Source organism: Fundulus heteroclitus, chromosome 24 (genome assembly GCF_011125445.2).
Source record: "Fundulus heteroclitus isolate FHET01 chromosome 24, MU-UCD_Fhet_4.1, whole genome shotgun sequence".
In the NCBI taxonomy this organism is placed as follows: Eukaryota; Metazoa; Chordata; class Actinopteri; order Cyprinodontiformes; family Fundulidae; genus Fundulus; species Fundulus heteroclitus.
This window is the reverse complement of record NC_046384.1, coordinates 17462897-18039612: the sequence shown is the minus strand read 5'-3', so window position 1 is coordinate 18039612 and position 576716 is coordinate 17462897. Positions and strand designations below refer to the sequence as shown.

Genomic DNA, 576716 nt, shown 5'->3' with positions numbered 1-576716 from the left:
GGGACATAAATATGTATATACCTTGAGTTATTTGCTTCACGTTGTAGAAGAGACTGCCCAATTTTGTTTAGTAGTTTTTTTTAATGGGTGAAGTCCGTCACACAAACGGCTCCATTCCTGGATGCACCAGAGCAGAAGAGAACTTACTCTTTAGTTATAGCTTTTTAATATTAATGAATTCTGTGCCAAACTAGCATCTGTATTTCCCGATACTGCGTTTAATGAAATTTAATTTGTTTTACCCGACTCCTTCATGATTCATGGTTATATTGGGCAAATCATACCAAACCTGAAGGGATATATTAAAAGGATCCTAACTGTTTATTTTTAATCACATTTTTTTAATTATTTTTTATCTGCAGCATAGGGCTAAGTGATTTGTTTTAAAAATAAAATGTCCAATTTTATTACACCTATTCTGACTAATCCATATTGAGTTGAAACTAACCTCGCAGTTTCATAAAAAACAAATTACAGAAATAATTTTTCAAAGCCACGAGAATATAACACAAAATATAACACTTGTATAGCTTCAAGCTAACTTGAAGAAAATTAAAAAAAAAGTTTCCTCATTAGATCATTTTGACAATATATTTTCTTAAACATAATTCAACAATGGATGCTATTACCAAAACAATTTCCCCTTTTTTGTGACTGATAGAGCAAAGTTTCATGGAAACCCAAGGAATGGATTGGCACAAAGAAAAATTCAATAAAAAATGTAATCTAGATTTTCCAAAAATGTAATCTTCATAAACTGCAAATTCAAATTAATAAAATCCATTCCACACCCAGCCCTACAGCACTCAGTTGTGATGCTGAGTCCAAAAAAATTGCCCAACACCCGGGTATCTAGATTCCACAGTCCAATGGCTGCTGGTGGAAATTTTCTTGCTCCAGAGCTGGATGCAGTTTGTTGGTGAGGAAGCTAAACATTTGTTCAGACAACCCTAAAGTTCTGCAACCACTGCAGTAATATCCAACCTCTGGGCGTGTCGGTTAAACACCCAGATTGACGTCCTGCCGAGACGTCATCTGAGACACAAATAGCATACAAATGACAATAATTAACACCTTCAACCATAAAATCATTGTACGCTGGGCTTATTGTGTGTATGACCACATTAGCCAGCAAGCATTAAATACATTAGCTCACCCACACAGTCGTCTACCTCGTACACGTCGGTTTGATCCCGCTCTACGGCATCCATCTCTCTCCTGTACCTATCAAGTGTTTCGTCTTGCCACCTGAAGGTTTTTCTGGCTCTCTTCTTCTGCTTTTTGCACTCTGGGGCTGCCTTGCTATCAATGGAAAAGGGTCGATTGAGTACAGAATGGTGATTGCAGAACTGGTTCTGTCCTAGCCTCGTGAGACCATCCTGATCTCGCAATCTTTCAAGGTTTCACTCGCAGATCAGTCTGGCTACTTTCCGTTAAAGAAAATTTGGAGCAGTTCACCAAACGAACGTCCAATCAGCGTTGGCTTTGAGGCGGGTTGAGGTGTGACGCAACGAGAAGCACGACAGTTCAGTCCAAAGAACATGGCGTCTTCAGCCGATGAAACTAGCGTTAGCGTCGCTATCGAGCAAGTTTTATCGGAATTACAGAGTATTTCTTCGCTGAAAGAAGAGCAAAACACTGCTCTGGAGGCTTTTCTCAGAGGAAAAGATGTTTTTGCTCTTCTCCCGACTGGTTTCGGCAATTGGCTCCTCTTGTCGTGTTAGTACGTCATATGCTTCGTTGATCTGATTGGTTTATTTGGCCCGTCTATCACCAACATAGGCCAATCAGCTAACCAGTATTTTCGCCCCTTCCCAAAATTTCTTCAACGGAAGGTTTCCAGATGGATATGCGGAGCAAATCCATCTGACGGAGTCAGGTTAGTTCTGTCCATGACTCCGTCCAGAAAAGGGAAACATCTGAACAAGGCCAGTTTTGTCTTCAAGTGGGAGATCAACTTAAAAAAGTTCAGGAGCCAATGCTGTAACAAAACATAGATCCACAATGTCATATCTCTAAAGTGACAACTCACCTCAACGTTTTTTACTTAAAGAGTGTTTACTCTGAGTAGTTGGAGGGGTTTTGTCTCGCCTCAACCATGAAGGCTCGCTCCTCTCGTTCTCACCAACCGTCTCTTTGTTGCAAACACAGAAGTGGAGGAGGTGAAATACCAAACGAACACGCAGAAATCAAAAAAGCTTAGAGTGGCGGCCATGTGAAACGCTTTATCTTTCTGTTAGTGATGCGTGTTTGCTGTGATCCTGTCCGCTTTCAGACAGCTCATCAGCGGGACGGATCGTCGGAATACGTGACCCGTTCGGAGCTGTTGTGCAGAACCGGTGTGTTCCTCAATGTCTGCGTTTTTTGTGGATAAATATGTGTCTTCGCTTGCTGCCGGACAGGGTGAGAGTGAAATATGGACTTGGCAGGGAAGATGAGCGTGGTGGTGCAGATCTCTGACAGCACGATCAAGATGTACTTTGCTGGTGTGTGTGTGTGTGTGTGTGTGTGTGTGTTTGGTTGTGCTGGTTTCTAAAGAACGGCACCCCACTGTCAGTTGGACCTCTGAAGTCTAACCCATTCTGAAGGAGGGTGGTGATTTTAAAATTATAACCTTGTAATGTAAGAAATCCAAACATATATCTGCATGCACAAAGACACACACGCACACTTCGTTGTGAGGACATTACATTGGCTTCCATTCATTTTTTGTAGCTCTCTAAGTCCTAACTCTAAACCTTAGGTCACGGGTAGATACCAAACCCTAAACTTAACCTAAACTCAATTCACACCTAAGTCATAAACCTAAGCATTAGCCCAATTTGCATTGTGTGAACCTTTGCAAAATGTCCTCACAAATGCCAATCTGTCCTCACAACGTTGGTCCACTGTCAGTTTCGGTCCTCACAACAATAGCTAGACACACACACATACGAATGCTTATGACTACCATGTGGGACAGACTGTCTCTGACATCACAACCATCATTTCACTCACTCACTCACTCTCCTTCCCATCTCCCCTCATTATACCCTCATTTGGAAAGGTTGTCCGTCTGGGTGTGTTTGTGCCAAGTTATATTTCTTTAAAGGCAGAGGTTGACATCCCAACATCTTTTTTTACATTGATTTAGTCATCAGTCAACTTTGCTGAACTGAAGCTACACGTCTTCGCTCGAATTTGAGACATTTCTGGGACATTTTTGTCTGAGCCGTTGCATCAAAAATCCAAGACAACAAACTTTTTCTGTTAACTCGTCCGTTTTCCAACACGCTTATTCCTATTGGGGTCACGAGGGGTACTGGGGGCGAGAGGCGGGGTACACCATGGATAGGTCGCCAGTCCATTGCAGGGTACACCTGGATACAGTTTAATTTTCCACCATAATTATAGCCCCCACACGTTCATTTCAGTGGCCACTCAAGATGAGCGACAGGTCACACCATCGTGGCACCTCTTAGTGGATGGGACATATTAAATTAGGTGAAAACGTTACGATTTTTGCCTCGGAGTGAATTAAAACCCCTAAAAATGGGCAAGCATAGGGATTTGAAATTTTTTGAAAAAGAATAAATTGGGATGGCTGAAAAACTGGATCAAAGCATCACTAGAACTGCAGCTGGCTTCCAGTGGTCTGAGACAGAAGGAAGGAACAGCGGTACACCAGCAAATTATGCATTAATGCAAGGGGCTGGCCTTTGTGGGCTGATCCTACAGAGGTGTTGCTGTAGCTCAAATTGCTGAAGAGGTTAATGCTGGTTCTAATAGAAAGCTGTCACAATACCCAGTACATCAGTTTGTTACGTATAGGGCTGCATAGTCAGGGTTCTTACGAAGACCCCTGTCCACAAACAATGGGTATGTAGCAGAACTGAACCACGGAGCAGTAGTAGAACGTTGCCTGGTTTAATAAATCCTGTTTTATTTAAAATCCTATGGACAACTCAGCAGATGTGTCGCTTGATTGGGTATGACATGCCACAAGGATGTACTACGAGAAGAAGGCAACCCAGCAGAGGCAGCGTGACGCTGTGGTGAAGGTTAAAAGATGTTTTGAGATATACCACCAAACATAGCATCATTGCAGACCATGTACGCTCTTTAATGGAAATGTTATTCATTGATGGCAAAAATTGCAAAGTGGCAAAAATGTCGAAGTAGGTGTCAGACCCCGCGGCACACCTTCAAAGGCCTAGCAGAGTACATGTCTCGAAGGTTTAGGGCTGACTTGGAAGGTGATAACAATGGCTTACCTGATCAGCGTAGGTTTGGTCTAACCATCACACTTTTAAGTTTGGTCTAGAATAAAATACCTGGTGTAAATCTTCCTCGACACCAGGATCTCGAACACATTGCTAAAATGTATGCTGTCAAAAAGACTATTCAATTTGGACTGTTACCAGTAGGTACAGTTCATCTTGTTGTGCAAAAACAATTTAGGAACCCCCTAATCATTTGTTATTATGTACAATGAATCTATAAAACAGAAAAGAAAGAGACTAGGCTTTTTTCATCCTTACAAATTTTACAGAAGATCTGCTCAAGAGGTTGCTTAGAGTCTTTTGGTTTGATTTGGAACAGTTATAATGTGGTATAATTTATGATAGTCAATTGGACCAAATGTAGAATGACAGCAAAATTACATGGGAAAAAAGGGGTAAGGAAAAATTTCCAGAAAATAATACATTTTGAATATTTATTCCATGTGAGATTTCAGCATTTTTATCACTCTCCAATTTAAAATACTGTTTTTAATGTAAACAGTAGGCCAAATATGAAGGTCTATGCTGGTACAAGTAGACCACATGATATACTGAAAGCAGAAACAAAGCATTCACAATGCAGGTACGAACAGTCCGCAAGGAGGGTATGAAACATTCACTACATCGGAAATTTCCGCTGAATATTGAGGAAATGTACATCTGGCAGCTGGGTGGGCATAAAATGTCCACTGAACAGGTAGGAATTGACAGACGTTTGGTACAAAATGTCCAGGGGAGTAGGACTCTGTGTCAGGGGACGAAATGACCAAAACTGTTGTGGCAGGAATCGCCGCCGTAGAAAGGGACCAAAAACACAACTAAATGAGGGCAGGTGTTGGCGAGGGATCTAAAGCCTGTAAAACCGGCAAAAAAAAGTTATGCTTAAACGCAAAAAACATTGTGTGGGAATAATGTAACAATGTTGCATGCCTCCTTTTTTTCTTTTAAACTGTTAACTCTCTAGTTAACATTTAAATAAAAATGTGAAATCTTTGCTTTTAGGGTTACAGGGTACCCTTTCCCCAAGTTGCTCCTCCATAACCGTTTTTACCTGTATGGGATTTCCACAGACAACAAATCAAACTATTCACTGGTATTATGATGAGCGGGAGTCTCCTTGTGGAGGAGTGTTTGGTGATATTAGACAGTCCACTTATGGTGCCGCTATTAGTGTGTGTGCGTGTCTATATAATACCACATATGCCGTCTGTCAACAACATGTATATAAGTCGGGTTCTGTCTTTGGGCACGCCAAGATACACTCATTCACAAGTCATTTAATGTAAGCTGCTACCAGTGGAATTTTATACTTAATGAGTCCTGCGACCCTCCCATCCCCCCCGCAGGTCCCTCAGCACCAATGTTTCATTCAAGCTGTCTCAAGCTTTTCCTTTGGCACTTCCACTAAGTACTCATGAACGATGATGTTAAATATTCAAACAGTGGGACTTTTACATACTGTGTGAATTTAAGAAGGAGCTTTTTTTTCAAACACGAAGCCATTCGTTTTTCTCCCCCAGTAGAGTTTTCTGTTGCAAATTTAAGACACACATGGAAAATTATTATTTTTTTGGTTGTATATATAGAACTCATATGTTCATCAAATTCAACTAATATGGCTTCAAGGTTTTAAAAATACTTTCAGCAAAAAAAAAATATTTTTCTTATTTCGTTTTAGGAAAACTGGCAGCTGACAAACATTGTGTGGCAACAGGTGGTTATGATAGCGCTGCACAGGACTACAAATGGCTGGAAAAGTTACTGACTGTGGGATCTCATTGAAGGTATCTAACTCTAAGAACTGCACAACAGATATTTCTGTCGGTTGTGGAACTCCTCTTATGTGATGTGTGTAAAACTACATACCGTATTTTCCGGACTATAAGTCGCTCCGGAGTACAAGTCGCACCAGCCATAAAATGCATAATAAAGAAGGAAAAATTATATATAAGTCGCACTGGAGTATAAGTCACATTTTTGGGGGAAATTTATTTGATGATATACAACATCAAGAACAGACATGTCATCTTGAAAGGCAATTTTAAATAAAAATAGAACGGAGGCAACAACAGGCTGAATAATTGTACGGTTAGCTTACGCTACATGACACAACTGAGAACGTGCCTGGTATGTTAACACAACATATTAAAAGCTATTCAGATAACTATAGCATAAATAACATGTGAAGAAGTTAACCAAAGCGCCCGTGTCACTCCAAATAACTAAAATCCAGTGAAATCTTCATCCTCGGTGTCTTTCAAATAACTCCGTTAACTCCGGAGGTAGAAGATGGGGCACTTCCGCTTCTACGTCGCTTACGTCTAATTCAACACAGGCCTAGAGCGCCCTCTTGCGGTTTGGTGTGAAAATAACAGGTGTAATGATATACCGGTAAAAATGTGTAATAATTTCATACATAAGTCGCTCCAGAGTATAAGTCGCACCCCCGGCCAAACTATTGAAAAAAACTGCGACTTATAGTCCGGAAAATACGGTAATTATGAAGATTGTAATACTGTGCAATATACAACAATATTATGTTTCATACAGAAAAATAAACCCTAATGTCTGGCTTATAATAACGGAACATAGCATCCTCTACATTTAGAGGGACTCCTGGTAAAGATGCGTAAAAACCTTCAAATATTTTCTTCTTTATTGTAGTAGCAAATCTTATACATAAACAAAAGGGCGATTGTCAGTTTGAAGATAAACCAAGGTATAAAAAAAAACGATTGTTTCAGAATCATGATACAGTAATGTCATAATAAAATTGCCAAAACCTACCTTTTGTTAATGCTTGTTAGGTGAAGTCAACGCCGATATTACTGATAAGTGACATTATTTTTGAATTATTTACATTCGCAGGCAAGGCTCGTAGTCATTTGAAACCAAGATAGCGCTAAAATGTGAAATTCTGTCCAATAACCAATGTTCGTATAAAACTGAGGCCACGTATATAACACATTTACTAAAAGCTGAATATTTTTTATTTTTCCATTCCTCCTCGCTGTGGCTTTCTACCTCGTTGTCTATAATTCAGGGTCTCCTTCTCCATCCTTTCATCGCCAGCGCTTTTCTTCAGTCCTCCTCTGACTCGCAAAGCCACAGCTTGTCAGAGTCCTCAGCACCCGGCCCTCGTCGCTGGTGTGTTTGACATTATGTGTCAAAGCAGGCCACGCTGTCTTATTTCAGCCCTTGACATTTTCCTCTCTTTTTCATCTTGTTTTTTCTCAACATGCCAAATATTCGGTGCCAAATTCCTTCACAACCAGAGGCCATTTTTCTTGTTGTTGTTGTCTTTTCTGTACATTTTTGTCGGACGCGAACGTCCCTTGCGATATGGGGCGTCTGGTCTTCTGGACAGACCTCCCCCTCGTATCCTTATTTGAACCTCGGTGCTTTTTCTGAACCGCGGTTGTTTGTTAGATGAAGTTACATCAGAACGCTGACTCGGACCGTTTTCATCAGCAGAAATCTAGACCTGGGGATTAAACGTTGCACCGCGAAAAAACGGTCAACGTGTCTGCAGAGTCCCACAAGTGGACAAAAAAACATAATAAACTTGTCAAAGACAAATAGCAATCAAGTGAAATGTGTTTTTTGTTTTCAACAACTGGCTAAAATAACCCAAAACATCATTAATCTGGTCGATGTTTTTTTGTTTTACGTCTTTTTAAATGTGACTATTTTTTGATTTCCAGAATCTATTTACTTTTAAGCAAATCCAGCTGTTGACTTTAACTCAGACATCACTGTGATTGCCTCCTGATTTCTACGTATTCACAGTCCGAACAAAGTGAGGGAAGGGGTCCCTGGAGGAGGAGGCGAGGAGGAGGTAGAGGACTTGAGGGGGCGGAGAGGGGGGGGGGGGGGGGCAGCTGAAACCTCAGTGGTGTCACAACTGCCAATTTGTGGCCGGTTTGAGATGTTGACATCTGCATTCTTTCACGTTCAGTGCAACAGAGGACCAGCCTTAGATTGCTTTATTTATCTCCGAGCTCCTGCGGTCGAAAGGATGCACAGTTTCTGTCTGCATGACATGAGAAAAAGAGAAAAGAAGAGCCAACAGTGTCCCGAAAACATCTTCATGTACAAACCCTCCACAGGCCTGGATAGCCCCGGTCACACAGATATTCACAGACACTGAGAATAAACATAAAGGTAGAAACTTAGGCGCCTCAGAATCCATGACAGATCAAGATATGAACTTTACTTTACAAATTAAACTGGTGGAAAAGTTCTTATTGGTCACAGCAATTGTCTCTCGGTCCAAAATGTTTCCTGTTTAGTGTTACTGGGCTCTTTTGGTTTGTAGCCAGTTACTAGATTCCGGTATAAAGCTCACGTCAAGCTGGTAAGACGTTTATATTTGTTTAGAAGTTGTTTTCGCCTACACAGAAGCCAGTCCACAGGCCCTTTGAGAGACATCACAACGTCTCAAAGATAAAGGTACGTTCACACTGAACGTGGGCAACAGAGTGAGTCATTTACACGTTATCCCTACATAAAGGTGCGTTAGGTGCAGGTTGACGATTCATGATGAGAACAACGAGTTTAGAGCAATGCGAACAGCACAAATTGGGCAAATAGAGCAAAGCAAAACTGAAAAATTTAGGCGGATTTCAGCAATCTGAACTTTTCTGTCAATAAGCGTTGTGTTGACGGTGCTCCTCGTCCATTTATTTAAGCACAAAGATGTTTTTTATGTGTTACATATTTAGACTATAACTAGGCCATATTTCTCTTGAGGGATTTACTGACCGAAGACGCCTGTGGTTCGTGTCCCGCAGTTTGACTGTATTTCCATACGGTTATTTGCCGTCTATTGTACTCTTTTACCTGGGGAGAAAGTAAAATCTATGCCTGACCAATTAGGCTTTCCTAGCAACAATTAAGAATTTTTTTCCCCTAACATTTTTTTTTGTTTGTGATGCAAAAATAATCAAATAATGCATTATGAAAACTATTTTGTGGGATAACAAGATCCATTCTCCCATGCGCTTCCAGTTTTTTATGCGTGTACACAACTTACTACAAATGTTTTGTTCCTGCTTTATGAACTCAGCATCAGTGTTTCAGCTGCTGTCAGAAATCTGCTGAAACCAATCCAATCTCCTTTCTTTCCCTGAATGTCTTTTCAAACGGTGAATCCCAGATTCATTAGATCGACAAAATAATCTGTGCAGCCTTTAATATCATTTTTTAAAGGAGCAGATTGCATACATAAAAAGCAGGTTTTAGAAGCTGAGTTTAGTCAGAGTCGAAAATACAATAATTGGGGCAACAGCTGTTCCTCTTGGCTTTCTGCTGCTTTTTAAAAAAAACAAAGTCTTAAATTTCTTTATGTCAAGACTAGATTTTAAAAAGCTTCAAATACGTTCAGGTTTTATATCATGATTCTATTTTTATGTGTCTGAATATTTTACTTTCTTTGATTCGTTCATCAATATTCTTTCCTTTTTTAAAAAAAACAATGTAACGTTCATCCTTTTTCCGCAGATGAAACTGTCCTAAAGTTTTTAAAGTTTAGTAACTTGGTGCAAAAAATGAATCTACTATCATGCCAAAGCTTTAAAAAAAAAAACATTAATTATTTTGAATTATTAACCTAATTCATGCTGATTGTAACATTAAATGATAATAGTCTTTAAAAGGTTTGAAAGTCTAAAATTCAGCCTCCTGAAACTTGCAAAAACCTTGCTCTTCACTAAGCATGTTAAAGTTCCCTGTATGAGCTACATTGTACAAAATGATTGCACTCAGGCAGGTAATTTTGACAGTTCAAAGCAAAACATGTTAATCTCTTTCTGAGTTTTTCATACTTTTCCAGACCGCTATATGTACAAACAAATAATAACCCCCCCAAACATTTCTGTTAAGCTTGAAGGGATGCGTTTAGTATCATTGTTGGAGGTGGTGTCAACTTGGTGAGACAGTGCAATTTGTTGCACATCCCTGAATCATTCAGCAGCGGTCTGCTGTCTGATGTTAGAACTCTCTTTCCGTTGAGGCTTGAAGCTGCGTCTCCTGGCAGCTTCTTCAACACACAAGACCATCTTCGCTGGTGTTGTGTGTTGCGCGCTCTGCTGGTAACCTGTGCCCGAGTTTAGAGACGGCTGTGTTTTATGACCCGAAGAAGGTAACGCGATACCCGTCCGAAGATCACAACCAGATTTTAGGAGAGCTTTTAAGAGTACATTTGTGTTCAATGAACATCTTGTCTTTCCCTATTTGTATCCCCGTTGGTCATTCAGCTGCTCTGAGTCTGCCTCTGGGTCTCTAGCACAAACAGCTGACGGTCCGGTCCAGGCTGCTATCTTTATCAGGTATCTTCCCTGAGTACGCGTCTCCGCCGTCGTCAACTCCGATTACCGTGATTTCCTTTTATTTGGCCCTCCGCTCAGTCTGTCACGCACCGACGTAAAGGCGCGCCGACTTGTTGTGCGCTGCGAACGAATGAGACGCATAGATGTTCTCGACCAACCAAACCATTGCAAATGAAAGAGAGCGGTGATGATGCCACAGGCCACAGGCCACCCAGCGCTGCAAATGAGCTCTCTGCAGTACTTTGCACCTCATCTGTCTGTCCACTTCAGAACCAGTGAGTGAGTATGTTTTTGGTTTTTGGAGTCCATTATCCAAAATTCTTTCTTTTTCTTTTTTCTTTTTACCTGTTTGTCCTACATGGCTCTTTTCTTTAGTCATGCAATTCATGTTAGGCGACAATATTCATTAACTTTGCATTAAAATGGCAAATCAATGATCAGTTTTATTAAGTTTATTAAGTTTTGTCCTGCCAGTTTTGTGTGCAGACATTTGGGAACAGAATGATATGTTCTGCTTGTTTAGAGTCAACCAAAAGGTCTAAATCGTGATACTGCAACCATGGGAGTACAGTGATGCTATACCTGTAGACCCTCGTTCCAGCCCAGAACTGCATGCATTTGATAATTTTTGGCATATTTCATTGCTATTTTATGTCAAACTCTTTCAGGACTTTTTGGATTTGTAGCCACTTTATAAAGATTGAGGTTTGAAGCTAACATTTGGTTGATAATGTTGTAGGTTTGGAGGCTTTAAACGTCACGTTTGCTTACAAATGTCAGCTAATAAAGAACTGAGTTAACAGGTTGTTTTGATTTTTATCTTAATTTGCTTTGCCCAAAGAGGTTCTTGTGCTGCCATGTGGGCCTTCCTGAAGCTCCACTAGGTGTTTATTACATTATTGTGCTACATTGAGTGTGTACTAGATTTGCATTAAATAATATACATTCTGCCTCAGCAGATCAGCGGTGGAGTGGTGCCTGCTCAGGGACCTTCAGATGGATCTTTTCTGATTATCTGGTCTGTCTGTTTTTGAGCTAAGTTTGGATTTTTGTCAACGTTAGATCACCAGTTCTGAAAATTCCTTGCGACTGGTTTTCAGTGTTTGGACAGTGCCTCTTTATATCCTAAAGAGAACTTTACAAATTGCTCTGGCTGCCTTTTGCTCCCACGTCTGATACGGACAGGCTCATTGGAAGTGATTTGTTTTCACAAGCTTCTTTTCTCTTGACATCTCCAGCTCCGTGTCAGCTCTCCCTGTTCCTGTTCTGTTCTCATCCAGGACGTGTGAATCTTTGGTGTCCGTTTGGCAAACACAACCGCAACAGGCATCGAATATTAAAGTAATCGCTCGACCGGGCCCGAAATACCTTCCAAGTCACCTTATGATCTCAAAGTCCAGCTTTTCTTCTCATGACTCACTCTTTGTTTTTCCTATCCTTACATTTCGTCTGTAATTTTGCTGGGAGAGCTACACGATGGATGTCAGGCACTGAAGGGAGAAAGAAAAAAAAAAAAGCAGCTAAAACAACCCTGGAATGTCATCCAGCCAGCCAGTCAGTCAGTCAGTGAGGCCAGGGTAGGCAAAGTGCAACAGGACCACAAGTCTTTGAAGTGTGCCTTGACAGTCGTGGACCCTGGACGCTCCCTGGCATAGAGCAGCGAAACCTGATCACGGTTCATTATTTTGATGGGAAAATCAGACAGACGCTTCACTTGAGGTTTATTTTAGTGCTGCTAACCTCTTGTCAAAGCTCAGGGAAGTTCACAACAGCAGACTGACACACACACACATACGGCCTCATATCGAACGCAGAGTGGAGTTCACTTTAGATTAAGCTACAAAGAACACATTCATCTTTTTCTAGTTTGATGTGTTCTGCTCTGTTCCTTTGTTGCCAGTAACACACGCGTCCCCTTTTTTTTTAACATCCACAGTGCCTGATTACGTTTGCCTTCTGTTTGGCTTAAGCCAGAAACTCCTGTAGTCGAAGGTTGGAGCGTTTTACTGACATGTGCCTCGCTTGCTAAATGGACGTTCTTCCCAAAATAATCAAAAAAATCTTATGTCATATAAACAAAAAGGTGAGAAATAGTTTTACTGCTATATTCCAGCTTGGCTCTGACACGATAACTTTAAATATTTAAAAAGCCATGTTTTTGTTTGTTTTTTTCCTTTCGAATCGTCTATGAGCTTGTAGCTTCTAAAGATTGCAATAGTTTCCAAAAAGTAACGTTTCACAATATGTGAAAAAGACGAGATAAAAAAATAAATTAGGTCAAGGTAATTACGTATGCAGATGATGAAAGTGGGTAAAGTGTACAAATATGTGTATTGTTACACGTCTAATAGTTACGTGTAATTTCTTGGGAAATGTATGTTTTTAGAGCCTGTTTTAAGTGGGCCAAGGCTTGAAGGCCTGTACCGTGGTGCTTAGAATGACAAGGGAAGATGTGGCTTTCAAAGTCAAAGGTGGTTTTTCAAATTACAATCAGCATATGTGGATTTATAACCACAGAATTAACACATTAAGCATTTTAATTCACCACTTTTTTCCAGTTGGTTAAGGACACATAAAAGGCCATAAAATGCCCAGGTTTGTTTTAGTGGTCTAGTCTTAGATAAATTGGTTCCTTTCTCCAGCGGTCATTGGGTGAGAGGCGCGGTACAACCCTGGACAAGTCGCCAGTCCATCATAGGGCATTAGCTATAATGTTACTAACTTTTGTTTTCTTGATTAGGGCAAAACCAGTAAGTTAGGCAAGATCACACTAATAGTGTAATGGACAAAACAGAGGATCCAAAATTTCAGCCGGACACAAGGAGCGGTTTAAAAGGTGTATTTCAAGAGAGCAGCTGGTGTGAAATTGGAATCACTGTGGAGGAATAGAACATCTTTGTGGCTGCGGAGAGATTGTCGACAGACTCAGAAATAAAGCCACTAACCTTGTCAGAATCCAGGTGGGGTTTGCGGTTCTGTTCAGTGATTCCTTTTAATGTGCAGGGAAGCCAGGGAGCTACAGCTGCAGGAAACGGTGACGTCATGGCGGGCAGCAGAATGAGAGAAACGAGAGCTGGCTTTAATCTTGGTAGCTGAGTAGGGCAGCGCACCAGAGGCTTGACGCAGTTCCACGGGACACGCGTGGGTCGTAAACACGCAGGCGGAAACAGGCAGGATTAGGCTGGGCTCGTAGGTCAGTAGGCAGAACCAGAGACTTAGAAGTGCTGTAGAAGTATGAGAGAGGCAAAGCATAGAGGGGGAATCCAAAAGACGTGATCCAGGTCAGAATGAGGCAGGCAGGGATGAAAGGAACGCTGGACATCTACTGTCTGAGGCTTTCAATAATCTGGCAGGGCCAGGTCTGTGAAGGTGGAGAAACAGATGGAGGTGATCAGCTTGATCATGTGCTGGGGGAAGCGGCAGGCAGGTGCGCTGGATGAACGTAATGAGTCAGAGGTGGAAACGTGCAGACAGACAGGCCAGAATGGTGACAAATACTATAAATGTTAATATCCTTTATGGAAGCGTGTAGCTTTGATTCAGTCATACAATTTTTTTAACTGCTTGTCTTTAAAGTCTCATTGTGGGCTTCAATTTGCCTGTGAAGTTGCATTTGATATAAATTAATAATTAGTTTTTCGAATCAATCATTCTATACAAATATGGATCTAGACCATCATTTCTACCGTGTGGCTATGGATCTGGTCCATGCAAATATACTCAGCAACAGCCCTGTCCAGTTTGTGTCTTCTAGGTCATTTTGCATTATATCTTCTTTAGTGATATACAACCCTAACAGGGTAGGGTGCTATGAGTTCCCCCGTTTTTCTGCTCAAGTTGTCGGCTTCAGTGCGGTGCCACCATAGCCTGTGTTGTTGTTATTAGCCACATTCACCTCCAATGTCTTTAAAACTAAACAGAGGAGTGCACTGGTTTGTTTTGTTGCTTCACTATTTTTTAGCCGACTGAGCCGTCTGCTGATTCAAATGTTCCTCTGTTGATTTGTACCGCTGCAGAACAGAGCGTTGTCTGGTGCAGAACTGCGCACCAGGGAAGCACAGCTCGATGGGGGAGCTCAGTCTGACAGAGCCCCGGGCAGCTTGTCTCCGTCAAGCTAATAATGGCTAGCCTTAGCTTATGTTGTGCAGGAGGTTTACTACTTCACTATTGCAGATCCATGAGCTTTATTGACCTTTTTTACGTGGCTCTAAAACACCAGAGTTGTAGCATTAGCTTAGCATGTAGCATTGTTCTGCATTTTGTCTTCGCTTGTCCATCTGCCTTATAAGGAGAGTTTTTGTGTTTGTTTTGTTGAAAAAGAGGGTTGCATGTATTTATTTTTTTGGGCTTTGCTCGACGTGTTTGCAGACTTCCAGCATCAAATAATTATTATTGTCATAAACTGCAGGGAGGGAAGAAGAGGAGTCTTTGTTGTTGCAGCGCTGCTGCCGGACAAAATGCGACAATTTGGGCCAATGTTAATATTGTTTATATGGATTTGGACACGAATGAGTATCTTTCTATTTATTGATTATAATAACGCATCGATTATTTTTACCACCCTAGTCTTGATTTCATTCTTCCATAACCAAAAATTGTGTGAACAGCCCTTTATTTCCAGGATACTTTACTGAAGCATGGCAAGCACAGGTTCGTTAAAACATATCTACAGTGGCCGTGCTTTGAGGTCTTAGTCCTCGACGCGGCCGACCCAAGTTCGACTTCTACCTGTGGTCATTTGACCGCATGTCTCTCCCCCTCTCTCGTACCCCCTTTCCTGTCAGCCTACTATATGAAAAACGAGCCACTAGTGCCGTAAAAACCTAAAAAAGAAATACATATCTACAGTGGGTGAAAGCAGCTGAAAGTGTTACTTTTCCATATTCGATAATACTCTCAATGCAGTCTGTCGTAAGACTCAGATTTTAATAATCCATCCGCAGCTACTTTTCAGACATGCCACGCCATAAAATGTTGTGATCCTTAGATGTTTCTTTTGTGTCTTTGTTTTGATCATTTCCCCGTTGTTTGTTGTCCAAGGCGTTGCCATATTCAGGGTCCTGACCAGGATTTTTTCAGCATAAAAAAGAGGGTGGGGGGCGTTTTGCTGCTTCTCTGGATGCATTCATGCAGCAGAGCGTTGCATAATGCAGCTTGAAGGGGACAGTTCAACAAGCTAATAGCAGCTAGTGATAGCTTATGTTGTCCAGGAGGTTTATAACTTCCCTGATGCACGTTCAACCTCTTTAGTGTCGTTTTTGCTCTGAAACATTTGCGTCGAATTGACCGTTGCGCTTATTTTTAATTAGCGTAACAGTGTAATTTCAGCATATTTTTGAAACATTTCAGCATAACGGGCTGCGCACTGGCAAGAACCGTGATACTAGTTTTTACTTTGTTTTTAGTTTCCTAATTTATTATTGTGTTCTGTTCTTTGCACGTCTATAATTGGACGTTTCCCATTGGTTTAATAGCTTATTTGTGTACTTGTTCACCTCTGGTTTTGTTAATTGCTCTCCCTCCTTCAGTGTTTCCCTGCTTACCTCCTGTGTTAGCTGTTCTATATAATTCTCCAACAAGGGGGGTGCAGGTGAGCTTGCCTCAGTCTCACATTCCTGCCTCCAAGCTTCTTTGAGGGATACCTTGGCTCCTACGCCAATCTCCTGAATTCTGGTGAGGGTCCCAGCGGCGCTCTTATGGACTCCTCTGGGGGTTCAAGCAGTGCTGGTGGAGCCCTTAAGCGTGGCGCCTGCACCGCTGGAACCCTCAAAGGAGTGCTGGAGTCTCCAGAGCTTCTCTGCGGGTTCTACCATTCGGCTGACTAGTCCTCAGAGGTTATCCGTGGGTGCTCCAAGCTTCCCAGCTGACTTCCAGAGAAACCCCTCCATTTGTTCTCCATGCCCCCTGGCCGGCCTCCAGTCTTATACCGCCATCAACGTACTGACCTCCTGCGCCATCGCCGTCCTGATTACCTGCTACACTTTTGTGCCTAAACACAACATCCTCCGGGTCGCTCGCTTGGTTGTTCTTTGTTTTTTCTTGCCCTCCTCTGCCCGCCCGGTTAAGATTGTTTATTTGGTTGAAAATCGTAAAAAATGTTCTTTTATCGCCAACTTTTTGATGAAAAATGATGTTGGCTTGTGTTGTTTTTTTATTCTGATAATACTAACAATCTGCTTAACCTTCTCTCAGATGGCAACCGTTAGGCTTTTATTTTTTTTTATGTGGACGACATTATTCTGTACAGTGAGTCGTCTTTGTTTAAGCTCCCTGGATGTATGTGTATGCTGAGTCGGTAAGGCTGAAAAGACGGGCTCTGCCGCTGTGACTGACAGAGTACAAGCCCGTATTAGATGTTACATTTAAAGTGTCCAATCAAAGTGTCACTCAGAGTATGAGGGAAGAGTCGAAGGGGGATACGGCGTCTTTTTTTTTTTAATGATTGACAGGTAACAAGCGCCTTCCGTCTCTTCTGTCACTCACGTTCGTTGCTCCCGGGTCCTGTCGTCGTTTTGTCTCTGGTCATGCTGCTGCCACTCGACACTCAAACATATCACTTAGCATCAAATGTTTTTATTTCATGCTCTATGACAGTAGGACAAGGTTTTATATGGCCGTTTGTATTATTCAGCGAGTGTGTGGGGGGGGTGTTAAAGCGGAGAGAGCTGAAGCTCTTCTGAATAGCTTCCTTTAGGATGTAATGAGATGCTGAGAGTGCAGATAATCTCTATTCTTCTGCTTAAGTCTGCTGTTTAGGCTGGTACATGAATATATGGTGGCCAACTAGGTTTTTACTTGCAACCTTGGTCGTTTTAACTTAACTTGTCTTTATTTCAAGATATTAATGCATTTTAAACATTAAAAGTTCCTCTTTATCCATCGTTTTGAATAGATGGAAGCTTTTCTTTCTTCTGCTCAGCCCCTCCCCTCATTGCTTCCTCCTTCCTTCAGCCCCCTGACTGTGTTTGTAGGGCTTAGTAAAACGGTAGTATCGGTTACAAACCCTGGGAATCCAGGTAAAGCATTAAGAGGCTTTACCAGTTAGAGCAAAAGAGGCAGGAGAAAAAAAAAAAAGGCAGGGGGGCGGGGGGGTCTTTATAACATGAAGGCAAAGCAGTGGATCAGAAAGGCAATGCTCAGACAAAAAAATGGCTAATCCGTGAAATCTGTCCAGGTCAAGGGTCAGTTTCCAGCCAGCCATGTGTGTCTAGGCATGTGTGCGTGGAGATTACTGTGGTCAGGATGAGGGGAGAGTTAAAGGGGCTGTTTATCCTCTTTAAACTCACTTCACAAGCTACACACATGTGAGGAAACACAGGGAGAGGACGGGGGTTCATGCTCTGTCCTATTCCAGCTCACTCTCTCTCTCTCTCTCACACACACACACACACACACACTATGCATATGCTAATCATTGTGAATTATAATTAAGCATCAGCCGCTTTCCCAATCAAACGGAAAACATACAGTAATTGTCCCTCTTTACATACAGCCAACATCTGCTTGAGATGTATTCATCAAAACGTGCCACTTCTATGTGGGTTGTTTTTTTTTTTTTTTTCATGTGGTTGTTCACGCCGTGTGCATGCTAATGTTGGATTGTTTGATGAAGACTTTCATTTGTCTAAATATGAAGCATAAACACGTCAGCAGAAACATGTGCTTCCAACCAGGCGGATTTTTAACTTAGAAAGAATTGCTAAATATATTTGAACTAGTAAAACTTTCAAGACCAGACCAGACATTTAATTAGAAAATCAGCTGTAGTATCCAGATAACCTATGAGATGTTTATTTATTTATTTTCCATTTATGAAGTTTCAAATAACAAACCATTGTCATTAATAAAAAAACTAGCCAAAAGTGAACAAAAAAAATGCTACATTTTGGGAGGATGGTGGGGGTTATTAGAGTGCAGATAATCTTTTAACACCCCCAATTATCACCAGGATTTTTTCTATTTATTTTCTGCTAAATTAAAAAATCCATAAATAACTTGAGGTTCTAAAATATTTACTCACTTATATGTATGTATGGTAGATTTAGTTAGTTGTTTACTTATTCATGTTTCTTTTTCCATGTTATGGTTTGCTTATTTACTACCTTATCAGTTAAATTACTTAGGTATTTATTTAATTTATTTTATTCAGATCCAAGTTATTTCTAAATGTAGCTACCTGATAGTTTATCAATTGACTAACCTATTTATTAACCTGTATATTTCAGTTGTTTACTAATTTACTTGTAATTCAGTTAGTAGGTTTATTTGGTTACTTTTCTGTGTTACAAAGTTATTTTTTTTGTTTGTTTTCTAGGGTACATATTCAGTTATTTACTTGTTCATCTCCTTAGATGTCTATTTAACAATTTTGAATTTTTAAGTATTTAGTTACTTTTGTATGCATTTATTTGACCATTATAAATAGTATTTACTCAGATAATAGTTAACTTTTTTTAGAATATTGCTTGATAATTTGTTTATTTCTTTAGGAACCCTTTATTCATTTACTTAATCATTTATTTAGTTACTTGTTTATTCGTTTATTTCTTGATATACTCATTTGTTTATTTGTTTGAGGTTTTTTTTTAACTTATTAGGTTATAAACCAATTGTTCTATTTACTTAGTTTTTTAGGATTTTATTTGTTAACAATTAAAGTAATGGTCAATTATATAATACAAATAATAATTGTTTGTAGTTAAATAAATTCAGGATAGAATTAACTTCCTACAATAAAAGTTGAGAAATATCCAAATATTTAGTAACGCAAGAAAAAAAAGCTAAATAAATGCCATCAGTGCGTTTAATTCGCTTTTACAAACAAATTAAACATTTGTTATTGCGTATTTTATTTCAAGACCTAAGACTTTTTGATAACATTTATATGATGCTGAAATGTAAAGATCTTCTCTTAACTAAAAGAGCCAGTGTGACATTATGATGCTCCTTGGTTCAATCGGCTTGAGAGCATTTTACCGCTTCTATTTTCATCCTGAAGGGGACATGTTTGTTTTTCCTCACCCTCGGTGGCTCTGTGGGAGTCATGTTCCACTTCACCTTGTAGTTTCTCCGGCCGGTGCAGGTGTCTTGGGGGTTGAAGGAGTGAAGGAGGTCAGAGGTGGAGGGTCAAGGGTTTAAGGGCTGCAAATGCTCCCACGAGGCCCGACACCTGTCACACATGTGGGAGGTAGCATAAGCTGTCAAACCTTTGCCTCTGTGTGTGTGTGTGTGTGTGTGTGTGTGTGTGTGTGTGTGTGTGTGTGTGTGTGTGTGTGTGTGTGTGTGCGTGTGTTTGAGGCAGACTGAGAGAGAAGATGGACACCAGCAGTGGGAGAGAAGAAAGAAATGAAGGGAGGCATGTGTAGAATGTTAGGGGTTGAAATTTGTCTCGGATCGGGTCAAGTGTGTATGCAGAGTGAGAATGGAGACACCTTGCACGCTGCACCTGTAAGCAGGCCTAAAGCTACCCCACATGGACCCAAGAGACGTTGACTGCAATGTTTGTTTTGCTGTCCATCCATGTCAGAAGCTCAAAACAGCAATCGGTGTGTTCTGCTGTCATGAATATTAGACAAATAGGTGTAATATTATAGGCTTTCCCCTTTGAAAATGCAAAAATGTCAACAGTTAGATATTCGCTGGGGGTTAAACTGATTCTTTGCAGCCACTTAAACATTTGCTTATCTTTAACAACAGTCCTGGCCTAACAGTAGTATCCCCGATCAGCAGGACAACAACAGGGCCAAAAGAACTGCAGAGGAATGGCACACACTAGAAGAAAAAAAACACTGAGCTTTTGACCCATCCTCCAAACACCGCAGATTAGAAGACAGTGTTGGATATAGTGATGGTATCTCTGGTGAACAAGGTTGGGGTTCTTGTAGTTGCTCAGCCACGGTCATTTCAGTAATAAAGCAAGTTTATATCTCCTAAATGTATTGATGCTGAAGTCTGGCTTGCTTGGTTATCAGTACCTGCCATACGCACATACCAACAGCATTATTAGGGCCATCTTGCTCATACTGCAGTTGGATGCCCTTCTTACCTTCCTTAGTTCTTTGTGACATTGATTTAAAAAAATCGTCAGTAGCATTTCTCAAAACTTTTAGTACATATTGATGTGGTAGCATCACACAGTTTTAACAGATTTGTCAGGCGTACTGCCGCAATAAAACTCCCAGTCACAAGGTGGTGCTGTTTAAACAAAGTGAGATGAACAGCAAACAGAAAAAGAAAAAGCAACTAAGTCGATTATTTCGTAGCAACACGTTTTAAGGAGATTTCCAGGGAGAGGATGTATCCTTCAGTGACAACAAGAACATCAAAAACACAATGTTTTTCGCTGTTTTTACGTTTTTTCTTCTTCTCCCTTGAGCAGATTTTTAATAAACCAGTCATGTAGCTGTGGTCCAAATGAATCAGAATTATATACATTTATTGGTTAATGCGACTGAGTCAAAAACTCTCTCAATTTCAATGCCATTAATTTTAAGTTATATTTCTCTAAACACCTCTTTTTTAATTCCAAAAATCATAAATTTGTTTTTTGCTATATTGGACCCAATTTGTTAACATCAAACCATGTTGTGAGTAACTTTATTTCCTTTTCTATTACAGTCAGGAGCATATTTATTTTTTTACCATATAAAACTTTAGTTGTATCATCTGCAAACAAAATAAACTTACATTGATTTTAAATGTTACAAATGTCATTAATAAAATAAATAAAATATCATTATTTATTTATGAATAAATAAATAATGAAGAGTTTTGGACCAATCACAGAGCCTTGTGGTACTCCACATGTTATTGTCTTAAATCTAGATACTGTATTTTCCAGTTGGACACACTGTTGTCAATTTTCCAGGTAACTTATTATCCAAGAATATGTTGCTCCTCTTACCCGGACCATAGTATTTCTGGACCGTACCTCTAGGTTTGAAAAGAGAAAAACCTGGCTAAGACATTGTTGATGGAGGGGACCGATTGTTTATAAGGAACGTTACTTCCACCCCTGATGGCAAATGAGAATGATTTAGGTTGATTTTACAGTAAATATCTTACTTATAGCTCATTTAATGTTATATTGAATTCTTTTAAATGCATTAAGTAGTTATGTTTATTGTAGTAGGCTATGCCACCTGTTGTCGTCATAAATAGATTACTGCAGGAGGCTAAAATCAACAGAGATCTGTTCTGCTTCTTCATTTGATTTGGTGTGACGCAGAACTCCTGTTGTTTTGCACTTCAGGAACCATCCTCATGTTTTTCTCAATGGTTTGAATATTCGACCCACAGAGACTTCAAGGCCCTCATTATGACTTTAAAATAAGGTGAACTAATCTAATACTAGCTAATACCTCTTTGTCTGTGTTTTGTTTTTACTGATATTTCATCTCAATACACCTTGAGTTTTAACTGCCTCCAGCCAGTGATATCTAGGTTTGTATTGGAATTTTTTTCTTGAAATGGAAACAGTAGGGGTTGAAAAATATCAAAAAACCATGTGGCACTGTCTTCTAAATTCCCTTGGTTTCACCCGTCTTCGTCCTCCATAATGATGACTCTGAAGCAAGTCAGACAAGTCAACAGACATGCTAAGAATTAACCAGTAACATAACCAAGAAGAACGCTCAATCGGATTTATCTAGCCTGATCCACCCATTTGTCCTTTATGCAACTAAGGTAGAGGCACATCAAGATAATTTTTTGGGTTTAAAATTCAGTTTTGAATTCCAGAGAGGAACTACCTGTGCCAGGTGAAAACAAACAATGCCTTCTTGAAGAAACAACCTCTGGGCCACATCGCATCGAGATCATGCCAAGACTCCCACATATACTTTATTAAGGAATAAGACTTTCAGAACTATAAGATTGAGTCTTGTTCCTGTAGAAGTGACATAAGTTCTGATGTCTTAAGTGTTTATCCAGTGCTGTCAGAAACTGTCAGACCTCAAAGATTGCCTTCTTTTTCTTTTTCCCTTTGAACTTCCCTTAGACTTAAGTAAAAATTGTAATATTTATGTCTCCCCTTCCAGCAGTGTTGTAGTCAAGTCACTATGCCTCGAGTCCGAGTCCAGGTTCGAGTCACCAGTGTTCAAGTCCGAGTCAAGTCCAAGTCATTAAAAAAAAAATCCGAGTCGAGTCCGAGTCGAGTCCACTACTCATCCGAGTCAAGTCCGAGTCTCTAAATTTAGCTAATGACTCGGACTCGAGTTCGAGTCTCGGACTCGAGTCCTACAACACTGCCTTCCAGTCATTACTAATATAAGGAACTGAGATGATTTACTTTACTATTCTTCAACTGAGACTTAGTGATTTGGAGTTGACATTTTATTCTATCATAGCATCTTAAGGCTGGTTTACTTGGCAGGATTGTTTGCCCGATTTTCACCCCCATTACCCCCATCACCCCCATCAGAGAGGCAACGATTATTGGCGTGTCCCTTAAAATAATCTTAAAAGACTATCTTGCCATGTGGGGTGTGTTACGAGCGATCTGGTCCGCTTGGTGGAACGTTGGGACCACTCCGACCTCAAATCGGGGACATTCAACATGCTGGATTGTCTTGCCCTGATATCCTACCGTGTGTGGTGTCCCCCGAAGACAAACAAGCAGTCAGCCTGTTTAACGTGACGTGTAGCCAATCAGAAAGCAAGGTGAGCGATTCCCCGAGAAAAAATACCCCAACTCGCCTCCATTTCACAGTGCAGCAAATGTAGAGCCCCCAGTCACGTTGTCTCCGCTTCTTGAACCAACGGCTTTTGTTTTTGTTATGTTTTTTCTCTGTTAAAATTAGTCCACAAACTATCGGCATTATTCTTCCTGGTCATCCATGATTATTTACTTTGAATTCACATTTGATCTTGAAAGGATTTGCAAGATATTCCGTCTGACATCTGAATGATCTTAAGCGAATTCTATTTGTGTGTGTGTGGAGTGTTGAGCTTGCCGTCTGACCGGACACCACCCACTGTACAACCAAACCTGTTTTATCTAGGAGTTTTTGTCGCTACGTGTGTTGTCTCTCAGGCATTGGAAATCGTCCGACTATTTTAAAATCCTCCCGTGTGAACCAGCCTTTATGTTGGCTTTTAGCTGAGTTAGCATTGCTTTCTGTAACCATAAGACTCTATGGCCTTAAATTTGAGATTTTTAAGATGCTGTCGATATTCCCAAATCCACCATGTTCAATTACAGAGACTGACTAAAAAGCTCAAAATGATAAAATATTAGGTTTACTGTCATACATTCAGTATTCACTCCGGTATGGTATCTTCTTAAGTCGGCATCGGGTCAATTAACCCTCTCACCGATGATGCAAAACGGTACAAAACTTTGTGTGATTTGACATGCTGTGTCAGAGGCTTGTTCTGGAAACGCAGAAACGTTTGGTATGAAATGAAAAAGTATAAAACAGCAAAGGAGCGAGCTGCTGAAGTCTTTGCTTGTATTAATCTGAAAGAAACTGCATCTCATCAATACTGAAAACAGATAACTTTTAATCTTCTTCATACTGTAACAACTACTACACTGAAGAGTGTTCCTGTCAACGTTACCTGTTAGGGTTTTAGCATGATGCATTCACTGATTGGCGAAAAAAATAGATTTTTGAGTTTCCAACTAAAAGCTCTCCACTTCTGGTCACCACCACAGCAGCTTAACTTAATTAACACAGAACCTACATAATAATTTCACTTTGAAACATATCCTGCAACATGTGTGTGTAGTGTAATAGTGTGTATTTCTAACTACCGGCCAGATACAAGCAAAATGTGGGAAGCATGTGTGCACCAAACAGCGTCAGATTATCATGATGGATACAGGCGTACATCAAAGATAAAAATGCAGAAAACAGCAGTATTGTATTTTCAAACTTAAGTGCTGTAGTTATGTGAAATAAATAGCTTCTTTCATTCCCAGATCGCGTTTCCAAACATCTCCTCCCCACAGTTCGGTACACAGCAAATTAGACTCGACAAGACATGAAATTGGTGTTTTGACTGGGGAGTTCCTCATGTCAGCCGGCTATGTGTTTGTCCCCCGCTCTCGGCTGCAAGCTCCTCTTCAGTCGCTAACAACTTCTGTTTTCTGCTCTGCAGATTTGTTTACTGAGGGAAGGAGAGGCTTGTTTTTTCACCTCCTGACATCCGAAATGAATTGGAATCAGAGGAGCCATGCTTTGCCGAATCCATTTTCAGGAAGTAGAGCCAGATCGGGGTGTGTTGCATTTTGATTTTGCTTTGATGAGCGACAGAGTTGTTGTAGGCAAAAAGGCCAGCCTTCTCCGTCTTCCTCAGTTAGACGAGCTAGAATGACGACCAGGACACTGGTGTCTGTCTTTAAGACCCGATGAATAACAAGTAAAAACAATGATGTTCTCACGGTGGCGTAAAGACCCTCTTTTGTTGTTGCTATTTGGTCCTAGTGTTTCATGTCATCAAACTAATTTTGATTTAAAAAAAAACAGTTATCAGATCAAATCACATATTTAGTGAAAAAAAAATCCTACTCAAACCTTGTGTAAAGAAAAAAAAGGTAATTTTAAAACAAAATTTTAATACCTTTGTACATCTTGATAAATCAACCCATATCTATTTCAGATTATTATCTATGCTGGTTTTTATTTTAACAGTTGCTCAAGGCAGATTTGAAACATCCACAGCTAAATGTGGGGCTCTAAACCCAGTTATGACCGTTTTTTTATCATCATTATCTGACTTAATGGCAATTTAATCATAAGTATGACAGAAAGAAAACGACATATAAACATTTGTCTTGTTGGTTATATTTTGATCTTCAAGGCTGATATCAAACGTTTTACAACATTTTTTTCTTGCCTTTTGTTTAAGACTTTTCTCCCCCAACAGTTCACTTTTATCATCTGAATATGCGCCTGCAGCTGAGTGTGTATATTCAGAAAACCCACCCCAAGCAGCGAAAGACAATGTTACTGGTAATTAATAAGTCAGGAAGTGGCAGAAAACACATCACTCCAGGTTTGGAATAATGCCATTCCTCGCCGTGCATGTGTGTGCATGTGTACAAGCCACGCGCTAAGTGCGATATTATTACTCTGACCCCAGGAGGCAAAGTGATTAAATTATAATCAGCACAGATTAATTAATTTATAATATTTATTCCTATTGTGGCGAGGGGAAAGAAGGCACGGTGCTCAGAAAAGGTTACGTGCAGCACGCTTCCGCGCTTTTTGTTTCAGTGAAAAGCGACGCTCAGGGGTGGGAGAGGCAACAAGGCCCCCTTGACAACACTCGCAGAAGGTTATTGCTGATATCAAACGCCCTGCATGCAATTATCTGTCACAACAAATAATAATTAAGAGGGCTGATAATGAGGAAATTAACATTTTCATTGTAGAGATGCTTTATTGTCTGCGAGGGTCATTGCAGAAGGCAGCTTGGAGAGGGCCAGAATAAATTATCTTTTATGCGGGAGAGTGCGCGTTGCGGTCTTTGGGTGATAATAAACAGACAAGTAGAGAAATGTACTGTATGAGGGAGTGAGCTTGTCCCAACTGGAATATATTTCAACTACAAACCTCAGTGTATTTTATGATGGAACAGAATGAAGTAGGGCTTTTTTCTGCATTTATAGATGCATGAATTTTGGGGTATGTCTCTACCAGCCTTGATATTCTAGAGATGGATATTTGGGGCAATTCTTCTTCTGAAAATAATTTAAGCTCAGTCAGTCGGGTCATTTGCAAACATTGAATTTCAAGTCTTGCTGAATATTGTGGACAGGACTTGGGTCTGATCAATGAATACGTTTTGATCTGAACCACTGCATATACGCTCTGGCTCTATATTTTTGTATTGCCCTGCTGGGAGGGGAACCTCCTCTCAGTTTGACATGTACTCCAGCCTTTAGCAGACTGTGTGTGTGTTCAGGGATGACATCATTTTAACATCATGTCCCTTCTTGTACCTCTTCCACATAGGTCCGATTGGTTGAGCTCATGACTAATAGTTGTTGAGTTTCCAGATTCACCCACTTGAGCTCTAAATCTCTGCAGCTCCTCCAGAGTTACCGTTTGGCTCCTCTATGCTCTCTTAGCCCTGTCAGTTTAGTTGGTTAGTAATGTCTTGGCAGGTTTACAGTTGAGTCACTCTTTCCTTTTCCAAACAATGAATTAAATTGATCTAAGTAAGATCTTCCAGGTTTGGGATGTTGTTTTATAACCCAACCCTGCTTAAAACCTCTCCACAGCTTTATATCTGACCTGTTGTTTTACTTTGGTCTCCATTATGCTGGTTGTTCTCTGATCTTCTCCAACAAGCCTGAGAGGCCTTCACAGAACAGCTGGATCCACACTGCAAAAAGGGAACTCAAAATAAGTAAAATGTTCTTGAAAGTTTTGTAGTTTTCCTTGATTTGAGCAGGTAAATAAGACTATTTGCCAATGGAATAGGGGTTTTGCACTTAAAATAAGAAAAAATAATCTCCATCATCTTATTTCAAGTGCAGGATATCTAATTATCTTATTTTAGGGGTAAATATACTCATCCCATTGGCGAATAGTCTTATTTAGCTGCTCAAATAAAAGAAAAATACAAAAACTTCAAGAAAATTTTACTTACTTTTAGTTCCCTTTTTGCATTGTATACTGAGATTAATTTACTCCCAGCGGTGCCTCCTTTTACTAATCCGGTGATGTGTGAAAGTTGCATTTCTTTCATTGTCACATTTTGTCACAATTTTAGTACATATGAATGCCGGGTGCCGCGTTCTGAGGTAAATGACTTTCTACAATGGTTTTGCCGACCCGGTGAAAAGAGAAGCACAACCCATGCTGCCTCCCGAAGGTCCCGCTGGACCAGGAAACGGGGCCGGACGAGTCTGATGATTACCCAGGATCGCAGTATGACACGGGGGTCCCCACGGCAACCATGTGTTTAGATCAGAGGATGAGACGGCGAAGGAGGCCGGGTCTGTCTGCGGACGAGTTGGTGTGGTGGAGGGGGGGGGGGGGCGGGCTCGAGGATCTCTGGGAGGGACTTGTGTTTTCACAGGAACTTGACCCCCAGAGACTCTCTCTCACACACATTTACACTTGCACACCCTGAATGGGCCCTGGTTGCCATGTGTTTTGACTGACATATCTTTGAGCCTGCGTGTGCAGCCAAGTTTATCTCGCTCTGTGTGTGTGTGTGTGTGTGAAGGAATATTTCCTGGCTTTTGAACTTCTCCTGATTGACACAAATGGATTCGGGACAGCCCCCCCATAGGTCAGAGTGTGCATGTATGTCTGTGTGTGTGTTGGTATGACAGCTCTTGCTCTTACCCCACCCCTGCGGCTCATATTGGGGGTAAATATAATACCCCAACATGTTTAGGAAGAGGTAGTGACACTGCATTGTCCGCCCACAATGGAGGGCAGACGGAGGGAGCCAGAGGTCGGAGGGGAGGGGGGGGTCACCGGACAAAAGAGAAGTGCGAGCGCTCCCGGTTCGCTTCTTTTCACCCGCCGTGTCTAGACGGAGGGACTCGGATAAAAAAGAACAGGATGGAAGCAGAGGCGAAAGGAAGACAGGATGTGGTAGAGGAGGTGTCGGAAGTGTTGAGTCTTTTCTGGTTCAGCCGTCCCTTACTGACGGGACAGTAAGGGACGGCTGAGAGTCAAACCTCCAAGACAAAACCAGAACAGTTGGTCTTCGAAGGTGCGCCCCTTCATACTTAGTCTGGCTGATAACATCCGTGGCATTTGTGAGGAGCAAGCTGGGGGTTCAGGGAGGCTGACGAATTAAAAGGACGATATTGAGCGTCTTTCTGAGCTTTATTGTTGCTGTTTTTTTTACTTACTCTGTCTGAGGAATTCAATACAATAAGTCAAGTATGTGTTAACAAGTAACAGGAAGTAATAAAACTTTTATTTTTCATTGAGAATTCAGCTAATTGTATATTTCAAGGGAGTGTTATGTGCAATATAAAACACCCCGAATTGTATTTATACCATTGATAATATTGAGATATTGTATTTCCCGTCAAAACAACATGTGAATGTAGTTGAAATGTTTCGGAATAGGCTGACTAATAAGGGTTTGTCAATATTTTTATTCAGATTTAATTTGGACAGGACAAACAGGCTGAAGAAAAAAACTGTTTATGTTTTTTTGGCCTGGTTTAGTTTTTCTTAACTTTAGCTTGACTATAGTACAATTTTTAATCAGTTCCTTACCGCAGATGGCACGTGTTTGTTTGTTGTTTTGCTGCTTCAGTATTCATTCACGCAGCTTTCGCCTCTGCTTCCATCCTGTTCTTTTTACCATACGAAAAAATAGATGAAATGTACTTTCTTGACAGATTCAGGTAAAAAAGTGTTTATGCTAAGCTAATTATGCTAAGCTAATATGGTTTTCCAGTCTAAACCCATGCTTTGCTGTTTTTATTGTCAAAGGTTCCGCTGAATTTCCTTCAAAAGTGAATATTAGCTGAAACTAAGCATGTTTGTTGCTACATATCAATTTGTGGACGACCACAATCAAATACTTACCAGTCTAATTCAACATGTAGTTTTAAATTGTTATTGACAACACAGCCAACATTTTGAAAGTCTATATGATTGATGTTGAGAAAGTCAGACCGACTGTGCGAAACAAAGAGGCCGGCGCAGACATAAACAGATCGGCATGCGTTCCTGAGTTTGCACCAATAGACAGGTCCGTGCATGTAGAGCCCTGCCGTGTGTGTGTGTGTGTGTGTGTGTGTGTGTGTGTGTGTGTGTGTGTGTGTGTGTGTGTGTGTGTGTGTGTGTGAGGATGCTCGTGGCAGGTGGCGGCAGTTGCGGCAGGGACGGCGAGACCTCCCAGCCTTCACCGAATCCTTATTTTAGACCCGGGCCTAACTAGTCCGGACCAATAAACCTTTCACCTCGAGGGTTGTAAATCAAAAACAACTGGTGAGGCTGGCCCTGCCACCCACTGTGACACGCCAGCAGGCGGGCGTAAAACGGGCATGTCAGATGCCATCAGAGGGGAAACTCTAGAGGCGCGCCGGCTGCGTCGTCGCTTCCCGACGAGGCAGAGGTGGAGGAGCTGGCACGAGTGCCCACGGAGGGGGCACTCGTGCCCCCACATAGCTGTTTTAGCTGCACGCTTTGTGACTGACAGATGAATCTGATCTGGGATACAGAACGTAACTTCATTTTGGGGTGCTCATTTTGATTTTTCCCCAATCCATTATTCCTTTCTCTTTCCGTACAGACGAAGCTCCTCCTCTCCCCATCACACACTCTCTCCTGCTCTGGCTCCGTCTCCCCTTGGTGCCAGCTTGGCCCCTCATTTCCATACGGGGGTGTATATGGGGGGCCCGCTGGTCCCCTGAGCGCGCCAACAGACCATGCATTCCCCCCCTTTCTGCTCTCATTTCCTCTCCTACTGCAAAACCTTACTGAATCCATTGTATTTCTGCTCCGCAACCATCCACACCACCTTTAACCACACGTATTATCACCCCAGTGCTCTAATATAAGAAAAAAAGAAGAAAACCGAATTTTATGCAAGTCAAGCTATGGCACACTCTCTTCCACCATCTGTCAATAAGTGGGACAGCACTTAGAGAACTGATTCAGCTAATTAGCAATCAATTAGCTTGTTACCACCAGCAGTAATTACCTTTTATAGAGCCAGAGAGGAGTGCAGCTGCTGCCACTAATAAAACCTGGAGCCTCCCCTCTGCCTCTCCACAGCTAACAAGGCCTGTCTGAGGGAGAGTTATAGACCAAAGGGAGCAGCCACTGTGTGTGTATGAATATGAGAGGGAGAGAAAGTGTGTGTCTGCAGGCAGGGGGCCCAGCAGAGCAAACACCGTCCCCGAGGGGCCTCTCTCTTCTCCCTTTTTAACGGGTTTAAATCCTCTTTTAATGAATATAGGGTCAAGCTAAATGGGAAATCCATCATGGCAATAAAAGCAGGAGGCTTCAGCCTGGGAGGTTTTTAAATGTGAATGGTTTGACTTTTGTCCCGATGGGGCAGTGTTGAGGATCCAACTCCCCCCCCCTTTTTTTTTTGTCTTTTAAGCAATGTAAGCGCCGCAGTGTGATGTCAGTCAGTCCACTACTTTGACCTATTAGATGGCTGGACAGGGAAATTCATTCAGATGTAATCTCCAGAGGATGAATCATGAACTTTGGAGAATCGTGTTGTTGTTTTTTTTCACAAAGAGAAGTCTTTATTTTTTGATTTGGCTGCGATGAAACAAACATAGTTCTTTTTCTCTGTCAATGGCTTAGGAATAAGTGATTGATTTTTCAAACCTAAATGTTCCATGCAATCAAACAGGAGACAAAAATAAAGTGCAAAAAGTATTTTTTTAAGTTATCATTGAGTTTTTTAATGGGGAAAAAAGAGATTAGAAGGCTTCTGAAAGCAATCTGGGCCTGTGGAAAGGTAACTATAACTAAGGGTCACCAATGCTGACACAACTAACTGTGTCACTCTTGGTGGCAACAACTGCTGTCGTGTGTTTATAACAATTGGCAAGGAATGTTTTCGTTTCGGCTACAGACTTTTAGCCCATGTTTCTTTTCAGAGATGTTTAAATTAATCCATGTTGCAGCATTTCTGTGCATGAACAGCCTGTTCTGGGTCATGCCACAGCATCACAGTAGGATTTAACTCTAGACTTTGGCAGCACAGCTCCAAAATGTGTCTTGGTGAGTTGGACTGATGTGCTTTGGATCAACATTAAGAAAAGTGTATAAGCTAATGATAGAAATCGTGAAATCCCTCAGAGTTGTCCACTAGAGAGCAGAATTTGTGGCTCCATCTATTGTGGCACAGCTGCACAGTAGCCCCCAACTATCCCCCTACCACCACTGTGCCTGAATTGCTTTGCTAGTTTACACCATATTTAACAGCAAACACATCGCCCAGAAAGTTCGACTATTGTCTCATCAGGTTACAGTGTATTTTTTCCAAAAGTCTTGAGGATCATCCAGATGTTGTGTTTCTTTTTTTTTGGTAACTGTGAGATGGGCTTTTGTGTTTTGGTTTGAAGTTATGCCCCACATCTATGAGGAATAGAGAGAACCAATCCTTGTGTTAAATTATATGATGAACTAGAAGACTAGAGGTAAGCCACTGAATGTTTCTACAGACTGGCTGGTGAAATAGGACGATATTTACACATTTTTGATACCAGCTCATCGGAAAACCACTAGCGGAGTGTTGCAGTCGACAAATGACACTACTGCCACAGCCACAGAAAGACGAAAGCGGACAGCCAGTGGTGCACCAGTTTTTGTGTGCAGCTGGCATAATTGTAAGCCTTTTCTCAGCTGTAGCTTAGACAGAGAAGGTCTCGTAGCAAGTAGCTCAGACGTTGCGTTTGTAAATGGGAATCTGCCATATGTATAAGGTAGGTGGAACACGCTGCACTCACCCAAAATGTCTCCACCACCAGATCTGTAGAGAAACAGGAAGATGAAATGCTGCTGCTTTGGCCTGCTGATTTAGGTCTACCATTACAAACAGATGTATCAAACTGTAAGTAAATACCTATGTTCCTAGATTCAAGACTAAAAAAGCTAAAAATAAAAAAAAGATTAATTGACAAAGATAAATGAAGTAGGAAATTAACACTCTACTGGTCTGATTTTTCAGTACTGTGCTTTTCGGACTATAAGTCGCTCCGGAATAGTCGCATAACTCAAAAAATGCGTCATAAGGAGGAAGAAAACATATATAAGTCACACCGGACTATAAGTTGCACCTGTTTAGAAATTGATTTCACACAACTGAAGGCTAAAAACTGACATTTAATCTGGTACGGCAATTTATTCAATTACACAGCTGCATCCACAACCGGCTGAAGAACATGGAACATACCTGTGAGGTTGGATGAGGTAAATTAGCATAACAAGTCAGCAACTCCAACCGAGAAGGTTCTTGCCAGCACATTTCAGCATAACGGCCCGTTCTCAAAATTATGCCGAAATTAGATTGTGAGCTAAAATAACAGCACGACACAGGGGTCTGGGAGCAACATAAAGCTCACTTGCATCGGCGAAGTTGTAAACCACCTGGAAAACATACCTGTAAGCTAACGCTAGCTGTTGTTAGCTTGGCCCAAACTAACAACAGCTAGCTTGGGCCAAGGAGAGGTCTGCATTCGAGCTCTCTCCATTTGAGCTGCGTAAATGAATACTGAAGCAGCAAAACAACAAACAAACACGTGTTCAGTGTTTATTGTCTATAAGTTAATGTTTAAATTAGTTTTCAAGTGGTACAAGAGCAGCATATAGTTTTCACAAGCATAGATTGCCCTCTTGTGGCTATAGATAGTAATGTTTACTCCTTGGTTCATGTTGGTTAGTATAATTTACCATATAAGTTGCTCCTGACTAAGTCGCAGGATCGACCAAACTATGAAAAAAGTGTGACTTATAGTTTGAAAAATACAGTAATTACAAACTGCATGGCTTTTGGCAGTAGGTTTTGCATGCAGTGGTTTAGTATCCTGTTTGACGCTGGGCTCATACCGAATACTGTGCAGATACAGTGTGGGCGCCTCAACAATGGCATGACGTCACACTGCCGCTCTCTATGTTTATATCCAGTCTCTTGTTTACATTGCCAGGCCAGACCGTATGTGTACGTGCATGTGAACAGCTGCCAGTCAGGGCTCAGCCCCTCCCTGCCCTAAAATACCACCGTCAGAGCAGCGCAGCATTGGAGCAACATGGCAGAGAGCACCCTAGCAGATGATCAAGCTCCCAAATTTCACGAACCAAACAGGAAAAGTCAGGCGATATACAGGAGAAAGTTCTGGTGAATTTCTGAATAAATTCAACCAACAACTAATGCTAACTTGACTAGTGGAAACAAACAAAAGGGGAGGATGAAATAGGAACGGATAACGAGTTTAGCCCTATAAAATGAAAAAGACGAAAACCATAGCTGTTAATCATTTATGAGGGATAGCAATAGAAAGGACCAAGTGAACATCTGTTCTCGAGTGCGCTCTTTCCACAGTCGGGTCTGTTTCCCTAGGAGCTGCGTGAGTGGGGGTTTTGCGGAGAATCCACACTGGATCAGTACCGTAACCCGCACCGTAGTCACTGCGAGCCTGGCGTAAGAGATTTTATGAGGCAAAACGTAACTAAATGTATGGCTGTGACGGTAACATGGTCTGCCATGTGTGAGGCAGGTAGAGTTTAAAAATCGGTCTGTTCAGCACAATCTTCAAAATGCATTTGAGTCGTCATTATCAGAATATTAATGGACATTTGTAGATATGAATAGACTTTGTTGTGAGTAAAAAGAGGTTTGCAAATAATTCTCAGTTTTGTTGCTGTTTATAATCATTTGAGATATTTTTTTTAAATGTAAATTAATTTAGCCCTAATCTGTTGTTAATGTCATTTTTCTTTTAATTGATCAAATATGAGGATTGATGCAAATCTCAACTATGAACTATTTCAAGCCTGTAAAATGCAGAACTATTCACACCACTAAAACGTTTTAAACTTTTGGCACAAAGAATTAACGTGGACTACAACCCCTTCACTCTGGTAAGTAAAATCCTGCGTAATTCGGAGACCGCCTAATGAAAAAGTCTGCTTGGGTGTAATTTAATCTCTGCATGAATAGAGCTGTTCTGCGAAGGCCTCGGAGGTCTGTTAGAGATAAGTTTAATGGTGACTGTAATAAACCCTAACCCTACAGTAAAATATCATGGCAGCATCGTGCTGTGAGGACGCCTGTCTTCATCAAGGCAGAGAAGCTGGTCAGAGTTGATGGGTGGAACTAAATACAATTTAATCCTGTTAGAGGCTTCAAAGACATGCCGCTGCGATGAATCGGTTTATATTAAAGGATATTATTCAACGCTTTGTAACCGAGAATTTGTTGCAAAGAGATGAAAATGACAAAGTTCACAGATGCTCTGCGTCCTGTGTAACTGAGCAAAGAACAGTGAACATAGTTTTTAATAGACATGGCTCTAGATGTACTGAGCAGGTTTATATCCCAATAGACTTACAGCCTGCAGAAGGCAGCCACACACATTTATCGTTGCACAACACTTTGGAAACTATGCATGGTTTTTCTTTCTAGTGTGCGGCAGTCTGCCTCATTTAGTCCTATTTTATTGTATTGACGTTGGTTTTTAGAATGGGACGAAATGCGGAAAAGGTCAAAGGCTGTGAATATTTGTTTGCGATGCGCCGTGCCAGATTATTTACAGCGATTGGTCCACCAACAAATGCCTTTTGTGGATGCGTCAGGGATTCTAATGTTGACGCTTTCATAAGTCATAATATTAAATGTAAACAAATCCTACAAAGAGGCACGGTTGACATCCGGCACCACGTATGACCATCACCGTATCTCCCCCGCTCTCCTCTCCATGTCTCTAAGCTTCAAGATGACTCCTTTTTTTTTAAATTCATCTCCTCTAATCCACCATGCTTTGCTCTCTTCTCCCTGTGACTATCCAGGCTTTCACTATTTATTAAACGCAAACTTTGAATCCTTTAATCCTAAATGCACCACTTTATCCCCTGAAGCAGGGAGGAAAATAAATCAGCTTCTTTTATCCAGCAGCACAGGGGCTCACAAATACCTATTCACAGCCGCAGCCCCCTGTTTACTTGTAGCAGCATGTGGGCTAACAAAGGCCCCAAGTGGCAACCAAGGTTAATCCTATATGTCGGCATTATGCAGGGTCAAGCTGCCTTGCCATATATTCAGTGTGTCATTAATTTCCAACCTGCTTCTTCTGCAGCAGGAGCACACTGCTGCTTCTCAGGTCCCTCGGTGCACGCACGCACACACACACACACACACACACACACACACACACACACACACACACACACACACACACACACACACACACACACACACACACACACACACAAACACAGAGGACCATGGGTATGCAGATGGATACACACAGACACACACTCACACAATGACTCGCTACATTAGCTAAATGGCCAGAGCTCCGTCTCTCTCTTTTCCTCTCCCTAATGAGACGGGTCTCTGGATCGTGTAGTCTATTCATCATCCTGCTTGTTCCAATCTAGCTCTTCCTTTATCAGGGTTTGGTTCGTGGGCCGGAGTCGTCACAGGCGACATAAATCACCTGTCACCACTGGTCCCTGGGCTCCCATAATGCTCTATTAGCACTTCCAGCACCATTACTGCCAAAGCAGAGGCCAGGTGCTCTGAGCACCGAGCTGCGGTTATTCCCTTTTTTGTCTATTTTAAAGAGCTCCCTTCTTGTTGTTCATTATTTTTGTTGTGGACCTAGTGCTAATAGTCATTACAGGGAGGACGTTGTAGTTTAGCTGTAGCCGTGGTGCCTGGTTCCAGATATGAAGCCCTGTGCAAATTAAATCTGGAACAGGGTGTGCAAATAACAAGCACACTGGAGATGCAGCTACTTGACCACTTAATAGGGAATTCAATTACTGTCTGGCTGCCGTCTGTGGAGGAACACCTTTCATCCATTCACATTATGGGCTTCAGTTTTTATAGAAATAAAACATTATTTCCTAACGTGGGGGGCAGGTTTCTTTATTAAAGTACAAATATCATTAAGTGTTTTTATACATTTATATATCTATATCTATCTATAACTATATCTATCTATCTATCTATCTATCTATCTATATATATATATATATATATATATATATATATATATATATATATATATATATATATATATATATATATATATATATATATGTTCAAACCAAACAGCAACTTTGCAAAGAGTCTTCAACAGAAAATAATAAACAGGATGTCTTTTCAGGTCTGGTTAAGAAGACAAATATTTCTGTGTGTAAAAATACAACATTTTCCAGACCTTTACTTTCTTCCAGTTTGTAAAGAGCAACGTTTTTATTTAATAAATATATGTATTTTTAACATTGATCTTTATCTTTATTAATATATTGAAATAGTGCTTATCCATTGTAGTTGAGATGCCAAAAGAAATTGTGAAATGGGGAAAATAATAATACAATTGTATTTAATGATTTCTATTGGAAGCAAATAATGATTAACAAAGGTTAATTCATTTGTGTTCCAATCTGCAGGTCTACAAAAGTAGGGAAGTGTGAGACTGGAAATTTATGGTACTTTTCAATCTTTGCCTGCTAATTTTTTTTCTAATGCAACAACCATAGTTGATAAATTAGAACATACTTACTACAAATGGATCCTACTTTTCTACACAGCTTTCCAGGGCGACCTGGGGCAGTAGTGTCTGGGTTTTGTAGCTTTATGCTCTCAGCTGCCAGACACGGCAGACAAAAAGCCTCTCTTTCAATCTTGATCTGTCCTCATCTCTTCAATTGTTTACAACATTTCTAGACCATCAACACACCGTCATCATTGCTCAGACAGGTACTGTACCTGACTCAAGGCAACGCACCCTCACCCATCAGGACATTTCTCCCATATTGCTCCTACAATCCTTTTCCCTCCAGGGTGGCCATAGTATGAATTACGCTGTTGTTCTTGTTATCGTTGGTTATTGGTGTCCTCCAACATGGTGGATTGCAGACGTCATATAGGAATATATATATATATATATATTAGGGCTGGGCAACGATTAAAATATTTAATCGCGATTAATCGCCCTGATTAATCGCGATTAATCGCGATTAATCGCATTGTATTTACAAACTCCAAGAATGAATTCAAAAGTAGTGTAAAGAGCACTTTTATTTTAATGTTCTGCTGCCATATGAACAAAAGTGTTGTAACATTTGTAGCACTTATTTTATACTGGATATTTTCAACCCATCTATTGAATTTAGTGCACTAGTTGATCTTTTCTTCATAAGAGAACAAGCACTGCAGCCAAAATATGGCCTTTTTTGACCTGCTGTATATTAGCCAGTCCCTAAGCTTGATGTATCATGAAACTGTTGACCTTTTGGGTTTTGTGGTTTTTATTTTATTATTACAATTTAATAATAATAATAATAATAATAATAATAATAATAATAATAATAATAATAATAATAATAATAATGTTATGTTCAGTGTTTTTTCGCTAATCCACCTTCTATATATTTCAATCCTTATGTAATTTTGTCTGTGTTGTGTGCACCTGCCTGTTGCTTTAATCCTATAAATTTCCCCGTCGTGGGATAAAAAAAGGATTAGCTAATGTTATCTTATTTTAAATAACACTTTTTAATATATGTACTGGGTTCTTTCAAGGTCTTAATTACATGTTATGTGTGGGCTCCAGTAACATCCATCCATCCATCCATCCATCCATCCATCCATCCATCCATCCATCCATCCATCCATCCATCCATCCATCCATCCATCCATCCACTGATCTACCTGGATGTTCCCTGGAGGACTGAAACGCCTCAGTCAGAGACGTCAGTCTGTGGGTCTGTCGGGGCAGTGAGAGAAGTTTCGTCTCCTCTCTCCGTTTCTGGGGCTCGACGTTTTCATGTTTTTTCACGTGCTTAGATAAATTTGCTGTGTTTCCACTGAAATGAACCGGCTTTTTACAAAACATACAGCTTGATTTCATTTACGGTATTAAAATAAAGCCGAACGGTGCTACTTCCTCTGTTCATGTTTTTTCGCTGCTGCGTTCTCTCTCAGCTGTTTGTGTATTAAGTTTGTGTGAGAGCTGAGTGCGCGGGACAGGCTGAGCCTGCGTGCTGATTGGCTGGCGCCGCTGAGCCATGTACGAGAGGGGAGGGGGAGCGAGAGTGCTGCCGTGACAGCGCGCTGCAGTCAGCGCGCCTGCTGACTGACACTGACTGAAAGCTGACATGCGTTAATGCGCGATAAAATAAATATCGCCGTTAATAGTCTAATGAATTAACGCGAAATTAACGCGTTAACTTGCCCAGCCCTAATATATATATATATATATATATATATATATATATATATATATATATATATATATATACATACTAGGGGTGTGCAAAATAATCGTCATGACGATGCATCGCGATTCTAATTTTCGCGATCTACTGCATCGATTCTTGACGCTAAGTATCAATTATTAATGTAAAAAAATTTATAAATAAAATTACAAGAATGGTTGGCGAACATCAGTCAAAAACAAGTGGAATACAACTTCACTGGTTTCAAGGACCACTGAGGCCAAGTAAACGGCACTGATTATCCTTATTTTGTTATTTTAAGTTTTATAAATCTTAAGCACTTTTTGTCAGTGTGTCCACTCCAGTAACAGTAATATTTGTTTTCATGGCAATACCTCCAAAAGTCGTTTCCATAAAAACAGCTATGTATGAATTCAGTTGCTTTCAGTTATGTATCAATTGAAGACACTATCCAGATCATACACAGCCAGTCAGCCACTGGTAATGGCTGTATTTTTTTCTAACAGTGTTCAGTGAAAATATCACAATGCATCATGATATTATGCATGATATTAGCAATATTTGAAGTATCGTGATGCTTCGTGATAGAATCGGATCGTGGCATGTGAATCGTGATTCGAATCGAATCGTGACTTCTTTGGCAATACCCACCCCTAATACATATATATATATATATATATATATATATATATATATATATATATATATATATATATATATATATATAAAATATATATATTTGTGAAATCTAAAATGTAGACTCATCAAAGTCCATTTTGATGCAGAATTTCATCATGGTGAAAGGTTTGTAAGAGTCTGACTATACTAGTCACTTCATTAACTTAAATTGTATTAATCGCTTGTGGAGGCAGGCACTAATTATTGTTTCAGCTGACTTTTGAACTAACTTTGCTCCTTTTGGATTACATCAGCTGATGCATCTTCAAAGGACCGGTGTTAAAACTATTATTGTGGTCCAGTTCCTGGAGGTTTTCATCCAAAAACGCCCTTCACCTAGTAGCTAGCAATAGGCAGGATGAGGAATCAAGCAACTTCTGCGTCACGGTGAAGTCCTTTTCTCTCAACCATCTGGGAGAGGCTGCACACACGGGCTTTCTGTTAAGTACATTTAAATACGACAGACAAGTTTTCATCAGCTGAGATCTCCACACGAATCCTTGTGAACATGAGAATTCTCCAGTGCTTTTGCACATGTGGCAGGTTCATGACTTGGTTTCAGATACGAGGGGTTTCTCAGTATATTTCGGTCACTTTAACGAGGCGTCCCAGGAGAGGAGACTCTCGCTCACGCACAGAAACCTTTGAGCTCCCCTCAAAACTCTGAGAAATTAAAAACAAAAACGTCAAAAAGAAGATGCCTTTGCTATCTCTTTTCACGAGACACCTGACCTCTCGGCCCCCACATCTGCTGGTAGTCCCTCAGGTCTGATCAGAAAAGACAGGATGTGACCTCATCTGTGATCTTGTGCTCTGAGGAAGTACTTCAAAAGAAAACAAGAGTTCAGCGAGGGAAGACTTGCCCAAAAGATGAGCTTTCTGCTTGACCTTTTATGGAACTGATGCTCGGACCCAGCCCTGCTTCACGATAAACATTTGTCGAATAGATTAGTAGATGCTGTTTTTATGCTGCACTGCTCGGTTTGTTTAAACCCTCTGCCAAGTTCATTCAGACTTCTTAATCTGTGGTGTGTAGAATGCAGGATTCATTTTTGTTTAGGGCATGCTTGAATGACACCCTGGAAGGAAGGCTAACTCACTAGAAGACAGTATTTTTTTTTAATCTTTTTCTTATTTTGACGTACTTTGGCAAACGTTGAAAAGCGCACTTTCTGTTATTGGTCCAACATGTGATTTGTACTCAACTAGCTTAAAGCAAGATCAATGCACCACAACACCAGATTACTTTTTTTGCCACACTTAAATGTTTTAGGTAATCCAACAAAGATAGCCAGTGTAAATACTGCAGTTATTACATAATTGTTTAATTTCATTTTAACTGTTTAGTTTAATTTAAAGGGAAAAAAGTAACTAAAACAATCTGCAACAAAAGTATATCTGCGATCAACCGCTGCGATCTAGCTAGCCACACTAAAGTCTGACTACTGGCAGTCGCCTAACTTGAACCTTTGCAGGAGAGTCCGGCCTGTCAAAATGACTCTAGGAGCATCCATGTGTGGGTTACAAGGCCAAAGCCACTACTGACCAAAAAGATCACAAACATATTCTAACATTTACCAAAAAACATCTTGACGATCCCCAAGACTTTGGGAGTATAATCTGTGAACTGACTAGACCGAAGTGAAACATTTTGAAACGTGCCCTTAGGTCAGGTGTAACACTAACGGTGAGGTTAAAGTGAGTCTGGGATCGGTTTCCTTCTTCAGGATCTGAATGTCACTGACGGACCAATAATCCTGCTTTCTACTAGAAAATATAAAAGCCGTCCATTTGTGATCTTAAATTCAAGCGCACTTCGGATATCTGGCAGGAAAATGATTCGAGCTCACCACCTCTAATTGGCTCCAAAAGCAATGGTTTTTAATTGGCCTAGTTAAAGTCCAAGCTTAAATTGAATTGAGATGCTATTAAATAAACTTAAACAAGCCTAAGAAAAACTGTCTCTGTAAAAAAAACAATTTAGCAAAGACGATTGGGACAAAATGCATCTCCCCCTAGGCCCCATCCACAACATGGTTGGATTGATGAGGATAAATAGATCCATATCTGTCTGACTAGACATCTCAGTATCATCTCTTCACTTTCATTTGCACAGCCTTCTATTTTTTATATTTTTTTTTTGGTATTTGTAGAATTAATGCCAATAAATGGACTGGGAAAATCAAGTCGTTTCCTCAGTAATAATAGCTCCCATCCATCTCACAAAATCTTTTTTAAATGACTTCTCTTGACCTTGTTTTATTTAGATGCGAAACGGCGCTTTCCATGTCATGTTAGAAACACATGTAAACAGTTGTTGAACGTGCATCTTTGTCAGGGTTTGTCTCTTGTGTAGAAAACGGGTTCTCTTTCATTGTTCTATCAACCAAAAGAAACATCAAGCCTCTCATTGAAGCATGCATCTTTGCTATGCTTAGCCCCTCTCCCATCAGCCGTCTGCACTGAACACTGTTTGTCCGGTCATGCATGGCCGTCTACGCATGTTTATATTTGTGCGAGTGAAGCCGGCGCAAACCGAGCGAGACAAAGAAGGGGACAACAAGGGAGAAGACGGAGGTGATGACATACCCTGCGCTGAAAGAACAGAGGGGAGGTTAAAGGAAAAAAAAAGGCAATTCGTGGGTGTGGTGGGGGGGGTAATGGAAGGGAGGCAGACGCTGGAAAATGGACAAAGAAGGCTTTACACAACGGTTTCTGGTCTGCAGCCAAGTGCACAGATCAGTCCGATGGGAACACAGTCGGTACACCTGTTCCAACCAGCTGGCCAACCCTACCTGTCTCAGTGGCAGCTTCACCCACAGACCAACCCACACAATCACTATGGCGAGGGGAGGGGGGTGGACCTGGCAGTGGGCAGGTAGGTGTGCAGTTCTTAGTGAAGGCGACCATCTGAGTCTGAGATGTATGGGTGGGTGTATCTCACTGCTCTTGCACACCATCACAGACCACAGCTTATAAGGAGAGAATTAGCTGTCTGTTCCTTTCAAAGGAGAGGCTTCTAATGTTTGCTGGCGTAATACACTCTGCTGGTACCTTCCGCTTTGGTTTTACAGCGTCAAATCTTTTTCTGTTTTAACCATTGTGGTTTAAAGTCCTTCAATGAGATCAAGCGGCAGAATGACCGGAGTTTTCTCGGGCCCTATCTCGCTCTTCCCCCACCTGTTGCTATTGTCTGCCGATCAGCTGGCTGAAAGGAACCTCCTAAACTCCTCCCTCGATTACGAGAAATTAGACATCGATCGTTTGAGGAGGAGTGTCTCTTATCCTAGCTGACGTGATAGCTTTTGCTCTGCAGTTGAAAAAAACTCTTAGTTCAGTCAGGACAAAACGTCTGTCTCAAAACATTATGCTAAAATACTTTTATTTGAATTAACCCATTCATTAAAAGGTTAAAAGCCAAATTATGTTGCAATTCAAGTATAAACTGCATTGATCCTGTTGAATGATTACATGTGTTGAAAATATGAGGTGAGGACCTCGTAGCAGACTGTTTGTTTTAGGTGATAACTACGGTATTATGTTGTCAGTTACACATCTGTCGAACTCTGACCTCCTACAGGAAGAACTCTTGTAATTGGCTAATAAACTGCTGCACATCTACCAACTTATAAACTTATATAAACTGCTGCCTTACATATAAATAAAGTGGGGCTTTAAAGATCTTGATCGACAGCAACTGGGTAACGCTTTGTAAGACTTCACCTTGATAAATAAATATCACACATTATATGATTAGATTTCATGGTGCAAGATCTTTCAGGATAAATTAAACATTTCTGCTCACTTCCTGACGTCAATTTAGATTAACCTCATTTTAGATCAGTAGGGTTACCAACATTGTTTCTATTGCCAGAAATTATAATTTTATTGCAGATTTTCTTTTTATTAATGTTTTTATATTCAGATGTGTGAATGTGAAAGGATATGGTAAGAATTTGGCTTTGTACACTTCTAATCTGAGTTATCTGAGTTACCTATGAATTTAGTTTAAGACACCTTCTGAAACACACTGCTTCCTTCATTAGAAAATCAAATGAAGATGTCAGGGAGGAAATTTGGACCACCTCAATCGGGTTCCTTTCTTAGGTACACTTTTTGGATGCCTGTCTGGAGGAAGGTGTCACGTTCACCTGTGTCCTTCAGATGAAGGATTTATTATTTTTTTTGTCCAAAATGTCTGACTCAACCTAAGAAAAATTGAAAAAGACCTTGGGAGACTGAACCTGACAAGAGTGTCATTAACAACAGTGAAAATGTACGACATGGACTGAAAAGGCCACTAAGAAGAAGACATAAATCCCTAATCCAAATATAAAAACCTAGATGACAGTTTAGAAATGCACTGAGGATAAATATCTACTTTTGGCAGTGGAGGACACAGTTGCACTAAATCGCAAACAGGTAATTGTGGAACTGCTAATGGAACGGTTAGCATCCATTTAATTGGGTTCAGATACCTTTAAGATATTCATCCGCTGTTTATGTCACTGTCCTGGTTCTCAATACACATCCACACAAACTTCTCCAGACAAGAGTAGCAGTTACGGCTCCACAAAAAAAAAAAAAAGAATTGCTGTGCTGTTTTCTTCTGAACTTGAACAAGGCATTTGGAGCGAGTGATTTGTTATCCTTATGTAAAGGCACGTTTAGGAGCAAATTAACGGTTTGCGATGCGGACCCTCCGTTTCGAGTGATGGGAATGGCACGAAATGGGCGAACAGAACAAAGCAACCCAGCAAATAGAGAAAAGCAAAATTCAGAACTTTTATTTTAATTCACATCACATTAAGGGTTCTCCTTGTCTATTTATCTAAGCACATAAATATATTTTATATGTTACATATTTAGACGGTACAATTAGACTATATTTCTATTGAGCAATGATGGATTTACTGACCGAATACGTCTGTAGCTTGTGTCCTGGTGATCCTTCCTCTATGCGGGGCAGCAGCTCCTGATACTGGTTCCTGGAAGGATGGAAGTACCACTGGAAGCAACCGTCATCCAGACGCAGCTACAGGTGGTGGTGCTCGTCGAACCGGGTGCATCTGCGGAGGATCTGGTGGACCCAGGGGTGACGTTCTTTGGCTTTCCACATTAAGAACAGCACAGTGACTCACTTGGAAAAATTCATGTCCGCCACAATGAGTTGAACAGACATGAGGAACCGGCAAGCGGATAGACAGGTCTAGTATTTGATGACATGGTGAAGCGAGCTGGGGGAAACCTCTCTGTGTTGTCAGCGTTGTTAGCGCAGTTTGTGAGAGAGGCAAAATGACCAATGGCACACGACTAACGCAAAGAGTTTGTCTTGTTCATGTTCGGTGTGAACGTACCTTTACCTTTCTTAGTATTGTTGGCTCCCATTGCGCAAAAACCATCCATGTTTTGTTTTTTATGCTTGCAGCATCTTTTGTCTGTGTGACACAGACTGAGTGACTGAGCTGATAATTAGTGGTTAATAGTGAGCAGCTAGCTTTAGCTTCCTCAAATTTCCTTATTTATCATTAGTTTAACGCTAGGGAAGCTGTTTTTTTGCTGAATATGAGTTTGTGAAGCAAACGTTTTGGTTTTGCTGTGCCCACCATTGATTTTTGGAAACAGATCTTGTAATTACCATAACTGCAGTTGAAGGAAACCGGGACATTTGCAAGCTTGAGAATACCAACATGAAAAGGTGTGTGTGTGTGAGCGAGGCGGCCTGTAAAACCGACCCAGTTACTCCAGTTTTGTCCTGAGAAAAGGGCCGAAACTCCAACAAACTAATGTGAGAAGCTTCTAGAAAGATGCCACCAAGATTAGACTCAAGTTATACAGTTTAAAAGGCATTTCTACCAAATACTAAGGAAATGATTGGAAACTTACGATTTAAATAAAGTTTAAATAATTCTCTATGAAAGGTAGCTTTGTGATTATTGAGGGATTTAGAAAATAGAAATAATTTTGGTAGTCCTAACTGACCTAAAACAGTAAAAGTGTAGTCTAACTTTATGTTAGACAGCGAGAAAAAGACAGTTTCTTTTTACCCAGTGCTTGTATAACCTGGTTTAAGCTGTATACATCAGAGCAAGTATCAGCAGCTGACTAGCTAACTGTTCATGTCAAGTTTCCTGAGTAATAAAGGTATAGTATAAAGTATAGATATGACATTATGGTATAAATACTCATTTGACTGAGTAGGATCTGCTGGTCTACTGACTTATAAATCAAAATTGGGACCTTGGCCCAATCCATTTACTGTGCTGGCATGGCCATTTTGTTGCTCAAACTATTGTTCAGTGGTTGAGTCTACATCACATGCTTTGGCTGAACAGGAGTAAAAATAACGCATGCATCGGATGTACGTGGATTTATTATTTTTTTGTTTTTGTGTCCATGGTAACAACAATATCAATGGCTGTTATCGCTCCTAAGTGAAGGGTTCTCCTATTAAAGTCAGTAAAAAAAAAGAAGAAAGAAAATAGAGTAGAAATTTAAATGGACATTTATACATATCCATTACTGATAAGGGGACAAATAAAGAGAAGACAAAACAATCCTTTGACTCCACAAATTTTAAATTAGCACATGGGAGGAAAAAAACTGGAGCAGTAGACATGGAAGAGAAAACGGGAAAGGTGGAAATATCTACTGAATGAATGAACAGATGATTCCCGGCCCCTTCCTTCCTGAGGGCTCCACAGATGTGTGCCGGGTGATAAACGGCGGACCAATTGAAGTGATACAACACTGGGCGTATTAAAAGGGCCTAAATGTCATTTGCATGGTGTAATTACTGCTGGCTGGTCTGCTCTTTGTGTCGACGGCCACCGGGGCCCTGTTGAGAAATTAACCCAGAATGGCTCCCCGACAAAATGAGGTGGGAAGAGGTGCAGGGAGGTCGGAGCGGCAGCGTGTTCGCAGCCAGCTGATGCTCTCAAAGAGCCAAGAATGGCAGACAGCACATCTTTCTATCGACCTTAAAGATTCATTGAGACCAGGATGTTTGCACCTGACCGGAATAAATGCACTCCTGGTCATAATAAGGTACTTGACATGGAATATCACGCTCAGTAAACACAACATGCTGAAGCTATCTGACAAGGCCTCCACATGTAAAACACACCAGATTAAATATCTGTAAGAAGATTAATATGCCCCTATTTGACTGGTAAAAGGATAAAAGGAGGGAGGTGTCCATGTTCAACTCCTTCCTTTTATCCCATCCGCTGAAATGGATGCTGAATATTAGCATTAGAGAGGGGGGGGGGGGGTCACAATTAACTACTATATTAACTTGTTGACTACATTTTGTCCCAAAATGGTGAAAAATGTATTGATCCTGCCAGGAGACTTTGTGACAGCCTGTGCATTCCTAAAATATATATTTAATAAGTAATAGTTTGTAGGATATTATTTGCTTGCACTGAATAAAAATCCAACATTCAGTTTTTCAGGAAATTTCTATCTAACCGATTCCTTAGAAATACCTTTTGTACAGTGATGTGCTTTGGATTTTTTTTTTATTGTTAGCTCTCCAATTTATGGCTTTTAACTGAGGGGGCCTTGAGCACATGTGCTGTCGCAGCTACTGTACTAATTTGATTCACATTTACACTGCTGCACAGTGTTAGCTCCGTATAAAATGCAGACTGCACATCAAAGAGCACATTTTGAACCCGAAATGCGCATCCACCTAAAAAGGAACAAATCCGAAGGAGAAACTAAACCATAGCTCTGATCTAAACTGCTTTTCTTTTCTTCAGATTCAGACATATCAGTGTGGAGCATTAAACTGTCATGTTGGCGCTGAAACCACATTTAGCTTTTAATGCTCACTGTAAACACAGATCCCTCCTGATACAGCATAGCCACCGTGTTCTGTCTAGATGTCTTTTGGAGGATTACGCTAAGCGACTGACAGTATTGATCAGTGATGCATGATATCTTATTTTCTCACCTCCCCCCTTTCTATCTATATGCCCTATGCCTTCAGCATGTAGTTTTAGTTTGAAGTTTCTTTCAGGTTCATTTGAAGCGGCCTCACATGGACTGGAGACAACTTAGCTTAATATTAAAAATAAAAGTAGATTTTTCAAATAATTTATAATTACTCGTCGTCTGATTAAAAATGTACGTTTACAAGCTCTGTTAGCAAAGAAACCACCCAAGGAAAAGAATCAGATTTAACAGTTAAAAATATAATTCACAGCAAACATGAGGTGATATTAAATTAAGGCCCATAAATTTGAAGGAAAAAACGTATTTTCGTTAACTCAAACGTGTTTTATCCATGCTGCGCATACAGACATTTATTTTATAATTAATAACCTAGATGCCTTCTTTGCACATGCTCACTTTTGCTTTCAGGTCTTGAAACCACAACCAACAAAAAGTGTATTATTATGGGTTTTTCTGCATCTGTCTTCCTTTGTCCTGACTCTGCTTCCATCAGCCTTCAGCAAATTGCTTGGGGGATTTATAATCCATCTACTGCTGCGCCGTTGCTATAATAGTTTTTTTTTTTTTTTTTTGCTAAACTGTCTGGACTAGGATTAGCGGGGCAATATGGTTCCTGACGCTTTTGGCACCATTAGCAACCTTCATCAAGAAGTATATAAAAATGGGTCTGTTGCTAGCTTGATTCATAGACTTTTTTACATTGATTTTCCAGTATAAAACATGCCTGCTCTTTTATCTTAGAATATTTTACCCCCTCTGCACTTTGAGAGCCAATAGGACTCCTGAAATCTATGGTTCTGAGTGGCGGTAGCGCTAGGGGAGAAGAATAAGCCTTAAACAGACAAACTATGTGTTCCACCTGGTCAAACTGTGTCCAGTATTAGCAGTTAATCAGAAACAAACTATTTGGTTCAGGTTTACTACGAGTATGAGCCTCATTTTCCTCCTCTTTGAGTGACAGATGTTTTTTTTTTTCCACAGTAAGCCCCTCCCACCTCCCTGTCCCCCCCCCAGGCTTGAACTACAGAGTGGGGCTTTTTTTCCACCTGCTGAGCCTGTAAAAAGTCCTCAGCGCTTGTTTCTCTCTGGATGATTATGAGCATGTTTGCACTGTTGACTAGGCGTGCAGAAAAAACACCTCGGCACGTGCATATATGCACACCGAGCGCTGTGTGTGCGCACGCGGGGGTGTGTGTAGTTCCAGTATGTGCATGTGTCAGCATCGGCGCTCCATCTCCCTCTGCGTCTGCTGGAAACTGACAACTGGATAATAGCTTTTTACTTTTCCAGAGCAGGACTCCGGAGAGCGCTAATATGATTATAAATCATTATTCAAATAGAAAGGTGAGGCGCGGCACTCGGGATTGCAAGGGAGCATGACAATAGCATCATTACCTTTTTATTTATAATTCTGATTTTAGTTTTCTTTCATTGCGATCGGAGACTTAATAAATCTGGTATGAGGAGCATGAATCAGAGCGTTCCACAACAAGGCAGAGAGAAGAATTGATTTGAAAGATTGAATATTGAGGATTTTTTTTTTTTACCAGCAGGAAGTCAATGGGGGGTTTTTGTGTTGCAGTTTGTCCAATAAGCCGTGATCCTTTCTGGTAGCCGTTGGCATTCAAAAGTCAATGTGATTGTCATCAGCACCACGTGAAAAAGCTACAAAAAAGGTCAATGTGGGGCTTTGAACATTAAGATAGAAGACGTATGCACAGTACCTTGCAAAACTATTCGTACTCCTTGACTGTTAACACGTTTTTGTCATTTTGGGCCATAGGCTGTGAATACTAATTCAGGCAGAATCTTTAATAGTGGTTAATTATTAGCTCAGAAAGTTCCTAGCAGCTCCTAACAGTTGCAGATTGACCCGATATACTTTAGTTACAGAGACTTTATCTGCGTTCTGTACAATATTCAAGAAGTGCTTTGGAAAAAGCCTGCCTAGGTTTGCAGGGAAATCCTGTTAGTTGTTGGCATGTCAGGTAGAAAGCTCTTTGTTCCCTAAAAGCTAAAGCTTTTTGATTTCTTCTTAGATTCCCCCTGTGTCTGTTTGAACTTGGCCGACACGGATATCTGAACGCTGTTTTATAATTAAATCAGCCCGAGATTCCTCTAAGTTCTAGTTTCAAGGATTTATCTGATGCTCGTCTCCAGACAAAGGTTTTTTTTTGGTTCATTTCGGCGGAGGAACCGTTCTGTAAATGTAGTCGCCGCTCAGTTAAAAACGCATCTGTTGGGCTATAAGGGACTGACGAGCAGGCGGTCGCTCAAATTGGGGTGATGCTGCCGCTTGTTAGCCAAGAAGCGGGAGCGTCGTGTGGTGAAACGGGGAGCAAGGCCGTCTCTGTCACGTCGCAGAGACGCTGCAGAATTTCCCCAATAACAATTTGAAATCGTGTAAATCTGACAAAAAGCCGAAGAGACTCAAACAATCTTGTCTACTGTTGAAGATGAAGCCGCCATTTAGCATCGCAAGAATAAAGAGACTCAGACTGAAGAGCTGATCCAGAACCAGTTTTTTTCCTTTGAGGTCATGTCAGCTCTTTCCAAGCGAAGATAAAAATCAAGCCTTGATGCGTGCTCTGCAGAATGTTTCTGCGTAATCCATCCATATAATGAGCCCCTCTGCCTTGATTTTGTGCACGCAGTCGTGTTTGTACAATAAAATGCATCTGTGCAGTGTGCGTACAGATGTAAGGACGTGTGCGGGGGCTTAGACATGGCATTCGACCGGGTAAGAATCTCACCATTTGTCCTCCAGCTGATTTCTGTAAATGCAGTAAAGGGGGGGGGGGGGGGGGCCCAGCCCAGTAACTTTATTTTTGGCCTTCCAGCTCTAAGGCTTAACAGATGTCACTCGTAGCTCCTCTGCTGCTCAATGTGCCGCGGAGAAATACTTCTGAGAAAACACTGGTTTTCATATCTGGTCTGGCGAGGGAAGCCAAAAGTGTCTGTTAAGCCGCGTGAGTCACTCGGGCTAAGAGCATTTCATCAGCGGAGTTCATACAGCCGTCGTTTGGCAGGAGCGAACGCTGCAGCTTTCCAACATGTGCATCGGTAGGCTTAATCATTATCTCAAGGAAGGAGGATATGCAGTTCTCCTAATGAATGAAGACGTGACTCTATCTTTACTGTTGTTATGGTACATAATGAATCAAAGAGTTGTCAGAATACCAAAGAGCTAATTCACTAAGGCTGGAGCCCGTCCCAGCAGGCAGTCAGTGGAGTACAGGCAGAGGCCGTTACCGGCTAGACTGGGGTGGTGTCGGTAGCCTGAGGCAGCACCAGATTTTTTTTTCTGCCGGTCTTATGGGAAATCTTCAGTTCCTTTCTCTATAACACCTTCAGCATATAGTTTACAACAACAGTTTGTCCAAAGAATATATGGACCATGTTGCCTATCTACATATTTCAAACTGTTCATTTAGAAACAAACGTGATCCACGACAGCAAAACGCAATAATAGGTAACACAGGGGAATATCCTTCGCTTAGTATCAGATGTCTTCATGGCATTTTGTGATAGAGGAGTAAGACGTTAATAATTCCACCTTGGGCGAAGGTCCTGGAGACAGTTTTGCCGGGTTATCGGTTCTGCTGTCCCTGTTGCTCTTCCTTTGGTCATTTATTTTTAACAAGGCAAGCCAGAAAAACTGCTCTGCAGAGTTCACTCATGTAAGGTCAAAGATACAGATATCAACTTCCGGAAGTTTAAAAATACAGCTTTCTAATGCTGCGTAAAACAATATGAACTCTTGAGATTTGTTCATGGTATGTACATCCATTCTCTCCTTTCCTTTTGTAAACCTAAATGTAATCCAGGGGGAGCTATAGAACCCCCTAGCGCCCCTCGGCATTAGATATATGTTGGTAGGTTTGATTGGCTAGCTTGAGTTGGGGGTTATTTGGTTGGTTGGTTGACTAGCTTGATTAAGGGTGGTTGTTTGGATTAACAGGTTTAGCTTGGATTGGTTTGATAGGGCTGATTTGGGTTTGTTTAATGGCACAGGAGCTGAGAGTTTGTCCTGTGACCGGACCGTTGCCATTTTGAATTTACGCTTTGACCGTCTCAGTTGTTGCGTCCCTTTGCCCGCTGGCGGTGGTCAAGGGTTATCGCCCCCTGCTGAAAATCAATAAACCACCATCCCAGTTTTTACGTGTTACAAGCACACTGCTGGCAATGCCTGTTCGCACGCTCTAGCTTCTCAGGGAATGTCTGGCTGGACGTACATTCATGCAAATTGCAACGCTCTGTACCTTGAAGGTTTAAAATACAGTTAAAGTATTTACTGCAAGCTTGAGTGTATCAACAATGGAGCGTTCGCGTAACTAATTTATGCTACGATACAGTGATTGATATCATTTGTAAAGGGACTGCTATCAGACCTTTTGGACTACAACAAGAGTCCTATTAGACCTTAAAGGTTATTTGGACACTTTTCAGGAAGGACTGTTGGCAGTGGCGGTTCTAGACCAAATTTACCAGGGGGGCCAAGGTGGGGCCAGTGTTTTTTTCACAGGGGCACAGAACAAAAAATGAAACAATAAAATGGCAATATTTAACTGTGTAATAATATTAAGTGAGCCACTTGTGGTTTTGGAACTGCAGGTTTCAGACCCCCGATCTAGCAGTTGAAAACTTGCCCCCAACTCAATACGGCTAAAGCTAAACGTGAAACATCTTAATTTTTAAACCCTTCTTAGAGTAAAACTGTATAGGTAAAAAAATAAAATTGGTCAAAGTAACCAATCAGTTATGGTTTCTTTGCCATTGCAAATAATTATGAGAAGTGTATTTAATCGTATGTCTTCAGTACAGGGGCCATAACAGGGGACAGGACCATTTCTACAGGGGCATGGGCCCCTGTTGGCCCCTGTCTAGAACCGCCCCTGGCTGTTGGTCAGTGTAATCAGTTAATTTCATTAAAAAAGTATGTGGAAACATTATGTCCTGTTATGTCTGTGTGTTGTCTGTAATCTGAGTGCATCCTTCACCATTGTCTGCCTCATCAAAAATGTCATTATGGCGACACATAATGAGAATAAAGAGTCTTGATTCTTGGAAAAAGTAGAAATAATCTATCCTGATTTTGATACTCTGTATAAATAAGAAGAGGTTGCGATCACTGGGGAAGCAGAGGTGTATAAAAAAATATACTTTAGTATAAATTATACTACTTATACTAATCACTTTGTATATTGTGTTAATGTTTAGTGACTGAGATCCAACTTTATGTTCTCATGCTACTTGTAAAGTTTTGACCGACCTATCTGAGCTTGTTTCTATGTAACAAAGTGTATTAGCTGAAATATTGCTACATCTTTAGCAAATGACCTAATGCATTAGCCACATACCATCTTCATTTACTTTTAAACGTGTAATTCTCAGGATAACGTTAACGATCAATCTTAAGTGGCCTCCTAAGGGTTAGCGCCTCGTGTTAATGTGCAAAACATAATTCATTGCAAGAACAGGATTTACCTTTAGGGTCGGTTTGATGCCGCCAGCTTTTGATGTTAATCAAGATTTAATCGCACATCTTCTGACTTAAACAGATTAAGATCAACCCCTTTGTGTCCAGACTCGTCGAGTAGACACTTACCCACGCCAAATACAATTACAGACACCGGCCACAACCCGCCGGATCAAAGTGAAACATCCTGTCCCCTTCATTGAGTTTCTTATAGCAACTCCTGCTGATAACAGTCTTATCACTTCTTCCAGTTCCTGCTGCTACCAGCAGCCTCAGTTAAATGTGTGGTTACCTTTCCATAGCAATTATGTCTGATGTGCCCTTAAGCAAGGCCCTGGACCTCTAATTACCCCAAAGGAGCTTCTTCATAGAGGACAAAAGATATGGAGTGTTGGTGAAAACAGCAAATCATGCGGATTTGCCATTTGCGGTCTGTGCCAAGGGATGTTGCTGTATTTTCTTAGGATTCAGTGATAGCCAAAGAATGCAGGCTGGATCTCTGCCAGGACAATAAAATCACCCATGACTGTCAGAGCCGCAGAGTTCTGCTGATGGATGATAAAGCAGGTTTAGGTGGAAGACTTTGACCTTCCAACCCAGAGGAAGGGGGGGGGGGAACCATCATTAGTGTGGCACCAGGAAGGTTATACACTTGACCTGATAGCCCTCCCTGTCGAGATAAGAGTGAAGGATGAGCTTCAGACCCTCCCTCCTTCCCTCGCCTCCTCTGTCCTTTTCTCCACCGCCTTCCAAACGGCGTACAGTATTAAAGCTAGCAGTTACCGGCATCAAAAGCAGCAGAGAGAGCTGAGAGAAATCCTCCCCTGCTCTGGCTGCCGTGCCTTCCCGCCTCAGCAACACTTCTTCATCTCCCTCCCTCTCCATCCCCTCTGACAGCACAGGGACCTGTTAGAAGACTGATGCCTGCCCCAGTTTAACTAATTAATCTCCATCAACTGTGGAGCTCTTCCTGAAGCCCGGCAGAACCCATCAGGTCGCTGAGTGATCACACCTAGCTTTTCTAGCTGGAGATTCATCCGTTTACATCAGACAATGGAACAACGTCCTAGGTTGAAGTTTCTGCGTGTCGCTTTTTCTCTGCAGGGCCAGGCTTCCCCCCCCAGCTGTTTACACTGCTTCAGTTAAAGATGCACTGCAACTTAGCATCATCAGCATACATTATCTGCTATGGATAATTTCAGTGGATAATGAGAAGAGAATGGTCTCTTCTTCTTTGGTCTGAAACCAGTTATTCGTCCTACTGCTGCTATCCGATGTTGTTTTTTTTCTGCTCTCTTCTCAGAGTAGGACCTTTAATAGCTTCAGAGAATCTATAGTTAGCAAACTGTTATTATAGACATTTTGATTACTACTGGCTGCTTTATTAGGTTCAATTGTTCAACAGAAATAGTGACTCCACCGATCACATGGAAGCAACTTAATGCGTCGGTCCTAGATGGGGTGGTGTGAGTATTTCCGAAACTGCTGTTCTACTAGGATTTTTTTAATGCACAGCCACCATTCGGCTTTACAGAGAAAAAGTCTAAAAAAGGTGAAACTAGCCAGTGAAATGCAGCTTTGTGGATGAAATGTAACAGTACCTCGATATGCACTATGTATGTCATTTTCATTCATTTAAATCATTTTATTTTAAGGGTCATAAACCCAAATAAGGTTAAAGGTACATGTTTGCCTAACTGTTATATTCTCGTCACAGTTGTGTATTAGCCTCGTCTTGTAATGGCTAATAAAATACCCAAGTGCAATTCAATAAAGTTCTTTTGCAAATTTAAACGTATACAGTCATGTAAAAAAAGCAAGGGCATCCCAATAAATATAAGTTCTTTATTAAGAAATGTTAACCTAGCGTGTTGCCCCCTCCATGCTTCTTATACACCTTTAGCAGTTTCTGATATCGGTCGGATGAAGTTTTGTTGCACTGCTCCTTTCAGCTTTAAGATGTTTCCCATTTCTAGTCACAGATTGAGATCTGGGCTTTGACCCGGCCCAGAACTTTCCATTTCTCAGCTCTCAGCCAGTCTTTGGTGGATTTGACCACTACAGAAGATCCTTCCTGCACTCCGCCGTCACCATGTACGATAACTGTTTGAAAAGACCTGCATAATATGGGTTATAGCAACATTTAAATTCCCTTTGGGATTAATCAATTATTTTCTATTGATTAATTGAATTTACTGGTAGAATTTATGATGGATTCTATGATGGAGAGATGGTCCTGCTCCAGGAAAGCGTCCCCAAACCATGAAACTCCCACCACCATGCTTCTCAGTTGGTGTGTGTGGGTTTTTTATTCCTAGAATGCTGTGTGATTTATACATAAGAAAGTGTAGACATTATTTTAAAGAGTTATTTTTATCAGATTTTCTGTGCTTATCTATGATCTTTGTAATAGGGCTGGACGGTAATTCAATAACAATATATATTGATCAATAGACGTGTGGCGCGATAGGAAAAATAGGGTCGATAAAACTTCGATAGAGAGTTTTCCTTCTTTTCAGCCTCGACTTGCTAACGTTAGCTGCTAACGATGCTAAAGTTGGCATCTGCTGTGTTGCTAGCACTAAAGGGCTATTTCTGTTCTTTTAAATTGAGTCTCAGCTGCATTTAATCATCTCTGGTTGAAAAAGCTAAAATACTCAGACTGATCAAACCTGAGGTGGAGTGAACAGAGATTTATGAAACTCTTATTCTGTTCGTTAGAACAAAAAAACCCCCACTATTTTCAGTCTTCCTTATAGGCATTAGGACCACCTTAAACCAGTCCAATCTGGACACTTAAACTTGTCGTACTGTAGTACTGTGAATTGTCCCGTCTCATGAGCTGCATCCCTACACCTCTGTTTAGAAGACAGAGCTCTGCTGCTCAACACACATCAGTTCTTTAACTTCCTACTTGGTCTCCTACTAACCCGGGGATTTTACTAACTCTGATGATAACATATCTCTATTGTCAGACTCTTTTGTTGCTGGCAACTTCTTTAAAAAACAGAAAAATCTGAATAGGGTGCCTTCCAAAAAACACTTCTGCTGCCATATCAACCGGAGGACCTTAAATTAATTTACACACAACATATTGTACTCCGCCCCCCCTCCTCCCCCCAATTGTGTAGGATATAAACTGGATTATATAATAAAAACATTGTAGCTAAAGCTTGTTAATCCAAAAGCAAAGGAACTGAAAGATTTATAAGCAACGTGTCTCTAATGCAGACAAATAGCCAGCGCTAATCTGCCCCGATCTCATTTGTTTGTCACTATGGCCAGTGGCTTGCAGGTAATTTGACAGTGATATATTAACGCTATTAATTACAAAATATAGCCGCTTTAAAGCCTGACCTTTTGAACATGAGCCGTTTTTCTTTGGACAGTAACAAATGATGTCTTGTTCGTCGTAAATCCCGAACAGATAAGGCGGCTTCGCGGTCTGGGCCAGGTAGGATTGTCTGTCTGCATCCAAGCACAGTGTGAGCTCTCATGTCAAAGCTTCGTTAAGTCCCGTTCTGTAGTTATTGTTACCAGCTGGACTCTGTTATACAACCGTTATTGCTTCATGTGTACAATAGACAGTGAGTTATTTCCCCAGCCGACCTGATGAGTATCCTTGGACGGGAGACAAGAGGCTCCCAGGATGTCCTGGAAATATGAAGCCTGATACTCCATCTGATCCTTTTTTTTGTCTTTCTGTTGCTACCGACTGGGATGACATGACACTAAATTCAATATAGGGGAAGGAGCGGCATCACAGTGCGAATCCAGACATTTATCTGTTGACCTTCAGGTCACCGAGTCATGCAAATTATTGTGAAAGTGAACTCAAATCGACAAGAAGTAAGTCAGTCTACCCAAAGATAAACGATATTTCCTGCTTTTTAATCCAAATTTTGTTTGCTTAACAAACTGCTGTCAATGACGTTTGTTGATCATAAGACTTGATCTTAAGTTTTAATTTTTTTTATGGGATTCTCTAAAGTAGTCATCAGCAGTCATTGGCTTCCCTGCAGTAGTCAAAAAGAGAAATTCACGCACACTTAAAGGCCTGAAAAAAATCCCTGAGTGAGCCACTCGGTCTGCGCTGTCATATGAACGCAACCGTATTCAGTTTACTTTCAGCCAAACCACATTGGGGGGGCGATACGTCAGGGTGTTAACACTGTATCCTTACTGATAACTTAAAAAAAACATCTGTTGCTTTTTTTTTTTTTCTTCTGCTGCTTTTGGTTTTCTTTTTCTGCTGGTGTCTTCGGGGGCCTCCCTTGTAATGCAAATTGCATTCTTGCAGCTGGCACGCACAGCCAAAACGCGTCACAAAAATCTGTGCTGGAAGCAAATATCCAAAGAGAGCCCTAGAGAAGAACTAATGGACGGTAAAAAGACGAGCTGATGCGGTTTGGTTGGGGGTTAAGCAGCCAGTAAGGCACACTGGGAGCTAAGAATCGGGTCTACGACCGGCCGCTAGTCAGACCAAGGTCCCCAATCTAGCAGCTTCTGACATAGAAATAAAAAAAAAAATTGCATATTATGTAAAACATAAACAAACAATGTCCTTGAAACAGTAAAACCAAAGAGCAACACACCTCACTGTCAACAAATACAAGCCTATTATTTTCTGTTTGACAATGCACACCGGCGGCCTTTTCCTTCCACACTGCAAAAAGGGAACTAAAAGTAGGTAAAATTTTCTTAAAATTAGTATTTTTTTCCTTTGATTTGAGCAGCTAAATAAGACTACTGGCCAATGGAACGAGTATTTTTACCCCTAAAATAAGATAATTAGATAAACCTGCACTTAAATTAAGATGATGGAGACGAGTTGTTCCTATTTTAAGTGCAAAAATCTTATTCCATTGGCAAATAGTCTTATTTACCTGCCCAAATCAAGGAACATATACTAATTTCAAGAGGATTTTACTTACTTTTAGTTCCCTTTTTGCAGTGCAGACGCATCAACGCTTCCGGTCCAGTAATCCTCTCTGTGTCGGCGCACCTCGTGCACGACACGTCCGGCGTGTTAAAGGTGCCAACTGATCCGCGTGAGTCACCGCGACGGCTTCAGCGACTGAGGCCGTAAAGGTGAATTACATTTTTCCGCAGGTATAAGAGCGTATTTGTCCGAGGAAGAACTCCGGGTTATAGAGGGAAAACAGAGATGACAGTGAACGCTATCTGCCGGGCGGATCACGTAAACTCCCAATCCAACAACACGGGCTTTATGCGTGCCGTTTTTGACCACAGAAACGGCATACTGTGCCAAAACGCGTATCCCGGCATCAGTCGGGCAGAGAGGAGAGGCTCTGTGATCTTGCCCATGTGGATTTTACCTGTGATCTAAAAAGATGCAGGACCAAAGATAACCAAAGCTATTTTTGTAATATTTTAGCTGCAAATCTAAAAAAAATAAAGTCATTCATTGGGACCCCACCAAGCAGTCCAAAAAGTTTGCATGTACCTCTGACTGACCCTTACCGTCGGGTTTTGTGCACTGAACCCAATTACTTTAATAACAGAAGAGGGTTGGGGATGTCCACAGTAAAACACACCACCCAAAAAGCTGTGCCCGTATACGAATCTGATTGCCCCTTTTTTGCAGAACGCTGTTTCACGTTGATTTAATAAAAAATCACACCTCAGTCCCCCAGTGGGACTCCCACACTCTCCTGGTGGTTTGATCCCCGCACTCACCTTCCTTCCAATGCCAATAAACAGCCATCACATACCGATCAAAGAGGGGGCCATAAGTGTTACTTTTGGCTCCCCGTTCTGTGCTTTGATGTATTGATGCGGGGCGACCTTGGTGTATAGACTAAATATGTAGACATCTGCACCTCGCTTCGCGTTTGTTTTATGTTCTCTGCAAACATTATTTCTTTTCCAGCGTCGGCGCAGACAGCCACGGAAGGTTAATGAAAATCGGCTGTCGAGCGTCATTGATTGCACGAAGAGCCGATTGGAACCCCGCTACTCCCAAAATTGATTTCATATAAAGAAACAGTGGCGCTGCTGCTTCTTCATTTCATTAAGCGTGACAGGGTCTTAGTCTTTTCTTTTTCTTCCCCCCCCCCCTTTTAATCCATGACTTGTATTGAATGAAGGCGAGCCAGACAGGATGCCCTCAGATCCAAAACCATGTGGCTAACAGTGCAAATAATTCCCAGTTTTTCACCAAAAGGGAGAAGCAACGGAGACGGGAGGACGGAGCTGAGGCGAGCAGAAAAACAAAGCATGTGCCAGATGAATTAGTGAGGAATATATCACGGAAAATGACTTCTTTACAAAGCGAGGGTCATGTACCTGTGTAGGATTTTAAAAGCTTATATGAGTTATCATGCTCTCATTCCACTCTGTCAGTGCCTTATTATTCGGAGGATCGCTGACGCTTGGATTATGTTTCACTCCGTGGCTCGCTTAGGCAACCCTTCGGCTGCAGCCCCTGCTGGGCCCGCTCATAACTGGAGGACTTTTAGGACTTCATAAGTTTTCCTGGGGAAAAGCCACAGGACTGATTTAGCTGTAATCTTATCCAATGTCTTTATAGAAGCCAGACCCGGAGCCCTGCGAAGCTGCGCGGGGCAGATATAATGTTCGCCGCGGAGATGACAGCCACCTCTTAAGTTACAGGGTACTACTTGAGGGATGAACCATTGTAGGGGCTGCGTATGACTGGTAAGGGGGAAACAAGCTGTAAAAACACCTCAGTTATACAAAGGTTAAGTGAAACAGTCGGAGGGCAGTGACGTTCCGACGCGGGGCCGATAACGTTTAAATGCCGAACACTCGACCTGGAACGTTAGCTGAAAATGAAATGAAAGTATTTTTTTTTTTTTTTTGAAAATGTGCCCTGCATTTGATCTTTTGGAGTAAAAGGCAGAGGAGCTGCGCGACCCAGTATCGTTTAGCACAAAGAGAATAGCAGGGAGCTCAGACGAGAAGCGTCGAGAGTCGGATCAATCCATGGCGCTAAAATTCTTCGAGTCGTCCGCTGAAAGCTGGATGGGGGCACTCGCCGGCGCGCTTGTTTACAGCTGATGAGGGATAATTTCATATTCTCCGCGCGGCAGGAGTCACCTGATAGTCGCTCGTGTTGGGGTATGAAAAAAAAAGAAGAAGAAAAAAAAAATCGGGGCCACGATCGCAGCGGGGCTCTAATGACATATCAGTCTGCCGCAGCAGCAAGGCTACTCGCATACCTCGCGGCTGGATGGGTCAATTTAGATCACGTTCGGAGGATAAATTAATCAGGGAGCTGGGGGAGAGCATTTCAATTAGGGGAACCTGGATTTAATTGTCCTTGTCGTGGATTTTTATGAACTTGCATTAATACGGTGTCGGAGCAAATCTTTTTATATTAATGCTTGTTTTGTTACGGAGAGTAAAAAGGCCGAGCGTGAGCCACAGTAGAAACCAGATATTTACATACGCCTCAACCCCTTTCCTTTGTCAGGATATCCATGATTATTTCTGCGTTCTAAATGCAAGATTAATGCGAGCGACAGCTTTTCTTTTAGATAGCGTTTATTTATTCTGTGAAAGTTCACCTGTGTCTCGTCAGTATTTAGAAAGAATTAGGGTTAAACATTGACGTGATCCGTGTCGTCGTCCATTCTGAAGACACCACAGCTTTACCTCCCAGGCTGATGTCTCAGTATTTCCCACATAATGTTCTTTTCTGATGATGCCATCGCTAAAACATCTCTGGGGCCCGTCTCCTTCCTGAACAGCACGATGGTCGGACATTTCTATATGGTTTATATTTGCATATCGTTGTTCGAACACCGTCTTCCTCAGGATCTAAAAACTGTAAGAAGGAACCAGACTTGTGGAGGCCCACAATTCCTTTCCTGCTATCTTTGGGGATTTCTTTTTTTTTTTTTTTTTTTTTATTTGCTCATGATGCGACACAAGGAAAGGTTGGATTTAAGTTGTTTAATAAAATACACCCACAGCTATACGCCCCACGAATTATGTTTTCAAACGCTCATCGTCTAGGCTTTTTACATTTCTTTAAAAGCATAGTAATCTTAGTTTATGTACACTTTTGGATTTAGAGAAAGTAACAAGTAAAAAAATATATTTAGAAAAAATGAAAATGAAAGTTCTGTCTGATATTAAACTGTCTGACATTGTCTGACATTTTTTGGTAACCCTAAATGACCAAATTCTGTCTGGTTTAATGTCAGAAAGGTGGAAATCAAAGGTTCTGTGCCTTTTTTAATACAGTTTATGTAAATATTTCGTTTCAGATGTAATTCCTCAACGCGTGCTGCTTCTTATTTGAATCCATGCATCTGTGCGCAATAAGTGTTTCACATCATGCTAACCGCCAGCAGAAATCCCACCTCGCCGCCTGGTATTTTCTACCAACGCCTGAGAAGCAGCGCGTCGGCTTATCCCAAATGCAGATGTCAGAGCAGGCTTACTGCTTATCTGATCTGACACGTAACATGGCAGACGGATCCGGGCACGAGGCAGGAAATGAAAACGACTTTGGTCTCTTCTCTTCAGAGTATTCGCCATGATCTTTGTTCCGTGATGCGGCGAGGCTAAACGTTGGGTAGCATGGCGTTTCGCTTTACAATCGGACTATACATGTCATGTGCCACCGGGCGACCTTCAGGGGGGACTCGCTGTTCTGCACCACCTGGGTGGCATTTAAATGTCACAAAGGAATCGCCAAAAGGAGTTAGTTGGTTTTAGAAGGCATGTATGATCTAGTGTGGATGCGAAAGAAAAAAAGTTAATTAACGGGTGCAAGAATGTGCAGAAGGACCCAACCGGACCTTCTCGGACCAGGTAGAGATCTCAATCCCATTTTGTTACATTACAACCACAATCTTGAATGTATTTTATGAGGATTTTAGGTGATCAACCAGTCCAAGCAAATCCATAATGGCGAAGAGGAAGGAAAAATTATGCTTTTAGATTTTTGTTTTTCCCCCATTAAAAATCTAAAGTGTGCATACTGGGCATTTGTTTCCAGCCCCTTTTAACTCTAATGCTCCTAAATGACATCCAGTGCGAGCAGCTATCTTCAGAAGGCATCTAATTAGTAGCGTCTAGCTGCGTGTAATTTAACGTCGCCGTAAATCCAGCTGTTCTGTAACGGCTCCAGAGGATTGTTGGAGAAGATTAGTGAAAGGAACACGGCAGACAGGTCAGGGAGAAAGTTGTGGAGAGGATAGAAGGAGAGCTGGGTTGTACAACAGCAAACTGCAAACCAACCAAGACATGGTCGTCCTTCTAAGCTGACAGGCCAGGCAAGGAGTCTCGTTATCTGCCTGTTTGGAGCGTCTTATGTTTCAGTGCTTTACCAGGATCACTCCTTTCCCACGGCGCCCGGCCTTCATACTCTGTTACAGCACTCCCCCGTCTGTGCATTTACACACCTTTGCAGCCTTCAGTGCTCAGTCTCCTCAGTTTAAATACTCCTTGGTTCTGGTACTTTATTGTCAGGTGCTTTGTTGTCCTCAACCCTGCTGTTGCCAGTCATTTGTCATCTCCTTGGTTGTCTTGTTAAAATCCTATTTTTACAACGCTCCTGCCGTCGTCATCTCTACATTAAGGGTCCCCACCAACACCGATGAATTTACAAGGAGAGCATCGATTGCAGAAGCGACTAAGAGGCTTGTCGTAACTCTTTAGGAGCCGCAGAGAGCCCCAGCTCGTAGGAGAACCTATTGAAAAGATAACTGATAGTCGTGTATTCCACAAATCTATCCTTCATGTAGATCTGTCAGGATAAAGCCACTGTTGAAGGAAAGCCACAAGAAGCCCCAATTAATGTTACAAGCCATGCATAAGACTTGGGTTTGTGACACTTCCTGTAAACGTCACAAAGACAATATGGCTGCCAGTAAACAAATGCGTGCTTAACTAAACAATGTTATCTGTGCAAATTCTCCGTTATCAAGTTCATAGCAACAGCAGGTTTACATCGGAGGCAACCGGACAATCGCTCAGTTTTTTTCAAAATGTTTTGACCAAAGGTTATTTGTCCATTCTGGCAGCTCGCAGCGCTTCAACTGCAGGTTGCTCAAGTGCGAGCCACCAGAACAAACCAAGACTCCTGGACAGGTGTCGTAACATTGGAAGAAAAACTGAGCTTAAGTCTGGCTTGCTATTGGCCAAATATTATTGTCTTTCTTCTTTGACTTCATAGCAAACAAAGGCCCTAGTTAGGGCCTAGCCTGTCCGGGAACTGAAGAAATTTACATTGAAAACGTTTTATCTGGCTACAGCTTCTCTATGTGTAAAGAAACGACTTATTTGGAGTTTCTTTTTTTTCCCTGTGTCCTTTCATGCGTGCCATCTGGAGAGGCTGCTTGCTTACATCTGCTGGGGCAGTTGTACACTACAAAAAGGACATCCCAAGACGGTGCCCTAATTGCGTGATTGACTTTAATAAATCAAGACTACATCTGGCATCTAAGCATGACACTAAAGCATTGGAGTCATTTGTGCCCCGGGTGGATGTGTGTAGAAGTGGACGTGTTTGCGTTGGGTGGGCTTGTCTGCTCAAATTTGTCACCTGGAGGTGCATCGCTGTTAGGATGGCGAGAAGGGTAGAAAGCCTGCAACAAGCCTGCGAAGGACAGGTATCCTCGGCTCCTGAAGGCCACAGCAGTGGTTCCTTAATAACAGTGTTTCCATCCAATTCTCATTCAGATTTTGAGGGACTTTTAAAATGATGCAAAAAAAGAAAATGCAAATCAGACGTGTTTCCATGTACTGGTTTGTAGCGGATTCAGCAGGCGACACAAAGCGTAACGTCGTCATATGTTGACGTTTCGCTGTAATAAAGAGGAAGCAGAGGTTGCTAACTATCACCGACCACGGATCATTAATAGAGCGAGGTTTTAAGGAACATGTGGCTATTTTTATTTTACTAACTTTACTTTACTAAGAAATGCTTGAGTATCTTCATCGGTCCACACGTACTTATTGTTGCTTCCAGCCTTGTTTTTTTTCTTCCTTTTTTTCTTTATTTTTTTTCCCTTTTTTTCATTTTTTTTCCTTTTTTCCTTTCTTTTTTTCTTTTTTTTTCCTTTTTTCCCCTTTTTTTCCCTTTTTTTCCTTTTTTTCAGCCTTGTTTTTGACCGTTATGGCAACATTCAGGAAGACGGCGGCGGCAGAAACAGCCGATCAGTCATGCGAGGTAAATGTTCGCTTCCTCAGAACTTTTTTGACAAATCTGTTTGTGCCTTTTTTTTTTTTCTCAAAAACACAAAAACCACCTCAAGCGAGCGTACATTTTTTTTTAAACAAAATTTAGTACGTTAATCTGAAATTTGTTTTTCCTTTTCTAATGCGATACTTCAAAATGGCCATTAAAAAAAAGCATTGATGGAAACATGACTGACGAGCGTCTTCATCCCCTTATAAAACCGTTTCTGCTGCGCCGAACAGCAAACATCTCCAGATACATTTTGGGAATAAGGGTTCCGGAAAGCAGGAATACTTTTAAGCCGGCGTTGCGCGCCCACTTCCCTTCCTCGGAGAGGCTTTTATGTCATTTCACACACGGAGGAGAGATCGTTGCGTATTTGATCTCGCCACCTCTGCTGGTTATTCTTGACCTGACACAACCACATGTTCCTGATCGCAAAGCTTCGTCCGATGGCTGTGATTTGATGCAAACAACGTGTCGAAACTAAAGATCTGAAGGACGCTTGGATGGGGCGAGGCCGCCCGTCCCACGGCTTTGGCTCGGCTCGGCGGAGTAACACTGTAAAGGAGACGTCGCTCAGCGTTGCTCGCAGCGCTGAGCGACGGAAATAAGGGGTAAATAGATGAAGAGAGGAAAGTAGAAGCTGGTTAGTAGCTGCGGACGTGAACTCTGAGTGAACCTCCACCCCTCGCTCTGGCGGCCCTCGACGGGACGAGGCGTTCGGGTACAACTCCGAGCGGCTGCCACCGAACCGACAGCAAGACGTGATCTCTTATTTTCCTGAGCTGCGCTGACGCGAGTTCATCTCTCTGCTTATTTTCTCATGGCTGCCGAGAGGCAACTCCCACGTATGAGCAAACTTAGCAATCAGCTCCCAGATGTTTTCGTCAAGTTTCTTCGCATCTAATTCCTGCGGCTTCCACGTCGCTCTCTTGACGGAGGATAAAGACGTCCCTGCTGTCAGAACTCCTAGCCTCTGATTGAAAGAAATCCTTGACCTTCGAGTCTCTTTAAATTAAACGGAAAGAGGACGACTGCATGTGCATGCAATTGTATCTGTCAATCCTCGCATGACCATAAGGCATGTGGACAAGCCTCCGCAGTGTGCGGACGACTCGGCTGTGTGTGTGAGAGGCTGAGACAGAAAGAGTGTGCTGCAGTGTGGAATTATTGCTGACGCTGCAGCCTAAAGAGATAAACCTCACGGTTAAATATAGATTACACCTAAACTGCTGCAGCGGCTCGGAGGTGCATATTGTCTTTATCGCATCACATCTGACAGCCGCGGACGTCGGCAGAGGACTTTTCCCGCTTCGGCCTCGCGCTAATTTGACGCCAAGCAACATAACTGGTATCAAATTGTTCTGATCCTGTGCCAGTATGTCACCTCTAGGCAGCTGCGCCCACCACGCTTTACTGACAGCGGCGTCAACAATTAAAGCTGAGCAAATAAATGGCTATCACATCCAGCGGGGAGGTGAAATTGGCCCACTTCAAGCATATCAATCAGGGTAGATGTGTGTTTAGATAACAGAAGCACCGCTGCGGGTCACGTTTGAGTTAAGTGTTGGAGAGCGGGGCTTATTTCTGCCGAAGGATTCTTCATTATAGGAGATAAGGTGTCAGTTCATTTCTGATCCTAAAGTGAGTCTTTTTTTTAAATTTGGTGTCACGTATATGACTCAGTTTGGTTTCGCATTGCGTATTTATGTCCGTGAACCGATATGATTCTGTTAACGTTCACATCCCTGTTGTCAAAACTCCAGAGATACCATCGATCAGCAGGATATTGTATACCAGTCGTCCCCAATGAACATGTCACCTGCATTCTCTGAACAAATATCTTTCCCCTTACAGATTTCTTTACTTTTTTGCTTTTTGTTTCACGCGTTTAATTTTCTTATGATTTTAAGTCTTTTTATTGTCATTTTTTTCCCATATAACTGAACAGAGAAAATGAGATACAGAAGAAAGCACATCACCATTTCTGTCATCACGAGGACACGACAAAATGGGAATTATCACGCCAGTCTACAGAATCCGATTACAAGTAATCTTCAATAGTCCAGATGACTGGTGGCCAAATGGCTGCACATTTTTGTGCGTTGTGTTCCAGTGTCAGATGTTACAGCAGATCATTAATCCAGTGTTTAAATGTGGGTGGAAACTTGTCCTTCCACTTTGTTTGAATGGGTCGTCTGGCCCAACGAGTGGCACGCGCTATTCATGTTTCACCAACATGAATAGTGCAACAACCCCAAAAATGGTAGTTATTGAGGATGGCTCGTGTTTAGGACCGTAGAAAAAAATCAGAACAATTGACTTCCAAAATTCACCCAGTTTTGGACAGCTCTAAAACATGTGATAGAGCACCTGCTTCTGTCCATCGACGGTCACACAATCATCACCATTAGGCTGGATTTAAGCAAGTTTAACCATAAACCGATGTAAGCAATGGACTACTTTAATTTGATTACCCCTGTCATTTTGTCACACATTTTGAATCACAAAACAAATTTCAGGGTTAGTCTAAGAAAGCGTAATGAATGCAAAATGAATGATCAAATGAGGAGTTATTTTATTAAGGAAAAACATACCAAACATGTAAACAATATTTTAAAATATATTTTTGGCTCCTTAATAAGTCTTAAAAAGCTGAGTTTAATTTCAGTTGCCACACCCAGGGCATATGCTCCCAAATGTACTGACTTTTTTTTATTATTTCCATAGACCCTGTCTGACAGCATGAAGTAGGCTAACATTTAAAAAAAACTATACAAAAATATGTGAGATGCTGTGGCATGACCTTAAACTGGCTGTTCATACTGGAGACCCTCCAGTTTGACAGAATGAAAGCAATTCTGCAAAGAAGAGTGGGCCAAAATTCTTCCACAGTGACGTAAAAGAGTCAATGCCAGTCAATGAAAAAGCGTTTCGGCAGTTGTTGCTTCTGCGATGGCATACAATTAAGGAGACTAAGACAATGTAACACTAGCTATATCAGTTTGACTGTGTGAGATTAAAGCCACCTCTGATTTTATTTTTGTTCACTAAATGTGTAAACAGTTTTAGCCTTTTCCCTGTTTGTTTGTTTTATCCCTGAGATGCAAGAAGTACCCTTTGCCTTCTCCTTAGCCAACAGGATGTTCTGCTGGAACGAGCAGCATGTTGAACACTACTTGCACACTTTTGCATTTTTAATCACCTTCAAATACTTGCTGAATTGTAGCATTAACTAATACTTGGAACGACTTTTGATTTTTAGGCCATACTAGAACTAGTACTGCAATGTTGTACAGCTCAGTACCTTCTACGTGTCGAGTCATAATTAAGTTAGGTAATATAGATTAAAGGGTTGTATCCTTGGTCGGTCTACATCTGACTGAATTATATCTGTGATTAACTTCCACTCAGTGGTGAAAGCCAGCGGGAGTTTAAAAACAAGGTCTTGGTGTTAGGCATTTCCTCCGGGTATGGGTAGCTGGCTGTAAGCCATGTCTTCACAAACCGAGCAGATATGTGAGTTTTATACAACTACATTCTCGCCTAAAAAACATCGTAAAAGTTAATTTTATGTCACAGGAAGTGGAATATATATCGAACTTTTGTCAGTTCTCACTACTCTCTTTTGTCTTTACCGTTCCTACTTGCACTAAATTACGAGTAAAGCATGAAAGCTTGCAGATGAATTAGTTGGTTTAAATTTGATAAAAGAAACTTACACATTTATGTCAATGGCATAAAAGCTTCAGACTCAATAGTAATTACTGTGCAGAAAATTAGCAAGCAAATATGAGGTAAAGCTTTGACAGATTGATAAATGTAATTGCTGAAATAGTCATTTATGCCTCATATCGCTGATATTCAACACACCTTAATGTATATCTATTTTTAAATGCAAACATAATGAAGACAGTTAAAACCAAACAGTAAACAAGAGGTGTACACAATACAGATTTGTTTCTTTTACAGAAAATATATGGAGGTCAGACACATTCTGGCATTCTCCCACATTTTATTGAACTTCTTCATTTGAAGTCTGTTATGAAATGTGATTTGTTCCTTGGTAAATATCTAGTAAATAAGAGTGTGCCAGTCATCCATTTTTAACAGATTTTGTACTAAACTTAACATCTGGTAAAAAAAAAAAAAAAACCTTATTGTGTTAAGTGTCCACATCCTGCCAGATAGTTTCTTAATCAGAAAACTTCATAAGGGTTACATCTTTTTAGTATTTGTGTAATATCATCTCTGGGATTAATTATTACCATATTTTTCGGAGTATAAGGCGCACTTAAAATCCTTAAATTTTCTCAAAAATCGATGGTTCGTCTTATAATCCGGTGCACCTTATAAATGATTAAAGTTGTGCTTACTGACCGATTTCATGTGGTAAAATGTGCTCAAAAATCTGTTAAAATCTTTAAGTACGACTTTGGTTAGCAATGAACCCGCTCCACTCAATGGATATTCGTAGCATTAAGGTACACTGTAGCTGTGTCTCAATTCGGCGGCTGCGTCCTTCGAAGGACGCATTTTAAGGCCGGTGACGTCACAACGATGCGCGGAGGCTGTCCCATTTGGCAAAAATTCTGAGGACGCTTAAAATGCAGCCTTCAAATGCGTCCTCCTTTTCCCCGAATTCTGAGGATGCACCGCGACCATCCTTACTGGCCTTGCCTGCCATAAGATTTCCCAAGGTGCTTTGCTCGCTTTTTTTTTAGTAGTTTAAGAAGAAGAAAGAAGGCGGATTTTCATCAAGACTAATGGAAAGCAGCAGCAGCGCTGGCAGTAGTGCTGAGTACAGCTATGTAAGTAGTTTGTTTTTATTTTTTTTAACTGAACATTATTAAAATACATGACGGTAACGGAGCCACCGGAATTTGTAGGACCAGCTATAGCTAAAGCTTAGAGCTAATCTGTTGATACGAGACTTTTAGCAACATTAAAAGACTGAATAAAAATGTCACAATTTTTTATTTTAACCTACATCTTATTGTAACTGTGCTGATAGCCATGTCCCTCACAAATCCGATCAATTTATTCTCATACAGTTTATTACAAGTGATTAGAACTGTCAAAGCTTAATGCAGCTGAAGAAATAACATCAGTCCAGCTGTACTGGGCTGTCAAACGTTTTGTTTGAATACTCAATAACGTATAGTTAATTTAATTTAATAAACTTTAGGAATGCAAAGATCCAGGGACAGGGCAGGGGGTCAGTGGGAAGCCTACTGCTGCCACCTGGCCATGGTTTATCCTCAGGTTCTGTGTTGCTGTTATTGTTAAATTAAATTATTAAATTGTTTATAAAAGTTATTGTTGTCTGTGTGTTCTTAAAGTCTTTTAACCTTTTACATCATCTGTTTCATCACTTCTTTACAATTTAAGTAAACTTAGAACAACTTCTCAGTGATAACATCAATTTATTTTTAGGGAAACAAGTATTTACAATAAACTATCAAAAACATTTTAACTATTTACAGAAGATATAAAATAAATATTACTAAAGAATATATATATATATATATATATATATATATATATATATATATATATATATATATATATATATATATATATATATATATATATATACAATTTTGACTGAGCAGGAGTCTCTGGTGGTGCTGCTGGACTGGATGGGATGCCACACAGATGACCTTGGAGTCTTCTGACTGCGAGTGGGACATCATCTGGGGGGTGGGGGATGCCTCTCTCCACTGTTCACCACATCGTCCATCAGGGTTTGCAGGGCTGACCCAATCGACGGCTGCCATGTTCCTAAAAATGTTTAAGACGACGCAGAAAATGACTTTACTACAACTGTTTTCATAACCCTTACATGAGAAAAGCTAAAAAGTGATTATACTTGCCATCTAAATGTAATCGTGGTCGGGTAGACCCTCCTCCAGGGCAGACACCTCGGCAGACACTTGGTCCCGCCAGGGAGCACCACTGACTGCCTCCAACACGTTCTCCCCCTCCTCATCCTCTGGCATGTCGTCCTGCACTTTATCGTCTGGGGCCATGATGTCACCGGCTCCCAGGCAGATGTTGTGCATTTAAGTTGATGCAGCGGTACATCGGCCTTGTCTGGATAGAGACATGAAGATTAAGAACAACAGGATTAGATGATAGCAATGTCATTTTAGCTGATATAATTCTAGTGAATGTTAACCCCTTAACGCCTGGTGTTGCTAATTTGTGACCAAACAATTCTGGCCTTTACTTATTTTACTTCATCTAGATCCCCTATTTAACTTTTTTTTTTTTTACGTTTTTATATTTAGATTTATATTTCCTGTATTATTTTTTCGTTATATAATTACAAATAAAATCAGGCAGTAAGGGGATAACAATTTAGACAAATAATGATTTATTTCTCAATATTAGTTTGGCTTCGTAACACAACATTAGTGATAGTGAAAGTAGTGATTTAAGTCAGTTATTTACAGGGTTTGTACACATTTAACTATTCAATTCAAATTACTAAAGTTACAAACATAAGCCTATATCAAGTCTTACAAATAAATATAACATTTTATATTTAAACATATTCGTCAATCTGCTGACAAGCGTTTGTTTAATAACTGGTATATTATGATCAGTAGCAGGCCCCTGTGGGTGAAAATAATAGCAGGTAAATGTTACCTCTCCACTGCGCTCCTCCAGCCTGAGAAAAATTCGTCGCCGGTTTTACTGCCGCCGAAGCCGTCTAAACTGACTCTCCTCCTCCAATAACAAGTAAATAAAAAAAATAATTCAATATCCATTTTTTTGCGTCGTTTATCGGCGCTGGTGCTGTTTTCGCCGGGCTTGGGGTAGACGTGATGACGTCGTGTCGCAACCAGGAAGTGCTCCAAAGGCTAGACCGTCCCATTTACCAACGGCTGAGGATCCTCCGGAGCATCCTCCGATGGCTGGGTCCTCCTAAGGCTGAGTAGGCTGGGTCCTTCGAAGGACGCACAGCTTGTGTCACTATCTGATTGGACCCCTGAGCTGTCTACAAGACTGCCTGACTGTAATGTCAAAACTAGAAGTGTATTCATGCAAGGCAGCCTACGCCCAGATTACGCGCTAGCAACAAAAAACCCAGTAAGTTAATTTAATATGAAAGTTACGTTTATTTTAGCCTTATGTCAGAAACAGGGCAGTGTAGTCCAACTACTCTCGGATGCGCCTTATGGTCTGAAAAATATGGTACTTGAGTTTTGGTGAACTTTTTCAAAAATCTGGGTAATGTAGTGAAATGTGTGCATCAATGTTTGATGCACACATTTCTCAAGTGTATGAGCAATGCTCTCTCATTTCATTCATGTTTTCTTTTTGAATTCCTACTCCTATTGTTTTTTTTTGCATGGAATGTGTTGTTGTCATTGTATCTATTCTATTCATGGATTGTGGCAGCCATACTTAGTATGGAAAAAATAAAACGAAAAAATAAACAATAAACAATGTGTACAAAATTACAAATAATCTACTTTGAGCAACATTAACACAACAATAATATGTTGTGTTATTTTAAATGATTATCACTTTAACTTTTAGAGATCTAGACCCATCTAGGGACAAGTGCTGTGAATCAGCTGTTGCTGTTGGACTATGACGCAAACATGGGACTGCTGTTTTGTTCAGTTTGTCTATGTGTGTCTGTCCCTACCAAATAAACTTTGAAATGAAGCAACATATTTGTTCATTTAAAATACACATACACATTTGAGCTGTTTGTTTCATTCATTTTCAAATGCAGATAAACTATATAAACATAAATAACAGCAAAGCAATAAGAAGTAAGATGAAGAATCTGTTTTGCATATTATCTAACATAACAGCTGTTGCTTTTTATTGGAGAACCAGAGATTGTGTTTCTTTTGTGTTTGTGTTTTTTAGTTGTTGTTTTTTTTAGTTTTTCTTGGTCAACTTTCATACCTGCAATCCTATTTACCCTAGTTTCTACTCCTCTGGCCAGATTCCAGGACTAGTAATGCATTTAAGAATTAAAATAAAATCTCTTTTATATATTGACACTTTAGCCTGTTAAAAGTTGATAAACTCTCTTTTGTGGCTCAAGAAAACTCTTTTTTTATAGTCTTTTTGACTGTAATTAAGTCAATTTCAAAATAAATTCTTAAATAATTACACAGATGTTGTCTGTGTCAAAGTTTGTTCTCCATCCATCATCATTTGGGCCTGATTAAAGATCCTAATTTCTGGGAAACTTCAAGCCAGCTGCTTGCGTCGCAGCCCTTTGTGTTTGCCTACCCGCCTGCTGCTGTAGGTGCTGCGCTGTAGAACGCTGCTTTCATGGGGCCATCCTGGTACAGTAGTGTGCAAGGAAAGCCTGGTCTTCGGTACCAGCGGCGGCATCTTTTAGTGTTTTGTTTTACTGCCACAACGGCACATTCCAAATACAGTCTCGGCTGAGCTGGAATGCGTGCAGCGCTGGCCAAAAATGCGGCCGAATTAGCATAAGTGCCATGTTCGATCCATCAGAGGTGAACTCAAATGGCTGCTGGTTCCACTCTCATCCCACTCTTTGGCCTTTTCCGCGGAGCGAGTCATGAACTCGGAAAAGGAGGGAGAAGGACGCAGCTTGTTTAAGTTGATATTTGCTCTCAGAGTAATTTGGAGCAGATTTTTGGGAATCGGTGAAAGGGTTTCGCCGTAATTCCCTTTCATGCTCATCTTCTATCTCTGAAGTCACCATGGGGCCTAAACAGCAGCATAAGGATGCCAGATGGATTACAGGGATTCCTGTTTTCTCTCCCTCGCTCCATCTCTTTCAGTCGCAACATGTTGTGTGTACAGGGATCCAGACGGCAGATGACAGAGGACCAAATCAAGCTGGCTCCCCCTCACTGTCATCCTTCTCTCTCCCCACCGTAACTTACTCTGACAACTGACTTTTTTAACTCCTGGCGCTTGTTAGACTGATTTCCTCTCTCACTTCGTGACTTGCTGGAGCAGCTGCTTGGACAGGACTACAAAAACTATTAGGGGTGCTTATAAAAGTATTTTATCTCATTCCGTTTACAGAAAATAGACTGGTTCACTTCACACCTGTTGACGTTTTTCACATTTTATCATGTAATACAGTCTTTAGCGTTTTGTACAAAAAATGTCTTGAAACCTGTGCCATTCATCTGTATTAATCACCCCTGAGTTGATGTCGGCTTATGTGTGAACTTTGACTAGGCCAGTCTAACACATAAATGTTGATTTAAACCCACTCCAGTTCTTGAGAAGCAGGGCCGGATTATCCATAAGGGCCAGTGGGCCAGTGCCCAGGGGCACCAACCATGGGGGGGCACCACCTGACATATGCTTTAAAAATATATTTTTCATAAATTGTTATATTATTTACTTGAAATTGTTGAAAGACCATGCATTATTCGTTTTGTGAACACTGATGTCACAATAATAATAAATGATAAATAAATCAAGATTTTTTTGATTTCAGCATTTTAAAATGAGATATTTGAATATTGCTCACTGCTCATATGCCTACATGTAGTTGTGTAAGTTAGTAAATAGTAAATTACATTACAGAAATCCCCTTGATTATGTCTGATGTCTTTGAGGACAGCATGGGTAAGGGGGGGAGGAGGGGGGGGGGGGGGGCTTTGAGGTATAGTGCCCAGGGGCACCACATTGTCTTAATACGGGCCTGTTGAGAAGCTGGTGTTTTAGATGTGCCTCAGCTCCAACAAAGTTAAATTTAATGGTTGAATTACCTTTACTGTATGTCATCAGATTTTGGAGAGGCCTCAAAGTGAGACATTCATATGTTTTGTGTGTTAAATTCAAGGAACGTTTAAAACAGGCAGGATGATGCTGCCTGATGCAGCATTATACATAGCATATTTTATTATTGGGCTGTGCTCACAATGATGTGAAGTGTTAGTTTTCTTCCACAACACATTGTACATAAATGACAAACAGTTGAACTTCAGCATCATGTTTGCTTCGTCATCAACAGTGCTTCGGGCGTCCTCTTGCCATTCTCCCATAAAGGCCAGATTTGTTTAGCACATGACAACGAGAGAGGCTGAGCTGTGGATCTCTGCAGCTCCTCCAGAGTTGCAGTGGACCCGATTCATGCTTTTCTTGCCCATCCTGTAAGCGTCGGCGGACGTCCATGTTTTAAGATAAGATAAGATAGGCTTTATTGATCTCACAATGGAGAAATTCACTTGCCACATCGGCTCATACAAGAAGTTGCAGAGTAGGGTAGGGTAGGAGTAGGGTAGGAGTTTTGGTACGTTTCCAGTCGCGCCATACTGTTTCCATTTTTAGACGATGGGTTGAGCAGATTTCCGTGAGACGTTCAAAGCTTGGGATATTGTTTTATAACCATAATCTGCTTTTAGCTTCTCAAGAACTTTCTCCCTGACCTGATGCTGTTTGTTCCCTGATGTTCTCTAACAAACTTTCTGAGGCCTTGACAGAATAGCTGGATTTATACTGAGATTGAACTACACACAGCTGGAGTCTGTTTACCGATTAGGTCACATCTAAAGTTTGATTTTGGGGCATCAAAATAAAGGGGCTGGATAAAAATGCATTTGACATATACATATTTTGGGTAAAAAGTTAAAAATATTTCAATTACATTAAAATTTTAGATATGGCCTAATGTGGAAAAGTCAAAAAGGTATGAATACTTTTGCTGGACGCTGTATATGAATTAATAACAGAACCCAAAATTGCCAGAGAAGCCTCATTTTAATGTCTAACATCCAAATAGGTCCTGCAAATAAGCTAAAAAAAAAAACTCCATAGAAAGACAGATAGGGGTAACATTTTAAGGGTTGTAATGGAGAATGAAAAACAAAACCCAAATAAATTGCCGAGCTGTCCGGGTTGGAGTCATCTGACTGGGATTCGTCTGACCGGATACGAGAATCCTCATAAATATCTCTCACCAGCTCATCAGCTCCGCCGTTTCCCAGCCAAGATGAGCTGTGATGGATGCGGTGTGGCACGCTGATAACACAGAGGAGCGGCCGTGTTTGCGCCTTAGCAGATTAATTGAACATTAGCTTGTTTTATGTAAGTGAACAGTAGCTTCGTCTGTCGGTATCGGACGATTAAAAGCAGTCGGCGTTTGAAAAGATCCCGCTTTGAACCTTTTTTTGCCAGAAAGTATTCAAGAATTTAGCAGCGGAGGACAGAAATGCGAAGTCAACCTCAACCTGAGCGGCTCCCTGCTGTTCCCTGAGGCCGCTGCGTCCTCGTGTTCATGCGGAAACTTCCGGCTTATACATGGACATTCTTAATGTGACAACCACTGCGCACTTATGCCAAGGTCGGTTTGTTGGCGAACTGTCCGCTTGGACAGACGTGAAATCCTCGTGTTGCATGCCTTCAATCCTGTCATGCTGCTTGTAAAACAATTATCCGCTCTTGTTTGTAGCTACGCTGGTGACAAGTGTGAGGCAGATGAAATTACAGCCGCTGTTAGCTTCAGCATACCCAACAAACGCACGGCTCCAGCTATTTTGTAGAGCAATCCGCTGCTAAACTAGGCTAACACCGAATAACGCGTCCTGCATGTTGCAGTGGAAGGATTTAGCCAATAGCTGATAGCAGCAATCAGGTAAGAATACCTGGGTTGGCACCTTCTGCCTCATCCACCGCTATCTCACACCTTCCCAGTAGCTCAGCCTTGCCAGGTGGTTTAACTTTACAGCCAATTTTCCAATTGAGGCCTTAATACCGACACAGAGTCCCAGCTGGAAGCTATTAGGTCCATGGCTGAGCCAATGGGGCCAAACTCATAACACCAGTTCAGTCAGCTGGTACAGGGGGCCTGGAGTGGAGAGAAGGTCTCTGCTTGTGTTTTCTCATCAAAACTGCAGTGGTAGGAGTGGGGCAAATTACTTTTTAGCTAATAGCTTAATGCTGTTTGGCATAAAGTAGAGAGGGCAAATTAAAATTTAATTTATGTTACGATTGGTGCTCATTCCATTGCAAACGGCTTGTTAGGAAATGTTAGCATGTCGATTATACGACTAACAGACATCAGGCCATTTGAGCTTTGATATGCGTGCAGTTTTTACTCAGGAGTTGTGTTTTCTGAGTTCCCTGTCAGAAATATAGAAGCAACGAGAGAACCCTGCCATGGAGTCCATTTCTGCCGAGTCTCTTTCTTATTATTGAATGATGAACACTGACTTTAACTGAGGGACGTGAGGACTGCAGTGCTTTAGATATTCTGGGTTCTTCTGGGACCTCCTGGATGAGTAATAAAAATGTTTATTTTAGTTATCTGACCATTTCTGGTAAAGCTAATCACTGATTCATGTCCTCCTCATTTGTGGATAACGGCTCCGTATGTCTATAGGAGTCCTAACGCCGTAGAAATGATTTTGAAACCCTATCCCGACTAATAAGTAGATGACATATTATATAACAGTCAATTTGACTTTACAGGTAACTGAGGGACGTGAGGACTGCAGTGCTTTAGATATTCTGGGTTCTTCTGGGACCTCCTGGATGAGTAATAAAAATGTTTATTTTAGTTATCTGACCATTTCTGGTAAAGCTAATCACTGATTCATGTCCTCCTCATTTGTGGATAACGGCTCCGTATGTCTATAGGAGTCCTAACGCCGTAGAAATGATTTTGAAACCCTATCCCGACTAATAAGTAGATGACATATTATATAACAGTCAATTTGACTTTACAGGTATCAGAAATGAAATCAGTGAAAACAGAGTGTAATGTAAAACCTTTTTAAAAAAGAAAATAAATAAATTTAGCTAAGAGATTTGTGTGTTTATGCTTATTTATCTCTGCTATTCATGATCATTCCAATGGTAATTGTCGATTAAAACGTTTTGTTTGCGTTTGAAATGGAAGCAGAAAAGTATGAAATGCCGACACACGGGTAGAAAATAGGAAATGAAGGTACTCATTTGCAAAGATCTCAATTACCTTCTCCAGAAGACCCTCTTCAGATTCCTCTGGTTGTTTCCGTCTTTCCTCTTTTCTGCGATTGTTTTCATGATGCTCTACAAAAACTGGCCCGTTTCAAAGTAGGTTTAAATGCACCTGAACTTAATACAATAAAAGATCTATTCTTCTGTGTGAATCTTTACATAGCTAGCAACAACGTGGGACCTCGGCTTAATTTGTGAGAAGATGGACAAGATATGAGAATACTCTGCCATCCCATGCCAAAGAGGGACACCTGGTCGCTCAGTGAATGCATGATGTCTCAATATATGGGGTGCATCTACTAGCTGTTCTCTACATCTAATGTTGCGTTCTTCTAAAAAAGTGAAAGATCAAGGCGTTGGCAGATGGTCGTCAGGTCAGCTGGGGCACAACCTGGTCTCTCGTTGCCTCTCTGCTGCGTGACGCCAAACAGACACAGGCTGGTTTAGCCCTTGGCTGACCTGGCCTTGGCATCTTGACCGCTCTTCCAGCATATGGTCCTCGTGCTAACAGGTCAGAAACATATTTCCATTTCTGCTAAGAAGACGTTCGTTTATTAAAGAAGTTTACGTATATAATATTGTGTATTAGAGTATTTTTTTTATTTGAAAGGGAGGGAAAAAAAAGTCTTTTGTTGCATATAATTGCTGAGGAACATAAAGCAATCAGATAAATATGAATGTAGTTACCCTTTTGTTAGATAATTAGAGTTACTTTTGCCCTGCATTGCTATGTTGAATCTAAAAATGTATAAATTTAGTAAATTACTCTTGATCCTAGTTAAGAAGGGAGGCTTTTTCCGGAGTTAAATAACTGAGTCTGGTATTGCATGGTCTGCTCTGCGTTTTGGGAGGGTGAGTCAGCTCTGAGGGTCTTTAAAGGTCCGTGGGGTCGGGGAAGGCTGAGCCAAGGCGAACAGAGAGACATCTGTCCGGGCCTGGAAGGATTTCACGCTTCTGGCCGTCCACATGATTTAGGCCCTCCAAGACTACCTGCTGCGAGGCGCTCCCCACGGGTTAACCTGACACAGATGGATCCCCACCCAGCTCTGAACACACACATGGACAGACTCGCATGCACATTTGAGGTCCGAGGCAGATGCAGGTGTGGATTTGTAGGAGCGCATTCGGGGCTGACACTCAGAGAACCCCTCTGACATGATCGCACAGGCTGAATTTCACTGTCAACTCCTGCTAGTACAGCAGGAGGACAACACAGATGCACATTTTCCACAGACAGACAGACTGATGGATGGTAATACCACACAGGCATTACTGGGATTGCCCGAGTGAACGAGGACGACATTGGAGAAACCAAACACGTGCTTCACAAGTTTTTCACCTATTTTAGGTCTATTTTTATTCATGTTGTTAATTTATATATATTTTTTTATTTGCGGATCAGGAAATGACACTAAATTCTTCATTGTAAATCAATTGGAGGTAACAGGAAAATAATGTTTTAGTATTTCTTTCCCCTGTTATTTTTCACTGTAATCGATGCAGCTGTATTTGAGACAGGTGCGTATTTGTTATCTCAAGCTACTCTTCACTTCCCAACTTTCTAACAAATTACCTACATTTAAAGTCGCCCGGACATATTTTCATCAGCTTACTTTTGATTAAATTAAACTGAATTTTTAGAGAAAAAAAGCCACAAAGTGTATTTTCCATTCCAGTTGATTGAATAGGGGGGAAACTACATTTTCCACAATCCAGCTGTTTGCTGGAAGTCTGACCTGGAATGACCATCATCTACTTTCAAACCTCAGAAAACTTCAGAACCGTAGAAAATGGGATAAAAGCCTTGATCCTCATATGGCCAAAATGATTAACCTTGAACAAAAATGCTACTTTTTTCACCATACAGCTTTAATGCATTTTAAAATGAAAGTGTTAAAAATATGATTTAATTCACTATTTGTGAAACGGTGTCGCACGGGCAGCCAGTACTGAAGTTTGGTATTAAATATATACAAGGTAAATACTAAGAAATGAAGCATGATGAACACATAATTACACTATATCAGTCTCCAAATCACCCATTGGCAATTTGTGTTGTTTTTGTGAAATAACACAACTAAATGAAAAAGTATACTTGTTACACTGTTTAAAATTGTCTATCCACCTTGGCTTAGTCCAACTTTAGGGTGAGCCTTAGGCCAAAAAAATGTTGTTTAGAATCGTTAGTGGCTCATGGTTAGCTACTCTGACAGAGCTTACAGTCTTCTGTCACTAAACCAAAAAGTTAGAAATTACAAGAATAGATTTATGAGAACTACAAAAAAGTGCAGTCTTCCCCTCTGGGTTTAATGAGGAATGTTGAGCATCTTATAAAGTTATACTTTTGTATCTGTTTCACAAATAAGGAAATGCTAAATATTTCAGCACATCAGTGGATATTGTTAGTAAAAGGACATCGTAAACTCATTCTTTTATACGACTTGATTGTTGTAATGTTTTTTTATTCTTGTGCACCAAATTTTATTACTTTATTCTTGTAATTTCCCCCAAAAATTGTATTAGGGCATTAAAGAACATTAAAGAACATTAATTACTGTCCTTGCAAGAGTAAATTTCCACAAAAGTCTGATAAATTTTGAGATCCATCTCACATATTTGCAAAAAAAAATTTTAAACAAAAAAAGTTATTTTACACAATTAAAAGCAAGATTTTGGTATATTAAAACCAGTATGTCTGTTACATTGTAAAGTCAGAAATTTGGATCACCTGCAGAAACCCATCATCAGGGGAACCCCTGTTCTAAAGGAGTAGAACCTTAGTTTTTCTGACATAAGATTAAGTGGAAATTCTCTCCACCTTCACCCAAGTATATTACACTTGGCCATTTTTGCCAATAAATTGCTAACATGGTTGTATTATAGTACTGTCTACATATCACGACACAAAATCAATTTCTGAATTTTTGGAAAATCAAGATTTTTTTTTTTTTTTACACTCCTTGGGCTTCCAAGAAACTTCCAAGAAACTGTGTCAGTCCAAAAAAGGGCCATTATTTTGGTAATAGGTTGCAATGTTGAATATATGTTTAAGAAATTATATTGTCAAAATACTCTAAAGAGCAACCGTTTTTACCACAAGCGGAGACACAAGTTAGTTTGAAGTTACACAAGTGAAGTGAAGCCTTTTCTTAGATGTATACTAAAGTCTAGCTCATTGTTATCACTAGCGGCTAACATTTTCTGTACTATGGCAGGGCCGCCATCTCGTTTTACAAGCAAGTTTTACAGCTTGTGTTTAGTTGCACCTTGGATTCAAGTTAATTCCCAGACAAAATTTTTGAAATAAAGCCATTTTTAACTAAATTATTTCTCTAATTTGTTTTTATGAAATGAAAGGAGGAGAAAAAAATTTGACTAATCAAATTCGTTATAATAAAATCTGAGATTTTACTTTCGAACCAAATTGCCCAGCCCTAGCTCTGGCCCACTGGGCTCCACAAAGACTCCTCAACCTCCGGTTTACCCCCATCCTGAACACATACTCCATCCCCCTTCTGCTTATCCCCACCCACTTTGGTGGAATTTTTTTAATTTGTCTGGGAGCGAGATTATACTTTAATTAGGATCCATCTTAAATGCAAACAACTGACATTTGTTGTATTTTTGTGGTTGTTAAATCCAGATTTCAAGAGTATACTGTTTTTAAGGCTCCAAAGTTATTTAAATATTACCAACAGTGTCTTGAACAACACATATTCATACTTTCAAATTTCCTGTCAGCTTTTAACATTTCTTAACGGAAATGCGGTGGCCGCCCCAGTGACACCTACCACTGGATGTAGCCAGTTTTCTGGGGAAAACTCTGCCAACTCATTTGGAGAAGCCTGGAAGCACTGTTCAGCTCCGGTTCAGCAAGGGACCACAGCCCACAGGGCGACAGGCCTGTAGTCATTTCACCCCATGGTGGTGTGTTTCTTGGGGACTGGGATGATGATGGAGCGTTTGAGATTGGAGGGACCCTCCCGCAGCTTCAGAGACGTGTTGAAGATCTGACTGAAGATTCGGGGTCAATGCAGGCTTTCAGGGAGAAGGGGGAAGTAGCATCAGGTCCTGGACATCTGATGCCAAAAGACCCTATTTACACTTTCCTTGGTGATCTGTAGATAAGCTCACCAGGAATGCCAGCTTTAAAAATAACATCACTGTTGGACAGTGTCTTCCATCACATGCATAGAGCTGTTACAGAGCTGGAGAGCTGCTTTATTGACAGACTGCTGCATCCTAAGTGCTCAAAGGAGCATGATCGCAGATCCTTCCTCCTAGCAGGTTTTAGACCGTCACTGCTCCGAACAAGCTCAATAGGTGTTGACATCAATCCAGTTTATTTCACTTTTTTCTATGTTGTAAGTAGTCTGTAATTGTTGTACATTTTTATCGCCCTACCCAGTTGCACATTTCTTTAATCTGAGTTTGCTATTTCACCAAACTGTACAGCATTTCTTTTCTGGTGTTTCTTTCTTTTCTTTTATATACTATATAGTCTCTTATTCACTTTCTTTTGTTTTTAGATTATTTTACCCTGCATGTGTCTGCATGCTTCCATTTTCCTGCACTGTGGTGCAGGAGCTAAGGGGTTTGTCCTGTAATCTGTGGGTTGCCGGTTCACAGTCTATGTCCACACTCTGTCTATCTCAGTCATTGTGTCCTTGGGCAAGACACTTCCCCTGCTTTGCCTGTTGGTGATGGTCAGAGGGCCTGGTAGAGATGATTGTATTGCATCTCCGCTTCTGTCAGCTTCACCCAGGGAAACTTTGTCTACAATGTAGTTCACCACTGTCAGCGTGGGAATGTGTGAGTGACTGAATGTAGCGTAAACGCTTTGGGGTCGTCAGATTTGATAAAGCGCTATACAACTACAGTCCATTTACTATTTAAAAAGAATACTGGAATAAGAAACATTCAACACTTGTAAAAATTTTAGAGGGCCACTTTATTAACAATACAATAAACCTGTTAGATATTTAAGTGCAATATGAAAACAACAGGAAATAGTAGGAAGGCTTGTTTCAACATTGTAAAAGCCTCACAGACTCATTAATACTTATTTTTTTAATATAAATTCTACTGGGTTTGATAAAGTACCCAAAACTTCTCCGAAAACTCCCCCCACCGTGATTTTATATTCAGCTGAATAATGTACCACCCAGTGAGTAAATAAAAGAACCCATTTCCCTTTAATGTTGAACTGAATGTGTCCGGTGGGTCCAACGTGCTCGTCCCAGTTGTCTCTCCTAATGCGCTGTAAACTCCCTGCTTCTCCATAGTGGCAGGGATCAGCAACATCTGGCTAGGACATCAGGAAACGCCTCGCTTTCCCCCTTTTAACACACACACACACACACACACACACACACACACACACACACACACACACACACACACACACACACACACTCACACAAACAGCAAAGGTCCACTGGTACTGTAGTGTGCACTCCAGTGAGCGTGAGGCTTAGGAACATCTGGCTTCCCAGACTTCCCAGGAGAGAATCAACTTTTGGTTGTTTTTCACCAACTGCTTCTCATTTCAGTTTTCAGCTAAGTCCGTGTAAATGCTGACAAACTTGTTGCTGTATAACTTTACCTGCCTCCCACACTGAAACCAACAATTGTTTTGGAGTAGGGAAAATTGTACAGCAGACAGTTAGTGAAGCGGTACTTCCCATCTAGACACTGTTCTGCCAGGGAAAGGTCGGATACAAAGACACATAGAGGGGAAAGCACAAAGCTGAACATAAATAATTCACAATTGTTTCTTTTAGGCTTGGTAACAAAGCACAGAACCACCTAATGTACCGTATTTTCCGGACTGTAAGTCGCTCCGGAACATAAGTTACATCGGTCAAAAATTGCGTTATAAAGAGGGAAAAAAACATATAGTCACACTGAACTATAAGTCGCGTTTATTTAGAAATGTATTTCACTAAATCCAAGACTAAAAACTGACATTTAATCTGGTAAGGCAACTTATTCAATTACACAATTGCAAATGGAATTGCAACAACATTGAACATACCTGAGAGGTAGAATGGGATAAATTAGCATAACACGACAGTAACTCCGACCAGCAAGGTTCTGGCCAGCGCATTTCAGAGTAATGGGTTGTTACGCTGAAAATTGTCAAAATTACGCTGAAATTAGACCGTGAGCGTAACGGTGCTACGTGCTAAGCTAACAGTATGACACGGATGTTTGAGAGCAACATAGAAATGTCAGTAAAGCTCTTAAACGTGCGTCAGCAAAGTTATAGACCTCGCGGACAACATAAGCTAACACTAGCTGTTATTAGCTTCACGTATAGCCCAATGACGGGGTTCTGTCGCGGTCAGTGCCCCCCCCCCCCTTCGAGCCGCCCCATGCAACGTTCTGCTGCGTGAATGCAGACTGAAACAGCAAAACAACATACAAGCGTGTTCAGTCTTTGTTGTCCATAAGTTAATGTTTCAATTCATTTCCAAGTGGTACAGGAGCAGCATATGGTTGTCACAAGCCTAGATAACTCTCTTGTGGGTATAGACGGTATTTCTTTCTCCTTAGTTCACGTTTGTCAGTATAATTTGCCAATTGAAAACATGTTATATATTTGATATATTAGTCACACCTGGCTATAAGTCACAGGATCAGCCAAACCACGAAAGAAAGTGTGACTTTCCCAAAAATACGGAATGTGTTTAGGCTTCAGTTCAGTATCCAGTATGGCTGCCATACAGTAAAACATAAAAGTCGCAGGTATTAACTATTTACCTTGAACTAGTGGCACTCATAATACTGTATAACTCATAATGTTATACAGTGTCTCAGTACATAAAATTAAGAGAAATACATTGAAATGGCCTTGTTTTGCTAATAGTAATTAGCACCACAACAACTTTAAGATCCTGTTTGTATGGTAAGGTTTGTAAGATTATGCTCTACTTGGATCCAAATTCGTTCCCTCATCCAGTCTTCAATATCTAAGGCTAACTTCCAGCACCACCACAAATATCATTATTTCACTGCTGATACTCCAGGCCTTCTATATTTGGAGAATTTGTCTTCTTCAGCACCATATACAGGCTTGGAACAGTGACATTTCTGCTCATTTTAGTGTATTTTTGTTTGTTTCTGCATACAAGGAACTGTCAAGAAACAACAAATTGCCCTTGAAAAACTATTTTCTCTTATGAAGCATTGAGAAAAATTCATCACGGCTGCTTAGCTGCTCCACTGGATAGATTAATAACACTCATTTGACTCACGTCATCCAATCATTATTAATTCCAAGCAACTCCAAAATCTATATTTTGCTGGCAAAACTCTTTTTTTAACATGAATCCTATGAAAAATATTCTTTGCCTCATTCTTTTCAGCAAAGTCTGCAGGAGGCCAAAGTCGCACAAAGCTCCTCTCCTTTTGCATTCCTCTTTAATCCGTCTGTTTAATCGCATTTGGACTCTTTGGGGCCTATTTTGGCTTCTTTTGTGAAGCAAGTGAGCCAAATAAACTGTCGGAGCGAGCTACTGTGTTTCTGTCCTCGGGGGGCGTGCGCTGCTTTCCCCTCAGCCCATCAGGGGCCTGCTTCTACGCACATTAGTGGTTAATTATTATCAGCCCGCAGCCATAATGAGCTCTGCATCGACCTGTGGCTGTTATGTAGCAGTAATATTAGTTAATGGAAAAACAATCACTCCACTCTTCCCATTGAGTGTTTAAGGGGTTTGCATAGATATTGGCTGATGGATTCAAGGGAAACAAGGAAAGTGAATGTTAGTGCAGCAGGATTATTTCTGCATACGTGCATGTGAAAAGTCCCTGTTTGTCTCAATACTTTATTTCTGTTCATTAAAAAAAAAAAGAAGAAAATCAAAACATATAAAACAATATCTAAAAGCTGCCTTCTTTTCAAGATCTTCTTCATGACAGGCAGAAATCAGCAAAAGTCCAAGAAGAAACAATGTGGCTAAACTTCACTCAAAAAAAACAAAAACGTGGCTTTTTACAGCTGTCTTAAAAAAATGGTCCTAACTAGAAAATGTCTTTAATATGTGAAAAGCAATAAAGCCCAAAACACTAATACCTGTTTAATGTGTGTGCAGGAAATGTGTTTCATGCCTGCATGGATGCCAAATATTATTTTGCCAATGTCATGTCTAGGACAGATGTATGTGTAACTGTTCAAAGGAGTTGTGCGTCAGTGTCGTTCCAAATGTAATGTTGTAGCTCAGGCTTTCAGCAAGTTTTTAATGCCAGACTTCCAGATTTTTTTTCTAAGTCACATTATTTTGCCCATTTCTAAGTGTAAAGACAAATGTTCTCCAAGAATTATAATAGCTATTGCTGCAAACATCCAGCTTTAAACATTGAACATTAAAAAATGATGGATGGATGGATGGATGGATGGATGGATGGATGGATGGATGGATGGATGGATGGATGGATGGATGGATGGATGGATGGATGGATGGATGGATGGATGGATGGATGGATGGATTGGCAGATGAAAGACTAAAGGGACAGAGAAATAAATGGATTGATGAACTGAATAATTGCTTCAACTTTTTTGACAATTAGAAAGGACATTAATATATTACTACGTATTTTTATTCAGTTTTTTAAATAATTATATCAGAGCTTGCAAATAAAGTTAAATTTCAGAGTGAGTTGGCATCCTGATAGTTGCTGTCTCATCAATACCTTCTGCTGAGCTGTTGGGCTCAACTGTTTCCTCCCCACAATGGGCCGGAGCAGCACCTGCGTTACTGCAGATAGTCTGTCTATCCGTTTTCATCCTACCATTACTCGTGGACAAGGTGCAGAGTCCTTTGATTTTCTTTGCTTGAGGCAAAGACTGACTCCAAATCTGGGATGGAGCTATCCAAAATGTTCTGGTTAAAAACCATAGCCACCATACCTAGAGGAGCAAACTCCCATTCTATCGTCTTCAGACTCTGTTGGGAATCGCTGCAGTTCATGCTGAAGCTAACAGCTTGAAAACTCCAACAAAACAACATCTTACCAAAAGCTAAGATGCAACTGATGTTTCCAAATCTGACATGCCCCTCTCATGACCATGCTTTGAGATCCTATCTATAAGAACCATAAATGAGATTGATGAGAAGGTGTGGCTCTGGAAGAGTTCAACCGCAACAGGAAAAATTCAGTCAGTCTGAGGAGTTTCATGCTGCAGCGGTCTTAAGTCTAAAGCTACGTTCACACTGCAGGCCTTGATGCTCAATTCCGATTTCTTTATGAAATCGGGTTTTTTTGCGTGTCCGTTCACATTTCCAAATATATGCGACTTGTATGTGATCTCCTGTGTGAACTGCATTCATACGCCTAAGTGTCCCGCATGCACAGTAGAGGACGCAATGACGTCATACGTAGCGAGCGTGCTCATTGTTTGCGGAAGTAAACATGGATCGTAATGCTTACAGCGTATCTTGCGTTTTTTTACGTTATTCTCCAACCGGAGCCAGCACATTACCAACGCTATCTTTTAAGAAGATCGACAAGGAAGAGAGCCAAATTTTAGCGACGTGAGCGGCTGTCCTGATACGGCCTTTATTCATAATTTTCGAACGACAAAGGCAACCTTTATGTGCGTCTGAACGGATCTCTTTAGCGATCTCACGTAAACACACACATCTTCGGCGGCCATAGAAGCGAGTAAACGCGTTGCTGTGGGGCTGTATTGACTTGCTACAGGTGTTTGTTACCGCACAATAGTCAACCTCTTTTTTTTTCTTTTTAGCCAACCTCTTTGGCGTAGCCAGGTCCACCGTTAGTGACGTTTGTTGAGTATCAGTGACGTACAGGTCGGATAAATGCGACCCGGCCGTACAGACACAGGTCGCATTTGAAAAGATCAGATACGTATCAGATTCAGGACCACATATCCAAGCAACCTGGGTCGCATTTTAAAAAATCCGATCTGTGTTGTTCAGACAGTCATGAAAAGATCAGATCCAGGTCGCATATGGGCAAAAAAATCGGAATTGGGTCACTTCAGGCTGCAGTGTGAACGTAGCCTATGTCTAGCGTTGTGGGTTTTTTCTCCTGCTTTATGACAAACAACTCTGAATTACTGTCACCTTGTGGTAGCAACCTTGTGTCAGCAACAAGTAAAGATGGTGGGATAGTAAGGTGATTTTGTTTAGCGTTTCTATGATTCAATCTGGTCGGAAAGGTTTAAAACAAAACAAGCTGCAAAAATGCTTTCAACGGTTTAGCAATCCTGTTTACATATTAGATGTCTAAAAACTATTTATTTTCATTTATTTGCGGTAGCATTAGATTAAATGTATTTATATCATTGTATTTGCTAATGTTAACTGCAACATAATATTTAATAAATAGAAATAACATCTATATAACAATACTTTATAGCATGAAGGTAATTACCACTTTCCAGGTTTCTGCAGCATTTTTTTATTGTGGGAGGTCGTCTGCATACAGACAGAAATCTGATCCCTGACCAGCTGTTAGAGATGGCTCTTCCTCTGTCGACAAACATCTGTGGTTCGGATCCACACTTTTGACGAGAAAATGCAGGACTCTGGCTCCCTTCTGTTCCTATTTTTTTTTCCTCCTTTATTCCCGATCTCCATTCTCTCTCTCTCTGATGTTTGTTTTTTGCCTCACAGCCATCTGCTCTCGATATTTTCTGAAATTCTGACTTTAATAGTGGCAGGCCGAGATGGAAAGAGAAGGGCTGAAATTGAGATCAGAGCTTCTGCTTTATTTTCTTCTTCTTCCTTCTCAGTGTTGCATAAGGCCCGAACACTCGTGGAACATGTCTTCCACATTGCACGTTTGAACTTTCGCCCCTCTGATTCGTCATGGCCAGCATGCAGGTGCTCAGCTTCACACCTGCTGGCTAAAAACAGGGCCAAAGAGACTAAACATGATCAGAAATGCATCTTTGACCCAGAAGAAGCTACTAGACATTTTTTTAATCAAACTAATCTTTTAGAATGAAAGATGGATCAGTTAGCTGCACTCACATCATAAACTGGTGACTAAATAATATCCGAAGTAATCTGCAGCCCAAATGGAAGATACATACTTAGACTGGCTTGTTTGCTACTCTTGGTAAAAATATGGAAATTTATATATATATATATATATATATATATATATATATATATATATATATATATATATATATATATTACATATAAATATATATGACCTGTCCAGGGTGTACCCCGCCTCTCGCCCAGTGAATGCTGGAGATAGGCACCAGCACCCCCCGCGACCCCATGAGGGAGAAGCGGTTTGGAAAATGGATGGATGGATGGATATAAATATATATATGTAAAATGTTGTTGCATAAACATGTTAACAGAAACAGAACAAAACTCTAATTTTCATATCAGTGGATCGTTGCCATATAAACTTTACATATAAACCATATACATTTTTATATACAGCTACACCCCATATTCAGACCCATTCCTTTAACTTGAAAATGATTGAAAATTCCATTTATTTGAGTAAAATAATTCAATATAGATTATTAATTTATGTTTTCAAGCCTTTGTTTCTATTAATTATGTTTTCCACTTATAGCAAATAAAACGCTGATATTTAAAAGACCAATAAGTAAGATATTTACTGTAAAATCCAACTAAATCGTTTTCATTTTTCACCTGGGATGGAAGTGTCATTCCCTATAATTCCCAGAAATAAGGGCTTTAAAACTGATTAATTAATCTAAGTTATCTATTTACCTTAGTTAATTGGGTTACAGAAGAAAAAAAAACTTTCTGATGTTTTACTTTATTGAACATGACTTTAAAAAAGATGATTCTGGGGATTTTTTTTAGTAGCCACAGCTGCCATGGGGCAGACAGACAGGAGAGAGACTGCCGTGCATCGGCACCACCGGGCCTGCAGGCAATGCGGGTGAAGTGTCTTGCCCAAGAACACAGCGACTGGGTGAACCGTGAACATTTTCGCTGTTAACTTGACCAAAAGTTATGCTATTATTGCAATGAAAGATGCAATGAAGACCCATTTTCAGTTTGCTTGCACAGTCCACAAGATGTGTTTTATGTGGCTCAATTTTAGTATCATCCTACTAAAGCACAAGGTTCCAGGTGAGGTCCCAATGTAGTTTACCAAACTCCTCGTGTTTAGTAATGTTTTGGAGCGTCGGCGACCCGAAGATGCCCCTCTGCTGTAGTTCTGCTGCAGTATCAGTATGGTTCCTTGTCCAGCCTGATCCCAAGCGGCTAGAAAATGTGGGACTAGTCGTTAGGCAGTGGTGGACACTGTCCTGCTAATACGAAAGCTGATAATTGCGGGGCGAACTTCTTGTTAATCGGTCACACTGAGTTCAGAAACTGACCGGTTAGCTTTTATCATATTGGGTTTTGGTACTCTTAGCATGATATCAACATTTACACAACTTAACAAGATCTATGGGCAACCAGATGAAAGCGCGTTGCTGGGCTACTATGCGCACATGTCATGACTTAGAATTTCTCAAAACGTTTAAAGTTTAAAAATGATGTTTAGATTAAAAATGCTTAAGTTACATTTATTGTTTGGGAATTGTTAAAATTACCAACACATGTGCTACCAGTTATTTTACAATTTTATTTCTCAATATGGGGGGGGGGGGGGGTTACCATTAAATAAACATACTCAAACTAAAGGTTGGATTTTTCAAAAATAAAGATTGGTGTAAAATTATGCTGCTGCAAGAAAAGATGAATTTACTCCTATGATTGTTGCGCATCTTTTCCAAGATGTGCTAACAAATCTACCAAATCAATATTTAGTAGACACAAAGGCATCTTTGTTCTGCAGATAAGCTACTGTTTCATCTTAAAAGTTGCAACAACCAACAACTTGCAAATCTATGCATTAAATATAAAATTACTAATTTTGTCTTTCCCTATCAACTCTGATAATTAGATTTGAAATAAATCTGTTTGTAGTTAGAAACTATAAGTAAGCAAGATAAACTGTACCATGTTAATTAATGCCCGTAACACAAATCTAAGGCAATTTGTCTGGTGATATACTGACATTAGGAAACAATTAGCACTGTGGATGTTTAAATGATTAGCTCAGCAGTCATAAAAAAACACGGCTTGTAATTTAGCTGACATATTTTACAAATGTTTAGTTGACTATTATTTGATATTTAAGCACGATAACATATGACATAGGGAAAAGTAGGTCTTGAATAGCATTCATAATGTTACTAATGTAACTCACACATGCACACATGCCTGTAACAGCGCAACAAACTGACAAAGACAAAAACCCGAGCAGCATGACAGACCGACGTCAGGCAAGGAAGCACAAACAGAAACAAAAACACCCAATCAGACAGAAGCAGAACGTGTAAGACTGAATAATTGCAGACCACACATTGCGCTGGCAGCGTGTTAAAACACTCATTCATGGTCTTGCATTCTGCTGCCCAGATTCAGAGATGAGTCGGCTTTGTAACCACGACCGTTACCCCGTATGAGTTTGCAGCTTATGCATTTATGCATGTCACCGTGACTTCAGGTTTGCATACTTTCAAGAAATTGGAGATTACTGGACTTAACCCGTTGCACTCCGCGTTACTTGCCTTTCAAATTGCATTTAACGTCTGTGATGAAGCAGTGAGATCCACTGAATATGGGAAGCTACACAGCCTTCAGTGAAGCCAGGCCTCATAAATAACTTTGACTTCCTCCTTTGGATGCCTGCCAGGCGATGATCACTAGAAACTACACAACCCTTCATGGCTTCTTCTTAAGGCAGCCTTCTGCAAAATATGCCTCTGGCAATTGACCCCTTGAAGAGTTTTGGAACTGCTGCAGTCATGTCGTTTACTGAATTTGTTTACCTTGTCCACTGTCGATGTCATAATTAGGAATTATTTTTTTGCCTTATTTATCATAGAAAGAAAAGAAGCATCACATCCAAACTAGCATGAAGCAGATTGGGGTGAATAGGTAATAACCTCTGATACCTGACTCCTATCGACTCCTTTTTTAAACTAAAAACTGCTAATGTTTTAGTGAAGAGCTAAATGGTTTAGTTTTGTTCTTGTGTGGTTATATGTTTTATTTATTTATTTTGTTTACTTAAGGCTTGAATGGAATTAAAGTGAAGCAAAACCTAATTTATAGTCAGACTACAAAAATGTTTTTTTCTCACATACTTTAGAACGTGTTAAAAGATGTCACTGGAGAAATGAAAAAGCTAAAAAAAAAAATACAGCATGATTGTTGCAAACTGTCTTTAAATGTGAGCAAAACCAAAACAACGTTGTTGGGGAACTGTAAAACTGACAAGGACAGAACAAGTAGAGGTAGGTAAATGTTGAAATGGTACAGATTTGCTGTTGGCATTGATGATAAACTGAACCGGAAACATCACATATGTTCACTTATAAGTTGCTGGGCAAAGATTTGGGTAAACAATTACAAAACACTGCAGTCATTAATCATACTCCATAAAGAAGCATTAAGAGTAATTAAGAAGGGTCAGTACCTGGATCATGCTAACCCACGACTTTTACAATCAAAAAATATGTTCTGACGTAGTCAAGCTACAAACTGCTCTAATTATGTATAACAATTAAAGTGGCCACCTGCCAGAAAATATTCAAATGTCATTTCAGAGAAGGGAAGGAATTTACAGGTTATGAGTTTTATGTCAATATGAAACACAGGATGGGAACAAGGAAAAGTTTCTGTGTTTCAGTCTCTGGGGTATAGCTTTGGAACAGTCTCAATGTGGAGCTGTCAGGGTTGTCATAGTGCAGAGAAATGTTCTTCCACTCAACTTCTCATTAATATGCTTGGCTATCCCTGTGTTGGTCCGTCTTGGGCTCCCGCGCTCTGGGGGCCCTTTCGGGTGTCTTGGGATTAGGTCTCCCCTGTGTCTTGGGCCCCTCACAACCACTACTGAGCACTTCTCTTATGGACAAACCTTACATATACAAGCACTCTTAAACACCCGCAGGTGCTTGAGTCCGGGTGCTTACAGATCCACCTCTATACAGATAAACCCTATAGTTAGCGTTGACCGTCACTTAATACATCTTGTATTGTTAAATAATAATGTGTATTTTTCATCAAAGGCGTTGGCTGTTTGTACCTGTGATACTTTTTCTGTTTCCTCTATTGTTCCTTCTATCTCTCTTTTTGCAGGTGTTGAAGCAGACTCTGAGGATGTTATCTCGTACTCTCTTCTTTACTTTTTGTTCTTATCACCTTCTCTCCCTTGTGACGTTTTGCCTCACCTTTCTCTTTCGCCCTTCCTTCTCTTTTGCCTTTCTGTTTCTGTGTCCGTCGAATTTCAAGTAATCCCAAAATAATGTGTAGTAAAGTTTTTTTGCATGAGTATCAAGCGCCGCACCATAGCGTTAGCAGTGATGCTCCACTTGTGAAAGAAAATCTCTCTTTGGCACTAAGACAGCAATTCTGAGTGCTACACTGTTAGACGAGACACATTAAAGAAATGCTTGGATACAGCGCCGTATGAGAAGACAGCTTCTGTCTCCGTTTTCCATTTTAGCAACCGATCGCTACAGCGACCCCTAGCCTCCCGGAGGTATAATCACATTAGTAAAATCAAGCGTTCCTAAAGTTTACAGACTTACTGAGAAAATCAGTCTTTAACTCAAATAAAATGTTCTTTTATCACATAATATTTTGCTTATCTCAGGATTTACGTTGTGAATGAGTTGAAACACATACCAAATGTTTTTCCGAATTAGTTAAGCTAATTTAACTCCATTCCATGTTCTTTAAGTTGAACCTTGGTTCTTTAACTCGGATCTGCAGTGAACCAGGATTCACTGAATTATTCTGATGATGCCGATGATGATGATGATGATGATGATGATGATGATGATGATGATGATGATGATGATGATGATGATGATGGACCACTTTGTTTTGTCTTTTGTTTCTTTGCATGTACATAGTCCCTTAGCTTCTTTTTATCTTCATTTTGCTCAGTAGTTTCAGTTAAGTTTCATTAGCCTTGTAGAGAGGATTTGTTGATTGAAATATAGTGATAATTCAGATAAAGAGCTTTATATAGTGATGTTCTCTGGATGTTAATTTTATTTCTGTTATTAAATTCTTGAATTTAAGGAGAAGTTGTCACTCATTTATTCTATGTGTGTGCAGAGTTTGCTGTTAAAAGAACGCCAGTGCTCGAATCATCCCTTTCAACTATTGTCCTGATATCAGCTTAAGAGCTGATATCCACGGGACAATACCTAACAAACAGAGAGTTATTTATTAAACATTAAATAACTTTAGACAGTGTATAATTGCACAACACCATGTTTCTCTTAGTTATCCTTCTTCCTGTCTCTCTTTTTATTTCTTTCTCGATCTGTGTCCACTGATTTAAGCGTTCATGCTTTTATGCACGCCGATCTGACAACGTTGACCCGGCAGGACAGGCCCCGCTGACATCCGTAGACAATCAGTACTCCTGACTCTGTGGACATCCTCAGAAATTGGGTGCGTTTAAAAAAAAAACGCTGATATTTTTGCCCGCTTTGTAGGTGGTTGCAACATGTTTTCCTGCACGCTCTCTGTCTCCTGGTGGGAGTGTGTGTGTGTGTGTGTGTGTGTGTGTGTGTGTGTTTAGGTGTCTGTGAGCACACGTGACTCAGCGTGTGCCTGCGTGGGAGATACAGAGAGAGCTGAAGATAGAGGAGCGACCATGTAGAGAAAGAAATAGCTCATGATGTGATCTGGTGTTATTTAAGAAGGCAAATAAATTTAATAAAATTAACTGCGAACACATACAGATGTTTAATAATTGAATACATGCCGTGATCCTGTGGGTCAGGCGGTGTCGTTGGTGAGAAGCGCCCCCCTTGGATAAAGGCAGGGGATACGCTCTTGTGCATAATCCTACTTTGTTCATTTAAAAATGTTGATAAGACTTTGAATATAAACCACATTTAATGTATAGTTAACTTTAAATGCTGATTCATGTGTTAAACTATGAAATGTGAACATGGCATTTCTTTCTAAAGAAAGATTACATAATTAAATATTGAATGTTGAAAGGCTGTCTTAAAATTGTGTTTTATCTGCAGTGATAGTTTGTTGTCGATTTTGGTCCCTCTCTAGTGAAAATGTCTGATTTAGAAAAAAATAACACAATTATTCCTTATTGGCTGTATAATCATGAAGTCCAGCTCTATATTGGCTGATCAGCACCTTGTGACAACTCCTCTCCTGGAAGTGCATGCTGCTCAGAGCTCAGCAGAAGTCCGAGACTTGGTCAGAAAATAAAGAAACAGGGATCCAAGCAAAAAGGTCCCTTGTCCCTCTTTTTGATTTTTTTCCTTTCATCAAATACTTTTTTGTCTAATTTTTGTGTAAAATTCCAAGATTTCTGCTTTGTTTTTCTTCTTTGCTTCTTGGATGTGTTCTCCCTTTTATTTGGTAACTTCCCTTTTTTTTTTTTTTTTGGATTTTAACTCTTCTTAGTCCAAAGTAAGAGACCGCCAACACTCTAAGAAAGCTGTGTCAGAACCACAGCTGGTGGTAGTGAATCAACACCCATTTCCAGTCAGTAGGGCTGGAAATGGGTTTATTCTTTAATGCTGGTTCTGGCGTAGAACGCTAATGGCTCAAAGTTTGTTCCAAAATATAAAATTCCTCCTCTTCTTTCCATTTTCAAGTATTAATTTGAATTCAAGGCTATAAATCTTTTTTTATCTTTTTTTTTTTTTGCTTGGACTCAGCAAATACTGGTACATTTTGATAAAAAAATATTTTTGATTAGTTTAAAAAGCCCTAGCAATAAGCTTTTCCTATTTTTACCTTCCATAAGTATTGTGTCTGGTAGAGTAACCATTAACATCAATGTTCTTTAGATTAATTTGTGTGTTTCTGCTTATTTAATTCAATCCCTATTAAGCATTGGTGTGATTAATAAAAAAAAATAATCCTTGATCACATAAATGTCTAGTTCCTGTTGATATTTCTTATCTCTGCGTTCAAATGTGTGATAATTTTAGTGTTAAGTGTCCAAAATAAATCCTCGAGACATTTACAGAAATCAGTTTATTTAAATTTGTGATAATGATCACAAATGAAGTAAGGAACTATTCCTAGAGACTGATATTTTTATATAAGCAGACAGGTTTATTTCCATAGATTGTGAAACTGATTGACCTGTGATCATAAATGTAGTGTAATGTGACGTGTCAAAGCTCCCTACTGAAACAGTAAAAAAAAAAAAACTAGATCAGGCTACCTTGTCATTTCAACCACTTCAAGCAATCAACATACAGAGTTGAGTGAATCTTCATCAGTGCAGTTTGAGAGTTTTTAGTGTAACATGCAAACAAGTAAGTTTATTGTTGAATAAAATTAATGTTGACTCATTTGTCAAGAACTCATGCAGATTTTGTAATTGAAATTTGTGTCCAAGTTGCACAAAGCACAACACAGGATTTCCAAGTGACAAGCAATTTATGGCAGCGTGCTGGGGATTCATTTACACAGTAATAAAATGCGTTAATTAATAAAACACTTCATACGCTATTGAAATGCAGTAATGGGGGGTATTAGGGACATTGGTAAGATACACAAAAAAAGAGGACTCACACTTAGGCTTTAGGTAAACAGGGTCAGGTGACTTAATAGTTAACTTGGTCTCCTTAAAATATTTTCCAAGTCCTTCCAAAGTGTTTTCTGCCGCCACAACTCCTCAGAAAGGATCCAATAGTTGACCTTTTGAGATGTTTCAGTCAAACAAACACAATCCCTCAAAGAGAGTTGGGATTACACTCTCTGCCCGATTTCTTGCAGGACTGGACTAGTATGCTGCTGTATACACAGGAACAAGTAAAGCTCATCCACCAAGATCACAGCCTATAAACACACACACACATAGCAAACCGCTGCCCCACATTCATCATGCTGCTGAGACGGTGAAGCTGCTCCCAAGAGGGGAAGGTTCTCTACCCCCCATGACAGAGAGAAGTCTTCCCATGCACCGGGTCGCCAAAGAGGGCCCCACGCACGGATGACATCAGCACTCAGCCTGGAGGAGTTTTTGTGACAGCCATATGTAAATTGAATATGACAAATCGCTTCCCTGAATCACCTCTCGGCACCTCTGCTCCGCCGCGAAGAAAGACGGAATGGGGAAGAGGACATGCCGAGATCCATAGGCGCTTGTGCTTTTGAAGTGTGAGGGAAGGGGCGAGCGGGTAGCCAGCCAGGCGGACGCACGAGTCATTTAATGTTTTCTTTTTTTAACTAAATAAACTAACAAATGACTTCAAAGATTAAAAGTGTATTACGTTGTGGCTAGTCACCTGCTGAAACACGGTAAGGGGTCACACTTCGTCTGTGTCCTCATAACCGATGGCTGTAGAAAGCAGCATGCCACAATCTCCGAAGAATGTGCTGCTTCGCTTTAAAAGCCCGCCGAGCATTGGGGGCCGGCGGACTAAAGGACGATCAGCATTTTCGTCGACGGTCGTCCCGTTCTCACGGTTTTGGCTTTCTGAGCGGTTCACGATGAGACAAAGCGAGGGAGGCAGTGAGAAGGTAAATGGTTTCCACATGTGAGAGACATCAAGAAGAGGCAGAGGTGTGCGCGACCACCCATACAACAGAAGAGTCCCAGGTGGATAAATGTGTGCATTTACGTCTCTGTTGAAAAGACACCACAACAGTAAAATATGTATTTATTATCATGCACATGAGAAATATGCCCTTTGTTCACAAACGGGACAGTTTTGTGTTTGTCTATTTCTGCAATCTTGGAATTAAATTGCTTTGAAAGGATTTCTATCTCTTAATTTAAGTGAAACTTAAATGTAACTTTTTAGCCTTATTATTATGATAGTTTGGCCTATAAAATGGAAATTTTTGAATGTAGAATCCTGAAAAATAATATTTTATTGAAATGTATGTTTGGTTTATTGATAAAACTAGCATCAGCAAAATAAAAAAAAACTCTCCAGATTTTGATATGTATATTAAAAACCTCAAAACAACCTTAAAAACAAACTTGACAGTTGACAATAACTTTGACAAAGACTGGTTGCGTTAGGTACAGTGTTATCAATGCCCGATGCCCCCTGGCCTCTGCTCAAATCACCCCCTGACGGGCAGTGTAAACAAGTGGCGCTGTGTATATCCCCCATGTAATCTGGATTTAGCGCGGTGAGATCACGGCTGTTGGAGCAGAGAGGGTCCACCCCCCCACGGACCCTCAGCTGCATTGTGGGAGGTTCCCTCTCAATGCCACCTTTGTCCATTTGTGTGTGTCGCTCCGAGATAGTGCGGTGCCATTGACAGGCCACAATAAGCCGAGAGTAAATTTCCCCCGTGGTGAGAAACGATCTGTGTACTACTGAAGAAAAAAAAAAAAAAAAAAAAAAAAGCAACCGCACAAAATGAGGCTGAAACTCAAAATCATTCTTGCTGAGTCTTTGTAAGCCAAGTTTCCACAAATGGAGCCTTTCCTCTTTAAACATGGCTACTGTTTTTGACCCCTTGACAGTTCATGAACTGGTCTAGTTGGACCTATTTACAGCATGCGCTTTGTGTTTTCAGATGATTTATTTTTTTATTCTGATCTCTTTTCCTATAAAAACCTAAGCTACACTGATATAAGAATGTCATCATTTATATGGTAAAGCATGTAAATTGGTTAAATAAATGTATAGGAAGCTAGAAAGCTAATTTAAAACAGCTAGCTCTTAAAACTTCCTGAACTAGCTAAAACCATGTTTAGCTTTAGCTAGCAACTAAACTTTTTTCAAACTACAGACAAATATGTGCCTTATTGTTATTGATAATATCTAATTGTGGGTAAATTAATATGTTGTTTGGTAAAATAAATGTAATAAGCCATTTTTAGAATAAAAAAAATAATTCTGGTTCAAATCTTGCTAAAGTTGATTCTAACTGCTTAGCAATCATAGTGTCACATATTGTCACAAGCTAAAAATCCTCAGTAAATTTGAGGCATTGCAGTTTTAGTTATGCTTTCAAATATATTTTAACAGTGTGCTTAAAAGTCAGCATTTTTAGGGTTTATTATAGCTTGATTTAAATAACGTGAAGGAGAAAATACTTTTTTAAATGCTAACTGTACAATTACGTTAGAAAAACTTTTTTTTTTTTTTGCTTTTTTGTTTTAAATCAAAATTAGAAGTCTTTGTTATGGCTCATGGTACTTGCATCATATTCTGTAATTTACAACATATTATTTTGTTGTATATTCTTTAAGTGTGCACTTTCTTTTGAGTGCTGCACGCTGTTTTTATCTTTTTTTTCCTCAATTGCAAAGTTTAAATTGTACCTGGTGTGTACTCGGTTGAGATAATTAGTATGTCCTCAGCACATTCAGGGGATATTTAAAAAAAACAAAAAAACATTGGTTCATATCTCTTTGAAAAATACTGAATTGTTTGGAAATATTTGAACAGGAAATACAGCAAAATACCAAATTATCTGTTGTGCCTGATTTAAGCGGAGAAAGGTTCAGCTGTTACAGTTATTTAAGAAAAAGGTTGAGAAGGACACACATGAAAGGCTTCATTCTTTGCCTCCCTTTACTTCTACAGCTTGGAACGAATCGCTCCAAAACGCTCAACATTGCACCTCCATCGTCTCCGGGTGGGGATCCAAGGAGCTCCTTGAAATGGCTTTGTCCTTGTGTGTGTGTGTGTGTGTGTGTGTCTTCCTTCCTTGTCATGCATGCTTGAGTATTTTATTGTATGTTTCTCTCTGCCTCTGTAGCTCCAATAGGAACCACGGTTTTTGTGTGGTCCCATAGTGGTCTAAGGATATTTTGTAATTTCACCTTTTTTTTTTTTTTTTTTAAACGATCATGCATTAAGCATGTGTGTACGGTGAATAAATAATTTAAAGATGCATATTTGCAAGGAAGTTTTAAACAAAATTAACAGCAGCAATGTTATTTAAATACGTCTTGTTTTTTTGCTCTTCAGTGCCCTAACGTACCTTGCGATTATTGAGCATAATGTATAAAAAAATAATAATCTGAAATCAGAGATTACTGTAGTAAATTAACATCACTGCATCGGAGGTCCCCTGTACATGTTTTTCTCTGTCCAGGCTCCTTGATCTTATTCAGTGCTTCGTATAATTTCTTTGTAAATCTTATTAAATTGTGCCTGACTCTTTGTGCTGCTCTGCTGCTGTTTTCTGCATGTTATATAACCGTGTTGTTCTCAGCCCAGGCTCCTCATGCCTCATTTTGTGGCTGCGCGCTACCTGTGTTAAATCCAACTCTTCCTTCCTATTAAACAGCCGAGATTTCCAGTGTGTATTCTCCCTTTTATTGCTTTCATTTGCATATAAATTAAATCCATATTGTGCCTGCGAGGCAGACTATGCTAACTATGCAAACGATCCCTGGCTTTTCTTTGTTTTACAGATAAACCCTCGGCTTCCTCGGTGACAAGGTGGGAGGGAGGGCAGAGGAGGCAGAGAAATCCTCCCGCTGTTTCATAATTGTATGAATTTTAAATACACTGTCATAAGAGCCTCTTCCGCATTCACAGCGGGGGAATGAGACTATCATGATAATATTAGAGCTACAGGGTTAGCTGACCGTGAAGAGCGAGGCGCTCCCGCCACCTCTGTTCACACATGCAGGCCAGATGGCCGGAGAGACTGCATTCAGAATCAAATTAGGTGTGTGTGTGTGTGTTTTCTAAACATAACCTTCTTTCATTTAATTCCTAGAGATCAGAAAGTGCCTTCAAACAACATTAGACCTTCGCCTGATGCAAAAATGCCGAATATTACTTAGAAGCTATTGTTTTGCGAAGCGTAATCGAATACGTGACAAATTAGACGGTGTCCAAGTCAAATTAAGTGCTATGAATATTCAGATCGATCCTGAACAGTGGTATCAAATTAGGCCCAACTCCTTGAAGGACCCCTGGAGGTTTCCACGGGCTGCAGGAGATGCTGCAGGCACGCTGCAGGTTTATTAAAGGGCAAGTTATACGCATCAAATGTTGGTTCATCTAGAAACAGCCACTGCTTTCTGGCAACAAGGGTTGAACGAAACTAAAACAAATTAATCATCAACAAATATGTTTTTTTTTCTGATTCTTACACTTTAGCTATGAATGGATGCAAAAAATTACAGAATAAAATAATAGTAATGAACCTGCCTGTGAAGCATTTGCTCGTCCCTGAAATCAATTATAACCACCCTCCACAGCGTGCGCTCGTTAACTCTCGGCTCGAAGAGAAGGAGCAGAACACAAATAATGAAAAAAAAAAAGCCTAAAACGCATAGGCCGTGAACTCCTCCGCTGCAGACCCTTCACAGCCTCGTTAGCGCTTAATTAAATAAAAACCGACCCAAGATCAGCTGGATTAAAATATGTGATAAGCAGAAATGATAGGAATGCGTTAGGAATGCTGCAGTCGGCCTGGTTTGCCTTTATATTCATAAAAAAGCTCAAATCTCTGATTAATTTAGGTATTTTTTTTTCATATTTACATTTTTGTAATGCAGAAACTTTTGATACACAGTCGTACCCTCCAGCGCATTTTTCTGTACCTTTAAGGAAGAATGTTCTGGAATAAGAACATAGTTTCCCCCTAGTAGCTAAACTAGATGATCACCCAGTTTTCATTCGGAAACCCCAACTTTTGTCTAATGTACGTCTGAAACTGACCCATCCTCAGCAGCGTGGGGTTTCATGCTGTCTGTTTCTCTTTTTTTTTTTTTTTTAAACCAGGTGACCATGAATATCCTTATGCGCATCTTATCTCAGACAAACACTGCATCTATTTTTAGTCAAAAGACTGACTCTAAAACATTAACACTTTTAATTTTTGACAGAGCGAGATGTACGGCACATTACTCAAGAGCACAGAACACTTATGATTTCTACCATATAACACAAAATGTCTGTCACTGGACCGTATCTTCTATGGATATTTCAGCTCAGTCATTTTTTTTTAGGAGGATTTAGGTGACCGTGAACGTCGCACGGTTGTTGGTGCCAGACAGGCTGGTCTGAGTATTTTTGGAAACTGCTGATCTGTTTGGATTTTCACACACAACTATCTCTCAGATTTATGGAGAACGGCCCAAAAAGAGAAAACACTGCGAGAGCGTCGGAGGTCCGTCTTTGATGTGAGGGGTCAGAGGAGACTGGACAGACTGTGTTGAGAGGATAGAAAGGCTACAGCAACGGAAACATTTGGGTAAATCCTAGGTATGTGGGATACCGTCTCTGAAAGGACAACAGGTCAAACCTTGAAGCAGATGGGCTACAACAGCAGACGACCACAACGGAGTCTGCTGCTGTCAGCCGATAACAGGAAACCGACGCTGCTATTTAGACGGGCACACCAAAATTGGATCGGGAAAGATTGATAACAATGGTTGGTTTGATGATTCCTGAATTCAGCTGCGACTTTAGGATGGCAGAGTCAGAATTTGGCGTAAGCAACATTTAAAAACGTGGATCCATCACGCTAGCGCAGCTGACAAATCCGCAGCGACTACACGACATGGACCAAATCCTCCGAAATGTTTCTGAAACATCGCTGAATCCATGCCACAAAGAATTCGCCGAGTCCTGAAGACAAACGAGGGTCCATCCAAGCACTACCAAAATGTACATAATAAAATAGCCATGGAGGGTATTTAAATTTTTTTGTTTATCATTTTCAGCCATATTTCTGACCTGTCCAAATCCAGGCTTAACAAAAATGTTTAAAACAATACGTTTTTGCCGTGTTGTAAAACCGGACGAGCTACACTAGGTGATTGAAGCGAAGGAAAAGGCAATTAAAAGGATAAATAGTAGCTCACGTGTTTACGTTTTTAGGTGAGGATGTATTCTTGTATTACTCAGCAATTCGTTTGAGAAGATCCAACTTCTGTGTTTTACATCAATGTGGCTTGGGGATTTATTAGAGCTGCTTTGGCTTTTTGAATGGAAGTACCTACAAAATCTATACAACATCACAAGCTTTCCTCCAAACACTCGACATCCATGGACACTGTTGTCTAGCTGTTTTGAGCTCGGCAAGCCATTGTCTCAATGTAGCAAAGATTTAAAAACCTTCAAAATGAGACTTTGAAGCCCATATATTATCATTTCCATCCATTTCTTTTTTTTTATCTGTCTACATTTAATCTAAACAAAGACAGTCAAAATCAGCCATGTTAAAAACCCTTAACTATTAAAACTCCTTTAGACGTCAGGAGAGATCTTGTATACAACGTTTCACCTTCTCACTCTTAAGTCCTATTTAAATGTTTAGACTTACTGTCTTTTTTTCAGCTATTTTTTTTTTTTTTTTCTGGAAGGGGTTTAAATTTGTCTGCTACCAATGACCTCCAGAGTCCAGCACCCAGAAGCACACACACACTCCGTGTTTACAGCCAGCTCACAGCCAGCCTCTGTAAACCTCGACCTGAGAGGAGGAGGGGGGAAGGGGGGGTCAGGCGGGCCCAAACAAGCTGAAACCAAAAAAAAAAAAAAAAAAAACACAAAAAAAAAAAAAATCTTACAAATACAGATTTTCCTCCGATAACAAGAACAAGGCTTCTGTGGTGAACACCGGTTTAGTCTAAAGCTCAGCAAGGAGCTGGTGGGAGTGAAAATGCAGCAGCAGCAGCACCAAAGGGAAAACTTGTAAATGACCAAAATAGTTTAATGAGTGAAATGGTATCCAGGCAGGAACTGTACCTTATCAGTGTGTGTGTGTGTGTGTGTGTGTGTGTGTGTGTGTACACTTAGTACACTTTTGTTTCTCACCAGGACCACTCACGTAGTAAAATGTTTGACGCTAAAAAATACCAGAGTGTGAGGGTTTTAGATTGTAGTTGGAGAACATTAGGAAAAAGATTAATTAAAGTTCTAATAAAAAAAAAAAAAATTAAAATGATATTATAATAATAATAAAAAAAAAAGTTAAATTAGTCTGTCCTGTCTTGCTCTTTTCTTTCTGCTTTATTTCAGACTACATGTGAACATAGTAAAAATCTTTGGCTTGGCTGAGTCCGGTGGACTGGTTTGTGGAAGAAAAATATGGCGCAAACATGAAGGACGAGGAGAGCACGACAACCTATAAGGTCAGACATCCCTAAAAAAAAATTCAAAAAAAAAAGATGGTGGATTGAAAATGGGCCTGAAATCCAATATGCAGTGATGTATACAACATGATAACTGTGTGGCTATATAAATTTTAATAATGGTCGTTTTTTTTTTTTTTCTTATATAATTATGTCCATATACTGTTACCATAAACAGAAATCTGTGTTTTTAAATAGCAGTCCCCCACTTCCAGTTCTGTTTTTTTTTTTATTTATCTCCATAAGTCCAGAGTCAGCCAGCCCTGTGTGGGGAAGTGTCCGGCGGCGGGGGTGGGGAGGCCCCCTCACTCGCTCTCCTCCTTCTCCTCCTGCACGGTGGTCGTTGAGTGGTTGTACAGTCCCTGCGCCATGAGCTGCAGCGCCAGGCCGTTCTTGTAGCCGCTGGCCTTTTTAATCTTGGCCCTCTTGTTCTGGAACCAGATTTTGATCTGGGACTCGTTCAGGTTCAGTTCCTGGGCGAGGGACTGTCTCCTCTGCTCTGTTATGTACCGGTTGGCCTGGAACTCGGTTTTGAGTCTCTGCAGCTGCTCGGCCGTGAACGCCGTCCGGGGTCGCTTGTCCTCCTTGCTGTTCTTCTTCTTCTTCAGTTTGCGTGTCCTTGGGCCTGGCGTGGAAACAACAAGGGGAAGACAAATATTTATTCTACGGCTGGACACCAGAGCCTCAATGATCTGCTGTAGGTGTCTCCACCTAAGTTTTGTTAAGACTCATCTATTAATGTCTAATAGTGCAGCATCTTGTGTATCTCAGCAATGAGCATTAACTAATAACCGGCGTGTTAATGAGTGATTAACTGAGCGACATTACACTGTAAGTAGTTTATTGTTAAAGGAACTGGCAACAATTATCCATCTGCAGTGGAGCTTCCAGGGGTTGAGGGGGTGATGACAGCCCCTCTACATTTGCTGGCACTTTTTTATGCTTAATATATTTTATGTATAAATTCAAAAGAAGCGACTTCCTTCAGCGAGTTTTATTATTTTTTATTAATATGATGCATTTTTTTTGTTCTTTATTGTCCCCCACTTTGAATATCTGCCACTCTTGGCCCCACCCTCTTTTGATGCTCAGATATTTACTGAGGTAAAAAAAAAATTACAGTATGTTAAAAATCAGACACAGGCAAAAAAAAAAAAAGCATATCAACTCCTCAAATTCTCTTATTTTTGTATATACGTAGCTAAAAACTTGAATTTATAGTTTATGTTGTTTAGAAAAATCCCAAGGGGAATGACTATGTTTTTGTTTTGTTTTTGTCTGACCTTAATTTCAAGTTCTGCCAAAGCTAAAAAGATAAATGAAGTTCCTGAAATGATCTGGCTTTTGGTTTTGATGTGTCACCCTATGATTATCTGTGTCCCCCATGTCAGTAAGCCTTACAGATACTTCCTGGAGGAGCCCCTGCTTACCATCTCTACAGTTTCATGTTACACTATAATTAATATTGAAGTAAACTAGAGTAAGGTATCAGAAGAGCCAGAATTTAGCAGAGGTATAAGAAGCCAGTTGTCTTGACCCCTGAAATTGCTGTTTTTTTCCAATTATATATATATATATATATATATATATATATATATATATATATGTATAATTATTTATTTTTGTTTTTTGCGCACATGATATTTAAAGTGTTACATTTTCAATAAAGTTTATTAGCTGTGGTGTGTTTAATTTTGTTGGAACTATTTGAAAACAGTAATGCCATTGCCCTGCCTCTAGCTTATCTTTGTTTTTCTGTATTTCATTGATAGCATCCCATCACCATGCACACACATAGTTCTTATAATGTGTTGGCTCCTTTTTTTTTTAACAGATGTGGACACAACAAATTATGCCTTTTTTTTTTAGATTTTAGGAAAGGACAAATACAAAGAAAGTTTAGGAAAGGTACAACAAATCTTAAATATAATAGCTAATATGCATAAAAGACTCTTATGAGTGAGTGGGCCACCAAAACTGGTTCTAGCCAAGGGGCCCTTGTCCTTTTACTTCGTGCCCTGATTATCAGTACTGTACTAATAAACACACTACTGCAAATTAGTATGTATACTACTATATGTAGTACTGTTTTCCACGTTGCAGCTCTACTGTACAACAGGGCATTTATTTGGAAAAGTCAATGTATCACAAATCATTTATGTAGATGCTAAGTGTTCAGCGGTATGCTCCTCCACTCATTTCGAGGCATTGTTGTTGTTTTTTTAAGGACGTCTCCATCAAATTTCCAGAGTTCCCATTTGCAAAAATTATATTTTTATTTTTGGTGTCCCTGTTTTAAAATACTGAGCTGCATGTCTTATCCACGGAATCGTCTCAGGTATCATACATTGAACTAAAAAAAATATTCCTATGCCTCTTTTGTTACGGATGGAGAGCTCCAAAAGCAAAGAGTAAAGTGAGAAGGAGGTAAATGAAACAAATATAACAACGAATTTGAATACGAATGAAAGGAAAACTAATCGATACAGATTGACTGAAAAATAATGAAAACATTTTTATTAAAATAGAGCAAAACTGAATCAGTTTTGGGCATTTTGGGTTAAAGTGTGTAATTATGGATGTGTGAGTCACCAGTCCTCAGATGAAAAGCATAGGATCCATACACATGTGTGGTTTCTACCTAGCCCTGCATTGTTCATGCTTGATAAACGATTAAAAGTCCACAACAGTGTTCATCCCTAGATAGGTTAGTATTGAATGAATTCAATAGTAGTATCTTAGCAAGCTTTACAACTAAATGTGTTACAGCTTGCCCCATGGGCGGGGCATGCTGTAGCATTTCCCTGCTGTGGCTTTCAGCAATGTTATTAAAAAATAGCACATTGCTGAATCATACTTTGAATGCTCGTTTTTTTTTTTTTTTTTTTTTTTACCAGACATGATGAAGATACTACCATTTGACTCGTCACGTTTTCTTCTATTATTTTGTAAAGAAAAATAAATAAAAATAAAACATAAAGTGTTGTTCTACCTCTACAGCAAAACGTGAAAAATAATCACTGTCAACAATAATATCTGACTTTATTTTTAGATTATTTTAGATTATTTTAAATGGTTAGTCTTTTTTGTAATTTCATTTACAGTAGTTTCGTTTTTTTCCTAAACGCATTAACAATAGGGGTGCAAACAGATACAAGATTACTGCGAATTTGATGTGAAAACCACTTATTGTACAGCAACACGCTGCGTGCTGCTTCAACAGCGAACAACTTGGCAATACATTTTAAACGAGAATATACCTTTATATTTTTTAGAGTGCATCTGATGATCTTATAGCGGCCTTCTATTTGACGACGAGGAGGCGATTCAGGAGGAAAACCCCCAACAAAACACGCACCAAGAATCGGTTTTAATCTGTAGAAAAGAAACAATATAAAATGTTTATGTTGAGGCTGAAAGTGTACGCAGAGTGTGGAGGTGTAATATTGGTTCAAGTGAACCCGCCGCTACGTGAAAAGAAAGAAATCGGGTTTTACGCATAAACGCGCACAATGCCACATTTAAACAGGGATACATGCAGCTAAATTAGAGCTTTATTATACCAGCGTGCATTAAAATGATGTAGCTGAAGTGTGCGAGCCGCACTGTTAAAGGCGAGAAATAGATATACATTGTTTACCAGCAGGCCGGTAGTATTTCTCGTCATAAAATAGTATAAATATTAATATATGTATTTAAATAAAAACTACGAGGACATCTGCTCACTTACACCGTTGCAATTTAAAGATAGTCTGCAGTGTAGAGGATTTAGTGAAATTTAATTTAGGCTTAATGTAGCTGAAATTCCTGCTCCTGCTGTAGCACAATAAAAGTTCGTGTCCCTTTAAGGTTATGAGGCAATCTATAAAAGGATGCTAATTAATTACTATTACCAGGTGCGTCAAACACTGATTAAGGGAAAGAAATGAGCCAATTAGTTCCCAGCACGCGCCCGTGGCGGCAGTTCTGCACGGAAACGCGACTAAACACGCAGCTACAATCTGTTTCCACCCGGGGAAAAAAAGGGTACAATATACAGATACAAGTACTGTATATAAGTATAAACAGTGAGTTATATCACTGCATGTCCGAAACGAGCAGGAACCCGCCGCCTTGCCTCGAATGAAGCCAAGTAAGTCGATTTTTGAGTCCAGTTTCCTGCCAAACGCCACCAGGTCAAAGCGAGGATAGATATATTGCTAATTTAACACCGTGAGTATAGCAGTGTGCATTAAAGTGCCAGCTAATGCTATAAACGATAAGAAATACAGTGTGTACAGATATAGGCAGGGGCAATAAACAGAGCTGTAAACAGCCCTCGAGTGTTAGCTTTACAAAAATAGCTAAAAAAAACGATAGAAATGTAATTTAAGAACCACCTTGAGGGGCTCGTAATTGTACTTGAACGCACAGTTACAATTTAAAATATTACCGTATTATTTTATATTAAGGCCTTGACCTTGGTAAAAAAAAAAAAAAAAATACCCCAGTTGTTATTTTTGCTCCAAAATAACGGCGCGTGGCCCTTTAAGGCTACCAGGTAATTCATATAAGGGCGCTAATGATTAATTAATACCAGCTACAGTAACGAGTGAATAAAGGAGAGAAACGAGCCAATCAGATTAGAGCACGCGCCGCTGTCTCTCTCTCGAGTGGCGGCAAATCTGGACAAGGGTCAAAATCAACAAGCAGCTATACAGAAAATGGTTTCTGACTCGTTAAAATGGTTGTAAACGTGTCCACAGACTGTTCGGACGTAAAAGGGACAAAGCTTGGCGAGAAAGCCGCGGCTCGGCCTCAAGCGACGCAGCTCTGCGTTCATCCAGTGTCCAGCGTAAACAATGGCAGAAGAGGCACACGTAAGCAGGAGCGTGAGCGTAAATCTGATGCAGGCTCACGCTGCGGTCCTCTGTGCATTCAAATATCAGCTGATATGTGTGTGAGAACCGTGCTGGCAAAAACACGAGAAACGCGTTGTTATAATACGAGACGCACAAATAACAGTTTAAGCTGTACAGGGGAGCCCTCTGATCATATTATGCCTGAAAAATGAGTTAAAACGCTTGGTAAAATGCAGGCTATACCGTAGGCCCTTTTTTTTTTTATTAAGACATCCACACACGACCAAAAATAAAAGATGGCCTCGAAGCACGAAACCTTATGAGCTAAAAACATGCAGCAACATATACGAATAAAAACGTTATTTATGCTGTTGGTATGTTTTTCTGTTTAAATCGTACATTAACCATTAGCGCATTATTATGTGCACAGCTTTTATTGCCACAAAATGCAAGAAAAATCGCCGAGAAACCCCCCATAATATTAAATAAACTTTAAAATGATAATAACAACATAATACCTCTTTTTTAACTTCAGTAAGATGCAGCAATGGCGGTGTTTCTGTCGCAGTGCACTTCTATTGTGTTTCCTTCTTATTTAATTAGGAAAACGTCAAGCTGAAACACTCCATTCAGATATATTGCTGAAGGATTTTAGTCCACCTAAAAAAAAAATATTGGAAAAAAAATGCATTCTTAGTTAAAAACAAAACATTTTCTGGATTAAAAGAGGCGAGCCGTCGTCTAAAACAACCCTCAGTTTAGACGATGCTCTTAACGCATATAGATGTATTATATCGCATTTATATGTATGTTATGTTATTAACGCATTATATGTAGGTAATGATTTTCATTATTTGTTTACAATGTGTTAGATTAGTTTATTCAAATCTATATGATATGGTTTTGGATGTATTTATTTATTTTTAACATATATTTCATAAGTGGCTAAACATTCAAGCATTCTGAGAGATGATAAAACATTTAGGTCTAAAATCGTCTTGTCCTCTATCAGTGGACGTCTAAGGACGGAATAAAACTGGTTGCGAGAATAAGCTAAATATTTTAGCTTACAATTTATTGACTTATAAATTGTGTATTTGATGAATAACTGCGCTTCTATTACACAATCCATCCCTGTTTCTAGCTTTCTTTGTATTTAATCGTCTTTTTCTAATAAGGCAAAACCATCTAGCAGCATTACAGGGGTAAAAAAATGAAGTAGATTTCCTCTAATAAACGTGTTTGTGGATGCGTTTTATTCTGGCGTAGAGAGCACCAAACCCCCTGCTCGGTGCGTTTCGGGGACTACTAGCGCCTTACCAGATGAGGGCCGGTCCGAGTAGCGCGTACAGTAAACCCAGGCGGGCCACAGCAGCGGCTGGCTCTCCTTCATTCCCGACGGAGAGCCTCCATTGCTGCCGCTCACAACCACAATCGACGACGGACTGTCCGCGTATCTGCCGGCCCCGTTGCCGGCCGCCTCGCCCGGCTTCGACGAGCTCTGCTTGGCCGCGGGGGACGAGGACGTGGAGGAGGACGAGGAGGGCGAGGAGGAGGCGCTGTCGCTGCTGCAGTTGGAGTCCAGGCAGAGGCTGCCGGCGTGCGGCGGCCTCGCTCCCAGCGGGTTCACGTTCTCCCTGCCCGGCGTCTGGCTCCGCTCGCGGTAGCTCGGCTCCTTCCTGCAGCCGAAGTCCGGCCGGAGGATGTTGTCGATGAAAAAGTTCGTGGTTCTGTGGGCCTGCTGCGCGGCCGGATGGGGCAGGATCATGGCAGGGGATGGGAGGTTCGGCGACAGGGACATGCTCTCGTCCTCGGTCGAGTCCCGGCCGCCGCTGGGCTCCTTGTGCTCTTCCATACCAGCTGGTGATGGTGAGAAATCTCAGTCTCTCCACACCAGATTCCACTTGTTGCTCGCTCTCCCCTCCTCTCTTCGGTATCCAGTTCAATACAAAAACAAGCTTCTCTCATAGAACAAACGCCTGATCTCTATTATAACATCAACTACAGCGGCAGCATGTCTCCTAATAACCTCCCGATGCTTGGCGTAACCATCAGCTCCACAACAGCCAGTGCCTGTGCCTCTCCGCGGTGCAGCATAATATCTCTGTAATCGCTCTTCAAACTCTCCTAAAACCAGATCCCCCCCTGTCCGAATCCCGTGTGCCGCTCCGCTGCGCTACACCCAGTGCGCGCGCACACGCGCAACGCACCAATCAGACGCGCAGACCGTCCCTGTCACGGCTCGCGACGGCCAATCGGAGGCGAGAACGCTTCCTCGAACTGGCACGCGCCCGCATAGCCTGCACGGCGGTGATCGATATTAGAGAAGCGCACGTGCATGTGCATGTACACAGCAAAACAAAAACAAGAGGGGGGCAGCCACCATAATAAATGGAACAAAGGGAGGCAAAAGCTGCTTTTAAACAGCCGCAGGCTGTTTGAGCTTCAAAAGATTCATATTGTATATTATTTATGATTAATCTAGTCCTTAAGACTGTTATTAAAGCTTTGTGCCGTCCAACAAGTCATCTGCATTTCTTAAATTTCGCTTATTTATAGCTTGGCTATTTTAGGCTATCAGTTGTAAAATGTACAAATGATATTATTCAGTTAAGGACAGGACGCAAGAGAAATGTGTTTAAGTGTAAAAATACACCAAAAGCAAATATTTAACTTTGTTTTGCCGTGTTTTTTTTATATTTATCTTTTACATCAATATAGCCATAAAAGATAAATAAAAAAGCAGCACACCATCTATTATATTACATGCGAATGTAATATAAATCAGACTGATAGCTATACATGGCTATTTCGTTATTCTATACTCTTCTACTTTGAATCATCGCGTACGAAACAATCAGAAGATAATTGTGAATTGCAGCTGTCCGCCTTGGAGGTTTCTAATCGTGCGTAGATTTAAAACCATTTAAAGTTATATATTCCACTCATACTGTAGCTACTATTAGTGACTCCCTGAAACATGAAGTATGGTGACGCGTACAGTGACTGTGGTTTGACGGGAGGTCTTAGATTCAGCTGGCCATTCAAAACAAGCAAGAGGGAATAACGTGCAACCAAGGATTTCAGAAAATAATAAACAGTGAAATTAAACTGTACGTGAGATTTGAGCATTTCCCCAATGTTCACAAATAAGGAAAAAGCGTAACTACGCAGAAAAACCAACTCATACACGGTGGTTTTTATGGTACGAGATGGTTTGTTTACAATCCGCAGCGCAGTTGCACTATAAAAAAAAACACCCAAATGCAAGTTACATTAGGTAAACCACACCCTGTATTTTTGTATTGCACGTGCAATGTTTTGTCATATTTCTTTAATTTTTTTTTTAATTTTTATTTTTTGTAAATCATAAGGTTGTATTCCTATAACTGAACTGCTCACACTTTCCAATTATAACACATTTCCTACAGCGCAAGCGCGGTTATGACAGCTCTCCGCTCCTACCGAGCAGCCTGTCATCCACTATTTTGCTCTTGCGCTTTAACCGCTTTGTACCCCGGAAGAGAACCCGCAGCCAGAGCGAGCGAACAGGCGAAGGGAAGAATTGACCCGCAGCCCTGGTATCCTGCATTATGTGAAACTATGCGCACGGCTCGCAGCGGGGCCAGAAATGTAGTTAAATCTCTTTCATATTAATAAAACGGCCATCAAGCGCTGCAATTAGTGAGCTGAAATAATAATGATAATATTTCTAATCATAACGGCGACAGGAGGAAAGTGAGGACGTGTTGATGGTTAACTGTGGCGCGGTAAAATCTTCATCCCACAGGCCGGACTGGGACGCCTTGGCTACTTAATTAAATTCCAATTAGGACAGTATCTATGTGCTGTTTTAGCCGCAGCGCCTTTTGTGGCTAAATGAGCTCTCAGTCTGCTCTTATCTGGCGCCGCAAAGAGGGGCCTGCATGAGAGGGGCCACGGAAGATAATTTATAGCTTTTAATTAGTCTTCCCTCCGCCCGGTCCGCTCGGTGCTCATCACGGGGAGCGGCCTGAATAAAACCCGAGTCACAAGCGCTGTCACCGCCGCCTGGCAGGGCCCTTAATCAAAGTGAAGCAGGGGCCGCGCTACAAGCCACGTAATTTCCAAGGTGCTGATAAAGCTTGTTGAATAATAGCGGGGGCCCTCAGAGACACCATTTACAGAAATGACTTTATTGACGGCTTAACGTTGGTGATTCATTTTACCTTTCATGTACTGGGAGCCGGATTTGTCGCCGTAATAGGATGATAAATGCACTGACGGATCGCAGCCGCGCTTTTATTGAGTAGCCCATAAAGTCGATGTGCTTCAGCACACACACACACACACACACACACACACACACACACACACACACACACACACACACACACACACACACACACACACACACACACACACACACACGCGCGATTAACCTCTGGTTAAAAAGCGGCTGCAAGCCACCCTACTACCGCCTTTATCCTCAAAATTAGGCTTTCATTTAAAAACATATATTCACATTACAGTATTCTATCCACACGGACACGTGCACTATTCCACCAATATGAAAAACAAAACAAAACACACACAATTTGTTTTTGTTTGATGACGCCTCTTTAAAGATTTGACCGTATTTTCAAGAGTCAAGTTAAATCTCTTCAATATCTAATCGTTCAAAGTCTTCTCTTCATCATCGGGTTGCAAATACCACATCTAATATTTGTGAGTAATCATATTTGCTGTAATATTTATTTCTTAATAAATTCTATTTTAATTATTATAACAAACAGCCTTATAATTACCTTGGCTTCAGTTTCAAAAGGTGGTGTACAATTCAGACACTTAGAAGAATAAGGTCTCTGTAAGCTTTTGTATGAACAAAAATATTCACAAGATTTAATTTTGCTTGGAAAATATTAGCTTTCTTTAAATATGTGACCTAATGCGAATATTTCACGTTATTTTCACGCCTAACATCAAATTTGAGGCCAGAAATGTCTTTTATGGCTGTTTGCAGAAAATATATTCTGGGTAAAAAAAAAAAACACTGTTGTTGGGCGTAATATTTACTCTGTAATTTTTTTTTTATTTCCCTTCTCTGTCAACGTTGCTTGTAGCCAGTCTTGAAATGAAGAAAGCCTTTACCAAGTGGTCCAGATGACATGTCGCGGTAAGACAACTCAACAGAAAGTTGTGAAACCACTGCAGTTCGTCAGCAGCGGGCTTGTGCTGCCCCCTAGTGGAGAGGCGGCGTTCATTCCGGATCTGGACAGCAATGGTCAGTCAATATGCAGGAATACATATGTTATGGGATATATATATATATATATATATATATATATATATATATATATATATATATATATATATCATACAGACCAGCACAAGGGAATATCTTTAAGGTTGAGGGGGGGGTTGAAATGTAGTGATGCAGTTAGCGTTCCACCTATTTCCCAGCATCAGGGACATTGACTGGACAGTGTGCACAAAGTTAATAATTAATCATAAGTATTATTCTTGTCTGTATTTTTGTTACATTTCATGGCAGGATTGCTGTTGTGAGCTGAATGAGCTGTCCTGCACTGAGACAGATGTGATATGAGCTTTGTCAGTGGTTCAGCATCACACACAATGCTAAAGCTAAGATTATTACTCTTTAAGAGCAAATGTGCATATAAACTGAGTAAATGTGGACATTTACTCAGTTTATATGCACTGTTAATGGACAAATGGCCTTAGTTCTCTTATTATTGATGAATTATACAAAGTACCTTGCAAAAGTATTTATACCAACACATTTTTTTTTCACATTTTGTTATATTGTAAATTAACACCTCTGTGTCAACTCAGTTATTGAGGTTGTATATGATAGACCAGCATAAAGTAGTGCATAATTGTAAAGAAGTTTAAAATGATTGAAAGGTAAAAATATGAATTTGGTCCCTGAGGTAGAAAAGCATCACCTCAGCATGATACTGCCCCAACATATTTTACAGTGGTGGTGTGTCGCGTTAGTCATCTACACTCAGAGGTTTGCATCATCTGATCAGAGCACCCTCTACACGTTCAGCTTACGGCAAACTTTGCATCATATGGCTTTCTTTTAAAAATGGCTGCTGTCTTGCTACTTTTATATAAAGGCCAGATTTATGTCGTTCATGACTCATAGTTGTCCTGCTTTAGGTGTCGATCTTCCAGTGAAACATACTGAAGGTTGTGGTTGCAGTGTTTTTTAAAATATAAAAACATTGCAAGGGTACAATTATTTCTGGAAGACACTGTTTTAGTTGCTCAAACATTTGTTCACTCAGTTCCTACTTTCTCCATTCAAAAACCTTTCCTAAAACAGGCATGTGTTGAAACTTGCTATATATCTTATTTATTTGTTGTTTTAGACCCATCTGTTGCCAACACAAAGTGACGCCATCAGCGGTTCAGTTCACAGTTGGAGATAGATGTAAATACCTGGACTGTAACAGGATTTCCAACTTTAAAGCAGCATCAATTTAAAGATTTTCCCAAACAGAACAAAGAACTGCATCAGAACATTGTCTAAAGCAATCTGTAAAATATTCTCTGATGCTAAAATTGAAAAGCATGTGTGTAACTTTAGCACCACCTACTGTCTGAGTGGGCAGACATTTAAAGAATATTTACTAGCATTTTATTTTTGGGTTGCATACTAACCTGACTTACGCTGAAAGAAATTTATTTAAAGCATTTCTTTAAAAAAACACTTTTTTTATCACAATGGAATCATTTTTGTCCGTGAACAAGGGAACAAACATATTGCTCATATCTTTTAAACTGCTGATGAGATCCGTTTTATTGAGAAATATTACACTTTATCACATTGATTGGGATTTCTTTGTAAAAAAATAAATAAAACTGATGCACATCTTTTGCATTTTATCCAAATATTTCACTGTCAAACACATCTGATTTAACCTCTTAATACCTGAGAACACCTGGGGGGAAAAAAATCAGTTCCTATTCAAACATATGTTTGATCAATTTCAACGTCATTTACACATCTGGCTGGACAACGAAAGAGAAACAGTTCTTCTTCAGGCATAAAAAGCCAATGACTAAAATGGTCAGGTCTTAAGAGGTCTTAAGAGTTTAAAGATTACATTGGTTTCTCCTCTAAAAAGGAAACTCTAAAAACGGACAGAGCAGAAATAATCCATCTTCTATGCTGTTAGTTAGAAAGTGATTTTCAGGCAATTTGGTAACACCGACTACATCAGGGCGTCCTATTTTACAATTTGTTCTTCAATTTGTCCTGTTAAAACAGTTAGCTATAGCTTCCAAAATAATTAATTTACATGGTGTATTTAAAACAGTCACCAAATTGTATCCTATTAAGAATTAAAAACAGGATCATTGCAGTCTGTTCAGTTAATTTATTAGTATTTCTTCATTCCCAGCATATATGTCAACATGATCAGAGTAATAACCCCTTAAGCACCATTAATTTCAGTGTAATTTTCTTTAGTCCACTAAATTTATCCACCTGAACGACAACGGTAGAGATCTGAAACGTTAAAAACAATTCATGTTGTCACATAGTTTAGTTTAGGTCACTCACTGAAATACAAGGCTGAAGGTTTTTTCCCTGCCTGTTGTTTTTTTTCTTACATCAGACCACTCATAGAAAGAAATATAAAAAAAAATACATATAAAATCTGAATTTTGACAGATACAAACACTTAAAAGGACATTATTTGATAGTACAGGGTTATGTGTGGAGGGTTCTAAAATTATTAGCTTACTTTCTACCCAACATAGTTTTTTAGATCTGCCTTCTTGTTAGCTTTTCTAGAAATATGCCAAAACCGCATATTGCCCAGTTTTGTAGAAACTTTTGAAGAGATGGTAGCAGTGCACTGTTTTTCTAGCTTATCCAGAAAAGTAGGAACAGTTTGTCCAGATAGGCCAGGCTGTCCCTGCCACATGTCCCAATGCCAAAGCTGCATCCCTCCACTTTGTGCTCAGAGATACGCCACTAATGCATGTTGCAACAAAATGTTCAGGTGTAAACAATTCACCCTGGTATCTTCAGAAGGAACAATAAGTAGCAAAGGATCAGGGGAGGAAATTAACTAAAGCCTCATCAGCAGCAAAATCTTCCAGTTGCTCTGTGCTCTAAGCTGCACCTGGATGACGGCTGTGATCCACCACGTTTGTTCACAGTCGCTTCATTAAGTCTGAGCTAATAAACGACCGAGGATGCAAGCTGTTCTTGTCCCCTTCCTATTAGATTTGCAGTGATAAAGGAGAGTTCAGGAGCATGCTGTTCTTTGCTGTGCTTTTTCTTTACCTAAACATGCAACAGTAAATGTCGGCTATCCATCAAAATCATAACGCAGCCGCGCAAAACACAAAGCCGCCACAGAAATGTTTCCGTGGCGGCTTATTATGTAGCAGCTACAGTTACAACAGATAGCTCAACACATCACTCTGGGTTGCCAGGCTATTGTTCTCATGTGTGCGTCTCAGCTGCTCAGCAGGCAGATCATCTCTCCCTTGTTGTGGCCCGTAAATGTGTTCTGACTGCAGTATTTACATTCTCCTCATTTCTCCCTGTCAAATATCTGTGCTATTCTCAATTTCTGCAACTATAACACATCTTTTTTACTGTGATTGAAAAAGTCATTATGTCCTACCACTTTTCAACAAAAAGACAGAATCACACTCTATGATGGAAACTCCAGAAAGCATTAAAAAGAGTTGCATGGGGGGGGATCGGGCCTTTAAGTACCTGGAATGATGGTCAGATATGAATGCAATTTGTTCCAAATGCAAATTAGCAAAGAGCCGAGGCGATCAGAATGGCATCAGAGGGAACAAGCAGTGCAGACAGAATATAAAGTTTGCTATTGAAAGCAGAAACGTCCTGCTAACGAACAGTGATCCACCCTGAACTGTTCTAATGGAGAACTGGTGATCCGCCTCACTGTAGGTGGTAAGGTAGATGCCTGTGGGCAAATTTAGGACAGTGGCTGTTTTCTTGTCGTCATATTCTAAATTGTGACAGTTATCACACTTCTGCATTTCATGATTGTGACCATGTCTTTTCCATTTTGAGGAGGAGTCTGGTCACCTTAAAATAAAGGATAGATTTAAAAATGTCTTCGGTTGTGTCCATTTGAAAAATCTGGTGTTATTAATTGTGGCACTAGTGAATTTTTTATGAGTTAAATGTTTTTCATAATGTGGAATATTTTTCTCCACTGAATAAATCCTCAGTTAAAGATTGTTTTTTTCTACCTTTTATTATTTATTTATGCAGTAAATAAATAATAAAGGTAGAATTTATTTTAAGGCGTTCTCCACATCTTTACCAGGGTAAGCTAATAAGTATGGAGACCATTGCATCTAATGTTGCTCTAGCTTCAAGATGTGAACTATATGAGGTTGTTTGACATATGATGTTCAGTAATCTCTTTATGTAGGATTGAGTATTACATGTTATTATGTCAGGTTTGGGTTTATTGGCTTCTAGTTGTTAACAATTGGTGCTTAATAAAGACAACATTTGAAAAATGCATATTCCTGAGCAACAACTGAGTAAATAGTGTATAACTATTTGCAATTTACTATCTTTCTTACATCAACACACAGTACTATGCTAATACAATTGTTGCACTGTATTTTAATAGTACATTAGCAGTCACTGCCAATACTTTTCTGTTTTAAACTCGTTTGACAATTGAGCTACTTTCAGCACCTGCAAACATAAAACTAGGATTTCTATTTATCATCAGTCCAAACGTCCTGGCCAGAATAATCTGTACAATTTCTGCATAATTGTGTCACCTACTATTAAAGATGAAGCTATGCTATCTGGAATATTTAAAAGGAATAGAAAATGGGATTTAATTTAGCCTAATAATAACAAAATGTCATATCAAATATACTCATAGCTTGTACTTCGTATTGCCACCAGGGAGCATACTAGAGCAGTTGAAACTGATCTAAAACAGTCAGACTAATGGCCATCAAAAATTATAGATGTGTTTGTGGTGATTCGCTGACATTTTTCTGCCCCCATAAAATTGTTCACAGTCAATAAAAACTTTTATTTTTTTGTATAAGTGAATAAATCAAATTACTTGTATTTGTTTAAAATGTTTACTTATTGCAAAAACAGTCTCAAAACGCTAAACCAACCAACTAAAATACTGATAAATAAGCAACACTTGATGAGGAACATTACGTTTAAAATGGCGAGTTAACCTTTTTTCTTCTCTTTCTTAGTTTGACATATAACAACTTTGCACCACACGTGTCGTTTTGAATAGATTTGCGTTCACAGGTGACAAGCTGTGAATAACTTTCACCAACAATAAGTCATCCCACTTTCGGAGCCGGGTCCCATCATTCCGCACACCAACGATATTGAAATGCCAGCAATGTGTAGAGGACATGTATGCATACCAAACAGCAATTATTATTCACTGGGTTTGCTCCTTCTCTTCCTTTGTCCCCCTCTGTCTGTATCTCTCTCCAAGGTCCCGGCTCTCAGCAGTAATAATACATGAACAGCTCCTCTCCCTCATCCATTAATCAGGAGGGAGGCTGAGGTAACGCCAGGCTGATCTTTGGCCCTCACACACACATACACACTTACCTTATCGCTAATAATTGAAGGGATATTAATGCAGATGAATAATTAAGCTTTGGGGGGATCTCTTTAGCGTCCTAATGAGAGGTGGCGACAGATTGCTCCGCAGCCTTATTACGTCTCGCTGAGAAGTTTAGGAAAGCTTAAAGTGGTTATAAATGGCCTCCATCTGGCAATTGGCAAATTAAATCAATGCAGGCCGTTCACAGAGTTCCCAATCAGAGCTGCAGCACATTGTTGCTTTAATGAAGAAATTGGTCTTATATCCGTGCTGAGTTCGGTCATTATGAGAGGCAAATTGAATCTGATGGTTGGTAAACCACTTTGGTTTAGTCTTAGGGATTCAAAGCATCTAGCAGACGTTTAGATCAGACTACTACTATCATTAATTATTGGGACTTTGACCTCATATTTGTATTTAGCGTCAAGCCATGCAAACATGGTTTCCAGCATTTCTTGAACACATCGCAATAAACTCAGACACCAAGTAAAACATAAAACGTCTTAATGTGTGAAAATTGTGTACACATTTCTTCTGCTCTTTTGTTACACCTGAATGTTACAGATTATGAAACAAAACGTAATATCGGACAGAGATAACCCGAATAAAAGGAAAATGCTGTTTTCAATTGATGGTTTCATTTATTCGGGGAGAAAAGCGATCCCAACATATCTAGCCCGTGGTCAGAAAGAAATTGCTGCTAAATCTAATAACTGGTTGTGCCACCAAATGTTTGCAATAACTGATCCCCTCCTCACTGCAGACCTGTTTAATTGAGCCACATTGGACAGGTTTTCAAGACAAAAAATGACAGTTTGAGGTCTTGCCCCAGGATCTCAATCAGATTTAGGTCCAGACTTTGACTAGGCCACTCCAAAACCTTCAATTTGTTTCTTTAAGCTATTCAAAGATAGCCTTGCTTATTTTTCTTTAGATCATTCCTCTACTGCACAACCCAGGTGTGACTGACCTCCGAGTTCATAAAATGATGGACAGGCAGTTTCCTTCAGGGTTTTGTGAAATTGTTGACCAGAATTCATGGTTTCATCAGTTACAGAAAATCGTCCAGGTTCGAAACCAGCAACACAGCCCCAGACCATCACACTACTTTCACCATGCTTGGCTGTAGGTATGATGTTCTTTTTCTCAAAAGCAAATTTAGCTATCCATCACATGGAACGGGAGACACGTTTGAAAATGTTCCATTTTTGTCCTGTTACTCCAAAGATTATTTAAGATGTTTTTTTTTTTTTTGGCAAATGTCACACAGGCCTTCATGTTTCTTTTGGTTGGCAGTGGTTTTGACTTTCAAACTTCACCTCCTAAGGACCCAAGTTTTGATTTGCTCGTATTTTAAATTTCATCTGGCTAGGGGAAAGAACCACATATTATCTTTGAACAGGGATCAGTTTTTTGTAGAACAAAACAGGATGTTCACCCGGTCTGCGTTTCCTGCTCAGTTTCTTCAGAGTACAATCAAGACATTGTCTAGCGACATGCAAATGTTTCATATTTCCAGTCAAGGCATATTTATCATTGTTGCACATATAATCAAACAAACATAGATATGTAACAAACGAGATTAGCAAATAAAAACATGTCCAAATACGCTTTCCATTTAGATGCATCTTTCTAATATCAGACTCAACCTGTTGAGTCCAACGCCATGAAAATACCTAAAGTTATTAGTCTGTACCATAACCTTTAAACAGCTTTTGTAAATTAGCCCTTTGCAACAATGACATAACACGGTGCATATTTATCTAGCATAGCTGGAAAAACTATTCTAGTGTTAGTGATGTTTGTGTGTAACAAAGTAAACGATGGCTAACCACAGGCCCACCTCATGTTTCACTACAGAGACATTTACATCTTTGACTGGCCTCAGTGGGCTGTGGTCCTCATTCAGTTTTCTCCTCATCACTGATATGTTCATGGATATCCTCCAAGGGGCCATCGATGTCAGACAAGCCTTCTACCCCTGAATTATGCCTGGAGATTAAAGAATTAATAAAATGAAATAAAAATGAAGTTGAGAGTGGAGCATTGCTGTTTGACATCTTTGGCTAATTTGAAGCCCATACTAAACATACAACACTATTCAATCAAACAATAAATTTTTAATAGATGTCTTTGGGTGGTTTGTCTCCACCTTGAAATTAGTCTGGAAAGGGATTTTCTCTTCTACCACCACCAGGTGGCAGTGTAAAGGTCCATGATTGTGTTCAGCAGGATGCAGTAGCACTAATTAATTGTGGCGCTGACAACTAAAAATGTCATGTCCACATGTGTTTAGGCCAGGTTGTATGAGTTGTGTGCTATTTTTTTCTTATTGTCAAATGATGAACAGATCTTAACTGGTGTAAGTGAGGCCTGCAGAGCTTTAGATGTTCTGGGTTCTTCCGTGACCCTTGGATGATTTATCAGTGCGCTCTTTGGAGTAATTTTGGTTGACCGGTCACTCTTGGGAAGGTTTGCCACTGGTCACTTTGTTTTTTTCTCTATTTGGAGATGATGACTCTCACTGTGGTTTGTTGGCGTCCCAAAGCTGCAGAAATGGCTTTGGGACACTTTCCAAAATTTAGCCTACTTCATGTTGTCAGGCAGGTTTTGTTTTTTGATTCAGCATTCAGTAATCAAATTGAAGTAATCTTTGTTTTAAAATGTGCTTACTCACAGCTAATTAACAATTTAACAAGGGAGGGCTTTTTTTCTAAATAAATGAAATGATCATTTAACATTTTTTGTATTTTGCATCAACTCTGGTTATTTTTGTCTGATATTAAAACATTTTTTGATAATCTGAAACATGTACTTGTAATAAAAAAACAAAGAAATCAAAATTCTGTAGGGGACCAGATACTTTTTCACAGCTCTGTGACACTCATGTTTCACATTTGTCTATTTAGCTGTCTAACTTTTGGTGCTGAATTCAGCATCCATGATCCTGGATGAGCTTTACATCTGCACCTGAAAATGTAATTATATTGCTGAAATCATTCAAACTCTGCTTCTAGTTCCTGTCAATCCATGATGATTGTAACAGGTCCAAAAGCTCAAAATAAGTCAGGCTGTCATTTCAGATAAAAGACTGTGACAAAGGATTTCCTGCTGAAGCTGGGTGTTTCAGACTCGTCAGAATTGACATTTGTAAAATAAACAATTGTGTAGTTTGTTGCAGCAGCTGTTGTCAGCGCGGAGAAATGTGCTATAACTTGCTGCTGGTGTTCAGGGTTGCAAAATAAAGCGGTGCCAGCAGAGAGGCTCCTAGGATGGTTATTTTGGTTAGCAGTGCGAGGATTGAGACATCTCACCACAGCGGTGACATAGTTTGTCTTTACATTTAGCTCAACATTCACTGTTTATCCAATAAGTAGTTAAGATTTAAAATTACTATGTAGTAAATAGGAACTGTAGAGAAATAAAAAAGAACTGCTTTAAGTTACATAAAAACATAGCCAGATTTAGACAGAAGTCACTATAGAAAGAAATGGAACGCCTTACTTGAGGTCCAATTCCTTGCTGTTTCATCCCTAACCGAACCATCTTGGTTTCTGTGGCCTTGTGGTTGTGGCAGCCACCTCACAGCTCAGCTGGAGGTTAATTCCTGGCACAAGCCTGGAGTCCCTCCACAGATGGAAGGAGCTGCCATTTCTTGTCTAAATTGTCCCAACTTTGGATCATAGAGGATCTGGCTCCTAAGACGGACATGTACGGGGACCGCAACTTGAAATAACTTACTAGGTTAGGCTGAGCACGTCTCCCTGGAGAGAGGGGGGGGGAAATGTAACCTTACCACAATTTCACACAAACTGTACATATAATAGATGGAGAATGTGACCAAACTAAACATTTTAACATGGATAGGACCAAAACGATTCTTATTTCAGAGCTTTTCATCAACTTCTGTTTTGAGCAAAATAAGATTGTGACCCTGTGTTCCCATGCGTTGCAAGGCTGTAGACTCATATTTTGAGAAGCCATCTGTGTGGATAAGTTTGCTTTGACCAAATCCATGGTCTTGCAAAACCCTTTGGCTTGACCTCCAAAAAGACAATTGTGTGTGTGCTTTACTTAATCTTTGAACATGCTCAAATGTCCAGCAGCGCCTTCTACCATCAGTTTATTTTTATTTTGCTGTGAAAACCTGATGTCAGTGTTTAGCTCCAAACTATTGGCACTACTGAACAGTAAGAACATGTTCAGAAAGAAGCAGAAATACAATTAAATGCGAAATAATCTATTTTTGATGACATGATGATCTGTGGCGAGAGTATGAAGCAGGTGGATGATAGCATGGAGAGAGAAGGAATGAAAGCATGAACAGTGCAGATTTGATGAAGGGGAGATTGGTGGAGAAGTTAAGCTCTAATCAGCGGAGGACCTCAATATGTAGGAGTTGATCAGTTAAAAGAAAAGGTTTAGAATAATGGGCCAGTTTCTGTCACTTCTTGATCTCTTTGTGTGTAAGGGCATTTGTACCTGTAGGAATGCTTGTTGGAGAGACATATTATCATCAAATCTTTTTAACAACATTTATATCAAGACTACTTCCTTTTATTGTCCGTTTGAGACAATATTTTTCTTATCTTCTCTGTGGTTTTTTTATCGGGGAAAGTTTACATATGCTGCTTTGAGTCATTCACATCAGAAATGCAACAGTCCACCTCAAGTACTGCTGCCAAGAATCGTATTATTTTATTTCATAATTACTTATCTTAAAACACGTTAATGTATGAGTTAGGCTTTGTAAAAGAAAACTGATTATATTTCTGTTTGAAAAGGGAATTTAACATATTTTTAAAACACTGAAAAGGGATGTGTGCAACCTTAAAGTAACTCGCTCATTTAACTCACTTTAATTTAAATGAAAGTGCAGTTCCTTTGTGGACCTGTTGAAAAAAAATATCAGCAATTTCTCCCTCAGCATTGCAGGAATAGCATAAACAAATTCAAGCAATCTCACATAGTCTAAATGCAGGGTGAGAACGTAAGCCACAGATGGACGCCAATGATTTCTCTTTCCTCAGCTGCTGATGGAGCCACAGAGTCAAAGGTCAACAAGGAGTCCAGAAGACAGCCTCTGTCACAGATGGACTTTTCATAACAGCATCAAAACTTCTTTCATCGTCTGCCATGGAAGCACTAAATACAGTACCTTTTTATTGTACACCTGCCTATTTACAGTGGATGTCACATTCTGTCACCCTTTAGCCACAAACCTCCATGTAACATTGAGAATTTGTTTTCAGGGCGCTTGCATTAATATTTTCTTGAAATAATTGATACAATTAAGGCTGTAAACCTTTGGGGTATGTCTTTACCAGCTTTCCTCAACAAGTTTCCATTCATCTTTAAAAAAAAAACTGGATGGAGAGGATCTCTCAACATGAATCCTCAAGTCTTGCCACATGTTATCAGTTGGATTTGAGTTTTGGATTGGATTTTGGGTTCAACTGGGCATTTCTAACATGGATCTGCTTTCATCTGAACCATTTGGGTGCATTTCTGGCTGTTTGTCTAGAACCGATGTCCTGCTGGACGGTGATCCGCCGCCTCAGGCTCAGGTCTATGCTAGCCTCTTTCAGATTTATCTTGACTCTATTTATCTCCATCCATCTTCTCATTAATTCTGACCAGCTTCCCCGTTGAAGAAAAACATCCCCACAGCATAATGCTTTCACCACCATGTTCGGCTAAGAGATTAAATGATGCACAGCTGAGCAGAGACTATTTAAAACCACATTTTACTCACATTACAAGGACATGGTTGAAGAACAAGAATAGTGTACAGAGCTGTGCTCACTAGACAATGTGTGAAACTAAACCCATTAAGCTTCTATACTTTATATCTTCTTTGTAAGAACATGTAATAAACCTTGTGATTAGTAGACGAGGTAAAAGATGCACTGTCCTGTGATGCAGTTTATGAATGAATTAATAGATGGATGTGCATTACCAAAGGGCATTAAATGGAAAAGACATAACATAAAATACTGTGAATTCATGACACCTGCAATAAAACATTGTAATTTTTCGCTCTGGGCTTGTAGACTAAAAGCGCTTATAGTTCTGATTAATTGCCATCTGTGATATAGCCAACATCAGTACTAACGCAGTTTTTAAGGTCATTAATATGAGATTTTAACTTTAACATATTTGTTAATTTCTAATAAAGCTTCAACACTTTTTTTTTGTCTGGTTGTGAAACAGTTTGTCTGCACTGAGAAATGCATGCAGCACGTTAAACACGACTGGCGCTGAGGGTGGCGGCTGATTGTGTGTCTGTGTGTGGGACTTCATCAGCCATTCTGCTTGGGGCCAATCTAACCTTTCAGTCTATTCTCTAAGGATCTCCTCTCTTTCTGGCTTTGCTCAGCCTGTCACAGTCTTCACCAAGAGGAGAGATAAAACATACAGTCCTTATTGGCTTTGTTACAATAAAAGCCGCCTGCTTCACTGACTCCCTTAACCTTTTCTCCTCTGTGAAGAAATGACAGACTGCACTGAGTGAGTGTGAAAGCGTTTTGCCGTATTTACTAGTATATTTACACAGAATGTTTCATTTTTATTTTTTTTATTTTAGCTGACAATGATATTTGATCATGAGATCAGGAGATAAACAAGTATGTGCTTGGAGCCCTTACTGTACTCTGGCAGAGCGGTGCTTCAAGCTAGATGCAGATGTCATGCTAAGCTAACATGCTGAGATGTTTAGGGGCTGCAGCGCTTGTCACGTTCAGGGAGCCAAACTACTAACATTTACCAAACATGACTTCAGTTTGGAAAGCATTTGGCCGTACATTACATAACTGCTAATACAACATCTTACCCTCTGAAGTAAAACCTAAAACTAGGATGAAGCTTTTTGTTTTACCGGCAAATAATGGCTCTTTGCTAAATTATTTACTGCCCTTGAGGTTTTTATTTGGTCATAGTAAACCACAAACCTGAAATCTTTTTATTGTGATTTTATCTGAGCAACTCAGAGTATGGCATAATCGTGAAGCGGGAGGACAAGGATACATGATGTTCAACTTTTTTTCACAATGCAAATTTGAAAAGTGTGACATGCATATATGATCACTTTCCACAAATCAGTATATTGTACAACCATCTTTCAGTGCAGTTACATCTCAGCACATTTTGGGGTATGTCTATACGTAAATATATCAAGCTTGTCCGATTTGATGGAGCATCAGGGCATCAGTTTTACCACAGAGTCTAAGTTTAGGTCTGGACTTTAGGCCGTTCTAGCACATTAAAATGCTTTGCTTCAAAGTAGGGGTGTCCAAGGTATGGCCCATCTGTGACCATTAGACCTCAATTAAATATTGGTACATATTTGGACAGGGTGGGGTGGGGGTGGGGGATGCTGATGGACATGTTTTAAAAAAAAATATTTAGGACAAAATTTTCCCATGAGGCTTTTTAAACAAGATGTAGACAAGTTAACTTCATAAAGTGCAAATGTGCTAATTAGGGGTCTTCTGATGGGACTATATTTTCAATGCATGCACAGAATCAAGCTGACTAAACATAAATGCAATTGTTTGTTTTTATATAAAAAGAATTTAAAAAAATGATGTTCTCCTCCTTCCACACAATTATGCACTATCTTGTGTTGGTATATTAGATAAAATTCAGATAAAACACGGCAATCTGCTGGGTTTCCTTGGATAGAAAACTGTTTAACCAATCTCCGTGTGATTCGATTGACTTGACTTTCTAAAGTGCCTTAAGATGACAGGCGTTGTGAATCTGCGCTATATAAATAAACTGAATTGAATTAAGCAGAAGGTGAATGGGTTTTTAATGTCGACGGGGGATTGGATATAAACAATAATAGAAATGTGTTAAAGAAAGAAGGCAGGAGGAGCAGAGAGGTGGATGACGGCTGAAAGAGCAGATTGAAAGAAGTCGATCATCTTTAGCTTCTCATCATGGCCCGGTTCTGAGAGCAACACAGAGATGTGTTTCTGACAGTTCTGACTCTTTGCTGTCATCTGGATATGAACTGGCTTACTCTTGTGAATTGGAATCAAATATCCTTAAGAAAGAAAAAAAGTATTCATCTTTTATGGCAACGATTTGGACTGGATTTAACAATCCAAATCATACTTTAGCTGAGGCACAGTTTAAGCATATATTCAGAATCACCTGTAATCATAACAGGTTTCTTTCTAAGACTAAAATCAGTATGAAATTTAAACGTCAATTATTGTGTAGTGCTTTATCGACAATACAATTGTACGTTTTAATCTCCTGCTGATTTTCAAAGTTTGCTTGTTTACAAAGAAATTAACTGTTTTACTTTGATGCACGTTTTATTTTAATGGAGATCAAAAACCAGACAAACATACAGGAAAACACTTGTTACATGTAAATCAAAACTGATCCGAGAGCCTGTACGGTGGAACAGTCGTTGGCAACGTTTTACCCCAAGATATGAATCCCAGTCAGACTCACTCCCATACACTACCTTGTCTAGGTAGTCCGGCTTACTTCCACGGTCCAATGCCAGTCAGTTGGCCATGCTAAAGTGAAGGCATGCCTGCTTGTCTGGTTTGGATACAGACAGTTATATTGGGCTTCAAACATAGGGTGGCTTGGCTCATCCTTAGAGATAGGGCTGAGGAGTACTGTCATCCTGTGGGAACTTAAAGTAAACCCAAGGCATAAAAATTAGTCTTGAGGTGGTGTGATCAGGATGATTCCTGCATGTTTTCTAGCACACCGAACTGGGAGAAGACCCCAGGGCAGACACAGATTTTGCTGGGAGGGGTTTAAATCCCTCGGTTGGGATCGCCTTAGGATCTCCCATAAGGTTTTGGAGACTGTTGCTGGAGAGAGAGATGTCTTGGTTACCCTCTTGGGCTTGTTAGGGTAGCTACCTGATCTTGAGCGGATGGATGGGTTCAGGGCGTACCCAGCTTCCAATAACCAACGCACCACAAAGGATTTCATTGACTGACATTTTTTCTCAAAACAAAACATGCCTTGGAACTTGGTGGAGGCATCTTTGTAGACGAGCACAGCATAAAGATGTCCTTGTAGTGGGTCACCATATTTCTTTTTTTGGGGGAGGTTGTCCAACTTCTCTTTACAGAAACTCTGTAAATCCTTTAGGTTCACATTTTCAGGTTGGGAGACCCATCCTTAACCAAGTGACAGAAGCAGAAGTGAAAATCCTTGTTTGAACCCACAAACCAATAAACTCCCCCTGAAAATATGCAAATAATATGTGTATGCTGTTTTCAATCACAGAATAAACGGTAACGCCATAGCATTTAATGAAGTTGTATACAGGCGAACTTACTCAGCCAAGGCTCCTTTGAATTCCCCCATTTTGAATTAAAATGTTTTGGAAACATGTTCTTCTTAGAGAGTAGACATGTATAACTAGACGCAGTTGTGCACCTTCAGATTTTTGTAACCCAGAAATCTGAAGGTGCACGACTGCAACAGTGTGCGGGGACGGTGCGCTTGCGTCTTGTGTCACTTCGTACCCTGTACATCAAATAGCAACCTAATTTCAGTGCTGTAGCTGTGGGGGAAATGGTACCGTCTAACAAATTACTGTATGAAGCCTTGTTCATTGGCTCCCAAATGCAGTGAAGGTGTCCTGTACCTTGGTAGATACACAGCCCCAAAACCTAATGCTTCCACCACTTTGCTTGACTGTGTGGTTGATGTTCTTCTTGTCAAACTCAGTATTATTCAAACCACTATATTTGGATTTAACTCTGGCTTCACTAGTACAATGTCCCCCCAGATCTTCTGTGAATCCTAGATGTTTACTGGTGGACCTGAGACAGACCTGTATGTGTCCCTGTCCAGAGGAGATCAGGAGAACTCTCACTGGTTGGTGTGGGTTCCACCTTGACACAAATTCATTGTGTAATGACAGATTTTCACTGGGATTAAGGGGATTAAATACTTATTTCAGAGACGTGCAAATAAACTTTTAACCTTTTTACATGTTTTTCTCAAATTGAGATATAGTTAGAACCAACCTAGAAGTTTATTATTTTTGTAAAAGTAAAACTCTGCAAAGAAAGGTTTATCCGTCAGTTAAAATCTTTTATTACTTATAATAGTTTTTTTTCTTATTTAACCTCGTATGGAAAAATTAATTCCATCTCCGATTCTTTGTTTTCTTTTCTCCTCATTTGCCCGATTAAAGCACAAAGTAGATCTCCAAATTGCAGACTGACAGATAACATGAGTCAGCATTTGCAAAAATAATTATCCAGCATATGCGTCGCATCTGTGTTGGTAATTGGCCTACTCAAAGTACTTTGGGTTGTCAGAAATATAATAATGCGTCATCTCTCATTGTCTGGACCATTAATTGGCATTATTGTCCAAAGATTTTGGGATGGAAACAAATTAACGGGAAAAGAACATGGCACAAGAGAAAAGTATCCAAGAATGAAATAACCAAGCAAAAAATGTTGCTCATTTCTCTATGTGCATTTTCTTTACAATGATTGTTATTATTTGAATAACTTTTAATTAAGTGAAGCACTGAAGAATAACCCAGATGATATTTATTAAGTACAACAGATAATTTGTCCAATTTATTGTTCTGCTGCTCAACTTCCAAAGAGACCGTCTGAGAAAAGGTAGAACAGAGTGGAGGCTGTTGAGGAATAGCCCTCATTAGTCAGATTATAGACCCTTCCTATTATTTCCTTTTCCAAGTATCTCAAAAACAAGAAATGATTCAAGTCATGTTACCATAATAAGACAAACAGCATACAGTATTTTTCATGTTGAACTCTAATTTAATTTGTTTGTGGAAGCGGGGATTTCTTGGTTCCAAATTACGTATCCAAACAGTCAGTGTTGACTTATTATGACTGGCAATGAATACGATTCAGAGTGGGCCGTTAAATGTTGACTCAAGAAAAGGATGTTTAAAGGTAAGAAATACAGGTGCATTCCAAGAAATTAGGATTTAATTGAAAGTTAATTCTTTTCAGTGGTTAAATTATATTAGGAAAGCTGATTTTTAACTCAAAAATGTGATTTCATGGCTTGCATGTTTAATCGACAATTATCCATCAGTCGTTAAGATCCCAATTCTAGAAGGGTAAAAAAAAAAAGGTCATTGCTAAAGAGGTTGGCTATTCACAGGGGGTGTATCCAAACATAAATAATGGAAAGTTTAATGGAAGGAAAAGGTGTGGAAACAAAATGTGTACCAACAAGGAAATCTGCTGCCTTGGGAGGATTGTGAAATATACTCTATTCAAGAGTTTTGGGGGGCCTCATGATCCAAGACACAGAGTCTTATCAGGACATGGACTGAAACTGTCGCACTTATTGTGTTAAGCAGGTCTTCTCTCACTGCCTTATTGTGGCAGGGTGGGGTGGGTTTCAGGGGGTTCTTGTGGACCTCTTGGGGTGGTGGGATTGGGACGGGTGCTGGCGTACGTGTCCATGTCCTCTATGGCTGTGGTTCCCAACCCTGGTCCACAGGGACCCCTGTCCTACATGTTTATTGTGCTCCTTGCTGCTACTCACCTGGCTTAAACAGCTGGATGATCAAGAGGCTTGTGCAGCACTTGATGGCGGCAGAAGTCATGCAATCATTTGAATCAGGTGAGCTGGAACAGAGACACATCTACAACATGCAGGACGGGGGTCCCTGAGGACCAGAGTGGGGAACCACTGGTTCACGGTGATGCTTGGGGCTTGGTTAAAATGCAGATCTGAATCTGTCAATATTTAACAGTATTTGGGTTATTCTAAACATACCCAGATGAAGACATTTTTCTTTAGTAATAGTGTAGTAAACCCACACCGTCTTTGTCTCACTGCACACTTCTATCTTTAATGTGATGACTCCTCAGTTTAACCTCCTTTATTTGGTTTTCTTGTGAGGCTGTTGCTCTCCCCCAGCTGCGCGGTGTGTGAGGTGCGCCGGCTCACACCACAACAAAAGAGGAAGATAAGCAGAAGGTTTTAAAAGTGTCACTCAAAGTGTAAATTCTCAGCATGCCCCCTCTCTGGGGTTGTCTTTTGATGTCCCTTTTTATATTTCACTCATGCAGTGTTGGCATTTGCATCTCAAGGCGTGAACACGGATCAATCATCATGGGGAGGAAACCGTTGGAGTGAAAGAATGAGGAGAGGTTTTAAAAATGCCCCAATGATTGGCTGCTTGTGCAGAGAGCTTGTCAGCAGCAGTATTTCACGCCTGTTTGGCTAGTAGACACTTGCTGGAATCGAGTAAAACAGACCACTCATTGCTACTGGTGGCGCAGGGCTCGGTAGCAATCTGGCGTGTTTTGTAACTAAGATTAGACTCTATAATCAGTGTAATCAATTGCAGTGATCATCAGGGAAAATGGCAGCTACAACAGCACACCCACTCTAAAGCTGGCTGAGTTCAGCAGCTGGAGAGCCCGCAGACACATGCTATCATTACTCCAATATGATGCCTGTTGCTCAGCTGCCTGTCAGGCTGAATTCCCCTGAACAAGATGCGCGCGCGCGCGCGCGTGTGTGTGTGTGTGTGTGTGATGCCTTGGCCCACTTATCTCATCCATCAGAGAATTTCAGTACTCCGCCTGTCAGTCAGCAATCACTCACTGTCGCCCTGACCGAGCTTGCCAATGATCTATCCTGTTTGGAGAAACGTGAGCGCGAGAGTGCACGAGCATCAGTCAGCCACTTCCTGACACGCACCGCCGTTGATGTCTCAGTTGGTGTCAGCAACTCCACTTTTCATCCTAAATGTGTCTGCAGTGGGCGATGAGAGCTGTTACAGGGCCATCTTTAAGCAGAAGACCTCCGCCGGTGACATCATCGCTTCGGTTCACGGCTCTAAATCTCTCCGAACAGAGAACATCCTAAAGGGACAGATAATAAAACCTGGCCACAGTGTAATAATACGATTCCCAAATGATCTACAGAGAATGTCAAACCCCAGCCATGTTTAAACTTAATGGGAGATCATTTAATCGTCTTTCAGTAAAATTCACTTAGTTTCAGCATTCTGGTCTTCTCTATGGCCGACTGGAGCTAATCCTGCGCTCACGACGTCTGCTGTAGTTAGCTGGGATAAAGGCAGAAAGGTCAACAGCGAAGTGGGTGAACATAAAGAAGGTAATAGTCCGTGTCCATGGAGTCAGATTGCAATGTGTACCACTCGGATTACATTGCACCCGATCTTGACGCCCCTCTCCACAGGTTGTGAGCTCATGTACAGGAAGTTGCTGTGGTTTCTTGTTGCTGTTACAGCTGGGGCTTGACCCCAGACACTTGTCTGCAAGCTGCCACCGCCTCGCTACGAAAGGATGCCACAGAGCTCCCTTATCCTGGCGATTCTTTTCTTTTTTTGTTTTAATGCTTATTTTTGACTCACCCTTTACTCTGAGACCGGTTTGTCATGGGAGACCATCAAGGGCCACATCACAGACAACATAGGTGGTACTTTAACCCCTCTATACCTCCAGAGGTATATATCAAGGAAATTCCTGGTTGCCTCATAAGGAGAGTTTCTGATGCCATCCTACTTGGAGGAGCAGAACTCTCCAAGTTGAGCGTAATTCTGTTCTGGCCTGGGATCCCCTAAAATGTTGCTGGAGAGCGGGTCACTGGCAAGTGGGACGTTACGGTTTCCCCCCATAATTATTTCATTCAGTCAAGGGTCGTGGCATAATGGATCCAAGGAGAGAGACCCAATGAAAATCTCTAAAACAAAGCCCAGAATTCCTAGGGTGAAGGCCATTGCTGCTTCTTGTATAAACACTCTCATGCTTTCGATTATCTGTTTCTCATGACCATAGGTGATAGTTGGAACATAGAGGTTGGTTAACTAAAAGCTTGCCTTTTTTGGATCAGGTCCTTCTTTGCAACAGAAGACTGGTGCTATGCCATGTTGTAGCAGACGAGGCCCCAACATGTCTAATAAAATCCAGATCAAGATGCCCAGATTCAACAAGCACAGGGCCCCACCTAAGCTTGAGCCCAGTCACTGGGGCTGTGCCCCTGGGTCTAAGGCTTGATCAGCAGGCGCTCAGCCCACCTTTACCCCACACCCTGCCGAGGGAACCATGTTGTCCCGATGCTGAGCAAGGTGCGCAACCAGGTATGGTCTTTCGTCATCAAAACGTTTTAATTGCTCTCAGCCTGAACCTAGCCTCGTGAGACCATCCTGATCTCGCGAGCTTTCAAGGTTTCACTCGCAGATCAGTCTGGCTACTCTCCGTTAAAGAAAATTTGGAGCCGTTCACCAAACGAACGTCCAATCAGCGTTGGCTTTGAGGCGGGTTGAGGTGTGACGCAACGAGAAGCGCCACAGTTCAGTCTAAAGAACATGGCGGCTTCAGCCGATGAAACTAGCGTTAGCGTGGCTATCGAGCAAGTTTTATCGGAATTACAGAATATTTCTCTGCTGAGCTAACGAGCCTTTACCTGCAGCAGCAAGAGTAGCTTGGCTTGTGGTTGTGTTTTCGTCGTCGCTCGTAACAGAGCGACGACGAATCTGATTGGTTTATTTGGCCCGTCTATCACCAACATAGGCCAATCAGCTAACCAGTATTTTCGCCCCTTCCCAAAATTACTTCAACGGAAGGTTTCCAGATGGATATGCGGAGCAAATCTATCTGGCGGAGTCAGGTAAGCCTGAACCATCTTCTGAGTCTAATTTGGTGTGGGAAACCCTTACCAGGAGCCAAAGCCCCAGACAACATAGCCCCAAGGATCATAGGGCTACTTTAACTCCACCTAATTTGAAGTTACCTCTTTAAGAAATGATAGCGGTGAAGAAATATAGACAGCCTGCTAAACCAATCCGGACACATAGGTTCCAGTGTGTTTCAACCAATGGGAATGCAGATTGCCGATGTGTGTCCCGCCCAGCTACTCCATGTCTCCGGCATTGTTGTGTGTGTAGTTACCTGCTGGCATGAGGAGGAGAGCGCTGCTCTGCCATGCATGAGAGACTGTGAAGTTTTGTAAAGCTCAAAATTGTTTCAGTGCTGGATTATTCCCGACGTGGATTCCTCCAAGGGCTTAGCCTTCCCACCTAGATTTATAGAGATGCCTATTCGCATTAGATTAGCATTATCACAGGACCTTGGAGTTTAGCAAAATATAATAGGTAATTTGCAGGGGAATTTTTACTTTACAAATGATCTTATTCTTGATAATTTGTCATGGTGCAGCTTTGCCTGCTGCACCACGGACATTTATGGCAGTCTCCGCCTCCCATACAGCTCCGGTTCCGCACCTCAGTAATGACCTACACCTGTCAGCCTTAATCAAGCCCGGCCTCAGCACACCTGCCAAACCTTTTACTTAAACCTCCCTCAGTTAGCTCTTCCCTGTCAGATTGTCTGCTCATTATTGCTCACCTCTGCTCCCTTCACTCTAACCTCATCATGCCAGTGTTTCCTTTGTCTGCCTGCCGGTAACTCTCTCTGCGGTGCTGCTGCTCCTACTGCAACCCCTGCACTCCTAGAACTCTCTCTGCAGTGCTGTTGGTTCTCCTGCTACTTAAGCGCTCCCCAGTCCTCCAGCTCCTGCACTCACCTGTATTCACCTGCTCCAGCCCGGTAAAGACCCTGGTTCTCATCCTCCACAACTCATCATCTTTAATAAACTTTTAAAACAGAGCTCTGTGTGGTTTTGTTTGGGTTCAGTCTACAAAAGTATAGCATAATTTTCTTTTTTTTCATAACTGTTTGTAATACTTAGATAACTGTTTGTAAAATCTGTCTCTCTGTCTCGTTTAAATACACAACTGTGCTCCTTAGGCGAACCTGTTGGACCATTTGTGTAATTGTGTAAGAAAAGAAGAAATCTTTATTTGTCATTGCAGTTGTATATTCCAACGAAATTTGTCTTCTGCATTAAACCCACCCTTAGGGAACAGTGAGCAGCGATTAAAGCGCTCGGGGAGCAATCTGGGACTAAGGGTCTTTCTCAGGGACCCACAGTGGCAGTCTGGGATCAAATCAGGTACCTGCAACCTTCTCAGAGCGCAAGCACACTGTTCTAACCACTAGGCCACCACTACCCCCTTTATTAAATGATACTCATTACGGTGTTAGATACTTCTTCACTATGTTATGGTAATTTTTCTCTGTAGCATCATCCTAGATAAGTGGAGGACCCTGAATAAAAGGTTAGCAGATAATGTCAGCCACTAAGATAAGAGGCTGTCTCAACCACTTGGGCTATGAAAAGGACTTGGAAAATGTTGTCTAAACAACCAAGTCTAGCATATTGGTCCTATCTTTCTCACAGTTCTTGGTCAGATAGAAGCTATGTAATTTTGTATGGATATATTTTGGTTAAAAACACTGGGTGCAAAAAAAATGTATCTACAAATCTTACATATGACACCTTTGGGTCGCTCTCCCAAAGCTGGTCAGCATCTAGAGGGGAATGTCTCAGCTTAGCCTGCTGCCAACACAATGCATGCTTAAATATAAAACTTTTAAATGTTGTACTTGTAATGCAGAGCTCCATTTCCTCCGACCCTACTCAATATGGCCCACCTTGCTTGGCTCCTCCCCACTTGGTTTAATTCTGCATGGTTTGTGTCTGCCTGCACCGATATGTGTGTGTGTGTGTGTGTGTGAGAGAGAGGGAGAGAGAGCCAGAGGTCATGTTTCCATCAACGCTTTTACTGCACATTTTGAAGTATCGCATTAGAAGGGGTTGATGGAAACGGCAAAATTCAAATTAACTCACGAAACTTCACAAAAAAGTTTTTACGCTCCCTTGAGGTGGTTTTTGACTTTTTTGATAAAACAGTAACTGTGCTAAAGAGGAGAATGAAACACATTTGTCGAATAAGTTCTGACGTAGAGAACATGACTGATCAGCTTTTTCTGCTGCCGCCATCTTCTTTGAAATTCCCATAACGCTCGAAAAACAGTCTGGAACCAACAACAGGTACATCAGTAAAAAAAAAAAAAAAAAAAACTCAGCACATTAAAGCTTCGCTCCATTACTAATCTGTGGTCTTTGCTAGTTAGCAACATCTACTTCCTGTTTATTCCAGGCAATGTCAACATGTAATAAGGTTGCGCTGTGCGTCTCTTAGGTAATTCGTTAACAAACCAGTAAATGGAAAGACGTCTATTGCGCATTTTGTTTTTTGTGATATTTTAAAAGTTCGCAGAGAGAGAGAGAGAGAGAAAGAGGGAGAAAGAGGGAGAGGGAGAGCGAAAGAGATGAGCTGTCTGACTTGCTTCAAAGTTTGCCTCACAGAGTTAAGATTTACAAAATCATATTTCGGTTTGACCCACTCCATTCATAGTGGTCTTTAATAATAATAAGGTTGTTGCTCAGTTTATCATGACTTCCTCAGAGAAAAACCTTCCTCGCCCTTGGCCAATCACTGAAAAGCAGTCTGGTCCTGTCAGAACTCTGCTCGAGTTCACTCGGTTTGACCCTGCTTTGGAGCAGGGCCGGAGAAACCCGGGCTGGCCCTGAAAAAACTGTTGCTGAAATGCTGTAAAGTGGGTGGAGCGGAGTAGAGCGCGCCAAACCGAGCTGGTGGAAACGGGGCTTAGGTAGTCTCTCTAAAATCTAAAATTGTATCTCAGATTCATCTGGTCTATTACCCTGTGACTGAACATCCTGGCTGAATTGTCTTCAGTCCATCAGACTCTGAATACTTACCTTGGCATCACTAATGCCATTTCTGGGTTAGTTAATAGCAGAGTTCTTGCCAGCGCATTGCCGTTGCGCTGTCAGTTGTCAAAATAATGCTGAAATTAGACCGTTATGCTAATTAAAAATAAGCGTAGTGGTCTAATTAATAGCTCACTGGATGACATTTGGGCTCCTTTGATGCAAGGTTTCCCCACTGACCCATTCACATCTGCCCAAATTGTACTTCTCCCGGCAGCAGCGCACAGACATCAGTGTTGTCAGGTCTGCTTATTATAAGCAACTTTGGGCATGTTTTTTTTTTTTTCTAAAGTCGCTTGTAAATTTCATGAGTGTGGGATTTTGGCTTGTTTTTGATCCATGAAGTTACTTATTTGGGCTACTAAATAAGCGACTATAAGCACAAGTCATAAAGAAATCCATCTGAAATATCCAAATATCACTCCGCCCTCCACATACACACATACCCGAAGGGTAAACGGTACTTCATGCTAAGCTAGGGATACGACACGGATGTTCAACAGCAACATAAAGTCACTAAAGGTCTTGAATATGCATCAATGAAGTTGTAAACCTCCCAGACAACATAACGCTAGCTGTTATTGGCTTGACGGATAGCCCAACCACAGGGTTCTGATGGTCTGGGCTTCCTCTTCGAGCTGCACCACGCAACACTCTGCTGTGTAAATACGTACTGAAGCTGCGAAACAACATATCAGCACACACCAGTGCGCAGTAAGCAGTAGGAATATGCCCACCCAGTTGATATTGTTTACCCCTGCTTCTATTAAATCTATTCTTGTCAAGGCACAGATTACAAACACCATAGCATATCTTGTACAATCGGATACCAGGCCTGGGTTTTGAAAGGGGTGGAAATTTTCTAGAAATCCTCTGTAGGAAGTTTTGCTGGAGGTAGGCTTCCTAAAAATGGGCTAGAAATTGGTGTAATTTAAGCAAACTGTATAATATCCTTGCATAAATATAAACATCCTTGCAAAATAATACAATTAAATAAAAAATAGTAAATATTTCAAACTCTATATTTTAATCAAAAATGTATGTTGTCTACAGACTCGTGCATGGCTTCAGTAGTTTTGCATTCTAGAAACATTTGCATGTGCGATTAAGAAGCAAATATGCAAGTATAAATAAAATCTGCTTGTTTTAGCATTATGCACAAATATACTGTATCCCCCCCACCCCCCATTCTCAAGATCCCAGTAAATGATCTGTGTTCAATATTTTGAATTACATGTTTATTCTCATTTTGTCCTATAAATTCCCATGAAAGGTTTCCAAATTTAAAAACGTAATGAACTCAGACTTGTACACTAGTAAAAGACGATTTGGGTCTTTTAAGACTGGACATGCATATCACAGGTCCTATTGAACCACAACAGATCGACTAAAGTGACTATTAAAGGGAATTGTCAAAGTGGCCATTTACGTTGATGCTGGACGTTTTTCCTGTTAAAGGGGAGTTTTCCTTCTCACTGCTCGGTTTGAGAGATTGCTCAGATAAACTGAGATAAACATAAACTGAACTTGACTGCATTGTTTGATAACTAGAATCAAATGTCTTGTAAATTGGTGCTACATGAACCGAATGGAAATGTATTATCCATCTGGACGACAGAATTCATTTTCTGAAGCAGAATAAGACTTCCGTATCTCTACTCTATAGTTCCATCTTTTTCATTTCAATGAAGCACCCTAATAAGCATGTGGGGGGATCGGAGGACTCAGTTCAGACCGTGAACACTTTGACTCTTGACAGGGATGGGGATTGCCTTCTGATTGGAATACAAATTGTGATTTGAGGCCACCTCAGAACATGAGGTTGGAGTTAATTGGTTAAAATTTTCAACTGTGCCAATAATGTCCCCAAGTCATACACACTGGACCTTTTAAGAGATCTGATAGGAATGTGTTTAAATGGCTAGATTTTATGTATAACAAAAGATTTTTAAAATGTTGTAGAAAATCTTGAAATGTAGGCTTATGATTTTTTTTTTTTATGAAATTATGTATTTTAAAAAGTCAATACAGACCTGTCAAACGAGGAGAGAAAACACCAAAAGTGGCAATAACAGGTGTGCATTAGGAGCTATTTTCCCTGACCAGCTCAGTAGCAAAACAATCCCCTCTGAGCTCCGCCAAGTTTGGATGTGCGGAGCGGGAGCAGGAGCCAACATCTTAAATGAGCTTTATCAAAGCAGACATACTAATATTTGTTTCCCTCCAATTCCATTTAAAGTGACAGGACTCGTGTGTAAACAGCTGGTTTGTGTGCGTCCCAAGGGGATAGGTATTAAAAGGGAAAATCCAAAACGCACACAAAACAGCCATCATCTTAATGAGGGCTTACAGCGGCATTGGAGGCTGCTGTGCTATTTGCAAATAGCTCATCAGGAATGAAACACAGCAGCAAGAAGGCCCGGCTTTCACTCAGTTTCTTATTTCACAACGCTTAAGATTTTTTTTTTCTACACTTAAAGTACCTTATTTATATTCCATCACCTTATGTCATATTAGGATTTTCTCTGATCTCTGTTGTCAAGGAGCCATGTGACCGTCCTTCAAAGTAAGCATGTAAACAGTATTTCAAGTGGAGCAGCGTATAACAAAATATATTTTCATTTCCATGCTGTCACAGCTAATTTAAATAAAGGCTTTATGTGATAATTTAGGACTATGGCCACACACATTATCATTGTCTAGCTTTGGAGCTTTGTGTTTTTAATAGCCTAAAACCAAGAAATTAAAAATAATTTTCCAATGCAGTCACATGAGATAGTCTGCTCCATTATTTAATTCGGCTTTTTGGGTTTAAAGCGCAAATCTCAACCAGGGAGGCTTTCTACTGAGCTCATCTGCTGAAAGTATCCTCAAACGATGGTTGAGGTTCACGACATCCAGGGATGGCCACAAAGGACACACTGAAGGGACGCCTGGTTTGTGCACGGTAACGCATTGTGATCAAACAAAATTTCTCAGGAACAAAATTGTGCGGGCAGGTTTCTAAACAATCTCCGCTCTAATCAGAAATTATCTTTCAAAAAGGAAACCACATTTTGAGAAAGTGGACAGGGCAGCTTAGGGAAACATTTTTAAAGTTATTTATTGGCATATATGAGAACAAAACAACCAAGAACAGAACATGACAACAGATGAAATTGGTTATTTTGTTGAACACAGACCACTACACAAATCAGCACAGTTTGGCATGCTGCAACAATCCAAGTTGCCATTTGGAGATTCTTGCAACTTTCTGTATCATACTAATGTATTCAAAATATTAACTCAGCTGAGTTCATGTTTGGCAGTCTATTTCCAAATCTCAACAGTGCAAAAACGTTTTACTTTGCAAGCTTGCATACAGCTTTTGCCTTTTCAATATTCCTCAATACTATGCTGACATTCGCCAAATTCAGTCGTTCCAGGCTTACAGCATGAGTTATGGAGGAAAGCCTAACATAAATATGTTCCAAAAGGTATTTATGTCCTCCAGCATTAAATACAAATATACCAAAACACATGCACACATGATATGTCTGCTAAATTATAATGTTAAACTTAAAGATTTATTTTCAGTCACTTACAATCTCATTTGTCCATGTTTCACCTTTAAATCACATATCATAAATTTTGGCTCAAGAGAATTTGCATAATCTTTCTGAATAGCAGACAGATAAATAACTTCTGGCCCCAAGTCTTAGTGTATTAGAGGTAAAATGGAGCAATAGAGATGCTTTTTTAGCAGCCTTGTGTTGTGCTACGATGGACATTGTTAACTTAAGTTAAACCTTGCAGTAATTTTCACATCTTGTACACACATTAAAAAAAATAATTGCTTTCAGCGCAAAAACAGAAATAATCAATTCTGGCTCAACGACATCAACAAGAAACCAAAACATTTGTTGTACGTGTGAAATGTGTTTTTACAACTGTAACAGGCTCTTAAAGCTTAGCAGAAAAACATGTTAGAAACAGCATTAATTTAGCTAGGAAGCTAACGGCTAATATGGTATCATTATAAACACGTTAAACATGCTAGCATTGCTCAGTCATTATAGCTCTCTCTTTTTATTTTTGATTAGATAAGTCTGATTTTGTTTATGATTATTATAAAACAGATTATTATAAAACAGACGTTAAAGCTTGAAGTAATTGCTCTTAAGAGGGAAACAAAATAGATAAAACTGCTTGATGCACTACAAATAAATGAAGCCTATTTTTTATGTTCTTTCTGTATGAATAAATTGTCCAACAAAAGATACATAAAATGTAAAAAAAGCATACGAGAGAAAACTCGGTGTTGGAAGATTCCTTTAAAAAAAAAAAACAAGCAAACAAACAACTTGGTCCTTAATCTTGCATCTATTCTATGGTCTTTAGCCAACAAGCTAGCTGTTAGCATAACAATTGGGAAATAAATGCCTCTTCTTCAAAGAAATTTCACAGAGCAAAATGAGACTAATTTCATCAAATAAAAAAATAAAACAAGTTTGAGAAAGCTATGCTGTTAGCACATATGCTATTGTAATTTATGACAGATAACTAGCATACAAGCAAAAAACTTTGAGGTAAATCAAATCTGTTCAGTTATGCTTTCTTTTTATCCTCTACAAACGATCAAATATGTGTAACTAAGCTTTAAATTCCATTTTAAAATGCCCATTACTAACAACTTTAGAGAAATCTCATCAAGAAATTAAAAACAAGAAACAGGAGTGTGACTTATCAATATTTTTAGCTTGCTGATGATACTAACATAACAAAATATATTATGCCTATAAAATTAGCTAAATTAACCCTGTACTAAAAATATATTTTTAAAGGTTTTGAAGTGCCTATGATATAAAAAACACATTTCACAAGGAAAACAAATTATTTGCTGGAGACTTCTGCTGTCTTGTCTAAACTTTAAAAAGTGAGCAGTGTTAAATATCAGCACACATAGTTAATTGGTCAATTGATCATCTCACTGAAACTTTGATTTTGCCTAAAAATGTAAGTTTGCAGTGTTTCAAACAGGTACTTGTATACTGTTGCGTTTCCTTTGAAATATTGCTTTTATTTCACAACGTGCCTTATAAACAACCAAAGAAATAGCAATAACCTTTAAGGACTGTTGTTATTGTTCTCAAATGGTTGTAAGAAGATAAAACAGGAACATTTTCTCCTAGGTTATTTATGGCATGCTGTAAATCATCTGGAACACGTGTTTTCTCACACTCGGATATCAATCTCAGTTTTATCTCAATCTGTATTTAAACTTCAGTTCAAATAAATATGGATCATATACAAAAACCTTTCATTAGATTTTACAGCATATAGGTTCAGATAAGTCTGTAAACTTGAACAGGTGTGCAAAAGAAGAAAAACATAGTTAACCTTTAGTTGAGACACGTTTCAGTCCAAAGCGCCTGCTGTGGAGGGTTTAATCGGGGTATAAGATGAAGCCAGAGAAGGTACTGTACTTGTTGTTATTGCCCCCATGAGCTTTTCCTCCATCTAACTTGACATAAACCTCATCTCCAGAGTCCAAGTGTAGCACAGCACTGTTACTGGCGTAGTCATAGTTCTGGTCTGCATCTTGAGCTATGGCGCTGGCCCGAACCTGGTTTAACAAGATAAAAGAAAATAAGAATCACTGTAATAAACATATTGTATATAGAGACAGAGTGGAAAAGTTCACATGCACCTGAGAGGCAAAGTACAAGAGCAGTGGTGTGCAAAATGGTTGGATTCTAAATTTAAACCTCCGAATGCTGATTCAAAGGAAAATGAAGTTAGCATTATATCATATTAGCATTAATATGATAGAATCACATCCTAGATCGGGTTAGATGGAGAGATGACTCACAGCGGTGACCGCTGAAGGGGAAACGCTGAAAGAAGTAGTAATAATTGTGTGGTTTTACATTATATTTAACAAATTAGACATGGATTTAATTTTTTTAATGTAGATACATTTACATATTTATTGGGAAATATATATATATATATATATATATATATATATATATATATATATATATATATATATATATATATATATACTTGGCAAGAAAGTATAAATAATACTGCAAATGTATATTATTTCTCTAACCTATCACATATATTTGTGTTTATATGTATTTTTTCTTTATTATCTTTTTCTATTTTATATTTCCTATAAATAATTAAAATTCCTATATTTGAAACTGTTGCTATGCGTCATCAAACAGACCCCAACATTTGATTGGTTAACCTCCAGTCTCTGGCAGTGGTGGCCCCACTGACTTACTGTATAAGTGAAGCTGACACATCCTATAACTCTACAGTATTACTCCACTGTCAGAACAAGGCGGACACTTGCCCAGCGGCATAACATTGTGATGTGCTGTAACACAGGACTGTCTATCCATCCATTGTTTTGTTTTTTTAATCAACAAATTCCACATTTAACTATTTAAGTATGTGTTTAATTTTGAAATGTGTGTATCATTTCCATATTTACAATTATCATGTGTAAATCTGTATTTCACGATCTATTTATTTATTGGATTGTCCTCGAAACGCATCCAACAGCAGCTGTAAATGAAAGGATGAAAAGAAGTATTCATTCAGTGGTCGAAAAGCACCACTTAAAAAAATCTGTGCTGACAAAACTAAAGATGAAAATAACATAGAGAGACTGGGTTTATTTAAGATGGCAAAGATTTAAGTTATGGGACCCGCGCTAAGCGGAGGGAAAGCGGGATGTCTGTGCCAGGTGGTGCGCACTTTGTGCGTAAAATCTAACCCAGTGTGTTAATTTTTGATAAACCTTTCAAAACGAGAAAAGTAATGCGGCTAATTTATTGGTCAACTATGCAAGCTGCGCTTTGAACCCCTGTCCCAAACTGTGTTCATCATTCAGAGCCACCCATGCGCTCCGAGTTCGATCTACCTGTCCGTTTTTGCACAGGTCGGCCCACATGCTGGTGCCATCCCCTCCGCGCATCAGCACATGGTAGGTGAAGAAGTAGATCCCGGACACATGGCAGGTGAACTTCCCGGTGCTCGGGTCATAGTGGTTCCCCAAGTTTGTGATCACGTCGTCAAACTTCAGCACCTCATATCCCTCATGTGGGTTTTTAAGACCCACGTAAAAGGCGATCCTGTAGCCGCTCACCGTGGAGTTCGCTCCGTCTCCCTCGCCGGTGTCACCCCCCGCGGCTCCCGCTAAGGTGGTGAAAGCCAGTTTATTGTCCCCTCTCTCTCCCGGTGGTCCCCTCGGTCCGGGGGGTCCAGGTTCTCCCGGAGGACCTCTAGGTCCAGGCTTACCCGGTCGACCCGGCTCGCCGCGCGTCCCTTGTGCCATGGGCGGCAGCGGAGCGACCCCGTTCACGTTCTGGCTCACCTCCATGGCGGTGGCTCCCCCCGGTTTGGGGGTGTACGGGTCACAAACCATGCGGCAGGTGCCCATCATCTCGTAGTAGTGAGCGGAGGTTTCCGGGGAGCGGAGGAGCAGCAGCGGGACGGCGATGGTCAAAGCCAGCAGGACCATGGCGACGGCGGTCACCGCAAAGACCACGGACCACTTCCTCCGGGCCGTACGTGGACCAAAGGACGCCAGAAAACTCGTCGAGCCGCGCTGGAGGGCAATTGTGACTGTTGTCAGCGGGGGGTAATAAAGCAGACGGAAGCCAAACAAGTTCGGAAAGTACGCTGAAGTGTCTCCACCGCTCCGATCGGCGTCTTCAATCCCCTGGGCAGCTGTGACCGAAGAGGAGACGCGCGTCTTGGCTGGATGGAGGGGTGCGCGCAGACAGCTGCGTCCAGCTGTTTGCGAGAAGAAGACCGGAAGGTAGAACTTCAAATTAAAACAACGGCGTGCACGCATGGATGGAGATCTTTTGCAAAATAGATGCAAAATGAAGATGTGAAAGAAAAAAAACCTGATCTTCAGTTTGGCGATTTTGGCGAGCTACTTCTCTGCAGGTCCACAGTAATTTGGCCATTTCACTCTTTTTCTGCTCAATATAAATTGTAATTCTTCTGCAGTATTTTTGCTCTGTCCTGCTTTTTCTCAAGTGTTTGTTGAAGAACATGCTTCCTTTACAACTTTCCATTGTCACATTACAACCACTTTTCAAAGTATTTTATTTGAATGGATGGTTTTCAAAATATTTTACAAATCAAGAATCTGAATAGTGTGGCATGCATTTGTATTTGCCTCTTCTAGAATTCTTGTATTCTCTCTTCTAGCTTCACAAAATACAAACAAACAAAGAAACAGCCCATTGTTCTAGCCAAAAACTGAACATCACTTTGTGTTAACTTCTCAATTGGATTGTGATGTCAACTTTGACTGAGCCAATTTACTCTTTACTCAATAAATATTAGGTAATTAGGTTGTTTATTTGCTAGAACAGCAGATGTAGACAGATACAACTTTTTTTTTTCAGTGAAACAATGTTGTTGAATTAGAAATAATGACTTGATAATGATCCTAATGCAACAATTCAGGAATTGCCACAAATTATTAAATTGTACACCTTTCTTTTGATAAGTCATTTTTAAATGAGATTTAGAAATTGGCTACATTTACAAATATCGGAGAAAAATGCTTGTTTTGTTTACTGGTGAGCTGGAAAAGCAAATCACAGTTAAATTAATTAAGTTTTTAAAATACAAAACAAAAACTTTTTTCGGCCTGTGTGAGTGAGCACAGATTCCAAACCATTTAATTATAATAGATGTTTAGAGTTGTTGTCCTGCTGGAAACTGAAGATTGACATAAATGTATTTATGTCAATTAACCATTGAAAGCTCATATCCAAAATGTTTTTCAAAATGTGTTTCAAAATGTAACCATAGTCTTTTTAGATTTAATCCTTCAAAGAAACAGAACACAAGTTTAACTCCTAAATCTAATGATACATACTTATATTTTTATGGCTTTACTAAACGTTTAAGGGAGTTTCAATAGATTCAAGATATATTTTGAAATGAATGTCCACTGAGACCAAACTGTTTGAAGTCGAAGCTTTCTTCACGCGTTTGAACTCCAGGCAGTCTGTTTTATGAGACATATTACTCAGGTACAGCTAAATAGATTAATGCGACTAGTTATTTTCTTCTTAAACATGAATGAATCCAGGTCAAAGTCAGATTTAATGAACAACTTAAACTCACAGCAGCTGAATGCATGACCAAATGTTTGACTCAGACCAAGAGGGACACTTTCAAAGTCACTTCATATGGCTGAAGGCAGGTTCACAGTGGTGTCATCAGCTGACTGACTGCATTGGTCACTTCACACACACACACACACACACACACACACACACACACACACACACACACACACACACACACACACACACTCGCAGAAGGAGAGGCAGATAGGGGGAGGGGGGGCAATTTATGCATGCTGGATGCAGACCAGGGATGTCTTCCGGCGGTCGACACTCTCAGCTCCATGCTCTCTGTGACTGCAGGGACATATTTGATGTCTTGTTTCATACGGCTGAGGTCCACAGGCCGCGAATTTAGATCGGCTATCAAATTAAAATTCATTCCATGCAAATCATTACGCTGGTGCATGCAGATGTGTCTGACATGCCTCTTTAGCCTCTGTTTTCAGTTTTCCTGCGAGACCCCAGAACTCTTACTAATCATGTGGATTTCAGCTTCACCAGCTGATTAATAATTGTGTTTATACCAATAACCGGGGTCTTTCGTCATCAGATTGCAAGCTTTTGAGATGCTTAATAAAAGCCAGTAATTCTTAAAAACATTCCTTGAAGGACCTTAAATACTTCAAAACTGCGGGCCAGCAGAGCTAAGCACCTGGAATTGGAGTGCAGGCCCCACATCCACAACAGAGGCTTTACAGCTCAAGGCAACGTGGAGAAATCTTCAGAGGTTGAAGACGAGGCTTAGCCGAAGCCCCCGCGATCCCGCTGCGCCCCCCCCCCGCCCCCCCCCCCCCCCCCACCTCAACCAATTCCAGCTTGTGCTCAGCTCAGCTGCAACTCCCCAGAACACGGCTGCAGCTGCTGGCATCTGAGAGTGAGAAAGAGCACGCCGAGCAGCGAGAGCTGGCCGAGAAATTAAACCCAAAGTTAAAATCTGAGGGAATCGCTGGGCTGGCCAGAAAGAAAACTTCCCGTCTTGTTTTTACATTTCCATTCCCCTTCAGAGCTTAGTTAGTGAAACACTAACATGCAAAAGGAAATCTGCAGAAAGGCACACCGAGCACAGTCTCTCTCCTAACGCCACGGCACGACCTTTAGAAAGGATTAGTACAGTGAACTGTGTCTTTAGGCTGCGGTGAGCCAAACACAACAAACTGTCCACATTATGCACTGCAGCCTCTTAGATTATCCCCAGCCTGCAGCTCCGTCACGCTCGCAACCACACTGCATGTTGCCGCACTCCGGCATGATGCACACACACCGTACAGTGAGGCCAAAGAAGAAAACCATCACCGGCAGCCTACATCATTCTGGAGGATTGTCCAGGGAGCAGAGGAGCTGGTTGCAGGTGTGGATTTCTGAGCCGGGAAATAGGAGGTGGAGTCTACTAACTTATGTCCAGCAATGTAAAATAGTACCAGCGAACAATCATAGAGGAGGGACATTTAGAAAAAGCTAAAATATACAAGATGTTTTGAGTTATTACACAATTTTGTGTTTGATATATATATACTTTTGAGTCATATTTCTGCTGTCTTTACTACATATCTGCTATATAGGAAGTCAAACATAAGGACAAGTTATTGAATGACAAGGTTGAGTCAAAACTTTTAACTGGTAGTGTATACATATATATCTGAAAACTAACCTTGCATTTCACCATTATTATTATTTTTTTTTTTAGCAGGGGCAGCGAAGTTGGGGGGGAAGGTGGATGGAACTGAACACAGGCCAACCTGGGAAGAAGACCTGACAGGTGGAGGTTCTCCGTCCAGCAGGTGAACGGCCCTAAGGATATATCCAGGGCTACAGTGAGAATGTTTAGGTCAAGGCATAATCATGTCTTTGGATGGCCTAGTCAAAGTCTAGACCTGAATCAATTTTAGACACTGTGCCAAGGCTTGAACTGTTGATGTCACGGATCCCTTCCTTCCAACCTGACTGAGCCTGAGGTATTATAAAGATTGTATAGAGATATCCTCAAAATGTTCCACCCCAACAGGGAGAGATGGTCCTAAAACCCACCAGAATGCAAATGCACAACATTTCAGATTTTGATTTGCAAAAAAAAAAAAAAAAAAAAAAAACCACTCAGAAGATCCCAATAAAATCCTTTGAGGATTTAAATTGTATCGCGGCAAAAAAAAAAAAAAAAGGGAAACTGATCCAGGGATACTTTTGCAAGGCAAGCTGTTGTAATTCTGTTCATTTTGCATTACTAAAATCTGTTGTACTTAATGTGAATAAAACGTCACAGCCGATAATTGTAAACGGGCCATCGGTGAACCGCAACGGGACAGCTATGAGAACTTGCAACCTCAGCTTCTGTCCTAATGCGTGACCCTGATCCCACATGAAGCCCACTGAAGACACCTCTGTCCTCGATTGCACAGATGAAAAAAAGCCGCCTTGCCGCGTGTAACATACTGATAGTGAAAACCTGTCAGAGGACAGCGCAGGGCCACCTGTCCACCTCAGGCCAAATGTTCATGACCTTTCCTTTCTTCTCATGCCACAATATTTACCAGTTCTACCATAAAAAACATCCTCTGCTCTCCCTTCATCCAGCTCTTCTGCTGGATCAGACTCTCCACTGACTTAATCTAACCTACTAATACCGCAATTTATTCGAAGACACGATTCACTGATATATAAATGAAAAAACCCAAAAACGAAACTAGGATGTAACGAGCTGCAACCCTAAGCGAAATAAACAAACATGAAGCCACAAGAGAGCCATGAGGGAGCATGAGGGGGGAAAAAAGGGCTCGTGTGTGTGCGTGTGTGTGTGAACGTACATGTTTGTGTGTGGCGACGCTGATGTAGCACAGCCAGCCTCAGGGATTCAACCTTTTGCAAGTGGCAAAGGCAGACATGATGAAGTCATGGTGACAGTGTGTAACCCGCGGTCAGACATCTTTTTAACACGCGTTTGGTTTTTTTCTACCACTCCCAGGGCCAGTTTATCAAATACACCAGCTTTGCAGCAGGAGGGGAACAGGAGGACTTCAATATTAAACCATTTCCAGAGAGCGGGGGATATGAGATTAGCCTCAAACCTCCAAGTGTTGTTATATATAAAAAAAAGCAGCTGAAGGCTACTGTCATCATGAGCTCACAATGCTAACACCTGCTTAGATTTAACAGGTGTAATAGGAGCCAAATTACCTCTTAAATTAGTGTTAGCTTGCTAATATATGAGCTTATCAGCTCTTAACTGTGTCTAATCCTTTGACAACAGAGGTGGGCTGTTGAGGGTTCTGAGGTTAAATTCAGATCTAGTCCTTTACACGATAAATATTAACATTGACCTCTTCCTATACGCAGTGGGTTAAAAGAGTATTAATATACCTTATTATAAAATTTGGTGTATTCGTTGGGATTTTCTGTGATAGATCCATAAAAATTATCGTAGGTAAAATGACTTTCATGGCTTTCTTCTAACCACTCCTACACAAAAGGTTAGATTTCTGCAGTGCATGACTAAAAGTCATTTTCTCCCACCTGAGCTGTGGCTCTCTGCAGTTCCTCCAGAGTTTCCACATGAGACTACGCTGCACACAGGACAAACTCCCTTTTACCAATCAGGTGACTTCTCAAAAGATCTGTTTTCAACTATATCAGATGAAAGAGGGCTGGAGACACTTGCGTGCTATGCTTTTCTGATTTATACTAGTGAAAAGGAAACCCTTCATTTAGAAATTTTAAATAGAATAGATACTTTATTGATGATTGGTGTGGACCATTTACATGGACTTATAAACAAGCATACAAAACAAAAAAGAGACAAGTAAAACACACTGCTTCAGTAGAAGCACTCTTAACTGCAGATAGACAGAATCACAAACAACAGCATCCTTTGCCCCTCATGGCCTCTACATATTAACCAATTAGGTCCCACGGTTATCCAATCGCTGAGGATATAAATGCAAACTTAATATAAGCATTTTCTCATAAAAGCAACATAGAAGTTCAAACAGTTCAGACCTGCTGGTAATAAACAGACATTTTTTGAAAAGCTGTTGCTTAACATTTGTTTAGCAAACCAACTGGATACGGTACAAAGGACTGTGTTAAATTGTTTTAAGGTAATTTGATAAATTCCCCCTATGGAGCCAGTACTGCCATTACCCTTTAACTTTTCTCTCACATAGAAATTACTCCTGGATCAGTGCTTCTGTGTTATTAAGTGTCTCTGCTCTGTTTTTTCTAACCCCCAGTCGGTCATGAACTGCCGCTCACACTGAAGCCTGGTTCTGGTTCTGCTGCAGGTTTCTTCCTGTTGAGGAGGAGTTTTGCTTTCCACTGTCGCTACATGCATGCTGGGTATGAGAGATTGCTGCAAGTTAATGGTTCGAAGCAATCTGCTGGGTTTCCTTAGATAGAATACGTTTTATACTCTGGATGATTCATTAGAATTGACTTTGTAAAGTGCCTTGAGATGACACGTCTCGTGAATTGACATTATATAAATAAACAGAATTAAAACTGAATTGGATTAAACGCAGTAAAGAGTGAAGGCGTGAAAACAATCTCCAAAAGAGCGCTGTAAAACGTCTTAAACTGTTTATAGTTGACATTAAATAGAATTGGCTTTTTTTTTTGGAAAGTAAAGCCTTTGCTGTCCCTTGCTCTGCACGAGTTCTGTGTATTCATCCCACTTCATTAACAGTCTGTCTGCGCTGACCTCTGGGACTTGTCAGACTAGATGTTGTGACAATCTGATGTTCTGAAATCGATCAACATCTCTTTTGTCTTGGCGGTGTTTAACAGCAGCTGGAACTTCTCACACTGATTTTGAAAACCGGACTATGTTTCTGCTTCACTGTTCTGTAATCAGCGTTGTGACGAACGAAACATCAATAAAAATAGGTGAAAGTTGTTCAGCACAATGCATCAATGAATTGCCACACATCTGGACCAGGTATGCATAATGGAGTGGATTTTTTTTTGTACTGGATTTATTTATAGTCAACCAGATAATTAAAAGCAGAATGTGCTTGAACAAAATATTAATTGAAATGCGTGCACACTTGTCTCCTACAATCAGATTAGTGTACATTATTATTTTTCTGTATTTTTACTTTAATAATTATGTTAAATAAAATTATTTTGGTTAATAATTGAGCTGGTTTGGGAATCAGGATGCCCCCTAGGTTCCTCTCTGTTGGGTTTTTCCAGGCATGTCCCACTGGGAGGGGACCCCAGGGAAGATCCAGAACTCGCTGAAGAGACTTATGTATCCTGTCTTGCTTGGGAAAGCTTTGGGATCCCCCAAAATGAGCTGGAGGATGTTGTTGGGGAGAGGGACGTCTGTGGTTCACTCCTGGATCTCTTGTCCCCTTGCCCCCACAATCTGATTTTGGATGAGCGGAATACAGTGGATGAATAGATAGATGGATGGATGATTTAATTTTCATACACAAAGTAATACAAAAAAATCCTTGGCAAAGCGAAATTAAAAAAAATAATTTTATTGTGAGACATCCCTTTCCTAAACCTGTGCTAGCAAACATGCTTTACCCTGTTACGTCACTTTTCATACGAATACAGAGCATGTGTGCTTTTATGAATTAAACATGTTCGACAGTTTAATAAAAAAATAACATTAAAAAATGTGTGCATTTATGGAGGCTCCAAAATGTGACAAACTAAATAAAAAACTCAACTTATCAAAGTTACTGAAATGTGTTTATTTTCACCATTTGGGTGAAGGAACATAAATTTTACAGACGAAACAGCGCCTCCTGCAGTCACAGTATATGGTGGTCTCAGGATCTGTCAAGGAAAATGTAAAAGTTTGTCTTTGTTTTTACTATTTTAAACACGAAAATACTATCAGAGCAAATTAAAATTTCTGCTCAACAATTTTTGCTGCAAAAAAAAAAAAAAAAAAAACAACTTTATAAGCTATAACCATAAACTTTATAAAATATAACCTCTTATTTTTTGCGTTTTCATTTCTGAACTCTCTTTAAAATATGCACGGACCTAGACGCTGGGCTTTTGTCCCCCCCTAGCAGAAATCTTCGGTTTTTATTTTTAAAAACTTTTTATTTTTTTTTTACTTTTGAAAAAGTATTCGCCTCCCCCTAAAATGTACATATCCAAAACTCTAAAGTCCACACTGTCCTGGCAGAAGAACTCCCTAAAACTAGACTGAACTTTCCTGGCTTTTATTAGCCTTTCATGTATCGCACTGTCCTTCACCGTAAACAACGTTAGCATTGATCATGGACCACCTGTGGCAAACGAACGCTGCAGAAGTGTCGCGCGCCTCTTTATCTCGCCTTGACAGGCGGGGGCGTGGTCAGAACTGCTGCGTCATCCAACCAGGAAGAACCCGTTGGAGTTAATCGCACACGGAGGAGCCAGTAGAATAAGCTGCTGCCAGTAAGTACAAACATTACTTCTAGAAACCAGCAGACGCGTCGGCGTGTTTTCTGACGGGCAGGTTTCTCTGGACGTTTACGTTTTTCCCTGTTGCGCTTCGAGTTGAAGGACAAACTTTAGGAGTTCTTGGAGGTAAAGTTTCCACGAGTTCATCCAAGGACAGCCGCATGGTGGTTTCAGGTTGCTTTTCTGTTATGGTTAAAGAATGTCGTTATTAAACACTTTAATAAACACGTTTTAAACGACCTACAGGAAGAATAAATCAGGTTTCCTGACTGTTTGCAGCTCATCTGCACCATTACGCGTGTCGACTTTAACTCTGGAGAGAGGTTTGGCAGAACTGGCAGACTGTTAAAGTCTTCATGAAGTTAGCAAAATGCCGAGTTTTGACTGAGTTGGTTATTGGCATGAAAGTAGCTCGCACCATATTTAGACTGCCTGATATCCATTTCTGCTAATATTGGGTGGCAGCAGCTTTGACAGATGTAGGACATGCCAGCTGAGACTTCGCAGATAATAGGAACGAGGCTTCTCTGTTCTAAAAACAAGCAGACGGATGCCACGCAGAAACCCACGGGCAAATCTATTATTAGTATGGCTTTTATTTTAGCCTCGTCACACGAGTGTCTTTATAGACAACAATCGGTCAATTTGGAGCACAGACGATCACGTAAACATGAATCTATAACCCATGATCCTGTCTGCCGTCTACAGAGTCGCAAGTGCATGATGCCAGATGAGATGTCTAGGCCTTTAATCCGAGAAAGAGGCGATGGCGGAGCCCGACACCTGGAAGCCTCCGTCTCTGATCCCAGTACCCCGGTGATCGGCATCCTGGGCACCGGAGACTTCTCCCGCTCACTGGCCCGGAGGCTGGTGGCCTCTGGCTACCAAGTGGTGGTGGGAAGTCGGACCCCCAAACGCTTCGTAGCTCTGTTCCCCGAGGATGTCGAGGTGATGCGCACACATTCACTCTGTAATTGGTGTTTTTGTTTCTTTCCCCTGGGAGATAATTATACATCCTTTTGACATTTTCCCACGAGGGGGTAATTCCACTTGTTCTCACGATGACTACATCATTTATTTTGTTTAGATTTCTAGTTAAAGGTGCAGTTTGTGAAATATTTTCACACACTCATTGATTTACAGTATACAAATTATCTATCTATCTATCTATCTATCTATCTATCTATCTATCTATCTATCTATCTATACATATCTGTACATATCTGTAAAACTCTATAGTAATATCCACCTGTATATTATATTCGATACATATCCAGCTGTAAATTTAGTTCACAATACTAGTTATCTATATATTATACTCATAGGACAAATCTATCAGTAAAATTCTGTTTATAATAGTATCCATCTCTATATTTATTCAGTAAAAACCCATGTCCATGGTACTTATGGAACCATTGTTTATCCTGCACATTGCTGCTATTGCACTTCTGGTTAGACCTAAACTGCATTCCGTGGCCTTGTACCTGTCTAATGACAATAAAGTTGAATCTAATCTAATCTGTCTGTCTGTCTGTGCATACACTTTAGATTTTTCTATAAGGTTCAGGATTTGGACACATTTTCTCAGTTTCCCTGCTGCTTTTTAGATAAATGTGTTGGCGTGATTGGTGCACACGTTCCCAATTTGGATTTAAATCCATTAACAGACGTTTCAGGTACCACCACGGAAAGATTAACCTGACCCTAGCCAGATTGATATCGCTCCGCCTAGCTTCACTCACATACATCTGGGACATCTCCCATAGAAAGTGATTTCTCCAACCAATTTTATTGTCTAGCCAATCAGGACGCAGGGCTGGAGTTTCATAAATGTGACTTAGTGGAAAAGGGACCGTGAGACTGATTCAGACAATTCCTCGCATCGAGGAAGCAAGCGTTAACATTGATGATGCTATTTCCTCCGTGTTGTCCAATTTACCTAAAATTGTTTCATTAAAAGAACATCAGAGAACGCCTCTGAAGGCTTTTGTTGGTGAAAACCATGTTTTCGCCCTTCTCCCGACCGGATTTGGCAAGTTTTGTTAGCGGTTAGCGCGAATCATGTTAGGAGGCCTTTAGTCCTCAACGCGGTCGGCCCGGGATCGACTCAGACCCGCGGTGCTTTGCCGCCTGTCTTCCCCCCTCTTCCTGTCAGCTCACTGTCAATAAAATGCGTGCCACTAGAGCCGCAAACACATTTTAAAAAAAAAATTTTTTTCCTGCGTCGCTCTCACAGCGTCACAGGTTAGCTTCGGTGTGAGTGGTTGAAATAGCACGTCGATAAAGATGACAGACAAGTGGCTTATCCAATCATCTGCAAGGATTTTTGATAAGGCCCAGCCTTCAAAAAAGGCAATTCCTATGGAGAGGTCCCAGGTGGATGTGAGTGGAGCTAGGCGGAGCGAAATCCATCTGGCGAGAGTCAGGTTACGGAAAGATTGCTTAGATTGAAATTGGGCGATAAGGTTAGCCATTGAAGAATTTTCTCCAAATTGTGTTTTGGGCCTTCATGTTTTTTTGTTGTGCACCACTCGGCGAGTTTGGAGGCATTTAGTGCAGCTTTAGTAGACGTCAGGTTTACGTTCACTTCTGATTTCATTGTGCAGATGCCATCAGTAGTTCCCGTAACACCCCACCACAGTGTTTAACAGAGGAGCTTGACCATTTCCTTTTCCTATGTCCTACTCTCTGATCCAGATTCATGTCGCCCCGAGGGCTCCTAAAGGGCTTTTTTCTCAAACTGTAATCTGACCGTCATGTTTATGTGCTTAAGCAGTGATTTCAATTTTACAGTGCAGCCTTTGTAAATGTGTTCAGGGAGCTGCCTCTCGCTGTCCAAAAATGGAAGCGCTTTCTATAAAAACTTTTGTTTTTCTACGCAGCGGAACTGAAATGCAAGTAATCTGCCTTTAAACCTGGAAGTGTGTGCCTTGTTTCTATGCAATGCATGTAATGTAATTGCAGGGAGCCATAGGAGCATTAAAAACAGGGTCCTCTGTGTTGCAGGTGACCACCCAGTTGGAGGCAGCCAATCAGGCAGACCTGGTCTTCGTTGCAGTTTACCCCGAGCACCACTCCACGCTGGTGGAGCTGAAGCCGGCACTGGTTGGAAAGGTACTGGTGGATGTCAGCAACAGTTTATGCATCAACCAAAACGGTCCATCCAACGCCGAGCTCCTGGCAGACTATTTCCCCGAGAGCTCGGTGGTTAAGGGCTTTAACACCATATCTGCCTGGACGCTGCAGATGGGCCCCCGAGACGGAGGGAGGCAGGTAGGACACATCAACGGCTCCGATGGTGTTTTTCTTTATCGACTGAAAATAATAATAAACCGTTTCTGGAATGTTTTACCTGCAGGTTTTCCTGTGCGGCAACAGCCAAAAGGCCAAGAACACAGTGAAGTCAGTCTGCCACAGGATGGGCTTCATCCCCGTTGACATGGGTCTCCTTTCTTCCTCCTTGGAGATAGAAAATATGCCGCTCCATCTCTTCCCATCCTGGCGCTTCCCTGTTTTCTGCACGTCGTTTCTTTTCGTCTTCTTCTACCTGTACAACTTCTTACGGGACGTGCTGCAGCCTTTCGTCACAGAGGGAAAGAAAGTCTTCTACAAGATGCCCATAGAGATCGTGAACGTCACCCTTCCCTCCGTGGCCTTGGTGATGTTGGCGCTGGTCTACCTGCCGGGTCTGCTGGCCGCCTTCGCCCAGCTGCGCTCCGGGACAAAGTACAACCGCTTCCCCAGCTGGCTGGACCGCTGGCTGACCACGAGGAAGCAGCTGGGACTTTGTAGCTTCATGTGTGCGGTTCTGCACACCATTTATAGCCTGTGTCTTCCTCTGAGGAAGTCTGCTCGCTTCAAACTGATCGCCGCGGCCTACAAACAGGTGAGATGAAGAAGCAGAGGAGGTCCATGTCTAGATTTGCAGGACAAGCATGGTCTATGATATAGTTGAGCATGTCGTATCAGTCTGTCTATTTAATCACCCGTCCATTTTTTTCTCTCTCTCCATCCATCTGTTTGTCCATCACTCCTTTTATTTATCTATTTTTTAATCCATCCTTTTACCCATCTGTCTTTTTTCATCCATCCACCCAGTCAGCCTTTTATCCATGCAGCTGTTTTTTGCAATATTCTATATAAAGCCTTTCTTCAACAGAAATATATGAAAGTAATCTATATAAAACTGTTAAATAATTAAAAATCTCTTTTTGAGAACTCAATTTAAAAAACATGGTTATGAACATTGTTGCGTAATCCCTGTTCTGAGTTTCTTTTCTGTTCGTTTTCTAGCTTAATGCTATTCATGAGGTTTAACGGCGCCATAAAATGTGCCGCTTTATTAGATTAAGTTAATTTTGCACCAGTTTAGCTCTGTATGTGGTGTCCAGGTGAAGAGTGGTGTGGAGGACCCATGGGTGGATGAGGAAGCGTGGAGGATGGAGCTGTACCTGTCCGTGGGCATCATGGCCCTCGGGCTGCTCTCCCTGCTGGCTGTCACCTCTCTGCCTTCAGTGGCCAACACCATCAACTGGAGGGAGTTCAGCTTCATCCAGGTACCCACTCACAGATGTGTTTCGCGTCAGCCTCCTTTTTGGTTGCTCTTACTGACCATGACGGCAGAGAGCGATGGGAACAGATGTGGCAGGCGATGCTCCCTCAGAGACACAGGAGGTCTCCTGGAGCTCCTAGCTGAGCTCTGGAGGTCCCACACATGTAAACACCGAGGTTTTCCACTCCTGCAGCTGCCCCAGATTCACAGCTAAACTTATCCTGTGACAAAGCCACCAAAGTGTCGTGACTCAGCATGCACACACTTCCTCTCTTCCTTTCCTTCCCTCCTCCTGTCCTGGGGACTTCACAGTCGCCCTGTGCTACGCCCCCCCCCCCCAAACCCCCCCACCACCACCACCACCACCACTTTCATCTCTCAGTAATCCGCTGGCCGTCAGATTAGTCATGTGCCGACAAGAGGAAGGGCAAATTTGTGCTTTTGTAAATGTAGAGTGGCTGGGTAAAGCTGCAGGATAGTGTGCTCATCTGCCTGCTAAATGCGCGACAGAGCACCTTCCACTGGAACTACATAAGTTTAATAAGTGGACATTATAAACATCCTCTGTCAGGATTCCTGCTAACCTGTTTAACCATTTCATTTAGTGGCATGAATTAAGCAAGTAGCGACTAGAAGTTAATAAAGATGTACAGTGACGTTTAAAGGAAAGTGCACCCTCTTTGAATTCCCAGGTTTACCATATAATAAAATGGTCCGGTGCCAGATTGTACAAACAGCCGAGTCCACATACATTTTTTCTTAAACAAAAGTCCCCACTACCTCCGGCATTTTTTTATGTTTTGTTGCCTCACAGCCTGGAACAATATTTGATTTTTTTTGAGTGTTTTTACCATTTCATGTACATAGCATGCCAACAGCTTTGCCTTTCAAAAAACTTATGCTTATATTTATAGATCATGTAACCCTTTAAATGCACACAGGGGGACTTCATTTCAATAATTATGGGAAGTTATGGAACCATAAATTCTGGTTCCATAACTTATATATCCCATCATCGACTCATATAATTATATCACAATATAGTTCTTAATTTCGGTCGGTACAATATAATTACGATATTGATATAGCCAAAGTAAAAGCCTCAGAAAGACTGAAAGAATGGCCACAACAGATGCCTGTACAAACTTATGACAATTATTTTGCCATGTTCATAAAAATCCTTCAATATAACATTTTACGCAAAACCTGGAACATCAGTCAGCAACAAATGCTGTAAACATAGATATTAAAATATCGGAAACTGTTGTTGAATTTTTATATATATATATATATATATATATATATATATATATATATATATATATATATATATATATATATATATATATATATATATATATATATATATATATATATATATATATATTACTAAAAGAAGATAAAAAATCTTTCTGTTATAGATTAAAATGTAATAACTTAGGTAAAAAGCCAAGGGTGTGGGGAGTGAATACTTTGCTGGGCGCTATGATTTAGTAGCATGTAGAAGCACCTGTAGCCATGATTATTCTCTGAAGCCGTTTGTGTCTGACTTTATCAGTCTCTCGTTGACTTGTGGAGGAATTTTGGCCCAATCTGCTCTACAACGTTGTTCTCAGTTTATTAAGGTTTACAAATAGTTTCTGCACAGCTGCTGAAGGTTCCCACCACTACTTTTCAGTCAGGTCATGTTTGGACTTTGGCTGGACTATCGCTACACCTTTATTCTTTTTCAGTCATTTTAAATTTGGTATCGTTCTGCTGCTGATAACCCAATTTGGGCCAGGCTTCAGCTGTTGTACTCACACACTGCATTTGCTTTGCAGTTAATATCGCTTCCTCAGTCTCATCTGTCTAAAGCACAATGTCACAGACCTCTAGAGGTTCCTTCAGATGCAACTTTGCAAACTTAAGTCACGCTGCCATTTCTTTTCCTTCAACTATTCTAGACAAGTTATACTTGTCCAGTTTTTGTAGCTGTGCCTTCATGAAGTTCCCATTTATGGGAAGTAAAGCCCTAGAGTCTCAAATGGAGGTGACTGAAGTTTCTCTGAGCACTGCGTGGTCCGGCCTTTGGGTGAATTTGATGGGACATTCGCTCCTGAAAAGATTGACAGCTGTCTTAAACATTTCCCTCTTCTAAATAATCTTTCTCAGCATAGAATGATGGACTTTGAATTGTTTGGAAATGTCCTTATAACCCTTCTCGTACTGACAGGCAGCAAAAATGTATTCTTTTTAGATAATTCACCCCCCTCTTTAATCCTATAGAAGGGTGTCCTTATTTGTTGTACAGAGGTTTCTGCTGTCTTCATTAATTCTTTAATCTCAAACCTGCAGAGTGTGTGGAAAACGTTCACAGGTAGTTTGGACATTAGATGCAGGTCTGAAAATCTCAACGACTTTCTGCCCAACGCTGCTGCACCTTTCCAGATTCACAGCGTCAAAACTATGTGCAGCACTCTGCTTATTTCTTCCGCATAAAGATTCAAGTGTTGTCAAACGTCTGATGGTACATCATTGCTTCTGTGAAGTAGACCGACTCCAGTAGATTCAACAAAGAAAAGCAAGGCTGTTTTTTGTTTTAGCCCCTGTTCTGTGCTACAGACAACCTTGGGGCGTTTGTGGTGGCTTGTGGGCCCTGAAGGTCCAGTAAGCAGCTCAGTCAGTCACAGAGGAAAACACCAGTAGGGTCTCTTAAGGTCAGGAGTGGTGGGTCAGTGTGTGTCCTCAGGGTCTGCTGTTGCCTCAAGCACCGTCAGCTAAAGCTATGGACTCGCTGACTCCGTCTCTGCCTCTTTAAAACAACAAAAACATGTGACATCGTTAATGGTTGTTTGCAGTAAAGATCATTTCCAGTTTTGGTATCTTGCAGGGCCTTGTAAAAGTTTAAACTTTGTCACATCCTGTCACATTACAACCATAAAGTTCAATGTGTTATGCTGGGATTTGACGTGAGAGACTAATGCAAATTACCTGCAATTGTGAACAGGAAGGAAAAAGGGATACATGGTTTTCTAAATGTTTTAACAAACCTCTGGAGGAGCTGCAAGATGCACAAATATTAGCATTCAGATCAAAAATGTGGCTGTAGTGGCTAGAATAAAACCTTTTGTCGAGAGAAAGTTAGAAGTACACCAAAATGTTACTTTTTAGGCAGGCCATCTCAATGAACACAGCAGACACATTGAAACCTGGTGTTGAAAGTATTGTTCTGAAGGGATGTTTTCCTTCAACAAGAGAAAAGCTGGCCATAACTCATGCTAAGATGGTTGATACAAGAAAACCTGTTAGAAGCTGCAAAATACTTTAAGGAGCATAGACATGTTATATGCCTATACAAAAAAGAGAAAAAAAACAAAACAGTTGATCATGATAAGATAAGGCTATATACACTAAACGTCCATCCTAATAGTGTTTTTTAGCCTGAATAGAATTCCAGTACCAGGCGTGATGAGCTGACATAAACATGGCGCCATCTGCTGGCAGTACTGCAGAACTACCAGAAAGCCAGATGGTGGCCATTGACGCAGCTACTTAATAGCTATATTAATATTAATACTGCACCTTTAACAGTAAATAACCAGAGCTACAAAGGAACGATTTAGGTCAATGTCCAGGTCCAATGGTCCAGTCAAAGTCCAGACCTAAATACAAATTAGTCTTTGCCAGAAGTTGATATGCTCTCCATTCAATCTGATGGAGCTTCAGTTATTTAGCAAAGAAGCATAGGTGGGGAGACCCACCCAAAATTACTGCTGTGGCTGCATCTGAAGGAGTTCCTGACGTCACAATTGCTTATTTTCCTGATATCATGCAGCCTTTATTTAATCTTTTCAATGTTTGTTTGGTGTTTTGCAGTCTACCCTCGGTTATTGTGCCTTGTTCATGGCCACCGCCCACACCCTCCTCTACGGGTGGAATCGAGCCTTTGACCTTAAACAGTACCGCTTCAACATGCCCCCCACCTTCGTCCTGGTCCTGGTCCTGCCCTTCGCGGTCCTGCTGGGCCGCCTGGCTCTGTGCGTGCCCTGCGTGGCCGGGCGGCTCCGGAAGATCCGCCGCGGCTGGGAGAGGAGCAGACACGTGTGCTTCACGCTGCCGGCTGAAGACTGCCGCAACGGGCTGGAGAACGTCAGTAATGTGTGAGAAATGCTGTTACTTTAAGAAACAAGGTGCAAATCTAGAGGAAATAAAATATTTATACTATGCTGGTATCTGTCTAAGACTGCTGGTGTTCTTCACAACAAGGTAGCAGGAAGATCCTGAGGGCATCCAAGCAGGCAAACTTTCAGCACTACACACTGCCAGAGATGACTAGCTTTATGAAATGTATTTTTTCCTCTGGTTTAAGTGTCAATCGTAGTAAAGAACAGGAGCTCTTTTGAAAATGTTTAAACGTTGTTGAACAAACAAAGCTACTTAAACAAATCAGAATTAGTTTCTTATTAAATCCTGAAAAAAGTAAACCTTTCATGTGATTATTTGTATTTATAAATGAAGCTTTAGGATTTTAGTTTTAAGTTTTCTAGTAAATTGGAAAGAAAGAACTTCATATGTGTTATTATTTATAAGCATATCTTTTTACTACTCATTTCTTTCTTTCTGAAATGTGCCATCAACTATAATCTAACACAACTTTGACAGATTAATTAGCAAAATGAAGAAGTCTCCTAATGTCTCATCGGTTTCAAACTCTGGATTCTATTTACCAATTGTGTACCTTTTTTTTTTTTTTTTTTAAATGACAATTGATTCTGCTGGATTTAATTAGGGGTAGTAGAGTAAAGGGGGTTGAAGACAAAAATCACACCAAACATCTCAGATTTTTGCCAGTAAGATTTGAAAACCATGTTATCCTCTGGCCCGTCTTGTGAAATCTGAATAACATATATTAAGGTTTGTGGTGCTGGTGTGAAGAAATGGGAGAAATATCAAGGGGTATGAATACTTTACCTTCTAAAAAGCACAACTCCTCACTTACAAGGAGACTTGTTAAAAAACTAAAATTATAGTGATGTAGTAAAAACTTTACAGTGCTCTTCCTGAGGCAGCAGTAAACACTACCGTATGTCTAGGACTCTAGGTGCCATTAAGGTATGTCAAGTATTAGGAACTGGCCATCCAAACATTTTTTTTTTTTTTTGGTGCTAATGAGTCATTAGCTCTTTGAGTATTAAGGGAGCTGGTTTGTTGTATGTTTTCTGTTACGCCGTCATTGTTCACTTCTGTCTATTAACGTTTATATAGCTGTGCTGCCTTTCAATTTGAATTTTCTTACCAATAAACGAATATCAATTTTGAAAAAATGAAATAAATCCCTGGAAACTGAAATAAAGTTACTTTTCTACAAAGAAAAATGGTGTCTTTGCTGTGTGTTTGTGTTGATAACGAATACAGCCAGCGGCCTCATTGGGTTACACAGCCTGTATTAAAACCACGTAATGACCTTTGAACCGAGTCGAAAGGTCAAATATATTCCACTATTCACAACAGGAGAAATCTGAAATATACATATGCTGCCATCTTGTGGTGACATTCTGAACTGCATCGGGGAGAAAAACGTGACTTAATTTTATTTACAGATCCTACAAATAGGTGGGGTCTTAAAATAATGGAAGCAAACTCCATGTTAGATTTTAGTTGATTTAAGATCACCAAAGGTGTAAGCTTGTTGCTTGTAGTGATCAGGCCACTCAGGAGATCCCTCCCACTCGGACCCAGCTAATCTGACGCGTGACAGGATCGCAGGACGAATTGGGCAAGAGCGCATTGAGTCGGCGGTTCGAGGAGCAGCAGCTTGTCCCTGTCACCATGGCTGTAAGTGCAGCCTTTCTGTAAACTAGCCTTAAAACTAGTTATTTTTTTCCTACAGCGCCACCAAACCCAGCCGCCACGCGTGTGCTGACTTTTCCGCAATCAGATCGCTTCAGCAAGAGCTCCACGCGTGGAGCCTTTTCACGCTCACATGGTCCCTCCGTCCGCTTTAACGCCCCTTTTCTTCCTCTTTCTTTCCCAGGAGAATTTTGAGAAAGCAGCAGAGGAGGTGAAGGTCCTGAAACAAAAACCAGACACGGCAGAGATGACGGACCTTTATGGTTTATACAAACAAGCCAAGGAGGGGGACGTGAAAACGCGTGAGTGGGACATCTTGTCTAAGTTTTATATCCGGGTTAGGAAGGGCGGGGTTGAAAAATTGATGTTTTGTCTTAAAGCAGGTTTGACTAGGTCGGCTAAAGAGTGCCTGGACTTTATTCAAAGTTTCTTATCAGATTGCCTTGAACAAAATGGCTTCACGTTAACCCTTCTGTTGCCTCACAATGAAGCAGTCCAGCATTTTGAAGCCTGCCATTACAAAGTTTTGCAGATTCATAAATAAATATTCACACCTGATCATTTTTTTCCCCACAATGCAACCACAAAAGTCAGTGTAATTTATTGTGATTGTTCTTTTACTTTTTTTTTTTTTTAGAAATAACCAAACACAAAGTAGTGCACCATTGTTATGTAAAAGGGAAAATATATATTATTTCAACTTTTTATTACTTTTACAAATCAAAAATCTGAAAAGTCTGGTGTGCATTTCCACTGTCTTGTGTCAGTGCCTCTGGTCCAGTCTGTATTTTTTATATATATATATATATATATATATATATATATATATATATATATAGATATAGATAGATATATATATATATATATATATATATATATATATATATATATATATATATATATATATATATATATATATATATAGATATAGATATATATATAGATATATATATATATATAGATAGATAGATAGATAGATAGATATTTATTTATTTATTTATTTATTTATTTATTTATTTATTTATTTATTTATTTGCAGCCTCTTTAGCTGCCTCCTTCCAGGGGTTCCCTGTATTTAGCAGAATCCATTTTCCCACCAACTCTGATCACCTTTTCATACTTGGGCCTATAAAGACATAGCTTCTGTCACGCTCATTCATGAGTGTTAAACATGTAGTGTTGGCATTATGAGTAAGGTTTCAATTAAACCATAATCAGCGAAATGGAAATGAACAAAGGCAATATAACTTTAGATAAAAGAACAACCACTAAGAAAGTCCTTGTGTAACAAAAACCTTTTACTTGAGTTACTGTAAGTCAAAAATGCCTTCAATGAAAATTTGCACAACACAGTGTAGCTATACAGCGAGCCAAGCATTTCCTCACGCGCACCAAAATGGCCCAGCAGGGGGCGACTCATTTACCCAGTTGTGTCAAGAGTAAACTGTATGAATAGATTGATGCTAATTATCTACAAGAGGCAGAAGATGGCTATCAGAGCCACTCCTCAGCAGGATTAGAGGTGGTGAGAATGTTGTTGTATTTAGCAAAATGTTCTGAATGCAGAAATAACCATCCAGCCTCTTCTTTGCACCAAGTTTCAACCCCAAGGGAAGGTTTGGGGTTGAATAATCTCCACTATCACAGTCAAGGAGTTCTAGTAAACTATTGTAACACACTGGTTATGGTTGTCTGTTCTGCAGACTTTGACTGTGTTGTGTGGGGTTGCTTGAGGCTAAACTACTATAGCTAGGTTGGCTTTTGCAAACCCATGTAATTGTTTTTTTTTTTTTTTTATATCCACAGAACGTCCAGGGATGCTGGATTTTGCAGGAAAAACAAAATGGGACGCATGGAACGCAAAGAAAGGTTATTATTCCTCGAGCTTTATTATCAATACCTCAACACAATAAAGCTAATAGATCAAAAAACGAAATCAACAAACCTATAAGAACAATTTGCTTTTTCTCTTGTTTCTCAACCAACAGGTCTGTCCCAAGACGAAGCAAAGGCAGCTTATGTTGAGTTGGTGGAGAAGCTAAAAGTGAAATATGGAATCTAGAGGCTTCAAGAGACGCAACAATAAACAAATACAAACAAAACACGAGACTTTCTGGTTTTGCTTTTGAAATAAGATTTCAGGACAGAAGACAGTTTTAACTGTTTGCTAATTAAAAAGCTGTAAGCTGAGGACTGTCAAAACATTAGAAGAATTGCAGCTTTTCTCTCCCTTACCTAAACTATTGGAGGAAAATGCATGAGACTGTACAGGTGATTCACAACTTTTACTTTCCAACCATCTACCACTATTTTTTTTTCTACCACTCAACTTTCCTTTAAAGTACGTCTGATTCTGATCTGATTTAATACACTTGGTCCAGCACTCTGACCAGCCAGCGTCTTTATTGCATTGGACACAGTGCTCTGTCAGGAGCATCATTTGTGATTATATTCCAGTTAAGATGCGCCTGTCTACAGTATTATGCTAAATGTTTAACCTACAATTACTGTAATTCTTTCAAGTAAAAGTCTTTTTGTACTTCTAATTTTGCTCTTTGAATAATTAATCCTTAAAAGAAGCAATGTGCAGAGAGACACTAGTTCTTACTGTTTTTTTTTTTTTTTTTTGGATCTTGAGATAAAAAAAGCAGTCATAATGGTCCAATTTATTCCTTAGCTGTGCCAACATTGGGTAATGCTTCTCCCAGGCCCTGTCGGGTCTCTGCAGCCTTTACCCCATTTCTTTTTTCCACAGGCTGACGGTTGTTGAAAATCTGTGACTCTTCCACAGACGGTAAAATGTGTCAGGTTTTGCGATGCAGACTATTTGCATTAAAGAAATTCAGCAAAACTTAAGTTTGCTTGTTTTTTTTTTTTTTTTTTTAATATCGTGAAATTGTCTGTGGGAATTTATGATCTTTTAATAGATGTGTGGTAAAAGTTCTTCTATCATAGGAGCTGGGTCTAACATGGTCTAAACCGAACTGCAAATGATTTAAAACAAAATACACAGTAGACACAGGGTAGAAATCGGCTTGTAATTCTAAGACGAAGATTCATGAAACCAAATAAAGATTTAAATTAGGGCAACCTTAGAAACGTGTAATGTGTCTTTCTCGTTAGCTGAATGTATTGTGTGCTATGCCATGCGATTTAGCCTTTAGCCTACAGTAGATTTCCTTTTGCAGGTAACTTTTAATTTCTCTGCCAGATTTTTTATTTTAATCCAAACAAACACCCTTTCAACTGCTGATTTAGATGTTTTGCTCAAAACCAGCCGTGTTTTTGCAACAATTTCTTTCTGCTGTTTCTCCTTCTGTTTATATGTAAGCTGCCAACAAATGTGATACCCTTTTTTTCTTTTTGTTTTTTTGTTTTAAAGGCAACACGTGAACAACATTCATATAGTCTGATAAATTTACAAATCAAGATGTTAAAATATATGTTTAAGGGTGAGATTCTTGTCAAGAGATGATTGTTGCTAAAGGGATGAATTGTGGAAACCTTTGAAATCTGAAGAAAGTGCTTTGTAGAAAACAAATGACTCCATTTGTCATCAACTATAGAACATAACTGCTCTTGTGTTACCCAACGCCACTAGCTGGTTGTCCTGAAGTAGATCCCTATGAGGTGCTAAATTAAGAGACTCATCGACTGAAACACAACTTAATGATATATCAAGAACGACACTTACCCAGCTGGATCATACTCCACTGATCACCCTTTTGAGATTGATTCAGGATAATCTTTATTTGCTTTTCTGCTATGTTTGGAATGTGCGCAACATTTAGTTATTTTATCTCTCTTTGTACTCTGTGAAGGCTCAATCAGCCTCACCCAGTGCATACCTTAGGGTGAGCTTTCAGTTTTAACATTAGCAGTGGGATTCTGTAGTGTTCCAAAGTGGGAACTTCTAAAAAATCCAAAAGCCAGCGCCAGCAGGGACCGATCAGCCAGGATCTGTATAGCCATATTTTGGGACTGGAAGGAAACCAGACTATTTCCCAAGCCAAGACAGATGAAGGCTGGAATTTCATAAACACTTGTTCCATAAGTAACCAAGCAGCGTAAGTTGCTCTTTCCTGTTTTGTTGTGGCAGCTCTGATGCTAAACGCTAACAGATGGATGCTAGTTAGGAACCCTGGTTCTTTAGGTATCTATTAGAACTCAAAATGAGACCATAAAGCTCTGTGTTTGTGTGTTAGGCGTTCCCTCCCTGGGTTATTAACTTTATTTCTTTAATCTGTTGTAGTGGGTTAGAATTAACACAGCTCATTTCTTTAACTATTTTTTTTATCTTTGTTTTGTTAGCTCTCTAGTATGAAATAAAAACTTCATTAATACATTTTGATTATTGAATCCGCTGATTTCTATCTCCTCTTGGTTCTTCTAGTATCTTTAATTTAAATGTCAACTATCTTTTATTTATCTTAAATAAATCCCAAGAAGAATGCAGGAAACTGCTCTTTCTCCTTTTATTGTCAAATAGACATTAGTCATTGGAAAAGTAAAGACTTACTTATGTATATTAGTTTTTAATAGATTATGAGACTGATTTAATTGATTGCAGCCTAATATGTTGCTACAAATCTTTAACCATTACTTTATGTATAAATTATATGGCCTTCTTCAGACTCTAAAATTATCTAAATCTATTCATATGTACAAAACAACGGCACAGATATTACCATGCCGTTATTTATCAGACAAAGATAAAGCCAAAATGGAAAAGGTTTGTAAAAAAAAAAAAAACTTAAGTAAATTCTTTAAATCCAAGATATGTACAATATAGTCAAAATACCAGAATTTAAAGCAAAGTATGCGTTTTCATCATACATCTATATGCCTTTCAGATAGTATTTTATTCAGCTGAAAATGTAGCTTTAAGTTCTGTTGCAAAGTAGACAGTAAAAGTGGTCTAAGACCCCCCCCGGTCCAGTCAGGTAAGTGTTTTTACAGCATAGGAAGGCTTTAGAAAAGCCATCAAATGTTCACTTCCAATCAGGTTTGGTTTATTTATGAATAGTTTTTCATCTTTTCTAAGATTACAGGAAAAGCCTTTACACAGAGCTAGTTTCCCATCTCCAGAGTATCTGCGGGGAATCCAGCGCTCGTGGGACTGCCTGGAGAGGAGGGAAGCAGGGAGACCTGCGTGTGAGGCGATCCAATTTGGCTGATGGAGCTGTGACGCTGCCGCCGCCGACTGGGCAGGTGCTGAGTGAGCTTCCATCTTTTCCATCTCCTCTTAAACTCCTGCTGCACCTGAAATGTGAAGCATCAGCATTGCCCAGTTGGCTCCACGCTTCACGAGGCTCTCATTATAATCTGACAGCTCAGATCTTACCTCTCCGGTCATGAAGCAGTAGAGAACAGCCACCATAAAACCCTGGTAGATAGATGCGAGATGAGAAGGAATGCAGTTTAGATGGATCGATGTCTTCTAAAACGACGGGATTTAACAGTGCCGCGGCCCCCAGATACATTTCTTGTTATTTTGCCCTTTTTTGTCACACTGAAATGTTTCAGATTATCAAGCAAAGTTCAATAACTTGACAAGAACGACGCGAGTAAATGCAACAAAGTAGCTTTCAAACGATTTCATTTATCCGCAGCAAAAAGCTGTACAAAACGTGGCCCAGTATAACAAAGTGATGTCCAGACCGTGTCAGCAGCAAATGCCAAAACCATTGTAACCTTTTTCCAGACTGCTAGATGCCAGTGACTTTGTTTCTCAACCGTTCTTACATCATCTCTTGATTGTGACATGATGTGCTGCTTTTTTACAATCTTTTTTGCCTGCTTCCTGCTAACAGACAGGTTCTGTTTAACTGGTTTTCTTCAGTCTGCATGTCTGGCAGTCCGAAACGAGGCCTGCGAGAGGCGAGCGGCGTTTTTTACCTGCGTGGATGACAGCAGCAGCTCTGCAAACATCCAGATCTTGATCACGGAGCTGCTGACTTCGACGGGTAAGAAAACAAACAGAATGAAGTGCAGACCAAACAGAGCCACCAGGAAAAACGTGGATTTAATCAGCTTCCTGTTAAAAACAAAAGCAAAACAGTTTCTTCAGTAACAGATTTTGCAGGCTAAAGTTACCTATTTGTGCAGTCGCACGTTGTGTTCGTAAAATCAAAGTCTGTTTCTTTTATTATTTCACAATGCAAAACAAATGAAGCACATTTCAAATTTCATTTTTGTGTTTGATACATAATTCTATATATGCTGGGGAGGATTCTCAGTCATCCAGGTAATGGTCATTCCAAAAAAAAGTAAAAAACAAAGCAACTGGACTTGTTTTTCGTAGTTGAAGACGTTTCGCTTCCTCTCCAGGAAGCTTTCTCAATTCAATTCAAAAAGTTTGAATTGAATTTTTTTTTTGGAATAATTCTATATACTTTGTTGTAGTTTTGATGTCTTCCCTATGTATCTACAACGTATAAAGTCATAAGATTAAGGAAAAGCCATTGAATGACACGTGAGTCCAAACCTTTGACTGGTAGTGTATGTTCTAAGGCATCCATGTTGGATTATAAGGTCATGAAAATTCCTACTTTTGACTTCCTAATGCAAATGAATTGCAGCTGTCCATACCCACCTCAAGCCAAAACATCTACAAAGAGGGTTTTTGTGGTATATTCTAAAACATGAGCAAAGTCGTTTCAGATATTTGTCAAAATGTGCAACTGTGGCAGATTTTCAAAGGAATTTTGCCAACACACACTTCTGTATTACCCACGTCTGTTGCAGTGGAGACACAAACGATAACTTTGGCTGAGATTGCGAACCGGTGTTTGAGAGCAATGAAATGTTCAACCCTGGTTGGCATCAGTGACATTCTATACCAGAAATAAAATCATTACAGGAAATCTTGCAACCATGACAGAATCTTTATAAAAATTGGTTGGTTACTTTCTCCATTGTCACATTTTGTTAAACATGGATATGCGCGGATAGTTTATGATCTGTTAAAGTTATGTTTTGACTGAGTCTGAAGCTACTCTCTCTGGCAGAATCTCAGTTATAGACCTAGTTCTTTCAGATCAATGTGGCTGAAAGGGGTTCTCCTAGCCTTGTGAGACCATCCTGATCTCGCAAGCTTTCAAGGTTTTTACTCGCAGATCAGTCTAGCTACTTTCCGTTAAAGAAAATTTGGAGCAGTTCACCAAACGAACGTCCAATCAGCGTTGGCTTTGAGGCGGGTTGAGGTGTGACGCAACGAGAAGCGCGACAGTTCAGTCTAAAGAACATGGCGGCTTCAGCCGATGAAACTAGCGTTAGCGTGGCTATCGAGCAAGTTTTATCGGAATTACAGAGTATTTCTTCGCTGAAAGAAGAGCAAAACACTGCTCTGGAGGCTTTTCTCAGAGCAAAAGATGTTTTTGCTCATCTCCCGACTGGTTTCGGCAAGAGCTTGTGGTTGTGTTTTCGTCGTCGCTGTTAGTACGTCATATGCTTCGTTGATCTAATTGGTTTATTTGGCCCGTCTATCACCAACATAGGCCAATCAGCTAACCAGTATTTTTGCCCCTTCCCAAAATTACTTCAACGGAAAGTTTCCAGATGGATATGTGGAGCAAATCCATCTGGCAGAGTCAGGTTAGGGATCTTGTGGTTCAGTTTGTTAATAAATTTGTTTTAATGCATAAAAAGCAATAAATAAATACATATTGGCTATTGTTACTGACATCAGTAAACCAGTATCCAAGGAGCAATAGACCATGGTCTCAGATTTTTCTATCACATAAAATGCAGTTACATTGCAATAGTATTACATAATGTGAAAACAACTCACATATACTGACTAAATTCACTCCGGTGTGCATCTGGCAATCTGAGTTTGCTGATCAGTATCCTCAAAATACCCAAGAAAAAGATGAGATTCACCTAAAACAGGTGGAACAAAGAAAACGTGTTTATTTGAAAAATTCAGAGTTAAACTTTGTAATTGTCTTCTGTCTTTCAGGATAACTGAGAAGAGTCACAAAGCTGACATTAGGTAATGACAGCAGCATTTTAGCCCAATTACTTGAAAGGATTGCGAGAATGTAAAACATATGTACATGCCATTGGCATAAGCGTTTTAATTAGCACAGCCATTTGTGGGATCTAGCAATTTGATTTTCCGATATGCAAATAAAACAATTTAAAGTACTGGGGACTTTTTCTTTTTTGTCTTTTAAAAAAAATGGAACAAATGTTTTACACATATGGTAAGAAGAACTGGCACTTGCAGTATCAGCCAAATCCAATCAAGGTTCTTCGTTTCCCAACATCTGCGGCCAGGAAATAAAAAAAATTATTTTAATTTCTTTCATTTGACAATCACAGATAAAAGAGACGAATGATTAATGAATATTTTAAGCTCCTTACCCTTCATCTTCATAAGCGTACTTAGCACATCCCCAGCAGACAATGATCATAAATGGAACGCCTGTCAGATATGTAGAAACACGTTATTTCGCAGACTGTATTGAGCTTAAATAATGTGTTTACGGGTGAAGCAAAGCCAAAACTGTGAGATGCTATATATTGCAGTACCCCAGCTTAGGAGGATGTACCCGACGAGGTGTTTCTTCAGGGAGAAGAAGGATCGGCTCACCAGGGTGAACAGGAAGTGACCTTCCACCAGCAGCCAGCTGTAGTTGGCAAGGATGGAGTAGTTGGAGAACATCAGCACAATCTTACAAGCCACCTGCGGAACATTGTTACAGGGTAGAGAGTCTCATTTCAGTGGCGAGAAATTCCTCACATATTTCATTTCTTTGATGTTTCTCCTCGGAAGGAAATGCTTTTCATCCTTACTGGGTAGCTTTCGCAATGGTAGAGCTCTTCGTTTGTGAAAAGGAGACTGTCCCTGATAAAGATGAAGACGGCTCTCAGGATGAAGGAGATGAACAACTGGATGTGAATGTAGTTCCTGGTGCAGTGCAGCTTCCTGGATAATACATTAACTCTGCTTTAGACGCAGGCTCGCCCGATGATGTGTGAACAGGCAAGACGAGGCATCGAAGAGTGTTACAGAGTGGTTAAAGGAAGGACAAATAAAAAAAAAAAAATGGAAATATTTCTCACCTAAACAGGCAGAAGATGGTGATAGCTATGGTGAGAGTAATAAGAGAGAGTGTGTATCCAATGGTGTACATGGTCTTCACGTACGAGTAATACAGATGGGAATCTGAGGGCTGAGAAGAGAAATTAGTCATTTTTATAAAAACAAAAAAGTAATCCATTACTGGAAACTATATTAATAAAAAAGCATCTGAATATGTCACGTGTATAACAAAGTTACTTTTTAAGTTGATCATAGAATCTGCGGTATTTTATCAACATTTTATTTTATGCTGTTTCCCTCTTGGGAACAAACAGGGTAGCAAGCCGTTTAGTAAGGGAGATGTATGTTGATCTTCATAAATCAGGAAATGACCATAAGGAAAAAGTTACTCGCCTAAAATGCTGTGAAAATGCCTTTGCCACCTTAAAGGTTTCTTTAGATTTTTAAGTTTTGACACACTTTGAAGATTTTAGCTCATTAAACAAAGTTAAATATCAATCCAAGATAACCTGAGTAAACACATAAAAAAACAGGAAAAAAGCTAACCCAATCCTATATTAAGTTATAATTTCCACATTGTCTTTTTTTATTATTGTTGGCAAATGTCACTAGTCACACTCTGGCCCTTAAGTAGAACCTTACGGACAACATGAACTAAGCTAAATGATCTCCAAAAGCACCACATGAATGCCCCAGCGTACGGAAATTCAAGAACACATGAGTAACGCGATCGTTCCCCCCTCTATCAGCCTAAAAAGAATTACAGAGCTGTTTCTGAGGGGTTTGGGACCACAGTGAGAGACAAATGGAGAAAATAGTGGGAGGGCTTTCCAAGAAGTGGCCTAGTGCAGACGTGCAGCAATGATTTATTGAGGAGGTCACAAAAAAAGCCTCTGTGGATACTCCTGTGAAAAAAAGAACATAACACCAACAGTCTAACGCGGTGGTGCTGTACCTCACGGAACCATCGATTCTGCTCCATAGCAGACAATCCTAATGGAGAATTTCTTTCAGTTTGTGAGCTAAATGGTAAATGCTCTGAACTTGTACGGCGCTTTATCAAGTCCAGTGGACTCCAGAACACTTCACACTACTTTCACACATTCAATCACTGACAGCGGTGAGCTACGTTTGTAGCCACAGCTGCTCTGGGGCGGACTGACAGAAGTAAGGCTGCCATACATCAGCGCCACGGGGTCCTCTGACCACCGCCAACAGGCAAAGCGGGTGAAGTGTCATGTCCAGAGACACAACATCGACTGAGACGCTCGTAGCGGGCAACCCTCAGTTTACAGGACGACCTCCCTCTCTCCTTTGCCACTGTTGCCCCACCTAAAGCTCTTTGACTTGGGTTATACAGCAGAACAATGATCCAAAGTACACCTCTGAATGGCTAGAAAACAATTTAGGTTTTTGAGTGACCTAGTTAAAGTCTGGACTTAAACATGAGGCATGACCTTAGCAACTAGCATTTCATTCTCAAAACCCTGGCAGAATTAAAACAATTCTGCAAAGAAGAGTGGGTCCAGAGTCCTCCGCAGTGATGTACAAGACTCATTACAAGTTATTACAAATGCTCCTTGTCAGTTGTTAATAGTCATATTGGGTGATACCTCATGGGGTGATACCAAAGCTTGCATTGCTTTGTTTTTCTTTATAAATGAAATCATCATTTGAAAAACAGCTTTTTGTGTTTACTCAGATTATGATTTTCAAATTAATTTAATGATCTGAAACTTTTAAGGGTGACAAAAAGCAAAAACCACTGAGAAACATCTATAAGGAGGCAGATGCTTTTTCACAGCACCATATCTGCAGTCAGGGCATATATTTAAAAAACAAGTGGAACTTTGACAAATAAGGACCCAGGTTTGTCTTGTACAGTGAAGAGGATGATAAGAGAAGTAAAAAAATATATGCTGACTGCAAAGCCATTATCTTAGACTTAAACAAACTTTATTGTCATTTTGTATGCACAGAGTGCGTACAGAACGAAATTTCGTTATGTGAATGCTATAATAAGAATCCATTTATTTTTCAAGTTATTTCCAGGGGGAAACAAATATGGAGGATTCTGTAGATACTATATTGCAATAGTATTTTTGCAATACTATTTTCTGTAGATACAATTTTTCTGTAGATACTATTTTGCAATCTACTATTTTGCAAAACGGGATGACCTTGACCTTCCTCAGCTGATATCCCCACCAGCGGGTCACAAACAGATAAAGAAGTTATGAATCTCAGCTTTGACCGTGTTCCTTGTTCTACTCACTGAAAAAAAAACACATTTTCAGTCTCAAAGACTGCAACATGGTTATAATTAAGCTTTTAGCTGTGCAAAGCTGGACAGTTATGCACTACTTTGTTGGCGTCTAATCCCAGTAAAATACACTAAAGTTTGCAGTTGTAGTGTGAAAAAAATGAAAACGCTCATGGTTTATGAATACTTCTGCAAGGTAATGTAAATACCGTCTGACTATAAGAAGAGTGACGTGGCCGGCCTTTTACACAGGTCACAGAATAAAAAATGCCTACCTCTCCTAGGAAGTGGAGTGACTCATTGAAAGTGTAGCCACACGCATCCTCATACGGGATGAGAAGGTCCGTCCATCCATTGGTGGTGCAGTTGCGATGCACTATACCTGCAAAAAACCCCAAAAAACATTAAAATCACTGCTTCCTCTCTTCCTTTGAGTGTAAAAACGTAGTCCTGCAGAAATACATGCATGAAAAGAATGACTGACAAAAGGTCAATGATGCACATAGCATTGTTATTCAGAGTATTGAACGTAAGTGATGTGTTAAAAGTGACAAAGACAATAATATATCACTTTAGTGTGCTTCATAAACACCCTGCTCTTTAGATAATTTATTATCCTTATCTTCCAACGCGCAGCGCTCTTACATGTTACCCAGTGTTTTGTGTACACAGGCTTCCCGTGGCTGTTTGGATAGAGATTCTAAGAGGAAGAAGTCCTCTCTGAAGACAAATTAGTTTTCTGGGGAAATAATTAACCAGTGCGGTGTGGCGCAAATAACGCGTTACAGTTTCTGAATGTGCGTCATCGTGCTCGCATCTCACCTTCTGAATTAAAGAAATCCGGGCACGGTTGAGAGATTATTTCCCCCAAGGAGGCGGGTGGCCAGCAGTGCAAGTCGTCCCACATTCCCTTACAATGCACACTGCTGTTTACTAAACAAACCGAACAAGAATGACAGGTTTTATGTTTGAGAGGCATATGAAAAATTGGTAAATGGGACAAAAATTATTTAATGGACTAAATTGGAATTAAATATGCCAGTAAAATCTTTATCTTACTAAAAGATGCCTTTTAGAGTGCATCTTAATTATATGACCACTAGCTGTCACTAAAACATAACATAATATTTCAGAAAAGGCCCAATTTTAAACATTTGACACATTTCAGTGATGCGAAAGTTAAACATGAAAAGCAAGTCTTTTTTGTAAAAAAAAAAAAAAATGCATCTAAAAAATCAAAATAGAATAAAAACTGTACTAACTTACCTTTTGCTTTTTGTTCCCTGAACAGATTCATGCACTTTTCTTCCTCTTTCACAAGATTAACATGAGGGTAGCATCCTAACAAGGGACTACCCTGTAAAATAAAGTACAATTGTATTTATTATTATTATTATTTTTATTATTATTATTCTATTTAGCATTATTATTATTCTCGTGGAATCAAGCAGGTGTCATTCTCTTTACCTGGTGTAAAAGCAACACCCCAATTAGTCCAGCTTCCTTCATGATGCTCCCTTTCCCCCCCGAGGAAACCCTTCTTACACCAAACTCCAAGCTGCAAAGCTGATCTGGATAAAAACCAGCATCCTTGCTGTTATACAGCTGATATATGAGCCCTTTAAAATCAAACATAACAGTGTACGGGGCAGGACAAATTGAGAAACATTGACATGACCGTAGCTCCATTGAATTTCAAAATAAAATGACGATATAGCTGCATAAATAAATGTGCGACATAACTTTGTGGTTGTATTAATTATACATATTTGAAATATACACTTTAGTTGATATGTTATTAGTTTTTTTAATTCACTTTCATTAAAACGCAACAAAAAACACGAGCGCGTACGTCTCGGCTCTTATGTTGAAACCAAACCCCCGTATTTCCGGTCTGAGTTTCGCTCAGAATCTTGACCGCCCCTCTCCTCGCGCTCCACGCTGTTTCCCGCCCCTTTCCCCGTCACCACGGTAACGCAGGCGTCCAGCGAGTTCTGTTTCATAAACAGCGAGAGATAAAGGTGTCCAGAGCTCCGGTGGGAAGAGTCATGAAATATGGCCGTTGTCTTTAACGAGACAACACAGTTGGTGTCTGATTTAGGTGCGTCATGAAATTACAATTTTAAAGGTTTACTGCTGGGAAGTTTGACTTTACGTTACGTGAATAGGTAAGCTAATTATCTAAATCTGTTGCAGGCAGCCAAACAACTCCATGTTGATGTAAATTATTTTGACTTTGCCCCCCCCTGGCTGGGTTCCTATGCAGGTTACAAAAGTGTGGGTGATGAGGGGAAAAAATGGGGAAATATTTATATTTCCAGACTTTTTCCTCTAGTCTTTTGTCTTAAGTTGAAAGACTTAAGACTGTTTGTTTTCCATTCATTTGCCCAATTTATCCTTTCGTCCTTTCTTTTTTCCTTTCCTTACATGCTTCTTCCTTCTTTTTTCCCCTTTATTTCTATTTTCATTTTTTCCACTCTTTATTTCTTTCTTCTACTTTATCTTCCTCTCTTTAAGCCTCCTTTTTCCTCCTGGCTTTCTTCCTTTCTCATTCCCTGCTTCCTTCCTTCCTTCCTCCCTCCCTCCCTCCCTCTCAGTGCTTTTTAAGTCATTCATATTAAAAATGTCCCTAAAAGAATTGAACATGAAAATATAACATGTAACAACAATAATTTCAATATTAATTTGATCATATTTGAATAAACTGCCTTTCTTCCCTTTGTTTGTTTCTGGGTTTGCCAGCATAGCTTCTCCCTCGACACGCAGCCGTCTCCTTGACTTCCCCTCCAGCCTCCTGCCGTCTCTCTCATGGGGAGCCGGAGCTGACCTTTTGCCAGGAATGGAGGTGGCCCCGTCTGGCCCGCAGACGCTCTCGGAGCCCCACAGGCGAGGGACGCCTCTGCCCCTGAGCCAGCTGGTGGAGGAAACCAGGAGCGCAGCTAGCATCCCCAATCATCTGCTGGAATCGAGTAAATGCATCCACCAGTCGCTCTGACCCTGACGGGATTCACAAAAAAAACTAAACCATAATCTCCACGTTGGCGTTCGCTGTTTATTTCTGATATTCAGCTGCTCTGTGTTTGATCTGGTGTGTCGTTGTTGTGCCTTTAGAAATCTATACCCAACTCAACGGCAACAGTCAGATCCAAGCGGAGCCTGCGGAGCTGCACTTCACCGGGTTTGAGCTGGGCAAGAACTACACCAAGATCCTGGTGAGGATAACGCTGGTCATCTGAAAATGTGATGTATGGAGGCCTGCAAAGAGAAATCTATTCAACTAAACCAGGGGCCTGCAGCCTTTACAGTCTAAAGAGCCATTTTTCCTACAGTCCACTTGAATTAAACTCGTTCAGAGCCGCAAATGTTGCCTGGCCTTTTGAAAAAAAAGACAAGTTATAAAAAGATCTACTGTAGGAACTATGTTGTAATCGTTAAAGAAACGCCCTTTTATGTATATTTTGAGGTTTTTAAAAAAAAGAGGATGGATGGGATGTCTATCTGTGGATAACGATGCAAAAAAATAAAAAAATAAAATCATAGTTTCCAACATAATGAAAAAAATATTGATTTTTAAAATGAAATATTACTGGCACTTTTAGCATCATTCTCCTGTTGAAAATTAAAAGCAGAATTTTCCAAGAAATAAACTGCCAAAACCTGCATTTGTTATCGTTATTCCATTTAAATACCACAATAAAAATATAATTTGTAGCCAAAGTTATTAAGAAGTCACTGTGGAAGGTCCAAAGAGCCCAAGGTTGCAGACCCCTGAGCTAAACCGATGGGTCGCAGCTGGAGAGCGTTAATCAGCGAAGCAGCCAAGTGGGCCTGGGTAACTCTGGAGGAGCTGCAGACATCCAGAGCTCAGGTTGGGGAATCTGCCTACTGGACATTTACGTTGTTGACCATTACGTACACCACTAGGAATAATCTTTTTCTGTTAAGCCTACACCACAAAAAGGGAACAAAATGTAAGCAAAATTTTCTTGAAATGAGTATATTTTACTTGATTTGAGCAGGTGAATAAGACTATTTGCCAATGGAATAAGATTTTTGCACTTAAAATGAGATGAATTCATCTCCATCTTCTTATTTCAAGTGCAGGACGTCCAATTATGTTATTTTAGGAGTATAAATACTCATTCCATTGGCAGATAGTCAGATATTTAGCGGCTCAAATCAAGTAAAATATACTAATTTCAAGAAAATTTTGCTTACTTTTTGTTCCCTTTTTGCAGTGTACACTTAAATGGAATTAAGAATATGTGGCTGGCTTTGAGTAATTGCAGATCATTGGCATCTAAAGAAGGTCGCAAACCGGCGGTCCTGCCATCTAATTTCTCCCTGGAGTAAATGTTATTTCTACTGAATAGAGACTGATTTAAAACCCCGTAGGTGTGATGAGGACGTCAGGGGAAACTCACATGGCTTCCTCGTGTGCTCATGATTTGATGAAAGCACCTTTTTTCCTTACTTCCCCCTCTCTCTCTCTCCCTCCCACAGAAACTCGTCAACATCTCATCCGAGGTGCTGGACGTTCATATAATCCCAACCCTGACGAAGCACTTCCAGACGACTTACACCAAAAAGGTATTTCTTGAGCTGAATCTGAATCTCTCCCCCCCCACATCCCCCCCCCCCACCCCGGTTTGACGCTTGTCTCCACGCGGTCTCTTAAGTGTCGCCTCATCCCCGGCCTCGCCTACACCCTGAAGGTGGCCTTCTGCCCGGCGGAGTGGCGCTACTTCTACGACTGCGTCCGCGTTCACTGCAAGGTCAGCGGTTGAGTCGTCGACTTCCTTCTTTTTTTTATTTCTCTTTTACCTCTGTCTTGTTCATCCCCTCCACCTACACTCCTCTTTAAGGGTGAAGAGAACCTCTTAATTCCAGTTCACGCGTACCCCGTCATCGATGACCTGCACATACCCCCCCGCATCGACCTCTCGGCCGTACCGCTCGGACAGAGGTGGGCGAGGAGACCCACGGCGGAGTTACCTGTCTCTTTGTGTTCTTCGCTGCTTCCATTCACCCGTTGGTGTCATAGATGAGTAAAATCTCTTTTCTCTTTTTCTTCTTTTTTTTTATCCCTCCCCTGTCTCCAGCGTTCGTCACGCAATTCCTCTGAGATGCAGCTGTCCGATTGACTTTGAGTTCCAGGTGTACGTTATTCAGCCGCACGAGGCCTTCTCCATCCACCCCCTCATAGGTAAACGGGGGGGGGGGATCCTTTCATTTAGCACTGCAATGATCTAGAAAGAATAAAACATATGCTTGTTTTATTGAATTTTTATGACCACTATTATTGAAAAGCTTAAAAAAAAAAGGCATGTTGGGGCTTTGGGTATTAGCCTTGTTAATGTGTTCATACCACTTAGGGTTTTTCACATTTTCTCAAGTATTTATTTAAAATTTTAGGTGAAACCGAAGGTGCGTGATATGTAAAAAAAATAAACTTTCTTGCAGAGAGAAATCTGAAAGGTGCGGTGTGCATTTGTGCTCACCTCCCGCTTGAGTTCAAACTTTCTTCAGTCGTCTTTTGTTGCAGTTACACTGGGGGTTTTTCCTGCGGGGCCTTAAAAAGTCTTACATTTGAAAACCAAAATTCAAGGCCTTGAAAAGTCTTGAATTCATGTTCAAGTCTTAATTATTTTTTATTAGGTCTTACATTTCTCACACCCGTTCAACATCTGTCGGGTTTCTTTTCACCGGCTTTGCACGTGCAAAGACTGACGCTCTGACTCTCAGTCAGATTGGATGAAGAGGTTAACGTCCCCCACAGGAAAAATAGCTTTTCAGCTCTTTTTCCTGGATTGCCCTGTATTTAGCTCCACCCGTCGTCCAATCAGCTCTGACCAGCTGGAGGAGACAGGAAGCTCGTCCCCACAGCATGATGCTGCCGCGGAAGTGCTTCACAGTGTCAGTGGCATTGATAAGTTATTGAAATACCAGTGGAAGCACCGGTTGACTATTTACTAATTTGGCTTCATCTTCCAGTTGATTTTACTTAGGGGTGTCACATTAAAGGGGGTTAAACTCAAATGCACACCTAACTTTTCATTATCTGTAAATGGAACGTAATAATCAAGGATCAACTTCCTTTCACTTCACAATTATGCATTGGTCCATTGGTCAGTAAAACACAATGAATTCTTTCTAAAATATAGAAAAGTCGAAGGGTGTGAACACTAATAAAAAGCGTATTTCTTACTTTAACTCTGTTTTAGGTCTCTAAATTTAGAATCCACCCCCCCAGATTGCTTTCTTCGGCCTTCAGAGCAGTGTGTTGTGTGTTATATCAGTGTTTGCAGGACTTGAAGGGTCCCTCTAGTTTGCACACGCTGCCACGCGGCAGCATTCGGGGTCTGGAAAGCGTCACGACAGATGGCGGAAAAAGCACTTGGGATCCGGATTACAGCTGGCTTAACCGTTGGAATGAGAAGAAGAGCGATACAAATGAGTTTCTGTTTTGCTTTTTTTTTTTTTTTTTTTTTTTTTTTTGGACAGGCCGTGATGTGCTCCTTTCTGCTTGTGGAAAATAACAGCAGCGCACGCACGCTCACACACTCACACACACAAACAAGCCGCCACAGCCGTCTGCAGACATCAGGGTTCGGTTTCCGACTTTTCAGACATGCCGAGATGTTACGCAAGCGAAAACACGCTGGGAGAATCAGAATCAGAAGAAGGCGGAAGGTAGAAATAGAGGAGATTAAGAAAAGGTCATGGGGGCGATAATACAAAAAATAATTTATTTCAAATAAATTTGTCAGAATCTCTAACTCATTTTCATGCATTTGCCCATTTAACACCCCCTTTTCAATGAATCTGTGTTTTCCAATTAATATTATTTCCCATTTTTGCATTTCCCGCCACCCCCTCTTTCTTCCCTGTCGCTGTAACAGTTCTTTTTAATGGCTCTATAAGGGAGGTGAAATGATACAAATTACCTTTTAAAGCAATAATCTCTCTACAGTATATCATCTTCTAAACCTACTGAAGCCTTGCAGGGTTGCAGAGGGGAGCGATCCAGGCGCACCCTGGACCAGTGGCCAGATCATTACAGAGCAACACAGACGCACACGACGGATGTGGCTCCAGCTCGCAAATATTTATGAAACTAACAAGCGAGTTTTTGGACTGTGGGAGGAGGCTGGCAGTCAGAATGCAAAGTTACCATAGTTTACTTTTTCTTTAGAGAATTATGGAGTAAAATATGCATAAACATGCTCAAATCTCACAAATAAATAAATAAATTCAACGCCGTAATATTTAAAAAAAACAAAGTTTTGTTATAACCTCTTTCCTTTCCTGTTTGCAGCATGTCAGTTTTAGGATCCCTGATCAAACCTATGCAAAAGTTACCTCCTGCTGCTAGATCTTATTTAAAGGATTAAAATAACCACATCTCCTTACAATATATAATATGAACTATAATGTAGAAAATTACCTAAAATCGTTGACTTTCAAAGAGGATACAAAATGTCCTAAAGGACCGTAATGGACACTTTAGTCATTTTTGTTGCTAAAAGTGCCAAATGGTGACGGGATCAATTGTCCCACAAACTCACATTTGATGCATAGTGGACGTCACATATTTACATGCAATGTATAAAGAAATGCATGGTCTTTTCTGCTCTGTCTGACATTAAATAATCTGTTAGGATTACCAACATTTTTTTTCTATTTGCTAAATTCAGAATAATAAAGACAATATTTCATAGCATTTAATGTCTGTAAGCAGTTTGGGAAGCGCAAATGAGGACGTCTTGCCTTTGTAAGTCTGTGATGCTCTGATAAGTTAGTAGCGACACGCTCATGGATGTATTTTAAGGCAGAACCTCAAACCCTGCTTGTTTTTGCGACGCTATGGTAAAATCTGAAGAAATCAATCAGCATAACTGAAAGAAAATGATGGGCCTTCACAAGTCGCATGTAAATGTTCAAACATTTACATGCAGGTATACCGTGTGTGGTCATACTGTTCAGGAAGGAGGCCGATTCTGGGTCTGGATGAATGAATGAATGAATGAATGAATGAATGAATCAAGTAATGAATTTTCAACACCACACCAGAACAAAAGCAAAAGAACTTTTGGAGATGCAGGCCAAAGCTGCTAAGGCGGTGATTAAAACCCGTCCTGAGCTGAAACACACCACTCAGAGGAAGTGGCCTTTACTCCAAAAGGTCCGTGCAAGGTTCCCAGACTCTGAAATTGCTTGTGGTTCCAACAAGACGGCCTACATCAAGTTTGGAAAGACACGTTTGTTTTAATGTTTGATGAAAGCCTAAACCAGACCACCAAAACCAAACAGCTGGATCTGCATGGATGGAGATCACGTCCAGACAAGGTATTTGGGATCACACAGTTCATGGGACATGGAACAGCCCAGGATCTACTACGTCATTTCAAAGTAAGTGAACGTCACATATTTTTTTGGAAGCAGAAATTTTAGAAAAATAATTTTGTAATCTGTGCATGTAAATTTGTTCATCAAAACTTTCACTGTAATGTGCTCCAGTTCAGCACCACTGCAAATTATTGCCTGAATAATTAAGTTGATATATTTGACTATGTGTCAGTCAAAAATAAACAGTATATTTGTGAAGATAAATAGTAACCCTTTAGCACAGCTTTTAATGGGGTGCTTAGCCCAGGTTCTAAATGACCACGGATGGGCTGCTATATTTTTTACCCTCCTCGCACTCCACTTTCATGTACATTTATTTATTTATTATAGTTTTTGTTGCCTAAAAAGTTAAAGATTGTTTTTTGAAGTAGCCTGTAAGCTGAGGCAGTGGGGGTTGTCCAAAGTGTGGCCCGTGGGCTATTTCTGGATGTTGGAGTGATTTTTGTGGAGACCAAAACTGAGAAAAAAAAAAAAAAAAACAAGGTCAATGTTTACAAAGTTCTAAATGTTCTAAATCAAAGACAATTTACAACCCTTTCCTTACTATAATGAGTAAATATGTCCTTTCTAAAAAAAATATTCATTGTTGTTGGGAGTTTAAATATGTTTTAACTACGTTTTTGATTATTATGGCCCACAATGACTCTTGATCATTTTTGTCCACATTTGGAAATGTACATTGAATACCTCTGATTTAATGTCAATTGCTAATATTATTGATACCCTTTTTGTGTCAGCCTTACATCTATTATAGAAGTGTATATATATATATATGCTGCACGACATTTTGCTAAGTCTTTACTGGATTATTCCAGCATGATTGTATGTTTATTTATATGCTTTATTGTTGCTTATTCTTAGGAAGGTACCAAGAACCTGGAAAGGTGTAAGCTGTTGTCCGTCTCCATGGACGGACCAAACGTTAATTGGAAGTTCCTGGACCTACTGCAGCAAGAACAGGGAGGGCAGTATGGGGGTGCTCAGCTGATTATGGTGGGAAGCTGTGGCCTCCGCACTTTACATAATGCTTGCAAAGGTTGGCTTCATCATACGGCAACTGGAAAAGGTTTTGAAGGCCATGCACACCCTCCTCCATAATACACCTGCAAGAAGGGAGGACTTTACAGTTCTTCTTCCGCTGCCATTCTGTGGCAACCGGTGGCTTGAAAACATGCCAGCTGTGGAGAGGGCGTTAGAGGTGTGGTCTTCATTGTCCATATACATGGATGCAGTCAGGACCAAGAAGCTGCCAAACCCAGGAACCTCTTCCTAAGACACCCTTAAAGCAGCACAAAAAGATCCTCTCATCGTGGCAAAACTTTACTTCTACATGTCTGTCATCAGGACCTTCAGCAGCTTCCTGACCACATACCAGACAGACCAGCCAATTATGCCGTTCCTTGTGAGCAGAATTAATGATAGTAATTATTTTCCACCAAGGGGAAAAAAACAGTTTTGATCCCCGTGGTTGTATTTATTTGGGTAAAATTTTTCTCTTTACACTTCAGTGTATTTTGAGACGTTTCATCAAGCGGGAAGCGCTTCAAGAAATCAGTCCACTCCAGTTGGCCCGACTGGATGTTGGTGACAAATAGAATTGGGTCCAACCTCCAGAAGTTAACATTGGCTTGGGTGCAGAATCACCCCTAAAGGTAGTGTTTGAAATCATATAGGACTTAGTGTGACTATAAAACAAAGTGTTAGCATTTATTTTTTATTTTTTTTTGCCTATCTTTGTATTGTTTCTTGCAGGTGACATGGTTATACAGCAGTTCTCAGATTTTTTTAAATCTACTAAAGCTAGAAACGACACCTTCCTCTCCTACCAACCATCTGACACAAGGGTGGATGTCTTCCTCCATCATGCTTTCCAGAGCAAGAGCTACACTGAGATGTGGGAGTTTTGTAAGAAGCTTCTTCTCCTATCGCATGGTCAGGCAACAGTGGAGAGAGGCTTCTCAATAAACAAAGAGGTTGAAACTTGCAACATGCAAGAAGAAACAATGGTCACCCATCGCCTGATCTGTGACTATGTCACAGTTTGTGGGGGCTTCCTCAAGGTCCCCATCACTATGGAGTTGCTGTCCTCATTTGCAGAGGCTAGGTCAAGGCACAGGATTTACTTCGAGGAGGAAAAGAAAAAAGAAACTGACTGAAATTGCAATCCAGAACCAAAGGGCAGTTGCAGTGCATATTGAGGAACTTAAGAAGAAGAACAAGGTTCAGTCTGAGGTGGCAAAAGTTCTCCTGGATGATGCTGATAAGCTGGCTACACATGCCGAGAGCACGGCTGGCACGGTGATGGCCCAACTTATCACCAAATCAAACACACTAAGAAAATGATACAAAGATAAAATGGCAGAATTGCAACAGGTGGAGGAGGAACTGAAGAAGGCCTGCAGTACCATGCCATAGCTGCAAAAAAGAGTTGGCACTGGTTATGTTGTGGCTTTAAAACTGATTTATTGTTTGTTTTGTTTGCTGCTAAAACAAAGTCTGTGAATTCAGTTAAATAGTTGTTAAAATATATCTGTCATTTGTGTGTTTTTAGCTTTCTTCCTATATGGAAAGTTTTTCAAAATTTGAAACTTTGGTGCAATTGTTCATGTTAAAACAAACATTTGAGTAAGGTTGTCGCAAGCACGTTTTTCTTGTTTTTTTGTGAAGTTGGCCTTAAATTTTTATTTCAAGTGACATTAAAAAGTCTTGAAGTCATGAATTTAACTTGCCTTATGCTGTAGGAACCCACAAACAGAAGTTATTGTCAGACTGATTGTTTCTATTTATTTGAAAGTAAATGAGAACTGTAGAAAAGTAAATTGTGGCACAAAACAACCTCTGACAGAATCAGAAAGCTCCATCTTGTGTATTTATAATTTAATTCAAGTTATTTTGTTCTCAAGCTCCTAAAACATTTTTTTTTTGGTCTTTTTACTTCAATCATTTTAATTTCAGATGTACACTACATCTGACCAATCAAACTGGAGCTTTACGCTAGCTAGTTTCTGTTAACTGAAAATGTTAGCATGTAGCATTTAGCTACATCGGTCATCTTTGATCGTGGTTTGTGGATGGTGCGTCCTGAAATAAAACAGGCAGAAGTTACATAAAGTCTCAGATCACATAAAGATCTCAGTCAATGTTTCGTTCCAGGTGTGATACCAGCCAACGGAGAAGCAAAGATCACCGTGACGTTCTCTCCTGTCCGTTATGAGACATCTCAGTTCACCTTCCAGCTGGTTGTCTCCCAGTTCAACACCAAGCCCTACCTGTGCACCGTCACCGGGAGCTCCAGCCCTCATTTAGCACTCAGGTGAAAGAACACGTTACCTTACAGTTAAAGACTTTGACAAGATGTTGTTTTGCAATTTATGAGCGAAGTACCAGACGTGTAGGTGTTAGCTATCATTCAGTGATTTACGAGGTCCCTTAATCTTGAGATCGACCCACTTTTTGTACTTTAATTTCTTCGTAAATAGCATCACATGATGGAATGATTTTTACTTAAAAGCATACTGCTTCATTTAAATCAGATTTTAATTAATTTATTTAATCTGGCTAAGTATAACAAATGTGACTCAAAATGATTGACCCCAATTCTGGTCTTATTGCTGAGAATGGGGCATTTCTCAAATAACATCCCGGCTGGTCGGACAAGCAGAGTGCAAATTACAATGGCAACAACCAAAATACTAATCATTATGGGAGATGACGACGTCCCAGCACTGCAAAAACGAAACTAAAAATAAGAAAACTTTCAAATGAGTGCATTTATCCTTGATTTGAGCAGGTAAATAAGATGATTTGCCAATGGAATAAAATCTTTGCACTTAAAATAGGAACAATTAATCTCTATCAACTTATTTCAAGTGCAGTATATCTAATCATCTTATTTTAGGGGTCAAAATACTCATTCCATTGGTAGATCATCTTATTCACCTGCTCAAACGCACTAATTTCAATAAGTTTTTACTTATTTTTAGATCTGTTTTTGGAATGAGGAGCTTCATTTCAGCCTGATTCAATGGAGAAACCCAGCATAGAACAGCTGAAACGGTTGAAATGTAGAGGACTTAAAGCGAGCGGAAAGAAAGCAGTTGAGTAGAAAGGTAGGAGAGGTTGTCCTCTCCTCTCAGAACGGATCAAACTCGAGGAAGAAACCTGTTGAGTCTGCATAGAGTTACAGCTCAGAAAAAAATAAATGCATTACTACAGGCCTATGTTTTAATTTAGTATAGTACTTATTGCAGACAATATACTTTAAAACAGTCAATCATCCTGCTGTAATCAGACACTTAGAACCTGTCTCACCTACACACACACACACAGACCCCTTCGCAGAGACACACAAACAAGATCACTGTGAGAGAAACATCGACTTGATCCATTAAAGGAAGCAGAAGACGAGCAAGAAAACCAGCACACGCTGCTTCTAATCATCACAGATGCACGTATTTAGCTGGTATTTATCCACAGTGGGACTTTCACTGCTCGTAGTAGTTGTCGCGGGAGCTTTTGTTGCATGGCGCGATAACCAAAAAAAGGCGTTCTGTCTGAAAAAAACGAAGCTTCGCACTCAGAAACAACCCCAGAAACCGCGACTCATGAAAGTTACAAGTGACTTTAGAGAAAAACAAGCCCAAAGTCACTGATAATAAGTGGACTAAATGCAACACGGAGGCTCACATGATCAGACCTCATGGACTGTGTGAAGTTTTAAAGCCGCTGGGAAAAAGCCAAATAAACGTCGCCCACCTGCACAGATGCTGCAGTCGCTGGTTTCAGGTCTGGACGTGTAGAGCGCACATTTAGGAGTCTTTGGTCAGATTCCTCTGTAAACTCCTCTAGGTTACAAGCTCGTATCCAACACTGACATTTCTCTGAAATCCTTCTGGGTTTTGGAAAATCAATGGAAGGAAAAAAAAAAACTTCCCTTCATATGATGATCATCATCAGACAAAGAGTTTCTCCAGCAGACACCAACGCAGCAGCGGCGTTTTGTTGTCTGTTCACTATTTGACTCTTACTATTCAAGCGTTACCGCTCTACAATCCACAAGATAGCTGCATTAAGACACACGCGTCTGACTAAACTCTTTTCACTTGATTTTCTTTTTCAAATTGAGTAAAAATCTGAAAACTGGACACCTTTGTTTTAATACAGAAAAAGTGCAAGACCCTTTTACAATTATTTACACCCCCCTATACCAGAAACAGTCTGACAATTTATTTTTTAACTTAGAATATAGTATATGGTTAGTTTATAGTGGAGCTGATAAAAAATCACAATTTACTGTACACCCCTTCCCTATACCATCCATCTTCCTTCCTTCCTTCCTTCCTTCCTTCCTTCCTTCCTTCCTGGAGTCTTTGCTGGTATAATTTAACAGCTGTAGACAAATCTGCCACAAAGTCAAATTGAATTTAATTTAATTTTATTTAAAAGAGAGAGCATAGTAATAAGGAGTGTAAAATCTTGGATTTTCACCAGAAATGATGGATTGGATACATGCAGCTGAGATGATAGTGGCTCTTCTGCATTAGTTTTGTTTTCCTGTGTATTGGATTTCCCACATAAATAACTAACTATTTTGTTTCTGTTCTTTTAAAAAAAAGAAAATGGTCCAAGGTTTCCTGAGCAAACTGCCAATAAACGTTTGAGCCGAAAACACGGCCTGCCGCCGGATTCTCCGCAAATGGCTTTCCGTGCTGATTAGAGCATCCCATTTACTTTTCCAGCTAGCATAAAAACCCAATGTTTAATGCTGCTCCCATGAGAATGATGGTGCCATCCATCACGCAGCAGTAGCTTCTTCCACTGCACTGTCTGCCGCTATCTCTACCAAAAAGTTAATAATTCATGGGGGGGGGGGAGAGGCTGGGGAGAAGCTGGGTAGCTGCTGCAGTGATATCAGAATAGATAATGCTTCTTAATGGATGTTTAGCATATAAAACACCCGCTCACTGTTTGTTGTTTCCCACTGTGGAACCAAATGACAGATAAGATTTGTGCATGTGAAATATAGACAATAAGAAGCAGACCTCTAGACTAAATCAATGTTTGATTCTGCTTCTTTTTTTTTTTTTGTTGCCGTCTCCTCATTTTTTACAACAAAGTGAAGATTATCTAGTCAAGTTTTAATCACTGTGCTTCCGTTCTGCATTGATATAATCAGCCTCTATAGACGCTATAAAATAATTTCCCAGAGAGGAGGTTAGATTATATTACTTTACAGGGAGATGTTTCATAATCACAAAAAAAATACGGGGGGTATTGATGCAGAAAATATGTGACAGGCGACCTGATCACACTGCCTCGCTGCCACCCCCGCACTCTCCCACTGTCCATGCAGCATGTCACCATATAAACAGGTTGGTTCCTACTCTGGCCTGAAAATGGATCCTGGAGGACTGGAGAGAAGAAAACCTGCCGCCTCCTTAAACACTCAGACTGTTGTTTGAGTGAAATGGCAAAAAAGCCAAGCGTTTCAGGAAGTGATGAAACACAACGGTGGCAGCATCACGCCGTGCACTGCAAAAACAGATCTAAAAGTAAGCAAAATGTTCTTAAACATAGAATTTCGTCCTTGATCTGAGCAGGTAAATATGATCATTTGCCAATGGAATGAGTATGTTTACCCCTAAATTAAGATAATTAGACATCCTGCACTTGAAATAAGATGATGGAGATGAGTTGTTCCTATTTTAAGTGCAAAAATCTTATTCTATTGGCAGATCATCTTATTTACCTACTCAAATCAAGGACAGATACACTAACTGTAAGAAAATTTTACTTATTTTTAGTTCCGTTTTTGCAGTGTGGGAACACGATTCAGGGAGGCTGAAGGTTAATGGCGCTAAATACGGAAGGAAACCCTGTTGGAGGCTAAAATATTTCCGGGGTAGCAACGACATGCACCAAAAAGCTTGCGGCTGAAATTGCAGAAGGTGATTTTGCAAAGAATTCACTCTGGGATGTTGGATAAAAATGCAAAATACATGACAAAAGGGGGAAAAGTTCACAGGGCACCAGTGCTTAATAAGGGACTGATCCTTTTCCAACCATCTTTATCTGCCTGCTAACAATGATGGCCAATCTATGACTGATTACATCCAGTCAAGTTGTTTATTGAGTTGCCTCTCTCCGCTGCCTTCTAAATTTTTTTGTTATTCAGGCAGACTTTTCAACTCCTGCTTTGTTTTATGTGGTTCATCACTTAGTTTGATCCCGCACGAGTTGGACAGAAGGCCACAGGACCGGGCGTCGGCTCCGGCAGAGTCCGCAGGACGTCCGGCTCCTGCTCAACGACCTCCCAGCCGTAAAAGCAGGCAGAGCTGGACCAGAGAGGCTGACAGGTTGAAGGTGCTTCGCCCTTTCAAACAGACCCTATTATTCTATCGTCAAGTTTAAGAACAGATAAGGGTTTGTTTTTCTGTGGATGTGCAGATTTATTTGCCTTGACGAGATTTACTGCGTTGATTTGTTTCTCTCGGGCATAAAAGTAGCACCTTTTCAACCGTCTTTCTTTTTCATTTTCTCCAGCCTGTAAAAGATCAGCTGGGCGTTCAGCACCGGCCGCCACCCTCGATGGCTGCCTGTACCCCTGCAGGGGTGGCAAAGATGCTCATCAGAGACATCAATAAACTCCATTCAAAAGACCTAAAGCAAGGTAGCAGCGGCCCCGTCGCTTTTCTCTCCTGCAGCTGACACGGCCGCGACCCTTTAAACAATCGTTTTTGTCTCCTTATAACTCGATGTACTTCCATTAAACTGTAAACAACGTCTGTTGCTTTTATTTCCTTGGCGCCCACTCCACTGCAGCCTTGTCCTGCGGCAGCATGAAAGGGAAGCAAAGCAGGCAGATGAAAGAGGCGCTCTTCATGAAAAAGGTCCAACAGGCCGCAGGGTAGGAGCGAGCGAACCATCTCAGGTGGTCGGCAGGACACGAAAACTGAGTTTTTTGTCTTAAGTGCTTGCTGGCGGTTTGCTGGGTTTCTGGTTTATTTCATAGTCGACTTTAACCCGATCATCAGCAGAACTAAGATGCTGTGGACTCCCACATCCGCTTGTTAAAATGCAAGTGGGATGAAAACGACGCCGCTTATGTTACTTATGAAAGACGGTGCATTCTTGTTTTGACCACTAGAGGGCATAGTGTGTTTATCGTGGAGACATTTACTTAGAAAACACACAAATATGGAAATTAGGTCCAATAATGATGGGGCAGAATTGGATTGTTTCCATAAAGCTGCAGCTATGTTTACGTATACTGTCGTTATTTTTGAATAAATGACATAACTTTGTAAAAATGCAGCCAATTGAAAGTCTCAGCAAATCGCCACATTTGCACATTTGCCCCACAGCGCTGTGTTTTGCTCAGGTGTTTGACGTCTACGTGCGTTAGTTTATACATGCATCGGCGTCTCTCCCCCCCCCCTCCCCAGGCACATTCATCAGGGTATGGAGCCGGCGTCGGAGGCGAGGCTGCGGCAGGTTCTGGAGGAAAGAGAGGCGGCTCTGCATGAATACATGGTGAGTTTCAGCAGCAAGACGGAGGAAACGCTCTAAACTGAGGCTGAGGAGAGGGAAAAACAAACCCAGCTACTGACGCAGTGTCTTACACAATATTCTGAACTTTTTAACATTTTGTCAAGTTACCTGCAAACTTTAATAGATTTTTGTAGTTATTTTTTGTGGCAGATCAACTCAGAATTGCAGAATTGCAAACTGTTCTGGACTACAACACCACCACACATTGTGTTTTGCATTTAGAAAGTTTTTTTTTTTTTGGTTCGGTTTTGTAAAGCTGAAGTGAAAAGACATATAGTTTTCAACGTTTTTTTTTTAACCACAACAATCTGAAAAGTGTGGCATGACTTTGTATTCAGTAGCCGTCCAGCTTCCAAGTTGATTATTCGCTGTTGGTTTTTATCAAATTAAAGAGTCTACTATTGATATATGAGTCATAGCTCTTTATTTTTTCCACATTTGTTTACGTTTATTCGTTTTTAAAATCCATAAAGTTCAATCCGACCTGCATGTCGGCCACGTTTAGCACCGTAGGATCCGCTTCAGGATTCCTATCCGTGGAAAAGAAAATGCTTCTGCTTTTTATTAGGTGATGGATTTCATTTTGTAACCGTGGAAACAAGGCAAGGCCAGCCACAGCGAGTTCAGCTTTGAAATACGAGTTTGTGAAGAGTTGACGGTTACCAGCCCTTCCTCTCTCATCTCCTGCGTTAATCCACACGCACACACACACGCAGACACGTCTTGTCTGTTTTTACGACCTCATATCGCCACAATTTATTTCTATATTTTATGGGAACTCGCGTTTTTACGAGAGGAATGAAATGCCGAACAAAGGCCAGAACGCAAACATTTATGCAGAGTGTTATGGCTACGGTTTTGTAATCTTCTAGTGTGAGTTTCGCCACCTGGGCGTCCGAGATCACTGAATCAGTCTTGTTTCCTGTGACTAGGAGAACATTTCCTCCTCGTGCAAGCAGGGGTTTAGTCTTGATGCGGCACAAAAACACAGTCAAATGTTTTCTCTCAACTGCTTTTGCAAAAACCTTCACTGTCATAACTTGAAAAGGTTTGGCAAAAAAAAAAAGTGCTTTATTTTTTTTAAAATTAAAACAATTCGTACACCTTTCTTTCAAATTAAAGTCAATATCAGATGTGTTTGAAAGAGCCGTGAGTTCATTACATCCAATGATTTCATCTAATAAAAGGGAAATAACCTGACGTGTGAGGTGACGGTCCAGAGCCCCAACAGGTTATTACTCACACACATCCGCAAAAGTTACATCCGCAGATGTCTTGAGGAAAATTGCAATGTTACAGAAGTAATTCTGCTAAAAGTAAAAAGCTCGGGCTTGTTTAGTGGGCTCTCCTCATGTGCTGATTGTGTTCCAGGTCCAAAAAGGAGACGGGAGACAAGAGGAAGCCTTCGCTCCTGAGCAGACCCAACTTTCCTCTCGACGGATGCTCCGTGATGCGAGACAGGTCCTCCTGCTAGTTTTGTCTGTTTGTCCTGAATAATTACGTTAAGAAGGAAGACGGATCTGAAAATGTGACCTTACTGTGACATGAAAACACGAGACCATGATCGACCTTTAAAAAACTATTTCCAACTTTAATGGGACTAAAAAAAACACTTAAGTATAGCTGAAAATTGTCCGTTTGGTGGGCGTGAGGCTGTACAACAACCTGGTTGGTTACTCTATGTGTGGCCACCATCAGACCAGTACAGTTGTTAGACTTTCTCTCTTCAAGGATTTCCTCCAGATTTAGGTCTGGACTCTGGCTCAGTCAATCCAGAACTTCACTTTTGTTCTTTTCAAGTTGATCTTTAGCTGTTTAGCTGAAGCACGGCTAAAAGCAAGAAACTAAAGATCTCTTGGTCGTCAGCTTCATTGAACCTTGACGGCTGTGGGTCAGAACCGCTTAGCGTTTAGAGCTAATCCTCTCCACCTCAACTTGCTTTAGTGGCAAAAATACGTTAAGCCTCAAAACGTTAAGTCTAATTTCATCCGGGCAACAAACATCCTTCAGGACAACATGCAGCTCTTCACCATGTCAGTGAACTACCAGAACCAGACAGTCATGGTATTTTTAACTACTGCCCGGTAGTTTAAAGTGTTTTCACTCACAGGGGGCAGTAATGGGTGAGTTTATACACTCACTGAGAGGAGATGAAGAAAGGATGTAATTAAATGATTTCTCACCAGCAAACCAAAACAGTATCCAAGCCATTTTTTTTCCTTTACTGTTTCTTGTTTGGTGCCACCCTCCATCATTGTTTCTGGCAACGTGTACAATAAGCACAGGAACATAAATGTGGGCTGCAGAGAGTCCTAACAAACCTTAACGGGCCGATATTTACATCACACAGTGGAGCCGACTGAACCAGGCCTTAATCAAATGGAGGATAGCAGACATGGTTGTTATATCGGACAACCAGTACCAACCAGAGCTGCCTGCACTTCCTTCAGTGTTGTTGGCGAAACATGACCGCTGTTTATAATAAAACTATTGTCACAGTATATTATATGTTTTTGTACCCTGCTTTAAGCAATAAAACCTCCTTTTGATGCTGCGTCTTGCATTGGCAGATGGTGTGCCCATATCAACAAAGACGGGCAAAGACTTTTTATTTTTTATTCTTCTGATGTATTTTGTTTTCCAGTTGAATCACAGGATAAATATTCCATTAAATGTGGAAAAGTTTTCAATGCATTCATCACGGTCCCATTTTTAAATGAAAAAAAAAACCTGACTTATTACCACAGGATGTGTAAACTTTCAGAGCTATATAAGAATATTATTTGCATAGTAATCGGAAAAATCTAAATATGCTCCATATTTTTATTCTAGCTTTATAAAGGTTTAAAAGAGACTCAGCTAAGTCAACCCTTTTTGTATGTCACACTGGTTTTGTTTAAACCCATAACAAAGTTCAAAGGAATTATTGTATCAGGAGCACCTCATTGAAGGTAAATAGGATTTAAAAAAAGTTAATTTGTTTCCATGACTCTATTCAGAGCTTCGTAAAAGTAAAACTAATTTATGACACGTTGATTAAAGACAGAATAATACATTACAATTTCTGTAATTTTGATGATTATGGTTTACAGGTAATGAAAACACAACATTTAATTTCTCAGAAAATTAGAGCCCTACACAGGGGTTGACAGTCAAAATGCCTGCCTAGTGAAAATTATATCCATATTGCGTAGTATATGCACTAAATACTTACCTTTTGCGTGTATTATTGCGTCAACGTGGCATGGAGGCTATCAGCCTGCGGCACAGCTGAGGTGTGGATTGCTTTGATAGCGGCCTTCATCTCGTCTGTGTTGTTGTCTCTCCGCTTTCTGTTGACGATACTCTATAGATTCTCCCCGACGTTTAGGTCAGGACAAATTTTACGGGCCAATCCAGCGCAGTGATACGGCGCTTATTAAACCAGTTGTTGCTGCGTCTGGCAGTGTGAGCAGGAGCAGAGAAGTCCTGGTAGAAAATGAAATCTACATCTTCTTCCAGACTCTGGTACCTTGCCTACGCTTCTCCTCAGGCAAGGTAAGACGGGACACAAGGCATGCAGCTGTGGACTATGTCCTGGATACGTCTGCATGTTGTGGCTTTCTTCTAAACCCTTAAATGGACCTTGATTACACGCCTTTTTCTATCGCACGTTTTCCTTCCACTCAACTTTCCATTGATACGCTGCGATGCAGACCTCTGAACAGCCAGTTTCCTTTGAAATGAATTACCCTTTGTGATGTCTTTACATGTATCAATGGGTAATCAATGACTCCGCCCTCTTCCTTGCATTTATAAGTAGGACGTACCTTAGTTATGAAATACTCAAATTTCTCAAGAACCTGAACTATAAAGCCAGAATAATCAAAACAATTGGAAATGTTTTTACCAAGTGGATTACAAATTTTACGTACTCCTGCAGCAGTACGTAAAAAAAAATATTTTAACCAGTTTAAGCTGATCAGGCACACCTGCCTTGGCAACTGCAGCTGACCAATCAGCTCAGACTGTGCCGCTCTGGATCCTCCTCTGCTTCCAGCTCAGCGAATGGTGACCCTAAAGTTTTCCCCCCCAATCCTTTCCAGGGTCCAGACGGGGAACCGGACTTCCAGCTGTACACCAGTATTCCCTGGGAGCTGAAGCAGAGGGCCCTCACGCTTTTTCAGCAGGCGGCCCGGAAGGTACGCGCGTGCAAAAACATCCAGAGTGTGACATTGTTACAGTTGGAATAATATTTCTCAGTAAATTTTAACGGCAGGATAAAAAAAAAAAAAAAAAAAGGTGTGTTTGAACACGCACGCATGAACGAACAGTTTCTGCCTGCCTCATTAGAGGGTCAGCGCCCCTGCAGCCCTGTCACTTTCAGCTCAGCCGCGCGCAAATGACAGAGTGAATGTATAATTTTCTTTAAGTACGGTGTATCAGGATCCATTAGTGTACTTATTTATGGATTTAAAAGCATATTCTTCATTGTAGCACGGAAGCCAATCCTATCAGCTCTCCATCACCGTCCATTTAGATTCTTTGATTAGGAGTCCAGCTGGAATATAAAATTGACAAAAGGAAAACTGTACGAGTACAATGTTGTTGTTTTTTTAAGATTTTTTTATTCTGTTAGAAAGCCATTTTTTTTTTTTTATTTCACTAAGCTTTAATTTGGCGGCACAATAATAAGGGGTCTGGTCTGAGACCACCGAACCTCATTACGAACTCATTCTGACAAATTGAAGGCAACTAAAGGTCCCGAATGTCAGAAAATAATTAGAGTCGGGGGGGGCGAGAAGCTGAAATCTCTCCCTGATGGTGTAACTGTGACAAAGTGCTAACAGGCTGCGCTCGTCTCTGCCTTGCAGGTAGCGATTCGATGCCGTGTGCAGCACAGACTGGCCTCTCTGAAGGAGCTGGCAGACAGTATGGAGAACGGTTGGAGGGTTCTGCAGCTTTTACAAAATAACCTGCTGATGGCATGCTGGATTTAAAAATGCTCTTTGCTGTCTCACTCTTCTTTTTTCTTCTTTTTTCTTAGTTAAGGACCAAACATGTGACTTTGAAGTATCTCTTTCCAATGTGTTTCCATCCTCCTTCCCCATTTTCTCCCTGGAGGATAATCCCATGGTGAGAACCCGTTTTTTACTCTATATAATGCGACCCATGGTGGTCTTTTACAATACATTTTCATTAGGCAGTCTTGACTTTATGCCTTAACAGACAGAAATCAGGCTAAAACACACGAAGCAATCTTTTATCCTTCGCTTCCTGCGGAAGACATAATTGATCCAACTGTGGAATCAGTGAGGAGGCTCGGCTTCTGGGGCCCTGATTAAATCTTTGACTCAGACGCCCTGCAGAGTTGTGGACCTCGGCGTTGAGCTGAATAAAAAAACTGCTGTTCGTCTCCTCGATATTTCAAGGCTCTCAGGAATTTGGAGGCGCTGCCTGTGGATCCCATTGATGTGACGGTGACAGCAGACATTCCTTACTTCAAGCTGCAGGTCAGTACTCTGCAGGTCAGGACTCTCCCCCCATCACAGTGCGCTCGTAGATCACTGGATATGTAACCAGCAGCGGTGTTTGAATGTAATTCAATAATAAGGTCACAGAGAAAACATCTTTACTGCGTCTCGACGAAGTCTGAAGTTCCTGTTGGCTTCCAGATCTGGATTAGCGAGGAAAAGCAAATAAAATAAGTAAAAGCATTTCTAATTCCGCTCAGTTTTCCTTCTCCCCATCATCATATTCCTCCATCTGTCCCTTCTGCACTGCAAAAACAGAACTTAAAATAAGTAAAATGTTCTTAAAATATGTGTATTTGTCCTTGATTTGAGCAGGTAAATAAGATGGTTTGCCAATAGAATAAGATTTTTGACCTTAAAATAGGAACAACTCATCTCCATCATCTTATTTCAAGGGCAGAATGTCTAATTATCTTATATTAGGGGTCAAAATACTCATTCCATTGGCAAATAATCTTATTTACCTGCTCAAATCAAGGACAAATAAACTAACGTTAAGAACATTTTACTTATTTTTAGATCTGTTTTTGCAGTGTGTCTCCCGTTTTTGCGTTTTCCTTATTTAAAGCCATAACAGAGGAAAAATGTTTCACTATTTCTGTATTCCCCAAAACAATGGAGAATTTCTGAGAAGTCAAGAAATTTGCATCTGTGAAAGTAATGAACATGTTGGAACCGTACCTTTATTGCTTCGTTATAGCAGCGTCGTATTGCAGTCGGTCTGCAGCCTTTTTTTTTTTTTTTCCCAGCTGACATTCCCCGAAAGGCAACGGACGCAGCGATCAGGTTGTGAGTCCTTCACCGAGACAGACAGTCATATGTTCTCACACTCGAATTATTTTAGCATCAGTGGTCGGCTTAACATTCATGCCTGTGGACAGGAGCACTGAGAAAGAAACACGGACATGCCAGTAGAAATCATCCACACGGAGTCTCCAGGTGGCCTCTATCGGATTTTCGCCTCTTTGTCCGTCATAAAAATCATCTTTCTTCTCATGTTAATTATTTAATGACCCATTAACCGTTCATCTGGTACGCCAAGGACCATTTAAGTTCAGCCTCCCTACTTACATTTTAATTGTCATGATAATACAATTCATACATCTGTACATCAATCCTTATGTGATTACATGCCCTCCCTGCACCTTCTCTGGCTTTCTCAAGGTTCTCTAGTCCTCCTTAGGCAGGCATGGGAGTCCATGGATGGATTCAATGCCCTGCTTAAGAGCCAATGTCATTAGCAGCAGTTGTGGGGGAAAAATAAGTACATCCTTACTCCTTCAATAGAATTTAAGAGGGAAAGTGGCTGCTAATTTATTTCCCCTAATGATTAGATCATCGGAAAGTCCGTTCACCTCCGTGAAGGAAGGAGCTCCGGTGGTTTGTTGGTTTGCTTCCCAAGGTTGGAAAGACATCAGCAATGATCTTAGAGAAGCAACTATTGCTCTTCATCATTTTCTGGAAGGAGTAAAAAACCACTTGGGTTTGTTTAAATCCCTTCTTTCTACAGTGAGAAATGTTGAAGATCAGGATCTGACCATGCAGTACTCAAAGAAACTGGAAACGACCCAGGAACTCCCTCATGGACTCTACACGCCGCAGCTAACACGTCAAATGCTAAATTTCTTAAAAGTACAATTAAAGAAAACGCTGAAACATTGTATATCATTTATGTTTGGAAAGCCTCTTAAAATATATGGGAACCTGGCTGAGGTCTACTGAGTCGTATCTGAACAAAAACACAACTCTGCTGCGACAGTAGACAGGATTGGCCGTAACGCAAATCAGCAAACATAACCAACACTAACCTCCTACCAGCTGCCAAGCACGGCGACGGAGGGGTGATGAATCAGGCCTATCTTACAGACCTTGGTCGGCTTGGATTAATTGATTTGATCATGAACATCTCTGTAAACAGCAAATATTCTAGAGTCAAATGTGATGCGCTCCATCCTGGTCCAAACTGGGACATCAGCTTGACAAGGAGCCGGAACTCAGCAGCTAAACCTACTACTTTACTACTACTATTCCAAGGGCCTAGTCAAAGTCCAGGACATATAATGCTCTGGAGGGACCTGCAGAGAACGGTCCCGAAACTGATGCCTGTAAACGTCAATTAGCTGAAGCACCGCAGTGAACAAGAGCGGGTTAAGCTTCCTCCATCATAATGTGTACGATAAAGACACACTAAATGCCAAAGGACACTTAATGGTTGGCCGACTCGTGGGGTGCGCTTGGTTTTTTCTCCCTGACTTTTTGTCCTGAACGGCAGATCCCGTGTTGCGATTGTCTGCGTTGATGAGGTTGCATTGCATTCGAAGCAGCTAATGGAGACGAAGGGACCCTGTGTTTTACACCCAGGGGGGGGGGGAAGCGGCATAAAGAGGCGTGCAGAAGTGGATTGTTTTTTGCAGGTGTGGAGAATCTGAGAAAGCGGTATGATGGGGAGTGATATTAAAGAAACGGGAGTTCATGTGGAACAGCTGAAATAACGGAGGGCGGGAGGTGCTGAGAGCAATATGCGGTCAGAGCGACTCGCCGTGTTTCTAAGCTACAACAGGCTTTTCTAACTTGCAAATATAGATTAATTTGATGCATTTCTAAGTGCCGCCGCCTTCTTGGTTTTATTACTTTGTGGAACTTTGAGCATTTTAGCAAAACTACATGAAAATGAAACCCATCTTCCCCGTCTTTCCTGAAAACATGAGGTTCTGTATCGTGTGATGACTCCTCTCTAACCACGCGATCACCGATGTTATCCAGGTTCCCCAGCACTATAAGCTCATGGGTTACCAGCCTGTGTCCGCTTGGGAAGCATTTAACTCCTACGTTCCCACAACACCGGCCAGGCCTCTTCGTGCCGGAGCCTCGGTAACTATCAAACACCCGGGGGGGGGTTAAACCGTGTGTTCGCACTCAATCCGGGTGCTTATTTGTTTTATTTATCTCCTTTTAGGAAGCGCAGGCCCCTGCCAACATTCTCTGCGCGACGGAGCTCAACGCTGGACTGAGTGAAGAGGAGCCTGCAGCGACGAGCGAGACGGCTAGACTCTCCTTCAGTACTCCTGAAGCTCTGATCAGGCCTCTCCCTGCACACCCTCTGAGAATCTTTGTATGGCTGGGGATTTTCTGCAGTGCTTCGTACAGGAAACACATCTGGGTGCATATTTTTATTCACTGCCATCTTGTTTTAGAATCCAGCCCCGGGACTTCAGACTTATAACCCACAGCCTAAGTACCTGGACAGCGACTTGGAGTCTCACCTCTGTCCTCTGCCGGGGTAAGCGCAGCGTTACGTTTTCCTTTTTGTTTTCGTTAAAACTCTCCAACATTTATTCAGTCGTTACTTTTTGTGTAGGTATGCTCACCGTGGGAGCGACGCCTCTGGCTTAATGACCCCGACTCCACACACTCAGGTTCTCCGTCATGAGGTAGTCGTCTCTCAGGCGCTGATTTCTTCTCAGCATTTGCTCAGCGCTTGAATGGGTTCTCAGTCACATTTATGGTAACTGATGTTGTTTTTATGACCTGGATAGGAGGGAACCCGAGATGGACCCTTGGGGAACCCCACATGTGGTCTCTGCTGTGTGTCTTCTGACACACACACACACACACTAAAAACCTTTAATTTAATGCAGCAGAACAACAGAAAGTAGTATTCAGCAACATCAGCTCTGTCTAACCCCGCTGCCCTCGCTGAAGAAACGGATCCCCACAGCATGATGCTGCCACCGCCATGTTTCACCGTTCGCTTGGTGTCTTCAGGGTGTGGTGCTAGTTTTCCACCTCACTCAGAGTTTTTTTTTTAACGTACGCCAAACAATTACATTTTGTTGTCATCTGACCCGAGCATCTCCTACCCGACTCGTGGCAAACTGCTCACGGGCAACTTACTCCCTGGTCCCGATATGGAGACAGACGTCGGCACTGGGTTTCACTTCGGGGCGTCAGAGTAAATGGGGGGTGGTTATATAAAGACGTGTCACACTTTTTCAAAATGTCTTGTTTCTATATAACATCTAAAACAATGTACTGGTTTTTTTTACCGAATTGCAGCCATCCACTACTTTATGTTGAATGTTTTAAAATTTCAATACTTAGACTGAATTTGAATACTTGCTTGTAGTGTTTCTGTGTACATCCTTGATTATTTGTTCCTGTGGACCTAAAGTGCATTTTTTCAACTTACTTTGGATAAGAAAAAAAAAAAAAAGCAACCCTCTTGTTTCTTTGTCTAACACAGTTTGCTCATGTTTGTCTTTTTTTTTTTTTTTTGTTCCTAACAACAGGAAACAAGCTGCGGGATCGTGAGACGGAGGGATTCTGATTCAGTCTCTAACGAGTCCCTCATTAGCAGCCCTCCCCGTAGGTAGGTCACGTGTTTCGTCCGCGTGCCCGACTTGCCGAATTTTAACCGAAGCGCTTAACATGCCTGAGTTTTGTGGGGGGCGGGAAGCCTTTAACCTTCCAGCTGACATAAATGAATCATGAGCAGCAGCTGCAGAGGGCTGGTTACGCTCGTGTCAAAGTTGCGCCGCTTCCGCTTTGTCCTCGGATTCGAACATGGGAACCAAATACTGACGGCAGCTAGTACAACGTAAACAAACGTCGCACGGTTCTCACGCTGACCACCAAGGCTCCGCTCGAGGTCCTGAAGTTTTTGTTTACGCAATGCAAGCTTTCAGCTTTTTAGAGCGACTGCTGTTTACACGACCGTCGTTTTTTTTTTTTCCCGGCTAATAGAATCTCAATCAGTGGAAGTGAGATGTACACAGCCCTCCGTCTCCCCCATCGACGTCCCATCGTTTACTAGCTCTGGTGTCACCTGCCAAGCAGCATAACGGCAAACACGGCTCCTCACCGTCGTCCCGTATAAATATGTAATGGAGGAGTCCAAACAACTTCCACCTCCTGCCAGCCTGCTGGATGTCAGATTGTCTACTTGTAATGTATCCACCAGAGCTCATAACACATTCATAGAGCCAGAGCCAGAGGCCAGGACAGCATTCTGCACTTTAAGCAGTTCACTGGTTTCCAGCTCAACTTCTAGATCCGTTCCGTAGTCTTGCATTTGGAGAAAACACATAAATTAAAGTCTATTTGTTGTCATCTGGATGGAAGGAGAGACGGTTATCCAAATGAGATCATTCCTATTTTTGGTAGGGCTTTCATTCAGCGTAAGCGTCGGCTTCTCTCTATTAAAGAATCTAGGTCAGTCTCTGTGGAGGCTAACACAAAAAAATAATGATTTATTCAGTCTTCAGCCTGAGAGGACAGCAAGGAAGTGATATTTGATGTAGCGTGTTGGCAAACACCGCCCTGCTTCGTCTTGTTCTCTTAGCGCACGCTCTTCTGTACAATCGTTCTCTTCCCCTGACCCCTGACCCCTCTCCACGTAACAGCAACGCCGTGTCCTTTACAGTCCGTCCGGCGTGTTGGAGTTTCTCGCTTTACGTCCCAAAGTGATCGGTGGAAATCGGATAAAAAACAAAACAACAACAACAACAACAAAAAAACTCCTTAAACTGTCCTTGCGTTGCACAGTCAGACCCCTGGCTAAGCAGCAATTATCTTTACGGCTCTCGGCGCTCATCTGCCGGATAAATCTGGAAATAATTGTTCTGTTTTTTTTGTCTCCCTCGTCTGTAAATACGGCGCGACGGCGGCCCATTCTCCTCCGGGGAGGGAAAAACAACAGAATAAATCTCCGAAGCAGGGCGGACGTGTGTTGATTTTCATCCGTCAGGAAGCGACTACTCGCCTTAATTGGCCACGTCTACGCTCAGCTGTTGTCGGAAACTTTCACACAGTTGAACCTCGCTCTGCCTCCACACAGTGAGCTTCATGCATAGGGTCTCATATAGAGGAGTAGTTGCTTTAAAAACAAGTCGCGGCTGGCACTTTTATTGGCCGCTGTTATTTTAGTTGCCTTCAGGACAACACTTTGTCTTCTCGTGTAATATTTCAGAAGATTAGAGCGTACCAAAAGAAGGGATCGTTAACTATTCCTCTTTGCGCTGCTCTGGATCCTCCGGAGTCCCGTCTCCTCCGGTGTGCTCGCCTCTCCTCATCTTATCTCAGGTTTTATACGGGACTTTTGTCTGGGGACGGACATGGCCGCAGAAGACGGTTAGTTTTGTGTCTAAATACACAACGACGGCCCATTTTCAGTTTTCTGATGTCTATTAAAAAGGTATTTGTAATACCTGAATGCCGTCACAGGGTCTAACAAGCTCCCCCGGTGCCTTTTGAAGCCAAACAGGACCACAGCATCACACATCCTACACCGTACACGACAGTGAACGTAGGATGCTTCTGAATTACAGCAAGTTCCGCGTTCCTTTCGCACCGTACGCTTTCACTGCAAAAAGAGAACTAAAAATAAGTAAAACTGTCTTGACATGAATGTATTTGCCCTTGATTTGAGCAGGTAAATAAGATTATTCGGCAATGGAATGAGAATTTCTACCCCTGAAATAAGATAATTAGACATCCTGCACTTGAAATAAGATGATGGAGACGAATTGTTCCTATTTTAAGTGCAAAAAATCTTATTCCATTGGCAAATAGTCCTAATTACCTGCTCAAATCAAGGACTAATACTTTAATTTCAAGAAAAATTTTCTTATTTTTAGTCCTGTTTTTTCAGTGTTGATTCAGCTCCTAACTGTGATTATGGAAAAAAAAAGGGAGGTGGCTTACGTCTCAGCTCTCACCTGCCGAGGAGTTGAGCTGTGGATTGTTATCCTCATACAGGCCCCTAAACAGGCACTAAAGGATGAAAGGATGTCTTCTTGGCAAGCGTAATTTTTGACTTGCTTAAGTGTTTGCGTCTCTCTTCAGGAGAAATAACAACAACGTGCGTGTTTCTCCTGCAGGTCCACCGACTACAACGCAGGTATCCTTCCTCTCTCCGCACCTCCGTCTGTCGCCGCCCTCCCCGATGATCTCCCGCCGCTAACGGAGGCCTCGTAAGCACCGCACGCTGCCGTCTGCAGGGAAGCCTCCCCCCCCCCCCCCCCCCCCCCCACTGCCGCTCGTGTCATTCACGCTAAAACTGTGTGCAGGTGTGCCGGTTCGGGGGTCCAGCTAACACCAGAGATGATTAGAGCCGGGTTCCTGATGAGGAACCCCCCCCTCGCTGCAGGAACAAGAGCCAGGTCAGTTTAAAATCAGACATTACTCACAGGGTCAGTCTAGCGGGGAGGATTTACAAGAAGGAGACGCTTTGGAGCGGATAAGCAGAACGATCAGGATCCGCATTTAGCAGAAAAAAAAGGGCAGAAATAAACATGTTTAGTTTTAGGAGGGGAAGTATTCTGGATAAACAAAGCATAAAGTTAACAAATGAGCCCATCGTGTAGCTGGAGTTCCTTTCCAACAAAAGCTTCCTGGCAGCCGCGTCGCGCTGGATGACACGCAGAGATCCCTAACTACTGTCTAAACTGGGAAACGAACCCTCTCGCTGTGCTTCATCCTGCAGGGAATGGCCTCCATCCTCCTCTGACGTCCCACTAAATTGGTGATGTTGCAAATGTTTTACGCTCAGGAGCGAAGGATGATTAAACCAGGCTCACGCACCTGCAATTAAAATGCCCCGTTTTAGTCTTATTTAATATCAAACACAACCTTTCAGTCATCACCGTGTCACCCGAGCCGAAATAGTAGGAAATTAGATTCATTTATCTGTCTGGAAATGTATTAAATGTTCTTCGTTATAGAGTACAGCAGAGCTAGATGAAAAAGCCACGTTTTATAAAGAAGAAAGCTTCCTGAGCTGTTTCATTTTTACAGTTTTTAAGGGGTTTTTGAGCTTCTTTTTCTCCACCCCATGTTTCCTTATATTGACGTTAAGCTGCTCCGTTGCAGGCTGGAGGTGACCCACAGGTCTGAGATCAACCAGATGCAAACAAGACTGATGACCAGACTGAAACAGCTAGAAGGAGAGGAGCGCGAAGGCAAAACCGCTGCACACACACATCCTCCCCGGGAATAAACACCACCGCTTTTTTTTTTTCCGGAAGGCACATTATTCAGCCGCCATCCTACTCAGCCCCATGCAAGACTCTCCTTTGTCTGTTTTTGCAACTTCTGTAAAATGAAACCCAGTTACTTTCTCGCCCACCTGTAAAGCTTCTTCCTGCCCACTCAAAATTGCCTATAAGCCTCCCTTCTGAGCTCTCAGAAAGGCTGGAACTGTGTTATCCCTCCACCTACTTGATCCACATCCGTGTGCAGCAGAGGTACGGCTACAGTCTGTTCCAGCGAGCTGCAACTCTGACAGCTCGGTTTCTGCACTGAATGGACTATTAACGGTTTAAATGCAAATGAAAGCCAAAGAATTTCACCCTCTCTGTAGGTCTGACAATGAGTCCTAATTGAGGTTTTGTGTTTTGAGAAGATTTCAGCTTTTTAATTTGCCCTACAGCACGCTGATTTGCAGCCATCCAGGGACCGGATATTATTCTAGTGTTAATTAGAGACATCGGTTCAACATTCACACTTATGTGGTTGTAAAAAAAAAAAAAAGAAGAAAAAAAGCAAAGCAGCTGATGTCAGGATTTAATTATCAGAAAAGCTGACAAGCTGCGAAGTCACCGGGATGTAATCCAGCGCGGCGCAGATGTGTCCCGTCGCCCATAGAGGGAGCTCCAGCTCCACACCTCTGACAGATGGAAGCAGCTGCCTCTGTTTGTCTATCTGTGAATGTGTGTACACTCACTGATGGCAGTGGGCTGGAGAAAAATAAAGTAACACTGAATGGCCTGTTTGTACTCCCTTTTACAGACACACACAAAGCCAGAAAAAAGGTCACATTATTTCGACATATGGTTGGATCCAGACCAAAATGCAGCAAAAGCATGTAGTTATCTGACTATTATGTCATATTACACTGAGATGACAGCAAAATGTTCCCTGTTAAAGGGAGAAACTCCTGTCTTGGCTACGATGGACAATCCAACTGCTAAATATTGTGTTATTATAGAAATATGTTTTTTGCTTCTTTACTTCTCAATAACATTACATTACATATATTACAAACACAAACCGTCTTTATTCACCGTATTTTTCGGACCATAAGTTGCTCCGAAATATACTTCACATCTGTCAATAAATGCGTCATAAGGAGGAAAAAAAACATATATAAGTCACGCCGGACTATACGCATTTATTTAGAAATGTGTTTCACACAATCCCAAGGCTAAAAACGGACATTTAATCTGGTATGGTCACTTATTCAGTTGCACAGCTGCATCCACAACTTGCTGAATAACATAGAACATACCTGAGAGATTTAATTAAATTAGCAGGCAACTTCAACTGGGAAAGTTCTTGCCAGCGCATGTCGGCGTAACGGGCCGTTACTCTGAAAGTTGTCAAAATTACGCTGAAATTAGACCGTGAGTGTAACGGTGCTACGTGCTAAGCTAACAGTACGACGCGCATGTTTGAGAGCCACATAAAGCTAGAGCGCCCTCGTGTGGCTATAGATGGTAATGTTTACTTCTTGGTTCATGTTGGTCAAAATGAATTACCATTTTAAATTAATATATAAGTTGCAACGGACTATAAGTCACAGGATCGGCCAAATTATGAAAAAGTGTGATTTATAGTCCGAAAAATATGGTAATAATCAAAAAGGAGTGAAATAGTAACAGAGATATATGTGAAGGACGTAGAGACAGAGGAAATAAGGGGCAACGGCATACAGTGCTTTGCAAAAGTATTCACACCATTTGAATCCTTTTATGTGTGATCATGTTCCTTTCCTAAGCCACCAAGTTTAGTTTATAGTTTATTTCTTTTTGAAAGAAAAATCTGAAAAGTGTGACATCCATTTGTTTTCAGCTCCCCTAAATCGATGCTTTTTAGACCAGCCTTTTACTGCAATTACTTCCACCTGTCTTTGGGGTATAACGCTGCCACCTTTGCACATCTAGAGACTTAAACTGACTAAAAGAGCATCTCTTAAAAGCAAGTTTTCAAATCTTGCCACAGAGTCTCAATTATATCCGTATGATGAAGATATGATCTTAGATTTTCCGTTCAAGCACTAGTGACATGTTAAAGGTTATTGTCCTGCTGGAGGGTGAGCCTCTGTCCCAGTCTCAAGTCTTTTGCAGCCCCTAATAGGTCTTCTTTCCAAGAGCACAATGCTGTTGTCAACATTGCACATTGTTATCGTGTGATCAGGCCAAGCAATGTGGGTTTTCCACCAAATAGTGAATTCTGCACCGATCATACGTAGGGGTTTCAAGGTAATGAGGCCCGAAGGCTCATGCACGCAGCACTTTTGAGAATTTTTATTTGAAAAAATACTTTCAACAACTTCAAATTTCTCTTCCACGTTACAACAATTCCCTACTTTGTGTTGTTCGTCACCAAAAAGGCCCAATCAACAACTACTATTTCCACAAATAAAAAGTAAAAAAAATGTTTCCGCTTGTACGCCACATGCTCTCTAAAGTTTTTCAACCATGAACGCAGCTGCTATTAATCTTCCCTCCATCCCAACTGACAGATGAGATGAACTCTTCTCGACACAACCGGTAAAAATAGGAGCAGCTTTTGCTTCTGCCTGCTGAAATTGCACCGGGTCTCATGGAAAGCAAAACAGCGTATTACTCACAATAGACTAAAATACCCACAAGGGGACACAGTGTAAAGCATGAGGACATTTCTTAAGCAGAATCTCCTTATGCTGCTCTATCCCGACTTCATCGATCACTGCTCCGATCCCCCGGGGATACATCATCAATAACCCCCAGCAACAATCTACCTGCTTTCCTGATCGTCTTCCCTCGCCTGTTCTCCTGACTTCCTCTCACTTTTTTGCTAAACTGATGTCCAACATTTCTTTGGATGAGATAATCAGAGGAAATTGTCTTAACTGGCAACACTGTAATCATCAGCAAAATAAAAGGAGAATCCTGTTTGGTTTAAACAGTGAACGAAGTCTAAAGGCTGCACGCCAAGAGAGACTTTTAAGAAGCTAAGTCGCTTTAATGTCAAACATAATGCTTCAACTCTCAAGGCTGTTCAAATGTACTGTGCAGACTAAAGAGCGTTTAAAGATTCCTTTACACAACTCTGTGTTGAAATTACTTCATTCATGTCGACGCGTTCGGCTAGACCGAGAACAACAGTTTGAAGTGGAAGGTTCAAAATGTTAAGGCTGGCCAGGTCACTGCGTTTGAGACGCTGCAAGTCAGAAGTAACACTTGAAAAAGCCTTAATATTGTATCAAGTGATTCTCGTTCTTAACAACAGCCTGCAGAATAAAAGCCCTGAAATCTTCGCTGACTGCTTCTGACCTTCCGCTGAGGCTCCTGTACACATGGAGCTGTCCTTTTCCTTGTCTTTGCTGGCAGCAGGTTTTGCTGGCCCTGAACCGTCCAACTAACAATATCACTGAAAAAGCCTCTTTTCAGTTACACCAAGGTGGAATTTTAACTCGTTCGAAATTCAATATATTTACGTACTAGGAGGACTGACTGGGCTGGCGCAGCACATAATGCAACAAGAAAAGCAACAACATGCAATCTGGATCTATTGTCATAGAGTTAACACAGATTCTTTACAAGTTCTAATGGCAGTTTTACGATATTTTTTGCACATATAATACCTTTAAATATATTTGTCTACCTGGTAGATTAACATTACTTCAGAGGTTGATTAATTTATTTGGACTCTTGTTTAATTCTGTTTAATAAATCTTTATTACCCAAGTGACAGTTTTGTCATTCTTTACACAACAATATTTTACAACACAAAATAAACAATAAAAACAAAACACACACATAAAAATAAGATTCTGGTCAACACAACTAAACTAACGAGAGTTTTAACAAAGTTGACACACAAAAAAAGAACCATGATGAAAATGAGTTAATAATATTAAATACTTAAGTGGATATTATGAGGTAATGAATGTAATATAGGAGGACCAGGCAGAAAAAAAATGTAACTCTTCTATCCAGAGAATTACAACAAGCAACTTAAATAATTTTTAAAAACAACAAATGGGTGGGCACAGTGGTGGCGTAGGGCTAAAGCGACAGATCATGTTTGGAAGCTTAGTCCTCAGTCCGGCCCGTGGATCTTAGCCACATCTTCCCCCTCTCTCTCAACCCTGTTTTCTGTCAGCCTGCTGTCAAATACAGGCCATAACTGCCACAAAATAAAAAAACATTTGAAAAGTTTAAATTTATTTTGGATTTTCTCTAATCCACATAGATTGAAAATCTGCTTACCCAAACTACATTTGCCTGAATATTTATTGAACCCTATTGGTGATGCGCTTTCTGACTGCACCTGGTGATTCCTATTTGCCAAGATAAGAATTATCTGTTTCATTCGACCATTCTTAATAATATGGAAGTCCAAGAAGCTGTAGGACCGCTACAGATTTTGAACTCCTCAATTTAAAGATGACCTAAAGTCATCTTTAAAGTGTTTCCAGTATGTTTAAACCTATAGTTGGTAATCCTGTTCAGAAACACTTTTTGTTACACTGGGTGAAATGATCCTTCCATCCTAAAAGTAGTAAATTCGTTATGTATTCAGAAAAAGGAGGTTAAAAAATGATATCTCTGTGAAAGCTGCAGGCATGTAAAGACTGACTAACTTCTAGTGTTTATGTATCCGTTAGCTTAGCGGTTAGCTTCAGCCGTTTCTTTGTAGCTCTGCTGCTCTCACCGTATACTTTGAATATGACTGAGAGTTGCAAGAAGCGAACTGCGTACAAGCTTCTGAGAAGAAGAGGAAGGCCTCAGTAGAAAGAAATAAGACTAGAGTGGATTTGAGAGAATTATTTCAAGCGATCCCCCTGAATAGTGGAAGAGCAGTCTTGCGCATACGCAGTTATTCAAAGGAATTATTCAAAGGAGAGTTGGGGAAACTTCCTGAAAAATAGCCATCTCCAGTTTTAACTAAGTAAAAGTAAATATGGTAAATATCATTTTAGTAGACTGTAAGAAGTCACTACCATCTCTAACTTTGAAACTGCTGAAATGAGCACCTGTCATTCCTGCAGGTCTCCAATGCCAAACATAGTGATTTTGCTCCACTGTTAAAAAAAAAAATGTTGGTGCACTCTTCATTATTTCCTGAATAATTTTCATCTTTCTCACTTGCACATTTATCCAAGTGGCATGAAAAGCTATTTTTATTTTTGAAATGCCAAACTCGTCATATTTCTATTTCTTACCAGCATTTTCTTTTCCTTTCTTGTGAAAATTGTTAAGTTGGTTCCTGAGTGACTTTTTGCAAAGGCCTGTGTTTTCAGGCACTTGGGAAAAAGCAAACATGGGGATGAGTGTTGCCAATAATTACCTTCGCTTTAAATGTCAGTCATCCATTTCCCGATTCTTGTGACTTTGTCCCACAATCATGGACTTTTACTGCTGGGTGCCATGTAAGAAGTTGTAATGGGCATTAATTACCATTAGCATTTTCATCTGCACTCTCCCTGCAGTGCTTGTGCTGTTCTAGCTCTGTCTTGATTAGTGCATATTCTCCACCATCACAATAGAGACATTTCACTTAATAACCTTCACTCCCACTGTTGGGTTTCCTTTGCTATTGGACTTTGAATGTCAGTATACTGCAACCTTTCATGTAGCTAGAAAAAAGAAAATCCCAGGAATCCACCCTGAGAGGGGGATTGCTGGGCTTGTGATGTGATGAATTCAATCTGCTGTTTTAAAAATGAAGGCTGATATCAGACGGCAAAAACTCGTAAAAATAAAAAAGCTGCTTGCAGCTGTTAAGAAATATTGCAACACTGATGATTTCTAATATATACCACTGAAAACAGATATTTACATACACTGGAGAAAAAGATACAAACTTTTTTTAATATACATTATATCAGACTACACATTGTTTTTTGTTGGATGAGTTAGAATTCCCAAAGATATTTCTATTTGCAAAATGGCAGAGATGATGGAATGCACAATCAATGCTATACTCTTAAAAATTTGGGAGAGCCCAGATATGTCATGGCTTTGCAAGCAGCCCCTCAAAGAGACTGATTCCTTGTGTGACCTAACTGAAACAAGAATTCAGCCAAAATATCTTGGGATTGTGGATCTAAACGAGTCTGCTTCAGCCTTGCGTACAAGGTGCTGCGCTCATCTGCTCAAACAATTATATGCAAGTACAGGGTTTCCTGCTGAAAACTGGCATTTGCTTCCAATCTGTGCTGTTCAGACTGTCATAAAAAGATCAGATACAGGTCGCATATGGGCAAAAAAAAAAAATCGGAATTGGGGCACTTCAGGCTGCAGTGTGAACGTAGCCTTAGTGGTCTTTAGAGGTTTAGAATTTCACTGATGCAGATGCAGGAGCTTTACTCACCTTTTATGTTACTCTCAAAAATCCGTGTCGTACTCAACATTTACCATCGTTCAGCATTTCGCTTTTCTTGTCTGTCTGCCTAGGAACATTTCTCCAAACAACTCTTTTGTGTTTATCCTGTCTATAAAGAGGGTTGCATGTTTTCTTCTGACTGTTCTCTACATGTTAGATTTTAAACCTTTTGCCAGCATTTGGGTCAGGTGAGTGGCCACAGGGAGTAGTTAACCAGTACTTACTGAGGAACACACAGCCAAACCTTATTAACCTGTACTATATCCTAGAAATTGTACCTAACAGACAGTTTAAGATGCCTTTTATTTGTAAGAGATCAAAAAAGTATTGATTAATATTGGATAATACTCAGGTAAGTACTTCGTATGATGTTTCACTACATGAAGTTAACAAAATAATAGCCAGGCAAGGATTTGGTACTCAGTGATATTCAGACATAGTTAAGATGACAGCAGTACAAAAATATAAAAATGATAATGTCTTTCATCAATAGGTTTACAAAAGAGAGCATCCAATAAAATCAGCAATCTCTCGAAAACAGGTTTTTAGACTATTTCGAGCTGTGACCTCTCTGGAGAATTTCTCCTCTGTTTCTTTGGTAACTAACCAGTAGTCCCCTAATAAGACTTGGCTGTGTATTCCCCTGTAAGTGCTGGTTAAAAAATGGTACATGAAATGTCTTTTGTTCCCAGGTAACTAACCAGTAGTCCCCATAATAATGTTGGGCTATGTGGTCACCAGTAAGTACTGGTTAGCTACCAATTAGTACATGATTAGTTCCCCATGAGTTCCCTATTAGTTAATCAAATTTTGTGTACCTTATTGTAAAGTGTTACCTAACATGCTTTAAAGTCTGTGGTTGTAAACTGTTTGAGGGATTTTAATTCCTCTGCAACGCTCTGTTTGTCCTACACTCTAGACTCTCCCCTGATGACGGAGCTATTCTCTCCATCTCCATGGCACTCCGGGGGAAACTCATTTTAGTATTATGTATCCGAGATCCCATTCTTTCATTCGTTCATGATCCATATCTCATCACCACAAATAGGAGTTGGAAAACTGATCATGCACTTCATTTGAGAAATTTGCCTTCTAAGCTCATCTCCTTTTTCACCAAGTCGGAACAGAGCAAGTCCTCACTACAGCAGAGGAAACCTCGATCCCTCTATCCATCTTGTGAAAAAGACACTAAAATATCTAAAACTCCTTTGCCCTGATTGAAGAAACGGAGTCCTTGGCCCCATTTCTTCAAAAAAAGAAAAAAGAAAAGAAATATCCATTGCACTTCTTTAGTGGATCTAATTTCAGGTATGTCAGAGCAGAAATATGATTCGAATCAACATCTTGGCCCATCCAGGAATCTAAATCTGGTACACCTCACAATTTGATAGCCCTGCAATATGGCTTTCTACATGAAGAGCAATGCTGTTTTTCCACCTTTTGAGGGGTGTGCAGTGTAGCATTAAATAGGCCACCACCACAAATGGGGGCCACATAAATCCCCCCTGACATTTCCGCAGACCAAAATACAAATGTTTATTTTTGATGGGCGGGAAGGAAACAAATGACAAATCAAATCCCTTTTTCTCGATGTCCGGACGAGTAGGCAGGCCTTTCCTCAGATTCAGTATTCATGGCGCCAGGACAAAAAAAAAAAAAAAAAGGAAAAATAAATGGAGGAGGGCTTCAGATTCAGTAGCTTTCAAGGCTGTAATACTGGATTTCATGGTTGGAAAGTGATTCTTAGGAAACATTTCAGTTCAGTTTAAACATCTGAGCATTTATTATTCTTTCCCTCATGGCTAAAGATAAGAGAATATTCAATAAACCATCTGCAGCTGCTGATCATCATCAAAAATATTTCTACAGAGAAGGATTTGGATGGTGTTTTAGGTCAGATTTATGTCTTTTTATGCTGAAGCTGTATTACATGCAGGGGTTGAGACCCAAATCACTGCTTCTAATAAGCTTATGCGAGGCAGTGGCTTATTAGAGTATACTGCACAACAGAAGAACGAGTCATGTAGTTGGAATATGGCTAACATTTAAAAGTCAGATGGAAAAATGAAGAGATTAGACATGTCAGGTGAAGTGTGGCGACAGCTTTGCTGTTTTATCACAGCTGGCAGTTTCTCAGAGACAGACACAAGATTTTCTTTGGTTCTTCAGCTGTGATGCACCCGACATGACACTTCTTTTACACTTCGAGGTGGAAGTATTCCTAATAAAGTTTGACAACAGTCTAGAAGTGGCAGTATTACATAAAGGCTGTGCTTTGAGTCCTTCGTACCCCTACAAGACACATTTGGTGTTAAGCCTTATTCCTTGTAACCGTTTTGCAAGGTAGAGTACAATATTCAAGGATCTCACCTGGCACAGGTCTACAATATTATTATTATTATTATCATCTTATTGACCTGATTTTCATATACCCTCAACATAAAGATAGGGCTGTTTTTTTTAATCATTTAAATCACATATATTCAAGCAAATCGTAAAGTTTGATGTCCAATTGCAAGGTTGCACTGCTTGTACTCTAAAAGTCCTGTGTTTAAAATTTTTGAACCTCTTGACTTTACTTTATACTTCACATTAGATGGCTTGCTCACATCACAAGGGATTGCCATTTTTAAATAGCAAACCAATATATTCATAGGCCTAAACGAGACCTTAAATTTAACAATCTGACCCTGTTGTTTTTTTTTATCCATATTAGAACATGTCTTATGGTATTGGATGAAAAATGTACTCGGACTGGTGGACAATCTTTAAAACAATCCTCTACTAATAATTACTAGTTTAGTCCAAAGTTTTTCTTTGTATTGAAGTGTCTTTGAATTAGACAGAAAACATATAATTTACTTCTGATGGCCATTAAAACTTCTAGCAATTTGGAAACTGTTGATGTTGACAAAAAACATACAGTAAATACAGTGCCACGCAAAAGTATTCATACCAACCTCTTGACATTGTGTCATTTCACAACCAGAAACTTCAATATATTTAAATAAGCTGTTATAGGAAAGACCCTGCCATTGTGAAGTGAAAGGAAAGTTAGCAATACATTTTATTTTTATTTTTTTTACAAATGAAAAATAACATTAATAAAGCCTAAAAGATCCGTACTTTGTAGCACTAAAGTTTGCTATAGCTGTAAGTCTCTTAGGGTATGTCTCTATCAGCTTTGCACATCTACAAAGACGGAAACGTTTGAACATTCTTTTCGATAGGACCATTGAAGACCAAATTTGATGGAAATGTCTCTGAGTATAGTTTTTTTCTGTTGCCACAGATTCTCAATTGAATTTAGGTCTGGACTTTGACTAGGCAACTTTAATACATGAATTTGCTTTGATTTAATATATCATACTGAGTTTCAGGCTGCAGTAGAGTTGCTGTCCTCTGGTAAGGTGAACCTCCACTCCAGTCTGTTGTAGCCTGTTTATCTCCATCCATCTTCCCATCAACCGATTATCTAGAACTGCTATTCCTTGCAGGGTTGCAGGGGGCTGTTGCCTATAAGTGTTATAGGGCGAGAGGGGGGACACAGGACAAGCAATCAGGCACGCATACACACATTTATACCAAAGCTACCAATCAACAGTCATCTTTTTGGACAGTGGCAGGAAGTACCTGGAGAAAACCGAAGCTTGCATGGGGGAGATGTCACGGGTTCATTCCAAAAATAAACAAAAAAATGATGGCTCAGTCGAAAAATAGCCTTCGTGCTTTTCTTTTATTAGTCCCAGGTGAAAAAAATGAAACAATGTTGATATTTTCAGTTGAAAAAAAAAAGACAAAAACAAGTATTCACAAGACTACATACAGGACAAACTTACTCAGACAGCCAACACTACCATGGGATCCAGCATACCCCTCTAGTGAGCTCAGCTCCCCTTTAAATACCCCTTTAGCCCCTCCCCCGGGTAAACCAAAATACAAATTAAGGGGTTTTAAGGACAAAACAAAAAAAAAAGAAAATATAACAAGACTCAAAACAGTTTTCTGCATAGAAACTAAAAAAAAATAGCCAAAATGACTCCATACAAATCTACAAAACGTCAGAAACATAAACAATATAAAAATACAATACTAACACCCAAAATGGTTAAGTCCTTTGTCACGTGACTGGCGAAGCGCGCTACTCTGCGCTATTTCCAGCATGACGCGGAAGTGGTCCGGTTTGGTCCCTGGACCAGGAACAGCTGGAATGAAGCAGAGGCGAGAGGTGAGTGTGTGGAAGCTCGGCGCCAAGTGCGCTCCCGGCACCGCGCTCCCCTGAGCCAGAGGGAGCGCGGACACGTTGAGTCTGGGATGGGCGCTTAGCGGCGCTCCATCACATTATCCGCCTCCTCCCCGAGGTTGACGACGTGCGGCAACCTGGAGAGATAATCTGCCACAACATTAGTTTTCCCCGCCCGATGGCGGATTTGGCATCGGAAGGGTTGGAGAGCGAGATACCAGCGGGTGAGTCGACTGTTGTGATCCTTCATAGAGTTCATCCATATCAGGGCACCATGGTCGGTCTCCAGGTCGAACTCCCTCCCCAGAAGATAATATCTCAGGCTCTCCAAAGCCCACTTGATGGCCAGGCCCTCCTTCTCCACAGTGGAGTACCTGGTCTCTCGTGGCAGCAGCTTGCGGCTTAGGTACAGCACCGGGCGTTCTTCTCCGGGGTCTCCCTGTGCCAGGACGGCCCCAAGACCCACTGCGGAGGCGTCGGTCTGGACCAAGAACCGCTGGTTGAAGTCCGGACTCCGCAGCACCGGCGACGAGCAGAGACAGGTCTTGAGGGTCTGGAAGGCGGTCTCACAGTCCTCACTCCAGACGACGGGGTTCCGCTGAGCCTTCTCCGTCAGTGCGGTCAGTGGAGCGGCTATGGTGGCAAACTGTGGCACGAACCTCCGATACCAGCCGGCCAAGCCCAAGAAGGACCTGACCTCCTTCTTCGTGCGAGGCCGTGGGCAGCTGCGGATTGCCTCCACCTTCTCCACCTGCGGACGGACCTCACCTCGACCCAGCCGATAGCCAAGGTATTGCGCCTCCTCCTTGGCCCACTGACACTTGGCAGGATTCAGCGTCAGTCCCGCCTGCTCGATCTTGCCAAGGACCCTCTCCAGATGCTGCAAGTGCTGCTCCCAAGTGTCGCTGAAGATTACTACATCGTCCAGGTAAGCAGCACTGCAGTCACCGCAACCCTGTAAAACACGGTCCATTAGCCTCTGAAAGGTTGCGGGGGCCCCATGGAGACCAAACGGCATCACCGTAAACTGGAACAATCCAGCAGGGGTCTGAAACGCCGTATAGGGCCGACTGGACAGCTCCAGAGGTACCTGCCAATAGCCCTTGCAGAGATCAAGGGTGGTGATGAACCGGGCCCGGCCAATCTTTTCCAGTAGGTCGTCAATCCGGGGCATCGGGTATGCGTCAAACTCCGACAGGGCGTTGAGCTTTCGGAAGTCGATGCAGATGCGGAGCGACCCATCCTTCTTCACCACGATGACCACTGGACTGCACCATTCGGACGTTGACGGCTCGATCACCCCCAGGTGCTGCATCTCCTCCACCTCCTTCAGTAACTGCGCCACCAAATGCTGAGGGACCCGGTAGGACCGCTGGCGAATGGGCCCCTTGTCCTTCAGGCGGATGACGTGCTCGATCATAGCAGTCCTCCCCGGGTTGGCAGCAAACAGCTTGGGGACCCTCCGGAAGACCTCGCTGAGCTGGATGGACTGGGTGATAGAAAGATGGTCGAGAGTGGGTGGAGGCGGCTGGTGGTGGTCAATGAGAGACAGCTCCTCATCACCCTCGCTGTCGACCTCAGCCACGAGAAGAGACAACACAGGAGCAGAGACTGGGACGGCCTCTCTCCACTCTTTCAGCAGGTTGACATGGTAAGTCTGTTTGGCTTTCTTCTTGTCAGGGTGGTGTATTTCGTAAGTAACAGGGCCCATCTTCCTCAGGACAGTGTATGGACCTTGCCACTTGGCCAACAGCTTACTGGTGGAGGACGGCAGCAAGAGCAGGACCCTCTGGCCAGGCTGGAGCTCTCGATGTCTGGCCTGTCTGTCGTACCAGGCCTTCTGTGTCTGCTGGGCCTCTTGCATGTTGACCTCAGCCTCCAGCTGTTCCTGGTCCAGGGACCAGGAACAGCTGGAATGAAGCAGAGGCGAGAGGTGAGTGTGTGGAAGCTCGGCGCCAAGTGCGCTCCCGGCACCGCGCTCCCCTGAGCCAGAGGGAGCGCGGACACGTTGAGTCTGGGATGGGCGCTTAGCGGCGCTCCATCACAGGAGAACATGCAACATCCACACAAATACATCCCAGGCTGGGTTTTGAACCTGGCGTTGTAGCACTTACTGCAAGGCAACAGTGCTACCAACTGCTCCACTGTTCAGCCTTCTGGAAATTCAAGTCTGTATACTAACTATGAATTTTTTTTTTAGAAAACCCTGTGAAATTTCACTTTATTTCCCAAAATCAAAAAGTCTGAATAATTATTTCCACTTTTGAATACTGTTGTTGACTATCATTCCCAAGTCTATGTTATATCCCCAATAAATGTTGTAATTAGCAATCTAACCGTCCTGACGCTGTCTTTCAAGCAACAATACCGGCACCACTGACCAGGAAAATCCTCTCGAAAGACCAACAGGACGGAATAGAGACATAATGCTCTTACCAGTATGAGGGCGCTTCTTTCAGCTCGTCGTCAAAAAATTAGAAGGCCTAAATAGACCTTTGCAGCTCCTACACTTTAGTTTCACATTGAAAGAGGAAGCCATACACATTCTCTCCACTGATGGACTCGCATTGTTCCATTTCTCTAATAACAATACTATGATTTCATCCCGAAGCAAGATAATTATGGCTTCTTGTCTTTAAGTTGACCCACAACATCTTAAGAGAATGAGAGAAGTTGTTACCATCTGGTTGTTTACCGCTAATTAGCTTAGTAACCACAGTAGAGACACTCTGGGATCAGCTTTATAGGCTCCAATGTATCTGTCCAATTACTGAGAGAGAAATAATCAAATGTAGCCAACATTTGAGTTTCCAGGGAGTGTTTGCAGCTCAACCAACACTCATTTGTATTTTTTACATACATATTTTTTAATTCTCGCTTGATTTGCTTAGATGCGGTGTCGTATAAAAAATAAAGCTTGTTTGTCAGAGAGACTGGGTCAAGACGAGAACACATGATAACAAAGAGGTAGATGTTTTAGACAAGTGGCTCTTTCTCGGCTTCAAAGTCAGCTGTACAATAGAATTTTTTTTTAATATATATATAAATTACCCAAAGCCGAAAATAAATCTGCTCATTTGCGACGTAGCTCCAATTAGAGAATGCTCAACATTTATTTCAGTCTGTTTATCCTGCTAGCTCCTCCAGCAATTCAGTGTACATAATTAGGTAGCACTGTGTACCTACTTATTACAGCCAAACAGATACCAGGATACTTCTTAATACCTTTCAATTAAACACCTCCAGAGTTTACACTGATGAAGCCCAGTTCACCCTATGGTCTGCCTTTCCTCATGTAATTAGGGCTGCAGACATGAGATGCATTCCCAATATGTTCTATATTTTAGGTCTGGTAAAGAGATTGCCCCATTTATTCTGCAAATTGTAATGGTACATTTTCAGGCTCTTTTTATTACCAGGCAGATATAACCTAAAACAAATAGCTGGTTTTGAAGCTCTTGGTAAGAACAACTCCCCTCAGATGTTTGTAATGACTGACAATGAGTCTGTTACATGACTCATTGTGAAATTGTGGCCGGGTCTTTATTGTGAAATTGTTTTAATACCACTACAGGGTTTTGAGCATGACTAGCCTGTTCAGGGTCATGCCACAATATTTCAGATGGATTTAAGTCTGTGCTTTGATTAGGTGGGTTTGCTGGTGTGTTTTGAATTACTGTCGTACTTTACATCCCAACTGATGGCTGGGCATTTTCTTTGGGCTTTTCTGTTACAGAGCTAAAGTCATGGTTCAAGCAATTTTCGTAAGTTGTCCACACCCTCAAAGCAGCGTAAGTGTATCTCCAGATCATGCAACTAACACCACCATGTTTAACTATAAGTCCTTTCCATTACATTTGAAAAGCCCCAGGCTTTCGAAGAGCTAGGTCTGTCAAAAGTCCAGCGCGCATTTTGATACACATTTATTGGGCTTTACTTTCACGGGAAAAATCCCAGGCCTAAAGGTAGGACTTTTCAACAAGCGCAGGGCTTTGTTTAATAGTCGGGGTTGTGTGCTGCAAGTAAAACAGTCTGATGCTTGGAGGAGTAAGGAGCAGTTAGGAGATGCGTTCACAAATCTATCGATTTTACACCCTTAATTTATCTCAAAAAGTAGTTTGAAGATGTTTTTAGGTGAAAAAGTACACGGTTGATCAAGGTTATGAGCCGGTTTTGTTCTGTTTGCGGCGTCGTTAAGAGTGCCACACCTCAACTAGGGGTGGGCGATATATCGAGTATACTCGATGTATCTCAAGTTTTCCTCCGCGCGATAGTTAAAATTACTTTATCGCGACCATCGCGTGTAAATTTTCATGGCAAGATTGAGCTGCTGTATTTAATTCACTGTGAGTTTAGTTTTTCCCACATGCTGTGAACGCATTACTCGCTTCTTCTCCAAACCAGAGAGCGCTCTGGCGCGCGCACACAACAACGAACCCGTGCGCTTACTTAACGTTAACCAGACAGCAAGAACTATGGCGACTGCGAGCTTTTCAGTCAGTGGAAGGATGACGAACAAAACGCAGTAATTTGCAAAACATGCCGTAACAGCATTGCCACAAAAGGTAGCAGTAGCACAAATTTGTTCTGCCTAAAACGTCATCCAGTGCAAAATGAAGCCTCTTGTAAACTCTGCGTGTCGACCATTTTTTTATTGAGTCTTGATCTCTGAGCTTAACTTTTAATTGTCATTGTACTTTTTAAATCTGAATAATTTAGTTTTACAGATGCACATAAACATTTACTTCAAATCTCATTGCGTCAAAAGTCGAAGCTTGGACCTGGCAATGACGTAACGCCAGAGATGAATGTGTTGTAATTGCAAATATTAAAACAGCAGGTTTTCCTATTTATTTTGGTGCTAGCTGGCTTTAGCAATACAAAGTCATAATATGTTTCTCACCATTTTCAGTCAAATGCAAAAGGAACATGTTCATGTAATGTACATGTAATATATAGAAAGAGATTTTACAGCACTAGGTATGCCACTGGTTGAATGATATACAAACCAACAAAAGTGTTAATTAGTAGTTTATATCTGCAACTTTTACTGTTTTCTATAAGTGCACAGCTGTTGGATAGCTAACACCAACTTTTCCAGCTGGAATTCCAACTTCCCAGAGTGGAATTGTTGTTTTTCCAACTGAGAGTTATTTAATTTGATTCCAACCATCTATGTTTAAAGAAATAATTTTCTTTAAAGACAAAAGAGTCCCTTAAAATGTATTTGAAATCTGCAATAGTTGACCAATTGACTAAAACTAAAATGACAGAAGATGACTATGTTGTGATTTAAACACAAAAAAACATTGCAATCAAAACACTATAATCAAAACAAAATGTTTTTTTTTTTTTTAAACTAACGTGCCAACACTTGGAAAATATAGTGAATGTCAATGAAAATTACAGTATCTGCCACACTTTGATTAATGTATTTAAATGGTAATTTTCAATGCGTAAAACACATTTTTAGATTCGCTAAAGGACTTAAATGATCCACGGATCAGCATAGAGAATACACAAGGGCAGTCCATTGTAGTGTAATTGTCATTGCAATCACTGAACCTTAAAATTATGTGGAAATAAATCCCTGTCAGTGTAGTCATCTTGGTTGTGTACCTGGTGCTGAAATAAGGATTTTTACATCTTTCATTTTCACCTAACTTCCTGCCTCTTTTCTCTATCTGATATTTTTTAAACAAGCTGCTGCCAAATTCATTAATCCTGTCAAAGCACAAGGCATTCTCGATAAATTATAGATCACTGTGTGGGTTCAAACCCCATACCTTCAAAAGAGAGATACAGCAGTTAAATAATTGTGACTTGTGCACTCTACTGTTTAGTAAAATTTGCCATGACCTTCAGACGAATTCTATTGCCTGCAAACCTCAAATTTCTGAAACTAATTCTACAGTAGGCAAGCCGGCAAAGTATTTCAATTAACATTTCTCACTGAGAGTTTCCGATACAGTGGCAAAGTGTCTCAGACTTCAAATCCTGGCACATATTAGGGTTAATGAGAACATAAATTGTGATACCATCCAACTGTGTAATTGTATGACTGTCTGCACTGAATGAGACCATGAGTGCACCCTGAGAAAGTGACTAATTGGTCCTTTATTGTTCTAAACTCGCAGCAATGTAGTGCTATTGAGATACGCTCCTAAAATTTTAGTACATCAGTAAAGTTTTATTCTTATTACATTTTTAATAATGTACCGATTTGAACAGAAGGCTGAATGTTTGCTTCGTTTCCAGGAAGGGAATTTTGAACTGAAGTATGAATTTGACACGAGGCGAGTTTTTATGGACGTCAAATGCAGAATATATTTGCCGGGCAAATTCTGTTAAATTTGAGGAAACGCTCCAGTGCAGAAGTTGCACATATACATTGTCACCTTCGGAAAAAGCCATAGAAAAAAACCTACATGGCACAAGATAAGAGCTCAAAAATGTCATTGTTACTCTCCCGCTGAAAATACGTTTTCTAAAGTTGCTTCATTCAATGTGACCTTTGAACAATTTCTAAGGTCCCCGGCTCCATAAGGTTATCTTATTTCAGGGTAAAGTGGGACTAAAGATTAGAAAGACTGAATATTCAAGAAAATGGTCAGCACTCTCAAAAATAAATCAGAGTAAAAAATCATTGTTTTACTCTGATTTATTTGAAGAAAATAGACATGCAGTACCTACTCATTTGAACAGTTGCATACTCAACTAGCATTACTCAGAATACCATAAAAGAGACTAATACAATGTTGTATGATTTGGCCAATAAAATGTGTAAAAGGAAAAAAAAAAATGATCCAAGTGTTGACCCTTGAGGCACATCACAAACCAACAGTGCTGTTTAGTTAGACAAATTAAAAGAACACCTTTTAAGTGACACATCAGATATCCCACACCATTTTCCATATCAGTCTGGTCTACAGGTGCTTTCTTGTGGACCGATTATTAGTAGCAAAATGTATCAAAATAAGGGTTCATCAGTTCCCATGTCAGTCACTCCATGTATTCAGCATGCCGAGGTAAAGGAATCTTCATCCATGTATACAGAGCATCTGCATAGTGTGTAAAGAGATTATATGACATCAATATTGGGTCATTGTTATGATATTTGAGCAGCTTCACCATAACTCTTGTATTAAATAATTTTTCAGCTTGGCTTGGCAGTTTTTTTTTGTTTTTTTTACTAAAAGACGCAGATATTCATGTGCTATAACAACACATAGCAAGTATGGCATTATATGACCTGAAATATTAGTAACTTTTGACTCATTGATCAGCTTTGATTTTTTTTTTAAATTGCTATACTGAAGGCAGCAAATACGACTTCAAGATGTTGTGCATTCACTCATAGTAGCTTACTATTCATTATTTGTCAAACAGAGATCATTTTGTTTTTAACAACTGTCTCTGGCATTTCTTTTAGGGGATAAATCCATGTATTTCAGACAAATAATATCCTGCAGAACTAGGTTTACAGTCCCACCACACTTTTTTTTATACCATCAGCAATTATGCCTGTGAAATATCATCTCATCATAAGATCAGATGACCTGGACTGGACATTTAAATACAGCCTGCCCTCTCTTGTGCCTATCACAGAAGGCAAACACAATATGTCTGCGCTGCCTAGAGTCCACAAAAGCTTTGCCTTTCTGCATGATAAAGTATAGATAATGACCTTATCTAAAGCTCTTAATAAGACAGCTTTAAAATGCTTTATAATTAACGAAGATAATGAACTAGCAGAATGACAGGAATTCCGAGAAAAAGGCAACCAAACACCTCAAAGGTTTCAGCAATTATGCGGGGAATAAATTCATGCAGTGAACAAAGAGAGAAGCAATAAAAAGTAAAACATATAATACATTAATTAAAGTCAAGGTTGTAATAAAAAATATATATAATTCCAAAAGGTGAACTTAAATAGGTATTAAAAAGATATCAAACTTTCTGTTTCAGCACTGATTGCTTTTGGATAAAGAATAAGGCTCCACTGTCTGAAAAGGTAGTCGAACATACCCCCCCCCCCCCCCCCCCCACACACACACACACACACATACACACACAGTGGGGAACAAATGTTTGTATCTACGTACTTTATTACCTGCCCCGCAGTCTACATGTTGATCTGTCTTCTTTATTCACTTGCAATACTGCAAAACGTTTACATTTTGTTTCCTTTTACTTTCTAGTGTCATTCCTCCCTCCGTCTCTTTTTTATGTTCTTTTTTCCTTGTGTCATCTATGGTTTTCTGTTTGAAACCTGCAAACTGGCCCACTGCATAACAGAACCTTCGCCCTTCATAACTGTGAGCTTTCCCATACTTTGTTTTATGCCAAACCCACCAGAAAGTCACAAATTACTAAGCAGTAGTGGGAGTATATTCTTCTGTCATAAAAAAAATATTCATTGTAAGGCTTTACCAGGCATGGCAACAGATATCTCTGTGTCTGTGTATTAGTTTCAGTGGGGCAGCACTATAAACTGCTGGAATCCTATTAGGAGCCACACTTACATAGCAGCAGTGGGCTAATTTGGCTTCTTATCAGCTGTTCAGAGGAATCCTGAATGAATGAATAACAACAGTGTTTAAAGTTTAATCCTCCATAATTTTATCAAGCACAATTATTTGTTATACCTGTTTCACAAGAAAAACAACAATAAAAACTAACATAGCTCTAAAATAACAAATAAAACATTTTGTCAACCGGATAATAGCCATGAGAGTTCATGGATGCTTATAAAGCACAGTTCAACAAGCCTTAACTTTGTTTTACTCAACCACCATACACAAATCTGATTTGCTGTGGTGATATGGTTGTGGTTGTTGTGTGAAACTGTGACTGAGGATTTCACTGACACACTTTTCTTGATTTAATGTTCGGGTCAAACACAAATGGCAAATATCGAGCGAGCTCTGTACCGCTCTGTTTCACTTTCAGGCGCAGCCGAAAGGAAGCTTTGAGTAACATTATATTAATGTGACCAGTGGCAGCCTCCTCTCACTTAAACAGGCTAATGGAGTAATTAATGTTACATATATCATGGCTGTAAAAGCTTTTGAGACATTGACGCCGATGCTGGTGCACCAGATACACGGCTGCTATCTGCCAGGGTATAATAATTTCAATCAATGATTAAGATGGACTAAAAATGCTACAGTCTCATGTACAGCTTAATTCATTGGTATAGTATTTTATTAAAAATGTATATAACACCCTGTTTCCGTTTTTGGTTCATGTCCCTGTTTGGCCAGGTGATTTTTAGGATATATAACAGATTAGCACTTCTGAAATAGCTATGTGCGACTTCCTGCTTACAAAGGTAATTTACGTATAAAAGCGTTTATTTACAATAAACTATGAGTGTTTCAGGGAATATATATTAGAATATGGAGTGGTTGCAGTTCTTATAGCGGTGTCAAATTTCCCTAAGATGAATATGAATTGAAGTATGGTTGAAGTTAAACATTTTTTGTCAATGTTTTGAAACAACAAAAAATTACTAGCTGATATTTTAAGCTATTGTTAGCTTTTTCTAGTTTACGTTTAGCACCGTTAACATGGTTAGCACTAATGAAACAGTTCTGTGTGCGTGTTTTCAAGAGAAAGTAGATCCTTAGCTTAACTTTGACATTCTCAAATTCAAAATGTACCATACTAGTCAAAGAAAGGTTGCTGTACTTAATGACTGCCATCACACTGAAAACTGTTGTTGACAGCGTGAGATGTTGTGTTCACAAATATTTTCTGGCCACAAGGACCGCAGGGATTTTTGCGTGCCAGTTTGCACCTGACTTTCAAAGGTACTAAAGCAGGGGTGTCAAACTCATTTTGGTTTAGGGGCCGCATACAGCTTGATCTGATCTCAAGACTACCACACGAGTAAACTCATTGCAAGATTAAATAGAACTAATAAAAGTGGATTTGTTGATTTTTATATTAAATTAATTTCACTTTTACACAATATATTATGAATAACCTCAGCGTTTTTAAGAAAAGTATGTGCAATTTCAACAGTACTTTTACTCAGTTAAACATTTACTTAAGTGCATTATGCATAAGAACTGATCACAGTGATTGTACAATGTTGAAAAACATTTATTCACATTTTTTGGAACTTAAAAACACTGTCCTGCATGACAAAATACATCAAACAGATAAAAATTAAGAAATTATTTAAAATCAATTTTCCACATCTGAAGCTCAGCGCTACCATCTGCTGATTAAAACACAGCGCCCCCTTGTGGACAATATAGGAACTGTAGATTTTCAATTAAACTAAATACAGTACATGTTTTTTTCAATAATTCTTTTATCATTCTCTTCCTTTTATCTCCTCTTTCTTTCACCTTTTCTTTTGATCTTATTGTTCTTCCTTTCCTTTCCTACTTTCCCATTGTAGTGTCCATATCATTTGAGATATTCCCCGCATGAATCATAATAAAACTATTCACATTCATAAATCAAGCGGAGCACTATGGCAAAAGCAGTACTGCTCCACTTGTGAAAGTCAAATCTGATGAGCTCGTTTTGGCATTAAGACAAGCTAATTCCTATATCCACATTGCCAGACAGGACACTGGATTAAAAAAAAAATAAAATAAAAAAATTATAATGCATTTAGCCAGCGGGCCGGACTAAATTGTTTGGCGGGCCGGAGCCGGCCCGCGGGCCGTATGTTTGACACCCCTGTACTAAATAGAGATGGGAAACCTTTGATAAATTGCTTTTCGGGTGGTAAGAATTTACATATGCTTACCCTCTCTCATAAATTTGTGCGGCTTGATCATTAGCACATGATCTGCATATTCCTGAAGGCACACACACAAGCAAGTTTGCACCCACTGTTCTACTCGTTTCATATGTGCATTGCTTTGCTCCTGGTATGAAGATCAGCTTTATGCATGCTAAGTGGTTTGCACCTCTTTTAATACGTGCAAACCTTTTTGACGATCGGGCCCCAAGATAGAGAGTAGTTAATATAAATTTTACTATCCAATTGTTTTATCATCTGTACTTATCAAAAACAAAGACAATAAAATAGGTGTTTGATGCTGGTAAGATACTAACTGCTCACAACCTCTCCACAAAACTCCACTGCAAAACATCCAAACTATCCTTTTAAGCCTTGTTCTGCTTCTGTTTGATCGGAGCCCAATCCTCCAATTTGCTGCAGTGTTCACTGCTTACATAAGCTGGGCAATTGTAATAAATGGAGCTCCCCAGCATATTAGCACTTGGGTTAAAATTGCACAGGTACTTTTGCAATCACCCTGTTATTACAGATCCACCTTGACATTTCAAGCTCTCGTTCTTTATTTGCTCCCAACCCATTTCACTTTGTTAATTTCTTTTGCTGATTAATAAGATGCCGACCATTTCTCACAAGATCTTTCTTTGTTGCCTTGAGCCAAACCTCCTTCCAACTTGATTCAAGCCTGCCACTTGATTTCAATTCTCGCCTAATCTGGGAAGTCAGGTGATGATGGGAAGCACAGTGTTGTCAGGGGGACACGTTTAACGTTATAGTCACCATCAGCACATATGCAGGGGGTGCAGCAGGAGAAGGTGGTGAAGAAAAGGTCAGGAAGGACGCCATGGTGTGATGTGTGAATGCATCACAAGAAGAGAAACATGAAAAAACAGGTCGGTGTAGTCTTGTCTATGAGCAGTTTTTAGTCTCATTTAGTTAGTTAGCATGGAATGAAGGTACTTTTCCTACAGTTTAAATCCAACTAGAGCAGAAACCGCAAAGTAGTTTGGGTTATAAATAATGTGGTGTGTGCTGTTTGTTTATGTTGATACAAATTACTCATCCCTATAAAGGCATGGCAGGTTTATTTGTATAGCACATTTCAGTAACAAGACAATTCAAAGTGCTCTACATAAGAAACATAAGAACATAAGAAAGGAAAATGTACAGAGGAAAGTACACTGCAGTGGAATAGTAGCATCAGGTCAAGATATAAGACAAGTTGGACGACAAACTTCAACATTAACAAGGTTTTTAACCTTGATTTAAAGGAACTTAGGGTTGTCGCACTTTTACAGTTTGTTTCAGATGAATGGAGCAAAACAACTAGATGCTGCTTCTCCATGTTCGGTTCTAGGTATGTTCTTGTAGACTGAACCCAAAGACCTTTGTGGTCTGGGAGGTTGATATACTGATAACAAATCTGTGATGTATTTTGGTGCTAAGCCATTCAGGGATTTATAGACTAACAGAAGTATTTTAAAGTCTATTCTCTGAGATACAGGGAGCTGGTGGAAGGACTTTAGAACTGGGGTGATGCACTGCAAAAACGGATCTAAAAATAAGTAAAATATTCTGAAATTTAGTGTATCTGTCCTCTATTTGAGCAGGTTAATAAGGTGATCTGCCAATAGAATAAGAATTTTGCACTTAAAATAGGAACAATTCATCTTCATCATCTTATTTGAAGTGCAGGATGTCTAATTATCTTAATTTAGGGGTCAAAATACTCATTCCATTGGCAGATGATCTTGATGCCAGATGATTTACCTGCTCAAATCAAGGACAAAAACACTATGTTTAAGAACATTTTGCTTATTTTTAGATCCGTTTTTGCAGTGTGTGCTCTACTTTCTTATTCTTAGTGAGGATGCGGGCAGCAGTGTTCTGGATCAGCTGCAGCTGTCTGATCCACTTTTTAGGTAGACCTGTGAAAACACTGTTGCAGTAATCAGTTCTACTACAAATAAACACATGGATTAGTTTTTCCAGATCCTGCTGAGACATTAGTCCATTAATCCTGGAAATGTTCTTCAGGTGATAGAAAGCCGACCTTGTAATTGTCTTTAGATGCCTTTGAAGGTTCAGGTCTGAGTCCATCACTACTCCCAGATTTCGGGCCTGATCAGTAACTAATTGATGAAGCAACTGAAGCTGTGTGCTGACTCTTAATTGCTCCTTTATTGGCGCAAAATTATTACTTCAGTTTTGTTTTTATTCAACTATAAAAACTTAAAAATAAGACACATTGATTGAAGACCCGAAACCTATCAAGTGTTCAACCTGCTGATGTGCGAATACTGCAGGAAATACCCTCCGTCTACATGAACTTAGTTGAACAAAGGAGGATTTTATTTATGGCAAAACTATAGATCTGCACACTGATTTGGTGGAGTCTTGAGTGTTGAATAATTTCCTTTGATCTTTAAACACAGGTGTCCAGACAGCACACACAGTTTCCCATATTTGGCCTTTTGAACTCTGAGTATATAGCTCCAGCTTTAAACACAGTCAGACATTCACACCTTGCCTTGTCTCCCTTGTGCACAGTCCACTTCAGGGACCTCCACAGATATTCTGTCAGATTTAGTCTTGGATCATGGCTCGGCCATTCCCAAAACTTTACTCAAATAAAGTAACTCTTTTGTATGATGCTGATAAATAAAACGCTTGAACAGCTGAAGGTTTTAGGTCAAACCTGACTCATTTGATATAGTTCAGAATTCTTTCCACTGTGACAAATAATAATAATAATTCTAAGAAAAGCAACTCCAGGTCATGATGCCACTTTCCTGTTTCACAGTGGGGTTGTTGTTCTTATGGTAAGGTCTTTTTGTGCCAAGCCAAAATGTTGGGAAAGTTGGGACATTTTAGTTATGTTTTATTCAGACGACCACAAAATAACCCAAAATCCTTTAGACATTTTTTCCAATGCCTGAACGTTTTCTTTTTTTGCCTCATAGTCCAAAGGAATTTAAAATCTAGTAGATTGTTGTGATTTGTGAGACACAATAATTTCTGCAGCTCATTCAGATATAACTCCAGGGTCTTGACCATTTTATTGTGCCAAGGTTTGTTTATAAAGGCTTAGTTTTTTTCCCCCTTACCCCGACTGTGAAATCTTTTTGATATTTTGTAACCTCTCTGCAAGCTATGGCTTTAGCTAAATGGTGCTAAAAAGCAAATAAAAAAATCTTAGCAGGACAGCAAACCTTCAGTATTATTATTTTTTTTAACAAATGCCTATGAAATATTCTAAAAAAACAACAAAAACAAAACTTCAAAACCTTATTGCTATCCCTGAAGCTGCAGGTGGCTGTATATAATCAATTCCTGCTAAAATTGTATAATTACTGTAAAAACAGTTATATATTGTCTAGACTAGGAGGTCTTTTTGCATAAAAGGTCAAGTCTAGTAGGCCATTTGAAGAAATGGAAAGCAGAGCATTTTTGGAGATGAAACAAAGTTCACAAAAGGCTTAATGCTGCTGACAATTTTCAGTCAGGAGTCCTGCTCCTGGTTTTATGATGTCAGATAAAACTCTCCTGCATGCACCCACCTCTGCTTTATTGCAACATCCAACTTTTAAATAAGTCAGTGCTTTAGAGGTGGCTAAATGGGATTTATGCTGTAGACTCTTGGTTTGTACATGAGCACGTTTCTTTGTGCACTCTGAGAAGGATTAGGGAGACAACAGTTTTAATCTCAGAGATTATTGAATGGACAGACTACTGTGGGATACTGTCATAACTAACAAGATCTCTCCTTTACGTGCTTCACACCAACATAAGAATATCTTTTTGATTTAAATCTGAGGCTGTATGCACATTGTAGTGATCAGGTAGACACAGAGATCTGACAAGATGGTGAAAGTGAAAGAGCAAAGACATCATGGGTTGTAAATCTCTTTCAAGGCTTATTAGCACGCCCATGTTAACACGTCCTTGAGGTCGCTCGAGGAAGCATTTTCACATGCTCACACAACTCTCAGTTGGGAGCTTCACAGTATTACAAACCACATGCCCTGTAAACATTAAAGTGTGTATAAAAACCTTTTCAGCTGTCATTTTTATCATTTTGACTGACCTATGTGAAACAATAAATGTCTCTTAAACCTAAAAGCTGGTTGTGCGACCCTTGGCAGCAAAGGCTGCCATCAAGCATTTTCAGTAACGGGTAGTGAGTCTCTCCAATTACAGCGGAGACATTTTAGCCCACTCTTCTTAGTAGAGTTATTTTAATTTGGCTCCATTGGAGACATTTTGAGTATGATTGGCCTGTTTAAGGTCATACCACAGCTTCTCAATAATACTCAAATCAAGACTTTGAGTTGGTCTCTCCAAAGCCTTTTCTGGAGTTGGAGAGCCTCTATCAAATTCTCCAAATCCTGACAGATTTGAGAACCTTTGTGAGGATTTTTCTTGGCTACAGTCCTCTTTAGGGGACCGGACAGTAGGGATGGGTACCAAATTTGGTACTTTTATAAATACCGACCGACTCTACCGGGTACCGATTCACGTAAAATCAAACAGTACCATGTTTCAGTACTTAAACACCTTGTGGGATTTGAGCCCATGGCTCGATCTGCTCCGGCGTAGCTGGCTGCCGGCGAAGCCCATGGGCTCGTCCCTGCGGCTCTCAGGGGCTTCTCCATTGTGACTGTTGGTGTGATGATTTGGGTTTTTATTATTTGCTTATGTTCTGTTTAGTCTTAGGTTTGGTCTTCATGGTGATTTTGGTCCTGGATTAGTTTAAGTTCTGCTGTGGTTTAGTGATTCTTTTATGTAATCGATTCTGTCTTAGGTTTAGGTCCTGTACTAGTTTTGGTTAATGGAATAGTTTGGGTTTTAATGTGGTTTGATTTTGTACTTTGTTTTATGTTATCAGTTTCTTCTGGCCTGCTCTGATCACTTCTGTCACCAGCCTTTATTCAGTTCACCTGCCACTATTATTTCGTCTTCCTGCCACTCCCCTTCACCAGTCACCATCCAATCAGCTTCAGTTTTCTTCCAGCCACTTTTCCCCCCCTGATCAGCTCCACCCATTCTGGTAATTAGTTTCACTCCGTTCACCTGCTCACTCCTCTACTTATACCTGCCTCTGTCTCCTGCACTCTGCCAGATCATTGTCTTTCTGTGCCTATTGGTGAGTCTAGTCCAGCATTCCCTCATCCCTGTATTGTTTGCCTGTTGACCTCTGGATTTCTGAGCCAGCCTGAACCCTGTACTTGTTTTTTCCTGCCCTGTTCTGACTGCCTGCTGGTTTTACCTGACCTGTTTTTGGATTTCTTAGCTTGCCTGATCCCTGCCTATGTTGTCTGCTGAACTGTGTACCGACCTTGGATTGTACTCTGACCACCGAGCCTGCCTTTTCCTGTCTTACCAGACAGCCTTTAGTAAATTCCTCTACGCTTCATCTGCTTGTCCGGCCTGAATACTGGGTCCTCTGTCTCTGGTTCTTGACAGTTGGGGGTTGGTGTTTCCTGGGGCTGGTCTCTCCTGTTCTCTCAGATGAGGGGATTGGGGGGGCGGGGGCAACCTTCTCTGTGTTGGTTCCCCTGACATCTGCTTCGGTGCTCAGGGGAGTGGGTCTTTGGCTCCTCACAACCACTATTGACCATTTTTCTTATGGATAAACCTTACATAAAAAAAACACTCTCACAAACACTTATAGGTGCTTGGATTCAGATAGTTATAGATTGACTTGTATACAGAAAACTCCTATTATTTTCTTTAGCTGTCAATTTATACATTTCGTATTAAAAATACTGTATATTATTCAGTTATGGTATCAAGGCGTTGGTTCATTGTACTTGTAATACTTTACCGGTATTTTGCTGTTCTTTTTATATCTCTCTTTACAGGCGAAGAAGCAGACTAAGATGATGTGATTTTGCTCTCTCCTCTTCTCTTTCACCTTTTCTCCCTTATGGCATTTTCTCATCTGTTTCTCTCCTTTTTTTCCCCTCTTCTACCTTCCTATTTCTGTGTCCATTTGACATGAAATAGTCTCAGCATAAATTCTAATAAAGCTTCTTGCATATATACATCAAGCGGAGCACTAAGGCGAAAGCAGTAAGGCTCCACTTGTGAAAGTAAAATCTGTTGGGCTCTTTTTGGCATTAAGACAACAATTCTTATTGCCACATTGCCAGACAGGACACACAAAAAAAGCACATCATTGTGACCCTAAAGGAGTAGAGAAGTGGAGGATTATCCATGCCGGACATGCATACAGCATTGCACGCACAAGAGTGTATTGATGTCAGTAGCTGCTGGTCCAGTCAACGAAGCAAGCGTGGCTAATAGAAAGTCCTTGAAAGTACTGCTCCACTTTTCAAGATGTGATGCATATTATGCTTGCTGCAATATTTGTGACGCAAAGTGCAAGACCAGCGGTGGAAATGCTTCTAATCTGAGGAAGCACCTGGTCACTGTTGCCAATTTAACGAATTTCTGACAATTTTTAGTGACTTTTCAGTCCCATCCAGTGAACCTTTTTTCAAAAAAGTGACTAACTAAACATCTAGCGACTTTCTTCTATGTTATTGGTGACTTCCCGTGAAAACACTAATGCCAAGGCAGCAGTGAATGCTGCTGTGAACCCCTTCACACTTCTCCAAGCACTGTCTCACAGACAGCTGCAGCTGCCTTGTCCTGAAAACTGTCTGCAGTCAGAGCAAAGAGAGCAGAGAGGAGAGCCCCTCTGTTTTTACACTGCAAAAGAATCCTGCCCTGGAATACAAAGTGGGATAAAATATATATTTATATATAAAATATATACATATAGTCATTTATTTCTCTGAAACAAACTGTTGCCCTAAAATACATTTCCTGAATTTGATTAACACACAGCTTTAGTCCCTTATTCACCTTGTTCTCTGTGTGCCTTCAATAACTGTTGTTTTGGTAAAAATGTGTTTAATGTGTTGTAGATTCAGGCAATGTAATGAAGTTAATTAAATTTTTCATATGGTTCATTTGTAGAAGTTTATATATTGAGAAATAAATATGTTAGAGATTTTATTTTTAAACTAAAATTTATTATCACATTAACACACAAATGTACCAAAAACAGGTACCGTTGAATACCTCTGCAGATGCCCAGGCACCAGGTATTGGTATCACATAGGTTCAAATGTGAAAGGTACCCATCCCTACCTGACAGTTCTTCTGTCAGATTTAGTTCAGGACATTAATTTCCCTCTGATGCAATACACTTGGACTCACTGTGATGCTGGAAAATAAAGCTTTCTGGTAGACACTTGAAGATTTTGGACCAAAAACTGACTGATATTTAGAAGAGGTTATAACATTACCCACCTTGATAAAAAATCTCTACAAAAAAAAAAACCTAATCCCTCAGCATCATGCTGCCATTGTCACATTTTACCAAAAGTTTTTATACCAAACATAGCTTTCACATCTGTGGTCCAAAGGTTTAAGCTTCGTTTTATCTGGCTACATCAGGTGAAACTGAATCATAATTTGCCTCATACAGTTTGTTTTATGAAATATACCTTTTACTAAATGTTTTTTCCCACTTGAACTGAACAGGATAAATGTCACAGAAAAGTGGAGGATTTCTTTACAATTATTTATAAAAGTCTATTTTTTTTAAATCACAATAACCTGAAATTTTAATGGATGTGCACACTTCTGAGAGCCACTGTATCTATATTACATGGAATATAGGAGTGATCTTTCTAAACTTGATGTACTCTTAAAACTTTTCTGTGTTCAACAATTAGCAGTGAGAGATGAAGAGTTTGGTATTTTAGCGCGGGTGGATGTTTTAAGGATGCCAGAGACTTTATCCAACAGGCCAACAGTTATTTGGCAGTGTCTGAACAGCAGTGGTAATTCTGCCATTTTCCCCAATCTCTAGGGAAATCATTATGTCATAATTATATGTAATATGTAATAAATAATTAGTATGGCATTGCGTTGGCGGTTAATCGGTCCAACTAGCTTTAAAAGTGCTCTAGGGCTTCTAGTCCAAACAGTCTCAGCAGTTAGAAGAAATATAGTAATCACCAAAAAGAAGCTGCATATCTATGTATCATTATTATTATTATTATTATTGTTAATAATAATAATAAAAATAATAATTTTTTACTTTTCATTGTTAATACGAATCCCATGGTGCTAAAGATTAGATTTGTTTGAGAACTTCTGTAATACGATTGTGAAAATATGTTACAGCCCTAATATCAGCATATCCACATTTTTAATGTGATTGTCGAGCATACTAACTTTAGTTATTAGAGAGCTGCAAGGACACCTTTACCCTATTTAATCTATTTTGTAAACTTCTAACTAAACTGTGATCACAAGTTTATTATTTTACAACCATAAACATTTGTCCTATATGTATTTATTCTGACTCGTTTTTCATATATCCTAATTAGCTGTTCTTCCTGTCTTTCACTGTGCCATTCTTCGTTTCTAATGTTCATTCAAATGTTACATGTTGTAAAACATTATGCATACTAGCAGCAAGGCCTTGAGCACATCTAACCCGTCTGCAAATGCTGCACTTGCTTCTTGGCATATTCATTCCACCCACATTCCTCCATTTTCTCCTGCAACACGCACACACACACAACCAAACACACAGACACACACACGCCGGCATCATTACTGCATGGGTAGTCAGTTTCAATTTAGCCCATCAAGTGCATTTTTTTCTTCAAATGGTTTAGCCATCAAGATCAGCACACAAATCATTGAAAAATGATTTTGACCCACCCAGGTAGTCAAATGCAACCCCCTCCCCCCATCTGATGAGGAAATAAACTCAGCAGCTTGCTTTTTGCCTATATGTGTCCATGACTAGACAAGACCATTGGTAATCTTTTAGTGACTCTCACAGTGAGCAATGGGGCTTACAAATCTCTCTGGGATCTCACACTTGTGTGCACATGCGCACACACACACACACACACACACACGCGCCAGCTCAAAAGCACAAAGACAGTGTGACACAGCTGCCTGGGAGAGGCGGAGAAGACAGGGGATTACCCGTTGTTATTATATTAAGCATGTTTGTGCTCTTGTTTTTATACCCCAGTGGGAACTTAAGCCTGACTGCACACTGACCTTTTGGGGACTCCTGTCACTATGAGGACGTAAACTGAGGTTATATTTCAAGTAGGTTACGGTTTGAATAACCATAGAGGAAGGGCATGGTAATCCAAGAGAAGTCTCAGTGTATATGCATATGAATTAATCTGGTCATGTAAGAAACTAATGTTTGTGCAAAAATATAAAGATTTTAAGGTAATTTGATTTGTCCCCACGCCTTTGTTCTTTGTATGTTTGCGGAAGACCCTGACCTGATAGTTTGATTTGCATTTTCTCCGAAACATCTCTAACCATTCATCATGACATTTACTGCACGGCCCTTCAGATAAACACCCGATGAGATGAAATATTGATTTACCCTCCTGGAGCCTCTCCGTTTCACTTTCACACAAACACACACAAAATACAACCATAACCTCACAGCCTCTGTGACATAGCCTCTCTGTACTTTAAGGCTCATAAAGGATGCAGCTGAAAATGATTTGTGTGCAGGAGCTGTGCTAACATATGACTAGTTTTATTTCTCTTAAACATATTTCTCCAAGAGCAAACAGCAAGAGATACATGATAAGATTTTACTTGAACATCTCTTAGACTAACTGTAGTTAGAGAATAAAAGCAGATGGAGGCAATATTATTCTGTGCCTACCTAAAGTTTATAGAGTCACCCCCAATTAATCAAAGGGCTCAAAAAATGAGGACATGTCTACAGGTGCTTTTGTGTCTGGAGTTGGCTTTGTCTGTGCAGACCAGGGTATCCTGTGGGAGAGTAGAGTGCCAGCAGTACTTATTCTGCAAACTATGTGGTATATTTATTCCTGGAGCAAGCATTTCTTTTTTTGGTGTATAGAAAGTGGACATTGGTTACTTTGTGCTCCCTTCTCTTTTTGGTTTGTTGCATTCAGAACATACCAGGATTCAGCTGGGGTCATGGAGACCGTCCAGTTTACTGACATTAAGGTGGGATCTGCTCTTTGCTGATGACACTGTCTTCCTTCAGTGAACCGTAACTGCTGATGTGCACCAGAGCCCTTTGCTTGGCTGAATGCTTTGTGGATCAGCATCTCTGCAGTCCCTGTTGAGCAGCTGAAGGAAACAGTGCCAGCCCGGCTAAGGTACCGGAGGTGAAATATTTTTTGCTTGCCCCACAAGCCTAGCTACATACAATATATATTGATTTGTACATCTAAAAAGTGTGCTGTTAAAGCTGTTAAAAAGGCAGGTTTTATTTAGATGTGGGGGAAAAGAGTGATAAACCATTTAAAAAGTTGGGCTGTTTTCTAGCTTTATTGTAAAATATATTCCTTACATTTGTACTGAAAAGCAAGCAAGACAATGTATAAAACAAATTTAAAGTGCAGCTGCCCTTAACCAAGTTGAAACACCTGTTGACTAAGGATAGCATTAAGTTCTTAAGTATCCATATCATGGTATATCAATATTTGCCTAATCTTATTATTATCCAAATCCAGATCTGTTATCCAGATCTATAGGTGTGAAGACTACTCTTGTCCACAGTCCTCTGCAGATGACCCTACAGACCAGATATATCTTTCAGCTCTGGCTAATCCATTCCTATTTTTTTTTCTTGACAAAGCCATACTGTTAGGATCGGAACTAGATGGAATCAGTGTTCAAACCAGACAAACAGTAAGTTCCGATAAACAGTTTATTTAACTGAAACGGGGCAATCAACTCCAACGTCAGCGGCAGGAAAACTAAGGACAGAGACAGTAGGTTAGTGACCACGTCTATCAGGAGATGATTGTTCAGAAACGTGACGGTCACTAACCTCAGCTCAATGTCCAGACTTGCTCCGGAGTCCGATGTAAAATCCCAGCCGGCTGGCTGTTTACGCTGCGCGGCGGTGGCCGCCCTGAGTGTCCCGGACGCTGGTGCGTCGGCAGTCGTCGGATGGTCGGAGACGTGGAGGGAAACAGTAGCAGGATGATCAAAAAAGGATAATCCGGAATCGGTGTCGGGGATGCGGTCCAAGGTCAGAGCCGGTTCGTCAGAAATCCGAAGAGGTGCCAGAGGATAATCCAAAACGTGGTCGGGTCACAGGTCCAAGGTACGGTACACAATCAAGCAGACAGAATGTAAGAGGACAGGCAGGCTCAGTGGTCGATAGACGGAACTGGTCGGGATCAGGAAATCAGACAAAGTATAAACGCTGGAAAATATCGCACCTAAGGCTTGAAAATAATCTGGCAATGCTGTCTGGTTTGGAAAGTGAATATATACTGTTCTAAGCAGGTGGAACAGGTGAGCTGTAATGAAAAACAGGGCGGAGTTAAACAGGTGTGTGGCATAGGTGATCAAACCAGACCTCAGTGATGAGATCTTGACACATACACCTAAAGGTTTTGAGCCAAAACTGACTAGTACAGTTAAGCTCAAAATTATTCATATCCATGGTAGATTATTATTTAACCAAGATGTTTGTCTCTTATTAGGAATAGGAAGGATCTCTCAAAGAGAATCCAATAACATATCATGTATCGTATATATTTTTTAATATACAGGGTATGTCACATTGTAGGTGAAAAATGTTTGGTAATGATGTTCAACAATGTGAACATGAACCAAAAAAATTGGACACTACTCCAGGAACCATTTAAATACATTTGTCCACATTAGCATTTTTTATTTCTTAGTGAGGCCTAAGACCCACTAAGTCCCACGTTTAGGCTAAAGGAGCAACAAGTTATAATGACGCCCAGTGTTTGAAATTGGAACAACACACAACACGGATAGCGCAGAAATAGTTCCGCACCACACCTTTAATTTTGAAAGGAGAAAAACATGACTAAGGCATTGTTGATGGTGAGGACAGATTATTTTTTAAAGAATGTTACTTCCGGACGGACGGACGGATGTTACTTCCATCTCGGGTGACAAATGAGAATGACTTCGGTGGATTTTACAGTAAATTTCTTACTTAAGATAATATAAGATAAGATAAGATAGTCTTTATTGATCTCACAATGGAGAAATTCACTCATCACATCGGCTCATACAAGAAGGTGCAGAGTAGGGAAGGTGCATTCAGTTATATACAGTGAATCGTCGTATATACAATGGATCAAAAAGAATACAAAAAATTGCTCCTTTAATTATGTACATTAAAATATATAATACCATGGAGTTAATTTGTTTCTCTACCAATACTAAATGTATGTTCAGTGTTTGTCATTCCGTATCAACTAGTTACCTTCTGTGTGTATTCCTTATAAAAGTATTGCACAACTTTTAGATGTTTAGTTGTAAAAACTTTTTATTTAGTGTCAGTTCAAATCCCAATTTGTCCTTTTATTTTACAAAATACCAACATAATGAATGTCACTCCCATTAGCCATTACTAAACTGTAAAGGTCATAGCTGCTCTGGCTTTTGTGCCTCAGAGATTCAAGCTAAAATGGAAAAAGAACGACCATTGGTGAGGAAATCTTAATCCACTGTCTTTTGCCTGTGTGTTTGGAATGGAGGGTTTTACATAGCTTGTATCTTGAGATGAGAACTTACCAGTGTTGTTGTTAAGTCAATGCATTGCTAGTGTAAGAAGTCAAGAAGTATCACAAAGACATTCATGTTTTCATTATTGCAGATCAGTGGGCTGAAAAAAATCTGCTCAGGATGACTCAAAGAACTGAAGTGATCTGCATAACATCACTGTTCTTCTGTAACAATACGTACTGTGTGAATCCTGTAGGGACAGAAAATGTTATATTACTCATAGGTACATTAGTGGTTGAGACAGAGCCAGCCTTCACAGCCAAGATATACGTACACCCCTCACCACATGCTGCTTATGTGACACATCTCGCCCCCAACACAGATCACAGCATCTTGCAAATGTGAAAATGACTCATTCAGCTGTCTAAATACCTTCCTTCACAGCTCCTTTCACACTTGGCCAACAATAGGCTGCACCCATCAGCACCTGTTTACCATGGCTATTACCTTAGCAAACTAGTAAGTGTACTGCAAATTGTCTTGCACTTCAGAGACCCTGTGGAGCCCATTTTCTCCTCTTCCTTTGCGAATGTCACATTGCGGGAGAAAAATTTATCTGCTGCAAACGCTCAGTTTGACAAGTAGAAGCAAAAGCAAACAAAGGGTTTGTCAGTGGGAAATAACTTTCTGGACTCTTGTTTGGAAAAATGGCCAGAAGGGATCTAATTTCAACATACGAGGAGCACCTGTTTCAACAGGTGCTGCTTTCCTTTTAATGTGATAGCTACAATGAACGAACTACCTTTAAAGCATTTTCTAAAATATACCTAAGTTAAAAAGATTTGCCTTTCATTATTTAGTACAATTTTTCCCTCAAACTTTGTTTATTGAACTTTTTCTGAACAAAAGTTGACATACGGCACAGTATTTAGTTTAAAGACATTTAAACAGTTTTGCTGGACATTAACCCAACCTCACCCACAAACCAAATAAGCACACACAGGCACACATACACCCAAACAGATACAAACCATTGTACCTAATGGTGAATAGGTTAGTATAGTCTAGTCGTCCTCCAGGTCATACTGAATGTTCAAAGAATCTACTTGCTGCAAGAAGGGATCCAAAGTGTCATGAAACTTAATTGAGGCACAAGATATTAAAATTAATATTTCCAATTTGAGATTATGTAGGGGTGATGGGGAAGCTTCCCGTTCATCAGAATAAGCCTGCGCGCAAGCAAAGTGGTAAACGCCAAATCTCTTTTAAATGCTTTTGGGTGATCCAGCATAGGGGGGACACCAAAAATCGGCAACAATGAATTTGGGACGATGATAGTGATAATCTTTTTGCAACACATCAAAAATGGAAGTCCATAAAGGGCCTAGTTTGGGTCATGCTAGTGATTGAGTGTTTACAAGTGGTGATTCCACTCACTAACCGAGTGGAAAACTCTTGCCAGTCTAGCATTAGTATAGTAAACCCCAAAAAAATACCTTACCTAAGCTTGTGTCAGGCACAAATGGATGACGCATGCACAAGGGGCAAAGCATAATTCCATTGTTGTTCAGCAAATGTAACACTAAGGCTTTCCTCCCAAACACTTTTAGTTGCATTAAGAGAGGTTGAGAATGCTAACCAAATAGAACTATACCAACCTCAAATACATCCTTTAGTTACATGGTCTGTGGAAATCAGGGTATCTAACAGAGTTTCTGATGATTCGGAAAATGATGAAGTTATTGTTTAACAAAATCTCTAACCTGAAAAAAGCAAAAGAGATGATTTTTGGGAGATTGCATCTAGTAGAATGCTGCATGAACAAGGCGAAGTTTCTATAAAAAGAAGCTAAAGCAGAAGGGTCAGAAAGTCCACGTTGCTTTCTGAACTGAATCAAAATTTTCAGAGAAGCAAAACATCAAAAATAGAGCTATTTTAAAGGAATAGCTCTATTGAGAGATTTTTTGCTTTCTCTATCTTGTGCTTGCAAAATCCACTTTTTTAGCCTTTAAATACATTTTGTTGTGTACTTGCAAACTCTAGCAATACAGAAATTTAGAATTTTGTTTCTCGAGGTGCTCCATAGATATCTTTATATTCTGTTTGGATCATATTTTTCAAGCCGTTTTCTCTGTTCTCTGTTAAAACTTTTCAACAATAACATCACAGTATTTGCTGCGTAGCTGCTAAACAAGGTCATGGACTTTCAGCTTACCGTTTTCGTGAATCTGACATTTTTTTTCCAGAACATTTTTGCTGTCCACGCTCAAGGATGCTGAAGGAACAAGTGGACAAGTTAAATTGTTTGGTTGTTGTGTGTATTATCCTGGAGAGGGGTGAAGTGCCTCCTTTAGACTTAAAGAGCACCGAAACAAGTTGCTCACAGACAAATCTCAGAACTGCGGTAATAGAGGGGCTGTGGTGCAAAAATAAGAAAGAATGTCACAGCTTTTGCTGTTTGTTTTGTTCAGCACTGCTTTTTCCCTTCTGCAGTGACAATGACAGCACTTCTGCTCAGCTCAGCTCCTGTAATCAGGTCTGAGCAGCGGTTCTAATTAAGTCGAGACACTGCACCTGTTGGGTCCACAAAAATCCCGTCTCTCCTTAAAAGGTAGTTGCCAGATTTTCGAAAGACCATCCAGTGTTCCATGATTGCCTGTCTGTGACTGATCAGGATTGTTCTGTGGATTTCTGCCTGTTCGCCTTGCTCCTGTGGGACTCTCCTGTTGGCCTTCTGATTCTGGACACTGAACCTTCTGCAAGTACTCTGACCTAGCCTCTCTGCCTAACCCTCTGGTACTTGGCCTTTGTATGATCCCTGAGAAACGAACCCCCAGTCTATTCTTTGACCAAGCCAAACTGCTTAGCCCTTTGGTACCTCTGCCTGTCTCGGATTCTCCGTGTATGACCCTGGGCTGTTCCCTGAACTGCCTGCACCCTGCTACACAGCTCACTAGCTGTCACAGGTTTGGCTTGTTACCTGTACTGTACCCATCAAGCACCAAGCAAGTAGAGCCCTTGGACCCACGCATCAGAACCAGTGCCACCTCCTGGATTGAGTGAAAGTTTGTGGCTTTATTTCAGTGCTTCCATCAATCCACTGAGTTTCCCACATCCACTAACTTTAACTTCTCTCTTTGGTTCCTGAGTGTGCTCTGCCTGTTTCCTGCCTTTATTGACATCCTTACCAAGGATGTCAATAAAGTGGCCAACACTGTACATGTTGCCTGCCAGTATCTTACAGTATGATATTATTTGCTGGACTGTCTCAGGGGCATCTTCTGACAGGCATATTGAGTCCTGTCTGATGTATCTGGTATTCTTATTATGGATAAGTGTTTCCCTTTAGTAAAATGTTCCAATTTCATTTCTTCATACTATTGTTTTCAGCATTTCTGACTCAGCTATGACAAATGCTTTTTTTTTTCATTATCAGTTTTGCACAGAGCCAACCGTAGGTAGGATTGGTGTTCAGACCAGAGTGATCCTTAACGTTGTTCTGTGTACAGTAAGATTTTGCAGTCTACGCACGTGCATGTTGCACGCCAGCTGCAATCCTGACAGCACATAGCCCTCCCACATAAATCCCAATTTAACCCCTGTGAAAGGGAAACCACATGGAGTAATCCTGCATCACACCCACTTGAACAATTGAAATTGGGGCAATAATTGAATTCATATGGTCTGTTTTACTACATGTTTATTGCCCACATCATCCACACCTTTCAGACTTGTACTGGCATTTGCATGCCATTGCTTATAAGCTTTACCATTGTAATTGTTCCAAGAAACAGTTAAAAGTGACTATATAAAAATCTACTCTTTTAAAAGGTAACAGATCTAGAATGTATCCAAAGTAAAAGAGTTAGCTACCTTTTCAACAAAGCTCATGGCAGTGGGTATAAAAACTCTTACATGTCATTTTAGTTCCTTCTTGTGCTTAAAATGCGATCATTGTGGCTTATGGCGCGCCACAACCTAATATAAACATGAACTGTAAAGATTAACAAGGTATGAATATAGTGTCAACATCAGACTGATGTTAAAGACACGGCTGTGCTGATTTGATAGGAGTTTGCATGAGGAAACCTGCAGTTGTTGAGATTAATTATATACCCCGTTTCTTTGAATTAAGAATAAATCCAAAAGTGCTTAAAATCCACAAAAAACAGACAATGTGGACAATGGCAGAACAAAAACCACTTAATCTTCCTAGGTAAGGCCAAATGTATGCTCAGCTGTTGTTTCTGTGTTCTGTTTCTGTTCCTGTTGCTGAGCTTCTTCCTCTAAACTGGACTCTGCTGTGCTATTCTAAGATGGATTATACACTGATCAGATACAGCCACAATTTAAAATGATTGGACCATCAATTTATAATTTGTACATTTGCTAACTTAATCGATGCATAAGGTTATTCGTCATTGTGTATTGTAAAGCCATTTATTTAAAGTGAGAGGGATGTTAGACATTATTGGAAAATAATTTTGCAACATTATTTTAGGGAAAAAAAGACAACTACTGACTGAGCTCTAAAATGATCATCAAGTAAAAATATGTTTGCTATTTTTCTCCAACAAAGTGAAGCTTGGCAGTAATTTTCAGTATGTTAGATGTTTCACAACATCTAACATACTGACATGATCAGTATGTTAGATGTCATTTTAATGCTGACATGTTTTTGTTGCTGTAATAATGATGACATATAATGTGAGCACAATTAGATTAGGAGTGCAATGTTAGAGTTTACCAGCAGAGTAAAGTAATGACCCAATACAATTTTCTGTAATTTGAACAAAGCTTCCTGCTTTCCAGCTCGACTGTAGCTGTTTATTGGACTGATGTTGTGATTGTTGCATGTTTCATATGCTGTAAGCTTAGTTATTATTTATTCAATATAAAGTTTATAAGAAAAACACAACTTAAACTGCATAACGAAGCAGTTACCTTGGTTTCTCTTGGAGTAAGGGAATCTGTGTTTAGTTTAGCTGCATCAGAATGCACCAGGGTTTTGCTGCAAGCGGGAGCTCAGACCCTGTGTATCCCCATCTATGTTTTTCAGCACTGCTTGTTCTGACAGTGTCTGGTGTTATGCCAATATGTGATGACCCACTAGATTGATACAGCAAGTATAGTTACACCGTGCACCATCATTAGCAGGCAATGGATACTCCATCGGTGGGTAGGAAGTTTCTATCTGTCTTATGGCCACAACACAATTGCGTGCGAGTAGAGTAGTAAAAATAATAACTAAAGTAAAAGCTCAGATTTTAAAACTTTTTTTTCAAAAAGGGTACAAACACAAAAAAAAAAATCACTCAATTTTCATAATTGTGTGTTTGCTACAGTAGTTTACAGTACACCCCTCAGCAAAATACACAGAGGGATGTCCAATCTGTGTTGGATCTTGACATCTTTTTAATTAGTAAAAAATTAAAAGCTCTAGTTAAAGATTTAAAAGGGATTTATAATGCAAAATTCTCTTTTTTTTGGCCCTTAAATACATTTAGTTGTGTACTTGGAGTCTCTAAGAAATGCTGAAACTTTGATTGTAGTCAGTCCTGGAACAGCGTAGGTATCTTTATATCATATTTTTCAAGCTGTTCAGTTTTTTCTTTTGTCTGCTAAGTTTATTTTTAACAATTACGTCACAGTATTTTGCTGCTGAGCTGCTAAACAATGCCATGAGGAGTAAATTATTGAGGAACTCAGACCAAAGCATTGCAGTTCCACTTCATATTGACCACAAGTGAATGATTTCAATGTGAAAAGGAAAAACTGAAAAGCATATGTCCCCTTTAAAAGATGTAAACACCATGAAACACAGCTCTACGCCAAGCATGTAACTTGTATCCAGGATCTAATTATCATTATATTTTTATATGATCCATATCTCATGACCACAGGTAAGGGTTGGAGTGTAACTTGCCAAAAGACTGAAGAATTGCCTGCATTATTCCTGATGAGGATCCCGAATTGTCTTTCCACTTCCCTCTAGATTCTAACATCACCCATAAACAAGACATCAAGATACTTGAACCACTCAACTTGATGCACAAACTGAGTCCCAAAATGTAGGTAGCAGTCGTTCTTTTCCTGCTTCAGATCAGCAACTTCAGAGGCTTTGAGTCTGGTTGCAGTGCTCACTGAAGGTCATGTCTTGAAATCGCAAACACAACCACATCATCTGCTAAAAGCAAAGATAGGATCTTGAGGTTCCCCAGTGTGACACTCTTCTTGATGACTACACCTTGACTTCCTGTCGAGGAACACTTAAACTAGCATTGGACAAAAGAGACAACCCACAGTAGGAATAAGCTTGACTTTGTGCTGAGGATGCATACACTGCTGTTGCTGTAATTACCATAGAACAGGATAACCCTTAAAAGCATCCAATAAAATGAATAATATGAAACTGTCACTCTACATCAGCAAAACACATGTGCATCGTGTCAGCCAAACTCCCATGACAATGTCAGCAACTCCATGAGAGCAAAGATGTGATCCATTGCTCCATAGCCAGGAGCCAAACTGTTTCTCCTGAGCTTCGACGATCAATTGGACCCTCCTTTTTAAAAGCTTGGGATAAACTTTTTAATTTAACTCTGCTGGGACACTAGAATGAGTGGTGATTCACTGGACGTTCGTGTGTATTGATAAGCTATGAAGCACTTTACTTGATAAGGTGACTGAAGGCTTAGGTCTTTTACCCAACAGACACACCATCCACTTACCAGTTTTACTCTCCAGCTGGTTATCTTTCCAATAAGAGATTCTTTGACCATTTTCCAAATATTTTCTTTCCTTCTCCTTCGCATGAACTTACAGATGTTTCTACAGCAATTGTTGTTCTCTAAGTACAGATTGTTTTTCTTTTGTTTTTCCCAAGTACTCGTCTGTTAACAGAGGTTTAAATAAATCAAACACGCTTCAAACCGTTCTGGAAAGGCGGGTTTGTACAGTCTTCTCCATTTAAAAAAAAAAAAATGTTGTTTTACCTAGAGCGGGGGACAGTGTTTGTGGTGTGAGGTCTCAGAGGTGTTGCTTTGTGACACCAATATGGTAGATTGTTGCTCCGTAATGAGCAGAGAAATGGCATGCCGCTCCTCAGCTCTCGCCTTGCCAAAATGTATCAAACCTGAAGCTATTTTTGACAGTAACTGACAATACGAGCTCCTTCTGCTCCTGGTGAAAAGGAGGACAACAGCATAACTGGACTGTGTGCTCTCCCACAGATAGGTGCAATCACCTGTTGTTGACTCTTCTGTATTTTCAGTAACGCAATACTGGTTCAAGAATTCACTTAATTATGCTCAACTGGACAGGAAAGCATGATTTTACTTTCAGTGATATTTTTAAATATGTTGCTCTCTTTTGTTGGACTTATTGTCATAACAGCAGAAATTAAAAATCTCTTTCAATAAGCTTCTGGCAGAGTGGTTTCCACAGGAGCCGGGCCTCCATCAGCGAGTGACGAGCACAATCAGCCTCTTCAATGATGCTCACTTGCTGCAGATCAACAGCTCGTAGGGAACGGTGGGATCTGGTGGCTGAATGTAACGAAACAGCTGATGTTTTTGTGATGCAATCCCAGTGTAAAATGGGTAAGCACATCATCCGCGGCTCAACAGTCGCTCTTTATTTGGCTGATATTTGCTCAGCAGTGGAGCCTATGGGCACAGCAAGATCCACAGTACAGTCAGGGAGGGATGTACGTATGATCTGCACATGGGGTTTGAGGGAGCTCAATTTTTTTTATTTTTTTTTTAGCATTCTAAGAATTTCTAGACTTGGAAATGTAACTTACATACTCATCTTTATAAGTTTAAGAATCATGAGGAAAGGAATATATACATTTATTTTGTCTAACAAATATCCTCTTTTCTGCAAAATAAGAATAAAGATGGCATTTTTGTTTATGTGCGCGTCTAGAAGCCTAATAGCCAACGATGTGATATCACAAGGTATTTGTATTTCCCGCAAAAGTGTAGTATATAAAATATGTTATTGATGTTTTTGATAAAGACAAAAGGAATATTGAAAAAAAAAAAAAAAAAAATATATATATATATATATATATATATTAGTCAAACCATTGAATATTAAAATTACTTTTACACTTTAGAAATTCCAGATGTCTCAAGCTCACCTTTTTTCAAAAACGGTCTCAGTTGTTGGGTTCTTAAAAGGAAAGTTTTGATGATGACTAAGTTTAAATTGCATATCTCTCATTTTAATACTGAACAGTGAGAATCTCAATCTTAAAGGAAGAGTTGATGCTTGAAATAAAGTAACTAAGGTTAAGACAATAGTTTAATCATGTCACAACATCATGGCTTTGAAGAAGTGTATTCTTTTATACATGTGTCTAAAATAAAGCTGAGTAATATATTAAATTGCAGTTATCATTGCAACAGCTATCAATAAATGTTTGCCAACGTATATTTTATACTTGTATCTAAAATAAAGCTGAGTAATATATTAAATTGCCGTTGTCATCGCAATATTCATGTCTGAAGGACTGCTTGGATACAACAACTGGGAGACATTCATGCTTTTACGTCCTATCCTCATAATACAAAAGAAAGAGAATGTGGGTTTGTCATAACTGATATTACCTTCGCAACATTTGACAGCAATATCTAGGGATGTAATGAGATCTTGTGAAATTAAACCACCCACCTGCCCACCCACGCAATGTTTCTGGTTAAAGTGAAGTGTGTCTTGTAAAGAGCTATCTAGTCAATTTCAGCATGCGACTCCATCTGGTAAAGTACGCACAGATACATCTCAAAATTTTAGAATATTGTAAAATTTTCAATATTTTGATCACTCCATTTAGAAAGTGAATATTTTAAAAATTAATTCCAGTGAAATATTCATGAATTATAGATCATAGCTAATAGGAAATGAAAAACCCAAAATTAAGACAATTTTTGGAAAATACAGATATTACTTAAGGTTAATAAAAAGTATATTTTAACAGAAATATTAGGCTGCTGAAAAGTATGTTCAATCCTATGGACTTTTTGGGTTTGGGGCTCATTTTGCATGAATTACTGCATCTATCCGATGTGGTGTGGAGTGAATTAACCTGTGGCTCTGCTTAGGTATTCAGGAAGCCCAGGTGAATGCAGCTCCAACTTCAACAAATTGCTTCAATTGGTAACAAGTAATTGAATTAAGTTGATCCAACTTAATTTATTTCGTTTATAGGTTGTTAAGTTAAACTCTCCTAAATAAATTAAGTTTGGTAAACTTAATTCAAGGGATGTGTCAGAGTTTTGGTCCTGCTCTCACCCCTTTCTGTCCCTCACATTCCAGGGGTATCGCCTCATCTATTGGTTGTCCCACATGCCAGTCATTCTGACGTGGTCACGTAACGCCAGTGTGAGTGCACGTTCCCTGTTAGTTTCTGCTTGCTGGCTGCACATGCACACTTCTAGTGTTTATGTATCCGGTTAGCTTAGCAGTTAGCTTCGGTGTTAGCCGCTCATTGTAGCTCCGCTGCTCATACCGTATACGTTGAACATGGCTGAAAGTTGCAAGAAGCAAATCCCCTACAAGTTTATCAGAACAAGAGGAAGGCCTCAGTAGAAAGAAATTAGACTACAGTGGATTTGTAATGCTTCTGCAAACACGAGCATTCTTGTTTGTTTTCACTGGCTTTGTTGCTTCCCTGTGCTCAGTTCCACTAACTGTTTAGGCAGCACCACCTGCACTGAGCTCATTAACTATGAGGAGCTGCACCTGTGGATCTGCCTATATATTCCTGCCTCTCACAACCAGTCTGTGCCAGATCCTTGAAAACCATAGTGTGAGTAAACCATTCAGCGTTCTTTGATTGCCTACCTGATATCGACCTGTTCTGTTCTCTGGATTCCTGTCGGACTCTCCTATTGGCCGAAAACCTGAACCGTGTCACGACCAAACCTGTCTGCCTCTGTCCCTTTCAGAAACCTCTGCCTGATGTGTGCCTTATTGTGTATGACCCAAGCCTGGACCATAGATTCCCTTTCTGTCTCTACCCCACACCCAGCCTGCCTGAAGCAGATCATTCATTCAGTGATTCAGCTCACTCAAACAGAACCCTTGGATCCACAGTGCCAGTGCAACCTCTCAGCTTCTGAAAAGGTTAGTGGCTTTTATTCAGTGCACTTTATATCCCACTGAGTTGGTCTCGGCCACTAACCTTTTTTTCTCCCCCTTGCAGTGGTTCCAGAGTGCACTCCAGCCAGTTTCCATTTCTGCTACACCAGTTTCTAAATAAAACTTTTAAACGATTCCTGTTGTTTGGCTGAATTATCAGGTCTCCAGCTTCTGAGTTATTACAGAAGATTTTTTGTTCACGCAATCCTCCTGAGGAGTGGAAAAGCAGGTAAGACGATCTTGCACATGCGCAATTATTCAAAAAGGGACTTGGGGAAACTTCGCCGACTCTACCGTTAACTTGGTGCGGCATTCTTTTTTTAGAGTGCACGCCTCTGGTTCAGGAGTGGCTTGACACAAGTAATGTAACTGCAGGATTTCTCTAAGAAAACTGACAAAGTCTCGCTGTGGTGTCAGTAATGCACCAGGCTTATAATACACTGGGGGAAACCATGGACTGTAATGAATATAACTGTAATAGTAATTACTATTACTATTACTATTAGTAATGAAGGTCTTCATTACTTGTATTAAAACATATTTACTCAATGAGAAACAGATTGAAGTGAATTTTTGCAGTGTGTGGTTGTAGTTTGAACAGTTTTAAACAGTTGTTTGAAATGCAGCTTAGTATTTATTAAAACTTTACTCTATTTGTGGGAATAAAAAAACTGAGGCTTCTTAGTTTTCACCAAACTATTCTAAAATTCCGTGTTGTCTTGTTATCCTGGGCATATCAATATATATACATTAATATACTAATTAGGTGGTTTTCCTAATCACATATTTCTGGCAACATTCAATTTAGTCTTGATCACAGTCTTTTAGCTAAAATTCAGTTTGGTTTTAAACCCAGTTTAGTGATATTTAGTCATTTTAGTTTTGGTCCGTGAGGTAGACACCCTGACTACTTTTAAGACTAGGCTTAAGACTTTCCTCTTTGACTTGGCTTATAGTTAGAGAGGCTTAGGTTACCCTGAGCTCTCTCTGTAGTTATGTTACTATAGGCTTAGGCTGCTGGAGGACATCAGGGTCTATTTTTCTCACCCCGCTGAGTTCTCTTACCGTTCTCCTATTTGCATTGCTTGATTGTTATTTAATCTTTCACCTTTTTGTTCTCTGTCATTTTTTTCCTTCATAGTAGGTACACCTGGTCTGGCATTCAGTTAGCTGTGACATCATCCAGGGAAGACAGATCACCCGCTATTACCATATAACATAGAAAAGATTCCTGGATCAATGTGTGCTTCTGTGCTTTTTTGTCTCTCTTGTTGTGTCTCTGCTCTGTCTTCTGTAACCCCCAGTCGGTCGAGGCAGATGACCGTTCACACTGAGGGCGGTTCTGCTGGAGGTTTTTCCTTCCCCTTAAAGGGGAGCATTCCTCTCCACTGTCGCTTCATGCATGCTCAGTATGAGGGATTGCTGCAAAGCCATCAACAATGCAGACGACTCTCCACTGTGGCTCTACGCTCTTTCAGGAGGAGTAAATGCTGCTTGTCAAGTCCTGATGCGATCTACTGGGTATCCTTAGATAGGAAACTATTTGACCAATCTGTATAATCTGATTGAATTTGACTTTGGCATTTGACATTGTTAAAAACTTGAGATGACATTTATCATGAATTGGTGCTTTAGAAATAAAATTTAATTGAATTAGTTATAGCAAAGGATAACTTGGTACATTTTAGGCCATAGACAAAAAAAAAACAAAACTTTAATTTTCATTACTTAAATTAACTCGGCATCAGTCCCCAAACTGTTCCCTGAATCTTGAAACATCCAAACTACAAATAAGGAGCTCTTAAAACAAGTGAATGAACTCAAGAGCCAAATTTTAGTAAGAGATGAATAATATGGACTTACTGTGAGAATACTGTGGTGCACAAACGGCTAAGTAAGTTAGCATTTGCTGCTGGGCTTTTAGAATTTTTGAAAGACTCCATTCATAAACCACTTTACAGGTACAAATTATTGTAACATTTAGCTATAATTTATTAAAAGTAGTTTTATATTTTAAAAAATTGACAAACTTTAGGTGCCCAAGCCTATGTTTTGACTTAGGCCTCATTATGACTAAACATGCCCCTGCCTCAGATTACCATACTTCAAGGCAATGTTGCTTTAAAATATTCTGTCTCAGTGTTACAAAAATCCAAAAGCCCAATTTTCACAGCAGGCAGGCTTATAGTGGAGACTAAATGAATTGGCATTTACTTTTCCCTGCACACCAAAGCAGCAAATGACAAACATGGTGCTCACCCAGTCATTGTGCCATATTGAGAAGGTTTTCAAATGCCATGCTGATTTGCATGTCTCCTCCTGCCAAAGCGAATGAGCAATTAAAGCATGTTTGACTCAAGGAAGACAGGCGGCGCTTGGCAAAAATTACTCATTGTGGTTCAGCCCTCAGAAAATAAGCAATTAACACCTGCTTTCCTCCCCTCACTCATCCCTCCTGGCTCTCAGTAATTATTTTCAAACCTTCCACTGTGCCATTAAATACAAAAATGCAACCGTGTGTATGTACATTTTCTGCCTGCCTCCCTAAATCCCTTTTTTTTTTTTTTTTTTCAAGTAACCCATTGAAGCTGGACAAAAAAAAAAACCCGGAAACTCCATTGCTCATGTTCTGACACAGTTTAATATGCCAACAACAAAGAAAACACAGCGGAACAAACTCTTTATTCCCAAACATCCCAGCACACACAAACACCATCAGCCTTGGAAAGGCTTTTTGCCTCCTCCATTTAAGTAAGAGCAGTGCATTTTGTGATGCTCCGCTCTTAATGGCAGAAAGGTACCTGGCTTGGCTTTAAGATGCTGGAAGACGCGTAAAGATCAAACAGAGATTCGGGTCCGATTTCTTCCTGTTTTTTAGTGTTTGAGTGTTAAAATCTGAAACCATGGAAACCCATTCGCACTTTCAATATGATGTGCTCCACTGATGCTGTCTAAATGTAGACTCTTTCATGTTTATCTCTATGCTTTTGTTGTTGCTCTACAGGCTCTTTGATTTGGTTATATATAAAAAGTGGAAGACAAATTTGCAGTTTGTGAATGTTTTAATAGCAGGCGACCTTTTGTACATATGTAAAATAATATGAAGAACATGATTCTATTCTTCATGTCCTTTTATAAATGACCATGTAGCTGCTGGTTACAGTCTAGTGAACCTGTTTAATAATGCTAACTATATTTCTGAGCCAATCTTGAATCCTACAGTTGCAAATAAACTGGATGAATGGGAAAAATTGTAACACTGAGATGGGAGATGCTGTGTATCCTGTTGTCATAGTAACTCCCTGTTGATGCCCGTCTGCATAGAGATACAGACATGATGTCCTGCAGGGGTGCTGGTAAATGGATCAGTCTAAGCAGCAGGGAACATGTTAGATTGCAATGTGTAAGTATTCCTTACTTTTAAGCTTCTGACTGGTTTTAAAATGACCTGCTTTTGCACTAAGACTGTCTTATTCTTGTCCTTTTCTTCATTCGTGCAGAAAATTAGGGGCTAGGGAGGCGGCAGACCCCTGTTTACCTCAGATAAAGCACTAATATAGAGGAAAACAGAAATAAAAATAACAGCAGAAACTGACTCTGCTTTTGTGTGCTTGCATTCCAGTTAACATTACCATAGTAGCGCAGCTAACTGTTACAGGAAGCTTGAAAAGTAAGGCGCAGGCCAGTATGCTTGTATTGCACCATATATAGCAAAGTAATTCAAAGTTCTTCGGGAGAACTAAAAGAAAAAAAATAGCTAAGACAATAAAAAAAAATGTCCTGATGAACAGATATTTGAGCTTTTGAGATTAGCTTATGTAGACCTTTATTCTTCCAATGTTTCTAAGATCCTAGCAGGTGGATTTTGTAATAGACTTTATTTAGTTGTTAAAATTGGTGTCTGAGTCTATAGCTGTGTTTCCATCCAATTCTTATGCGAATGTTGAGCTAACATTTAAAATGTCGCAAAAAAAGTGCGTATCAGACGAGTTTCCATCTACTAGCTTGTAGTGAATGAACCAGGCAACGCACAGCGTAAGGTCATTGGCTGTAATAAACAGGAAGTAGGGGTTGCTAGCAAGCATGGGCCATAGATCAGTAATGGAGTGCAGCTTTAATGAATGTGTTGATTTTTATGTTTTGTTTTGTTTTTACAGAGGAGACTACGATATGCTGAGTTTCTTCATCGGTCCACACGTACCTGTTATTGCTTCCGGCCCTGTTTTCAAGTGTTATGGTAACATTCAGGAAAACGCCGGCAGCAGAACAGCTGATCAGTCATGTGAGGTAAACGTTCACTACGTCAGAACTGATTCGACATTTGTGTTTAGCTGATTGCTGATTTTTAACCTTTTATTGTGAAAAACTGACGAGCATATTGGGTGTAGGAATACCAACCCTGCTGTCATCTCATACTTTATGTTTCATAACAGACAAAACATCAACCCTCACCTGGGACTCTCAGCGTCACTAAGTCTTAAGCTTTGTTCAGCGTTGCTTTTTCCAAAATGCTCCATTAGGTTCAGTAAAACTTCTACCTTCATTATCAAGACTCTCATTAAACTTCCTTTGATTGCACCGCTGATATTCTAGCTCCTTGGTGTTTTTTGTGCACAGTTAAATGAACTGATGTCCTGTGGCGTCCCATCTTAACTGTGTTTACAGGGCCTTGCTTGAGTACCCATTAGCCCTTAAACTTTTCCACATTTTGTCTCTTAGCAACCACAAACTTCAAATGGGAGGTTGATGTGACAGACCAAGAACATGCCTAGTGGATCAATGCGAAGTGTGCTGGGCATTTTAATGAGTCAGTACTTTCCAGAACCACCTTTTGCTGGAATTTTACTTATCTTTGGATACGTCTCGTCTGGCATTGCACAGAGACTGCAATTTCCTGCCCCATTTTTACTCTAAAACTATAAAATTTCTGTAGTATTCAGTTCCATCTAACTTCACTAACAGTCCTTTCAGCCTTCACACTCTCACTGTTACATTGTTGAAAACTTCCACCGGTGCATACTTTAAGCATTTGAAGTCTTTTGTGGATTGCTGGCCTGAAAGCTGGTGTGTTTCCCTGTGTTCAACAACATCTTTCAACACAGAAGCCTAATGTAAGGGCATGAAACTTTCAAAAGCAACATGAGAACAGCCTCAGCCATTAAGTACACTTCAACTGCAGTGTGCCAGCCACTCCATCACTTTTGTTTTGGGGGATGTTTTGGGCTTGCTTTCTCTCCTTTTTTTTTTTTATAACTTTAGTTTTTATTTTCTCCTTTGAAAAGATTACCACTCCTTTTCTCCTCCGGGAGAATAAAGATATGGGAGATGAAGACAGGAGTGAAATGGGTTGGAGGAATTTTCCTGAAACTTCATCTGTGCTGGGAGATGATGAAAATCGTGAAATAGACTGAAGTAATGATTTTATGTTGAGCCATACATGTAGCAGGAAGAGGGATGAAAGAGGTCTTCCTTTCTGTGTGCCTAGCCAAAGCTGGGAAAATACCACAAGGGCTTTTAGGGGAGACATGATTTATTTAAATGGTTTACATGAGGGAGAACATCATGTTGTTCTTGCCTAATTCCTCTCCTCTGTCTAAAAGTGGGGATATTCCCCTTTCGATGGAGTCCTTTTTTTATATATATATTATTTACCATGCTTCAGTGCTGTACCGTCACTTGTGCATGAATTAATTAAGATGGCCTGCATACAAACATGCAGGATTTGGTGTAGGTGTAGCAAACAAGTTGGGAGAGTAGAAAAGTAAGACGATTTGTCATCTTTAAATCTCGCTACAGCCCGGTCAGGTGTTGAATGTAACATCGACTGTTTTTAACCTCTATAGAGAATATTAGTAGAGAAAAAGAATGAAGAAAAACTGTTAAATGTTTTTTTAATTACAGTTCTTCTTTAAACTTACTTTTGCTTTTGATATAACACAGAAAATTATTCTTGTTCTAAAGGACAGTGACTTTATCCTATAAGTGTTGTGGTTTAGATGGATTTTTGGGCTTTCTGAAGAGACTTGGTACAAGATTTCCCTGACATGCTGTAGAAACGTAAGCTGTGCAAACACTGTTCAGTTCAGAAAGGCAGCCAAAACTGGCCCACAACATGATACCCGCGCCAACATTATCTCCCTACTGGGTTAGTTTATCTGGAATATAAGATTACCTTTCTCCAAACATGACACTACTTATTTAAACTAAAATAAATATCATTTGGACTGATCAGTTCTCAAAACAGTTCTATTTTGGTTTGCTTATCCCCCAGACATTCAGGTTTCCTGTAAGCCTGCAAAACAATTCTGCTCCTGAAGTTGGTTTACTACATATTTAGGCAATTGAAACCCAAATGTTTTGAATGAAATTTGCTTCCAGCTCCTTTGTCGTTGTGTGATAAATCAGGCTTGGCTTGAAAACCTGGATTTGAATTGTCACTAAATCTTTATGAAACTGTTAGGAAGCTGGGGAGTTTAAAGTAACTTGTCCAGGTAATTTCCGATCGTTTATTTCCGACTGACGTTATCCCGGCAACAACACAGCATTTCCTGTCTTCACCTCGGTATCGCGGCTTCTAAGGCTACGTTCACACTGCAGCCTGAAGTGACGAAATTCCGATGTTTTTGCTCATATGCGTCCTGTATCTGATCTTTTTATGACAGTCTGAACGACACAGATCAGATTTTTTCAAATGCGACCCAGGCCACTTGGATATGTGGTCCTGAATCCGATACATATCTGATCTTTTCAAATGCGACCTGTGTCTGTACGGCCGGGTCGCATTTATCCGACCTGTACGTCACCGATACTCGACAAACGTCAAAATTCTGCGTCCTGCTATGCAGAAGCGGGAAGAAAGACAACACCCATAGCGGATAACAATGAGAAGAGCAGTCAATGGAGGGAAAGCTCCGGTTAGAAAAGAAATTAAAGACCGCAAAATGCGCGCCAGCATTATAATCCATGTTTACTTCTGCAAACACTGAGGACGCTTGCTACGTGTGACATCATCGCGTCCTCTACTGTGCATGCGGGACACTTCGGTTGAACGCATTCAGTTCACACAGGAGATCACATACAAGACGCATATATTTGGAAATGTGAATGGACACGCAAAAAAATCCGATTTCACAAAAAAATTGGAATAGAGCATTAAGACCTGCAGTGTGAACGTAGCCTTAGTAAAAGCATGCATGGAACATTAAAAACAGTATAGTTGGTTAAGATGCTCTTTGCGTCTTTGTTTTTACAAGTCCAGCTGCTCCAATACGGTGCGGTGCAAAGATGAAAGAGCGCTTGGAGGTGCGCTGTTTCACTCCCGCTCTCGCTACCGGCACAGAGGAACAGCGGCCTTCAGCGCCGCCGATGTTTTGAGGTATTGGTTTTAGGTTTTAGATTTAGGATAGGTTTTAGATGCGCAGTACACTGCCCCTATTGGCATATTTGAAATAAAGTCTGTGGTGTATTTGTGCAGGTTTGTGTGGATGAAAAGTTTTCTGAAAACAATCCCCCGTGTACGATGTTATTTTTATAGACGATGTGGGCGAGATGTTCGTTTCTGTAGAGACCCGGCTATGTGTGTACAAGGCCTTAGATTTAAACAACCTAAACCACTGGAAAGATTGCAAAACAATGCCCTTAGTCTGTAGCTCTTCTTGATTAGAACATCTAGTGCATTTTCTGATTAGGTTTGGCTCAAGTCCCCCCAACACACCAGTATAATTTAAAATGACTGATCATTATCTATCCAAGCCATGATACGACTACCACTATGTTTTACTGTTAACAACATGTTTTCCTTTCCCTAAACATGGTAGCCTAATACTTAGTTAAACCAATATTTAACTTTATCTCTATTGGAGGAGTTACAAACCAGCCTTAATGTTTTAAATATTCCCCCTGACATTTTGTTTTCGTTCATTTGTCTTCAAAGATTTGCCAAATAATTCTGCTTTTAAAGCAGGTTTAATGTATGTCTACTGAGATTTATATAAATCATGATACTATCACCACCATGTTTTACGGTTCTCTGGATTAGCTTTAAGATTCATCTGAGTAATATGTTACAAACTGGGTACACAACAGCTTGGACCTTCTACTTAGAGACTCACAGCATGTTCAGCTTTTGTTTTTATTTAAAGTCCTGAGTCCTGTTTGACCTTGCAAACAATCACACTTATATCCTGACCAAGCGTCCCTGGGGTGGGTAAAAGAAATGGCTCAGAATTGCCTCAATTTACACACAATCCGTGGGCCTGACTTGATCTTTGAGAGGTTTTCCAGCCTAATGAGCCTCGGGCTTCAAATCTCATTTGTCCGAGCCATGATACACTTGCATAGCACTCGAGCTCAGACTCGGAGAGCTCCTTGTTCTTTCAGTAAAGCACTGAGCTTGTTCATACCTGAATGCCATATATCTAATTCAAAATGTCTCTCGCTGTCACATTTCTTTTGGGACAAATGAAGTCTCTGTCAAGCAAGGTGGTTTAAATAGCTGATTTAGCTATCAATCTCCCACGGTAAGAAGTCTTGATTTCCACCTTTGCTGCAATGGCTCTGTCCGTTCTTCTTCTTGCTTTTCTAAAAAGTCCCACAGCTTTGTGAGTATAGCTCCAAATTACCTAAGTAGCTCTTTATTGGGCGGCTGCTGAATCCCTTCGCGCCCTTCTGCATTTTGTTCCTGTGCTGCGTAAGTTATTTCCCACAGAGTTAGAACCATGTGCAGTGAAACCATCAGGTTTTGGTGTCAGTCCTCGGAACGGGCAAAGGTACCAATTTCTCTCCTGTCAGCTTCAATTGAACGGATTGGACCGCAAAGAGCTGCTCGGCTACACAGAGTGCTGTTGTTTCCTTCAGGGGCTTTGGCAAGCACTTTCCAATACCACCCTCTATTGATGCTTCTAATACAGCTGCTGTTGTAATCTCCCTCTCCACATAAATGTGAAACTTTTAAAGAGGGGGGGAGCAGGCGCATACAGAGGGGATATGGTAGAAATGCAGTAAAGAGCCGCATGCACAGGAATGATCGCATACTGCCGATACATTTTGTCCTCTTCCACGGCAGCAAGTCTGCAAGTGGGAGACAAACACACAATAAGCCCTCCCGCTTTCCTTTTCTTGTATCAATGCCACTTTTAAGTGAGGCCTGACTGCACCGCTGCATGATAAATGCTCCTGTCTAGGCTGCGCTTTTCCTAACCGCTCACTCTGTCCTTTATCTGTTTTTTTTTTTTTTTTTTATCAACTAACTGTGGCTAAAATGGGAAGTAATATCCCCAGCAAACAGGTACTGTATTCTGTGAATGTTTTTATTAATTTGGGGTTTTCAACGCTTTATTTGAAAGATTCGTTTTCCATGTTGGAAATGATGGGATTATTATGAAACTGCACTGATTTTCAAAAACAGGTTATGACTTTATTATGGATTTTCTTTCATAAACAGAGGGTCAGATCACAAAGCGGCTCAAAATGATTTGGTGCCGGGAAAGAATGGTTGCAGTTGTTGCTGCTAAGGGTGACACGGCCAGTTATCGGGGTTATGGAGGAATTACTTTTTCACCGAGGGCCAGGTTGGTTACGATAACTCTGCTAAGTATGTCTGCTATTAAAACTTGACTGATGAGCTAAAACATTTCAGTGTGATCTAAAAAAAACCCCAAAAACAATAAATCTGTAAGGAGGAAATAGTTGTTCATGTTGAATCTGTCCTACTTTCAGTCCTATTTAATTCTGGTTTGTAATCAAGGGTTAACTACGGCTGGTAGCTTATCTGTAACAAAAAATAATTTAATAGCAATCAATGAATGGAGCAATATTTGAAGGGAATGGAAAGGTCTAAGTAACTCAGTGAAGGTCAATGGAGGAGGATTGTAGATTTCCACAAATTGGAAAAGTTTTTTTGGACCCAGTTCTAAACAACTTTAGATTCCTAGGTCATTAGTGTGAGTCAAAGTTATTCAGGTGTGGAAAGAGCCTGCCAAAGTCTAGAACAAAGACCAAAACTTTCACCATCTCATAAAAGGAACTGATCCAGGAACTGCCGAGGCTTGAAATTGATTTGAACTAGAAACCGTTCGATTCTGGTGTCACCGTCCACAAGGAGCCCAGTTCTACATCTCCACAGACTGATAGGATGCAGTCGCCCACACAGACAAGTATGGAGAAAATGTTTGTGGTCAGATGAGACAGAAATGTTCGCTATTTGGCAACAATGACAAGAAGCATGCTTGAAGGAGTCAGAGCAAGGCTTTAAAACCCAAGAACAATGTACAAACTGTTAAGCATGGTGGTGGCAGCATCATGCCATGGGGATGTTTCGTAACAAGTTGTTCTGATGTTTTCCTCAAAGTGGGTATATTTTGTCAGCTTTAAGTTACATTTAGTGTTAGATGGTTGAAACATATTTGGATGTTTCAACAGGAAGCTGAACCCAAACTGATATCTGATAAAGCAGGCTAACATTTAGCTTCTGAACGTGTCCAAAACCCAAAAATTAGGAGAATCTTGGGAGTATTCTCAAATGCTTGGTTCCTTCCAGAGAGCCAGCCAAGGCAAATCAGTTCCTCCCGAGAACAGCGCTCAAAACATCCAGCCAGAATTATGTTGTGTTGTAAAACATGTCAATCAGTACAAAAAACATCGAAGCTGATGTGAACATTTGAGCCCATGTCGATTTCCCTCCTGCTCCTCTACTGAACCAGAACAGGCCTCAGCTCTCAAAGGCAAACGGATCTTTTTTTCCCTCCTGAATCCAAATTTTAAAACTATCCATAAAATCACATAGGAACGGGGGTCAATGATTTACACTGTAAAATTGACTGTAAAGAATGGAAGACTTTCAGAGATGGTCTGCTGGGTTAAAGGGATAAATTAAGATGCACGAGGCTCGTTAAAGTGCTGGCTTCTTTGTTGAGCGGCTAAGAGATAATTTGTATTATCCGTGGGTGACTAGGTTTGAAGGCCCAGAAAGAAATCTGTTTGAGAAACATTTTTATTGCTTGCTGCACAGTAGGTTATAGCCTCTGAGTGCTTTTGGGGAAAAAACAAACCGTTTCAATTTAGTTTAGTGTCTTTTTTTTTTGCATGTTCACCTGAAGGATAGCTGAGGTCTTCAGAAATTATTACCCCCTAATCAGGGGAGTTGCTGTGTTTAGACGCGTTTTCCCTGAACTATTCACATCAGCAGGCTGCTTCAGCTAACTGCCACTCCTTATCTCTTTCTGTCCTTCCTCCTCCCTCCGTCCCAGCACACCCTCCCTCCCTCCCTCCCTCCTCTATCTTCCTCCATCCCTTATCTCCCTCTAAGACTTTTTCTTCCTCCTTCGCTCCTCCCTTCCACTCTATTTCAGGCTCCTGACGCGTCTCCCGCTTCCTCGGCCTGGCGCTTTAACCCCAGTCTCCCCGCTGACCCCTTTCTCGTTTGACTCCCGCCTCTTTAGGCAGAACCCAGCCACCCACACGCGGTTACGGTTTGCATCCCATTCGTGTCACCTCAGTCACTCCTGTCGCAGCAGGGAGCGTTTGATCCGGTCAGATTTCACCGACGGCAAAGGAATTTGCCAATGCTTTCTGTAACGAGAATAACAGATTTCTATGTAAATCGCTTGGCGCCGTCAGTAATTAATCACCGCGATGTTGTGCCGCTGCCATCCATCAAGCTGGAAACGGAGCTTCGGATTATCGTTTTTAAACGCGAGGGAGAGAATTTCAGACAAAAACATTGCAATTATTGCTCTGTGGACAGCGCGGCTCTTCATCTCATCAAAGACAGCCATTCATCAGATACAAACAAAACAATCTAGTCATGTAAAGCTGGCGCATTTCTTTTAAACCAGGCTGACCTTGCTTTAATTACATCAGCTGCTCCATAAAAGTAGCGTTTTTAATCCCCCAGGTGCGAAACAATAACAGGTCGAGACACGGAGAGCCCACAGTTAGCGGCCGGCTCATCAAACCTCATTATCAGTGCAGTGCTGCATGTCAGGAAAAACTTGTCAGTGTCAGGAAATGTCAATAACATCTCCCCTAAGAGCTGTTCCAAGTGAACTTGGCTCCAGTGATCACCAAATGTGATTTTAATGTTGCCTATATTGTAGTCATGAATCTCCTCCGAAACTGACGCCATTGTTAGTTTATGAAGTTCCGTTTTTTAGAGTGCAGCGGCTCTGATAAGTGTCCCCTTGGTAAAAGGCCAGGTTTATGGAGTTAAAGCAAGTGAAGTCACGATAAATAATTTACCAAGCATTTTACACCCTTATTCTGTCAATGCCGCTTAAAAATAGAAGTTCTGAACAAATAGATTTAAAAAGGCTCCGGTTACTTAAGTGTGGACAGTGTTAATGTATCAGCCATATGAGCTAAATAAGCCCAGTCATTTTATGTCGTCATGCGTTTGGTCGTTTGGACCTTCTCAGTCTGTGTTTCAGTCAGTGCTTTCTTTTTGTGCAATGTTGGATGGTCTTTGGATTTTGGACCAGAATAAATGTATAGGTGCTAATTCAGAAGTTGCCTGGAGTTAGCTTGGAGCCTGTCAGGCAGATAGTATCTCCGAGTTTAGCACCTCAATTAACCACCAATTTTGCTGCATTAATTGAAACAAATAGTTTGGAGAAACACCTTTTGATTGCATTACTGTGTTCAGTCATCTAGATCTTCCACCAGCCATCAGTTATTTATAAAGCTGATGAAGTTGCAGCCATTTCCAACAAGTACTGGTTGTGTTCTTCATGCCATAATAATCTCCTGCATTCTCCATAGGCCTGGATATTTTGTTTGACATAAAAAAATGTGTTTTGTGAACCTACTTGTTAGTCCAGGCATAAGTAAAATTGTTTTGGAAGACAGTTGGACTTGGCATTGAAACAGCCTTGAGCATCATCAAAGTACAATACCAGTTGTAAAACATGGTGATGGATGCATAATGCTCTGTGCAAACAGATTGAACTGAGGTTAAGGTATACTTCCAAATATCACAGTTTTTCCTAATACGTCCAGGTGTCTGCATGAAAGCTAAAGATAAAGAGATCACAGTGGGGCCAAATAAACAATGGTATGGCTTTGACCATACAAGAAATAGAGTCTAGAACTAAATCTGACTGAAAAACAGCGCAATTGCCTTGGCATGATGTTACCTCTGTTTTCTTTATATTTCCCCCACTAACAGATTTATTAGCTTTTCAGTTACATTGTCAAGGATAAATGTTCCATCAAAAGGTGGAAAAAGTCTGACTATGAGTTATCATGTGATTTTTACCTGGGGATGTGCACACTTTTTGCACACATGCTTTTAAAACTGGTCGATTTGTGTTTTGCAACTTCAAGCCTGTGTCGTCTATTAGAGGTGTAATTATTCATTGAGCTCAAGAGATGACACGATACATGATAAAGAGGTTAGATGTTAGCGATACATTGTTGAAAATGGAAATCTTATGTCTTTTGATGAACAGAGAAAATCATCTGCTGACGATCACAAATAGTCTTCTAAAGCTCCAGTTATCTGTGTTAGATTTCCCAGGTCAGGTTGGACTGCTCCATGCACTTTTCTAATTCTAAGAACATCCTGGTGTCAAAGAGCATTAAAAATGTCTCTTTTTTTTGTTTTTATCAGTAGCATAAAAGGTTCATAAAATAAATTTGATTAAACATTGCAATTATTTTAAGTAATCTGTGTGCATCCAACAAGAACCTTCCAGAAGTATAATCTCGAAAAGTATAAATCCATGTACGTTAAAAAGATAGATTAATAAACTTTAGCAGAATGTCCCCCAATGATATCCTGAGCTAAGGAAAAACTGTGTCTAAATGGCTGTTTTAGCTCTTTAAGTGTCAAAAGGGGAGTAAGGTCAAAGTTTTAAGTTTGACTCAGAAGCGGGTTTTACTTAACGTTGCCAATTTGACGAAATGCGGGCTACATGCAAACTTTTAATTGACATTTCTAAACAGTTCAAAACATCCACTGTGCTTTGATGTGGAAAAAAAAAAGACTTTACTTTAGCCTTGGTGTCGATAAATCACGTTGATGTTCGCTGAGAATTTACTTAAGAATTATACAGCTTGCTTGCAATTCTTTTCTTGCAGACAGAGAGGAGCAATGCTCAGTAGGAATCACTTGGTATGAAAAAAAAAGTACAATTAGCTGCCAGAGTTTAGCTAAGCCAGGCCACGCTTCAAGACAAATATGCTAATATAGCTGGAAAAACCTCTGAGGATCCTTATTTACTCTGTGTTTTATATGGATTACTCATGCTATCCATCAGTGTGGGGCGGCAGACTCCTTCTAGAGGACTAACCACTCTTGATAAGTATCACAACAGAGACTTAGGACAGAATATATAGTTAGAAAGATTACTACTACTATAGAGGTGGCAGAAATATGGTCCGTTTTGACCCTGTTTAAGGTCATTTGCAATAAGGATATTGTATTAATGTTGGTCTTATTTGTGTTTCAGCTGAACTCAGCCCAGTAAATCATGTATTGAACAATTGGTGAACTATACAAAATAGCAAGTGATTTTTTTGAACAGATAATCCTTTTCTTTCTGCAGTTATGTTGTAGATTTAGACATTTTGTTCTCCAGAAGCTGTTCGAAGTTTGGTAAATTGCAAAAGATATATCTACCCTGCCAGGAAAACATACTTCATAAAACCATATCTAACTCATTTACATATAATAAAAACATCACTGGGCCTAACACCGACCCCTATGGCACTCTACAAGTAACTTTTAAATAACCATAATCTGTTATGTGAATATTAATATTGAAGTCTATCCAGCTGTCCATTTTCCATTCCCACTTTTCCCTGGAGGGTCACAGGGATTCTTAATGTCCACAAAATAAACAGTTTTCAATGCAATTACCGACTGCTCCAAACATTATGAGAACTTGACTGCGTCCCTATTATCTTCCTCGGGAGTTCGGACTTAAACAAAATCTGACGTGTCCAACACAACAAGATTAAATTCTGGATAAACGTTGTTTGTTTAACATAGAAGGTAATGTAGCCAGATGTTGTCCACCTCTCCCATCAGACCACAAAGCTCTTCATCTTCCACCAAAACATCACCAGCATTGAGAAAGGGAGAAACCTGCTGTTAAGGACATATAGTGCTGGACAAAGTCATTGAAGAACTGAGGACTAGCTTTGAACTTACTCACCTGTCTCTTGGTAAAGAGGTCTCCAGTGTTAATTCTGCACTGCTGAATGGGACCATCACCAGTTATGGCAGTTTCTGTCTTGATCATATTATTAAAATAAGGAAAGTCAGAATCCATCCAGATGTCAGCCAATGGGTTGATAAAGAATTGAAGCATCTTTTATAAAAAAAAAAAAGTGTTTAAAGGGGAGAGACATGCAGAAGTTGAGGAAATTATGAAAGCAAATAGGATGCATGATAAGAAAAGCAAATGTAAGTTACAAAGATGAGATTAAACAGTATCTTATTCTGGGAAATGCAATTTTTTTTTTTGGAGGGGTCTGAAAACAATAATGGGAAGAAAACAAAATGATTCCCCGCAGTATGCTGACCCCATCAGCCTTGCTAATGACTCAAATGGCCGTTATTCTTGGTCTGACAAACATGATTTCATGGATAATATTGACTCCGTTTGTGCAGCTTTGAAACCTGATCCTGTGATCTTAAAGGATCAGGAGGTAATTTCAATTTTTGAGAAAATTAATCCCTAATAAAGCTTCTGGGCCAGATAAAATTAAAGGCAAGGTTCTGAAGGAATGTGCCACAGAGTTGGGTCCCATATTTAGGCAGTTATTTGTCCCACAGGCTTGGAAAATGTCATCTACCGTCCCTATGCCCAAAGCAGCACGTGCAAAGGTTCTAAATGACTTTAAAGTTTGGGTCAATAGCCCTTACATCTGTATTAAGCAAATACAGATGTCTGGTGAGTAAAAAACTCACGTCCTCAGTGGCCAATCACACGGCTCCCCTGCAGTTTGATTACATGGCTAACCGAGGATAGAGGGTGCCACTCGTACCTTCTGGCCAATAGTGTTTTGAGAGCTTTTGGAAAACTGATTTAACGATGATTTGACCATTGAGTGACTGTCACCAGGTTTATAGGGATGACTTTAGTATCTTTCCTTAATTTAAGAAATGTTCAGAAAGCCATTAAGTAATGACATAAATATTGAAGGTCTGATAGTGTACTTCCAGTATGTACATTTTTGAAAGTGAAAACAAATAACAGCTTGAACTGAATCTTCCCTTGTTGAGCTGTTTTCATTCAACATGAGCAAAACAGAAAAGCCATCAGCTGTTGGAAGTTAGATGCATACATTTTTACACTCCTCTGAACATTTCTCTACAATCGGAGATTTCTTTATGATATGTTGATGTATCTTCTTATTTGAAATAAAATTGGTGTTTTAGAGTGGCTAATCCAAAAAACTCAATCTGATATAATCTGTGAATGAAGCTAGAGATTAGGGTGATGGAGAAGACGGCTCACCCGCTACTTCCATCTAATGTAGAACAGATTACTAGATCAATGTGTGCTTCTGTGCTTTTTTGTTTCTCTTGTTGTGTCTCTGTTCTGTCTTCTGTAACCCCCAGTCGGTCGAGGCAGATGACCGTTCATACTGAGCCCGGTTCTGCCGGAGGTTTTTCCTTCCCGTTAATGGGTGGTTTTTCTTCCCACTGTCGCTTCATGCTTGCTCAGTATGAGGGATTGCAGCAAAGCCATGTACAATGCAGATGACTCTTCCCCAGGAGTGAATGCTGCTTGTCGGGACTTTGATGCAATCAACTGGTTTTCTTATATAGGACATTTTTGACCAATCTGTATAATCTGACCCAATCTGTATAATATGATTGAACTTGACTTTGTAAAGTGCCTTGAGATGACATGTTTCATGATTTGGCGCTATATAAATAAAATTGAATTGAATTGAATTGATGGCAAAGAGGCCTTTCATCCTCCAAGAATTGACTAAATATTTAAGATTCTCTTTTTTTCAGAGGTGATATTGTGGTAACAATATCAATATGGTGAAAAAGACTTTTCGCATTTGCTTATTTGATTGCCAATAATGAACAAAATTGGAGAACATTATTAAATGCCGACTTACTTACATTTTGACGATGTGCTGTCGAAAGGAAAAAACACATTATAATTCAAAGGGTTGTTGAATATTTAAGCTTTGCAGGCTGTTCACTGACAGCAATATCTCTCTCAATATATTAACAGAGTATGTTTTCATTACAAGAAAATTGTCAGTTGATCAGCATAAAACCTAAAAACCGAAACCATGGGCTCTCATACAGCAGCGCCACCTCTGGACTAAGCTGCTCGTAGGCAGATAAGGAATATAGTTTCCTTTGAATCTGTACATTTAAAAAGTCACTTATTTTATACCAAGGGAAATCATAACTAGTGAAAATGAAACCGACCTCCAAGAAATGTCTAAAAAAAACTGATTTAGACATAGAAAACCACTTTTAGACCAAATAAATCCCAATTTTACACATTATGTCTTTTGGACCATTTATAAACTGTTTAGACTTATTTCCGACTAAAATAAAAAAATGCTCTCTGGGCAGTCACCGTTCTACACTGACCTGTTCACAATTTGATGGGGACAAAGTTTTGCCAAGACTGGTTTCCTTTTTTATTTCAGCGCCACAGATAATCGGTGCCTGAAGTGTTTACAGCAGGATGTCAGAAAATGTTCAGAGTTGTGATGAACAGTACTCTGAAATCCAATGTCCAGGGGAGAGAAAAGGCTTTCTAAAGCTGTTCAACCAGCTGACAAACATTGTCTGCCAGTACACTGGCTCCTTTTATCGCTGCTGCTCTGTGAGCTCAATGCCTTGCTTCACAGCCTTGAGCTCATATATTTGCTCACAGACATATGTCTGCTCCGAAGTCTTCTTTCATTTCCAAGGTTGTTTTGTGAGCTGCTAATTATGTCCTATTTAGCAAGCGAGCAGAGATTTAAACAATGCCTTTGCACAAAAGCCATGTGTATGACTTTTCTTACACACAGACTAGTAAAGTGTAGATTGCTCTGGTTTAAACTAGTGTTCTTAACATGCTTCATGCTTTTTACCAGTCAGATCCCGTCAAGTGCTGCTGTGGTTCGCTTTTGTGCTTAAGTACTCGCAAAAGAACTCCTACAACTCCTATATTTTGGCAGAATTCAATGTATTTTATTTTAATTTCTGTCTCACATTAATCCATAAATGTTAAGTAAAAGGAAAAGAAAAGAATACATGTATTTAATTAAAAAAAAAAAAAAAGTGTGTTTGTATTTAGCCCCCCAAGTCGAAAAATGGATTCTCCAATGTTTTTAAGGTCTGGACTTTGACTAGGCCATTCTAACACCTTCAACTCCTATTATCTAAACTATTTCGTTGTACCTCTGATTCTATATTTAGGGTTGTTGTCCTGCTGGAAGAAGGACCTCCAATCCAGTCTCAAGTCTTTTACAGCCTCTTTTTCAAAGATTTCCCTGTATTTACCTCCGGAGATCTTTCCGTGAACTCTGGCCAGCTTCCCTGTCTATGCCGAAGATAGTGATCCTCACAGCATGATGCTGCCACCACCATGTGATGTGCGGTGTTCTTTTTCCCATCCACACGTATTGCAGCTTCTTGCTTGTTGGCCAGAAAGTTCAGATGGGTCTTTTAACAGTGATTTTGTTTTTGCATCTCCTCCATGTGGACAACTAATAGCTGTCCTGTTGACAGATTCTCCCACCTGAGTGGTGGATCTCTCCAGCTCCTCCAGAGTTACCATGTACCTCTTGGCTGTTGTTTTTTTTCTGATATCTTCTTTTCCAGCCTGTCAGTTTAGGTGGCTAAAAGCCTCAATAAAATACTTTGAGGATTATGGTAAAAAAAAAATTAAAATACAGATTATAATACCTGTGCTGAGCAATTTGACCCCCCTGATATCGTAAAAAAAAGACTCTGTTAAGAAAATAAAGAACTAACTTCTGGCACATTTGCTGCTTTAGTCTGTATAAAGCGGTTCTGTTGAAGCAAAGTGAGGAACTGGTTTGGCTATAGCACTAATGCTCCCTGTGTAAATTGATTTCTCCTTTTCCGCTCTCATTTGTATGTCGACCATTACTTTTTCCTCTCAGGGGAGCTAGTTTGCAAGGAACTCAGAGCTAATTACCTCTGTTGGTGTTTTATCAGTTTTATATTCAGTGCTTCCTCTCTCTATGGTTAAAACCCTGGCCATACTCGGGGAGGGGGGGGGGGGGGATTCTGATTTATTGTATGTGCAAAAGATGGCTTCACATACATAAAACATGCACAATTCTGCTTTTTGTATGCATAGTTTCAGACATGAAACCACAACCTTTTGTTGTACATTTATCCTCAGGAATCCCCACATCCTAAGTTGTGCAGCTGATAAATAATGTGTACTGTATTGACCCAATAAACCCAAACCAGCAAGTCCCATCTCGCTGATGAGCATTATCGAGCGTGACAAGCCCGAAGGTTTTATTGGATTAACCCCTCACCTCTTCCCACCTCTTCCCTCTCCAGCTTTTATATTAGGCTTCCCTCTGTCCAAAGATGAATGCTGGATCCTGTGTTCTTCTGCACAGATCTGATTAAAAACACAACTGAGAAAATACCAAAAAAAAAAAAAACAACAACAACAACGCTGGAGCTGAAGGCTGATTGTTCATTTTTTACATTTTGAACAAGTTAGGGGGAAAAGCTGTCTGATCACCAGGATTCAGGCAAAGCAAAAGAGCAAATGCCTTTATTAAGCTATTTATCAGGTTTTCTTGCTCTTCTCAGCTATTTATTTCCACCCACAGGTGGTACTCTGTTGTTCTCTCAAAAGAAAAATGAGATGAACGCAGAAAGGGAGGAGAGTCGTTTAAGACTGAGCTGCAGGTCTTTTGAGAGTAATCATCTTTGGGAAGTCCTCAGTCTTAAGCGTACAGGATGGATGAACCCTTCTGTGCCCGTCATGCAGAAACCAAATGAGACACATTTGCATACTGTTCAACAAACAAATTCGTTTTTTAGAAATATATAGAGAATGTGAACCATATGCATTTCATAAAAAAAACTACAATATCAGCTGCAGGGTTTTATTTATGTAGCATAAATACAAATAAATTACCAATGTGTGCTACGGTTAGCGCTTATAGGCGGTGCTCAAACGTCCTGAAGCAGTGAATGCACCATCTGGAGAGGTGTGGTTGCCGTCTGGATTGAGCTGATGAGCTCCACCTGTGGAGTTTGTGTACTGCTGCACAGAGTCAAGGAGGAATGTCCTGGAGAGATATTAGAGAAAAGAAAGTAAAACACTTCAGTGAAACAAGTAAAAGGTTGTTAATATGAATACCTACCTGTTTTAATAAAAACTGGCCTGAAAACCTCAGACTGGATGGAGCCGTTGGGTCAACCAGAGGAGCAGATGCTTCCATGATGAAGAATACTCAGTGGAATGGGAGGTATGCTAACCATACCATTGTTTTCTCTGCCTACTATTACCAGTAGTGTTGTATTTATGCCCCATACACACAATTAACCGTAATGATCAGCTTGATAGCGAGCTCAATCTGCCTTTGCCAACTCCAAACATTCTGAATTAATTTGACAGAAAATGACATTTCAGCTAATCTAGTATCCCGCAGATCCCTCACATCTCAAAACCACTGAAAGCAAACTGGTCCACAGGCTAAACCGCCTCAGGCTCCAGCGTTGTTAGAGCAGACAGGAACTGCAATTATGGATCACATTTATTATGGATAGCAGTCTGATGGAAGCAGTTTCCTTGTTTGCCAACGCATCAGGCAGGTCAAGCACAAGTGACATATTCAAAGTAGAAGTTTTCCCTCTTGTATTGATGGGTTTTGAAATAAGCCAACTCTAATTATAAATGAAACGTATAATTTTTAAGCTTTTTATGGTCAGGGTGTGTTTATAGTTGTAGCTCATGATTGATTCATGTGAACAAGAAAAGCTGAGGAATGTGTAAAATTGTGAGCACAAGACAGTTGAAAGGTGCAAAGCAGCGATGCTTGTCTGTTTGCTGTACTCTGAACTTTGCAAAACACGATGCTCACCCAGGAAAAGAGATGGTTAAGTCCCCAGATTAAGTTAGTTGACAAAAGGAAGAGTTATACATGTTTTTTTTTTTTTTTTTTTTTTTTTTTTTTTTTACATCTTTTCCTAGTGAGGAAGAAGAAGTCAGGAAACATGTTACCAAACCAGCTTCCGATGGACGGATTAAAAGATGCCTGTGGTGAGTTATGTCTGCCTCTAATTTACTGTTGTCTCAAATGACCGATCCTGACTGATGCTGTAATTTGAAACTCTGCAATTCTGTCGGTATTAAGATAAATATGATTTCTGCTTTGGTTCTGTCCATAGTTGTTGTTCTGGGTTTTATCACACTCCTAACAACTCACCAGAACGAGTCTGCTTTATATTTGCTTCTACAGTATGGTCTGGCTGTTGACTCCATGCTCTAATGCTATAATCCATGACTGCTGGTGTAGATACTGAATAATCCAAATATGGTCCTCCCTTACTGTTTATACTAGAGCCATTGCTGCAAAAGCTTTTTTTTTATTTTGAAGTTACTTAGAAACTAGACAAAACACTGGTCATAACTAATGTTTGATTTTAAATGACTTTCATGGCTCTTAAACATATTTGCTTCTTAAATAGCAGCCACAAAAGCTTCTGGACAAAGCTGCAACATCTAAGAAATCAACTTTAAGCTGTTGTGTTGCCAAGTTTTTTTTTATTATTTCATCTTTGACACAATGTGATTCTGCCAGCATTTGTTGCTCTTTCTGAGAGGTTCCTTGTAGTTTCTGCCAGTCTTTAGATGTTCTCAGTTATTCCTGCATAAAGCTTCCAGTTTTCCCATCTGCTCAGTTTTCCTAATCGTCCCAACTGTATCGTCTCCCACTGCGCGCGCGCACGTGTGTTTACATATATTTGTATATATTATACATATGCCACCAGGATTTCATAGTTCTTCAGATCCCCTCTGCAGTGTTTTGTTTGCGTGTGACTTCGGCTCCCCGGGCTTTATTTGTTTGGAACCTGGCTTATGTTTGCCTGAGCTTTGCTCCTTTGAGCCACAGTCATAAACAGTAGAGGTCCTCAGGAGCCAGACTTTGTTGTAGTTTTAAATCTGTGTGGTAGAAAAGTTCATTAAGCTATATTAGGGACTTTGAAGGTATTTCCTTGCTCTTTCACTTTCAGGCCAGTGCTTTAATATGAGCATTTTCAGTAGAAAACTGACCTTTGTATTTATCCAAGCTAAAAAAGATGCATCTACTCAGGTAGTGGCATGGTGTTGTTATAGAGGATTTAAATTTGTGACATTTGGTGCTGAATTGCAAGAAGTTTGTTGAAAACACAGTTGGTTCTCATTGTTTTGATTCAATCTGAAAATGCTAAAAATAAGTTTGACAGAAATGAGATTGTATTTTAATGCCAGTTTGTCCTTTTTCTAATAATAATAATAATAATTACCATTTCTTGTCATGATGCACAGAGTCCTTAATGTGTTCAGCAGACAAGCAGTTTGTGAGTAAGGATTGTACAAAAATCCACCAAACACATGTCCCTGGACCTCATCAGTCATTAGCTCTCTAGTGCTAACATACTATTTTATACCAGTCAGTTTACTATGGCAATTTTTTTCTCGAAAACAAGAAAGTAAATGTTACCTTGAAATAAATTTAAAACCCTTTAGATAATTAGATTGGAGAGGTACAGTTTTACATATTACTTTGATATCTTAAAGCCACAGTGTGTAAGATTTTTACACTTGTGCACCATCAAGTGGTTCGCTAAACGAATTATAAACAATCTCGCCGTTAACCATGTAACAACTACTACATAAGCCGTGGAGTGTTATTAATGTGACAATGTAAATATGTCCTCAGTGTATTTGATACCAAGCTACTGCTAAGAGCTAATAGCTACGGTCATCGTGGAAAAAAGTTTTTGGCACAGTTGCCAAGTCCGCTTGATTTTTACTAAAGTTGATAGTAAATTCCATGAGTTGCAGTTTTTTTGGGCTCATTTCTATGCGTGCAGTCACTTATTTGGGCACTAATATAAGCGACCATTAACACCAGTAAAGAGACCTGCTGCTGCTGCTGTTGCACTACAGACAGTGCAGACATCCCTCCGCCCCTCCATGAGAGAGAAACGAACAAACGAGTCCTTCTCTGCCGTGAGGACAGAGTAGTTGCTGCTCTACACTACCCTGTTTCTAACATAAAGCCAAAATAAACTTCACTGTTTTCCTTCTCGCTAGGCAAAAAGTATCGGTAGTCCTCCATTTCAACAGAAAATGGCAAATAGAATGATCTACGGTCCTCTTTGCTTGTTTATGCTCTTCCTCCACCAAACAGCACGTCATCATAGGAGACAGATGGGGGGGAATACTCGTACGGCTGACAAGTTTGTCCCCTTTCGGCAACTGAAATTTGTAATAGCGTTGCAACATGACACTTCCCAGTGGCTGCACCCACACCTATGTGTTTATAAACTACTAATTCTAAATTATGAGACGATGAAAAATGAGCTTTCATTTTTGATGTGAGGTTATCACACTTTGCCAGAATATGTATTTCTAAAAGCAATACTTGATTTTTGCTAATTAAAAGCCAAATTAGTTACACACCGTCCCTTTAAGGGTTTCTTAATGTAATGCTGTATATCCTGGAGTAAAAGAGGAATCTGCTAATCCTGCATCAGCCTATTGCCCACACTGCTAAAAGGAGCGTGGCATAAGTTCCAGGATTTTAGCAGATGTCTGCCCTCTCTGGCAACAAGTTGAAGTGACACCAGTGTTGTGCGCGTACATGGGAGAAGAGAAAAAGCATCTGCGGCAAATAGATGAAAACTCATTTTAAATGTCGGGCAACTGTAAGGGCATTTATAGAAAAGAGAAAATGTATATTTAACTTCAAAACTTTAATGTTCAAGTTTAAGATCTAAGCGTGCATCCTCTGGGTACTTGTATTGTGCTGCTTGTTTTGGCTCTTTTGTTTGAAATAGTCTTTTAAAGTTACACTTAAAGGAGCAATAAGCAACATTTCCCCACTAGGTGGTGCTTGAGCACTGTCTGTAGACCAGAACAAGATGTACACCTCTCTTTACCTCCACACCAGCTGCCCCCCCCAGCCCCTCCTTTCCCTTCTTGCTTCACCTTCTATGTGCATATCTGAAAAGAAAAAGAAAAACACAGCAAAAAAGCCTCACCTTTTTGGAGGAACATTTCTAGTGAAGAAATAGCTCATAACTTGATAGTGCTGTTAGCAAGAGAACATTTTGATCTGCTGGGGGTGCTCTCCGCCATGTTGCTCCAACGCTCTGCCGCGGGGGGCATTTTGGGGCAGGGAGGGGCTGAGCCCTGAGTGGCAGCTGTTCACGTACACGCACGGCCGGCCCGGCTACGTAAACAAGAGACAGGAGAACAACATAGAGAGCTGCGGTGTGACGTCATGTCATTGTCCATCTGAAATATTGGCTTTAGTTCTTCAGAAATTAGTTTTAAATACAAAATGATTATTAATAAGAACGGAATCTTGGTTTTAGTTAAAAGCTCGAATTGATTGATTGTTCTTTAATTTTGATTCCAAATTAATATTATTTGTGATAAGTGTTTAAAAATTGCCTTCCTTTAATTAATTTTTAAGCAGAGCTTCATCGTTCAGATTGCTATTGATTGAGACAAAGTGGTTTATCAGCATTAATATAACGTAATATGGCTTAACATTGCAAAAAATAACAACTTTTATTTACAGCTGTTTAAACCTTTCGAGACGGACAAATAGTTTTTCCTGAAGTTTACTGATTTTGTGTTAGACCTTTCTTTCTGGTCTAGGGTATACTTAAATTTAGTAATCATACATTTCAGGGCCTTTAGTAACTATTATTTCTTGTCCAGTGCGTTTTGGCCACGATGGGCTACTCATGGTAAGGTTAAACTTTTTCTTTTTTTTCTTTTTTTCAAATATCCAATAGTCTAAAGGTGGACTTTAATAAACAAAATCACTTTAAGCCAGTCCTCTGCAATCCAATCCTGGTACCTTCTGTACCTACCTACCTGTACTTCTGTCTTACCTGGATATTTTTCTAGGAGTGAGGGGGGCTTCCTATCTGCCCGTCTCCACTCCACAGCAGCACCCAAAACTTTAAAAAAAAAACAACATAATTTCTTGGTTGAATCCTCCTTAGGAGAGACTGCTGACATTTTCTTAGGCACTCAGAAGCTTTCAAAACCTCTTGTCTGCAGGTTTCTGAAGTTTTGGTAATAAGCTGCTTTGGCTGCGATTATGTCAGCATTAATATTGTTAGCGGTGGAGACCTCCGGATGCAAAGCAATGACAGCTCATGTCTCCTTGGAGGTAACCATGGTTGACAAGGATCTAGTGCTAGCCTCTTTTAGAGCAACTATTCTCTTCATCTGATTTAGTTAAAATGGCAGCTGCTCTGTCCTTGTTATAACTCTTCCACTGAGCTCATTAAAGAAATATACTAGTTGGACATTACGTTGCCAGGCTAACACAAAACTAGCAAATGACTTGTTGTTTTATTTTAATTACTCTCCATTTGATCCATCCTCACAGCAGCCTGGACTCAGAGCAAAGTACCTATTAGAAATTGTAGCAGTACATTTTGTGAAAAGCCAGATTTCTGCTGGTCTAAAAACTTCTGGCCATGGCTGCTCTGTTTTTTTTCTGCTTTTGGAGAGGATATGTCTTTGCAGAGCTGTGTTCAAGCCAACCATGGTGGTAATTTTGTAGAAGCTTTTGAAGCTGCATGTTGAATTAGGCCCTTTCTTTTTAGAAGTGGAAAGCTTATTCTGAGAAAATGATTTCTCTTAAGTCTGAGGTTAATTAAAACAAAATAGATCTAGCCTCCTCCAAAACAATCATCACAAAAACAAACCAAAAACATTCCAGTATTTCTAAATAAGCCCTTGTAGGGGTGTTATTTTTCCCCAAAAACAATTTTTTCCCCCCTCAGACATTTCTTCATGGTAATTTGGACAAAACACTTGTGTAACTCTGAGAATCAAATCAGCTCTCCTGCTCCCTGCAGAAAGTTTTGACCTTTGCCATATGTCATCTGTTTCATCTCCCATCATGCATGGCGCCATCAGAAATGCAATGAGTATTAAAATATTCAACGTTCGAACAATCTCCTCTGAGAAATCCGTCATCCGGTTTTGAATATAAAGTAGGTACAAAGGTATTTCTCTCCTTTTCTTTTCATTTAATTTTTAATTACCACGATTTATGTCTTAACATCCAGCACTGCAGATTTTGATGGATGGCTGTTTTTCAAGCGCAGGAGGACCAGCTTCTGCCCGTGTTCGGTTTTCCTGCATGCCGCCTCCTCATTCACCTTTAATCAGCGGTACGGCCCGCCCCTCAGCACCACCTTGGCTAAAAATGTCTCCTAGGAAGAAAGTTAAAAATTACACACATAAGTTGCTTAGTTTTCAATCATTCACTGTTGGAAAAAAGATCAATCACTGAACAAAAAGATGCCTCATAAAGCACATATTATTGACCCCCACTAAGGAGCTATTTAAAACAAGACATGGCACACATTTTATTTACTTCCACTTCTCCGTAGGATAAAACACATTTGGAGTGGGGCTGCATTTTGTTCACCTCATTGCTTCCGCTGAATCTGTATAAATCTGCCTTGAAATGCGAGCGGGAGGAGCTGAGCATCGGGAAGGTGTGTGCTAGCGAACTGAGAGGCGATGGAGGAGGGAGCAGATCAGGTGACCTCAGATGGAGAAAGAGAGCGGCAAACGGCTAAAGCCATTAGCTATGGCTGAATTACCTGTTTGGAAATTTGCCAGTTCTGATATAGATGCTAATAATTTCCGTCTGAGAAAGTTGTGGCGAGTTGTTGCAATTAATACTACTTTTAATATGATACATTTGAGAATCATTTGCAAACCATAAACTGCCTTTTTATGCTGCTATTGCAGTAATGGCTTCATTTTTGAGCACCTGTTTTTCTTTTTTAGAGGTGCAGAAATTCTGAATTTTAAAAAAGTAATAAAAATTTCTTCTTAAAATCTCATTATTCTGCCATTTAACACATTTAACAAATTTGAATATCCAGTTATAAAGGGAACCATTTAGTCTGGATTAGTGTCTGTGAGGGGAGGAAAATTTTTCTTTCGTATCCTAATATCTAGTTTGAGTCATAATTAAGAGGGAAAAGCTGAACGAAACATGCACCACTGTCTGGTGTGTCTGAGATCAGTAACCTTATTCTGTGCTCTGACCAGTACTTCCAGCACAGCTCCGTACGCACAGGGTGAGGGTGTGGAGTTATCAGTAAATGATGGATGCGAGGCAGGTATGCGCAGAAGAGTTTGATTGATGGAGCCTGCCGTCAAGGTAACGGCGGGGTGTTGACGAGGTGTGTCGACAACAATGAATTTTGTTGTCATTAAATAGAGAAGATGCTTTTTCATCCTTTTAGTTGGAGCGAATGGGGGATTTGTCTGCCGTTGTCATTTTCTTTAAGACTGACGATTATTTTCCTTCAGAAATCTCTAAATTATCTTTTTTTTTTTTTACCCTGCCTATAGCTCTATTAGCCTATAATAACAGGACAATTAGCTGCTGCTGAGCCCCAAACCTACAGTCTTAGACCTGCTTTGAATCTGCTGTCAGACATTGTGTTTTTTTTATTTTTTTGCCCTCCTGCTGCTGATGTATGGAACTGGGAGCAGCAGATCTGAAGGACAGGAGCCGCTCTGCACCTGCCCCATTATCCCGGTGATTTCTAATCATCTGGTGCTCAAAGCTGCGCTGAACAGCCCTTCAGTCCAGGTGGATGGCTCTAATGACGCAGATGTTGACCCGCATCAGGTTCATGTCACCTCTTGACCACTCAACTCTTACGTACAGACAAAAATGAGAAGATGTCATGTTGTTAGTCTGGTGTTGTGCTTCTAAAAGGGGATTATTTTCCCGTTTATTTAGCCAGGCTGCAAAAGACGCATCAACATGTGCAAACTCAGTCCTAGTCCATCCTCAAAGATTACATTTACCAGGATTCACCAACACAAAGTGGTGCCACACTGGGAATTGTAAGAGGAACTAGAAAAAGCTGTTCCTGCGTAACAGCGAGTGAGAATGCTAATCTGCAGAATGATTGAGCAGAAGATGCAGAAAACATTGAAATCCAATTTGAAGAATTTGGAAAAAAAATTAAGAATTTGAAGGGATTTGAAGAATTAGAAAAATTTGAAGAATTTGAAAAAATCGAAGAATTTAAAAAATTTGAAGAAGTTTGGAGAATTTGAAACTGTTCAAAAAAAAATTTAAGGAATTTGAAAATTTTCAAAAAATTTGAAGGAATTTGAAAATTTTCAAAAAATTTGAAGGAATTTGAAAATTTTCAAAAAACTTAAAGGAATTTGAAAATTTTCAAAAAATTTAAAGGAATTTGAACATTTTCAAAAAATTTGAAGGAATTTGAACATTTTCAAAAAATTTGAAGGAATTTGAACATTTTCAAAAAATTTGAAGGAATTTGAAAATTTTCAAAAAATTTGAAGGAATTTAAAAAATGTGAAAAAATTCAGTGATTATGCAAGATTTTCACAATTTCTTGTGTGCTCCTCTTTACTCTGATGCCCCTAAATAAAATCTATTGCGTCTCTTGCTAATGGAACCAAAACATGGTTACTCATCCAGTTTCGAGGCCCAGAGAGCAAGGACAGCATTATTCAGGCGCAGCTAAGAAGCCCATGGTAACTCTGGAGGAGCTGCAGGGACTTTTAGCTTAGGTGGGAGAATCTCTTGACAGATCATGTGTTGGTCATGCACTTTGCAAGTAACTTGTGGGCATGTGATTGGGGAAACACTAACGCAGGAAAGAAGTCGCTTTGTTCTGATGACACTGAAATTTAGCATTTTGGCCTGAGTGAAAAATGCTAGGTGTAGCAACAACAACCTGAACGTAACATACCAGACCTGAGACAGGGGTGGAGGTTTACCTTCCAGCAGGAAAACGGCCCTAAACCTAAAATCAGAGCTGCAGTGGGATGGTTTGGATCAAAGCATTTTCATGTGTTAACATGGCCTCTATCTAAACTTAATTTGGCATGACCTAAACTCACGTTGGCGCTCTCCATCCTAGCTGACAGAACTTCAGCTTCAACAAAAAAATTTAAATAAAAAATGAACGGATAAAAATGTCCGTACCCAGCTGGTAAAAGTACCCCAAAAGATTCAGTCGCCACTGAAGTAAAAGACAGTCCTACAGAGTATTAAATTATCAGAATGACTATTGGAAGTTTGAGTTTATTGAATGACAAAATATAAAAACGTTAAAGCAAACTTTGGCACAGCAGGCTCTGATGCACTGTAACTGAACTCTGTAGAAAAATGTTGAAACATAACGTCAACGTTTGTTCTTGAACCCTGAAACTGCAAAAATGTGTATATATAAAAAAGCAGCAAAGCATAATGTTTGAGTTTGCCTTCAAATGCAGTTGAGTAACAATACTGTTTAGCACTTTTAAAAGATATATGTGATCTTTTCACTTTCAGATTTTGTTTTCCAACTCAAATTCAACTTTTTAATGGAGCTGGAGATTTTGTTTTTCTCTATTTTTTTTAAAGGTATTTTCAATTTCCGGATTGAAACCCTGACCCCGAGCTGACATCAGATGGCACTAGTCTGACGCCATGAATAACTCACAAACAAACAAAACAAAAAACATCCGGAATGAAACATTGAAAAAAACCTTTATTGATCAAACAGAACTATACCATCTCAGATTTTTATTTATTTCTAGTTAAAAATGTTAAATGGCTCCTTCTTGGTTATACTTTTTGCTTTGTGTTAGTCTTTCACATAAAATCCCAGTTAAAGACATTAAGGTGTGTTCTCGTTGTAGCCTACTTTCCCACAAATACCTTTTTTGCTAATAGGATTATTTTAGACAAGTTTAAGTCCGATGTAGGGATTTTACTACTAGAATCCTGACTAAAGTCTAACTTTGACTTGGATAAAAAGCAAATATTTTTTATTCATTCTTGATTTTTTTCCTCCACCTTTATTTATGTATGTATGTATGTATGTGTGTGTGTATATATATATATATATATATATATATATATATATATATATATATATATATATATATATATATATATATATATATATGCAGATATCCAACGTTCATGAACCCTCCTGCATAATCTGCTAATTGATACCCTGTTGTGCTTGTATTTTATTTCTGCTTGCGGTATCTGCAGCAGCGTCGGGCGTGTTGACTTGTCATTTCTGCCAACGTTTCACCAAAGGTGTGACTCTAGCATCTCCGATCAGACACAAACACCTGCTTGTTCCAGTTTACCGAGCGCTGACGGCACAAACGGAGACGCTGCAGCAGAGCTCGCTGGGAAACGACACGCAGCTAAAAAGATTCCACCTCAAAGTGCCATCTGCAGCTCCAAAAAAAAAAACCCCGATTATTGGCCTGAAAGAGCTCCAGAAGGGCACCCAGGTTTCTCCAGCTAACAAAAGGGCGTTTTAATTTGATCGTCTTTAGAGGATTACCACCTGCTTCACCTCCACATGTGGCAGACACACACATGTGGCAGGTTAATATGGATCTCATGGTGAGATGTATGTTTTTTTTTTTTTTAGAGGCTTTAACGTTCATACTGGAGCAAGGGCAGAAACAGTGGGAAGAGAAGAAAAGGATGAATACCCATCTGATTGGGTTATAAATACTCTCAATGGGGTCGCTGCCTCATAAAGATTATCTGTAGCGCACAGAGCACAGAGGCAAACACTGCATGTTTGTGGCGCTGGAGCGGGGGTGTGGGATGCATGTGTGTGTGTGTGTGTGTGTGTGTGCAGAAACGGAGAGAATGGGCGAGGGAGAAAGGCAAAGTCTGCATTCAGAAAAATTTCATCCGGAGTGTCTTCTGCTCGCAGGGATGAATCCTGAATATTTTATCTGACTCCAGCAAGCTCTAAAATGAAAACTGCCACAAAAAGAGGGGGAGAAAAAAAAAAGAGAGAATGGTTAGAGCCTCCAAACGACTTGTTGTGTCGTTGTCACTTCGCATGATTTCCCACGTCCAATATGGGAGTTTTTTTTTTTTTTTGTTTGTCACTCCAATTATGCAATCGTGTGCTTGAAATGAAGGCGTTTAAAGAGCGCGCAGATCAATTGCTCTTCCAGCCCGGCTTTAAATGCAGGAGAGCTGTGACTCCAAGATTACTCGCAGAAGCGTGTGCGCGCAGAGTCCTCGCTGTGAAGGGGTTTTTAGGTTAATGTCAGCTGAACCCCTGCTGTCATAAAAACCAACGCTGGATGCAGTCTTCACTTAGTGCATACTTTATTAGCGGTTCAGATACCCAGCGGACTGGGATTCATCAGCCGGACTCGAATGATGTTAAGATTATTATTAATACTTTCATTTTTTATAGCTTTTTTCTTTATATTCAGTCTTTAACTTGGCCCATTCATTATTTTTCTACTTTGTTTTAGGAACAATTTTCAATGCAAACACATTAAACTGAACAGAAGTATAGACAAAGTAAATGATGAACACACATAACTAAGGTAAAAGGCTGCAAGTTCCCTGATGGTTTACAGATAACAAGAAGGAATACCAGAGAAAACTGCTCATAAAAAGCTCACGGCATGTAGCTGGAAAAAAAAAATACACATCAGTGTCTGTCTTAAAAGATCATACAGTAATATGTAACACATGGTCTGCAAAAAAACAGTAAAAAAAAGAAAAAAGAAAAGTAGGCAGGAACATCTTTAAGCTGACAAAAAGCACGCCTTCAGGTAAACTTAAATTAACAGTTATGAATGTTATATAAAAAAATTTGGATAAAAAAAAAAAAAAACGCTTATAAAGAAACTGGAAATTAACAAATTAATCTGAATACAAGTGATTGACGTTGTCAATAAAAGGCCCCCAAATCTGCTTGTACATAGCGAGTTTATCAAAGAGAGTGTAACGAGCTTCCAGAGGCAGATATGAAACCATATTATTCAACCACAGCTTAAAGCGGGGGGGGAGAAACTGATTTCCACCCCTTCAGAATGAGCTTCTTGGCAATCACTTGTCCAAATTCAAGGGTCCTTTAGCATTGGACTTGAAACCGCCAATGATTGAGGAGGGGCACCCCAGATGATAAGATAAATAGTTAAACAAACAAAACAAAAATCCTGTTCCAGAACTGTAAAAGTTGTCACCCAGGCCTTTAGATAACTTCAGCACCGGTCATAAAACGTGTTTGAAATTGAAGGAGACTGTTCGACATCGTTTCTATTTTGCAAATAGTGAAAAGAATGGATATTTCAGTGCCTTCAGCAGGTTACAATGTGACATTTGAAAGTTAAAACTATTATGGAAGACACTATTAAAGCGCTTTAAATGTTTTCACGTAGACACGTGGAACAGAAAAGTTATTCATCTGCTTTTCTATCCCTACAGTTTGATAAGAATATATATTTTTTTGGTTGCTGAGACTTTATTCTGCAGAACATATTTTTCTAATACGGGGAACTTTTCCCATCTTTTTCGTACGACTACAAAATGTTCTCCTTTTGTAGAAGGAATCGAGCCTCGTTCTAGAAGAGGAGCAGAGAAACCACAATGTCCATCTATCCGATGCCGTATCAGAGATCTCTGCATTTGCACCCTTGCTGCCCTCATCCTCCTCCTGATTATCATTCATCTTCCTCATGCTCACGTTCTGCCGACATTTAGTCTTGCAGCTCATCTTCATCACAACTTGAATCAAATTCATCTTCAATATGCTTGGCCGGAGGTTCTTCTTAAAGAGGTAAAGAGGTTCACTGCGATAGGCCAGACCTGATTGGAAACATCAAAACAATCTTCTTTAAATTGCAAAGATCGGATGAAATTGTGATGAATGTTATGTTTTAAAACATTAAATATGCCTAAAAGCCCACAAACAAAATGCTATGCTGCTATGTTGATGCGATGATGGTTATCATCATAGCAACACCTGTGTGCACTTCTTCACAAGGGTGCATTTTACGCAATTTCCATCATTTTAATTTGACAATACGTTGAATTAGACTGTATAAGGTTAGGTCTCGGTTAATATATTTATGTCAGAATGGAAAAGTTATTAACAGTGTCTTTGTGACTTATTGTGGAGCAAATACTAGACTGACATAAAAGTGTTCTTAAATGTTTTGAGACAATTTAAAGCACTGGTTGTACTGTATGGCCTATTTATCTCTTTTACTATTGCGTCATTAAAAGCTAGGCTCTTAAGGCATGAGAAGTCCTCAGGGACAAGTAAGGTAGTGCCCCCTTTCCTCAACTTCAAGCCATGCCCCCCCTGCTTCTAGCGGTCTGTATGAATGCTTGTGCCCACACAGGTTGTTAAAGAAAAATGTGATTAAAGACAAACCAGCTTTACCTTGACCTTAATTGTGGCTCATTCTGGGTAAATTAGTTTTTAAATTGATGGGTAGATCTCAGTAGATGAGTAGTTTTCTCAGGGTGGGGTTACAGCGTGTGTGTGTGTCGTGCGCAGGTGGAAGTTAATAGTTTTTCAAAATAGAAAAAAAACACGGCACTAATAGATAGCGATCATTCTATAAAATGTTGTATTTATAGATTTTTAATTCTAAACACACACACATGTATATAATGTAAAAAAAATATGGTGTCCCAACTAATGCTCAGGTTGCTATTAACAAATGTTCACATATTGATGTCTGGGCTTATTTTTGTATTTGGAAGAGAAAGAGGTTTAATTGAAATCAAACCAAGATTGTTTCCTTTTTTTCATTCCGGAGGTGTTAACTAATGCATTTTGTACGTAAAGAAAAAATGAGGACACTCTACCTCCTAATAGCTAATCATCCCCCGCTAACATGAGATTGCTACTGAGAGAGCCATCTACCAGCCTCTGTCATCAGTCTGAGGAAAGTTTGCCCCCACCTCACTTTCAGATGGTAGATCCTTGAGGGATCTCCTTCATGTTCAGCACATTTCATGTTTTACTCCACAGGTGGAGATCGTGGCTTTCGGTCTGCCCAGGGATTTGCATTTCTCAGTTCTTAGCCTGGAACTTGGTGTATTTACTGCTGTGTTTCGGGTCATTGTCATCCTGCAGGGTCCAGTTCTGCCTCAGCTTTCCCTTTTCACAGATGGTCTCACATTTTCCTCAAGCAACCGTTGACACACGACAGAAGGGGTCAGGCCCTGCTGCTGCAATGCGTCCCCAAACCATGACGCCTCCACCTCCATTTCTCACATTATTTAGGAGGTCCTGAAATAATGTATTTTGTTTAGGCCTTTATGTATGGCTTAGACAGCAAATGTTTACTTATTGTGCGCCTCCCAGCCAGTTAAACTTTCTGATTTTCAGTGTTGTATAGTAATGAAGTAAAAATACTTCACTACTGTACTTAAGTATATTTTGGAGTACTTTATACTTTTCTCAAGTATAACGTTTTTTGATAACTTTTACTTCACTATATTTCTGAATTTAATTGCATGCTTTTACTCCAATACATTTTCAATGTTTTGGTTAAGTTACTAAAGAGAGAGAGAGACTTACACACGCAAGTGTTTTGACCCCACCTACTGATTGACTGCGACAAAGTCGGGACTTGCCTGGGCTTGTTTATCACCACCAACAGGATAAGAAGCTGGTTCAGTGGTAGGGCAGGTTAAATTAACCTTGTGGTACAGGTAAAGCATCTCATAGCAGAGAGTCCTAATTTTCTTAACTAAATGATACCTGCAGGTGTATCTATTAGCAGGTTTACCACTTCCTGTAGGTTGACTAGACCAGGTTTATCACTTAACCATGTTCTTAGTACACACCCCCTGGTCTAAATTTTGCCTGCACTTGGTTGTGTACAATTTTAAAGTGCATAGCACTGACCTTACTTGAACAAGGAAAACTGAAAGCTTACAAAAAGGTTGTATTTTCTGTCTAAACTTGGCCTAAATTTCTCCTGCACTTGGCAGTTTACATTATTTCAAGTGAATTTGACTTTCAAAGTTTACCAAAATCTAAAAAATGTCATTCAAACTGCATTTGCTTTGTTTTACCTTTTTACTTGTACTTTTTATTACATTACTTGAGTACATCTATTTTTAAAGTAATTTTCATACTTAAGTACAAGACATTTCAGATACTTTAAGACTTTTACTCAAGTAACATTTCAGTCAGTGACTTGGACTTTTACCAAAGTCACATTTTATAGAGGTACCTATACTTTTACTTGACTCCGAGATTTCAGTACTTTATACAACACTGCTGATTTTACAGCCAATCACTTTCCTATCAACAAGCTAGCAAGAGCCAACGGTAGGTCCAGTGACATGTTGGCATGTTCTGTACTAGTTTCTGTACAGTAGAATGGCTGATTTCAAATTCACTTGAGCTCCCTACGAATGCTTTACCAGACTCATAACCTACAGCTGTCGTACTTCTGAAGGCCTCAGACAGCTCTTTGGGTCTCACTGTGGTGTTTACTTTCACTTCAGTAGTCAAGAGCACCAAACTAGGCTTAAACAGGACCGAATGCTGCGTAACGGTTTCATCATGTGGACCTGATGAGACGAGCTACTAATTAATTTCTAAAAATGACTGTCAGTTAAAAGAAAAGGTTGTGCAGCCATGTTCTGGTTGGAATTTTAATATAAATTACTGTAAAGCTGGGGGCCATACATAAATATGTAGTCAGCAAACGGTGTGCTTTTAGAAGGGGCCGAGTATATTCATGTTATTTCCTTATACTCTCTTTATCTCTCAAAAACCCAGAATTAAGATATGGCTTTAGCCTTGGCAGGAGAGCGTGTGTAGGCCTGAGATTAAACGTCTGATGGCTACAACAGGAAGCCCCGTGTGACCTTTCTTCAGTCCAGTTTCCTGTCCAGCGATTTTTGTCTTTATCCTATTGAGCGTAATCTTTGCGCCGTGCGTCCCACTGGGAGCACGATAAGGGCTCAGGATGTGTGCCTTGCGCCGCACACCACTCGTCTTCCACTGGAAAAAGCCTTTTTGGAGGGTGGAAAAAGGGAAAAGCGAGCGGGAAGGACTTTCTGGATTCCTGTCAAGGTATTTTCAAGTTTCAAAGTCAAGGTTCTCCTGGTTAATGCATTTGGAAAACCTAATTTCCATAAAATATGACACGCCGAATTAAACATCCTATTTATGAAGCCAGAAATGAGGTGTTGCAGGTACGTTTCAAACTAAGCCCACCTCCCAGCCTAGTTTCTTGCCTCTTCAAACGCTCGGTCTCTGTGGTGTTTGTTTTTCGGGCTTCTCCTCGGGCATCCGCCCTCATCCACTCCTGAATCCAGTGTCATCTCTCTTTTAAAGTTGCAAGATGGCAGCTGGCAGATCTGTCTCGACTCTTCCTCTTTGTTTTAAAGTTTATTTTCCTGCAGCTTACTGTTCGGAACGAGAGAGAGAGAGAGAGAGAGCAACCTTGGCGGCTGAGAGTAAATTGGCAGTATACCCAACTCGGTACACAACATTTCTAAAGCAGTTTTTTTTCTGTGAGATCATGTCAAGCACCACATGTGGCAGAGGTCATGGGTAAAGACCATATTTATTGAACTCCCATGTTTCGCCCAGTAAAAAGCTCACTGGAACAGTGCGTGTACGTACTTTCTACAAGGTTTGCCCCTTTCCTTTTACTTAAAACGTGCAAAAATCACATTTACTGAAAAGGCAACTTTAGCTAAAGTAGGACACTAATCAGCTTTCCTTTTTGAATGCGCTGCTTTTTAATCCTACTTCTGTACAGCCAGCGGGTAACAATTTTTAATCCTGACTTTTGGGAAACACTTGAATTGCGTTATTACCCTATAAATTCGGTAGGTTGCGTTTGGAGCAGTTTAAATCACAATCGGCGGTGTCGGGACGAGGAGCGCAGCGGCAGCAGCTGGTCTGCGTGATGACTTTGACTCATTTTTCACACGCGCGGGATCCAGGAAGGCTAACAAAGCTGTCACAGATGTTTGGACGGCTCTTCCTCATTTCTTTTCACGGCTCGGCTGTAATGACTCTGGTGGTCAATGGAGACCCCCTGAGCTACTATTTCTGCAAATAATCAAACTGAGCACGAGCCAGCCTGCACTTGACAGAACAAACACTGGCTGCACTTCAAAAGGAAAGGAGGGAACAATTCGCAAGGAATTTGCTCGCAGTAGTTAAACTTGACAGCTATTGAGTTACTAGTTTGATTGTTGAAGCAAAACCAGCACACTTTGGGCCGAGTATGAGCTCAATCAGGCTGGATCAACGTTATTGTACATTAAAGTTTATTTAAGAAGTTACCACACTTTATCTAATGTTATGAATTATTAATTTATTTCCCTTGCACCCCTGGGAATAGACAGCAACCGATTTAAGCTTTCTTTTTAGACTGTGCTACACTGTTTTAATGTTTCTAAGAAATATTTTTTTTCTCTGCCTAAATGCGGAATAGTTGTATTCATATTTTTTATTTTGAATGGGCGTCATATGAAAACATATAACGCACTGTTTGTGTTTCCTGACAACGGATTTAAAGGATGGATGAGTGAAGCTGTGTAGTGTGGCACTAGGGATGGGCTTGCTCTTTGACCCCGAGTTTAAAAAGGGGGATTGCTTTTTTTAGGTGCAAGTACTCCCTTAGATCAAATACCCACCCCCTATTGTTGTTTGAAACTGTAAGAGTATATCTGGGTGAGCCAAGCTCAGGGACCTCAGAGCTTACATGCACGGTGCCAATTCTGTGTCCCCTCCCTGTAAAGAGGTTAATAAATGGCTCATAAAAGGCTTGCTCACCATTATCTGGTTAGGTAAGACTTGTTTGCCATAACAGGCGTTAGTCTGCTTCTGCGAGAGGGAACAATGTGGTTAATAAGTGACCAATACTTAGAAATCCAGTTTTTCCATACCCTTCTGTTGTGCGTTATAATAATTTAGATAAATAAACCCAGAAAAATATTGGGTCTCCGTGCCACTAATGGATCTTCTCATTAATGGTTATTAATGAGGTGTTTTAGCCAGCCATTAAAACGCATTGCTGAATATACTCTGTATTGTGAAAAAAGGAGCAGTTAGTGGGCAACAAAACAAAGTTTTGACTTTAATTTCCTAATCGAACAAAATTAAGCCAGTTGCAGTCACAGAAAATAGAGATTCACAGGGAAGAAAAAATGTCCAAGACTTGTAGTTTAGTCACTTTGTGAAAACAATAAAATTCCAGAGTCAAAGCTCCAACTATCAGATTGAAGAAAAAAAAATGCTGGATAAACATTCTGAAATAAATTATATTGAAAAAGGGTTGGGCAACAAAAACAAAACAGATTTTAAATGTGATTTAATTTAAGACGTAGCATAGATGTCAGGAGCAGGCCACCTGACAGCTTTGCCAGGGAGGGCCCCGGACAACACAGTCTTTTTAAAATTGATCTTATCTACATATTAATAATTGTATGATTATTAAAGAAGTTTCTGTGCTCATTTCCTCCACTGTTTAGGTGGTGGATCAGCCAATCAGCTCTCTCTATTTTTCACCATCTTCCTGCTTAAGACACTCTTAGGCTCGTTAAAAATCCTTTTCACTACTCCTAACGTTTTTTCACTTTAGGATCTCTCTTAAGGCATAAGATGCTTTGTGAATAACTTTCATTTTACCGAGGTACAATTCTAAGAAAAATCATGGAAATTTTAATATTTTTCCTAAAATTACGTCACTAAGAGCAACTTTTAGTCTTGAGATTCTCTGGGAATATGGGCACAGATTATTAGACCAAAATGAATTAAAACCAAACTACCTTAGAAAGTCACTGCAACTCGTTGGGATTGGTATCAGAATGTGCTGATGTACTCACTGTGAAACATAAAAAAGCAGCTTTTACGCATTAAAATAAAAGAACAGGGCTGGGCTGTAATATTTACAGATTTGAGATGAGAAATGTCCTCATCTTGGATGAACCCTGTCTTATTTAATATCCTTAATTTACCTCAAAGCCATTTCTAATAGAGATAAAGCAAAGCACTTTAGTCAAACACCTGCAGCATCATTATTAATTGTGCAAATGGGATAAAGTAGTTAGCAGATGGAAGCCAATCAAATGGAGTAGCTCCTTCATGTTAGCATATGTAATTAGTTTAGTTTTACTGATGTAAAAACTATTACCCAGTACTTTTGATTAATAACTGGGAAACACACATATGAACCAGACATTTAGGGGCCACTGAAACCCCAAATGAAACAAAGCAAATCTCCAATTCTTTAATCGTGGTTTTCTCTGTTTTAAACACACACATTAAAAGAATAGTAGAACAACTTTAGCAAACTCAGTGATTTCATGTAGTTTTAAAATACTGGCCATCAAAGTCCAAGTCGCTTTACTCTGCTTTAATTCTTTCTTACTTCTCAGGACATAGCATCACCTCAGTGTATTCACGCAAATCGCATGTGGATATGTTTACATTGAAAATGATCCTGTTTTATTTTTTTTAGCACCTAACCACTTTTATCTTTCCTTACATGACATTAAAGCTAATTTATGTAGTTGTGAACGACAACCCATCGAAAGCGAGGTGTGGTTGAGGAAAATGATCTGTTACTGTCAGCACTTTACACTTTAAATGGAAGCATTAATCCTTACCAGACAGGATATAAACATGATTCATTTAGCTTTCTTTATCAGCCGTATGCCAAATTAAGTGGGATCTAAAATTGCCGCTTGTTAACTCGTTGGAGATAAAGTTTGCTAACACTGGTGACAGTAATCTGATCAGGTCAAGGCTGCTGCCTTGCATATTTTCTACCCATTTCCTCGTGCAGCGAAGCACAAAATCCTAACTGATAATGTAACTGAGCACATAGTCGTGAGAGGGAGCGAGCGACACACCAACCTGTTCAGCCCAATCGCGCAGAAGAGAAAATCGTACCTGTGTTTTTTAAGAGATAAAATTCGGAGGGTTTCGTGGACTTGAACTTTTTAAAATGCATGGCGGCCTTGGTTCTAAATGCCCTCATCAGTAGCTAGACTCACTGGTTAAGTGATACCTGATTGTGACGGTTTAACCCTGGATTTTAAATTGCACACGTGAGCATTTAACCTTGCTTCCACTTGCTAATATATAAGATAAAAGCTGAATTTGACTCCTTTCCAAAGGAGTCAGCTGAGGGTGTTCGGGCTTCTGAGCAGGACGCCTCCAGGCTGTCTTCCTTCAGAGGTTTTCCTAGCAAATCCCACTGGGAGAAGACCTTGGATCAGACAGAATTTGCTGGTGAATCCACATTTCCCCTCAGGCCAGGGATCCTCAAGAATGAGCTGGAAAGTGTTGCTTAGCAGAGTGTATGGCTTTATGTTTGGGTTCCCCTCCTGGGCCTGGTTCTTCAGTGACCCGATATCTGGAAAAAGAAGAAGAGGCGGGCCCTTAGGGCCTTCAACTAATATATTTTTTGGAGAGGCTCTTTTTAGGGATTGCAAAAATAATCTTTGATTTATATCAGAATTGTATCTATTTTCCAAACAAAAGAAAGAAGTTCATGTTTTTCTTCTTGAAAGCAGACGGTCAGATTCTGCTCTGTTGCTAGGCCAACAAGTGGACACGTTCTGCTAAGTTTTTCGTGTTTTTCCACCATCAACTATCAATATTCAAAGCTCTGACTAATAATGACTCAGTTTAAAGATTTCTGAATAAAAAAAAAAGAAAAAGAAAAATAAGACTCTTGAAATTTGACGAAGCCTTTGACATAACTGATGTCAGTCATGTATGGCTTATATTGTGAGATGTTGAGGCATCACCTCCATGATTGAAAGGATATTTTGATTAGACCTGGAGTCTGAAAAGGACTTTTTGAAAGGACCTGAAAAGAAAGCACTTCTCTTGTAGGCGAAATGTCAGATCTTAGATGTTTAGTGCGTGAAACTGTGCATAGGAATCCTTCTGGGCTTTGCATTTGATTGATGACCTGTCTGGAGTTTACTTTAGAATTAAAGTGTATAAAAAAAGTATCTAGGTGGATGTTTTGATGTTGTTGAATATTTTGCCTTTCGTCCTGAAGACTTTCCCTATATAATGGCTATATTTCTCTCATGTGCATGATTTTAGGACCCCAAACCTTTAAACTACGCTCTCAGTTAAAGCTGAGCTTAAAAAGTGAGGGACACCAGTTAAAGAGCTGTCTCAGTTGAGTTGGAGTGAAGGAAATGACTCAAAGTGAAGCAAGTCAGGGTCCGTTTTAGCACCCAGTAATTAGTCCGTGCGTGTTTAAGGTGGTTGTGAGCTGCCATACAGCTTTGGCTTAAATTCCTCCTCCCTCTGAGACTTTCACGCCTCGGAAGCCAGCTTGTTTGGCCCCCTTTAGTGCCGTGGTGCTGAAAGCAGCATCCATATTCATTAAGAAATATTAAAATCCTCTCTGCATGTCCACCAAACAGCCAGATGCAGATGGAAAACAGCTGGGGAACATAGTGGAGCCATCAGCAGCTGAAGGATGGGGATATTTCCCCCATAATAGGAAAGTAAATATTGGACTTTCCTCCACCCTGTGGCGGCAGATGAATCCTAATGTTGTGCTGGCTCTGCTTATAAGTCCAGATGACTTTAGTTTCATGATCCTCCTTTAGAGGAAAGCTACGAACAACGAACATTTGCACACCCCCTTTACAGATTCGATTTTTAGCTTCCTTGTCACAAATATTTCAGATCAACAACCAGATGTTTTTTATCGTTTCCTTCATCCAAATGTTGGAACGGATGATTTAGGTAAATACAAATGGGAGCTTCCAAATAATGATTTATGTCTTCCTTCACCACAACCAGCTGCTTGGACATCCTCCAATCAGGTTGCTGTGCTCACCACAGCACTAACGCTGCCCTTGTCAAGGTGTTCAATGACATCCACAGAAATGCAAACTGTGGAAGAACCACAGTGTTGTTGTTTTTTAAACCTTAGCACAGCATTCTATGCTATTGGCCATGGTATATTTCTTGAGTGACTGAAGAGGATCTGATAGTTTTACTAGTAGTTGAAGGACAGGGACTTCTTTGTGTCAATAACTAACTTTACATCTGAGTTGACAAGAATCTCATACAAGTTTCCATCTTGGGGACCCTCCTATTTAATATCTACATGCTACCACTAGCTCAGATTGTAACAAATTAGTTACCATAACTATGCAAACTACACACAGCTCTACATCACAATGTCACCAGGCGACTATGAGCCGATTCAAGGGGCGGGCAGAAGCACAAAACAAATTATTGTGTGGCTGTGCCATCATTTCTTTCAGTTCTAGAAAAAGAAGACAGAGGTAAATATTTTTGGACCAAAAAATGTGATCAAGAGACGGCTCACAGCTTCTGTTACTTGAGCTAAGAACTGATCAGGCCCAAAATGTGGGTGCAGTGATGGACTCGGACCATAACTGTCAGAGGCAGATAGGGACAATCACAAAGCTGGCCTTCTGTCACCTGAGGAACATTTCCAAGAGAAAAGGACTAATGTCTCAGCAGGATCTGGAGAAACTAATCCATGCGTTTATCTTTATAGTCCAATTGATTACTGCGACATCGTCTTCACAGGTCTGCCTAAAAAGTCACCCAGAATGCTGCTGCTTGTGTTCTTCCTTTAAAACAAGGCGAAAAAAACCCTTGGTTTATAGTTGCCTTTGACTGATTTGAACTATTAACTGAAACATCAGTGATTTCAGTCTGTAGTCCAGCTTTTCTGGACTTTGCTTTATCGTGCTGCTGTAATGTACTTTTGTTTTTATCATGTAAAGCTCTTTAAATTGTCTTGTCGCTGAAATATGCTATACACATAAACTTGCCTTGCCTTAAAAGTAATTTCCCGCTAGACACAATGCAGGCCATGTCTAGCGGGATTGGTTGTGCCACCCGTGATAGCAGCAAGTCTCCTCAAGCTGTATGACAGCTGGGAATGAGTCGTTTACATCCCTGTGTAGCAAATTTAGTTCATTCTTTGCAGAATCAGCCACACTGAGGTGTTTTCGCGTGTGGACAGATGATTTTAGATTGTGCCAAAGCTTCTCTGTTGAACTTAAGTGAGAACTTTGACTAGGACACTACAAAACTTTGCTACGTTTCTTGGTTTCCTTCAAAGAGGGACTTGTTGCCCTTTCTAGATTGATGGATGAAAATCATTTTGTTTTTCATGTGTACTAAGATCTTTTAGCCTACTTCATGTTGTCAGAAAGGCTTTATCATCGGATTTTCTTGCTTTTAAAAGTCACACCTGGGTGTGGCATGAGAAATGAATACTCCAAAATGTGGATAATTCGATAATTTATGATTTAATTAAGGGATAATTACTTTTTGACAAAGGACACAGTTGTTTTTTATGGCTTATACCTGTAAGTGGGAAAATACCTTTCCATATCTTCATGTGACAGTAACAAATACATTTTAGTCTTATTTCCTCTGAGGTGCCAGTTGTTACTGTGGGCACTCAGACTGGGTTTTAATGAAGTCTTCAGTATCGGAGCGTCGTGAGATCCAGACTCCCAACAAACCACGGGGCTTTTGCCACTATTGTCTTGTAAACAGTTCTGCCTTTGGCCTAAAATCACACAAACCTGGCCAGCAGACAGATTTCCCCTGAGTTTACCATTAATAAAAGTGAGGCCCGACTGCTTTGCAGACAGCGAGTTGCTCGGGATGTTTGTGCATGTGGCACCAGCTCTCATTTCTCCATCCAATTTGCAACTGTAATGAAACCGGCACTTTACGCTTTCATTTTTTTAAACACCCCCGAATATGAGATTGCTTTGTTTAGACATGTAAGCTTTGCTGACCCTTGAATGACAAACACAAGACCCTCTCTACATAATTGTACTGAAATGAAGGGTTTGGATGAAACTAATAGTAATTCTTGGCATTGACTTTACCGCTTAGCCTCTATTAACAATTAAAGACTTGCCGCTGAGCTAAAAGTCGTCTTATTTCTGTGTAACCCTCCAGCTTTTGCCACCCAAACAACCCATCTTTGATGTTTTGTTTTTTTTCCCCCTCTCGAAAGGCTATTTTAGTATCAGACCGAGTAAATGACTCACAGTAAGTAGACCAGGGCAGAGCAGTCAGCTCAATAATGGCAACATTCTTGATGCTGTCATCTTGATGAATTCACAGATGTCAACCCTTCTGAACCAAAATGCTAAAATACCAAGATGCTCATATAAAATTGAAGTGAAAGGAATACAAATGACAATGATTCCTAATTAAGACTTACATGATTGGCTGTTTTTATATATTGTTACGATAAAACTACAAACTTAAATTCATTTGAATTTGATGGGATAGAGCAACAAAGTATAATTTTCCAATTCTTGCCTCAGCTTCACAATTGGATTAAGGTCTGGCCTTGGACAGGGCCATTCTAACATATGAATATAATTGAATAAAAACATTCCCTTTTCACTCTTGTTGGGTAAGCCATAATGATAAATGTGAGACTAAAGCAGACTCACTAGCTAAGCCTAGCCCTCCAGACAATCTTTCTCTTTTGCCCGCTGTTCGTTTAGCAGGGAAAGTTAGTATCGGGTGAAATAATTTTAAATGGTTTACTTTTCATGTGTTTTCACTGTGTTTTTAAGGTTTGACCAAAGTTAAGACCTGGAGCTCTCAAGCTAAGCCTCCCACTAGCAATCTTGAAACAAAGCTATGTTGATGTGTTTCGAGTGTGTTTTAAAGTTGAAACAAACTTTATTTCCATAAGGTACACCAATGTGATATTGTTTGTGTTTTCCGCTCCACTCATATGAATATGGCTTAAGTCTTTTTAAATAAACTTTGAATGTCTGCTAGCATTAGCCGCTATTAGCCTTGCTAATAACTTGCTACTAAACCAAGTAAACGTAACTACGGCTTGTTTAAACATAGTACTCGTTTTCGTCTCGCTCCGCCATCGTCCGATAGTGCTACAAGCGTTAGTACATTAGTAGGGAACATTAATGTTGATTTCATGGTGTTTTGTGTAACTTTAACATTAACCCATCAAGCTAATGGTCAAATGGCCCAGATGTGCCCCGACACACGTCGTTTCCAACCGATCGTCCGCCTATAGCGCCCTCTAGATTCATAGGTTACCAATTTGAGTCTTAATTATCTCCCAAGGAATTAATTACATTGATAAAAATCAAATGTCCAACACGTTATTAATTTTTACTTAGCAAATCATTCTTTAAAATGTTATTTCCTCAAATATTCACAATGCAACTCCAACTTGGAGTTGCATTGTGAATATTGAACACATACCAAATGTTGTTCTAAATTAGTTGAGCTGATTTAACCTGGTTCCATAAGCTTTATAGGTATATAGCCATGTAATAAGCTTAGAGAAAAGACCAAAAACTGTTTGATCATGATAAAATAAAGTTATATACACCAAGCCTCCATCCTGGTAATGTTTTGATGGTCCTTTTTGTAGAAAAAAAATAGTCCCAGCACCATCTATTGGCACTATTGCAGAACTATCATATACCAGTTTGCCTAATCAATAAAACAGTATTAAATAATGCTGGACCAAGCCTGATCCTCTGCAATGCCTTGCAGTAAAGTGGCATCTCGATTGAAGACCAACAATTATTAATTAAATACGCCAATATAAAAAAACTTTTAACAGCCTCATATCAGAACATTTACTCACATCAATCAGCTCTGCAGTCTATATTTACTAACAAATTGATAAAAAACATAGGGTAAAATGGCAAAATAACAACTAATATCCTAGCAGGACATAATAATCTTTATTGGCCCTTTGGTTCTTTTGTGTGTACATAGCTCCTTGGTTTCTTTAACATTCATTTTGATCAGTAGTTTTAGTTTCACTAGCAAAATAAAGATTTGTTGATTAAGTGTTAATTCAAATAAACAACATTCTATAGTGGTATTCCCTGGATATGCTATTTGTTTCTGTTAAGTTCTTGAACTTGAAGAGAGGTTGTCAATCATTTCTTCCACACGTGTGCAGAGTTTGCTGATAAAAGAATGCCAGCTCTCGAATCACTCTTTCAACTATTATCCTAATATCAGCTGTTTTGGCTGATATTCACTAGACAATACCTAACGGACCGACAGTTATTTAATGAACATCAAATAACTTAAAAACATGAGTAATGGCCAAACACTGGTTGTATGTTTTGGGCAGTAGAAGGTGAATCTCCAACCCAGTTAAACGTAACTTTACAACCTGTGACAAGTTTTCCTCCAGTATGACCCTGAATTTTCCCCCATCTATCGTCCCTTCAACTCTGGCCAATGTCCCAGCCCCCCACAGCATGACTCTACCACCACCATGTTTCAGGCTTACAGTTTTCATACCATCATTTTCAGAGGATGAACTTATAACAAAGATCAACAGAGTTCAGAGATATTCAAAGCATTAGATTTAGTTGCATAACTTAATCCTGCTCTCTGACCCGTCTGCTGAGTTCCTTTTGTCTTGGTGATATTTGTTCTCTAATGTCCTCTGACAAACCTCAGACCTGTGGAAAAACACCCAGTGCCTACAGCTAAGATTATTCTTTTTATTGCAGGAACAATATTATTAACAGTGAACCCTAGGTTGTGGTCTGTGCTGTGAGGTTCAAGTGTCCATCCCTCAAGGCTGAATATTAAATACAGAATGCAGTTTCTTAACTTGTATTCACAATCACAGTTTTGTTCACCATATCTACCTTTTATACCATGACAAGGGAGATTAATCACTTTTGAATTTAAGACGTTTTCATTTTCAAAAACACAAAGAACTGTTGTAGTTTGAAGTCACTACCAGACATACACCTACTTTACTGTAAAAGAAACCAGACATTGTTGGTATCAAGGCCAGGTTATAAGCCTGCACATCCAGTAAGCCTGCTGTCTGAATATTTTTCTCTTTTTCACCTTTAAGCACCGTTAGCTGCAAGAACCAGCAGAGATCAGCCAATTTAAAGGAACTGTTTATCTCAAAAATCCTTCCAATATTTTTTTTATTAGATTACCTTTAAAAGATCATGTTAAAGAAACCTCTAATTACACCAAGCTAAAAGTCTGTCGAACATGGATTATGTGCATGATGTTTCCCTGTAAGAGTTTAAGATATTTATGTTTTAGTTTAGGGAGCAAATCAATAAAATCTACCCTATCTTTGAAACATTTAAAATGTGCAAAACTGACTTGCATCTTGTGTGCTTCTTAGCTGAAAATTAAAGTCTGTAAAGAAGGAAGGAAAGCAGTGCAGGCAATATACAACAAATATGAGAGGAGAAAATCTGCAATAATGCCATCAGACTGTAAACAACTTCTAACCTTGAGACTTAGGGGAGATGGATGGGGAGCCGTTTTGTCTTCACATCTCTTGAGGTTATTACAGGAGATTGGTCACGAATCTAAGACACAAAAGCTGTTGTTTTGTAAGTAAAACTCAGGCCTTAGATTATTCCACCTAAAAGTCAGATTAATAACCAGACTAAAGTGAATTTGTCTGACTTGTGAACTTGTTCCCGAGAAGACATGTCGGTGGACATTTGGGCTCTGACAGGAAATGGCTGTGGTGGTTTATTAGGATTCCTCTGCAGGAAGGTCCAGTGGTTTTTAAATGTGACATAAAAGCAGCGTTAAACCTTCTCCACATATCTGACGCACATCCTGCCCAGTTTGACTGAACCATAGATCTGTCCTGGGGAGAAAATGACAAAAATGGAAACTCTGCAGTAACCCAGATGAATACATGTGCACTGCGATGTTAAAACACTTGATTCTATTTCAGCATTCAGTCTTGATGTAAGAATGTATGGATTAATTTAATCAGTTTAATATGAAGTCAGTTAAACTTACTGAATATTGATCTGGGCAGTTCATAGTGGAGGGGTTCTTAATCGGTATCAGCAGTTCTGGCACTGATGATGCTAACAAGAGGTGCACTAAAGGGGCAACGATCAGAGGTCTGAGATCTCATGTGCTGTTTTAATTTTCTTCTCCAAATCTATCGGATTGTGAGGATATCTTTTATCCACAGTGCTTTTCTGGTGATTCCACTGATTGTCAGACGTGGGTGCTTACTTTGTGTAGGCCTTTCAGCAACATTAGTCATCCTCTCTTATGAAGCCATTATTTAATTGATTTCAACATGTGTTTAGACTCACTGTGGTGCTAAAAAACAAAGTCCTGTAGGTTCCTGTAAAATCAGACAAAGCTTTTGGGTTAACACTGACTGTTTAGGATTAGCTAAACCCGTTAAAAACCTCAGTTCCCTCAGGAGAAAAGCAACCCCAGAGCACAATGCTGCCACCGCCTTATTAGACATTTTCACCTAATCTTGAAACATCCTCTGACAAGATCTGGTTACATTTTAAACCAGGCCCGACTGTTGTTTAGCAAAACATTATTTTGTCTTCTGAACCTTAGTCCAACGATATGGAGAATTATTCTCACATGTGGAAAACAACCAGTTTCAGTCTCGGCTTTCCATCCATTTGGGAGTCTTCTGATCCTCTCTGACCTCTCTCTACGCACCATGGCTTTAGTTTGAAGATATAAATGTCAGGAATCTTTAACTACGACAGCTGAATATTTATTTCAGCTTGATCATATTCATTTTAGTTAATGCCAGGTGTGAACTCAAGAAGACTTGATGCTGAAGCTGAATTAAAAGGTACTTCAACAAAGTACGAGTAAAAGCATGTGCAGGTTTTTATGAACTGATTTATCTTTATATTTTTCCTTGCATATATTTTCTTGGACTGTGAATATTTTGTTATTTGTAGAAAACATTTAGACGGGTAATCTTTTTTCCACCAAATACCTTTTTTTTAACCGGGGTGCGCATACTTTAGAGAGCCACTGTAGACATTTTACAGCGAGTTCCTGCATCAGCATTAAATACTACAATGCCTTGCAGAAGTATTCCTGTGGTTTGCAGACTTTACTGCTTTGCTGTTGTCAGATTGCTGTTCAGTTATCAGATGCACTGTAATCAATTTCAAAGAGCTATAATATTTAGAAATTAACCAGTAGTGGTGTTTTGCATCAACTAACTGCAGTATTTCAGTAAAGTCGTATAATAAACACAGGTGAGGCAGTGAAAGAATCTTACTGAACTCTCAGTATAGTTAGTCTGACTGCTATGAAAGGGGGACAGACATCTTTCAGTCATTGTCTTCCTGGATTGTAAATGCAAAGAACATCATTCGGTGATAGTCAAAAGGCCCTAGCATGTATGGAAATTCGTACAAGTATCGTTGAGCAAAGAAAAATGTTTACAAGTGATCCAAAACTTAAAAGCGAGAGCTTCTGATGCAGCAGAGAAGGCTGCAGAGCCATCTCCTCCTTTGGGGGACGATATTGAATGAGGTCGCCACCACTGCAGAGCTTGCCTGTACAAATGCTCAGTTATCCGGGTCATCGCAACAGGAAACGGGCTTAAATCGGAGGCAACCGGACTTTCGCTCAGTTCTTTATGAAAACGTTTCAACACCGATCCAGGAGTCTTCGTCAGTTCTGGTGGCTCACACTTGAGCAACCTGCAGTTGGTGCGCTGCTGTTTTTAAGGACATGGAGGCCCGTCATCCTAGGCGCATTCTAGGTCAGATGAAAATAAATGACCCACACGTCACTGTCCTGGGTCGTTAGAAGCTATTGCTTGGTGTGAGTGGAGTACTTGGTCACCTGAATCATGATGAGACTGCTGATGTAATCTATTTGGAATATGTTGGAGGACCGAGCTGTAAACACTGGGGAGTTGGAAGAGCCATCCTCCCCCTCTGTTTGGTGATGGCTTTTTTCTTCAGACCAAGATGGCTTCTTTCACCCCTCTTTCAAACCATCTGCTCTCCCTGTCCAAAATCTGGACATCATTGTCATCTAAAGACTGTCCTTTGTTCTTGAAGTGCAAGTGGACTGGTGACTCTCGCCCCGAGATGCTGGCCCTCCTGTGCTGTCTCATGCGTTTATGTAGCTGTTTAGTTTGAATCTGAGCAGTCCTTGCTGCATTGGACCACAGACACAATGCTGCTCACCTGTGGTTTGTGTGTTCTGTCTTTGGAATGAACCAGTTTTTGTCTGGGAGTGTTATTAGCTTTGAAGTTTACTGGTATGTTGTGTTTTCTAAGAAACTCCTGACACATATGGAATGACAATGTTTTTTAATCTCTGTTCTCTCCTCTGTGTTGTTTTTTTTTCTTCCAGCTTTGGCTGATTTAACAAACGCCCAGTTTGGGAAACTTCAAGCTTGCAGTATTTATCTGATATACTTCTGTTCCTTTTGTTTCTCCTCTGTGGCAGAGGGAATGTAGTCAGCCCGGTAACTCAGAATTCTGATAGCAGGGAGTTTGTGCACCAATGAGTGATGTGAATCAAAATGCTGCTTCTGGTCTGGCTTCTGGTGAACCTCAGTTTTGAGACTCCCTTCTTCCTCAAACTGTACCACAAGGTCCAGAAAAGGAAACATGTTGTTGGCATCCTCTCTGCTAAACTTTATGTTGCTGTCCACTGAGTTTCAGAAAGAACTGAGCGAAAGTCCGGTTACCTCCAATTTGAGCCTGCTTGCTGCTGCAGAGCTTGCTCCTGACTACCAGCGGGTCGCTGTGAGTGAATGTAGACACACACATGGAGGTGAACAGGAGCACGCTGCCTCCTAACCAGTCAATGGCCTAAGTAAATTAGAATAAAAAGGATACAATTTGGTCTACTTTTCACCAGACATTGTTGATGGATCGACACTTACGCAGCTAAAGCAGGAGCCGGTTGCTCTGCGCTTTGCTTCTGTTGGAAAGCGGAGATTAGAAAGCTAATATAAATAGCTTTTTTTAATTGAAACGTCTCCCTCGAAAAAAAAAAAAGACCTGCTGGTCATTCATCAGTGTCTGAGCAGAGAGTTCATCATACCTTCCAAACTGCTATGCGTCGCGTCGGCACCGCTCTGTTCCCACATACGGCAACTTTAGCGAATGGCAGGAAAGGAAAGCTGACATTTACGTCTCACAGGTGATATTTACGTCTAACAGGTGATATTTGCAGTGTTTTTGCATTAAGCTTTCATAACAGTAAATGGCGTATTAATCTGCACATCCACTTGTTATTTTATAACTGACCAGAAGTCATTTCACTTCTTTCTCCTTCATTCTGATTCCCTCAGTCTCCTCACCCTCCTGCTCGCTGTCATGTTATATAACCCTTCTCCCATTATTTATCTCATGATTTTTAAGCAGGAAATGTATACAGATCGTTTGGCAGATCTTTCTAGTGGTGTTACTAGTTTAGTACCTGTTAGTTTTCATGTTCATTATTATAAGTTTGCTTTTCATGTTATCTTAACATACCAAGTACCTCTAGGCTGGTGCATTTTACTTAGGTATATTGTTTGGAATAAAAAGCAAATCAAATCAATCAGGTGATTTATTTATCCGGAAATCTGATTTGAACCTCGTTCCAGACAATTTTTTAGCAATTAGTGAGACAACCACAGGTCCAATAGCTGCTCAATGTATGAATGAAAAGTAAAACTCCGGCCATCTGGTCTGTATGTCTTAGATTGATAGAGGGAATTACACACCAGCCACTGCCATGAGGCAGGCCTGCACACTACAGCAGGGAGTAAAACCTCTGTTTCTGCAGCGCAGTGACTTCCTCTCCATGTGAAGCGCTTTTTGCATTGCGTAGGTGGCACTAGCTTCTTCCGGTGCCGAGGAAACTAGACTGTCTTCACATCCACCCCAGCAAACTCCTCTTATTTCTCTCTCTCTCTCTCGCGCTTCCCTGTCTCTCTGCTGTTTGTGAGAAACTAGGTCACTAAAGTGAGGTGAAAGCAGTGATGTGCTCATGCATCTGTCACTGGATATTAGACGCGTCATTGTTATTAGGCAGACAGACTGCCAGGGGACAGTTGTAAATCATTGTATTTATTGTGCTCGGATTAATTCATCTTCCCCAGCAGAACATTAGATTAAGGGATAGTTTTGGACAACAGGAACAAACGTCCGGACTTTAAATTATGACCTTTCAAGCGCCCAGAGGTCTGTCTATCCAATGAAACTGTTCTGAAGCGCTTTCACCGCTCGTGTAGAGCCAGATCCGTTCAGGAAGTATGCCGTCTTCCTACAGGAAGTTGTTTTCTGTGTTGTTAGCTAATTGGCTAATATAGTCTATCAGTTCTGGTTGCAGTGTCACAACCACGTACAGCATACCCAGAAAGCCACGTTAGGGAGGTAAGCAGTTCCTTTATGAAGCACGGTGTGGTTGTACTTGATATCAGTCATGATAACTCACCAGTTTTCCTCCCGATCCACCTCTGACCAGCTTTCCTGCGACCTCTGAAGAAAGTATCTGCGCGGCATGATGCTGCCACCATCTTTCATTGTGGATATGGTGTTGTGTAATATTCTCAGTGGACTGGAGCTCCTCCTTTCCTCTTGTTTGCTGTGGAAAACGGCTGAGAAGGGTTCTTGTGGTGTCCTTTAGGGATGGCCGTCCTCTTTCAGATCAAGAAGTGACTGTTTGTCCTACCCGAGTATTGACTTCTGCAGCTCCTCCAGAGTCATCATAGTTCCAGTCAGTGGCTTTTTCTGTGATTATCAGTATAGGTGGTCGGCTACGTCTTGGTGTATTGGCAATTCCATCGATTTTTTCAGGTGATGGATTGAACAGCGACCAGTAAAAGAGTCAACCTTAGGACTTGCTCCTTCACCTTCAAGATGCTGTTTGTTCACTGATGTCGGGAAACCTTTGAGGGCTTCACAGAATGGTTGGATTTATACCAATTAGCTGATCTCTGACTTTATTTAGAGGCATCAGGGTCAAGGGGTATGATTACAGATGCATGCCACACTTTTAAGATGTTTATTTGTTAAGTTTAGTCTATTTTATTAATTTGGTACTGGTTCTCTTGCTTGGCTTTGATTTTTGTATTGGTGACATAGGACCTTAGCTGTGATAACTTTTTTGGAGGCTGGCAAAAATTTCTCTATACCCAGTTTTTTTGCACTCATTCTCAACTAATTTATAAAACATCAGAGTTTTGACTTAAATCATTCTGAAGAGAACAACAATGTTGTACTTTAAAGAACTAAAGATGACTAAGAGAAGATGTTTATGGAAAACGCCTACAGTCCCTGACAAAAGTCTTGTCACTTATCCATTTTGTAAAAACAGCTTATTACCTGACTTTTAATTAATCCATTGGTTTTAGAAATCACTCATATGAAAGCTAAAACCCTCCCAAAGTATGTTCAATATCCTAAAAAAAAGTTTGCTTCACTGAAGAAAGATTGTGGACTGCATCCTTGCGGTTCGACAATTCATACAATTTATTGATGAAGTCATCAGGAATAGCAAAGAAAGCTGATATACATGCCTCCCAGAGTTCATCAAGATTCTTCCATGCTCCCTCTTTCATTCTACCCCAGACGCTCAATGACGTTCATGTCTGGTGACTGGACTGGCCAGTCCTGGAGCACCTTGCTCTTCTTCGCCTTGAGGAACATTGATGTAGAGATGGAAGTATGCAGCGTAGCACCATTCTGCTGCAAAATATGACCCCTTTTGTGGCTGGGAATGTAAGAATCTTAGGCATTGTGTCAGAGGTCAAGTTGCAGTTGATGTGAAGGTCTGGTGAGCTGGGATTCTTTTTATATACACCCACTAATTGATTGATCGATTACTGATCACAGGTGAGGTTATAATCTAGGATTGGGTGTATCATATAACAAGGCGACAAAACTTTTGTCTTGCCAAAATCAGACCTTTCTGTGTTCATTAAATTATCAATCTTTCTTCAGTGAAGCAAACTTATTTTACGATATTGAACATAATTTCGGAGGGTTTTAGTTTTTATATGAGGGATTTCTAAAACCAATGGATTAATTAAAAGTCAGGTAATAAGCTGTTGTTTCTACAAAATTGATAATATGTTTGTCCTGGACTGTAGGGTATTAGGGGATACAACAGGATACTCTGACAATAAGCGAACAATCCAAGCGCACGGGCTGATTACTGGTTAGCATAAGGACCAGGTGAGAACAAGTAAACATGGAGCAATTGTGGGAGAATGAATCTATGAGTTTATAACAGAGGGACAAGAAGTGAGAAAACACAGGAAGACACCGGGATCAGTAAAACTACAATTAGAAACAAGAAAGCACCAAAGAAACAGCTCTCAGACAAAACTTAACTAAAAAAAAAACACCTTGAAAGGTCTTGGACTCTAATGATGTGAAATAAACAAAATGCTTGATTTAATTGCTGCTGGTTATTTTCCATAAAACCAGTTCTCCTTAACACGCAGTATTTCCTTGGAAGAATGAAAGAGCTCAAACTAAAATGGGAACATTCACAGTAGCTGATTATGTTACAGCAACAAAAGATCTCTTTATTGCTTTTCTAACTCCTGCGTGTTCATCCAGGTGCCTAGGACTGTTGTCAATAGGTTTATCTTATTTTCCTAAGTTGCAATTAAGTGACTTTCAGCAGGGAGCTGCAGTCTCTCTGAAGCCAAAGATAACGGCTCCCTGCCCAACGCGACCGTTTCATTCTTGGACAAAAAGACTTCACTGGAGCACTTGACCAAAACATTATTTATTTATATAAGCATTATACCACACGATAGAAAATATGCCTAATTTCACCCAAGTTCCTGTTTTCATAAAGACCTCCTCTGAGAGGGCTGATCCAAGACCGTGTTTGCGGCCGCCGCTGTTTTTCTCCCCACCCCGCCCTCCGGTGGTCTCCCCGGCGATCACCAACAAATTGCTTTGTGGGGGAGGGAAAAAAAACAACAAAAAACTCAGTTATACATGATTTTTCTGACACCTCGCCGGGACTGGCTCTGCAGCTTTGACACAAACGGGCTTTAATGGGGGTGACGAGGTCCCGCAGAAAAGGCGGCCGCTCGAGCGACTTCATTAGGCCCCGCTAGTGCTGATCTTGGATTAGCGCTCAGACTCCAGAGGGGGTTTTTACAAACACAGGTTCCAGTCGCTTGAAACACACAGGTGATGTTCGTTGAGACGTAGAAAATAGTGATTTTTTTTTTTTTTTTTTGTCGTCGTCGTTGTTTTTATTGAAGTATCTCAACAGACTAAGACACTTATAAAGTGTAGTAGAAATACCAGAGGTGAGGAGAGTTTACTGCGGTGTTGGCCAAGCTCTGGCCAGTCCAGTCAGCTCTGAGGAGATGCATACAGCGACGCATATTCTGAATACTAATGAAATGTCACCGTCTCATGAGTTAATCCGTAAATCAGCGGAATAGCAATGGCCCACGGAGCGACGGCCCTTCTGCTGTTCCTCTAGCAACCCTCGAGGCGCTTTTTATTTTTGATTACAAGTCTCTGGACAGAACACAAATGGGTCTGGAGGCTTTATAAATATGCAAGCCCCCCCTGCCTAAAAAGAAACTAATTTAAGCTGCTCGAACTGACTGAACTGGAACCAGACTGACTCCAGCCTTGCTACTGGCCTAACATACATTCTGTAACTGTATGAAAATAGAAACATTAATTAGATACATCTCACATAAAAAGCTTCTCTCTGAACATACAAATACCGGGGAGAGTGTGGGTATAAGCGCGTCGGTGCGGTGGGGGAGAGAAAGGAGGGGCTGGTTGTTCTACGAAGCCAAGCGACTGCAAAAAAATAAATTAAAAAAATAACGAAACAAAAAAAAAAAAAATAACGCTAAAGAACAGCAAACAAAACCAGAAAGGATTCCAGATCACGCTGGCGCATGTTTGCCTCAACATTTGTGTCTGCACACAAGCATATGGCGTCGGCTTTTATTTGTTTGAGGAGGGAATGCAGGACTCCATCGAGAGCCATCAGCAAATATCCTGCATCATCCGCTTTCACCACTGGCCTGTTCGCCAATGCGAACGCGGAGCTTCCCCGCATACAGCAGCTACTCTACAGCCCCTCTAATCGTTTCGGATTTGTCGAATTGGGCCGCTTATGTACAGTGCAGGGTAGCCGTGTGCGCAGTTCTGGAGGGACGACGGCTGTTTTCGCCCATTCTGGGCCAGCTTCAGCTGTTGGTGTTCAAAGGAAAACATTATTCTGTTCACAGGTTGATGAGCTCCTTAAATAAATGGTCTGACATTTTTGTCATAGGGCCAGAGAGGAAAACCTGTGTAATATCTCTGTGGCAAAGGTGAAGACGCGTACGCTCAATCTCATTCTTGCGGCATCTCAAAGTGACATTCGTCAAAGCCTCTGCTGCCTCTGAGGGACTCAAAGTGATCTTGGGGGAATCTGCCGTGTGACACTCGGGCAATATTAGACTCCTACACTCACTGGCCGCTTTATTAGGTACACCTAGTACTGTGTTGGACCTTTGCCTTAATTGTGGCATGGATTCAACAAGGGCTGTAAAGCGTTCCTGAGATTTCGGTCCATGTTGAGACGACGGCGTCACAAAGTTGTTGCAGACTTGTTGGCTTAACATCCTCGATGGAAATCTGAGTGCGACTATTTGTCCTGTCAATGAATCCAGTTGGATATAATTTAAACTTGGCGTCACGGCGGATGATCCCGCTGGAAGCAGCCGTGAGTAGATTGATATGCTGTCGTGGTGTTTAAATGGTCGTACACTTGGTACGACGAGGCCTAAATTGTGCCAGGAAAATATTCCCCACCACCTGCAGTCTTATTGAAACGAGGTACAATAGATCCGTGCTTTCATGTTTGGACCGAGTTCTGACCCTACTGTCTCAATGTAGCAGCTGAAACTAAGGTATTTTTTCCACCATTATTGGCTTTTTTACTGAGGCTTTGTTGCATCAGTTTAGTATAGACCGACGAGTTCACAGGTTTGACTTAAAATGTGCCCCAAGATCTCTGCATTGTCTGATTGACCAGATTATCAGGACAGTTCATTCCTTGAGAATCGAGCAGCTTACATGAACTTCCTTCCTGCATTGTTTCTGGCTGAGGAATTCAGGGTCATTATGCTGTAAAATAAAATAAAAAACAACTGCAGGGCAGTAAATGGCACCGTCCGAGAGAATTCGATGCCAGACTTTGAAGAACTTGGTTTCTAAAACTGGCATGTACCAGGTTGTTTTTAGGGCATTAAATGTAAAAATCCTGATATTTATCCAGCTATTTTATCGTGGAAAGGGGTTTAAAAAGGTTCGGTTTGAAAATGGGGAACTTAGCAGTTGGCTAAAGACTACCTTCACATATCACATCCAAAAATACAAACTTAAGTTGACAGATTTACCTCAGTAAAGCGTTTGGGACGTGAAATGCAGGGTAATCAAAACGTCCACTGCACCTCCAAAAGTATTTGCTCACCTGCCTCCAATCACATTTGAAATTAAGAGATCCCATTCTTGGTGTAAAGCAAGAATGTCCGAAAGTGTGGCCAAGAGGTCATTTGCGGCCCTCGGAATGATTTTGTGCAGCCCTCAATCGCAATTCAAGAATGGCCTAAATTTGGTTTATGTTTGCTGTTAATTAAAAGTAATAATAGACAGAACCACAAATATTTGAGCAAAAAGCTGGCTTGGGTGAAATGATTTATTTAACTAGGCAAAACAAAGCCAGAGTGAGCAAAACCCTGTTCCTGTTAAGACACTAAAAAGAATAAACCATAAAAATTATCAACCACTGTTTGTTTTAAAGATTTACATTTTTGATTTCTACATAAATAAAACAATTTAGCTTATTTCATTAAAATATTGTAAGTTTAGTTTATTGTTGAGCAGGAAAAACGATCAAATTTTGGCCCCTGAGTACTGCCTACTTAACTCTTTTGGCCCCCATGACTAAAGGTTTGGACATGTAAGGGGTTCTGTATGATGTTGGTTCACTCTTTGCAGCTATAACAGCTTCAACCCTTCTGTCCACCGGGTTTTGGGGACTGTTTATGGGTTAGGATTACATTTGTCCATGTCTTGAAGGACCTTGCTTTGTGCTCCGCTGTCACCTTAAAAGAGGAATGGGCCTTTTCCAAACTCTACCCACAAAGTTGTGAGCCTGGAGTTGTTCAAAATGTCTTGGTCTGCTGAGCATTCAGATGTTCTTTCACTAGAACTAAGGAGTTCCAGTGAAAGGACTAAGGAACTAAGCCCAGCTTGGGGAAAAACAACCTCACACCAGAACCACCTTCTACAAAACTTTACACTGGGCACAATGCAGTCAGACAAGTAGCGTTGTCCTGGCCACCGCCAATGCCCAGGCTCGTCCATCCGATTACCAGACGGCGAAGCGCGATTCATCACTACAGAGACCATAGCACTACTTCTCTAGAGTTACACCACTGTATCCAATGCTTTCCATAGCACTTGGTGACGTATGGCTTGGATGCAGCTGCTTGGCCATGGAAATCCACTCAGTGAAGCTGTTCTTGATCTGATTTATAGGGCACATGAAGTTTAGAGATCTGTAGCGATTGACTTTGCAGAAAATTGGCAACCTCTGCCCACTATGCCCCTCAGCATCCGCGCAATACCGGAGTTGTAGTCATTCTTAATCCCTTCCACTTTGTTATAAAAACAGTTGACTGGGGAGCATTTAGGAGCGAGGATATTTCATATGATGGTAAAGTTTGTAGAAAGCGTCTGGATGCCTAGGTGCTTGATCTTCTGCACCCGAGGCCATGGAAGTGGCTGGAACACCTGATTTCTATAATTTGGATGGGATGAGCGAATACTTTCTTCCTTTTGTTTTTGTCACAGTTGAATGTTTCAGATGGTTTTAGCAAAGATAACCTGATTAAATACAAAATGCAGCCTTCAGATGATGATTTCGTTTATTAATGGGAAAGGCTGTCCAGGACCGGCTTTGCTTTGCAGGAGAGATTTGACCTGGACCAGTATCTCAATAAGATCTACATGTGGACTTTTACTTGGGTAATCAAAACCCGTTTCACTTTTATTTATGAGCTATTCAAAGGCAGAATTTCTGGTGTGTGTTGGTTCCTTGTCCGTTTGCCAAACCAAAGCATGGTTGAGAGTATGGTCACCTCCAGAACCCTTGAAGGAGACTGCACAAAGTTCCTGCTTCCATTCAGATCAGCAAGTGACCTGCTTCCTGTAGCAGAAAAAAAAAACAACCTGAGACCAACAGACTACTATCAAGATGTCTAAGGGTAGGATTCCTTGTTTAAGTGATATTAGTGTAACACCATGTGTAATGAGAGGCACAGCTGGCAAGAAGTTCGTTTTTAGTCTCGTCAGTCCAAACATTTTTCCCGAAACCATGAAATTGGCCTTTCCCCCATACACTTATTGTTGGATCATTAATCGAAACAGACAATTTTTTTGGGTTCTATGAGCTCATAAATTAGACATCTAAATGGATTTCTTACCCTTTCTGCATTGATAAATGTCAATGACTTTCTCTGATCTTGCATATGTTTTGGCCGTGGTATGATGTGTAGGTTTTTGGGATCAACTGGGCAAGTTAAAGTTGTCTGGCAGAATGGACAGTGATGTCGCCAAAGAAAAAAAAAAAGTGTTGAATCCCAGTCAATCAACAATTTAACAGAAGGAGCGCGGGTATCATCACGTAGGGCCAGGTGTTTAGTCAGGTCATCTTTGTGTGATCTGAAACATTCGAGTGTCAAAAAAGCAAAAACAAAAAAAAGAGGAAATGTGTGAAGCGGCAGTTTTTCTAGGCACTGGATTGGGTAAATTGAGTAGGTCCTCAACTTCAATCATTAAGTATTTTTTCTGAACTTCCACACAAAGTTCACCTCACTTGGTGCTAAAGGCTAGTTTAGCTGGAGGCTTATTCGCACAAGACTGGTTAAAGAATTGCTAATAGTCCACCAGGCTTAGTCAGAGCTTGTTACCAAATCTGTAGCATGTACTACCTTTCTTTAAAAGTTCAAGTTTAATCACAGTTCACTTGGCAAAACAGCTTTACCACGCTTCCAGACATTAAAGTTCACAACCATCTCACGGAAAACAGACCAGTACCATAGATACTCATAGTATGTCACAAAAATAAGCAATCAAATTACTAGAAGAAACAAAAGGATGTGAAGAAAACTACAAGAAATTCTGATTGTCTTTTTGTGAAGGAAACATTTTCCTAATCCAGTAATATATCTCATCTGTGAATTCCTGGAGTGTATGTTTAAAAAGTACGATTAGATTCAAAAGTAGAGCTAAAACTGAAAAAGGTCTGAATATGACATGAAAATCTAGATTATAGAGATTAAGAGATTTTGAGCGTGGGGAAAGACTAAGCAGAACTCCTGATAACAGCTAGAAGTGCTCTAAAAATGTGTCAAGTTGAATCGACAAAGATGGATAAAAAAAATACTAAGAAACAAACCTACCAAACTTTTCATTTACAAAGGAACTGAAACTAAAGATGACAGTAAAAAAAGCATATTTAATAGAATAAAGCTCTGCTCTCGATGAGAACCCGGAAAGCAGTCCTATATCTAATCTTATTTGCGTACTTAAACATACATAATATTCCCAGGGCTAGGAGTTGCAACTTTAGTTTGGTTGGTATACATTTGGTGTGTAAGAATGGAACCCAGCAGGTATTAAAACTCCCCCAACTCTTCTTGGCATCTGTTGTAAACTGCATCCTGCGGTCATAAAGCATCAGAAACAGCGGCTTACCGACCCGATGATGCGGCTCTACCAGACGACCCGGGCGCTAACTCAACAAGTAACAATGTAGCTGCATCGCCGTGAAACCACGACCGACTGTTATAAGAAAAGAGAAATGTCACCATAGGAAAAGAACTAATTCTAGTATAGAACTAAAGCTAAGGTGCTACAAAATAAAAGCATCAGGTTTAAACGTGTCCATTTGTGAAAAACTGATTCTCAGCAGATAGACAGCTCAGCATTGGCCGCGGCTGTGACGGATGAAGTGGAAAAGAAAAATGGAGGGGAACTCTGAAGCCGCGTACTTCGTTGCCGCACCCTTTCCAGAGAAGGCACTATGGGTGCTTGGCTATCTCGATGTCCAAGATTCAGCTTTGCAACCCTGTCCCCGAACTTCTCTCAAGTCCCAAAGTTGGCCTTTCCTTTCAGGTTAATCCTGACAGTTTAGTTGTCATTGTTGGAGAAGTGTAGTCTGTGAAAGGCCAGTTCTGAAAGTCCTGGCCATCAAAATATCACCCCTGAAGCATGTCTGTAAAAAATTCCCACAGACCAGAGCCTGCTAATTTCCTCCACTACTCTTTGTTAAGACCTCACGTCTCCATTCGCGGTGCCAAACGATGAGAGCTTTTCCAACAGGGTCCAAAGAGCACCGCCCAATCAGACTAGAGGTAGAGGTAGCTGACCCAGTAGACTATGTTGAAAAGCAAGAAGGAGGTGGGGAAAAACACCCGGGAGTAGGAATCCAGCTCCTGGATGTTGAGGTGGACCCGTCCTTTCCTCCAACCACCTTCTTTACACTCTTCGAAGCAGCAGAAGAAGCTCTTGCAGTCTTTGCCATCCAGGCACTCGTACAGGCAGCTGTCGTCATAGTCATGCCAGAACAAAGAGTTGCCCATTGGCATCATGGACCGAGGCGTGCGACCCATGTTGAAGGACGAGTAGGCCTGCAACACAAGATGGAAAAACACAGTTTACTGTCATTTCTAAGAATCCATTTTCTGGATGATTATAAGCGAATCACAACATACTGGCCCTTAAAGGGGGGTGGCAATAAATGTATCCTCTCAAAGTACTACTTGCTCAAACGGTAGAATCCAATTTATCCTGTATTTTGTCCAGTAATATTTTAATGCTCAAAAGAAAACTCTGGTAACGCAAATTGCTCCAACATGCAGACAATCTTTGAGAGGCACTTGTGACGTCTGGGTTGGGTCCTTGACATTTCCAAGCTGAAAAACACAACTGTTCGCTTGGACGTACATGCGGTCACCGTTATTGTGGATGTGGAAAGGGCGATTGTGTAAATTGTGTACTGATTTCTTTTTATATAGTTTATTATTGCGCTTTCAATCCCGACCTTTGTTATCAGCGCATTTGCGTGGAATTCTTAATGATGAGTAGTTTCCTTCTCCGTTGAAGGATGAGTGGCATGTGATGGCGAATTGAGTGGGCATTGAGAAGGAGCTATAGAGATGCCTCAGGGTGGGGAGGCTTTCTCTGTTACTCTCTCCATACAGGTTCAAAACACAGGATAGGGTCGCTGAATAAAACTCAGCTTAATTCCTCGGCCCAAGCAGACCGTGGTTTTGGCCCTGAGACACATTGAGCAGAACTCCTCCACACGAGGAGGAAATAATGAATAGGATAGCAGATCTGGAGAGAGGGAGAGATGACAGCAGCAGCAGCAGCAGCAGCAGCAGCAGCAGCAGCAGCGGCTGACTCAGTTGGAGTGCGTGTGTGCCGCTGACATTAAGGCACTCGCGGCAGGTACGGCCTTGGCGAACGCCCACACGCAGCATCAGGGGCAACAACTGGAAAGGAAATGCTTTTTAACGGAGCACAGGTGTTCGTAAAGACGTCAGATTCCCGGGGAGTGTGCCGGATGTACAGACACCAGATCAGATGGCATCAGATGGACTCAATCCCTAATCGCTTCTGAGGGCTGATGTCTGTTACAAGACACAGTTAGCGAGTGCTTGGAAGCATTTTTTTTTTTAAGTGTCAGATGTTTCAAATATAACAAGGTGGAAAAACAATCCAAACTCCAATATGATCCAGATGCACAATGGATTGCACTGACCACGCGTGAAGCTCAAACCTGATGTTCACATACGCTGTATAATATGAACCTTCTTTAAGCTCTAAACTGTGCCATTTTAGGTCAGTAAGAAAGACCAAAATGATTTGTTTTGTCTAAATGGCAGAATGAGGGTGAGCAAGAGGAGGTCACGGTTTTGTAAGAATCTGATTTCTGGTTATTTGGTAACATTTAAAAACAGTTGAATAAATCACCTTTGGACGTATTTTAAGGCATTGTGTCAAACACTATGTTTAAAGAAGAATCTGAATCAATGTCAGGATTTCATCGAAAGAACCGTGGACCTCCACATGTCTGGTTCTATCAGAATCCCTGTTAGATTCTGTTCTCGTTCTGCACCTGCCTGTTCATCGCCATCCTTCCTTCTGCCCAATTCCCCTCACTTCTCTCATCTGTGTTAATTTGCTCCATCTGCTGGTCCTTCTGTCTCTTCCCCTACTGTCTGCCAGTTTAGTCTCACACATCATCAGGTCCCCATCATATCATGTTCCTGTGTCAATCATCAACCCTTAAGCTTCATTATTTTTAATAAACCACCATTCCCTAAAAGATGCGGCTTCCCAGTTCTTGTCTGCTTTTTGGTTCTGCAACAAACTCACTAAACAGGACAGGTTCATCTTTGGGCGAAATCTTCCGATGATGCAAAGTCCCAAACAATTATATGGGTGTATAAACGGCGTAGGATTGTCCATCCATCACAAGGTTAAGGAAGGGGGTGGGCTCTGTCTGTTTTGTCCATTATAACCCCAGACAAACAGCAAAAGGACCCTTTGAAGATGCTTGCTGAAGCTGATAAGCATGTCATTATCTGTATTGAAATGTCCTGTACCAACACAGACTGGAAAGCCAATGGGAAAGGAAGAAGCCATTAATCCAAAGTAAATATTTCTCAGTAAAAAAACAACACTGCTCTAATGTCCAAGCTCCCCGTAACTAAAAGCCAAAATAAAAGGAAGAACATTTATTTTCAAGTCACTTAAAATCACCCTGGCTGATTTTAGAGATAGTGGGAGACTGTTCCACAGTTTAGGAGCTCCAGCTGAAAAAGCTCTAGACCATTTAAACATTAAAGGTAAGATCTGAAAAGCAATTCTAAAACAGCTGGTGTAGAGAAGATCAAATAGTGATGTTGTGCTCATGTTGTCTTTTCCCAGTTAGCAAGCTTGCAGCAGTATTTTGGACAAGCTGAAGAGTCTGACTGATCCCACTATAGGCAGACTTGCAGCAGCCCTCTCTATTGGTAATAAAAACATGAATGACATTTTCGTCAGAATTCCGAGGAATTTTGTGAATTTGCTTCAATCGATAAAGGTTCGACTGAACTACTGCACTTAGCTGCTTGACAAATTTCAAATCAGTGTCTAACATAAGACAGCACCTCAGAGAATCACCTCAGTCTTGTTCTGATTTAGACTCAAAGTTCATCTTCATTCATGTTTTAACATCACTTAAACAATTTAGTAGAATCTCAGCTGAATGACTGGCTGTTTTTAGCACGAGATGGAGCTTAATGTCATCTGCAAAACAGTAATAGGGCTATTTATATTATTTAGGAATGGACCTCAGAAGAAGTAAGTACATAGAGAAGAAAATTGGTCCTAAAATGGAGCCTATGGGGAACCGCAGACTTCATTCGAGTAAGAAAACTGACATAACTGGACAGAGAAACTTCTGTCAGAACAGCAGAGCGGTGGCCTTAACACTAAAGGACCGCTCCAAGCAACATAAAATCTCTTGGTCCATTGTGTCCAAGGCTGTGGACAAGTCAAGAAGGATTAAAACAGAAAGGGTCTCCTAAGTCGGCAGTTAAAAGCACTTTTTTCTTTACTGTGACATGATTTAAAACCAGACAGGGTGACATCCTCAACTGTAGTCAAGAAAAACACCAGTCTCTGTCGGAAACATCATCCAAGTTCCACAAAGTGAAGAAATCTGCTACTGTCAAGTGAGACTGGTACGCCACCACGCAGGGAACAACAAGCAGAATCCAGCGTAGAAAAGGGATGACTCCCATTTCCTCAAGAATTTCCCAGCCTCCTCCTGTGCTGAGGGACTAAAGGTGAGTGACGCAGGTCAAGTGGGATATCGAACAAATGGCGGCGAGTTTATCTCCAGATTTCCCCTACGAGATAAACTCATGACAGTAACCAATATCTATGAGAATGTCACAATTGTAAACCACAAGACCAGAAACAGCAGCTAATAGAATCAAGAGCTGTCCTGACAGTGAGCTGAACACGCAAACCCCATCTTGCTGCTTTTTAAGAACCTTGTGGGAGGATGCCCAAAATGTCATAAAGGTTAAACACATTTCTAAACACTATGCAAATATATGTAAACTTCTGACATTTAGTAAGGAAAATGAATTGTAACCCTGACCATAAATGTGGAAAGTCTATTCTGATCTGATGCCAAAAGTTGTCTTTAACAGTCACTAAATAACTACCCTCAACTACATGTTAATGAAGTTCCTCCTCTATTTTTAATCAGGTTTTTTTTTTTTTTGGACACTTGAATACAGACCATGGATGATCATGTGGATGTCTTCGAGTCCTTATCGTCCCTGGATGTTGCCATGGCAGCCACAAAAGCAATGTTTTAAGACATTTGATTAAGGTCCTTACTGTTAGTCATGTTAATTATCTTCATTAAAATTCCAGTGACTTCCCCATCCCCCCCACGCAGGGGCACAGCATAGTTAAGGGTTGTTATGGCTGCACTTCTGAATCTCTGTTTTGAGTTTCTTCCTGTTGTTCTTGTTTCTGTTTCCTTTGGTTCTCTTACTGTCTTTTTTTCCCCTCCTTTATAGCTGCTTAGTGTCTATTAGCGGACATCTTGTTTCCCTTTGAGGTCCAGTGATTGACGCGGCAGCAGGAGATGAGTCGCATCAGTCAGACCAGTTCAGTAATGTTACTATTTGCAGACATTACAGATAGCTTTAAATGAAAGGCATTGATGCTTGCTTCAAACACTGTTTCGGCTCAGCACAAAGAACCCTGCGTGGAGCTGATGTTCTAAACGTACAACTGGAGTTACTGTGCAGCACCAGTGAACAGACTTACCATTCTCTGCATCTTGGGAGGTGGTCTGCGTATAATGTAGGAGTAGTAATTGAGCATGGCGTACTCGATCATGGCGGCGAAGACGAACAGGAAGCAGACGGTGACAAACAGGTCCATGGCCGTCACGTAGGACACTCTGGGCAGGGAGTTCCTGGCCACGGTGCTCAGGGTGGTCATGGTCAGCACTGTAGTGATGCCTGCAAGGGTAACACAGCGATTATTCACCAGGTATAAGGGGGAGTTTGTCACATTCTGCCAGGTTGCACAAGCTCAGTTTAGGTTTTTATTTATTTCACTGGGATTCTATTCCGTGGGCTGACAGGAAGTGGTGGAACCAACATGATTTTTCTTCAATTCAACCGTGTTCTTTGGTCTTCACAATGTTTGATGCCAAGTACTCCTTACCATCTACCTCTGGGGCCTTCACAGAGCAGCTGCCTCTATACTCTGACTACATTACACACCGGTGGGCAATTGATACACCTGGATTTTATTTAGGAGTATGAGAGTAAATCAGGGTGAGTGCTTTGATTGCTACACTTTTAGATTTCTGTTTACAAACTCGTGAGTTTAGTTAAGTACTATTTTGGGATGACCCATCACATACAATCATCATCAAATACATCATGTTGTTGTGGTAATGTTGTAAAGTTCAAGGCCCATGAATAATTATGCGAGCCAGTGTACAGGATGTCAGATTATGTAACATGGGGAAAGATGGTACTCACCATTAATAACGTATATGGGGGTATTCTGGGCAGATGTTTCCACATCTGAATTAATCTCGTCAGACGGCATATCTTGCGTAATTGCTGCAGCTGAGATTCCCCTATTCCCTATTCACATGTATTGACTATTTTATTGCAGCGTTAAGATCTCTGCAATTATGCACGAAACGAACATATGCAAGGCATTTGTTTTTTTTACAGAATCACCAGTGCCACAATTGCTGACAATTCTTGTGAAAAATTATGTAAAATATGCACTTTTTAAATCAAACTGTCAAAAGTAATGGATGGTAAAACATTTAATTAGCAATCTGTCTATTCCAGTTCCCCTGTCAAATAAAGGACATGATACAAAGCCCCATTACTCTCAGCCACTCTTCAAAATAGGAAAGACTGAGCTTGCCATTTAAGCAAAGGCAGATGTTTATTGAACTTGGCAAATTATTATATCGCTACTTGAACGTAGCTGTTCGTATGTGATTAAAGTAACTACATAGGGGACAAAGTCGGACAGGCTGGTTATGCCTGCCTCCGTACACGATGTGCCATACTTTAAAAATAAATCTGAACTGCTCACTGCTAAGGTGCCACATCAACCATTTTCAGCATAAGATTATATTCTAGCAATATAAGGTGAATTGATGTGAAAGACTTCAACACAAATTTTGTTTTGTTCTAAAAATTCTTTACTTGAACGTCAGACTCTGATAGACAGCTGAAGAGCCTCACACGGTGCCGGCGCCACTCGGCGAGCATGCTGGGGCCGTACTTCTGTACAATTACCAGCCTAATCAATTTAGCTTGGTGTCAAACCCAGCACGCAACCACAGAGTGTTTCAGTTGCCTCCATTAACATTAAATTAAGGAAAATTGCATTAACTTTTTTTGTTCGGCTTTGATCGAAAACCATATGCTAATGGTTACAATAGATGCTGGCATGCTCCACTTTAAACAACAAATCTCACTGCTTATGTGGACACAGATAGAAAGGACTTGTTCAGTTTTGCAGTCAAAATATTTTAGTCCTCCCTGCTACATCTTTCATACTCTACCCCCTGAGGTGGATTTGAGTTCTTAGGGGCTTTGTTGGTGTCTCTATGCTTAGTAATAGGATTTTTTGGCCTCCTTCAGTTCAGTTCTACTTCTGGATCTTGTTGGTCAATAGATTTGTTAGCAGCTTCTGTCTGATCAGCTGACGCTTGCTGGAGGCTAAATGTGATCCCTTGAATCTCTGCTAGCTGCTGTAAGACTTGATCTAAAAACACAGAGGCTTGTTTAGTTGGTCTTTCAGTTTAATGTCAGACTTGCTAAAATCAGCAGCTAGATTTTGCATTGAGCGTTGTACAGGGTCCAGATTAAAGTAGATCTACTTTAATCCTCTCTTTGTGACGCCAACCATTGGGTTTATATTTTATCTGGTCATGGCTTCTCTTTTGTTTGTTTTGATATGAAAAAAAGATTTATATGTCTGAGTGTAGAAAAAGACGTATAAGGGCAAAAACCAGTACAGTGCCGTTTTCTGAGAAAAGGAAACAAAGTGGATGAAAAGCATAAAGTGGTTCTGATCCACTTTTTAAAGCCTGACCTTCAAATGTTACACTTCCGTTGATAAAGAATCTCAGCACACCACCTTTAATTAAAGGGGGGATCCCCTCTAATTTTTAGATTGTTGTTTTTCACTATTATATGTAAAAATCTCAAGACTTGGTCAAACCAACTATTCTCAGTTAAATGTAGTTCTATTACAGCAGTAGAGGTGAACAAAGTAGGCTAGAAGGTTTTTAGCAGGTGAGCACACCTTCCAGCACGTTGACGTTGGTTGGAAATGTCAGGCTTAGATCCCACTAAAAAGCCTCATGAATAAAATGGTGACAGTGGCTTCTTCCCAGCTGTCAAAAAGCACTTCATGCTGACCGATGCAAGACCTGTGGTCATTAGCTGGAATCTTTAATGCTACGTCTCTGAGGCCCGCTTGTCTATTAACGGCACTGATGAGTGATTGGACTGAAGTTAGAAGTCTTCCACTAGTCTATGGCACCAAAGTCCAACAGAGTGAGAAATAGCCAGGCTGCAGAAGAACCACCAAACTACAATAAGTTTTACCTATATCTGTAACTGAGGAGGCCTTGTAAACTAAAGAAAAAAAACCACTGTTCTCTAGCAGAAAGAAGCAGGCACACATGGGGCATACACTTTAACCTTCAGAGCTGTCTTTGCACAGGTCACTCCAAAAATGGCCTCGTAGGACCGTAGATTTACTCAAAACAAACTACAAACCACCTGGAAAGCTTTTAAGTAATTCATAACTAACTGTAGATGTGGATATTGATATTGTTTTGTTCTTTTTCCAGTGCCTAGAGGAAAATCTAACCTGCTTCAGAAACGGTGAGTTTTCTTCCCACTAACATCAGATGTGTGGTCTCTACAGACCACTGAAGAAAGCTTTCTGGTCCAGATGCAGGAAGGAGATGCCCATTCCCAAAGTCCAGCTGCTAAAAATTCAGTTTACCCCCGCGCCTGTTTAGTGTAAACTCTGATCCCAGTTGACATCTTTTTTTTTTTCTCCTCACACAGAAGTTTTATGCACTATACAGTACACGGGACATACTTTATAGTAGGCCAATACTTATGTATTAAACATCCTTTTCGAGCTCTCACTGCTTTCTTTGTTTTGTCTGTTAGCTGTGAGACACATAAATTATTCAAAGATATCAGTTTCACTTTTTGAACTGAATTGCTTAAGTAAACTTTATTGTGAAACTTAGAATACGAAACAAAACGTACACACATTGCCAGACGATGGCCCCTAAATGAATATGGTTTCCTGTTTCAGTAATCACTGGTCAGTGGTAACTAGTTTGATGAGAGAAGCTTTGGTTGGAAGTGACCGCAACATCAGCGGCATTGTTAAAGAATATACGCTCCGTGATTTCTTAGAGACCAGAGTGTCTGATTGGCGAAATGAAATCAATAGTTTCAAAGCGGGATAAAAAGCAGTGACAGTAACGCTTGATGAGGGCGCCGATATTTACTGCTGTGACACACTCATGATTCTTGTAAGCTCACCATGTTTCCCTCCCCTCATTCTCCTCCTGCCACGTTTCAACTCTCCTCTCTCCATCTCTCTCTCCTTGCTCTCGTTCACCCTCATCCCCTTACATGTCTTTCATGGCGGTGGTGTGTGTGTGTGTGTGTGCGTGCCACTGTTTTCGCCTTTCGTTTCCATAGAGACGAGTTGCTCCTTTCTATTTCGGGCCACCTCTTCCCGTCTAGTGCTCGTCTAGACTTTTTTTTTTTTTTTTTTCCCTTTTTGCTCCCGACTCATTAGGTTTAAGTAAGCAACCTGGTAAATGAACGGCCCTCTTCTCCAAACACTTGATCGTCTCAGATCTCCAACCGCAGACGCTTTTGCGTGTCTGTGCGACAATCTGCTGGCTGCGTGCGTCTTTAGATCAGGACCAGGAGTTTTCTTTGTTCACTTTAGGTTCATTCTGTAGAAATTGCCACTACATGATGCCATAGCAACCGAGTGAGTCCTGCCTGTGCAAGCGATATGAAACACTCTCGCGTCTATAGTCAAAACAAGAGCTGACACATGGAAGTGAGAAAAGCTGCGCTACATATGGCTGCGAAAAGCAAATGTGCGACAGAAGGACTCAACAGTTTGATTCCAGCAGCAAGAAGGAACAGGTTTTCAGTTTTTTTTTAATCAAAATACTCCAAAGACTAAGTCTCCACAGACTGTTCTGACCCTGCGGTGAATGAAAGGAAAAAAAAAATCCTACAGTAGGTTGTAAAATGATGCAACCAGTTTTTAATGCCAGACGCTGACCTTTGTTTTGTGTCCAGGTGTACAGCTTGGGGAACACGCCTCACAACTCTAATAATAGTACCGAGGAGAGCCAGTTCAGGACCAGTACGAGAGGAGAGCGTCGTCTCTTTCAACACATGCTCGTAAATTAAAGTACATCGTGCTTTACCCTCCTGGGTTCCCTTTCTTGTATTTATTTTTGGGTGACTTTGGTTGTGTTGAGGTATAATACAAAGAATTTGTCCAGATTGTGCGTTGGAAGCTGAATTTAAACTTTTCCCTTTTTTTCTTTAAATTATTCAGATGCCATTTAAACGGTTTGATGACCTTTTAGGTTTATTTGTCTATGCTCCAGTTCAAAATGCGTTGCTAAGATATGTTACTGCGGTGGCAGTAGGTTTAATTCTTTTATCATTGTTTACGCTTAAGATTCAGGCTTCATATTTCATTATTTTCCACCGGATGAGTATATTTTTAGGTGTGCGGTACAGCTACCAATTTTGATATGTTTCAGTGTTTAATGCGTTTAATAATAATAATGCAAAAATAAAAATAAAGTTGTTGCCAATTTTCCACCCACAGACTTGGCTAACACTAAAATTTACAACTGGTTTATGATTTTATGGAAACCCTTGAAAAGGATAATTGTTTAAAATTTCTGGAATTCATAACTCATCCATAGTTATTATGGGACACATAAAAAATAGGGAAATGTAATATTACTCGTTTTAATACTTTTTTGTTATCATTTCTAAAATGTAATATTATTTATTGGTTATTGGTTGGTTGCCAGCGCCAACTGCATATCAAGTTGCAGTTATTAAAATTATTTAATGATTTAAAAAGCAGAAAGTTCAGTGAAAACTTGATATGAAGCCATGCTTGAACTGGTTAAGCCAAAACCGGCTAAAAACCTTCAGAGTGACGTTTATACTAGAAATGGAGCCAACTTTGAGTAGAAAACGAGCCTCATTCATACGTTATTAGTTAAGATTGAATCTAGGACCCATTTCTCGTCTTCATTAGAAGTTGATCAAACACATTCAGACAGACTGGGCACAAGACACAGATTAAAGATCACAGAAAGCACTGATGTGAGTATATAGGTTTTAATTTAACATAGGAATTGGGTTGCATCAATAATTCAGCTTGGTTGTAGTTGGGCTTTTTTAGCTGCGAAGTGCTGCAGCACATTAATCGACCACATCTACATAGCAGAAAAAAAGCAGTGTACACGAAGCACGCCACACTCTGCAATAAGCTCCTTGTTTGTTTATAATAATTATGCTGATGTTTTCAGATTAATGTGCGAGTGATTGAGGTTAAAACGCAACCAATGGCAACTCCAATCTGATCTGATTAAGAGTGTTTTCCAAACACTTTGGAGGCTGTGACTTCAATGTCCCATTCCCATAATCAGTCCGATGACCCTGCAGAAGGACCCTCTGACCAAAGAGCCACTTTACTGCCTGAAGCGGGTCTACTCTGTGTAATTTGCTTTCTCAGTCATGTAATGTCTGACGCTCAGATGGGCAGACTTCTTCTCAGGCTTTTTGTCCTAACTACAAGAACTATTAAAATTTTAACTCCTTTATTTTAACTTAGTTTGAATAACTTTGTGGCCAGCTTTATTTTATCTTTAGGGGCCCATTGATGTAACGGACAGCTATGGTAGAAATAAGAACTTTGACCTTGTGGGGAAGTGGATATAGAGAACCTTGAAAAACTATTCACCTCCCCAAAACTCAGACATTTCACTTTGCAACTGCAAACATCAATGTAGTCTATTGGAACTTTATCTAAAAACTAAATATGCCTCAGGTTCATGTAGAACGAAACCAATTCATGGTTTTAAACAATAATGTTTCCACAGTATTGAATAGAAAAGCCCACACACTAAAAAGCCTGTGTATCAGTTTACTTCCACTTCAAAGCGCTTTGTTTAAAAGGTATACTATGCAACCGGGGTTGATTTTCCAGCGAGGCTCCCCCCAGAGGGCGAAAGTAAAAGTGCACTGTCATAAAGATGCTCAGCTGTTCTGGTTTCTCCGTCAGGCCAGTCGAAAAAACGGCAGTACAAACAATGACTAACACAGTGAAAGTATGAACATCAGGGTTTCCCGCAGCGCTATCGGCCGCCTCGCCAAACTCACACTATTGCCTCGCCAACATTCAAAAAAAATAAATAATAATAATAATAATAAAAAAACCCTCGATATGCTTGCCTGTTTATTTGACGTTAACACGCGGTTCTTTGTTGTTGCTTTCGCGCGTGCATATAGTGAATGGCAGGGCAAAAACACATGGAGTTCTCGCCGTAAAGCAAGACCGACTCTCGCGGTCTTGCACCAGACTTCTGAGCCTGTGGGCGCGGGCCGAGGGCTCTTGCAATTGCAAGTGCGGTATTTCCCCCACAGACCACCAGGGCGGCCGAGAAAACCTTTGTTCGACCTGAAATGACTCATTTAATCATCCAAAACGGTATGGAACACATTAATTAACTGAAAAATGTTGCATAGTATGCCTTTAAGTTTTACCAAAAAGTGAAAAGTTAAAGGGGTGTGGACACTTCTCCAAGGCACTGCATGATTTAGTGTTCCCTGCACCAGAGACCAGTTTGTCGTACTGACGTCTGTAAACATACAACACACATTAACTATCATTGTAAACTTTGCACATATAGCTGTAGGTGAACATCTTGTGTGGAGCAAACAGCTTTTAAAATGCTTAGCATTATTCCGAGTCTCGAGCTTTGTTTCTGGTGGGTATTGTTAGCTTTTCTCCAAGATATGTGTTATTTTCCAAACAGAAACCAGCTATTGTTTTGTTGGTGTTTGGAGGATATTTTTTTTTTGCTTTTGTGAAGAAAAGTAGCCATAGTTGGTCAGACTGTAATTGAGACTGCCAACAGAAAAAAAAACAATAGCATCAGCTGCTTTAGGAGATATCCTAAAATGAGAAATGTCCACGTTATAGTGACAAATTCTCTGCTCGTATGAATAATGACTCTTCCCTATTGGGAACAACAGAGAAATGGTGTAACACTGCCAAAAAAAAAAAGGCACAAAGTCTGTAGAGGGAAGAGGCTGTGATGGATGGATGGGCCAACAAAATGCTGGACACAAGGGTTTGTTTTAGCCGTGCCATAAACCCACCACCACCTGCCTGACTGCAACAATGCTAGCCTGCTGGGAACAAGGATTTGCCCCTTACAGATTTCTTCTGCTTTAGATGAAAGATAAAGCTAGATCAGGATGACATTTACTAAAGGGAAAAAATATTACTAAACCAAACTGACCATATGTGACCCCCCCCCCCCTTGGATTGCTCTGGAGCTGCATTGCTGCAGCGGGACAAGGACCATTGTCTCAAGCAGAAAGTCCTTAAGGAGAATGTCCGGCCATCAGTTTCTGACTTTAAGCAGAAACAGACCAATAATCCAAAGCAGACTAAGAGGTCCACCTTCTAATGGTAATTCCTCAAATGTGAATTAAAAACAATTATTTCCATTCATAAATGACATCCACATTTAAACACTGCATGTTGTATTTACCAAGGTTAACCTGGTCTGCTATTAAAATGTGTCCAATGATCTGAAACATAAGTGTGACAAAACATTATAACTTTATAGCAGTGTTGCTTGTCTTCAGCTACAACCATTGTATTCCTGATGCAAAGTTCAGCTAAATGTATTAAAAAAAATAGGATTTATCAAGAGATTACCTCTCTGAACTGCCAGCGATGACTGTACTGATGCAGTCCAAACAAGTGGTTTCAAATTAACAAAGAAACCATAAAAGCAGTGTTGCTACATGGAAAACTGTCCTCAAGCTGTCATCCCCATAATCAGCTCTTAGGGTTGGATGTGAAAATGCTCCAATCTACCGTTTATTTTCTCAGCTAGAAAAACCTGACAATTTTTTTTTTTTCCAGCAGGGAAAAAGAATCAGGTATCTTCGCACATTGTCAGAAACCTCCATTGTGGCGGCTTTAAGCCCTGCTGGCGGTTCAGCCAGGCTTTCAGAAGTGTCGTGCTAGCAGGAGCTATTGTAGCCTCAGGCTGCTAGCCTCAAGCTGAGATGAGAGGGCCAAAAGGTTCTGCTCCGCTCACTTCTTCCCAACTCCCCACAGATTCCCTATTCCTTTCCAATCTTACAGTCTTTAGTCACAACCGATGCTTGAGGCAGTTTATCAGATTTTGCACGGCTTCCTCTGGAGACGCAAAAAAGGCTCGACTATTTCCTTCCACACAGACTTTGACAACACCTGTAGACGGGCTTAGTGGGAGAGTTGCTTCTCAAATGCAAGTTGCTATAGAGACCATCTTTTATCACATCATCAGTAGTAAAACTAATTTACTTGCAGAGGCGTTGTGTTCCCTAATTTCTCAGCAGCAGCACTTGGCCTGCAGTATTAAAGCTTGGTATTTTTCTAGGTCTTTAAGTCACGTTATCCACCTGAATGGTTGTAAATTGAAGGAGCCAAACGTCTGATTTCTCTTCCTCGCTCGCCTTTACACTCAGACGCTTTATTAGTTGGAACCTCTTGCCCTGAGAACCCGTCTTAAGTCTTCATGACAGATTTAACAAGGTGTCACAAATTTTCCTCAAAGATTTTGCTCCATATTCAAATCAAGGCAGCATGCAGGTGCTGCATTTACACTGTTTACACCAAATACTGGTACATACCATCTAAATGTTGTGGCTGAAATCGACTCATCGGACCAAGCAGTGTCGGCACAGTCTGTGTGGCGGTGTGAACTGTCGCCTCACGTTCCTGTTCTTAGTCTGCAGGAGTGGATTACATGATATTCTGCATATCCTAGGTTGCGGGGAGTGGTTGGTCGAGCTACTCTTTTCTTTGCTTTATCACAAACCAATCTGTTTATTCTCCTGACATCACCGACGCCGGCTCTTACTGGATAGGTTTTTGATTTTAGACCATTCTCTGTAAACCCAGGGACGGTTGTGCATGAAAATCGAGGGGTCAGCAGTTCTCGGACTTTTTAGACCATTCCATCTTGCACCAACAAAAGAATTCCCTTAGATCCCCCTTTGTCTCTGTTCTGATGCTTGGCCTGAACTTCGGGGCGTTTTCTTCACCACATCTAGAGGCCTTTATACACTGACCTCCTATTAGGTGATTAGCTGATTCATAATATGTCTTGAGATTTATTTTCGCATGATATAAATCAGGTCTTCGTGACTGAAGGTAAGTTTCCTCTTTAGTTTAAACTCATTTGAAGGGTATTGCCATTAGGTCAGTCAGCAGAATAATCTACAACATGTGGTCCAGAAGACACAGACCATCCCTTCTTTATGTCCGTCTCAGCCCCCAGCGCTAAATCCTACAACAAACGTGCTGGGTGAGGTGGAGAGAAGCGTATCCAGCACCATCTAGACCAGGGGTTCCAAACACCAGTTCTCGAGGGTCTCCTGCAACTTTTAGATGTTTCCGCATCAGCTCGCCTACGTCAAATGATGAGTTCAGATTGATCTCGATTGCATCGTGAAGAAGATAGTACAGATATTTTATTCAGGAGCGCTGGACCAGGGATGCAGCTACAAGATGCAGAACACCGGCTCTCGAGGGATGACATTTTACAGCCCGGATCTAGAGACCGTGGAAAGATGCGTCTCTGTGTGCTCCAACATACTGTCCTACGGGCAACAGGAGGCTGTAAAAAGAATTAACTGCAGGGATGCCTGCAGGTAAGGCATCATTCTGCTAAAAATCATTATTTCTAATAATTAGGCTGAATACAGTACGTGTCAGTGTGAACTTGTCTTAATGCAATACCAGATGGATTTAATTTGAGGCTTTTTACCATTCCCTACTAGAGGGTGCCGGTAAATTTGTATGCAGAATCTATGTGGTCTTCTCCACCTCGGGAAACACCCTTAACCTTCAAAGGTCACGCTTTCTAAAAATTGCCCTGTTTTATAGAGCCTTTGACTGATTTGGGGGCATTTTTCTATCAGATGGCCACAGTAATTTGATTTTCAGTCCTCTGCATTAGAAATGTTCCCATCGGAGACATGTGGCAGGATCGGAGTTAGGGGGCTGTGGGTGTGCGGCCTTTTTTTTAAAAAAGGACCAATATTCCTTGCGTGTCTGTGAGAGCTCCAGGCTTTGGTGGTGGTGGGGGGTGTAATGTAAATGTCATCACCGAGGGGTGAGGATGCTACTCTCTCCAGACCTCTGCATGTCTGGACAGTTGTTTTGATTGCACCGGCGTGTCTGCAGACATGTTTGGTTTTTCAGATTTGTGGAAATGCTCGGCCACAGTCGATCAGCTGGGACTCAGACCTCCTTAGGACGCGGAAAAAAGTGAGACAAGGCAGGTTTCTTCTTTTTGCAGTGTGACTGTTTGCTAAACTAATGGCAAAAACATACTCTGGGATGACAAAAATAAATGTACAGCCGCTATAAATGCTGGGATAACATTTTTTTTTTTTAGCGAGCAGCCCTGTTGATGTTGAGCGACCCTGGATGAGAATGATGAATGTTACCTCCAGCGCCTATTAATTCCAGCGCTGCGGTCTATTTTACACACTGAAGCCCCGCGTTCTGAGAACCTGCCTCCGGGTTGGTTTTTCCTCCCATCATCGTCGCTCGAATCTCTGCCAGCATCCGACGCGAGCTTGCGGAGATTGAGGTCTAATGGGAGTTGGTCGTAGCTGAAAGCATCTGACTTCTGCCATGTTGTCCAAGCGTTCGGCTGCCGAAGGAGTAGCGGGGTGAGTGGCAGCGCTGGGAAGTTGCACCCTGAGATGTGTTAGCGGGCTTGTTTGAGGGGGGCGAAGGGGAAGCTGTTTTCGTTGAGATTTACCCTCCCTCATTCTGACATTTCTCTCTGCTGCCATGTGTCAGAGGTCTCATTGTTTTAGCCATTTTTCCTTCCTCTTACCTGTCCTGTTTCCTTTCAGGCTTGGTTTCAGGCTGACAGTGGTGGCGGTGGACAAAGAGCGGGGGGGCGCAGCGCTAAATGACTTTCTGTTGTTCAGCTGACGGTGGACGTTTATCAGGACAAGGGGGGACGACGTTTCACTGCACTACCTGTTGAGAGGAGTTTCACCAGGCTGTTCCTGCCGTCTTACCACCCACGACCTTTCAAGCAAATACCTAACACAGACCAGGAAGCCCATAAAACTACTGCTATTACTCAATGCAACCAGAAACCACGCATTTCATTGAGATTTCACATGATCGACCCACACAAGTGAATAATTACGTTTCAGTTCACAAAGAACTGAAAAGTGCGGCATGCATTTATATTTAACACTGACCCGAGTCAGTAGATTATAGAACTACCTTTTTTAGGGATTTCTTTTCTCTTTTGTTCATTCTTCTTCGCAAAATAATTCACACCGGAGAGTGCATGTGAGCATCCGTTTTTTTAGGTCCTGCTATAGATTATCCGCTGGATTCACGGGTACATCTTAAAAAACATTTTGTATCATGAAAACTTTGCTGATTTGAGATTGTCAAACTGAGATTTATTAGTTACATATTTTTCAAGCTCTTATTTATTTATATTTTTTATAATCAGTGTCTCAGAAAATCTAAATATTGTAAAAAAAACCCTGAAACTCATCTCAAAAGGATTTTTTTTTTACGCGACCATGGAAGTGATCAGAATACCTGATATGTAGCACATACCTGCTATATATTTCATTGCAATATAGGACCAGAAGAATCTGTACCATTAGAGGACATTCCTTCATTTTCCACAAACACGTTCTGAAAACAAACCTCTGGGTTTCTGTGTCTCCTGATCTAATCTGCCCCACGCTGTTTTGATGTTCAGCTGTCATCATGTCAACCTTTATCAGGCTCAGAGCGAGAAGCAAGGCGAGCCGAACACACGCTGAACACAATCTCTTATTATGATCGGCTTTCATTAGCAGCACGAGAGGAGAGGCTCCTTTTGGCCCGGCGCATGCCTGAGTAATAACACTCCCTTACTACTCAATTCAATACAACATGAGACAAGCTGATTGTTCAACTGTGAAGTTGTTTTGTTTGTTTTTTTTTTGTCTGGTTGGAGAGCGAATAGTGATGGACAGAAGTCCAATAAAAAGTGTTTTATTACTGAAGAGCCATTCCAGATGACCCTCTGTGATACCGGCAGGCTGATGAAGGGCAGCAGGGACTTAGTGGACCTAAAGCACTTTAGGAGACCTGTGTGTGGCCTCGATGCTGATCACAGCCCAGGGTGAAGGTGATCCTAGTTAGTTTGGACTCACCTCTAAGGTCAGGGAAGGAAAACCTGACAGGTGAAGGTTATAAAAAGTGGGTCAAGTATTACTGAAGCAGTTGGCTCTATTAGATTTAAAGAGTGAGGAATGACTTTCTCAGAGGAATAGAGAAGTAGTCCGGTCACCGGACTGGTTAAATGGTGAGGATTTCTGAGTAAAATATCTTTCAGTAGAGGTGTAGAATAAATCTGGTTCAATAAGAAGCATTTAATCGGTGTTTAAGATATTGATTCAAGTCAATTGTTCAGTTTCATTATCACCAAAATAAGCAACAGTGATGGTTGAGGTGGGGTTTAAAGATGAGAACTCGAGCTCCCAATTAAGCAGCAAGACTTGGCAAGACTGCCCTAGAACTATTTGTCACCTGCCAATGATAAAAATGAGAATAGACACTCATTTTTATTAGTGTGTTAATTTTATTAGCATGCATGGGTTTAGATATCTAGATGTGGTGAAGATGACTTGCTGAAGGTCAAACTGGGCATATGAATAAGCATGATGGTAGGGTTTGAACATTGCTTGGTTGTTGGTGGTAGTCAGGATGGACTTCAAAAACAGGATTCCACAAACAGCTAATCTACTGGGATTTGCACACACAACCGTCTCTTAGGTTTACAGAAAATGATCCAAGAACGAGACGCAAATGCCTCGTTGATGTCAGAGAGGAATGGACAGGCTGGTTTAAGATGATAGACTAGAAGAGGTAGCTCAAAATAACCCGTTTCTACAACTGAGGTACGCAGAACACAGTCGCTAAGTACACAACACCTCAAGCGTTGAAACAGGTGGCACTACACGCTACTGTCGGCCAACAACAGGAAACTGAGGCTACAATTCAGGCTGGCTCACACAGGCCATATTGAACAATAACAGCTAGAAAATTATGTTATATGTGAGTCTTTCAACTGGACATCCTGCTGGAAGGGTCACAGTGGCATAAAGCAGGAAAATATCCATCCATCCTGCTTTGCCTCAATGGTTTATACTGGTGGATGCAATATAATAAGTGAAGGGGATGTTTTATCGGAAAACCCTGAGACTTGTAGTATCAATCGATCAATGTTTGCACTCTACCTGAGTACATACACCCACGTCAATCCCTAGAAACAGGCTGCACTTTCCTATCACAATTTAGGCCTTGCACAAACTTGCTCTAATTCCAATGCTTGCCCATCTTGTCCATCTCCTAACACATCAACTATGAGGATAAAGTGTTGCCGACATGTCATGATGAGGAGACAATCAGTGGTAATCACCTCACCGTTCAGGGGTCATAATCTTATGCCCAATTAGTATTCTGTGAAGCTAATGCAGAAACTATTTAAAGCTTAAATAGACCATTTCTTTTTAAATCAAGTTGAATAAAAAAGTATTCATGGTGCAGGAGGCGGGTTTTGCATGTAGAACGACAACAAGAAACATTTCCTTCAGTGTCACTGACAGCTTTTGGTTTCATTCTTGTGTTTTCATTAAATCAGGAATAATGAGATTAGTTTTTTTTTTTCAACTACACCGTTCAAGTTATTAAAGTTCTGAACCTGCGGAGTAAGTAAAAGCCATGTAAGGCATAGCTGTTCGCATGCTCCCAGCAGAGCAGGGGACCCTGTTGTTAGTTTACCGTTTTCATTATTACTATTCTCAGCTAAAAGTCATTGAGCGGAAGAACCAGAAAATGCTGGAGAAATTCTGATATAGCAGTCCAGCAGACAAACAAGGTTGTTACTCGAATACAAAAATTCAGACCGCCTATTAACTAGGGGGCGTTATTACAGAGGACAATGAAAGTTACAAGCTAAATGCAAACTACAAACCACACACTCAAAATAGTATATGAAATAAGCCACGCCCATTTCTTCCTAACAATATTTCTTTGTTACATTGCAGCAAAGACAAAACTTATTTCATTAATTCAATATCTCCTCCTACATTTTAAGCTTGATAAACCATAACCTAGGCGTGGTTCATGTCTACAGATGCTCCAAATAACATGGAAAGAAGTCAGGCAATCTTAGATGTTGATGCTCCACCGGGACAAACCTTTATTGTGGACTAGCACAAAAGTTTATTGACTAACTACCATCTTTCACACTTTCCAGTTTAAAATCATGAGGGATAAAACATTTGCAAAATTTTCAACAGAAGGGGGAGCTATAACGTCCACAAGTTTGTATATGCTACCTGATTGATGGATTTACAGAAAACCTAATTTATATGTTCAATGCCTAGGAGGAAACATTTCTAGCATGATTAAAAATTGGTAGTGGCTTATCTTTTTTATTGTTAAGCTATTTCAAATTTGACCCCTGAACTCACACTTTAACTGAACTCAGTTTCTTTTTCTCCAAGTTCCTTGAGTCATTCTAAATTGTGAGTTGTTGTTTTTTTTTTTAATCGTGGAGTTATGTTAATTAGTAAAAAATATCACTTAATATTCAACAGCCATATTCAAGAGCTTCTCCCAAGGGATGAGACCAATCAAAGTGAAACTGTGCCTGGTAAGACGGCAGTCAAAGTGGTAACTTTTTCTAAATTATTTAAAATTTCCGAGTTAAGCAAAAATTAAAACGTTTATTGGTCTTAACTTGAAAACTGTTTAGTGGTATGAAAAGGATTCAATAATCTTAGTCTATAAATAAGTGTACGTACTCATTTTCAGTCAGATCCAGAACTAGGTGTTGCAGGAAAAAAACGTACATAGCCAAAAATGTCTGAAATTTGTTGGGTGTCTTCAGGGTATCACCATGGGACTGTTAGGAATATGGTTAGGACTGATCAAACTTTTATTTTGGAAATAAGTTTTAGAGAGTGGTGCATGAAGAAACACGCTGAATTTTGGTGGGAAAAGTTTTCAGCGGCTATTATATAAATTATACTGAGAAATTTTTACAGAGATTTTTAACTTTTGATCAGTATTGCTAAAATTCATGAAATGATTACTTTTATTTCATGAATATTGGCATCATTACTGTCATCAATGACGATAAAATTATTAAACCTGGGGACAAACAATGTGCATTATTCCACATATAAACATGGTAATCTGACAATATGTTGATACATTTATGATAAATGTATTGCTCATAAAATGTTTAACATGGCTAAATAATGTGGAAGTAACGGATTAGAAATCTTTGGTTGAAAATGCTCTTAATCATGAGACATAAGGAAATTTCTATACCATTCTTCTGTAGAGATTGTCATCTGAGGCTATCTAGGGAATTTCATGATCAATTATACATTTTCTATAATTTTAGAATTTGGATCATTATTGACTAATTACCCTTTACACTTTTTTTGGGCTGAAAAACATTTATTCTGAGACTTTGAATAAAAGTTAATATTGTTCACTGTGACAAGCAAGTAATCTGATGATCATCTACGGATTTCCTATGATTTTTTATTTATTTGGGTCCCTATTGGATTTTCTTTTTAACCGTTTACATGTTTGTTTTGAAACAGTTTGATCTAGTTTATATTGATCAAGGTATGAACATGTTCTACTAAAAATATTTTGGGAATTTTATCAAAACTGTAAATGTTATAGGAATTTACGAATTTAGGTTGATACTGCCAATATTGTTGAAATCTAATGATTTTTATTTAAAAAAAGCATTTAATCTAAAGGCATTGGAAATGGGTTTGCATTGTTCCAGATATAGACATGTTTATCCAACAATATGTTGGTAATATGATAAATTATAGATTTTTAATGATTTTTGGAAATTTGTTTCAAGACTGTCCTGCAAATTCCCAACTTGGTCATCGTGGGGTGGAGCACTGAGCTATATAATACACTGAGTGCTGATTTTGCCGAAAAACTGAAGTCACTGGCCGCCATCTTGCTACTCCCTACTCTCACAGAATCCCATAGGATTTGGTTGCAACAACAAACAGTTTTCTGGCTGTGTGAAAACGTTTCACAGGTAATTCTACAGTCAGTGGATGTACTAACACTATCAACTACTAGGAAATTAGCTGCTGAAATATTTTACATGTTATTCATATTAAATATATATATATGTATATATAAGTATGTGTATATGTATATATGTATATATATGTATACACATATGTAAATATATGTTTTTGTATATTGTTATTTATATATTTATAAATGTTAAACATATATATTTAAATGAATAAAATGCAAAATATTTCAGCACATGACTTTCTCAGTACTTGATATTTTTACAACATAACATAAAAGTATATGGCATTTGACATTTTAAAAGTCTTAAGCCCCCCCTGAACATCAGAAAATCCTTGTTATTCGATGCTGTAGCGCACATATTCCCTAGTTACTGGGGGGAAATAGGGAGTACCAATATGGCGGCTGGTGGCTTCAAAGCGACTCGTTCAAACAGACGGTGATTAGCACTCCAGTGTATTATATAGCTCAGTGGGGTGGAGCAGGTGCAGGACGCTGGTGAGAAAAGTGAGCTGAGATGGGCGGTGCCAGGGCGGATTCTCTGGGTTGGCTTAGATCACGTTCATAACTGTTTGCCATTCTTATCGTCTTTACTTTGCCAAAGAGTTTATAAAATAGCGTGGATATTTTGTACTCTTTATTCAGTGATTCCTTGATACAATGGCATATATTTTATCCTTTTGAGTATCTGCAAAAGTGCTTTAATATAAATTATGCAAATCAACAAAAGGCCAACCAGGAGAGCTCAACTTTAATTGATGCTCTTGAACTGAAGACTGAAACTGAATCAAAAGATGGATCAAAAAAGAGTTAGTTTAAAGGTGTACACATTTGTCCAACCTGACAATTGCATATTTGTACTTCTTTTGTTACAAATGTGTGGGAAAAGTTCTGAAATGACTATAGCCTTTTTGTCCCCATCAAACACCTGTCATCTTAATAAGGACATTAAGACTTGCATGCTTACTGTACATACCTGTCACCAATCTGTGTACATACTCATTTTTGACTAATCAGATCAAGATGTATGTTGTATGGATATTGATGTTTTTGAGGTATTTAAAAGAGGCTTTTAAAAAAACACCCCTTGCTCACTTGAAAGCATATATTTTAGAGTCTAAAGTGACGACTACCTCAAAAACTCTAAAAATACATCACTCTTCCACTTTGTCTCAGGCTTCCAAGGTCTGAAAATATCTCAGTCAGTCAGCCAGTAGGATTTAAAGGGGATTGGTACATCACAGGGTGAGCTCAGAGCAGACAGATGCAGTCCTCCCATCTTTATCCCTACCAACTTCAACCTCAAAGCGTACTTTGTTCTCTGCGATCTAGAAATGGTTGGAAATATTTCAGTTTTGCTTTTTGATGAAAATATATTTTTCATGTTTTACAACTACTTACTGTTTTGAAGAAGATTGCCAGTTGAGTAAATGGTTAAAAATACACTGTAGTATTTGACTATATTTGACAACATGCCTCGCAGGGCGATGAGGACTAGCAGTCTCAAAAGAGCCGCACCCTGGTAGAAGATAGTGCAGCGCGCCGCTCAAAGACCCACTGGTCCGAACTGAGAAGTGAGAAGACTGAAAATTGACAGACATTTAAATAATAATTCAAGGATTGTGTCAGCTTATGAAAAACAAGTTTAGGAACCTCCACTAGATGGAGAATACACAGCACTGGGGTTCAGATGTGTGGTTAGAAGAGGGGTGGGAGGGCAAATGAAATCGAGACAATACCAATGGAACATGGTCAAAATGTATCATATCCTTACCTTGTACTTCTTAACTATCAGCATTTATGAAAGAAATAAAGTGATGGCAGGCATGCAATTAAGAAAAATAAAAAGAAAATACATTAAACAGTTGGTTCATGCAAGAATATCTAATACCAGAGAGGACTGCAACATCAAAGCTACATACATTTAATCATGGCTACAAGTTTCAAGATTATTAGACTATCTTTATTATACTTCTTTGATATAAAGGGAAGAGAAGGGAAAACATATGAGAAGACATGAGATATTTACCAAAATAAAAGGTTTACCAGGGTTGTATAAAGTTACAGGTTTCCTATGTTTAAATACAGTATCTTTGGTCACAAATAGGACAGCCATGGTTCATGGTAGACCTGCAGCTGACCAAGCAGCTAGCCTAAATTATTAGTAAGCTAATATTAGCTTGCTATACCTATGCTACTGTATAAAGAGCAGAACTGCAAAAAATGTGTAATAATCGTTGCCATTAAATGGTTAAACCAATGGTGTCCAAAGTCAGCCCCCAAGGGCCAAATTCCTGCATCTCAGATATGTCGCCCTGAATCAACCAATTCGAGTCAAATTAATGGTTCAATACCAGCTAGGCGATGTGCTAAGGAAGTATTTGGGCCATTTGTACACTGGCCTTTGAGGCCCAGAACTGGGCACCCCTGCTACTTTAGGGGTTGTTAAATATTTAAGTCGGTATCAAAATCTAAGAATCCAATGAGTAAATGTTCAACATCAAAACACTAAGTTTTCATGTTTGATGATTTTAAGTGTGGAAATAAATTTAAGGTTCTGCGTAAATATTGTATTTTCTACTCATCATATTGTAGGAATCTAATATTGCCTTTACGTTGGTGTGTTGTGGTCAGTTTCTGAAATCAGAGTAAGCCGCAGTTTTCAAATGACACCGTTATTTTGTTCACGAGACAGAATGCATCAGAACCACCCTTATCCCATTTTACATTGTGAATTAACTTGGCAACTACACTATCTGCTTGAATTCCACCAATCATTACCAAGCCTGATAACTGCAAGACACGTAGAATCGAGAGAAAAAAAAAGAAAGAAAAAAAAGTAGGTTAAGAGTTGAAAAAGCAACGTTTCCGAACAACATCGGAAGCTCTGCAGGCCCCACATCAGGATTAGAATATAACGGGAGCTCCAAGACCCAAAATACTACTGAACAAAAAGAAAACCGTCCGAGTTACATTTGCCCAAAAACATCTAAACTATGTCTAAACCTGGTGGTGTTGGTGTGATGTTCTAGGATATGTTGCTGCTTCACTAGCTAGACAACTTACTAAATTAAAGTCATGATTTTTTTTTTCTCTACGAAAAACATTATAGCAAACCAGCAAGTCCACCTGTGAATGACCCAAAAAAACTAAAATGTGGTCTAGTCAAATTTCAGACTTACTTGTGGCTGATCTACAACAAAGAGTAATTCTTCCACATCGCTGTAAGATTTAATACCACCTACCGCTAACGCTTGATTGCAGTTGTTGCTGGACAATGTCACATACACATCTTGATTTTTTTCTTTTACTCAAGTTATCTTTGTCTGGTAACATTTCTTTGATACAAAACTTTCTAAAGTCACAAGAAAGGGGAGGAAGGCAGAAAAAAATCTGTAAGGGGTGAATACTTTTTCATGGTCCTGTTCAAGTGGATTCAGAATCCCCTACGGCTAATCACAACCACGGTGGGTTACCTACCTAGGGTTGTCCTGGCAGGCGTGGCGTCGCTTTTGATCCAGAATGAAACCCAGGAGAGCACCACGGTGAGAATACACGGGATGTAGGTCTGGATGGTGAAATAGCCCATCCTTCTGCTCAGGTCAAAATAAACTGTCAACAGCACATAGTCACCTGTAGGAGAGAAACCAAAGTGACAGTACGCCTCATCAGCCGAGTCGTCTCAGGTCATTAGAAGCGATGTAATGACAAGTTCCTTCAGTAATTAAGAGCCCATTCAAATAAGACCATTTCGGTAAGCATAATATGGATCTGCTCCCTCTTTTTGACGGATAAGAATGGTTTATAACTCCTTATAATCTGCTTCAAATGGCTGGCAGGCAGGCAGAGTGGAAAGACAAGGACAGGAGGAGACAGAAACCAGATAAGTCCACCAGAGAAAGAGAGACACTATCTGCCCGTCACTCGGCTGTCCTCATAGATGTGTTAATTGGCAGCAAGTGGAAGATACTGAGCTGCGTTTGATGAAAAGCTGCTGTTCTGTAACCTACAAAAGGTTCCCACACATTGAAGTACAGCTTAAGACATAAGTGGAGGATACTTTTTGAACAAATCTGCCAGCACTTGATGAAAACAGTGAATGAAAGGAAGCGGAGGATGACCTTTTGTCTCCCGTCTCACTTCTCAGTGCTTAAAAACTGCAGATTCAAATGACAGAGAGAACTTGCTCCCTGTTGCAGATTTGCCAAAGTGCTCAACATTATTATTCATCTGTGATTATGTCTTGAGTGGCAGAAAATTGTGGCTTTAATCAGTTTTTTATTCAAACTACTGTATGTCATTGTAATTACCACAACACAAACAAACAAAGCAGTAAAAGGGTTGCTCGTTTCTTCTACTCGACCCAACGCCGCAGAGAAGAAAACTTAAATCTCAACACAGTAGATTTGACCTAATCAGCAGTTTTCTTTCCGTTTAAGCCTAGATGAAATAGTCTCATTAAGTTTATTGTTCTCCTCAGGCTATGATGCAGTCCAGGAATTAGAATGATAAAAAAAAAAAAAAAAATTGAAAACGTTCACATTTCTCACATTGCAACCCTCAAACTTTCATGTATTTTATTGGGATTTTAGGTAACCAGATGTTGCATAATTTGTAAGAATGAAAACCCAAAAGGGTTACAGTATAGCTTGAAGCTCAATCAGACTGGATGGAGAACATATGGACATTGATTTTCAACTCTTAGCAGATATTCTGCACTTTGACTGGACCATTGCAACATGAATATCCTTTGATCCTATCACCTTAAGCCAGTGGTTCTCAAATGTTTTCTGTATTAATGCATTAAATCTGTCGTGAAGATTACCCCGAATCCCTTTAAAATGTATAACGTATGTGTGGGTTCATTTAGAACATAATGGTTTCAAACAACTAGAATGTTTCAACATTGTAACGTTTTTAACTACATGTTAACATTATAAATGGCTTTTAGCCTGACTTGTACCTGCAGTCAAATTTTAACCAGCTGTGAAACTCATATGGCAAAAATATCAAGCCATTAATATTAAAGATAAACCAGTTAAATTAGGTTTTGTACTTCAGGTGTTTATTGATAGTATTCATCATACTACTGACCCTAGATACAGACCATGGGTGGGGATGATGATGTCCCATGTAGAAGGATTTAGAAGGCCTGTACTTTCTGTACAAAAGGCAACGCTGTCAATGTGCACCTTCATACTGCCACATCTCACCATGGGGATGAATGTTTTAAGTCTGCAAACATGTGAAAGAACATCTTTCACATCTTTGCAGAGTCCCCCACATGGCTTGTGGCTGACTCCTTTTAGCTTGTGGTTAAAATGATTTTCAATAGCTTTCTTCTGGCCTCTCTTCCATAATGTCCAGATTTGCAGTATCCATGTTTTATAGTCATCCTGTTAACAGATTCTTCTTCCCGCAATGTGGATCTCTGCAGTACCTGCTTGATATGGTCCCTCTTGACTTCTTCTGGTTAACGTTCTCCTTGCCCAGCCTGTCAGGTTTGCCTGGTCCTGTCTTGGTAGGACCGCAGTTTTCATATTCCTTCCATTCTCAGATGAAGGACCGAGTCGGATACTAGAAGTATACAACTACTACCTGTCCTGCTAATAGGTTTCCCAACTTGAGTTGTGGATGTGTCCAGCTCCTCCGGAGTTGCTAAGGGCCTCATAGCTGCTTTAACAATCATTGTCTGGACTCCCACTCAACAAAAAATATTAATAGGAAGATGGATGGAGTTAAAGAAAACCTCTATGGGGCTGCAGAAGACTTGAGACTCGGGCAGAGGTGGAGCAGGACGAAAACCCCATTAAAGCCACAACTGCAATGGTACGGTTTAGCTCAAAGCATATTTCTGTGATAAAATGGCCCAGTCAAAGTCCAGGCCTTAATGTACTTGAAAATATGTGGCAAAACAGATTACACATGCTCTCCATATAATCTGAGCTTGAGCAGTTTTACAAAGAATGGGCAAAAATGTCAGTCTTCAGATGTTCAAAGCTGGTAGAGCCCTATCCCGAGATTTGCAGCTCATCGTGTTTGTGTATCACATCAAATCTAAATAAAACCCAGGCGTTTCTGGCTGTAAAAAGACAAACTGTGTGAAAGCTCAATGGTATGAAACATTCTTGCAAGGCGCTGTAATTTGCGTCCCTCTTTTCTGGCATCTCGACACCCGACACCCGAACGTTTAATTTCACAGTTCCTCTTGAATAGAACCAACCACAACATGAGCTGCGGCAGCAGAAATGTATCTCCACTCACAGATAACTTATCTTTATCTGCAGGGCAGCAACTTCTGTTAAAATGTGTATTCTAGCAAACAGAGCCTGTGTTTACACTGCACAACAGCCGCCCCTCTGTTTGCACACTGCTCCTGAGTACTTATTAGTCCAAGATGGTTTCAACATACCCGTCTACTGACTCGGCCAGGCCGTATGGTCAGATCCTCTCTGTTTGGGAATGGCAAAGAACATTGACAGCAAAACAGCTTCACAAGTTAAGTTAAGGACAAGTCAACAGCAACTGTTAGTAAAAATGCTCGTTCAGAGTATATAGATGTGTGTTTTGCAGTTTTGTATAAACGGTGACAAACGTTTTCTTTACAATTTAAAATGGGAATGGCCGATAGAGGTTTCCACTGAAAGCCTGAGATTTGGGAGGACTTTAGAAATCTTTGTCTCCATCAAACGGAGTCAGAAAAATCTGATCAGGATGCGTTTGGGACACCTCCCTTGAGAGGTATTGAAGTTGTCCCAGTGGAAGATAGACGAAGTTCTTATTCAGCCTGGAAAAGTCTGAAATTTGATGTTAGTTTGTTCTTAAACTTACCGAGATAAATACAAGGATTAGGAAAATATGGCAGAATAATGTATGTATTCCAGACTTTATTCCCCTTTGTTCTTTGTGTCCTTCCTTTCTTCCTTCCTTCCTTAAAGCTTAACCGGCGCAAAAATAACTTCATAGTGATTTTTTGAATTTTAAAAAGGTCAACAATTTAACATCAAAATGTTTAGGAACCCAGAACTTTGAGGAAAAACAATCTTGTGGTCTGGGAACACCTTAGGATCCTTCTGACATGGCAGGAAAGAGCTGTTGAGGAGATGAATGTCTGGGTTTCCTCTTGAATCTCATCTCTGGAAGGAGAGAGTTTTTAAGAAATACTAGCACACCACTCTGTAAACCACAGTCATTTTCTTGATTTATAAAAGGTTGGATTATGTACATTTACTATCATAATTTAATGTTTTATCTAGACAATAATCAAAGTACCGAAAGGAAATAAGAAATTTTCTTTGTTTTAACTGCCTTCAATTCTAACTGGAGAGATTTTGCAGAGAGAAAATATATTACATGTGAGCCTTTCTACTCTAACATTTTCTTTTCCCTACCAGCAGGCCTCTCTATCTGAGCAATTAGTTCAGATGGAGGGTTTTGTGCTATAATAAAACCACTCAGAAGCTAGAGACCCCCACATCAAAGACCAATGTCCATTTACCTACTTTATTGCTACCTCTGCTTTGTGAACTGCCGTGTGATGTAGGGGTCATCAGACTGACACAATGACCCTCTAAGCAAAGTGCTAGGCCATTTTTAAGGGTCTTTAACTCCTGGATCTTATAGCTCCATTTAGAATGGCCACTTTACAATTGAGGGTACTCTGGAGGTCAGTAGGAGGGGGACAGCTTTGGACCAGAGGTTTGCATGCAACAGTTTTGGCATACGCCATGATATTTACATCTAAATATATTTTTGTTAGATTATGCATACACATTTAATGATGGCATACTACAACAAATATTGTTGATATCAATATTTACTTCATGTTGCCACGGTTCATTAACCTCCACAGAGTTTATTCTGACCCAAGGGTCAGTTTATGCGTCTGAAGACAGATACAGGCCTTTTTTGTCTTGAAATTAACTTCACATTATTAGATTCAATTAAGAGTTGAAAAAACTGTATACATTTTTCACAATGAAGCCAGAAAATACCAATTTCTAATTTAAATTTAATTCATTAACATAATCTAGTAGTTAAGTTTAAATATTCTCAGGAAGGCAATGAGAGCTTTACTAATGTCTAAGAGATACATTTAAGCTTTCTTAGCTATTTAGGGTTAGTAATGTCAAAGTAATGTCTCTTAACAATTTAAAAGGGCTGAAACTTTATGATGATATAACCAGAGTTAATACACCAAGCAATTTCTAGATTATTTTATTAAAAAGAAAACAAAAACTATCCAAACCACCCTGGCCTTATGTGAAAACATACTTGCACCCAAGTGCAATGTGTGCTACCTTTGCTAACTGGTTTTAAATCAAGGAAAATTTGGCCTGCTATTTGAATTGTTTTTATTCAGTCAAAAATGGAGGGATTTGGACCATTAAAGACCTGTTTAAGGCCATGCCACAGTCTGAATTGGACAGAAGTTTGGACTTTGATTAGGCAACTCTAAAACCTCCATTTGTTTTTTTTCCATAGACATTCAGAGGTAGACTTGCTAGTGAGATAGTCTGTTTTTTTTTTTTGTAACCTACTCGAGTTGTTGATGCTCCTTTGGAGTAGTCATAGTAGTCTGACCACCTTAGGGTTCAGCACTGTTCTCTTCATTAATTTCATTAGATATGGGTGTGATGTGTTGAGTTTTGAGATATTTTGGCCTACTTCATGTTGTCAGACAGGTTCTATTTAATTTTTTTAATTGATTCTACTGGTACTGCAGTAATAATGCTGACTGAAGTTGGACTCAGTGTTGGTGAAAACTTTTATTGATTCTAGTTAACTAAGGGGTCTATTACTTTCTTAATGAAAGCCAGGCAGGTTTAGACTGTGTCCAGCTTAATAAACATTATTTGAAACTGCTTGTTGTGTTAACCGTGGTATGATACGTTTAAAGATCGAAAACGTTTTTTTGATATGACCCACAAGGAAAACTGACTGAATCTGTGAGTAAATACTTTTTGAAAGCGCATACTTGCATCTAATGATGTCTTCCTATAACCTTCAAAGGCTTCTGGCAGCTCAACTATGACTGGACCATGTGTGCTTCAGCGTTGAGGAGGTTGGAAGTGACCACACAAACAAATCTTTGGCATTTTCGACACCAGTGCTCATCTCTTCTACATGCAGCAAGCTTTAATCACAGTTTTCTGGGCTCCGGCTGGGATTGTGAAAGCTCTCAGGAATATGCTGAAATAAAGGACGTGAAATTGAAAAGATGTATTCCAAGACACGGGACAGAAAGCAAGGGAGTTGCAGTTTTTTTTTTCCATTAGGGAGTTGGGACTCAAGATTCAAGTGAAGACACATGACGGAAAAAAGAAAACGATTAATATCAGTACCTCTTGAATATAAATTTAGAAAAGGACTTAACTCCCACAGCTTTGAGAGAATTTGCAGTGGGATAAAGGAGTAAAGTGCTGAAGTCTTTAGGATTTTACACTGGGGTCTTTTGAAGAGGACGCTACAGAATTGATAATTATCATTGCTTTGCAGCAGGGTCCCAGGCGGTCCAGCGGTCTGGGATCTGTCCACTCTGTCCTCATTAAAACACCCCCATTTGCACGTTTATAAGAGATAAAGGACAAGAAATCGAGGAGATGGAGGTTGTAGATACGCAAAGAGGAAAGAAACTAAACACTTTTGAAGTTTGCCATGATGTAAATTAGTAATAGATATTTTTAGCCAGGGAGCTAATCATCATGCATGTGTAGATGGAGCCCAGGCAAAGTGAGACAGGAAAAAGGAAAACGAGGTATTAAATTACAAAATGGACAATCTCTTGAACAGCATGAGGTCGATGTGTAGGTTTGCTGTTACTTTTGAGCATCTCAGCAGAAAATTAGTTTGGTGGCATTTTGACAATGAGTCGGGAGTCCAGGGAAATGTATAATTTGTAAGTCCATCAGTGGCTCAGGATGAAAGCTCTGTCACCACTGGGGGTGGGGGGTGTTCTGGTGCCTTTCTCCAGCAGTCATTGGATGAGAGGCAGGGTACACCCTGGACAGTAGGAATATCAGAACAGTTCAATATTTTTTGTCACTCACTTTAGAAAGTGGAGTTCATACGGATTATTTATGCAAAGGGACATATGTCAAGCCTTCATTTCTTGTAATTCTGACGATTATGGTTTACATATGGCGAATAACCAAATTTAAGTGTCTTGGAAAATTATATGTCAATTATATGTCAATAATCCCCCCCCAACCAATTGAGCACATAATTATTAACATACTTTTCAAAATCCTGACTTTTTTTTGCCCCCCCCCCCCAAAAAAAAGTCAGGATTTTGAAAAGTATGTTAATTATGTGCTCAATTGGTTGGGGCTCCTTTTGCATTAATTTGTGTGTCAGTGCAGCCTGTGGTTCTGCTGAGGTGTTCTGGAAGCCCAGCTTGCTTGGATAGCAGCCTTCAGGTCATCTGCATGGTTGCGTCTGGTGTCTCTCATCTTCCTATTGACAATATTCCATAGATTCTCTGTGGTGTCCTGGTAAGGCCAGTTTGTTGGCTTGATTGGCCAACAAACTGGCCAATACTGCCATTGTCACCAAACCAACTTTTGATACTTTTGGCAGTGTTGGTAGGAGTGTCTACCTGCTGTCTGTATGATTTAATTGATCTTGACTTTGTAAATTACACTGAGATGGTATGTTTTGTGAATTGGTGCTACAAATTGAATAGAAAATTAAATCAGCATCTCCATAAAGCTCATCAGCACAAGAAAGCATGAAGTTATCTAAAACCTCTTGGTAGATGTCTGCGTTGACTGGACTTGAAACGCATGGGAGCAGAACCAGCCCATGAAATCGTCACTAACTGTGGCGATTTCACCCTGGACTTAGAACAATGCGCATTCTGTTATTCTCAATTTAGTTGTTCATATAGCACCAATTTAGAACATGTCATCTGATGGCACTTTACAAAGTCAATTCAATCCAATTATCCAGACAGATTGGTTTCTATTGACAAACAGCATCCACTCATACTAGATGAGCATGGAGACACACTGTACAGTCACTTGCATTGTGCTGTTGACTTTTCAGCAAACCGTCATGCCGAGCTGCATGTAGCAACAGTGGGAAGGAAAACTCCCCTTTAACAGGAAGAAAACTCCAGCAGTACCAGGCTCAGTGTGAACGGCCATCTGACACAACTAAGTGGGGGTTTGAGAAGCAGAGCTTCCTCCAGACTCTGGGACTTTGACTTCCAAATGAAAAGTAAACTTCACTGTCATCTCATCTGATGACTTTAAACCACTGAGCAACAGTCCGGTTCTTGATCTCCTTACCACACGTAAGATGAGTATATGATATACATAATCTCTGGTTCAAGAGGGATTTGACACGAGGCATGCTACGTGTAGCCCATGTGTAGGATTTATGTGCACTGACTGTTGATGCTCTGACCTCAGCCTACTCTTTGAAAATCTCCCCCTATTTCTCAAATAGATTTTTTCCTTCCAGTCAACTTTCTATGAATATGCTTGGATACAGCATTCTGAACAACAAGCTTTGTTAGTAATGATGTTGTATGACCTACCCTTCTTATCGAGGGAGTCGGTAGCTATGTTTGCATGCACAAAATTTCTTGATTGGACTGAAATGTATTTAGATTAAAGAAACTAGAAACACTCTGAATAAATGGTTAATATGGGCACGCAATTAATCTAATCATAATGTGCGTGTATATGCACCTGGCTTTGTTCAGAATAAAACCAGTATGAAATGCGCAGTTAATAAATCCCTCTTAAAAAAAAAAACACACACACACAGAAGAAGAACTTCCATCTTTGCTGAACAAAAAAATAGCAAACGAAGCAGTATTATACGGGTTTGTCTTCCGAGCACACAGGCTTGACATGCACGAAGTTTTAATTACAGTTGAAATGTTAGAGAATAAATAACAATTTTGAGCTCTTTTAATGTTTTGAATTGAAAGGTGGTATCAGGAGAACCGACAGTTTTGCTTTCTGATGTATTTCTGCGACTCACCAACACAGAAATATGTGCACACTCAGGTCAGTTTGCCACATTGGAATAACTTAATCCTGTAAATCAGATTATCAATTGGCATAAACCACTCCTCTCATTCGAATTACAATTTCATTCAGATTTGAGTTTAATCCGATGACAATATTCTTGGTTTGTTTACAAGAATCATTTTTATTCCGATCGGCCCTTTTTTCCGATTACTTTTGTACAGGTAAACATAGCTAGTGACTGTCTTCTGGGCATCTGTCCAGTCAGCAGTCTTCCTCATGATTGTGTCACCAACTAACCCAGACTGAGGGACCATGTAGAGGCTCAGGAAACCTTTGCAGGTGTTTTGAGGTAAATCCAATTATATGAGACTGAATTTTAGGTTTTCACTATCTGTAAATAAAGGCTTTCATCAGTGTGCAGACCCTTACCCTAATACTTAGTTCATGCAGCTTTGAATGTAGTTTTCAGTCCTCTTTGATAGGAGACGCCACATCTTGACGATATTCATCTCCTTTCCACGGCCTTCTGCAGATGGGCCCGCAGATTTAGCTCTGGTCTTTTTGATTTTCTTCCGATAAAGCTGTCCTCTTGGTGGTTTTTTAATGTCTGCTCAGTCTCTGTGTGATGCTGAAAACGAAAAAGCCTCTTGGCCTTTCGATACCTTTATAAAAAGGATGATTATGTGCATGTCCTACTGAGACAGACGAAATGTATTCCAGGTTAATCAAATTCCCTACATGTTCCCAGATGTGTACCATCGGAGGCTGAATGGTAGAATCGGACCAAAAGGTGCCGTAACAGGGAATTAGGGTATGCTTATTTATGCAATATGGTTATAACCCCCCCCTTTTTTTTTAAATACTTTTTTACACGTCCCCTGCTAATATATGTTGGTTTTCCAGTCCAGTTGTACGAGTAATTTTATTACATTAAAGGTGGAACATGAGTTATGGTTAATCCATACATCAACATGCCAGCATATTATTTGGGATGGGCAAACCTTTAGGATCCGTGTTACATCTAAAACTAATGCTTAATTAGTATTCCCAGTGTGCAATGTGGTAATACAAAAAAAAAAAAAAAGCTCAAAATGTTGACTGGTCTCGTTTCCCAACACTACGATTCTGTAAGGTTCAGCCAAACAAAATGGAGTTATACAACTAATTTCCTCTGAGCTCCTCAATAATTAGATGCCACTCCCCGTTTCCCCGTCTCCTAACCGTAATCCTGTTCCTGGAATATTCATGAACAGAGGTTCAGCTGTTAGAAAGCTGAATCAGGTCACATTATGCAGATCTGGGCCCGTCTCTCTCTGAAGACAAAGCACCGTATGGCACTTACCAGGAGGAATGTGCACCTTCTAAACAAGGTTAAAAGGGGTTAACAATAGGTCTGTGTCCTCTGTCTTTCAATTATTTAAACCAACCGAATCAATTTTTGTTTTTAAAGGTCATGTAAAACGCATTAAAAATGTATGAAGAGCTTTGTCCACATGTGGGAGCCGAAAGGTTTTCCCGTTGTCTGAGAATTTCAAGCTACAAAATACACTATAGGATAACAACCGTACAGGCATGCAGGAGGAGGAGGAGTGAATAATTAAACTTCCTTTTTAATCTTTAATCCTAGTGATTAATGTCAGTGGGAAAAAAAAAACTATTTGGCCTTATACCCAAAGGGGAATACTTATGAGCTTTGAAACTGCAGTGATATGATTGCATTTATGGGCTTGGAGCTGAAGTTAACCTGTGGAGCTCTGACGGGGTGAAGAGTTCAAGAGTCTGAACAGCTGCCCGCTTTTTGGTGACCGGTCACCTTCAACAAGGTTTGGGTGGGAAATGATGTACAGTTAACTCCTTAACATTTTTTTTCCCACATTACAACCAGAGAGTTGAACATATTTGTTGGGATTTTCTATCCCAACAAATACATAAGTGCATAATAGAAGTGGAAGAAAACGTGGATTTTAATCTTTACAAGAAAATTGTAAATGTGCGCTTTGTATTACGGTTCAGTTGCCCTGAGTCCACGATTTGTAGAAACGCCTTTTCCTGCAAGTACAGCTGCTGATATTTTGGGAAATGGATATCAAGACTGACATTTTGCCCATTCAAAATTTCTACATAGTTCTGTCTAAGTTGGATTTAGTGGAAAGCAGTAACTGAACAGCAATTGTCAAGATTCTTAACATAATTTAGGTGTAGACTTTAAATAGGCCATGCTAACATACTTTAAATCCTTGTCGTGCTAGAAGTTGAAGCTCCACCCTGGTGTTGGGGCTTTTTCAGCATCTTTTGCAGCATCTGATCAGGTTTTCTTCCAGGATTACCCTGTATTTAGCACAAGCTATCTTCCCACCACATATTTGATAACGTGGTTAAAAGCATGTATCATTTTCCTCTTATAGCACTATTAGCAGTGGCGGCTGGTGAAAAAATATCTTGGTGGGGCTGGCCAATAGATTTCCCTGCCCAACCCAGTACATGCATTTAAATTAAAAGTCGGAAAATTACTACGATTTCACAATAAGCATTTAATTAATAAAAAAACATTGTTCACTAAGGATTATTTTGGTGTTTTTGTCTTATTAATCCTTTTCACAGACTCATGCCAGAGGGTTTGCATACATTGTACATGTATGTATATTATTACGAAACAAACGTTTACGTCTTGACTTAAATATATATCCTATTTTTTTATTTATATAATGAATTAAGTAGAACAATGACTAGTGCAAAATTAAGTTGTATTTACCGGAGATGAAGTGTAGGCTGCAAATTCTGTCGTGGTATGATGGATCCCACAGTCGATTGGGATTGTCTGCCTGCATCCTTTTCATTGAAATTATCCATTTATTTCTTCGTCCTTTGGCAAACGAAAGAAACGTACATCCGACGATTTGGAATGCCTCTGTGTGCAACCAGGAGCACAACAAGTCGTAGGCATTGTTTAAATTCCAAAAATAAACTAAAAGTATGCTCTAATTCAACCGTTTTGTCACGGTGGTAAGCGAAAACAGTACTGTTTTTGCCTACCACCGTGACCCGGATGTAGCTTGTGACGTCACGCGTGAACTGGTCTATACACCTATCACTGTGCAGCAAGGGCAGAGACTCCAGGAGCCCCAAAGCCATTCATTTAGCGGTGCTGATTGGCCAAATATTTATAAATTTTCCCTAGCAACAGTATACGATTGGTTATTTTGCTACACTTGTGGGGCTCCTTGAGTGACAGCCCCAAAAGTGTAGAAGAAGAGAAATGATACGTTCTGTTGGTGGAAATGCACTGTTAAATGAGAGTCAACTGATAGAGTCAATTAGAAGTGTTTTAATAATTATGATTACATGTAGCCACGTACTATTAAGTAAAAACTGACAATAATACTTTTAAAATCTATATAGAACACATCTAGGTAGGGCAGCGCCCGAGCGCCCCCTATGAGCCAGCCGCCACTGACTATTAGGTGCAACATTTTGTTGGTCTATTGAATAAACTCCAAATAAATTACATTTAGTTTGGGGTTGTAACAGGCGGGAATGTTCAATGGTTCTGCAAGGCTCCGTATTACTGTCAGAATCAGTTTGTGTGGACTGCCACCCGTGGAGAGCTTTCTTTGACCTTTGACCCACCTGCCGTGGTTTTGAGCACGTCCGTCGTGTTGCGGAGCCCCATGAAGTCAAACTGGTAAAGCCTCCAGTATTTCTGGTCCGAAGTCTCCACCGACTTTCGCTTCCACTTGTATACGATCTCGTCCCGCGGGTAGCCATCTGGAAATCACACACAGGGCGCGTTAGGACTGCGTTTGGAAGAATAAAGGAATAAAGCGATGGGGAAAAAAAGGATGAGAGTAAAACTTGAAGGCAGGGTGGAATTTCTGCAGCAATGCAGTTTTTGTTGTATGCATGATTTATACCAGAGTTCTGCATGATTTATACAAAATTATACAGCAGCTTTTCATTGGAAATTCAGTGAATGCAGACCAACTGAGCCATCAGTCTTAACTTGTTTGCTTGGACTCTGCTGAGGTGCACCTACGGAGAACAAATGTTCACTTGTGTAATTAAAGGTAACATTTGTTCAATTTCACTGGAGTAGCTTCACAGGCTACCAGCTGCATCCTATCACACTTTTAGCTTTAAAACTGGCTGAAGTGCAAATATCCAAGCATGTGTGACAAACACAAAATCTCCCCAGACGGTGAGAAACCATGTTTTTTATTTATTAGTTGATTTTTATAGGGACATGCAGGTCAGGGTTTTGGGCAGGTAAAAACAAAAAAATTATACAGTGTTTGAAATTGAATTGAAATACATTGTCCACATTTCACACTAAAATCCCATCAACCTCTCCGTTTGTGTTAAAACTAAAGCTTATTTGGTAAAATAAATAGCAGCAATAATGAGTAATAGGCCCGTTGTGGCAAACATATGAGTTCTATAAATGGCTTTATTTAGATCTCAGCGAAGGGAGAGAAATCATAGCGAGGCCAAAAAAAAATAATAATTATGCTTTTCTGAATTTTAAATACTACTTTAGTTGAACATTATTGCCATGATTTTTCTTCTGGCTTTGCTCAATTATCTTGACTGCAGACGGTGTTTTCATCGCGCTACCAGTGCGTGTTTGCAGCTACAAAATGTTTCATACCCTCTAAAAGCCCCCTGAAGCAACATGTTCTTTCACAATGCTATAAATTACAGCCTTCTGAGGCCTTGGCTCCAATATTCTCCCTGTCTGTTCTCCACTAACGCCCGCTTGTCTTTCACCACAAACAAGTGCAGCTAAATGTGAAATTTGGATTCTTCAGCTGCATCTCTTCCATATAATCAAGACTAACGCATGATATTATTGCCAATTTTCAGCCTACCCCTAATAATCACACATTCACAGCTATTCCTAACGTCTCTTTGCAATATCCAGATGACAGGAGTAAAAATGAGTGGTACACAGGTTTTGCCGAACTCAGTCAGTGAACTTATTTCAGTGCCTTAAAGACAAATTTGGCATATAAAGAAATCTCTTCGCCCCGTCGAGTGTAGGGAACATTTCCATACCTAAACAGTGGATCAATACGTTCATTTTTAGTGTTGGTCGCTATTAGAGTAACAGACACATTTTTATTATGCAATATAGAAAAGTGGTGAAGAGCCCAAAATAAAAAGTGACAGCTTCTGATGATTGGTGTGTCATTATCGCATTCGGTAAAAATTTAACTGATGGCTCATCAGCAAGATTGACTTCGTTTCCCAGGTGGCGATTGAGCTGGAGAAGAGGCCACGAATTAACAGACCATGCTCCAGATCCATGGTGGTGGCAGCGTCATGATGTGGGGATATATTTCTAGCTAGCTAAACCATAAGATTTTATTAGCATATTTAGCTTTTGTTTTTTTGTGCTTTCATGACCTGGTTCAGTTTTAATTTAATGTAATTTTTACCTCGGGCCCCCAGTGTTAAGATTTTCACGCTGGCAATGAATTTCAAACGACCACAATTGCAAACCAATAGCTACTATGGCAGCCGCTGTGTATAATAAGTGTGACAATGTGAACATGTCCTCCATGTATTGGCTACTGTTAATTTCAATCTGAAAAACTCACACAGAAAGAAAAGGCAATTAGAAGAATTTTATTGATACAATATTTTAAGAGTTTGGCGCTCAGACCTCGGCAGGAAAAATTCACGCTGAATTATACTTGAATATGCATTAGCAGGCGTATGAGAATAGGGATATTTCCCCCCGGGTCTGAAACTGGTGGTGGAGTGGAGATAAGCAAAGTTTGTTCAGTCCATATGATGATCTGTTTGAGCTAGATGTCCAACTTGATAAACACAGGTTTGCATGAACTGTCCATGATGAGCAAGCATGAAGCGACTGTGGAGAGGAAAAACTCCCCCTTGGGAAGAAACCTCTGGCAGAACCAGGCTCAGCATGGCGGTCTTCTGCCGGACCGTTTTAAGGAGTGACTGGGAATTCCATGAGAGTCCAGGAGGAATTACACTCTGATAGGGACGAGGTTGAAGGAGGACCGTAGGAAAGCCAGGCGGAGCTTGGTACGATGGTGGAGAAGGGGATGGAGGTGGGTTGAAACCGGTCGACAGAGTCCAAACCGGACACGCGCAGCCACTGCTTGCTCGCTGAGGACAAGGCCGAGATGAGGATGTGGAGTTCTTTTTAAGATGAACCCAGGATGCTGATTGGCTTTGAGGAGGAGCAGTTCAAAGCTGATTGCCTTGCGTCGGAGGCGGATGAGTCCCTGATTGATGGAGGTAGGCAATTGAGTTTCTTCAGTCTGAATTTTCGCTTAAGCTGCATATCTAATAGCTACATTCATTGTATGAAATGGTTTTTGGCCCTGTCCACGTATTTTTGGACTCGTTTCTGAACGTACAGTTGCTTATTTGGGCTCCAAAATAAGCAACCCTTGTATGTATTTATAAACTACTAATTCTAAGTTATGAGAACACTTTCATTTTTTATGTGATGTTATTAGACTATTGTATACTATTCTACTAATTAAAAGCCAAATTAGTCACACACTGTCCCTTTAAAGCGTTAAAGGCCAATTTAGACATTACTAGGATTTATTTTATTTTATTTAGGTACAGCTGTTCAGTTGTTTGACGACACAAACAGCAATTCAGCCAATCAGATGGCAGCAACTCACTGCAGAGAGACAAATATGGAAATTGCTGAATTTGTGCTTTTGTATTATACTTACTGTTTTCTTTGCTGTCGTCTGACATCTTTGCCTGCTATATTGCATAACTAGACGAATGTGCAGAAACTTGGAAACTGATACAAACTTTGGAAAACTCCTGGGTCTGAATTTGTTGAAATACTTTGGCTAAGAGTCTGACAAGTATTGAAATTGATTCTTCAATGTAAGGATAGAGAAGGCATCTAAAATTAGAACAGCTGGTTTGATTTTGGCTTTTCGTTGAAACTGAGCTCAATTAAAAAGTTTCCTTAAACCTTGGCGTCTCTACATAAGTTCTAAGGTGTCGTCAGGAAACAATACAGTCATCTAGATGTCTTGCTGGAGCTCAACGTGAGAATGAAAATGGGGGTGGGGGTAAAATATCTTTAACGTATTATGGTATACGAGCTAATTAGAGTATTTCAGAAAATGATCATGTACTGGGATTTTCACTTACAAGCATCTCTAAAGTTACCAGAATGGTCTGAAATAGAAAAATGTTTAGTAGATATTGGCAATGGGCAGACTGATTAGGGATGATGGGGAAAAAAAATTAAGAAATCAACCGTCCCTTATGATATCCACTTGTTGCTACGAACGTAAGGAGAATACCATGTCTGAATGCATTGCATGTCCAATCCCGAAGTAGATGAGACCATCCTGGGTAAAACTCCTTTTAGCTAGGAACAGGAAACAAAGGCTACATTTCACACAAGCTCAAACAACAGATTTATGTGTGGTCCAATGAGTCTTGACTTCAGTTTAAATTTTCTGACGGCAGGATCAGAATTTGGCAGGAAAACAATCGTCCACCCTGTCTAGTTTTACTTAAAACTGGAGTTGGTGGTGTAATGGTGCGGGGGAGATATTTTTCTGGCACACAAAACCACAGCCTTGCTTGATATTGTCGCTGATCATGTCCAACCCTTTGTTTCTCATCGAAGCCGTCCGTCTCACACAATCCCGTTTCTTTCACTTTGTGACTTTAAGTTGTCATCTCAGCCCCAGTTATTATGGACCCTGAATATGAGATGGTGCGATTTATGTTCGACACCCAGTTGCACCTATACTTCAAGCTCTTATTTTGAAGAAATAAATATAGTTGAGTAGATTGTCAAGAACATATTGGTCTCTCCACTCATTCACCAGCGCCCCCATCAATACGTAAGGCGTATTATAGTACCGACACCGTACCTCACATCACTGGGATGATTCTAGACAGCTTAACAATTAAAATATGAGGTGCTTTTGTTACACATTGCAGGATTAACCGTCTCTAGTAGGAGGCCCATTACGCAACGCAATTTAGCTTTGCCAATGGATTGAGGCAACCCATGAAGCTCTTCAACTTTGACCTCCAATTCAGGATTTTACTTGCAAAAATGACTGCCACAAAATTTGTCCTTGATTCATGGTTGTATAATAGACTGTTGTATAAGAGGAGAAAATCATAGTTTTATTCCAAGAGTCTTTACTTTTGTGCCAGCTCCTAGCAGACCGTGTTACAGACGAGGACATTTTTCGCCACCGTTAGAAACAAGAGATCAGTGAGGCTGCCGTAATGGCCGCCCTTTGAAAGGTCAGTTTGTGCTGCAGCGCTGAACCCATCTGGCTTCTTATAACCAAAGCCCCTCTTCTGCTCATAGGTTCAACTTTTTAAAAAACCCCGACCTCAACAAGCCCTCCTACCCCCCCCCCAACAGAAATACCGCAAAATCAGTCAGAACACGTCTGCCTGTGACATGTGTGAGCAGACCCCTAACCTCACTGTCGGCTGTGAAATCCCAATATCAACAAGAATAAAGGGTGCAGAAAAAGTTCAAATCCCTCAGTTTCTTTCGGAGCAACAAAATATGATTTTTATTCATTACCAGAAGGTGGCTTTCATGTGGATAACTGAATGTAGCACAACAAGGGGGACTGTCAGAAGGATGTGAATTAAGTGCTTGACTGTCTTGTTAGAGGTTTCGAAAGCTTTGATGTAAGATCACCTGCACAGTGCCTGCACTACATTAAAAAAAAAAGCTCCAAAATCTTAAAAGCGTCTCCTTCATCAGACCCAGAGCCGCTAATTGAAAATATCTTTCCAGCGTGTCACACTGTTCGCATAAAGTCCTGTCAGGGGTACAACTGCTATAAAAATACCAAATAAATGGGGCAGATTAGGGAGGCTATCAACACATCCATCAGGTTCATAATGTTCCCTCTCAGTAAATGAAACTGAATGTAACCATTATGGGGCGGTTTGTGATTTGCTCAATGATGATGGGGGGGTGGGGGGGTGGGGGGAGCATCTCATATTAGGCTTCAGCAGAACTGTAACAGCTTTAGCTAGGAGGTGAGAGATTGAGGTCAGCCATAACTACCACAACCATCAATGTTTTTTTATAGGGATTTTAAGTGATAAACAAGCACAAAGTGGTGAAGAATTGTATAGTGGAAGGAAAATATATATTTTTTCTTTAAGTAAAATCTAAAAAGTGGAGCATCCATCTGTACGTGACCAAGAGAGGCACCATTGTTTATCCTGCACTTGCTTCTATTGCACTTCTGGTTAGACCTAAACTGCATTTCGTTGCCTTGTACCTGTACCTGTGTAATGACAATAAAGTTGAATCTAATCTAAAACGGGTCAGAGAGAACGTTTAAAGCAGGGTTAGGGAACAAGACAATATCCCAACATCTCACTGAGGACACTTAAAGCCATCATCTAAAAAAACAACTGCAAACATAGTCAAACATGGCCAGTTTAAGTGGAAAGCAAAGGAGAGATTAACTAGGGAAGCAGCCAAGAGGTCTGTGGTAACTCTGGGGGAGCTGCAGAGACCCACAGCTCAGGTGGGTGAATCTGTGGCCATGGCTATGGCCTCACACTATCACACTACACTAACAATCACACTACTGGTAATGCCTGTTGGCACACTCTTATTTCTTAGGCATTGTCGAATTGCAAATTTCTGTAAACCAAGGCAAAAGAGTACTGCACAAAAATGACTGCGGGCATGAATGCATCATTGGGGGACCGCGGAGGGATTAATTAAACATCACAGTAATTCATATTGTTCACTAAGGATCTGATTTCAGACTTAATCAGACCAAGACTATTTTTTTTTATTTTTGCATACTTTAATGTTAAGAAAAACTAAATACTAAGTCTGTTATGTCATCCATGTACATCCTAAGGAAATGTCACCATGGCAACACATGGTGACGACAAAAAATGATAATGATTCTTGTTTCGTTGGGTGTGACAACAGAAATCAACTGTTAAAAGGAAACCATAAGATCTCATGTTCACACTTTACCACAAACCATGTAGGAGGACTCAGCAAGCACTCGGGAGATAGTACTCTGGTCAGATCAGACCAGAATCTTTTACTCGTTTGCCAACAAGGGCAACTTTACCCTGAACACACCACCCCACTGGTGGTAGAGGATGGCCCCATCATGCTGTGGGGGAAGCCTGTCAGAGTCGATGCGTAGACAGCTGGAGAAAAATGAAGCGCAATCCTGGATGCAAAGGCACCAAAAGATTTGAGACTGGAGCAGAGATTTACCTTCCAACAGGACAACCAGACCTACACATGAATGCTTTACTTAAATGGACACAAAATACATAATACAAAGTTCAGACCTAAAACGTAGGTTCTGTGGAGAGACGTGAAAATGTAATCATGTTCTCTCTTTCCAGTGACTGATACTGAGCAATTTTAGTCCCTGGGCGTATAAAGCTGGTGGAAACATAAGCCATGAGGATCTGCAGCAGTAATTGAAGCCAAAGGTGACTTCACAATATTGACTCAGTGGGGTTGATTAAAAATGCGCGCCGTACCTCTGAGAATATAGTTTTGAAAAAAAATTAAAAAAAGTTCAAACCATGAATCATTTTCGTTCCGCTCTACAACTTTCCACCAATTTATGTTGATCCATCGCATAGAATCCCAGAGAAACTGACGTTTACGGCTGTAGCGTGACCAGTGTGAAAAAGTTAAAGGCGTATAAACACTTTTTAAAGTCACTTTATGTTTATAGCGTGAAGCAACGCGAGGGCTCATCATGCCTTCATCACCAGACATCGCCCCAGTGCGCTCAACCGGTCTCCTTCTCTCCTCTTCCTACACAGCAGATCTTCGTCTTAGAAAACCATCTGCTGTGGATGACACGTGTGCCATTTCTAGGGCAACAGCGCATGGTTGCAAAGCGAAGCGAGAGCATGTGGAGGAAACACTTGCTGCTCAGTTTTCAAGCTCTGTAATGGAAACCAAAACGTAAAAAAAAAAAACGAAAAAAAAAAACTGCTTAGGTTAAGACTACAGAGAGCAGTCTGACAAACAGCTTAGGTTTTCCAAAAGAGTTGACTCATCTCTGCAGACATGTCCATCTGTGCCTTCTGTCTCAACAATCATGCTCACATACTTGGAAAGTAAAAAGCGGTGGATATGTTAAAGGCAGACTTAGAACAGATGTTTGCCGCCGAGGAGAAGACTCTGCTTCAGTCGGAGACGTCATTGAACCTGGTTGATTAGACGACGAAAAGCCCACGTCAAAATCAAACGCTCCAAAAATTAGATTTCTTTTTCTACTTTCTTTGTTTCGATCATTTTGCCTTAGCGTCGCAAAACAACAGTTCAGGGTTTCACTGGTTCAAGAAAACCGCAGTTAATCATGTGACGCTGGACTTAAAGAGCGGTTCTGGGTACAAATGCTTCCAGTGAGACATGCTTTAAAGAGATGTAGCTTTCTCACTAACGGCAGTTCTGTAATATCTGCCGCCATCCCCCTGTGAAAAATTGCATACATGTTTGAAAGCTAAACGAACTGCTGAGCGACGGCATCCTTAATGAAAAACCATAAACACCAACATCTGATCTGTGGTCGCGTCCGTCAATGATTTGTTCCAAGATAAAGATGCAGCATGACGAATATTTTGTTTTGGTTTCATAAACCAGAATAGGCAAACATATTATACAGTATAATAAACAGAGTTGTTCTGTCCACAGGCCTTTTAGATAAAGATTTTGTAGGCCTATTCCCCGGTTAGGTTTTCAAGACACTTCAAATTAGTAATAGAAATGCAAAAACGTGGACTATAAAAAAAACCTAACATGAGAAGAGGGTAAAACAACACATTAAGATCAAGGATCGTGTTAATAAGAAGCAACAAAGTGTTAAAGACGAAGGTTTATCAGTCTTTCATTTTAACCACTGCTTCACTGGGGAATTAAAAAGGAGTCAAACTGACAATGAAATTTTATTACAAAACATGTTTTTTGCAGCAAGGTCCAAAGAAGAGCCAGAGGCCAGACTATTTTCCTAATCTGATGCACAGTAACGATCTATCCACTGGATGTTTTATTCAGCTGAACATGGCAGGATAAATGGAATTTATTGAACAGAAAAAAACTCTATGCTTTGAATAACAAGTTATGCAAATTGAGGCCACAGACCGAAAACGTAAATAAATAAAAACCATCTATGAAAGAATATCACAGAAACACATACAAACATCTGTTGATATATTGTAACAAATTTCAATTCATAAAGAAGTTATAGTTGCTACTTATCGTTTTTTGATTTAAATAGGTTGATCATTGATTTTCTTTCTCCAATATCCAGTCTTAATTTTGTTATAATGCTTAGTTGTACTCTCCAACAGTCCTGGGACTCCGTATATATTTTTTTAACCCGCCTGCGGTAATCTTAAAAGCGGCGTCTCTGGAGAGAATGCCGTTGGTTCACATGGGTCCCACGAGACAGAAGAAATCATTTTAATGTGGAAAGTTAACTTTTTAAAAAACATTAAAATCACCACACTACCTCTACCCTAACCCTTGACTTTAAGTGCATTTTTATACACATGCTATAATCCTTCTGACAAGATTTTCTTTTATAGGAGGAGGACCCAAACGCAGGCAGGAGGACAGACATAATTATTTAAAGGGATAGGAGAGGAGTCCAACACTTAACACACAATAGAGACAGCAAAGCAATCATAATACAACACTAGGCAAGAACAAGATGGGTACCATGCGGATGCAGCATCTAGCAAATGAATAAAAGCATATATACTGGGCGGGTTGGGAACAACTGAGACTGAACAAACAGACTGCAGCTGTGGAGGCGCATAAACTGAGGCAGTGAGGGAAAAATGGCTAGAAATTGTTCAGGAGCCTCATAAACATTACAAAGAAGCAAGAAAACAACTGAGCAAAATGGGTAACAGAGAAACACAAAGTGAACTGTAAAGATCTGCTAAGTAGTTAAGTAACCAAAAACAGGATTAAAGGACAAAACTCATCTAAAAAACAAACAAAAAAACTTTGAATCATGACATTTTCAGAACACTGCCAGAATAAAAGGATTTCTATCAAAACTGGACACTTTTATCCTTAGTAGCTTAGCGTTTTATAATGGTTTCTTTACTGGTGTTCGGCAGCTGGAGCTTATTTAAAAGGCCGCTACCAAAAGTCCCGACCCACGCCGGTTCTTAAATCAGTGCACTGGCTCCCTGTTGGTAAAAGGAGGTTAAAATCTTGCCGATCGAAAAAAAGACGACCGGAAGAGATCGGCTTGTGCTGTGAAGCTAAACAAACGGAGCACGGTGGTTAATCCCGTCGTCCCCTCTGTAAATATCTGTACACGGTTTTTATTTTCCCCTTCACGTATTCATTATGACCCATTTTAATTAAAATGCTGCTTTATCATTTATTTTATTTTTATTTATCATTCGGGGAAAAGGACGCATTTGTCAGCCGCATTTGATAAGAGTGAAGGATTTGTGAGCTGACGAAATCGGTCAGCAAATACGTCCTTTGAAGGATGCAGCCTCTGAATTGAGACACATCCTATGAAGCACTGAAGAGTGTTTGCTTTAATACATTTCAGAGGTGCTAGTCAGGTATGAAGGATGTAAACCTTTACAGACCACCTCACTCCGTTCCCAGAACAAAAACTAAACAGCATCTGATTTTGATGCTCCTTAGGTCAGTGTGAAGACATGCTGTTGCCCCCCCCCCCCCCTCCTCTCTTCCCCAATTCAATAACAGTTTAGAACTGAGGGATCTTCTCCCAGACCTGGACAAACACATCCACCAACTCCTGGACAGTCGGCGGTGCAACATGCCGTTGGTGGATGGAGCGAGACATGATGTCCCAGATGTGCTCAACTGCATTCAGGTCTGGGGAAGGGGCGGGCCGGTCCATAAGATCAATGCCTTCGTCTTACAGGAACTGCTGACACACCCAGCCACATTAAGTCTAGCATTGTCTCATTAGGAGGAACCGCACCTGGGTCTGAGGATCTCACCTCTGTACCTAATGGCAGACAGACTACATCACATGGAGGGCTGTGCAGTCCCCCCCAAAGAAATGCCACCCCAGACCATTACTGACCCACTGCTCAGTGTGAACCTGCTTTCATCTGCGAAGAACACAGGGTGCCAGTTGCCAATTTCCCAATCTTAGTGTTCACTGGCAAATGCCGAACGTTCTGCACGGTGTTGGGCTGTAAGCTTAACCCCCACTTGTGGCCCTCATAAACCCCCCCATGGAGTCTGTTTCTGATCGTTTGAGCAGACAGGTGCACATCTGTGGCCTGATGGAGGTCACCTTGCAGGGCTCTGGCACTCTGGACACTACGCTGACAGACACAGCAAACCTTCTTGCCACAGCTCACATTGATGTGCCATCCTGGAGGAGCTGCACTACCTGAGCCACTTGTGTGGGTTGTAGACTCCGTCTCATGCTACCACTAGAGGGAAAGCACCGCCAGCATTGAAAAGTGACCAAAACATCAGCCAGAAAGCAGAGGAACTGAGAAGTGGCCTGTGGTCCCCTCCTTTATGGGGGTCTTGCTAATTACCTTTAGTTTCCACTGGTTGTCTATTCCATTTGCACAACAGTAGGAGAAATTGATTGTCAACCAGTGTTGCTTCTTAAGTGTGACTGAATTCTTTATGCTTCATCATTCAATGAGTCTTTCATTTTATATAGTAATGCAATTCTCTTTGGCATTTCTCTTATTTGCTTGCATTTTGTCATTAACATTATATTATTAGATCGCCTTTTTTTATGCTTTTATGTAATGCTCTGTTCATGTTTTGATGCTTTTTTTTTTTTTTTTTACATTTTATTTCTAGAGCACATAATTCCCCTGTGTATGAATGTTTCCGTTCAAATAAGAAAAAATATTTGCCTTCCTTCTGTGATTTGTCATTTTTTCTGTTCTGATTTTATTTCTTAAAACGATGCCCTGTTTACAAGTATTGAGATGCAATAATTACAAAAAATAGATTATTTTAGGAAAAGCTCAGTCTTTGTGTTAGCAATGGAAAAAACCCGAGGACGTGTAAATGAAAGAATAGTACAAATATCCTTGTGTGTATCATTGGATTACATTCTACTAGTAGGTCTCTTTGCAGTGATTAAAATCACTTCACAGACTTCTTGGGGAACGAAGTACAAAACATTTAAACATGAATTTTATGAATGGAAAAAAACAATCAAAGCAGTTTTCACTTTATGTAATTATCTAGTTTGTAGAGGTTTCTTTTTGCAGCAACATCACAGCTTTAAAACCGATTTGGTTGCATTGCCCCAACACTGGCAGTTCAGTTTCTTCTTTACTATAAAGATAAACTGTGATCATAGTCATTGAGATATATATATATATATATATATATATATATATATATATATATATATATATATATATATATATATATATATATATATATATATATATATATATATATATATGCTTTTGATTGCCGCACACCGATAAATGTTTTGCATTGATTAAAGCTAAAAATGATCTTCCACAATCAACTGGATAGGAAATTATTTTGCAGGGGGTAGGATAATGAAAATAACTGGGTCCAAATCAGCCAGAGCTATTTATACTTTTCTGGTCAACTGTATGACATCTACATGCATTTTTTTTTTTTTTGCACCGAGCAGCTTTAAAACACCCAGGAAGTCTTAATATTAAAGCAAAAGCAATGGTCTTAAAATGAGAAGTTATGAATTTATTGGTCAGTGATTCTGTTAAACATGGGGAGGGGGGGCAGACCCATACAGTTTCAAAATTAGAGAATTGTTTTAATCAAGATAACTATTTAGCTGTTCTATCACAGACTTTAAGGAATTTGAATCACAGGTAAAAGTGATCAGTCTGTAACTCCAGACTCAAGAGATCAGAATGTAAGCAACTTTTATTGTCCAACTTGAATACATGTTTTCTTTGTTTTTTTTAACTTTTTAAATAATTATATCAAAGGCTACAGATGAATGTGATTTGTAGAACCAAAAGAACTGCTGTCTTTACTGCAGGCAGGTGATTTCAATTCTTCTTTAACTGTAGGCTTTATTTTTCTGTTAGATATATGCGCTGATGAGGAGCAATGCCATGAACGGCAACTGTCCGACATTTTAAACGCCTCAAAACGGGGAATTCAGCGGCGCAAAATAAAAGGTCTTACTCTAAAAATCAATATGGGGGGTGAGACGTGTGTCCTGAGGTACGCTGAAGAATATAAAGCGAAGCTTTCTGAATAAACACGCCTGTCCGTCAGAAAAATGGAGAAAAACTGAAGTTCTTAGTGTGTCATGACAAATTTTTCTACTGCTGATTGAACAGGAGAGGGAAAAAAAAAAAAAATATCAATCTGGGCAGTAAACCAGACTAAAACGTGTAGCTAATTAAGAGACCATTATGTTGTGAAGTTCATGGCTAGCTTTCAGTTCAGGAAAGCGTGCCTTTTCTTTTCTTGACTGCTTGGAAAGAGTTTTTTGGTGAACATGAAGAGAAGGCTTCACAGTGACAGCCTCACACGGAGCTGCTCTTCAGTCCCCTGATCAGCGATTCCCTTTAAAACCGGGACTTCCCTGCGTACAGTACTCCCAACAGCACCTGAAAGGTCTGCATCTGCACATGAAAACACAGTGTAGCCCATGGGACGAGCCTGCCCTGACTTTAGCCCCCTTTTCTTTTTTTGGATCGGACTTCGAGCGTGCTGATAAAGTTTCTTGGCCTCGACGCCGTGCGTTTGTATGCATGTGCATTTTTTTGGTGCCAGGACTCACAGCTGGAGAACTCGAGAGGACAGGAGTGTTCGTCCATCGGGAAATTATGAAGCTGCAGCTGGCATTCTGCGTTGATGGTCATCCTGAGGAGAGAGAGAGAGAGAGAGAGAGTGGAGACTGGATTAGATGGAGGCGTTCAGGGCTCTCCAGTTGCTTCAGATCCTTGGTTTAGCAGACCGTGAAGCGCATTGTGAGTGCACAGGACTCATTACTGCCTTTATCACAGGATGCACTTTATGAACTGAGGAATGAGGCGCTGGCTTGAAACCAGATGGTCTAGGATCACACTCGATTGCACGGTTGATGTGTGAAATCCCTCAAAATGACAGAAGTGTTTCATCATAAGAGGTGGAGGTGAAGGTACACCCCCCACCACCACCCACCCAATCCGGTGTAGTCATGGTTCAAAGGCATGCCTGCTTCTAAAAGCAGAGCTACTTAGCTATGGTCACTTGACAAGTCAATACACCAGATGTTCAGGAGAAACTAGGATGTCTTTTTGCTTCTGCGAATCCTAAATGTAGATCCGGCATGTTTTCCTCTTCATACGTCTGTATCATCAAAAGATTCATTTTTCAACAGACACAATAGGAGTTCTGAAAATTAGATCATAAACACCGCCCCCCTACCCCTACCAGCTTGTTACGCATTGTTGCATCTTTGTCCTTCGTACAGTTTCAAATTAATTGCCTGACTTGGCGCACAAAAGGGGAGTCTCAGTCGAAACAAGAGGAGGGCTGCCTCGTTCGCCTTGTTTGTAGGTGAACAAATTGCAGATGATGTGCAATCTCCATTTGCATACGCGCTCGCTCCCCGTTCTTGTCAGGAGCCTGGAAATCTAGATTCGGTTGAGACTGTAAATTAATGAGAACAAGCGGCGGCGCCGAATATAGAAGTGCATCTGAGAGATGCCTGTTCAGAGGAACGAGCCCTGAAACAGGATTTTTTTATTTTTTTTTTAAGAATCCAATATTTTTCAAAAAAAGGGGGGGAAAAAATCCTTTTTGAATGTATTACAGAGCAAGCAAGCATATTTTAGTGAGCTTGTCGTTAAGTTGAGTTTCTGGTTGTGGTGTTTCTAGCAACACTAGAGTTTTTAGATGTTGATTTTAGGTGTTGGGACATGCAGATGTGTCTTAGATATGTTTTGGCAGCACAACATACCCGATAAGGTGACATGTGGAACAAAATTATAGCACTATTGAGCTAATAATAACCTCTTAAGAATACAAAACAGTGAATCAAGAGACGAGGGCAGCACTTTGGTTTAGTGGTTAGAAAACTCTCATCAGAGCAGGACTTGATAGAAAGTCTTGTATTTTATACCAAAGGACTTTCTTGTGTGAGAAACACTAAAGAGTTTTAATTTAAAAGTTTTTCATGTGAAGTATTACTCAAGGCTTTTCTAAATTATTTTTTTTTACCTTCATACAAAACACATAAAACCTGAAACAGCCGGTCATTGCATTATCTTTTTTTTTTTTACTCAATAAAAACCCTAACATGAATTATTGCGCCTTTTACACAGCTAGAATTCTTATCTTTGTTCAAGTACGGTGTTAGATTTAAATCACAAATTGAATTTTGTCATTTCCAGAGTAGAAAACAACCCAGACTGAACCCATTCCTGAAGTCAATTTTAAAGCCAAGGTCCATCACTGAGTCAAACTGCAGAATCCAATATGGCCTCCAAATAGTTACACAAAAGTTTAGATGAACTGCTGATTTGCACTTGAGGTTTATATTTTATAAAAATCATGTATGCCCACAGTGGGCTGTGAAGTGTTTTGCATTACAGAATTCTTCTGTTTTGCTTTTTCAGTAAAATTTTAATATTTTAGATCAGCGATTATATCAAGTTCTGATTTATTTATAAAAAGGAACAAACCTATCTAAACCAACCTGGTTGTCTGTAAAACAATAATTACCCTCACCTATTAAAGTTAATCACCTGTGATTGACCATTTTTTTAATTTTTGGAAAGATGAGTTTTATTTAATTAGCTACACTTTAGTGCTAGATCAGTAGGATCAAGGATTCACTTAGAAAAGAGCCTGTCTGACTTAATGAAGCAGGCTGACAGATCTTAAAAAGTTAAATCATTCCTTGATCTAAAGTTTGAGGGAAAAAAAACAATCATCAGTCTGGGAGGGATTACAAAACTGTTAAGGCTTTGAGACTCCAGCGAATCAGTCATCTAATATTCCAAAAAAACACATAACATACTTTTTTTTTAAATTTTGTTTAACGGTTCAGCCGGGTGGTCACAAAAGAACCCAGATCCACATTTAAATCAGTGCAGGCCTCTACTGCCTCAGTTAAGATTAGTGCTCTAGACTCAACAACAAGAAAAAAACGGAGCAAAAATGGCTTCCATCAGAGAGGTCAAAGGTGTTGACCACTGTAGACCATAAAACAAAACAATAGGGGCCCATCTCACGTTTGCTAAAAAAAACATCTTGGACACCATGGAGAAAATGGTCTGTGGACCCGTAACAGGGAAATGAGAAATGTGGAAGGTGTGAATCCTGGTCCTTATGGAGCAAAACCAACAACATTACAGAAAACCATGAAATTATCTTTCCAAATTATGTAAAGGCACAGAAGTCTTATATTTAAACTTCAGATTTTAAGAAAAAAAAGGAAAATTCAATACGACAGTCTCATTCCGATTATTCTGGGATTTAACAGACACATGTTGGTAATCCTTACTCACCATAAGCATGAAAACTGTTGTTTTTAGACAGAATGAAATCATCTTTTTTTTTTTTTTCTGTTTTTGGGCAACTTTCCTCTCCCCAAATTTCCTTGACTTACCCCCATAGTCACATTCAATATTTGCTCGCCAGCTATTCTGACAAGATGTGGCGACATCTTAGTGGCTACATCTGCGGTCTGCGGAGCCCGAAAGCTGCCATTTACATTTCATCTGCAGTAAGTGCATAAAAATGAGGTCAATTAGTGCGAGTTACAAAAACGGGTACAAAGAGTAAAAGTGACTCCGAAAGCCTCTGCGCAGCTGAAGGGAACAGCTGTGTTGGGCGATAACCATCTGTCACGGCGGGTGACCCTTTCCTATCACACGTAATGACCGGGTCTATTGTTTTGTGGAAAGACAAAAAAAAAAAAAAGAAAAAAGATTAGTGCAGCTTTAACTTCTTGCCGTTTCAGTACAGAGCAGTTTAGTTTTAGCCCATCCAACCCCTGCTGATAAGATGCAGATTTATAGCTCAGTTCAGAAGGCCATGATCAGTGGTATTAACCTCTACAACAGCACAAATTATCCCCCTACAATCACGGGTTAGACTTCCGCTATTAATTAGACCATTTTAAGTGTTTTACCCTTCTAATGTTAATAAAAACCCGAACGGAGTTGTTTGAAAAGCTGCAGCTCAACCCTCTAACTACTGAAACGGGGAAAAGAAAAAGAGGGGCGACGACATTTCCACGCAAAGCTATCCCGACGAAATGCTAAAAATGGCAGAACATCCATGCTCATTTAAGGACAGTTTATTCACAACAGCACCTGGAGCGTCCTGACACAGCAGGGGTGGCGCGTCTTCTCCGAGGGCCGTGTAAACAAAAGCCGGGGTTGTTTACGCTATTTGGCAAGGTTCAGTCAGAAAAGTCTCGGCGTGCAGGTGAAACAGATCCTCCAGGCATAAAAGCCTGTCAGAGTCTGAAGGGTTCGTAAACCCAAAACGATTATAAAAAATTTAAGAAAAGAACCTGTCCTGTCAAATTGTCCTTATTTTGCTTCCCGGTAGCTGCAGACAGCTCGGGTTTGTCTCATAAAAGCTGAGCCACCAGACAAACGCAGGGCATGCTGACAAGCTGGAAGAGGGCGTTTTCCCGTTTCTGCTCAAAAAGGCAAATAGCGGTTCTGGTAACCAAAGCAAAGATTTAAATCTTAATGCAGGGTATAAGATCTACTGCAGTGCACGCTGTGGATGTGTGGGCGGCCTGTCAAATAAATGTCTGACGCTGCAGCTGCTGCTGCTTACAACCGTCGCAAAACAACAAAAACAACACATTACTTTCAGCGAGAGAAATAATTTTTAACCACTTTGAGCATCGCTTAGATTAAGATGATCATGTCAGATCTTGATTTGTAGGTTTTAGATCTGGTTCAAAATGATAAAAAAAAAAAAAAATATATATATATATATATATATATATATATATATATATATATATATATATATATATATATATATATATATATATATAGGGAGGTTAAAAATGTCATAGTTCAATGAATAAAATCAGGAAATATGTTCTTAAATGTGTCAGAACTTGACCCTTTAAAGCCTGACAAATCTTTTTTGGTTGCTTTAAAAATTAAAAACGTCAAGCTTTCAAATTTTCTTTGTATCATAATTGATTCTTCAGGCCAAAAAAAAAAAAAAAGTTCCTCATGTCTGCTGCATTTTTATATAGGGTGTGTAAAATATATTCATTTGTATGATGTAAATTGTATGTTTAGAAATAAATTGCCTTTGTTGAAGAGCTGGAGGTCTCAGAATTATTTATTAAAAAAATTATACATTTGGAGTTATAGGGTTACAATGGGGAAAAAAAATCTAAATCAGATCATCTTTCTATTGATATAATTTACCAGTAGAAAGAAGAATGAGTAATTTTTTTTAGTAGTTTCATTATTTGAGTCATTTGTTGCAGCACTTCTACATTAGCATTAAACGCCAGAGTCAGTGGGCGGAGCCACAACTGCTCCAATCAAGAAGGTTCGTCTAAAGTAGTTAGCAATAATTACTTATTTCTTTGTGACCCTATTAGTAAAAAAAAGCATATATAACTATATAACTTCAATTCTCAAAACAGTTGTTGGTATTAAAGTAAACAGCTATTGTGTTGGTCTTTATTAATTATGTTTTTAATTACCACCAAAACCTTAAATGCATATTGCTCCCTCCATTCCAGCTTCCAGCGATTTCTCTTGAGCGACTGTATTAAATTTGACTTTTAAAAATTCAATCCGACCCAAAGCACAGCTTTCTTGATTGTGAGTTTTTAGAGGAGCTGGATTTTTTTTTTTAAATGACCTAGACGACTTTAGATGAAGTTGTTGAATGAGATTTAAAGAAAAGTGCAGAATAGAGGATTCCTCATCATTGATGTTGGCAGACTTAAATTTTTGCCAAGATCTTTTTAAGGTCCTGCCACAATATTTCATTTAGTTTCAAGTCTGGACTTTGGATGGGCCCTTGCAGTATTTTTTTCTTGGAGATTAGCTGCTGTTGTAAAACTAATCCCCCTTCACCGCCATGCTATGCTGTTGGAATGAGGTATCTGTGCGTATATACGCTGCATATGGTTTTCCCCAAATATGGCGTTGTACATTTCAATCAGACATCTCTACGTTGAACTCATCTACCCAAACATTGTTTGAGAAGTCTTCTTTTAAAATCAGATGCAACCTTACTACCTTATCCTTTTATACCCCTTCCTGATTGATGGTTAGTAACAATTGCTTCTCCAAGATCACTGTTGATGTCATGCTACCTTGGCATTGTGTCTCAAGCCAGTGTGGTCTTGACCAGCTAGCTCTATAAAGGTTCCCACAGTCGCTGTTGATCAGTTTATCCATATAATTACTGCTGACTGACGGACCTAAATGGGGTACAATATGTACAGTGGGGCAAAAACGTATTTAGTCAGCTACCGATCGTTTAAGTTCTCCTACTAAGAAAGATGAGAGAGGTCTGTAACTTTCATCATGGGTACAGTTCAACTATGAGACAAAATGGGCAGAAAAAAAATCCAGGAAATCACATTGTAGGATTTTTAAATAATTTATTAGTAAATTGTGGTGTGAAATACGTATTTGGTCAATAACAAAAGGTCAACTCAGTACTTTGTAGCAGGACCTTTGTTGGCAATGACAGAGGTCAAACGTTTCCTAGATGTCTTCACCAGGTTTTTACACTGTAGCTGGTATTTTGGCCCATATCTCCATGCAGATCTGCTCTAGAGCGGTGATGTTTTGGGGCCGTCGCTGGGCAACATGGACTTTCAACTCCCCCCACAAATGTTCTATGGGGTTGAGGTCTTGAGCATGGCTAGGCCCACTCCAGGACCTTGAAATGCTTTTTTACGGAGCCACTCCTTCGTTGCCTGAGTGGTGTGTTTCGAATGATGCTGGAAGACCCGGCCACGTTCCATCTTCAATGCTCTCACTGATGGAAGGAGGTTTTGACTTGAAACTATCACGGTACATGGCCCTCTTCATTCTTCCCTTAACACGGATCAGTCGTCCTGTACCCTTTGCAGAAAAACAGCCCCAAATGAATGATGCATCCACCCACATGCTTCACAGTAGGTTTGGCATTCTTCTTCCTCCAAATATGAGTTGAGTTTGTGCCAAAATGTTCTATCTTGGTTTCATCTGACCACAGGATACTCTCCCAATCCTCTTCTGGGTCATCCATATGCTCTCTGGCAAAGGTCAGACGGGCCTGGACATTTACTGGCTTAAACAGGGCGACCCACCTGGCACTGCAGACTTTCAGTCCCTCCCACAACTGATATATTCACACCAACCTGCTGCTTGTAGATTCCCTCTTCCCAGCCTGGTGCAGGTCTACCGTTTTCTTCCTGGTGTCCTTCGACAGCGCTTTAGTTTGGAGTCTGACTGTTTGAGGCTGTGAGCAGGTGTCTTTTATACAGAATATGAGTTTAAACAGCCATTAATGAAGGTAACGAGTGGAGGACACAAGCATTTCTTAAAGAAGAAGTTATAGGTCTGTGAGGACTAGACATATTGCTCGTTTGTGGGTGACCAAATATACATTTCCCACCATATTTTACACATAATTTAAAAATCCTACACTGTGATTTTCTGTTTTTTTTTTGTCTCATAGTTTAAGTGTACCTATGATGAAAATCACAGACCTTTCTAGATAGAACTTGCACAATCAGTAGCTGACTAAACACCTTTTTGCCCTACAGTAACATTGTGAATAACCCAACTTTATCCATCAAAATCCTTCTGAAATGGTGTAATAGCGACTGTTTGAGGCAAACAGGCAGCATGAAGTCACAGGCTTTGAAAAAGTAAAGTTTTGAAACCTGCTGCAGCCAACTCAGACATTTGAGTTGGGCAATAAAACTTTCAATGTCACTTCTTGGAAATGTTATTGTGCTCTTTGTTCATTGGCAGCACTTTACTCAGCTGCCACTGAAGGACACAAAAGATGAATGGTTTGCTATCAGCCGCGCAACCTTTCAGACTCGTTCTCTAGTATTATCCTCCCCTGGCTTTATTTACTTTATCTCAAAGCGTGTTCTGAAGGTTTTCACCTCAGCGTGTAAAGTATCTTCCCGTTGTTCCAGATGCGAAGCAGCTGATTAGGCGTCGTTATCCAGTGCGAGTCGGCGTTCTTGGAGTTCCTGAAGATGGTGTCAGGCAGCCAGATCAGGCCGACCATATTGCTGAGTGGAGAGGAGACAGAGCAAGAGAGAGAGAGAGGGCGAACAAGGTGAGAAATCATGGCAGACGTCCTACAGACTTGTGCGAAACGCTGGAGTCTGCTCCCCTTCTCAATAGGAGGATAATAAAACACCCGGACGGCTTGGGGGAAAACAAAGCACATCAATCAATTTGCTCCATTAATTACAGGTCTGTACAAGAGAGGGAGGCGAAAATTGTTCTCAAATGAGATATTCTCTGTATTAAAATGTTCAAAAAAGGTGCTGCAGCAAAAGGGCACATGTTACGACGGAGTCTTCGGGTCCGTTTCAAAGCTCAATGTCAAGTCTGCCGATTACATAGAAAGTGTATTTGTAGCAAATGCGCTATACCTATTGAGGGTCAGAATCCGCATGCTGCTGCTGTTATACCGCAGACGGGTGTCCACCCAAGTCTGGGCAAAGATGATATCGATCTGGTACTCCTGTGGAGAGAAAAGAAGAGTCAATATAGCGATCGGACAAGGCCTTTTTAGTGAGATACACAGGCGGAGAGATTTTCAGGAGGAAGTCTGTGTGTTCTGGTGAAGTTGAGCGCAAAATGTCCACATCAAAAGGAAACCCTACAGCAGCGCAGCACTCACTGGAAGAACATTTTCTGCTTTTGATATGGAAATTAAAACTACAGCATCTGCCAAACTATTTACTTCAGCATATTTTCCTTCACCCCAGCGCCGACCCCCCGTTTTAATTGTGCAACGTTTTACCGTGAGAACATCGAGCCAGAACTCGCTCATTTAGCTGATGTTCAATAATAACTCTTCCGTATACCCAATAGGATTTTTGGGTGATTGAAGGATTTTAATTACGGCTTATGAGAAGAGAAACAAGGTGTTGTTCTGAATGCATGGTTTTATAAAGTGCTAAATGTCAGCAAAGGTTGTGTATTAAACACTAATTCTAATTTTCAATGAGTACAGGGATGTTAAAAATCATTATTTACTGCGTCAGGTGAGCTCAAGAGGGAACAACTCAAATACCTGGACATCAAAAAGGAGATCACTGCCTTGTATAACCAAGTACAATGAAACAAATATATTGAAAAGGCCCTAAATGTTCTAAGAGACGAGGCTTAAAGTGTCATTCCCAAATTTAAAGTTAAACAAACAGTGAATAAACCAAACATGGAAGAGGAAGCTTTTAATATCTGTCACAATAGTCAAATAGAATGATCAAAAACACCCATACCTACAGACCAATAAAGACCTTAGTGGCAGTAGCTACTGAGGTTTAAGTTTCTACATGTCAAATGCTGAGGGGCTTGATTTGGCCTTAAGGTTTGGGACTCTAGTCTTGGGAGAAGTCTTAATCAAAGGTAGAAACCACAGACCACCCTCTCTACAAAAATCAGCATCTTTACAAGTTCTTAAAATAAAATCACAGTCACATTTATTATTAGTTTTATGAATGAAATCTGACACTAAATCTGATCTCCAAATGCTAGAGAGACTCTAGAGTTGGCATAAAGGGCTTGAGACATGACCTTGACTTAGAATAAAATACCAGAGACTTGACCCAGATGTAGGATAAGGAACTAGAGATTTGACTTGGAATTGGGTTGAAAGACCCAAGACTTGAGACACGACTTTTGATAAGAGACCAGATACTTGGCACGAGCCCAGGAAGATTGGGACTTCAAAAAGTGGATAGAACATCTTCACCTATCGGTCAAAATACGCAAATATAAAATAAGGACAACCTTTTGAACCACAGACTGGTAATAAAGTCCTTTATTAAACCATGAATAATTTGGTTTCAGCTTCAGATCAAATTGGCTCCTTTAAGCGTATCTGGAGTTTTAGTTTGAAAGGAGCAGCTTATAAATCAGGGCCTGATAACATTGCTGTGCCACTGTGCTAACATTTTTATTTCACAATGTGTTTGCGCTGATATTTAAGCTCAGCTCTTCAATTATTAATTAAGGACTCAGCATAGCCTACAAGTAGCTTACAGGCAGTGTATTAATAACTGAAAACCCTCCCATGGCATCCTCTGTACCGCAGCTACGCACGTATCATTTCACAACTCACCTCCTTCAAATGATCTGCCTCTTGGCTTTGAGTCCTTTATTTTTCTGCCGGGCAGAATCGTCATTGTCAATCCTCACTTACTGTCCTTATGTCATTTTGTATGAGCTCAGTCTTTATCCCTATTAATATCTAAAAACAAATGATACAATAAGGAGCTGGAGTCAGATTCAAGAAAATTTGATTTTAAACTTTGGGCCTTAGCTGTTCACGGGTTCAAGGTCTCCAACATGGCCGGTGGCCTCAGCTGGAACGCCTTTAAAGAATATTTTCAGGATGCACACTTTAGCTGTGAGGTCAGACTCTAAGAAGCCTTCCCCAAGACTTTGCTGATATGAAACTGTCATTTCAGGGCCTATTATGATTTAGTGATACCGAGCCTTGTCCATGCTTGCTGGAGTCGGGCAGATAATAGGAAAGTTTGCAATTACATTAGGATTTTCTCCGCAGGACAGTTTTGTCTCTTCCAAATGCTAAAGAAAGACAAAAAAAAAAAAAGTTCAAACACAGCAGGAACTTTGATGTTTATTGCAACTGAATCGCAGATCATGAACTTACCGGCACGTTTTATTGTTTTTCAGCAAAGTATTCCTCGTTTTCTGCCTGTTCTGATCTTTATCTTAAACAAAGACAAGTCCTGACCTTATTAGCATGTTCTATCACCAGATTCCCCATTATTCCTGTTAAATGATATTTGAGGGAACAATGAGGAAAATGCCATGTTGATAATGACGCCTCGATAACTCACTGCATACATGAACAGGAAACCAGCAAGTGTTTTGCACTGCGAAGAATAACTCTCCCTGCAGATCCCAAACGGGGTCTTTTTGGGAGGTAGACAGCAAGGCACTGAAGAGGATCCATTATTTATGGAGATTACACATAACCATGGAGTTCAGTGTTGACATATCTGATTAAAATTAACCGCACTAGGTCTATTGCTCGTCTAGGGATCCGTGTCAGAAGAATTACAGCTAAGGAAGCCCGTTACTTGGGCTCGCTGCCCACAAACAAATGAATGAACCCACGACCTGTTCGTGAGCTCACAGTGCCCTGATAAAGTATTCACACCTGTTGCACTTCACCATGTTTTGTTACGTCGTCATAACCAAAAACTATTGCACTGCCATTATGTACGAGACCAACTCAGAGTGGAAAGGAAATAAACGGTTTCAAACCTTGAATAAAGCAAAACCTTAAAAGAGTAGAATACATTTTTTTTACCTTGAGCCCTTCTCACCCCTTGATAAAAACTGTTTCAGCTCAGCAGTCGTTCCGTAAATGTAGCGCTAAAGGTCTTTGTCCTGCTGGTAGGTGATGCTGTGCCCAAGTCTCAAGCCTTCTTCTGCCTCTAACAGGTTTTCTACCTGTATTTAGGTCCCCTATCCATGCTGATAGATAAACAATGCATCCCCGCACGATGATGCTGCCACCACCGTCTTCCAGCTTTTAAATGTGCAGAGTAGGTTTTTCCAACCACACAGAGCATTTTCCATGTAGACCAAAACATTTGCACTCTTCCCATCTGTCCAAAGCTTCCTCTTTCACACACTTTCTGAAATGCATGGTAAATAGCTGTCAATGGCACAGAAGCACCCCCCTTGATGTGGATCTCTGCAGCTCCTCCAGAGTTAATCTGCTATACGCAGAACTTTATTCCCGACTCTTCCGCTGCGTTCCCGGGTTTTCAAGAAGCTTTTTGAAAACCATCGAGGTCTGTCTTTAAACGGAGATTCAGTTTCACTCAGTGGAATCTCTTTAGTAACAAGGACATTTCTGAGGGTAATTGCGCTAGATTTTATTTATGGGTTTAAAGATTGGAGGAATAGAAAGTCACGGCAAATTTAAGGGATTTTTGTATGTATAAATACATACAAATCTAAAAACATGTAATGTTCCTCCTTTTATACAATAACGCATGACTGTGTTGGTCTATTAGATAAAAACTTGAAGTTTGTTGCTGTAACATGACAAGATGAAACCAATCCAAGTAGTGTGCAAAGCACTAAATAATGGCTTTGTTTAACTGATTTTCTGCCAAGTGTTTTTTTTTTTTTTATCATAATCTGTTCTTTGTGTGTCACTGAACTGATTTGACCACAGTAGCTGATTAGTACTTTCAGTGCTCGCATGATCAGAAATACATTAATGTCATGTAAAGCAGGAAGAAACTCATTACCATAACAAGGATGAAGGTTCCAGGGGCAGTTTTACTTTCAAGGCTTTCTTTATTTGATATTGTGCCACGGATTTTACGTACAGAATATAAGGAGCACGCCTTTCAGGATCCCGGAACAAACGTCTTAGTGGAAAAGAACAACAAATTTGTCTTGAAGTAAAATCTGGTCGGTTTTGATGATGCAAAATGCATTAATAAAAGGAACGGATGCAGACAAAGCGCATCTGACTTCATCCGCCAGACTCTACCTGCGTCACAACTAATCACTTTGTCCTTATCCAGCCTTATTTCAGATGAGGTTGCTCAATCACTGCTAGACCTCATTTCATCTTTCATCCAGGTTCATGCACATCACAACAATGGCAGGCGTACCATGTATATTCATGAAGATTAAGGTTCTGAGTATAAAAGTTTCAAAATATGAATTTTAAAAACTGGGAATTGCTAAAATTGAATGGATCAATGGGTAGTTGTAGGAAATTAAGACAATCTGGGATTAATCATGTTGATACACATATGGTCGAAACTGCTCTATAACCAGGGGATTATATGTAAATATGATATAGTAGCTAATGCTACATATTTAAAGTGCATTAACAATTTTTTTTTCCTTTATTGGAAGAGCTATTTCAGTTCTCTTTCCATATGTCCTGCGTCGACATTTCATTTCAGTTTCTCACCATCGAGAGAAACTGGTTGCCTACGTGTGCAAGAGTAGTTCTGCTCAACAAAAAGGATGTTTCAGGACAGAATCCTAATGGTGTGATTGACTTTATTAAATTCAGATTTGACCCAGCATCAAAGTAGGCAGGTCACATTGATGTGATCATGTGTTTATTTGACCTTTAAGCATTTTGATTATGTGTGTGCGCACATGTGTGTTTGAAAAGTGTGTTTGTGTTGATTGCTGCATGTGAGAGAGCTTGTCACCAAGAGAAGCACAGTTCTTAGAACAGTAGAAAGCTTGCAACACTCGGCACTTAAGACCAACGAAGGTCAGCTGGGTTAGGTTCCAGAAGGCTGCAGCGGCCCAAGGCGAGGCCAAGCAGGAGAAACCGGCCCCTCCAGAGCCCCCAAGATGTCTGAAAGGCAGCAGCTCACCTGGTGAGCTAACTCCTGAGAGGTCAAGAGGGAGGGATGTCTACCAGAGACCAGTATAGTCCCCAAGGTCCTCAGCCAGCCCACCGCATCTCCAGGAGCTTTAGATCAAGTGCCGTTTTTTTTCCGCAGGGGTCTTGGTTGCTCCAAATGGGTACTTGTCTACATGGGACAGTTGCAGGAGACCTCTTTTTTTTACTTTTCTATCCCACCAAGCTGTCAGAGGTGTACTGATGTTGATGCACTTAAAGCATCTACATAGCATTTGTTCAGTTTCTATCCATTGATGCTTCTAAAAAAAAAAGTAAAAAACAAAGCAACTGGACTTGTTTTCCGTAGTTGAAGACGTTTCGCTTCCTCAATTCAAAATGTCTGGAGTAATGTGGAGTAACAAGCTTTATACTACTGCCCAACAAAGGCCTTGGGCAGTAGTATAAAGCTTGTTACTCCACATTACTCCAGACATTTTGAATTGAGGAAGCAAAACGTCTTCAACTACGGAAAACAAGTCCAGTCGCTTTGTTTTTTACTTTTTTTTGGAATGACCATGACCTGGATGACTGAGAATCTTCACCAGCATATTCATTGATGCATTTCTCTAAATCTATCTTAACATTCATTGTAATCTATGTGGCAGGTAATATTTATAAAAGTTTGGACGTTCCAATCCTTTTAAACTTTTAGCCTTTTCTAAAAAAAATTTTTTAAATCATATGGTTTGAGGTTTAGATGTCCATAGAAGTTTATGGCAGAATCTCAGCTTTCTGACCAAGTCTGAGGTGGATTAACTGGGATCATATAGAAGATATCAATTATTTTAGGGAGGATCATCATTTGATTGGAAGACACTCTTCCCATGAGAGAGAAAGGGAGAGTTTTCTTCTGTGAACTTGAGTAATGGGATATAATTTAACTGTGTCAGCTCATTCAGCCCGTTAGAGATATCGATGCCCGGGTGCCGGATGTTCCCAATCTGGAAAGGAATGTTTGGAGAAAAATGAATATTAGAGGACATAGAACAGACCTCTGATTAGTCTCTAGATCCATTTCCATTGCAGCTCAGGCTGTCCCTCCATAAAAAAAAATTTAGTTCCATTTCCTGAAATGGCCACCACTAAGCATCACCATGGGTATGGCGCGTTAAAGGCTTATGCATGAACCTATTTTTCCAACCACAAAGATTTTCCAAAATGTAGGCCAAAAGCTTTTCTCACATCAGATCACAGCATCTTTTATCCCCTCGTCACTCATATTCAGCGTATTTATGGCATGTATGGCAAATAGTGGTCTGGTAACAGGTCCTCCCACATGGGCTGTAGATCTCTGCAGCTCTCCCAGAGTTACCGCGGGCCTCTTGGCTGCTACGCTGATTAATGCTTTCAAATTTTTAATGGAACCTCCTACAGCTATTCTCAACAATGCCTTTTTTCCTTCTAAAACTGTTATGCTCATTTAAATCTGTCAAGAACTGCTTGATGCATGATGGGGATGATAAGATGAGATGGTAGCTTATGCCATAAACACGTCTGAGTCATATTTTGTTTTCCGCTTTTTGTCTGAAGCTCCACTACTTTTAGGGAAGCAAAGATTTCATATTGCCTCATGGCTTATAAACTGAGTCCCTATTTAGTTCCAGAATCCCTTTTTAGATCCTTAACCCAAAATAATGTCTTGCAGTTTAGATGTGGAACAACCAAATCTTCTATTCTTAGGAACAGCAGACTGTGACCTCATTTTGTGTTTATATCTATATTTAAAAGCATTCAAGAGGCGCAGCTAAGACGGTTCTGATTGAAACCTGGCCAACAGGATGTTTTACACAATTTGCAGTCAAACTTTTAATCAACCACTATGATAAAAAGCCTTGCTGTAAATAATCCTATAACGTCCTTTCACACGGAATCTGACGCAACCATTGCATTTATTCTTATAAGATCAAGTTTAAAATTCAGATGAGATGATTCCTTTGCAACCAGGATCGTGCAACATGTCGAAAAGACACATCCGTCTTCTGCTCTTTAAAAAAAAAAGACGAATCCCTCAGATCTGACAGGTTCTGCAATGATGTGAAACAAACCAGAAACAAGAGCACCTTTAAATACAAGGAGGCGCAGCGCAAACATCATCCGTCACTTTTAACCCCGTCGCCAGCTCTGCGCTTAAAGTACCTCTGAGTGTAATAGTGGTGGAACGTCAACGCCACGTTCTTCCACATGTACATGTTAGTTGTAACGCCAACTTCAATACATTTCATCAGGGTTTCACAAACAAAAAGTAGCAAATAGTCATGAGTTTCACCTAGACAGAAAATGTTTCTTCGTTTTTTTTCCTTCTTCAATGTAGCACAAAGTCAGCCGGACTGGATAAAGACCATCTTTTAAGATGCATTTTTAAGTTACAGTGCCACAGGTTCTGAGTTGGATTTAGGTCTGTACTTTGACTGGGCCATTCTAACACACATATGCATCCCAGATCAGCTGCATTCATACCAGATTAGGATTAAACAAACGGCCATTTACTCATTCTGTGGCGTCTGGACTCGATTCCAACCGCTGGATTTTAAACTAAAGGGGGCTGAAAACAAATGCATGTCATTCAGATTTCTATGAGTGAAAAAGATTTGATGCATGTGTATGACTGTCACAAAAAGAAGCATTAATACTGCAAAACCAATGGCTGATTTAAAAACAAACTGGTTGTTGCAGACTAAGCTTTGGATGAGCAGTTTTTGTCCGAAGGCTGAAATTCAGACAAATGTTAATGAGTTTACACTAAAGTTGAGCTTAACCTCCACACTCATGGCTTTGGTTTCAAAGCAATGACAGTTTAGATTAGGATTTATCACAGAATGAAAGAAAATCCACAATACATTCAGATTAGGCAAGTCTTGTTTACAAAACCAACTTAACAAGGTTTTCCAAACTTTTCAACCTGCGACCCCCATAATATCGTGCCAGAGACTGGTGACCCCCTTTTAGCAAGTGGTATTTTTTCCCCTTTTGTTTTGGAAAATATGGGAATAAAGTTGTCAAATTGTGAATATTGAATATTTTTGGAAGAACTCCTACAAAGAAGTGCTACCTTCTTGTAAAGTTATACTTTGATATCGGTATCACAAATAAGGACATGTTAAATCTTTTTAGCACGTAAGTATCAAATAATCTCGTGACCCCCCCTAGAGGTGTTTCCTTTACCCTCCGAGGGTCCCGACCCCCACTTTGGGGAAACCCCTGTGCTAGAAGAAGCCTGATGTCCAAAAACGGGTTTGAAAATGACATCTGCTGACGAGACACCATGAAGGTTCTCACCGCTTGCACTTTATGCAGGATTGAGCCCTTGAACAGTGTGGCATCGACCGCCATAAAAGTACAACGTGAGGCTGAAGATAAGCTTCCTGCTTTATCACTTTTCTTAAAAATGTAGAAAAAAAGTCATGGTGGGGGGGGGGGGGGGGGGGGGCGCTTCATAAATATCTTACTGATAATAGTGTCCGCTCTTCTTCACTGCTGCTTAAGTGGAATCCTGGATTTACTCCCGCAATTTATAACATGGAGCTGAGACGAAGAGAGAATCTGGAGCTTGAGCACAGATCACTGACTAATGCGTTTCTACAGGCAGAAACCAATGCTGCGCCGCTCGCATAAATATTTATGAGTGAAATATTAATATCTCCTAGTAGATGGAAAATGATTTGCTGGTCTACATTTAAGATCTCGCAATGACGAGTAAAGAGGAACAGGAGGAATGTGACGTTCCTCCGACTCCTTCCCCCGGATGTGATGAGGCTCCCCCGGCCTAACGTTTCGATAGTCGGGTTTAGTCCTGGACTCTTTTCATCTTCACCAGCCTCTTGAAGAGCAAACAAATAGACCTGCCTGGAAAATACCTCTCTGCAGCCACGGAGTGACGCTCCGTGAGTGTGACTGGGGCAGGGCTGAAGGTAAACAGCCATCCCCTCACCGCTTAAGGCTGATGATGAACTTCTGTCACACGAACAAAAGGAGAGCAGCTCCTGCAGATACCAGAGGCATTTTGAAAGGGAGCCTTTGTGCCGATGTGGAGGTAATTTCATAAACACGCTTTTGTCTTGTTTGTTAGGGGAAATAAAAAAAAAAATGAAACGGGACATTTGAAAAGAACAAAAGGAACCATTTGCATAGTTGGCTGTTTGTTCAGTCCGTTGGTGGGGATGGGAAGCGGAGGGAAACGTTATTCCGGCTGTTTTTTTTTTACTCAACATCCCGCCTCGGGTCCATCACCTGTGTTTCTTCCACTAAGATAAATGGCTCATTTATGTTTGAGCTGTTTGTAGAGGCAGTGATGCTAACAATCCGCTCAACTTATTTTATGAATTCTTCTCATAGAGGAACAAATAAGTCATATTTTCTTTGAATAAATTGTTAAGACGCGTTCTGCCAAGCACCACATTAGGTGGTTTTATCACCTTGTTGATGCAGAATAAACATCAGCTTTGGGCTTTAAAGACCACAAGAAATCTGGAACTTATATTTGTTAGAAATTATTTCATGAAAAAGCTTCAAGAGAAATATGTCGATTCTGGTTTTGTGGTTCTTGAATTTGTGATATAAAGACCTTTAAAAAGTGTTTAAGTGCTGTATTTTGAAAATATATTTTTAATTTAAAATTTACAATAATTTAAACCAATAAACAAAATTATTCTTATTGCTTGCTGATTTGGGGCAATAAATTTGAAACCTATATTAGCAATAATCTTTAGTCTTACTGTAAACGGCATCAGTTAGGCTCACTTTGAAAGCCCCTAAAAATGCCATCCAAACACTTTGTGCTGATATAGAACCAGGATAACGGCTCCAGAGTCGGTGGAAATAGAAGCAACTTGTGCCAAGCAAGCAGCAGCCATCTGCTGAAGATGACTTCAATGCATCGTTTTCTAGGGATCTGGTGGAGGAGCTCAGTGTTTTTTTTTTTTTTTTTTTTTTTTAGGGATCAGCAAACTGATATTGCTCCTAAACGCCTCCTCCAGGTAAGACACTTACTACTCACAACTACTCTATCACATAAAAAGAAGAAACCCCATCCATTTTAGGATTTTCTTTGATGTGTAAAACCTATTAAAAATTTAAAAGTTTTTACAGATTATTTCAAAGTAGCATAATGAACATAAATGCCTTCTGCAAACTCCTACGGAACAGATTGTTACGGCTAAGCAGCATCTGGCACCGCTGAATGCCGAGTAGCTCGCAGCACAATGCATCCAATGGCCCAAGGATCTGGCAAACTCACAAAGCATCAATCACTCTTTTATGCTATTATGTCCCATCTCTTAGATGTTCAAGAGCTTAACTCGAGCCTTTAAACAAATCTGCCGCTGGAAAATATTGCTCGGCAAAACACTCGATGACTTGAAGGAAATAAACGGCCGCCATTTCTTTGCCTCTTAATTGACAGCTGTGATCGACAGCTGATTCCCTGGATGATCTCTGCAGGTTAAGAGTCTGCAGCCTTCTCGTGATGCTTAAAATTTACTCCTGTCATGCGATATTTACTACATAAAATCACTCCTGTCTAAGGCTAACTTTTTTTGTTAACCTTGTAGAATGCTAATAAGTTTGAGCAAGCTTGAGAAAATTGAGGTCAGTGTATTTATCTGCAGCTTGGAGGTTTAAATACATATTTTTCTTTAAAGTCTAGAGTTTCGAAAATGTTACCTGATTTATAACTTATAAAGTAGGGAACCTTTCATTTCAGTTCAAAATCTGCTTTTCATGAGCTTCTGGAAATATTTAAATTCAACACAAAAACCCAGCAGATTGCACCACATCTCTTATTAAACAAAAAAAAAGCCAAAGTGGATGAATGAGTAGAAAAGACATTAATTAACTGGTTTTCTGTATAAATATCAGTCTCTTGCGTTATTCAGGAGGAATTATTTACGTTGTTTAAGCTCACTAATGGTTCCAGACATTTTTTTTGTGCACAGCTCTATTCAGGTCTCAGTTCAGCGTTTCAGTCAGGTGGAGATCTGACCTTAATTATTTTCTTCTCCTGCCTTTATGTTGTAGATTTACTGCTGTTTGGTATCGTTGTATTACTTGACCCAGTTTGGGTTGAGCTCCAGCTTTCAGATTACATAACATTTTATGGTCGACTCAATAACTGTAAAACAGACCAGGTCCTGCAACTGCAAAACAAGCCCATACCATCGCCCTGCCACCACCACGCTTGGCTGCTGGTAGGCCGTCTGGTTTTTGACAAACATTGCAGTGTATTATGACAAAACTTTTATATTTTGGTTTCATCTGTCCAGAGGACATTTCTTCAGACGTCATGTTTAATTTAGTGCAGCTTTTCCAAACTAAGTCACGCTACTTCATGTTTAATAAAAAGGTGTCACACCCACCTGTTGGCTCTAGAGAATGAAATTGCTAAAACTTTCTTAAAAAAAAAAAAACGTACACATTTTCTTTATGCCTGTAAATTTGTTTAGTAAATAATAAAAGTGTGGAATTAGTTATGCTTTGCTGTACAGATCCTATTTTTTTCTTTTAAAGACCAGTTATTTATACCCTTGTTTTACCCTGATATATAAAACCCTAGAAGTGAACGTCTATTATGTTAACCACAGATGTTCATGAAAGCCCAGAATGCATCTAAAATCCAAAGGCCAAACTCAAAGCCATTTCCTCACACTCAAGTTTGTACATCAGGGGCCTGTTCTTCGTACCTCGCTAACTCAGTTAGCTGGATTTGATTGCATCTGCACTAAATATACCTTTAGTGCAACCTGGTTTGTGAATCTGGTGCACACACACAAAATGTGTGTGGGACCCTAAATTGCATTGCATCTTTGGATTTTATATCCTGTCAGCTAAACAAGTAACTGAACACAACTTCTAAATATAAATCAGTTTTTATATATTATTTTATATTTTTATATATTAAACTGATCATGTCTAATTAAACTACTGCTTTTGCTAGATGTAAAAAGATGTAGAGAGTGCTGTTAAACGTAGACTAACCTATATCCATTCAGATCTAGTTACGCAACATGATTTGAAAGATTATGATTGCAGTCAAATATTTCTACTTCCTGATTTCTTTTATCATTCGGTTAATTGGGAATTGCTGAAGACAAACATATTTGTCTTAAGGTTAATGGCAGGTTTGTTATAGCTTAATAGTAAGGGAATCACAGTTGGCACAGTTGCTCTTATCTCTGCATCTGAGCCGCTCTTTAGAAGCTTGAAGCCCTTTTTTCAATCTAAACCTGAATACCTAAAGTTTTTTACCCTACAAGGCTTCAAAAATGGTACCTTAATCACTAGAAGCTTAAGTTAATTTATATGCTGATAAAGAGTATTGCTTTAAATGCTAAATTACTGTACATATTGATTTTTAAGAAAAGGAGAGCAGAGATCAAGGGTGAAAAATAGAGGAATTCAAGTGTAAAAGAAACATTGGGGGTTGGTGAAACTGAATAAGGTGTAGAAAAGTAATGAGGAATCTTAATGTGCATTATTTAAAGATTTAGCAGTAAAGGAACACAAGGGAAGGAAAGAAACTACAAAAACAAGACTATTCAGTGAAGCTGAAATTATTCCTGTCAGCAAATCAATACATGCTGACTCTCATAATCGCCAGTCATTTTTAATAACTCAGCACAGTCACATCTAATCAAGACATGATCTGAATCTGTACGCATTAATGCTGCAACAACTACATGCTGTAAAGTGTGATATAATAAACTCTCAAGTCCAAGCAATCAGTTTTTAAAAAGCAATTTTCCTGGGGATCCTAAAAGCTAATTGTAGTCTGCTCTACAGCTGGATGTCTAGATAAAACCCAGAATTCAAAAGACTTGACATCATCCAAAAAAAAGCAACCAAAGCAGCTGCTTACACATCATAAACACATTTACCCTGCGTTTACCAAACACATCCGTCAGAGTCTAGAAGGTTCTTATTTTAGACTTTAGTTGATGCTGTTCACAGAGGGGCAGATTTACAACAAGAGAAGCAACTGTTATATTTATTCTACCCAATTAGATGCAGTGTTTAACAGCCATGGCAAGCTGGGGTCTCCATTTGCTTGCTAATTATTTGCAAGGTATCCCGTTGAAAACCCACATTTTTTGGTATAGCAGTGCATTTAATTAATTCATATTGATATAATCATAGGTTTACTTAATACTACACATATACTTGTCTGTTTTGAAGGGTTTGTTTGTTAAGGTTATTCAAATGATGAACCAATGACCTAAAAGTGCTTTCTCATGCTGTGCTATGCAGGTGCTTTATCTGCACTGAGGAAGATTTACACACGGAATACTAAAAATACATCATGACTGACATGGGAAAAGGAGTTAAATGTGTCTTCTGAATAATTCAACTACCTATACAACCATCTAAGTGCGCTCATAGTCTGTGCATAGACCTTTGAACTATCATCCCAAGATGGTCATTCCATATTGGTAAGAAGAAAGAAAAAAAAAAACAATCGTGGCTGTGACATGTCAAAAGTAGTTTTTAGACCTTTTAAAATGACACAATACACATGTTACCACATTCATCCAAATACACAAGCACTAATGCACTCATTAGCCAATTTATTAGGTACACTTGTTCAATGATTTTTAGTTTTTGGACTCCGATATGAATCTTAGACTCTAAATACTATTTGTACGCTTAAGCATCTCAGGAATACATGGTGACAATAAAGAATCTTGATTCTTATTAATCAGCACAAATTTTAACTCAGCCAATCCCATGGCAGCTCATGCATTTACACATCAAGACAATTTACAGAAGTGGCTGAAGATCAAGCATACAGTAGCATTGTGAATTTGAACGTGGCATGGTTCATTGTTCTGGACTTGCTGCTCTGTGTATTTTTTAAAAAGCTGATCTATTGGGATTTTTATTTAGAGTTCACAGAAAAAAGTCCAACAAAGAAAAATTGTGCAGTGCAATATAAGTGAAAATGTCCATGATATCAGAATTTTTTATTTTTTTTTATCTTGAGTGTACTTTAATACTTATTGTCCTTATAACACGTTAGCACAGTTCGATCCAGCCAGTAGTCAGTATGACGTCATGTACTAAAGCTTTGAAATAATTTTTTATGAAGACTTTGTGAATCTTAAGCTCTGTAGTTGTGATTATTTTTGTTATAAAATATTCTGTTCTCTCATGTTCGACTCGCTTTCCTCAACACTGTTGCCAACCATTTAGTAACTTTTCAGACCCTGCTAGCAAATTTTTTTTATTCTAAAGTGACAAGCAACGAATCTGGTGAATTAAAAAAAATTAAGTAAAAGCACCAATCGTTCTAAGTTTACAGTCTCTTCAGCAAACTGCGAGTTCAGCTGTGTGCTCCACCCGGCTCCCCACTTTGAAAGCTCAGAGACGGTCAGTCAGCCAGCCTCGCCGTGCTGAAGTCAGAGAGACGAGGCCGACTCTTCTGTTTCCCCATTGAAAATGAGTCACGCATGAGCAAAACCTCCGCTAGATTACAAAGCAGGATGTAAATATATTTTAAACATATTATTTAATGGCTAATGATCTTTTTTTTTCTTTCTCTGAAACTGTTACACTTAAATGGATCCCTCCCTGTAACTGATTCACATGCAGCCTGTCATTTATTCACCTCATCAAAAATATATATAAATGTTGTTTGGATTCAGGTAAGATATTATTTAGTACTTGAAATTATTTTATAGGGTTCTATTTTTGTTTTGAGCATAGAGTATTTTCTGTCTTGCCAATGTTGATATTTCTCTCTCCTATAACATGTTTTAATCAAGATAGTGTTTTAGCTTTTTTAATAGTTATTCACAGAATGTTTTTACGGCTCTATTTAAAAAAATATATAAATATTTTGTGCTTTTGTTTGCTTTAATTTCAAATGTTTAAAAAAATAAACCAGTTTGTGATCATTAGTTTTTTTTACCCTTTTTGTTTGATTTTAAAAAAGTATTGATAATGGTCCCGATAAAATACCGGATCGATAAGGAGTATTGTTAAGAGTAGTGGTATTGATAAATCCTTAACGATACCCATCCCTACATCTGCCTCACTTGAATAGCATTGTTCTATTTTATTTCCCATTTTGAACAGGAGATAAGACTTACATCTGTGTTATTTGATATTTATACTCCAGGAAACAGGAGGTCTTAGATGACTAAACGTAAATAATCTTACATGTATTTCACATAAACTATTTTGGGTTGCTTTTTATTGAACACAGATTTCTGCTGCTGCAATAAGTTATTTTAAGTCTTTCTATAAGCAGAGGAGCCCACCGATGTTGAGAGATCCATAAATTCATACAAAGAGCATTTTTAGTGAACATTGGAGCTGACTAAAGAAAATGCAACAAAATGCATCACATATAGCGCAAAACGTGATAAAAGTGTGTTCCAAGTGTTTTGTGTCTAAAAGGTCGCTCTTTTGAAAAGGTCACCTGTAACAGTTTTGTGAGGCTAATTTGAATATTAATCTAAAATATGGAAGTTTTTCATGCAGTTCAAAATCTTGTTGAGCACACTTTATTCTGACACAGTTTAACATCCGTCTTGTTAGAGAAAAAAAAAAAAAGACTGCTGACCTTCTCTGGCGCAATTAGATAACCTTTTGTCATGAATTTTCAGCCTCGGCTTTCTTATTCTAAAATAAGTATCATCACTGAAGGTCAAAAATGGAATGGGTACAAAAGAAAAAACCTAGCGCAAAGTACAAAATTTCACATGTACACTCACGTACTGGGACTACATTAAGGAGCACTTTAAAGTGACATGTGACATCCGGGAAAATCTCTGTTGTACACGATGACAAAGACTCCTCTGCTTGAGCTGTTTTCTGTGAATCATGGCCCATCGCTGTGCTCCTGCTGCGAACTGGCACACTGATGAATCTCATCAAATCTTAGTGAAAACAGTAATCCATATCATTGCTTTTTTTGTTTTTGTTTTGCCTCCTATTATTGCCTGAATGATAACTTTAGGTTCATAAACACTGAAGAGGATTGAGTGACCCTTAAGAAACATCCAAGTGGTTTATATAATAGTCCTTGTGGGTGTAAAGCATCATCCAATGAATAAAGGGACCGGATCTTGAAAACTCATAAGTGTGTCGTCGATTGATTTACTCCCCTCACTAAAATTCAGCAACAGGGATATTGAGGCGGACTCATTAAGAAAGTCCACAGAGATAGCTGTCCTGATTTTTGACAGCTTGTAGTTATTTTTCTGTCATGGAAATGTTATTTTGTCTGAGTGAAAGTGCTCTAGAAGATTCTTGAGTTCAGTTAATTATCGCTTGGGCTAAAAGTGGGAGTGCAGGAAGGTTTAAAGTTAGCCTCAAGTGTCAGAAGCCTCTGGGAGACTTTTTAGCCATTCGGATCTCAGTGGCTTTCTCAGACCTGTTTATTTTTATAATCTGACCATGTCTCCGGTCGCTCGCTGTCCTATTCACCTGTGCTTCGGAGGCCAAACAAGCAAAACTGACTTCCACAGCCAACACACCTGTTACCCTTCCTCTAATGAGCTCCAATAAAACAGTGACAGGAATTGCTTGGCAGAACAAAGAAAGGTGGTAATGGGGACTAAGGAACTTTTAGAGAAACGGTGAGAGGTTTAAGACCAAACTGGAACATGTACTTAAGATGAGTAAAATGTTTATCATGGTACGGGTCTATTGTTTGAAAATTAATACTGATCAATCAGCAATAGTAATTCATCCTTTTCTGAATGCAAAGTAACACTTCATTTTCACTGTCAGATATAAGCTAACAAAAGACTGGACTTCATGATTAGTGACTTCTTGCATTTGATAAGAACGTTACCTACAATATGGAAGAAGGGGTCTACTGATGCCTTGTCTTTAAGATACTAGTAATTTTGTCTAGATAAAGACATCCCGTCATACATACACACATATCCACGCTTGCACAAACATCCCTACCTCTTCTTGACCAATGACCACCTTGGTCTGAAATTGTTATTCTTTAAACACGATCAGAGGCCACTAAGGGTTGAAATATTTATTACCTGAATTACTCTGACCACCGCCAGCAGGCAATAAGGGTGAAGTTTCTTGCCCAAGGACACAATGACTGAGATGGTCAAGGTGGGGGATCAAACTGGCAACCCGCCAATTACAGGATGAACTCCCTAACTCCTGCTCCACTGTCGCCCCGTTGAATTATGGCAGTGCGTAAAACAAGGATGGCAGTGTTTCAGATAAAGTGGCTGGTGGTAGCATGCCCCTGACAGGAGTCAGTAACTTTAAACTAAAATTAGAAAGTCAGGTTTGAAAAATCTAAAAACTAAAGGGGAAAAAAGACCCAATGTTGATTATATATGTAGAGTCATTGTGTAGATTTAATATAATGCACAATAATGACCCCCTATAGCACAGGTGTCAAACTCAAGGCCCGCGGGCCAAATCTGGCCCTTCAAGGTAAATTATCCGGCCCTCGAGAGCCAAAAAAAAGGCATATATCCTTTTATAGTGTATAAAGTGGTTAAAAATGTGCCTCCAGTAAGTGTAACTCACCCCAATATCAACTTTTTTTGCAGATAAACTGTATAAACTGGGCCTAAGAGTGCTACTTTTATGTTACTGTGCATTTTTTATACAACTGTGCGAAATGGAATGAAATTATGAAATGAAAAGTATCGTCTCTACACATGCAAGCGGCCCTTTTAATGACTTCATGATGCCAAAGTGGCCCCATATAGAAATTAGTTTGACACCCCTGCCCTATAGCATTCTTTGTTGGAGTAAACATCTCTCAACAGATCTTATTGGTTTGCTCGGTTTCAATGAGTTGCTGCACTGTTGCTCCAATACCGAAAGAAAATGACGCATAACCACAGAGATGTAGCATCAACAACAATGAAAAATTGAAGGACAAACAAAATATTTTTCTACTTCTATAGTTTCACTTTCTCCTCGTCTTTCTAAAATCCACAACTGGTGAGGTGATTAGCTTCCAGACTCTGCCAAAGAGTAATCAAACAGCTCTTGGTCTTAAACGCCCTCTCCTGCTAGTAGCACACACACCCACAACTGCAGAGCCATCTGAGCATTTCTGTAGACAGGACTCAAAGATATGCTGGCAGAGAAAATACGAGAATACACTCCCTGGTGGCTGTGCTGCTGCTGTGGACCACTTTATCAGACAGTTGCACAAACTATAGTCTGTCAGAAAGTCAATAATCCAGGCAGCTGGTGAAAGATATCAATATGACTGCTAATCTAGTCTATAATCAACACTACAGCTCTGCCTGTCTGTAGACTGAAGCATTAGGCACTAATAAGCACGACGAGTCGGGGCTTCTGAGTTGTACCCCAAACCCGACTTCCACCCCCAGTGTGGCTGATGCTTACAGCAGAAGGTTTACCCCATAAAAACAAAAAGTAGTAGAGAGTCAAGATTTCTTTCGCAAGCAGAGGTGCCTGCAAAACATTATCAATAATGTTGTTGCACAGAGAAGAAATGGTCTGCAGCAAAGATTTGTTACCGATCCATTTTCTGAGAAAAAGCCGTTTTCAGTCCAACTTAACTTTTTTTTGGCCCTTTGAGGCTGATGAGGATGCATTCCCAGTATTTTCTGGATTGTTATTTTTACTCTAGTTATTGTTGACTCCTTTTAACAGAACACACCATCATACCTGTGGTTATACACTCCTGATCAAAAATGTATTTGCAGTTGCTCAGTCGTAAGTGAGGCAAACGACTGAGAACTGCATTAAAACAAAAAACAGGCTGATAAATGATTCTGGATTATGTTGATTGGGCTGCCGTCAGCATCAATACGGGTGCCCTTGATCCTCAGGTTCAGGTAACTAATTAGTTTAACCACATTGTTATCCCTTAACACTCGATTTTGAACAACCTGATTAAAAAAACAACAACTTCTGTACCAATACAGAAGGTGGCGACCACAATGCTGCCATTACCCATGAGTTTAGCACCTTGAAGAAGTGGATCCCAGATGCATATGCCTGTGTCACTGGGGCAGCGGGGAGTTTGCTACCGTACCACGGTGGTGCTCCGTCCCAGCTCTCCACTGGGTTAAAGCCTTTCGTAAACTTTCTCGCCTGTCTAACATCCTGCAACACAAACACGTCCACCAGCCAGAATAATGTTTTCCCGCTTGTTTAAAGTGGTTGGATTTGTCAAAACAGCCAACATAAAATGGAGAAAAGGTGGAAAAGCCGAGAGGAGCAGCGCCCTCCGTCCCCACACAGCTCTGTGAGGAGATTAGAGGAGTGCTGAAAGATAAATGGGTCGTTGGAAATAGGTGAACTTTGAAGCACAGAACAATGCGCCTTTTTCTCTGTGGGTCTCTGTGCCTTTATGCACCAGCCTGGAAAGTGAGCAGCGTTCCATGGAGCGATCTGAAGCCAGAGAGGAGATGGCAACACAAGAAAACTTCACATGACCATTTAGGCTACTGACATCATGTACAATACAGAAAATACTTTCTCACTTCACTTATCTTGTCTAGAGTGTGTTATGTATAAATTTTTCTGCAACTTTTTCCATCCATCCATCCATTTTTCTAATATGTCTATCCCTCATGGGGTCGCAAGGGGTGCTGGTGCCTATCTCCAGCTGTCAATGGGCAAGAGGCGGGGTACACCCTGGACAGGTCGCCAGTCTATGCCAGGCAACTTTTTCACAAATTCTTTTTCCTAAAACTGACGTCACTAAGAGGTACATTTAGTCTTAAGATTCTTATTGAATTTGTTTATCTTTTTTCTCAGGTTTAAAGGCCATCACAGAATTGTGTTAAATATTTTTTGGAGCCACTGAATATGCTGCAGTAAAAGTGGTGTTTAATAGCCACCATGTGCTTTTTTAGTACTTCATCAAAAGCCTGCAAACTAGTCGTCTTAAACAGCAGATGCGTCATGACTACAGTGGCTAACAGACAACTGTTCTTTGTCTGCTTTATTATTGTGCTGAACCTAATTAAATAAATAGTCTATGTGCCAATGGATAAAAGAATGGAAACAGGCTTATGCAACTGATGTGTAGCTGCCAGATTTTTGTTCTTGGAAACTAGCTTAATTCTGTTCTCTATGTTTTTCAATGAAATACAGATGCAAGTAGCAGCCAGGTACTGCTAATCAAATGCACTTGATTAACTGGTAATAAGCAAGTTTAAGCACCTTCATAAAAAGACGAAGATTCGTTATTTTTGTGCTCTGCCACACATCAAGCCAAGCCGAGAGGCTGATTCGCGTCCAGAAATTTCATTTTCCACTAAATTAAGAGTCACCCAACATCCATACTAATATCTTCATCTATTTTTAAGTCTTATTAAGCATATTAAGGTTGAACCTTATAAATCACAACAATACAGACTATTTAATTACAGTGTAAAGACATTCACACACTGTTATACCAAGTTAGCTCAAATAAGTCTAATAACATCAGCAGTGCATAAAAATGAGCAGAGATAGATGCAGAGATGGAGGCAAAAGAGGGACTAAAACACAATGTTCCTTTTTAGCTCCAAGACTCTCCTCAGAAGAGGGTTGGAGCCTTTGATGTATTTTCCCAGCATGCGTGTGTTTATCAAAGGCAGATGGATAGCTATATTCAAATGTGAGTAAGTGTATCTGTGCGTGCGTGGCTCCTGAGTAAGTGTCCCGGCCGCAAAAATAGCTCCTTCAGTGTTTTTGGAGGGTCAGGAAGTCCTTACAATCTCCACGGACTTAATTATTCAGTGAGTTTTTACTGCGGTTGGAGGAGTCGCCATTTCATCCATTCAGAAAAAAAAAACTAAAAAAAAAAAAAAAAAAACAGAAAGAGGTTTGTTGGGAAATGAAAGTTGCAACATAATTCAAGCAAAAATAAGAATCCCTGAGTCAAGCATCCAGCTTTCATTCACAACCCAAATCCATAATTCAAAAGGGACATTCAGGTTGGTTGACTGATTTAGTGTTTTCGTCTGCTAAGCGAGCTTTTATGCAAAAACACACCTGCTTTATCAGCCTTGATCATGTAAGTAGAACTGGAGGGTAGAAAGCATCAAATCACATCTGGCTGAGATGGAAGGAGCTCAATCTGTCTGCTAAAATTAGATGCAGGTAATATCTCTTCTTGGATTGGAAACATGAGATAAGAAACATCCGCTTTGTTCTTGGAATCTGAATGAAAATCGCTGATTCAAATTACCCGTTTTTAATTGTCTCGCCTAATTGAAATTTAACAAAGGCTCGTTAAGATTGCGACTAAACTGTACATTCCTGTGTATATGCTTCTAATCACAAAGATAAACCACTAATATCCAGAATAATCTTTTGATAATTGGTTAACGTTACACCAATGCTTTTACGAAGTATTTTAATAACATGGACAATGTATTTACTTTTTCTATTTTGAGGTTTCCTGATAAGCAAAAGACATAAGACTGACCTAATCTATAAAGGTACATTGAATTAAATATTGCTGTTTACAAATATTGAGACTAAAAATTGTTGTTGCGTCCTTTTTTATTATGTAAATGTGGGAAGATAAAGCAATATCAGCTTCAAGAATAGGTCTTTCTTTGGAAGAATTTTGATCCACTCTTGTTTCACTGGGGTCTTTGGAATGTTGTTGTGTGACATAAGGATTAGCATAAACAAATACTCAATTTAAGTTGATGTTGACTGAGCCATTGCAACACCTTCAGCCTCTGTTTTGATTTTGATTGTTCTGATCATTTTGATGCACATGATCTTATGCTGTATTGGAACCATTGTCCTGCTGTTCACCCAGGTTGCTCCAAGTTGTAGCAATTGGATTGTATGGATTCAAAAATACTTAGACATCTTGGAGTCTGAATCAATCAAGTATGCCAGAGTGAGTGGCTGCTTAGAGAGCCCAAATCATCATACTTCCACCACTGTGGTTGAACGTAGCTTTAAAGCCTTTGGAATTATGTACCATTTGGTTTTCACCAAAGATGTTGTATACCCTTTTTTCTGACAAAGTCACTCTGGAATATAAATTGTGTCAGTCAATGGAAAACAGACCTGTACGCTAGCGCTAGCTGCTATTAGCTTCACGGACAGCACAACAACAGGGTTCTGTCGCAGTCTGGGCCATTTGGGCTGCACCATGCAACGCTCTGCTGCGTGAATGAATACTGAAAGAACGAAACACTTACAAACGTGTTCAGTCTTTGTTGTCTATAAGTTAATGTTTCAATACACTTTTAAGAGGTACAAGAGCAGCATAGTTTTCACAAGCCTGGAGCGCCGTCTTGCAGCTATATATAATGTAATGTATACTTCTTGGTTCATGTTGCTCAAAATGAATTACCATGTAAAACTGATATATGTTGCACCTGACTAAGTCCCAGTATCGGCCAAGCTATGTTAAAAGTGCGACAAAACCTTTGCTTCTGTCCTGTAGTTTGAGAACTTTTGTGGTTCATTAAATGCAACTTCATATAGTTTTCTTATGCTGATTTTTATTTTTTGAGGACAGGCTTTCACCTGGCAATACTTTCGAACAAGATAGACCTGTTTAAGTATACTGTAATAATCTCATATTTACAATGTTAACTTAGGCCTGTGCACCTTGTATATGATTAAAGTTGTGCTTACCGACCAATTTTATGTGGTACAATGCACTCAAAAATCTGTTAAAATGTGTAAGTACAACTTTGGTTAGCAATTAAGCTGCTCCACTCAATGGATATTCAGTGACACTGTGTCACTATCTGATCGGACCCCTGAGCTGTCTACAAGCATGCCTGACTGTAATGTATAAACTAGAAGTGTATTCATGTAAGGCAGCCCGCGCCCGGAGTATGCACTAGCAACAATAAACCTAGTAAGTTAATTCAATATAAAATGTTATGTTTATTTTGGCCTTATGTTAGAAACAGGGCAGTGTAGTCCAACTACTCTGTTTTCTTGACAGAGACGGATAGCTCTCCCTCTCAGGAGAGAGCTGCGTACTTGGAGGGGTGGAGTGATACTACACACTTGTCTGTGTGGACAAAGACACACACAGACACGTTTATTTATAGTGCGCCTTCTGATCTGTTGCACCTTATGGTCCGAAAAATATGGTAATAACTAGTTGGACTAACTGGACATTGTCCTTCAAGATTTTTCTGAGAGAGCAGAATTCAAGAGGATCCACCAATTAAGTCTTGCAGTGCCTGAAGAAGCAGAGCAGCCCAAGACCATCACACTACCACCTCCATGTTTGTGATATTTTTCGGAAGATTTAATTATTTTCCTCCTCACCAGACCACAAACATCAAGATGTGGGATGAGCTTGTGACCCTCCTCAGGTAGCGATGCTTTTGCCCGTAGAACCTTGGTTTAGATGCCATTTTGCTCAGTCTCTTGTTGAATCATGAACACTGACCTTAACTGAGGCTAGTGAGGCCTGGAGCACTTTAAATGGTATTCTGGGATATTTGGTGACCCCCTGGATGAGTTATCAATGTGCTCTTGGAGTATCTTTGGCAAGCTAGCCACTCTTGGAGAGGTTCCCCACTGTTCCGTGTCTTCACCATAGGCAGACGATGGTTCTCACTGTAGTTCCCTGGAGTCCGATGTATCAAACTAACCCTTTAAGGTCAGTTACTTTGTTTCTCATCTGTTTTAAATGTTTCAGATACATATTTTGGCTCAAATCATTTTGTCAGAAAGGATGCAACTACTTTCTTGACTCTACAGGTCTAGCAGTGATCTGGCCTGGTTGTGGCTTGTGAATCTGAACTCCCATACCCAAACTTTTTCACATCGGGCAAGTTTAGTTTGGACAGATCCATTTTTCACAATAAATGATAATTTGAAGGATAGAATAGAAGAAAAAAAACTTTTGATTATTTTAATTTGACCTGATGATCTTGGCTGATAGAGGAAAAAAATACAATCGACCAATTACGATGTCAGGCAGAACGATTTGGGCATCTTTATTGTATTATCGTTTATATCAGGCTTAATTTTCCATAACATTTTAATTTGTCATCATAAAATTGAAAGATGCCCTTTTTAACAGTAAACGTCAATAGTCATTTAGTCCTAATTTGATTTACTTCTTGTATGTTGGGTTAGAGAAAACAGTTATTTAATAAGGATAAAATCTAAATTGAGGCTAAAAATCAACCTGTTTCTGCAGTTGTAATCCCTCACATTATAAAATAATCACACAGCTGATTGCTTCCTCATTGCTTCGCTACAACCTTTAAACCAAATAAATTATTTTAAAAATGCACCGTGAATTCTCAGCGCCTGATCAAAACATATTACAAACCTGGCTGCCCTGCATTTTATGCAACCCGCTTTCTGCTGTGGGTCAGTAATAACATCTTGGATATGCTCATGCTGACTAATAGACGGAGGGTCTCGGTGCCAGGAAGACAGAGCTGTGCTGGACTGATGGCGTGCCAGTGGGACTAATAATCTGTACTCTCCATCTGACTCACAGTCCCTCGTCTTTGTCTCAGTTTTTCTTTTAATCATGGAGTGATAAATGTATTCGTCGTCGATTAAGTCTAGGACCGGCTAATTTTGCCGGCTCATCTCTGCCAAGGGCGACCTTGATCTCGAACCCGAATGCCGAGGATTTGTGACAACAAGAAAGGAGAAATGGGCTCTGAAGCCTCCAACAAGAGCATGTGATGGAAGAACAAAAAAAGAGTGATCTCAATGAGCATGTGAGATCTGAGCTGAGAGGATAACAAAAAAAACTGAGTTTGGAATCACTCACACATGACTTGCACTTCACAGACTCGTACACTGAAGCATGAAGGAATGATAGAAAAGTCATACTTGAACAACTTTATCTTCATGTGCAGAGCAATGCTTATTGTCTCAGTCCAAACGCGCACAGACACACATCCACCCCTTTGAAATATTGCATCTGTCAAATAACGGTGAATTTTCCAGGGCAGGAATGACAGATTCTCAGAGATTATTTATGTAAACATCATTTTTCTGCATTAATGTACACAGCTGTCTGCACTGGACGAATCAATCTCCCTTCCGATAACCTGAAACAAATTTCAAGGGACAAAGCGTAAATGTAGCCCTAACTGCCCTATAACCCCATTAATGTTGTAATGTTGTGAAATCTGTTTGCGATGCAGACTTTAAACAAAGACACAGCAGGAGGGAGAACTCCAATTAATGGTAAAATCAAAGACCCCCAGTTAGGCAGCGAATTAATAAAATGCAACACAGTGTAAGGCTTTAAAAAGCCTTGATCCCAGTCCAAGCCGTTAATTATTGGATACTCACCGTTATCGAGCTCTATGTAGCGCACATAGTGCCTTTTAGAAATGGTAAATGGACTGAACTACAGCGCTTTTCCAGTCCTACTGACCACTCAAAGTGCCTTACACTATAGCCACAGTCACCCAATCAATTCATACACCGGTTCGCAGATCGGTAAGCAACTTGGGGTTAAGTGCCTTGCACATCGACATGTGAAAGGGGGTAGCTGGAATCGAACCCACAACCTTTCTGAGTGCAAGACGACTACCCGTTCATCCACAGTTGCCCTTATCACATAAAAGCCATAAATCTCTGCTTAATGTATTGGGATTTTATGTGATAAACCAACACAAAGTGTCACCCCATCTGTCTGTGAGGTTTATTCCCAGTATGAGCCCAGCCATTCTGTTTTATTAGAGAACATTAAAGAAAAACAGCTTCATGAATATGAAGGGTTAAAAGGGACAATATTAAATAAATATACCATGAAATAAATAAATGTACTATGACATCATGAAATTTGAAATGAAGTAATAAAATGTAAAATGAAATAAACCGTTAAATGTTTCTTTGAATGAGTGTACAATTTCTTTATTTAATGTCATTTAACAATTAAATGTCGCATTACATTATGAAATTGAAAGATATTTAAATGCGCTATTAAATAATTAAATGTCTTTAATTATGACATTGAATAATTAAATGTAATTTTTGGTAAATAAATTTATTTCAATATACATTGCATTATTTCAAGTTACGAGAGAGCTCACTGCGGTCGTGGTCCAACGTGGGGGTAGCTGAGACAGACGGGATCAACATTAGCCCCGCCCACTGGCTAACGTTCTCTCATGAAACTTTTAGGAATATTTCAGACCGAGCTAGGGATGTAGAGGCTGGAGTTTCTCAACCAGTGTGTGGTAAGTTGCAACACGTTTCTGAAGTTATTTCTGCACATTACAGCAAAATATTGACCTTGAGGTCAATATTCAACCAGGAAAAAGTTTTGTTTTGTTCAATGAGAGGCAGCCAATCAGGCATCAGGAGCTGTTTCCATTCAATTATCATGCAAATTTTGAGCAAACCTTTAAAATATTGCAAAAAATATATTTTTTAAAAATCGCGCATCCGACATCTTTCCTTTTACCGGCATATAGTGAATTAACAAGGAGAGACACAGCGTAATGTCGTCACAGATTTATGTTGGCTGTAATAAACAGGAAGTAGATGTTGCTAACTATTACAAACCATAGATTGGTAATGGAGCGAGGCTTTAATGAATGTGCAGAGTTTTGTTTTTTTTAAACGGATGCTCGCGTCTCTGTTTCAGCCCAGACGTACATGTTGTTGCTTGTAGTACTGTTTTCCAATATCCAAGAAGGTGGCAGCTACAGAAACAGCTGATCTATCGTGTGAGGTAAACATTCGCTACGTCAGAACTGATTCGACAAATGTGTTTCCATCTCCTCTTTAGCGCAATAGCAATAGCTGTTTTTCCGAAAAAGTCAAAAACCACCTCAGGCGAATGTAGAAGTGCGAAATTTAGTGAGTTGATTCACATTTTACCATTTACATCAATCTTTTCTAATGCGATACTTCAAAATGCGCATTAAAAAAACGTTAAAAAGGAAACGCGGCTTGGGTCTCCCTTTTCCCGGCCACTGAGTTTGATGGGTGAAGATGACAGTTTAAATTATTTCATGATGAGACTGCTGCGTGACACCAGTGAAATAATGAAATGTTTATTCAAAATGATTTTCTTTAACCAAAATGGCATTTAGTTAATGTCGTAATTAAAAAGGCATATTTAATAATTTAATAGCACAATTAAATACTTAATTTTACCTTTTTATAATTAAATAGTACATTTAATTGTTTAATGATGTATTGAATAAATTGAAACGCATAATGGTACATTTACCATTATTTCCTGACATTTATTTCATGGTATATTCATGGATACATTTATTTATTCAATGCAACATTTAATGGCGCATTTATACATTTCATTTTACATTTTAATTATTTCATGGCATATTTAGCTATTTCATGATATATTTATTTATTTAATAATATCCCCTTTAACCCTCCATGCCTGAAGAACAAGGAACACAGCAGACGGATCAAGGAGAGAAATAAGAAGTTTGAAGTTGGGATCCTGTCACAAAACAATAACAAAAAGCATCTCATAGAGCTCTTTAAAACCCACTACATAAAAAAGGACAAATATGGCACATCTGCCAACCTGCCAACAGATGGGCAACCAATATTAAACCAAAGGAGGAACCAAGAGGCCCATGGTAATTGTGGAGGAGCTGCTGGAATCCAGGGCTTAGGTGTTGACAGGCCAACTTTGCAGAAAATCTGGTCTTTTTTGCCATACAAGTCCTGTTGACACATTGCCACCAGCTATGTAAATGACACAGCAATCAAGCTGCCCTGATCAGATGAGACCAGCATTAAATTCTTTCGTCCACCAGCACATCCCCTTAAACCAGGCATGTTCAAATTGTGGCCCGGGGCCGTTGTGTAGCCCCCCCCAACTTCATTTAAAGAAAGATTTGGTCCACCAGCACAGATGGCTGCTGCAGATGGAAGCATTTTATTTTTAAGGCAAAATTATTACAGGTTATAATCTTATGATAATACATTAGAAAATGTTGAGTGCAGCACGATGTATTCATCTCTTAACCTTTTGCATTCTCTTTAATTTCATCGTAAATAGGACAAATATATTGTGTATATCTATCTATCTATCTATCTATCTATCTATCTATCTATCTCCGGGGACTTAAAACTGCTGTGCATTAAAAACTATTTTGAATTTATTAGAATTGGCTAAATAAAGCAAGTGTTTTCAAAGAAATGCTAAGCCAAATCCTGTTGTTATTGCTAGACCAAAAATAATTCTGTTTTTTTTAAATCAAGTTTAGAATAATTGCAAACTGGGTGACCATATTTTAATGAAGTAAATGAGCAAACCCAATTTTTCATTTTGAATCTACAGTGATTTATACATTCCTTTCCTTCTAATTTACAGTTTTTTTTATTTTTATGTTTTTTTGGCCCTCGAGTAGGCTACTTTTGACTTGACAATTCCGACCCACGTGTCAAACAGTTTGGACACCCCTACCCTAAACCCATCCTCCCCATGGTGAAACATGGTTTCAGTATTATCATGACACTTTACTTAAATAACAGGGTAATAGTGTAAGAAAATTGGAGAAAGACTACAAAGAACTCAATACTGGAGTGAAGGTTCACCTTCCAGCAGGACATAAGTTAGGGTGGTCTAGTCAAAGCACAGATCTAAATCCAATTTTATTGTGGTAAGACTCAAATTTTTTTTTCAGACTCTCTCAATCCCACCGGACAAAGCTTGAGCCTTTTTCATTTTTCATTTATTCTTTTTTTTTTTTACAAATTATTCACTGCAACCATTTTAGCTTTATGCTGCAGTGGAGGAACAGTTCAGATGGGCTGCAAAGCTCCGGTTTTACCTACACTATGCATTTATCCACTGTTTGCAATTTCAGCCCCGCGATGTTCCCCAACCACCATAACCTTTAATTGCAATCCATTTCACCTCTTAGACGATGGGTCGTTGCACAGTTTTACATCATTAAATCCTTCATTTGCTGCCGGAGTAGAGCACTGAATAAAGATGGAGTACATGGTAAGATCATGACAAGTTCAGCCTCGAGAGATGAAGCCTCTTAAAGAGTTTCCAGCGTCTCTGCAGCAGGGATTTGTGAATGTTTTTGTTTCCACTGAACGGGTTGAAAAGATTAGCTGCGGCCAGCCATCTACCACTGGAGTTGCTACAGCTGCTATTCAACACACATTTTCTCCTTTGACACTTGTGTCAGATTTGGGTAGTAAAGAGCTGTAAGCTGTGGTTTAAAGGAAGAGTTAGTCTCAGGGTGGGGCAGGTTTGACAGATTAGCAGACTTCCTCAAACTGACGCCACTTCTGTCTTAGGGTTTTTTCCTCACTTCAGCAAAGTGATCAAAGAATTAAGAGTAACAGCTAACATTAAAAAGGGCATAATCACACACTGTGACTTACAACATTATACAACATTCCTCCTGGGAGTCCAGGCAAACAATGAGCCTAGAGACTCTGAGGTGCCATCAGTTCCAGGTGAATTTACACGTGAATCTAAGCTCTATAAAGCTTAAACTTCACACTACTCCAGACATTTTGAATTGAGAAAACTTCCTGGATGAGAAGAGAAACATCTTCAGAATAAAAGTCCAGTTTTATATTTTTTTAACCTGTTTTGGATTGCTTCTCCCCATTTCCTCTTTGCACAAGCATAATATCACATCTCCAGTCACGTCGTCTTGTAATGCAAGTATACACAAAAGCACTTTATTTGCTATTACATAGAGCTAAAACAAAGAAACCAAATAAAATAAGCAAACAGAGCGCGATATTTCATTCGGAAAAACCTTTGTATGTGACCAGAGTGAGCTGAAGGTGTAGAAATTCATAGTCATTGTATGTGACTGTGCCCTTTTTAAAGAGCAACCGGCAGGTAAGTTTCTTAAAGAAAATCATATTGTGAAAATGTATCTGAAAATTAATTGATGTAAATTCTATCAGATATAGAACTGCATGCAAAGTAACACACTTTGAGGAATGTTACCAAACTAATTTTCCCTTTTACATGTTTTTACTTCCATCCATTTACTTTCTATACCTGCTTCATTCTGTGCAGGTTTGTGTGAGAGCTAAGGCCCTCCTTCAGGGGTCAACAGGTAATAGGCGGGGTACGTCCTTCACAAAAATGAATTCAAGCTATTTGATGAATAAGCGTTTGCTCACACACTCATTCCTAAGAGCAATTGAAAATTTCCAGCTAACCTAACATGTATTTGGACTGTGAGTAACAGAGGCGACAATTTGCCAAGCAACACAGAGAGAGAGGCCTAAAGAAAAAAACGGAGCGTCGCTTAATGAACCTAGCGAAGCACGACTGTGCAGTTCCTGGGTGCAGAAAATAACAGTTTCCACACATCTCCCAAACCCTGAAATAAAATATTGATTGCTCGGTTTAGAGTTGAGCAGGTAAATGTCACAATATCAATTTTGTAGTTTGTTTTTAAATACATTTCTTTAGCCCATGAGTACTTTTGATACAAAGATTCTGCCACCACTAGTTCAAACTGTAAATCTTTGAGAGAAATTTAGACATCCAACATGCCTAATATTTCTATTTCCTCACTTTCTGCAGATCTGATCATTTTCTTTCACGTTTCGCGGCGGTGTCGAACGTTCTGCGTTTACAACCAGGGATGAAAAGCTCTAAGGATTTTGAGCTTTACTCACTCTTAAGATTTTCCACTCAACTGTAAAACTAAGAGTCTCACTCTTTTGTTTTTTTCCTCTTTTTGTGGACAAAATGGGCAGCCGTGATGATTTTAATGATGGGTTGACACACACTGGCCTCACCCAGTTGCAGAATGCAGACGCCACGCAATCAATGGCCGACAAGAACGCGGTGTGGATGTCAGAGTGCGTCTTTGTCGGTTAATTTTGCCGCCTGTTATCAGGCCCTCCCAGCGCCAGCTACAAAAACCCAGCGCTTTCGCTCGGTTTTAAAGCCCGCTAATGCTGGTTAATCACTCCACCGTTCCTCGCAGTATGTCCTAAATTACCATCGGCTTCATTTGCCGTGGCGTCGTCCCAGCCAGCGCCCATTACCGCCGCGCCGAATGAAGGAAGATAATGTGTTTTTGCTCGACGGCAGATGAGGAGCTTCCTGGAGATTTGGTTGTTTGCAGAGCTGTATCACTGTATGGCGTGCGTTTGCGAGCATCAATATGGATCAGGAATGTAATACGCCCTTCGGGGAGCTGACCTGGTTTTTCATGTGGAAATCACACTCGGACTCAAGGAGCAAGTTAACATATAAAACGGAGATCTCTCGACTCTTAGTGGATTGGACTCAGAGAGCGGCGTTTCTCAGTAACCCCCCCCCCCCCTAAACAAAACGGACACGGGGAGAACTAGGAGGAGGATGGGTGACGAAGCAGTTGTGACTCCGCACCACTTCGACTCCAGTCGAGTCTGGAGGCGGCTGGGGATTCACGTCTCACTGACCGGCCTACATTGGCCCTGGCAGAGTGGAGCCAATCAGTGCTTACACAGGGGGAAAATAATCGGGACGTCGCAGCGGGACTCTGTTTCTCCACGGAAGGGAGCGCTGAGCTCCCGCGACGAGCCGAACGCAGTCATGCCCCACTGACCCACAACAGGCAGCGGGAGGCTTTAATTCACAGCTCTCTCATTTGTGTGAATTAAATGGGGTATGGACTGTTTGTGTCCAGTTTTGTTTGAGACTAAAGATGGGTATTTGAAGTATGCATGCAGAACGCACAGCATTAGTGCCAAGTATAGGACACAGTAACAGTGTCTTGTTTCAGCCAATATTCATGTTTAGCCTATAAATAAGTTATTTTTGCGGTCATGTAAGAGTAATACGTGACTATTCGTGCTTCGCAAACTTGACACTTTGACATGCGTAAGGCAAACACAAACTGGAAAGCATTTTATTTTCATTTTCTGGGAGATGCCAACGACGCAGTTCTGCAGGATTCGGCATGCCACCTGTGCTATGATACTCCTATAAAGAAAGTCCGTCCACAACCAATCGCCTTAACAGCATTAGTCAGAGAAACAGCCAAGACACTCTGGGCTACTCTGGAGGAGCTGCAGAGGTTAACAGTGCGGACGGGAGAATCCATTCACCGGATGCTTATTAGGCATCTGCTCCACAATCTGGTCTTTATGAAAGATTGGCAGGAAGACACTTGTTGAAACAAAGCCCAGAGAAAAATCATGTTTGCCACAGACCATGCAGGGGATGCAGCCAACATGTGGAAGACGATGCACTGGTTGGAGGAGACCAAAATATACACTGAAGCAAAAAACTAAGAGCTCAGGTACCCCATGGTGAAACTAGGTGCTGGCAGCATCAGGCAGTGGGGATGCTGTTCTTTATGCATGACACAAATACTGTTAGAAGCAACAAAAGACTCTAGACTGAGGTGGTAGCTCACAGGAATGGTTCAGAACGGTTTTATGTTGAAATATGTGGCAAAACTTGCAAACTGATGTTCACTTCCCCAGTTAGGAATTTACACAAAATAACACTGACTGTACACAAGGCACAACGGAACAAATTACACACTAAAACATCACAGATAGAAGATCGGGTCAGTTAAATTATCAATGTTCACATATCTGACCTTTCAATAAAAAGTCTTTAAGTTTATATTTAAAAAGGACCCAGTTTGACTCTCCCTTCAGTTCTGCATGTAATGTATTCCATGTTTTGGCACCTTGTACAGTGCTCAGTACTTACTGAGCTTGAGGAGTTTTGCAGAGAAAAATGGACAGAAATGTTAGTCTCCAGATTTAGAAAGCTATCAGAAACAATCGACAAAAGACTCGCAGCTAACTACACCAAACTGTAGTTTTACAAAATATTGAATAAGCAGAAGGTCACAAAGACAAAATGTAAATAAGTTTAGGGTCGTAAAAATCGTTACTGTAAATAGGTCAAAATTGGCTTCCTTGGCGTCAGTTCTGGTATACATTGGCTGTGAAGCACTCAAGTTTAATCCTAAGGCATTTAATAAACGTGATTTAAAGATGTCAGACCATTAGCATGCTGGGTACGTTTCCCAATAGAGAAATGTATTCATTTTTAAAGCCCTTATATGGATGTGCTTTGGAAATTAAGTGGCTAAAAATGATGTGACGCATTGATTGATGTAAATTGCATTGCGCCCGTCAGCTGAACATTTAATGAAATGAAAAGGTGGAAACCAAACCCTAATTAGTTAGCTCAGAAGCTTTTGATCCTAACTGCATGATATTTAAAACATGTGGTGGCTTTGCTGCTCTGTGGCAAACTAAATACTGCAGTGGGGAACAGATTATACAGTGGGGAGAACGAGTATTTGATACACTGTTGATTTTCCAGGTTTTCCCACTAGCAAAGCTTGAAGAAGACTGTAATTTTTATCATAGGTACTCTTCAACTGTGAGTGATGGAATCTAAAACAAAAATCTAGAAAAATATAATGTATGATGTTTAAATAATTAATTTCCATTTTATTGTGTAAAATAAGTATTTGATCATCTATCAACCAGTAAGAATTTTGGCTCTCACAGACAAGTTAGTTCTTCTTTAAGAAGCCCTCCTGTTCTCCACTCATTACCTGTATTAACTGCACCTGTTTGAACTCGTTACCTGTATAAAAGACACCTGTCCACACACTCAATCAATCAGACTCCAGCATCTCCACAATGCCCAAGACCAGACAGCTGTGTAAGGACATCAGGGATAAAATTGTAGACCTGCAAAAGGCTGGGATGGGCTACAGGACAATAGGCAAGCAGCTTGGTGAGAAGGCAACAACAGTTGGTGCAATTATTCCAAAATGGAAGAAATACAAAATAACGGAAAATCTCCCTCGGTCTGGGGCGCCATGCAAGATCTCACCTCGTGGAGCATCATTGATCTTGAGGAAGGTGAGGAATGAGCCCAGAAATACACGGCAGGACCTGGTCAATGACCTGAATAGAGTTGGGACCACAGTCTCAAAGAAAACAATCAGTAACACTCTACGCCGTCAAGGATTCAAATCCTGCAGTGCACGCAAGGTGCCCTTCCTCAAGCCAACGCATGTCAAAGCCCGTCTGATGTTTGCAAATGACCATCTGAATGATCCAGAGGAGGAATGGGAGAAGGTCATGTGGTCTGATGAGACAAAAGTAGAACTTTTTGGTTTAAACTCCACTCGTCATGTTTGGAGGAAGAAGAATGATGAGCACAACCCCAAGAACACCATCCCAACCGTGAAGCATGGCGGTGGAAACATCATTCTTTGGGAATGCTTTTCTGCAAAGGGGACAGGACGACTGCACCATATTGTGGGAAGGATGGATGGGGCTATGTATCGTGAAATTTTGGCCAACAACCTCCTTCCCTCAGTAAGAGCACTGAAGATGGGTCGTGGCTGGGTCTTCCAGCATGATAACGACCCAAAACACACAGCCAGGGCAACTAAAGAGTGGCTCCGTAGGAAACATCTTAAGGTCCTGGAGTGGCCTAGCCAGTCTCCAGACCTGAATCCAATAGAAAATCTTTGGAGGGAGCTTAAAGTCCATGTGGCCCAGCGACAGCCCCGAAACCTGAAGGCTCTGAAGGAGATCTGTATGGAGGAGTGGGCCAAAATCCCTGCTGCAGTGTGTGTGCAAACCTGGTCAAGAACTACAGGAAACATCTGATCTCTGTAATTGCAAACAAAAGGTTTCTGTACCAAATATTAAGTTTCATTTTTTCTGGTGTATCAAATACTTATTTCACTTAAATACTTATTTCTGGATTTTTGTTTTAGATTCCATCACTCACAGTTGAAGAGTACCTATGATAAAAATGACAGTCTTCTTCAAGCTTTGCAAGTGGGAAAACCTGGAAAATCAACAGTGTATCAAATACTTGTGTGTGTGTGTGTGTGTGTATATATATATATATATATATATATATATATATATATATATATATATATATATAAACTTTAAATACAACCTAAATGCTTGTGAAATCTTCCAGGAAGTGTTTATATTGAAAAGTCATATTGATGGTTATCTTTGACTCTCAGGGAATCTAATCTACTTGAAAATGATCAGATTCATAAAACGACTCGAGCTTAGCTGGATTGAAACAATCAAGCTACTAAAAAGGTAAATAATTTTAAATTTTTCCTTTTCATCTTGGAACCTTTAGTTTACATCCACTCGTCTTGGCCTTTAATGAGTCCTATGGACTGTATTTTTTTTGCATTGTGCAACTATTATACAACATGCAACTACAATGACACTTACGTTTATTGTATTTTATATAAATACACCCACAAAAATCATTTTAATTAACGTCCGTTTGCATTTTGCACCTTGATCCCACACTTTTTTCCCCCCTTTTAGACCATCTAAATTGGAGTTAAATTCAACTTGGTAGTTGCCCTGCAGAGACTCATTTTGTAAACAATTGCAAACATTTTCAACAGGGCCGCTGTGAAAGCTTAACGTTAGCCTGCTTCATGCGTTCCAAAACCAGCTTTAACATATGCTTGGTATTATTGTCCTGTTTGAAATGCAATTTTTTTTTTTTTTTTTTACCCGCATCATGATATGGAGCATTTTCCCCGCCAGCAGAGCTGGGGCAATGCACAAAGTGGACGGAATAACGAACAATGAGATAACACATCAAAGAGCGACATGGTTGAAACAGTTAGCCCGGCCAGCCAGACTGGATTACACGGAGCACGACGGAGCTGATAGTGGTCCTGCTGACGGGCTCATACATCAGATGGCCCTGTCCAGCTCTGCCAGACTAACTGCTTGTCTCCTGGAATCTCCTCTACGCTGTTGAGACCGTCCTGGGAGACACAGAAAATCCTCTGGCATAGGTTGACATAACGTCCAGCAGTGACACCGAGCCTGGTCAAAGGCAAAACCTCTGAATCCAATGAAAGAAATGAGGAAAAATGGAAAAAAAAAAAAAAAAAAAAAAGAAATGAGCAGGGAAACAATATCTGTTGTCCCTGCCTGCAAAACCATTCCCGTCGTTGGGGTCGTCTCATCGTTGCCCCGTTAACGTCAGCAACAGCCGACACAGATCAGCAAGCCCCATCAACTACTGAACTGACCACATCAATAATTCATAAGTTTAACCGACTCGATATTCAACTCTGAAAAGTGTTTCAATTGTGTTTAAAAGTGTTTTTCTTTTTGTGTAGCTAGAAAAATGTAAATGTTCTTTGCTCCAACAACTCCATTCATCGCCGCTAAAATGGCATCCACACCTGCAAAAGACTGCAGAGTGGTGTTTTTGTCAGTGGTTTCCGTTTAATTGTTTTGTATTTTGCTTTGTGCAGCTATGTAATAATAAGCAGGTTCATGCAGGAAGGACGCATCGTAAAACCGTCATCCTGTAGAGTCTGCAGCTGGAGTAATAACCAGCTGATGTTTCATGGTGGAAATTATATCGAAAGAGACTGGACACTATAGGAACAGTATTATAATCCAAAACGAGCAGGCTCCTGAGAATGCAGGGAGAAACGGTTTGTTTCCAGTACATTAACAAGTGCTCAGTTTCTACCCTGTTTGGGATCATTGAGAACATCAATAAGAGGTAAGCTGGAAACTGTTTTTTTCTTTACCAGTTTATTTTTTAGCTGCTCATTTTCACTCACTTTTGATGAGCATCATTTGCACCGGCCAGCTCAGTATATCATTCACAAAGCAAATAGCACTTAGGCCTGCTTATACCACCATATCATATCGGGTGCAACCGGCGAGCGTAAGTTAAATGTGTCCTGGCCTCATAAAGCAAATCTGATCACAACTATTAAAAAAAAAATAAAAATAAGCTGGATCTCTAAAGTTTCCACACTCTTTAATTGGAAGATTTTTTGGGGGGGTAAAAAGTCATGAAATCATTTAAAAACCATTTTGTATCTTTAAAAAGGACATGCAGCTGTACGGCTCAACTGAAAAATACTTGTTTGGGAGGATAGTCTGGCTGGCTTTAAACCAATACTTTGTTTTGTCCACCTGTTAGTCCTATTTCAGCAATTTGACTTTTTAGGTACACACCAAACAGATTTTAGCATCTCTCTCAAAATGTTGCAGAAGGAAATAAAAAAAGATAGCTGGATCACCTAAAAATAAAATAAACACCATGAAACATGGCGGTGGAGGCATCATGCTATGGGATTACTTTTCTGTCAACTTGGACTAAGTTATGAGCAGTTCCTGGTACCAGCTAGTTTTAGACGAAAAGGCACACCTGAAGAGGGCAGTGGACAAAATATGTTCTGGAATTGGGATCTTTTGCGAGGCGTAGTGGGCAGTATTGCTAAGATGTGGTAACTTGATGTGTTAATTTTAGGAATGTGTACATTTTGCAACCAGGCTATCATCACAGCTGCATGGGCCTTGTCTTTTTATTTGTCTGTCTTCAGGAGAATTGTGCAGGAGAGCTTGGATTGAAGACAGACAAATGTAAACTATTGACGATTTCCTTTTTCCCCTCTTAAAAATCTCTTTAGACCATTTGTGCGTTACTACATCCTAGGATTTTCAGTCGTCAGTGGGCTGACAACACGTAGCGCAGTAAGGACAGTAAGTCTTATCTGCAGCAGATTATAGTTTCACTTCTGTTCATTAGTTCTGGATGTAAAGCCGCACTGAACGGACTTAAAAGTTCAATTCGGGACCCAAAAAGGTTTTATCTTTAATACCTATACAGTAGCACACAAAATGCTTAAATAGATAAAGGAAATATTTTAGTTCATGTTGACATTCCCTTTTAATCCAAAATGCTTTTAGAAATGTGCGATATTTGTGATCTCGAGCTTCTCCACTTGTCATTTTTTTTTTTTAGAGTTTCAAAAATCCCTGATTTGATGGAAATAATCCATCATTAAGGCTTTTTCCTTCCTCCAAATACCGCACCCGGCCAAAAAGGTTTTCCCAACAACGCCTTCATAGCAACTTGCAGCAGGATGATTTATGTCCAGTTTCTTCTTCTGCCATTACTATTAGTCTGCAGGGTGTGAAATTATTCCATCCGTACGACACAGCAGTAGGCTTTGAGAATCTGGTGCTTTTCTAACTCTAACCTGCATCAACAACTGTAGCTTTTCCACCAAACTCATGCATTTAAACGTAGGCCTTGCAGAGCACTGAGCGGTGCTAAATAGCTCTTGGTGAGGGCTTTGTGGATGGGGCCCCCCCGGTCTGATGCACGTCACGTTTGATCCAAATTATTTGTAGCAGTTGCGTAATTTACATCTACTTTTTCCATCTTTTTCTGCCATATCTTCATTCACAGAAATTAAAAACACTTAAAATGAGGTTAAATATGTGGATACAGCTATAGTAACACACTCTCTGTAAAGTCTTGAGTTTATTTGTTTGCCACCTTTTGATGATTCTTCCTGAACTAGAGGCAACCAACTTGTACTTAATAAAACTTAATATCTCCTATGGCAACGGAGGCTTAAATGGCAGCAAATATAAATATTTCCTAATGACACATTCACAGAATGCAATATTCTACACAGCTTCATTGAACTGCATGATATTTTATTAAACCCAAAGGTAAAACAAGTTATTGCAGTTCCTACGAGGAGTCATACGGTTTTTGTTGCAGGCAGAGGCGGCGACCTGTCCTGTAGTTTATTGCAGCAGAGCTGCAGTGACGTCTCGGTTGTGCAGTGTCTGTTATGAAGCTTTTCCTCTCTAGTATCAGCTGGAATCAGGCAGCAAAGCAGGATTTTTCTGACAAAGTTTCCTCTTGTGTTTGCTGCCTCCTCAGTCTTGGGCTCCTTATTAATCAGCTGCACTTATTCCCACCACAGACAGCGCAAACCGTGTCAAGAGGGACCGCCGAGGAAAAAGAAAAAGAAGGCGTTGGATGGAGGCCGTTTTCCGCAGCGGATCAGTAATCTTAAGGGTTCCAGAAACACGGACCTTCAGTGACTGCAGATTTTAATGTCTATCAGAGCGCCCGGCTGGCTCCTCAAAGCACCGGTTAGAAAATCAAGTTAATGAACTGTGAGTTCGAGTCCACCATTTCGCATTCTCAAATTGAATTCTCTTTGGGAGGACGCCTAAATGTCCCTCTGCAATATGATGGCATGTTAAAGCACTAATTATTAGGGACAACTTTGTCTGGCTGGAACACTTAAATGTGAAGTCCACTTTCAAGTCTTTGGCTATAAAAAAAAAAAAAGACTTCTGGTAATGCTAGTAAGACCTGTTTTCCTATCGGACTCCACAGTCTTTTCCTAGAACGTTTCACAATGTTGGACAAGCGGAGAGGGATCTTCTTGGTACCGTGTCATGAGTTTGTTCAGAGTGCTGAAAACCAGGATTGGTGTTAGAGATAAAAAAAAAAAGACTTTTCCACACTTATGTTTCAGGTTCAACTGATTCTAGTATCAAAAATAACAAAAGTAAAGAAAGATACGTTTCAAATTAGAACAATATTAGCTACCCAAATCAACCTGGTCTACTTTGAGACAGTCTCTGCCCCTTGGACCTGCTCCCCACTGGCAGCAAAAAGTGCCATTAAAGGTATGCGATAAGCAACAATGAGCGTTTTAAGTTGCTGTGAAGATGTTTTGCCCAATTCTTAGCACAATTTTTAATTTAGCAATCTTAGAGGGCTTTGAACATGAACGCCCTGTTAAGGGTCTCACCGAAGTTTCTGAATTGCATCTGACTTTTTTCATTAGACGACTCCAAATCTCTGTTTTATGTTTTCTTTGCATTCCTGTTCAACCCTTTCTCCATTTGGGGACGATGGCTCTCGTTGTGGTTTGCTGGGGCCTCAAAGCTTTAGAAATCGCTTTCCCACTTTCCAGACCATAATCTGTGAATTAATTCCTTTACCTTAGGAGTATGATGTGTTGCATTCTATGAAATATTGCAGCCTGCCTCATGTTGTCACACAAGTTCTGTTTTTGTGACATCTTGATCGTGCGGCTCCGCCATTGACCAGGCCTGAATGTGCTGACGAAACCCAACAGCGCCTTTGCAGGTAAATCATAGTCAGGTCATGTTTTAACAAGGGTCCAGGTCTTTGATTGGCATCTCTTGTCCTTTCAGTGTTGTAGAATGCCTAAAAATGTCTCATATTTCAGGAAAGCACAACGTCATGAATTGCTGATTTATCTTAAAAGCTTAAAGTATTTATTGTATGGAAATCATTAAAAGGTGTCAATAATTGTGCCAAATGATGTCTCATTTCAAATGAGACATAATTTTCTTCTCCCCAGCTAAAAAAGAAGCAGTCCAATCCAAGGCTGGACTTTTTTTAAATGTCCATTAATAAAATATATTTTTTTGGGACTAATCACATTTCTTTAGATCTTTTAATAAATGTTGAAGATGTTGCACATCAGCCTTAATATTAAATCTGAATGGATTCCGCCGTCAACTCTAAAAAGTGAATATCTAATATTTAACTGAGGTTAATGATTTAATGGAGGGCCTGCGCCAACAGGTTAAAAAGATCTAATGTCCTTTTTTTTAATGTGTTAACGATAGTAAAGTCTCAACATCTGGCTAATTCTTCGTGTCTAGCCAAGCTAATGTCTGGAAAGCCATACGCTTATGTTCAGGGGAAGAGTTATCTGGAGAAAAGTAGAAATCTTACTTTAATGTTTTGACAGCAGCTGAACAGATTTTTGCATATTAAGCAACGAGAGGCAGTTGAACAGAGTGCTAACGCTTTGAGAAGGAGCTATTTGCCTATTGCTGCAAATCAGGCTTTCACTTTCAGCGTTTCCTTTTTTTTCCCCTAAGCCTCTCACCCAGCACCTTAATCTTTATGCAAAACAAATTCCCCCTCCCATTTCAAAACTTTTCCTTTTTATTCTCATGATCTAAAAAGATACCGGTTCTAAAAACAGGGTACAGGAGCTCATCCGCAGCAAGATGCAAACTGGCTCCTTTTTATTTTTATTAGTCTTTCTGGCTTGATTCTAGCTGATCAAGCAGACCCAAACACGTTAAAAAAAAAAAAAAAAAAAAAAAAAAAAAAAAAAAAAAAAAACACACACACACACACACACACCTGTCCTTCTTGGCTCGCGCCGTGACAAAAACATCTGTGGCGGCACAGATGACCTCCAAATGCAGGATGGGAAATGACAGCGCTCGTGTTTGATGATGCTCTCGTGTCGGGTTACAGACAAACCTGTGGCCATGAGGATGGAGGTGGTGGTGAGGGAGAGGGATACGACCCGACTCACCATATCGATGGATGACACGGGCCCAATGCTGTTGACGTATATGCCCACGTCGATGACTGTCGGCTTCTCTGCAACAGACAACGGAGGGGACATGAGAACCCTGTCAACATATGGTGCAGTGCCTGACAAACAGAGAGGAGTCCTGAAACCTTTTTTACATTTACGCCGGTGTAAATTCTCAGTTATCCGGGTCAACGCAACGGCAAAAAAGACTTAAATCGGAGGCAACCGGACCTGGGTGTCGAAACGTTTTCAGAAAGAACCGCGCGAAAGTCCGGCTGCCTCCGATTTAAGCCTGTTTGTAGTCACTAAACAGCCACAAACTTAAAATAATCTTATTGGTATTTTGTGTAACAGACCAACAGGGTGTTATTTGTGACCTCCGATAAAGTTGTGGAGACGTTTCAAACCGGGTTAGGTTATAAACTGTAAGCCCAGCTTTAAACACCTCACAGAGCTCTATTTAATCCATCTGAAGAGAGTTTAGTGCAGCTGTAAAACTACCTAGACATGGCGGCTAGGTATAACCCTGTAACATTTTCCGTCTGCTTCACAAAGCTCTACTTTTTTTTTTTTACAAAGGAGCTACAGTTGTGTTCGAAATAATAGCAGTGCCTCAACAGCAGCAAGAAAATCACTGGTGTTATTAACATTTCAAACTCTATACCCCAGATAAGTTTCTGGGGGGTAAAATAAAGGTATAGAAAACCAACAAACCCAACAGGACAGCCATGCATACTGTGGATTCTGTGAAATTGAATGATTAACTGAAAAGGGTGTGTTCAAAAAAATAGCAGTGGTGAGTTCAATTAGAGAGGGCATCAATTAGGGAGGGTATTCTGGGAAAAAAGGGTGTTAACAGGTGATCCGTATTTAAGGATCAAGACAACTGGCATGCTGGCTGTGCATTTGTCCTGAAAAAACAAGGAAAATGGGTCGTTCAAAACACTGTTCTGAAGATGAGCGTTTCCTAATAAAAAAATTGATTAAAGAAGGGAAAACATACAAAGAGGTGCAGAAAATCATTGGCTGTTCAGCTAAAATGATCTCAAATGCCCTGAAATGGGAGCAAAAAACTGAAAAACGAGGAAGAAAAAGAAAGACAACCCCTCGAATGGACAGAAGAATAGCCAAACTGGCGAAGACTCAGCCAATGATGGGATCCAAGAGGATCAAGCAAGACCTTCAGTTGACAGTGAGTACTGTGACAATCAGAAGACGTCTTACTGAGGTTAACCTTCCAGCAAGAAGCCCCCGCAAAGTCCCACTGCTGAGAAAAAGACGTGCAGAAGCGTTTACAATTTGCCAAAGAGCACATTGACTGGCCTGAAAAGAAATGGCATAATATCTTGTGGACAGATGAAAGCAAGATTGTTCTTTTTGGGTCTAAGGGTCACAGGCAGTATGTCAGACGCCCTGCAAACACAGAATTCAAGCCACAGTACTCACTGAAGACCATTAAGCATGGTGGTGCAAGCATCATGATATGGGGATGTTTTTCATACTATGGTGTTGGTCCGATTCACCGCATACAAGGGATCATGGATCAGTTTCCAGTACATCAGGATCCTGGAAGAGGTCATGCTGCCATATGCTGAGGAGGAAATGCCTTTGAGGTGGACCTTTCAACAGGATAATGACCCCAAACACACCAGCAAGCGAGCAAAAGCATGGTTCCAGATGAACAAGATTCAACTGATGGAGTGGCCAGCACAATCCCCGGACCTTAATCCCATTGAAAACTTGTGGGCTGACATAAAAAGTGCAGTGCATGAGGCAAAACCAAGAAACGCTGAGGAATTGTGGAATACAGTGCAATTATCCTGGGCTGCAATACCTGTGGAACGATGCCAGAAGTTGGTTGACTCCATGCACCACAGATGTGAAGCAGTCATCAGAAACCGTGGTTTTGCAACAAAATATTAGTTTAGGATACTCAGCTAGGTTCACTTATCAAGAATTTCTTTGTTTGTACAGTACATTTTTGAGTTTCCAAGGAAAGATGGCAACACTGCTATTCTTTTGAACATGCCATTTCTTACTTTATTTGAAATATTATTATTATTATTTAAGTTTTTATGACTTTGCGCAATTGTTTTGCTTTGGAATAGAATGTACTGTGTCCCCAATGTATCTGTGTTCATTAAAGTACAATTTCTTTGAAGAATTTTGACATTTACTCATTTTTCTAAAGGCACTGCTATTATTTCGAACACAACTGTATAAGTAAGATTTACTGTAAAATCAACCTAGATTATTCTCAGGTCTCACCTGGGATTGAAGTAATATTCCCTATAAACAATCGGTCCTCTCCATCAACAATGTCTTAGTCACGTTTTTCCTCCTTTTTAACCTAGAGGTACGTTCCAGAAATGCTGCGGTTCAGCGTGTAGCACTGGTTTACTTCCTGAGCCAATCTTATGAGATTTCCCAGGTTTTCCAACACAGAGCGCAGCATTTGGTATTTTATGTTGGCTCAAGAGCAGCAGCCTGCTAACATGGAAGCCAGTAAGAGAAGCGGACCAGAACACAACATCAGTGTTTTACACAATTTAAAAACGGCATATTAGATTGTTGTGATTGGCAAGCTGTTGCACATATTTGAGCCACAAGGTGTAAGTAATACTTATAGCTCCTTTAATGTTCATTGACAAATATACATGCAGACTGTGGAAGAGCAACAGTATTGGCATTATCGAACCTTAGTGCAGCAGTCAATGTTGTTGATTACTCCATTCTGTTATAGTGCCTGGAACACTGGGTTGACTGGTTTAAATCCTACTTAAATTTACATCAGACCACAGAAATCACATGTGGGGTTCCCCAAGGGTCCATTTTGGGTCCCCTCCTATTCAATATCTACATGCTCCCTTTAGCTCAGATCATAAACAAGTTACCATAGATATGCAGACGACACACAGCTCTACATCACCATGTCACCAGGTGTCATTCAAGTGCTAAGTAATAGCTTAGAAGAAATCTATGCATGGATGTGCCAAAATTATTTTCAGTTAACTAAAAACAAAACTGAAGTAATATCTTTCTGGACCAAATCGACAAGCGATTAAAAGTTAGCACACAGCTCCAGCTGCTTTGGCTAGAAAACACTGATCAAGCCCGAAACCTGGGTGTAGCGATGGACTCATACCTGAACCTTCAAAAGCATCTAAACACAATTACAAGGTCGGCCTTCTATCACCTGAAGAACATTTCCAGGATTAAAGGACTAATGCAGGATCGGGAAAAACTAATCCCCAAGTTTTTAGTCGAATTGATTACTGCAACGGTGTTTACACAGGTCTGCCTAAAAAGTGGATCAGACAGCTGCAGCTGATCCAGAACGCTGCTGCACGCGTCCTCACTAAGACTAAGAAAGTAGAGCACATCACCCCAGTTCTAAAGTCCTTCCACTGGCTCCCTGTATCTCAGAGAATAGACTTTAAAATACTTCTGTTAGTCTATAAATCCCTGAATGGCTTAGCACCTAAATACATCACAGACTTTTTATCAGTGTATCAACCATACAGACCACTGAGGTCTTCTGACTCCAGCCTACCCTGCAGAACCAGAACCAGACACGGAGAAGCAGCATTTAGTTTTTAAAGTCTCAGAAGACTTTAAAAGTCCTGAAACCCTGAGTTCCTTTAAATCAAGGTTGAAATCCTATTTGTTTAGAATTGCCTTTAAATGTTAGTGTTGAAGTTTGTAGTCCAACTGGTCTTATACTGTATCGGACCTGCTGCTACTCTTCCAAAGCAATGTGCTCTCCTCTGTAATGTTTTCCCTCTGTCTCTAATGCTTTTCTTTCCTCTCTTTTCTTTTGTTCACGTTCAGCACTTTGAATCGTCTTGCTACTGAAAAGGGCTTTATAAATAAACTTGCCTTCCTGTTGGTCTGTCGCATAAAATCATAAAATACATTAAGGTTTGTGGTTGGAACATAGAAAGGTTCTAGGCATATTAATAATTTTGCAAAGCTTTGTGATGTATAGCCATCACTCCCTTCCATCCCGCGGCATGTACGCAACCAAAAAAAAACAGAAGTATAAATAATCAAGTTAAAAACCACGCTTTTCATCATTCAGTGTCACCTTGGCTAATAAAACCAGTTTATTTCCTTTTGGAGGAAGGCAAAGTCATCAATCCACCCGGAGAAGAAAGATTTACACTTCTGAAATCAGAGGAGCTGCGCTCTGATTCCTGAAGCACTTCCAGAGTTACCATGGCAGGTAATAGCATTTCCAGTCAGCACCAAGGATCGTGGCTAAATTTACCCAGCAGGAGCATTGGCCTTGTTTATTCTGAAGCAGAAATGTAAAAGAAGGTGCAGCAGAAAGCGAGGCGAGTTTGGACAGACAGACATTTCTGAATGCATAGATGCTTGGGGGTGGGGGGGGGGGTGGGGGGAACTTGGCTTAGAACGGAGAGCAAACTTTCCATGAAAAATGTATCATGATTCATGCATTATTCTCCATGCATGCATCTTTATTTTTTTTTAGCTCTTCTCTTTACCCGATACATACTGGCCTGCCTTCAGCTTATATAGAAACAAAGAATTCCTACAGGATCTGTATCTATAGGAATTAACAATTTGTTTCTATAATAAGCAATTTTCTCATCATGAAACCTTAATTATGACCCCTTCAAAAGTCCCTAGAACATGCATTTAAGTTTACTTTGTTGTACATATGAGGTGGGTCCTAAGATGCTGTTTATCCTGCCTGCCTTTCTTCTTACACGTTACCTGTAATGGAAATTCTAGTTCTGTACTAGAATTTGCGAATGCTACAAGGAATGATTAAAAAAAAACAATTATAGCCCAGCTATAATATAATTGGTATCTGCTTAGCATTTGAATGGCATACCATGATACACAACATGGAGCTCCAGCATTAACCTTTCTGCACTCCTTGTACTTTAGCATCTCTATTAGATGGCAGGCCGTATCAGATTCCTCCCGACAAGTCAAAATAATTTTGCCGCATGACAATCAAAACCCGGACATCTTACACATACACTACATCACTTTGCAACTCTGCTACAAGATTTAAGCGCATGCTTCCCAGATTTCACTGCAATGCCCCCAATAATAGCGTGCTGAACACTTAAGGAGGCTCACTTTTTTTTTTTTTTTTTTTTTTTGCAAAGTTGAACCCATTTTCCTATTTCAATTCAGCTGGCAACGTGACCTCATGGGGGTGTTCAGGCGTTGAACTTTCAACTCGACACGGTCGGACAATTATTAGGATGAGAGAAGAAAATGAGAGGGTGACCCCCATGGCAAAAGGGTGAATTGAAGATGCACGCTGCAAAAGTGTACGCCTTCAATTCCACAGACGCATACACTATTAAACTGCGAGGTTTCTGTGATGCTAAAATCTAACCAATTCAAAATGTTTTCAATATGTTCAACATGGATCCCGTACAATTACTCTGTGAGAAAGAAAAAAAAAACGCATTAAAAAGAGCTGCCTTTACTTTGTTACATAAAGGTTTACGTGACTAAATGCCTTAAAACACAACCTACAAACTTGATCAGTTTCCCCAAATTTGAAGCAGAGTGCACAACACCTCTCAGGAAGTGATGATCGACAGGGCTGAAACCAAATATATCGCACATCAGTCCACCAAAAAAAAAAAAAAAAAAAAAAAAAAAAAAAAAAAAAAAGCAACATTTGTGAGAACCTAATTGGGGAGAAAGAGGTGAGCATTTGGCCGTCGCAGTCGTAAGCGACAGATTTCCAATCTAATCATTTATCAGTCGCACATCTGGAATGAAACTGTCCTCTAATTGTGGCGGTCAGGGAAGGTTTGATAGAAATGTTTTGCCTTAAGGTTTCTTTAACAAAATCAATCGGCCCACAGGCTGGCAAAAAAAATAAATAAAATAAAAGTGAAACTGTCACCCGAGCTTATCTATTAATTTAGCTCTTCAGGCATAACCGTCTCCTTTTTTCCTCTGGTTTGTAGACAACTTCTAAGGCTGCAGTCCTCGGAGCGCATGCAAGCGTATGTGTAGCAGTGCCTTCAGCACAAACAAGATGGCAGATTGAATGTCGCAGAATGAGCAGCATGATGTATTAATAACCTGTATTGGTGTCATTTCAGTCGCTGTGTTGGTAATTGAAGCCTCAGGATTTTTATTTTTTTTATTTTTTTTAAAAAATCGTTGGATCACCAACATCCAGAGTTGTGTAATTTTATTTCTGCTGTGAGGTGATGACTGGCGAAGCTGAAATGGATGTGCACATCAGCTCGCTTTCACCCTGGGGGGGGGGGGGGGGGGGTTTGTCGGTGAGGGCTTGCCGGGAGGTGTTGGTTCGATTCCAGCTGAATGTTCTGCTCCACTGACCGGACAATGCAACCGGAGGACAATGCGCCGTTACAGCACTGGTCTGTGTCTGAGATGGTCTGGAAAGCATCTTATTACTACAGCTGCATCTGGAATTCAACGTAGAAAAGTAAACGCTCTTTATTTCAAGTTGTAAAAAAACATGTATCACTTAAAAAGATGCGAAATGAACAAAAAGGAATAGCTTCCCCACTTACTGCCTTAATAGGAATGTGGCATAAAAGACAATAAAAAATATCACACTATCATCGACAAATGTGAGTAACAGCACAACTGCAGTGATGCGAGGGTGAGGGATGTCACATTGTATTCATGTTCATAAATTCAGTTACACAATTTCTTAGAACCGGTCCCAAGCCCTCTTTTTCACTAAAAGATCAAATGTATATGCTTTAGTACTCGGAGTTTAGTTTAAAAATAAACGTAAAAATAATTAACATTATCATAGAAAACCTCAATTCATCATTATCTACTCAACTGCCTACCGAGCTGCGTCTCTGTATGGATGTGTGCGTGTTAGTGAGAGCGATTGGGTGTATGTGGCTATAGTGTACAGCGCTTTGGATGGTCAGCATAACTGGAAAAGCACTATACAAGTTCGGTCCATTTACCAATGATGAATAATAATAATTAAACACCAACTACACAAAACATAGACAAAACAGAAACCACCACATTAGCCCAACCAAAGTCTATTAACCAAAGCTTGGTTAAAAGTCTGGCTGGTATTTGCTCATATTTACCGCCTTGATAAGCCTTCACACCACTGAGCTATATAATACACTGGAGTGCTGATTTTGCCGAAAAACTGAAGTCACTGGCCGCCATCTTGCTACTCCCTACTCTCACAGAATCCCACAGGATTTGGTTGCAACAACAAGCAGTTTCCTGGCTGTGTAAAAACGTTTCACAGGTAATTCTACAGTCAGTGGATGTACTAACACTATCAACTATTAGGAAATTAAGTGCTGAAATATTTTACGTTTTATATATATATATATATATATATATATATATATATATATATATATATATATATATATATATATATATATATATATATATATATATATATATATATATATATATATATGAATAAAATGCAAAATATTTCAGCACATGACTTTCTCAGTACTTGAGATTTTTTGAACATAACAAAACTATATGGCATTTGACATTTTAAAAGTCTTAAGCCCCCCCTGAACATGAGAAAATCCTCGTTAGTCGATGCTGTAGCGCACATATTCCCTAGTTACTGGGGGAAAATAGGGAGTACCAATATGGCGGCTGGTGGCTTCAAAGCGACTCGTTCAAACAGACGGTGATTAGCACTCCAGTGTATAATATAGCTCAGTGCTTCACACACATTTCCACATCTGGTCTTGTCACAGCCAAAGTTTCAATGCATTTTGTTCATATTGTAATAGAGTACAAGGCTTTTTATGTTTCCTAAAATAGCATGAATCTGAATTTGGCTCTCCTGACTCAAATGTTTGCAGAACCAGTTTTCCCTGCAGAAACTGCTCAAATGCTTTTTGAGCACTGGCCAAACCTGCCGACTCTGCTTTTTTAACCTTCATTTGCAAAAGCCATCAGTCAAATTGGAAGGTGGACCTCTGCCCCCTGTCACAGGCCTCCCACAGAGTTTCTTTCACAACTTTCTTGCCTTTAGCTTCATCCATCTTCCCGTCAACTCTGATCAGCTTCCCCGTCTCCGTTATAGAAAATCATTCCCCCACAGCCGGATGCTGCCACCACCGTGTTTTATCTGTATGGGGTGTTCAGGATGATGTGCAGTGTTTTTTTTTTTTTCTTCATTTCAATTTTGTTCTTATCTAACTTAGAGGACCTTCTGCTTTTTGACAAGTTCAGTCAAGAGTCTCTCATCTGAGCTCTGAATATTTGCAGAGTTACCATGGAACTCTTGGCACCTTCCCCAACTAATCCTCCCATTGCCTGGCCGGTCAGTTTAGATCCACGACCATGTATTGGTTCGTTTGCTGCCGTCTGATAGTCTTTCCCTTTTCAGACGATGGATTGAAGAGAACACAGATGTTGAAACTGTGAGACATTTTAATTAAAATTTAGATATATCCATATCCACCATGTTGTCCCTTGTATTGACTTTTTATTATATGACCCCCCAAGTCATACTTTCTACCAGCTCATTTTGGTCAGTAGGAAACCAGCTTCTCAAAACTTATTGGGTCCAGTCCCCACCACTATTGGGCAACAAGCCCAAGTTCATTTGGAAAAACCTGGCACTAAAAGCAATTAGAACAATGCATAATTACAACGTAGAAATTGTGGGAATATTTTAGGGAATGCATTTATTGTTCCTGCTGGACAACCTGGACGTGTTTAGACATGTGCCGGGGAACCCCTGGACACGCTGCCAGCCCAGAAACCGGGAGATAAGCACCGTTCATAGATTTGGGAGTGTAGCATACAGCTCGGAGAAAACCTGGGGATTAAAGAGAGCCAGCGTCTCTCCTATGAGACCCACTAACCTTAGAAATCGGGGCGAATGCATCTGAAAACACCACCGGACTGGAAACGTGTGCTGCAAAGCGGATCTTTTACAGCAAAGCACATTTGCACATATGGAAACTGGGACAACCTTAAGGGGATGAACCTAAATATACTCCACAATGGCTTATCGGTGCAGATGACGGCAGTGTTTATCCCCAGAAGATGTGCTTTACGGATCTGCGTGATAGATTTCTATGACTGTGCAAGACGGAATCACCCCAATCCAGGGCTCCCGGCATCCGATCGCCGCTTATTTTCTTTCTCCCCCTTTTAAAAGTGACGTTTAGTTGTTGGGGAAAAAAAAAAAAAAAGGCAGGTCAGTTTGGCTCAGGCAGATTCATGTTTCATCACAATTATAGCAATTATTTTCTTCATCTAACAGCTCCTTTCGCAGCCCGAGATGCGAGAACGGCCTTCAAAAGAAATCCGCCTCCTTCCTATACGTGCAGACAATGAGACATCCACCTAAACATCTTCCTATTAACCTCAATTTTACACTCTTAATAGAGAAACCGATCCACAGAGGGCATATGGTTTCTTTGTCATCCTCTGTGTGTTCCAGTGCTCCTCTGTTTTTCCTGAAAAAGCCTGACAGCTCCCATCTGTATCATCAAATTACTTCGTCGGGCTCGATGAGGAAGAAAGGCCCTCCGTGCCTGCTTGGCCCGGCTGGCATGACGAATGCATTACGCGTTGTCAGGTCCAGCTCATGTGTACATGCAGATGCACCTATCCCAGCTGAGCGTTCACGTCCCATATGTTCTGTTTTCGAGATCGGCGCTGGGAATACGAAGGCCTCGGCGGACTGTCTGAGCCACCTCTGAGGGCGAAGCCTCGTGCCCTCAGCGGCTGCTTGAAAGTAAATCTGCCGGAAAATAGTTTGTTGCTGTGTGTTTAGTAAACGGCATCTATAGAACAGCGTCTTGAAGCCGTTTGCTGCTGGTGATGCCATCGGAAAGCATTCTGACAAAGACGATTGCGCCTGCCGAAGCGTAGACTTCTGTGGGACTCTGGTGTTTGCTGCGCTTCAAAGCTGAAGGCCCGCGTCATTTCACTTGCCCTTTTATTGGCCCTGGTGTCACAGCAACCAATCGGGATTTGGTAAACGAAGAAGAATCTGGGCAAGATTGGGAAGTTTGAATTTTGGTCTTCGTGTGGCAGATTGATGATTAAACACAAATCAGAGAAAACAAAAGAAAACCGAGACCAGTGATCAGAATTGTGTGATAAACTCGCGTAAATAGAAACAGGTCTAAAAAACGATTTCATTTCCTGGGGGTATCCAAACCAAATTGATTTAAAAAAAAATGAAGAAATTAAGAAAATGTAGACTAAATTTAATCAAATTACTGGTATAGACAAGTTTATTATACAAGTTTGGCCAATTTACTTCAGTGAATTAACACTAATATCATTTTGGATAAGATACTTTCTGAACAATCTTTTGGCCAGATGGGCTCTAAAGACCGTCCCAGACTGAAGGAGGTCAGATTGACTGGAAATGGGATGGGAACTGTCGACCGGATCTGTTGTCCCAATAGAGTGAGGGTGGGTTTCACTGACCCAATGCTGTGAAATGTGTTCCGACACTTATAATTTAAGTAACCAAGCCAAGCAACAAGGTGAGATTTTAAAAGACGATCAGCATGTGTCACATACAACATGTCTATCTGCAGACAGATACACTACGATTCAATATAGCTCAGCTTGATTTGATTTGACTCCAGTATCGATACTATTTTCAAATTAATGCCCAAAGTCATCCAATCAACAAAACCAGCCAAATATTATATTTATGTTCAATCTATTTAACACTGATATATTAACAGAATAATAAAGTGCATTTGGTTCAATGTATTTAACGTATCACAAACCTCACTTGCACTTCCTTGCGTTCTATAATAACGCCCCCTAGGGGTTGGGAGGTATGTTGATATTGAAAGCCAGAATATCGATATAGAATCGTTCTTGAAAACATCAATATTAATCTTTGTATAGATTTTTATGAGCAGCAATTGCCTTTAATGCTCTTAGCTGATGTAAAAAAATAAAATAAAAAAAAAAGCAGCAAGAACTTTGTCAGTAACTGTCGTCGATATTTTAATTTTCGGCAATCATATTGCAATTAAATGTGTCCCTGATATAGCGCAGTCTTAGTTGTAGCAGCATCATGCTGTTATGAGACTTAAGCAAGAATAGTGAAGTTGGTCTGATTTGATGGCACTTAAAAACAACATAATTCTGTCAAAAAAAACTGTTGCAGGCTGCTTTTGAGTCAAAACTGGGCAGGAAAAAGGCCGCCAACGCACAGGCAGAACTGCAATGGAATCATTGAGACAATTACACCGCCTAGTCAAAGTCCAGACATGGGTCCAAAACAAAAAAGAATCTGTGGCAAGACTTGTTCAGATATTCCCACATCCAGTCTGATTGCTTTGGTCGGTCTTTGTGAAATGACCAAAGTCTAAATTTGCAAAGACACATGCAGCTGTAAGCTCAAGCAGAACATGGTAGTAATGAAACATGTGAGTTCAAGGGGTGTGGAAACTTTTGCAAGGCTTTATATACCCCTCCTCTGAAGCTGGCAGTCATCAGTAGGTAAAACTAAGCAGCTAATTTGGAATGAATGAAAACAGATGGCAGGAATGGAAATCAGCTCCTCAGTGGTTATGTCACAATTTGTCCATGGAGGCCCCTTTGTGGGGTCCCTGAACTCCTTTTTGACATCGCTCATTAGCTCAACTGTGTTGTTGGCCAACTTTGCAGTTCATCCAAGCCTGTTGCTGTTATTTTCTAATCTTGGAAGAAATGGTAATGTTGCAAAAAAAAAAAAAATAATAAAAAAATGCTGTAATATTGTTTTGCCTTTGTGTCGTTATTCAGGACAAAAATAGCAGCTCTAGATGTGGAGCGTTCTGAAAAATCTAGGTGACTTCTGCAGGGTCACTTGGGAAGAAACTTTTCTGTACATCCTGCATTATTTCTCACTCCACCTAGTGCTTCATTACGTACGGACAAAAACGTTATAAAAACAAAAGGGCATTCAAAAAAAGTTTACCTTTTTAAAAGAAACACCAAAAAAAAAAATTACAGTTATGAATGACATAAATGTGTAGCTAAAATCAATTAATGGCAGAAAAGGACAAAGGCGTAATTTTTTTTGCAATATTAAGGCTGAGATGAAGTAATTAAACCAATTTGGCATGCACTTTGGAAACTGCTCAAAGCTGCAGGGGTTTTAGTTTCCCTCCTCAAGACAGAAAGGAGTCTGGCGTCAGTGTGTGATCATATCACTGAAGGTAACACTCAGAAACATCAATCAACTCCTTTTTTTTTTGTAATTGTGACTCGAAACGGAAGACAGATAAAACTTAGATACACTTCTTGGCTGCGGCCTGTTCACATGTTGGCACATGTGCATCATTATGCCGCCTCTTCCAGCCAAGCTCCCCACACTGTAACCATGGAAACAGACAGCAGCCATCTGGGTTACTATGATACAGGAGGAAAAAGTAAGGCCAACAAATATGAGCCAAGATCTAAAGTTGAATAGGCACTTTTTTTTCTGAATAGATTCCCTTTGCTTCCCCACAACATTGGCATTTTTAAGTTAATTTACTGGCGGATGTGATCCATTTACTTCATCTCATTGGGACTTAACCATTTGGGGCTTTATCTGCCTCCAAGAAATGTTTAAATAAATAAAGCGGCGTGTGCGTGTGATGAACAGCAGCCATCTGGCTGTACCAGCCAGGATGAAGCCGGGGCTAAAAATTCTTTCCAAACGCTGGCCGACCCACATCTGTAACATCTCTGAAGCCCCTCACTTCAGGGATGAGCTCCAGCCAGCCATCTGCGGCGCTCAGAGAGACATTACATGCAATCACGGACTACTGTGGATACCGCTTTCCTTCATATACAGGCAGGACGGCGACACTTCACTCCATTATTTGACTCCATTCAATTCGGCCGACACTTGAGGTTCAGCAGTAGCTCTGGAAAAGATCATTTTCAGGATTTATTTTTTTCTTTTTTTTTTTTACTTCTAAAGACCCAACAGATTTTAAGTAAAATACAGTGCTGGGGTGGTATGACTTATGGAAACGTTATTGCAGATTAAAAATCAATGCATATATTCAGCTACCATCTTCAGCAGGCCTGTGACATTTAAAAACAATGCTGAATTGGTGCCATGGGGCTTAAAGTGCACCAAGAAAATATCCTCCACACCTTTATCGCCCCCAACCAGCATGAACCATTGATACAAGGATGGATAATAACCGTAAAAAACAAAATTTTTATATATATATATATATATATATATATATATAGATATATATATATATATATATATATATATATATATATATATATATATATATATATATATATATATATATATATATATATATATATAAATAAAAATAAATCGATGATCAATAAAAAGTTTTCCTTCCTTTTGCATTCTAGCCATGTTAGTCATTACATCCTCCAAACCAATAGCAAAGACAAATCCCGGAATCAAGCCCCGCCCCCTTATGAGAGTTCAGAGAGCACGTGTTTTTTTTTTTTTTTGTTTTTTTGTTTTTTTAAACTTGCAGTTTTACTAAAAAGTTGGTTGAATAAAGGGTTGAGATTAAAGTCACTTTGTGTGTTCTGCATCTAAAAATAGGTCGCTAAGCAACAGCAAAAAATGGGCAGGGCTGCACTTTAAATATGTGTTTTGAAATTGTTGATTATCAATGTAGATCAATACGACTTTTATTTTATTGATATGCGTTTTTCCTATTTCGTCCAGCCCTACCTCGTGTAATGCTGAGCGCCATGCCAACCTGCTACAGCCGACAAAGACTGTTTCACCGTTTTACAAATTAGACCAGCTCACTGGTTATATTCCGTTTAAAAACTTTATTATATCCTTCATGTGAATGCTAAAAGGGGGAAAAAACAAAAACAAATTGTGACCACAAACATTTAGCAGGAGAAAATCATGTAGCTCTAATAATAATAATAATTAACTGTAACTAGAAAATAATATTCTATAATTAAAGCTTCCTGGCCAAAAACTGTTTTGGGTAAGGAAGTTAATGAGTCCTTTTCATGCCAGCATTTATACTTCAGCAGCTGAGAAATGGCTTTGCTAGAACACACACACACACACACACACACACATACATAAAATAGAAAAATAATGCATAATTTCCCGTTGTTTACTTTAAATGCATCAATGTTTGAGAGCACCATAAAATGGTCAGTTAAGTTCCTGTCTGGGACAAAATAAGCTAACGCTAGCTGTCATTAGCTTGACTTGGCGCTTCGGTACCGGGTTAATGGGCTGCGTCCCTACGCAGAGCTGCATCCTAGCCCATTTTCTGGGGGTAACCCTGTAATGCTCCATGATATGGAGCAGCATACAAAAATCATGAATTGGAGAATGTTACTTAGCTGTCTATTTGACTTTATTAGCATATTAATAGGTCCTTTGTTAGCATTAGCAATGAGGTCATAAAAATCTGCCAAGAGATGGCACCACGGGGGAAGCTGCGGTGAAGTAGCTACTTCAATCCTACTTCCTTCCCCTCAGTCGAGAGCCTCACCTCTTTAGTGAATAGTTGTACTTAACAGAGCACACTGGAAGCCTTGTTCTTATTTCATTTATTCAGAGTGGAGGTTTGATAAGTTTAAGCCAGAATATTTTGATGTTAAAAAAAAAAAAAAAAATGTGATTTTCCGTTCTGTTTTTGCCTTTTATTCATTAATTTACTCAATTTGATCATTTGAGTTAGCTTATTTGACTAGACGGGTATAGATTGTGTTAAAAAAAATTAAAATAAATATAGTCCGTCTTTTATTTTATGAGCACACTTGTTGATGAGTGGCCCTTTTTTTTTTGCTTGAGCACCTGCCTGCCGCACACTTTGCTTCTGCCCGTCTCTCCGCTTATATACACGACAGCCCCGGTGAAAGATGTACACGACGGCATTTGAATAACTGTTTTATTGACGCATTTTGTCCCTCAATAACCAGACGAATTGAATATAAGAGAGAAGCTCTTTGCTGCGTTGACCCTCGAGGCTGCGTTTTATGAGCACCGGCTACAAAAAACGTGTGACAGAGAAACCGTCACTCATTTTACCGAGAGGAGATAAAAGACGACGTCGGGTGCCGGTAAAAGCTCATATTCCTTGTGTGAACACACAAATAACAAAAAAAAAGAGGGCCATTTGAATCTTACTGAAAAGACTTCCCCCAACAGACATATTGATCAGCGGTGTAGGTTTGTACACAGCGCTTTGTGCGTGTAAGTGCGTGGGGGAATGAATGAGGACACGCTGTTCTACTCTGGCAGAATGTGTTCACCTCACCGAACCAGTGTAATAGTTCTGGGATGTTTCTGCTCCTTTGGAGGTTTAATAAGTAACCATGTAAAGGGGGGGGGGGGGTCTCGCTATTTATGAATTGACACCAGGCAATAACTGCAGGCTTGGGCCATGCTTGTTGCACAATCCGTTTCCATGACTTCTCTCTGGTCTATTTCCATAAGCATTAGGGGAATAATCCATTTTCCCTTTCTGCCTCGGTTTACAACCTCTCACAACCACAAGAATAAAATTACTTGGATTTATTTTAATTTGGCTTAGATCTGTGCTGCAATCCGGCGACATGGAAGCGGAGGATTCGATTCCACTGCCATAGCGGTTGAGTCTTTGTTGGGCGTTAATGTGACACATTTATGTCACTTCACACAACAAAGCAAAAGTGGGGGCAAAATGTTTGTTTTTTTTTTCTCCCCTTTTTCAAAAAAAATGAGACTCCTGTCACAGCGGGGGGGGGGGACGACGCTGTGCAGATTTAATTAGACTTTGTGTCCATCAGGTAAACAATGAATAATGCATTACTCTGCTCTCCTGATGCAGTCGCAACAATGGAGGCCGCCTGATCCTAAACAAGCCAGAGCGGGGTGGGGGGGGGACGAACATTTCCGCTTTTTCAGACCTTCAGAAGAAGCCCCGCCACCTGCTGACATGTGTTCCCAGCATGAGACAGACGCACAGACAATTCCCGTAACTCTCGCTGCGTGACGTTAACTCAAGTCTCCTTAAAAGTGCCCACATTTCCAGAAGTTAATTGAAGCGACGATGGGAAATGCGTTGCGTGTAGTGTTCCTGAGACTTGTTTTGGAATACAAACCTGGATCGTAAAAAATAGCCATTATTGATTCGTTTACAGTCAGGGGAGGGATTACAGTGGAGGGATGTTGTGCCAAATGTGGCTGCAGAAAGCACTATAAAGTTTCCTGTTTAAGCTAAAAAAAAAAAAAATGAAACCCATTTTCTCTGCTTAGTCAGAAAAGTGCATGGACATTCCAGACAAACCATTGCTAGGATGGTGGCAATCGAATAAAGAGCTGCAATGATCCGGTTGCCACTTTGCACACTGCAAAGACAGAACTGGAAATAAGTAAAATTAACTTAAAATAAGTGTATTTGTCGTTGATTTGAGCAGGTAAAAAAGACTATTTGCCAATGGAATAAGATTTTTGCACTTAAAATAGGAACAACTCATCTCCATCATCTTATTTCAAGTGCAGGATGTCTAATTATCTTATTTTAGGGGTCAAAAAACTCATTCCATTGGCAGAAAATCTTATTTAACTGCCCAAATCAAGGATAAATACACTAACTTTAAGAACATTTTACTTATTTTAAAGTTCCGTTTTTGCAGTGCACAACCTTCAACTAACACTTTGTTACAACACCTGTTTGAGTGTCCGCACTCAAATCTCCTAGTTCACCCACAATGTCAGCTATAGTAAATCTAATTCACTGACTGCATCAGTGAGGAGATTACTTTAAAAAAAAAAAAAACAGAGTAAGAAAAGTTATTCTAAACTGAAGCCATGTTTGGAACCAAATTTGAGAATGAAAAATAATCATTTATTTCTTTGCAAAAATCATTTGGTGCCAATATGGAAGATGTGCAATAGTTCAAAAATGCCATTAGCGTTGCACCACTTTGCCATTTTTGAAGCTGGTGTTTTAAGATAAGTTCTGACTCCTACTCTTCATGGAGAAACTACTCCGTGGACAGAAGTGCTACACTAAATGAGTCATGCACCGCAGGTAAGCCATTACCTGCTCAACCATTTTAACAGCGCCCCGCTTATACTGAATAGTAAATAAGCTTAGGCTTTGACACACAACTGTGACATATTTGTCGATGCTGGCATAGAGTTGTGTTTTGTAAACTAGACAAGTAAATGTCCACTCTGCGTCTGCTGCGACTCCGTTCCTCGGACCTGGTTTGAGCTGATCGCACTTTTATCATCACTTTGGACTGATGGTGTAAAACGCCATGAAAGCGGACAGAGCCGAGCTTATCTGTGCCGGACCAGAGCGAAGTGATAATCTGCGATTGTAGCTGATGAGCTTAGGGTTAAAGAAATCACACTGAGAAGCGAATTGATTTTTGACATCCACGGGGGAAAATATTTTTCATAAGATTGGTTTACTTCTAAGAACTTATCCTACCCGCTATGATCTGACGGTTCTCGGAAATAAAAACACTGCGAGCTGTGACCTGCAACTAAATGTTGCCGTATTAATTAAGTTTAGTACTTATTACCCAAGTTATCTGTTTACACGTATACACAGCCATATGGAGAGCCAACATTCATGTGAATTTTTGTGGAAAGCTAAGTGGAAGGAAAAAGTGTCCAAAAATACGGCACACATGCCTCAGAGTTTTGTGAAGTCAAAGCCAATTGAAGAATTTGGAGAAGGTTTCCTAAAACGTGGACGGCAGCTGGAGTCTTTGCTTCAAGAGCAAATCCCGTACGTGTGTATCCAGGAAATGGGCTAGAACCGTCAAATCTAGGGCTGAAACTAGCGTTCATTTTAAACATTGATTAAATCGGATTATTTTTAGGATTAATCGGACGAGAAAAACAAAACTGTTTTATTTCCACTTCTTTTTTCCAAAGCAGAACATTTGGATAGCTTGTGTGCTTATATAGCATATAAGCACACAAGAAGCAAGTTGCTACTTAGGTGTAGGTAATAAATAATAAAAGAAGATTATGTTGATTAGATAGCAAGTCAAGCTTTTGATGGTCAATGTCCTCTGTGTGAACAGCAATTTTTTTATTTATTTTTTTTTACTTAGAAGCATCGGCTGATTTGTGTAATGATTTTTAAAGTGCTTTATTGAGAAGGTTGTTGCCACAAGCGCTCTGATCTTCCCTCCTGACTCTGACCCTTCTGTCTCGGCCACTTGCTCTGCAGCCTTTTCTGTCAATTACAATCTTTCCTGGATGAAAATGGCATTCTTGAAACCTTTGAGTCTGGTTTCAAAGCTTGTCATAGTACAGAATCAGCTTTAAGAGTTGTTAATGATATCTTGTTGGCATGTGATTCTGGTACCCTTACAGTCTTTGTACTGCTTGACCCAACTGCTGCCTTCGACACTGTTGACCACAATATCATGTCTAAATAATTTAGTGGGAATTCAAACACACATCTCTGGACTGGTTTAGATCCTACCTAGCCAATCGATCTTTCTCTGTCAGCATTTCAAATCACTAAATCATCTTGTGCACCTTTATCATGTGGAGTCCCACAGGGCTCACTTTTAGGACCTCTACTCTTTTCTTTATACTTATTGATTTTAGGATCCATCCTTAGGAGATATGGAATTCCTTTCCATTTCTATGCTGACGATTGTCAGCTCTATCTGCCCCTGGAGCAGGGTGACGGCTTCTCGGCGAAGGCCCTGCTGGACAGTCTGGAGGACATTACAGCTTGGCTAGCGCTGTAAACTTTAAAAATAAAGAGAACTGAGGTAATACTGTTCGGACCTAGTCACTCCTGTGACCCCAGTACTGTTGATTTGGGACTCCGGATGGCATATTTTAAACCAAGTGTCACTGATTTGGGTTTTAAGTTAGACAGTGATTTAAAATTAGATCAGAGCAGCTGTTAGATGAAGTTTTTAATCACTTAAAGCAATTCTGTCAAGACAACTGCTTGAAACGGTAATCCATGCTTGTATACCATCCCACCTGGATTAGTGTAACGGACTCTGATGTTGGAGTGAATCCATCTTTGCTTTCTCGTCTAGAGCTGGTACAAAACGCTGCTCTTCTTTTAACAGCTTCTCCAACCACAGAGCATATTACCCCTATTCTGGCCTCACTCCATTGGCTCCCAGTACATTTGAGTTCATTTTAATATTATTTTTGTTTTTAAGTCTTTGAATGACCTTTCCCCGCCATACCCATCTGAGCTTCTTCACACCTACTCGCCCTCTCAGGTCAGCTGAACTGCTTCTCCTGGCGGTACCGAGGTCTAAGAGGACGCGGGAAGGTCAGTCATGGAGTTTAGGCTTTCTGAGATCCAGTGTGAAGAATTGGTTAAACAGTTTAGCTTTATTTTATCGAGATAAACTTGCACAGCCAGATTAAAATATTTTAGTGACACAAACGCAGTGTTTTAGAAACTTAACTTTGTTTTGGTGACTATTTAGATTTTTGGATTACTTTACAAGCAGATTTACAACCTAAATAAATTCCTCACGCCCTTTGTCCTAGCACTAAATTGTCAGTAAAATCTTATAAACTCAGGTAAAGCTGTGTCAACAGGGTTGTCCAAAGTGTGGCCCCTGGACTGATTTTGTGCAGCCGCCCCCCACACAGCAATCAAGTAGTGATTTGGCGTACCGGCACAAGTGGTTGATGTAGACTTATGGTTTTCAACTATTGCAAAATTATTACAGAGAAGATCAAAACTTATAAATGTGTACAACAAAAAGATTTTTAATAAATTCACTTGGCTATATACAGAGTGCGTTTTCAAAGAACGACTGACTAAAATCCTGTTCCTATTGCTGAGAATAGAAAGATTTTTCTAAATCAGTCCCAAAAGAATTTACAAACCGACCATCTTCTATAAAAGTCACGTGTGCAAAACCCTTTTTAAGTTTCGGCTCTACAATAACTTACAAATCCCTTTCTAACAAAAAATATCTGACTGCTTTGTTTAATTCAACATTGAGAAAAAAAAAGTATTCAGAAAATTCAGTTTTATTATATTTTTCAGCCCTTCGAGTACTTTTAACTTGTTAGAACATCTTCCAGCCATAAAAAAAAACAACATTTGTGAAATGTAATTGCTAGTACTTACTAGTATTTCTGCCAAACAAAAGCCTCTGAAATCTGTCCTTCAGTGCACCTGAAACTACTAATAAAGCACAAACTGTGTGTCTCCACCTGAACTTTTGGTCATTGCCATCCACTATTTCGAATAAAATGTTTTTTTGGTTTTTTTTCTCAGTTTGTTTGATCTAGCTTAGTCCTTTGAAAACTTTCAGTATGTTTGATTCAGCTGCTTTGTGGAACAAATTCTGACAGTTTTTGTCAAAGATGTATTTTCCAATGCCACGATCATGTTTTCATACTTGCAGCACATTGTTGAGTTGTTTACTTTTTTGGGAGGCAGTAAAAAAAAAAAAAGAAAAAAGAAAAATCTTCAATGGAGGCACACTTCAGGAATATTTTCACCGGAAACAACCCCCCCCCCCCCCCCACACACACACACACACACACACGTCTGATTCAGCAAACTTCTTCATCTCAAATGTTCTCCAGTGCAACTGAAAAAGAAAAAAAAAGAAAAAAAAAAAACAGGCTCAACAAGAAATACCACACAGGTACAAGACCTGCATCTTATCTCTTTTCACATCTTCAAAGTTCATCCACACCTTGCAAATCCCCGGCTAACCAGCCGTGCTTCTGCCGGAGGGGAGCGGACGCAGAATTCACAGATGGAAATCGATTTAATGGTTAGAGCTCACAGGGATGGGGAATGTGTCAGACATGATCCAAGCCCAGCTAAGTCCTATTACCACCCTAATGCACTGCGGTGTGGTATCAGTCCACCACTCTAAAGCTCCACATGATTACCTGGCCATTCCTGTGTGGTTTCTCATTAACACGAACATTGAAGGAATGAAAGGCGGCCCTGAAAATCTCTCGGAGATGAGTTAAAGCCAGATTCCTGGGTCAAGGTCTCTGCAGATCTTACCACTTTAATTTGCAAACACTTGTGCCTGAGGGCAGCTTTCTATCTTTTAAGCTTTCTAGAAGTTTTAAACAAATCTCTAGGTTGTTCATTTATCCTTTAAAATCGGTTCAAAAATACTGTTGCAGCCGATCTGTTTTGATCTCTGGCATCCATCTCCGTAACGTTCCACCGCGGTACAAATGATGCCGAAGGTGACACAGGTCTCAACGTAAACGTACGCAGTGCTAATTTGTAGCTCAGAGAAAAGAGCTAAACTGAGGATAAGATCCACATTTCTTTTGGAAAGCTGAGTCGGGTTTAACACATTTTACTACTTGCAGATGCGTAGAAACTAAAATATAACCAGTATGACGACAAACCCGGTACATCGCGGCCAATTCAAAAAACAAACTTCAGAACAGACGAGAAAAATAGCCGCTGACGTCTATCAGTATACGGAAAGGATTACAATGACATTTCTCAACGTTTTGGACTCCGCCGACCGTGATGCACTACACCGTCCCATGATTGGCCGACCCACCCAATATAATCCAAGACAGCGTTGATAATTCATCCAGGAGGTTATAATTATAGCTCCTAGCTTCTGTTCCTTGACATTTCATGGGGTCAACAGTAAGAACACAGCCTTTAACTCCGACGTCATTACTGACCGCACTTATCATGGCGACCGCTGACGCACTTCCACTTTGGCTAAAGAGCCCTTACTCAATAGAGCTATTCGGATAGAGCCAACATCTACAGCACTGCAGGCCTAATGTGCCTCAGTTAAGGTCAGAATTCAGCAATAATGATTCAGCAATAAAAAAAATAAAAGAGAGAGAGAGAGACTGGGCAAAAAATGGCGTCTATGGGAGACTTTCAAGGTGAAAGCCAGTGCTGATCAAAAGAAAGCCCAATTCACATTTCCCAAAATACATCTGTGTAATCTCCATAACCCTGAAGAAAATATTCGGTGGTCTAATGGGACAAAAGTGGACCTTTCTGTAAGGTTGCAGCTATTGTAAAAAAGCAGGACAAAGATCCGAAGAACATCAGCAAATCAACCTGAATGGTTAAAAAAGAAAAATGCTAAATGAAGAGTATGTGGTTGTCTTTAAATGCCCAGACGTGAATTCAAGATAGATGCTGCTGCATGACCGTAAACATGCTTGAAAACTCTCCAATGTAGCCTGGTCTGATATTAAAAATAGTTGGATCTGAACCACTTAAATGTGACAAGGGCAAAAAAAAGAAAAAAAGAAAAAGAAAAACACTACTACACAGAATTCCTAAAGTCTGCCTTGTGCTTGTTTTTTCACTGTAATCTCACCACTAAACATAAAATCGGGCACACAATGATCTGATGGACACAAATTGGGAAGGTCTGTCTCGACACTGAACAAAACTTTAATGCAGAGTGGGTTTGGTCTCCTTACGCATCTTTTTTTTTTTTTTTCCAGGTGTTTGGTTCCCTAAAGAGTAGTCTTAAATTGAACTGCAAGCACAGAAAGTGCTTAGTTATTGTTCTTGCTGACAGTTGCCTGACTTTTATAGCGCAAACTTCCTCGCCTGTTATATCTTCTAATGATGCTTTTTTTGCGACAGATTCACAAACTGTGCAGATAGACCCGGTTCTCCTCATTTAGAGGCGTGAACGTTTCACATAACTTCTGCATGAATCTGCTGATTTATTTTAAACAAGAAGATTTTTGGATGTGCTTCACTGAGAAGGGCACAATATGGTAAATAAGGGGGGGAGGAGGTATTTGGTGCTTTAGATATGTCCTTGTCCTAGCCATTGTTTTTTTGACCAAGAAACTCTTTGAATATTATTTTTTCCTCCCGTCTTCAAGCAATGTCAGATAAATCTTTGAATTTAATTGCATACACTACATGTCTTTAAAGAACATGAATGTCCCGAGTACGGAAGCAGGGAAGGTATAACGTGTTAAACGCTAGTACCGTCTTTCTTAATAGGCCTGCCAACAGTTTGAACCTGGGTGGCTTGCTTTTTCTTCTTGTTTTTTGGGGCTAAATAGGTTTCTAAAAATCATTTGACACTACAGGGAGAAGCCGACTTAAAACTGAAATACAAGATCTCCACACGAGAGCAAAAGAGGAATCTCACAAAGGATTTCAAATGAGTGCATTTTCTGAGCGTCATCCCTGTTCGTGGAGAACTTTAAACCATAAAGAGGCAATTGCCTCATTATTTCTCTCCTTAATCAGGTTTATTTGCCTCAGGATCAATGTGCGTCTTAAAATACCCTTTTTCTTTTCGTAGCTCATGCAATTTATTGCATCCCCAATGAAAGGGAGGAGGGGGAAAAAAATAAAATAAATCACAAAACTCACTATCGTTAAAGTTTTCCATGACTATTCTTAATTTCCCACAGGCAACTAGAGAGGGTAAGAATACCTAATAGCTCACCAAAAAAAAAGCAAAACAAAGACATGAATACAAAGGGAAAGGCTGGATTTGAGAGAAGCACCAATCAGAGGAGCTTCAACCCCACTTCTAAAGACAACTAGTTCTAGTCTACACCTGATAACCACGTTGATACAACACAGATACACATGAAACCACAGCCAGCTACCAGCACAGCAGACCAAACCCACTTTCTAAACCCCAACAGACACGCATCCATCTATTCTAGGCGATAAAACAGCCCATAGCAAATCCTACTTAGCAGGACACAAAAGCTGTCAAGCTATACATTAAACGGACGTAAATGTGTCTAGGGAGACGAACGCACTAGAGAAACGACGGATGATGGGAGCAGTTCTGGCAGACATGGGAGAACGGCGGTCTGATTAGCCTCACCCGGCCTTCCACAGAATCAGACCTCCAGGAAGTAGCTTCTCGTCTGGTCGCTCCATCCGACACGCCACCGGCCAGCGATCCCACCCTGAAGTCTTCGCTTTAAGATGTAGGTATTCCTTAAAAGCATCCTCCAAGTGGTTTTCTTCCAACAGCTCTGACTGTGTCTGTCTCTGCAGCCTCTCACCAGCTCCACAGATGGAGCCCATCAGCCTAATCAAGGCAGCACCTTTCCAGACGGTGCATTCGCTGCTTCAGGACATTTGAGCTCCGCTGGAGCGCCGCTACGCTACACATTGTTTCTCAGCCAAAAACTGGTCCAAAATACAACAGAACCTTTGTTGTCCTGGATAACCTTCAGCAGAAATGCTACAGTTTTGCAGTATCAGGGTATTTGTACAAAAAGACGTTGTGTATTATTTTGATATTGACTTGGACTTTAAATTTAGACGAAACCCCCGCTAAATTAGAAGCGGTTTGCTCAGAATATCATCCTTTATTGTTGTTCTGCTTTTTCTAAAGAGATACAAGTTGAACAAGTTATATTTGCTGGTTGATTATTCAGGCTATCTGCACAGGTAACCAGGAAATGCTGCTGGTACTGTGCCAGCTGACGTTTTAAAACAGCGTCACCTGAAGGAGAGTCATGGCTGGTGCTCCTTTGGTTTCCATAATCACGAGTTTTTGGTAAAAAAAAAAAAAAAGGTTCTTGTAAACAAACAAAAATGCAGAAGGCTGCTGACCAGCAGTGAGCAGTATCAAGTAGAGGAGGGGGAGCTCTGTGTCCTAATATGCTCTCGACACCTGGGGAAAAGTGTCGTTTCAGTCAAATATAACCCGAGTAAACGCACAAGGGCTCCAATCCTACCCCCAAATGGTAAACTATGAATGTTTCGACGAATGTGAACTGATCAAAGAACTAGTTCTTTTTGAGGATAAACTTGCCCAAAACTGATCTCAGAAAACTGTTATACTGTCTATAACTTCCAATTATTCTGAAGACACGGTTGTTGGAAAGGATGATGTGTGTGACAGCAAACAGGCTTAAATCGGAGGCCACCGGACGTTCATTCAGTTCTGTCTGAAAACGTTTCAGCACCTATCAAGGAGTCTTTGTCAATTCTCGTGGCTCAATTTGCATTTATTTCACTTTACACTGAGTTTAGAAATTGTGCATTAACCTCAAATTGAAATTAAAATGTAGTGCAAAAAGAAGGTATTAAAGCTTTATTAAACCACTTGAAGTGGAGCAGGAAATCTAATTTGTAAAACATTATCCAAAACACGTGACATATGTGATAAAAAGTTCCAGGGATGGATGATGTTCACGCTCCATCATACTCGTTAACATCCTCGTCTAAACCCCGTGTATTAAAACAAACTTCAGTGCTTATCCAAACACATGCTCCGCATTACTAATCCGTGTTTGCTTTGTTGCAGACCAGCTGCTGCCTGCCTTCTCCCCCCCCCCAGGATTGCCCGGAAGGCTAATTTAGATGTAGCCGCAACCTTCCATATTGAAATGTTCAACCGAGCCGCAATGTGGCTGAATGTAGGAGGAGGGTTTAGGTGACAAACGGCTGTTTTTTTTTTTGGAATACGGAAAACCGAGTTTGCACTTTCCACCTTGGACGGACAATGCTGCAGAGATGAAACGCTAGACCAGGATTCAGGATTCATATGAATTAATTTCCTCCAGCGAGACACACACACACACTTCCGGAGACGTACTTGCGCCTTAGAGCTCATGAAAGGTTACGTTTGCTGGCTTGTGTGTGCGTAGCATAAGTGCCGCTTCCCGTGTGCTGTGTTTTTTTTATTTATTTATTTTTTTTTTTGCATCTGCATCTTGTGTGAAGCTCCCGCCCGTGGGACACTGTCGGCTCTGCTAACCTGGGCCGCCTCAGATGTGAGGGGAAGCATTTGCCAGGACTCTAAACTTCTTTTCATCTAATAAAATGTCACCGGACTTGAAAAATGGAGGAGGCTCGCGTGTGCTTTGTCCTTTTAAGCTGGTGGGGTGACACCGCTGTGCCGAACGTCGGCTCTGTGAAGATCAAGGTGGAGGAGGCCAGCCAGGAAGGAGTTGCCTCCAAAGAGCCAAGAGAAACATCTGAGCCGGAGATGCAGAGGGCGCCTATTTAACTGTGGCCGGAGCGCTGTTATCTCTCGGGATTATTCCATAATGGAGCCGGTAAATGTTAGGCGGCTCTGCTAAAAGATGCCGACACAGCAGGATCGCAAAACTAAACTTTGTTTATCCATAGGGAAAAACAGAGATGCCAAAAATAGCAGCTTAACTAGACATAAAAACACATGAAATAAAATTAGAAATCAATACACAAATGTATTAGTTTCTTCATAAATATTTAAATCTTTAATTTATATTCAGAAGTTAGTGACCCAAGATGAAAGCTGCACTTTTTCAGACCTCCTTATGGTTCCGGTCTCAATATCAATCTGTATCTTTATCTTAGGACTTACCCTTTATTATGACTGACATGCTTTCAGCCGCATGATAATGAAATGTGTATATATTTATACATGCTTCTCATAAAGGAAATTCATTTGTTGGTATTAAAACAGTTAAAATGTGTTTAATAATACATACACAATTATTTTAGTCACAAAAATCACTTTAATTTGATCTTTCTCTATTTTTTAACGGTTTCTTTTAGCTACCTTGAAAATATCCTTGACAGTTCTGTTAGAATGATTAAAAAACCTCTTATCCTATCCCAAAGGTGTCCTGAATCTTAAAAATGTAACAAAAAATGATATGATGAAATTATAAACTAAAGAGTTTTGATTAAAATATATATTTTTTAATAAATTTCTTGTATAAATTACCTTTAATTTGTGATGCAGGAATCCTTAAAGGTACATAGCCATGTTATATGCATATACCAAAAAGACCAAAATCCACTTGATTATGATAAAATAAGGCTATATACTCCAAGGATATGCCCAGATAGTGTTTTGATAGTCGTTTTTAAGCCTTTTTGAACCCCAGCAACGGGCGCAATGAGCTGACATAAACAGATGTGGCGCCATCTACCAAATAACAAATGCTACACAGGACATGATAATCTTTCAGAAAAACATTGTATGAAACCAGAGTGAGTTACTGGTGTATACATAATGTGAATATGTTCCTTTAAAAGGCATTTTTGGATCTCTTTAGCAAATAAAAAACGTGACATAAACAGGTAATTAAACCAATTTCTGTTTTTGGTTGTGCAACATGGCCACATGTTAGCCAAAGCTGGCAGCTCGAGTTATAGCTAAAAAAAAAAAAAGAGAGAATAAGAATCGAAACAATGAACAGAACCAGCGAAAATAAGTTTTGTTCTGGGATCAGCTTCTGTCCGGGTTTTTTTTCCTAGTCAAATCAAGAATAATATATATACTGTAATAATTATGTTCGAAGCTCCACTTTGCTATTAGCAGCACCAGACTCCACATGAGTGCCGTTTGCTTTACCTCCAAGCTCCGGTTGCTAAAGAGGAGGGATCGTTATCTCTTCAGTCTTGCTCGGTTGCTCCCAAACACTGATGTAACAAGGCGCGTAATTTACAGAAACAAGTCACTTTAAGCCTCAACTTAACCAGCGATGGAAGATAAATCAATGTCATTTAATGTGAAAACTCTCCTGTAAAGAGCACTAAATGAACAGAAAATAAGGAAAGGGCTAGCGGAATGGAAAATCACTACATATACTTAAAGAGTTTTCAGTTCAAAATGTGCCAGCTTCAAATAAACCCATAAAATTTTCGCAACAGCTCATGCAGGTGGAATTCCTTGTTGAAATCCTCTAAGCTATTGAAGACTGGATCACAGATAAACACTTGATATAAGCAGAGAGAGAGAGAGAGAGAGAGAAAAGACTTTAAACCTGCTCTCATTTTCTTGTTGGAACGACATTTGTAAATAATGTATATACCCAAGAAGGTTTTTCCACTGACTTCCAAGCAGTGGCTTGCGAGTGGGTGCAGGTAAAGGCTGAATATAGACTGTAAATATTTCATTCAAAGGAAAAGCCGTAGGAGCATTTACTGCCTTTACTGTCTTATGACAGCCATCGGTTTCCTGCCAGAATCGGCTGTTTTAGACTTAATCGCACATGTTCTTTGCCTAATTCTGCCGGAACAGAGTATGCTCTGTACAGTAGGCTAGTCTTTAGAACAGATCCTCTTTAAGAAAGATTTTAAGATGAATTTTTCAAGCTGTTTCCTTATTTTCAGGAGCCAGAAGATGTGTTTAAATGTAATTATTACAGCTATCAGTGCGTTTTTAATTCCTCCCACATTTTCTTGCTTGTTCCGATCCGGCTGGGTAACCGCAATGATGAGATCGACAGCCTGTTAAGAAAATAGTAAGCAGATTCATTAACTATGTAATCATTTGAATGTAAGGCGGTTAAAAGGCATTTCAATCGGAAAATTGGTAATTACCAAAGAGGACCGCATAGAGTTTTTCAAAATGAGAGCATGCATTCTTTTCCATCTCTAATGAGGTACGTGGCTACTTCTTGCGGTTAATTGAATCTGCCTTCAGAAGGTTGTTGATCGTATCACTGTTTAAAGAAAAAAATTAAAACAATCCTAAGCGGAGAATAAAGATTCACACAGATGCCGCGAGTCCCAAGGAGGCCAGTGGGGAGCAACTTGATCAAACTACCAATTTGTGTTTGAACTTTCTCAGGCAAACATTCTCTGGGTATTTCTTCACCCCTAATGGAAGCTAATTTAGGATACGACTTTTAAACCACAGACAAGAATTAACTGCTGTAAATTCAGTTATTCTCTAGGAAGGTTTGCTAGCAAGTGTCTTAGCATGCTAACTTTTTCCACACACCTAAAATCAGAGCAGATGAAGTATCAGCTTCATTCTACTCTTTTTAGTTGCTATAATTAGTGTTTGCCTAAGTGGTGAAAGAAGTCTGTTGAGATACAGACATTTATTTAATGTTTAGATTACATGATGCTGTATTTAAAGTGACTTAATGCCAAGTCTATGATGCCCTGATATAGAGGAATTCTCACTTTAGAGAGTTATATCGTTTTTGCTTTTCCGTCATGCTTCAATGGGATTGGTCATAGGTTCAGGTTTTGACTTAGCCGGGGTGTTGCTGGTGTGCTTAGGATCATTGTTCTGCTGTATAACTAATATGCAGCTGAACTTGGAGCGACCTGCAAGATTTTCTGAGAGAGGAACCCATTATTCCCGCAAATAGTCCAGGTTCTGAAGCGGACAAACTAACTGAGTCTAGAACTGTTCCCATAGAGCCCTCTTTCCTGATACCGACCAATCACAGGTGTGGGCGGGCTTTATATGATAAGTGACGTGCTGCACCCAAGAATCGCTGGGCCTAAACAAACAAGTCTTGCACATACGCACAGACTTCTTTTTTTTTTTTTTGGCCAAAGTCAGACCCAAGTCTGCTAATCTTTCAAAGGGCGTTCTCGTTTTCTTTCCCTTTTCACATAAATACACACTGAATTGGAAATAACACTGTGTATCTTTAAGTCTTTGTGACAAAAACAACAAGAATCATTCACCATAGTCTCTGCTCGACCACGGCTCACCATGTTAGATTATATTATGAAATGTTGACAGTGAAAGTCTGCTTATACCTTTTTTACATTACATACACAGTTTCTCTGATTGGTTTACTTTGCGCCTGTTAATCCGGCCTATGGGAGCAAGCCAACCAGGCAAATATTGTCCAGTTTCTTTCTTATTATTAAATCATGAACAACAACCTTAGCTGAGGCAAGTGAGGCCTGGAGAGCTTCACATGTCACCGGGTTCATTTGTGACCTCCTAGGTGAGCTACCGATGTGCTCAAGGAGTAATTTTGGTTGGCAGGCTACTTTTGGGAAGGTTCACCACATTTCCTGTAGTGGAAAAAAAGTTCTCACAGTGGTTTTCTGGTGGGTGGTATAAGGTGTTTGTGCTTTTATCCTCTGTTTGGTTTTGTCAGCTGTGTTAAGTTTTATTTCTGACTGAGTTTTTATCCCTAAATGCTTTTAAGTTGAAAGTGAAAGAATTTGAAGCAGCCTCAATTATCTGTAATTGTTTTAATTCATATGCTTTTTATGTACCTGTCATTTAATTTGATGTATCTCTGTTCAATATGTAACTTTGCTGCATCTTGTCCAGGACTGCTTTGAAAAAGAGGTTTTTAATCTCAATGGGATTTTTTCCTGGTTAAATAAAGGTTAAATAAACAAATAATAATAATACATTTCTTCCTTTGTCTCATGAAGGCAAACGTTTTCCTTTTCTTTCCTCTGTTTCCCTGTCTGCTTCAATCAATCTTTTTTGGAGCCTCTTTTTATATAGCTTCCAAATTGTAAATGATGGAACTGGTAAACTGGACTCAACGCAAGTGATAACCTTTTCTCAGTGAGAAGACTGGGTGGAGGAGAGCTCCCCTGTGCCCGATGGGACATGTGCACCTGGACACACGGAGGGAGGAGGATCGTGTGCCTGTCCATTGTGTCAGTCGAGGATGTTGAAAATGTGTCCAAAACTGGATTTTTGGTAATAGGATTTCTGCTTTTTGGAGCTGGCGGCAGCTGTTCAGGTTCATGTCAAGGCTGTTTGAACTATGTGAGGGATATGTCCGCTACCAGCACTCTGACTGAAATGCCGTGTAAGCAGAACTACAGGCCAGCTGTGGTTTCTGAACTTGCTGGCAGAATGGGAACGATCTTGGAGAAAGCTGGAAGCTATACTCTGGCAGAATGACCACAATTTTGGCTTTTTTGGGATCACCATTTAGATGTACCAGTGAGACTTTAAAGGCAGAGTCTGCCTGCCCAAAACAAATGCCACTATCCGAACTGGCTCCCCTGCAATCTTCATTTCTCCTGAAATGTTATATAAACAAACGCTCCGTGACATCTGTGACCAAGAACAGAGCACTACTGGACTGCTTGATAACGTTCCAACATTATCAGACTCTGGCTGCGAGAGCTATCTGCCACAGTTCACAGACTAACACATACGCACACACACATGATTACACTAAAACACACACACACACACACACACCGCCTCTACTGTGCTTTTCCCCTTACTCTGCTGCTTTCTGTTTTAGCTGTAGTGTCAGAAAGATCAGTTCGGAGACATCAAGCTTTAGTTTTATGAATATAAACATTTAAGCTGTGAATTTTTAGTGATGAAGCTCGTTCCAGTGAAACTTTATTCTGAATAGAGACACTTCTCACACTGTAGCGGTATTTTAGAAAGGTCAGATCGAAGACTTAAGTTGTAGCTTTGAGGAATGTATGAATACAAAGAAATAAGCTTTGTATTTTTAGTGATAAAGCTCGTTCCAGTGAATCAATGAAACAAAAGACGTTATTCTAGTTGTATTTGGAAAGGTTGAATAAAATTACTTTAGATCGAAAATCCCCAAGAATATATTTAGCTTGTTTCTTATTATTAATAGAAACAAGCCTTTCTGAATATTTGTTAATGTATGAAAGAAGTTTAGTTTACTTAGCTCATTCCTCTGTTTCTCCTACATCTGTATGTTTGTCTGTTCATGTACAGCATCTTAAATCGTCTTGTTACTGAAAAGTGCTCTATAAAAAAACTTGCCTTGCCAGTGTTTGTTTTTGGACACATCCAAACCTCATCTGTTCAAAACCTAAGGTATCCTGCCATATTTGCCTCATTTGTTTTCAAGAAAGAAGAAGCCTTCTACTGACAACTCATTCAAAGACGTTTTCTAATTGTCATACCATGAACTTTAGCCTCCAACGTGCTAACTGAGGCCTTTAGAGTCTATTTTACAGTGTCCCCAAGCTTTGCATGAGCTAAACTTACTGGACCGTCTCAAATGTTTTTTCTTATGACTGATCCTTCTTTTAGTAGAATCATGGAGTTCAAGTAGTGTGGAAATGGTCTTTAGAAATTCCCCACATTGATGGGCAGTGCAAATTCATTATTGATGAATTTCCAACTCAGCAGTATGATTAAAGAAAAACATTTTCCAGACAACAAAGCTGCCAAAAACTCCTGTTTCTGTACTGAGATGGTCCCTCAAATGATAAAATAATCAAATTATAATATATTTAATTAGGAGCACCTGTCTGCAACCTTTCCCACTGAATCATACGAAGTAGCAGGAGTAGGACCGCACTGATATGTAAAACATGGTATATGTTATGTGCAGTATCATCGAAAAAAAACCACCAAACTGTGGTCCACCAAAGAATGATCAAATCAACTATGACTTCTGACTCGGATATATGAGATTTTAATACGCGATCAAAAAGTGGGTCAAACTTTCAATCAGTTAGCAAAAGAAACTGCAAAATCGCAAGTGTTAATATGCACATAACTTATGTGGCTGGGCACAGACACTGACGGCAAGCAGGGGGGGAGGTTTATTGGATGAAAAAAAAAAATGGCAGGGTGATGGAGGGAGTAAGAGATGGGCCAAAAGAGGAAGGTGATTGAATGAGATGCAGAGAGTCAACCAGATGGAAATGTGAGCGAAAGAGACAGGAAACAGCTGCAAAGTAACAATGTCTGAGCAGATTCGGGTTTCTATTTCTGACTCACACCTGGCTTTCATCTGAGTCCTTCTGAAGTCCTCTTTAATTGACACAAGCACACACACATACACACTCATTAGGCTTACCAACATCCTTGGACATAGTAAACAATAAAATGTGACCGCAAGAGAATATATGAATAAACGTGCAGCACAAATAAAAACAGCTTCAGAAAGGAAAGTGATGTTTTATTTAGATGCATAAAGTCTCCACCCACTCACAGATTTAATTAATATCGTCAGACATATTGGAAAAAGCAATAATTGTAGATATGATTGAGGAACCTGGTCATTCAGTGTAAATCAATAAGTTGTTAGCTGCGGACAATAGGCACCTTCACCTGAAGTCACTGCCTCTGATCCCACAGAGGAGGATCTGGAATCCGGTACGCAGCCGAGCTCAGACCCCATCAGGCTGGATTTATTAGTATGCAGCCTAATTCTGCGCAGTGTTTATCATCTAAGTGTGAAATGGGAGGCAGAACTTTCAGAGAAGTGTGCAAATGGATGTGGATACTTGAGAAATTATGTTTCTGCTTGTAAATGTGGAAAATTACAAGGAATCCTCCAAGCATAAAATGTAAAGTTATTCAATTCTCTCACTCATGAGTTATCATTGTAACTTTCCTTCGTATGCCCCTTTGATTCCTCTTGTAGCAAATGACAGCTGATTTATCAGATATCAGAGTCCATAACTCAACCAGTATCATTGGGTTTCAAAAATTACATCAGTCTCGCAGTTACTCAATAAAGTGTAATCCATCTAGACCAGTATACCCCAGCGTAATTTTTAGAGGAAAAAGAGACTCCCTTAGCTTTTAGGATTAATATTTACTGAAATAATCAACCTGCAAAATGAATGTTTTACGTTTTTTAGAGGGAAAGATCACATCTAATACAAATTCATTATTGTCCACTCGCTACCGATAAACTAAAAGTAAAGAAAATGAGACTGCTGATTAACAACTACTCTGCAAAACTTTAGACGAATGCCTCTTTTTTGCAAGAATGAATTTGGATTAAATACATAAAAATGATCCAGAATCTGTCTGACTCAGTTTATTTTAGTGGTTTAACTCAGACTTTAAAGAGCTATTTTGACCTTAGAAGGGAAATAAAAGGGGAAATGGTGAGAAGAAAAATTTAAATCCCAACATTAGGGACCACCAGAGTTGCATTCATCTCAGTCAGCCCCGAATAAGGACAAAGTGCCTTTTGGACTCCAACGCATGATGTTGTTTTCACTGCTTGACTGTATTTCCAGAGACTTGTGTATTTGGTTTTCATTATATACACCTCTTTGGCTTAGATATACATCTGGACACACAACAGCACTGCTTCTGTAGGCTAGGGAGGTCAATTTGAGGTAGGACTGCAGGGGTGGTACCTTTTGTTTCAGGTTTGGATGTCTGGAAATTCTCTGAATGTTCTAGTAGTGCCCACAGTAAGTGCTAAATGGCCATTACCCTGGATGTGTTGGTCGATTTCCTGTTTCAGCAACCAGAGGTGGTTCATTGCGAAGCTTCTGCAGAACTTGATGATATTCACAGGAGGTAATTCAACCATTAGAATCAGCTCTATTGGAGCATCGAAACACTCAAAAAACTGTAGGGCACTGGTCCTTGGGGACTGGAGTTGGACACCCCTGGTTTAAACAGACATCTTAGACGAAGAAACCACATGGTGTCTATCAAAAGTAGAGAAGTTGGCATAGCACAGGATGCAAACAGTTATTTAACACAACTACAGCACCCATGGATTGATCAGGCCTTGGTGGCTCAGTTGGGCAACTTTGTCGACTAAATTACTTCCCACCAAACCGAATTGTTTTGAATATTCAAGGTATTTTCAAAAAGTATAATAATCCTACTGAATAAAAGAAGTTTCACATTCAGGGTTTTTGACTTGAATGATTGGCTCCTCGGACAACTTCTTTATTGTAGTTACTCTGGAGACACGCTTGTCAGAAAGGATGATGTCTGTGGGCATCAATGTAGGAATGCTGGTCAGAAGTGGAGCAAAAACTACATAACTGGACAATATATAAATTAATCTCTCTCTCTCTCTCGGCGATAGAGATAGCCGATGATAGAAGATATCTAGTAGCTCTAGAGAGTATTAGATCGAGAGAGCGTAGAGCGTGATAGTATCTAGCAGAGCTCCTCTACTCTCTCTCTACTGCTTTCTCTCGCTCTCTCTCCTCTCTATCTTCTCTATCCTTCTCTCTCTCTCTCTCTCTCTCTCTCTCTCCTCTCTCTCTCTCTCTCTCTCTCTCTCTCTCTCTCTCTCTCTCTCTCTCTCTCTCCCTGTTCAACATTCATCTAATACCATCATGACTTTGCCAACTTTTACGCTTCTCGATATTTTTTTCAGTTTTGTAATACGCTTTACTAAAGGTCATCGAGGGATGATAAATAACTCTTTTATTTTGTCTTTTTCTCACAAATTGACTGTCGACTGGCTTGTGTCATCTGTTTAAGAACAAGTTTTACAATCAGTGTCACTCCAGCTCTTGCCCACTCTTTTTAATGCACTCAAAGACATTTGCTATTTGAATAACAACAAAGGATGAATTTAAGTGTTTGTTGTTTTCTATCCACCCTTGGGGACTAATGGTGCTCTGGGCGAAATTAATGAAAGCGGTATGATAGATGTGGCAGTAAATATGCTTCCCTCTCTGAGTTCTTTTTTTTAATTGTTTTTGACCACACACTTTTAAAGCTTCTCTTAGATGGTTCTCTGTGGCTCCAGTCCTCATGGGCACAAAGGCTTAAATCTGCCTCAAACATATCTTTTAATGCACTAGAGGACTGCTACATTTTTAGTCTTTAATTAAGCTCTTTGAATAAATCTGCCTCCCAAACACTGGATGTGTGTCTTAAGAGCACAGTCAGCAACTCACTCCAGCCCACTTTCCCCTTCATTCCCCAGTGAAGACACACAAATGCTCACAAACACACACACACACGGAAGCGCAGGATCACTAAGATCTCCCACAGTGATCACACGCGCTGAACCCAAAAGGAAAGTGACACAATAGGGACACAAAAGCATCTCATCTCCATCCAGTTCGCACTGCTTCTTATCGGCTAAGGTGCAGCAAGGCACTTGTTCTGATCCGGAGGGGAATTTGGGTCGCTTTTTTTTTTGTCTCTCTTAAGTGAACCAGTCACCCACTTTACATGAACATTAGGTTCATAGCTGACTTCATGCGACTGGAGGGGACAGGAGGAAAACAAGATAATAGCCCTGGTGTGCTTTAGGGTGTTGGATATCACTACTTTCACTTCAGGCCTGTATAACTGACTCACTGTAAACTTATTTTTTGTTTTTTACAAGGGTTCCAACTCATTCCTATTAGGTTATTTAGTGTATTATAACAACAGTTGGCCTCTGCTCATAACAATTATTTAAGGCCTCCTTCACCCCTTTGGTTAGTTTTGCACCTAAAGGACGATTCAGTTCCATAGAAGCCTTTTGTTGGCCCAAGTATATATTTTACCTTCTTTAAATATCATATTATAATCTAATTAAAACACCAAGTTTAACTGCATGTAGTTATTTTTTTAGACAGCAGCTACAATAAAATTTTAGGTTTCAACTATAAAGATATGTTTTCCTTGTATTGTAACAACTTTCCTGATTAGAATCAAGACATGATGAAAGTGAAAGCATCCAGGCCTGTAGGGGGCGATAAATTCTACTATAATAAAATAGCAGAGATTTCTTAAAAGAAAAGGTAATTCTCATCTTATAAGAGTTGAGAGGCCCAAACAGGGATCAGAACATAATTTCAAATATTAGGGAATAAAATTATAAATACATGAATTTCTACTTTAGATTTGAGCATGTTTGATTGTTTACCTCAAATACTTGACTATCTGTAGAAATAAGCCGATAACCTGTTCATAGGTGTAGGAAAACAGGTGTAGGTGGACATAGAAGAAGAAATGATAAGGTGCAAGTAAACTAGGCAAGGGGGCTTCACAATGAAGTCACAAATAATGTACTAGTTTTAATTTGGGAATGCTATGTTTGTTGAGATCTATTTATTTTATGTATGCACCTGTCATCCAAATGCAAAGACAGTTTTAATGAAAGAACATACAATTGTTTAGACAATTTGCAAAGTATGGACGTTCAAAAGTGCTACTCAAGCGAAATTCCCTTTTTAGCGGAAGCATAATGGAGGAGGCTAAAAGGACAAAAGATGCGTAGAAAAAAGAAGCCATGTGAGCACCATTGTCCTTGTGCCCTTTCAACAAACTCGGTTTGTTGTGTAATACTCTGGTACGCACAAATCATCCATCCATCCGCTGCTTTTCCCTCCATCCCAGATTGAGGGGGCAACAGGTTCAAGAGAGAAACTCAAACATCCCTCTCCCCAGATGCATCCTCCAGCTCATTCTGGGGACTCTCAAGGCATTGCCTGGCCAGATGGGATATATATAGTACCTTCAGCAAGTTCTAGATCTTGCCTTGGGGTCTCTTTCCACTGGGATGTGTTTGGAAAACCCTCCAAACTGAGGCGCCGAGGGGTCAATCTGATCAGATGCGCGAACAACCTTAACCAGCTTCTTTCGATGCGGAGAAGCAGCGGCTCTACTTCGAGCTCCCCACAGATAACAGAGCTCCTCACCCCGTCTCTAAGGCTGTAATCACTGTTGTTGAAAGTCTCGAATTTAAGAAGATATTAGCCATTTGGTGTTCTGGTAATCTCAGATAAGATTTAGATCACTTCCATGAAGCTAAAGCTTCCTAGAATTAGCTCCTCCTTGTAGCGTGGCCAGGCTAACTCCAATTTCCGGGAACAGTGCCCATTTTGGACGACCTGTTCCCGACTGTTATGGCAGCTGGTCGCACTGCTGCTAGCGTTACAGATATGGTAGTAAAGGGCGAGCAAGCCACCCCATCTAAGCTAGGCTATCGATAAATGTATTTTTACCTTCATCAGCCCAATTATTTCCAGCCTCCTCTTTTTGATTTTAGCCAACAAAGTGATGTGTCCAAGGTGTGTTTTGATGCAACGCGAGACTGTAAAATCAGAGTTCCGGCCAGCAAACACAGAAATACAATAATATAAGAGAGCAATGCTCAAACAGAAAGCTCTCTGCTTCCACAGCCAGCAGCTCACAAACAAGCCGAGAAGGTTGCTCACATTTGCAAAAAAAGAGGCAAACAGAAAAGGCCTGTTTGATTTAGTCTAAATCACCGTGTGTTTGTATAGGTAGAGGACTGCTTTGATTTAGAATAAATCCAGGTGTATTTGGGAAATGAGCCGAGACTTCAGTAGCTGCCTGTTTATGTGAACATGCTTGTTACCGTGTGTGTGTGCCTTTTTTCTCTCAGATTTGTTCTCAACCGAGCCCCGCTCCTTTCACAATGACTTTAATGTCCCAGATCTGTCGGTGACTCAGCGTCATCTCCAACTGGGTTCTTCTGCGCCCCTCCCTCCCCCACCCCATCCCCACCCCTCTCTCCATACACACAACACAAACCCCCACCCACACACACACAGAGTGTTCCACTGTTGCCTTACATTATCCTTCCAAGACATTAACATTTCATGGGCGACACCGAGGTTTGTCAACTGGATCTCATCAAAATTTCACCCTAAATTATGGAAGCTGAGCTGTGGGGAGGTTCCCCTCCTGAGAGGTGCGCTACAAGAAAACCCAAAGTGAGGAAGCTGCCAGAGGAGCCAAAATGCAAAAAGTCAGATTCAGGTTAAGCTGGTACACGGGCATTTTGAAATATCCCGAGAAACACAAACAACAATCTGAAGATAAGCCCTCCTTGAAGATTGAGAAAATTAACTTGGGGCTTTGGGGTGGGTTTAATATATTTATGATTATCTTCAAGTGCTAAATTGAATGTAATTTTTTTTGCTATCAATTATTCTGTTTCTCAGTTTAAGACTGTGCTCTACAATAAAAGGCATATACAAAAATTGCCTTTAAGATCCAATTGTAAAAAAAAAAAAAAAATTCTCACCTAGTGCAACAATATCCATGTAGTTTCTAACACCTGGATCTGTAGTTTGTTTTCTTTGTTGTTGTTTGTCACTTCAGTGAGCCAGCAGATTTTTAGCTAGTTAGGCATCCTCAACACGGCACCTTTGTCTCCACCTGCATTTGGAATCGTCTAAGTTGTTGTACTATTATCATCTGTTCAAATAAAAACCATGGGAATTTTCTCTTAGACTCTAATATAAGACAAAACAAGAGATCATCCTCGATTTATCCTTTTCATAACAAAGATAATCCTTTATTAATCGCTAAGTTGAACGTTTAATACTGCATGTCAAACTGTTTTGAGCCTGTGAAGTGATCGTGTGTAACGCCTTGGTTATGCAGAATGACGCTCAGCAGAGGATTTCTTTTAGTTACAAAGTGAAATGTTTTTGGTAAAGTCACACATCTGTAAAACTCCACACCGCATCAGAGAGGAAGAGCTTTCTGATTGGCTAATCGTGGACTCGATTCGGCTCATCAGCGGTGAGACCTCGCATTACTCCTACAGTACCATAAGACTCACTGCTAATTGGTTGGCACCCCCGTATGGGTCCCAGACCAGACTCCAGACCGGCAAAGCTTCCATTTAAGCAATAAACATGGACCCATCTGGGTCTCTAGACCTGATCAGTCCTTGGAGCCACAGTTTTCATAAAAAGTTGGGTTTGCATCGCGAGGCATGCCAGTTTTGTCTCATTTTTGTGTTAAATGTTTTTTGTCCGTGCTTCCAAAGTGCTAAGCATCCATTCAGTAACTCTCTTCAAGAGTGTCACTCAGTTCTGAGTCCACAAGGAGGAGTCTCTGGACACCGTACAAGCCAGCACCAGAAGACACACACCCTAATTGCCTTTTTAGGAGCACAAGCGGCCATCTCTCCAGCCCAGAGAGGGGAATCTGAGTTCATTCGTTTTATTATCTGCGTTCCTTTCCATCAAAATTACCGTTAGGTGATGAAATTAGACCATTAAAGAAATCCTCCTCTTGACATCGCAGAGTCAAACAGACTCTCGCTAACTTTTCTGGTCTTCCACTCAAACTCTGTCAATTAGACGAGTGTGGAGCTTAGAAGCACAACTTATCCTGCAGCCAATCATTCTGTCTTGATTTTTTTTATTAGCATAGTTGACATTGATTCGCATTAAATGTGATTTTCTTCCTTTTGAATACTAACCACAAAAACTGAAAGCAGTCTACCCTTCTTCTTTAAAAGAGCAGTTATTAAGAACGCAATGGGAATGAATGAAATGCCTTTTACTGTCAGGTCATGAAATTGGTTTGATTTTGAACAACCAATCAGATTAGCTGAGTTATAGACATTAAAGTCATTTAAAGTAGACGCTGCTTGACGAAAAGATTCTCAGCAGTTCGTTTGAAAACCAAGTGTAAGCTGCACAACAGATCTCCGGAAAAGATCCTGCCTTCTCTTGGCACGGGTCCATTTATTTTAGTAATATTCAAGGGAAACGTCATAGGCAGCAGAGCTAAGAGGAGTAAGGACCACCACCCTTTTTATCTGCACAGTTAAAAAGCCAGAATCCACAATGACAAGCGTGGGTAACCGGCACCCTTGTGAAGGCACGGTTAGCGCTGGTTTTGGAAACATACCTCCATCATCCAAACGATGTATTAGTCAAATAAAATAGGTTAAAAATCCCCTATTTTTTTCCAAATTAAAATACAGTATAGCTAACAGAAATTTCGCTAGCTGGACTGTCCGGTGGGTCACCAAACTCAAACTAGTGATGCCACGAAACAACAAAAAACAAAAACCAAGCCAGATTGAGCCACACTTTGTTCTCTAAAATTCTCTTCAGGCAACCGTATCATTTTTAAGACATGTTTTTCAATATCAGTTTTGTTTTATAAAACAAAACAGCTAAGGAAACTGGACGAGTTATTTCTGTAAAACATCCCTAATCTTTGACATTTGACTCTGCTACATTGTGTGTCTGTCGTTTTCTCTAAGAGTTTTGTTCCAGTCTGTCATACATGTTCAATAATATTTGGAGAAATTACCTTTCTCAACAACAATTGTGCTTCTCCCATAATTCTGGTCAGACCATTTATTGCCAGGATTGGTAGAGCCCATGTATGTTTGTTGGTTTCAGTTCAGGCCTTTAAGCATAGTCGTCAAATTGCCTATGGAGTTCAGATTTGGCCATTGGGAAGAATATTTACCTTAATGTTAACCTGTGTTATCCATTTCAAAATCAGTTTTGATGCGTTTGGGATATTTGTCCTGAGGAGTCGATGGCTTTGCAACAATACCTCATACTGAGCATGCATAAAGCGACAGTGGAGAGGAAAACTCCCCTTTAACAGGGAGAACTGCTTCAGCAAAACCAGGCTCAGTGTGAACGTTCATCTTCCTCAACCAACTGGGGGTTAGAGAAGACAGAGAAGAAACACAAAAAGCACAGAAGAACACATTGATCCAGGAATCCTTTCTATGTTATATGGTAATGGCAGATGATCTGCCTCCCCTGGATAATGTCACAGCTAACAGAACACCAGACCGGGTGTACCTACTATGAAGAGAAAAATGGCAGTGTCCTAAAGTTTATAAGCCTGACCTCGACCCTTCCCTGTACACTGTTGTCTGCTGAGACCAAAGGGCTGTTATTTGCTCCATTTGACCATAAAGCTTGCTTTATGCTTGCCGCATCAAAATTTGTGACTATGCGGACAGTCCCGCACAGAAAAACATGGCGGATGACAAAGCACTCCTTCTGGTGGAGGTTCGTAAATATAGAAATCTTTATGATTCGGCCCAAAAAGATCAGAGTGATCAACAAATTCCTGGACAGAAATTGTCACTCTTGGAAGAAAGTAAGACAGTTAAATGTTGGAAACAACAATGTTTTATTACTTCTGTGTGTAGTGGGGTGCTTGACGTAGGAGTGCAACGCTGCCCTCTAGCGTCTAGGAGAATAGTGCTACTTCAGAGGAAGAGCCGCACAGAGCATAAATGCTGCGTCCGCACGTCTCAAGCATAAAGCAACCTTAAGAATTTTCTTGAGAAGGCATTTGGCTTGTCTATTTGGGAAGCTGCAAAGGTTAGTCTTTTGTGAAGGTGTTGATTTTGGTCCAAGATGATGGTGAAGATTCTCAGTCATCCAGGTCATGATCATTCCAAAAAAAGTAAAAAACAAAGCAACTGGACTTGTTTTCCGTAGTTGAAGACGTTTCGCTTCCTCTCCAGGAAGCTTTCTCAAAAAAGTCTGGAGTAATGTGCAGTACCAAGCTTTATACTACTGCCAAACAGGCCTTTGTTAGGCAGTAGTATAAAGCTTGGTACTGCACATTACTCCAGACCTTTTTGAATTGAGAAAGATTCCTGGAGAGGAAGTGAAACGTCTTCAACTACGGAACTACGGAAAACAAGTCCAGTTGCTTTGTTTTGTTACTTTTTTTGGAATTTTGGTCCAAGCAGATATTAAAGAGTTCACTGCATACAGGCACTCTGGCATTCCAGCAGTTCCCAGTTCATGCTGAGGCTTGATGGTTCCAGGTTTATTTCTGAACACCCCACCCAACCCTTTTTGATGAAATGATGTACTCACACAGTGAAGTTGTCCAGCAATGTCTCTAAAAGACTTTCCCAACTTGTCAAAATCTTAATTTTCCCTTTACGTTTTTTTTCCCGACTGAACATTCAGTCCAGCGAGTGCTGTGAAACCAATCCATTTTATGCCGTCAGAGGGAAACTACCCAATATGCCAAACGTGACCTCTAACAGATCCCGGCCTTGACAGGCTCAGCAGACACAAATCCATGTTTCACCGAGCTGTTATTCTTTCCTCCACGGAAAACTCACGGGAAACCCTGGAATCTGTTAGATAACCTTTTTTTTTTTTTTTACACGGAGGCTGTTTTTCCTGAGCTCGGTGTCTTCTCAAGAAGCTGCAGCAAGCAAACAAAGATGAAACAAAAAACTGTGCATAATCCTAAAATTTAATGTAGGGCAGCTCCCAAATGGCTTCCACATCGCAATCTATTGATTCCGACTGCAAACACGAAATAATGAGGCACAATAAGAGTACTAACAACAACAAGCCCAACTGGAATGCCAGAAAAGTATACATGCAAGGCGCACATTTACAGTTAGAGGCCACAAATATCTTGCAATCATACCAAAGCTGAGTCACCAGCGGCCACAACCTGCACTCAACAAGCTACCATGATTTCTACCTTCTTAAAACAGAGCGGTAACAATGTCCTCTATGGACACTCATCACTGGCGGTTTTTTACCCAAGCAGGCGGCAGCCCACCAGCGAGAACCCACCGGGTATCAAACCGGTAACCGGTTTTGATTGGAAGGCCTCCGAGAAGCCCAGAGCCGTGATTGCACTGTAAACATGGCAGAAATGATGGGAGCGCAATCAGCGCAGGGTTCTGTACTGGAGGCTGCCAACTCTGCTTCTCTGTGCAGAAAAAAACATCACAAAGCCATTTGATGAGCTTCAGACGGAAAATAGGGGAAGAACACCACCTGAAAACATCCGTGTCTGTTTTTTTTTTTTTTATATATATTTTTCTTTGAAAAAAGAAAAATCGCACTCTGGGATAAAACACTCCCCAGTGGTTGGTATCAGAACTGATTAAAGCTAACTGTGTGGTCCCTTTAAAGTTGCTGTTGTCAAACCCTATTAACGGCAGATTTTCTGTTATTCTGTACTTTCAAATTATTTGAATGTTCCTCTTCAAAAAAAAAAAAAAATGGTTTTCTCATTGGTTATTCCTGCGCGTACTTCCTAATTCCCTCTCACAGAAACATGAATTGATATATTGGCTTTCTCAGATGCTGCGTTTCCCTTCTTTCATGCTCACTGCAGGCTCTGCTAAAGGCAAGAGGAACACTGCAGATTGCTCTTGGTGGTATTGTGAAAAATGACTTTGTCACATTATGAAATTGAGGATTCAAATATGGTCTTAATAGTTATAAAACTACATTTCAACACTGGGAAGACTGTAATTTCGGATGAAAGTACTTCTTTATTCAGAATCTGTTATCTCTGAGAGGGTTGATCTGCGTATTTTTTTTTGATATAGAACAATACAGACTCTATAGAGGTGTGAAATAGACTCCTACACCCCCCCCCCCAACCCAAAATAAAATCAATTTCAGACTCCATAAGCAGAAAATCTCTGTAAAATGAATCCTTTCTCTAGTGAAGCCAATAATTTGCCTTATTCTTTGGTGCTTATCACAGAGGCCCTCACACAGCTGCATATGTACAGGATATGGAAGCCCTGAAAGGCAAGTGAAAAAAATAGAATAAATCTTGTGACGTAATAATTTTAATTGTACTCTTTCTTGCGGCTCTAAGATGTTCAAACCTTCTCAAATACTTGTTTCTTCTAAAAAAAAAATCATATTTAATTAATATTTTTTCATTTATACCTATAAACAAATAAATAAATAGTTCTAGGGACCAGTTCTAATGACCTTCTGCAATTAGACGTCCTGAAGTGAACCACTAGCTCTGAGTGACTTGCGAACATGAATCCCTCTACGTATTCTTTACCCCGGCAAAAAGATTTGTGGTCCAACCATACAGGGATCGCCCGCCTCAGTCCCTCTGGGGATGTTCACTTTAGGGTGTTGGAAGGAGAGCTCTGACCAATCGGCAAACCTCAGCTCCAAAGAACAGTGGGGCTTTCCTCCAGACCAGGGAGTAGTGGATCACTTTGTTCCTCTGGCGGTATTGTTTGGCAGTCCAAGGGGAACCTCTACTCCTCCACATTTAAGGGATTAAGTTCAAATTGTTTGGAATCCTGGACATCTCCCTTTGGGGTTTTTTTTCTGCCATGTTCCACTTGGAGAGGAGAACCAGGACTTTCTGGAGAGACCTTGGGATACCCCAGGAAGTGCTGGAGAGGGGGAGACGAACGTCCACATTTCCTACCTCCCCCATGGCTTCAATTGGAAGTGGCTCACTTCTTTCAGAATTAAAAGCACACAATTAAAGTTTTTAACTTGCGACAAAGTTTCCTTTGATCCGACCAAACATAACTATAATGATGTATGCATTTTTTTCTGTTTCTTAAAAGGCCATCCACTCAATAAAAAGAGAGAGAAAAAAGGATTTCGGTTCTTCACAACTGGTTCCCATTGCAGAAAAATGCGATTTGAAACATGGTTAATCGAATTTATTTTATTTATGTTCTGCTTGCTCTTTTGGGCTTCCATACGGTTGTGTTTGAAGACTTGCGAGCTGAAGATTCAAAAAAGCGGCTACGACTTGAATCATTTCGAGATCTGAATCACTGAAGAGTGGCTAAGCCCAAAAAGTGGGTGGCAGAGGTGAAGATGGGCGTGTACTCCACAACATCAGCACCCAACTGCCCCCCCCCCCCCCCCCCCCCCCACCCACCCACCAGCAGCTCTTACCCCCGATGTCCGGCCGCAGGGTCTTGTCGTACTCCCTCAGCAGGTTGTTGAGGATGAGCGTTGCGTCCTCCTGGTGCGACCGGGGCACCAGCATCTGGTTGACGGTGGTGTCGTGGAGGTCCTCCTCGTCGTCGCCATATTCCAGTAGATCAGAACTGAAAATGGGGAGGAGGAGGGGGGGGGGGGGGTGTACACAAAAAAACAAAACGAAATTAAATAAATAAATAAAAATCTATAAAATAAAACGAGGGCGTTCTTTTGGTAATGGAAACTTTTAGCGCAGTCGAAAAGAATAGTCCAAGCAGTGATGCGCATCTTTGACTTTAACCAGGTGAAAAGGTTTTTTTTTTTTTTTTTTTTCTTCCTCTCTCCTTGTTTGTTTATATGGGGGAAGCCCTGGCGCAGAAGGAGCGAAATGCGCAATTGGCCTCATCTGGCCAACTTTTTTACCCCCAGCTGTTGATCTCGCTACAAGCAGAAGGGACTCACCGAGCAGCCGGGGCGAGCAGAAGAAGTGTGAAGAGGGTGACCGCGAGCCTGACTGTCATTTTCCCACGCGCCGATGGCAGCTCAGCTCGCGGGAACTGCTGGACGGGGACCCCGGCGCGCGCTGCTGCCGCCGCTGCTGCTGCTGCTCCCGCGTGCAGGAGGTGTGTGCCCATCAATCCCGCATCCAAACTCCTTCATTCGCCCACGTACTCTCTACCCCCGCGCGCGGTCCTCCTCGCAGGAGGGCTTCCTCCGGGAAGACACCCGACGATCAATCAGGACGGGTGATGAGTCCGGCGGGATGAGGTGGAAATAGGAGGAGGCGGAGAAGGAGGAAGGGGCCAACTCCCCCCTCCCTTTCATCTGTGGCGCCTGTGGGGGGGCCAACACACCGGTTGGTGGGGGTGTCGCTGTCTGCCGCCGGAGGACCTTTATCCGCGAATGCGTGACTCATATACACCGTGCGCACTACCTGGGTGTCACTATCCAGATGAAAACAGGAGACGTCATAAGCGTGATTAATGTCCCCCCCCCCCTCCTGCGCCCGTAAACACCTCTGTGACAAGAGATGCTGCAGTTTAATTGCCGCCGCCCCCTTCTTTTTTTTTTTTTTTTTTGGAACCCAAAACAACGTTGTTTTAAAGAGAAAAGCATAAAAAGCAAACGATGCCACACACCGGTGCGGTCTTGCTGAAGTTGTGGCAATTGTCCTTGCGCTGGTGTTTGCAGTTTGCTGGAAGTTGGGCTTCATGAAGTCATGTCTGAACGGGGAGGGGAGGGGGGGCGGCGGTCTCCGGTGCGAGGCGAGAGGCGTTGTTGCCCCCTCGTGGAGAAAGGATGAACGACAGCAATAAGCAGGATTATTCACTGTCTTTCTGAACCAGCAGGAATGATTCATTATCATGGCATTAATCTGTTTGAACAAAAACGGCATATGAACAATTGCTCTCGAACAGGTGACTGTTTTATAAAATAACTGACGCAGTTGTGTTTTATGCAGTTTAAAGTATCAGTAAGACCAAGTTCTATTACAATTGCTTTTGGGGTAAAATAGGAACAATTTAGAAGAGTTTCCAAACGTTGTCATTATAATAAATTATGCCATTAATGCCCATTTATAAATACCCAGTTCCTTGCAAAAGTATCATATCTATTGTTCTGCTGCGTTCCTTGTTCTTCGTGGTGCTGCGTGATCGCTTACGTTCGCCAAGAAACCGCTGAGATCTTTACAGAACTGCTGGATTTATGCTGACATTAAAATACTTATTACTGATTATGTGACGTCTGAACGCAACCGGTTGCATTGGATTTTATTTAGGGGTTTAGTTTTTCCTTTGTTGCATTTATGTGCTACTTTGTGCATAAAAAGAGCTCAACTTTGTTTCCACAATGTGACCAAATGTGAACAAGTTAAGGGGGATGAATACTTTTGCAAACACTATAAATGGATATATAGATATTCAGGTACCCAAATGGCAACATGGGGGACTTTGGTCCAGAAAGTCTATAACTGCACATATTTCTCTAACAAGGCTGGGATTTAACTAATGAAACCTGCTTTTTTGGGTTGGTTACTTTCAGCATTTGGATATATTTATAAACATATTAATGTTCATATATCTTCAGTACAATTTGCAGACACACCTAGAGAAATGTTTCCTCGTCAAACAAGACCGTGACCTCATTGAGAAGAAATATGATTGGAGGAAGCTGTTGTCAATTGTCAGGCATGACAGTGGCAGCATAATGCTGGGACTATTTCGCTACCAGTGGAAGGACTTCATATTCATTAATTTCCCCTGAAATCAACATCTAGATTGTTACGAAATTCAAAGATGCGTGTATTGTGAGCATGACATCCTGAAAAGATCATTTTTTAAATAATTGCCCTGAATGAATTTCATGCCCACGACGAACAGGTCGAAACTGTATAAACTCTGAAAAGTGTTGTTGGCTCATTATTGTGAATAATGCATAATGGAATCTAATTTTACAGACAAAAAAAAAAAAAAAAAACAGCATGAACTGTTCTTGTAAATTCAGCAGCGTTTTTTTTTATTCTTCATCAAATACAGCCTCAAATACGCTCATCAGAGCTTCGGCAAATTCCTCTCCGGATGGCAGGTGAAAACGAACTAAATCGATCCTCTCTGGAGAACACCGATGGCAGATCCGCAGCACGTAACGAGCTTCATACATCAGCAGAAAAATAAAATCCATACCGCTAACAAGTGCTAATGTCAGATTCCCTTCTTATATTAGCAGCTTTAATCGGGGTTTAATGAAGCCACATTTGCGCTACAGCAGTGCTTTAACATATGGCGGTGTAATATACAGCGTCTTTATTGAATCCCCCTCTATTATATAATACACACAGATACAGAGGATAAAACAGTAGGTGGGTGGCACAGAATCAGCTACAATGCCCTTGCTGAGATTTTTTTGTAAAATATGAGCCGAATTATTTCTTTAAATTGCCTCGGAAATTCAGCTTTGCCCCCAGTTGAATGCTTGTTTGTAATAGAGACAACTGTTGCAGGCTCCAAAGTTCAGTCTGCATCGCCACCCCAGAGCTAGCATCCAACAAAGTGAGCACAATCAATCCAGGGGTTGCCCCCCCCCCCCCCCCCCCCCATGCACAAACATGCACAAATCTGTCCACGCGGCAAACTGAGAAAAACAAGCGGTTGTCATCAGGCTTGGATGCTGCACGGAGCTTAAACCGTAGAAAAGTGCTTTGCTGCGAGGTTCTCTCCCCTGACCAAATGAAAGCAACTTAAGCGGAACTAAATCCCTTTTCTAACAGATGTATGGCAGATGAGTCTGTGACAGAGCCCGAGGGAAGATGTGAGGGGCGGGCAGTTGTTTCTTGGCTGACAATAGGGGTGGGGGGGGGGGGAGGGAGGGTTGAATGGCTGGATAGGTCGATGGGTGCACTTATTTTGGGTTGCCAAGAAAGCTCAGCTGTTGTCAGAATGAACTCTGCTTGTCTGATGCGTTTTGAAAGGACAGTTGGGGACATAAACAGCGGTGGACAGAGGTTATCAAGATCTCACGAAAGAAATAAAGAATATGAACCCAGCAAATTCAACCCAGCAAAACAGTCTTAAGGACTCACTACAGTGTGCAGAGATGCGCAGAGACGGGGGGGGGGTTGTTACCCAGGAGAATGGGTCTGCTCTGCTAATCTTCTCTCGGCTGCCATGTCGACCCAGGCCGGACAGTCAGATGGACGTGTCAACCTTCAGCTGCACTTCATTCCCCTTTCCTTTCCCCCCCCCCCTAACAAGCACAGAAACGTCAGGCCCCAGCTGACAGACAGCAGCACTCTTGGTATCGAGAAGCTGCGGCTGACCGCGATGGGTCGGTCCTGCGTAAAAACCCCCTGCCACAAATCATGTCACGAGAAGTCAGAACAGAAAGAGCTTTAAACAAGCGGGGTTTGATGTTGTTTTCTTTAAGTCACAAAAAAAAAGTACGTTAGGTTTTCGTTCTTTCAGTATCCTAGGTTTTATCGATCAGAAGATTGCACAAACGCCTGGTCTTTATTGACTGTTAAATTTAAGGTACAGCTGCGGTGAGGCGTTGGGAATTGGATGGAAGGATCGGATCCTCTTATCCAATATTTATTTATAGGGCCCATATGAATTGGAAATGGGTTGAAAAATGGTCCCCATATGAGTTTGTCCCTGACTTTCATAATGATCCTGTGCTAATTCCCCGTATAGGTGGGATGCAGGAGAAGCATTTGTAAAATTGGGACCCCCCCCCCCCAAGTGTCCTCCATGTGTTTCACATTTTGAGATGTTTTGCTGAAGCCTGTTCGAGACCCAGTTAGGACCATTAAAGACTCCCACTGGTGTTACTTATACAGGCTTTAGTTGGTTAATCCAGACGCGTTCCATAGTGGAAGCCCATTGTGAGTCCAAGCCTATAGAACCTGACCACACTGAGCATTGACTTGCTTACTGGGCTCAGTTTACTGGGATTACACAAAATGGGTTCGATATTTTTTTCAAATGCTTCTCACAACAATGATTTGGGGAAAAAAGGGCAAAACTGGGTATTCCATGAAGGCAATGATCCCAAACCACCCATCAAACATGTTTTGGAATGCATCATGCATGTTAACATTAAGCCCATGGTATTGGCTTTTTTTTTAAAAAAAAAACCAACCTCCACTTAAAATGTTGTGGACTATGCTTAAAATCTGGTTCTGTCCCATGAAACCAATCAATCAGAATGAGCTCCACACATAAACTGAGAGAAGTGGCCCAACTTTCAGGCAGAATCAGGCCAGAAGCTTGTTGATTTAACTTCTTAAGGAACCTTTTAACTACTATTTGAGGTCATTTATTTATATTTTTTATACAATGAATTTAAACTTGTGCACCCAGTTCTTCTGTTTAAAATTCATTGAATATGAATTATTCCAACTTGGTATGAGAATGGTTCAAATAAATCAAGCCAACAACCTAATGAGACTTGCTCATTATGAGTCACTGCCGCTAACTGCATCTACAAACAATAATTCATGAAAACAACACATACCAAGTGTCAGCTTTTTACAATAACCCTACATCTTATATAAAATCTTTCTGACTTAAAGTTCATTAACAAGATCATTTTTCCTTAGACCTTCTTAAATATGTTGAGTAATTTGGTATGTGTTGTTCATCTGTATTGTTAAATTTTCTACAGCTGGTGAAGACCAGATGATTGTTAATTTATTCTCATAAGTGAAGCCACAGAACCAAAACACACACTGTTTTTTACATTATAGCTACCATATAACCAAAAGCTGTTATGTACCCTGAAGTTTACCAAGAAAATGGCCTCAGCAGCAGAAGAAATTACGTTCAGTGTGATGTGATTCAAGAAGCAAAGAGTGTGAGGCATCCCCTTTGGTTGCAAACATTGGTCCATTTGTTCCTGAGTATGTCCCCACATAGACTGTGGTCCTCAGTCTTAATCCCAAACTTGTGCTCACAGCATCTAGTTTGATTAAGTTAGAGGAAAGAAAAGAAATCACGTAAAGCTTAAATGTCCATTTTTGTTGCACAAACATAAAGAACAAACTCAAGTAAATGCACATAATCTTGAATAAGAGTCAAGACAAGAATAAATTCTTAATAAACTCAAAGTTAGCATTGGATTTTGGCTCCTTTTTTCTTGTGAATGCCTAAGAATGCAAGCTTGAAAATCTAAAAATGGAAATTGTATTTACAGTACATGTTTCTTTTTTGACACTTAAACAATTGGCTAAAATGTAAAGACTTATTTTCTTAAACGTAGATCTAATACAATAAAAGTTTGTCCACTCAAGAGGGAAAGTAAATGTATAGAAATTGTATGCTTGGACCTAATTTCTTCTGGTATTCCACCTGTTTCAACCCAATAAATAGCAAGCATTAGAAGAATGAGCTTGGAAGTTACATTAAGAGGAAATCAAAAATGGAAGAATATTACTGGCTATGGCGTTAACTTTTAACCCACAAAATAAAAATAAACTTGGTTTGTAACATGTCAGGTACAGAACATGTCTTTGAAAACAGATTAGCAACTAAGCTAATAAGCTTTCCAACTAAATAGCTAAGAAGACCTGTTTCACCCCGTTCTCAAGAACTTTTCTCTTTAATTAAAATTTTTTAAATTTTAAGTCGTTTTATGTACATTCCTAAACCGTTAGATTGTGGGAGAAATTAACGGCATTATAAATAGGAAACAAAACCTTTGATGCGATGCAGGCGTACATTAGCATGTGTTTCCAAGAATCCAATAATTAACCCCTTTTAGTAGACAGCTGAAAAGTAACAGTAAAACATAAAATCCAAAGTGTTCTTATGTGTCAGAGGATAACATATGAAATAAAATGACAGATTTTGACAATGTATTACTCATCTTACAAGCATCCCGACTAGCTAGCTAGTAAGGAGGCCTTTTTAAATATCTGTATAACATATTGATTATAGTTGTTCATTTTAAGTACATTCATTACTAATTAGTTGCTAGAAGGGGAAGGGCATACAGGGAAACCAAAACTTTTGAGTTGAAGCAGAGTAACGTTAGCATGTTCCAGTAGCTAACCTCTTGCTAACAGGTCGCTAAAACAGATATCGTCAGCCCGTTAGCAAACGAGCTAATGAGCTTAATAACAAGCTAGCTAGTAAGGAGTCCTGTTTTACCACATAGAGGAGGAGCCACATTTGCTTCTTTGTTGTAAACAAATTAACAAAACACTAAAGTTTGTGTTTAGCTAATTTTGATAACTTGTTTTTAAATGATTTATTTCAACAGTAACAATGTTTGAGGCAAAACTTAACATCTGTTAGCAGAATAAGACAGAACTAATGATATAAATTACAATGACCTAAAAATGTATCTAAGCTTACTTTATGTTGTTTCTGAAATTATATGCAAACACCAAATTATATTCAGGTGTAGAGTTAAACCTTTTTTGTTATTTTCTGGAGTTACGTTTTTCTAATAACAAAAATACATAAATCACCTTTATATCAACCTAAATAACAACATACGGCTCAACCCTTCTTGATTAAGGAGGCTGAAAGTATGTCTAATAACAGATGGCCCTAAATTAGGGATTAAATGTTTAAGATTGTTTTTATTCTTTGTAAAATAGGTAAAATGATCAGATAACCATATATTATACAGTCTTTAAGGATATGTTTCTTGAAAAAGTAAAAGCCATAATAATAAAAAAAAATTAAAAAACACCTGAAAGACACTATGGTGGCATGATCCCAGTGAGTTGGCGCAACTGCAGGAACAGGCTTCTAGAAGATGATAGCGCTGACATTTAAATGCTTTTTGTCCATTTATGCAAACAAAAAAAGCAATGTTGAGGGTTTTTTTTAGAGATGTGCTCAAAGGGAAAACCTTAATAATGGTGTCTAGGATTATGTTTTCTTTTTCTCCCTAACTGTACCTTTTGGAACTTTTCAGACTATTAGGTCTTCAGGGCCTGTTAACTTCCAAAAATGCTCAATTAAATTTAAAATTGAAGGCAAATGAGTTCTACTTGATAAGCTACTTTAGTATGGTTAAGAGTTGGCTGTTATTTTTAGCTGTAGCCAAACTGAGGGTAAAACCAGCTCCTGGAGCTTTTAGAGCTACAGTGTTCTGCTCAAGGATGCTTAAAAGGCATCTTGAATCCAGGTCACTTCACAGAATTACAGTCTTTGAACTCTCCACATAACTCCGCTGATTTGTATGTGACACGCTGCTTTTCAGGTAGCTGGCTTCTCGGCTGTGTATATTAGTTTCATGGCTGAGTTACCAAGGCTTACATTTCATTTAAATCGCATATATCCAGCCCCAGAATTGTGCTTACACATCACTCTGTGCTATTTTTTCACCTTATAGGCCAAATCATTTTTTTTATTCCACGTGTTGCTTTCCTATACTTTTAATGTAAATATTTAGGACTTGTATTTTTTTACTTTCTGGTTGTTTATTATGTTTTTCTAATGGGATTCTAGGATTGTATCTAACTGTTTTGAACCAGTACAATGGAAAATAACGGCAGGTGGGTGGGAACAAAATGCTAAACTAATACTTTTTGCAGCATTATTTACCATTGAACTTTAACCTTTCAACCCAAACCAAATGAGGCTCTGCACATACATTGTCGGTATTCAAGACAAAGGAGTCCACGGTTTCCTGTAGAGGAGAATGTCATGCAAACTGCAGCGGGATAGACAAGACAGAAGCAAAGCAGTTGCTCTCCTGATTCTTTGAAGCAGTTTCTTCATTATCAAGCAGTTTGTTTTTTTTAGGCCACGAGAATAGGAAAGGATTTTTTTTTTTTTACTTTTCGCAGCCTTGCATCCATTCAAAGTGTCTGAACAGACAGACGAGTAAAGTTTTTTTTTTGTTCTTCAAGCGCAGATGTTTGTTTTTCATTTTTATCTTGTAAAGCGGAGATTGATTAAGCTCAAACCCTTTCTTCTTTTACATTAATTCAGTTTCAGAAAGAAAAAAATCCCACAAAAAACAAAACAAACAAAAAAAAAAAACGGCGATTATGTTGACGCGACAACTCCTTGCACCATCGGTTCTCTGTTCAGGTATGTGGCCCAGTAGACCAGATTAAAGGTTCCGAAGAGGACGGGGAACACTATCCGCGACATCTTGTCGATCTTGCTGACGCTGTTGTACGTCTTCTTGGGGTCCACCAGCTTGCTCTCTGGGCCTCCTCGCAGCTGCACCGACGTCGTGTTGGAGATGGTGGAGATGGACACGTCCTTGGTGAAGTTGGGGGTATAGTTGACGCCTGCCGAGCAGACGTTGTTGGCCTTTTTCGAGAGCACCATCGGGTCTCGCTTCTACGGCAGGACAGATTACAACAATTAGTTTCGACTGTTTTTTCTGCTACCGCCGGGAGATCAATGCATTACAATCTGTCAGGGATAATTAGTGGTTTCACTGCAACAAGAGGGGATCTGTTGGGGTTACCTTAGGGTGCTGGGCTTCCAGAGCTTTCTTGCCGTCCCAGGCCCAGCTCCTTTTGGTGAAGTAGTTCACCGTGGCAAACTCAATGAGAGCCGAAAAGACAAAAGCATAGCAGACGGCAATGAACCAGTCCATGGCTGTCGCGTAGGCTACTTTAGGAAGCGAGTTTCTGGCGCTGATGCTGAGCGTGGTCATAGTCAGCACCGTAGTCACCCCTGGAAGCACACAAAAGTCATGTTAAGACTAAATGCATCACTCAAAGTCTCAGTGAAGCAATGTGCTGATTTGGCTTAAGAAGAGGGGGAGGGAAGGAGTAGAGAAAATGTTTGACTCACCAAACACGGTCCGTGCAGGAACTGACTCTCTGTTAAGCCAAAATGACACCTGGGACAGGATTACAGTCATGAAACACGGCATATATGTCTGGATGACAAAATATCCGATTTTCCTCTTCAGGTAGAAGTGTGCCATCATCACAGTGTACTGTCCTGAGAAGGAAGGGGGGGAAAAAAGGGGATCTTAAGCTTGTGAACAACATTAAACATTTTCATAAAAAAGGATAAGTGCCTCATAATAAACCACACAAGACTTTTTAGAAGGAAGATGTATTTCATGCGTAAAATACTATATTTATTCTTTATGGAATGCAAGTATTGAGTGAGCATTTCCTAATACAACCCATAATATTAGGATAAGGCACTCCAAATAAATGTTTATAAATTTGAGTCACAGCATCCCAATATTTTTTTTGTATGGAAGACCACTTACTGTGTACGATATATTGTTAAGCCATCCTGGGGATCATATCCTGCTATACTACGTTGTTTTATTGTATTTTTGGCAAATTATTTCTAATCTTTGGTCAGCCAAAGAATCAACGTGCCGCTCCTTCTTAATTCACAGAGCAATACAGATATAACTGTTTCCTTTTCCTTATGTTATAATTTTATCTCTCGATCCAGGGGTGCTAAGCAGTCAGTAGTCAGTCAGCATTCACATACCACTTTTGCACACAATAGGGTGACCAAAGTGCTTCACAAGTAACAAAAAAATAAAAATAAAAAAAGATAATAAAATGGTAACGACAATAAAACTGAATTTTACAGCTAGGATAAATAAAACATTAAAGACAAATACAATAAAATAATACCATAAAAATACGTCTGGCCTATTGCTCAAGTTCCAAACAATTAAAAACGAATGAAAACAGGTGGGTTTAAATGCCTTAAAGTGCTTTAAATCATCCAAGTTTCCGGTAGACCTTATGGATAGTGGGAGACAACTCCACAGTTTAGGAGATGCAAAACATTTTGGTCTCCTTCCGTCGCCAGCTGAGTCATCAGAACGACTAGAAGCATTTACTTTTCACATCTTAGCATCCTAGTTCAGTGAGTTAAAAAAAAGTTGCTAGACCATTTAAAGGTTTAAAAACCATAAGTGAAACCTTAAAAACAATTCTGAAAAACAAACAGGCGGCCACTGTCTCAAAGTTCAGCTTCATCCGTGTTGACTGCAGACTTAGGAAACCCTGCTGTGGCCTGAGTCTGCAGTCGAAAGCAGGTCATTAAAAGCTCTAAGAAGCACTTTTTTTTCTGTGCTGTGACCTGATTTTAAACCAGATTAATATTTCTCATTCACGCCATGTAGCTGTAGATGCTCTATTAATTGGAGATAAACCACCTTCTCTTATTACAAAAGGAAGAGCAATTTCAATAACGACCTACTGTTTGACAGAACATTTGGACCTGTGCTGCTCTTCTTAGATGTTGGACCACAGCATGAATAAAGGCAGCTGGGACACAGCTGGAGGACAGAGAGGTCTTAATTAAATTAGCAATAAGTGGACCCAAAGCTCTCAAAACTATCACCTGGACAATGTGAAGGCCTCAGGAGTGATCCAGCTCCTGCGGCCTGAGACACTTGGACCAGACAAATGTGGAGTGAACAGATTCTTTTAAATCAGAGTTTCTAATTTGTGAAATCTTCTACCCAGCGTGACCACAGACAATATATCGAGGACAGCAAAATCTATTTGAGATAAGAGTGGCTCTCGTGTTGCTTCCATCGTCTTAAAAAAAAAAGACAACATGGTAAAATCCATTCTCATTCCTGTAACTTTCTTTCTCCGTCTTGTTACTGCGGGGGACGTGATAAAGAGGCGCTGAAACGGGCAGAATGGGGAGAAAGGAAGAAACGGAGCGGGGGATAAAGAGGACATTTCATATTCAGCCGAACACAGCGGTGAAATTAAACACACTTTGAATTCCCTATTAAGGTGAAAAATGTGCACGAATGGAGTTAATTACTGCAGGCACAGATTATTATGCTGGTAATGTTGGATCTCTGATGGCAGGTGAGGACAGTGGGAGGTGAGTTGAGGCATGGAGAAATTTTAGGAAAGAGAGAGAGAGAGAGGGGGGACACGATATTGCATTTGAGGCTTTAAAGAAAGAAAAATCCTCTCGCCGTCAGCTGTTTATGACTGCAGGCGCTGGGTAACTGATAAATCCAGTGCTTCTCTTTCTCTCTCCCACACACACACACACCATACACAGAGTAATACGCGAGGCTTTCTCTGGGCAAAATCCGATTTTTGAACCTCCCTAATCCCTGGTTACAATCTGCATCCTGCCATCAGTGAGAGGAAGAGTAGAAGCGAGGGGGAAGGGGGGTGTGAGGGAGGGTTAGGCCTCCTATCCTGGGATCCTCAATGAAGCCCCGCCCAATCCAACTCTGCCAATCGAGGCACTGACACACACACACACACACACACACACAAAGCATGATTTCCAACTGTTGACACACACCTCAGCACAGACTTTAAGCTGCGGAAGAGGAAGGACGATCGCTGCTGCTAATCACTGCTGGGATGGAGGGGGGGTTAGCCTTGCGGGCATTCCCTGACTTTTCCTTTTTGTCATGCCGGTTCTTTGAGCCCATACTAATTTGGCAGCTTTCTCTTCATTGATTAAATGCTCCTGACGGGATTGGCTGGCATGCGAGGGGGAAAGGAAGCCTTCGCCGCAGCAGTCAAGTGAAAGAGATTTTTTTCCACTTATTCGTCCGTCACGTCCATCCCTTAGCGCCCCGGGCTTTGCAATGCCTCAGTCAGGACAACCCGAGCATCACGACCCGGGCCTTCCGACGCCCTCATGACCCCAGGCTGGCTGGCTGGCAACCCCCCCATCGACCCCTGCTGCTGTCGCGAAGACTCCCGGCGCCTTCATCGTTGATGCATGGATCTGTACCGGACCAGGCGCGGAGGCTTGCAAAGGATCATGTTCCACTGCTGGATGTTACTCCTATTCTCCCACGGATTTGTATTCAACGACGTCCGAGGGGAACTTCCTTTCATGTTGGGGAACAACGCTGCGATGCTGGTCAACTTGTAAGTCTGTTTGTTTGACCTCAACTATCAGTTGGCATAAGAGGTTCATGAAGTTTTATTGACTGAAAGTGGAGACCAAGAGGAGAGTACGACAGTATAGCCTTAGTATTAGGGAGTTATTTAGGGACAGATATTGCTATCTGAGACAGAACGCAAAGTGTCCTGAGAGATGTCAGGTATCTAAAGACAAACTCGTGGACTAATCTCCTCCTTCGTGCCCTCAAATAGCTGTAATGTCTAAAATTAGATGCGCTACTTAAAGTCTAACGCCACCGCATCCATCCAAAGTACTAAGCTACAAACTTGAAGAACCATTCTGAGCAAACACTTGGCACTCCAGGACCTGAGTGTTTTTTTGCGATGCCAAGGTTCTGAGAGGGTGGAAAGGCACGTAAAACATCTCATTGTTCAGAAAGACTTCTTAAGCCATGGTGACACTCATGGCAGAACCCATGAAACGGTTATTAGCCTACACCCTTTTGCTGGAGGGCCAGGAAATTAATTTTGCTCTGTTAAAGTGATGGAGGTTAAAACATAAGAAAGTCTAGACGGTCATTATCGGACCGCTGCTTTGAACTCCAGTTGAGCAAGTGATTTGGTGACCGTACGAAAGGAGCAGGCGGCCGCCGGGCTCCTTTTGATAGAGCAGGGCAGCAACAGTGAACTTCAGTCATCAGCGTGCTCTCTTGCAGCACATTTGCTGAACACCCGTGCACCATAATGGGCAGTAATAATCTTTCATTGCTGTCGCAGCCTTTTTCATCGCTTGCTGCCATGTTGGACAAAGGAAGTCGAGGTCGAGTTGATTGCTTTGTAATATGTTTGCTTGCTTTGCACTACAGATTCCAACACCTCTGGTTGGGACCTTCTAGCCTCAACAATGCTCACTTTGTTCTGATTTGAACACCTGCTACTTTCACAGACAGGTCAAAATGCGCAGGTTAGGTCTAGGGGGTCTAAAATGGCATATTTGGGTGTAAAGGGTACTCATAAACTCTGACCCGAACGAATTAACCTACTGGACTGAATATGACCCGAGAGTTCAAACCCACTGGCAATATCCAGCACTGATTTGGATGACTTCCAGGCAGAAGCTTTGGGCTGCATGGACGATATTTTCTGCCCATAGTCGCTATAACTATGTTAATGTCCAGGATTCTTGTCAGACTACCAAACGATATTTCAATGATTGAAAAAACCTGGTGAAGAAATGTAAGAAATGCATACTGTGTCTTGAAATTATCCCAAAATTCTGAATCAATCGAACTGAATTGAGTTATACTTCAGAGTAGGAAACGTCAAGTTAACTGAAGCCCTGTGCACATGACAAAGGGAAATGTTTTCAGCTTTTGCTACACATCTACATGACGTTTTAATTATGATCTCCATTCACACGACACTAGTAGATACATTTCAAATAGTGTAATTTGCCTGCCATGCCACTACTAGGCGATGTGTTCTCCAAAACTCATCTACAAGCACATGGATACAAAACATTGCCTTTCTTAAAAAGCACCTCACTAAGTCATACTTGCACATGTGCCAGAGGTTTTCCATACAAACAGATAGCATTTTTCCTGTGTACATGACAAAGGATGCCAGGATGTTTTCAGCAGAAATGAAACAAAACCTTGCCGTTTTCACCACAAACCATTGACGGGTGTAGAGGGCCTGAATGTGCTTTGAAATGAAATGTTAGTTAAAGTATCGATGACCCAACACGACAAATATAGAGAGTAAAAAGAAAAGAAGACAGGGGGAAAAAACTGACATGTTGCCGTTTCTTGATAGCCTAAATGCTGCGTTCTGTATCAGTTCAAGTTTATTTAGTGACTGCTTTGATACCCCTGGAAGAAGTGCATTTTCTGAGGCCAGATTCAAAGCCTTAATCAGGTTTTCTAATTCAGATTGTGGTAGGAATGTCCTGACTTTAAACAGGTTGCTGAGAAGGAAAAACACTGTTATATCACCATTGTTTCCAAAAATTAAGATCCCAATTCCAAGTCATATAAAGTCTAATAACAAAGCGCATAAAGCAAAAGCAGTTAACCAGAAGAGGGACACAAATTGATCCTGTGAAACTCCCGTGTGTATTAGCAAGATATAAACACGGCCAACTGGGGGTGGTGCCTTTTAAACATGAATAAAGTGGAAGAGGCTGAAGGAGAACTGATCAAGCCGATCAAGAATAGAAGTTTATAAAAAAAAAAATTCAGGTACCAGAGCTGCTTCTTTCCTGATGTTAGCTGTGAAACCAGACCAGTAAGTTTCAAACAAATAGTTATGGGAAACTGTTGTAATGGACTTACAACATTTTCCATATATTGTAGAAACTATTCTATAGCTGATGAGTTAAAATGGATGAAGAGTTAAAGACAGAAGTTGATAGTCGTTATGTGATGTATGGTGCCCTGGTAGTAAAAGAAGAGCAGATTTTTGTGGTCTCCAGGAGTTTATAAAGACCCCCCCATTATATGTTAAGTAATCAGAGTAGACATATTTTGAGTATTTTTGCAAGATTTTATATTGTGATTGTAAAAAATACAACTTTTATCTGTTGAAGAAAGCTCCACTCCGTTTTAGCTAAGTTACTATAAATTCTAGTCAGAAAATTCAAGCACCCTGGACCACCATGCACCATGAAGAATCTTCATGCATTAATTCAAATAGGTCAGGTCAGCTCAATAGATACAAATAAGAAGCTATAATTAAAGAGGTTCAAACCATCTAACTGACCAGAATACATTTTAGCTTTTAAAGTTGGGAGTGCCTTACAATCACACCTTGTTGGGCCAAGGCCGTCAACGTTCAGTTAAAGTGATGATCAGAGAAAAAAGAGAACTATACAGCTACTTCGGAACTAAGCATCTGTAACGGAAGCAGGGAGCACAAGACCAAATACATTTTCACATGAAGTACAGCTACATTAAAAACTGATATAAAGAAAAACATGAATGAAAACAATTTTATGCTACACCAACTAACTATACCAGGGGCATAAATAATTGTCGGCATATTTGTATCTCAAAACTTTGCAGTCAAGTTTAACAAGAATGAGAATACTGTTAAGTTTGTGCTTTATTTGAAGTCACAAATGATAATAAAATAAAATAAATTCATATAGAATGGTGTTATCATTGTTATTAAACGTGAGGTCAAATGATTTACACTGACCAAAGACAATGATTCTCAAATAAAAACAGTTCATGACAATTTAGTACAATGCATTGTACAATGCCAATTCCTAAAATAATGTTGTTTCTGAAATGGAAGAACATAGATCCACTAATACTAATGTAAAAACACAGCATTTTTACATGAACATCATAATTTCTGAATTTCAGTAGGAAAAAGCTGCTTTGTGCTAAGCCTATTCTTTTCCGTTCTAGATCTGTGGATCAATTGTATTTTGGCATTTTTACCGTTTATCAGATTATTTATCTTGGTGACCACATATTTGACGGAATCATAATGCCAAATGAAGCATAGAATTCCTCAAATCGTGCAGCTTATGTAATTTGTTCAATTGAATTCTATTTGATTTATATAGTGCCAATTTACAATGCATGTCATCTCAAGCCACTTTACAAATTCAATCAAATCATACAGACACATTGGTCAAAAAGTTTCCTATCTAAGGAAAACGAACAGATGGCATTTATCCATGTTTTCCTTTACAATTCAATGAAATTCAGATTATTTAATAAAGTGTCAATTCACAACAGGTGTCTTCTCAAGACACTTTACATAAAAACTAAATGAAATCAATCAAGTCAATTATATACATTCCAATAGATCCTAGATGTAAAACAAAGCTGTTAAGTTCAGTTTATTATTCAAGTTGGCAAGAAATAAAATCCATCTGATTAAAAACCCAGCAGATTGCACTGAGTCATTGACTTGCAGCATTTGCTCCTCTGGGATGAGCAGAGAGCCACAGTGGGCAGTCTCGCATTGTGTCGTTGACTTTGCAGCAATCCCTCATAGCGAGCATGCATATCGCAACAGTGGAGAGGAATTCTCCCCTGCCACAAGAAAAACCTCCGGCAGAACCAGGCTCAGTGTGGTGCCATCTGCCACGACCGACTGGGGGTGTGAGAGCAAGGAGAAAACACACAGAAATAACACAGAAGCACTGATCCAGGAGCACTTTCTATGTAAAGGAAAAGTAAAAGGGTAATTGCAGCAATAGCTCCATTCGTGGCTTAATCTAGGAGAAGAACGCAGCAAGGCGGATAAGATTGGTGTCAGTTTTCAAGTGTAGAGTGGGACATACAGTTAGTCGCACTAAATGTTCAGCCAATAGCTACATGTATGTCTAGGAAAAAAGACGAGGGTTAAAAGCTGAAAGACAGGGCCACATGCTTCTTCTATAGGAGAACATTAAGCGTTTGGCCGCAGTAGCCAAGCCGACGGTCCGTTCATGAATGGTGTCACAGCTAAACAGAACGGCAGGCCAGATGTTGCTACTCTGAAGAGAGAAAAAGAGAGAGAACATGAATTTAAAAGTTGAAATAACAGATCGGAGAGTAGTAGTAGAATGTGGCAGAGTGAGGGAAAGTGGTCCTTATGTCCTCCAGCAGCCCAAGCCAATACCAGCATAAACACAGAGATGGCTCAATATAACCTAATAGTTTTATCAAAAAGGAAAGTTTTAAGCCTAGTCTAAAGTAGACAGGGTTTCTTTCTCACAAACGCTGGTTCCATGTGAGAGGAGCCTGATAATTAAAACAACTATGTACAAAACCATCAAATTGTGATAGGAAAAAAAGTTAAATATCTGCACTCTGCAGAGTTTTTCTGTGACACTTAAGAAATAAAAAAAATGGAACAGATTATTTAAAAGTTTTTACAGCATTGTCTGATAATGATCTGCTATAATGAAATTTTCTTTTAGGGGTGGCGTACTCGATAAAATTAGGCTCAAAAGTTATCAAAAAATGGTCAGACAGAACCGGGTTGTGAGGAAACCGTGTTTGTTCTTCACACTCAAAGCCACGTCAGCACACGGTGCAATGTATGAAGACAAAAGTGGGTAGGTATGTAGGTGTTTTGAGCAAAGGCCAATTGTGTCTACGATATCCTCAAAGGCTACATTAGGCTGTCGCTTAGTGTTAATATCCTTTAAATTCTCACATTTTGAGGAATGTGAAAATTGAAATGATTAGGAGTTGACTCATGTCTACCAACATGATCCTCCTCCTGCAGCTAGGGTTCTGTGAAACAAAAATAATCACAAATAAAGTCATTAACTAACAAAGGAAAGGAAACATGATTTAGTATGTCTTTTTTAAAAGCCATTGTACAACATTACATTTCCTTTGACTTTTGTTCTGATCCCTGTAGGGAACAGAGTAGACTCTTGTGTAACTCTCGTGAGAAACGACAAGTCAAGAAAGCACATTTCCTCACTATGGGCAAATTACAGAAAATCACTCATCACTAACTGCAGGTTCAAAACATCTGGATTTCTGTACGCTTGGTATGAAATGCCCAGTGGAAGACAATTCCTTTCCAAACTTTTTTAAACTTGAAAGTTGGGTACAAAATGAAGAAAAATGGAGGTATGGCATGCATGGAGAGCTGAACCGACTGTTTTCCAATATCCTTTAACTAGCAAACCAACAATACACAGTTGTATTATGTTGGAGGAAAAAAAACGTACATAGAGGGGAAATCCAGACTTTTAATAAACGTTCTACTAGAAACTAAAGGGAAGTGCACAGTTCCGATTTACGTAAGAGTATTAAACAGATGCCTTTCAGCCACCCTCATCCTCCACGTCGGCGTGAGGCTGTCCAGTTCAAACACACAAACATTCCTCGCTCCGTCTTTGTGAGGACCTAACCAATGTTCAGGCTCAGCTTTTTCCTTCGCGAAACATGTCTTGATTAGATAAAAACTAACTAAAGCCAAACAGTCCTGGGAAACACCCTGGTTCATGGCCGCTTTTTTATGTTTCTGTCTATCAGTGAGGACATTTGGTGTTCGCAAAGATAAATGTACTTGTGCAGATCCACTCAGTTACAGCCACCCAACCAATCTCTCACTGATTCGTGATGTCATCTTCTTATGCAAAGGCTGATGGCTGGTTGGATGGCTACAGAGGGAGGATTAACCCTTGGTCTCAGGTCTCTGCAGCTCAGTGTGTGTACGTGTGCGCGACGCATCAGCTCATGTGTGGATAAGTGTTGTATGACAGGGCTGTCCGGGCCTGTAGACAGCTGGTTGTGTGACGGATAGGCTACTCTCCTCCACTGGCATCCGCTCAATGACTCTGATCCTGCTGGTGATGTTTGCCCGCATTTGTCATTCACTCCGAGCAGCCATGTTATTCACTATGACACTCATCAAGAAGCACTATGGGCTCAAAAATGAGCCAGATAGTAAGGTCAAGAAGAAACAATTATAATATAGCACTCACCATACTGTATTTTTTTGTCTAATATAAATGTTTCAGGTCACAAAATAATTTTATTATCATGCAAAGATAAACAGAGTAAATGCAAAAATCTACTTTCACATTATAAAGGCGTAAAAATCTGTCCGGACCAGTCTAGCGATATGTCAAAAAGTAACCAACCTCCTAGTTAAATCATTAAGTAATTGTAATAAACCACTTTTTTTTTAGAAGGCGGAGCAAAATCTCTATGACCACACCTACGCCTGATTATCATCAGAACTTTAGAATTTACAGTCTAACAGATCTCAAGAAAGCAAGGTCCGATCTAAATTCATTTAAGAACAGACGAGAAAAGGTCCTTGACATCTATCAGGGTTACTTAGCCCTTTCTGAGACTTTGGCACTCCGGAGATTACAATTAGAGCCGTTAGCTATGTGGAGAAAAATGAAACAGTGTTTAACCTTCCCAGGATAGGCCGCTTGATCCAAAATTACTCAAAGAGTGTATCCACAACATATCAAGGAGAAGCACAGCAAACTTCAATACACCACAGGGGTCACTTGCCTCGATTAAGGAGAGAGTTCGTGAGCAAAAATGGCATCCACGTGAGAGTTCCTTGGCCAAAACTACTGCTGACCTGAAAGAACGCAAACACAGCTATAGGATGACCCTGAACTATCTATTCATGTTCAACAAACCACCAATTGCGGCTGAATAAAAAGAAAAATAATTCAGCACGGAAGGATGGGCAAAAATTCCCCCAGGGCAATGTGAGACTAATTGCCAGTTATCGCAAATTACCAAAGGCAATTGTTGCTGTGAGGAGTGGCACAGCTTGTTATTGGTTATAAGAATAATTATCGTAGACGTTTCATCAGTTCGTATTTACGCCATTGCTTCTCTTTATTGACGTTTTCAAATTGTTTCTGTACAGTTCATTCAAGGCTGCAGTGTAGCAGTTCAATTACTTGGTCTCTGAAATGATTTGGCAGTTCATGGTCGACTGAAATTTAAAAAAGGAGTTCAGTTCCTGTGGCTGCAAACCAAGACCAAGCACGGAGGTGAAGGGTTTCCACTGAACTGATCTATTTACTGCAGCGCATCGTGGTTAAACATGTCTGCTCTGCTCTCATCTGACAAAGGGAAACTGTCCCACAAGTCCTACAGTTTATTCACACGCCGCTTTCCAAAGCCAAGTGGTGCAGCTGTATTTGTTTTAGTAAGAAGAGGCTTTTCTCTGAGCAGCCCTTTAGTCCTTAGTCATTTTCTGATTCTGCTAATCAACATTTAGCATGCTGAGTGAGGCCACTATTGGGAAAACAACTGACAACTGTGTAAAGTGTTTTGATTTTGTAAATAATAATCGTTTTTGCTGCAGAATAATGGACTTAAGACAATCCGGTGTATTGAGTTGTTTTATCCTATAGAACATCTGGAGGTTTGGTAAGTGCATGAGTGAGTAGATACACATCAAAAAGTTTCCCAATACTATAATATATAATTTCTAAAAGATGTGCTGAGATTAATTGGGTCCTAGTACAGGAAGCCTTTAGTTGCTCTTGATTATAAATAGGCAACATATGACTTTTGGCTACTTTATCAAGCTTTTAGTCTTTTATCATTGAGTGCTATAATAACTACTAATTAGCTTCTGCTGCTTAATTCTAGTAAAACCTTAATTCAAGATTTTCACCAGTGGTTTCCTATCTTATAACTGCAGATTAAATAGGTGCAGGGGTGGCCCAGAACAAAAGTCATCTGGTTTGTTCCCAGCTACATTTAAATGCACAGGGAATGTTTACTCTATGAATCTACTAGAGCTGTACAATGCACCAAATTTCTATTTGAATTATTTTATAAATGTGTATGTCAGTGATGTAGTGGATTGAGGCTATGATTTTAATTCATGGTGTTCAACCTGGGTTCAAATCCAGGTTGAGTCAGAACGGGCATAAAAACTCTGCCAAGGCTGTGTGCAAGTTGTAATGCCTCGCTGCGGTGACCCCGAATACAGGAGCAGCTGAACGGACTCACTTATAGCAATATCACAAACGCAAAAGGCTGCATAGATGCAGTTTTGGGCGTGATATCATATTTCAAGCACTTCTCAGGCACATTCTGCAAGCCGATAGCATATTTGGCCTGTTGGATGGATTGTCTTTGCCCTCTATGTCCACACTATACTTTTAGTGGGCAAGATGTCAAAGCTGACAGTGGTAGGACATCGCAATGATGAAAAAGAAAAAAAAAAGGGTCAAAAATGTGTTTTTCTGATTGAATTGATATCGTCATCAAAATATTCAGGAATAGTATCATAATTTCTTATTTTCCTAGAAAGCATGTATGGTGTATTCTGGTTGTGAATCCCTAGAGTTGCAAAGCTCTCCTTACGTTTTTTTATTTACCATTGTTTTACGTACTCTAAAGCATGCTATCTTGTTGCGTTGCATTGTCATATTGGAACGTATCAAGAATCTACTGCACTGCCTTCAATTGCTTCAAACTATATCATAATGAATTGCATAATGGTGTATATCATCACATTGACTAATAGCATTTCTTACCAAATCACATAGTGCCATATTTTCAAATTTTGTATACCATAGCTATCTATCGATTCCATCCATTTTTTAACACGTCTATCCCTTGTAGGGTCGCGAGGGGTGATGGTGCCTATCTCCAGCTGTCAATGGGTGAGAGGCGGGGTGCACCCTGGACAAGTCGCCAGTCTATCGCAGGGCTGTGTACTATACCACGGTTACTAAATGTTTAAACATCCTCACCCACCTCTGCTTGTGTGTATGTCCTCTGTGTTGGCTGTCTGTCCAATCAGATGGTACTGGTTGAGCCTGGAACCGTCTTCTGCCACCACGACAGACTTGGCAGCTCCTTGAGTCCATGTGTAGACCACCTCGGATACTGGATAGGCATCTGAGACACAGAGACGCGGCTTTAAACATGAACCTGATGAGATAACGGAACAGCGTAGAAAAACGTTTTTGCCACAGCTTTTCGCTTAAATGCAGCAGCCGCTCTCTGGCACCTCGGGAAGATTTCTCGTACGTGTCTGTGCGGCGGGGGCAGATATGGTTGTGCCAATGTTTCTGGGGCAGAAGGCTAGCAAAAAAAACGCTGCGTCTGGTTCACCAAAATGCGTTGCAGTGCTCTTGTGATAAAATGTAACTAAGTCTGTGAAACATTCATAAGTATGGTTTAATCTTCGATGAACGCTACCCCAAAAGCTGTAGTAAATCAGGAATGACAGGTTTGAAGCATCTACCGCTGCGATACCTTCTTTCACTGCTGATGGCGATAAACAGAAACGGAGGTGGGCTTGGCCTGCAGTTTCTCTGTAAATGATTGAATTCCTGTAATATTCAATATGTATTAAATTGTTTATTACAATATTAAATGGTTATGTATGGAATACTGTGGAGATACAGTAAAAAAAAACATGGTTTGTGAAAGCAGTAGCACAATCTCACAAGCTAATTTAGGAAAGTGCGGAGAACTGCAACATCTTTGGGTCCTTCTGTGTTCATAACAGCCCACAGATACAATCTACCTGCCAAGGGCTGCTGGGAAGGAATGCTAGGAAGTCCCTTTCTGTCCTGCCACCACAAACGTAAACATGTAGAGTTTGTGAAAGCTCAACTTGGACCTGTGTGCTTTGGTCAGATTAGAGCATTATTGATCGTTTTGGCAACAAACACACCAGGTGGGGGAACGGGGGGTGGGGGGTGGGGGGGGGGGGTATTTAGAAAATCACCTGGGGCCAAATGCCAAGCACAGTGGAGAACCAGTAATGCTGTGGGCCTGTTTCTTTCCCTTGAAATTAGTATTTTTACCCCTAAAATAAGATAATTAGACATCCTGCACTTGAAATAAGATGATAAAGATGAGTTGTTCATATTTTAAGTGCAAAAATCTTATTCCATTGGCAAATAATCTTATTTACCTGCTCAAATCAAGGACAAATACACAAATTTTAAGAACATTTTACTTATTTTAAGTTCATTTTTTGCAATGCACGGTGGCGGTAGTGCGATGGTACGGCACTGTTTTGTTGAGTCAGGATCTGGAATTGATGGAATCATGACTTCTGCCCTCTAACATAAAGTTCTTACAGCGGATATCCAGCCACCAGCTTGTGATATTAAGGTCAGGCACACTTGAGTCGGGCAGCAGGACATCGATTCAAAGATCAAACCAACGAATTCTCCTCTGAACGGATCAGAACCAAAACCTGTGTCGGGATCTGAATCAGATCCAGAGGATGTTGAGCCACCTAAACGCCTGTTCACGCTGGAAACCCCCTCTAATGTGGCTGAACAAAAACGTTTGATGTTTTTTGCATTTTAGTGTGACATTGAATCATGCAGGTTTTCACAGCACCGTCTCCCTTGAGGGTAGATAGCATGCTAATGTCGGGGTGCTCACTTGGCAGCTAGATGCAGCAGTGGACTGTATGCCTAAAACTTAATGACTGCCAGGCTAAAGGCCGCGGCCACTAACTGAAAGGGGAGATTGCAAAAAGGGATTATTGGTGAATTTCATTATGCAAACGAAGGGCTAAAGACTTTGGCAGGCCCAACACGCCGCCTTTGCCAACTCCTCAACACTTGTGGCTTAACGCGACGCCGCTCCTGCCTCACCGAGCGAGGCAAAGGCAGCTAGAACCTGGCCAAACTCATCACCTACAGGACAGGAATGCGGCGAGTTTAGCTGCCGGGAACGTCTAACGAAGTAAAGGACAGCAGCTCACGATTCAGTCCTGTTGTTTTTTTTTTTTAATTAAAGAAGATCTGAGTGGAAAAAAAGAAGTCGTGAAGCATGTTCTCATGTACGGTTATTTATTATCTACATTGGGAGCCTGTAGAGAACATTAGTATGAGGAGACTGACTTTAAGTATTTGTTCCCTGCTAACACATAAATATACACATATATTTATGTGTGTGTGTACGCAATCGGCATTCATTTTAGAAAAATGAGACCTATATTTCCTAGATTCTTTACTAATGAAATATGTTAGTGTAAGTTTGAGGATTATGCCTCGCCGACAAGAAAAAAAACAAATTTCTCAGAAAATTTGAATATTACCCCCTCTTCTATTTTCCAGCCATTCTGTCCCTTTTAAAATCATTGTTCTGCTGAAGATCCCTTCTCAGTCAAATTCAGCTGATGTCGATGTCTACCTCTTGTATCGTTTTGAATGAAGAAGAAAAACGGCTGGCTCAGATAGTGCGAGGTGTTCAGGGTTCTGCGGCGTCAAAACGAGCGCCTTTCACAAGATCTCCGCCCACCTTGAGATATTGCGTGGGATATTTCTGCTTTTTTCACCAGCCAAGTTTGACCAAGCATCTTTATAGTGGTCTCGTTTGTTCCGACGTCATTGCTCCGGAAGTCTTGGTAATCACTGAGAGGAAAACCTTAACCATGCTGTCATATTCATTTTTAGAGAAAAGAGGCATGTTTATTTCTTGACCACTCTTCCTCCGGAGCCATACCTGTTTGGTCTTTATCAGTCTGTTCTGTCTCGAATTGAACAACTAACATAACGGTGGACGGCAGAACTTGCGAAGGAGTTCTTGGGTTTCTTTTGATTTCTCCGTAAATTTCACAGTGATTTGTTACTGATGAAATTGATTGGAAATCCACACCTAGGAGGATTGGCGACATTCCTAAATGTTTTCAGGCTGGCCTTATAACCCCATCCCAGATTTCTGTTGTCATACCACTTTGGCGTTGTCTTAAAACACACCTGCGAGCTCCAAACCTACAAAATACCGTCATGGAAAACTTCTGTACGTCCTCAATTGCTTCTCTGAGATCATTGCTGTTGTCTCTCCAATTGTCATTGTTTTAACACACCTGTGCGCTCCAAAACAGCAGTCTGCTAAAATATCTGCTTAATATAAAATGGGACGATCAGAAAATTCTGCTTTCCCTCTTCAATCCTGTAAAACTGGACTTAGTTTTCCCATGACTGCGTCTCAGTCGTTGCGGACGTGTTGAAGAAGTTGCGAGTTCAAACGTAAATACAACTCAGTTCCGCTTCTGACTCATCTGTGCGGCTCTGAGAAGTGAGCCGTCGCAGCCCAGCAAGTCGACTTAAAGCGCACGGGGCAGAATAGGGGGATTAGCAGCCCTTCACCTGAGCTAACCTGCTTTAATTGCGAGATAAATCACCGCTCTGTCACTGAGGAGCAGGCGCGCGGACTTCCACGAGGCGGGCGTGCAAATGCGGGCTAATTGTTACAGGCCGGCGATCCCTCCTCCTTGCAGTGGTACAAAAATACAGTTCAGCCCTGCCGTCCGCTCGTTATTCCTTTCACACCCCTCCGCCTTTCACCTGCATTGCTGCGCCGCGGCTAATTAGGTCGGCGCTGACCCCAGTGTGGCCCGGCACCTTCTCGCAGCATAATTGGATTGCGCTCCAAAGTGTAATCTGACATAGTGAGGTTGGGGCGGAGCGCCTCTGGTCGAGATCTGAGGATAAAGAGCCTCATCCTTTAAGCCAAACAGACTCCAAAGGTGTGGGCCGGGCTGTCTTTAAATACCACCGGGGGCCTCTCTCTCTCTCGCCTCTATTAGTGGGAGGACATGTAACCGAGCGGGGCCCCCTGTCACCGGGCCTACGTCTGGGGAAGCCTGAGGAAATCTACGCTTTAGATTTTATTGGCCGTTGGACCGAAAGGGGCCTCAGTATTGACAAAGAAAGTTTGCGGGGGAACTTTATTCCAGCGGGAACTGGAAGTTTGGTTCTTATTTTAGCGTGTGCCATTGATCCCCCCCCTCCCCCCCCTGAACGGGTCTATAAACTTCTCTGGGAAGAAATGGAAGGGCAAAGCCTCGCCGCTCCAACGCTGCTTGCACTCTTTGAGCCGGTTTATGACTCTAATAACGTTGCACTGAAGCGACAGGCTTAAAGTTACTCTAAATGCGACCGTCAAGCGTTGATTAACATCGAACCTGGACTAAAGTTAATTGCGGCAGGGATGCCGTTATGTAACGGTGATTGATCTGGGATTACCAGGCCTCGGTAAGGGGATGGATGTGGACGCTCGCAGCAGGGCTTTTACTCACAGCTGCCAAACTTGAGTGGGCAGGCGTGGGCGTCCATGGGGAAGTCCTCCAGCTGCATGGGGCATTCTGCTGAGATCGTCAACCTGAGGTGAAAAAGATTTATTCGTTAGGGAACACGTTTCGTCTGAAGGGTTCAACCCAAAAGAAGTATTCTCATCAGGATACATTACTTTTGTCAAATGATTAAACTTATTGTTTTTTTTTATGTTTTGTCATCATATTTGTTGGGTGCCAGTCAGATGTCGCAAAAAAAACAGTTCTCTCTTAAAACTGATAACACCACCATCTAGTGGTCAGACGTTGTTGCTGCAGTTTGTAGATTAAAAAAAACTTGACAGCCGAAAATAATTGTCAGTGTCAGCCTCCCGCTCTTATTAATCCCTCACAACCGCACCAAGAGCCTTTTCTTCAAATCTCATTTCCTGTTAGTTATGCTCACAATCTCGCTCTGAACCCGATCATGGTGCCGGTGCCGGATTAACTCGGCCCGGCACTCGCACACCACCTTGTAATTCTTGGCCTTTTATTCCCCGGAAGCGATCTGTCCTAGATTGAACTAAATCCCTGAGGGCATTTCTGCTCTTTACATGATGATGAATAAATCGCCGTCGTAGTGATGGGGGGGTTCACTAAAGCTAATGGGCCGGGCTGAGGGAGAATTAGCCCCGGCACAGACACTCATTGCACTTAAGGTTTTCTTCTGTGCTCCCAGGATCAAGGCATACCTCCACATTTGTTACAGAACATTTTTGCTTCTATAAACCATGTTTTGTTTTTTTGTTTACGCTCTTGCAGGCATCTTCTGCAGGAGGTTAGATCAATAAGGCGAATGAAACAGAACAAAGTGGGATGAGGAGCTGCAAAGCGGATGGTTTGGGGGCCAAGACTTTGGTGCTGTGTCGACACAGCTCTTATTGGAGGGGAGAGGGAAGGGTGTCTCTGAGATGAGCTAATGAGAACATGGCTGTCGGCAATCGTACAATGTTCTAATTATTCATGGAGCGATGTCCCATTATTGCGCCGACAGTGAGGAGAACGTATCTGAATCAGAGGCTTTAAGCTAAGGTGCAAAAATGCTCAGTGCTGGAAAGAAACATGGAACTACTCTGAATCAGAATCACTCAAAGAAAAGAAAGTATGAAAAATAATTCAACTTTGGGAGGGAAAAAGTATGAGGGGAAATGCATGGACTCACTTGAGGAAAAACAAGGATCCCATCTTTGAGTGCTAAGAAGAAGATTATGGCATCCGTCAATGCCGAGGGAAAATTATGTCACCGCTTAACACTAAAAAAAAAAACTCTGGAATCCCTCAATATTAGACCCAAACGAGGACATAACTCTACATGGGAGGGCAAACATAAAGCTGGAATTACTCCAAATTGAGGAGGAAAGTTTTGAATAACTGAAAATGAATGAGAATCACAGAACCGCTCAGTGGTGAGGAAAACATTTAGTGTAGAACTCAATATTGGGGAAAATGTTACACGATCAGTCAGTCTATAAAAATAAAAAGAAATGGAATGGAATCACTTCATATTAAGAAGAAAGTATAAAGGATCCACTGATAAATAAGCATCCCTGCTGCTATCAGATTATACAATGCTGCACTATAACTGTAACTATAACTGTAATAACTAATTTGCAATCCTATTTAATACACTGTGCAATAATCCTGAAAGAAGTGACTTCTGCTGCTATTACCACCTGAATATATGTCAATATGTATATGTCACCGTGAATGTACATAAGGCATCATCTGCCTTATTTCTATTTTGTATTTTTATTCTTATTTTTCTTATCTACTTCTTTTTTTTTTGATCCACTGTATAAACGAGGACACACTGTATATAACCGATGCACCTTGCCCTACTTTTGGCACCTTCTTCTGATTATTGATTACTGAGCCGATGTGACATGTGAATTTCTCCAGTGTGAGATCAATAAAGCCTATCTTATCTTATCTTATCTAATATTGAAAAATAAATATAAAATAATTTAAAGTTGACATAAAAGTTCTCATTAGGATATCGGTGCACTTTTTCCTCCCTTGTCCTGGAGCGGTAAATCGTCCACTTATTTCTTCTCATTTTTAAAAAATTTAAAAACAAGCTTTGATGCTGCTTCCCCGCTTCTCATTTCATTTTAGTTTTCTCCTAGATTTTTAAGGCTTATTGCTTTGGGTTTTCCGTCTTGACCCTTTGGTGTCTTCCCGGTTTTTTCCAATTAGTTATGCCGGGTTCTTCTTTTATTGGAGCCAAGTTGTGCCAGGGACAACTACTTGCATGCATTCTTCCCGTCGCGGCCTAATATCCTGAATCTGACTTTCGCAGGTATTTGTTGTAGAAATTCAAATTACAAGGTGATGGCGTCGTTTTTAAAAACAATTCCTCAAGATAGAATTTTTTTCCCAATGATTCATTCATCCTCTTGAGCAACAGCACCACCCCAACATCACAACATCGGTGTTGTTGCACCGATGGAAAACTTGATGAGACAATCTGACTCTGAAAAACAGATAAAAGGCTAGAGCTTGTGCTTTATTAGCCACCTTCTGTCTTTTCACGCGAACAAGCTCGCTTTTAAACCTGCTAACTACACGTGTGAGAACAGCCTAAAAGAAGAACTGTGGGAACTTCTCACATGCCGGATATAAAAAAAAAAGTGTGAATTCTGGTAAATGACAAAGGCTCATAAGTTACGTTGCTGCACGCCTGCCGCTTGCACACAAAGGTCAACATAGGAATTATCCATGGGGACAACTAGACGGGGGATTTGCTCAGCAAAAGCTTCTCCTGTGAGTAATGGCTTTTAGATGAGGCAGCGGAGCAGGCCTCGCATGGGAGATGGAGGACATGAGCTGTCACCGACACTCGTGGTGCGTGGAGCGTGTGCGAGACGCCCAAAGCTCAATTATCCTACTGAGATTTGATGTAGTGGGGCCGACACAAAGTCGTGTACAGTGGCAGTGGTGACGTTTTACTGTCGCGCACTTCTTGTTCAACTCGGCTTGAAACAAACTGTTATGTGCGGTGTGGATATGTAAAAAAAAAAAATGGAAAGAGAATAGTACATAAACCTTATTGGATCAGAGTGCAAACCCTAAAACAAAGAAATTGTTTGGCTGAAGGGTGTTTTGATTCAGCTTCAGCTTCAGCATCAAATCTTATCAGCCAAACACCTGAAATCAGGTCATGTGGCAACGTTTGGTCCTGAGGAGAGCAGGCGGGCCACGATTTCATTGGCACAAAAACACTGAGCATCACTGGAAGAGCATCTGAGCTCTTGGACTCGTCTGAGCAGAGCACCTTATTCTACTTGTTTGCTGTGTTCCCTACGTGGTTTCTGGCAAACTTTAACTTCTTCTTATGGCTTTTTCAAAAAAAAAAAAAAAGTATTAAAAAAGCTGCAAAAAGCCCCGCTGTAAAGGCCAGACACGTGGAGAGCGCAACTACAATAATAGTTTTCCCTTTAACACATTCTTCCACCCGAGCTGTATTTCTATGCAGCTCCTCCAGAGTAAGCAGGGACATTTCGGCTTTTTAATTCTCTTTTTTTAAATGCTGTGCATGGCAAAAAAAGTTTGTTGAATTGGATGAATTCGGAGGTTTCCGACTAAATAAACTGTAAAACAAATGCACTCCACTCTTCAGTGTTTTTTTTTCTCTCGTTCTGCATGTTATATTCCTTACATTTCAACATTGCGTGTCACTTTGTGTTGCTCTAGGTCACAGGTTCCCAAACTTTTCAGCCTGTGACCCCAAAGTAACAGTGCCAGAGACTGGCAGCTCACTTTGGGGGTAAAGAACACTTACAACTTCCTGTGTTATAATGAAGAACGTTGAGCGTTTTGTTAAAAAGTTACATTTTGGTCTCCGTTTCACAAATATTTTTTAGCACATCAGCCTCAAATTATTATTAGTATCAGGACTTTGAAATGATTATGCAAACAGTGACTTTTCTTCTCCTAATATTTTGAGTTTTCTCATAATATTATGACTTTATTCTCATAATTTCCAGCAAAAAATAAATTGTATTAGGGCTATTGTAGATTAAATAAAATAAATAATTGGCCACGAAGGGGTACATTTCCACATAAAAATCAGATGTTTTGAGATTAATTTCATATATTTGTCAGGAACAAAAACTATTCTCTGATGTCGAATAATCATAAAAATTCTGCAAATTTTTTAATATTTTCCACGATTAAAGGCGTGCATTTGCTGTGTTAGAACTGGGAGATTCTCTGACATCTCATCTCATGACCCACTCTGGGAACCCGTGCTCTCGGACATAAAATCCCATTAAAACACGTGGAGGTTTGTTGTTGTGGCGTGGTTAAAACGTGCAAAGGTTTAAGGGGAATCAACCCTTTTGCAAGGCGCTGTATGTGTGGGCAGCAAGCTGTAAAACGCATGCTCTTATTGTGTCTGCATTATGAGGACACCTGGATAAGCCTTTGTAACTGCATCCTGTTAGTTGTCTTTCACTAAGAGATTTCACGCCAGTTTATTTAAATAACTGTACCTTTTAGACAGAAATTTGCTGGATATCCTGCACAGCATGCATCGCTTTTTTGCAGGATTTCTGCAATATGTCAAAAAGGCCACTAGGTGATGCTATTCTGTCAGTCCACGACGCTCTTATTTTCCCTTAGCTTCCCCAACATGCTCCTGCTGGATTTCTTTTATGCTTCTCCTTCTGCTTAGTTGCTACACATTGAACCTTTTTTACCATAGAAGTGAAAAGAGACTCTAAGATCAATATATTTCATGTTGCAAAGATGCTGCACACCCAGCAGTTGTCTCCGCCACACCTTGCCGGGGGGCCCCACCTCATTGTGTAGAGCAGGGTGCCGTCGTCCTTCAGCCTCAGCAGCTTGTTGGGCGTGGTCATGTTGTGGGCGATGGACTTCTTGCCGTTGAGGAAGAAGGTGTCGGGGGTCCAGATGTTGCTGGCCAGCAGGTTGTTCAAGGGCAGCATCTCCATGGGCCCCTTGAAGCAGAGGCGCTCGTCCTTCCAGCTTTGACGAAAGAACACGTCTATGGTGTACTCCTGAGAAGAAAAACGGACACGTACGTGGGAAACGGAGACGAGACGAAAGGCGAGGGATATCCTAAAGGAGTCCCTGTCACTCTCAACCTTCTATATAGCTCAGACCTAGAGACTGCGCTTCATAAATCCGTCATAGACTTGCTTGTATGCAAAACAGGGGCTCGCTTCAGGCCCTGATAACCACGTTAGCCGACAGAATAATGACGCCGTTAGCGGCTGAAGGGACGTCCGAGCCTCCTGCCACAATCTATAAATCAATCCCACTGTGACAATTGCCTATTTCGAGTTCATTACAGCAAAAAAAAATAAAAAAAAAGGGGCGCACGTTTGATAGGTTCAGTGTCAAAACTTGTGCAAGGATATGGAGGAAGGTAATGGAAAGCTCGCTGGAAAAGGAGATTTAATGCTTTTTGCTGTCGAGGTGGAGCCTCATAGTTCATAAGCGAGAGGATTAATGAAAACGGTGAATCATTCGGGGCAAATTGGAATGGAGCGGCCCGGCTGTAGGCCTATTAGATGTCGAAAGTTACATTTCCACGATTAGGAAGTACCCGTAACGGCGCTACAGCTGAGCTGAGATACACTGCTGAGATGTGGCTCAATATGTAAGAAAGTTTGTTCACGAGGTGACCAGGGGAGATCCTCGAACAAAATTGGGGTGGCACACCAAGATTTAAAGCTGCAGTAAAAAAATTATATAAAAAAAGTGTATCATTGTCATCACATGGTGTGTAGCAGGAGTCCAACATACTGCACATATCTTCCTGAAAAACTTGTCAAAGCTAAAAGCTGCATTCACCCCTGTAAGATAGCAGGGGTATAAATATGGTGCAACTCTTGAAGTTCCCTCTTTTAAATTCATCCTTAGAAAACAAAATGTGTATAAAAGACGCTCTGACCAGGTGTGTTCCAGGAAATGTACAGGGAGTGACCCCCCCCCCCCCGACCCCCTCGGTGGGGTGACCGATTGACGTGTTGATCTAAAACTAGAGCCACGCCGTTTCGGACGGACGTTCACGTACGTTCTTCGTGTGCGTGCAAGTCGCTGGCTTTTCGTAGCCGTGAAGCTTCTGACATAATCCTGGTGGGACGTTCGATTGCTCCTCTTGGCTAAAGGGGAGAGATTATCTGAATTGTTTGGCCTCCGAGCAATTATTCGCCTTTTGAGGCAAAACGTTAGCTTCCCAGATTTCCTTAAAAAAAAACATCTCAGATGTGTATTCGGGATGCTTGTCGATGTCCGATCAACCATCCAGCAGCGGATTTGACGTGAAGGGGGGAGAAGCCACTACTTGCAATGCACCTGTAATCATTGACAGAGGAACAGAGCCACAGCATGATGGTCCCACCACCGTGCTTGACAGCTGGTTCAGTGATTTTAGGTTTGAAAACCTGGACTTGAGTCCTTTTTCTGACCTGAAACCTAATTACTTATCTCCAAAAGGCATTTGACAAGCCCAATATCTTTGGACGGCAGCAGGCCAGTCAAGTTTGAAGGCTTTAGCTCAGGAATAAGGGTTTGTTTCTTGGCTGTCATCCTGTTGGTCCACGGTGAAGCTGAACTTTCGTGTCTCCTGGGTCGTTGCTGAAAATGTCGTGTCGTCTGAGAGGGAACAGTTAGACGTTTTTTGTTTTGCTTCGTTGAAATTAAAAGATGCTCTAAATCCTTCAGCACCTCTTCAAACGTTTGGAGCAATTGCATATGTCAGAAGGCGTGTTCACAGCTTTGCCCCTACCAGAGCTGTAAACGTGGAAGGGCTTTTGCCGCGGGAGGACTCACCATCTCTGTGTCGGACACGGGGCCGAAGCTGGTGACAAAGATGTTGGTCTTGATCTCGGTCACGTTCTCTGCGGAAGGGTGGGAGAGGGAAGAAGAGGAAAAAGAAAACATACGATCGGTCAAATTTCGCAGGAGAAATAGGGGTGATCGTACTTTGATGGCGGCGACTAAAATGTATGCAAATTGCCGGTGTGGCCTTTAAAAAAAAAAAAAAAAAAAAGTCACTAAGCTACAGCGAGAAAAAGCCGAGAACCTCTTTGTCTGGTTTTAAGAAAAGAAAAAAAATCAGCATTAATATGAATCCGGTCCTGGGCAGCACAGTTCGTCAAGCAGCTTGTTGAATGCTGAATGAAGGCCTGTGTTTCTCTGGTATGTATTTTTAGGCCCTCTTGTCAAGGGTAGCAACCGTTACCAGGCTGTGAGAGCTGCCTTTTACCATGACACATAGTGGTAAAAAAAAAAAAAAAAAAAAAAAAAAACAAAACGGGGGGGAAAAAAAAGCCCTGGTTTTCTTCTCATTACTGGACAACTTCTGCATGCAGGTGGCAACAGGGTGAACGCCAACAGCGGGTAGAAAGGGGGAGTTCGGAGGAATTTAGAGGGAAAAGTGCAATAAGCAGCAAGCTGTTAGGAGACAGAGGGAATAAAAAGCTCTCATTTCAAAAGTCCCTCAGGAAAAAAAAAAGGGAAGATCTCCATTTTTGAATGACAGTTTGCTGGCTCTCAAGGTTATCTATGGTTGCCAGGGTGAGGAGCATGAAAAAAAAAAAAAAAAAAAGACACCCGTAGAGATCTGCATTCTAGTTGTGGTGACGACGGCTAAGATTGATGGAGACTGGCCGCCCTGCGTCACCTGGCTCCGTTTATACCCAAGAAGCTGTGGCCTGAAAAGGATCGCGCCATCTAAACAGACACGCTCGACCGGCCGGCAAACCTCCGAGTCCCGGGCGGAGCCTGTTGTCGTAGCCGTCCAGGAGGCCGTCCAGGATCCTGGTGAAAACCGTGCTGTCTTCGTTGGCGTCCGCCTCCTTCTGAGCCTCCGACGACTGCTGGCAAAGACTGGCAGGGAAGATGAGGAAAGGAAACAAAACAAAAAAATTCAAAAGAAAAATGGAGGGGGGGGGGTAAAGAGGGAGATGATGCTGGCGTTAGTTAAAACCGCAGGACGTCAAACGTGACATGGTTATTGTGATTAATTAGCCCTATCGAGGCCAGACTTGTTGTGATTAATTATTGAACATAAGTGCTGCTTACAACTACCAGTAGAGGTAATTAGGGCTTGGGTATGTGATCCAAATGCAAACAAACGAGCTCTCCCTATAAATAAAGTAAGAGGCAAAGCATCACGAGAGGAAGAAGAGCCTTTTTGCTTTTTATTTAATCTACCAACAGATTTTTTTTTGTCTGTTTCTACCATTTTCTACTGAAGAAGAAACAAAAAACTTTATCAATTGTAAATTACAAGCAGCTTTGCCAAAAAAAATATACTTTTTTCTTCTTAATCATTGAAGCAAACACTGTAGCATCAAATTAGCGGGAAAAGGGGCAGTGTAGACTTGGATCACATAAGCTGCAACTTGAAAGAGTTTTTTTTTTTAGAAAAGCAGTAGTAGTAGCAGCAGCAGCCCAGAGCATCAATGGGTGTGATTTTTTTTTTCACTTTTTAATAAACATCATTAAAGTGTTCTAGGTGGGTTTGTTTAGTGCCGTCACTTTACCTATTTTGGCATCCGAGCAGGAGCAGGAGGAAAGGCACGTGCCAAATCATGTTGTTGAAAGCTGCAACACGCAAACACAAAGATGCAGAAATGCCTATCACTCGTTATTGTATTTTTTCTAACGGGAAAAACCAAAAAGTTATTTCAACACAAATCCCCATTTAGGAGGCGAAACTCCGTCCGTCTGCTTGCCGAGGCAGGCGGAGCAGCACTGAATCGAGCACGGAAGCTGCCGTCTGCAACTCCTTCAACGGTATTTACAGACTGGAGTGGTATCAAAACACAACCATGCCTTATATATATAAGAAGGAAAATGAGCTAATTGGTTTCTGCAAGGCAATTGTCTATTCTCATAAATCCAGGGCATTGCAAATCATTTGGGTAAGCCCACACACACACACACACACCTTCCCCCATCCTCTGTGCTGAATATTCTCTTCTCCTCTCCCGCCAGCTAATTGCATCCTCTCTATCTAAACACATTAAAAAGGAATTGCATTTCTTACTGAGAATAAGGATTAAAAAGTGGCTACCTGAATGCAGATCCATCTCTATTGAGCGCCTGGAGCCTGAGGGTCTACAGCCGGACTGTACCACCACCTATTCTTCTCCGCCGCCAGTCGCTCGTCTCACCTCCTCCTCCTCCTCCTACTCCTCCTCTTTGGCTTCTTCACTGTAGGCTGCTTCTGCGCGCTCTCTTCCTCCTTTCCTCTCTGTCAATCAGCAGCTCTCCATCAGAAGGTGTCTTTCTGCTTCTCTCCTCCTTCGAGGCTTCACCGCATCCCCTGCATCGCCTCCAGAAGTGTTAGACCGGCAGCAACAGCAGCAACAGCAGCAACAACAGCAACAGAAGAAGGGGCTGCCTCTTTTTGCCTCGTTGGCCAGCCTCTGAGGAGACTAAATTCATTCCACGTCCCCCCCCCCCCCCCCCCTCCCTCCTTTATTCGCTCTTTTTTTTCTGCACCGCCTACTGCCGGTGCGGGAAAATACAGTGGTGCAGCAGCCACTAATAATTTTTAAGGTTAGATGCTCTCCATCAATGATTAGCGAAGAACAGGCAGTATAAGCAACAATAATGACTTTGTTAACTAAGTCGCCTTAATACAGGAAATCGCGGACCTTAAATTATCCTTGTGCCAATATTTATCGACTTGACATGGAAATGATCATGTTGCTATCCGTCTGAGCAATACAAAAGTGTGTTTGAAACGTTTAAGGACCAAACATGTCCACATAACATCTTAGAAATACCTTAGAAGTATATTTACTGAGGATTTTGAACCAGTATATACACTGTGGGAGAGGTCTGCTGGAGTTTATTAAATGGTGCAAGTGATCCTTGTCCTTGTCGTGCTGAAAAACCCAGTCGTGACCCATTTTTTTCCCTCTGCGGCCAGAGGCCAGCGGGTTTCTATTTTCAATGTTCTGGCATTACAAAGAGTTCATGATATCTCACACTCGATCAAGACTCCCAAGACCTTTAGAAGAGAAATAGACCCACTGGATCATATATATATATATATATATATATATATATATATATATATATATATATATATATATATATATATATATATATATATGTGTATATATATATATATGTGTATATATATATATATATATATATATATATGTGTGTATATATATATGTATATATATATATATGTGTATATATATATATATATATATATATATGTGTGTATATATATATATATATATATATATATATATATATATATATATATATATATATATATATATATATATATAATATAAGCATCTGTATATCGATCAATATTGTGTCTACATGTGGTTGAAAGGCGAAAAACCACACTAAGATGTCTTTGCATGTAAATGTGGTTAAAAGGTGAAAGCTTTAAAGGCTAAGAGTTAAGAGTTTTGTTAGTATCTTAATATGGTTGAAGGGGAAAATGTTCAAAGTTGTCCACACAAAGTATATATAGATGTCTAAACAGGGTTGAAAAGTGCAAAGACATTACTGTGAAGACTAATGTTGATGCTGAAATGTGGTTGAAGAATGAAATGTGAAGAGACATCCCCATTAAGGCATTGCCTAGTTGAAAAGCAAACGGGTGTGTGAATAAAGATGAATGTGGTTAAAAAGCAAAAGGTTAAAAGGTGCACATGTAAAGCATCTGTTGCTTTCTTAATGTGATTGTAGAGTTGTAAGCAAAAAGAAAGTAAGATGGAGACATTGATTGGTGTCTAAATGGAGTTAAAAAGGAAAAGGTGACAAGGCTTCCACGTGAGGACGTCCCTCTTAATGTGGTTGAAAGGTGAAAAGATCCCCAAAGAAAAATTTCTCTTGGTGTTTTAATGTAACTGGAAGGTGAAAAGGTGTGATGTCTGTTAAAGTCTAGGTATAGCTGAAAGGGGCTTAGGCTTGATCAAATTGGCTATCTAAGACTAACTTTGAAACTTTTAATTTAAGCTAAATTTGGAATTAAAATGTCAAATTTTCAACATAGTTTTGTAGAATAAGTAGATATAAAGACTGATCAACCCTACATACCTTTAAAAAGATGAATGCCACACGTTTGGAGAGTAAGCTTACATGTTTGTGTCAAACACTTAGCCAGTCCCCTGGGCCGCATTTTAACCCTAATGATGGCTAAAAATCTACTTCTCACAATTTATCTAACATGTTTAAGGCCCTCCAAGTTGGAACTTGTAGTTTTGTGATAGAAAAATATAGCAATCAAGCTACATTACTTACTTCATCGTATTGATCAGGCCAACTAGGCTGCTAGGCTGTGTAGCTATCTATTAGCTTAGTATTTTTTAGCTGTTTTTGGTATTATTCACAATATTTTAATTAGTTTACTCATTTATTCCCCCCTGTCACTCTCTTGTTCCATGTATAGTTTTACTTGAAGCAACCCACTGACTGGTTATTAATTTAAAAAATATAGCCTAATAATTGTTTTTGGCTAACTAGCCATTTTTGAGGTGCTAAAGTGAATACCCCCAACTGATCCTAGTTGTGGAGTATTGGTTTGAAATAATAGTTAAATTATCAAGCTGTACTTTTTCCATGTATGCTGTTAGATGAGCTTAAACTCACACAAATTTCCACTTTCCTCCTCCGTTTTGTTTCATCTTCCCACTCTGTCAGCCAGGGGTTCCCCGTCAGGAGATATCTCCGCTCCTATCCTCCTGTGTAGCTCCACCGCTGTTTTTTTGTTTTTGTTTTTTTTTGTCAAGTTCTGCACCGTGTTTCCCGCATCGCCTCCAGAGGTGTTAGAGTAGTGCTGGAAAACATTGTAACTGCAAAATGTTATTAAATTATAATAGTTGTCATTGCAGGGTTGCGACAAGGCACCCTTAAAGGCAGCATGTTCAATTTCAGCACCAATACTGACATTTTAAAGTAAAGGTCGTTTGTAAAAGGGACACAACCTAAATTACCCAACATGTAGCCTACTTATATCAGGCATTTAGCCAGTCCTCTAGGTCTCAACCGTATAACCATAATATTAGCTAAAAGAAACTGACTTATTCCAGCAAATTGTTCACAATGTATACAAACTCATGTTACTTTTAGCTAACTTTTTGAATAGTATATATCGGTTAAGCTACATCACGTACAGTACCATGATTCGTTATTTCTTGACAACTAAACCATATTGCTAACTACAGTTCCTTGCAAATTATTCACACACTTCGAACCAATTATTATTTTGACACATTATCACCGCACAATTAAAAGTGAAAGATAAAGGAGACTGGGTTTTCAATATGTTTGTGGTGATGAAAATCTGAGAGGTCTGGCATACTTTTGTACTCAGCCTTCCTGAAACATTTAGTGGATCCACCTCTTTTTCCATTTACAACTAAGTTCAATTAGGCTATGCCAATTTGCACATATGAAGCCTACATTTTTACCCATTTTCATTTGCAAAAATAGCTCAAGCTAAGCCAGACTGGATGAAAAGGGTATGTGGAGAGGAATGTTTTAGTTTTGCCGCTAATGCTCAGCTCCATTTGGCCCTGGACTTTGACTGGGACATTTTAACACATAAATGTGCTTTGATCTAAACCAAGGGTCAACAACATGGTGCCAATGGGTACCAAGTAGCCCCTGGGGACCAAATGTGGTTCCCACGAGCCTGTTCTAAAAACAGCACAATCCACCAGTGAGTTGCATCTAAGACTGTATTTTATTACATTATTCTCGCTGTTTAATCACACTTAGCTTTATATAGATTTAAAAATGCCAATATTTATAACAAAGCATGAAAAATATGTTTATTTTAAATAAAGTTAGGGTGAACTCTGACTCTTTTAGGTCAAATGTCAATACTGGTAGCCCTTCGTATCACACACCAATGAAATAACTCATTGGGGGAAAAAAAGGATGGTGACCCCTAGTCTAAACCATTTCATTACAGCTTTGGCTGTATGTCTAGGATCATCATCCCCCAGGAAGTTGAACCTCTGACCAAGTCTCAAATCGCTTCGGCCTTTAACAAGTTTTGTTCTAGAATAAGCATTTTACTTAGCTCTAGCTTTCTTCCCATCAAGTCTGAAAAACCTGTCAAGGCTGAGGAAAAAGATTCCCACAGCATGATGCTGCCACCTCTGTTTCGCCATGGGAATATAATGTTGGTGATGGGTTTTAGCTTGTATTTATTTTTTGTTTTTAACTAATGATATAACATCTGAGGGCAACTCTACACTGGGTTTAAATAACGGGTTAATAATAAAGGGGTCTGAATACACATTGAACTGTTAAATAATTTTCGCCATGACTAATTTTTCAAACTCTTCATACAGTACATTTAGAGAAATGCAATTAGTTTACTTATTAACTGCTGAGTATGAACTATGAATTCTGAAGAAAAGACAAAATTCCTGAAGGCGAATATCCATTCAGCAGTCCTGGGTCATAAATGCACAGTTAGCTTATATGGAAATAAAAATGAGTCAAAACACATCAACAAGTCCACTTCTGAACTGCACAATAAAACAAACAAACAAAAAGTCACAAATGGGTTATGCGTGGCCTGGTACAAGGTAAACAAAAGACACAATTGATTGAGATGCTTTCAAACTGGCTGTTCATGCTTGAAAATGCTTCATTGTGAATACATTAAAACAATTATGTAAAAAAGAGTGCGTCAAAACTCTTCCACAATGATGTAAAAAACTGCTTGACAGATATGATGGCAGTTGTGGCTGCCAAGTGGGACACAAACAGTTATTTTAGGAGGTAATTTCTTTCTCCACACAAGGCCAGGTTGGTTTAATAGCTTTTTTTCCCCTTAGAAAAACAAATTTCTCTTTCAAAAGCCTTTTAGTTATTTACTTATGTTATCTTTGTCTTACACTGAAACCTATTCAGATTCTAAAACACCTAATTGTGCTAAAAAAAGAAGAAGCAAAAAGCTGCAAAGAATCAAAGATGTTTCCCCGCAGCTTTAATTCACAGGCACCACCATCTCGGGACACACTTATCATCCTGACGTCTGCCGTAAGAGGGTAGCCGAGTTCCACGTTTAGTAATTAGGGGATGACGTTTAACCTCCGTCCGCTTTCTTTAATCCCGAGGAGCGGGCAGGAAAGGTAGAAAACAAGTCTGCCCGCACTAGTCTGAGTTCAGCACCACGGCTGGCGCGGACAGCTCCCCCACAGCGTGGAGACGCGTGAGGGGCGTCTCCCAGAGGATATCCAATGTCCTTCAGTATTCATCCTGTACTCAATCCACTGTTAAACTCTTGGCCAGTATTACTACATACACACCATGATATTGATTTAAACTTAATAAAACCATAAAGCATAGAGCTGTCGATTTCTCATTGGCCAATTTGTCTTCATTGATGAATGATGTCATCCCACCTCTTCTTTCAGGAATGCTGTTGACGGAAACAAGAGGTTGTTCGCCATCTATGACACCAGGTAAGGAAAGCCCCAGCCCCAATTCCTCATTCCTGCTTTCAGGCTCCTGAGTGACGCGCACACGCACCATTCCAATCACACTCGAGCCCCTTCTTCTCCCGACCCTCCTCTATAATCAAGAGAAAGGACACATGGTGCGAGTTGATATTTAGGCTCACATAAATAAAAGGCTGTTATGGGCGATTATTTGGCGGATCAATCGGTCATCGATTAAAACATTGATGAAAACAGCTTGCCTTCACTGGATAGTGTTCCGCTCGCGCCATTTTTATTGGAAACACGGGAGAAAGGGAATTGGCGCTGGTGGGGAGCACACTGTAAAACATGTCCGTTAAGAGAGTAGATCTTCGCTGGATGTGAGAAAAACAAAACATTTTTAAAAAGAAATTCTCAAAGTTGATGTTCATCACAATTAAATCTGTTTGTTTAACGATAAGGTTAGAAAAATAAGCAGTGTTTTTTTTTTAAAATACACACATTTATGAATTCATCAATGAAAACCATAAAACATCCATTCAATCTATAAAAATCAATAAATAGAAAAAAAGTGAGGCTGTAATACATATATCTACATATATACATATATATCTTCTGAAAAGTCTTTGCTCTATCATGAGAATTGTTAGATTTAAATATTTTTTTTTACATGTAAGCAATCCTATGGACATTTGAAATGTCATATTTGCCACTTCTTAGAAGTTACAATTTTCTAGAATGCCCCTACTTTACAACCCTACATGGCTTCCTTGTTAATGAGGCGCCATGTCATTGAATTCGGGAGAAGTCAAACTTGAAATTATGTCCTCTACAATTTGTGTCCCAATTGTCCAGACTAGTGGGATTTGCTAACTGATGTGTTTAGTGGTCGACCAAGCTAACGCCTATTAGCAAAACAAGCTACTAATATACACTGCAGCAAGTTATTCCCTTATGGAGATTATATGTTTTGTGTATGACTAATTCAATGAGTTGGAAACTTTCAGAAGCCCAAATAAAGAGCTAATTACTTGAACAATTGCTACCTCTTATGCAAACAGCAGCCATATTGGATTTTGTGATTGGGGCTAGTGAAGAACTTTGAATTTTCCAATTTGGAAAGCCAACATTAGCAAGTGTTTGTAGTAATTTGGCCTTGGTCCCTCTTAGATGCAACGAAGAAGCTGCCACCACTCTTAAATTGTTTGTATGCTCTATTTTGAATACTTAGTAGAAAAAGAGAAGGCGGTAGAGCGACAGATGTGTTTAGAGCTATGTTTAAGTAAGGTGATTACCATCACTGTTTGCCATTAATCGCTAATAGTGCCGAAATTAGCATCTTCCAGCTGTTTCAACGCTTTAGTTTAGACTGGACTACATAATCTAGAATATTTTAACTGATCGAACCTGAACTAAATTTAACTACACATTTTAATATTTAAATTGTATTCCATTTTTAAAAAAAAACAACAACTGATATACAAATTTATGAAATCTGGACTGTTTACACCACAGGTGTCAAACTCAAGGCCCGCGGGCCAAATCTGGCCCTTCAAGGTAAATTATCCGGCCCTCGAGAGCCAAAAAAATAAAGGCATATATCCTTTTATAGTGTATAAAGTGGCTAAAACTGTGCCTCCTGTAAGTGTAACTCACCCCAATATCAACTTTTTTTGCTGATAAACTGTATAAACTGGGCCTAAGAGTGCTACTTTTATGTTAGTGTGCGTTTTTTATACTACTGTGTGAACTGGAATGAAATTATGAAATGAAAAGTATCGTCTCTACACATGCAAGCGGCCCTTTTAATGACTTCATGATGCCAAAGTGGCCCCATATAGAAATTAGTTTGACACCTCTGGTTTACACAAACTTTAACTATCTCGAAAAATAGTTTGTTTATATTAGGCCAATCTTTTTTTTTTAAACATTTGCAAAAAGTCTATCAAATTACGCTAATTTGCCATAAATGCGCGGTTACAGGTCCCAAATCACCCAAAGCAGCTCCAGATTCCTAGAACTGAACATGTTGTGACTTTCTTGACGGTTTTAAAACGTCTGCTCTGCAACAGAATCTCGCGTCGTTTTTTTCCAAACCCCGCTAACTTTTATGTGTAGACCTGACTGCAGCTTGCCTCGTCGTGGACATTTTTTGCAGTGTGTTAAGTGCTGGGCTTCGTCTCTCGTTTGAACAAGCCTAGTGCCACCACCACCACTACCAGCAGCAGCAGCAGCAGCGTCCCTCATCAATATGCGCTTCGGCTCTTCAATTTAACAGCCTCTCTTACATTTAGACCCAGGCAAATAATAATAATAATTAAAAAAAAAAAATCTAGAGAGAGATCTATAACACCCAAGCGAAGCCCAACATTCCCGTCGGGGGAGGCGATGTCAACCACATTCCACATTTGACTCCGTCCGCAGCAGACTTTTTCCGCGCCTCAGTCGACTTTCTTTCTCTCTTTCTTTCTCCTGCTGCTGTGTCTTTTTTTTTTTTTATTATTATTCTTTTGCGAGGAGGGGAACCATCCATGGATTTGCGCGCGAACAGACTGTTGATTGCGGCGCATGAGGTGTGCCTGTAAAACAACAGTGGATCAAGAATAGCCCTAATTGTAGCAGGTAACAATCAAATCAAATTAGAGGAGGGGGGGGGCGTTGAAAAGGCAACGATGTTTGCTCTGCAGAAGGTTCGTCAATTTCGCGCACTGTCCGCGCTGGTTGTCGGAGCGATTGTGTGCTGCGCAAAAAGGTGAGTGCTTTTTGTTTTATGTCTCGTTTTTTTTTTTTTTTTTTTTTTTTTTTGCACCCAACAAGTCAAGGTTATCGCTCGGGTTAATTGGCACAGCAGCCTTTTGGGTGGTGCTTCCTCTCATGTCTCCGCTGTCGTTTCAGCGTCAACGAACCGGGCAACATGTCCATCGTGAAGGAGACGGTGGATAAGCTGCTGAAAGGCTACGACATCCGACTGAGACCGGACTTTGGAGGTAAGACGGGCCCGTCGTTCTCCGTCGTTGTCGCTGGTTCACGGTGACAGTGATTGACGCTGACTCTGTTCAACCTCTTCCAGGGCCCCCGGTTGCAGTGGGCATGAGCATAGACGTGGCCAGCATAGACATGGTGTCAGAAGTCAACATGGTGAGTGGGGGTTCCATGTGGTTCCCGTATAGCTTTAGGGGTCCAATGTTGCCACAGTTTGATAAAAAAAAGTCAGAAGATTGCAAATGTTTTGCTAATCAAATGAAATAGTTAGAAATTACACAAGGAATTTGTTAAGACTAACAGGGTTTAACAATTTGCATGAGTCTAAGGTTGCCAGCAGTCAACACTGTCGGTGGATTTTCATGTTTATCTAAAGTACGGGTGTCCAATACTGCCAAAATTCACAAATGGTTAAAAAAAAAAAGTTCATTCATCTTGGTATCAATTAGTCAAAAATGAGAAACGATTGCGTTTATTAGAACTGCAACAATTTCAATTCAACTCAATTCAGTTTATTTATATAGTGCCGATTCACCACATGCAGCATCACTTTACAAAGTCAGTACGATCCAATCATACAGACAGCTTGTTTAAAAACCTTTTCTTAAATCTGAGGACAACCAGCAGATTGCATCGAGTTATTGAATTGAAGTGTTCCCTCCTGGATGAGCATGTAGCGACAGCGGACAGTTTGCAGTTAAAAATATGTCAAGGCAGTGTGCATACAGAGATGGTGTCCGAAGTAAACCTGGTCAATGACTTGTTTGCATTTTCTTTACTTTGAAAACATGTCTAAGCAACTTTTAGGTCGTATATCTGTGGTAATTATCGGGGATAAAAGTGAAAATGTTTTTTTTTTCGGTGTGACTTTTCTGTTACAAACACGTATTCAACTCCATTTCTCATCAGCCTCCTAGATATTCTGCCAGTGCTGCGTCATCTCTGTGTTACCAGCAACTAGGTCACAGAGGTGCTGCCGCTTTATTCTAATGTAGCAGTTCTGCTTGGAAAATATGATTCCTGTTAAGCAACTCAGAACGCCTCTTGTTGTCTGTGTTGGGCCTGCATACCTCAAATGTTTAGGATTCAAGATTAAACTGTTTTTTTTTTCAACTTTAAAATGAGCTCTGTTGCTCAGTTTGAAGTATACATCTTTAAGGCGGTGTTGATTTCTGTTTCTGTGTCCTTTCACCAACTTCTACGCCAATTCCGTAGACTCTGCACTTGTTGCCATTTCATCTCTTTTCTACTTGCATTTCATACCTAAAAACAAAAATAATGCTTCCCCATATATTTAAACCCTTGAAAAGAATAGTATTTTTTTATAAACGTCCTTAAATCTCAAACATAGTTGAATTTAGTTGTATATTATTGTTTAAAAACTTTATATTATACTTTGTTTCTATTTTCTTGGGTTCTGATCCTTGGTTTTGGATCAGATCACTCTCTGTTTATGTAACAGCTTTGACCCTTGGCAGAATTACTCTGAGTGACCACCTTTTTGTAATTATTATTATTTAACGTTATAAGACCGTGTTTTCTGACAACATACTATGAGTAGAGAAACTTGCTTTTCAGTTGTTGTATGTAACTTGCATGAATTCTTGCAGGTTTGACGCGATATGAGGTACCATTTTGTACAAAAAAAAAAAAAAAGTCCAGTCCAGAACTACCAGAACTGCTAAGAGACAAAATGACAAAGGGCTGAAACTGCCAGCACCCCCAGTGGTGAGTGCTTAGGCAAACAGAGGGGCGGGTTTGATTGCCTTTGCTGGGGCGGGGAACATTTGTCAAAGTTGTTATTTCATTGTTGTGTGCCGCAGCACATTTTTTTATTCATTTGTGAGCTGGGGGATGACACTAGCCAATTTACTTGCTCCAAAGTGGACTTGCTTATGTGTATTGACCAATCAGATGTTGGGATCGATTTCATGATCCACGGGAATTACTCCATGGTGCACTTCACCAAGGAAACGCTGAACTAATCAGTATGAATTTCACCTTTTATTAATTAAAATGGCTGTAATTAAATACATAAAAGCTAATGAAGCAAATTAAATTCTAATAGAAATGTTTAATATTAATACATTTTGAGTAATCACTCATCGGGTCTGGTCTAAATGATTATTTAGTTAGTTGTTTGTTACATCGTGGCACTTTTGCCTCTCTATACTGTACATGCTGTCCTGCTTCCTCCATTACTTGCTCCATTCGTTTCACCCCCCACCCCCCCATCACATAATACGGTCATGTGGTTTTTTTGGTGTGTCTTTATCTCAAACGTTGGCAGGAGAGAGGGAAGCAGCAGCAGCAGTGCTTCCAACAATCCTCAGACAGAAGCTGCAGCCCTCTCTCACAATCGATACATGGCAAGAGCTCTCCATTCACATCTTTTTTTATGCAGAAGAATTCACAGCCCCGCTTGTTAACCTCGGCTGTTACCGTAACACCGGTGCTCCCCGAGGCCCCTGAGAGCACACGGTTATCTTAGAGCTCAGATTGGATTTTTTAATTCATGAGCTAAATGCACCCCCCCCCCTTGTTTTTTTTTTTACCCTTTTACCGACCGCCGCCTTGTTACCATGTCGACACGTACATCCGCGTGCACGAAAACTAACTTCAGGCTATTGTATCTTAAAATATCAGCTGACGATGACCCAAATCGCAGTTGGAAATGATCTGCCAGTGGCCACGTTTTTTTCCTGTTCTGTGCAGGAGCAAAAATAAAATAAAGGAGCGATTTTAAGACTCCGGCGCTGAGCTGAATTACAGACGGGGCTTTTTTTAACTACAAGTCTCTGGTTCCACATCAACACCTCTGCTTTGACAGCTTTCACGGGCCGCCGCCTGCACAGGTGCCGCCATCATGATTTTCATTAGAGCTGAATGCTGCCGAGGCCGGTGAGCCTTTCCCCTAAAACCCAGACACGGCGCTGCGCTCAGAGACATTTCGGTTTTAGGGAAGGATTGGTTAGTGGTGTCGCGGTATAACAAGGTTGTAAACAGATTTAGCTTCAAAGTTACTAAGATTTTAGATCTGGGCTTTCCTTCAGCTTTAAAGTGCACCGACGAGTTGCCGGAGACAATGCGGAACATGTAGTACCAGCTATCCCACACGTTTTGCTGCATGCTGCTACTCAGCTGGCTTTAAGAACCCTGGTGCACTCTGTACCGCTTACAGGAAAGACAAAATTCAGCTTCGGTTTAGAAAAATTACCAGTTGGAACCCTAAAGAACGACACCATCATTCTTACTAATGTAAAGCTGCTTTAAAAGTACAGTTGGCAAGCCGTGTCTGCAGGCAAGTACCACATGATGGGGTCACAGCATTTGTTTTGCACAAAAATCTTATCCAGTCAATTTTATTTCCAACAAATGCAACAATTATACCTATGGCTGACAAAACAAGGAAACTAATTGGTTAGTCTGTGTTTTATGTGATGAGAGAAAACATTTACAGCCACGTTTGGCTTTCTTGTTAGCTAGTGTTACGACCTGTCTAGGGTTGCCAGGCCATAACATATTAAAGAGTTGATCCATCCTCTTCCCATCCCAAGCAGCTCTCAAATGCAAAGTTGTATATGTTTAGAAAGTAATTTATTTACAAAAAGGAAAATAGTTCTAAAGTTACAACACAAATGGAGCAAACAACTTCGGAGAGAGCTATGTGCCGAAAATAACAAACAAAAGGCAACTGTCTAAAAAAAATAAATAAACCAACTTAACTACTGCAACATAAGTAAACAAATGACAGTCACCTTACCTCCCTAACTAAGAAAACAGGAGAAAACTTAAGTAACAGAAACGACAGCTCACTCCTACAAGCTCCAGAACATTCAGAGTGCTAAAAGTGTGGCTGGTTGGGAAGAGTGGAGGATGGACCCAGGAAGTCCACATTAACAGTCTTTTATAGTTGTCACTTCCAGGAGGGCACCAATGGGACGTCTCCGTTGTCATTGTCCTGGAACCAATCAGCAAATGGCACCTGCACACTCAGTTACATAAAAACGTACAATGCCAATCGTAACACTAGGGAGACGTAAAGTTGCCTTCTTTAAACCAGCTGAGCAGCAGTGTGCAGCGACAGGCGTGGGCTCCGATCTTTACAGCAGCAGAAAAGGTTCCGTCCCTCGTCAAAGGGGACAGTATGGCAACATTTTATAGCCGTTTTTCATCTGTAACTTTCGTCTAATACAGCTATAGCCGCAATAAGCGATAGACTACATGATGTATGTATTTCCCACATCGTCGTGTAAATACTGTGATACTATAAAGGCGTGGTAATGTTTACCAAAAGCTCATCGTACCTAGGGAAGCCCAATGCGAGTCTTCTTCAATCCTTTGGTGGTGAGAAGATGTGTGTTTGTGTGTGGGCCGGCGCTGATCAATAGTAATGACTCAATGATTAGTTCGCCAGGTGACTCCTGGCTTTAGCTATTGACTTGTGCTGCATTTCTCTGCACGTATCCCTCATAGAAGCTCCACACGTTCACACAAATGCGTCGGAAATTGATGTCTGTTGTTCTTTCTCTTTTGACATACTTCAAATAATCTTCTCTCTGTTAATGAAAAGTTGCTATTGTTTGCTAAAATCCGAAGTCTGGAGGATGTTGTGGGCTTGTAGAGTTGTGCTGAACCATAACAATGACTACTGAGATCAGAATGCAACAAAGTGTTTAAGTCTCGGTTTACATTTTTATGACGTATGTCGATGATGACCTTTGACATGAACATTTGTTCACATCAATAAAGCGGAATACATAGGAGGTTTATCAACATAGTTTGATTCCAGAAAACATACCCTATGTTGGCACTGCAGTGACAAACAGGCGCTCTGTCATCCCGTGTGCTGCAGGACGTTTCATAAATACTTTGACAGCCGATGATTTAAAGTCGTTTTTAACAATCAAATCACATTTTCAAGTTATTTTGGTATGATAAAGGGTTACAGTCACTCAGAATTCATAAAAGTCATCTGGGCTACATGAGGGTTAGAACCAAAATCTCTGGCGACACAAATCTCTTGGTAAATAATATACAATGGAGTTAAATTCCAGGTTAAATTATTTATCTCTGTTAATGCCTCAAAAATATCAAGACAAATAAACTGATCTGTTAAATGAATGTGAAATGGTTTGTTTATGGGTATAAAATAGATGCAGGAAGAAACAGAGTGGCTGGGAAAAAACTAATAATTCAGTCAGCATTCTGCTATCTTTTAAAGTAGATGAGTTTTTTTTTTTTTTTTTTAAACATGCGTCACTGAAAATATGTGCATATTTGGAGTCAGGCCTTTTTAAGGAGGATCCACACTAACACACGGGGAGTTCTGCCGTGTCATATGGAGCAGCAGCGAGCTCAAAATGACTCTCTAGTGTATTCTTTGCATGTTGGGGTAGTAATACGGTTATACTCTGAAAAGTATCGATACTCAAACGCTGTATCGGGATACAATACTGATTGAGCATGGTAAATATTTTAGCATATGAGGCAAACAAAGAAGGGAAACCCAAACATCTTCACAAGCCTGTGAAAAAACTGTGCTTTAAAGTGGTGAAAACGAAGTCAATCAGCACAACAAACTTGGCCAAAAAACTCAAGGCCCGACACACTGGCCTTCATGATGAAATTCCGACAGGTTGATCAATCAAAGTTACATTCATAATTTAATTTAACACATTAAAGATATTGGTGATGTTAACATGGCCGGTGGTCCACATTAATGTTGTGTGGTTAGCAGGGGCTAGCATAACCTGACGCCGCCAGATAGATTTGCTCAGCATATCCATCTGGAAACCTTCCGTTGAAGTAATTTTGGGAAGGGGCGAAAATACTGGTTAGCTGATTGGCCTATGTTGGTGATAGACGGGCCAAATAAACCAATCAGATCAACGAAGCATATGACGTACTCGTCAACATGCTTCGTCGTCGCTCTGTTACGAGCGACGACGAAAACACAACCACAAGCCAAGCTACTCTTGCTGCTGCAGGTAAAGGCTCGTTAGCTCAGCAAAGAAATACTCTGTAATTCCGATAAAACTTGCTCGATAGCCACGCTAACGCTAGTTTCATCGGCTGAAGCCGCCATGTTCTTTAGACTGAACTGTCGCGCTTCCCGTTGCGTCACACCTCAACCCGCCTCAAAGCCAACGCTGATTGGACGTTCGTTTGGTGAACGGCTCCAAATTTTCTTTAACGGAGAGTAGCCAGACTGATCTGCGAGTGAAACCTTGAAAGCTCGCGAGATCAGGATGGTCTCACGAGGCTAGGGCTAGCATGCTTCTTGGCGTGTTATATTTTGGTTATTTATTTAGCATTTATTTGCACACTAGATGACATGTGTTGTGAATTGGTGCTATATAAATAAACTTCAGTAGAAATCTGTAAACAAATGTTGAAATTGGAAAAGGTGAGTTTTTCATGTTACTAAAATATTTTTTTATTCCTCTAATTTTTTGTCTTTTTTTTAATCCCTACGGTATTGGAAATGGTATCGAGTATCGAATATTTTCCTGGGTATCGATATCGACCTTGAAATGTTAGTATTGTGACAACCCTAGCGTCCTCAGACTTGATAAAGTTTTTTACCACAATTGGCACCAACAATGGCCGTCAAAAGTTTCTGTCTCATTGACGTAACCGTCAATGAGACATTTATACCCCCCTGAAGGAATTTGGAAATGTACTTCTAACTCTTTCCAGGTGGATGAATATCAAAAACTTTTTTTTTCATCATCTTTTGAATACATTTGACCAAGTCACATTTTAATATAGTGGAGTTTAGTTGTAGTTTAAATAAATAGGAGATAAAAGGCTTTATCACAGGTTCTTATGCTCTCTGGTAAAGCAGTAGGTTTAAGGAAAGAGTAATGTCTGCTCAGTTTAATTTTAAACGGACCTCCTGGTGACTCTTTGACACCCATCAAGCAGATGTAGGTCTCGCCAAAGACTAAAAACCTTCATGCAGCCTCGCTGCATGAAGACTTCAATTTTCACTTCTTAACTAAAAAGTAGCCTAAATAAAACCCATCACTCTGACACTGAGATTTAGTTAGTTAATTAACGAAAAGAAATGATAATCCAAGGGTGCAATTGTGCAATTATCTGTCACAATACATTTTCAGAAACTCCAAATTGATTTATAACATCAGCACAAGAACAAATTGTGAAATTTTGTGTTGGATTAGTCAACTCAAACAGACCATAACCGTTTTAAGCTTGCTGTCTGGCTTTCTGCGGAATCTAGAGGGAGGTGTGCAGGTTAGATAGGAAATTAGATAGTATATTTATTAATTAAATATTTATAGAGTCAAGTTTATGTATTTATCAAACATTAATTTGTCAAATAATTATTAATTTAGTTAATTTATGTATCTTTCCTTAAAACCATCTTTTTTGTTTTGATGGAGCAATTCAGTTATTCATAATTTTAAAAACATTTGTGTATGTATTCATGTCTACTCATTGATCCACTTTGTTCACTAAAAGAGTTGTTCTTTTTGTTGGGGGGGTTATTAGCTCGATTTAAAAAAAAAAAAAGAGTGTAGTGGGATTTGACAATATGGGGGTGCTGTTAACAGGAGCTAGCGGGCCAAACGAGCTTCTCTCGGCAGAGCAGATGAAGGCGACTGATCAACCAGGGAATGGGAGAGTTGAGATCACACTTAAACTGCTAATTAATTAGGTCCATGTCTCATTGCCACCAAGTCACAGAGGGACCGCACATGTGCAGTTGTGCATCTGTGCTAGTTAAATGGACAATTTGTGGCTGTTATCCAGTGTTGAAGCGGAAGCAAGACGGATCAAGCTGTTTGTTGTTTTCAGCGTTTGACATTTGGTGGATGGGGCTCATCCAAACCAGGACGGGGCCAGTGGAGGAACAACAATCATTGCTTTTTGTTGTCAACCTTCCATCAAAGCTATATAGAGGATTAATACCACAGTTTGCATTTTTTTTCCCATTAAAAAAAAAAATACTTCTGATAAGTCTTCAAGATCTCAGTTCTACATTTATTTCAGGGAACATTTCTTCTGCCAATTCAACTTCACCAATTTAGTGAGGAAATCTGCAGACGTTATGAGGAACCGGTCCAAAAAGATTGACGTTTGTTTACACAGACTGCTAGCTGTGCTGAAATAAGGCTTGGAGTTAGTTTTTTTTTTTGGACAAGAAAGCAGACATTTCTAAGTGCTGAAGGGAAACCGTCCAAAAAGACGAAGCTTTCGATTGTTTCCGAGACTGCGTCACATCCACTACATCCTGATTAGAAGAATTGTGGTGAAGACTTGTGTTGTATTTGCTCTATGCGCTTAAAAAAAGACAGAACAGATGTGACCAGATACCAAAAAAAAAAAAAAAAAACCTTAGTAATTGGCCTAAAATGCAATCACTTTTTCAGTATGTTCATTTCTTGAATATCCCAAAATCCATTCTGGGTTTGCTGGTCTGTCGTATCACACTGCTAGTATGTGAACACAGGATTCAAAAAAGTCCAAAGACCTCTAATTTTCTGAAGTATGGTTCTATTCAAAGGTTATGAGAAGTTAATATCTCACATCCATCAAATAACTCTCTTAGCATGTTCGCTTTATAGAAATGCAAATTAGCTTTTAGATGAGGCTGAAGCTAGCAGCCAGCGCGAGTGATTCTAGGACCAAAGTGGATTTTGATCATGTTTAAGGAAACCTTATCCTTGATATTATAGGCTTCAGTGAGCACTATTTAACACATGTTGGGATTACCTTTCTTTTTTTATTATATATGTTACTTGGATATGCTTAATGTTTGGTTCCTAATACAAGTGCTTCTCAAAGAAGCTTTATGTTTTACTAATTGAACTAAAAAAGAAAAAAGAGCATACAGTTTACTCAGTGGAAACTGAAAATTTAGTGGAAGAAAAAAACTGCTATTCATACCTTAGTTTTAGTACACAAAGACTGATATATTTCAAGTGAAGTTTGAAGCTGAATTTTTCGGAGGAGATTTTAAGAATAAAAGAACTGATGTTGGTTTTCGTCTTACCAGAGCTCTTAGCTTTAGCATTAGCTGGGACAAGACGTAGTACATTTTTAAGGACTGTGCAGACGTGTGTTATGCAGGTTAGTAAGAAGAGATGAAAGGAAAACACAGATAAAATGGAGCAAGCTCACATTGCAGGAGTAAAGTGGCTCCTTTAACTTCACAAAACCAATAGGGGGTTTTCAGCTGACGTCACGCTCACGTGACTACTCAGCGCGTCCGCCATATTGGGTGGCAGTCGTTTCGCACCGTTGACCTGCATTGTATGACGCCTTAGGCAGTATTGGAAGTGAACAATGGGGAAAACGTGTTTAATGGTTGGTTGCACGGCCCGTGGAGGTGGAGATCAACGCTCTTTCTATCGCCTACCAGCCGTAATAGTGAATCAGTGTGAAAAAACAAAACAGCTCTCTGAACAACACCGTCACCTATGGCTGACACGGATATCCAGGTCCGATTTGGACGGTGTTAAGCTGGAATACGCCAGAGTCTGCGGTGCTCACTTTGTCACAGGTAATTAACTGTTAAGTATTTAAAACATGTAAGAAGAATATATTAATAATAGGGCTTGGGCGTTATGACTTATTACTTTCTGCGGCTGCCGTGTTGACTGCCTCCGCCGCCTCTACTGCCTATTACTACCGCGTACTGTACTCCCTCTCTCAGCCGTGTTTTAATTTGATTAATTTCACCTTAACTTGATTTCAACCATGGTAAACCGTTGCTGTATTGTGGGCTGTAACAGCGCAACACATGATCGCCATGGGAAAAACATAGAAACAGATTAATTTTCCACCGCTTTCCTGCCTGGAGGCGCAACCACGGAGAACAACTGTTAGAGATAACGAAGAGTCGTCGGCTCGCTTGGGTCGCGGCTGTAAGTCGACCGAACATAACTTTCCACAGTATCCCGATGCCAATGAGAGTGTGTTCTAAACCTTTGAAACACATAGCAGCAAGTTAAAAGTACATTACATGCGCGAGTGGTTGTTAGCGCTAACGGTTAGCATGAGCCAGAGCCCGCCTGAGCGCAGCTTACCTTTGAACGAGTTGCTGTGTTCCCACTGTTTGCTGGCTTTATGATCTGCAGCTCCTACCGGCGCCAATATGGTAAATACAACTTAATTTTGCACTGGTCATTGTTCTGCTTAAATAATTAAAGCCGCGAGCGGCGTCGATCAGCCCTGCAGCCAAGCGCCTTCGCGCACCGCCGGCTGTCAGCCACCGCAGAAGCATGCGACACATTTGCGTCGGATTGTTTACATTTTTACCATCTTATTAAAACTCACCCGTCCACGTATGATGGCGATTTCCTTGATGTACATAACCAGATGTGAACTGGTCCTTGTAAGCTCTCATTTCCTCAAGAGCGTGCAGAGGGTTTTCACCGAACACCAGGTAATGCACTATGTCGCCGTGCTCTACATTTGGCCAATCATCTGGATAAGTGCTAAACAAGGCACCGTGGAGGGCATACGGGTCCATATGGTCGATCACGGAACATTTCCTCAGATATACGTCCTTATCTGGTCGCTCTAGCGTGCTGGCGTACTTATCCATTCGCGATACGAAAATACGTGTAGGACAACTAGAGATAAGGAAGTGTGCCACCCAATATGGCGGACCGGAAGTTGGCCAGTGACGTCAGTGAAAACACCCTATTAGCATTATTGGGCTCAGTGGCCTTTTGCCACTCAAAGATTTAAGCACCACAATCAAAGCAAAAACAAAGAAATTAATATATTCTATATTTCTAGACTAATTTTCTTTGCCAGACATTCACGGGGAGATTCCACAAGGGTTCCAGCTGTGAAACTCCTCTTTCCTGTGACCTGAGCATGGAAATGGGTTAACACTGTGCATTCTGGGATTCAGAGTCTTTATCAGATTATTGCAGTTCAAGTCCTTTTTGTTTCTTTGTTCCTTTTTGTTCCCGGGCCCAAAACTCCTATATAGTATCAATGCTGTAAAAACTATTTACTGTGAGGAGTCAGCAAGGAGGTGTGCTAGGATCCCTTCTTTTTTTTGTTGTTAAAAAGGAGAACTGGTACTTCTAACTTCGGATTTGATTTCTATTTGCTGTCCCAGGTCGTGCTCTCATTTCTGGAAACTTGCACTTGACACGTTTAACTCTAAGACGGGATGTGACGTGTTTTGTGTCAGACCAGTTAGATTTTTCAACTTCAAACCTTCTAGGATATTAGACAAGTGTTTGGGCAACCTGATGGAAAAAACGGCAAAGGATGGAAGCGTTCTGGTGCATTCACGTCGAACGCCTTTTAGGCCACAAAGTTGCCACATTTGCACGCCTGACATATCGGCAGCAATTTGCATGGCAGGAGATAAGCACATTAGTACAATGGTACGGACATTTTCACTCTTCAACAACCATAGACCGCCAACATCCGCTTGTCTTCGATGTTGAATGAGAACAACTTTGTCTCTGCTGATGTCCTTGCCCCCACATCACAGCCACACCCGCTTCCCGATTGGTTGTCGTGACGCATCAAGACACAGATGTTCACATTTTCCCACTGCGGCGACATCCATCGCAGGTGTCACGCCCTTGTGGCTTCGCTGTAATCGCCCGAATCCTGCCTGTTGCATCGCCTTGTGTCAGACCAATGCATAAGGGTTATCATGTAAATCGGTCGCTCAGGCCACCGAAAACACACTCGGTGTGAACACACCATTAGACTTTATCTGGAGAAGAAAAGTACAAAGAAATGAAAAAATGGAGAAAGAGCCGAGCAAAGAGAGGCAGCCAATCGAAACACCTCTGAAAGCTTGGAAGGTGACATCTGGTTCATCCACATCAAAAAAAAAAAAAAAAAAAAATCCACCTGGCAGGGCAGGTCGACGTAGTCAGCCTTGGTGCTCCGCACAGGCAGCTGCCTAAATGCCTGAGCAAGGCTTATTAATTACCTCCGAGGTTTGCTTATGGTGTTCTGCGGGCCTTGCTTGATGAAAGACGCACACAAGGCCAAGATCAGAGCGAGGAAGAGCATATTGAGAGTGTGTGTGTAGGAAAGTGTTGTAAACTTACGGAGAAGTCAAATGAAAATGTGTCGTGTGTTAGCCCCATTGTAAGTTCAGCGGTGGTGCTAACAACAAGCAAACTCCAATTTATCGACTTTAATCAGTAAAGTGCAGCTTTATTCCTTAAATTAACCCTTTAATCTTTCACTTTTATTCTCTAACATAACCTTTAAGGTGAGGTTTTAAGATAAAACATAAAATAACAGTGTCTGTCTCCATTTAACTGGATTCACACTCATTATTACAGAGATGCGGGTTAGAAATAAGGCCACGGGGTGTAGGTCTGTGTTCAGCACCACCAAACTGTTCCAGCTGCTGCAACAGCTACACCTCCAGCAAAACCCTTAAATACCTTTAACTGCTTGAGTTGAGTTGGTCTGTCCCAAAAAAAACAAAAAAAAAAAACAATAAAATACATTGAAGTTTGTGGATGTTGACAAAATTTGAAGCGTTCGACAATAATTGCCGGCGCTTTGTCCAAAGCCCTTTTCCTCCACCAATTTTTCGACCTTAAAGAAGTCGCGTCGGGGAAACTCCGCCTCGGGAAATGAAGTTTCAGCACGACAAAAGGTAGAGCGAGCCACGCGCACAAAGAGAAACGGTCAGAGCACGCACTGTGAACGCAGTCACAGTAACAGGCTGAACAAGCCAGTCATCCGTACACCCACGGCTGTGTGTGGGTGTCGAAAAAGAAGAAGCAGGGGAGAAAAAAAACAACAAAAAAAAGGCTGTCATTTTGGAGAGGTGAAAAGATCTCCATCTTTCCATCTCCAAATGTTCCTGCTCCTCGTTTACTTTTTTTTTTGGATCTTGCACCAGTACCACAAAAAAAAAAAACCTGTTTCTTATGTAAATCTCTGCTTCCAGATTTCAGATACCTTCTGAACGATATCAGAAGGAGTTACAGTAAGGTCTTAAATACCTGATGCAAGGCTGACGCTGCATAAAGCACATCTTGGATTCAGATGTTGCCGAAGCAATAACTATGTTATCCTAATTATCTGGTATAGCTCTCCCAGCGATGCAGCAGGAGCGTATCTTTTCTCTCCATCCTCATAGTGCAGCTTAATATACCCCATGTCTTTTATCCTGCATCCGGCTTCCTGCCTGATGGAATGTAATTGGCCTCAGGAGAAAGCATGCTGTGGGTTGAAGTGATGATCACTAAGATTTAGAGTGAGCAAAGAGAGCTCTTCTTGGCTTTTGGTGCCATCCAAATGACAGGACACATGATTTGAGGTGGGGGGCGGGGGGGGGCTTCCAGCGCCACGATCCTCTTGAGCTAGAAGCCATAATCAAGAGCTGTGTGCACCTTAAACACACAGCAAGCTTGGGAAATGTGCATTCCATAGGAGCCAGCTTCATTTCCTTCAATTGGTGCCACTCAAGCAGATGTTGTGTAACAAATAAAACGGTCTAGTAAATTGGCTTTATGAGCGCTTCTCGCAAAGGTCCTCGGACGGAAAGATTCCACCGACTTTTAACAGATGAAAGGTTTGAAGCAGTAAAAACGGAGTGGCTCTAAAAACAGGGACACTATGTTCCAGCGTTTGTTAAGGTTGCCTCAAAAGTGAAGGAAGACTCTGCCATCTGCTTCGAGCCTATTAGGACAAGGCGGAATGGCTGAAAAATTGGATTCCAGTGTGTATGACGTCTTGACGTTGCTCTTAAGAATCGCAAAAAGAGAGTTTTCTCCATGATCGTCCCCGTCCCTGAGATATTCTCCCGTACTGTCCTTCATCAATCGTCCTACCACCCTCCAAGGGCACAAGCTTGCCAGGTTTCAGCACACAATACCCTTGGAAAAATTACAAACCTTTCAGGACTCAACTTTCCAGAGTTCTTAGTCCTTTATTTTTATTTTACAATACAAAATATTAAAAATATTACAGATATTTCTGCATCAGACCGGCTTTAGATATAGAACATGCAAAGGGAGGAAAAGAAAGGAGGAAAGAAAGGACAGAAGAGGGAGGGTATGGAAGGAAGGAAGGATGGAAAGACGCAATGTAGAACAAAAGGGAAGGAGACAAAGAGAATAACGTAGGCAAGGAACGAAATGAAGGAAGAACAGTAGGAAAGGAATGGAGGGAGGACACTGTGAAGGAAAGAAAGAAAGGTACAATGAAAACAATTAAAGAAAGGACATGGAAGGAATGTAGATAGAACATAAAAGTTAGGACAGAAATTAGAGCTAGGTCATAAGAATGGATGGTCACTAGGAAGGAAGGAAGGAAGGAAGGAAGGAAGGAAGGAAGGAAGGAAGAAAATAAGAGCACAAGTGAGAAAGGAAGCACATAATAGAGTGCAGAAAGACACAAGAAAGGAAGAACAAAATGGAGACAAAATATACAATAAGTAAGAACAAAGGGAAGCATTTCCAACACTGGAACAGGAAATACATTCTTGAAACACAATAATATTTGACGCTCTTACTGTCCACATTCATCCCCACTTGGAAAATGCTGCAATCCTTTTCCAGACAGTTTTAGATTGTACAGAAAGCTAAAGCTTAAACAGCCATCTCAAGGACGCGACCTAGACATGCTCTTTGTAAAACCGTGTCAGAGTGCTTAAAAACCGGAGCAGTAGACTGGATAATAGAGCAAAAACATTGAAACCAGCTGATTAAAACATCTTGTTGGCTTAGATTTTGAGGCAAAAAGAAATAAAGACTCCCGTTTGTTCCCTTTGCTAACGGTATTACTGAATATTTTGTAAAAATTCCTCCAAGGAAAATGAATTAAAAACATAACTAGACGTTCTCTGGTTGTTTTAGAACTTATTCGTAGCTTTATATTGTGGTAAAACAGCATTTTCAGCTGCTAATGCCCATTAAAAGACATTTTCGTCAAAATTACATCATCATTTTCACATGATTCAGATTCAGCTGCCAACTTCTGTATGAGTTGTCTCGTCCTGGCGTTTTGTTTTACAAGGCCCCGTTTAACAGTACATAGTATTTCGGTGGACTCGGAAGAGACAATGTTAACCTGCTGAGTGTCAAGTAAAAGCCTTTTTTTTGTTGTTGTTTTAAGGCTATGTGGAAACTGAGTTTTAAGAACATCTAGCTCTTCTAGATAGGCTTGAAGAGGAAAAGGGTTGAAGTTTATGCTACTCTACTTGCATACAGTGCTAACAAATGTTTAACAGTTGGTTTTGGCCCTTTTCTCTCCTTCAAATGTAAAAGCTCTTCTGCCAGTCATCATTTATCTTCTTTCTACGAAGAGTTGAGGCTGATGGGTGTCATCATCCACAGTGAAACGGGTACTTGGGCTGAAAGAATGGCCGGATAGGAAGAAGCCATCACTCCAAAAGCAACATCAAAATTTGGCAAATGCACTCAAGGGACAAAAACCTTAATTATTGGAGACATGTCCCGTGATCTGAGGAAATAAAAATCTCAAAATTTAGCCATTAGGAAGAAAAAAAAAAGGAGGCGGGTGGCTTTGAAAGACTGAAAACATCACCCCAACTGTGAAGGACACCATGTTTTATGGATGTTTCACTGCCAGGGGGAAGGGATAGTGCATGACACCAAATAGATGGCATCATAGGGTAAGAACCTCATAGGGTACTATTAAGGCGACGTCTCAAGACACCAGCCTGGAAATTAAAGCTTGGGGACAATTGGGTGCTCTAAATGGACTTAAACCCCAAGCATACTGCCAAATCGGTTACAAAGGGACGAGAGGACAACAAATGACAGTCTTTGGAAGAGCCATCAAGAATCAAGAGTATTTTTTGGTGACACGCCAGCTCAGAATTCACTTATAACACACAGACAGAAATCAAAGACACCCATGGAAAGACGGAGCGTGAGCAATCCCAGAGAAGACCTCAGAAAAATGCAAAAATACATTGTGGAAAAAAGCTCAATTTAAAGTTAAGCTGTACAGCTGAAAAACAAGACTTATTAAAAGGGGGAAATTATGCAATAGATACTATCATTAATGATATTAATTGATAATAAGGCACATTAAGATAAAAAATAGTGTTCAAACTGAATGCAACAAACAACCCTTGTCGAGAGGCTAAAAAGTGTGGCAGTGGTCCTTAGCATCTGATAAAGTTGGAATCTTCAAGGCAAAAAAGACAGACAGCAGTCAGTTGACAAAATAATGTCAGATACTGTGAAATTGCATGACTGTACCAGACAAATACTCTCGGAGAAGCTAAAATGTGTGCAAATAGTCGTTAAGTCACAAAGCCCTGACCTCTGAAAACTCAGTTACAGCAGTTGGATTCAAGCAAACAATTGTAAGTAGCTAGCGAAGGGATACCAATAATGTTTGACCCAAACCATACAGTTTAGAACACAATTCAACAAAATATTAAGGACGTGGATGTGATCTGTTAAAAACTGTAAATATCCGGTTTCATATTGAGCCGTTATATCTATACTAGAATTTGATATCTGGGCTACTTTATGGAACTGAAAGCCTTTTGCACTTGCAATGCTAAAAGTGTTTCAAATAACCTCATACATGGCAGATGTCATTAAAGAATTCACCATGAATTCACATCAGCTGTAAATAACCATAGAGAAGAAACAACAGCCTGAATTGAATGGGGGGCCGTTCGTAAGTGGGAAAATTTGTACTTTATCTCTTCCATCTTCCTCCTATATCTCCCATTTACGAGCTAATACATCATTAAAAGTCTTAGACCAGGGGTGTCAAACTCACTTTGGATTAGGGGCCGCATACAGATTAATCAGAGCTGAAGAGGGCCACACGAGTAAACTCATTGCAAGATTAAATAGAACTAATAAAAGTAGACTTGTTGTTGATTTTTATATTAAACAAATTTCACTTTTACACAATATATTTTGAATAACCTCAGCGTTTTTATGAAAAGTATGTGCAATTTCAACAATACTTTTACTCAGTTAAACATTTACTTAAGTGCATTATGCATAAGAACTGATCACAGTGATTCTACAATGTTGAAAAACATTCATTTATATTTTTTGGAACTTAAAAACACTGTCCTGCATGACAAAATACATCAAACATAAAAATTAAGAAATAATTTAAAATCAATTTTCCACATCTGAAGCTCAGTGCTACCATCTGCTGATTAAAACACAGCGCCCCCATGGACAATATAGGAACTGCAGATTTTCAATTAAACGAAGTACATGTTTTTTTCAATAATTGTTTTTTATCATTCTCTTCCTTTTATCTCCTCTTTCCTTCACCTTTTCTTTTTTTCTTGTTCTTCCTTTCATCTCCTACTTTCCCATTGTAGTGTCCATATCATTTGAGATATTCCCCGCATTAATCATAATAAAACTATTCACATTCATAAATCAAGCGGAGCACAAAGGCAAAAGCAGTACTGCTCCACTTGTGAAAGTCAAATCTGATGAGCGCTTTTTGGCATTAAGACAACAATTATTATTGCCACATTGCCAGACAGGCCACTGGATTAATTTTTTTTTTTTAAATCATTTTTTTTTTAAATAATGATAATGCATTTAGCCACCGGGCCGGACTAAATTGTTCGGCGGGCCGGAACCGGCCCGCGGACCGTATGTTTGACACCCCTGTCTTAGACAGTGATGAAGTGATCCTATCCATATTGAAGGCAGACACTGTCATTTAGTGGGGAAAAGGACATTTTAATCACGTCACTGTGCTTTACTGTTTTATAACCGTGGAAGGAGGGGTGTAGGAAATCACTGAGGGATTCCCCCGCACTGCAGTGATGTACCACTGTAGGGTGATCCCGAGGGCAGGAGAGAGAGAGAGCTCTGGAGCTATATTAAAGTGACTAAAACTACTTAACTGGACCGGGGGTTCATAACGAGTACAAAGTGGGTAAATTTTTCTTTGAAGGAAAAGTTGGATTCTGCTCTTTTTTTGTTTAAGTGACGGACAGCTTGTGACGAACGGGGTGCTTTCCTTGACGCCTTTGGTTGCGTCGCTGCACAATATTTGCAACGCTCTGGAGGGGGAGAGATTAAATTGAATATGGGTCAGTTCGCAGCCAAAACTCTGCTTATCTGAACTCTCACACACCCTGAAAGGAAAATGATTATCCCCTCTGGTAAAAAAAAATAAATAAATAAATAATTAAGGCATGCTGGAAATCATCTCCACTGGTCACCATCTTTAGTATAGCTGACAACATATGCTAATGTACAAACAACAGCAGTAAAAGCAGACTGTAGTGGGAATAGGGTGAGGTGTCAATAATTTATAATGTTGCTGTTCTAGCTCACAGAAACCCAAGGCTCACTTCCTTTAAAGAAAGAAAGAAAGAAAAAAAAAAACGGCTCCTGGGCAGGTATTGCAAAGCTCTGCTCGCTTCATCTCAAATTCATTTTGATTGTCTCAATGCAACATTGATGAGGACTCCTTGGCCGCATGTTTACACAGGCTGCGCTGTCGCTTTAAATCATTTATCATCCTGCAGCGCTGCCCACCTGCTGACACGCTGAGCGGAGACGCTGCCTTCAGGTGTGATGCAAGGGTGGCGTGGATGGGATGTGAGGGTCAAAACGAGGCAGCGTGAAAGGTATCAGTCATTTGGAGGTGACGGTGGAGGGTAAAGTTCCGGCGGTAATGGAGACGGACATGAGAGGCGAGGAAATAGGACGTATTCAGTTGAGTTCAGCAGGATTATAGCATTTGTGATTGTTGACGGAGTGGTTTGAGTTTGCTTCCATCGATTTGTAAGCTGAACATCTTCCGATTTCAAGACAAGATCACAGAAGCCAGGCACATATTGTTCCCATGACTGAATGTGGGCAAAAACACAACTCTAATGCCAGTGACATTAATAAAAGCTTGTCGTCTAATTAAAAAAAATGGTTTCAGTAGGGCCAGGGGTATTGTCGTGGAGCTCGACATCAGTATTGTCACTTACCAGAGCAGACAAACAGATTTCTATTTGGCTATTAAATTACTAATAGGTGTTGTTGAGTGGTAGAAAACCAACAGACCCAACGGCTATGACGTGCATGCTGATGATTCGGGTTAATTAAATCATTCATTTAAAGGCGGTTGTTCAACATGATCGTTGCGTGGAGCTCCGTAGCTTGGATAATTAATTCTGCTTAATGATTACAGTCATAGCAACTTGAGCTTGTTGGAACGTTAGACAAGACCTTGGAGCTGGGGAAGCTAACAAGCTAGCCAGACGTAGGCTTCATAGGCTGAAGGATCAGCTCAGCACTAGTCTGGCAGGGTACTTTTTCAAACAACTGCAAGACCTGGGAGGCATAAAGACGGCATATCTGTTGCTGCTGCTGCTGCTGCATAACTAGTGATAAATATAAAGCTTAATCCATCTGTGGCAGAGCTTGAGCGGTCTGGTAAGTCCCAGCCGATACGGCAGCCTCAAACAACGCAACTTTGCAAAGGAGCTAGAGCTACGCTTCTGCTCATTATTTCAGCACCACTCATTTAGGCTCCCTGTGCCTGGAATATATCTGGCGACACTTGTTTAATACAGCACAAGAAGTTGTTGAAGGTGAAGAAGTAATCAGATTGAAGAAACTACAACTACTTTGTTTTTAGTGTCAAAGCATCAAATGCCAACCGGAAGCAACATTTTTACTGACACTCAGGAATTATTTCTGTAGATGTGTAGACTACTCATTATCTTGGTATGCTGTGGATCCAAAAGCAGAAAGCCATAAACAATGTAATACACTGCAAAAATAGAACTTAAAATAAGTAAAATGTTCTTAAAATTAATGCATTTGTCCTTGATTTGAGCAGGTAAATAAGGTAATTTGCCAATGGAATAAGATTTTTGCACTTAAAATAGGAACAACTCATCTCCCTCATCTTATTTCAAGTGCAGGATATCTAATTATCTTATATTAGGGGTCAAAATACTCATTCCATTGGCAAATAATCTTATTTACCTGCTCAAATTAAGTACAAATACACTAACTTTAAGAACATTTTACTTAGTTTTAGATCTGTTTTTGCAGTGTAGGTTTATTTATCGAAGGCATATCACCATCAAGAGGTTCACCTGTCACATGTTTTCCTAATAGAAACACCGACATTCTTCTAAAAACACTGGACCAAACTAAAACTACACATATGGAGCCGTATCCCAGTGATATGAACATTTTAACTTTCAGCAAAAATGTATACGTCTGACTAGTTTGCTATAGCCTCCACCACTCGTTAAGGATTGATGTCCTTTTCAACTAGTTCAGGGATGTGACATCTTTCTGCTACAGGCAAGGAAACGATTACCTGTAAATAAAGACAAAGGCCAGTGGCGTCTCTGGCATGATAGGTTAAGTGGGGCACAAAAACTCAACACCTATTAGCAGCCACAATTTTTTTTTGTGATGCATACAACCTGACTTTGATCAATTTTAAATCAAACAGATAAATTGGCATGAACCAACACACCGGAAATGCCATTTTATGCAGGCTAAATGTAATTTAACTTTTATACATAACATTACAAATAAAGGCTCACTTACATTGTTCATTTATTGAACAGAAAAGATTCACGCAACACTTGATGGTCGTACACTATCCGTCAGAAAGTAAACGCATCGTGTGCAATTCTAGTATTTTATTGGACGCTCCGAGCTTGGGGCCGTAGTATTTGTGCCCCATTGCCATCTACTGAGAGCGTGTTGGGCATGCGCACTGCGACTTCAGATGTCCATTATTCAAACAAACGTTGGTGGGCAGACCCCAATATCAAGGCGCCTCAAGAGGATTTAGCCTACTGAGATTGTCAGTTCTCTGGCAGACTTAGATATAGAGACACAAATGTTTCTAACAGAATTTTATTGGTAAGGAAATCAGTCTTTTTACAATATTGCTCTTTAAAAAACGATCCTGTCCCGCTGATTATTGCAAACGTAGAGCTCCACAGTGACATCTGGTGGGGCCTGGGTCCACTGGCCCCAAATGCAGAGACGCCACAGACAAAGGCAGCAGATGTACATGCTGGTTATTGCGCATCTGCAAAATGGACCGTTCCAGTTGATGATCAGAAGGACAAAGGTGTACTTTAATTAAAACCTTTATTAGAGAGGGGAACGCGTGCTTAAAATTACCCTAATGGAGGACAAACGACAGCAGCGACCTTTTCAGAATAATTCAGTCAAGTCCAAACATCCGAGGGCCTGGCCCTTTGAATTTGAATGAGAGGCGTCCTTGGTTTGATACGTTTTCAGGTGTCATGCAGTTCAGCCTTGTGAATAATTGTCCCTGTACTAGAAATGTTGAGTTGATGGGGGAGGTTAACGTTCTATGGAAGTGTTTGCTAAAGCTGCAGGTAGATGAGTCCCCACTACCATACTGTGTACCGCGTCACTCTATTGTACTGACCACTGTGTTCCCAAAGGGAGGGCAAAGGCACTGGCAGAAAATTGGACTGTAGTTGGGGTCCAGTGTACCTCTAATCTATGCAAAACATTAGAGCTGAGGTACAGGGCAGACAGTATAGTGTGGCCTGAGATTGCATTATGTTAATATTGGGTTCAATTCAATTCAATTTTATTTATACAGCGGCAATTCATGAAACATGTCATCTTGAGGCACTTTACAAAGTCAAATTCAATCAGATTATACAGATTGGTCAAAAATTTCCTATATAAGGGAACCAGTTGATTGTTTCAAAGTCCCGACAAGCAGCATTCACTCCTGGAGAAGCGTAGAGCCACAGGAAGAGTCGTCTGCATTGTCCATGGCTTTGCAGCAAACCCTCATACTGAGCAAGCATGAAGCGACAGTGGGAAGAAAAAACTCCCCATTAGCGGGAAGGAAAAACCTCCAGCAGGTTATTCCTGAGGTGTAGTTGTAGCGATTCAGTGGCGGTGGGGGGTCACCACCACCTGCAAGAGTTGTAGCACTCAAGTTTTGGAGATTTTCCAATGTATAAAAAAAAAAAAAATTGGTGACAGCCTGGCATAGGGCAGCCATTTTCTACTTCAAATACTATAGGTTGTGCATTACATATCTTTCTCTAAAATACTTTGATTTTTATTTTAATGATGAGTTAGCTAGCTTTGCTCAGCTTGCGAAAACATAAAACAGGAAATGTACGAGGATATATGTCCCAGTTATCAGGTTAGTGGAAGTTAAGCCGCTGATCAACTGTGTGGATAAAAGAAAGCCAAACAAGCATTGACATTATTACGGTAGGCCTGCATGAAACCCTGATGGGATGGGATGCTCGCTACGACAATATATCAAGGTTTCCATGACAACAGACGGTAGCGTTAATGTTGTCATTGCATATGTTCCTATCAGCCAATCTGTGGCTCCTGTTTTTGATCTAATCTCTACATTTTTGGTTAGTTTAATGATTTCACTCTCCCCTTAAAAACATTTTTTTTGTCGCCAGAATAACGTTCAGTTTTTTTCCCCCCACACATATTTTCTGAATTTTTCCAGTCTGCAAGCTCCTGTTTTCAAGTATCTACATACAGGATGAAGTAAAATAAAATAAAATCAATGGATTTGATACTTGGGACCAAGACTGGGGTTGAAATATTTGAAAATGTTACCTAAATGTTTACCTTGGGAAATATTTAAACAATATTTTTTTGACTTTGAAAAAAGGACTTTTACAAGTCAAATAATTGGCATTTACTGTGGCATAAAATGTTTAGAACACTTTCTGACAAGGTTTTGTGATAAGGTGATATAGTGATAAAGTGGTATCTTTGTTTTCGTTAGTATCAAACAACATCATCAATGTGTGATGCGTTTAAAGGATGCAATTAATCTCTATTAAATGAATGAGCCTGGATGTTTAGTTACTTCAGACCTCCTGAAAAGCAAGAATTATTAGCCTGATTGGTGCAACATTTGTTCAAAGAATCAAACTGTATGTATTTTTTTTTTTTTTTTTAAAAAAGCACCCTTGTTTTACATATTTTTCTCATAAAAAGCTTGGATGTGGTGACATTTCTTTTGTCTGTTATATAGGTCAATAATGTATAGAAAAACAAACTAAATGACCCAGTGACCTACAGTATTTCTTTATTTATTCGAAAATGTCCTGAACATTGATCCAACAGCCACAAATCCACAGATCTGGCGACACGTATACTTAACAGAAAAAAACTGTTTACTTCTAATAGAGGGCTTTAATGAGGGCTTTCTATTGAAAGTGGGAGCCTTTTGTTCAAACAGGGCAGAAAAGGATGATTTGTAATGGAAGATAATGGCAGTACACAAAAGTAATTACCACAATAATTCCTGACATTTCCTCCCACATGCTCTCTAAAGACTACAATCGGAGAGTGATTTTGGGGGGGGGGGGTTGCAGGCTATGAAACATGCCGCGGTTCTATTACTGTACAAGCATGGCGCGGTGCCAATAAGCTTTCCTTGTCATGCTGTGAGTCCAATCTGTGTCCTGTGCTGACTAAGATCTTCCTTTTCTCATATCTGCATGCTAAATGGAATATTTACTGATTATGAAGTTGAGAAAAGAGATTAACAAACGTAACGTTCAGACATCGTTCTGAATTTGGATGAGTTTATTTTGGAACTCTTCTTTGCTTTGTCCCCCCCCGCATTTTTTTTAATCAGAATGCAAAACCTGTTGTGCGTTGGAAACGGCGTTTGTGGCTGCGCGAGGAGACAAATAACTACTCGCGTTACGTAACGGCTTGTTCACACGTGAACCTTTTTGGAAGGCCGACGCGCGTTGCAGCGAAACGCTTTTAATCTCGTTCTGGTTTCCGTTTGGCACCGCGGGGACATGTGTGTCTTTACCAGCGCCAGCTCGGCGCAGGCAGGTTTCATTTTAACACCACAGCGGGTGTGGTGAAGATCGTTGCAGTGCCCAGAGAAAGAGAAAGAGAGGGGGGTGGGGGGTAGAAGTGGTGCGAACACAGAGAAATAGATATGGTGGAGAGGAAGAGTTAGCTTGAGTAACAGGATTATGTGGTATGGAATGAAGGGGGGGAGGGCCTGGGTCCTCTGGTGCAGCTGCTGCTCTGGTCAAATATTACGTGAATGAATGCAAAACACGAACTTCCGCTTACACCGTTGGATTTCCGTGTATTCTCGTGGCAGGACTGAGTTAGGGCCTGCTTTTCTTGTTCTTTTTTGAGTGCTGGATCATGCCAGTTTGCCACCCATAAAATAACAGTGATATAACAACAATACATTGATGCAGAGACTGATTAAAAAAATAAATAAAATCTCTGCTGGGAACTGTGATGTAACAAAAAACGTGGGGCACAACGTTGAAAATATGAGGAAATTAGGCGTCGCTTTTAGAACATAGCATCATGCCATGTCTTTGAGGTGTGTCTCATTAATAGTACCTGGGTATTGGGATCAGGGGTGTGATATTCACAGTGTTCGGCTGCATCAAGGTGGGGCAAGTTACTATTGTCATAAAGTAACTATCTTCTTGTTGTTGTTTTTTTTAGTTTTGGAACAGAAGGCAGTTAAATACATTCAATAGTGTATGCTTTTCAATGGTGTATGAATGCTATGAAAATCTATTAAATTTAGCTTTTGAATCTGTGTATTGAGCACATAATGGTCATTCTTTTGTGGTTCTACTCTGTACTTAGTGTTACTAGGAGTTAGAAAAAGCTAATATAATATAACTTTAGCTTGGTAGGATAGCTCACCATCAGGTGTACTTGCTACCACAACTTATCATGCCAACTATAGCTTTAATATCTGGTGTTAAGGTTGGCCCATCCCTAGTGTGCACATTGAAGTGGCGAGTAATTGTTGACAAGCAACTATGGAGAAACCAATTACATGCCACTGTGTAAATAAGATAAATAACACGACTATTTAGTTTGTTTAATAAAAGGAAACATAAACATAGACTTCAGTTATGGGAGTGCTACAATGAACCTGACCATTTTTTTGGTGATGGTAGTGGGGATTCCATAATAGCACACTGTAGTTTATCCATTGTAGCTATTTTCTCTTTTCTTTTCCAGCTACCAGATCACACCACATACTCTCGTCTCATACGTTGGTGGAGACCAACGATTGTTACTAAATCTTAGTCTCCTCGGCTGGTGTATGCAATCTATTCAAATGGAAAATGAGTGAATTATTCAGTTTAAAAGATTTCAGAAATTGACAGCGATTCTGTCCAAATTATTCAGTTTCAAGCATTTATACACACATTCAAGAATGGCCGCATTTTACAAAGGAGCCTCATAGACAGAGTGTAGGTGTGACGAAGAGACAAGAAGCCATCTGTCTTAGCTTTAAATAGGGAGCAAATAAATGCAGTTTTGAATTTTTGCGAAAATGCATTAAAAAACAGCCTTTTGAGAATAAGTCACTGCAGTCCGGACTGCTGAGTGCCGGTCCATTTAAAATAAAATGAAAGGCTTTAAAGAGCTTTCAGGTGTCATGCAATGTAACCTTATGAATCAACGTTCGTCTACTAGGACAATTCATGCAGTGGGATAATTTTTAGGTTTTTTTTTTTCTCTGAAAATTGTTCACTAAAGCTGCAAGTAGATGACTCAGCTTTCCCGTTTATACAATGTACTTTGGTACTTTATTATCCTGACCAGTGTGTTCCCAGGCGGAGGCATTTAGAGAAGCTGCCTGCAGTCAGGGTGCTAGTTTGCTTCTAGTTTATATGAAGCCTTGCCATGTTATCTAAATATTGGAGTTTGCGGAGTTTTTGGTGAAGAAATAAAACCAATGAATCATAAAAAAGAAGTTTTCATCACCAGTTGCGACTTAAATTTATTGTTCTCTTTCCATCTCTGTTTTTCCATAGGACTACACGCTGACCATGTATTTCCAGCAGTACTGGAGGGACAAGCGTCTTGCCTATATAGGAATCCCACTCAACTTGACTCTGGACAATCGGGTTGCAGATCAGCTGTGGGTCCCTGACACTTACTTCCTCAATGACAAGAAGTCTTTTGTTCACGGAGTCACTGTCAAAAATCGCATGATTCGCCTGCACCCTGACGGGACGGTCCTATATGGACTCAGGTACGCTCTCTTTGTTTCATTAGGTTCTCAAATCTTATTTTTTGAGAGTGGTTTCAAAGAAAAGGCCGTACGTATTTGCAGAAACTGTTCCTTGGAAATATTTAGTGAATGCCCCATTGACCTACCTAAAAAAAAAAATAGTTTTCTGAACTCGGACATTGGCAAAAATGCTTTGAAAGCCAAAGTGATATCGTCTTTGTTTAAATTAACCACATTTACATGGCACATCATAAACTCTGAATCCAAGGATGTTGCATCTGTAGGTTTATACACTCATTTGTCACACACACAACGCCATTTTTCCCTTGCTACTTTCCTTTTCTTTACCATTTATAACCGTATATTTGAACGGCAGAGTCTTAATTTGTTTCATTGTAGTTTAGTATTTCCATTAATTTTGACATTAAATAATCATAAAAAAGTTTAATCGCCTTTAGTATCTGACAATTTCTACTCTAAGTGACCTTATAATACATAATATTAAGTCATAAAACAACATTCCTTTACAGCAGACTATGAGTGAAATATCTAAGATGACCTAAAATTGTGTTCAAACCAGGTAGAAAAAGTTGTATACCACACTAAAACCGCAAATGCTGGAAATGTTGAAGCAGCAAAATGACCACAGCTATGTTATTCATTGCAGCAATGCACAGGTCGCTCAAGCATATGACCAGAACCAGGATTTTTAGCATCACCAGTGAAGGCCAGACCCGGCTTACAAAGTTGTATATTGTGTCAATGAATGCATTATAATTAAGTGGCTAATTTACGCTTAGCATTTGCTGAGCACAAATTACATATTGCTGGCACACTGAGGGGGCACACAGGGAACAATCTGAGGTCAGGGGTCTTGCTCAGGGAGCCAGAGTAACAGACTGAGTTTCGAACCGGTGACCTTTGTGACCTCCCCAATACGCCAACGCCTGACTCTCCAATACACTTGGCCACCACTCCCACTACAAGTGTAGACATTTTGCACTGAGTGAAATGTAAAGATTTTCCTCTATATCTGCGTGGTGTCGAAAAATCTTTAAAAAGGCTCAACTATCAGCTTTACTGAAGGTCTGATGAACTCACCGCTCCAGTCTTTCCAACATTTCCTGTACAGTTTCCCAGAACAAGTGGCGGCTACCAAGTTTTTGGTCTGCCTGTGCTCAGCTGGGTAAAAATAGACACACTCAACTCAACCTGCAGATGGAAAGACTCTTTGTGGAAACTTTCCAAATGGGGACGTTTAACCGTTTTCCCGCTCATTCTGCCTCAGGAGAAGTGACTTTTGAGCAACTTTCCCAGGATAGGAGGGGTGAAACACTTTTTGCTTTAAACTCTGTTGCTCAGAAAGGCTTTGGATTAGACAAGCCCCATTGTTATACAATAAACCTATGCCTGTCTGTTAATAGTCAAAACCATTTAAATCAGCACTAAGTTTACTTAATGTTATGGTAATCTAAGTGTTGATGAGACGATTGAGGGGTGTATCATTTTCTCCTACAGTCTCTGTTTGAAACCACACTTGCAACTTTCTATACATCAAACCGGTGGTTGTCTCGCAGCTCTGTTCTCGTTGAGTGAGAATCCACTTATTATAACTGACTTTTGCCCTGTTTGTTAAGTCTCTTCTAAATTTCATGAGTCGCGGGTTGCAATTTATTGGGCTTGGGCTTGTTTTTGACCATTAAGTCGCTTATTTGGGCTACAAAATAAGCGACTATGAACACGAGCTATAAATATACCCGCTCGCGCTGTTGCGTTACAGACAGCATGATCCAACCAAAACTATCCATCCGCGGAGGGCTGCCAGAATTTACCACAGTGCTATATTCAAAAGGTCCTGTAGAGGGAGCACCACATGAAAATGACTTAGTTTTGCTTAATAAAAAGGAAATTTGTCACAGTTTGCATCTGATTGCACAGTCAGATGTTGCAACATTGTTTAGGGATGGCTTCAACATGTTACAAATACAATACATTTCACAGTTAATAAATGAGTATTATATTTTGTATCACCATTTGTATTAAAATTAATGTTATAATAATATTGCAGTGTTATTAATCAGCTTTGATCAAGTGACTATTATACATTTGCCTAGAGGAGTATGCAAGATGTCAAAGATTCAAATTGATATATAATACAGTAGGAAGCTTTTGAAAAATGTTTGAGCCAATTAACTTTTATTAATTGTTAATACATGCGTTCATTATTATTATATTTGTTTTTATTTAATTATACAATTTATTTTATCCTACTCAGCACACTGTTGTAAAAGGGCATAGACACAGACGCACACATGCATGCATGCACACAAACATGCACACAAACCTACTGTCCATGCTCTAACCTGATGTACTGTATTATCCAACTGAGCATGTGCAGTGTGAGTGTCATCACGCTAGCTTGTTTATGTTTCGGGAAAAGTTACATGTTGCAACTACACCTGTTGAAACTATTCCCAATCTCCCTTTTGAGATTTATGGATCAAGTAGCTGCTAAGGTCTGAGCAAGTTGAAATTCAACAACTCTTCCATCTTGATGGTCTGTGTTTTGTTGGAATAATGTGGACGTTGTGTGAATCCTGTTAAAAAAAACATTGGAAAAACTTCTAAATACGCTCAACATCTAAAATCCAATGGCAGGACAGGCAAATACTGTCTGCCTTTCCGTAGTAACCCTACTGCTACTAACTAACCAGCGATCACCTGGGCAATGTAAGCTAATGCTCCTTATTGTCTTTAGGTGTGTGACTAGAAAGAAATTCAAACAACTCAACTATGTTACCTGCCATCCTTTCAGCTTTGCAATATGTGAACTGACATCGTTGCACAGGCTCTGTCAGCTATGGCGTTGGTTTAATCTGGTAGTCTTCCCAGGTCTTTGATTGCATCATCAGCACTTGTTCATAAGACGGTCCTCCATAAAAGATGAACATAATACATGTGTAGTGGTCTTTGTGATTTCTTGGATTTGGTGATATGCAACCATATAAATGACTCTTTAACCTTACTTGGAAAAAAACATGCGAGCCCTCAGACTTGAGTCTGGATATCATTAATTCATGGGCAGCCATTGCAGTCTTTTTAACAGATTCCTAGACAGGAAACTTAAGGTTTTGAAGTGTTTTTAGTTGTGTCCCTGCGGGGAAGTTATTTCTGTGCGTTCAAAACCACATTATTGCCAAGTGAGAAACATGCAGTCCTCAGCTACTGCCCACCAGCTCCCAGATAACAATGTTTCATGCTCAGAGGCACATGTGCACTACAAGCGTGAACAGTTTAGACATAATGTACAGTACGATGCAAGGTTCGGCTTACAGGTTGTTTGCGGATACATGTTTCATGAAGCCCTTGTTCTGAATTCTCCATTGATGTTTTTGACAGCAGGGTTCAGAGGAGCTGGCATGACCTATGAATATGGATGCAAGCTTTGAATTGTCAGAGTGCACAGCGAGACAAACGTGTGTGTATGTGTGCGTGCGTCTTTGTTTAGATGTGTACCAGCGTACCTGCATTTGCATATGTCAGCGTTTGTACTTTAAAGTCAAACAGAAAAGCTTGATTAAGCCAGTAGAGTTCAGAGCATTTAGCCTAGTTGGCTACTTACAGACCTCGCCGTGCATTCAAGAGATCAAAGGGAGGGAGAGATATGACGTGGTGTTTTTGACAAGAACTGTTACATAAATCAAAATCACACAACGTTGATTATCTAGGCTATAAACAGATAGCTTTAATGTTAATAAGAATATACTACTACGTTTTATGCGGGCACGGTTGCTTCAAACAATATAATGAACCCAGTTGTTTAACTATAAGGACTAAATCATTCCTGTTTTCGGTAAGTTAGACATCCCAAAGTAAATTTTCTATACCTGATCCTGTGCAAGTTCGAACCATGAGTAAGAACGGTTCAGCGTCAACTGTGGGCCCCGCCCTCAACGTTTTCTTTTCTCCAATGACAAACCTTTGACATGCACGAGACTAAACACACACCTCAAGCTTGCACACGTTCCTCCAGAGGAAACGAGGCTTCATGGAGGGACTTTTCTCCGTTTTCTTTGACATAAACGGCTACATCTCGGGTTAATAATGTTTTATTATGTGAATGGTCAACACTTGCATGTATGCTGTTCTGTTCTGTTTACATCGCCTGTCGTGCATGCGCATGCACATGCACCTTGTTGTGCCGTTGGCAGGAAAAGTCGTCTGGCGTGTTCCCCATGTCGCTGCTTATTCCTAATTAAAATAAAACTGAAAAAAATAAATAAATACATAGAAAAAATAAATAAATAAAAAAATAAAATAAAACTGAACTCGCTCGATCGCGCCATCAATTAGCCAATGGCTATTATCAAGTTCTGTCTTTTAACTCTTAATACATTGCGTAAACAACTTGTTAAGCTGTTGTTACAACTTGTTAACCATACAAAAATAAAGTCAGGTGTAGTTCCTATTCATCTTCAAATAAAACGATATACATTTAAGAAGTTTGCACCAGGTGCGATCAGCAGACGTAAACATTGTTGTGCCATCTGCCGACAGGACCGTGGGAATATCAGAAAGCAAAATGGCGACAACTGAAGCTACTGTCAGAGCCAAAAGACTATCCTGCAATGCCTCGCGGTAAAGCGACAGCTCAGAGCGGTCTAAGACCAACCGGACCTACAAAGTTAGGGTTACGTTACCTCTTTCTTTTTGCACCTCCGCTGGGCATTGCTGACTAGCTTGGCTCCATTGCTTCATCTTGTTTTCTCGTTGCGCACTTGCGTAATATCGTACTTCCGTACTTTTGTGTGCAACGTAAATATACACAAAAGCAATTTGTTTACTAGCAAACAGAGCAAAAACAAAGTGTAAAACACAGAAATTATATTCCATTAATCCAACAAGCCGCAACAGTTTAATCAGAAAACCTTTGTATGGAACCAGAGAGAGCTACTGCTGTAAAAATGACCCCATATTTACCCCGTTAAACTATCCTGTCCCAAGCTTCTCACGATTGTGTGCTGGGATTTTGGCCCATTCTTCCTGACATAGCTGGTGTAACTGGGTCATAATTTTCAGTCTGCTCAGTTTTCTCTATTCCATATTACGTTTTTTGAACAATTACCCCACAGTATTTGCTGCATAGCTGCCAAACAAGGTCTGCCATTTTCATTGTTTTGCCTCAATTTTGCAGTTCAAGCTGAAGGAATGCCGAAGCTACAAGTGGATCAGTGAAAATGTTCGGTTGTTGGGTGTCTTAACCCACACCATTCATTACATCGTCCCCGGGCATGCTACAAAAATGGCTGAAAACCGGAGTGGAACGCTCTACAACCTGCAGGGGGCGGGGTGGGAAGTACTTTATTTGCATTTAAAGAGACGGCGCCAAAACGAGTTGCTCTCAGATGCCTCAGAACAGACATAAATGAGGGGCTGTGGGGCAACAGTAACCAGGAATTTAGACCAAAGCATTGCAGTTCGATTTTTTATAAACCACAACCGAATGATTTAAATGTGAAAACGAAGGATTCAAAAGATAATTATGTCCCCTGAACAAGCATATTTATGATAAATATGTCCAGTGAACAAAGATATTTACACAAAATGCAGAATTTATCCCTAAAAAGATGATTCAGGACAGTTTCTAAGCGATATCATCTGTATCTGTAGGCTGCCACAATAATGACAATGTGTCTGTGCTGTGGAAACCCACTTTGTTGCTGTGATTTTAGCTGCATAATAACATCAACTAATGGCTTTCCACAGCCTCGTCTGAGTCTTAGCTAAATGAAGACATCCAGTGGCTAACTGCCAAGCAGCCGGCTTTTAATCAGGCCAGACTCAACCCAAATCATTTTTGAATTTGCATTTCGCTTTGCAGCTCGCTTTTAACTGTCTGATCGCCGGCCGCCGGAGCACTCGGAGTCCTCACAAACAAAGCGAGAACTCCTCGTGACCCGTTTGGGATGAGCAGGGAACCGTACCGTGCCAAAATCTGCTGTCGCGTTTGCGTTATTTTATTTTGCTCTCACCTAATCCCTGGCTGGAGGGCAGCCAGTTTCTTTATGCCGAGGAGATGAACCGATTGCGAGATATCAGTATGGACTGGTGTCTGTCTGTGACTTATAGTTTAATTATGTACCTGCGTACACAGTCAGCGTTTTGACTCGAGGATGCTGCAGCAACCTGCGTTTGAGATGACGACGGCCAGCCCAGCAACCTGATGTAAAGCCAAATGGATAATTAGTTTGCTTTAAAGATGATAAACACAATCAGATGCTTTTAGCCTTAACTGAACTACTGCTGTCCCTTACACTCTTTAATTATTCTTGACAGCTTACAGCACGGTTGGTTCCAAACCTTCTTGCTCTTATCTGCTGTGCCTTATAGAAATTATTCCTGATCCTTGAATTGTTATGATTTTCATGTCGCCGCAACAAACCTGTTCATGTTTTATTAGCTTTTTGTTACACAAAATAGCCCTGATGTTGTAATTGTGAAGCGGAGGGAAGAACTAGATTCTTTATCTCGTCCTCAATCTGTTTGTTCTTCTTCTTCTTCAGGATAACAACAACAGCCGCTTGCATGATGGACCTCAGGAGGTATCCCCTGGATGAGCAGAACTGCACTCTGGAGATAGAGAGCTGTGAGTACTTGGGCGGTTTCAGAACCTAAACCCAGAATCTTTTCAGTGATTTAACGCAACACTTTAATGAAGACTGCAAACCTGCACTGGACAACATGAAGTTTGAAAATTGACGGCAAGAGCGAACACTCCAGCAGAAAAGCTAAAAAGTGCTGCCTTGCGAGTGGTTTAATTTGAGTTCATTAATTCCTCATCTATCAAGCGCGTGTCCCTTGCTGCTTGCCGGTTCCGGTTGGGTCATTTTATGATGTAGCAGCTGTAGGAGAATGGCCTGCTTCCCTAAATGTGCAGTAAAGATAATATTGGGCTTCATTTAAAGATTTTGCATTTGATTAACAGCTTTAGAAAATACGACATGAGCCATTTTTTTTTACGCTTTTTTTCCACAGTTAGTGGAACCTTTTGTAAAGAAGCATAAAAAGGCTTAAAATTAGTTTTCTATCCGATCGAGGTTGAGGAGCTGAGATGACAACAGAAGAAGGTTGATTTTCTGTTTGATGAACCGTTTCTTTGTTGATTCGGTCTCATGTTTCGGGTCCTTGTCGTGCTGAAAAACCCAGTCGTGACCCATTTTTTTCCCTCTCCGGCCAGAGGCCAGCGGGTTTCTATTTTCAATGTTCTGGCATTACAAAGAGTTCATGATGTCTCACACTTGATCAACACTCCCAAGACATTTAGAAGAGAAATAGACCCACTGGATCATATATATATATATATATATATATATATATATATATATATATATATATATATATATATATATATATATATATATATATATTTTTTTTTATGCTGTTTCTTAATCTGTGGATATGGACAGGTTTGGGAGATTAGTGACATTCTTGTTTCCTGTTGTATGAGGATTGACACACATCTGCCTTACTTTTAAGACATGTTTTCCCATCTTTCCCATTTTCTAGAGGAGCAGGAGGACATAGGTTTTTGAGTCACAACCACCAAGGAATTTTTTACAACCTCTGATCAACTTTAAAATGTAGAAAGAAATGCTTTAGTTACATTTATTGTACAGACATAATTGTATCCCCTAGGGATTTTTTTATGTTTTTTTTCTTAAACAGCAACATTTTGAGTCTGTGACTGAATATACTACAAATTAAAGGTTGGTTTTTAGAAGATTATGACGCTGCACAAAATATTCCTTCATTTAAGGCATTTTTTTATCTTATCTGAGGCGGCACCCAGGTGTAGAACTTGCTGTATTTATGTGGAAATTGACTTAAATGATTGCATTAGACCATGAGATCCTTAACTAGAAACTACATTCTCTTGAAAAACTCTATTAAACGTCTTACTTTTTAAAGGAACGCCGGGTTCTTGGAGGCAACTTCAAACATTTTTTTTTTTTTTTCCTCCCAGTTCCCAAATGACAGCCCAGTTGGACGATCAGCAACACTGCATATCTTGGTCTCCTGCGATGGTTTTGACAGATGGTTACACCTTGGTGTGTTCGTGTTTCTCCTCCTGCAGATGGCTACACCACAGATGACATCGAGTTCTACTGGAAGGGAGGCGAGTCGGCTGTAACAGGGGTGACGCGCATCGAGCTGCCGCAGTTCTCCATTGTTGACTACAAACTGGTTTCCAGGAATGTTGTCTTTTCCACAGGTAATACTTGGACAGAAACATAGAAAGGGATACAACTTTTTTTTTTCTTTGCATGAGATTAAAGCATTTGTACAGCTTTTAATGGTTTGGGGGGGAAAAAAATTAAGCTTCGGTTGGTTTTACAGCTGATAAATTAATCAATTGCTGCAGCAGGGATGTGCGTGCCAACGCTTGATGAGTTGTTCTTAAATCCTCAGAGCCACAGTTGTGTTTGTCAGTGCCTCTAATTGGGTTGAAATGAGGGAAGATCTGCCTTTGAAGTTTCCCTGAAGTGGCTACAGTCGGTGCGAGCATGCCGACGTGGCAGCTAACTGAAACGGGCACAGATCAACCCCGCAGTCTTCTAGGCTCGGTAGTCCTCCACGGCACCAGGTCGAGTTTTATTGGGATTAATGAGCTCGTTGTTGGGCTGAGAGCTGACAAACGTAGCTTGAGAGGCTCGTCGTGTCAAGTGGAAGGGTTTGTTAGCAGTTCAAGCAAACCTCTGCTTTAGTTGCAACTGGTGGCTTTGCCCCAAAGTAAAGCAACAAATCTAACATCGGTGAACTGAGATAAGGTCTGTTTTCCAGATCAGGTTGCTAATTGCAGTTTTGGTAGTGAATAATTCCTCGAATGACTTTAGGACTTCGATTAAAAATGACTAATCAAGGCAAAATTATCTGCCTGGAAGCTTCATTACATTGTTTATTTGTTCAGCGCACTGTGTTCCGGCTAGGCCGGCTAACGCTAATGATAGCCTAGCCTGCTAATACATGGATGCCCGCTGTGGTTATCTGCTATGGAGACAGATTATTTCAAAAGGTGGACTTCTCGACATGTGTTGTCTGTCTTCTTGCAAAGACATGAAAAGAATCAGTTGTTGTTCTTGCAAATTCAAAAAATGATATCAAGAGCTTTCTGAATTTTTAGATTACCGAAAACAAAGATCAACTTCCAGGTCTTAGAAACATTCATATTTTCAAGATTTCTGTATGCCATTAGTGAGAAATTATAGATGGTTTTGAGCAAATTTGCTAGTCCAGCAAGTAAATCTTGAATAGCCCTGTAGAAAAGCAGTTCTTGGAGGTTTTTACTTCTAAGAACCAATAGGTAGCATGACACAACCATCTGTAACTACAGAGCTGCAAATAAGGTTCTCCAGATCTTTGAGGAGAAATATCTGTACAAAGAGAATTTTAATAAAATAAATTCTACAGCACCTTCTCCCTAGGCCATTCTTGTATAATATTTTTCTACACAATTCAAAACATACAAGATAAACTTGAAAATTTCAAATTCAGCTGTCACTTTTACATTTCATCCTTCTCCAACTTAAAAAGTAAACTTTGCTGCTCAATCTGTTGGGCATTGGTTCTAAGGTTATTAAATTATTCATTCTGTCTAGCATATACACCGTTTCCCAAAAGGATATTAAGTAGCAGCCAGTATGGGCAAATATGCTACTTCATACTTTACTGGATCATATATATATTATTCATTTATACTTATAGTTTTAAAACTTGGTGCACTTCTTTGTGTAATTCTTCACTGGCAGAAAAAGGGGCAGTTGGCTCATTGTCCACGTTAATATTAATGCTGACAAAGTGAAGATTTTTAAGGAGTCTGTCGCTGTTTGTGTAGTAAAAATGTAGTGGTTTTTGTTTTTTTATTCAATAAGATTGAAGAAGAAACATTCTTATTTATATATATGTGTCTAGATAGATAGATAGATAGATAGATAGATAGATAGATAGATAGATAGATAGATAGATAGATAGATAGATAGATAGATAGATAGATAGATAGATAGATAGATAGATAGATAGATAGATGAGGCTTGTTTATCAGATGAAGAGTACATTTTGAAGATGACAACCTATTAAGCATATTTTTTATAAACTTTTTTTTAATTTTTTTAACCCTTAAACATAATTTACTCATGTTTTGATAAAAGTTTAAAACCAATCAGCTCTGTTTATTACAAGTTACCGAACTGAAACACGTCCAACTGCATCATACCTTTAACATAAAGCTTATCTGACAATTAAAAAAGGACAATCCCTCTTAAACTTAAGCAGATAACAACCAATAAGCTTGTTTCACTTGAATATACAAATAGTGCTTGTCTCCCCTCTTAAAACCAAGTCCTTCTCTCTGTTCCTTAAATAATATACAAATTATTACCAAGCAGTCCCTCCTTAGTAAAAATATACGAGCGGGTTTGCAAATAAAATATAAAAAATTTTTTATATAGACCTCTATATTACCCCGCCTCTCACCCAATGACTGGAGATAGGCACCAGTATAGATAATGGATGGATTGATAAAGCTCTTTATCTGTGTGTGTGTCTGGTGCGTATGGAAAAAAATCTGAAAAATAAATGGGGTTGTCCTCCCACTTTCGATTAATAAATACAGCAGCGGACAAGAGATCTCTGAAAAACTTTACTTACTTTTAACATTTTTGCAGGTCCAATAAAGCTAAAATAAAACTTAGAGCACACGAGTAAAGAACAGGAAACTGAAGGCTCTGTGTTTTCCGAAAACATCTAATGACACGTTCATCCTGGAAGGAAAACAGCAGGTCATGCACGGGGCCCATGAATGTTTTGACATCGTCGGCGTCATTAGCTGTCGTTGCCAAAAAAAAAAAAAAAAAAAAAAAAAAAGCATCCGCCGAGTCTTATTTATAGGATCACAACGGCGCTTTTCTTCCCAGCGCTTCATCTCTTGGGGCCAGTAATTAGAAAGGAAGGCGACACATAAAGGGGCAATTTGTTAGGTTCCTGCATGTGCGAAACAGTCAGCCATATCACGTTTCATGTTGTAATTAATGCCTCGGTGTAATTTGACAATCCGTTTCTCCGAGGGGGGTTCAGTTCATCTACTCGTTGAACTTTCTTTCTTTTTTTTTTATGTAGCGTGCAGCACAAGTCCTAAATGACTCGGATTTTTATGTGAACATCTGCCCCACCCCCCTCACCGCCATTCAGCATTAGGCGGCACTTTCCACCGAGACGTAATTTCTCCGTAGCTGCGATGGGGGACGTAAAAGCTGTCTGACATTTAGGAAAAAAAAAAATTTCTCCGCGGAATTTATGCTCAGATTGGAAGAGTCGTGCCAAACCCCGAGAAGAATAGGGAAACTAAATCAGTCTTTTGTGAGCTTTTTGGTTATTTTTAACTCTGCCATGTAGTTGTTGATCAAGGTCGTCCGTCTTTTTCTCTCGCCCTCATTTCCACTGTGTGTTTGCTGCCTTCCCCTCTATGTTTACCATCATTCCAAGCTGTTTACAGTATAAGGGGCGTCTGTGCTTGTCTTGGGAGAAGCACATGTGAATGAGTCAATTGCGGGTGAGCAGGGGTGCGCTTGTTTGCAGAAGCGGCTTGTATCCGCCGCCCCCCCCGGCGGGTGGAGATCATTGGAGTTTAGCGTCCAGTGGTCCGCTGCTCTTGCTCCTTGAAGCACATCCTAGGCTTGCTGCCAAGCTGGCTAATGATCAGGTTTCCTCCATTACATGTGTTACAAGCCAGCTTTTAGTTCCCTTTCTCTTGCTCCCTAACTCAGCCTGTCACTTTCGGTTTTACCTTCCCTTTTTCCCCTCTCTGCAGCCTTCTGCGATGCAACTTTCTCTCCAACTTGAAAAAGGTGTGCTCGGATGCCAATTATCCGGCTCTCCGACAGGAAAAAAAAAAAAAAAAAATCACAGCACAGAATTCAGGGCATCTCGTATTTATGTGCAATCAGGCACGCAACATCAATTATTCTGAGAACCCTGGCTTCTATGTGCGTGCACGAGGCCTGCGTGTGCACGTGCGAACGCATGCACGAACAGGCACTGGTCCTGCATGTTTTACATGTCACAGATATGATCAAACTTCTGTTCGGGCAGCTATCGGTTGAAGAGCTTTAAATAATTTAACGTCATCAATTTTTGATCATTTTTGCATAACTCTAAACTGTGGGCAGGCGTAAGATGCCCCGATAACAGCTTCAAAACCCACCTGGTGCTTGAAGTTCACGAACATATCAACAGAGTGTCGTATATCACTAAATGCAACACATTATTCATTTTTGTGATCGCAGCTAGTAGCAAATGCAAACAAATTTGAGTATTTGAATGTTACGTAAGACAAAAAGCTGGTCTTAGGCGTTTTATGTTACAAGGCACAAAAGACCCTTTCTGACAAACGTGGCTGAGAGCCTGCATATTGCAGGAAAGTTGAGTGGAAGGAAGAAGTGTGGCGTAAAAAAGGTGCCCAAGTAGAGCAGGGGGGGTGGACCGCTGCCCTGTGACGCTTGTGAACCAGAGATCATTGAAGAGTTTAGGGGAGACCAGCTACGGTTTGAGTCGCCTCCACATGGCCACATGTCGATAACATGCAAATTGAACCGAAACAGGTCCACCCCCTTAGTAATGGGGAGTCGTTAAGGTCATTGTTGGCCTGCAAATTTAACCAAAACTGGTCCACGCCTCTGCAATAGGGAGTTGTTAGGGTCGTTATTGGCCTGGTTTACAAGAGTGATGTTTTGATCACCCGTATGAAGGTGAGGATTGAAGTGATAATTGGAAGGAATCAACCCATATGCTGTGTTGTCAGTTTTTGAGAGTTGGGACCTAAATCCTCCTCCTCTGTTTAAGGTTGGTTTTTCTCTCTTAACGTAGATGGCTTCCTTCACACCCCTTTCAAACCATCTGTCTTCTTTGTCCAAAATGTGAACATTTTGGTCCTCAAAAGAGTGTCCTTTGTCCTTAAGGTGTAGGTGGACTAGTCTTGACCTGAGGAGGTAGCGCTCCTGTGTTGAGCCATGCGTCTGTGGAGAGGTTGTTTGGTTTCTTGAATATAAAGATCATGACATTCCTCACTGCACTTAACTGCGTACACCACCCCGCTCATCTCAGTGTTGGAAGCAAACATCTTCAAACTTCCGAAAAAAGTCCAGTTTTTTTTTTTTTTTACCTTTTTTGGAATGACCATGACCTGGATGACTGAGAATCATCACCAGCATACTTTCTCTTTTCCTAGTTGTCATCTTAGGCTTTCTCTTGTCTCCACGCTCTAGTCCCTGGACTATCTCTTCTCTCATGGCTTCTTTGGTACTTTCACCATTGGCTGTGCAGAAGTCTAGAGCCCTATAAAGTAAAATTTTCTCACATCAATCAGTAGACCGTTGGCTTTATCAGCATCTTCAGCATCAGAGGATGCCATGTGCTTCACTGCATCTGAGGCACAGGAGTTTTAGTGATCTACACACTACCGAACCAGCAATTGACAGCCACCTCACTGAATGTCGCTGGGTGAACTTCAAGTTAGGGTTTATCCAGCTGTTTATGCTACTCACGCCTACAGAGTCACTGAAAAAGATGAAAATTGATTTCAAATCCTGCTGAAATGTTTTCACCCGCCATCACAGTGCTGGCTGCATCCCTGGCAGTCAGCGCAAGACAATGAGATGTACGGCACATGCCTGCCAAGCCTGAGTTATATACTTCTCTGAGTTTTTTTAATAACTTCTTGCTGGCATCCTGTCATAACAGCAACTCCATCAGTACAAACTGCTGCAAGTTTTTCTTTTTATTTTCCCCATCCAAAATCTTCTCTGTCAACAGCTGCTTCACATCCTCAATAGTATCTGCTCTTCACGCTCTGATTTCAGAACTCCTCAACAGTTTTGTTTTGATCTTGCCATCTATATACATAAGAGACATAGTTGGTTGCTTGGTGTTTCGTTCAACCGGTCTGGTATTAATGAAAACACAGCTTTGTCAACATATTTCACAAGATTATGTTGAAACCGAACACTCCATGGCTTTTATGAATTTAACTAGATGGCAAATTGTTAGAATTGTTAGCCTTGGCCAATTCGTTTTGGGCAATGAAGTTGGCAATTTTAGAAGCCCCGTCGTTTCCTTTTAACGCTGCAACTGCCCCCCTTTGTGTAGCTTTAGCCGTCAGATTTCTTGCAGGATCTGCCTCACAGTTTGGTCTCAGCGCTGCTCCGTGAGAAACACCATGTGTCAGTCGACGTTTCTGGGCCACTAGAGGGAGCAGCAGCTCACTCTGGTAGCATATAAAGGTTTTCTGATCGCGCCTTGTTGACCTATTATATTTAATTACTGTGTTTGACGCTTTGGTTTTGCTCTATTTGTTAGTAAACAAAGAGCTTTTGTTTATATTTACCACAACAAAATTATTTTACCGGAAGTATGGTATTGGGAAAGTGCGCTATAAGTGAACAAGGAAGAAGCAAAGGAGCCAAGCGGTTCAGCAACATCCAGCGGAGGAGCGAAAAGAAAGCGTTTAAACAACCCTTACCTTGTAGATCGTGTTGGTTTTGCAACGTCGAGCTGTCACTTTACCTCGAGGCATGAGAAGACGGTCTGCTGGCTCTTACAGTAGCCCCGTCAATTGTCGCCATCTTGCTTTCTGCTGTGCTGGCGGCAGATGGCACAACAATGTTTATGTCTTCTGATCACGCCTGATGCAAAGTTATTTTCAGGCTCAAAAAGGAGAAACGTTTGTCGTATATTGCTTTATTTTGTAAGTTAATATATGTTTTTATTTTTGTGGGAGGTTTTATGGCCATAATACATGACTAGCCCCCTATAAAGACAGAATGGGAAAGCACGGCAAGTGTGTAGCTGAAGTGCTCTTGGTTTTAGTTTATGTCTCTGGTGTAAACGTTCATGGGATTACACGTCGTCGGACTTGTACGGGGGAATTCCCCGCATTATAAGAACTATTTCTGCGAGAAGCGATTATATAATGTGCAATACCCGCAATTGTGAATTCCAATTGCTGCAGGCTACTGTACATGGAAATGCTTTTCAGTAGACTAATAGATCTGTATATGTCTATATGATCTGAAGAAGCGACTCTGTTGTTGTAAGACTATTTCTTGGAGACAAAGTGTGTTGTCAGACAGTCGGTTTTGCTGTATAACTGACCGCTACAGGAGGTTCTTCTTGCCCACAGCCTTCAGCATCTAAAAGAACTAGCCACAGCGCGTTAGCCAGCCTATCCTGTTACTTGTTTTTTTAAGGCTGAATAAAAATGTAAGAAACTAATCTATGTAAACTCTTAAAATTTTGATAATGCGCATTGTCAGTGTAAATTTTGACCTGACTGCCGGACCTCTGCCTTCTTGAGAGACATAAAGGATGTTCGATTCTGCAGCTCTCCCATCTCCCGAGCCATCCTCACAGACAATACTTTGTATTGCATCATCATCATCATGAACTCAACTTTCTGTTTTTTCCCTCCTCTTCATCCCTCTCTTTCTCAGCCTCGCACATGGTGTTCCTCCCACTCACGGATGTTGTTTGGTGTAGCCGTTAGAGCCAGAACTGTTCTACACCTACGTGCCAGTGTACCTCAGCCTCCTCTTTTCTTCAGCCACTTTGGCTTCTCTTACAGTCAGATTTAGTCCAAAGGAGCTGATCATCGGAAGGGTAAAACAAGCCTTTTAAAGAAGTGTCACTATCTTTTTTTTTAATATTTCACACTATAATATATGCAATTTATGTGTTTGGTTCTTTTAAAGCTGTCAGAGTTGTTATTTAAGAGCTAAAAATAAACACATTCTCCAAAGGGATAAATATTGTTTGAGTATTCATAGTTGTTGTTCCTGTCAGTGAGATTTCTATCCATTAATCCTACCATAGAGCCAGCAGTCACATCAAGTGACTCTATTCCCAGCTCTGGCAGACGTGTGCATTTTTTGTTTTTTAAAGATTGCACTGGATCAGGGAAGTTTGTGAACCACCGGTTCTTAATGGTTCATGTTCAAAGGCACGAGGCTTGACTAGAATTTGTGAGTAAAGACATGAAATCTGACCTGTGCCTGTCCCTACAGTAGAAGCGCCCCTCAAAGTCTTTAGGCTTAAATTGGGCCTGCTTGTTAAACACTGAAGACTTAAGTTGGACTTGGGATCAAAGACATTAGCATGGACTTGGGTATAATGCTTAAAGGAGGAATAAGTGATTTTTCACCACTAGGTGGAGCTAGAGCACTGTCTGTAGACCAAAACAAGATGCGTATCAAGCCACGGCTTTCTCTACCTCGCTCCAGCACTCGGCACCCATTTCCCCTTCTCACCCATCGGCTCATATGAGCCTATTTACAAAGGATAAAAACACAGCAAAACAGCGTCACCTGTCAGAGGAACATGTCAAGTTAGGAAGTAAGTAACTCATAAATTTATAATGCTGTTAGCAAGAGAACGTTTTGATCTGATGGGCGTGCTGTCCGCCATTTTTGTGCCTGGGCGTGGCGTTTTATGGGCAGGGAGGGGGCAGCTGTTCACGTGCACATACGGCCGGCCCGGCTATGTAAACTAGAGATTAGCAAGCACCACAGAGAGATGGTGTGTGACGTTAAACCATAGTCCATCTAAAAAGATACCTTTAGTTCATCACAAAACTATTTCCTATCTAAAATAAGGGAATTTCGCTTGTTGCTACCATAAAGACTTGAGATTGACCCCTCAAAGACTTAACATTTTAATTGTATTAGCCCCCAAAAGACTGATTTGGCCCTGTCCCTCAAAGATGCAAGACATGACTTGGACTTGGGGGACCAACACTTAAGATTTAATTGGGCCTACTCCTGAAAAAACACAAAGGCTTTATTTGAACTTACATCCAAAAATCTGAGACTTGACTTGTGCCTACCTCTCAAAGACTTGAGAGGTAAGTTTACTTCGAACTAGGGCCAAATATTTAATAAATGACTTGGACCTGCCATTTAAAGACTTCTTATATTACTAGGACATGTAAAAATGTCTGGTCTGTGCATGACAATTTTAATATCTGAACTGAGTTCTATGATTCCTGTTGACTTACAAAGATATACATTAGCCATCTCTGCCAGGTCTTTAGTCTGAACTCAGTGGATAACATTTGATTAATGGCCTCTTTTTAAAATCACATCAGGTCATTTTTATTGCACAGTAATTTTATTGCACACACAAGGCACTGAATCATGATGAGATGTGAGTGGATCGTTATTTCTTTTCTATTTCCTAGCCGCTCTCTCTTTATCCAGCCATACACACAAGTGTGCAGTGGTTGGACCCACGCTAACCAGAAGTAGCTTTGGCTGAAAACCCACAGAGCAGAAATTACTCCGTAATGGGTCCCACTTCTCCGCCGATATGAAACAGAAATGGAAAAAAAAAAAGCTAAGAATAGTGGGAGTAACGAGTCATGGAGACAGCACATCTGGAGATATAACGCCACGAGATTGCTGAAAAATTGCATATCTTTTATAATAACATTTCATGTGCACACACATGCTGTTCATATTCAAGTTTAATGGATGAAAAAACAATGGGAGAAAACTTTCATTGGGTATGCACTTTAAATTCCTCACTGATGCATCATCAAATGCGTCTCTAGAGCATGCTGTCATGAAGCAATGTCGAAGCCCCTCGGAGTCACCGCTCGAGTTTTTTTAGGTGAATGTTTGAAAAGTCAAAATGTCATCTTTTTTTTACCAGCATCCTGAATATTGTGACACATCATGAAATAGGGTTGCAATGGAGTGTTTTTGTGTGTGTGTGTGGTTTGTGTGAGAAAGAGCTGATATGTGTTGGTGCTTTTGAAGGGGATACTTGTTACCATGGTGATAAATTCAGCCCATGCTGTCGGCATTGCCATGGAAACTGAAACAAAAACATAAGGTATCCCTGCCTTCTGCTCAAAGTATGATGCTTTTAGTGTAAATCTATCATTTGTGTGACATTTTCAGAATCAGCTTGAATTAAATCATTTTCATCCTTTCGCATCCTTTTAACGTCTTGATTATATACAATTTTTAGATGCTGTTCTTTGTTTTCCCTTTCTCTCTCTGCACAGGTGCCTATCCTCGACTGTCTCTGAGCTTCAAGCTGAAGAGGAACATCGGCTACTTCATTTTGCAGACTTACATGCCATCGATCCTGATCACCATCCTATCCTGGGTATCCTTCTGGATAAATTATGATGCATCCGCAGCCAGGGTGGCTCTAGGTAAGTAGTAACGTCCAATATCTTTCTCAGGCTGCTGAGTTCTTTCTTGTTTATGACTTCTGAAAGAGCTTCGCTGTCATGTGTACCCTTTCATGAATCAGTAGAAAATGTGGCCCACCTGGTGATAGGTTTACAGGGTTAAACCTGTGATTCTCTTTGAAAGGATGCTATTTTGGTTCTTCATTTTTGTGGAGTGACAGCAGCAAACTAGGTCACAATCCGTGTCTGTAGTTGCTGTTGTCACTAAAAAAAGCCACAGACTGCAGGTGGAAGTTTTGTCTGCTTTTAATCATGATGAGCCTTTGCAGTGTGATGCAAAGTAGGAGTAATGACCATTTCCAGTGGCAGTTTCTGCATCAATGGTGCACCAACACACACACATTTTTAAATCGCTTCCCAACTCCCTATAAGAGTAGCATAATTCAGGCCCCACTTGAACAATCTTAATATTTAGCTTCTCAGTCTTCCCACTCTCTGGTAGCCCAAGTGCCAAAAGGAACATTAGAAACTATGTCTTGTGATATTTCACAACTAGACCAATGATTCACATCTGTAAATGACCTAGACATAATCAGTCTCCAATTCAGGTGTAGCCAGTCTTATTATGTTAGATTTCTAATTATTTTAGGGGTTATTAAATGCTGTCCACTTACTAAGCTCCTCCCAAAAGTTCCTCACAAAAGACTGTAAGATCATTTGTGGATCTTGCAATCTACAGATCCCAATCTTTGTTTTTAAGAAGTTTATAGAGCAAACGTTTGCTCGTTTGTAGCTGAAAATCTATAATGCTTAAACTGATCAGACCTGAAATGGATATTTCTACACTGAACAGAGTCAAAATATCCACTTTTCTCAGCATGGCAACATATGGTGGAGGCTCCTGATGCGTTTGTAACCAATTGGCAACCTAACAACAGGTTTTTATTAGCCGACTCAGACAAAAGAGCAACTTAAGAAATACTTGCTATATTACATCAAAGGAAGTCTCAAACAGGTACAACAGGGCCTTGGTGGTTGCAGTCTCCAGCCATATGTTGCTGTGCCTGCAAATCATCAGCACCCTGGGGTTTGGTAGAAGCTTCTTCATTGCGTTTGTGTTAACAGTTAGCGCGACAAGAGGACTTTACCAGTGGACTCTGTCAATACAGCTAGGCAACTCAAGAAGTGTTGTTGTTTGTTAATCTCACAATAAATGTCTCAAACATACACAAAAAGGTGTCAAGGTGAAAGTACTCAACTTTATATCAGAGCCTCATGATATTAGCTTACAATTACTTCCCTAGACGACGTCAAATACAGACAGCGATTCAATGGTGCTTCACTTGGTTGACAGATTTTGCAGCATTTTATCTTATAAGATTCCTTTATACAGTACCTCTACCAGTGACTAATGTTTTTTTTATCTAAAAAGTTCACTTCTTCATCATGCAAGGCAAGAAGAACCACTTACTGTCACAAATGAGAAACTATAAAGATGTTTGACCTCAGATGAACTGAACAACCTTGCTTGGATTGGTAACGTTGCTTCGTATTGTCGGGCCGTTTGTCAGCCGGGGATCTTGTAGTAAACCTTGGCCTGTGGAAACAAACGGTGCAACCCAACCATGTAAACTTATTGCTACTTTGGATCTTCAGTCATACGAGTATGGCTCGATAATGGAGCAATAATGCCCTTAACGTGTCATAATGCTTTTTGGAAAACATGGTACTATCCATTACCTCGATGCATTATCTATCTATCTTCCCTAGTGCTGTTTGCTATCTAATAGTTTGTGTTTGTTTCTTTCTTCCCTTCGTTAAGGCATGCAAGCAATATCCGGTCATTAATAGCTTAGTGTCTGATTTTGTGCGTTTGTGAGCGAAGGGATACCAGCAATATCCGATTAGAGCCCTGACAACTGAGAGCAATCCAAAGGTCCACTCAGTTCTCTGATGGACCATTGTAAGCTTCCAGTATGTACCTTGATTGTAAAGAAAAATGTGCATCTGTGTGGCTGTGTGTGTGTTTCCAGCGCGGGTTCTTCTTTCAGGTCTGCCAACCTCCTGGTAAGAGCAGAGTAATGATTGGAGAGGAAATCAATTCGAGCAGGCAGCAGGCGAACAATTGAATTGTTTGAAGGGGAATCTCATTTTCTTGAGCAAGTCCGAAGAATTGCAAAGTTGCAAATTACCCGCAAGCGCTCTAATCTGGTTGCAGCCCATTTCCCAGAGTCATGGCCGTCGTTCATAACCGGATCGCATGGACAGCTAAGGTGTAGGTGTTAGTTGGAAGCACATTTAGTGTAATTGAAGTCTTACAGCGTCGGGGGGAAAAAAGTATCGGCCCTTTCAGGATTCTTTTCTTCTATTTTTTTTGTTGTCACATTTACATGTTTTAGATCATCAAACAAATGTAAATGTCAGACAAAAATAACCCAAGTAAACAGAGCAGTTTTCAAAGGATGATTTCATTTTGAGAGCGAAAGAAAAAAACAAAAACCTGTCCAAACCTGATACCTGTTGTGCCAACCTTGGTGGGGTTTTGTTAATGATGTGCCTGTTTCAGGCCATGCCACAAGAACCGGATATAAATCTGGACTTTGACTATCCACGTCTTGGGATGGGCTACGTGCCAGATGGGGGTTTGTTGGCGTGTTCCGGATCACCTTCCTGCTACATACAACCAAATGTGGGACAATGGGATGCTTGTGATGTGGGACACCTAACCAATACTATGATGTCATACATTTTAATTTACCACAGCATTGCACGTTACAAAAATCAGTCTCTGCTTTGCCTGTTATTGCACAGCAATGAATCATCACAACTCACAGGTTTATAAAAAAAGCATCATCTAACTTTATTGAATTTAAATAAAGCTGTTAAATGTAACCCTGTGACTGGTGACCTGTCCAGGATGTATACCGTGTCCCTGCCTCTCGGCCATTAACCACTGGAAATAGTCACCAGCCCAGACGTTAAAAAAAGTTAATAAAGTTGTATATCAGAAAAAAACATAACTGGCTTTTAAAGATGACCCTAACTCTTTTTAATTAGAAAAAACTTTATTAAACTTTTGCGTAAAGGTAAATATTGTTGCGTAAAGTTAAATATTGTTGTCACCTGCCAGACATACAAGCTGTAGCTTGTATATCTGGCAGGTGTTTTTGGGTTCGAGTAAAAGAGTCGATGAAAGGCTTTTTCAGCGTTTTCTTGTACGACTCGCTTCTACAGTGTTGCTTCACGTTGTGCTCCGCTCAGTATAAAATTGAAAAATATATTTGGCAAACTTCACAAAAAGCTCTCTGAGAATCACCTTTCTCTGGCCTTGCTCAGTTAGAAACCATTCTCCAGTCTTTGTTGTAGCTGTAGTTTATTTTCTTGGATCTAGTTTCCCTAATCTGTATGCATCAAAACCCTTGTCAGTTTATTTTATGTGCGCCTTGGTGCGCAGCTGCTCATGAGGCGGGACGCTGCTGCATATTGATTGACAGCCGACGCAGCCCTCACTGACGGTGACTGCAGCTCTGCGTCAGAAAAGTGCATGTCAAATTTTTTTTTTTACTTTTTTTGAATCAGTCAAATGCAGGACATTGTTTTAGTTTGAGGGACAGCGGGACAACAGTAAAAAAAAGCGGGACAATCACACATAAATCGGGACATCTCGCCACCCTAGCTTAAAGTCGTAAATTGATGGCCAAATATTTTCCTTCAGGACTTTCTGCTAGAGGTCAGAATTCATGCTTTTGACATTAAGTGTGCCATTTGGTTTCTGAAGTAGCCCTTCACCATCATACTACCAACACCACGTTTGACTGTCAGGTCTTTTTCTAAAATGGTGTGTGGACAATTTTTTGGGGGGAAATGTTGGTAGGAAACACCCAAGTCCCTTTTTGAAGAACTGTGCTTGCGCAAGACCATCTTACTTGCTCTTCCGCACTTCAGGGGAATCGCATGCAAAAATCTCCCAAATACACTCTGGTCTTATTTCTTTCTTCTGAGACCTTCCTGCTTCTCTCGTAAACTTGTACAGCAGTTAGCTTCTTGCGACTCTCTGCCATTGTGAAAGTATACGGGCAGAGCAGTAGCGCTACAATGGCTAACTGCTAAGCTAACTGCTAAGCTAACTGCTAAGCTACCTGGATACATAAACACTAGAAGTGCTCATGGGCTGCCATCAAGCTGAAACTAACAAGGAACGTGTACACACGTTGGTGTTACGTTAGCGTGTCACAATGAATGTCAGGCGGGACAACCAATAAGATTGTTCACTATACCTTTACTTTCATACCGATGTAATAGGACGCATGGTTCTTAGAATGTTTTCCTAAACGTTTCGCATTGTTTTTTGCTCAGCTGTGGGTTTAGCTTTCCAACCCTCCCATGGGGGCCATTTTTGCCCAATTCCTTTTTTTATCATTGAATCATGAGCATTGGTTATAGCTGAGACAAGTGAGGCCTGCAGTTCTTATCAGTAGATGTTGCTCTGGGCTCTTTTGTGACTTCCTGGATGGATGTTTGGGTAGGCTGGCCTCTCATGGGAAGGTTCGCAACTTTTCCACGTTTTCTCCCTTTATGGATAAGGGCCCCTGGCTGTGGTTCACGGGGGTCCCAAAACTTCACCAACGTACTTGTAATTCCCTTTCAAGACCGATAGATGTTGATGTTTCTCTCCCTTTCTTGAATTTCTTTCAAAGACTGATCTGTTGCGTGAGAAGATCTGTTCAGCTACCTTATCTGGTCAAAACAGAGATTTCTTCATTCTGACACCTTTTATTAACGGCAGACTCATAAAATATCAGGTGTGTGGGTTTGTACCGTCTGCGAATGATGAAATGAAGTATCCAAGTAAGAGGCATTTCCATTTTGCTTGCTTTATTGCATGCAACATGAAACTTCCTCTGTAGGGTGTTGAGATGGGGTGCTAATAGTACACTGGCCTGTGATTAGAGGAGATTTGATTGCCGAGCGCCTTTGTTCAAGCAATTAAAGGAGGAGAAGAGATTTGGGGACATGTAAGAGGAGGGAGTAAGGGCAGTGTGAGCAGCCCACGCTAAATGATGGGGAGAGCCGTTGGGGGAGTAAAGAAAAAAAAAACAACAGAACGGGAAACGAGGGGAACAAAAGGACAAGCCAGACTGAAGACTGAAAGAGAAGAGCCAGGAAGCCATATTTCTGCCCCGGAGAAGGCGGCGGCGTGATGGAAAAGCGACGAGGCCCACCGGCGCTCGGCCCCTTGATTAAATTGTCCGATTGGAGACTGCAACAAAAAAAAATAAAAAAGGAGGGCGCGAAGGACTGAGAGTTATGGCCCAGCATTGGGAACACCTATAAAGAACAAGGCTGTTGTTAAGCACAAAAAAGAGGTGCCATCCAATCGCACCACCCCGTAGCGGCTGAGACATGACGCAACGTGCACGCGCGGGCTCACACATACTTGCACTTCCACACGCGTGAGCGGTGCAAACCTTGTAATGTGCCAGTAAATCACACTAAGAGCTACATTGACCTTAGCTATCCTGCTCGCTCCTCCCAACCCCCCCTGACTGTTCCCCGTCTCTCCCCAGTACTTTATGACACCCAAACACCAAAAGCGACATCTGCGTGTGTCATATGGGCCGCCGTGCTGCTGATAGACTCCGTTTATTCCCGACAGAAGTAAATGAAGTAGCAGGGATGTGCTTGTCTTATAGTTGTCGGCGAGGATCGGCTTATTGGGTTTCAGAAGGTCGACATTTCTGCGAATGTCTGTGAGATTCATTCTCTTACGATTAAAGTTTCTATTGAACTTTACGCTTCTTGTGCCGTTAGATCCACAGACTTCTGTGTGTGTTAAAGGGATTTTACCAGACACGCCGACACCAAGTCGGTCATAATTGGGAAGTGGGAAATGATCATCGATGGATGCAAATCCGAAAGGTGGGCTGTGCATTTGCTCTCCTGAGGGAGTCCCTTGTCGTACCCCCTTCAGGGCGGCTACGGCTGCAGGTCCAGTCGGCCTTTCATATTTAGAGACCGCCATTTAAGCTAAATCTTTAAAATGAACTCAACCTCAGTCATATTGGATGAAGATGGTCTGTAAATAATCACTCATCAAGCCGGGCCACAGATTCTCAGTAGGAGTGGATACTGACTTTGACTAGGCCATTCTAAAACATGAGTATGTTTTGAGCTTAACCATTCCTATCCACTGTCTTTTGCAGCCTCTAGTGACTTATATTTCAGGATTCCGGAATATTTTTGCTCTGTCCACAGCCCATCAACTCTGACTTTTTTCTCTGCTGAAGAAAAGCTTCTCTAACTTCCTGATTGTGCTGCCACTATGTGCAGGGTCCTGATATTGGTCTGTCATGTAAAGCATAGTCTCACCACTGCCTCCGTTTCGTTTCTGCAAATCGTTTGTCCGGTAATTACACGATCCTTTTTTTTATTACTGCTGCGTGTTGACCTTTCCAGGCCATTGCTGATGCTGATGTGCGTCAACCAAGTGTACTTTTAGGCGTCTCCTCCTATCGCGCAAGCTCGCCGCATGTGACGGCGCCTTATACGTGGAGAGCCGTTGTTTAGCCTGACGGGGTAAGGTTAGCAGGGGCTGGGAGCTAGATACATGCAGCACTATTCTAATGAGTTATTTCTGCTGGACGACCGAGGGGCAGTGGGATGTTTTTGAGGGAGACCTTTGCATTTCAATGAAGCCGAAGTGAAGCACCCGCCCCCATTGTGTGTATGCAAGTAGACCGAGATTAAAGATGAAAGCGCTTAGCGAATTATTTTGGGGGGAAATGAAAAGAAAGGTAGTGTTGCCTTGCTTTCCTTTGCTACTTTTTTCCGCAGGGTTGCCTTTTTTTTTCTTAGGTTGCTACTTTTCACATGTCATTTGGAAATGTAGGGAATCTGATTTCAGTGTTTTACAGATCTGGATAGGGTTGGAAATAGATTATGGAAAAATATTTGAATTTCCTTTGCTATCATACTGCCTAATTGATGTTTTCCTTTATTTTCTGTGTGATTCCTTCATTTCTTCCTTCCCTTCTATCTTGGCTTTATTGCTTCCTTTCTCCTGTTTGTCCTCTTCACCTCCCTCCTTGTATCCTCTCTCTTGTGTCCTTCCTTATCTCCTTCCTTCCTACTTTCTTTCTTGTGTTCCTGTTTCCTCCATCCTACCGCCCTTTCTTCTTTCCCTCTTCTTCATCCTTCTTTTTGTCATTCCCCATATTCACCTTCACTTCCCTTCCATCTATCCTTCCCTCCGTCCTTGTGTCCTTTCTTCCCATTTTTGGCTTTTGAAGGCTCCATAGTTGAAGCCTGCCGGCTGTCTATATGTTCTACATAAATATTCATAGTTTCTTAAACACGCGTAGGAACCTTTTTGTCACTGTTTCAATGTTTCAATTCAAGACGTTGTTGTATTGTTTTTTTTTGGGACAATATATGTATATTTTGCTTCTCTGTTATCATAGGAATCACCACGGTGCTGACCATGACCACCATCAACACCCACCTGAGGGAGACGCTACCCAAGATCCCGTATGTTAAGGCCATCGACATGTACCTGATGGGCTGCTTTGTCATGGTCTTCTTGGCCCTCCTTGAGTATGCCTTCGTCAACTACATCTTCTTTGGGAGGGGCCCTCAGATGCAGAAGAAGTTGGCGGAGAAAGCGGAGAAGGCCAATAACGAGAGAGCGGCCAAGTACGATGCGGCGAGGGTACGTTTGGGTCTGGGTGCACAGGGCTTCTTTCTTGTTTGACAACACAAACATTTAAAAAAAAATAAAAATAAAAAGTCACGCATCCTACTAGAAACATGTCTTTGGGGATAATTCTTGCAGTGACATTTTAGCTCCTTGGAATTTGCATAACTGTCATTTGAGAAAAGATGCATAAATATAGTAATCAGCAGCAAAAACAAGCGTCCTGATTACTTCAACTGTATTTCATTATCTCTTAGTGTACTTGCTGTTATTTTTTTTTAAGACTAGGAAAACACATACAATGATACAATATTCCTTTACTGTCAGAAGAAGTCTAAAACACATCTTGCAAGCGGCACTATTGCTTACAGACATGTACATGCAGACACAGACAGGATCCATAAGGTACACATTTTAAGATGAGCAGACGATGGGATTCCACGCTGGTAAATGTTCCATGTTTGGTTTCGCAAAAGTCAATTTCCAGGCATTTGTCCCCAGATGTGGCTGAATATTTTCATCTCCTCAGGAGGCAGGTAGTAGGACCGCGTCCCTAAAACGGTCCAATCAGGTTAAAGGTCTTCGGCACTCACGCTCGGTGAGTTATTCTTGCTTTTTTTTTTTTTTTTAATGAGGCTCTTCAATATCCTCAAATCAACTCCGCCATCGCCCATCAGCCAACATGGATGTAGTTACTATCCGGCTTTTGCCTCTGTGCAAAATATCTCTATATCCATGTGAAGAAAACAGGCACAAAAAAAAACAACATCTTCATGACATTTACTAAAGTGGTGCTCATGCTTACATTGTGGGAACTGGTGTGTCCGATGCCGTGTTCTCTTCTCGTAGCGCATTCTCAACGCATGCTGTCTGTAAAGGCTTTCTCATTGAACTCATCAGTGAAAGTCATTTCTATCATAGCGCATGAAGGTGAATCAGCCTGACTTCCAATAGGTAGTCACTGCAGAGGTCCCTCATCAAGCATTTCTTCAAACTTGAAATTACTGGTGATCTTATAGGTAATGAGCGATATTCGGGCACAATAGGAGACACTTGGAGACCCTACAGCACTGTTATGGGGTGGTGATAGTCCCAGATTAATTTTATTAATAACTCTTGTACATGAGTTTGTGTTTCCCCAAGAAAGTACTTGCTAGGTAATGTTGCAATGGAGTGTTTCTGTGGGGTTGGTCTTTATTTCCTTACATATAAAGTCACTGCGTCTGTGTTTATGTAATTTAAGTACTGAATTTAATAGGTTTTTAAGATGTAATAACAGATTGATTATTTTTTGCCAACCATATTTTCTGTGCGATGGGTAAAATATATAACAAATAAATCTGATGAAAGAAGTCAGGGCTTATAAAATTCTTTTTTTTTGCTTCACTTCATGCTTTCATAATACATTAAATAAAATATTATCAGCCAGAACCTTTTTCCTAAATGAATAAGTTCAATAGAAATATATATACAAATTTAATGGATATATATTTTAATCAATGCAATCCGCTGCCATTATTTTCAATGCACCAGTGCAAGATCGAGGGCGACATCCTTAATGAAGATAAACCAAGTTTCACTGTTTCATATCAAAACAAAAGTTTGAACCCAATATTGAAAAATCCCCCCACATCTAATTTATTTTGATAAAAAATCAAAAAGCCAGTCTAAAGCGACCACCACTTAGAGAATGCTACATATTGGTAAAGAGAACCTGCAGCAGGCTATTTATTTAACCTTTGTAGCTTGTAAAAAAAAAAAAAAAAAAGAAGGTAAACTGGGGTAGATTTATAAACAACAACAAAACGACATTTATTTTCTACAATGTGGGACTTCACCAGTTGCTACGTTTGCATGAAGACCTGAATTTGCACTTCTCATTTCCGTTGATCTGTTTTGTGGAACGCTCACCATAAGCATGAATTATGATGTACAGTATTGTATTTTTTGTGTTTTGAAAATATTTCTAGACTGGAATAGCAGTCTAAAAAAAATAGACCGAAATAGCAGGAACCAAAAGATCAATGATGTTAGCCCATGAAATGGATACCTTGAAGTTATGAGTGCACTAATAGCAATGACCAAGTTTGTACCTTAATGGTAATATGCAAATGACCATCTAGCAAAAATTTGTATTTTTTAGCAATGAGGGACAGGAAATTATTAGTAAATATTTGGATAGTCAATTCAAAGAGTTTACTGAATTTGACGTTTTCCCTGACCAAAGTGTATTTGCTGCCCCACCACAAGGGGGCAGTAATGTTGACCATATAGACCTTTTGCAGGAAGGGGCACTCATTTTAAACCAGGAGATGAAGTGGTCAATATGTCTGAAACCAACCTATTTTTGGTGTATTTGCAATGAATGAGTTGAAGGGAAAAATAAGTGTTGCTTTCCTTGAAATGTCTCACCTTCAGTATCACCTGAGCATTTAGCTGAAGATTTGTCTGATAGAGTTTTGCCAAGGTTGTGGTCTAGTGTATGCCTTGAGGCGATTCGTTTTGAGATGGGCTTGATATCTTCGAAAATCATTAAACTAAAAGTAACATAATTTGAAAGAGGTGTGCACAGAAAACTGTGAGCTGCAGCAGAGATGGGTAAAAGCAAAATGATACTCATGTATTGTTGTTTAAATGTCAAATTACTGTAAAATTAGAAATTTTATTAAATATCACCAAAAAAAAGTAAAATCCGGTAGAGCCAAAGCAGATGTGAATCTGTCATGCGGAAAACTACACACACACACACACACACACACACACACACACACACACACACACACACACAAACATATGTATATATATATATATATATATATATATATATATATATATATATATATATATATATATATATATATATATATATATGAAACATTTGTCTTGAGAGGGAAAGGTCTACACTGTGACTCCTTTGTGATGCAAACAGTGGAGCATCCTGACACAATCGATACGTGTCATCCTTGAGATCTAAAAATCTGCTGAATGTGCTGCCATGTATGGAACATGAAGTCAAAATACCCAAAGAAGATTTGGTTATGATCTGTGTGACGCAGCTTGTTTAGAGGCAAACACGGTTGCAAAGGTGCCCTAAAACATTACATTTTGGCACCACTACCATAAAATTAAGAAAGGAAGACACATTGCAACCAGACCAGAACATAATATTCCTCATCCCAGTTGCAGGGGAATTTTGCTCATTCCTTTACAACTGAAGGTAAGCCCTTAAATTATAAATCTTTACCAGCTATTAAATACATACAAAAATATCTGATAAAGTGAGACATTCACACTTCCGAAAAAAGAGAGAAGTGTGAAAGGGATTACTTTAGCTAAAAATGTAAAATCGTAGAAAAACAATGCGCCAAATATACATTTAAACATAAGAATAAATTAAACATGTGAATAAGAAGAATATTCTATTCTTTATTTGGGGGGGCTAACCAGAGGACCACAGTAAAGTTTGCCAGGGAGAAGGGTCTTGTTGAATATTGACCTATGGACTGATAAGTGCAATGATTTTGGCAAAGAACACGTTTGGCATAAAACAAACACAGGGATCTGCGGGAAGAGTCGTGGTTTTGCGTAGCCTTGCTGCAGCAGGACTTGGCAAGCTTATTCTTTAAACGATAGAATCCACCATGAATGAATGTAATTTCCTCACCTTGGGAACAGTACGAGTTACAAAACAGGTATTAGTTCATCATCACAGACGTTCATGTTTGCTAAGGTTGTTTTGTAAGCAACAATTAAATAATAGGCCCATTAAGAGCGTTTCCCCAAAGCTTTCTATAAATAGCAAAGCATATCAAGACAAGCAGCCCCAAAGAGACACTGATTTTGATGGGTGCAGTTTGCATCGCCTCATTGGGAACACTTGGGTAAATTGGGACACCTTTTGTGTCTCTGCATTCTTCTATATCTATAAGATCCTGTCCCTCACTAATATGGATATTTTGACTTTTTCTCATTGCTAGCATGGACGTCTGGAACTAATAGGGTGTTTTCAGCTGACGTCACGCTCACGTGACTACTCAGCGCATCCGCCATATTGGGTGGCAGTCGTTTCGCACCGTTGACCTGCATTGTATGACGCCTTAGGCAGTATTGGAAGTGAACAATGGGGAAAACGTGTTTAATGGTTGGTTGCACGGCCCGTGGAGGTGGAGATCAACGCTTTCTATCGCCTACCAGCCGTAATAGTGAATCAGTGTGAAAAAAAAAAAAACAGCTGTCTGAACAACGCCGTCACCTATGGCTGACACGGATATCCAGGTCCGATTTGGACGGTGTTAAGCTGGAATACGCCAGAGTCTGCGGTGCTCACTTTGTCACAGGTAATTAACTGTTAAGTATTTAAAACATATAAGAAGAATATATTAATAATAGGGCTTGGGCGTTATGACTTATTACTTTCCGCGGCTGTCGTGTTGACTGCCTCCGCCGCCTCTACTGCCTATTACTACCGCATACTGTACTCCCTCTCTCAGTCGTGTTTTAATTTGATTAATTTCACCTTAACTTGATTTCAACCATGGTAAACCGTTGCTGTATTGTGGGCTGTAACAGCGCAACACATGATCGCCATGGGAAAAACATAGAAACAGATTAATTTTCCACCGCTTTCCTGCCTGGGGGCGCAACCACGGAGAACAACTGTTAGCGATAACAAAGAGTCGTCGGCTCGCTTGGATCGCGGCTGTAAGTCGACCGAACATAACTTTCCACAGTATCCCGATGTCAATGAGAGTGTGTTCTAAACGTTTGAAACACATAGCAGCAAGTTAAAAGTACATTACATGCGCGAGTGGTTGTTAGCGCTAACGGTTAGCATGAGCCAGAGCCCGGCTGAGCGCAGCTTACCTTTGAACGAGTTACAGAGATAAAGAGATCGTCGGCTCGCTTGGATCGCGGCTGTAAGACCGAACATAACTTTCCACAGTATCCCGATGTCAATGAGAGTGTGTTCTAAACGTTTGAAACACATAGCAGCAAGTTAAAAGTACATTACATGCGCGAGTGGTTGTTAGCACTGACGGTTAGCAGCTACTAAACTAGCATGGGCCAGAGCCCGTCCGAGCGCAGCTTACCTTTGAACGAGTTGCTGTGTTCCCACTGTTTGCTGGCTTTATGATCTGCAGCTCCTACCGGCGCCAATACGGTAAATACAACTTAATTTTGCACTGGTCATTGTTCTGCTTAAATAATTAAAGCCGCGAGCGGCGCCGATCGGCCTTGCAGCCAAGCGCCTTCGCACAACACATTTGCGTCGGATTGTTTACATTTTTACCATCTTATTAAAACTCACCCGTCCACGTATGATGGCGATTTCCTTGATGTACATAACCAGATGTGAACTGGTTGTGAGCCTCTAGATCCTTGTAAGCTCTCATTTCCTCAAGAGTGTGCAGAGGGGTTTTCACCGAACACCAGGTAATGCACTATGTCGCCGTGCTCTACATTTGGCCAATCATCTGGATTACGGCTAAACAAGGCACCGTGGAGGGCATACGGGTCCATATGGTCGATCACGGAACATTTCCTCAGATATACGTCCTTATCTGGTCGCTCTAGCGTGCTGGCGTACTTATCCATTCGCGATACGATAATACGTGTAAGACAACTAGAGATAAGGAAGTGTGCCACCCAATATGGCGGACCGGAAGTTGGCCAGTGACGTCAGTGAAAACACCCTATTGCAAACCGTGATGCAGTAGCCTACTTTGTGCGTACACAACATAGTTTTCTGAGCCAGAAACCACAACAATGGAGTTGTTTTAATCTCTTATTGCCATGTCTTTCTTGCTTTGGCGTGACTGTTCCAGTTAAACTTTGCATGTTATCTGAAAAAGGTGTGACAACTGAGAGGAACAGGGAAAAGCCACCATAAACAAACAGAAAAACACAAGCAAAGGAATGAGGACATTTTTTTTTTTTTTTTTGCTTTGGACGATTATTTAGCTTAATGCTGCTTTAGCCATATTCAGAATCTTTTTCTTTTGAATTTTTAGGGTTGGTAATTTCAATGCTATCACCACCTACTGGTGTGGTCCCTTCTGGCTTTTTTTTAATCTCATAAACTTCGAGGAAGCGGATAGAAGAAGATCCAACCGTTTGACAAAATATCTTGAGTAAAGTAGCTGGTGTCTCAGGATGTTTTCACATCTGTGGTGTTTAGTCATTTTAATCCGAACTCTGGTACATTTTCCTCCGTTGGTACGTTTTTTGTTTTTTCTGTAGAGGTGCATAAAGTAATTACACTAGGTCGCCACCTAATGGAGACCTTTTGAAGGAAGTGGTCTCGGTCTGGTGGTGTGAATGCGATCCTATCTGAATCTGATACAGCTAGCAGCTGTATGATGTAAGCTTAATCCAAATTCCTCTTGTATTCAGGTATGCATTGCATTGTGGGACGCATAGTGTAAACCAACTTATGAACAAAGGCGAGTCTTTTTACGTAAAAGTTTTCAAGACGTCTTTTCAAAATCATTAAGCCAATAAACAGACTGAATGTTATAGTGCGGTATGTAGAGGCAAGTTTAGTTTGCTTTTTTTTTTTTCTTTGTGGTAAAAAGAAACTGAAGCACAGGAAATGTTACAAGTTAACAAACTCCTCAACTAATTTGGAACAAGGTGTGAAAATGGCCTTAATTGATTCCTTTAATTCAGCGTACAAAGAATTATTGTGAAAAATGTGTAAAATATCATATTTACACCACTTACATTGCAAATCGGAATTTATGGTCAAAGAAAACTAGTAGAAATTGACCAATAAATCAAACAAGGAGTGCTTTTATTTAGAGGGTTTGTTGTAAACAAACCCAGCTAAGTTAAATGCATTTTACCCAATGCCAGTCTGAAATCATATAATACAGAGTTCAGTCTGAAAGTCTTCAATCTTAATTATTATTATGCAAAAACAAACAGGTAAGTCCTTTTACCGACAGGTACTGCTTAGAAACATTCCCTAAAAAGCCCAGCATCGTATAGGTTACCATGACAATCGGCCATTTGTAAATACTACCGTAACTCAGAAAGGACATTAATCATTTACTAAAATGGTTTACCCCTGCAGGCTTGTTTTCACACTTGATTACCGGAGGTAAAAACTGTTTTATCAGACTTAAGACGCGACGTGAGTCCCGAGTTTTTGGAGCATGGGTCCAAGTCAGGTCTGTGTTTGTTTTTTTTTTTTACTTATGAGCGTCTCAAAGCATTTGGTGTGGCTTACTGGAAACTGGAAATGTGGCTGTAGCTGTACCCTCATGAAATGGCTAAAGGTGTCATGGGAGTGTGCTACATGCATTTATGGGTCTGGAGAAGGCCAGCAACCATGTCCCCCAAGGTATTTAGTGAGTAAGTAATCCAATCCCTGTGTGACCAAAGCAGGTGCTGGGTTTGCATTCTCAACATAGTTGGGCCGGTTCCCAGAATACGTTGGACTATGCCAGGGCTCCCCCTTGTCACCGATCCTCTTTGCGGTGTTCATGGACATGATCTCAACTCAGGCGTAGTTGTCGAGAGGAAGATGTCTGGTTTGGGTACCTCGGGATCTCATCTTTGCTATTTATAGATGATGTGGTTCTGTTGGCTTTCCCAGGCCATCAACTCCAGTGTGCACTGGAGTGGCGAGCTCCTCTAAGTCTGGAGCCATGGTTCTCTACCAGAAAAGGGTGGATTACCCTTTCTGGACTGGGGGTCAGTCTCTGCCTCACCCTAGCTTCTTCCATAACCAGGAACATTGCCTTTACCCTAATTTACTAATTATTCATTCCTTGATTATTAATCATATGCTTATGCTGATTCGATTTAGAGATTGGGAGAAAATCCACAACCTGGAATTGATTTTCCACCTAAAACGGCCTTCAGATCGAGGCATTGGCCGTAAAAACCTTTCTTCACTCACACATCTAACATTCTGTACTTGGGGCTAGTTTTTTTTATCATTGAGAAATATTCTCTTCTGTATTTTTTTGACACCACAGGTACAAAAGAGTTTCAGTAAAAGCAGAGGAAAGCTACTTCCGGGGCCTGAGATGTGCAAGCTCGGAGCAAATTGCTTTTTCGAAATGTGTTTTATGAGGAACGTCGATTTGATGCAGTATATTAAGATTTTATGCAACTCATCACAATTAGATTCAAACTATTAGATTCCAAGATGCTTCTATTAATAAGAAGACTTATTTATCTTTATTATTTTAATTCAATTCAGTTCAATTACATTTTATTTATTACACCAATTAATGAAGCATGTCATCTCAAGGTACTTTACAAAGTCAAATTCAATCAGATTATACAGATTGGGTCAGATTATACAGACTGGTCAAAAAATGTTCTATATAAGGGAACCCAGTTGATTGCATCAAAGTCCCGACAAGCAGCATTTTAATATTGTTTGAATATTGATGCATAACTGGAGATAAATCAGTAATTTCATCATATGTCAGTTATTGGTCTTTAGTATTTCCATCCGTTATTCTAATATTATATTTCTTCTTTATTCATGCAGGCCGAGCCGCACGGCCACGGAAACATCTTGCTGACCACCTTAGAGATCCACAACGAAGTGGCTGGAGGTGAGATCACCACCAGCGTGGCAGACATTAGGAACTCTCAGTCCATGGTGCAGTTGGACAGCACGGCCTCGACACACATCCAGTACCGCAAGCAGAGCGGGGGGATCGGGCCGCGCTCCGCCAGCCGCCACTCCCTGGACCGGTCTGCCCAGATGAAACGGAGCCGCCTACGGAGACGGTCCTCCCAGCTCAAAATCAAAATCCCCGACCTGACGGACGTGAACGCCATTGACCGCTGGTCTCGCATCATCTTCCCATCCGTTTTCTCGCTTTTCAACCTCATCTACTGGCTCTACTATGTCTGATCAGAACTGTTTTATTTTTTTTCTGTGTGTGTTCGTCGTCGTTTGACTTCCACATCATTTGTTCATTCTCCTTTTTTTTCTGTTGCTTTTATACGTGATGGAATCTGTCAAGTCAAAGACTGCAACACAGCAAGATTAAAGCGAAAAACAGACTTAACAGAGACTACAAGGTTTTGGACCAAGTTCTCATTGAAATTGTTTTTATATATATATCTATATATTTGCAGTCTTTGAATCCTGAGCACTGAGGTATTTTTATTTTTGAAAGTATGTACTGTAATTTGGATTTGTGACAGTTTTCACCCCCCCCAAACATTTGCCCTTATTGATGATGTGTAAATAGTCAAAAACAAAGCCAGCAAATTTTACAAAATATTTGTTACAAAAAAAAATACGGAAGGAGTTAAGTCAATATTTTTTTTTTTCCACTACATGTTGATCGGGTGCAGGCAATATCTAAAATAAATCCATTAAAAGTGGTATGCTATGCATTTTTAATGTATTTAGGCATCTTGGAATCGTAGTCATGGCACAACTCTTCCAGAAACAGAATAACATATTATGTATTTATAGTGTTTATAATACTCTTGATACTATCTGCAATTTATCGAACGTTGATCTGGTAAGCAAAATAATTTTATCCTTCAGGAGGATTTTTGTCTCAGGTTTAGATTTTTTTTTTTAGTTTTTTGGAGACAAAAAAAAAAGAGAAACAAAGCACAATTCATAAATAAAACTGCCATTCTTTCCCAATTTAACAGCAGAATTTCAAGTGATTGCATGACAAAAATTGCACTCAGATTTTCAAAACTTTCACACAAAGTTTTTATTATTATTATTTTCTAATCAAAACAACTGCCAATGGCCCTTTGGGGCAAAAATAGTTACTATTTAACCCATAAAATATCATATTTTTGTACTCCCCGTCTATTTATTTGTCTATTTGAATTCCTTACCTATTGTTTAACTGAAGACCAGTTATTTTATTGTGACAGTATAGCAGAATTAATTCATGTTTTGTACATAGGTGTGTATATATATGTGTATACATACGCTATGTGTTCAACCCAAAAATGAAAATAATAATTTTGTGATTGTCACTGACTCCCAATAGTCAGATAATATGTATGAAGTCAGTTTTGAGCATTTTATCCATTTTGGAGCATGTATGAAGACTCTGAATACATTCCTAACTTAGAGCATCCTTCACAAATCTGGAAAGCCCTATAAAGATGTGTAAAAAGCCGTTAAAAATTTTTATCTTCTGTTGCTGTAGAAATACTTTACAGTGAAAAATCTTGAAAAATATTTATTATATAATATTTAAGATGAGTGCATTTGTCGAGATGGAAAGAATCCATTTTATTGAGTAATAGTTGTTGTTTTTTGTTTTTTTTTTACCAAATCAGACAGCACACAAGGTCCTCGATCTCAGAGGATTGATTTGGATGGTATGAAAGACATGACCCATGTTTCCATCCAATTTTGCGAATTTTGAGAAAACCTTTTAAACGATGCAAAAAAGAGAAAAAAAAAGTGAATTAAGCATGTTTACATCCACTGGTTCGGGGCAAACTAACCAGGCTACACAAAGCGTAGTTTCATCAGAAGTTGACTTTACGCATGGCTGTAATAAACAGGAAGTATAGGTTGCAAACTAGCTAAGGACCACATACCGGAGACAGCTGATTAGTCTTGAGCTAAATGTTTGCTATGTCAGAACTTATTTGGGAAATGTGTTTACGTTTTTCGCATTAGCTCTTTTTTTATTGTTGAAAACTCCCCCCAAAAAAAACACCTTATTTTCAAAATTAAAGAAGTTATTTTACATTTTGCCCTTTCAGTCAACCCTCTCTAGTGCAATTCTTTAAGATGAACCTAAAAAAAAAAAAAAAAAACATTGATTGAAACAGAGCTATAGTTACGCTTTTTCATACCCCTGTCCTTTCCGTCTTACTTTTTAGGACCTGTAAACAGAACATTTCATCCCAGTATACTTAAACCATTGGTTGTCATAGTTATTTAATGAATTCTGGAGATAAAAATGCTCCCCATATCTGTAATTTTATATCATTGTCTAAAAAAAACCTTTCATTACAACTGGATGTCCAAGCTGGTACAAAACCTCATTTTGGCAGGTACAAATTGACGCATGGTCTGTTCAGCTCAGAATTCAGAAGTTAAAAAAAATGGCAAAGAGGCAAAATGGCCGACTTCACACTGTATAAATGTACTCAAACCAATAGAAGATTAATTTATTTCAAGGCTTTGCACACGTCTTTATCCCGGGTACCAAAAGGTGCGGCACGCCGCTGTACAAGCCGACCTTGCTGAGGTTCCGCTCCAGTCACTGTACGCACTGAAAAGTGAGCTCTGCATTTCAATGGATTTCCCAGAATACCAAGATGGCCCCCGATAATCTGTCGGGTAATTTTAAGCACATACTAGCATTGAATGTATCAGACCCATTCTTCAGGGAGAGGATAATGAGCCATGGTCATCATTTCTCCATTAGAATGTAACCCACCCCCTTTTTTTGACATTGCAAGTGATTAGTAGTAATGAGAGCAGCGAGTGGTTTTTACCATGTTTGCATGTGTTTGACAAGAAAAATAGACACGGAGACGTTGAGACTGAAGAGTGTCTGTACACCGTTTTTCTTTTCTGCACTGCTTGCTGAGCTGTGGACAAATGTCAACTTATCGCAGTTTTGTGGCTAAATATGGCTCCCCTGTCTGATTTTTTTTTTTTTTTTTTTTTTTTTCGGACAAACTGTGCACCATTCCGCCAAAGGTCACAAAGCAATCAGTTAGAACCTGGTTGTGCACGTTCTTAGCATTCCCGCTCATCCTTCCGCTTTTGTGCATGCACGAGAATACACGACGAGGAAAAGAAAACAAAAAAAGATACTTGATAACAGTGAGTTTTGGGCACAAAGGAATATATAATTGTAAAATGTACAGTAAAAAAAATGACAACGAACTGAATGTATAGTACTTGGATTGTCACAGCACAGATGTAATTTGTTTTCTGGGATGACGGATGATGAAAACGGGGCCCTGGATGACTGTGCATAGGAGTTCCATTTTCTACTGTGTAGAGGCGGTTTATTGGAAGGGAAAGAACACATACCAATGAGTTAGTTATTTAGAAACGTGTGCTGAGACAACTCGAAAGAAGTTTTCGTTTCTGTTTTTGCACCAATTTGACCAGACAAAACCTTTAACAACGTCTAAGATCTCAAGGAATCACAATAAAACTCTGTTTCACTGGCCACCAGATTACATTCTAATAGGTTACTCTTTTATCTGGGAATCAAAAATTCTTCCGTTGACTTTGTGTGAGATGCGGCTACCTCTTCAATTTGATATGTACTGTACGAACTCACCTTTATATATATAAAAAAGAAGATTTTTGACTATGTTGTATGGCACAAATCCCCTTTTTGTGTCCAAGGTTGTGAAATTTCTAGACATTTGTCCAAAGACATTTCAAACTGGTTAGTGTAAAATTGTAGTCTTCATTGTGGGGGATAAAAAAAGAGAGAACTTTTGCTGTGCAAGTTGACAAAATTATCTTCTGGGGAGGTAGGCTTCTTCAATTTAAACTGCTGCTTTTCAGTTGTGCGTTTAGATTCAAAAACGAGTTGTTTTACGAGTCCTACATTTATCAAACCACAAAGTGAAATTGTGGCTTTGAGGACATGGTCGTGACGAACTCTGCTCTAGAAACCTGTTTTTCATCTTGCATGCAGCAACTCTTAACTTGGAGCAACTTAAAGATCTTTTTTAGCAAACTCACCGACTACAGCTGCCAATTGCTCATTTTAGAGATTACTCTATGCCGCGTGAGCCTAAGTTGAGGAGAGAAAAAAAAAATCTAAAAGACAAAAAAAAAAAAAAAAAAAAAAAAAAAAAGACAGCCATCAAAGACTTCAAGTGTTGTACAGCCTTGGTCCCATGATGGAATGTGAAATGTTCTGTGCTGCCACAAAATGTATTTAGGCTTAGATTTATACTGTATATCTGTATGTTTCTCCTTTTTCAATAGAGTACCATGTTATACCATCAAATAAATGATATACATTGTACCTGTGCATTTGGTATTGCGAGCATGCATGAAACGCCATAAACTATCTGCCTGTACTGTATAAGATGATAATAACAATACCAGACTGTGTAAGTTCAAGGAATCCTTGCAAAAAAATAATAAAAAAAATAAATAAAAAGTATGTTAATGAAATCTGGAATCAACACAACCAAAGTATAGTTGGCGTCTAATATAACATATCGATGACAGTTCAAGACACTGAACAGCGAATCCCATTTGAAAGTTATTTAATGTGAATGAGATGTGGTTCATGAATGTAAACCGGAGGGACGGCGTGTAAGGCTACAGCGGTTCTGTAGTAAAACAAACTGGAAAAGAAAGGGGAAAAAAAACTTCATGGAGGTTATTATTGACTGTTAGAACCTGCACGTTTTATGTTTCACTTCGTTGCTTCAAAGGCCAAGATGCAGCTTTGTCAACTTTACATGAACAACTTTTTTTTTTTTTTTTTTTTTGTCATATTTGCTGAAAGTTGTGATTTTCTGACAATAAAATATGGACCGACTTATGGAAGAAAAAAAAAAGTTTCCCCGGCTTCTCTGTTTGTAAAACCTCAAGAGACTGAAAAAAAAAACAAAAAAACAACGCGACGCAGGAATTTCCAAGCAGTCTCTACGACTGCATTTATCACCTGAGCTTTACATGTATGGTAAAAACATTCTGTAATAATGTGAGCCAGAAATCACACTAATTTATGTTAAACGGTACAAATGTCCCCTCGGTGAAATGGATTAAGGCAGATGATTTCTGGTTAGCGACTACAAGATGATTTCTTGTAGTCGTTGTGGATTTGACCTTGGCTAATTTGATTTTCCATAGAATGAACATGGGGCATTTTTCCTTTTATTTGTTTCAGTTAGTGCACTTTGTTTTTTGCCTCAGTTTTTCTCCATTTGCACTGAGAATTGTAGCAATAGATTGTTGCCATGCTAGCACGGAAAAGACAGATCAAGACAAGTATCTAGACATCCAGACATGGTGCCACAGATGGACAGCAGTTGCTTACACGTTCTTTTGCTATATGCATTTTCACTGTAATTTGCTGCTATAGACGTCACTTTCACCAGAGTGCAAATCCTAAGCATCAGGCAGTCCTTTCTGGTTACATTTTCTCTAGTTTTCACCAATCCAGCATGTTTCTGAAATACTGGTTGGCAGTGCAGCAGCTCTCTGTGGAAAGTGAGAAAGCAGTAAGTGAACCAGTGTCTAAAAATGTGGGGAATCAAGCTATCTAAGATAAGATGAGACAAGAAATCCTTTTATTGTCCAACAGTGGGGAAATGCGAGTGTGACAGTGGCAAAGACACAGAGTTACACACAGTTTATAGTGGTGAAAAAAACAAAACAAGCTAAGTTAATCTAAAGTTTCTTCTAAAGCGACAGAGGATAAGCTTCATGAGAAACTCCAAAAATAAAGACCCAAATAAACGTCAGCATAAATATTCCTAATATGGCATACTCAGGTAAGAAAAGATGAAATATTCAAGTTAACAGTGGAAAAAACAACCAGCCTTAGGGCTTCAATAACGATATATATCGACTGATAGACGAATTTTGATGGTAGAAAAAAAAGTTCAATAGAATAGGAGTTTTCCTTCCTTTTACATTCTAGCCATGTAGATTCATGTTGCAGTCATTACATCCTCCCAACCAATCACAACGCAGACCTAGGAACCTTCATCACCAAGCTCTGCCCCCTTCAAATAGTTCAGAGAACACGCATTCTTTTTTCTTTTTTAAAAACTTGCAGTATTGGTAAAAAGTTGGTTGAATAAAGGTTTAGTTTGAATTAAGTGTTTGTGTGTTCTTTATCTAAAAATAGGTTGTTAAGAAACAGCATAAAATAGCCAGGGCTACACTTAAATCGATATCGATCAATATTCTATCTTATCGATATGCTTTTTTTCTATATCGTCCAGCCCTAACCAGCCTATTTACAAAACAATATTTGTTTGAAATAATATCCAATATGCCTGATAGCTACATCAAAATGCTGCTGTACTGTGTAAGTGTACCTTACCATCTGAGAGACTAAATGATTCATGATCAAACCATTAGCATGTTGTAAACAGTTATTAAGTGTGTTGTGAGCAGCAGAGATTATAAAGTCTAACAGGGTGGGAGGATCGACCTGCGGAAGCGCTACTTTGAGCAACTGGGTCACTAAAAGTGCTTTCCAGCTTTGTAACAGCTCCATGAATAGGGTGGGATATATTGTCCATCAGTGATGTTACTTTTCTTCCAGTAATTCTGTCTGCCAACACCAGCACTGGGTCCAGGGGCCATCTCAGGACAGAGTTGGCCTTCCTTCCTTGTCCAGCCGCTTCCTCTCAACTACAGATAAGAAGCTTCTCCAACCGACCACACCATAGAGGACGGCTGATGCCACCGCAGAGTCAAAGAACGTCTTCAGGAGCGCCACTCCAAAAGAACTCTGCCTCCTCAGCAGGTAGAGACAGCTCTGACCCTTCCTGTAAAGAGCATCCGTGTTGTCACTCCAGTCCAGTTTATTGTTCAGGTGAGCAACCAGGTACTTATGAGTCCACTATCTCCACATCGGTTCCCTGGATGTTCACCTTTGTCTGCGATAGTCCACTACCAGCTCCTTTGGTTTCCCTGCATTTAGCATCAGGTTCTGTGGGCTCCTTTCCACTAACCTCTGGATCCACTGTCTGTACTTTGACTCATCCTCATCTGTGAAGAGACCGACTATGGCAGAGTCATCTTCTGAAGGTAGAACTTCTGAAGGTAGCATATATTGGGAGTCATATGAAGCGAAGGGGGTGCTTGATAGCTGAAAGTCAAAAGATGCGCAGTTTCTGTGAGGAAGAACTGGTGGTCGTCCAAGATGAGGGTGCTTGTAGCATGTTAGACCGGGTCAAACCTCAGAAAGCGCTGATTCAGCTTATTCACCCACCTCAAGTCACCAACAGCCTGGGTGTTCTGTAGCACAAATGAGAATCTTAGTTTTTGTTTTTGTCTAAAAATCATCATTATTTTGTGTCACGGCGTTTGCATAGCACCGAACCTCTGAGATACACGGATTTCAACGTTTTAAAAAGTGGATGGCGCCGGTATATCAGTGAGTGGAGATATGCCTGAACAATGTTAAGACATACATAAAGCAAACAAGACAGGCTAAAGAACAGAACCATGTCGGTGTCCATACTTAAGAGTTACCAAAGATGTTTTCAGATTTGAATTTGCCAAGTAAACACCGCTTGTAATGTTCTGTTCTGGTTTATGTTATTATTTTGGTTAAAGTTAGTTTTCCTGTCTTGGATTAGTTTGTATGTTACTTTGGTTCAGTATTTTGTCTAGTTCAGTTCTGTCCTGTTTCCTGCCACTTGTCCTGTCACTCTTTCAGCCACTTCTTCTCCTTCTGATTAGTTCCACCTGTTGTGTTTAATTAGCTCTCCCTCTCTCCTTTGTTCTCCTGCCTATTTATACCTGCCTCAGTTCTCTGCTCCCTGCCAGAACGTCACATATGTTTTGCTTCCCTGTTCGCCTGTCCTCCGGTAAGAGCTCTCCAGCATTATGTTTTTTGCCTGTCAATCTGTTTTCCTGATTCTTGTCTGATCATCTGTTTTTGAGTTTGCCAGTTTCCTGTTTTTGTTTTGGATCTGCTTGGATGACTGCTCAGAACCCGACTCTGGATAGTTTTTGTATACATGCCTGATTCACCCTCACCATCTCCTTCAATAAATCCTGTTCATCTTACTTTTTGTGTCTGGCTGAATACCGGGTTCATCTCATCCGTAAATCATTACACCGCTAGCTGATAAAAAAGCTAAGTTGTAACGCATCCACCAAATAATCAGTGACCGGAGTCATATCAAAGGATTCACAGTATCAAAGGCTAAACTTACAGTGCCCTGCAACAGTATTCAATCCTCTTGGTATTTTCAATGTTTTGTTGCCTGATGATCTGGAATAAAAATAGAAAGTAGGAGAGTTTGTTCCATTTAATTTACAGAACGTGCCTACGAAGTATGAAGATGTATTTTTTTTTTTTATTGTAAAGCAAACAACAAATAGCACTAAATAACAGAAAGCTTCAGTGTGCTTAACTGTCCTTCATGTCTCTGCTGTGGAGCTCTGCAGCTCCTTCAGGGTTACCTTTGGTCTCTGTCCTTCCTCTCTGATTAATGCCGCCCCCTACCCGGTCTGTGAGGCTTGGTGGGCAGCGCTCTCTTGGCAGGTTTGTTGTGGTACTGTGTGTTTTCCATTGGAAGATAATGGATTTAATCTTTAATATATCAAATATTTTTTAGATATTTTATAACCCCACCCTGACTTGTTCTTCTCAACCACTTTGTCCCTGACTTGTTTGGAGAGTTCCTTGGTCTTCATGGAGAGACGCATCTTACTTAGTGGTCCAACCTTTCACAAAAGGTGTGTTTATGCCAACAGAATATGTGACATTTAGATTGTACACAGGTGTACTTCTTACCTGACTTTTCAAAGGTAATTGATTGCACCAGAACCTTTTAGGGGCTTCATGGCAAAGTGGGTGAATACACACATATCACATTTTTTTTAGACCTTATATATGCATGTTTCTCATTTGACTTCACCAACTTAGGCAATTTATGTGTGGATCCATCACATACAATTAGATTTAAAAACAATTAATTGACATTTTGGACTGTAACAAAATAGGGAAAAAGCCAAGGGGAGTGGGTGAATAGTTTTTATTTGGGCTCAAACATACAGTTTAAATACAGATCTGCCAAAACTACAACCATGGTAAACATGGCATTTGCTACGTTTGTGCCATTTCAACTGTTTTGTAACAGATCATATTTTTCTTTTGGGGATTAATGACAAATATTTACCAAACTGTTCAAAACTGTACCAAAACCAGTTTGAGAAAGTTGTTAAATTTTATTGGAACTGCTGAGAGAGAGAAAAAAAGCCAGCTCATACAAAATGGAGAAGGAAGGCCGAAACTAGCTTAGCTACCATGCTGCCACTACAGAAGAAAAGGTCTAGGTACAAAATAAATAATCAGTTTTAAAACTAATGGTCATAATCAGGCCATTCAAAGGAGGTCAGGGCCACCAAGGGGACCAATGCCAAGCTATTTTTGATTTTACCAACTCACAACTGCACACATATACAGAGTATGGAATAGTTCTTTAAAAAAAATAACTGTGTATACCATGTATATATTTATACAATTTTCACAAACTGGTTCTTTAAAATCCCTAAGTTGTTTTTTTTGTTTGTTTTTTTCAAATGAAATGACTCGTCATATCGTCATAGATCTGAGCTTTCATAAAAACGAAGCTGGATCTCAGCTGAACTTGTACGTGGAGCCATGCATGAAATTTGAGCCGTTCACAACTGTTGTGAAGGATTAATCGGATTGGCTTTGTATAACCCACATAATAAAAACATGCCTCTTTTTTTATTTTTATTTTTTTTATGAAAACAGCCCAAAGCGATCATATCTTAACAGCTTTACTAGTTGACCGAGTGAAGGCGCTCTCTCGGTGCCTTCTTTTGTACCCCTTCCAATGTCCAATCCAGCAATTAAATGTCTGGTTACACAGGTAAACCCCCTGGCCAGTTGGTCCTAACAATTATCCTGCAGGAAACCCTCAAGTTGTAAAATCGGCTAAAACTTACATAAGTTGACCGTTACAGATCTATCAATGGTGGCAGGTTAACTTCAACCCTCTTCTGGGAACATGTGGAGATGGCATCCAGGTCTTAGTTGGCGATGTTTTGTGAAAATTGTTTGAGACACATTACCCCAAAAAAAATATTTTAAAGAAAAGATAAACACGTGGCTGATATTAGCAGGAAAAGAAAAACATCCCTGTTTCGTTCAAGTTTCAAAGTCCTATAATTGTTCATGACCTTTTATAACAGCCTGTTGACCAAATGGGGCCATCTAATCCCATGGCCAGTTTCAGTGAGAGGGTGTAAAACTAAAATTCTCACTGTGTAACCCGAGAGACCTGTTTCACAGGATGTCACCATAACAAAGATATCTATAATATGACCTAATTGCAAGGATATTTAAACTTTTTACCAATCTGTTCTTCATAGAGTAGCACATGTATATCCAGTTTACATTAGCTGTTGACTTGTCTGCTTAGATAGCTGACCAACCTTAGCTTAACAGACCTTTCAGCCATCTGCAAGGCAGCGGGCAAAAAATAAATGTTGGATGAACAGTGCTGCATTACCCCAACCTCAATAGCCAAATAAAAATAAAGAAAAAAAATCTAAGCACTTCAGCTATTTCTCTGTCATCTCACAAAACGGATTTTCCACTCAAGGGCTGCTGAACATTTTAGCTGCTTTAAAACCAAAACGGCTTAAAACCTTCATTCCAGTAACCCTGCCTAAATCGGATAGAATAAATTTTGATTGTATAAACATGGGACTCCTAAGTGAATCATGGCCACAGCCCCACAGCCAGTGTGGAAGATTCACCTTATTCACCTGACAATATTTATGCCCGGCAGTATAAGAAAATGCTGACCCTGGCACTACAAACCCACCCTGGCTTTCTGCAAAAACGAATCCTTGATGGATTCTAAATCTCTGGAGTTTTGTAATGTATATTCAAGGTTCCAGCCAGATGATGTACAACACCATTTATCATGAAAGTCAACATAAAACAAATTATTTGCTTAGCAGTTGTGTCGGAGCAAGCGAGTGTGGTTGCCGTTCGAGCACATATCCAACACAGTATTGGAGCCATTCAAAGAAGAACAACAGGTCAGAGACAGAAAAATGTGTTTGGTTGGAGAAGGAAACAACAACAATGATGATTAAAGCAGCATATTCACGTACCATGACCACAAGGAAAAATAGACCACAATAGAAAAATACCATAGATGTATCTTCAAATAAAACAATATACATCAAGAGTTTATCCTGATATTTTTTAATTCGTCCTTTTTTGAGCCTGAAAAGAACTTTGCACTGCGCATGATCAGCAGAAATAAACATAGAGCTATCAGAAAGCAAGATGCCAACATTTGATGCAGCTACTGTAAGAGCCAGTAGACTGTCCTGCTTTGCCTCCAGTGACAGCTCTGTGTAATCGAAGAGCAACCACATCTACAGGGTTAGGGTTACTTACTCTTTCTTTTCGCAGCTCCGCAGGCTCTTGCTGACTCGATCGGCTCCATTGCTTCTCCTTGTTTAGTCTTTGCGCATATTATAACTCAATATTGTACATCTGGTTACGTTATGGTAAATTTACACAAAAGCGCTAACAAATGTAATCTGAAAACCTTTGTATGCAACCACAGTGAGCTACTGGCATAGAAATTCGTAAATTCATTGAACGTGACTAGGCCACTTAAGTGCTTTGGAAAAGTATTTATACCCAAATAACACGTTCACATTTTGTCATGTTACAATCTGAAACTCCATAGAATTGTATATGAGACTTTATAATGAATTAGTACATCATTGGGAAGCAGAAGGAAATGCCACTGAGAATCTGTGCTCAGACCCGAAGATCCGTGTAACAAAAGAATCCTCCAACCAAAAGGAGACTGAGCAAGTTTTCTTTGAGGAACGAGCAAAAATCTCAGTGGCAAGATGTAGTGAGCTCATAATGACTTATGTACTCATGAACAGCTACGCATAATGAATTGTTCAATTATTTTGTTCAATGTGTGGTTTACTTCACTATTTAAAAAAATACCCATATCTTTAAAGTTGTAGCTGTGTTCTGTAAACTAAATCCCAAACAATCCAATTAAACTCCAGGTGGTGAAGCAACAAAACAGGAAGAATGACAAAGGGGTTAATACTTGTGCAAGGCACTGTAATAAAACCACAATTCAATAGAAAGCTATACCTAATGCCCGAGGATCATGACAAGCACTTTGTGATCTTTGCTAAGATTGTCCTGCATCCATTTACCATCAATGTTGACCACTGGCCACCAACACGTTTTAACTTTTACTTGTCTCCTACACAGCTTGTGCCGAACTTTAAACCGTACTTCTGGGGTCCATTCATCTGTGGCTTCATTTTATTTTGGGGGTTGAAAACATGGGGCTAGATAGTAATGCAAGCTGCACTTTTATTTTTGCATGTAAACATTTTCCTTCTACTCCACCACAATGCACAACTCTGTGTTGGTGTATCACCTAAAACCCAAAAGATTTTCTTTTTTTTTTTTTTGTGGTTGCGACAAAATGTGCAAAGGTTTCATGGATATTAATATCTTTGCCAGGCCGAATGTTTTGCGGCGAGCTGTTGATGGACTTCCATCAACAGCAAATCCAGTCGATGCTTTTGTTTCTGTTACCTAATTCTTCCTGTACAAAATGTTCTTGTTGGAACATAACCAAAGCAGAGATTTAGAAGAGACTTCCCCTGCTGTCAAGTTGTCTCTGGTACACTACATGACGTGCCCAGATCATCTCTGCACACTGTTCTCAGAGGATTCAAAGAACAAACAAACAGAAAACACCGACAGAGCACCTGTTCCTCCAGGGAAGGGTGGCTGTGGACGGCTGACTTGAATGTTGTGATTGATGACCACCGGCAATCGGGATGCCATGGCACTAATAAAGAACACGCAGGAGGGGCGGTAAACTAAGCCAACCAAAGGTCAGCCAGACAAAAGAAATTGTTTATTTTATAAGCTCTTGGTCTCCCTTGATTCACTCTAGGTTTTATTGATATTGATGCTTCATGGATGAGGCGAAGGACTTGAAATATCACTAGACATCCACTGCTGGCTCTAAAATTTCTCAGTGGGATACGAGCGGACAGGATATGCTCCTGAAAAAAAATATACTTGATTTTGGCATTAAGTCTCAAAAGGTTGGCTGGTTTTCAAGAGAGTGGGTATGACCTCATGGAGCGAGGAGCCCTGTGCTTAATGGCTTATCACTTTTTATTGCTTGTGAGGAATTAGGCCTAATCTTTTACATTTTCAGCACCAGAAATAAAAAAAAATAAGTCACCGCTGCAGCTGGTAATGATGCAAATAACACTGAGTCAAATATTGAAAAATGTTTTTTACATTAGACTTCAATAACCATGTTTGGTCACAAGCACTTTGGAGCACTGAAACAAATGTGATGTTACAGCTGTGTAACAGAACAACCAAACATATATTTATCTTAGAAAGCAAAGGGAATGGCAGAAAAACGACAATACATGGCAATGCACCTCAGCTGACATGCCGGGAGAGAGAGCATTCATATAAGAAGCAGCCGAGGGGTCTGTGGTAACTTCCCAGTTGGAAACCCACCAAGACATAGCCATCATGTAAACTTTGGGGGAGCGGCAGAGATCCAAAACTCAGGTGATAGACAGGACAGCTAATAGTTAACACAAATCTGGCCTTCATGTATGAAGAAAGCCATAAGAAGTTCTGTTTGCAATTTGCTCCACCCACATAACAAACATGTAGAAGCAGGTGCTCTGGTCCGATGATACCACATACGTTTTGCATGTGGTACATGTCACAATTCTGCAATGTGCTACGTACTAAAATTGCAATGTGTGACTGAAACACTCTACGTGGCTCTGAACACACCATATGAAAAGATGGCAGTGGCGCCTTCATGCTGTAGGGATGCTTTTCTATAGCATACTCAGAAACACTTCTGAGAGTTGATGTGAAGTTGGACTGTTTTATGGAATTTTTATTCAGGTTCGGAAGAGATCAGCGACACACAGATAAGGACTCAAACACTGTTTCTGTTAGGATAATAGTGCCCATATTTATTTTCCCCACAGAATACGGCAACACAAAACAGCAAGCACTTTGCACACGCAAAGTAGCAAGCACTTAAAGCAACATTGCTTTCAGACAAGCGTGATGTTCCACCCCTTACCTTGGCAAAGAACTGGGAAGCCGGTCAGTCCGGTAAGAGCACAATCCACACGGCCGGGCGTCCAACTCGGACCCACGGTAGACTTCATCGACTGAGGACGGTTCCCTCCTTTTTATACCCATAAACAAAGTATCAGATGGGAGCGAGAGTGGCCAGTTCTCTCTCTCAGCTGATCCGTTTGTCCCGTTTCCAAAACATGTTTCCAAAACAAAAAACGTTCCCAGCATCTCAGCAGTGTGTAAAGCAAAATAACATTGCTAACTCAGAATACAGCAAATATAAGCAAAATAAGGAATACAGAATCAGTCTTTCCCACAACACATTGTCATAGGTTCCACCCACAAGTTAAAACAAGTTATAGCAAAATAACACATGTTGTTAGCAACATAATAACAGGCACGAGCATAAATGTTGCTCTTAGTTTAAAACTAACCAGTTTTTCCCAAAATACATTGTCAAAGAACAAAAATAATTCTTTAATATATCATGGACAAAGCCAGATCTGGTGGAAACAAGCTAGACATTCAAACTTCAAGTGAACCTTGGCTCGAAACATCTATTCAGAGCTACAAATCATAATCATACGTTGTCACCATCCAAAGATTTCTATGTATGTGCCCAAAGTTGGTGGAGGCATGACCAATAAGACTTTTCCTTCCACATGACAATCATGCACTACTTTATGTTGGTGACATAACGTAAAACACTGAGGTTAGTAATTGTAATTAGTCACAATGTGAAAATACTCAGAGGATATGACCATTTTTATGAAACACTACACATGCTGATTTCCCCAAAAGGTCTTTGGAAGACATTTTCTTGTTAACCCTGGTTTTTTAGTTAGGAAAATAGGAACTTTGTCATAAAGAAGTGACAAGATGTAAAAATAGAAAGGCCAACATAGAGTTTACCTAAACTATTGTCAAGAGTTGTTTGGGACCTGCATTAAGCAATGTTGGAGTCTGGAAGTCATATCCACCATTGCCCCCCCCCCCCCCCCATATCACTTGTAATACATGTTTTTCATTGTTTTTCTAATTAAAACTAGAAGTCTTTTAGAAATCCAAAATGCACCAGCTGGCCATGGGCGTGGTGAAATGGTCTCAGTTTACCAAATTTAAATTGTGCGCAGTCAAGAAAGATTGACCCAAGCAGCCACCGTCTTGGGAAAGAAATCCAGACATTTAACTTCAATCTGTAAAACAAATATCCTACATATGGAGCTGCAATTCCAAAAGCCCCTTCTGCATTCTGGCTGTGAATATTGTATTCACTAATGTTGCTCAGTAGTTACATAAGCAGGGATGCTAACACTTTGCTAGCTATAGCACAGATGCTTTTGCTGCTTCAGGACCAGACGTCCTGCAGCACTTGTAACCCAGAATTGTGCTCTCAACCAAGAGAACCTCTCGCCGGACGTGACTTCAAGAGTTTGGGAAGGGTTTGGGAAATGGGTGGGAAACACTCGTTGACAGCGCAGTTCATTGAGCTCGTATCCTCACAACGCATCTTTCAAATGCTTTGAAATTAATTTTTAACATCCTCGTCGAAGTCATCTAGTTTCTCAGAAAATAAAACAGTTCGATAGTTAACTTAGCTGTGCTGTACTTTGAACAGACCTTCACCAGTCGCATAGCAACAGCAGCTTTCACAAATAACCATCCCTTCATACACTAGATATGGTTAGCTGCTTGTTAAAGATAACCCCCCCCCACACACACACACACACACACACTCTTCCCCTTTAAACTTTAGACGACAAGCTCAAGTTGTTTGAAGTGAGTGACAAGGCTCTTTACTGATGCGTTTGTCTGGGTTTGCTAGGCGGACATGCCCAGGTGAGCCCGAAACCACAAGGGCTGACCCAAAAAGAAAGATTGCTTCGAACCACTGAAGACTCACGAGGCGGTGCCGGCCCGGCCCCGTGTTTCTTGCCGAGAAACTCGCTTGCTGAATGAATTCTTTCTGATGTCTTCTTTTCCTTCACTTCTCCCTCCCCGCCTTCAAACTGACATACTTTCGTCTGATTCGGCGGCAGCATGGCGAGGGATGGAAGGAGCGTGGGAGAGAGTAGGAGTGAGGAGGGATTGACGGAGAAAGAAAGAGAGAAAGAAAGAAAGAAAGTCTGTTTCAGCATCAAAAAGACTGTCTGTGAGGCTAGGGGGAATACATTGACTCTTCCATGCGCTTTTTGATGATCCATCTCTGTTTTATGAGCTCAATATTCAGCAGCAGTAACAGAAATGTACTCTCCGTATCACTCATCCTAACACGCTCTGCTGCTTAAAACTGCATCTCTTGCATGCATTATAACCTGTATTTTATTTTGTAAGATTAACTTCCTGGCAGATGCTGGGGGAAAAATATATATATATATTTACAGCTCAACTGTCCTGCAGTGAATCTGTTTGATTCCCTGGACAAAAGAAAAAAAAACTTTTCTTGACAAGGCCTTACTCATTAAAAATGTAAAGGGCTATTCCCCAAATGTTCAATTCTGCAGAGGATAAGACACCTTATTATATATGACCCAGAAACAACTCACTCATATCTTGACTTGTATCTGCTCACTGCAGTAATTATTAAGGAAAAAAAAAAGAAAACATGCTCTTTGGAGAAAGATTAAAGGGAATGACTTGCTCTCATCGCGGTGATTATGATGCTGTTTTGTTTTGTTCTAACCCAAAGAAAGTTCTGGAACAGTCTAGCTCCACATGAGCTGCAGTGATACAGGCCTGATAAATGTTGGGCATAATTGAACATGACTGTGTCCCTGTATTAGCGCTTGTTCGGCTAATTGTATTAAACATAAATTGCTAAGTAACACATGCAAGCTTTGGAGCAGCTGTTTTTTTTTCTGGAAAGATTTGTACAGATATGATAAATAGAGAAAAGTATTACCGCCAGGAAATGAATCAACACTGAACCATCTCTTCTAGTCCAAACTATACAAACCTTTTACAGGGAGTAAGCTCCTCCTAAAACCACAAACCACAATTAATGAAATGGCTCAAAATTGCTGAATTCACAAAATATTGGGACTTGATTTCAGACTTGAATGGAAAAATTTTAGACTTAGTTGTGACTTTGAAATCATTTGTTTGGTCTCACCTCTGATTGGTCCTTTGTCTGATTCAAATTGTATTCTTGATGGATTATAAAATTAATAGAACTCAATCCCTTGGAAGAATCCACTTCTGTGGGAAGAGTCGTGGCAAGCGCACACACATTTATGTTTTCCATTATTTATCTAATAAGCCCCCTTTAGTTATCAAAGAGACCTCTCGGTTCCATAAATGTAAACAATTGGGAGCTTTTACTGCCTGAACTATATAAATAAAAGTTGGTGTTTTACTATCAGGTTCTAGATTAGGTAAAGATTATTAACTTGAATACACCATATCATTTCTTTTTTTTGTTTGGTATGGTTGAAGGTCTTCCAACATTATCTTTGGTATGTGTTGGATATGCATTAACAGACATTAATGGTATACTTATGCCACCTTGGCTGTGTAGCAGTTTGAAGAAAATGTACTAACAGCAAGGGTCTAATAAATACACTGCACCATCGCAAATTTCTTTTGACAATGTCTCCAGAATTTCAGCAAATACACAACACATCCAAATTCTGTGAAAGCACATATTTATGGCAGATGAAGCAGTGCAAGGCTCACGATTCTCATAACACAGCTACAGTTCATTTTTTTCCTTTAAACCATTTGTGATTTCCTTTGCAGTAGCTACCTCTTTCAGTCCATGTTCGAAGCTCAAGACAAAAGTGATATATGGAGAAGCAAAAATTTTGTTTTTTTTATTATAGCTTAGCTTCATTTATTCAAAATATTCTAGTCTCGTTGAAGTCCTCTCAGACAGTACCTGATTAGTGCACTCTAACGCTCCAGTTTCAGTCATCAGACCAACATCTCACTCTGCCAATAATGGCCAGCTCTGCCAGATGCAGAGGAATAATTTAAATCTTGCTGCAGCACTCCCACTCAGTCCATCAGTCTCTTATGACAAACAATGCCATGGATTCACATAGTATGTTGAACTAGTAGATTTTATAGCTGAAATAATGTCTTTATTTATATATGAGCACATTGCTCATTATGTTTTACTGACTTGATAACCCATTCCAACCACTGGCCATTTTAACCCCCCCACCACCCCAATCCCCTTTTGCAAACGACAAGAGCACTTCAATCAGTTCCATGACCCTAAAGTATTTTTGTTTAAAATGTCAGGAAAAAGGTTAACAATGTTGTTTTATCTTTAAGATTCAATCAAAACAAAATAAAGCTGAGGATAGAGAAGATGCTTACTTCTCTGCGGTTTCAGATGGACTTATTGAGCAATTTAAACCTCATATCAGCCATCTCACTAAACTGTATTTAGGTGGAAAAAAGGCTGGTGATGCATTTATAGCAGATGAAAACCTGCCAAAATAAAGAAAAAATAATAACCTTGTCTATTCTGCACCCTGCTGGACAACTCAATCACTTGCAGCTTGCTGTTGCAGCACCTCGTCTCAGCCTCCCGTCTGCCCAAATCCTCATTCACACTCCCACACACTCATCTGCAGACACAAAGAGAGGCGTGTGCTGTGATTAGTATTTCCCTTCTTGTATTCCTTGTTAATTAGCAGCTGCCAGTTTCTCAAGGTGATGCTTATTTGATAGATGGAACCATAGCTGCTATAATTACACGTGTGATTAGAGGGAGTTTGCCTTTTGGCCCATGCATTGGGACGGTTTTGTTGACCGGAATTTGCATTAAATGCACTTTCCTTCTACTTCTGCATTCCTCAGCATTGGTTTTCGATTACTTTCAACTTTTACCCGTGGGTTTTTGGATTTGCCACAAGATAAGAATGCAGGTTTTGAAGATTATCTCCATACTATAAGAAGGAAATCTGTAGTCCAAATAAATGTGCTTAAGTTGTTATTGAATATTCCTGCACAAAGTCCAATTGTAAATGTATTTATTGCAATTGTTGTAATACATATATGTAAACATATTACAAAACACTATACTTGTAATAATGTCATCACATCACAATATTAAAATTTAAAACTTGACACCAACACTGAGAAAATTACTAGATCTTCGATGCCATTTTCAATACTTTGACAGTTTTTTTTAAGGCACTAGGAACTTTTAAGTTAACAGCAAATAATATGATCATTTACAATATGACTAAACTTTAACTTTCTTAATTGGGGCAAAACCAATAAGGGGAAAATGAAGCCCTTGTTCAATGAAATATATAATTTAAGTGTCACTTCCCTGTTGCGGAAAACTGCAGCGAAGAAAACAGTATGGGTGTTAATGTCCTGTTGTGTGAGTATGTATATTTGATTCAGTTGTGCAAATGGTTTAATTTATTTTAATATAACTGCTTATCTTGAATGGGCCTCTGTGTGCTTCGATTTGCCATTCAAACTGCTGTTGAGACAACTAAAAATGTTATCATTGCAGGACATAATCCTTTAATACTAGAATTAACTGTGTTCCAAAACAAAGATGGATCTGGTGCAGATAAAACATAATATTTACGGTGTAAACAAGGAGTAGTATTTCTGTTTTTCTGGTAATTTAGCATATTATTGTATTTTTGTAGAGAAGTAGGGCAGGCTTTTACTGTTTCTTAATGTTTTTGCTGTTGTAATTGTAGGATTTCTGTCTAACTTCACATAACCTGTGTTGTTATTATTAGCCACTTTAGCCTCCAAAGCCTTTACAACTAAATGGAGAAGTAAGGAAAGAGTTTGGACAACAGTAAATCAGAGGTGGCTGAGATTCAAACAGAGCGTTACATTGTGTGCAGAACTGGAGACCCGGGAAGTGCATCTCGATGTGTCAGCTCAAACTGACAAACACGGTCATTGGACTGTCTGCGTCCATGAAGCTATCTAAACAAAGAACATTATCCTATATCATCTGGGAAGTTTACTACTTTAACTACTGCAGATACAGGAGCTTTGCCAAATTTTTTAGTTGTTAGTTGTCAAACAACTAACAATAATCCTAATATGTAATGCATTGCATAAAGTACTTATTTTGAAGAATATAGTTTAAATAATAATTGTAATAAGTCTTTTTGTCTCTAACAGCACTAATATAGATATATATATATATTGTAACTGCTGAATGCTATCTTA

General features: G+C 40.3%; 9 protein-coding genes and 2 long non-coding RNA genes across 16 annotated transcripts; 6 read left to right on the top strand and 5 right to left on the bottom strand.

The window, feature by feature from the left end:
* Nucleotides 1–102662: 102662 nt before the first annotated feature.
* LOC105932522 (homeobox protein engrailed-1-B) lies at nt 102663–109810 on the bottom strand. Of its 2 annotated transcripts, none has more exons than XM_021321102.2 (2): nt 108965–109810; nt 102663–103440 (listed from the first exon to the last, which is right to left on the bottom strand). In XM_021321102.2, exons 1-2 carry the CDS (start codon nt 109497–109499, stop codon nt 103109–103111), a joined length of 867 nt encoding a protein of 288 aa, XP_021176777.1. In that variant the 5' UTR covers nt 109500–109810; the 3' UTR covers nt 102663–103108. The 2 variants fall into 2 exon arrangements, with proteins under 2 accessions (XP_021176777.1, XP_012727185.1); XM_012871731.3 differs by having other exon boundaries at nt 102663–103428.
* LOC118557786 lies at nt 106305–123371 on the top strand. Its single transcript, XR_004928006.1, has 3 exons — nt 106305–106935; nt 112747–112907; nt 123291–123371. It is a non-coding gene; the product is annotated as an uncharacterized LOC118557786 (long non-coding RNA).
* A 16385-nt stretch (nt 123372–139756) lies between these two features.
* Nucleotides 139757–143898, bottom strand: LOC105932532 (complement component 1, q subcomponent-like 2). Its single transcript, XM_012871749.3, has 2 exons — nt 142844–143898; nt 139757–141529 (listed from the first exon to the last, which is right to left on the bottom strand). Exons 1-2 carry the CDS (start codon nt 143777–143779, stop codon nt 141350–141352), a joined length of 1116 nt encoding a protein of 371 aa, XP_012727203.2. The 5' UTR covers nt 143780–143898; the 3' UTR covers nt 139757–141349.
* Nucleotides 143899–151357: 7459 nt separating this feature from the next.
* On the top strand, nt 151358–160244 carry steap3 (STEAP family member 3, metalloreductase). Of its 2 annotated transcripts, none has more exons than XM_012871745.3 (6): nt 151358–151472; nt 152187–152426; nt 154485–154751; nt 154837–155364; nt 155870–156034; nt 159889–160244. In XM_012871745.3, exons 2-6 carry the CDS (start codon nt 152199–152201, stop codon nt 160174–160176), a joined length of 1476 nt encoding a protein of 491 aa, XP_012727199.2. In that variant the 5' UTR covers nt 151358–151472; nt 152187–152198; the 3' UTR covers nt 160177–160244. The 2 variants fall into 2 exon arrangements, with proteins under 2 accessions (XP_012727199.2, XP_012727200.2); XM_012871746.3 differs by lacking the exon at nt 151358–151472 and adding an exon at nt 151479–151604.
* A 1459-nt stretch (nt 160245–161703) lies between these two features.
* LOC105932533 (acyl-CoA-binding protein) lies at nt 161704–163964 on the top strand. The gene is made up of 4 exons (XM_012871750.3): nt 161704–161847; nt 162047–162164; nt 163669–163731; nt 163851–163964. Exons 1-4 carry the CDS (start codon nt 161842–161844, stop codon nt 163922–163924), a joined length of 261 nt encoding a protein of 86 aa, XP_012727204.1. The 5' UTR covers nt 161704–161841; the 3' UTR covers nt 163925–163964.
* Nucleotides 163965–164472: 508 nt separating this feature from the next.
* LOC105932531 (secretin receptor) lies at nt 164473–174873 on the bottom strand. The gene is made up of 13 exons (XM_012871747.3): nt 174645–174873; nt 174444–174534; nt 174000–174110; nt 173453–173559; nt 170935–171044; nt 170665–170797; nt 170401–170554; nt 170233–170293; nt 170066–170135; nt 169655–169746; nt 167761–167899; nt 167207–167248; nt 164473–167124 (listed from the first exon to the last, which is right to left on the bottom strand). The coding sequence occupies exons 1-13, from the start codon at nt 174864–174866 to the stop codon at nt 166933–166935; spliced, it is 1524 nt and encodes a 507-aa protein (XP_012727201.3). The 5' UTR covers nt 174867–174873; the 3' UTR covers nt 164473–166932.
* Nucleotides 174874–175145: 272 nt separating this feature from the next.
* cfap221 (cilia and flagella associated protein 221) lies at nt 175146–204189 on the top strand. Its single transcript, XM_036128401.1, has 25 exons — nt 175146–175345; nt 175920–176146; nt 176289–176389; nt 177681–177767; nt 177857–177952; nt 178043–178143; nt 178280–178383; nt 184740–184899; nt 188807–188948; nt 189129–189255; nt 189408–189492; nt 190031–190118; nt 191508–191597; nt 194222–194317; nt 194990–195059; nt 195163–195251; nt 195548–195628; nt 198413–198514; nt 198615–198761; nt 198844–198929; nt 199008–199080; nt 199939–200018; nt 202528–202620; nt 202717–202809; nt 203519–204189. The coding sequence occupies exons 2-25, from the start codon at nt 176017–176019 to the stop codon at nt 203643–203645; spliced, it is 2448 nt and encodes an 815-aa protein (XP_035984294.1). The 5' UTR covers nt 175146–175345; nt 175920–176016; the 3' UTR covers nt 203646–204189.
* Nucleotides 204190–267957: 63768 nt separating this feature from the next.
* On the top strand, nt 267958–318591 carry LOC110369091. Its single transcript, XR_004927959.1, has 4 exons — nt 267958–268158; nt 268884–268952; nt 316526–316559; nt 318024–318591. It is a non-coding gene; the product is annotated as an uncharacterized LOC110369091 (long non-coding RNA).
* LOC105932543 (gamma-aminobutyric acid receptor subunit gamma-3) lies at nt 307531–453737 on the bottom strand. Of its 2 annotated transcripts, XM_012871763.3 has the most exons (10): nt 453035–453737; nt 452546–452700; nt 407799–407866; nt 366761–366852; nt 366260–366391; nt 358940–359022; nt 345786–345923; nt 333655–333807; nt 313447–313643; nt 307531–309230 (listed from the first exon to the last, which is right to left on the bottom strand). In XM_012871763.3, the coding sequence occupies exons 1-10, from the start codon at nt 453205–453207 to the stop codon at nt 308949–308951; spliced, it is 1473 nt and encodes a 490-aa protein (XP_012727217.2). In that variant the 5' UTR covers nt 453208–453737; the 3' UTR covers nt 307531–308948. The 2 variants fall into 2 exon arrangements, with proteins under 2 accessions (XP_012727217.2, XP_035983854.1); XM_036127961.1 differs by lacking the exons at nt 452546–452700; nt 453035–453737 and adding an exon at nt 431565–431739.
* Nucleotides 453738–458233: 4496 nt separating this feature from the next.
* On the bottom strand, nt 458234–487785 carry LOC105932540 (gamma-aminobutyric acid receptor subunit alpha-5). Its single transcript, XM_012871758.3, has 10 exons — nt 487471–487785; nt 486938–486998; nt 486154–486278; nt 485220–485287; nt 483219–483439; nt 478386–478468; nt 474086–474229; nt 461842–461994; nt 461510–461721; nt 458234–461379 (listed from the first exon to the last, which is right to left on the bottom strand). The coding sequence occupies exons 1-10, from the start codon at nt 487484–487486 to the stop codon at nt 461077–461079; spliced, it is 1386 nt and encodes a 461-aa protein (XP_012727212.2). The 5' UTR covers nt 487487–487785; the 3' UTR covers nt 458234–461076.
* Nucleotides 464287–559142, top strand: LOC105932538 (gamma-aminobutyric acid receptor subunit beta-3). Of its 3 annotated transcripts, XM_012871755.3 has the most exons (11): nt 464287–464894; nt 492809–492856; nt 495728–495819; nt 495903–495970; nt 521595–521815; nt 528358–528440; nt 529929–530066; nt 539907–540059; nt 547499–547746; nt 548261–548329; nt 556241–559142. In XM_012871755.3, the coding sequence occupies exons 1-11, from the start codon at nt 464743–464745 to the stop codon at nt 556610–556612; spliced, it is 1644 nt and encodes a 547-aa protein (XP_012727209.3). In that variant the 5' UTR covers nt 464287–464742; the 3' UTR covers nt 556613–559142. The 3 variants fall into 3 exon arrangements, with proteins under 3 accessions (XP_012727209.3, XP_035984308.1, XP_035984309.1); XM_036128415.1 differs by lacking the exon at nt 548261–548329 and having other exon boundaries at nt 556241–556612; XM_036128416.1 differs by lacking the exons at nt 464287–464894; nt 492809–492856 and adding an exon at nt 494723–495584.
* Nucleotides 559143–576716: the final 17574 nt, after the last annotated feature.

Excerpts from the sequence above, each read along its gene's own strand:
- LOC105932531 (XM_012871747.3), bottom strand. The coding sequence starts at position 174,866 with ATGGAGCTACGGTCATGTCAATGTTTCTCAATTTGTCCTGCCCCGTAC. Across the intron at positions 173,560-173,999 it reads GGATTTCTTTAATTCAGAAG|GTATAGTGCATCGCAACTGC; the intron begins GTGAGATGCGAG and ends GGTTTTTTGCAG. Across the intron at positions 167,125-167,206 it reads ACTGCTTCATGACCGGAGAG|GTGCAGCAGGAGTTTAAGAG; the intron begins GTAAGATCTGAG and ends TTCACATTTCAG.
- LOC105932540 (XM_012871758.3), bottom strand. Across the intron at positions 486,279-486,937 it reads CTGCTCGGATGCCAAAATAG|TCTTTGCCAGCAGTCGTCGG; the intron begins GTAAAGTGACGG and ends CTTCCCTGCCAG. Across the intron at positions 461,380-461,509 it reads TGGAAGCCCAGCACCCTAAG|AAGCGAGACCCGATGGTGCT; the intron begins GTAACCCCAACA and ends GTCCTGCCGTAG.
- cfap221 (XM_036128401.1), top strand. The coding sequence starts at position 176,017 with ATGGAGGTGGCCCCGTCTGGCCCGCAGACGCTCTCGGAGCCCCACAGG. Across the intron at positions 177,768-177,856 it reads AGACGACTTACACCAAAAAG|TGTCGCCTCATCCCCGGCCT; the intron begins GTATTTCTTGAG and ends CGGTCTCTTAAG. Across the intron at positions 195,252-195,547 it reads CCCTGGAGGATAATCCCATG|GCTCTCAGGAATTTGGAGGC; the intron begins GTGAGAACCCGT and ends CGATATTTCAAG.
- LOC105932538 (XM_012871755.3), top strand. The coding sequence starts at position 464,743 with ATGGATCTGTACCGGACCAGGCGCGGAGGCTTGCAAAGGATCATGTTC. Across the intron at positions 495,820-495,902 it reads ACTGAGACCGGACTTTGGAG|GGCCCCCGGTTGCAGTGGGC; the intron begins GTAAGACGGGCC and ends AACCTCTTCCAG. Across the intron at positions 521,816-528,357 it reads ACGGTCCTATATGGACTCAG|GATAACAACAACAGCCGCTT; the intron begins GTACGCTCTCTT and ends CTTCTTCTTCAG.
- LOC105932543 (XM_012871763.3), bottom strand. The coding sequence starts at position 453,207 with ATGGGCACACACCTCCTGCACGCGGGAGCAGCAGCAGCAGCGGCGGCA. Across the intron at positions 452,701-453,034 it reads CTGCTCGCCCCGGCTGCTCG|TTCTGATCTACTGGAATATG; the intron begins GTGAGTCCCTTC and ends CCCCATTTTCAG. Across the intron at positions 366,392-366,760 it reads CGGATTCTGACCCTCAATAG|CAATATGGTCGGCCTGATCT; the intron begins GTATAGCGCATT and ends CTCTCCACTCAG.
- LOC105932532 (XM_012871749.3), bottom strand. The coding sequence starts at position 143,779 with ATGCGTGCACGCCGTTGTTTTAATTTGAAGTTCTACCTTCCGGTCTTC. Across the intron at positions 141,530-142,843 it reads ACCTGTGCAAAAACGGACAG|GTTCGGGCCAGCGCCATAGC; the intron begins GTAGATCGAACT and ends TTGTTAAACCAG.
- steap3 (XM_012871745.3), top strand. The coding sequence starts at position 152,199 with ATGATGCCAGATGAGATGTCTAGGCCTTTAATCCGAGAAAGAGGCGAT. Across the intron at positions 152,427-154,484 it reads TGTTCCCCGAGGATGTCGAG|GTGACCACCCAGTTGGAGGC; the intron begins GTGATGCGCACA and ends TCTGTGTTGCAG. Across the intron at positions 155,365-155,869 it reads TCGCCGCGGCCTACAAACAG|GTGAAGAGTGGTGTGGAGGA; the intron begins GTGAGATGAAGA and ends TGTGGTGTCCAG.
- LOC105932533 (XM_012871750.3), top strand. Across the intron at positions 162,165-163,668 it reads GGAGGGGGACGTGAAAACGC|AACGTCCAGGGATGCTGGAT; the intron begins GTGAGTGGGACA and ends TTATATCCACAG. Across the intron at positions 163,732-163,850 it reads CGCATGGAACGCAAAGAAAG|GTCTGTCCCAAGACGAAGCA; the intron begins GTTATTATTCCT and ends CTCAACCAACAG.
- LOC105932522 (XM_021321102.2), bottom strand. The coding sequence starts at position 109,499 with ATGGAAGAGCACAAGGAGCCCAGCGGCGGCCGGGACTCGACCGAGGAC. Across the intron at positions 103,441-108,964 it reads CTCGGACCGGCCCTCATCTG|TTTCCACGCCAGGCCCAAGG; the intron begins GTAAGGCGCTAG and ends TTCCCCTTGTTG.